Here is a 576716-nt window from a genome sequence, read left to right as displayed (position 1 = left end):
CAAGGAAGAACACTGATGATAGCAGAAAACCTCTTCCGATTATCTGTTTCTCCCTTTGCAACAGGTGAGTGCATCTGGGGTTCGGATTCAAGTTTGAAAGCAAAGAAAAAATGTTCACTTTGGTTTAATTTTTTGAAATTACAGTCTCTTAGGCCAATCTGCCTTCAGGGGAGTCTTGCCTTTGACACAATTTCATTTCCAGACCAGTGGAATGTGTAACATGTGTCTGTTACTTGTAAATTCCTTATGGGAAAAGAGCTGTACCCTCCGCCCCAGAAATATTAGAACATCTTTCTGTGAATTCTTGCCCTATTAAAATAAAAGCAGAAATGTCTTGAAAGCATATTTACCAAGTAAATTATATGAATTCACAAAAATGGCACAGACACAAAATATTATAATCACATTCAGACTTTAAAATAATGACAGCAATTTCAGAAAGTCTGTCTGAATGTCACAGTGACAATACCAGGATATATTATTAACTTCCTCTGATGTCCTGATGTTCAGCACATGTTTAAGGGATAGGGTTAGATATTAGGGTTCTGGTTAGGAGTTATGTAATCAATCTGTGTAAAATATTCAGGTGCTATTACTGTGGTATTAAGTCCATATATGTTCTAAATGTATGCTGTTTATTGTAACGTACTACTACTACTACTACTACTACTACTATTATTATTAGCAGTAGCAGTAGTAGTGTATTTTTATAATAATTTAGTAGTAGTAATAATATGTGTGGATGAAATTGTGGCAGTTGCCTTCTTTGAAGTTTCACTGTATGACCAAAACCATCTTTACAATGCGACTAATGCCCTGTTTCCAGTGGCGGACGTGTCTGGCCCTGGATGCTTAAATGGGTGTTTTCAGTGGCATAAGCATCCTGACGCATCCAGGTTTTGTGGCCGGTTAACTATCTGGTGCCAGACATAAGCGTCTGTCACGCCCACTAAGGAAATACTTCTCTTTCAGAAGTGGAGATGTGTGCTTGACTTGTAGACAGACAGGGAAGAGATCAGCTACATTATGCCGGAAGATATAATCTCAAGTGCCGTGTGGGATCACAAAGACATTAGAGTTTTATTACTGCTTACAGTTAATATCCGAGTGTATTTAAAAACTTGCCAAACACTGATTTCACAGGACCCCGGTGCAGTGCAGGATAATAGTCGAAGCCATAGCAGCCGATTATTCATATTTTATGAACGACTGGACGGTGTTTTAGGCTCAGCTCTGCAGAGACCATCAGTATGAATGCGAACATGATTTAGTTAACGTGGGCCCATTTACAAGTTAAATGAATGAATAAATAAATACAGAAGATCTGGTTTTCCCTCTAAAACATTAAGGACTGGTTTAATAAATGCATCCATAAGTCCATAAATGCCATGACTGAAACGTTCACACTTTAGTTACATTATAACCTGCTATATTGTAGCTGCTGTTACTGTACGATTAATAGTGAAACGTGAATTTTGTTTCAACTGTAATTGCACTGGTTAAAGGCGTCTGCTAAGTTAATTAAAAATAATACGGCAAAAAGTGTTGTTTGCTGTTACAAATCTGTAGAAAGTGTAACAAGTTAAGGGAGTCACGTTGTGCCGTTTAAAATTCATATATACTAGCACAAATGATTATGATGATTATAATAATAATAATAATAATAATAATAATAATAATAATAATAATAATACTAAATAGCAAATAAGTATTGTTATTGTTGCACATGGAAAGGTTTTCTTATGTAATGTAATGCTTGTCTGAATATAATGTTGTCTATACACGTTTAGCTCTTACTAATATTTCTTAACAGAAACGTGTATTTTGTGCTGTTTACAATCATGTAAAACAAAGAATAAAATAGACACAAAAGTCCTTTCCACGTCAGGCTCTATCACTCGTAGTGTTGGTCTCTGTCTTTAAAATGTTTTTAAAACGAAACACAAACCAAACCCACAATCGCTCTGCCTCCTCCCAAAAGAGGGGATGGACTTCACAATGGCCTGGTTTTACAAAATGCTCTGGAACACATCCAAGGGCGAATGAGTTCAGCCCGGCACAGACACTTAAGCCACTGGAAACGAGGCAAAAGCCATTTTGACATGTCAGTGAATTGGTGCAGTAAGACAAGGACCAAACAGCTTCTCTTCCTGGTACTGACATAGGCTACAAACTAATAATGACACCCACCCTAAGCAAAGTTGTTTGCTCCCTATTGTCTGTTGGGAAATGTGTCTAGTTTCTGTATTTCCCCAGTTCTTTTCCAATTTTACAGCTGTGTATGTGTCTAAATTGGTGAAAACTACTTAGTATTTCTCCATGTGATTTTGGCTATCCAGTAGGTCAAATAGCTGTGTTTGTTGTAATATATGCTGCCAATACTAAATAAGACAAAAGAGGTATAGCACATCAAAAACAAAACAAAAACAAAGTTAGCATTCAAAATTAAGTGTATATTTATTAAGGGTAGACATGGCACTGTGCACTAAGATTCTAATTTATCTGCAGCTTAACTATGCCAACCTGTGTATAAAGTGTGCAAGAGCTTTTATGACACCCATCTATGGGGTTTTATGAAATAGTACACTTATTCCTCACGGTCTCTCAAGATTTCCAAGGCAGCACAATGTAAGCTAGGTATGTGTTTTTTAGCCTCATCTCTAGTGTGATTAGTTTTACAAGGGCCTACTGGAACCTGGAGTCTTCCTAATAGTAGTACTACACAACAGACCTAGGAAGCTGAGACATCACACTCAGAGGAGTGCCATAGACACAGTCACACATACTCAAGCATAATTTAGTTTTAGTAGTATTTGTTTCTGTAATGCTTCTTGCCTTATCCCCAGGACCATCTCAGGACACTAGGACTTATCTACTTGTGTGGAGCCATGTCTGAATGTAACTGGTAAGTTGTTCACTTCTTTTCAATTACACCACCTATTGACTTTTCATTAACACTGTTATAGTGTGTATCTCTGTAGGTACCAGCTAAGAGGAACCTGCATGGGCTACAACATTGACTTAAAAAAACAAAGGAAAGCAAGCAAGGAAATTATTGGACGGTATTGCAATTGGTTTATCCTGAAAGTACTTAGTACCACCTCTAGTGCAGGTACAACAACAATTTATGTTCAATAATAATAATCATAATAATTGTGAATGTGAATGTGTATTTTCCTAAATGCCTATATCATTAGAATGGGTGTGTCTGTACTAGAGTTTTTCAAAGGTCATATTCTATGATTCTATGACTCTTCATACTTCCAGGAAGAACAAGTTTCATCAGCCTCCAAAATTAAATTGCCCTCCAGTATACAACATTTTAGAAAATGTTTGACTCTTATTAAAATAATTTTGAGAATATTATATACTATATATTACGGCTCGGGTGCCTGTCTGTGTGGAGTTTGCATGTTCTCCCTGTGTCCGCGTGGGTTTTCTCTGGGCACTCCAGAGTGCAGTGCTTCCTTTCTCAGATAATCACAGTTGCATATGCAACCTATCATTATCTTTCGAGTTAGAAGCACTGCCAAACGTGGAGGGGTTACAGTATAACCAAACCGTCTCAAGGGAGGAGGCAGCGAGCTGGTAAGAGAACTTGCCCCAAGGCGTACCTACTAGGAGCCGTACCAACTCTATGATAGAACCACAGGGGCTCCTTGGGGCCACATCTGGGCTGCCCCGACACGAAGACCACAGTCATGCTGAACTGGGAAGAACTAATCAATGGTGTATCCACGGGCAACAAGAACCTTGTGCCTACCGCGAAGCCTAGTAATAGTGACCTCCTGCTCTACTAGCAGGACTAGGAGCGGGGCCAATACCAAGACCACACCATATAAGCACAGGGTGCAGTCTCAACATACAGCGGGCTAACCAGACTGGATAGCCACTGCTGGGTAGTTCAATTAAAAAATTGAACTATATACACAGTGTGTGACAGTCAGAAATTCTGCCTGTCACTTTAAGGGAAATATCAAACGCACTCTCGCCCAGTCCTTAAAACAGCCCTCCAAAGGACCCGTAGAGAGGAGAGAATAGGGGAAAGGTCATGGTCAGTGAAAAAAACAGCTCGTATGCAGACAAAGGACTTATGCTCTATTGCATATACAGTGAGGGAAAAAGTATTTGATCCCCTGCTGATTTTGTATGTTTGCCCACTGACAAAGAAATTATCAGTCTATAATTTTAAGGGTAGGTGTATTTTAACAGTGAGAGACAGAATAACAACAAAAAAATCCAGAAAAACGCATTTCAAAAAAGTTATAAATTGATTTGCATGTTAATGAGGGAAATAAGTATTTGACCCCTTCGACTTAGTACTTGGTGGCAAAACCCTTGTTGGCAATCACAGAGGTCAGACGTTTCTTGTAGTTGGCCACCAGGTTTGCACACATCTCAGGAGGGATTTTGTCCCACTCCTCTCTGCAGATCCTCTCCAAGTCATTAAGGTTTCGAGGCTGACGTTTGGCAACTCGAACCTTCAGCTCCCTACACAGATTTTCTATGGGATTAAGGTCTGGAGACTGGCTAGGCCACTCCAGGACCTTAATGTGCTTCTTCTTGAGCCACTCCATTGTTGCCTTGGCTGTGTGTTTTGGGTCATTGTCATGCTGGAATACACATCCACGACCCATTTTCAATGCCCTGGCTGAGGGAAGGAGGTTCTCACCCAATATTTGACGGTACATGGCCCCGTCCATCATCCCTTTGATGCGGTGCAGTTGTCCTGTCCCCTTAGCAGAAAAACACCCCCAAAGCATAATGTTTCCACCTCCATGTTTGACGGTGGGGATGGTGTTCTTGGGGTCATTCCTCCTCCTCCAAACACGGCGAGTTGAGTCTCATCTGACCACAACACTTTCACCCAGTTCTCCTCTGAATCATTCAGATGTTCAGTGGCAAACTTCAGACGGGCCTGTACATGTGCTTTCTTGAGCAGGGGGACCTTGCGGGCGCTGCAGGATTTCAGTCCTTCACGGCGTAGTGTGTTACCAATTGTTTTCTTGGTGACTATGGTCCCAGCTGCCTTGAGATCATTAACATGATCCTCCCATGTAGTTCTGGACTGATTCCTCACCGTTCTCATGATCATTGAAACTCCACGAGGTGAGATCTTGCATGGAGCCCCAGACCGAGGGAGACTGACAGTTATTTTGTGTTTCTTCCATTTGCGAATAATCACACCAACTGTTGTCAACTTCTCACCAAGCTGCTTGGCGATGGTCTTTGTAGCCCATTCCAGCCTTGTGTAGGTCTACAATCTTGTCCCTGACATCCTTGGACAGCTCTTTGGTCTTGGCCATGGTGGAGAGTTTGGAATCTGATTGATTGATTGCTTCTGTGGACAGGTGTCTTTTATACAGGTAACGAGCTGAGATTAGGAGCACTCCCTTTAAGAGACACCTGGGAGCCAGAAATCTTGCTGATTGATAGGGGATCAAATACTTATTTCCCTCATTAACATGCAAATCAATTTATAACTTTTTTGAAATGCGTTTTTCTGGATTTTGTTGTTGTTATTCTGTCTCTCACTGTAAAATACACCTACCATTAAAATTATAGACTGATCATTTCTTTGTCTGTAGGCAAACGTACAAAATCAGCAGGGGATCAAATACTTTTTTCCCCTCACTGTAACCGATTTATCTGCTACATAGCCTTTTGTTCTGCAACTGACTAACTTGATTGCCATAGCATATTTTTTTTCTTTCTCAATTCTTCTTACAATCTGTCTCTTTACTCATATGTATTGCTGATCAGTATCTTTTTACATGGTCATTCCTTATTCAACTGCTTTCAGTCTTTTCTCACTCTCTTTCTCTAATTGCCTTATTTCATTGAAATCAGAAGTAACATGGTGCAATATTGTTTTGTTGAATTGTTGTCTTGTCAAGTGCCTGGAAACATATATTTGTTTAATGGTGGTCTTGCATCTGATGGACATTTGAACTTTTGAAGGACTAAAAAAAAAGACTATTGACCACTTTGTTTTCACCTGTGAATGATATGTAATTGAATTTATTTCCCATTGCCAAACATTGCACAATACAGGTGGTTGTATTATGGAGACACTGGGCGCCACACTGTTCAGAATCCGGAGGGCTCACGGTAGAAAAGCCACCAGCCAAAGCGGGGATTAACACACCAGAACCACTACACGGATCAAGACCTCCTACAGCCGCAGGTGGGCAAGCGGGCAGAAGAGCCACTCTCATGGGCGAGGTCTCTTAGAACAGACCGAGGCTTATTACTGCCGCTGTGTGCGCTCTTGCTGTGGAGGAAAAAGTCCTGTGGACAAAAACCAACACAGCGAACTAGCCTGAATAATAATAATAATAATAATAATAATATTAATATTAAACAACTAGTAGTAGTGTGAAAGCCGAGATGAACCAAGGTGCGGAAGGAACAAAACAGCATGGCTAATTTAAATAAAATTTAAATAGCACAACAGCACACAACTATAGCGAGTTGGTGGGTGGATGGTACTATTTGTACTACCAGCCAGCCGAAAAATGCAATTTCTGTTTTTTATTCACAGACACAGAAGCTTTCACCTGTCTTCACGAACCAAGGCGAAGGGCAAAAAGAGGAAGTCTTTGTGCAGACGTCACCTTTTATACAAACAGGAAACAGAAGGCTCCTGTTTGAGTGACAGGCACAAGGGCCAATGGCAGCTTTGATAGACAAATGTCTTTGGTACGTTCCAGCGATGTGCGCTGAAAACCCCCTCCCCCTTGGGCAGTGCTTCTAACTTTCTTTTGTTCCTACTTGTTCTTGGGGTGTTTTGTGAGGCATGTGAGGGTGTTAGAACTTCTTTTGTTTATGCATGATAAATTGTAGAGATTAACAATTAATAATTTAGCAATATTTAAAATCGACAGCAACAGAATAATATCAATCCTCAATCAATTAAAAAAATATTATAGTGCCCCATATACACGGAAGTGTCTCAGTGTGCTGCACAATTTCTGTATTCCGTCAATTAATGCTTCCCCATTGAAGTAACCAATGTAATTTAGTTAAAATATTGCTTGGCTGTTTGTACATGTCACATCTTCATTACCATTTCTGAAAAAAAGGACACTGTTCATGCATCCGTAGGGTTGGGAGGGCATGTTTTATAACAGTTTAAACATTTAAGCTCTTTTATTTTTATTGTTTAAACATTTACTATAATTTAAAAAAATGTAACATCCCTACTAGTTAACTAACTGTACCAGATAGTTTGTTGATTAATGTATATGTCAGCCATATCAGTAATTTCAAGCCCTACTCAACTTTTGTTGAATAGGAACTACACCGTATGATATTTTCTTCATATTTTAAATATGTCTATTTATGTGGAAATCTACATTCAACAGGGTAATTTTGGTTAGGTTTGAAGCTCTACTACGTACATGAGTCAGTCCTTGACACAGCAAAGCTGCCTTTAATTAAATTAATGATAATTCAGCCTGACTATAAGCACTTGTTTCCACTATGTTGCTATATTTATTATCTGTAGCTAATAAAACAACTATGAATTCCAGCTACTTTTCTCAAGCCCCATTCATGCTATACAAATAAAGTTGTATTATTATTCATTCATTCATTTGATAAAATGGAGGGGCTGCTGCTGATCTAGCTATTATACCAACTAGGCTTTAGATAAAGATGGGATGTTGACAATTCAGTATGTGTTGTGTATAACTCTTATAACAGTTTACAGAGTGTGTGTGTTGTGCAGCACTCTGACAATAGTACTAAATTAGTGTACAGGAATAGCTGTGATGTAGTGGTGGTATTAGGAGCTGGTGTGTGAACGTGCACATTGACGGATTATCCGCAGGCTGATTGTGGGCTCATCTCGGTCAAAGTTCAGAGCCGTTTTTTAGTCGCAGTCCATCCCTGCATACACTTCAGTCACAAACTCTACTAATACTGCTCTTAAGTGTAGAGTGAAAACATTGGGAGATGTAATATAATTCTTAGTATAAAAGGATGATTGAAATAACTGATCAAAAACTATAAATCATGGTAATTACATTAATAAAAATGTACATGAAGTTAAGCCATTCTATAACATCTCACCTGCTGTGCTTACTAAGTTCTAATCAAGTGCAAGTATTTTCTTCCTTGGATTGTCCAAGGATAATCTATTCCTAGCCATCACTCAACTTGATGGGTTTGTTTATTGTACTTTGTCTGCTAAGAAACATATTATTATTAATGCTGTTTGTACAAATAATCAACCATATGCTATTGATAGAGGGTGAACTGGTGAAGATAACAGATTCTTAAAGAGGTGCAATTAGCTGAGTCGCACAATATAGAGTTACAATAATTTAATGTATACAGTGCTTTTGTCATCAGCGTCTATAGGGATGACAAATGGATAATGCTAGTTGCTATAAATGGCTGCATGTAATCGTTGTGAATCACTGAGCTGAAAAGATGGTTGGAGAAATGTGTCTACAATGTTCAGATGTATTTATTATGGAGACAAAATAATTATGGTGAATTAAGGACTCCTTGAAATATTTTTAACTTGTTACTTATCTTCAAATAAATATTTAAATATATAATTTTGTATTTTACAGTTTTATAGTGTTTAGAAAATTGCAAAATGGTACACTTTTCCATATCTTAATGTTGTTTATTAGCATGAAACTTTCGATAGAATGTTACCATCGAATAAATAGAACAAAATGAAAATATTCCTGATCCCTAGCACAAACTCAAAAGTATAATTTTCAGTACTGGTCACACACTAGTTTGAGTAGAAACTTAAAAAAAATAAAACACACTATTTTTGTACAAGCCAGATCTTTCTAGTTTGTTTCCTAATGGTTTCAAATTAGTCTGCCAAGATGTAAAAGGCTCATTATATTGTTATTTTCCCCACTAATTTCAGGGATGACTTCCCCAGTGTATACACACATCCACTAATAACAAAAGGAGTCTACTTGTATATATTTTTGATTATACAAGTAACATCAAGATCAAGAAATATTATAATTCCTGATTCAAAGTGTCAAATACATTTAGTACTGTTAAAGTGAAAGGATTCAGAACATATAATATCAATATGCACTCTAAAACATTGCTGTTTCTATACTTTAATTCTCTGTGATTTTCCAATAGTGGACAAAACCCTTTAATGTTATTGACTACATGCTCCAGCAGTTGTCTGTGATTTACATTCATTAAATATCTCATTATTAGCCTCTTGCATAAAACAGCCCTGATTAAGGCTTTTTTGCAGCTGATATGCTTTAGTGATTATATTATTTTTTATTACTTTTTCTTTCAAAGACAGGCTAACCACATAACCTGAGACTAGTCAAATCTAGTTGCAAGTAAATGTTTAAAAACATGACAATAAAAATGATTAATCTATCTATCTGGCTGAAACAATCAGGCAACCACTGTAATTTCAAATAATGTTTTTTGCAGCAATACTGAATTTTGGTGTATATTCATGTTTCCAGCATAAATTGCTTGCTGCATTGATAAATGTTGGACCGCCGCAAGGTGATTTGGGTCCTGTTCCTTGTAGCTGGTTTAACTAAACAGGCTAATCAGACGTTAGTCAGATTCAGTTAACCTGACAATTGAAGTTGGGCTATCTTGTTTCCTCAAAGGCAAATAGAGGCTAAAATTGTCTCGTTAACTCAATTCCGACTTAAGAAACCTGGATAATTGTGCGTCACAAAAGATGTCAAAACAGAGAGCAACTTTTTACGGTCTGATTGAGCAAGCAGACCTTCTCATGGAAAGTCCTGAGGGATATACAGACATTATCACAGCTTAATGCCAAGTCCAGAGGAAGCATGGCAAACATTCACAAATAAGACAGTTTGTTTACCCCAATATAATTTCACATACGTCCAATTTAAATCTGCATGCTTCTAGTATTGAAATGTAACATGGACTGAAAGTTTTCTGCAGGAGAATGGTTAGCTCTATTATTTTGTCATAAATTGCCTTTGTTCTTTTTTATATATATAATACTGTAGTACTGTGTAATTAATCTGTCTGATACAATTGGGTTATTCGCCTTTGTAGCCAAATTATCAGGAAATGATTAGGCATATATCATTCCCATACATGTAGTAACAATCATTATACAGACTTGGTCAAATATGTATTGCTGCAGACCCAGAAACATTGGAATGTGGGAGGAGTAACGGTCAATCATTTTGTATGCAGCCAATTACTTTACCGGAAATGCTTGTCTATCACTTTTTATGCGGCCATTCATCTGCAGAAGATATTTTTGATGCAAGAAGATACTTGTCAGTCATTTTGTATGTGGCCAATCGTATTTCTCATTTATAAAATAAGGTTGGAGAAAAGAGAAGATACTTGTCAGTAATTTATAATGTGGCCAATCACCTCTCTCATATATAAAAGTAAGGTGGGAGGAAAAATGAAGAGGAGGGAGGAAACAAATAAGTCCTGGACTCTAGTCCTCCTACCTGGTTTAACTAATTCAGGCTAATGAGCCGGATACAGTAAATATGGTCATTTAAGTCAAGCTATCTCTTATGGTAATTTACTCAGCTGGATTTTGAACTTGCTTTGAGGAATGGATCTGCCTAACTCGGTTAGCAGCTGCGAGGAAAGGGGTCCGGGTATATTTCTTTCTAAGAATTGTATTGCATGTTAGTAAATGGATAGCTAGGAGTTTTGATGTCATTAATCAGGAGAGACAACTGTAAAGCAGCATGTTATTCTTACAATTGGACGGGTTTTATCAATTGTATGTTATTTTTACAATCAGATGGGTTTTAATAACTTGTATATTATTTTTACAATAATTTGCTATATATATAGTGAATATATATATATATATATATATATATTTAAAATCAATCGAAGTTAGCTTTAGGCAAGGCTAGTTTGATAGGACAAACAAAACAATGTGACGTTATGCTTAAAATTACATTTTGACGAGTTGAGTTTTGAAAAACATATTGACCCTCACTGTAAACACTTTACAAGGAAGTATAATTATCTAAGTATACTGTATAGAGCTCCTGTAGGCTAATCTAATATTCCAAATCAGACCTACCTGTTAATATAGAATGCAAACATGCCAACCCTTGTGCCAAATCACTTCTGACATCAGAATAAACACTGTGCAAACAGAGAGCTTAACTCACATTAATGGCAATTAATGGTAATGATAATGAGTTTGAATTGTATACTGTATGACAGATAGCTAGTTACATAGGTTATAAACCAAAACTAGCCTATTTTAAGACTAGGACTGATTTCACATTAACTAACTTAATACGTTCATGTATATTAACCAGAAGGTTTAAATGTTCCTATAACCCAGCTCACACACAACGTTGCCAATGTAAATTATGTTGCTACAACGTTGTGTGTTAGCAAGGAACATATTGTAGTATTTCGGGGTAGCGGCCACGACGGGGACTCGAGCCCCGTTGTCCCGCACCACAGTGCAGCGATCTTACCACATTGAGATAACTACACTACCCTCTGACATGCTACACTATGTAATGAGGTGCATTTACATGATGTATTTCCACACTAAACTCATCAAAGTAACATTAACAAGTTTAATGTTAGCTAACCAGCTACATGTCATCATATGCAAGAAAGTTAACATGTTAGCTATCTCAGTATTACTATAATAAAAACATTTAAATAAAATATAATGAGTGTGGCATCATGTACATCTTTAACTGTATAATATTTAATTATAATCAAAAGTAATGTTCACAAGTTTAATGTTAGCTAACCGTCTAGTTACAGGTCATCATATGCATCCTGGCTTAAGAAAGTCAACTTCTGTATTATCAGAGCTAATACTTTTTAAAAGTAATAATAATACAAAATTAATTTAAAAAAGCGAGTGTCATGTAATGTGCATCTTTATTGTAATTGTATATCATATTAAATTATATACTAAACAAATATTGTCAAGTTATGTACATCAGTGGCAACTGACATTCAGCTCCTCAGAGTGTAAACATGTCATTTGATCTGACAGGAGGAAGACTGTTCATCTCCCTCCTCCTTGAGGCACTTACAAAGAAATGAAGAAGGTGATTGTCCACATAAAAAATGACTGACAAGTATCTTCTGCTGGTGATTGGCCGCAAAAAAAAAAGATTGACAAGCATTTTCTGCAAAGAGATTGGCTGCATACAAAATGATTGACAGTTACTCCTCCCACATTCCAATGTCTCCGGGTCTGCAACAATACCCTACTCGACTTGGCACCAGGTTAAAGTGCAGTATAAGAACATTCTTCAAAGTGGCAAGAGCCACATTGAATCTTGGGGCCCTGGTGCTGGTTCTGGGTATGGGGTCATGAAGAAGGGTCTATCCATTCTGCGCTGTCCACTCCATTGCAAAATGGAGGGAGTGACTGAAATTATGCATGATTCCTGCTATATTCATAGCTGTGCGCTACGTAAAAAACAAGTTATCTTTCGAGTTAGAAGTGTGGCTATGCCTGTGTGTCCTGCGTGGCCCTTGCAGTGTGCAGTGCTTTGTTCGGCGTACTTTGGCGGTGCTTGGTGTTGCTCCTCGGGACCTCCCGTGTTGTTGCCAAAAAAAAAAAAAAGAAAAGGCACAACTTGGTAGAAATGTTCAATGGTTTTTCAACCCAGTGCCCCAGTAAAATAACATGTGGTCAGTGTGTAATGCCCCTCCCCCACTGTGTTACATTGCGTTGCATTGCCAGTGGAGACGCGCTTACAGTGGCAAGTCACAGTAGGCGCTCCACTGTGGTGAGAGCACCTTGGCTGCTGGTGTGCCTTCGGTACCCACGCTGACTGGAACATTCGCTGCGCACTCACGATGCAGTGCGCGTGCACAAGTACGGCATTGATGGGATGGAGAGACCCCATTCCTCCTCCCGCCCCCTCCGCAATACCATTTGCAGCCACCGCTCATTACCTGCTTGGAGCGGCTACGTGGTCTGCCCCTCCTGTCCAGGCCGTGACAATTAGAGGACAGAGAGAGAGGCCCCCGGAGAGGCCTCCCCGGGCCCCCTCCCCCTCCTCTTCCTCATCGTCGATCTCCACTGAGACACCAGCACAGGGGTCCGAGCTCTGCAGACAGGGGGAGAGATGCTGCCATCCTGGCTCTCAACACCAGGATGGATCAGATCTGCGCACTACTTGCTACGCAGAAGGCACTTCACGTTGAAATCACTGCTCTCTTAGAGAAACGCGCAATCCCCCTCCAGGGCAGCATGAGGAATTCTATTCCCCATACTTCCTTGTGCTCAAGAAAGTTGGCAGTTTCTGCCCCATCTTGGATCTGAGGTACCTGAATTGCCACCTCAAGGTGTTGCGTTTCAAGATGCTCACCCTGCGTGCCATGTCTCAGGCTATCAAGCCTCTAGACTGGTTCACCTTGGTGGATTTGAAAGATGCCTACTTTCACATCCCCATTGCGCAGGCACACAGGAAGTTTCTCACCGATTCGCCTTCGAAGGCCGAGCATTCAAGTTCGCTGTTCACCCGCTGTCTCTAGCACCTCGTACTTTCTCCAAGTGCATGGACGCAGTGTATCTAGATGACTGGCTGGTCTGTTCGAACTCCAGGGTGCAGGTTCAGAGCCACACGAGCCTGATCCTCGACTGCCTCTCTGAGATGGGCAACAGAGAGAAGAGCTGTCTTGTGTCAACTCAGAAGGCGCAGTTCCTCTGCCTGTGCCTCCATTCCATTGCCATGCTGTCCATGCTGGTGCCAGAGAGTTGCCTCCACGCATGCCTCTCCCTCTTTCGGTTGAGAGCCCGCGTCAGGGTGTCCCTTTGCCAGAGGCTGCTGGGCCTTCTAGCGGCTGCGTCCCAAACCCTCTCCCTCGGCCTCCTTCATCTAAGGCCTCTGCAGTGGTAGTTCTGGTCCCATGGGATGCATCCTCACCGCAACAGAGCACGTAAAGTAACAGTCACTCAATTGTGCTGGACAGTGCTTAGTTGGAGGCGGAGCCCTTCGAATTTAACCCTCGGTGTGCCCTTGGGGCCAATCTGCCCTCGAGTGGTTTTGACAACAGACTCAATGGCCCCGCAAATTATGACCTGGTTTCCCTCTTGGTTGGAGAACCTTGGCAGCTTCCCCTGTGGGTGGACTTGCTGTCTCAGGTGCAGGGCACACTGTGGCATCCCAACCCAGGCCTGCTCCAGCTCTGGGCCTGGCCCCTGAGCGGGATTGCCTGATGACTGCTCCCGATCTACTCCCCTTCATCTCCTCCCTCCTCAACTCCTCACTCCTCTCTGGCTGTTTCCCCTCTGCATTTAAACAAGCTGCTGTCATCCCACTGCTCAAGAAACCAACTCTTGATGCCACCTCTCCTCAGAACTACCGCCCTGTCTCCCTACTTCCCTTCCTCTCCAAGACTCTCGAGCGGGCGGTCCACCATCAGCTCTCAGACTTTCTGTCCCAACACTCACTCCTTGATCCTCTGTAATCCGGCTTCCGCACAACTCACTCCACTGAGACGGCTCTCCTGGCTGTCACTGACTCCCTCAGCTGTGCTCGGGCAGCTTCCCTCTCCTCAGTCCTCATCCTTGACCTCTCTGCAGCATTTGACACCGTTGATCACTCCATCCTCCTCTCCTGCCTCGCTGACCTTGGGATCTCTGGGACTGCTCTCACCTGGTTCTCCTCCTACCTCAGTGACCGGTCCTACCAAGTGACATGGCGAGACTCCTCATCCACCCCCCAACCTCTCCTCACAGGCGTTCCCCAAGGCTCCGTCCTGGGCCCGCTGCTGTTCTCTCTCTACACTCCCTCCCTGGGCCCCCTCATCGCTTCCCATGGTTTCTCCTACCACTTCTACGCTGATGATGCCCAGATCTTCCTGTCTTTTCCCTCTTCTGACCCTCTCATCCCCTCTCGCATCTCTTCCTGCTTGTCTGCTATTTCCGCCTGGATGCACTCGCACCACCTCAAACTCAACCTCTCCAAATCGGATCTCCTGTTTTTCCCTCACTCTTCCTCACCTTCTGCTGATCTCCCCATCTCGATCCCCTTGGAATGCACCACACTCTCTCCTTCTTCTTCCGCTAAAAATCTAGGAGTCACCCTCGATCCTGCGCTCTCCTACACCCAGCACATCACCACGCTGACACGCACCTGTAGATTCTTCCTGAGCAACATACGCCAGATCCATCCCTTCCTCACTGACTACTCGACTCAGCTACTCGTCCAGTCACTGGTCCTCTCCCGCCTGGACTACTGCAACTCCCTCCTGGCCGACCTGCCTGCATCTACTACCCGCCCACTCCAGCTCATCCAGAACTCTGCAGCTCGTCTGGTATTCTCTCTGCCACGATTTGCACACGCTACTCCACTGCTCCACTCCCTCTACTGGCTCCCGATAGCGGCACGCATTCAGTTCAAGACTTTGACCCTCACCTACCGCTGTCTTGACCACACTGCACCAAGCTACCAAGCTCTCCATACATCCCCTCCAGACCACTGCGTTCCTCCAGTGCCAGAAGACTAACTCTGCCTCCTCTCCACTCTCCTTCCTCCAGAGCTGCTCCTTCTCATCCCTGGCCCCTAAATGGTGGAACGACCTGCCCACCGAAGTCAAAACACCACCTTGACCTCATTCCGGCACTTACTCAAGACGCATCTTTTCCGACAGTACTTGTAATATTAGTCCTCTATCCCTGCTAGATAGCACTTCACAGTTTTTATTATGCTTCTCGCGTTCTTGATTGTTTTCCTCCTTGCTCCCTTTCCCGTAGCCCTTGTCTATGACCCTACATCTTGACAGCACTTAGCTTTCACCATCCAGGATGTAGGAAGTCACTTACTGTACTTGTGTAAATTGTAAATTGGAATTTGTAAAATGTATTTTGAATTGCTGTTTTAGCTAAATTTAATTTGTAATGATTGATGCCTTGTACTTCTCTGTATTTTTGCATTTTGTTTGCACTTATGTTGTAAGTCGCCCTGGATAAGGGCGTTTGCCAAGAAATAAAAATAATAACAATAATAATAATAATGGCTTGGGGTCTGTCAGTCGCGGTAGTGGCTACCATTCAGTCGGCGAGAGCTCCCTCTATGAGGTTGCAGTACTCCTACCGCTGGCAGACTTTTCAAACTTGGTATCAGAAGAAGTCTCATGACCCAGTTAATTGCCATATAGGTGTCATTCTGCAATTCCTGCAGGAGCTGTTGGACCAGGGCAAGTCCCCATCCACGCTCAAGGTTTATTTGGCCACCATCTCCTCATGTCATGTCAGGATTGATGGCGAGCCTCCGGGCTCTCATTTTTTGGCGGCGCAGTTTCTGAAAGATGTGCACAGGCTGAGGCCTACCTGTAACCTTCTCTGCCCACATGTCGCCTTGATGTAGTGCTGGACGCGCTTTCCAAGGCCCTGTTTGAGCACTTGCAGTCTTTTGTCCTGAGATTAACAGCACTGTAGACGTCATTTATGTTGGCAATCACGTCTGCAAAACTATTTTTTTGTCTGCCCATGTTGAGCGTGCTTGGGAAAAGCAACGCAGAACCGTTTTCCCTTCCTACCGGACTATGACTTATATATAGTTCATTCTGTAGGCAGGAGTGTATGTGTTTTTACACCTGTTCCCCGCCATTGTACATAGTTCCTTTGTCAGCAGGACGGTGGCCCCGGCCTAGCTTTACTAGCTGTGCTGAGGGCCGCTGCTGCTGTGTTTAGCGGGAGTCCTTTGAGTTTACTCGTGCCCCGCTGTGTATATAGTTCATTTATTGACATCAGTAGAGCATCTGTTGCCACTAGCTTTTTGTCAGCAGTGTGTAACTTGCTCCTGTGTCCTGCATGTGGTGCATGAGCTGGCTCCTGCACCCCACAGTGTATATAGTTCTTTGGAATAGACAGTTGAGCTTGTCTACTCCTGTTGTTAGCAAGGGCACACGTGCCTCGCTATGTACACTCACCTAAAGGATTATTAGGAACACCATACTAATACTGTGTTTGACCCCCTTTCGCCTTCAGAACTGCCTTAATTCTACGTGGCATTGATTCAACAAGGTGCTGAAAGCATTCTTTAGAAATGTTGGCCCATATTGATAGGATAGCATCTTGCAGTTGATGGAGATTTGTGGGATGCACATCCAGGGCACGAAGCTCCCGTTCCACCACATCCCAAAGATGCTCTATTGGGTTGAGATCTGGTGACTGTGGGGGCCAGTTTAGTACAGTGAACTCATTGTCATGTTCAAGAAACCACTTTGAAATGATTCGACCTTTGTGACATGGTGCATTATCCTGCTGGAAGTAGCCATCAGAGGATGGGTACATGGTGGTCATAAAGGGATGGACATGGTCAGAAACAATGCTCAGGTAGGCCGTGGCATTTAAACGATGCCCAATTGGCACTAAGGGGCCTAAAGTGTGCCAAGAAAACATCCCCCACACCATTACACCACCACCACCAGCCTGCACAGTGGTAACAAGGCATGATGGATCCATGTTCTCATTCTGTTTACGCCAAATTCTGACTCTACCATCTGAATGTCTCAACAGAAATCGAGACTCATCAGACCAGGCAACATTTTTCCAGTCTTCAACTGTCCAATTTTGGTGAGCTTGTGCCTCTTTTTCCTATTTGTATTGGAGATGAGTGGTACCCGGTGGGGTCTTCTGCTGTTGTAGCCCATCCGCCTCAAGGTTGTACGTGTTGTAGCTTCACAAATGCTTTGCTGCATACCTCGGTTGTAACGAGTGGTTATTTCAGTCAAAGTTGCTCTTCTATCAGCTTGAATCAGTCGGCCCATTCTCCTCTGACCTCTAGCATCAACAAGGCATTTTTGCCCCCACAGGACTGCCGCATACTGGATGTTTTTCCCTTTTCACACCATTCTTTGTAAACCCTAGAAATGGTTGGGCGTGAAAATCCCAGTAACTGAGCAGATTGTGAAATACTCAGACCGGCCCGTCTGGCACCAACAACCATGCCACGCTCAAAATTGCTTAAATCACCTTTCTTTCCCATTCAGACATTCAGTTTGGAGTTCAGGAGATTGTCTTGACCAGGACCACACCCCTAAATGCATTGAAGCAACTGCCATGTGATTAGTTGGTTAGATAATTGCATTAATGAGAAATTGAACAGGTGTTCCTAATAATCCTTTAGGTGAGTGTATGAGCCTTGTTGTTTGCCCTGTCATGACAATGGCATAGAGGTGTGCACTACTATATTACCAAGGAGGTGTGCATTCAGGATGTATCCAGAGTCGATTGCACTGCACAGTGTTGAATGATGCCAGATGTAAGATATGATATATATATATATATATATATATATATATATATATATATATATATATATATATATATATATATATATATATATATATGTACAAATAAGAGAATGTGAAACATGGCACTCACCTGTCCAGCACACTGCCTTCATTCATCCACTTGCAGGGTCCTGCTCCTTTAATGCTGTGGCTTATTAACATATGGTAATTACCCAGTAATTGAAAACATGAAATGCAAATGTATTCTAGGCTGACATTAAACATGCGTATTAGAGCCTGACCAATACCAATAACTGAGTAACAAAATTTCCTGATTACCGATATTGTTGTGTTCTTGTTGTGTTGTTGTGTTGCAATTTAATGGCATGTCACTAGGTGGCAGAGAATACGATCTAGATGCATAGTAATGTTAAGGGGAAACAGGAAGTTAAGTTCGAAGTTCAAAGTGCAGAGTAGAATGCGAGTGGAAGAACAATAAAGTCACCTTAAAAACATGCTCCTGCCCTCAGTTTTTTCTAATTACAATACACTACAAATTGGTGATGACATGGCTGTGTTTAGTGCTCCTTTACCCCTGACTTACCTGCAATGTCTAGGAGAACCTGCAATACCATATGATACGTGTATAAAGATGTTTGAAAATTACCTACTGGTGATTGATGTTAAAGGAGCTAAATTGCCAGATACCCGCACGCGATCTGTACTACTACATTGCCTCGGAACTGAAGCACAAAGGATATTTTATACATTCAGGGATACAGGTACAACCTACGATCAAGTTGTTGCTGCACTGCGAGCGCATTTCATACCAAAGGTAAATGTAATTGCTGAAAGGCATACTGTAATGAGTCTGGCGGGGAATGAGTCACACCTTACACCGGTCGTGATGCTCACACAAAGGTGTTTATTAAACACAGAGAGGTTCGCCTCGGGGCGCTCAACCACAACATTCTGGGCCGGCTCCACACTAACACTCCTCGGGGCGCCGCTCCTACAAACCCCACGAACTGAACACTATATACCCCAGACTATGCGTGACCACCAACAGGTCCAACCCCCATGCCGGTAGTACACCTATCCCTGCTCGTTCACCCTACGTGATCAAACCCAATTAACCAATCTCAACACAAAGCATAAGCATGATAGGGACTCAATTTAGCAGGGAACCTCCCACAATCACATGCACAGTGTCCTGGCACTCCTGTTGCATACGGCGTATTCCTATGCCACTATGCAAGAGGGACTAGTCCCCAACAAGACTAGTCACATACGGTTTGCCCTATAATACTGCACGTAGTACCAGACGAGGACGTACCCTCTGACATGCTACAACACGCCAAAGAGAACACGGTATGATGAAACAATTGCACAATAAGTCTCAGAGCTCCGCAAGAAACTGGCGTTGTGTGAATTTGGTGATGCGGAAAATTATATGCTACGTGACCAAATAGTGGAGAAGTCTTACAATGCATGTATTCATGAACGGTTGCTGCTAGAAAATAAATGAACACTGGGAAAGTCTATTTCCATTGCTAACCAAGTTGAATCAGCAGTGCGTGAGGCTGACGTGCTATCGAAAAATGAACTGTCTGTACAGGAGGTGCATATTAACAAGAGGAAACAGAAAGGTACTGGTTCAGGCAAATATACAAAAACTGAACATCAAACAAAGACAGAAAATGCACAAAAATGCTACAGATGTGACTCTGATAAGCACTTGGCAAATTCATCTAAATGCCCTGCTGTTAAGCTGACATGTAAATCTTGTGGAAAGACTGGACACTTTGCTAAAGTATGTCGTTCAGGTCAAAAGCAGGATGTCAGAGATATTGTTATACCAGAGCTCGGGCTATACATGAAAGAGACTGCACCTCGAGAGAAATAAATACTTTGTACTGTAGATATAGGCACTGCTGCTACTGCTAAGCAATTCACCCTTCTAGTGGATACTGGATCATGCCTTTCGTTGCTGCCTGAGTATGTTTATCAGAATTTCTTCAGCGATATACCTCTGAAAGTGCCTTTGGTGACCTATTCCAGAGAAAGGATTCCAGTTCTTGGTCGCCTGGATACACATTTATTATATGATGGACATTCAGCTCCAGCTTCATTCTACACTGTCAAGTCAGGATCACTATTGCTTGGACTGGACCTATTCCAGGCATTGGAAATGGTCATTGCTGGAAATAAAGTGAAGCTGTCTTCACAACACCTGCACCTGCCCAGAAGGTAACTGATCATAATAGCCCTACTTTTGGCTGTGCTGCTAACTTTGTGCAAAAAGTAAAAGTACGAGAGGATGTGAAACCTGTGCAACAGAAATTGAGACTGCCCTTTTCGGTGAGAGATGCTGTTTCTGCAGAGTTGAAACGCCTACTAAAGGCTGACATCATTTGATACCTCACCCTGGGTCTCACCGATTGTGGTAACACAAAGAAAGAACTCAACAAGAATAAGAATGTACATAGACCTCAGGGAGCCCAATAAGGCTGTGATTACTGATTGCTACCCCATTTCACACATAGAGGAGCTATTTTCAGAGCTCAGAGGTGCAGCCATGTTCTCAAGTATTGATCTTGCAAATGCCTATCATCAGGTTCCTCTGCATGAGGACAGCAGAGACCTGACCACCTTCATTACTCACGAAGGGCTCTTCAGATACAAGAGAGTCTGCTACGGGTTAGCTCCTGCACCATCAGCATTTCAGAAGATGATGTCAACTGTGTTACAAGGTCTGCCTGGTGTACAAGCCTACCTCAATGACATAATTGTGTATGCATCCTCACATTCAACCCATGAAACAAGCCTGAAACAGTACTCTACAGGCTCCTGGAGGCTGGACTATGTCTGAATCCAGAAAAATGCAAGTTCTACCAGGAGAAGCTGAGTTTCCTGGGTCAAACCATCAGTAACCACATTGTGGCCATCCGAGATGCTCCAGCTCCAGACAATGCTGCGTCTCTCAGTTCCTTTCTTGGCCTGACCGCATGGTATACCAAGTTCATAGTGAATTATGCAACTGTTGTGCAGCCTGTGAGAAAAGTGCTTCGTGAAGCTACATTCAAATGGACTGCTGATGCACAAGACAGTTTCCAACAGGTCAAACTTCTCATTATTGACAGCTCAGCACTTGCTCTTTTTGACCCCACCCTGCTGACCATCATGTCAACAGACGCCTCAGACTATGGAGTTGGAGGTGTTCTTACACAGCTACACCCAGATAACTCTGAATGCACTGTAGCTTTTGCTTCCCACTCCTTGAGTGCTGCTGAGAGGAAATATTCAGTTGTGGAAAAGGAGGCATTAGCCTGCTTTTGTGTTACCGAATGATGGAGAACTTACTTATGGAGAGCAAAGTTCACCTTATGGACTGACCACCAGGCCTTAACTACAATCCTAGCTACAAAAGGCATGGGGCATGCAGGTATGAGAGTTGCACGCTGGTCTGCTAGGCTACTTTGCTTTAACTGTGATGTTGTTTACAGGCCAGGAGTGCAGAACCACACTGCAGATTGCCTTTCACATCTACCGTTGCCCTACAATGATGAGAGTGCCACAGAAATGGAACCAGAGACTGTTGCTTCTGTCTCCACCCTCCTAAATGCTGTTCTAGTTTCAGATTTCAGCGATGCCTGTTCCTCCTGCCCTGAGCTGAGTAAGCTACGTGTTTACATTACAACTGGGTGGCCAGCTTCATCCAACAACTTGCCTGCAGATATCCTGCCATACTACCAGGTGAGGAATGAACTGTCCTTGCATGAGTCACTCATGCTGAGAGAGAGTCATAGACTTCTGGTGCCACTCTGAGAGCTTTGTGATGGATGTGCTGGTACAGCTGTCATAGCTACATGTGTGTCCAGTCAACTGAATGACAAGACAACGAGAACTGCTCCAGCACCTCTGACACCCGTCTCACTGCCTGATGGACCCTGGCAGAAGATTGCCATCGATATAGTTGGTCCCTTTGAGACTGGTCCCCCAGACTGCAAGTTTGCCATTACTATGATAAACTACTACTCTAAGTGGCCAGAAGTTGCCTTTGCCCCACAAGCTACTTCGGCTACGGTGATCAGCTTACTGCAAACTGTGTTTAGCCAAAAAGGGAATCCAGAGGCTATAGTGATGGACAATGGTCCTCAATTGATCTCCGCAGAACTGTCTGCTTTCCTGGAGGAGAGAGATATATGACATATCCAAACGACCATCTACCATCTAGAAGGAAATGGAGCTGTGGAACATTGGAACAGGGTGTTAAAATAATGCATTCTTGCTGCACAAAGAGAAAATACTCCATGGTAAGCACCCGTCACTGCGTTTCTCCAAATCTATAGGGCAACACCACATGCAACTACAGGAACTTCGCCTTTCCAGCTCATGTATGGAAGAAATATAAGAACCAAACTTACAGTTCAGCCCAAGCTCCCAGTTGCCCAGGACAATGAGCTGAGAAAGAGAGTTGAGAAGAAACAACAAAAGATGAAAACATACACTGATGCAAAGAGAAATGCAAAGACTCCTGAACTGCATCCTGGAAGCTACGTGCATGTCAGAAACCCTATGCATGTCAAGAAAGGATGGTCCAAGTTCAGTGAGCTACTTACAGTGAGACAACAGAAATGACCACACAGTTACACACTGAAAAATGGAAAGACATGGGATGCATCTCACCTGTATGTGCTGCCAGAAAGCTTCACTTCATCAGTGGAGCAGAGATTAGTAGATCCTTCTACTAGTACTAACACAGCCAGAGCTGTAAGTCATGGTTGTAAGAATATGTTACATAAGAACATGGAACAGAACTAAATGATCATGTATTGCTGTTCATATGCACTTACTACAGTTAAAGAATTAACATTAATAATTCATTTGCACTGCTTGTTAACAGGTGATTCCCAGGGCATAGCTAGAACCCAGATTTGAGTTGAAACCATTGTTAGATTGTGGTAGTACAATTCTTTAAACAAAGGGGGAAATGTTGTGTTCTCTTACATTTGCAATTTAATGGCATGTCACTAGGTGGCAGAGAATATGAACTAGATGCATAGTAATGTTAAGGGGAAACAGGAAGTTAAGTGGAAGAACAATAGTCACCTTAAAAACGTGCTCCTGCCCTAATAGTTTTTTTCTAATTACAATACAATACAGATATATCTGCCGATATTAACTTTTTTTTTTTTTGCATGCAAAACAAACATTTTCTAGCATGGATCCCTCAAATCTCTCTGTCAGAGAGAAATTGTATCAAATATGCACTGAAGGCAGGATTTGAACATGATAAACTTAACATACATTTTCATCATAACAACCACAAATTAAACATTGTAAAAATAAATTAAATAAATTTGACTAAAGGAAAATAAAGGAAAAATATAAAAACATGCATGTTCTATACATTAGTGTTAAGTGCTGGCCTAGCTTATACAGTGAGGGAAAAAAGTATTTGATCCCCTGCTGATTTTGTACGTTTGCCCACTGACAAAGAAATGATCAGTCTATAATTTTAATGGTAGGTGCATTTTAACAGTGAGAGATAGTATAACAACAACAACATTTTCAAAAAAGTCATAAATTGATTTGCATGTTAATGAGGGAAATAAGTATTTGATCCCCTATCAATCAACAAGATTTCTGGCTCCCAGGTGTCTTTTATACAGGTAACGAGCTGAGATTAGGAGCACTCTCTTAAAGGGAGTGCTCCTAATATCAGCTCGTTAACTGTATAAAAGACACCTGTCCACAGAAGCAATCAATCAATCAGATTCCAATATCTCCACCATGGCCGAGACCAAAGAGCTGTCCAAGGATGTCAGGGACAAGATTGTAGACCTACACAAGGCTGGAATGAGCTACAAGACCATCGCCAAGCAGCTTGGTGAGAAGGTGACAACGGTTGGTGCGATTATTTACAAATGGAAGAAACACAAAATAACTGTCAGTCTCCGTCGGTCTGGGGCTCCATGCAAGATCTCACCTCGTGGAGTTTCAATGATCATGAGAATCGTGAGGAATCAGCCCAGAACTACACGGGAGGATCTTGTTAATGATCTCACGGCAGCTGGGACCATAGTCACCAAGAAAACAATTGGTAACACACTAGGCTGTGAAGGACTGAAATCCTGCAGCGCCTGCAAGGTCCCCCTGCTCAAGAAAGCACATGTACAGGCCCATCTGAAGTTTGCCAATGAACATGTGAATGATTCAGAGGAGAACTGGGTGAAAATGTTGTGGTCAGATGAGACCAAAATCGAGCTCTTTGGCATCAACTCAACTCACCGTGTTTGGAGGAGGAGGAATGACCCCAAGAACACCATCCCCACCGTCTAACATGGAGGTGGAAACATTATGCTTTGGGGGTGTTTTTCTGCTAAGGGGACAGGACAACTGCACCGCATCAAAGGGACGATGGACAGGGCCATGTACCGTCAAATCTTGGGTGAGAACCTCCTTCCCTCAGCCAGGGCATTGAAAATGGGTTGTGGATGGGTATTCCAGCATGACAATGACCCAAAACACACAGCCAAGGCAAAAAAGGAGTGGTTCAAGAAGAAGCACGTTAAGGTCCTGGAGTAGCCTCGCCAGTCTCCAGACCTTAATCCCATAGAAAATCTGTGGAGGGAGCTGAAGGTTCGAGCTGCCAAACGTCAGCCTCAAAACCTTAATGACTTGGAGTAGATCTGCAAAGAGGAGTGGGACAAAATCCCTCCTGAGATGTGTCCAAACCTGGTGGCCAACTACAAGAAACGTCTGACCTCTGTGATTGCCAACAAGGGTTTTGCCACCAAGTACTAAGTTGAAGGGGTCAAATACTTATTTCCCTCATTAACATGCAAATCAATTTATAACTTTTTTGAAATGTGTTTTTCTGGATTTTGTTGTTGTTATTCTGTCTCTCACTGTTAAAGTACACCTACCATTAAAATTATAGACTGATCATTTCTTTGTCAGTGGGCAAACGTACAAAATCAGCAGGGGATCAAATACTTTTTTCCCTCACTGTACGTGCCGTCGCAAGATGGTTTGCTGTGTCTCCCAGTACAGTCTCAAGAGCATGGAGGAGATACCAAGAGATGGGCCATTATACAAGGAGAGCTGGACAGGGCTGTAGAAGGGCATCAACCCAGCAGCAGAATGGGTATCTGCTCCTTTGTGCGAGGAGGAACAGGAGGAGCACTACCAGAGCCCTAAAAAATGACCTCCAACGGGCTACTGGTGTGCATGTTTCTGATCAAACTGTCAGAAACAGACTCCATGAGGGTGGCATGAGGGCCCGACGTCCTCTAGTGGGACCTGTGCTCACAGCACAGCACCATGCAGCTTGATTGGCATTCGCCAGAGAACACCAGAATTGGCAGGTCCGCCATTGGCGCCCCGTTCTCTTCACAGATGAGAGCAGGTTCACACTGAGCACATGTGACAAACGTGAAAGAGTCTGGAGATGCTGTGGTGAACGTTATGCTGCCTGGAACATCATCCAAAATGACCGGTTTGGCAGTGTGTCAGTGATGGTCTTGGGAGGCATATCCTTGGAGGGTCACACAGACCTCCATGTGCTAGCCAACGGTACACTGACTGCTGTTAGTTACCGGGATGAAATCCTCAGACCTTATGCTGGTGTAGTGGGCCCTGGGTTCCTCCTGGTGCAGGACAATGCCCGGCCTCATGTGGCCAGAAAGTGTAGGCAGTTCCTGGATGACGAAGGCACTAATGCCATTGACTGGCTCTCACGTTCCCGAGACCTGAATCCAGCTGAGAACCTTTGGCATGTTGTGTATCGGTGCATCCACCAAGTAGCGCCACAGACTGTCCAGGAGCTCACTGATGCCCTGATCCAGGTCTGGGAGGAGATCCCCCAGGACACCATCCGCCGTCTCATCAGGAGCATGCCCAGACGTTGTTGTGAGTGCATACAGGCACGTGGGGGCCATACACACTACTGAGTCACATTATGAGTTGCCGTGATGAAATTCACGCAAGTGGGAACAGCCTGTGATTGCAAATCAACTAGTTTACTGGTTAATGCAAGATGGAAATCAGACCAAAGGAAAATTACAAAAGAAAACGTGATAAGCTCATCAATCATGTATCAAACCCAAACAGATTAAATCACATAGAAAAATAACATCCTAATCTGAAAACAATGAGTCCACAAACACCCACAATGTCCAGCAGTCAAATCAATATTCTCACTGACCGTCCCCTGAATGAAATTGGTTGTGGAAGTTGAAATTATATTGCAAAGTTCCTGAAGATTACTGAAAACGTTGAGTGCATTGAAATAGAAGAGTTGAGTGGATGTACTGAACTGTCCTTTGAGGAAAAAATAAGTCCCAGGAAGACCTACTATATTAAAACACCAAAACCCTAAACCCTAAGTAATACAGAAAACATCTACAATTCCTTAGACAAGAGGTACAAAAAAAAGAAAACATAAAACAAAACAAAACCACTGAGGTTGTCCAATAGATTAGAGCTTACCGGGAGTTTTTTTTATACTTAAAACTTAACAAGTTACAAACAAAGAAGTTTGTGTGTCAGCTGGAGACACCAAATACTTGGGATAGGATAGATGGGAATTCGAATAGACCAATGGGAGAACGAGTTTACATAATGGGTGGATACATTTGAACAAACAAAGAATAATTGACCTGGCCAGGCTACTGCTCTAATTAAAGGGACAGGTGGGTGCAATTTACCCCACATTATGTAGCATGTGGTATGTACAACACAATGTACAGTAAAGATTTTGATCTTTAATATATTTCGTTCATCGAAGCATTCCCTTAATTTTTTTGAGCAGTGTATATCGGTGCATTATCCGTGGAATATGTGCCGATACAGATATTTCTGTAAAAGGCAAATATTGGCCAATAATACACTGAATATACCAGTTTTTGTGCAATATTTGCACAGCACATTCATCCAATAACTGTGCAAAGCTGTGTTCAAATAATAGAAATAACAACGCATTGTGGAGTGGCATAGAGCTTGGCTACTTGGCTTCAATATTTTAAATTAGGCAGGTGGATTTACAGATCATATGGGAATAACTGAGGTCAAGTCATGGATGGTGTACAGTATTATCCAAAGTCTGACAACCTACTGTCTAGCACAGGCATTGTATAATCGCATTAAAATGTTGGATTTTCTGTAAATAATTTCTAATATCATGTAAGTGATAGTGTCATAAGCAGCTGCACATTAATGCTGTGAAATTATTTCCTGTTCACAAAATCTGTCTCATTTGGTATTGAGGGTGCCTTGATGGGGATCTGAGTGCAATCCATGGCACAAACGACATTGGGCAACTCTGCATAATAATGTAGGCTACTTAATAAAAATGATAACGATGGGATTACCTATTCATTAAATTGCATATAATGTAGTAGCAGCAGATTTGCCTGTATTTTCAGTTTCACCAACTGGAATGTGCAGGAATGTGCCACTAGCAAACACACCAAAACAACACAGTCCTATGCATATAGTCTGTGTTACTATCAGACTGCGCCGGGTGTTATGGCAATGAACGGCTCAAGTAGATTAATTAGGTCAATTATACCTTGGTAACCGAATCTATAGGGCTGAAGTAGAAAAACATCTGAATGATGCAGAGGATCTTGGTGATCTCTCAGCACTCCTTCCCTACGAAAACCTGATCTAATTAAAATTTGCTCCTTGATCTCTGAAATCTCTAAAGAAGGGTGTTGCCATTTTTAGATTGACAACTTTAAAATTAAGGATGTGTTGCTGTGGCAACTTACTCAGCTGGACTTTGGGTTGCTTTAGCAGTATGCTTCAGGTCACCGTCCATCTGCACTGTGAAGCGCCGTCCGATGAGTTTTTACGCATTTGGCTGAATCTGAGCAGATTATATAGCCCTAAACACTTCAGAATTCATCCTGCTGCTTTTGTCAGCAGTCACACCATCAATAAATACAAGGGAACCAGTTCCCTTGTCAGCTATACATGCCCATGCCATAACACTACCTCCACCATGCTTCACAGATGAGGTGGTATGCTTTGAATCATGAGCAGTTCCTTCCCTTCTCCATACTCTTCTCTTCCCATCATTCTGGTACAAGTTGATCTTTGTCTCATCTGTCCATAGGATGTTGTTCCAGAACTGTACAGGGTTCTTTAGATGTTTATTGGTAAACTCTAATCTGGTCTTCCTGTTTTTGGGGCTTACCAATGGTTTACATATTGTGAAGTCTTCTCTTGATTGTTGACTTTGACACAGATATGCCTACTTCCTGGATGGTGTTCTTGATCTGGCCAACTGTTGTGAAGGGGTTTTCTTCACCAGGGAAAGGATTCTTCTGTCATCCATCACAGTTGTTTTCCGTGGCCTTCCGGGCCATTTGGTGTTCCTGAGCTCACCAGTGTGTTCTTTCTTTTTAAGAATGTACCAAATAGTTGATTTGGCCACACCTAATGTTTTTGCTATCTCTCTGACAGGTTTGTTTTCAAGGCAAAACTGATGGCAAAATGGTCGAGAACAAGCAGGAACTAAAGACAGCTGCAGTACAGGCCTGGCAGAGCATCACCAGGGAAGAAACCCAGAATCTGGTGATGTCTATGGGATCCAGACTTCAGGCAGTCATTGACTGCAAAAGATTTGCAACCAAGTATTGAAACTCACAATTTAATTAATGATTATGTTAGTTTGTCCAATTACTTTTGAGCCCCTAAAATTGGGGGGACCACATATAAAAATGGGTGTAATTCCTACACCATTCACCATTCACAATTTGGATGCAACTACCCTCAAATTAAAGATGAAAGTCTGAAGTACATCTTGATTGTTTCCCTTCAAATCCGTTGTGGTGGAGTACAGAGCCAAAATGATGACCATTGTGTCACTGACCAAATATGTATGGACCTAACTGTATATATAATTTATAGGCTGAAAATATATTGTAGAATTTAACCACATATTTACAGTTTATTAAACAAAAATCTATGCATTACAGTCTGACATATATTTAAAATTTACCCCATACATAAATACAATGCTTAAATAATAATCAGATTTAGTTATATATTGTAGGAGCTGCAGAGGTCCATATACATATGATGCAGGGAATAGCATCATGCAAAACAGCTGTGTTCCTCTCCTTATGAATAATGTCCAGAATATACTGGAATGGTAGATTCAACTGTGTCCAGCTTTGTATACAAATATTTTAGTTGTTGTTATACCAGCTGATAAAACCATCCTTGTTGTAAAATTTAAATGATGTTGAGAAAGGTCACTAAGCAATATAAGATTAAGGCAATGAGTTATATCAGAACCAAGGTATGTGCCATTCAGATCCAAGGGCAATCTATGGCAAAACAGTTATTTTTGTCCACAGTTTCTATAACATCTTTACATTTAGTGGCAAGGTTTAGTGACAATCCAAAATGAGTACTGGTCAAATACTTTTCAGGCAAATCAGTAGATTTCCTTTCCACAGAATGCTGTTTCTTCAATCGAATTGTCACTCTTCTTTTGGGTTCTTCCATAATATCTTCATTTGTACTTATTTGTTGTCCATGGTAGACATTATTTTTGACTTAAAGTTTTTAAAAAAAGCTTTTAAATATAACATTGGTTTTACTTAAGTTTATGTTCAGTCCAGTTTTTGTGCTGCAACTGGGAGTTTTTTAATATGAATCTGGAGATCTTCAGTTGTTTTTCCATTTATGAGGATGTCATTGACAAACTATGTTGTTCAAATAAGTTCCATTTCACTTGAATCCTTTTTTTTTCCTATTGTAAAGTCCAAACCACTATATAGGATTTTGTACAATTCTAGCAGTCTTTTAATATTTTGGTTTTTGATCATTATTTCTTAGGGAATTTATTTGATTATTTGGAGACATTGTTTTGAAATTTCAGTTAATTTATTATAACTTTCTTACATCTTTAATAATTTAAATTCATACTGTTTTGCACAGCTCAATGTAATTAATGTTGGCTTTGGAGTTTTTAGGGACAAACAGACACAAACAGAAATTGGGCTGTGGGATACAAATGGAAATTGGGCTCCAAGACACTCAAGATGGAAAACAGGAGACACTTCTTCACACAGAGCATTGTCATAATCTGGAACAAACTCCCCAGCGATGTGGTTGAAGCTGAAAATTTGGGAACATTTAAAAATAGACTGGATAGGATCCTTGGATCACTTAGTTATTAATGGACACCAAACGAGCACGATAGGTCGAATGGCCTCCTCTCATTTGTAAACTTTCTTATGTTCTTACGTTCTTTTACTGTATTTTATTTATCCTTTTTCTCCATAAATTCTCTTGTTTCATGGGAGATTTTTTTATTTAGTGATGAATTAAGTCCTCCAATTTCTCTGGCATTTTCCATGTTGTCACTGAACTATAATGCATCTAGGTCTTCTTTTTGGTCACAAAGTGCAATACAATTCTAATTTGTCGATTTCTAAGGTTTGTGATGTCGATTGTTTGGTTTCTTAATAGGTTTTCTTCTTTCCACTATGGTATTGAGATTATTTCTACATCAAACCATTCTATGGTCACTTCCAGTGTTGAATCTGTCTAAGACTGTACAATTTTCTGTTAAATGTTGAGTGTTTGCTAAGATGTAATCTATTTAACTTTTTCCCCCATTAGGACTTCTCAATTTTATGGTTGTTGTTTTCTTGAAGAGAACATTTGTGATTAAAAGATTTACACAAAACAAATGGCCCTCAGTCCCCAGTGGCTGGATTGCCACTGGCCAAGGCAGTGGTCAGGAGAGCATGAAAGCAGAGGGTGGTGAGAATCACCGGATACAAGTTAAATGGGACATAGTAAATTAATAACACATATTTTATTTCATTTAATGGAACAAAAGTGGGGTTGGCTTCATTATACACAAGAAATTGAAGATCATCATAGGATATAATGAAACTTCTGACATAGCAGCAAGCAATAATAGCCATCAAAAAGATATCAACTTCAGATTGTCCAGGCCCACGCACCTACTTTAAGCCGCTCTGATGGAGAAATGGAAGATTTTTATTAACTACATGAGAAAGAAAGAACACTCTTAATTTTCAGATTTCAGTGCAAAATTGGAAAACAACATGATTAGACCTCAGTAGTTAAAGGATATGGAAACAAGAATGAAAGAGGTGATAGATTAGTGGAACTTTCAGAGAACGAAAATCTTTTTATCACAAATTCTCTCTTCAGGAGAAAGCCAACAAGCCTGGTGAAATCCTAATGTAGTAAACGGTGAAACAAAAAAACAAACAAAAAAAAAAAAAAAATATATATATATATATATATATATATATATATATATATATATACACACACATAAATCATTGTGCATTGTTTTATCTTTATTTTCCATTTACATAATGAATTCATTCTTTTGATTGACAAAAAATCAGATTTGGGCATTTGGAATGCAAACAAATGTTTGAGGTATTAAATATAATTATAAATACTTCAAATTTTTAAATGCTTATTTTCTGTATTCAAATGTTAATTATTAAGTTAAATTGCTTAATGTTTATATTAAATAATGCATTTGTATACGAATTAAAGGTTTGACATTAATTTTAAAATTATCCTATAGAATTAATTCCACTTCCCCCCACACAATTTCCTATAGTAGTATTTTCATATCAGTTCAAACAGCATAGGCCTGCTTTTTTATATAGTCTTCCATGATTATGTATTTGTTATGTTGTTCATTCTAAGTATAATTTATAAAGCCCTGATATAGTCCATGTATGCAATGAACCTACATCAAAACTATAAAGCGTATGTAACGGGGCTCATCCATGTATAATGAGCCCGTTGCAAAGTGACATAACCCCTCAGTAAAAGTAGTACAGTGTTAAACCTCCCGTGGTAGCAGGCCGGCCTTTTAGCGTAGAGAGCTTAACACTGTATTGCGCTGTGGCTGCGCTGTTCGAATCCCGGGCGGGGAGCTCCGAGCTCCCGCATCTGCTACACATACTCAAAAGTAAATCATGTACAATCGAAAACACAATCATGCTTTGAAAATAGGGTGTAATTTGATGCATGAGGTTTTATGTAATCACAAATGTCCGTGTTAAGTAGGGTGGAGTCTTGCTTGCATGCAATTTTTCTGGTGGATTAAGCTAAATCTCCCTAGTAACTCTGGTGGATACTTATTTGTATGTAAATGAAGTTTAAAATAAATAACATATTCTTACTAAGCTGATAATCTGGTTATATTGATATGTTTCAAAGCAAACTACTATTTTCCCTTTAAATATTAATTTATTGTCACTGATTATTGCTCTCTAGAGAAGTATTGTAAGGTAATTGTAAAGCCGTTCAAACAGACTTAAAATGAAGAATGTGCTACCTTTTTTTATCGCCCAGCAACCTGTCTATGCCCAGTGCCAAGTTCACAGAGATGCTAAGGTAACAGGGATGGTCTGGGACTAAAAAACGGCCCTGGACTTTAATCCACAACCAGCCAGTGGACACTCCAATGTCCGCTCGGCCAACGCACACACTACTGATGTCAGCTCCTGTCTATATATATACACTCACCTAAAGGATTATTAGGAACACCATACTAATACTGTGTTTGACCCCCTTTCGCCTTCAGAACTGCCTTAATTCTACGTGGCATTGATTCAACAAGGTGCTGAAAGCATTCTTTAGAAATATTGGCCCATATTGATAGGATAGCATCTTGCAGTTGATGGAGATTTGTGAGATGCACATCCAGGGCACAAAGCTCCCGTTCCACCACATCCCAAAGATGCTCTAATGGGTTGAGATCTGGTGACTGTGGGGGCCAGTTTAGTACAGTGAACTCATTGTCATGTTCAAGAAACCAATTTGAAATGATTCGACCTTTGTGACTTCCTGCTGGAAGTAGCCATCAGAGGATGGGTACATGGTGGTCATAAAGGGATGGACATGGTCAGAAACAATGCTCAGGTAGGCCGTGGCATTTAAACGATGCCCAGTTGGCATTAAGGGACCTAAAGTGTGCCAAGAAAACATCCCCCACACCATTACACCACCACCACCAGCCTGCACAGTGGTAACAAGGCATGATGGATCCATGTTCTCATTCTGTTTACGCCAAATTCTGACTCTACCATCTGAATGTCTCAACAGAAATCGAGACTCATCAGACCAGGCAACATTTTTCCAGTCTTCAACTGTCCAATTTTGGTGAGCTTGTGCAAATTATAGCCTCTTTTTCCTATTTGTAGTGGAGATGACTGGTACCCGGTGGGGTCTTCTGCTGTTGTAGCCCATCCGCCTCAAGGTTGTACGTGTTGTGGTTTCACAAATGCTTTGCTGCATACCTCGGTTGTAATGAGTGGTTATTTCAGTCAAAGTTGCTCTTCTATCAGCTTGAATCAGTCGGCCCATTCTCCTCTGACCTCTAGCATCAACAAGGCATTTTCGCCCACAGGACTGCCGCATACTGGATGTTTTTCCCTTTTCACACCATTCTTTGTAAACCCTAGAAATGGTTGTGCGTGAAAATCCCAGTAACTGAGCAGATTGTGAAATACTCAGACCGGCCCGTTTGGCACCAACAACCATGCCACGCTCAAAATTGCTTAAATCACCTTTCTTTCCCATTCAGACATTCAGTTTGGAGTTCAGGAGATTGTCTTGACCAGGATCACACCCCTAAATGCATTGAAGCAACTGCCATGTGATTGGTTGGTTAGATAATTGCATTAATGAGAAATTGAACAGGTGTTCCTAATAATCCTTTAGGTGAGTATATATATACAGGGTTGGGAGGATTACTTTTTAAAAGTATCCAGTTACAGAAGACTGAATACCTTGTTGGTCAGTAACGTAATCAGAATACTTTTAGATTACTTTTGGAATACTTTTTTTTCCCCTTTATTAAAAAAAACAAAAGCAGCTGAATTCAAGAAGTGAAACAAAATGTACTACAGATCCTAATATGGATGATGTATTGAAATTGTTTATTTTTATCCGCAGTACAAACAATTAAAATAGTAATTACGATGTGCATGTTTAATTTTCTTGCATATTGTACTTTGCATTTTGTAGTGTATGCATTTTGATACCCTTTACATTTTTCCAAACCAACATAAATCAGACATATTAATAATGTGTTAATGTCAAAGGTGTATGTCATTCACTGTCATTTTAATGCCGGCACATGGTTTGTTTTCATACATTGCATTTTTCTATCCATGAGAAACGCAGTCACAAGTTTCAAATCACTCGGCACCGAAAACACACATTGAAATCTATTCAATGAAGGTGGTATTTTTTAAGTATCAATGAATGTTATGCATCCTGTTTCTGCAATTAACACATTATTGATGTCTTACCTTCTTTTAAGTGATATCTATCAGTTTGTAAAAGTTTAAAGGTTTGACATGTGAGGATCCCCTGAATGCACACTCTGTTAAAGAGCACAACACTGGTTAGGATGAGTTTATTCAGTTTATGTGATTTATTTTGTTTTACACTATTAACACTTTGTATGCTGTTATTTTGGTATTATATTAAGTATTTTATTGTTAAGATCACAGAACCAGCTAGGATGCACAGGAAATATTTGTAATGTATGTGGATTTATCTTAAATTTGGATAGGATTACTGCAAATATAAAACTATTGATAACGCTTTTGGTTATACTATGCCTGTGTTGCCATTTTGATAATTATGCTTTCATAAAAGTATGTCATTATTAAATCGTATTATCATTTTTATTAAAATGCGTATTTTCTACTCGCATGTCAAGTATAATTCTATTAAGGCTGCACACATTTTAAAAATAAAATCTTACCTCCAGATGTTTGTTTTTTTTACATTTGAAGTTGAGTCCTGTAGAGACCGTACATTGTCCCGTGGTGGACACATTTTGTACTTTGTTCCATTTTCTTTCTTTGAAAGTGAACAATTGCCTGTACTTCAACGAGTTAAATCCCTATTAACACACAATGTTGCCACAATGTTGTAGAAACCTAATTTATGTTGGCACAATGTGGTGTTACTTCCATTCTGCTGCCTGTTGTACAATGGCGCCGAATCAGCTGCTCTTTGGCCAGAGACACGTATAATAAAAACAATGTTGCACAAATACTACACGTGGGTCCCTTCAGATTAAAAAAATTTCCTTACACTTGTACACTTTCATGTAAATGATCTGGAAGTAATCGGTAATCTCTTACTCTTTTTAAAAAGTATCGGTAATCAGAATACTCGTCTGACAGGAGTAACTGGAATACAAGTATCAAAATTCTGTAATCTGATTATGTGACGCCGCTACTTGTATTACATTACTCCCCAACCCTGTATGTATATGTATATATATATATATATATATATATATATAAAATAAAGACAGGAGGTGACATCTGTTGTGTTTATTGGAAGCGATATGAAACTGTAAACAGTACAGAAAAGCATAAGCACAAGACTAATCTCAAAGAAAACTAGTCAGGAACATGCTATGTCATTATCAATCAATCAATCAATCAATCAATCAATTTTTATTTGTATAGCGCCCTTCACAGGGTAGCCACAGAGCGCTTTACAGACTGGTAAACATACAACAAATGTATAGCAAAATAACATAAATAATAACATAAACAAAGAAACCAACATCCAATTCAGAGTCCACAATCCAAAGTCCAATTGCCAGGGTTCTTGTCCAGTAGTGCTTTCTCTCTTTCTCTCTGTCTTTGTCCCTCTGCTCAGGCTCTCCTCCTGCCTCCCCAACCAACAAAGACTGTTGGCTTCCTGTTTATATCCAGGAGCCCAAACAATCAGGGAAGCTCTTTGGGTCAGGTGTTTCCCCTGGAGTGAATCGTCTCCCAGGGCAGGGTGACGTTTCCTAGTCCTGCCCAGCACTGTGCCACAGCCACGTTCCAGTATATCGGCACAATTGTGAGCAACATCTAGGCCATTTAGATCAAGTCTTTTGTACCCTCTATAGTTATGGCTTGAAATTGCAGCCTAAGAAATGTTGTCTTTTTCAGCAAGAGGTGGGTTACTTACACCGAGTAAGCAAGGCTGGGGTGGCACCTGATCCAGAAAAAGTGGGATTTTGGGTAAGGGATTGGCCTGTGCCTTCGACTGTCTGGCAGGTAAGGTCCTTTCTAGGCTTTATGGGGGCATTTTGTCCCCGCTTTTTCTAAGGTGGTGGACCCCTTACATGGGCTGCTGGTGGGAACTGCACCGTCGAGGAAGAACACTGGTGTCATTTGGACTCCTTAGTGCCAGGTAGCATTTGAACAAGTACAGGACAGGTTAGCTTACGCCAACTTTTCTTCACCTTTCAAGCTATATATGGATGCTAGTTTGGAGGGGTTGGGAGCAGTATTACCCCAGGAACAAAATGGGAAGGAGAAGGTTATTGCTTACTCAAGCCAGAGCTTACATCCTCCCAAGAAGAACGATACAAACTATAGTTCCTTTAAGCTAGAGTTTTAGTACAAAGATCTGTCAAAGTTGATGAAGCCAAGCTGATAGGACACAAAACAAAACATGTCAGTGACATACTGACATTCCTTATGTAGACCTCTACTTCCATCATGTGGAGAAGTCTGGACATTTTATTCTGCATCTTGAATGACACAATAATGAAAATTTCACATATATGCTAGAATTATGTGAAAAATACAATGGTACCTTACATAATTGATGCATGCAAGCAAGAAATTAATATTATAGTCCAGTGACATTGAAATACACACTACAAATGACAATAGATTGAAAACCTCAAATGTATACTACATTGGATTGAAATTGAAAATTACACATTTCCTAACACTGAAACCTACTGATACATCTTGGAAGCCTTAAAAGTTGCATGCAACTTCTAGTTATGATTAGTATTTTAAATTTTTCCGCCATTATTTTGAATAGCTTATAAAAACCAATCCGCTGGACGAAAAGTCATGAAACTTCACACAGTGCTAGATGGCTATGTAGAGCGATGCCATATGTCACCTGAGCTGGTGGCCATATTTAAGTGAAACATTTTCAAATGTCTTCTTCTCTGAAACCGTAGGTACGATTGATGTTGAATGTTGTTCAAATGCTCTTGACTAGGTCCTCCATCAGATTTGTTAAAGGCAATATGATTGATGAAACAAGATGGCTGCAATGGGCCAATCAAATTTCAGCAATGGTTAAATTGCATAAAGTGTCATAAACTTCAGATCTACTTCTGAACTACATTAGAATGTGTTAGACTCAATGGTACTGTGTAGATGTGGACTTGGCCCCCTGCATTGCTGCTTTCAGCAATATTTTTCTTTTGTGTTTGCTTAAGGTTTTAGCTACTTTTATTGCCCGTTTTAATTAAAGACAATTTTAGTTAGGTTATATATATTGTACATTTGCACAGTTTTCCATGTTTGCAGACTTCATCCCTGTTTTTATCAGATTGCTGTATAAATAAATATAATTGACTTGGGTCTATTGTGATGTTCTGGGGTACTGGCACGAGCCTGCGCGCTGGGTGTAGTTGGTGGCATTAGTTCCCTCCCTCGCAAAACAGAGGGTCGGGTGGCATGGTCGATCAGGTGCTCCAGCTAAATTGGCCACCCTTAGTTGTGACACTTATTAATTTTGCTGATCTTTTCATGTTTTAAAATTAACTCAAATTTTATCACCATGATTAATAGAGGTGATTTTAACATTAATATATGTATAGGTTTTAATTTTAGTGCTGTGCTAGTGACCCTGCCCTGTTGTGCAGTGCTTTGGAAGAAAGTCACATTATCTTGTCCTATGTAATCTCTGCTTGTGATCATGTGTGTGGAAATTATACTGAAACAGTTAATAGCCAAGTTTACAATAATTGAGGTGGTGTAGTTGTGCTACTTAATACATAACTTGCTTATATTGAGTGCCACCCTACTATGACACAGAAAACTGAAGGCTTTATCACCTTCTCAGAGAACATCTAACCATGTACACAGAAATAAGCAAGACCTTAAGAGTTATGGCAGTGTATGAAAGTTTGGATGATGTCCTAGAAATTGAAAAACTTTTTTTTTTCGTATATCCAAGGAGTTCTTAGTAATTGTGCCTATCTTGAGAATAAACCTTTGTTTAAGATTAAGATATTGTGGTGGAATTAGATAGACTATGCCATTTTCAATTAGGCATCCTTGAATCCAGGTTTTGAGGCCTCTGAACTGATAGGCTGACAAATAGAATATATATTGGCAAGGCCTCCAAATTTTTTAAACATTGTAAAATTGTTGAATCGAATAACGCTAAAAGTTGTTGGAAAGAAGGATGAGAACTCAATAGGCTCTAGATTTATAGCTGATCAATACAAGTCTCATCTATTGTTCTCAATATAATTCTGTAAAGAAATCCACAATTAAAACAACCTTACTTCACTTAACTTGTACATCACAAAACATTTAAAAATACCAATACCAATTAAACCAAACATTCTATGTAGATGCTGTAATAAGCCTGCAGAAAATACTTTAATATAATTCACAAAAAAATAAATGTAATATGAATTACAGAACCTGTTTCTGGAATTAAAAAGTAACACTTACAGCCATCTCTGTAATTGATTTTGGTTTTAATCTCTCTCTCTCTCTCTCTCTCTCTGTCTCTACATATTGAGAACCAGTAAAAAACAGTTTGAAAGCCATTCGTTTTAAAACATCTTTTAATTAGGGTGAAATTATATATATACACTACCGGCCAAAACACCCCCATTTTTCCAGTTTTTATTAAAATATAAGTAGTTCAAGTCCAGTGAATAACCTGAAATGGTACAAAGGTAAGCAGTAAACTGCCAGAGGTAAAAACTAAAAGTTACTAAAAACTATATAAATAATAGTAATAATAATGTACATTTCAGAGTTATACTGTGTTGCTACACCCGCTTAAGCATTATTTGGCAGTGTTATGCGCAGCTCCTGTGCATAGAAATTACACTGTATTCCTACAATGCACACATCATTTGAAAGCTTATTCTCTTGGCTACCAGTGCGTTTAATTCTGAAACACATTAGATTTACAGTTTGCGTGTTGCCTGCCGTCATTCAGAGCCCAGGGGGTAAATGTGCAGTCTGCTCCAGGGGGGTCTCATTCAGACAGTCACAGATCACTCAGTTTCAATCAGATTTCTTTGCAAATAGGCTTGTTTTGTTCAGAACAACCTAACGATTACTCCAGTAAATGTGCAGTATGTAAAATCCTTGTGTATTACTACACTGTAAACAGAGTTTTCCATCTTCACATTTGGAGCTCTCTACAGGTGTGTGTTGTTCTACCAAAACGTGGATGGACTTGATCAATAGACTGTCTGGTTCCAGAATATGTCATAATTGTCAATATTTTCAGAGATTTTGTATTCCTACTGCGTAAATTTCAATAAAAACTGAAAAAATTGAGGTGTTTTGACCAGTAGTGTGTGTATATATATATATATATATACAGTAACCCCCCCCCACCCCATAATGTGATAAGTGCCATTAGCTGCACCTCAGCGTGGCCGTGCCAGGGGGTTTCCACTAGGGCTCAGCTGCACCTCCGCCAGTGCCTGAACTAGTTTCAGGAGGCACAGTTTCGTATATCGTATCGAGTCCCAAACTGGTCCGGGGCATGACACAGCTTGACGCAAACGTGTCTGCATTCTGAAATTGTAACAGTAATGGCAGTCGCTCTCGATGCAAGAGATGTGGTAGAAACTTTTCCAAAGAAGGAATCAATGGCGTACCAGAAAGTATTGTGGCCCCCCGCAAGATCAGTTCTCGATCCCCCCACCCCAAGGATGGGAGCGCAATCCCACGCCCACCCCCCCTCCCAGGATCGGAACACGATTCACCCCCACCCCCCCATTGAAGTTACACATATGGGAAAATATATACGGGACAATATACGGGAAAATACTACGAGGGGATCGGGAAAATTTTATTTTAAAATACATTTTGTATGGAATTTACGGGAAACTATTATTATTATTATCATTATTATTATTGTTATTATTATTATTATTATTATTATTATTATTATTATTTTCATTATTGTTTTGATTTATGTATAACTTTTTTGTATTAGATGTTGGGTGAGGCCCTTACATCGCTGTGGGCCTTTGGAAGGAATATGTGTATTTACCTTGGGAAAATGATTAATCTGGAACAGTTATTAATGTACGGTGGAAAAGTGCCCCTCAAGATTAATTGCTTGGAGCAGAAATACATTTAAGAGGGTTTGAAAAGATTGTGAAGATCCTGGCGAAGAAAGGACTGCATCGGACTGCAATACAATGTGCCCTGACAAAATACATTGCTTTTCGTTATAAATACACGCAAACATGACATATTCGTCCTGATGTATTGTAAATGCTCTCAAAATTATTTAAATGCAACGGTTTTTAGCTTCCCCCTGTTTACACTATCTTAAAACTATTAAAATGTTTAAAACAGAGGCAAATTGTTATGTGATCAATCGTATGAAGAATCGTATATTTTAATTATATTTGTAATCCCTCATTATCACTATAACTATATGCTAATGGTAATCCAAATATATACACTTTACTGACTGCAGAAATACAAACCTTACAACCTCACAAAACTTAGCGATTAATACAACTGATCCATCCATTACGGTGTCAACAGTATTTTTTTAAAGGAATCCCAAAAGCCGATGCCCCGCGATGTTATTGATGTGATTATTTTATTTTGCGACATTGATAAATCTGCAGGTATACAGAGAAAACATGGTAACACTGAATTTGTGGAAAAACTGTTCCAGTAAGTTATGGATGCCAGAGTGTTGTACCCGTATTTATATACACATGTATGAGTTTTTCTTAAGAAACTGCCTGTGACTGTCATACTGTATATTTCATGATATATAGACATGTAGTGGGGACAGATGTAAACCCAGCGCACTGTATTTAATAATGCAATGCAATTAATTCTCCCACAGATAAATAATACGGGAGAATATCTAGCATACTTAAATTAAGCTATATTGTCAATGTTAATGTTAACGATACAGGGAGAAGTAACACGGTTATTTACGATGCGCTCGTAAACAAAATAAACTAAATTCAATTTTAAGTGATGTAATTTGTTATATATATTGCAGCGATCTTTCGCTACAATATTGTTTCAATGCGTCCTGATTTCTATTTTTGAATATCTTGTATAACTGCTATAGTCTATACTATAAGAATGTTAGATATCGTAAAAACAATTCAGCTCAAAGTTTATTGCATTTTAATGTTAGCGGTATTTCAACCTTTCATGTCTCACAGTCACTTAGGGCAGCTGTACTCACACGCTGCCGGGTACAGCTTAGGTGCGCAGTTACAGCACGGCCACGCTGAGGATCAGCTGAACGTGGCCAGTGGAAACGGTATCATACTGAGATCTCTGGTCAGCTGAGTTTGCTGTTTTCCATTCATTCCATTGATCCAGAGAATTTAAGACTTCCGTTTGTGAGTCAATTTATCCCTGGTACTGTATTAAAATGCTACTCTTTACATTAATACTGTATTGAAAAAAATCACAAGGCAGTCACTTCCTAACCACACCACTTTTTCCTGTTTGAGGATGGGAGCCAATCGCATTATCACAGGGTTTTACTGTAGTGCCTATAGAAAGTCTTATGCATTGAAAATATTTGTTTCCACTTATACAAACACCATACTCCACACTGTTAAGGTGGGGGGGTAGGGTGAAAAAATATATTTTTTAGAAAGTCTAAAAATTAGGTAGTCTCCACATTAATACTTGGTGAAAGCAAATTTGGCAGCAATTATAACTGTGAGTCTGTTGGGATAGGTCTCTACTTACTTGCACACCTAGATCTGGCAATATTTTACTATTCTCCTTTACATACAAAACTGTTCAACCTCTGTCAAGTTCCTTGGGGAGCATTAATGGACAGCAATCTTCAATGGACAGCAAGTCATGCAACATATCTGATTGGATATAGGTTGGGCTTTGACTGGGCTGCTCAAGGACATTTAAATTTTTCTTCCTTAGGCACTCCAGTGTAGTTTTGCTGTGCTTCAGGTCATTGTCAAAATGTGAACTTCCATCTCAGGTTTCTTGCAGAGTGCAGCAGGTTTTCCATAAGGACGTTTCTATACTTGGCTCCATTCATTCAGGGATGAGAATGGTGGTTTGAAAAAAACTCAGAAAAGAAGTTGGTGCTAACTTAATTTAATCAGTGATGTCATATTAGCTAGTAGTGTATAGATTTTAATGTAAATTCTACTTTTTTTATTACATGTAATCCATATAGATATTACATCCCCTTGTAATTTAAAATCAGCAATCTCGAACAGTAATCGTGTTTTTAATTATTTTTACAAGCCCACATTGTATAGGTATTGATTTTACTTGCATGAAACATGTTAACCTTACAGTAAAAGCATAATAAACTGTATGTGTAGTCATGTCTGCATGTTTACTTTAATTTGTATTTTATTCAGTACAGAAAAAGTGATGGAAATAGCGAATTGGTGTAAAACCCTTGATGAATATACCTGGTGTTCAGTCACATTAAAAAAAGACAACTATACTAAAAGTTGTAAATACTAAAGACACAGTAACCTTAACATTTGGGTTAACTACAATAAAAAGGTTCCATTCTACAGTTCAGAGTTTGTGTCAACATATAGCATATTTTTCTGTATATAATACTAATAATAATAATACGTCAATTGCAACAAATTTGCAGAGTTGTAATGAACCGCACACACAACTAGTTGGAATAACCAAAAGACGGGTCAGGCGGTCCCAAACTGAGCATTCACAAATATATAACCCAGTAGCGTAATTGCTGCCACCACCTTTGTTATCCCAGGGAGGTCTGGTAATACATTTCCAATTAGCCAGAGTATAGTGGAGTCAATTTCAAAGGGGCTCTCAGAGTCAGATTTTATTAATTCCATTTAGAACGACTGTGAGAAAGAAGGGAAATTATGGGGAGATATTAAATTAGAACCCCCAATGGCATTTTAACCAGGCTAAGCACCCAACCCAACCATAATAATCAACAAATACCTCAAAATCAATACCAATAACAAATCAACAAAACAAGAAATTATACTGGAATTAAGAAAATGATGTAAACTAATAACCATAAATAAAATAAACCACACTATAAACAAAATACAACCTTTAGAAAATAAACACCCGCTCACATTAGTTTCTCCAATCAAATTCAAACAAAATAAATAACTTGGGCACAATTAGTCCTCATCAAATACACATATTGGAGGATCAACCAACCACGTCCCACCCTCTCACAGAGTTAATAAAACCCCAACATTCATATACATTTACAAATATGACAATACATTATAAAATATACTAGGTAGAAGTTTACATTATTATATCAATACCAGGTTAAGCTAAGCAGCACAATTATTAGGAATTGGTCAGTCTCTCTCTCTCTCTTGCTTGTTCCTCTGTCATATACCAATTTTCAGTTGCACAGCTTACATGAAGCTTTACATTAAGTTTTGTTTTATGTTTCCATTGTATTGCACAACACTTTGCTGTAAAGATCACGGATAAAGAAACAATAAAGCAGAATAACACAGGCATGCTGGCAGATGGGGGGGATACTGCTCTTTCAGAAGAAAACAATTATAAATTAATGTAATCATATATTTTCAAAATACATTTTTTAAATGTAATCTGGTCCAATGCATGCTGACATGACAGTGGGAATTGAGAGGTGTCACCTTGTGCTTGGGATGGGGTACAAGATCCAGGTGCAGAGATCAGGCAGCGTCTTACTAACAAAGGGTCAATGGCCAGCAAACAGGAACAAAGGAGGTCTGGCAAAAGGCGAGGTCAGGAGGCAGGCAAAGGTCGGGCGATCAGGCAAACAAACTATACTGGGGAAATCTGAGACGACAGGGTCTTAGAAACTAGCAAAGATCAGAGAACAGAAGTCGATCTAGTAAACAGGCTCAGGATTGTTACTGGACATAAACAAAACTTTGCAAAGACTTGTGGGAGCAGAGCGGAATATATAGTGGCAGAAAGGGCAGGTGAAACTGGAAACAGGTGTGTAGGGCAAAGTGATGAAGCAGGTAAGTGGTGAGTGAATTGTGACCTCTAGTGGTGAAAATGGGAAAGCATGGGGGAATATGACAAGAGGCTTGTTATGACGATTTTGAACTTTATTATATCCCACAACTTTTATTTAAGTAATGGGCAGTATACAAATCTAAATTAGACATCTGAAGTGTGGTATACACCAATCAGCCATAACATTGTGACCACTGACAGGTGAAGTGAATAACACTGATAATCTCGTTATCATGGCACCTGTCAGTGGGTGGGATATATTAGGCAGCAAGTGAACATTTTGTCCTCAAAGTTGATGTGTTAGATGCAGGAAAAATGGGCAAGTGTAAGGATTTGAGCGACAAGGGCCAAATTGTGATGGCTGGACAACTGGGTCAGAGCATCTCCAAAACTGCAGCTCTTGTTGGGTGTTCCCGGTCTGCATTGTTCAGTACTTATCAAAAGTGGTCCAAGGAAGGAAAAGCGGTGAACTGGCGACAGGGTCAAGGGCAGCCAAGGCTCATTGATGCACGTGGGGAGCGAAGGCTGTCCAATGTGGTCCGATCTAACAGACGAGCTACTGTAGCTTATATTGCTGAAAATGTTAATGCTGGTTCTGATAGAAAGGTGTCAGAACACACAGTGCATCGCAGTTTGTTGCATATGGGGCTGCGTAGCTGCAGACCAGTCAGGGTGCCCATGCTGACCCCTGTCCACTGCTGAAAGCACCTACAATGGGCACGTGAGTATCAGAACTGGACTACAGAGCAATGGAAGAATGTGGCCTGGTCTGATGAATCACGAGTTCAAGGTGTTGACTTGGCCTCCAAATTCCCCAGATCTCAATGCAATCGAGCATCTGTAGGATGTGCTGGACAATCAAGTCCGATCCATGGAGGCCCCACCTCACAACTTACAGGACTTAAAGGATCTGCTGATAACGTCTTGGTGCCAGATACCACAGCACACCTTCAGAGGTCTAGTGGAGTCCATGCCTCGACGGGTCAGGGCTGTTTTGGAGGCAAAAGGGGGACCTACACAATATTAGGCAGGTGGTCATAATGTTATGGTTGATCGGTGTAGTATTGTAACGCTTGTGGGGGTTTCCAAGCAGTAGACCCAACACTTCATTGTGGGTGCAACAACAAATAGTTAATTTATTATTACTGCAGTACACACAGGTCTCAGTGACTGAACACACTGACTCGTTCTTCTGCCTCCCTTCACCTTTTATGCCCTCTCCCTATGCTGCTCCCCGCCGCAACACCATTACCACATTAACCCTTTATTGGATTTATTGGACAGTTTATTTTAACAAGAGAAAACAAATCTATGTGATTGTCACGTGATATTTTGTCAAAAAACAAAACAAAACAAAAATTCTAATCCCAGTTAATTTTCCCTTCTATCCTGACAAGTGCTCCAGTATCTGCTGATGAGAAACATCCCCATCCCCACGGCTAAAGAATCTCCTGACAGTTTTTTGCATATTTAAAACAGAATTCAAAGGTGGGCTTTCCTGAGTACCATACAGACCAGATTTGTGTAGTGCTTGGGTTATTGTTGTCACATGCACATTTGACAGGTCCTGCCCATAAAAACCTGTAGATCTGATCAGTCTCCTTCTTGCTCGGTCATCCAGTTTGGAGGGATGGCCTGATCTAGGCAGGGTCTTGGTGGTGCCATACACCTTCCACTTCTTAATAATAATCTTGACCCTGCTCCAAGGGATATTCAAGGCCTATGATATTTTTGTTATACCCATCCCCTGATCTGTGCCTTTCAACAGCTTTAGTCCAGAATTATTTTGAAAGCTCCTTTGTGCTAGAGGCACACCTCCCGATACATGTTGATCAGTAGAGGAAACATGCTACACCAAAAGTAGGGGACTAGAACACTACCAACTTCATATATATTATAAATATATACACTGATCAGCCATAACATTATGACCACCTGCCTAATATTGTGTAGGTCCTCCTTTTGCCTCCAAAACAGCCCTGACACGTCGAGGCATGGACTCCACTAGACCTCTGAAGGTGTGCTGTGGTATCTGGCACCAAGACGTTAGCAGCAGATCCTTTAAGTCCTGTAAGTTGTGAGGTGGGGCCTCAATGGATCGGACTTGTTTGTCCAGCACATTCCACAGATGCTCGATTGGATTGAGATCTGGGGAATTTGGAGGCCAAGTCAACACCTTGAACTCGTGATTCATCAGACCAGGCCACATTCTTCCATTGCTCTGTAGTCCAGTTCTGATACTCACGTGCCCATTGTAGGTGCTTTCGGCAGTGGACAGGGGTCAGCATGGGCACCCTAACTGGTCTGCGGCTACGCAGCCCCATACGCAACAAACTGCGATGCACTGTGTGTTCTGACACCTTTCTATCAGAACCAGCATTAACTTTTTCAGCAATTTGAGCTACAGTAGCTCGTCTGTTAGATCGGACCACACGGGACAGCCTTTGCTCCCCACATGCATCAATGAGCCTTGACCGCCCTTGACCCTGTCGCCGGTTCACCGCTTTTCCTTCCTTGGATCACTTTTGATAGGTACTGACCACTGTAGACCGGGAACTCCGCACAAGAGCTGCAGTTTTGGAGATGCTCTGACCCAGTCGTCTAGCCATCACAATTTGGCCCTTGTCAAAGTCGCTCAGATGCTTACGCTTGCCCATTTTTCCTGCTTCTAACACATCAACTTTGAGGACAAAATGTTCACTTGCTGCCTAATATATCCCACCCACTGACAGGTGCCATGATAATGAGATTATCAGTGTTATTCACTTCACCTGTCAGCGGTCATAATGTTATGGCTGATCGGTGTATATGCATATTATCATCAGCCCTAGTTGATCCACTACTAGATTAATGCCCCCTCCCCCCCCAAGGCCATTTGTTTCGATCTACAGCGTCTTTTTTCCAGGTTATTCCAGCAAAGCTTCTGATCTCATATTTTATATATATATATATATATATATATATATATATATAGCTTTCTTGGACATTTTTTATCTAGGTATCCATTCTGTAGCTTCTTAAGTCCATCTCTAATCTGTTCTTCTTGTAATGTGTCTGGCCTGTCGTCACATATACAGACCATTTAACATTGATTTCTGAACTTGTATATGCTTCTTCTTATATCTAATTTGTTTCTGTACCTAGGGCCGGATTTAATAAAAATTTTGACCCACACGCTAATAGCAAACTACAAAGCTGTACATCATAGCAGTTACATTTCTGATTAGAAGAAAGTGGCATCTTACTGAAAATGAAGCTGCAACAGAGTACAGTTCTGTAGTTTTCAATTAGCAGGTGGGTCAAAGTTTTGATTTAATCCAGCCCCTAGTCTCATTATTCCAATTAAGGAAACACTGGAAATTGGACACATAGCTCAATGCTGTCCTTCACATTATTAGTGTAGAGTGAAATTGAAGGCGGTTTAAATTGTTAACTTGAAGATTTTGGTGCAACAGTGTTTTTTTTAAATGTTGAAGCTTAAAGCAGAAGACTTATGTGCAGCAAATGGAACTAGTAAAAGAAAAGTGAAAGATCACTGGAGATAAACCACAGAGTCATAGAAGGGTCAATTCTGCAACCTCAGGAGGTGGGTGGAAATTTGACTTTTTTTAAAAATAAAATAACATTTATATAAATCATATTATACAAGTTATTCAATAATATTCTACCAAAATAAATACACAGTAAAATTGTGTGCAACCATGTATACACTAAATATTTAGTAAATCGCTATGTATTCTTACGTCTTTCACCAGTTTCAGCAGAGAATAAACGAGTCCTTGGAAAAAGCTGCACCCGAGGTCATTTTGCCCTTTCTCACAGTATTAATACTGTATTACAAAATGTTTGCCAATGAAAGCAGTGACATTGCATTCCTAAATTATATGAAAACATTCCAGTAGATGAAGAATCTGTTGAATGCCAACACAGCCATCACCCATAGAACACCATCTCTACTGTAATGCATGGTGGTGGAAGCATAATGTTATGAGGATGTTTCTGGGGCACTTGGATGGATAGAAGGGAAAATGTAAGAAAATCGTTGTTGAGGAAAACCTGAAAACATACAGTGAGGGAAAAAAGTATTTGATCCCCTGCTGATTTTGTACGTTTGCCCACTGACAAAGAAATGATCAGTCTATAATTTTAATGGTAGGTGTATTTTAACAGTGAGAGACAGAATAACAAAAAAAAAATCCAGAAAAACACATTTCAAAAAAGTTATAAAATGATTTGCATGTTAATGAGTGAAATAAGTATTTGATCCCCTATCAATCAGCAAGATTTCTGGCTCCCAGGTGTCATTTATACAGGTAACGACCAGTAACTCCCTCACTCAGCTCGTTACCTGTATAAAAGAAACCTCAATCAATCAATCAGATTCCAAACTCTCCACCATGGCAAAGACCAAAGAGCTGTCCAAGGATGTCAGGGACAAGATTGTAGACCTACACAAGGCTGGAATGGGCTACAAGACCATCGCCAAATAGCTTGGTGAGAAAATGACAACAGCTGGTGCGATTATTCGCAAATGGAAGAAACACAAAATAACTGTCAGTCTCCCTTGGTCTGGGGTTCCATGCAAGATCTCACCTCGTGGACGTGGAGAATGGTGAGGAATCAGCCCAGAACTACACGGGAGGATCTTGTTAATGATCTCAAGGCAGCTGGGACCATAGTCACCAAGAAAACAATTGGTAACACACTACACTGTGAAGGACTGAAATCCTGCAGCGCCCGCAAGGTCCCCCTGCTCAAGAAAGCACAGGCCTGTCTGAAGTTTGCCAGTGAACATCTGAATGATTCAGAGGAGAACTGGGTGAAAGTGTTGCGGTCAGATAAGACCAAAATCGAGCTCTTTGGCATCAACTCAACTCACCGTGTTTGGAGGAGGTGAAATGCTGCCTATGACCCCAAGAACACTATCCACACCGTCAAACATGGAGGTGGAAACATTATGCTTTGGGGGTGTTTTTCTGCTAAGGGGACAGGACAACTGCACCGCATCAAAGGGACGATGGACGGGGCCATGTACTGTCAAATCTTGGGTGAGAACCTCCTTCCCTCAGCCAGGGCATTGAAAATGGGTCGTGGATGGGTATTCCAGCATGACAATGACCCAAAACACACAGCCAAGGCAACAAAGGAGTGGCTCAAGAAGAAGCACATTAAGGTCCTGGAGTGGCCTAGCCAGTCTCCAGACCTTAATCCCATAGAAAATCTGTGGAGGGAGCTGAAGGTTCGAGTTGCCAAACGTCAGCCTCGAAACCTTAATGACTTGGAGAGGATCTGCAAATAGGAGTGGGACAAAATCCTTTCTGAGATGTGTGCAAACCTGGTGGCCAACTACAAGAAACGTCTGACCTCTGTGATTGCCAACAAGGGTTTTGCCACCAAGTACTAAGTTGAAGGGGTCAAATACTTATTTCCCTCATTAACATACAAATCAATTCATAATTCATCAATTCTGTCTCTCACTGTTAAAATACACCTACCATTAAAATTATAGACTGATCATTTCTTTGTCAGTGGGCAAACGTACAAAATCAGCAAGGGATCAAATTCTTTTTTCCCTCACTGTATATATATATATATATATATATATATATATATACACTGATCAGCCATAACATTATGACCACCTGCCTAATATTGTGCAGGTCCCCCTTTTGCTGCCAAAACAGCCATGGCCCGTTGAGGCATGGACTCCACTAGACCTCTGAAGGTGTGCTGTGGTACCTGGCACCAAGACATTAGCAGCAGATCCTTTAAGTCCTGTAAGTTGCGAGGTGGGGCGGACTTGTTTGTCCAGCACATCCCACAGATGCTCGATTGGATTGAGATCTGGGGAATTTGGAGGCCAAGTCAACACCTTGAACTCGTGATTCATCAGACCAGGCCACCTTCCTCCATTGCTCTGTGGTCCAGTTCTGATGCTCACATGCCCATTGTAGGCCATACGCAACAAACTGCGATGCACTGTGTGTTTTGACACCTTTCTATCAGAACCAGCATTAACTTTTTCAGCAATTTGAGCTATAGTAGCTCGTCTATTGGATCGGACCACACAGGCCAGCCTTCGCTCCCCACGTGCATCAATGAGCCTTTGCCGCCCATGACCCTGTGCGCCGGTTCATCGCTTTTCCTTCCTTGGACCACTTTTGATAGGTACTGACCACTGCAGACCAGGAACACCCAACAAGAGCTGCAGTTTTGGAGATGCTCTGACCCAGTCATCTAGCCATCACAATTTGGCCCTTGTCAAAGTCGCTCAGATCCTTACACTTGCCCATTTTTCCTGCTTCTAACACATCAACTTTGTGGACAAGATGTTCACTTGCTGCCTAATATATCCCACCCACTGTCCGGTGCCATGATAATGAGATTATCAGTGTTATTAACTTCACCTGAAAGTAGTCATAATTGTATGGCTGATCGGTGTATATACACACAGACAGAGGGAACAGCGAGTCAGCTGTTCCAGCGGTCCGTCCCTCCCCAGGGAAGTCCAGGGCAGTTCAGTGTGGTGCCTGTGCAGTTCGCCCAGTGCAGCGTCAATATATATAAATCAAATATATAACAAAAAACTTGTAGGGATCATTTGATTGTTTTCATGTGCTTTCATAGAGGAGAGATCTTATTGAAAACAATTAACAAATTTAATTATTTACCTAACATTATATCTGTGGTTTTGCACTTCCTTGAGTCATGCACTGTATTAGTTAATTGCATAATTTGCATATTGTATTTTCTTGTTTCAAGTTTTAAGTTTCAACCACATTGCTGGGGAGTTTGTTCCAGATTGTGATGACTCTCTGTGTGAAGAAGTGTCTCCTGTTTTCTGTCTTGAATGCCTGAAGCCCAATTTCCATTTGTGTCCCTGGGTCCGTGTGTCCCTGCTGATCTGGAAAAGCTCCTCTGGGTTGATGTGGTCAATGCCCTTCATGATTTTGAATACTTGAATCAAATCCCCCTATAGTCTCCTCTGTTCCAGGGTGAAAAGGTTCAGTTCCCTCAGTCTCTGAGGGAGGACATTCCCTTCAAACCTGGAATAAGTCTGGTCGCTCTCCTCTGAACTGCCTCTAGAGCAGCGATATCCTTATTGAAGTGTGGAGCCCAGAACTGTAAACAGTATTCTAGATGAGGTCTAACTAGTGCATTGTACAGTGTTAACATTACTTCCCTTGTTTTAAATTCTACATTTTTTACAATATACCCTAGCATTTTGTTTGCCTTTTTTTATTGCTTCCCCACATTGTTTGGATGGGGAAAGTGAGGAGATCACATAGACTCCTAGGTCTTTCTCATGCTTTACTTCATCTAGTTCTATTCCTCCCATAGTGTAATTATACTGGACTATACTTCCAGTTAGAAGCAACTCCTCTAATCGATACCCTTTGTTCCCTATACATCAACCAGTTCATAATCCATCTACTTACATTACCCTGAATACCTACAGCTTCCAATTTTATGATCAGTCTTTTGTGTGGAACCTTATCAAAAGCTTTATGAACAATATACAATTGTACGTCAACCCTTGATAAGGTTGTTTGCTAATTAATAAATACATCAATACACAATAAAACATATAATAATAATTATAAGGCCATTTATAAGGTCAGATTTTTTATAAAAAGCTACATCTGCTCAAATAATTTTGAAAAGACTTTTTAGATTTTTACATCTAGGTTTGAAGTGGTTAAATATGTTTCATTCTTTTGTTTTTCAAGTTTATCTTGTAACACAAAACAAATTCTACACAAATATTAGACAACCAGAATGATTGTGTTACGACTTAATCAGAGTTAGAATGAAAATATTTAATTAGGGAATGATAGGAATTTGGAATTAGGAAATTATAATTAGAATTAAATAACCAAGTAGCAGAATCCCAGCACAAGAAGGGGATTGGACTGCTGGCAGATTGGCTGCCAAGAAGAACTCATGCACTTGAGTCTCTGATAACTTCCAGATGCATGAAAAGAACTGCAAAGGCTGAATGAGAGGAATTCAGTATAGCTTAAGTCCCAAAAAGAAAAAGTCAGCGGCAGAGGAAGATTGTTTGTGGTTTTATTCTTCCCAAAGGGGTGTTTATTCTTAACCCTGCCTTGATTGTGGACACTGTGGTCTGTTTGTAACTCTCCTTGGACATTAAGATGCAGTGGAAGGTTGTAATTGTTGCTCTTGTTTATTATAATATCTATACATCTGCCAACCATGGGAAGAATAAAGGTAAGACAATGATTTCTATCTATTTGTATTTTGCTGTATTTGTTTCTTCATGCATTTGCTTTGCATACAATTGTAGAAGCAGAGTATATGAATTGCATAATTTGTGAAAATAAATTCCAAAATGTAACAACTTACCTATCCAACAGAAGGCTTCCTATGTTCTTCCAGAATTTTCACCAACCCAACGCATTCTCCATATGGTGTACTGGTATGACCACAACACTACATCTTAGGAAAATAAATAAAATGGCTCATTTTTATTATTCTTTTGATGTAGCAAGATTACCACCATATGTTCATGTTTTTACTTATCCCCTTCAAAAATCAATGGGCTGTGAAAAGGAAGTAGACTTAAAATTTGTGTCATTCTGCTTGAGGCATATTTCAGAGATCAGGCACATATATGCAAATATAGGATGACTAAAATCATTATTTAAATGGAAATTAAAACACTTTACTTTTTCACAATATTTTTATTTGAGAAACACACATCAATTATATTCTTGATATTACATTCCTATTAATCTGCTACCAAAATAAAATAACACTGTGTTCATATATATATATATATATATATATATATATATATATATATCAAGGATTGGCCACATGATTAGAATTATTGCTGCAGATTGCAACAGTCCAGTCTGTATTCTATTTAAATACCTCACATTTTCTAGGAAAAACAATTCAATATTGAAAACAGGTCATCCTATTACAATGAACCAATTCAATTAAAAAGAGATGATTATGAAATACTGTATGTTTGGTGTTTCAAAGGAGTGTAAATTCCAGTGATTTCTACAGGCCATCATTACTTTTATAAGAGATGCTGCAGCATTTGCCTCTGGCTTTTAGCTTTTTTCTGTTCTACATGTGTGCTATCAATACATACCTACTGACAGAAAACTATCATTTACAGAATACAATCTGCAGAAGATGTCTTTCCGTGATTTTTGATTCGCTGCCTGTGGTCATAGTGTCTTTAAAACCTTACATTTTGTCTCAGAACACGAATGACTGTTATGATCAGGCCTTTAGTGGTAGACAGCAGGTTGACAGAAGGAAGGCAACTGGTTTATATCATGGACATTGATGAAGATATTCTGATACAGATCCACAGGTTCAAAGAACTATCTTTGTATGATTAAAACATGGTGAAGACATTCTGTGGAAATGTTTGCTCACATCCTAGGTTCATCTGGCATTATATTATATTACTGTGGAGGGTTTTTAATGGAAGACTGTGATTAATGCATTGCCTGCATTTATGAAAGGTGGGTCATTGTTTCATGTATAGTGATCCCACATGAATGTACCAACACAAAAGCAGTATACATGTTTTTGCAAGACTTTACTTTTTCTTTTTAAGAATTAAATATACAACAGAAATTTAAATTTTGCAGCTGAAATTTGAAGAATATAGTTATTGTCATAATGGGACTCTAGGGATAGTGCACTTAATAAGCATTTCCAATGACTGAAGTTTTCTTCTTAAAATTGTTGAATATTTGTTAATCATTATTTGCATCCATCTGACAAACAATTACATGTTTGCAAATGCCCTTAGTGGTAATGAATCTCACAGGACAGATACAATTCTCTTTCACATACATTTGAATTAGCTTATCAACAGTGATCAGTATTTACTTTAGGGCTGTAATAAAAAAGGGTGATGGAGAGGATGAATACAATTATTTGGGACATTATTAATTATTTGAAAACTTCATAGTAATTTCAAGAAAACTAAAATATGTAGTAATTGTAATGCTGGCTACATAATTTTGTAGATATTGTAATGAGCAGGGTGTCTCCCTTCTTTTTAGTGACAGACGGACAGACATGTCGGTTTAAATCAATGTCAGGATGTTTATTGCCCTTGAAAACACTGTCTGAGATCAGCTGAGACCCACGCCAAAACAACTAATAACCTCTCCACACACGGTCACTCCTGCACAGCATCTCTCCTTAGCAGCAGGGGTGGGGGTCTCTCACCCTGTCGGATCCCCAATTCACTTTCTGCAATAGTGAGGCCCTCTCTATAGGCAGACCAGTATCGGCACTGTCCGGCCCTCTGGCAGCGGTGCACGGTCTCCCTGCTTCCCTCCGGCCTCGGCCCAATGGCTGGCAATTATGTCGCCAGCATGGGTGTTCACTGAATCTCCACTTTTGATGCCAGTGTAATGTATACCAGAGTGTAACAAATTCAACAAACTCTCCAGTGTTATTAAAGGTGGGTTATTTATTTATTTTCTTCTTATTTAACTGAGTTAAACAAGCAACATTAAGCAAGAACAGAGACTCTTTGGAGAACACGCATGCGTAGCCTACATGGCAGTCCCCCAAATAAAATAATCATGTAATATAATACCAACAGTTCTGGGTGATGAAAAAAACTGAGACAGAAAATTCAGAACATACATAACATGTTATTTTTTAATGATTTTTGTGACTTTTCTGATTTCCCCTATTGACTTCCAGGAAAGTAGCTCCAGAGTTAACACCCCCGTGATGTCATGTCATATTTTCCGATCTATGATTTCTGGTAGGTAGAATGAGCTGGACATGAAAAACTCACTCCACAGAATGTGTTTCTACTTATAGAATAACCTGAGAAAATATGGATTTTTGTTGGAGTTCCCCTTTAACCTATAATATTTTATATATATATATATATTGTGATAAGTTTCAGGAATTGCATTATATAAAATATTTTTTTTAAAACATAACATGCTAAAATACATAATATAATACAATATACAGTGAGGGAAAAAAGTATTTGATCCCCTGCTGATTTTGTACGTTTGCCCACTGACAAAGAAATTATCAGTCTATAATTTTAATGGTAGGTGTATTTTAACAGTGAGAGACAGAATAACAGCAAAAAAATCCAGAAAAACGCATTTCAAAAAAGTTATAAATTGATTTGCATGTTAATGAGGGAAATAAGTATTTGATCCCCTATCAATCAGCAAGATTTCTGGCTCCCAGGTGTCTCTTAAAGGGAGTGCTCCTAATCTCAGCTCGTTACCTGTATAAAAGACACCTGTCCACAGAAGCAATCAATCAATCAGATTCCAAACTCTCCACCATGGCCAAGACCAAAGAGCTGTCCAAGGATGTCAGGGACAAGATTGTAGACCTACACAAGGCTGGAATGTGCTACAAGACCATCGCCAAGCAGCTTGGTGAGAAGGTGACAACAGTTCGTGCAATTATTTGCAAATGGAAGAAACACAAAATAACTGTCAGTCTCCCTCGGTCTGGGGCTCCATGCAAGATCTCACCTCGTGGAGTTTCAATGATCATGAGAACGGTGAGGAATCAGCCCAGAACTACACGGGAGGATCTTGTTAATGATCTCAAGGCAGCTGGGACCATAGTCACCAAGAAAACAATTGGTAACACACTACGCCGTGAAGGACTGAAGTCCTGCAGCGCCCACAAGGCCCCCCTGCTCAAGAAAGCACATGTACAGACCCGTCTGAAGTTTGCCAATGAACATCTGAATGATTCAGAGGAGAACTAGGTGAAAGTGGTGTCAGATGAGACCAAAATCAAGCTCTTTGGCATCAACTCAACTCGCCGTGTTTGGAGGAGGAGGAATGACCCCAAGAACACCATCCCCACCGTCAAACATGGAGGTGGAAACATTATGCTTTGGGGGTGTTTTTCTGCTAAGGGGACAGGACAACTGCACCGCATCAAAGGGACGATGGACGGGGCCATGTACCGTCAAATCATGGGTGAGAACCTCCTTCCCTCAGCCAGGGCATTGAAAATGGGTCGTGGATGGGTATTCCAGCATGACAATGACCCAAAACACACAGCCAAGGCAACAAAGGAGTGGCTCAAGAAGAAGCACATTAAGGTCCTGGAGTGGCCTAGCCAGTCTCCAGACCTTAATCCCATAGAAAATCTGTGGAGGGAGCTGAAGGTTCGAGTTGCCAAACGTCAGCCTCGAAACCTTAATGACTTGGAGAGGATCTGCAAAGAGGAGTGGGACAAAATCCCTCCTGAGATGTGTGCAAACCTGGTGGCCAACTACAAGAAACATCTGACCTCTGTGATTGCCAACAAGGGTTTTGCCACCAAGTACTAAGTCGAAGGGGTCAAATACTTATTTCCCTCATTAACATGCAAATCAATTTATAAGTTTTTTTAAATGCATTTTTCTGGATTTTGTTGTTGTTATTCTGTCTCTCACTGCTAAAATACACCTACCATTAAAATTATAGACTGATCATTTCTTTGTCAGTGGGCAAACGTACAAAATCAACAAGGGATCAAATATTTTTTCCCCCACTGTAGCTCCAATGTAGCCTCCTTTTAATTTACCCTTCATCAATGCTATGAATTCATTTGGAGGCTACTGTATGTATATACATTGGGAGAAAGAGAACTGTGAAGGATATTTTATTTTGTACATTTTCATTGTCATCGGTGATACATAACACTAGCTCCCATTAACTTAACTTTGACACCCCTGTATTCGGATTTTGATAAAATTTGCACAAGCTAGCAAGCTAATTATAGCCACTTGCACAATCACAGATTTTAGTTTTTTTATTATTATTTTATGTTTTGGAGTGTGGTATAATTAGTATAACCTAGTTATGTTATCAAAGAAAAGGAAGGTTGATAAGGAGTATAGATTTGTCCAAGAAAAGTGGAGTAATTAATATTTCTTTGTGGAGGTTAATGGAAAGTCAACATTCTTGATCTGCACACAGCAAATAGCTGTCCCCAAAGAGTACAATGTTTGGAGGCATTATGAATCAAATCATGCAATGAAATACAACAAATACTCTGTGAAGATGCACAGTGACAAAGTTGCCGAACTCGAGAAATCATCATCAAGTAAGTGAGGTGGCAGTTAATGCTAGCTATATGATTGCACATGAACTTGCTCAGTCATCGAAACCTTTTTCACATTGGGAGCATGATCAAGAGATGCATGCTTATCAGTGCAGATTTAAGAGAGGGTTAGTGTTATATTTTTGAATATGGATGGATATTTATTTATTCACCAAGGACACTGAAAACCTGATGTCTATGTAGGACAAACAAACATATATGGATGGGTGACAAATTAATGAAAAAAACAACATAGAGTGTCTCAGTAAGGTGTTGGGCCACCATGAGCCACCAGAACAGCTTCAATGCTCTTGGCATAGATTCTATGAGTCTCTGGAACTCTACTGGAGGGATGGAACACCATTCTTTCAAAAGATATTCCCTCATTTGGTGTTTTGATGATGGTGGTGGAGAGCGCAGTCTAATACATTGGTCCAAAATCTCCCATAGGTGTTCAATTGGGTTGAGATCTGGTGACTGCGAAGGCCATAGCATATGATTCACATAATTTTCATACTCATCCAACCATTCAGTGACCCCTCATGCCCTGTCAATGGGGCATTGTCATCCTGGAAGAGACCACTCCCATCAGGATAGAAATGTTTCGCCCTTGCATAAAGGTGATCACTCAGAATAACTTTGTAATTATTTGTAGTGACCCTTCCCTCTAAGGGGATAAGTGGACCCAAACCATGCCAGGAAAAAGCCCCCCACAGCATAACAGAGCCTCCGGTACCACTCACTGTAGGGGTCAAGTAGTCTGGCTTGTACCGTTCTCTTGGTGTCGCCACACATGCACTCGCCCACTTGTCGAGAACACTAGCCAGTTGAGCGTCTTTGTGACTGAAACTCCTGTCATTCCTGCCACAATAATGACCCCACTTTTAAAGTCACTTAGATCCTTTCTTCTTGCCATCTTGATCCAAAATTGAGGTCAACTGGGCCCGCTCAGCATTTTTATACATGCCATAGAGCATGATAGGATGTTAATTGCTTAATTGTATCATACAGTACACCTCTTTGGAGGCATCTGCATTCATTATGTTGCTCCACTCATTTAATTCAGGTTTTTCCTTTAAATTCTCACCTTTGTTTCCTTTGTTTGAATACAGTGTTTTTAGTTAGCTGATTTTTAAAACTAAACCAGAGGTAAGCCCTATAATATTTTTCAACGTCTGTCACTGCTGAAATATTTTAAGGCAAAGTCTGAGGTTATGGAATTGAAGAAACCCTCTTAAATTGATGAAAACGGCAGCGCAGGAGTTGTGTTGCAAATGGTAAAGAAGTCTTTTAATCAGGCCGGCCCGGAAAAAAACAGAGTGAACTCGTGTTCAAACAGCTTTCTTACAGATCTCTTCCGGGTTTTACATTTTATACAGTAGTAAACAAAAGGTGAATAATGTCCAATCAGCAGAGGGCAGTGTCCCAGATGTGCATGTGGATTGGCTCAGCCCTCACTTCTCTACTTCCTATTCCTTCTTTGGAGTGTAGAGTTACCAAGCATCGGGGGTGACATCGCCGTTTCCTCCGCAAAGCATTCTGGGATGTGCAAAGGACTGTGGGGGAGAGAGTGGTTCGACGTGTTTTGCATGTGGAACCAGACAAAGAGAAAAGTCGCTGTGCAGGGGGAGGGAAGAGTTGTTCCACGTGTTTTACACATGGAACCAGAAAAGTGGGTGTGCAGCGGGAGAGAGACAGACAGACAGAACTATACAACAACATTTTATATATTCCATTCAAGGAAATATATATACATATTCATATACATTTGAATATTTATGCAGAGCTGATATGTCATTTATTGTATTTAAATTTGACAAGACCTCAGGTCTTTCAGGAATCATTTAAAATCCAGATGACAATTAACTGCATGCAGGTGTGGGATATAGTTTTCAGTATTTTTCAATACTACTAGTTTGGTGATGGAGTGTAAATAAAATATCCCTCCTCCTCCTGTTTCAATCTGGTTTTGGTACAATTAAATACATCTGTTCAGGGGATGGGCAATGTTTTTTTTCCTTAGTATAGGTATTTTTAAATCAAGAAATACCTGACAAAAATCAAGATTTGATCAATTAACACTTTTCCCTTTCCCTTCTACATTGAAGAAAAATAAATCATTCATACAATTTATTTCAAATATCATAAATATTTCAAATTTGGCATTTCAGTTGCTTGTAATTTTATTGTTTTACTATGGTCTTATAAATCCCAAGCATTTGTTTTAGAGTTGCGCTGCTTCCGTGTTGGCTGTACAGTAGTAGTAGTCATAGTACATTGATGAGCAGCTGCAATCAAAGCTGCCTGTTAGACATTGCTATGTATCGTTAACACACTGATACAATGTTGTAATCATTAACCAGAAAGTGTGGCAGACAGATTTATGGAGACAAAAAATAATCTATGTGTTCCAATACAGATAGCCTATTATTTGTGATTTCTAGAACATGAAACCTTGGTATGGTAACTTAGTCTTTGCCATACCTAAATCACACCTAATATTTTTATATTTTGGTATGTTGGTTTTGCCATAAATGTGGGCTGGAGAAACAGAACTTTGCGGGCCGATTTTTGGTCCCAGTCTTCCCCTGGGTTTGAGCTCATGTGGTGTGTAAAGTGGAGGTGTCTGAATTAGTTACAGTGGCTCTCAAAAGTATTCACCACCCTTGGACTTTTCCACATTTTATTGTGTTACAACATGCCATCAGAATGGATATAATCAGGAGTTGTTGGCACTGATCATCACAGAAAATGTCAAAGTGAAAAATATAATCTGCATTTTTTTCAAAATTAATTACAAATACAAAACAGAAAATAATTGAATGCATAAGTCAATATTTGGTAAAGGCAATTTTGGCAGCAATTACAGCCATGTGTCTATGTGGCTAAGTCTCTACCAGCTTTGCACATCTGGACATGGCAATGTTTGCCCATTCTTCTTTGCAAGCATCCCCATAGCATGATGCTGCCGCTACCATGCTTCACGGTAGGGATGGTGTTATCAGGATGATGTGCGGTGTTAGGCTTGCGCCAAACATACCGCTTAATGTTGAGGCCAAAAAGCACTATTTTGGTCTCATCAGACCATAGAATCTCCACTTGGTCTCAGAGTCTCCCACATGCCTTCTAGTTGAGATTTGATGCTAGTTTTTTTCAAAAATGGCTTTCGTTTTGCCCCTCTTCATATAAAGGCCACTTTTGTGAAGCACCTGGGCTATTGTTGCAGTATGCACAGTGTCTCTCAGCTCAGCCATGGAAGACTGTAACTCCTATAGAGTCACGATAGGCCTCTTAGTGGCCTCCCTGACTAGTGCCCTTCTCGCCCGGATACTCAGTTTTTGAGGATGGCCTGATCTAGGCAGATTCACAGTTATATTCTCTCCATATCTTAATAATGGACTTTACTGTGCTCCAGGGGATATTCAATGCCTTGGAAATGTTCTTATATCCTACCCCTGATTGGTGCTTTTGAAGAACATTATTACGGATTTGATTTGAATGTTCATTCATCTTCATTATGTAGTTTTTGTTAGGAATTGTACTAACCAACTGTGGGACCTCCCAGACCTTGGGTGGACTCCACTCCAACTAATTACGAGACTTCTAAAGACAATTGGTTTCACCACAGTTCAATCAGGTGTGTCATAGCAATGAGGGTGATTACTTATAACAAGAAGAATTTGCAGATTATATTTTTCACTTTGACATTATGGACATTTTCTGTGTTAAAAAAAAACTGATTAAATAAATTCTGATTTCATGAAATGTGGAAAAGTCCAAGGGGGGTGAATGCTTTTAAGACCGACTGTTGATCTATCTATCTCGTTTTATATATATATATATATATATATATATATATATATATAACCATATAAAATATGTATCTACATTTATTATACAAAATCATATACTTATATTTAATACATGAACCATTAACTTTGTTTTTTGTAGCCAAGAAATCATCAGTGAAGTTATATTGTGGTTTTATTTAGTGTGAAAACTTTTAAAGCAATTTTTCTCCTCTGTGAGACTCAAAGCCAATACACACTTTTCAAATCGTATGGGGGACTAAGCTTTTATATGGAGTTTAATTATCTGCTTTTCCCCCACATGTTGGGGCCAGTGGTCTCTGAGAACCTTCAATGGACTCTTTGGAAGGTTGCCCTCCTTTTGTGTTTCAGAGACTTGTCAGCTTCAAGTAATCCATATGTGCTACTTCAGATTGGAAATTAAGTAGCTGCTTGTGATTAACCCCCACCTGCTCACAATGAAATCAGTACAGAAGCTACGTATTGACGACACACATATCAACAACCTGAAAGAAGATGCGCATATACAATCTCTGTGACCTGAAGTTAATCCTGTAGAGCTCTATAAGCATTTCATGCTGGTCAACACCTTCCATGTCCTTATTGTATATCTTCACAGCTGCTGGTTGTGAAACCTGGACATACTGCTTTTTAGCAATGTCTAACATTCTCAACTGATGAATGTGAAGGATGAGATCATGTCTTGAAAGATAATTAAGAACATAAGAAAGTTTACAAATGAGAGAAGGCCATTCAACCCATTGTGCTCGTTTGGTGTCCATTAATAACTAAGTGATCCAAGGATCCTATCCAGTCTATTTTTAAATGTTCCCAAATGTTCAGTTTTAACCACATTGCTGGGGAGTTTGTTCAGATTGTAACAACTCTCTGTGTGAAGAAGTGCCTCCTGTTTTCTGTTTTGAATGCCTTTAAGCCCAATTTTCATTTGTGTCCTCGGGTCTGTGTGTCCCTGCTGATCTGGAAAAGCTCCTCTGGTTTGATGTGGTCGATGCCTTTCATGATTTTGAATACTTGAATCAAGTCCCCATGTAGTCTCCTCTGTTCCAGGGTGAAAAGGTTCAGTTCCCTCAGTCTCTCCGAGTAGGACATTCCCTTCAAACCTGGAATAAGTCTGGTTGCTCTCCTCTGAACTGCCTCTAGAGCAGCGATATATTTCTTGAAGTGTGGAGCCCAGAACTGTACACAGTATTCCAGATGAGGTCTAACTAGTGCATTGTACAGTCTGAACATTACTTCCATTGTTTTACACTTTTGACAATATACCCTAACATTCTGTTTGCCTTTTTTATTGCTTCCCCACATTGTTTGGATGGGGAAAGTGAGGAGCCCATGTAGACTCCTAGGTCTTTCTCATGCGTTACTTCATCTAGTTCTATTCTTCCCATAGTGTAATTATAGTGGACATTTTTGTTACCTGCATGTAATACCTTGCACTTGTCCACATTGAATTTCATTTGCCAGGTGTCAGCCCACAACTGAATCTAAGTCCCTTTGAATAACATGCCCAGATTGTATCTGCTGAGCCACCTATTTTAGTATCATCTGCAAATCTGACAAGTTTGCTAACTATCCCAGAGTCAAAATCATTAATATAGATTAGAAACATCAAAGGCCCTAGTACTGATCCCTGTGGAACTCCACTAACAACCTCACTCCAGTTAGAAGCAACTCCTCTAATCAACACCCTCCGTTTCCTATACATCAACCAGTTCATAATCCATCTACTTGATCTGCATGATCTGCCTCGTCTAAACCCATGTTGACTATCTCCAAGAATATGGTTTAGTATGCTCCTAAATTTTCTATCTAATCATTTTTTCCAACATTTTACAGGTGATGCAGGTGAGACTGATTGGTCTATAATTTCCTGGCTCAGTTTTGTCCCCTTTCTTGTGGATTGGTATGACATCCCCTGTTCTAAGTGTCTTTTGGAATATTTGATTTAGCGGCCTATAAATAATACCATCTGGCCCAGGTGATTTGTTTGTTTTTAATTCTTAAGTCCCTTTAATACCTCCTCCTCATTTATCCTAACCTCTATTAGGTTAACAATCGGTCCAGTCAAACCCTGTGGCATGTTATCCGTTTTTACTTTTTTTAAAACCTATATGAAATACTCATTTAGAACTTTTGCCACATCTTGTTCGTTTTCCAAGATACTTCCATTGTTGCCCTTTAGCTGTTTCACTTCCTCCTTTATTGACCTCTTGCTGTTGTAGTATTGAAAAAATCTCTTTGCATTAGTTTTAGCTCCAAGAGCTATGCTTCTTTCTATTTCCCTCTTTGCTTTCCTGATCCCTTTCTTAAGACGTATTTGCAATTCAACTCTTTGTATTTAGTTTAATCTCTATCCCTTTTGTATGCGCTATACAACATTTTCTTTCTCTTTATGTATTTTTGCATACCTCTATTAAACCATTTTGGCGAATGTTTTATGGTCCTCAAGTTTTGGTACAAATTTCTCCTGAGCCTCAAGTAGTATATTCTTAAAATATAACCATCCATTTTCAACTGACTCTGTATCCATTGTGCTCCAGTCTACCTCTTCTAAGTGCCGCCTCATACCTTCAAGGTTTGCTTTTCTAAAATTGTAGACCTTTGTTTTAGACTTGGTCCTTGTTTTTTAAAGAATGCCTCAAAGCTAACCATATTGTGCTCACAGTTTGCCATTGGTTCTCTAACTGACTCTATCTTGGTTATTTGAAAAGATCAAGTCAATGCATGCACTGTCCCTGGTTGGTTCCCTGACAAATTGAGTTAGAAACCAGTAATTTACCATCTCAACCATTTCTATTTCTGCTTCTGTAGTCCCAACTGGGCTTTCCCAGTCTATGTTTGGAAAATTGAAGTCCCCCATTATAACAGCCACATCCTTGCTACATGCAGTCCTGATAATGCAACATCTTTCTGAATATCTGAGTTGGGTGGTCTGTAACACACTCCTACCGCTAATCCTCCAGATCTTTTATTCAAAAGTTTAACCCACAAAGATTCTGTTTCGTTTTGTCATCCACTAGCTTGCATCTAGGGGCATGGTTTGATCTGACTGTGGATACAGACCAGAATCCCATTTCCTTAAGGGTGGTGACAAGACTATAAGATGCAAACCAATAGTACATGTAGATCTTCACATTCTGGTCAGTTGGAGGGCATTCTACAAGCCTCAGGGCAATGCTGAGGGATGCCTTATCTTTCATCTTAACCATACCTACATACACTTCAAAGTCATATACCACTCTGCTAGCTCCTGCATGACCAAACACATTGTTCCCCATTTGTGAGGTTTATTGTTTTTATTTACTGCTTCAGAGTAGTCTTGCCTTTGAATGGGATGATCATTTCATCAATTGAGTGATGCTCCTCAACAGGAAATGTCTCAACAGCCTGAACCAGTGTAAGAAAGTGATGCACTTTGAAAAGTGGGTCATATTCTGGGTGCTGTTATGGGAACATGTTGCTGTTATCATTGAGATGAACAGCATTTCCAAGCTTATCAAAGTGGTTATGAGGCATTACATCTGCAATTGAGCTATAGCAACATGCATTATACCAGTACATCCCAGAGGATACAACTCCAGATGAAAGTGTGTATTGTGTTCCACTCTGCATAAAATAAATGTTTGTTTACCCTGTTATGTGAATAAAGATGTCTGAAAATTGTTTAGAAGTACTGGTATGGTGTAATTTCATCATCTAGTGGATAGGTCAGCTAACCTAAATCAATAATCTTCCACACTAGGCCTCTGCTTCTCTTCACTGCTGTTACTGCTACCCTAGCTACTGCACTATTGACTAAATGTTCTTCAACAGAACTGCTTTCAGAGTGCATTTCTGGTGTGTGTGTGTGTGTGTGTCTGTGTGTGTGTGTGTGTGTGTGTGTGTGTGTGTGTGTGTGTGTGTGTGTGTATAGATGGATACTATGCTATTCTATAAGCTAAGAAAGAAGAAGTGCCAATGTGCATTTTGCTATACAGAGAAGGCCAAAAACAACTAGAGTAACAGGAATTGTCAAATGTCGCTGAAGTATGACATCGCAGTGAAGCATTGAATTACACTCTATGAAGAGACACCAAGCATCAGCCCGTATTTCTATATCAGATGACAAGATGACTTGTAATTATACCATTACCAGTACATTATTCTAATGATTGATTACAATTCAATAACATTTTTTTTTCTTGTAACATTTATTTTTGATGAGATAATTTCATATGTATATGTGGTCCAATGGATAGTTATACTGAGTTACAATTATAGTAGCAATGATTTGCAATTAGAAGGAGCTTAAGCAACTCAAATCTGAAGGTGTTTGGTCAACAACTTCCTTCAAATTAGTTACTAGATCAAATCATTTAGAGTGGGCAGTGGTGATTTTCTTGCTAAAGTTTTATAGAATTAATGCAGCTCTCCATATTCCACTCTGTTCTGCTCTACTACTCACTGTAAGGTGAGACAAACTCTCTTCCACTCATTTAAATGGCCCTATCTACCTGTCAGTTTCAGAACACAATTAACTATGAGTTGCATCTTTTGGTTAGGATCATTTTAGTCAGCTTCCTATGTATTTATTCCATTATTTTTCCACATGCACAATTCAGAAATTGGGTTTACACGATTATCTGTAAAATTATTCAAAATATAAACAGCATGTCACCTCTGGATATGATTGAAGAAATAATACAAATAATAAGGTTGTTTGCAAATAACGTTTTAACTGTTTTGTCTAAGCCAGTTTTGCAAAATGTTAACACTATCGGTTTAGGAAATTAAATTAAATATGAAGGATTTAGAAGAGAGGTCCATTATAATGTTAATTGTTCAGCTGTTGACTGTTACTGTTAATAAATTAAGCATATAACAATTGAAATTATATATATTTTTATTAATCATTTAGTGGATTTGATTAGTCTAATGTACAGTTTGTTTTTTGTATATATTAAATTGGTGAGTTGGTGTTTTTTGTTATGCCTTACTTTATTTTTAGGAGTATAATCTAGTTTTGTATAAGCTCACAATGGTTTTACACACATACACATTTTCCTGAATATGAATATTCAAATAAAACTTTCAAAGTAACTGGAGTATAATTGTCTGCCTTACAAAGTAGACTGGTGAGAATGCAGTTTGTGGTTGCAATGAACTGTTAAAGAAAGGACCAATCTGAACATCTAAAATTTTCAAATGTAAATGTTACTTATATTAAATTATCAGTATAATAGAATTTACAATGTATAGATTATGGTTGTGTGGTGTAACTACATTGACACTGGATAGCATGTCATACACTTGTGAAAAAATAAATACTTGTTACAGTCAAATACTGTGTTTTGACTTTCAAATCCATTTTTGCTTTACCGCATTAAATCTGAATTTGCATTATATTAGATAAAATAAATGAATGGAAAAGTATTTTAAGTTTAAAGGAAAAAAGGAAGGCAGCTCAGAAAAAGTAGAAGAGAAGTGATTAAAAAAACTCCATCCCAAATGATGTCCACCTGTAGAACATGGATTGTAGAACTGCCTAAATACATCTAATAGAATACTCAGTACTTAGTGAGTCACCCTGTGTTTACATTTGTTATGGAATTACCTATATGCCTATATTAAATCTTTACACTCAGCCCCATTGTTTTCAGCCTGATATATCAATTAATAATGCTGGCTTTATTATAGCCAGAAACATTGCTTTTGTATCACTGGAAACTAGAGACTTGATACCAAGATTGTTAAGATCAGATGTTGCTGTGTGGAGATATTGACTTGCAAAGTAGGGGAAACATGTACTGCTATTTTAATACATACAAAATAAACTATAATAAATACATTTGCACCCAGTTGGTTTTAAAAGTTTGTATATTGACTAGTACTTTACTTTAGTTTACATTGACATTTTTTTTTTTTGTAAAATCCTAAAATGTCATAATTCATAATTATACTGTTATGTATCTAGGAAAAAATGTGGTAGTGTTGCAATATAGTGTCTAATCATTATCAACAATGCATAAACTGATTCTGTAGTTTGTATGCTTTTGTGGCCCTTATGAAGGAGAAATGGCCCTCTTTTTCTCTAAACGTTTCCACATAAGCACATTATTCCTTCATTTCTTTTGGTGTTTTCACCCAACAACTTCTCAAAATTTCAATATTAATGGTATTTCAACTACATCTTTTTCAAAAAATTATTTCCCTTAGACTTTAATGGAGAACAATTGTCAAACTTGTGTTTAAAAAAAATAAATTATATATATATATATATATATATATATATATATATATTACAGTACTACCAAGTTGTCAAATCATGATCAACTATGCATAATATTATAGTACAGGTTGTCTAGTTTGATTTGATAGGTGTCACATACCTGTATTCCTTATAATGTCCATATTAAACATGTTCACATCTAAGAAGTTCAACCAGGCGAAAATGGGGGTGAGTGTTAAGAGTTAATAATGCAGAAAAATGTACTATGTTTGTAAGTGTCTAAATGGTGGCCCAATAAGTATATAAGCCCCCCAACCACAAGGAGATGGACCTGGGCTTGCATTTAATATGCACCCTTGCATTAGCCGAAGTAAAGATTATTACTCAGAACTCCCCCCCCCCCCCCATAAAAAGTATAGAAATGCCTTAGCTGCAGACACATTCCCATGGAAACAGCACATTTGCATGAGCATGTTTTTTGCAAGTTGATTTTCTTATATTTCCTTTGTTTTGTAATTGTGGATGTGATTATTTCTTTATCTTTTTTCGTTTGGCTACAAATAAAGGATTTTATTTGAAATGGTACTAAGTTAGCAGAAACAGCAGGATAATATCCATTAAAGATATGGAGTCTATTCTAAATAAAACTAACGACAAAAAAATGCTAGAATGTGTAAACAGAATTCAATAGGTTGATTACTTAACCAACTACAACAGAAATGTTTGTGATATTTGCAGATGGGACTGTTTATTTGTTTTGGTAAAAGTGAATTAAATCATTCATTTTAATATTTGTGAAACCCTCAATGAAGGTTTAATTTGAAAACATTTATATTTTTAAGGAATCAAATGCATTTTGCATGATACAATTTGCAGGGATGTTTTTTATTTATGATTTAAAGAAGGGGAAGACACTTCTTTCAGAGGAAAAAAATATTTTACAGAAGCCTATTCCCGCGACACAGAAAAAAAAAAAATCTAGATTCTGCCAGAAAAAAAATCCCTGCAGCAATATGAAAACACCTGGGGCAGGTTTAACAAATTGCATTATTCCTTCAGTCAGTACACTCAAAGAAAATACAAATAATAAATGGTTACATCAGCATCCAGTAGTCTGCATTTGAATTATAGCTTAAGCTTCAGAACCTGATTTCCATCTTTTTTTCTCAGTTATGTATTTCCTGTTTAAAAGTCAGCTATTGGTAATGTAAATTTGCTCATGGTTCCCCAAAAAAAATATTTATTGCTGTGTGGCAGAAAGCAGCCAGGCTCAGAAATGCATTTCATGTAGCTTATAGTTTCAGATTTTGTTCACCATTTTCCCTAAAAACAATTCAGTAGTTTACAACCCCAATTGAATTGGTATGAGTAGTTAATTATATTGAGATTTGGCTCCACTCTTTTTAAGTATGGCAAAGCCAAGAAGCGGCTGCAGAATGTGAAGTGAACACTATGGTGTGTTAGGAACCAGGTATGTATACTTTATTGGATTGAAGTAAGAAACCAGAATTGTGGTTGTCTACTCCCAAAATGTAATTCTAAATTCCAATTGCTTATTTTTAGGCTTATTCTGTCTCTACGTTTGATTTAGAAGGACATGCTTTAAGTAACAAAACACTCACCTGTTCAAAGTTCAAAGTCTGGGACATTTGTTATAGCCTAACCCTGACTGGTGCTTTTCCAGAACATCCTCTCAGACTCTCTCAATAGCTTCTTGGTCTTCATGGTGTGGTGATTGCTTGGATATACTTTGGTGCCTTCCAGAAACAGGTGTATTTAATCTGAGATCATGTGACTCTTTCATTGCACAAAGATGGACTCAATTCAACTAATGATGTGACTTCTGAAGGCAATTGGCTGTAACAGATCGTACTTAAATGTGTCAGAGCAAAGGGGGTGAATACTTAGGCAATCAAGACTTTTCCTTATTTCATTTTTTTTCCAACATCAACATTATGTAATACTTTGTGTAGATCGAAGACAGAAAATCATTTCAGTTCCATATACACTCACCTAAAGGATTATTAGGAACACCATACTAATATTGTGTTTGACCCCCTTTCGCCTTCAGAACTGCCTTAATTCTACGTGGCATTGATTCAACAAGGTGCTGAAAGCATTCTTTAGAAATGTTGGCCCATATTGATAGGATAGCATCTTGCAGTTGATGGAGATTTGTGGGATGCACATCCAGGGCACGAAGCTCCTGTTCCACCACATCCCAAAGATGCTCTATTGGGTTGAGATCTGGTGACTGTGGGGGCCAGTTTAGTACAGTGAACTCATTGTCATGTTCAAGAAACCAATTTGAAATGATTCGACCTTTGTGACATGGTGCATTATCCTGCTGGAAGTAGCCATCAGAGGATGGGTACATGGTGGTCATAAAGGGATAGACATGGTCAGAAACAATGCTCAGGTAGGCCGTGGCATTTAAACGATGCCCAGTTGGCACTAAGGGGCCTAAAGTGTGCCAAGAAAACATCCCCTACACCATTACACCACCACCACCAGCCTGCACAGTGGTAACAAGGCATGATGGATCCATGTTCTCATTCTGTTTACGCCAAATTCTGACTCTACCATCTGAATGTCTCAACAGAAATCGAGACTCATCAGACCAGGCAACATTTTTCCAGTCTTCAACTGTCCAATTTTGGTGAGCTTGTGCAATTGTAGCCTCTTTTTCCTATTTGTATTGGAGATGAGTGGTACCCGGTGGGGTCTTCTGCTGTTGTAGCCCATCCGCCTCAAGGTTGTACGTGTTGTGGCTTCACAAATGCTTTGCTGCATACCTCGGTTGTAACGAGTGGTTATTTCAGTCAAAGTTGCTCTTCTATCAGCTTGAATCAGTCGGCCCATTCTCCTCTGACCTCTAGCATCAACAAGGCATTTTCGCCCACAGGACTGCCGCATACTGGATGTTTTTCCCTTTTCACACCATTCTTTGTAAACCCTAGAAATGGTTGTGCGTGAAAATCCCAGTAACTGAGCAGATTGTGAAATACTCAGACCGGCCCGTCTGGCACCAACAACCATGCCACGCTCAAAATTGCTTAAATCACCTTTCTTTCCCATTCAGACATTCAGTTTGGAGTTCAGGAGATTGTCTTGACCAGGACCACACCCCTAAATGCATTGAAGCAACTGCCATGTGATTGGTTGATTAGAAAATTGCATTAATGAGAAATTGAACAGGTGTTCCTAATAATCCTTTAGGTGAGTGTAAGTTGCAATACTACAAAATGTCAAAAAGTCCTTGGGGGTGAATACTTATGCAATCCACTGTAATGACGAAGCCAGTCAGAAGACACTCATTGTCATGGGAAGTGTAAAGTAAAAGGCATGTTTTAAATTGTGTGATTCTCTAAATGAAATGCATAAACACTTTGCAAACATTGCCTTTATTAGGTGTATATGAGCAGAGCCGGACTGTGTGAGTGTTCAGAGTTTTTCGTAACATAATGCGCTACTATAATAATATTACTCTTAATAACAAGTTAATATAATGCATTAGAGTTTTAATTTTAGTAATAATATTACAGTTACTTTCCAGAAAACATAAATTAGTGTTTTTACACTTCATTATATTATTATGTGATGCATTATTATGAAACTCATTCCTTCTCTGGGGAAGCTATGCCCACACAGGATTTGAAGCGCTGGGATTGGTCATTGGAGTAACTGTAAAAAATAAATAATGCAGGCAATCACTTTTCAGGAAATGCTTGTCAGTCACCTGTAGAAGACACTTGTCAGTCATTTTTTATGCATCCAATGGGATTCTTCATTTATAAAAGTAAGGCGGGATTCACAAACTTGTTTTCATCTGATATGGGCGATGCCACTCTTTTAATTTCTGCGTTCATATTGAAAGGTCATCTCAATTAAAGTTACTGATTAAGTGCTGTTAGTTTTGTGAACTGTTATAATGAAAATAGCAAATTGCAATATTTAGTCTGATTTTACAGTGTTGATTTATGCTGTACCAATAGCCTCTGTAGCATTGCATTTCGTGCAGGAGATGTCGTTGAGTGTGTAACGATCTCTAGTGTGCTTTATTTGTATTTACTGTTTTCATTGTAACACAGCTTAGACCATACTACTGGCAGATTACTTTGTTTTATATTATTGCTGAGCCTTTGTAATGAAGTCGCTGATTAATAAAACTATTAATTAAGATAATATCGCCCAGCCTGTTTCACTCGCAGTTGTCTATGTTGCAGACCCAAGACTAAGGTAACCCATGGCCTTACACTTTATTTGTTTGCCGTACATTTAAAAAACAGGTTACCATGGAGATTAGTCACATTGTTTCTCAGGGCAAAATTACAGAATGTAGCGGGTAATATACGAAGTAATATAACACAGTACATTTTAAATAAACTAATATGTAAAACTAATATTGTAATTTTTAACTAAAGAAACGAATAACAACTAATATATTACTTTTCATCAGTAATGACCCCAACACTGTAAGTGTGTTTCTGCAGCACTGGCACAAAACTCCCACAAAGTTTCTGTCAATTCAACACTGGTATGTTATTATACTTTTGTTCTGGAATGCTCTGGTAGCTACAGTAAAATGTAGCATTACAGCTCATCTCACATACTGGCATAACTAACATCCCTGTGATTTTTTACTTCCAGACAAATGTCTCTACATTTAAGCTATGTGTCCCATGTAGTCACTCTTAAGTTGTCAGTTTGCATTCATATCCTCACACCAGATATCTGTCTGATATCCCACAAGCTGCTGGAGAAACACCTTTCTCAAAACCATGGTCCAGCTAAACTGCCTGCAGTTAGTGTTTCTCCATCAGCTATGAAAGACAGTCAGTATTCTACTCAATAGCATACACTCTCTGCATAAATGCAAGCACACAGGAAACCCAAGGAAAATTCTTAGGTAGTCAAATATTATGAAATCAAGATAATCGGCTTCTGCTAAAATTGTGAACTTAATTATGGTATTAGCTGTCAAAACAAGGGTTTTCCATTTCTTTCAACTTGTATAGTAAGAAAACATGTATTAAATTTGACTGAACTGAATACAGTCTTTTTTTGTACTAGACTGCTTTTACTTTGAGTGGTCTGTTAACTAAGTCCATTGTGGGGGTGTAGATAAGTAATTACCCAAGAAACAAAAACATTAGGTTGTACTGGTTTTCTGAATGAGAATGTGCCACATATGTGAGCAATGTCTTAGGCTTTATGTCAAAACTGCAGATAGACTCTTCAGCAGGATGATGAAGAAGCACACCACATTTTCTACTTCTTGACACATTTGGACAGCAGCAAGCATTTAACAGGATCCTTCACTACATTGGCTACCACACCCCTGAATACAGGGGTGCGCAGACAGAACTGCAAGGCATAGGCAATGTGAATTGTCCAGAGCTGCCAGTGGGTCAGAGTTTGGCGGGAGAGGAGTAGTGGTGGGTCGGCAGCTGCTGAATCCTGTTAGGACTGAGAGGTCGATGGAGGGTTGTTAGGGGCAGCTTGGGGGCGTCTCAGAGGACATGGGTGGTTATTCTACTTTTGGCCAGCTGGTGCTGAGGGTAGTGCAGCTGTGTCACAGATGGCATTTTTCACCAGGCTACCATGTAATGCTGCAGTGAGGGAAGCGCGGCTCTAGAGAACAGCTGAGCCATCTGTCTCATGGTCGCTCTCTCCTGCTGAGAGGGCTTCAGCATCTCCCCAGTCATCAGGGCAAACGTACTATAGAGAAAACAAATACATACAATGATCAGTGAAATTAGAATAGGATCATTGATCTGTGCATTGAGTATGAAGGCCTTTTGTCTGGGGCTGTTTGTACAACAGTAGAAGTGGTGGCTTGTGGATTTACATTGTCAAGAAACGACAGGCATTACAGTGTGTTACATCCTGGAAAAAGCTACTGTAAGTACAAATGATGTTGAAGTTGAATCTGATTTTCCCATAGAAACAATGTTATAATAAGAGGTTACGGTTCCTGACCAAGGGCCTGATGCCCAACTTTTTATAGAAATAACCATAAACACCATATTTAATAAGCAACGTATATATGTACCTTACAGCATGTGTATGTAAACACTTAAATTAAATGTCACAAAGGATGTCTATCACTTTGTCCGCTATACCCTTTTGTAACTACTCCCCTAGTGCTGTGGGCTACTTTTGGTTACCTGGTATATGTTGCAGGGGCCTGATAATTTCTTAGTAACATGTAACATGTTAACATGTAATTTCTAGTGCTTTTTTAATATTTTATTTTTAGAAATCTTCCTCTATGTGGTTGCCGGCAGAAAGCAGACAAAATTATTCATTAAAGAAACAATTACCAAAGACACAATTGAATTACAACTTGCTGTAGATTTATCATCCACAACTTGCTGAAAACTGACAGCTAAGTGTTTCAGTACAACCAGCCACATGACTGGGTGACATATTTATGTTTGTGGGCCACCTGAGTTACCATTATGCTGTAATTGCTAGGATCCAGTGCTGTAAGTAGTTACATTTCAAATTTCTGTCGAAATGCTTGTACCACAGTTTGAGAACCACTGCTCTATATGATATTAATGTAGGGACATTTTAATAAGGATGGTCCATCATTACTAGGGTACCACCCAAAGAGCTAATTTATTCCTTAAGAGCCATCATAAGTGGAGTCAGTAAGTTCAAATAATACACATTAAGTAAATAAAGTGAAGAGCAACGTAGCTGAGCTGTGCGCAGTTCACGCGGCAAATGCAAACTTGTGAGTCTGGCTGACATGTTCCTGTTTTGGTATGAAAAGTGGAGTCATCATGTCATACACCACTGAGAAATGTTGGTATCGACGTACAACTGCCTCCCTTCAACACCCTGGCCTGCTACAGCCACAGATCATCAAGGGGCATGTGGGCCTATTGGCAGCTTTGACATAAATTCACAGAACATCGTATTTATAGAGGTCCTTTTTTCAAACTGCAGATTGTTTTTTTAATCAAAAGTGGACAGAAATAATATTAATAATTAATGAATTGATTGATTTTTATCTTAAGTTAAAAAACAAAAGCTGTTGTTTGTTTAAAGGTTTTGATCATGCTTTAGGAAATGTGTGATGTTTAACGTTCAGTTTTTTTTAATCAGATATCTAGTTGCATTGGTGAAATGGATTATATCACTAGGTGTTTACACACTGAAAGAAAAGGGGTATGCTCAATAAGCAAAAACACATCACACTTGGAAGAATTTAATTTACAATCTGTGAAAACTGTCCAGCTCAGTACTTTATCCCATCTGATTTTCTATTTCTTGACACATTTGCACATGAAAGGGGGAAACCTTTGTCGAGGTAGAATTGATATTAGGTTGAGTGGCTTAGGAGAGCAAACTAAAAACTGTCTTTTCACTTTAGAAACAAACAAGAAAATCTTGACAGTGCAATGAAAGCCTGTTCAGTGAACTGTACTTTTTTCTTACAGGCAGTTTAGTTGATGAACCATAATCAGGCCACCTCATGAAGGTTAGGCAGTATCTATCACATTGTTGCATTTAAGTTTCTGTCTGCTCAAGAAAGATTTGGGTCAGTAGCTTTCAGGGATGTTTTAATTAATCTCTGTGGAGACTGCCTTTTTTCAACTATCAGAATGCATTCGATATTGTTATTTATATTGGGAAAGCATAAGCCATTTTCGATTAATGAGGATATTCTGTAGAGCAGGGGTCTCAAATTCATTTCCTGGAGGGCTGTTTTCTGCTTTTTTGTGTCAAGTTTTCAATAAAGAAATTGGTCATTTAAAGTAATTAATTGGACATTTTAATTATTTTTTCAATGTCTTTTACAGGCAATTGCTTACAAGATATTATTGATTCAAGTTACCATGCTTTTAAACATTCTGTTGACTGCATAGAACATTGAAATGTATGCAGTGAATCCAATTCAGTAACTGACTAGGACCAAAACCAGAAGACATTGTGGTCTTGAGTTTGACATTCCTACAGGATCCCTGCATTTTTCTCATGAAGCAGTCCTATAGGTAGGAATGAACAAGTGTGGGTAACACTTGATTTGACTGCAGCTCTGTGTAGCCTACATAATGCATCTATAAAGCCTACATAATATGTCATAACAACATTCATAACGCATGACAACTTCTCCATGCGTCATAACAGGTGCATAATTATTCATAACACACTCATAACGTTTGTCATAGCATTATGACAATGTTAAGACAACACAGAGCTGCATTCAAATAAATCATTACCCAAGTGTGACACTTTTCCTGCAATAAATGAAAAAAGACACTTCCATGTTAACGATGTAAGGCTTTTGCACTTTTTCCTGAGACACAGTATAAACTTGTAGGCAGCATAATAGAATATAATGTTGTCATAAAGAAATACATGAAATGTGCACCTTCTTGTTCCAAATTAATAGTTATAATGAGCAATCCATTTCTGATGGGATTTAAACATTTTACATGAAAAAGCTGAGGTGAGGTCTTTGAGATAATTAATGAGGAAAAATCTGACAATTCCTTTTGCATATAAAGCATGAAATGGTACATAGTCGAATTTAATTGTGTAATTTAGGGAAGTGAATTTGTATCAATTCAGAAATGGAAAATACATCCAAATAATTTAACTCCTGACATGTGTATTTACAGTGTATTTGGTTCAAAAACAGCACTTCCAAGAATGTTATTACAGATGGATAGAGAGATATTTGACCATGTTTACACTAAGAATACATATTTCAATATTTAAGTGTTATACTTTCCAGATTTTTACAAGGGAACACAATGTTTGTTAGAGTACATTTTGTTTAAATGTACCTTGCATAACTATTCAGGTTGATGTTGCACTTGGCTTAGTTAGTATATGGTTACCATTTTTATATGAGTAATGCCCATGGCTTTCAACAAAGAAAACACATTAATTTAGCTTGTTTTTGTTTTCAAGCTCAATAACCAGAACCACATATCTGGCAGTACACCTCAAAGGCATGAATTAATCCAAAATAGTTTTATGAGACAGTTATTAATTACAAAATATGACAGAAATATGGATATAACCAACACCATTTAATCTTCCTATTTTGTCTTTTATGGTATGCTGTTTTCATTTCTGTCCTTAGTTCACTGAGCCTACTGCCGTATATTAAAAAGTATCAGACTGTAAGCCTAAACTAGTCTATCCTTCCTGTTTACAAAAGCAATTGTTTGCATAGCTGATCAGAGTTGTGTGCAATGTTGCTTGCTTTTGTTTGCTTCTGCAGTGGGATATTAGGTTAAGGCAATATTTCAGTTATGCATGACTACATTTCTGTATTTTAACATAAAGTGTACATGAGACATTGATAATTCATAGGAGTACTTAACGCCATTGTATCAGTTCCTATTCAATCACCCTATTACATGTGATGAGTTTGTTGATTCAGCCTGAGAAACCAAATATCAATATACCCACACCTTAACATATATACAGCTATAAATCATATCTTTCTAAAGGCATGTACAAGTAAACAAACAGCAATATTCAATTAGCCAATTAGTTAATCTCATTAATATTGATCTCGGTCAACAAAAAACATAGAGTTTGAGGAATAGAGTTTTGCTCTGCTATATTTCAGCCGCATCTTGAAAAAGGAAGAAACATTTTTAAATAGTAACAATTTTGTATTAGTCAGTATACAGTGCCCTCTTATGGTGTTACACATTTCTGTCTTTGTTTAACTATAAATGGTAGCCTTAATCCTGCAGTGATATATTGGTATTCATACTAGGCTGACTGTGATAAAATCACAAAGGTAGGCATTGCTGTGAGGTATATCTAGTATATTATTATTATTATCACATTCCACGGTGACATACTTGGTTTAAAAAGCACCAAAATGACAAGGGTAAAAAAATCACTATAAAATTGTATCAGCATATTACAGTCCATGAAAATAAAGGCTTGTGAGAATAGAATGGTCTGCAGAAGTAGCCTAAACAAGAAAGGATAAAACAGTCATAGGCAGCTTCCACCATTGTCAGTAGAAAGAGTAGAAAATGTGAGCCCAGGTGGTTCACCTCTCAAAAGGTATGAGGGGAAATAAGGACCAGAGACTGGAGGTATGCAGGAGCAATTTGGTGGAGAGATTGTTGGGTAAAGACTTGGATTTAATACAGGCAGCACCAGGGAGGCTATGTGTAGTGTGACACAAGTACAGGGTATCGGACACTGAAGTCGAAGCTGCAGGTTGCAATTGCGAAGGAAAACCTTGGCAAAGGCTGTGTAATGAAAATAACACCTAGCCCAGGTTAGGGTGCTAGCTAAGACTGTCAGTGCAGCCCTAACTACTCAGGCCACTACTTGGTTTCCCAATCACAATGCTCTGTCGCAGGTGTAGAGGATTAGGAATCTCGTAGTCATTATGGGGAAGGGTAGGTCAAAAGTCATAATCAGGGTCTCAGTCAGGCAATGGGCAATAACCAAGTGGTCAGTGTAGGTGTCACACTCCTCTCTCTTTCTCGCCCCTTCTCACTCTAAAGCTCTCTGAACACCCTCCTAATTTTTCCCTACTCTACAAAGTCCTGATCTAGGCGGGGTCGTTTAGCCCCCCAGTTGCTGTCATACCATCAGAGTTGACTGAGCTGGTGCCTACTGTGGTTTTCATTCAAAGCAGTTGAATGTCTACTGGGAGTCAATGCACCGGCCCACAGGTTGCATCCCTGGTTATCTGAAAGGAGGAAAATAATCTCCCAAACTACAAGGTCAGTCTGCAGGCCTACACGGCTGCTGCAAAAGAGTAAGCTCAGCTTTTGTTCAATGTAAATGAAGGCAGTGTTCATCTGAATGAGTGCACACAAGGGCATATTGGCAGCTTTGCTATGAGTTTTCAGCATTTCTAATGTGTGGTGCAATATCTTATACTCCTTCTGGGAATGTTTTTCTTCCTTTCCGATAACCAATGTTGCACCTGGTTGGCCACAGCATTGTCTCCTAGTGGATCATCAACTTTTGTCATAGAAGATATATTTTTTCCAGCAGGCTGCCCTCCATTCAGTGGCTGGAAAATAGATTATGTAATTAATTATTTATTGTTTATTTTCTCCAGATCGGTAGGGTTCTGTTTATAAACAATGTATCTATAATATGAATATATACCCCATGGTATGTTTTTTGTATAATTCACAATGGCCACTTTATTTGACTTTTAAGTAGTAAGAAAATGTTGCTCAGATAAACATAAGATCAGAGTATAAATGAAGGGGATCAACATATATCAAAAAGACAATATACTAATCTTTAGTCAACTCGTTGCTTGTTTCATTAAGGTTTACATACAGTTTGCATGACCTAAAAACAAACAACAACAACACAACGGCTCATTTGTAAATAAAAACGGTGTCCTGTTTTTGTAAATTCATGAAGCTGGAATCTTGTGTTTATTGCTCCCTGGAGAATCACTCAGAGGACTGGAGGCACATGATATGTCTGTTTACCCTGCTCTTGCAGCCCAGGAACATTGGCTAACCTCCGTGCCGAGCTCTCTCCAGCTGGGGACATCAAATTCCTCCACTGTTTTCTCTTATTCCATTTCCTTTAGTTTCTAACTCTCATTTCTAGTGAAAAACAGACTGTGAAATGCAGTCCTGACATCTAGCAGTCAGATAGACAGGAGTCTTCTCTTAACTGCACCAAGATTGTAAACCATGGCGGAATTACAAGACTTTAGAGATGTTTTGCTGATTAGGGAGCCTAGACCGCTTTTGAAGAAGGAAGGGTGCAATGCAGTTGTGCTCCTGTCTGTACAGATAACAAGGTTACATTTCTCATGTTTTATTAAAAACCTAACTGGAAGGCAGTTGCCTTGTATATTACGGAGAGCCAAAAGTAATATACCACACCATGGTATGTCAGACAGTGATGAAGTGTGTTATAGGGTGGGCAGTGCCATGAAGATGCTGAGGGGCACCTGGGTCTCACCATAGCAAAAAAGCATGAGCTTTCCCCACCCCCAAAAAAAGGTTCTAGAATCAAAATGCCCCAAATGTGTAAAATGCCCTCCTCTCATTTGTGATCATGTTTATATTTATTCTTTACTTCTCCATATTAACCTAAAAAAGTTTAAAAATAAGACTTAGAGAGATTTTGTGTGTGAAACTGTAGATTTGCATTGTCAGGGATTAATATGCTGTAACTATCAAGTTTATTTAAAAAAAAGCAGAATGCTGGGGTGAAACTATAGTCACAGTTAATTTTCAGCTAGCTTATTGTTTATAATAATTGTATTTCCTAATCATTCAACTGGATTACTTTACTGTTCTGTGATTACATTTCTTTGCGTTTGGTCCTTTTTAGTTTATGTGAGTGAGTGAAAAAAAAAATATTCAGTGTTTATGAATCAACCATGTTGGATTTCACACGGTACAATGAATCAGTATCATTATGGGCCTTCTGTTAATAAGCTTGAGGAGAACATTGTCAAAGTCCTATGAATATTTCCCAATCCTACATATGTTTACATGATTGTATTGTTCTTCATCTGTGATATGGGCAGCTTATGTTTTTTTGATATTTTAAATACAGAACAAAATATTTTAAACAAAAAATCAGATTACTGTTCTCAGTAACTGAACTGTTTATTCAACACACACACAATGCAGTAAGGGTTTAATTGTATTTAATATAGCATTTTCTCTTTAAAGAACTATCATGCCCTTATGTACATTTTTTAAACCTTCATATTATCCAAAAAGTGTCTATTTAATTATAATATGTATTTTAGTTCTACAGGTGGTAAAATTAGTCAGATTACCTTAAGCATTGCAGTCGAATAATGTGCAATTTCATAAAATTCTGCATTCAATCGTTTTTATATTAAGTTAGGAATTTGTGTAGTTACTTAGCAATAATTCATTCAAAGCCAGACTTGAAATGTAGCTTTGAGACTTGAATGAGAGCCATGGACATGTGGGAATTTCTAAGTCTGATGACTAAAGCAACAACCACTGGAATTCAAGGATGAATCTCTGCCTAGTCCACGTCCCTGTTTTGGCACAGCTAAGACTGCAGAAGCATGATACATTTTCATAATGGAGTGTGACAAAATATGTAAACATAACACTAGGCAGATCATATCTTATACAGAAAAAGGCTATTAAAAGACCATTGAGGCCCACTTTCACAAAGCAGCAATGCTGCAGGCTTTAGTTTACCTTTAGAACTACCTTTACGTCAATACCTTATAATCTAGTCAATGTGTTTAATTTCACCTTATTGAGCAAATAATCATTTCAGTTCTGTAACAGAGAGGTAAACGGGTACACTTCCATTCAGCCCTGTAGTCTTCATATCTCCCAACCCGACAGCATGCAATTATAATGACACAGACAATTCAGGTTTCTTAAGGTACCCCTGAAGAATAATATTCTGCCCCTGAAGTGAATACAAGGGTTTATGTGTAATGAATGTCAATTGCTTAAGGGATACCCATCTCATTTCACAATATCTATTACATTCACAGACTGTTGCATACATCAATTTTAGTTAGAAACTTTAGTTACACCTGTTACAAGTCAATCAGATTTAGATATAAAAAAGTACAAGTATATAAAGGTACAGCTACATTTTGCAGAATCCACTATACATACATTTTTTACCAATCTGAAAAATGCACCATCATTGAGGCTTCATGCAAGTTTACATATAATCTAGTTAATGGGGATCAATTTTTAAAATAGTTTTAAATCATGCAAGTAGTAGTAATTCTTATTTGAATTAGTGCCTTCCATAAATATTGCTTAACAATTTAAAATGCACCTCTTTGTGCTGCAGTTGGATGCAATTATCACACAGGAATGGCGACAGGGCAACATGTTTAAAGAAAGTCACTCCATACATTTCCACTAGGAAACAAAGCCTGCCAAAGAAATTGTTAATAAGCATGCAGGAAAAATAATAAACCGACCAAAAGTTGTCATTTGTGCTCAGATCATTTGCTTTCAAGAACATTTGTATACAAAGTATGTTGGTGTGCCAGAGGCGAAAACATTTACAGACACAAGGATGATGCTGTGCCTCTAGAATTTTAACATCTTAAAGTACTAAACCATGTGAGAGTACCTAGACAAGACTGAATAAATGGAGAAGGAAGCATCATTGAAGAGGTGATAATGTGTGTGTAAGGAACTTGAGGAAGTATTTAAAGATTTTACATCAATGTATCATTTTTCAAATCTTTAAAGATGATTCACTGTGTAATGTATTCATGTATTTTAGTTGTTATTATCATAATTATTATAATTAATTAATTATAATTATAATCATAATTATTGTATTATCATAATGTGTTAACTGCATTTAAATCCCTTTAATTGCTAGCATTTTGGGGATTCAGTAATTCAATATTTTGTTTCCTGGATGAAAACAAAAGCAAGAACATGATGCTCATGGGTGTGGAAGTTCAAACAAAAGATTAAATAAATGTGTTTATGGGGTTGAAAGTCAATTCCCTGGTTAATGTGCTCACATTTATATATTTATTTTAGATATATTTGCTATTTTGTTATGAATATATGCACAGTGTTGGGGGTAATGCTACTTACCATTGGCGGTGTATTGGTAGTAAAACAGGTTGTTTGTTATACTAAACTATTTTACTACAGAGAAAGTAATAAACATGTTAATTTGTATATTAAACATTCCACACACAGTGTAGTGTTTCTCCTTGAATTAACCCATTCAAAGTCAAAAGTGCATGGAGTAAGTCCCTTATTGTTTTACCTTATAAAAAGTTGTAAGGTAATCTTTGGCCCTAGCACCAAAAACAACACTGTGTTGTACATTTGGGGGAGTCTGGTTCTTGCACCAAAGAGGAACAAAGTTGGGGGGTTTGGTTTACGATTTAATTCCAGATACATGAATATCTTTTATTTATGTATTTCTGTATGTATTTACAGAACTGAAAAAAATGAAATATGTTGTTTAAATCACAGCTACTAAAGAAAATGACAATTGTTTGGGACTAATTAATATTTTTGGTTCTTGTTCAAAGGAAGAGTGCTTCTTGTAATAGGTAGACGTGTTCACCTAACCAACCCCACCCCCAATATATTTAAATGGTAGGAAATACAGCTATATGTAAAATTATCTTCATTAAATGCATTCAGATATTTCTCATGTTTTATATATATATATATATATATATATATATATATATATATATATATATATATATATATATAATGTAACAGATGTTTGCCCTAATTCATGCAATGTGATGATCAGAATACACTCTAAACCCAGCAAGAAATTTAAATAGAACTATTAGCATTCAGCAAAAATCTTGATGTCTTCCATCTGTTTGCAATCCTTGGTTCTCTATAGACTTTGGAAAGATATTAATGATGCTGTCAGTCAAATATTTTTTATAAAACTGAGTTTTTCTTCTTTGTGACAAAAAGGCCCCATGTGTCATTACCTAATTTATCTCATCTTTGAATCATGAGTGTATTCCAGTGAACTGAGACGAATAGTACTGTGTCCAACAAGCAATCTAAATTAAGTTCATGTGGGAAGGATTATACTGAAAGGGGAAGTCTGAAAAAGTTTAATTATGTGCAGTACTTGAACAATTGACATTGACATTGATTTTCTTTTTTTATTATTAAAATGCATAACAAAGCACCTTGTTTTGGTTAAATGAATAATCAAGAAAACAAATATGAAAAACAGGGGGAAATAAATATATAAGAACTGCAATTATCTTGCTCCACTGGCAAAATATTTCCTTATGTTTATGTATAATATTAATGTACCATGCATTATTGCTGATATTAAATATTATAAGATGGTGCAAAACAATAAAGACAGTGAACTGGGGGTTTTTAATATTAGAGTTTTTGTTTTGGAAGTTGTATTTTACAATAAATGTTTACAACTGTGTGACTGTGGGTGCAACTGATGAAATGACTGAATAGTAAGCTTAATTCCAAGGTATAGCTGCCCATATTGTGCTAGTTAACAGTCCTGTAAAAAACAAGTCGGTGTATATTATCTCCCACTGATCTTTTATGAATCACAGCACCATTAGATATCTGCCTTCAGGTTCATAGACCAAGAGCAGCAGATGTGGTTTATGGCTATGAAATCTGGTCCTCACCTGCTCCCTCTTTGAAGTTGATAGGTGTTTCCGGCTCTCTCTTAATAAAGGTATGGCTTGGGTCGGGTCCTGTTTATAAGAAGCACAAGACTGCAACTAACCTTGGTCTGGATTATGGTTCAGGATGACTGTAAGGTTACTTTATATATTCTGCCACAATTTACTCCCAAACATTAAAAAATACATCAGCAGAATTAAAATTAACCAGAAATAGCAGATAACATGGTGTGTTTAAGCAATGAGCTTGTCCCTTTTCATCCTGACAAGTTTTAGAAATGTGTATGTTATAAGTCCAGGGTTGGGGAGAATTTGCTCCTGCTCAATCTCTCTTTGCTACCCCCACTTGACCCCCCATGAATAAAAGCAGGTGTGTTATAAATGTATCAAAGCATATAGTGGTTTAGTATTTTCTCCATGCTGAGAGATAATTTAAACCCTGGCATGCTTAAACACATGAAGCCTTCAATTATTTTCCCAAGCCTTTGCCCCAATGAAATGTAGCTGCCCCTCTTTTGCCCCCTCAGCATTTGGGGTGTTTGGGGTTGCCACTGAAGTTCAGTACAATCACTTTCAGGATATCTGTTTTTATTGGTGCAGGGAGTATATCTTTGATACCAGCAGAGATACTATAAGAACGAGATGGAAAACTCTGCTGTTTTCTGCTGCTGTCATGTCCTGGCTTGTGGGAAATATAAATTTCTGTAGACTTGTGTATACATTGCTGAATTACTTTTCTAAATGTTCTCATGATAAAACAACTTCATATTTCAATATGATTCAATCTGAACAAAAGGATCACTTCTTGACATGTATATGCCACTATTAATACACTGCTAAAAAAAAATAAGGGAACAGTTAAATCACACATTGGATCTCGATGAACGAAATATATAAGATCAAATTCTTTACTGTACATTGTGTAATTCGTTGAGAACAAAATAACATAACAACAGTCAATGGAAACCAAAATCACCAACCAATTGAGGGCTGGATTCACACCGAAACTCAAAGTAAACAATTGAAATCACAGGCTGTTCCCACTTTGCATGAATTTCATCACGGCAACTCATAATGTGACTCAGTAGTGTGTATGGCCCCCACGTGCCTGTATGCACTCACGACAACATCTGTGCTTGCTTCTGATGAGACGGCAGATGGTGTCCTGGGGGATCTCCTCCCAGACCTGAATCAGGACATCAGTGAGCTCCTGGATAGTATGTGGCGCTACTTGGCGGCGTTGGACACACCGATACATAATGTCCCAAAGGTTCTCAATTGGATTCAGGTCTGGGGAACGTGAGGGCCAGTCAACAGCATCAATGCCTTTGTCAAATTCAAATTCAAATTCAAATTCAAAATAATACTATATACATACAATACACACAAGTTTACAAACATTACATACATTAATATACATCGAACAAAACATTTACAAAACAATTCTGCATTAATTGGTACTATATATGTATACATAGTATACAGTGTCTTTTACATTGTCTCTCTCAGTTTGTGGCAGGTAAGCACATAGTCGGCAGCCAGCTCTGCTGTATGTTCATCCTCTCCTAACAGGATTTTTATTTTGCCTTCATCACTGAGCTCTTGGAAGCCTGTGACCTGGGCTGAGAATTTCGGGAGGTGCGTGTCCCTGGCTGTGGAGTATTTTATACAGTGCAGCAGGAAGTGCATATTGTCCTCCACCTCCAGGAACTGCCTACACACTCTGGCCACATGAGGCCGGGCATTGCCCTGCACCAGGAGGAACCCAGGGCCCACTGCACTAGCGTAAGGTCTGACGATGGTCTGAGGAATTCATGCCGGTACCTAACAGCAGTCAGTGTACCGTTGGCTAGCACGTGGAGGTCTGTGCGACCCTCCAAGGATATGCCTCCCAAGACCATCACTGACACACTGCCAAACCAGTCATGTTGGATGATGTTGCAGGCAGCATAACGTTCACCACAGCGTCTCCAGACTCTTTCACGTCTGTCACATGTGCTCAGTGTGAACCTGCTCTCATCTGTGAAGAGAACGGGGTGCCAATGGCGGACCTGCCAATTCTGGTGTTCTCTGGTAAATGCCAATCGAGCTGCACGGTGCTGTGCTATGAGCACAGGTCCCACTAGAGGACGTCGGGCCCTCATGTCACCCTCATGGAGTCTGTTTCTGACAGTTTGGTCAGAAACATGCACACCAGTAGCCTGCTGGATGTCATTTTGTAGGGCTCTAGCAGTGCTCCTCCTGTTCCTTCTCGGACAAAGGAGCAGATACCGGTCCTGCTGCTGGGTTGATGCCCTTCTACGGCCCTGTCCAGCTCTCCTCGTGTAACGGCCCGCCTCTTGGTATCTCCTCCATGCTCTTGAGACTGTATTGGGAGACACAGCAAACCTTCTTGCGACAGCACATATGGATGTGCCATCCTGGAGGAGCTGAACTACCTGTGCAACCTGAATGGGCTTGCAGGTACCACCTCATGCTACCAGTAGTGACAAGGACACTAGCAAAATGCAAAACTAGAGAAGAATCAGTCAGGAAGGATAAGGAGAGAGCAATTGTCTGTGGCCACCACCTGCAAAACCATTCCCTTTTTGAGGGTTGTCTTGCTGTTGCCTCTCCAGTGCACCTGATGTCACTTTCATTTGCACCAAAACAGGTGACATTGATAATCACTTAGGCTTCCTAACTGGACAGATTGATATCCCTGAAGTTTAATTGACTTGGTGTTGTACTGTGATGATTAAGTGTATAAGTAATGTATCGGTCTGCCCTGACAACAACTTTATATTGCCATAGAAGCATTACATAATACAGTAAAATACAATAAAAGCAAAATTTAATATACTGCAATATAGTGTATAGGTACAAAATACGATGCAATTACATTATTGATGTGTGCAGTGGGTAGATCAGGCATATATATCAATTAGATTACATTACATTTTTAATTAATAATTTAAATTAGTAAATAATAAATGAGAGATAAACAGTGAATGTATCATATTAATATTGGTTATGTTCATAGTTAGTGATATGAATGTGTTATAAGTCTAGTGTAATGGGACTAGTAATGGTGTAAATAGTTATTGATTTATGATGTTAATCCCTTACTAAAATTATAAAATTGACAAATACTTTACTTATACAGTCCTACTAACACAAGAGTACATGTAAACCAATCATATTAGTAAGTGCAACTGCTGAAAAAATAAAACAGTGGCTGCGAGATTTGCAGCGACTGCGAAATTTGGAAGTGCTGAAAAAATAAAGCAGGGGCTGCAGCATTTTCAGAAGCAATTACGGAAAGGGAGGAACATTGTAAAATATATTTGACTGACGCCATTGGACAGCAAGGAAGTCACATCGGCCGAGTATCTTCTCAGAAGAGACAACAGAGTCTGAGAAACGGCCGCCAACTGCGCAGAGCACGAAGTATCATATAAATATCGCTGTGATCTTCTGCTCTCTATCCACTTTGTGGTGACATATTAATAGAGTATATAGGGCTGTCCTAAAATGTATTAGAAATTAATGAAAGCTTATGGAATCACTAATTTAACTAAACATGTATATTTTCATATACAATTACAGTACTCAGCCTATATGTAAACTCTAAGAAGTGAAGGTTGTAATAAGAACTCCCTTGTGTTACCACGGAGCTCACGGTTCTTAAACAAACCCTTTAACTCACGAACAACCCAAAGGTTCGATAGAACCGCTGAAGAATCATACATTTTTAGAGTGAGTATGTACTCGGTTGGTGTTTTTTGTGTTACAGTTAATAATTTACTGTAGAAGCTTTATTTTCTGTTCACTGTATTTGAAAGATTTTACGTTTAAAAAGTAAAGTAGTCCTGATCCAATGTAAATTACAATGTCTGGTCATGCATAAGTGGGGCAGGCTAATATGATAGCAATTCCAAAAGATAGAATAACACTCATTAATAATAATAATAATAATAATAATAATAATAATAATAATAATAATAATAATAAAAGATGTTGATGTTTATATCAATTAAATATACGTTTCTGTGTAAATGGGTTAATGTATATATATATATATATATATATATATATATATGTATATATATATATATATATATATATATATATATATATATATATATACATTAACCCATTTAGTTAATTTAGTTCATTAATTTCTAATACATTTTAACACAGTCCTATAACTCTTAATATGTCACCACAAAGTGGATAGAGAGCAGAAGATCACAGCGATATTTATATGATACTTCGTGCTCTGCGCAGTTGGCGGCCGTTTCTCAGACTCTGTTGTCTCTTCTGAGAAGATACTCGGCCGATGTGACTTCCTTGCTGTCCAATGGCGTCAGTCAAATATATTTTACAATGTTCCTCCCTTTCCGTAATTGCTTCTGAAAATGCTGCAGCCCCTGCTTTATTTTTTCAGCACTTCCAAATCTCGCAGCCGCTGCAAATCTCGCAGCCCCTGCTTTATTTTTTCAGCAGCCGTTTTATTTTTTCAGCAGTTGCACTTCAGGGCCACCGTATATTAGGGATTGTGATACTTCCTCTTTAAGGTTCTTGTGATTCAGTGAAACTATTATTTTTAGACTTTGACAGAAAAAAAAAAACATAGAAGAACAAAAAAAAGAACATTGACCTATGGAGACATTGCAACTAAACCCCTTGACACACTTATTTACATTATGAAAGCCGTGTTCAATTAATTCATGGTGTTCACCCAAGATAAAACAATTGTGGATGATCACTTGGGAATTTAGCTAAACCATTTATTTATTGATTAATGCCCAAAGGAACTCACACTCGAAAACACAATGGCTAGACCTTTCCTATTACGCTCTTCTTGAAGTACATGATGAGCTCCTTAGACTATGTCAGCTATGAATCTCAGGGAACCTACTTTGAATCTGCTTAGTGATACTTACCTTGAACCTCCCAATCCCATTCATGACAGGGCATATTCAATTATCTTCTATACGTGTCTATAAGAAGTGGGAGGAAATGTAGGAAGAGCTAACAAGTGAATTGTTTTAATCCCTGATTAGACTCTTCTCCACAACTCCCAGGATAAGTATTCATTATGATTAATTATTTATTCATTTGTTTAGTAGGTAATATTGTTAATTACTTTAACAAGGCTGTCTTCAAACAAACAAGTGAAATGTAAAATAGCTAAATCTCCTGTATGACATAAGAATAAAGCAATATCCAGCATTGTTTAGTGCATTTTTTCTAGTACAATATTTGAGCATATTTTATCATTGCCTGCACTTTATAATAGACAAAGAACACCTCAGACTGCCAACTGTAGTTTTAATGGATCACCTTTAGTGTGTCCATCAAAAGGTAAGTAATAAAAGTCAGGGCTTTGTCTCTGCTTTAGCGAATGTCAAAACCCTGCTGTTTTGCATCCTAGTCTCACAGTGTCAGAATAAGCAAATGGCTCAACAAAGCACATTTCAGAGGATGAATGTATATTGTCTTTATATGTCTTATGTCTTCAAAGTGGTTATAGTGACAATTGTGGTTGAATAATGCAACATTTGAACTAAAATTATAGGATATGGGTTTTTAACACAATTGTACAGGCTAGTTTTGACATGTTCTTTGGCCAATTGCCAAGTCTGTTGCAGTTTGTTATATAATTTATGATGCTGGCCAAAGACAAACACAGAAAAAGGGAGCCACTAGCCAGCTCTTTATAGACCACAAGTATCAAACTCAGGTCCTGGAGAGACACATTATATTCTTGCTTTTTTCCAACTCACTTCCCAGTTACTTAACTGATTTGATGATAAAGTGGAGGAATGTAATATTTCTCTACAGGCTGCAACTGATATTTCAAGTAGTATACAGCACCTTAAATCAAAATAATCTGTTAAACCCTCATTTGTAGAAGACATTAAAACAATGTAAATGATGTGTAAATTATTAAATAACTGGATTAACTAATCAGGAGCACCAGTTGGAATGAAAATAAGAAGACACTGCAGCCCTCCAGGATTCTGAGACCCCCACTGTAATCAAATCCTTTCTGTATTTTTCATACAATATTGTTGAACACTAATTCAGTTTAGGTGTAACGGGGCTCATAGTGTATATGAGCTCATTACAGGATGTTAACCTCTGTAAAATCAGTCCAGTGATAAGCACCCTGAACCGTCAGGAGTCCCATTTTTTGGGCTTATCACTCTACTGGGTGGAGCAGCTGTGGTACAAATTAGAGATATTAATAGAATATATGTACTTTATACTGTATACTGGTCCACGTAGGTTTGGGATGTCGTTGGCAAACCCACTAATTATTCTAAGAATTGGTTGCTATCACTTTAGATACACACTGGCCTAGAAGCAATCCAATCTACTATTAACTCCTGTTAAATTCAGTTTGAAGATAGCTAACAGTGGAAGAGTGATATATTCAAGTGTACAGTGGTATTTAATTAACATTACAAAACATTTACAATTACAATAATTATAATTAAAATCAAACATTAAAAAAATGGGAAATATTTTAACAGATTATATCAGTCATTAACGTATGTGTGTTCAGTTTATGATTATTTTTAAATCATAAAATGACACATTTCGAATGTTCAATACTTGCCAATTCACTCCTGCCAAGAAGCTGTGTTTCAAATAAAGGATGTGAAAAATGTTAACAAGTGTATGAAAAGGCATGGTTTAAATCAGAACTTTCAACTTACCCAATCAAAATGTCTAAATCCAGTACTTTATTCCCCATTCTGTCCTATAGCCTTGTACCCCTCAGCTCTGCGAGTGAAGCGAGGAACAGTCACTTTATTGAATCCGACTTTTCAGACCTCCTTAGAGGAAGTGAACCTGCTATATGAGGTAAGACACACCATACTTGCTTGTAAAATTAAACCTGGTTTTAATGAAAGATATGTCTCCACTTATGAAACATATTAGAAAAGATTCTGTCGCTATGAATTATGCTTTTGAAATGATCAGACCAGCTGTTGATACATTTCAGGAGCTGCCTCCACTCAAAGTAAGACACAAAGATATAAATAATACCTGGTATGACAAGAATGCTTTATCACCAAAGTGCTATCTCTAGTTTCTGGTTACAACAATCTGAAAAAGATGGCAAGTGAATATGTGTAGGATATTATTATTAAATAAATGACAGTGACCTTACTAAAAGCCATGACTTAGCTGTTCTAAAATGTAAGGTAATTATGGTAAAGTTCTTCTTCTTAGTTTCCTAATTATATTAAGATTCATATACCAATCAATAAAATAATTGAATATGATTTGATATTTTTCCCAAAATGTATGCATGTAACTGTAATTTTTGAGTTTTATCAATATCAATATTGACAAATATATAATAAAGTGTAACCTTATGCCCTTCAAGAACAGACACAATAATTCTTATTATACAGTTCTCTAAATGTGTCTTGTCTAACAGTTATGTATTACATTATTTTTACATACAATTACCCATTTATACAGCTGGATTTTTCCGGGAGCAATCTATGTACTGTACCTTGCTCAAGGGCACAACAGCAGTGCCCCTACCTAGAATTGAACCCACACCCTTCCACTTGTCTGGAGGCCTAACCACTAGTCCACACTGACTTGTATGGGCATTTGACTTAAGTCTTACAACACTTCATCCCTTCAGTTTGGTTGATATTTTACTATTGTTAATTACTCATCATTAGGTATCATTAAGTGATACTAAATTGTCAGACAGAATGGAAAATATTTTGTCTTCAGTTGCAAATATATTCCAAGAATTGCTTTGTATTATTGCTTCTGTTCTATATAGAATCTAGAGACTAACCAAAGTAGCAAAATCTCATTGTAAATACAGCTTTATAGTTTTCCATAAAACAAAATAAAGTCCCATATCTTAGGTTCTATGATTGTTTTATTTTTAGATAATCCCCCAAGAACCTCTGCTTTGTTTATGTCATGTAAATAAAGGAAAATATATGCATTCATATTTAGATATTTAATGCTAAATACAAGTTTGTTTACTAATTTCCCCATAAATATATTTGAAAAAGTACTTTCTATGCACAGAATCAATTTACACATAAACCCCATTCACACCGGAATAATTGCCGGCAAATTGGTGGCATTTTGTTGCTAGCAAGGTCTGTGTGAATGGGTTATTGCAAGTTTCCGGCAAGGTTCCTAGTCTAATTGCCAGCAATTTTCCCGCAATGGGTCTGTGAGAATGGAGCAGGAAAATGATTGCCAGCAAATGACACGTCACGTCCTTGCGTGGTCGATGCAGTGCATCAGCTAACTGACGTAACCAATCAGAATAGGAGCGCATTTTTGTGACCATAACACAACAAGGTTAAGCCACCTTTGAACAAGAACTTATGACCGTAACGAGAAACAGACCGGGTCATTAGAAATGGCGGAGCTTGAAAATAATATAGTTGTAGCAATTCTCAGTGTTATTGATGAATCAACAGGTTATGGCAAGCCAAATTATCATTTAGAGATATCTTTAATTCATTTAAAGATATCTTCAAATATTTTGAGAAATCTCTAAATCATTTAAAGATATCTGCAAATTACTTCCTGTATGTAGCCCAACATTACACAATATAACAACATTTTTGTTCCTGGGTAGTAAGTGTTATTTTCTAATTGCTTATGCTTTAAAAGTATAGAAAATGTCTATTATTCCCCACAACTTTGCTTTCGTGACCAGGACAGTGATATTTTGAAATGTAACTATTTCCAATGAGGAAACAGGCGACTTTGTGTCTTGTCGTACACATAAAGTCAGAACAAAACAACATGAATCCAAATTAACAAGTATTTATACTAAAGTAATAATAAAATGACTACAAAAGATTTAGAAGTGAGTAGTTTTTTGAGATTAACGATTATACTGTAAATACAGTATAATCCTTAATCTCAAAAAACTACTCACTTCTAAATCTTTTGTGCATATAAGAAATGGCAGCATAATGCATACAATAACAAATACGTATGACGGCAAGTAACTACATGCAGTAGTCTAACACATTTGGCAGTCTACTTGTGATAGGATCAAATAATACATCAAATAATACATTTTGCAGGATGTGCGCAGATCTGACCAGCAAAGCAATTCATTCAGAATCTATGACAACAGTCTGTCCATTTGAACATACTGTATGCAGTTATTGAACACAACAATAGGCTACTACACTTGTGAATATTATAATCAGTGTTGTGCTGCTGAATGGTGATTGTTTTGCCTATATAAAAATATACAATAACACAGAATATCCTAAATATCCATCTAGGAGTATTTTACTGCTACTGCCATACCTTTAAACATATAGTGCTACTTTACATAATACTTTAAACATAATGGGGTGTATTCATCACAAGTTTTTTATTACAGAAATGTCTTACACTTATTTTCTCACACAAACCAAAGTACAAATAAATCGCAAAATGAATGAAAAATGACTTGCTCCCACGTGGCATCTTTAGATCAAATTGTACGCTCTATCTATACATGTTAACTTGACTTGTATTTTATTCCATTTAGGCAAAAATGACAGAAATACCCTGGTGTAACACCACAATATCCAATTGTGTTAAGATAACTGATGTTAACACTAACAAATGAACAGGTACAGTGAGGGAAAAAAGTATTTGATCCCCTGCTGATTTTGTACGTTTGCCCACTGACAAAGAAATGATCAGTCTATAATTTTAATGGTAGGTGTATTTTAACAGTGAGAGACAGAATAACAACAGAAAAATCCAGAAAAACGCATTTCAAAAAAGTTATAAATTGATTTGCATGTTAATGAGGGAAATAAGAAATACTTTTGTCCCTTACTGTAGAAGTTTTACGAGAAGTATTGTAAAGATACAGAAAATAGAAGCTTCCTCTGTGCTTTGTTGACTGTGAGAAAGGATTTTATTCAACATACACAAACTCAGTCATCAGAGCTCTAAGAAATTAAAACATTGAGGAATCTATATATTACCCATAACTCTTATTATTATTACCTATAACTCTTATTAAATATATCTACAACAATGCTACATCAACAATTCGACTCCACCAAGACACCAACAAGATCAAGATTTGTAAAGCAGCATGTCAAGGAGACACAATCTTTGCAAAACTCTTCACGGTAAATCTCAAAGAAGTGTTGAAGACTTTGGACTGGGAAGAAAAGGGAATACATTTTAACTGAGCTTAATTGAACAATCTTAGACCTGCAGCTTCAATTTTAAGACCTTTCAGCTGCATGCAAGAAATCTGGACTTAAAATGAATTTAAAGTAAAACAAAAGTAATGTTTAACAGCTTTGTTAAATCTTAGAAAATAGTAGATCAATCGATACTCTAAAAAGTGAAAAATTATGTCTGTATTGGACAACTAATCAGGTTAGACTGAGTTATTATGGAATAAATCAAAAGAAGAATAAAAATGGAATCGAGTGCATTTGGAAGAAACAGCACACTGTTGAAACAAATTTACACTTACCTCAAGAGAAAAATATTTGATCAATGCATACTACTAGTGCTCACTTAATGCAAACATTATACATGTATTGTGAATGCTACAAAGGAGCATGGAAAGATGGATGCTTGTAATAACAAGAAGAAACATAAAAATAAATGAATGGATCAGAGAACTAATCAAATTATTTGACATCAATTAAATCATTAAAATGTTAGAATGGCAAGAGGCTGGACACATTGCAAGAAGAACAATCAAAGATGGACAAATGAAGGTTCTGAATGGATACCAAGAGGTGAACAATATATACATATATATATATATATACACTCACCTAAAGGATTATTAGGAACACCATACTAATACTGTGTTTGAACCCCTTTCGCCTTCAGAACTGCCTTAATTCTATGTGGCATTGATTCAACAAGGTGCTGAAAGCATTCTTTAGAAATGTTGGCCCATATTGATAGGATAGCATCTTGCAGTTGATGGAGATTTGTGGGATGCACATCCAGGGCACAAAGCTCCCGTGCCACCACATCCCAAAGATGCTCTATTGGGTTGAGATCTGGTGACTGTGGGGGCCAGTTTAATACAGTGAACTCATTGTCATGTTCAAGAAACCAATTTGAAATGATTCGACCTTTGTGACATGGTGCATTATCCTGCTGGAAGTAGCCATCAGAGGATGGGTACATGGTGGTCATAAAGGGATGGACATGGTCAGAAACAATGCTCAGCTAGGCCGTGGCATTTAAACGATGCACAATTGGCACTAAGGGGCCTAAAGTGTGCCAAGAAAACATCCCCCACACCATTACACCACCACCACCAGCCTGCACAGTGGTAACAAGGCATGATGGATCCATGTTCTCATTCTGTTTACGCCAAATTCTGACTCTACCATCTGAATGTCTCAACAGAAATCGAGACTCATCAGACCAGGCAACATTTTTCCAGTCTTCAACTGTCCAATTTTGGTGAGCTTGTGCAAATTGTAGCCTCGTTTTCCTATTTGTAGTGGAGATGAGTGGTACCCGGTGGGGTCTTCTGCTGTTGTAGCCCATCCGCCTCAAGGTTATACGTGTTGTGGCTTCACAAATGCTTTGCTGCATACCTCGGTTGTAATGAGTGGTTATTTCAGTCAAAGTTCCTCTTCTATCAGCTTGAATCAGTCGGCCCATTCTCCTCTGACCTCTAGCATCAACAAGGCATTTTCGCCCACAGGACTGCCGCATACTGGATGTTTTTCCCTTTTCACACCATTCTTTGTAAACCCTAGAAATGGTTGTGCGTGAAAATCCCAGTAACTGAGCAGATTGTGAAATACTCAGACCAAAATTGCTTAAATCACCTTTCTTTCCCATTCAGACATTCAGTTTGGAGTTCAGGAGATTGTCTTGACCAGGACCACACCCCTAAATACATTGAAGCAACTGCCATGTGATTGGTTGGTTAGATAATTGCATTAATGAGAAATTGAACAGGTGTTCCTAATAATCCTTTAGGTGAGTGTATATATATATATATATATATATATATATATATACACACAAGTATCTAAAAAGTATAGCTTGGTTTCTGACAGGAAATTCTATAGGCATGGCATTCTGTTCCTGATTTGTTGACGGGGGAGGCGTAGTAAATGAGAGTGGGGGGGTGGCCAACAAGAGCGAGGGGCGCTGCAATAGCAAAGGCACTTGTGTTAAAAAAAATATTTTTTTTTTTTTTTGGGACTTTTTTTTAAGTTAACGCATTTGTTTAGCCAGGCAGGCCCAGTTTACCAGGTACCTGTGTTTTGCTGAAAGGTTTTTGAATTCCTCTTTACTTCTTATGCGGCTCATACTATTTGCTACTCCTTTATTTTAATGTTTTTTTGTTGTAGTAAAGCATTATTGAATCTGTTGAGCATGTTACAAATATATGCAGTGATCTCAGTCAATGATACTTGAAAGCAGCCCCTTGTGTATTCAATGTAACATTGTCACTGACACCTCCCACTGTTCCCGACAGTCTGAGCACCATTTAGAGATTTAAAATTAAATCTGAAGAACGGTTTGTACAGGCACTCCAGACAAATTGTGTTTTAACAGTCTATTTCTCATATATATTTAAATTTGTTGTAGTACCTGGCAAAGGCTGCATTTTAAAATATTTAGATATTATTATTATTATTATTATTATTATTATTATTATTATTATTATTATTATTATTATTATTATTTATTTATTCATTAGCATACGCCCCTTGTCCAGGGCGATTTACAAAATATATATAGAACAATATATGGATAGAAAAATAAAGTAAAAATTCAGAAAACACAACATATTTCACAACAACCCAATACAGATTTATATACTCCCTCCCCAGTTGCACAGCCTAACTAGTAAAAGGCAACATTAGGCAACATTATCATCAATAGATGTAGTGTATTTGTAGTTAATAATGCATAGAATAATGTATCAAACCATTAACCTGTAATGCACATATATGTACATAATTCCATGTGTGTGTATACATGCATAAAGCCAATGTTAATATTATTGAATTCCAGAAACAGAGATATCATATAATTTTGCTGCTATATAATTCTATTGCTTAAATGTTTCAAAACTAGTTACAAAATATTTATTTTACTATACGTATAATTCCCCAAATAGGTTAAATAATAATGAAAAACTGTGTGTGCGTGTGTCTGGATATATATATCTGTAAAAATATAATTACTTTAAAAAAATGTTACATTGATTTTTGAGCAACTTTCTAAAATGGTGTTCATGACCTTCTCACAGCATGAGATCGGCACTTAGCCCCTCGCAGTGACCCACAAGATGAAATGTTCTGCTCTGCCGGTCCCTGTTATTTAACACTTATGCTGGCATTTAAAATGTACTTTTTGACTTGTTTTTGAGCAAATTCAAACAAAACAGCATAGGTTTTCTATAAATAAATAATGATATTGTAAATGTATGATGTTTAAGGCTTTGGAATGCCAAAGCTTCATTTTAAGTGTCCACTTAGGTGAAATATATATTCCTGTTATGTACTTAAGGAGACAAGTCAACAAAAAAATAGGCTTTGTGTCGACATTTGACTGTAGCTTTTGCCACTGTATAATACAATTCAATGCTTGAAATAAGGTTTTAAGTTGAAGACCCATATCTACACTTGGGTCTATAGTATAACAAATAGCGCTTTCGATCTGCAGCAAGAACTTTGACCCTGTATATCGTAAGGTAGTTTAAAGAAATGTACACAAAAGTACATTAGTGGGACATTGTGCAGTGATTATGGGACTAGTTCTTCAAGTACTTTTATAATCACATTTTAGACATAACCAGCCAAATAATGGCATTTTTTAGGACATAAAAGCTAAACATACTGTGTATATTACAATGGCATGAATTTCTACACAAACATTATTAAACTTAGGGAGACAACAATAGGGGGACGAACTGGTTATGTCTTTAACCCTTATAATTATGTTCTATTTTGTTGCAAAAACTAAAAACAGGCCTTTTATCAAATATTGTTTTGCTTCATTTTCAGATCTTATTAACTGGGCTACAGATGGAAAATAAATACAGCCAATTTGCAATGAAAGACGAAGAGCTGGCTTCTCTAAGGAAAAGCAAGAAATTAGAAGTGATCTGTCAAGATATACTCCCAAAGACAATCACAGAGATTCGGAGGCTAACCTCGGCCCTTTCAAAGCATTTGGGATTGCTAAAAAAGGATGATTTTGAGAGGACTGTCTTGACAATGGTTTACACGGCATATCGGCTCGAACAGTCAAATGGCCACCAGAGAGACATCTGGGCAGAATCATTTGTGAACCTCTACAAGGCAATAAAAGAAGACCTAATTTTAAAGAGAAAACCATAGATGTAGACATGTTTTAATTCTGTATGTTAAAGATAAACAACAGAATTGGCAATCCCTTTCAGTTCCAGTCTATGTTAATGATTCTATTATACCGTTGACAATTACCAACATTGCTGGTCAAAGCTGGTAATTTGATGTTTTTTGCAAAACGTGAAGGTTATTTAGAACAGTCTCCACCACTTGAAAATTTGTTGCAATTACATCACATTTATGTTTTGTTATCCAAGAGTTCTGAAAGTCTCAATACCTTATTTGCTTTCATTGTTACAAAATGAAAATAAATTATACATAACTTAATTTTTTAACAATAACTTATTTAATAAAGCCTTCCCAAAGCTATTTATGCATGGCAAGGTGAGTTAAAGGTTTTCCTAAAGGTGTTGACTTGGTTCCACCAGTTTATGAATAATTGAACACATGCACCTTTGCTGTAAGTAAGAGAGGACATAGATCATGAGAGCTATTGTTGCTCAGGGAAATTTTAGAAAATAATAGCACTGTTTGAAGTAACACCACTTTGTCTCTCTTTTCTTTCCCCCACATTCATCCACTTTATGATATGTGATGTGATAACAATTCTGAGCAATTGCAGATGACTTCCCATTGTAACATTCATTTAAATTCAGAAGTATATGTGAATTACAAGGATTTTGCACTTATTTTCCTCTAAATGTGCTAAACTGATTTTTATACCGAGACTACATATGATTACAGTATTCACTGCATGTACACTGCTTGGGTAACTTAGCTGAGTGATCGATAATCTTTACTTTTACATTCCCAGGAGCCTCAATACAATATTAAAAAAGTGTATGAATGTTATGAAAAGCACTACAGAACTTAGACTACACAGTTAAAATGGATAGAACTTTAATAGTTAAAATATGTACCACTTTATTAAACTGAATACAAGTATGTTCAAACTTTCAATGAGAGGCACCTTTGTGCAATTGAATTCCTGTCAAGATTACAATTAGTCCCTATACAAATATTTAATTGTCATTTATTATGTGCTAATAAAAATGATTATATACTAACATTCTATATTATGGTTTTGTTTAAAAATATTGTAATGTATTGTTTAATTGTTCCTTTTTTCTTCCTTTTTATGTATTATCAGAATTAGATTGCAGAATTAGACCATTGTTACATTGCATATTTCTTGGAGGGTTCATTTGTTTATATGTATATATAGTACTGTCTTTGACAAACCTTAGAAATAAGATAATAATGTTCAGTTCTGATGAAAAAGTGTAATAAAATTGGATGTAACAAAATAATTAAATGGAACATTTCCTGTGTCAAGGAAAGTATTTTTTCTAGTTTTTCCACAGAGACACAATTAAGAAGAGTTGTAAATCTGAATATGCCTGTTATTGATATCACATCCATTATCATATAATGTCTGAAATGTGTATAGCAGAAAAATATTTATTCAGACAAAAGCAAGAGAACAATAATGTGGCATAAGATAATCTGATTTTTTTTCTGGGATTCATAGATATGTAATATTAATTTAATGTTATTTGGATTTCAAGAAGTACAGTACATTCAATGGAAAGTAGTAAAACATATTTTAAATTTCTCATTTATTTTTGTTAGGACAAAGCCTCATTGTAACTATTAGCTGCTAGTAGTTTGATGCTCCAGCAGTCTCATGAAGATATGTTTCTTGAAGGAGCCCAGAGGACACACATATATAACATGGTTTGACTTAGAAAGTATAAAGTGTGTTGACTCCTGAATCTACTTTCACATAAACATGTCACATTTAATTCAATGTCCTTAATCACCTGTGGAAAGAATATACCAAGCGTGACTTGAATTGTGTCATGATTGAAAAGGCATTCAAGACAGAAAACAGGAGATACTTCTTCACACAGACAGTCGTCACTATCTGGTACAAACTCCCCAGCGATGTAGTTGAAGCTGAAAATTTGGGAACATTTAAAAATAGACTGGATAGGATCCTTGGATCACTCAGTTATTAATGGCCTCCTCTCATTTGTACTTTCTAATGTTCTTATGTTCTAATTAAAATAGCATTAAAATTTAATTAAAATAATTAAAATAGCAAATGTTTACTCAATTATAAAAAAATTCAGGTAGAAATCAAAAACAATCTGTAGACATACTGAAGGCAATTTGCTCTATCTTCAGCATTTGCCATAACAGAACCATCTGACATTTTCAAATGAGTGTCAAATACTTTTATTAGTGGAAGCACTATGAAAAGGAATAATTTTCCAACGGCCAGAAAATATACAAATATCAGTGATTGGGTGAAATATTGTAAGCTGATCCAAGCATTCTCATTGTCAGTTTGAAAACTCCATGCAACATACATGGCATCTCTGTACTCTCAATCACATTGTCAATGTCATTGCTTATGAAACTGCTCTTAGTTTTACTCTCCTTTTTGTGTTATGAAACAGTGTTTTGCTACCAGTTTACTTGAATAACCATAAGACATTTAAGCAACTTTCCTGCTCTTGTTCATATGCCACTCAAGCTGCAACCACACAAAATCACTAAATGTGATTCTACTGCTTTAAACCAGAGATCAGCGTTATGTTTCTATGTGATTTATCTGAATGTAGCCCACTAAATAAGCTAAAGTGGTCTGTTTAAGACATTTTAAAATAAACTGTTCTTTCTTAAAGTAAAATGTGCTTGTTCGTGACATCAGTACTGTTGAGGTGTCTACAAGTTAACTATTTTTCCATTGCCCTGCACTACATGCTTTTGTTGTTTGTCTGTTTCTTCATTGAATATCAATGTTATTTTGTGTGTGCTATATCTTTTTTGTGCTTTGCCAATACCTTGCAAAAGACTGTATGTGACTGCTAATCAAATCATAGAGACTGTATCAGACTGTATACAGTAACACATTTCGAATTGATCTAAATAAACCATTGATTTGCTCATGGTCCTTTCAGCCAGTAGCTAATTCTGATGAAAACCTCAAATACAGAAGGCAATGTAGGTCTGCATTGATAAAGAGGGGAAAGTACAATACGTTGTAGTAGCTCAAACCATGAAATGAATGCCAAAAGACAGAGGGAAACAGTATAGTATCCAAATCTATAAGGGTACAGACAGGAAGCCTGGGCACAGTAAAAAAAATCGGTCCAAACAGAATATCAAATACACTAGGCCATGACAATTGCTGAAGGCCTAGATGGTAACATGCCAAAGGTAACAGACATTAAAGAAGTAAAATAAGACTGAGAATAATGAACAGTTAAGACAAATAAATGTGAGTAAAACAAGCACTGCAGCTAAAACAGACTAATGCTGCAGCAAAAATGAATTAAAATTACAGATATGTCTGTGTGGCAATACTGCTATTGTAGCTGAACTTTTTGGAATGGGTTAACAAGACTACATCTCGAATGTTAAAGTTTGAAATGTGAGTATGTTGAGGGATATATGTCTTTAGAATGAGTTTGCAATATTTTCAATTCTATTATGTATTGAAGCTTAATCATATAAACTTAAAATGTTACATCTGGTTGAAAGCTGCAGATTATCATTGTAAAGCGATAAAGGGAAATGTAACATTAGAATACAATACATACATTCAACACAGTAGGATAAAACATGCAGATCAATTGCATCCTCATCAAAATTGCACTGTAGTCTCATTGTACTGAATCAAAAACAAGTAAAACAAAATATATATACACACCTGAGTTAACATAATTCATGTCTCATCTGTTAACTATGTTGCGTACTTCATCTGTCCATCATCTGCAGCATGTGTCAAATTCTCCATTGCTATATAACGGTGAATTCCAGATTCCTTCAGTGGATCATTGTTTTTTAAAGCACAAGAACAACTCTATATATCATATAGCTATGCAAAGTTTCACCTTGATTACTTCAAAAATGTAGAACTAGAAGTCGTTAAATCTTTTGGCAGGAACGAGAAGGAGATGGAAATAAAAGAAGCAAGATCCCATACTAAATTTCAGCAGACATAATAATCATAGAAGCACACAGTGAAGACAAAGATTTGTGGCTGACAATTTTGTTATTATTAATGATGGGCCCTGATGATATTATTCATTCAGAGAGATGATCAGGTATTGTATGTTTCAGGGCAAATCTACAACATTATTTTCTTAAAAACGTTCCAGCTTGGAAAAAAACAGTCTTGGACAAAAAAACATTTTTGTGGATTTGGATCCCCCTATTAAATCAACTCTCAGATAGTTTTGTTAAACCATTTTATTTGGTTATCTTTGTGTTTATTTAGGCTTAGTCCAAAATTTTGTAGAGCGCTGAATGAGTGGGGTGGATTTAATTGTAAATTGAGACATAATATGGTTAGTGAAGTCAGTAGGGGTCAAGCAGCCAGTTGGAGTTCAGGAGCTGAGGATCTGGCACAAGTATTATGCTGGAGTGAAAACAAAGCAGTGATCTGGAGCAATTTTATCTTCAGTATGCTCAGGTACATTCAGTATCTTGTGTCCTTACTTTATATAAGTAACCCTTCACCGAACAGCGGAGTGGAATTCCCAGAGAAGAACAAAAGAATGAAGACTTTCATTAAGTACATATATTATGGAAAAAAAAAGTCCCTACTTGCTGAACAGACTCTTCCCGTCTGTAACCTATGTTCTTGCAAGGGTACAAATTCTTGAAAATATGTTTTCTGTTTCAGTTCATGAAAAGAAAAGTAGAATCATCAATCAAACCCTAGTGGGGGATTGCTGGTTAGAAAAAGGTAAAAGAGATTCATGAGCATTTTTGCAACATATAAACTGGGATCCAAAAAGCAGAGTCTTTTGCAGCTGCCTTCATCTTGCACTGGACCATGGTTTAAAAGAGTAAAACATGGGGGTATTTAGAATTGTGTATTGATACTGAACTGTGTGTGGTCTGACTGCTCAACACTTCTGTTCTCCTTGGATAAACCTGAGTCATTGCCTACTATGGTTTGTTGGTGCTGGCTTGCTTTAGGCTTGGGACAGAAGGGGATGTATCGCACCCATGGTGCAGAGAAGAAGCGGGAGTTAATGTTAAAGGGTAGGTCATAGACTTCCCCGCTCTCAAGTGTCTCATCAGAGTCTTCATGGTGAGCTTCATTCCAAGCGATAATCCCCCGTTCTTTTTTTGACCCTGCAGTTTAGAAATAAAAGAAATGTTTTAAGACACAAGTAGTAATATGTGGTTATGCACTTTGCACACTATTTTATTTGGCAGCAAGAACAAACAAATAAAAGTTGGTCTCATCCACAAAATAAAACATTAACATATTTTGATAAGGCCTTCATGTAGAGAGCTTATATTTTTGTATGCACCAAACAGCAGAGTTGAGTATTAACCAACCAGACTTTTGTTGTTGGTGTTTATAACAACAGTTATAGATGTTATGTTTGAAAGTTGTTTTTAATTATGGCCAATAATTAGACAGAAATCACTAGACAGAACATTTTAATATATTCTATTATTGGAGGGATACTATTTTCTTCTTAGAAAGGCTTCATAAGATAAATATTCCATCCCTAGTATTTTTTCAATCATGCTCATCCATCTTCTTTAGTGAAATGAGCTGTTCAAACTACAAATCATGGTGCAGGATGCTTTATGTCAAGTGGCTTTGTCATTTGATCTGTGCTGATGGTGCTCTCTGGAGAGACACTTTCTACTTTAAACTAAGCTTTAACCATGGTCTATGGTGTTACAATTTACATTTGTATTAACTATTAACAGCAAAATATATGTTTTGTAAATGTATGTATGACCTACTATTAACTAACAATTACATAATAATTGAAAACTAAATATAAAAGTACATCTATATATTTCTAAACTGATTGTTAACCTTTAATACAATGCCCTTAAAATAAGCTCCTGCTAAGTTGATTTATAATTTATATTATTGTAAATAAATCAAATACACTATTTTATAAATAAAGCTTAAGATTATAGATTTGACTAAAATATACACTTACTAACCTGGTTTGTAATACTTATTATAATAACACACATTTATTAAAGCAGCAGTGAAAACAATTTGATAAAGTTGAAAACTTTTTAAATAAAGTGAGAGTTCCTCTATCAGCTCCAACACTTTAGGCAAACTGCTGCTTATATTACCTGGGATGGTGTTATCCAGAATAAATCCAAAGAACCCCCCCACAAACATGCTGGTAGTCAACAGAACCAGGAGCACTTGGTCCAATTCAATTACACCTGGGAAAGGAATGTACTGTATCTTAGGTTCATTTTTAGTTTCCTTAATACTTGTAACTGAGAATTGTAAAGAGGACAGTTTACCAACTGTTTTCTCCTTGTGAACTAAAGTACTATACAATATTCACCAATCAGCCATAACATTCTGACCACCTGCCTAATATTGTGTAGGTCCCTCTTTTGCCGCCAAAACGGCCCTGACCCGTCGAGGCATGGACTCCACTAGACCTCTGAAGGTGTGCTGTGGTATCTGGCATCAAGACGTTAGCAGCAGATCCTTTAAGTCCTGTAAGTTGCGAGATGGGGCCTCCATGGATTGGACTTGTTTGTCCAGCACATCCCACAGATGCTCGATTAGACTGAGATCTGGGGAATTCAGAGGCCAAGTCAACACCTTGAACTCGTTGTTGTGTTCCTCAAACCATTCCTGAACCATTTTTGCTTTGTGGCAGAGCGCATTATCCTGCTGAAAGAGGTCAATGCCATCAGGGAATAAGTTTCCATGAAAGGGTGTTCATGGTCTGCAACAATGCTTAGGTATATGTGTCAAAGTAACATCCACATGAATGGCTGGACCCAAGGTTTCCCAGCAGAACATTGCCCAAAGCATCACACTGCCTCCGCCGGCTTGCCTTCTTCAGCAATTTGAGCTACAGTAGCTCGTCTGTTGGATCGGACCACACGGTCCAGCCTTCGCTCCCCACGTGCATCAATGAGCCTTGGCCGCCCATGACCCTGTCGCCGGTTCACCGCTTTTCCTTCCTTGGACCACTTTTGATACAGTGAGGGAAAAAAGTATTTGATCCCCTGCTGATTTTGTACGTTTGCCCACTGACAAAGAAATGATCAGTCTATCATTTTAATGGTAGGTGTATTTTAACATTGAGAGACAGAATAACAACAAAAAAATCCAGAAAAACGCATTTCAAAAAAGTTATACATTGATTTCCATGTTAATGAGGGAAATAAGTATTTGATCCCCTATCAATCAGCAAGATTTCTGGCTCCCAGGTGTCTTTTATACAGGTAACGAGCTGAGATTAGGAGCACTCTCTTAAAGGGACTTCTCCTAATCTCAGCTCGTTACCTGTATAAAAGACACCTGTCCACAGAAGCAATCAATCAATCAGATTCCAAACTCTCCACCATGGCCAAGACCAAAGAGCTGTCCAAGGATGTCAGGGACAAGATTGTAGACCTACACAAGGCTGGAATGGGCTACAAGACCATCACCAAGCAGCCTGGTGAGAAGGTGACAACAGTTGGTGCGATTATTCGCAAATGGAAGAAACACAAAATAACTGTCAGTCTCCCTCGGTCTGGGGCTCCATGCAAGATCTCACCTTGTGGAGTTTCAATGATCATGAGAACGGTGAGGAATCAGCCCAGAACTACATGGGTCGTGGATGGGTATTCCAGCATGACAATGACCCAAAACACACAGCCAAGGCAACAAAGGAGTGGCTCAAGAAGAAGCACATTAAGGTCCTGGAGTGGCCTAGCCAGTCTCGAGTTGCCAAACGTCAGCCTCGAAACCTTAATGACTTGGAGAGGATCTGCAAAGAGGAGTGGGACAAAATCCCACCTGGTGGCCAAGTACAAGAAACGTCTGACCTCTGTGATTGCCAACAAAGGTTTTGCCACCATGTATTAAGTTGAAGGGGTCAAATACTTATTTCCCTCATTAACATGCAAATCAATTTATAACTTTTTGGAAATGCGTTTTTCTGGATTTTGTTGTTGTTATTCTGTCTCTCACTGTTAAAATACACCTACCATTAAAATTATAGACTGATCATTTCTTTGTCAGTGGGCAAACGTACAAAATCAGCAGGGGATCAAATACTTTTTTCCCTCATTGTAGGTACTGACCACTGCAGACTGGGAACACCCCTCAAAAGCTGCAGTTTTGGAGATGCTCTGACCCAGTCATCTAGCCATCACAATTTGGCCGTTGGCAAAGTCGCTCATCACTGCCTAATATATCCCACCCACTGACAGGTGCCATGATAACGAGATTATCAGTGTTATTCACTTCACCTGTCAGTGGTCATAATGTTATGGCTGATCGGTGTATATATGCCCATTTAATGGTCACACATCGTAAGAAAGATGTAGAATGTTGTGTGAGTTATAGATAATTTCCCCTGGAAACAAACTCACAGGTATCCTATAGTGCATCCTATAGGGATGCAGCCTTTTTCTAGAATTGTCCTGTAGTTCAAATCATTATATTATTATTTAAATTACAAGCTTACACATTGTGAGCTCACCAACAGTTCTGATCTTCTAAATCAGGTGTAACATAAGTGACATATGATTTGACTTAATGAAGAGACCCCTGCCCAGCCTGTATCATTAATTAACTTTAAACTTGATTTTACTCAGTTACATATTCCATTTAGGGATTATGTATGGCACGTTCAAGTTGGGTACCCTTTGACACATCATCAAAGGGTACAATGCGGTCATTGTAGTATAATTACATGTAAATGTAGGGCTAATCATGTGTCACAAACATTCAAAATCAACCCATTAAAATCTCCTTCATGTCATACTCTGAAAAACGTGACCATATTCTGCTTTGAAAATTAGCTAGGGTGAACTCTATTCCTGGAAGGAGACAGGTAGTGGTTTCAAATCTCCTTACCAATTCAAACAGGTTTCAGGGATCACCTTCCAACCCACTTTAATCCTGAAAAGGTGTTGATATTAGAGTATATTCCACACCCTGCTTTGCCTTATTCCTTACATATCAAACATGTACACATATGACTTAAAAGAACAATAGGAGAATATGAGGAGAATTATATATATATATATATATATATATATATATATATATATATATATATATATATACCAGGGGTGGCTAACCCTGGTCCTGGAGAGCCGCAATCCTGCAGGATTTCCAAGTCTCTCTTAATTACCAATCAGTGGATATCTTGAACACAGGGACTTTTTGCCTAATTAAGATCCATAGTTGGTTCAATTAAGCAGTTAACGATCTGGATAAAACAAAAACCTGCAGACCCTGCGTCACTCCAGGACCAAGGTTAGCCACCCCTGATATACACTTAAAATTGTGCATTTTCCTACTATAATATATCATTATGAAAAAGACATTCGTAATCAAATATTCAAATCGATACACAAATAGTTGTTAAAATAAATTGCTACTATACCCACATCTTCCAAAGATCAACTAAACTAAGTGGTTTATCTGCATCCCAGGTGGCATAGAGTGTTTATTTGTTCTAGTCCTAATTTTTATTATTTCTTCTAACATTTTACATTGGAAATCAGCATTTCCTACTTTGCTACTCTAGTTTGCCAGTGTCTGTCCATACTAATTAACTAACTGATTCCAGGGAGAATGTTGGGTTGTAATGCAATCCAGACTCTCTGAGAGAGAGAAACAATCATCAGTTTGGAAAAGGCACCATGCATGCAGGTTCTGAGACTTGATGACAAAGCTGTGGATAGGTCTTTCATTGGGGTACAAGCCCCATCACATGCATTATCCCTTGAACTACCTTCCTTTTTGGTTCTTCAGCTATACGGCTAAGCAAAGCATTTTCAGATTCTGATGATTTACTTTCTTTTGGAGAATTGCATTGCAACCTAACATTCTCTTATAATTAAAAAAATTATTGGAACAGTATACCGAAGCTGTCATAAACTGAAAGTATGGAAAGGCCTGGGAGACACACATGCAGCTATTTAGGGTAGTTTATTAACCAGCAAGTTACATAACCTGCAGGTAAGTACAGGACACTCTTTCATGGCGCTTGTGATATTTAACATACTTAGTGTGAATAACATAAGGAGTATTAGATAAAGAAAAAACAGAGTAACATTTATTTAAGTATCTATCATAGTAACAAGAAATCACTGCAGGGGATTATTGCCCTAAGCATCAGAGCCCAAGGACTGTGAAGGATCCAATGCTGAAGTGCAGATGGTCCGAGGACATCCAGCCAGAACAGCATGAAGGTGTTCAGAATAGCGAGGCCACAGCACAGATGTCTGACAGTGGCAGGCCCCTGAGGAGGGCACAGGATGTTGCCACACCACTGGTACAGTGGGTTAGACCCTCAGCCAGACACTAAGACCTATCAGCAGCTTTGATAGAAGGTCTCAGAAACATTCGTAGAGTATTTTCCATAGTGATGATTACTTTTAGAAATTAATTAAAGAACTGTATGTAATGGCTAGATGCAACACATTGTGTTGTATTTGAGACTTACCAGTTTCTATAGCTTTTGGGTTCTTATTTATCCAGTTGGGAATCACCAATGCAGAAAACATGGAAAATCCAAAAATAAAGAGATTCCGGGATGAATTCATATCTGCATACTAAAACATAAACAACCAAACAAGGAAATACCAGATTAAATTAAAGAATAAATAAAAATAAATATATACCTTTTCACAAATTGAAGGTAGAAAAGCCAGGAATTGATCATGATTAATAGTAAATTAAATTATAACATTTTTCTTTGATATTGTATGATCATAATAACTTCTTTAAATAATAGGATATATGCCAGACTTCTATGTGGCTTACAAAACCCTTTTTCTTAGGTTCTTAAATCCCAATTCCTATTCATTATCTTGAGTATGCTTCAGTGTTGAGTAGCACTGCTCAGTTACTGATGTCTCTCATCACACCAGTGATGGAAATCAAGATGGTTGGTTAGCTTTCCTCTTTCAGAGAGATAACCTTTCATATTGCATACACTTGTGCATTTCATACATATGGAAGGTTTGAAGAAATGGTGCTCAATCCCTGTCTCACAAATATTGACACAGAGATTGAAAAATTATTTACATTTATTTGTGGAATGCTTGAAACACTTAATTTAATCTCTGGAGAGCTTTGAAATATATAAAGACCAAACAAGATTGTATGTAAGATTGTGTGCTTTTCTATTGAACACAAGAGAAAAAAATTATATCTTGTTCAAATGATTTTGTATGTCGTGCACACAATTGAATTATTTTATGGAAACGATTCAGTATCTTGTGGGCACAATTTAGTTAACTTGTGAGAGCGATTAAGTATTTCTATGCATGCACACTATGCTGACAATAAGGAACAACTACAAAATCTAGATCTCATCCCTGTGTAACAAATCTTAAATCTTCCACACAAGATGTTCAATTGTGTGCATGAGATACTAAAACATTCAGATGAAATCCTTCCCAAGATCCATACTTTTCCAATACTTACCACAAGTTAAGTATATTAGCAGAAATGCTTTAAATCATCTGAGTATGGGTGACTTCACACAAGTAGACTTTTCTTTCTTTTTTAATAGTTGGCATGATTTTCTTTGTCATGCAGGATGTAAAATTGATCCTCCCATATGTTCTCAAATTTTAGAATGTCTTTGATTAATTCTATTCATACCTACCATATTAACATTTATGGCAAGTCATAATCATTATATATTGAACCTCTTTGTTTTTATTAAGATTATGAATCATATTTTTAATACCATGTATAAAGCATTACAGATATATTATTGGATTTTACATTCTGCAATAGTAATGTTGCAAAGAAGAAGAAACATTGAATTTTAACAGAAATGATAAGCGTTTTTGTCCCTTGGCTATGAACAAAGCTCAGTCTAGATTATTTTATTAAAGTACAGACAGTAGAACTACAGGGCAAAAAAGATGCTGACTGAAAGCCCTTTTTCAAATAGAAAGTAGGACAGACTTCCAGAAGAGAATTCTAAGTATGTGGAATAATCTACTAGATGAAGTTGTAAGAGTTAAGATACTTGGGTCATTCAAAAAATAATAAATAAAGAAATAAATACTGCCCCCAGGCTAGCCGTGTGCCAGAATAGAACACGGGGCTGAATCGTCTCGTTTTGCTCCTCAGTGAGGTCTATGTCCTTGTGTTCTACTGTACAGCAGTATCTGTGTGGTTCCCCATTGCAAATGCCAGGAAGTGGCAAACAGAAAACTTCCATCAAGTGAATTAATTGGTGATTTGGTGGCAGGTTTCAAATATTTATGTAATTTTGGCATAACTCATGTTACATTATTTGCTGTTTTTCCATATGTTTTTCATATAAGAGAAAGAGATATTTTGTAGTAGTGGGGAATTGTAATTAGTAATTCCTCCTTGACATGCTGACTATTTTAGTTTTCTTTTACTGAATTTTTTGCTAGCCTTTGTCTGCATTGGTAAATACCTGTAAGTTTGCTACTCCAGCAGCAGAAATGACTCCAAACATGACTAAGAACATCCCTCCAATCACAGGTGCTGGGATTGTGGTGAAAATGGCTCCAACTTTCCCAAACATTCCCATAATTACCATCAAGATCCCACTGGCAACAATCACCATGCGGCTACCCACCTATATGGAAGGAATGACAGCAGACAAGCCAGCACTGAATTTCTAAATCACTCTTGAATATTAAAGGAATCATTTACATGAACAAGGGGTAATCCAAACAATGCAGGCATAAAATGCAAACGACCTTGCTTGCTTACTTTGCACAGCGTGCTATGTCATCTTAATCGCAATGGAATTATTCAATATGCAAAATCAGAGAGCCACAATTATGATAAAACTGATCACAGTAAACAGTAAATATGTAGCCTAAAGTGAGGTGAGTCGGAAAACAGAAACCAAATGCTGCATTGCTTGTTTGTTACAGAGCTCAAGTTTTAATTGTTGTTCCAACAATAAATATTTATTATTTTACTGCTTTGTTCGTGGCCCCATTCTGTCTACACACTGTTCACTCATCTCACCACACTTTCCCCAATCGCGTGTGCAGGCGCGTTATGTTGCATGCTCCCCCCCCCACTTTTTACCCATAGACCCTAGACCAAGGGGGGAGTTTGTAACAATAGCCTTGAGATTAATCCCAAACCTGTCAAATAATGAAATACAGGCTGACATTGGCATGACCCTATAATGTGTTTAACAATCCTACCAGCTGGAACATTTTTTCCAAATCAAATTTTATAAAGCACACTTAACAGGATAGTAGTCTTGTTCTTCTGTGTTAATGTTATTCTTTCAGTGCAAAAAAAATAAAAAAATAACTTGGTAATTTAAATGAGGCTAGATAAGAAATAACCTATAATGCAAACAGGCAATAACATATGCAAATGTACATGCTTACCATTCTTATGCTGCAAAAAAGAAAGAAAAACCCAAATGCTGGATTTGTTTTATACTGTCTTCAGCACAGACTTATTTTAAAATAGGATGCTGTATAGTATTGAAACTTACAGATATTAATGTGCTATTTACAGCATATACAAAGAAAAAAACAGGGTACAGGTTTGTAGTTTTTTATTAGCCCCTGTGTCCATTTCTTTCTAAATCTGGCCCTTACACATTACAATGTATGGATATGATCTACATATCAGATTGTCCTAATATGTCTTCCACTGCAGCAATTATAATAATAGTAAAAGGTGCAGCCAACTTTGGAGTCTTGCAAGATTCCCGCAATTGCACATTAGTTCAATAGTTCCTGCACTATAATAAAGATTCCAATAGTTATTAAAACAATTATATGCCTTAATATTATGAATTTATATTTGTTGCTGTTTTTTCAGGAGGAACAAGCCTTATTGGCTAACAAAACAAGCTACCTTACACAACTAAAATTTTAAAATGTAATTATTTTAAAAAGCTATAGAAACACATAGGCCTACTGATAAAATAATATAACAGGATTGTTAATCACTTTTTCTCCATACACTGAGGTAAGGTAATCTAAAGTTTACTAATTTTAGTACTATTTATTTAGTTGGCTGTTGTAATAGTACAGGTTTATACTTGCAATTAGTCAGGTCATTAAAATACTTAAATGTTATATGTTAAATTAAATGGTTGTATTTTATTTTTTATGTTTAAGAACTTCAATTTGATATACAGTATAATACATCATTTTATTCTGCCCCTAGCTACAAATAATTTGCTGAATTCTATATGATATGCATTAGAACTGTTATAAAGCATTAGATTAAATTCCAAAAAAAAGATTAAAGGGTTTTGTGGATCCCAATGTACTGTACCTCTCTTTCTTATCAAATTCCCACAAACAGAAAATGATGCAGGCTATGTACTCCTGAGATAAATGTCCTGTACAGATGTTTAGTAATAACTAGGATATTCTTTGATAAATGTAGCACAACAAATGCTGTCAAAATCATATAATGTATGTCAGTGGTTTATGAGTACAGTATAGAAGGATGTAGAATCACTTGTGGCAGACCTAACCTAAACAATCTGAACATATGCATTTATTTTTACATTTTCTAATATATAAGACAACAAAGTCTGTCTTGGCTAAGTAACCATATTTCTCTACTATGATGTCACTGAACTCAAGACAGCTCTAATACTTTGTTTGTGTTGCATAGACAATATTAAAACTAATAAAACTATACAGCAAAATAATAATAATTATAATGAATAAACCCCATATGCTTATACAGTTAAGCCACCACTTTAAATAAAATATATCTATATTTATTGTGTGTGTGAAACATTTCCCATAGTTGTGATTCAATTTACATTTCCCCTCTAGGCTCAAACAATCCTATTCTTTTAAATGAGCTAATCAATGCTGTTTGTGGAGCAAACAGCAAATCCATACTGTAGGGAATTTCCATGGAAGTAGAGACCTTTAGGGGCTTTCAACAAATCTTTGAATTGACCAATGTTTCGTTATTATGGGAGGAAATATTGTACAGCTTCAAGAAAAAAAATATTTTAAATGATTGATGCCTGAATTTGTATCAAACGTTTTATATTAAGAAGGCAAAATTTAATTTACATGGGATATCAAAAATCAGCAGCCCCAGGCAGCCCGGTTTTCAAATGCGATCTGGGTTTACTTGCTTATGGTACATTATGACACCTTAGTCTCATTCTGTGTGATAGATGAAATCCTCCTTCTTTTCTGGTTTATCTGTGAGATGTTCTCAAACCAAGGAGTAGAGGGTTGTCTAACAAAAAAGGCAGATTTATACATTTTTCGATTAAACCTTTGTAACTTGCAAACAAATCTCTTGTTTACAACCCTCACTAATGATTGTCCACAATATCCATGTCTGGTCAGCTCATGCTCTGAATATAGGTAAAATTAGTCACTTTCAATCTTTAATATTATAAGCGTTGTTTGTAAAAATTCTCTTTAGATCTCACAGATTCATGGACACTGCACTAACCTTAGTGATGCCCAGTGCTCCCACGTTCTCACTGTAGGAAGTGGTCCCATTGCCTGTCCCCCATGCTCCTGCCAACAGGCAGCCAATGCCTTCAATGCCCACTCCTCGGTTAATGGCATGTTTGGGTGGAGGAGGCGCCCCGGACAGTCTTGCACAGGCATGGTAATCCCCAACAGACTCTACCATGGAAGAGATCACCCCTGCCAGGATCCCAAACACCCCTGCAAGGCTGACAGTTGGAACACCCCATTGACCTGATAATATGATATGATAAATCAATCAATAATATCTACATTATAGTTGTTCAAAACTGTAATTCATATTTTGAATCAGTCAGATTAATTATGGAATGTGTTTTTTATTTCTTTCTTTATCTTTCTTAAGTGTTTTATTGAACCACAAATAATCAATGGGAAGCCATGTTAACTAATAATGTATTTTTAATAAAATAATTATAATAGCAGAGGTGAGTCTTGTTTATACTTGACATTGCTATAGCTATCTGAAATCTGTAGTCAGGCTCCTTACCTGGGTAAGGAAATCTGAACCAGGGTGCTTGGGCCAGTACATCTCCTTTCAGATCTGTGCGAGCAAAGTGACCATAGTGCCTGGAGTCTGATGGGAAGACATTGTACTCAGTGAGGATATAACAAACAAGCCATGACAAGGTGATTCCCAGGAGCACCTAAAAAAAAAAAAAATCATAGTGACCCAGAAAAAAATGGATGTTCATGCAGAGTTTTTCAGTAGGCAACTTTTTTACAGATTCAGTTAATGTTGCAGTTCTAACGGAGGTAACTACATGATAGTCATTTTATAAGTATAAGGATATGTAACTTAATGTTTCTAATAAAGGTCTAGTTGTTGTTAATTCATTGAATTATAAATGCAGATAGGAATGGGAATGTTATTTTATGGAGGTGGATATTGAATGTATACAGAGTGGCCTTAATTTATGCATGTATGCAAGAGCCTTCCTCTTAAACTCTTTTTAAAGTACATTTGTTTAGTTATTGAATCATTCTTCATTGCATGCACACATAAAACATACAAATAAAGCTTGCTTGAAATTGCAGCTGTTGAAAAATCTCTCCAAAATGTTTTTTAATGTATATTTAAGCTTTCAATGTGTTTTATCTGAAAGCCATTCATTTACAAATTAAGGAGAATAAATGGAAGATGAAGATAAGCATTTTAACTAATCTCAGAAAGCATATTGATAGAGAAGAGTAACACTTTTCCTAGTCATTCAACCACATCAGAGATCCATGGTTACAAACATAACATGATTCAATTTCAGATTCATACCACTAGCAGTATTCTCATTATAAAATACATGATGTTATCTCTTCTGTAGTTCTTTTTAAGGGGTTCTGCAGCAAAATATATTTTGCTCCCCATTTTGTAGCATTAATTGCAAACATATATAATCTAGCATGTGTAGCATGACAAATTGTGGGATAAAATCTTTCATGGCAAATTGTGTATCCAGTGCTGATAATGTTTTTATTTGCTTGTTGATCAATACAAGGAATGAAGTCAACTGTACCGAGGAGCTACCATATTAGTTATTTCATATTAGTTATTTTTAGGTCTAAATATATATATATATATATATATATATATATATATATATATATATATATATATATATATATATATATATAAAAGATGGGGTTCTACAGTGGGATGGTATCTCTGAAAATGTATCAAAGAAACAATTGTTTTGTGTTTTCAGTTTTTTGGACACAGATATATAGATAGCACTATAAGTATAATATAATATGGTATGTATACACTCACCTAAAGGATTATTAGGAACACAATACTAATACTGTGTTTGACCCCCTTTCGCCTTCAGAACTGCCTTAATTCTGCGTGGCATTGATTCAACAAGGTGCTGAAAGCATTCTTTAGAAATGTTGGCCCATATTGATAGGATAGCATCTTGCAGTTGATGGAGATTTGTGGGATGCACATCCAGGGCACGAAGCTCCCGTTCCACCACATCCCAAAGATACTCTATTGGGTTGAGATCTGGTGACTGTGGGGGCCAGTTTAGTACAGTGAACTCATTGTCATGTTCAAGAAACCAATTTGAAATGATTCGACCTTTGTGACATGGTGCATTATCCTGCTGGAAGTAGCCATCAGAGGATGGGTACATGGTGGTCATAAAGGGATGGACATGGTCAGAAACAATGCTCAGGTAGGCCGTGGCATTTAAACGATGCCCAATTGGCACTAAGGGGCCTAAAGTGTGCCAAGAAAACATCCCCCACACCATTACACCACCACCACCAGCCTGCACAGTGGTAACAAGGCATGATGGATCCATGTTCTCATTCTGTTTACGCCAAATTCTGACTCTACCATCTGAATGTCTCAACAGAAATCGAGACTCATCAGACCAGGCAACATTTTTCCAGTCTTCAACTGTCCAATTTTGGTGAGCTTGTGCCTCTTTTTCCTATTTGTATTGGAGATGAGTGGTACCCGGTGGGGTCTTCTGCTGTTGTAGCCCATCCGCCTCAAGGTTGTACGTGTTGTGGCTTCACAAATGCTTTGCTGCATACCTCGGTTGTACCGAGTGCTTATTTCAGTCAAAGTTGCTCTTCTATCAGCTTGAATCAGTCGGCCCATTCTCCTCTGATCTCTAGCATCAACAAGGCATTTTCGCCCACAGGACTGCCGCATACTGGATGTTTTTCCCTTTTCACACCATTCTTTGTAAACCCTAGAAATGGTTGTGCGTGAAAATCCCAGTAACTGAGCAGATTGTGAAATACTCAGACCGGCCCGTCTGGCACCAACAACCATGCCACGCTCAAAATTGCATAAATCACCATTCATTCCCATTCAGACATTCAGTTTGGAGTTCAGGAGATTGTCTTGACCAGGACCACATCCCTAAATGCATTGAAGCAACTGCCATGTGATTGGTTGTTTAGATAATTGCATTAATGAGAAATTGAACAGGTGTTCCTAATAATCCTTTAGGTGAGTGTATATACGTATACAGCAAAGGAGTATGTGTTGAAAGACAAGAAACTATGTACTTAAGTATTAATATTCTCATACTTTGCAGTCTATATTTAGGACCTATCAGACTTGCCACATCAAATATAGTTTCCAGACAGAATAATAATATATAGCCAATTATCTGTGATTGCAGAAAATCGGTAATCGGTTATGTGCTACAAAAAAACAAAACAAAAAATTGAATGAATGTGAACAATAACCAAGTTATTATCTGTAACTTAGCTCCTGAGAATTGATTCCAAGATTCCTGTCTTCACCATCACAACTCCAAAAGCTATGTACTTTTCTGTTTTTTATGCTGCAGGATGTGGAAGTTGTATGCACACTGCACTCCCACAAAAGATTGCTTATACACTGCTTCCCTCTGGAGTCTAAAGCCTGTAATTCAGTCAGTAGCTTATCCTGGATAAGGTTTCCTGAAGGATGTGGAAAATATATTATTCTACTCTTGAGATTGCCTGTTGAACCTCTTCCTTGCAGCTGCTTGTAATAAAAATCTTTTGATTGGAGGTACATCTCTCTGGATTTCTGTGACTCTTCAGATATTGTAAAAACACATATTTTTTAAAATCCTCAAAAAAAAAAAAAAATGTTGACCCCTGTGCTTACTGCAAAATAGAGCTCTTAATCCCAAGGATATTGAATTCATCTAGAAAATTAAGTTGGATATTTTGTACTTACTGGTAGAATCTGAAAGATGTACACTTTGGAGGTGTGGAATTTCTTCGTCCTATTATAAGTTGGTATAGGCACAGGTATATGGCGGAGGTACTGTGAAAACAGGACAATCAGCGCTATTGTCCTGCAGATAGTAAGGCAAAAATGAGTACCAAAGCAGCAAGTAAACAGTCATAAACTTAAAAGGTAAAAAGTAATATACACTCACCTAAAGGATTATTAGGAACACCATACTAATACTGTGTTTAACCCCCTTTCACCTTCAGAACTGCCTTAATTCTACATGGCATTGATTCAACAAGGTGCTGAAAGCATTCTTTAGAAATGTTGGCCCATATTGATAGGATAGCATCTTGCTGTTGATGGAGATTTGTGGGATGCACATCCAGGGCACGAAGCTCCCGTTCCACCACATCCCAAAGATGCTCTATTGGGTTGAGATCTGGTGACTGTGGGGGCCAGGTTAGTACAGTGAACTCATTGTCATGTTCAAGAAACCAATTTGAAATGATTCGACCTTTGTGACATGGTGCATTATCCTGCTGGAAGTAGCCATCAGTCTGGCACCAACAACCATGCCACGCTCAAAATTGCTTAAATCACCTTTCTTTCCCATTCAGACATTCAGTTTGGAGTTCAGGAGATTGTCTTGACCAGGACCACACCCCTAAATGCATTGAAGCAACTGCCATGTGATTGGTTGGTTAGATAATTGCATTAATGAGAAATTGAACAGGTGTTCCTAATAATCCTTTAGGTGAGTGTATTAGGGTTGAATATATTATGTAAATCTTAAGATATATTTGAAAAATTTAAGAATAGAACAAATTAACAGGGTGATTTTCACACAGATTTCACTGAATAAATGGTTTTTGACTGATTTAAATCAACAGAGTTGTGTGTTGACTTATTGAACTCTATAAAAGTAAAAACCCACATATTTTCATACATAGTTTGAGATATTACTGATCAGCTTGGATGATCATTAAATACGAACACACATTGATGCAATGCCCCAGTGCTTCCCTGCATCATTCCCAGCTGAATCATACAGTGAAAGCCCAATGAGAGAGATGGTGGGTGCGATGGTCAGTGGGCCTATAAACTTCATGAAGAGGCCGATGAGACCAGAAAATCCAACAACAATCTGGAAACAGGATGCCACCATGATAGATCCCTGCAGCTATAGGTGAAGGGGAAAACAAGTTATGCAGAGTAACATATGAGAAGTCCATTTTAATTCAAATCAAGCATCAGATAAAGACCTGAACTTGTGTCATTCTCTGGCAGCATGAAGTAAAATAGTAAATTATATTTTTCAAATCTGTCAAATCTGAGTCTTTACTTGAACACCTTTCAAATAAACTAGCAGTCAGTATGAAAATAATTTGTGGACATAAACAAATTGGTTAAAATGTCCAAATGATTAAGCAAATATTATATTTTAGTTTCAATATTAATTTAAAATCCACTCCACAATATAGGGTATATTCATACGTAGAACAGGTGTGAATTTGTGATGAGCATATGGGAGGTCCTGAGATTTTATGTCAAAGCTGCTAATAGGCCATTCCGAGAACCTGCTTCTGCTCCAGATTCCACTGAAGTAAAGAGCTTTCACCTCCTTCCTAGGGCTCAGGTACTAACTGTACTGTTCTGTCAAGTATTCGATGTTTGAACTTGCTCCAGGACTGACTCTCTTTTTTTGTTGGTCTTTTTCACCAATTCCCAGTGAGTTCTTATTTGCTAGCTTTTGGTGGAAAGCCTAGTTTTAAACTAGATTAGTGAGATTCTAATACTCTTAGTATGTTTACCTTTACAAACCAGTATATATATTAACTTATTTTTCATCTTGTAAATATATTTAAAGTGGGTATGTCTTTATTGGCAATGGGCAGAAATATGTAAATCAAAATGTAGTTCACCTCTCGAATCCTGCTCTGCCATACTTCTATGTACTCAGGGGAGCTAGTATTAACAAGGCTAGCATTGTGAGTCCATGCTGGACATCTCCATTCAGGCATACTGAGCACAGCCAGAGATGGGGTCAGGAAAGTAAATGTTCCCCCCTGGAGAATGGGCAACCTGGAATATAAGAGAATATGAATGGTTACAAACAAGAGGTGGTGGCCTGAAACCATCTTCATTGCTTGGTTTCTAGAAATCAGTTCCAGAATCTTATTTGGATGTTTATTCAAGAATCCTAGGGATTAGCTTCAAACCACTTGGGATAGGCAGTGTTCTACAGACTTCCATTACATTTATATTTAACATTTATATTTCACATTTATATTTAGACTAAATATTTATTTAAAAACTATATTTATTTTGTGACTCAGAGATTTAGGATTTAGTTAAATATTTAATCAAAAGATAAATATTTATTTTTCAAAAACAGAGATTAAACATTTATTTAAAAAAAACGAAATCTTTATAAATGTGGAAAAAACGTCTTAAGTATTTACTAAATGTGGACAAAAACACAAGGTTTAAGTTAAATGTGTGAAAAAAGACACTAATTAAATAATTAACTCCCTTTGCAATTGCCTTATTTCAAATACAGTTTATTTCAGTTTCTTTAACCTATCTATGTGTAATATGTATTTGAGACTTGGAATAATTCTGTAAGCTACAGCTACTTTGAATTCTTTCCAGGGCACCACTATCCTTTTTATAAGACAAGATTAAACACAATATTATAAACAATTTCTTGTTACAGCAGTGTATATTTGTAACATTAATCCCCAGTCCTAATCTACAGTCTTTTTGCTTGCTTGTTTATTGCTTCCTCAGAATTAAAAAATAAAACAAACAAAAAATGGATTTAAGGTACTCTGGAGAAATAGTGCAATTCAAAGCACATTTCTCATATTTTATCTCAGTTACAAGAAAAATGCACTTTGGCATGGTTGCCAACCTTGGCTATGGCCTGTAGCTATTTTTTCTTTGTACTGTTATTTCAAGTAAAAATCATCTGAGGAAATATTAATCAAATCCAGCCAAAGAACACTGGTATCAACAAGCATATCTCAAAACGTTCTTGAGTTTAAATTACACAGTAAATTGATGTAAAGGAATAATTTTCCAAAACGTTCCTATTTCTCATGAGGCCTAGTTGGAGCTGTTATATGATTGTGGAAGTGTGCAACTGTCATGGTCTCTCAGGGGAGGACCGCAGAGCAAGGGAGTTAGGACCTAGGTGCAGTGTTTGTAGAGTTGGCAGACAGGACACAAGGACTAATCAAGGACGTGGTCGAGGTCACAGGCTATGGTCAAGATCAAGGAGGTCGAGAGAGAGAGAGAGACAGAGACACAGAACTGAGAGAGAGAGAGACACAGGACTAGGACTAGGACTGGGAACGAGAGAGAGAGAGCAAGCGAGCAAAACAGGACTGGGAGTGAGCACGCAAGAGAGAGAGGAGAGGCTGGGGCCAAAGAGCTAGGGAGACCAAGGAACCAGGCTTGATGACACAGGTAGAACTGATGACACTTCGCCCTGAGTAAGGGCAGTGAGGGGTTTATAAAAGGAAGCAGAAACTAGAAAGGCAGAAGCAGGACCAATGAGAGCAAAGGAAAGGAACAGAAGTGCACAAGGGTGTGAGAGGAATGTTAATTGAAAGATCAACAAAGGAAAGCAGTGAAGGGAGAAGGAAAAGGCAAGGGAACATTGGCGGCCTCTAGTGGGGAAAGAGGGTAAGGGCTTGGAACCACGACAGCAACTTATACATCTATAATTAAAAGTGTACTTTTTAATATGAGTGAAACTCCTCAGCAAGCTTACAGTAAGGAGTGGGGGGGGGGGGGCTCTAGCCATTGTTTTGCCAATGTTATGTCAATTTATACACGATGAGTGCACAGATCCAACATTCAGAAGGCACAATCCTTGCCCAAAGAAGAGTGCATAAAATAAACTGACATGATGATACCAGAGTTTGTAGACACCCCAAAATAAATTGCTAAAAAAACTAAAAAACATTACAACATAAATTAAATGTTTAAATATGTATGCAACTGTGCTGATTATTATGCATTTATTTGTATTTATTTTTAGGAATGTATGGTGCACAAAGCATAAAATATTCTTGTTCTTATATCAATTATTTTTAATTTATTTCAGTTACAGAATTATAATCTAGTCAAAACAAACTCTTATTTTCCACACAATATAATCTTATAATCTTAAACTTGCTAAACAATATGGATACAACCATTTTAAGAAACTTCAGAATACTATTATATTTCAAGCCTAATGTTGTGGTTTCCAGGCTGTGTAGCTGGACACTCTATTAAAACCTGACCTCTGCTAAAACAGGTCAACACTGAGCACAGCAGGAGTAATGAATCTGAGGAATCTGGATTATAGTGAACTGGATTCCTACCTAATTGGATATACATTCTAATAGAAACTTATTACCGCAATAAACTACTGCAACTATTCAGAATGTAAGCATTTTGGACAATTGAAAGAGTACTTTTAATTGTCTATAACAATGTTGAGTCATTTCCCTAAAGACCCCAAAACTCCTAAAAAATAATAATAATAATACAAAAAAATATGGTTATACTGCTTTTTATGAAATGGAACAATAGTAAAATATGTTTAATTTTGGTGAAGTTTAATTATAAGAGAGATATTTAGTCACTAAACCAGCTGATAATGCTGGCAGGTATGATTGGGAACTCCATCTATACTTTAATTACAAGATATACACATATTTATGTTGTTAAGTGTGTAATGTATATTGTGGATTTAAAGTGGAAAATACAGTGAAACATATATTGTATAATAAATCATCATCACAGTCAGAACCTAATTAATTATTGTAGCCATCACCTGGCTAAATGAAATGGTTTGCTAACCAAATGCTAACATATAGTACTATAAATAGACAACATTACAAGGGCAACAACATTACTATAAAAAGCATCTATATGTTGACTTGGGGCCAGATTAAATCAAAACTTTCATCCACCCGCTAATAGAAAACTACACAACTATCCACAATAGCGGTTACATTTATGATTAGAAGAAAGTGGCATCTTACTAAAAATGAAGCACATTGTGTTTCCCTGCTCCACCTATAAACAAGCTGCTGTCATCCCACTCCTCAAGAAACCAACCCTTGACCCCACCTCTCCTCAGAACTACCGCCCTGTCTCCCTACTCCCTTTCCTCTCAAAGACTCTCGAGCAGGCGGTCCACTGTCAGCTCTCTGCCTTTCTGTCCCAACACTCACTCCTTGATCCTCTGCAATCCGGCCTCCCTCTCCTCAGTCCTCATCCTCCTTGATCTCTCCACAGCATTTGACACTCCATCCTCCTCTCCTGCCTCGCTGGCCTTGGAATCTCGGACTGCTCTCACCTGGTTCTCCTCCTACCTCAGCGACCGGCCCTACTAAGTGACATGGCGAGGACCCTCACCTACCGCTGTCTTGACCACACTGCACCAAGTTACCTTCAGTCCCTCATCTCCCTATACATCCCTTACAGACCACTGTGGACTAACTCTGCCTCCTCTCTACTCCCCTTCCTCCAGAGCCCGCTCCTTCTCATCCCTGGCCCCCAAATGGTGGAACAACCTTCCCACCGAAGTCAAAACAGCAGAGTCCTTGACCTCCTTCCGGCGGTTACTCAAGACACATCTTTTCAAACAGTACTTGTAATATTAGTCCTTTTAATCCCCTGTAAGATAGCACTTCACAACATTTTACCATGCTTCTTGCATTACTAATACTTTTATTATTGATTGATTTCCCCCTTCCCGTAGCCCTTGACTGTGACCTAACATCTTGATAGCACTGAGCTTTTACTTTCCAGGATGTATGACCTCACTTACTGTACTTACCTGTGTAAATTGGAACTTGCAAAATGTATTAGACTTTGAATTGCTTTGTATAATGTAAATTTGAATTTGTAATGTTTGTACTTAACTGTATTCTTGCACTTTGTATTGCACTTATGTTGTAAGTCGCCCTGGATAAGGGTGTCTGCCAAGAAAAAAATATAAATAAATAAATAAATAAATAAATAAATAAATAAATAATAATAATAATAATAATAAACCCTTCACTCACTCCCAGTCACTGCAAAGTTTTGTCAGTATTTACTACATCTCCGAGCAGTCTACTCATGCCTTGTTATTGCATTGTATCCTTGACCTCCTGATTTACTTCCCGACCACAACTTTGGACTTCCCTTGATTCTCTGTTTGCCTGATCGCCCAACCCCTTGCCTGTGACCACGACGTCTTTGCCTTGCCCTTGATTGCCCTGTCCTCCCGGTACCTGACCCACGCCAGTTTGACCATCCTTCTACCACGCACCGCAACTGGGTTCCCCTGTTCCCATGCCCCACGGTACGTTACATTACCATTCTATTTAAAGCAAGGGTGGCAAAAACAGGACTATTTGTAAACCTTCCATTTTAAATGTTTGTTTACTTCTTTTTACTTTATTTTGAGCATTGTATTTTATACATACACAGAGATACCACCAAAATATCCAAAAAGCCAGGTAAAAGTAATAAACATGATAAACTGCCGTGGTGTGTAGCACATTATTGTAGTAGAGAAAAAAGGAGTTTCAAGTACAGATCAGGCAACCCATAATAATTATCTCTTATTGTAGTCTTATCTCATATATAATTATGTGTATTGTAATAGGGATTGTAATAAAGAAACCATGACATAAAATCCTTAGTACTATATAAACACATTTTAACTCCCTGCCCAATATCAGCTTTTCAATCATTAGAGAATGTCAGTAATAGAAAAGAGAATTAACAAATTGGAGGTGGAACGGGATGGCTCCTCTACTTTCTGTTAATAATTGATTTATTATTATTTATTTATTTATTTATTTCTTAGCAGACGCCCTTGTCCAGGGCGAATTAAAAAATATAAGAGCAATACAAAGTGCAATAATACAGTGCAGTTCAACGCATTATACATTTTACAAATTTTGAATTTACACAAGTGTATGAAATATACAGTAAACAATATATAAGGTCTTACATCCAAGAATGTAAAAGCTGATAAGTGTTAAGTCAAAGTTAAGAGCTAAGAGAAAGGGAGCATAGGGGAAATCAAAATAAACAATACAAGTGCAAGTAATGCAAAGGCAAGAGTATGACAAAACATTGTAGAAGTGCAAACTTACAGGAGAATGAAAACGATTTATGAGAGGCATAGCACAGGGGCATCGCTACACTTCAGCTCACCCGGGGCTGACAGTGATTTCTCCGGTAAGAGCGGGAAGGGGGGGTGCAGACACTGATTTTTCCGGTAGGGGGGGCTGGGGTGTGTGCTGACGGTGATTTCTCCGATTTGAGCGGGGGGGAAGGGGATGAAAACAACCGGGGATATTACTAAGAGATCCGGGGCTTAAGTCCCGCATGCCCGGGTCTAATGACGCCGATGGCATAGCATATCTCATCAAAAACAAGTATGGAAAACTTAATTGGTCATTTTCAGTCAAATCTAATTACATTAATCAACATTTTCTGTCTGCTGATTAGATTCATTGCAATGATCTGAGGGCCCTCAATCTGTACATTTATATAAGATCAATATTTCAGAGAACTAATGTATTCAGAAAACTGAATCAGAATGTTTTTTTTTTTTCCAAAATTGTAATTTTCTTTGTTTACATGAAAGTCCTGTTAAATGTGCTGGTAGAATTTAATATATGTGGATGTATTCAATGCAGAAATAGTAAATAAAATGTGGGTCAGAGTTTGCACATGTGCAGAACACTTTCAGAATAATATGATAGAAAGTTGCTGATGTTGCTTTTCAGAATATAGGACATTTCTGGTTTAATTTCTCTATATAAAAATTGGAATATATGAATATATATATATATATATATATAGTGAAAACTGTGATTACATTATGTTTGATATTATCTTAAAGTAATTTAATATAATATATAATGGAGAAAATACCTTAAGTAGTTATAGAAATACATATTTTTACTTTATAGGCTAACACAATTGAGGCTAATAGGACACATTGATGTTTCCATTGTGTTTTTCTTTTGAAAAATATGTATTTAACGTGTGCACTGTTTTCCCCTAAACCCTAACTCAGGGTGCTTTGTAGTTATCAGACAATCAAAAAATACAAAATTATCAGCAGCATTGAAGCATTTACTTCATAAGCCTAAATCCATTGTGTCACTTTTCTAGTGCATTTATTATGTCTATGAAATTTTCAGAAGTCAAAAGGTTAAAATGTATTAAAATCAATGCAGTTAGAGCAGATGTTTGTGCATAATGACTATTATTGTTGATTCATTAAATAAATGTAACAAGTTTAACCAAGTTGATTCTAACAAACAGTATCAGAGTAAACAATTACATGAATGGCATATGGCTAAATCATTCATGAGAATTTGTTTAAAAACTTAGTAGCAATGGAGTTTCCACTAGAGGCAATTGCAGAGTGGCACAATTTAAAAAAACTTTATGTCAGTCATCTTTTTCCATGAAAGGCACACATCTGTGGAATACTTTACCAACTGAAATTAAAATGCAAACAGAAATCAAAGAGTTTACCACGAATGTTAAACAATGGCTTAAACAGAATCATAACTGTAATCATTGATCCATATGAATATATGGATATATACAGTGAGGGAAAAAAGTATTTGATCCCCTGCTGATTTTGTACGTTTGCCCACTGACAAAGAAATGATCAGTCTATAATTTTAATGGTAGGTGTATTTTAACAGTGAGAGACAGAATAACAACAAAAAAATCCAGAAAAATGCATTTCAAAAAAGTTTTACATTGATTTGCATGATAATGAGGGAAATAAGTATTTGATCCCCTATCAATCAGCTAGATTTCTGGCTCCCAAGTGTCTTTTATACAGGTAACGAGCTGAGATTAGGAGCACTCTCTTAAAGGGAGTGTGCCTAATCTCAGCTCGTTACCTGTGTAAAAGACACCTGTCCACAGAAGCAATCAATCAATCAGATTCCAAACTCTCCACCATGGCCAAGACCAAAGAGCTGTCCAAGGATGTCAGGGACAAGGCTGGAATGGGCTACAAGACCATCGCCAAGCAGCTTGGTGAGAAGGTGACAACAGTTGGTGCGATTATTCGCAAATGGAAGAAACACAAAATAACTGTCGGTCTCCCTCGGTCTGGGGCTCCATGCAAGATCTCACCTCGTGGAGTTTCAATGATCATGAGAACGGTAAGGAATCAGCCCAGAACTACACAGGAGGATCTTGTTAATGATCTCAAGACAGCTGGGACCATAGTCACCAAGAAAACAATTGGTTACACACTATGCCATGAAGCACTGAAATCCTGCAGCGCCCGCAAGGCCCCCCTGTTCAAGAAAGCACATGTACAGGCCCGTCTGAAGTTTGCCAACATCTGAATGATTCAGCGTGTTTGGAGGAGGAGGAATGACCCCAAGAACACCATCCCCACCGTCAAACATGGAGGTGGAAACATTATGCTTTGGGGGTGTTTTTCTGCTAAAGGGACAGGACAATTGCACCGCATCAAAGGCACGATGGACTGGGCCATGTACCGTCAAATCTTGGGTGAGAACCTCCTTCCCTCAGCCAGGGCATTGAAAATGGGTCGTGGATGGTATTCCAGCATGACAATAACACAAAACACACTGCCAAGGCAACAAAGGAGTGGCTCAAGAAGAAGCACATTAAGGTCCTGGAGTGGCCTAGCCATCTTCCAGACCTTAATCCCATAGAAAATCTGTGGAGGAAGCTGAAGGTTCGAGTTGCCAAACGTCAGCCTCGAAACCTTAATGACTTGGAGAGGATCTGAAAAGAGGAGTGGGACAAAATCCCTCCTGAGATGTTTGCAAACCAGGTGGCCAACTACAAGAAACATCTGACCTCTGTGATTGCCAACAAGGGTTTTGCCACCAAGTACTAAGTCGAAGGGATCAAATACTTATTTCCCTCATTAACATGCAAATCAATGTATAACTTTTTTGAAATGCATTTTTCTGGATTTTTGTGTTGTTATTCTGTCTCTCACTGTTAACATACACCTACAATTAAAATTATAGACTGATAATTTATTTGTCAGTGGGCAAACATACAAAATCAGCAGGGGATCAAATACTTTTTTCCCCCACTGTATATATTATGCATATGTATATGTACATATATGCATGATATATGTATCAAAAAATATTGCAAATTGATTCTCTAATAAATTATGTGGGAATATTAGATTATTGTAAATTATCCATGTTCCTTAAGCCCCGCCTGAGAGTCCGGGCAGTGTTGGACAGTCTTGGACCCCCCACACTGTCACATTACATAATCACTCATATCATAGCCAAAAAATAATATACATGCATGCATATGCAACCTCTATGTATTTGCTAGATAGGAGGCATTAAATAGAGGACATATTTTTAAAGTGAATTAAGATAAACAATAGGTGCGCTTCATTAAGTGTGGCTATGTCCAGCATATTGTGTATCAATGTATAATAATATTTATTTTGTATTAAGCATGTCCTTGCTTGGGTACATATGCATGTGCATATTTGATGAATTTTGCTTTCACAGGAGCACTTGATTTGGTCTAGCCCAAAAGTCTCCATTCCATGGAATGCTCCCATAGAATTAAATAAACCTTTCCCCAAATGCAGCCTGCTTACCTCACTCCGAAGGTGACCTGAAGTAAGGTGCAAATACCCGACACAAAAAAGATGGTGCTGATAAGGTGGCTTTGTGTGAGGGAATCATGCTCCAGGCACAGCGCTCTTGATAGGATTAGGGGAATGGCAATAATCCCACCAAATGCAGTCAGGTAGTGCTAAGCATGATTAAAAAACAAATGGTTAGAAAGCTGTTAGAAAATGTCAGTATATATATATATATATACACTCACCTAAAGGATTATTAGGAACACCATACTAATACTGTGTTTGACCCCCTTTCGCCTTCAGAACTGCCTTAATTCTACGTGGCATTGATTCAACAAGGTGCTGAAAGCATTCTTTAGAAATGTTGGCCCATATTGATAGGACAGCATCTTGCAGTTGATGGAGATTTGTGGGATGCACATCCAGGGCACGAAGCTCCCGTTCCAACACATCCCAAAGATGCTCTATTGGGTTGAGATCTGGTGACTGTGGGGGCCAGTTTACTACAGTGAACTCATTGTCATGTTCAAGAAACCAATTTGAAATGATTCGACCTTTGTGACATGGTGCATTATCCTGCTGGAAGTAGCCATCAGAGGATGGGTACATGGTGGTCATAAAGGGATGGACATGGTCAGAAACAATGCTCAGGTAGGCCGTGGCATTTAAACGATGCCCAATTGGCACTAAGGGGCCTAAAGTGTGCCAAGAAAACATCCCCCACACCATTACACCACCACCACCAGCCTGCACAGTGGTAACAAGGCATGATGGATCCATGTTCTCATTCTGTTTACGCCAAATTCTGACTCTACCATCTGAATGTCTCAACAGAAATCGAGACTCATCAGACCAGGCAACATTTTTCCAGTCTTCAACTGTCCAATTTTGGTGAGCTTGTGCAAATTGTAGCCTCTTTTTCCTATTTGTAGTGGAGATGAGTGGTACCCGGTGGGGTCTTCTGCTGTTGTAGCCCATCCGCCTCAAGGTTGTACGTGTTGTGGCTTCACAAATGCTTTGCTGCATACCTCGGTTGTAACGAGTGGTTATTTCAGTCAAAGTTGCTCTTCTATCAGCTTGAATCAGTCGGCCCATTCTCCTCTGACCTCTAGCATCAACAAGGCATTTTCGCCCACAGGACTGCCGCATACTGGATGTTTTTCCCTTTTCACACCATTCTTTGTAAACCCTAGAAATTGTTGTGCGTGAAAATCCCAGTAACTGAGCAGATTGTGAAATACTCAGACCGGCCCGTCTGGCACCAACAACCATGCCACGCTCAAAATTGCTTAAATCACCTTTCTTTCCCATTCAGACATTCAGTTTGGAGTTCAGGAGATTGTCTAGACCAGGACCACACCCCTAAATGCATTGAAGCAACTGTCATGTGATTGGTTGGTTAGATAATTGCATTAATGAGAAATTGAACAGGTGTTCCTAATAATCCTTTAGGTGAGTGTATATATATATATATATATATATATATATATATATATTATTTTTTTCATTGCCAGGCATAAGATTCCTATTGATTAAGACAGCTGTTTGCTTTCAAGTAAATGCTTGTAGGCATTCACAGGAAATTAAAAATTACTTAAAATAACATAATGAAGCAAGCAATGGCTTCCAACAAATAAAACCTTCTACATTCCCATGTATTTGTACTGCTGTTCACTGGTGATGGAATTCTATGTGCTGCTTTCACTACAGAACCAGTGTCTACAGTCTCGGCTAATAAAAGATAATAGTAAGAGCAAGTTATCTGTTTCCTTTTGTAATTGCCAAAGCTTTAGACAGCTAAATCTGTTGTGTAGCATTTCAAAGCAAAGACTCAACCATGAGAACCAAGGAGCTTTCAAAGCAAGTCAGAGAGAAAGTTCTTGGAAAAGCAGCAGTCATTGTTGGACATTAAAAAAATATCCCAAACTTTGAACATCCCCCAGAGCACAGTTAAATCCATTATAAAAAAAGAAAGAAAAGAAAGAAAGAATGTGGTACACCCACGACTCTGCCTAGAGCAGGCCGTCCATCGAAACTGAGCCACCAAGAAGCCAATGAAGGAGCTCTGAAGGAGCTACAAATTTCCACGGCCAGGATGGGAGAAACTGTCCATATGTCAGCTATTACCCGGGTGCTCCACAAAGTTGGGCTATATGGAAGAGTGGCACGGAGAAAGTCATTGCTGAAAGTCTGTCACCTCAAATCTGGTTCGGATTTTGCCACAAGCCATGTGGAAGACACAGCAAAGATGTGTCAAAATGTTCACTGGTTGGATGAGACCAAAATTAATCTTTTGGGCCTAAATGCATACAGTGCTTTGCAAAAGTATCCTGACCCCTGACCAATTCTCTCATATTACTGAATTACAAATGGTACATTGAAATTTCGTTCCATTTAATATTTTATTTTAAAATATTCAAACTCAAAATTATTGTAAGGTAACATTGTTTTTATGTTGGGAAATATTTGTTAGAAAAATAAAAAACTGAAATATGTTGCTTGTATAAGTATTCAACCCCTGTGCTGTGGAAGCTCACAGTTTACACAGATGAAAGAAATTAATTGAGCTTAGCATATTACCCAGGCTGTGTCTTTTATATTCTAGTTTGTAAAGTCCAAAAGATCTTACCTACATAACATATTCCAATCCTGCCAATTTTGCCAGTGTGGAAAGTTAAAGAGGTCTAATCAAGCAAATAGTTCACATGATCTGTCTAGCCTAAGTCCTTAGGAGCTTAGCTGGAATCCTTATTTGTAGTTTACTGAATAGTGCCCTTCATAAAGAGATTATTGAATTAAGTTGCAAATTAAGGATTCATAGAAACTAGACTTCCCTACCTGAGTCCCAAGAATGATGCACAGGTACCATGGTGGGACATCGGTCACGCAGTATGCCAGCTTGTTCTTGACATCTCTGTCTGGTGAGCTCTGCTCCTTTTTTCGGTTGCCCTCTTCCGGAATCTCACAGAAATGCTCTGCTCCCTCAATCTAGAAAATAATAAAGTTATTCTAATATTATATCTTTACATTGAATACAGTAACTCAGTGAGAAAAATTATAATAATCAACTAAATTAAATATTTCAACAATTTTGCAAAACCAAACAAGCATTACCATTTCTTTTTGGGGGGTTGGGGGGGCATTCTTTGTATCCTTTCAAATACTCTTACAGAATGTACTGAAATTTGGTAAGTATAATGTTATATATTGCACTGTTGTAAAGTTTGGATCAAGGTGTTTGCCAAATTAATAATAATAATAATAATAACAAAAACATATTGAAATCATGTATTAAGTTGATTGAAAAAATATATAATAAAAATAAAGTTTGTATGCAACTTGCGCACTAAACCCCCAACAAATGACAAGCATTAAAATGCAGATTATATTGAGACAGAAACACAAATCACAAACTAGAATCAACAGAGACACAGCACAGGTATTTTACATTATGCATGTCTTGATATTCATGTTGAAATAGAACCACTGGCACAAATGTTATGGAATTACTTTCCAACATGCATTGATTTGCATTTCATTTTAAAGTTGCAATACTTTCTTGAGACTTTCTTGATCTCTTAAGCTAGTTGAAATATTAAACAAATTGTAGACAATGTTACAGTAGTTCTGTAAGGAAGAGAGCATATATAAGATGGTAGATATTGAAGTGTTTTAAACACAAAACTATACAGATGACAAACCGTACATTTTGGAATTGACTGCCAATATGATTTTTTTGGCATTTTTTGGGCATCATTCTCTTTTGAAGTATTCTTGTTGACTTTTTATTTTGTAATGCCAAATGGGTAGGTCCAAATCAAACCTTTGACCAACCTATAGAATTGCAGGTGTAATACGTTTTTGTTTATTGTTTGAAAGATACTTATTCATTCTACCTAATGCAATCTATCATCAAATACTGTTTTTAATTTGTCACTGGTGGATGGGTTGTCTTTTAAATGAACCCTGCTTTTGGACTGCCACAGATTTTCTTCGCAGTTTCATGTTTTTCATCTAGATTTTAGTAATCATATTGTACATTATGACTGTCTCTGGATAATAATTATGGAACGTTTTAAATTTTCCATTTTACAGTGGTTTGGTAAAATGTACCATGTTGTATGAAATGTGTTCAAACAAAGTTAAACTGACATAAATGATCAGCATGAATGACAGGTACAGGTGAACTAGAAGGGAACAGAAGAACTAGGAAACTATAATAATAGTGTATTAAGTTTTATAACTGCTTTGAGTATTAACCCCCCTTGGACTTGTGTTACAACCAGAAATTGTGATGCATTTAAATGGGATTTGTTACAATTTGATTTACACAACCTCTTCAACAATTTGAACAGGCAAGATAAGTTTTATTGTGAAACAACACTTTAAAAATATTAAAAAGAAAAAGAAAACTAAAATGTTATGGTTAGAGAATTCTTCACCAGTCAATACTTGATAGAACCATCTTTGGCAGCAATAACAGCTGTAGGTCAGTTGGGGTATGTCTCTACTAGTTTTGCACCCATCTCTTCTGGATTGTGCAATTTTCACCCATCATTCTAGGCAATTCTTTAGGTCTTTTAAAGATTGAAGCAGGTTTTCCTCAAGGATTTGCCTGTATTTATGTCAATCTATTTTGCTATCAATCTATCTTTACCCTAACAAGCTGCCCACGTCCTGCTGATGCAAACCCTATATTATTGTTGGAAATTAATAGGACATGAGTTTCTGTATCCAGCTTTATTTTAGAATTAATTCACATGAAGACACTGTGTCTGGTTAGAACCATTACACACCAGAAGAGGTGTTTCTACAAAGGGAAAGGGTAGGCAGTAATAGAAAAGCAAAACAACCAATAACAGTTTTACACAGAGCTCTAAGGAGATTCTTGGTGGTGTCCTATACCTTCCACTTAATGATTTACTTGACTGCGCTCCAAATAACTATTCAATGCCTTATCAATCTTTTGATAACCCTCCTCTGATCTGTGCCTTTCTACAAGCTGTTTTGAAAGCTCCTTGGTCTTCACGGCAGTATCTTTGCTTTGAATGTTATACCCAACTCTAGGACCTTACAGAGACAGATTAATTTAATCGAGATCATGTGAACCACTTTTGTTGCATACAGATTGACTCCATTCAACTTGTGTGAATTCCGAAGGCAATTGGTTACACCTACCCTTATATAGGAGTGTCATAGCATAGGGGGTGAATACATATCTAATGAATCATGTTTTTATATGTATTTGATTTTTTCCCCCTACAATGAAAGTATGAAGTAGCTTGTGTAGATCAGAAAAAATAAAATCCCATTTAAATGCATCAAGATTTCAGATTGTCTAAGGGGGTTGAATACTTCCTATATACTAACTGTTTAATCTAGAGGTAAAGCCTTCTTTTTTGGCTAGTCAACACACAGTAATAAACCTGCTCTGAAGATTCCAAGGGCTCATTTCACTAATCATTAACACCTACAATGCTTCAGTAAAGCAATATTTGATATTTGTCTGTCCATTACTTTATTTATTTACTTATTTATTATCTCAGTCAATATAAAAGCTAGGCCTAGACCAAATAAAAACATAGAAGTAAAAAGTAATCTTGAATATAAAACCTAGTCTGAAGTTTTGTACAACCTGATTAAAGTATAATCCTTGATTTAATCTGAGATATTGACCCTGTAAAAAAGGGCACAGTGCAAAATCAGTTTGAGCATGCCTCCACAGTATTCATATTAGTATTTAGTTTCATATTTATTAATTGTATAATTCCTCTGCAAATTGAAGGAAATCTCTTGCTAAAATATTGAACTATACATGTTTATGTTGGTTGTCTATAGATTAACCAGTGAACCAGTGAAAGTAATAGAGAGCAGGACAGTATTGCTACAATTGACTTTGAAAAAGACTAGCAGAACTAGACCTGGGGCCAGATTAAAACTTTGACCCACCCGCTAATAGAAAACTACAGAACTGTACTCAGTTGTGGCTCAGTTGACTCTTTCTTCTAATCATAAATGTAACCACTATGATGTACAGGTTTGTAGTTTGCTATTTGCGGGTGGGTCAAAGTTTTGATTTAATCCGGCCCCTGGATCCAGAAGGCTATCAACTGGAAAAGCTGCCTGAGTATTGCAAACAGGAAAGAAAAAGAGCTGCTGGTTCAAACCCTGGGCAGGGACATGTTACATGTCAAGTATACTACATAACTTTTATTGTTAGATTAATTAGATTTAGTACTACCTGAGATGCTTAATGTAATTCTGGTATGTCAAATGTTATGAAATAATTTGTGTGGCTAAACATATAATCTCACAAAAAAACAAACCACTTCAAAATAAATTCCTAGGTCGCTGATGCTAGTGTACTCATTCACGGTCCAACCATCACAGGTCTTCACCTCACATTGTTTATACCCCATACACAGATAAAACATTTAATACATAACCATGTCAGTTTCTGGGAGAGGAATTTATCATAAACAATGATTAAAGGTTAAACGTAACCTTTTATTTTGGTTAATGTTTAGGCATAAAAGTTTATATATATATATATATATATATATATATATATATATATATATATATATATATATATATATATATATATATATATTATTTTCCATGATTTGTGATATGAAGAACAATGGGAAATGCCGTTTTTGGGGTTTGATAGAGCACGTTATTGACTGGAAATGTTCCTGCATCATGTCACTGCAATGCTAGGAAAAGAATACTTTCTTGCACAGACCTTGATTATTATTCTGTTTGTTGCTTTTGTTTCTTCCACAGCATATGTTCAGTCTAGCTTTATGTATGAACATAATCCAGAAATATATGTTAAAAGCATAACTACCTTCCTTGCCAGCAGGTTTACTTACCAACAAAAATGTAACACTCAAGAGGAACAGAAGAAAAAAATTTACCATGGACATTTCTGATTACCAAAACAGTCCTTCTAGCAGTTTAATAGCTAAACCTGGTTCAGTTTGCTGCCCGATCACTAATACGAACTGAGTCTAAATGACTAGTTACATACTATATTCCAAAACAAATGCAAACAAATATACAGAGATATACTTACAGAAAAGGTATAATTATCCAAACCATTGTTTTCTTTCTCCGGAGCCATGACTAAGCTTGTGCACAGCAAAGTGAAAATACTAATCTATAAGAAATCCAGGGACTGTCAGAGAATGAATCCTGTCTGCTTCTCATGTGAGGCTAATTACACAACCACTATAGATGACTGGGCTGTGACTTTATATTCTGTACAAGGATTCTTTAGGAAATCAAACCACAGTAAACACAGAATTAATCATGTGTAGATAACTTTTGTTCATGGCCAAAGTCTTTCATGGTTTTATTTGTGGAATGTAAGGTAAACCCTTCCCACTCAATCACATTAAATAAGTAACAATTACAGTAAAGAGCATACCATTGTAACCCTTTATTGCATGCATTAGGAGAACATGTTTAGTTAATTTATTTATTATTTAAACAGGTCTATTTTGCAAAATTAAACAAAAAAACAACAACATTTGTTTCAATAAATATTTTGGTAACTCACTTTTAAGTATGTGTCCTGGAAGTGCAGTTGCTGAACCAATTATAATACATCACTTTACACATTCTCTCAGCAAATAAGTATTATTTTTACCCATGAAACAACTTTAGTTTTCAGCCTGCAATTACATAACTGAAGCCTATTTTACGTGTATTATGATGAACCAGAAAATGTGATTGTTACCCTTGTGTTAAAATATGTAATTGAGTGTTAAGTCGGAAGCACTGCCCAAGAGGGAGGGGTTTCTGCGCACTTCCGTAGGAACCCGATCGAAACGTCACTCTATCAAAGCTGCCATTGGCCCCTGCGCTCGTCACTCAGAACAGGTCCCTTCCACTTCCTGTTCTATAAAACGTGACGTCGGCGCAGGTTCGTCCTCTTTTGCCTCTTCGCTGGACTCAAGAACGTAAGCTCTCTGTGTCTGTGTTTGTAATAAACATTCAAACTGCGTATTTCTGCTGGCTGGCTCACTTCATAGTGTTGTTCACCACCGTTTTCGCTACACATCGTCTCTGTCTTGTGTGTGTTTAATTATTATTGATAGCTAATCCCAATTCTGTCCCATCCGCGCACCGGAAGAGTCTTTTAAAAATAATAGTTGTGTTTATATAGTGCTATATATATTCTGACTGCTTGCTGAGTTGGTTTTTTGTCCACAGGACTTTTTCTTCCACAGAAGGAGCGCTAGCTGCTTGGCCTGAGCCTATGTCATAAGAGATCTCGTCCGCAGCAGGTGGATGGAGCCCGCACTGGCCCTCCATATCAACGTCCTGGAGTTACAAGCAGTACTCCTTGGACTGCCTCATTTCCTGCCAGTCTTACTTGACAGACATGTGCTGGTTCGGATGCACAACACAGAGGTGGTTACCTATATCAACAGGCAAGGAGGTCTCCAGTCGCACAGACTGTATTGTCTAGCATGCCGTCTGCTTCTGTGCGCGCAGCCATGGTTCCGCTGCATCAGAGCAGTTCACCACCCAGGCCTATCCAACACGGCTGCGGACCTCCTCTGTCAGAGAGGCCCTCCGGTCTCGGTGTGGCGCCTCCACCCGTTTGTGATACAACAACTGTGGAGCCAGTTCGGCCAGGCAGACGTGGATCTCTTTGCTTTGGCAGAATCCACACACTGTCCACTAAGGTTCTCCATCCGAGACCGCTCAGGAACCCTAGGGATCGACGCACTAGCTCACATTTTGCTGCGCTGTGTCCTTTACGCATTCCCACCATTCCCCCTTCTCCCGGTGGTCCTGGAGAAGGTCAGGAGAGAACGAGTAATATTGTTCTGCTGATAGCCCCACAGTGGCCTCGCAGATTCTGGTTTGCAGACCTGATCACCCTACTCCACTGAGAGCCTTGGCAGCTCCCAGCGAGAGCGGACTTGTTGTCCCAGGTGCAGGGCATGCTTTGGCATCCCAATCCGGGCCTCCTCCAGCTCTGGGTCTGGCCCCTGAGCAGGAGCGACTGATTGCCTGGAGTCTGTCAGACGCGGTAGTAGCCACTATTCAGTCGGCAAGAGCTCCCTCTATGAGGTCGCAGTATTCCTACTACTGGCGGGCGTTTAGCACCTGGTGCCAAGACGGCGGTCAAGACGCAATTAATTGCCCTATCAGGGTCATATTGCCATTTCTACAGGAGCTGTTGGACCAGGGCAAGTCCATGTGAGCAGGCTGTTATGTTCCGCTGTGTATATAGTTAATTTGTCAACACAGTAGAGCTAATGTTGCCCTGCGTGAGCCGGTCTAACCAGCAGGCGTCAACTGCTCCTGTGTTCCATGGTTGACGTATGAGTTTGTTCCTGCGCCCTGTGGTGTATATAGTTTGTTTGTACGAAATCTACTTGTCAGCAGTTTTTGTTAGTTGTGCTCCAGAGCCAGAGCGGAGCTGCATGGTTTTTGTTAGTTGCGGTCCGGAGCCGGGGCGGAGCTGGAGCTGGCATTGCTGGAGCCAGAGCGGAGCTCATCGGAGCGCTCTGGAGCCTGGAGCCAGAGCCCTGGTCATGGAGCTGCTCTACTCATTCCCCCCTTCATTAAACTCACCCAGATATAAGTCCAATTTTCTTAACACTAGAAGCGCCGACATTTCAAACTACCCAAGCGCAAAAGCTGGTCATTGTAACCGATAGCTCTTTAACAGCTGTGATATGATAATCAAAGGTAAACCATCGTATAAAACTCAGAAGTTTTATTCATGAACATCAAATCCAACATTTATATAGTACAAATGTAGTATTTAAATTGAAATATGATCATAAAACATTAATATTATTGCTATAAATAACAAAGCACTATTTTCTAAACACTCACTGCAGTCAAAACATAAATAACTATATAGCCTACAATAAGCAAAAAGCTCAAAAACAGCATACAATAAGAGAATGAAACAAGTGTAAACGTAAATATTGGAATAATGCTCAAAACCAATATTTTATAGTTCAAAAATAACTATTGCATTTATCAAAACATAATTGTACACTAAAGTAAACATTTTCAATATTGTGTAAACTTTGTTTTCAACATACACTGCTTTTATTCACTGTAGCTTTGTATTTCAATAAACTATTTACTATATATGTAGCCTGCATACCTGACAGCTCAGGACAGTCCACATTGGACACGTTTCTCCACTTTCCCTGCATGAGCTCGTATCTCACACTGCATTTTGACAGCGCTCTCCAGGTGAACACTTTTACTCCACGAAAAATATAGCACTGTAATAAATGCTCCTCCGCTGATAATGTCCATGAATCATTTCTTTGCGTGCGATGTGCTGCGCTATTGCACTCTGTACTATGTGCAGTAGCAATCGCATATTGATCAGTACAGTAAAAGCATTTGGACCTGGCATTTCACTCGCAGTGTTTCACAACACTGGCACAAACCCACGAATCTGTCATTGCCAGTATCACTGATGCCCCTGAATCAGTCATGTTCATATACACGGCATTTCCAAAATGAGCTCTCTTCAATCTCTGTTTCGAATCCATGTTTATTTGCAGGTAATCATTGTATCCACTCAATGTGACTACAGTTGTAAGAAAACACCTGTAATGCTGTACAATGTGTGTGTTTTTCAAGCACATGAAAGACTGTAGACAGGTAGAGATTGCCACTTGAGTGCCAGACTGACTGTATTGTAAAGGGAAGGTAGGATTATGCATTATATTTGATTTATTATGTATTTAAATGACCAGTCAAAATAACCAGATTTTGGCTATTCTATGTAAATGTGTTATAACTTATTTATTTTCGCGTTTAAGCAGCTAAAGCACTGTAGGCATGTTTAATACATATATTTAGGAAAAATAACGAATGAGTATGCGCAGTGTATTTAGGAACACACAATAACCAAATCGGTCAAATTGACCGGCTCGGCGCTTCTAGTGTTAAATTAACAAAGTATATAAATGCATAGGTATAGTTGTGTGTTGGAGGTTATAAAATAAGATCAGTTCTCACTCCAGCTATTAGTACATAATACATTATTTTTTATTAATTGTAATTATATGACACCTTCACTTTCTCACTCCATTCAAGAAGTGATTCTATAATCTCGGGACATCTCTCATAGTCCATTTTAACTCTAAAGTTTTAAGTATTTCCAAATTCTTCATCTGCATAAATTAACCTAATTTTATAGCTATCTGTTATCTGAAATGTCCTGACTAGTTTGTCCAAAAGTTGGTTGCCAGGGAGTTAAGGTCATGCTCCCTGCACCTTGTTGCCACTTTTGAGGTATGAAAATACCGGACCCCTGGTTGTGGGGGTTGAGGGCAAATTGTACACTGATAACATTTTAACAACATATTCAATAGATTACAGTACTTAAAATAAACGGACATCTTCCACAAATACTGGACAGGGGGTCAAAGTACATACACTACATGGCCAAAAGTATGTGGACACTGCTCTTCAAACATCTCATTCCAAAATCATGGGCATTAATATGGAGTTGGTCCCCCCTTTGATGCAATAACAGCCTCCACTCTTCTGGGAACGCTTTCCACTAGATGTTGGAACATTGTTGAGGAGATTTCAGCCACAAGAGCATTAGTGAGGTCGAACACTGATGTTGGGGAATCAGGCCTGGCTCACATTCGGCTTTTCCATTCATCCCAAAGGTGGGATGGGGTTGAGGTCAGGGCTCTGTGCAGGCCAGTCAAGTTCTTCGACAAACTATTTTTGTATGGACCTAAATTTGTGCACAGGTTGTCATGCTGAAACAGGAAAGGGCCTTCCCCAAACTGCTGCCAAAAATTTGGAAGTGCAAAATCACCTAGAATGTCATTGTAGGCTGTAACGTTAAGATTTCCCTTCAGTGGGACAAAGGGGCCGAGCCCTGAGACCATTATTCCTCCTACAAACTTTACAGTTAGTCTATGCATTGGTGCAGGTAGCGTTCTCCTGGCATCCGCCAAACCCATATTCCTCCGTCGGACTGCAAGATGGTGAAGCATGATTCATCACTCCAGAGATTGCATTTCCACTGCTCCCAGGTCAAATGGTGGATAGCTAACACCACTCCAGACGACGCTTGGCATTGCGCATGGAGATCTTAGGCTCGTGCTGCTCGGCCATGGAAACCAATTTCATGAAGCTCCTGAACAAACAGTCTTCTGCTGACGTTGCTTCCAGAGGCAGTTTGGCAGTGATTGTTGCAACCAACGAAAGACTATTTTTATGCGCTACGTACTCAACAGTCCCGCTCTGTGAGATTGTCAATATTTCAGTCAATATTTGGTAGAGGCACCTATATATTTATTTATTATTGGCTTCTTAAAGTTACATTTTTTTTGTGCATATATAAATCAGAAAACTTTATGTGTAGAAAACAAAACTTCAGGAACACCTTAAAGTACAATTGAAAATAGAGAATAAAACATTTTTATAATGAGTTAAAAAACAGTTAAACATGATTATTATAATGAAATTCAGAAACTCTTCCAAATATATTATAAAATAAACTGAAGACACAACAATATATTAATAAAGAAAGCAAAGAGAAAAGGACGTTTTTTTCAGGGTTTTCCTACCCTCAATAGTACAATCTCGTGCCTTTGATTTATTTGATTGAATTACAGTCTGCCAAATGCACCCTTCCTCCTGAGGCAGTGCAGCTCAGGAAAATCACATGCATCAGATTTGTATACAAAGTTGCCACTGTGCCATTGCATTTCTTTTCCAATTACATAATTTTTTATTTTTTTGGGGGACTTCAGGCTTAGAGAAAATTAACAGCTTGACGGAGACACATTCTGTGTTAGTTACAATGGACTTTGGATTTCAGATTCCGTAAACCCTAAATTTATCCCCGCCAGTTTAACTTGCTAGGAGGTTACAGAGGGTCAAACAAACATATTAAGGGCCTGTCTCTAGTGAAGTTTTCACTTTTTACCAGTACTAAGCAGGTAGGCTCTCTAATGTACTTTCTCTGTGGTGGAAAACCTAAGCTCTCAGTCCTTTGCCTTCCCAATGCTTCTGTTTTAAATGCTAAATTTAAAACATGAGGAAATCCCAAGAGCGGATGAAACTACCCTAAGGTAATGAATTGCACGTTACAAGCCTACAAAGGGATCCATTCTAAACAAAATGGGGTGAAATGAGATGAAGACAGTGTCGTTGTAACTCTTAAGGTCACTACTTATTATTGATAGTATAGATCAAAGTCCACAGAATTACACCAAGAAGCACTGGAAATGAACCTCACATGAAGGCATGCAGAGTCATGGGATTGTCTGGAGTTTAGGATGCGCCTTATACACAATAATGTGTGGTATAACATTTCAATTTAAAAATGTGACTCTCTTCTGTTCAAATGCAGATTCATCTAAGTTTTTACATCTCAAAAATAGCTCCTCCCTTTAAAGCTGGGGAGTCATAATTGTTTACATTACTGGGTGTACCTATACTTTCTAAATATGTCCTGAAAGTTTAATTCACATCTGTTGCTTATAAGATGGAACAAAATCAAAATGTTGATTCCTCTACTCGGAAGATCGAGAGTGAATGATGTCTCACCAGGACATTCACTGAAGTAAACAACTGGTGTAAAAAGGTAGATGATAGTGAAAGCGATGTTACTGGTTTGGATGTTTCGTGTGAAAGTTTTGATGTGGATGGCAATTCACCCCAACAGTCCCCAACATCAGATACAGGAGAGCAGAATAATACATGCACAGGTCCAATAAGAAGATACATGTTTGAGCCACTAGCCAGGCCCAGAGATGACCCGACCAGAGAGAGGGATGTGGAGGTGGAAAAGGTGCATGCCAAAATTAGTGCTTCTAAATGGTTATTACACATACATGTAAACTGCATGTATGGTTATGCAGTCAATACATACAATATGTTATTATTTTTTGTGAAATAGTTCAATACATTTCTGCACTGGGGAAGACAACATAGTTATCTTGAATTGAATTTCAGATATCTTTTAACCATTTGCATTTAAACCATATAATTAAGGTAAGGTGCTTTTTAAAGATATCTCTAAATGATTTGCAGATCTTTAAATTATTTAGAGATATCTCTAAATGTTAATTTGGCGAACCAGACCTGCCAAACTGTCATTAAGATACAGTGAGGGAAAAAAGTATTTGATCCCCTGCTGATTTTGTACGTTTGCCCACTGACAAAGAAATTATCAGTCTATAATTTTAATGGTAGGTGTATTTTAACAGTGAGAGACAGAATAACAACAAAAAAATCCAGAAAAACGCATTTCAAAAAAGTTATACATTGATTTGCATGTTAATGAGGGAAATAAGTATTTGACCCCTTCGACTTAGTACTTGGTGGCAAAACCCTTGTTGGCAATCACAGAGGTCAGACGTTTCTTGTAGTTGGCCACCAGGTTTGCACACATCTTTGCAGAGAGTCATTAAGGTTTCGAGGCTGACGTTTGGCAATTCAAACCTTCAGCTCCCTCCACAGATTTTCTATGGGATTAAGGTCTGCAGACTGGCTAGGCCACTCCAGGACCTTAATGTGGTTCTTCTTGAGCCACTCCTTTATTGCCTTGGCTGTGTGTTTTGGGTCATTGTCATGCTGGACATCCCATCCACGACCCATTTTCAATGCCCTGGCTGAGGGAAGGAGGTTCTCACCCAAGATTTGACGGTACATGGCCCAGTCCATCGTCCCTTTGATGCGGTGCAGTTGTCCTTTCCCCTTAGCAGAAAAACACCCCCAAAGCATAATGTTTCCACCTCCATGTTTGACGGTGGGGATGGTGTTCTTGGGGTCATTCCTCCTCCTCCAAACACGGCGAGTTGAGTTGATGCCAAAGAGCTCGATTTTGGTCTCATCTGACCACAACACTTTCACCCATTTCTCATGTTCATTGGCAAACTTCAGACGGGCCTGTACATGTGCTTTCTTGAGCAGGGGGACCTTGCAGGCACTGCAGGATTTCAGTCCTTGACGGCGTAGTGTGTTACCAATTGTTTTCTTGGTGACTATGGTCCCAGCTGCCTTGAGATCATTAACAAGATCCTCCCGTGTAGTTCTGGGCTGATTCCTCACCGTTCTCCACGTCCACGAGGTGAGATCTTGGATGGAGCCCCAGACCGAGGGAGACTGACAGTTATTTTGTGTTTCTTCCATTTGCGAATCATCGCACCAACTGTTGTCACCTTCTCACCAAGCTGCTTGGCGATGGTCTTGTAGCCCATTCCAGCCTTGTGTAGGTCTACAATCTTGTCTCTGACATCCTTGGACAGCTCTTTGGTCTTGGCCATGGTGGAGAGTTTGGAATCTGATTGATTGATTGCTTCTGTGGACAGGTGTCTTTTATACAGGTAATGAGCTGAGATTAGGCGCACTTCCTTTTTAGAGAGTGCTCCTAATCTCAGCTCGTTACCTGTATAAAAGACACCTGGGAGCCAGAAATCTAGCTGATTGATAGGGGATCAAATACTTATTTCCCTCATTAACATGCAAATCAATTTATAACTTGAAATGCGTTTTTCTGGATTTTTTTGTTGTTATTCTGTCTCTCACTGTTAAAATACACCTACCATTAAAATTATAGACTGATCATTTCTTTGTCAGTGGGCAAACGTACAAAATCAGCAGGGGATCAAATACTTTTTCCCCTCACTGTATATATTATATCATATATTAATCATATATATATATATATATATATATATACACTGTTGAATACCTAATCATTACAGTATAACACCAGTCAATTAAACTTCAGGGATATCAATTAGTCCAGTTAGGAAGCCTAAGCGATTGTGAATCAATGTCACCTGTTTTGGTGCAAATTAAAGTGACAACAGGTGCACTGGAGAGGCAACAGCAAGACAACCCTCAATAAGGGAATGGTTTTGCAGGTGGTGGCCACAGACAATTGCTCTCTCCTTATCCTTCCTGACTGATTCTTCTCTAGTTTTGCGTTTTGCTAGTGTCCTTGTCACTACTGGTAGCATGAGGCGGTACCTGCAGCCCATTCAGGTTGCACAGGTAGTCCAGCTCTTCCAGGATGGCACATCCATATGTGCCGTCACAAGAAGGTTTGCTGTGTCTCCCAATACAGTCTCAAGAGCATGGAGGAGATACCAAGAGGCGGGCCGTTACACGAGGAGAGCTGGACAGGGCCGTAGAAGGGCATCAACCCAGCAGCAGGACCGGTATCTGCTCCTTTGTGCGAGAAGGAACAGGAGGAGCACTGCAAGAGCCCTACAAAATGACCTCCAGTGGGCTACTGGTGTGCATGATTCTGACCAAACTGTCAGAAACAGACCCCATGAGGGTGGCATGAGGGCCCGACATCCTCTAGTGGGACCTGTGTTCACAGCCCAGCACCGTGCAGCTCGATTGGCATTCGCCAGAGAACACCAGAATTGGCAGGTTCTCAATGAATTACACAATGTACAGTAAAGATTTTGATCTTTAATATATTTTGTTCATCGAGATACGATATGTGATTAAAGTGTTCCCTTAATTTTTTTGAGCAGTGTATATATATATATATATCCCTATTAACTCTGTTGTTGTCATATTCCTGGTTTACAGGAAGGAGAAATTCTACCAATCTAAAAACCAAATAAAGTCATAAAGTCATCTATTTTTTGGTTAGATCAGACCAGACACCAGACTGACCAGAAACCAGACATCCAGAAAACAAAATGTTCGACACTCCCTACTTTCCACAGTACAACAATGGTGTACAGTAGGTGGCACAACTAAGAAGAAGCATTGGAAATCCAGATACCTAGTACCTATTACAATATAATATTTATTATATAATAAAGGTAATAATAATTTCAGAGGACAATACTGCTTTACAACAAACGAAAAGCAAGAAAGTAATACAGAAAAATAATGGAACTTAAATTACTGCAGTGCACACTATACACAAACATGACATTTGTAGTCTCATATTTTTAACATTATTTGTGGCTCACAGCACAAACTTGTCATTTTCTCCTTTTGTCACAAAATCCACCTGACAATTAAAATTCACATACAAAGTGCATGAAAATCCAAAATAAATATAACCCCTTCTGAAACTTCTGAAGCCTCTCATCTTAAATCTCTTCTTAAATCTGATCTGTTATCTGATTAATATAAACAGGTTCCATTAAGTCTACCATAAACTAATTATCATGAGCAAAGAGTCATCTTAATACTGTTTCAAAGTGTGAGTCTTATCCAGCTTGAAACAGTGGCCAGTCTTAGAATGACAGTAAGGTTGACTCCTCTTGTGCTGTCTGTGCATATAGTCTGAGCAATGGAAAATGATTGTTTGTACCTGCAATAATGCTCTATATGTATGGTCAACTGTCCTTTAAATTGTTCTCAGAGTGTAAGGAGAGAGATCACAGCTGGATGCACAACCATAGCTAACTCTATATTCATAACTATAAAACATTGTGGTACAGTCACTCCTGGCTTTGGTGTATATCTAATCATGTGCCAAACAATAATTTAATCTTTGGTAAACTTTGACATAGGGCAAAAGAGATTTATTTTTTTTAAAAGAAGGTATAGTTGGGGGAAGTAGGGAAGATTAGTATTAAACCAATCCAGGTATAAACAAATGGGGCACTGTTTTCAGTGGTAAAAACTGATAATTAAATCCATGAATACTGGATTTATAAATCAGTAACTGCTTTAAATACCATATAAACTGCAATATTATTCAAAATGAATTCATTCAACATGCAGACAGAAATCCCACTTCAGTTATTTATAGAGATTCCAGTCAACAAAAATGGACTACCTACAATATCTTACTTTACTAATAGCAAATATGTTTTGTCCTGAACAGATAAGACCAACTTTGATTCACCCACCAAACACAAATTATCAAAAGAGAAATCTGATGGACAAGATGTAGAAATAGAATAATGTTATTTTAGTAGAATATCCACTAGATGGAGACATCAACTGAAATCTGAAAAGCTGTATGTGGGAGAGGTTTTTTAAGCTTGTTCAGATATCATTTATATACATCACTTTTCCTTAATGAATACATATCCTAGTCTGTACATTATTTTACTGCATAACGTATGGTATTATGCTGTATTCTATATTTTTGTCAACATTATATAACTTACAGACTGCAATGTTAGGAAGCAATACACCCCTCCGCCATTTGGTGGTGCACTTTCTTTTTTATGTGGAATTATTGTTGCCATTCATATTTTCCTGGTATTTCTTTATCTGTGCATTCTGTCACGTATAGAGATGTTACATTTATTATCTAAATGGCCTGGAAGGTTAAAGTTTCATACACCTAGTCATTGCGCGCATACTACATTTTCAATGTGTTTTAAAGTTTGGATTCATTAGTGATTTATGTATATAGTTAATTGCATGTAAGTGCACCATTCTGCTTCAAGTTTCCATTCCTCCTAAGCTCTTAACATCCTAGCTGAACAAATTATGAGCTCCTTTGAACCAGTTTAAGACTTCTCTCAATGGTCTTCAGCTCCTTATGATTTCAATAGACGTATAATCCTTTTGAATTCTACTCCATGAGGATCAGAGTTTTGCTCCATTGCTAATACTGCTTTTCATGCGAATGACACCACAGTGTCATAGGGAAGGCAATGACTAATCAACTTAAAAAAGAACAACATAGAGGTGCAAGAGAGGATATAGGGAGAGACAAGAGACAGATTGTAAGAAAGAGCAGCTTGGTGAAGAGAACCATGGGTTAAGGATCTTCAGTTTAATTTGGACATCGATTGGACACAGGTGTAGAGTATGAAACAGGGAGGTAGCAGGAAAGAAATTAGGTAGATGAGCAGAAGAATATTTGAAGAGGGTGATTTGCAGAAGCAAGAAGGCTGGTTAGTTGCAGTAGTCCTGAATTAAAACATGGTACAATTAGGCTCAGAAAAAAATGTCAGCACAAAAGATATATCTGTAAGGTAGGAGAGAAGGATCAAGAGGTATCGCCAAATACAGTGGACTCCACATTTATTGTAACAAATTGATAATTTAATAGAAGAAATGCAAGTGTGCAATAATTTTCTTTAGGCAGAATTAGTTTAGCTACCTCAGATTTCTTGTTTTTTGTCTGTGAACTTCTTTTTCGAAAACCACAAATGTTCTATCGGATTAAGGTCTAGAGATTGCAATGGAATGTCAATTTTGATGAGACTTCAGCTTCTTAGCAGAGGGAATCAGGTTTTTGTCCAAAATGTCCAGGTAAAAGCTTGAATCCATCTTGCCCTTCATTCTAACAATGATACCAGGACCAAAAGATGTAAAACAACCACAATTTCAGAAGTCAACTCTTTAATTCTCTTCTTACTACAGTAGCAATAGCCTGCTGTTTTCTAGCGCAGCTAGGAGGAAGACCACAGATCTACAGCTTGGGTCAACAGAACAATTATTGCGCCCTCCACGCTACACAGTGGCAGTGGACCCCTGCTCCAGTGGCACACCCAAGAGCGGGGCCACAGACCCACTGTACTAACTTTCAAATAAATATACACAGTGGGATAGCCAGGATACTGGAGTAGTCACAACTGAACACAACAAGTATATACAGAGCGGGCAACAGGAGAACACTCTTGCTGCTTCCTTGCAGCACAGGAACAATCTCGCTCAACTGAGCTGTAAAGAGTGGCCAGCTCCACCGTGCTGTCACAAACTAACTATATGCACTGCGATGTGCTGGAGCCAGCTCATGAGAGCTGACTTGAGGGACGCTGCTTTGAAAGCGCCTGTCCCTGTGTCCATGCTCCATAGGACAAAAACAACTGGTCTGAGCACTGAGTGTCCTTAATGCACCCAAGTAGCACCTGAGGGGCAGCACACAGCATAACACATGCAGCGGACTCTCCTCCTCCGAAGAGAAGGGAGGAGGATAGAAAGCCATCATCCCAATAGAGCTGTTGACATGGAATGAAGAGAGTATAGTCTGTGCGAACGGAGACTTCCTTGCCTGTTGATATAAGCAACCACTGCCGTGTTGTCCATCTGAACTAATACATGTCTGACAAAGTCTGAGGAGCACCGCCTGTAGCTCCAGGACGTTGATGTGGAGGCCCTGTGTAGGCACCGTCCATCTGCACTAGATCCTACGTCCATTGCTCCCAAACCCTGTTTGAAAGCATCTGTTGTCACGACCATTCAGTGACAAATTGGCTCCTGATGCATACCGAGGACTAAAGTTTGAGGGCTCTGCCACCACCGGAGTGTCTTCCAGCACACCGTAGTAACCTTGACTTGGTGTGCTCGATCGCGGTTAAGATGCATCCCGGGGCGGCGGCCTCAGCTGGGGGAGGCTGAGCGGGAAGGTCTGTGATGCAGCTGCGAGGAGGCCCAGCAGCCTCTGGCAAAGGGATACCCTGATGTGGGCTCTCAACCAGAAGAAGAAACTGTAGAATTTAAAACAAGGGTAGTAATGTCAAGACTGTACAATGCACTAGTTAAAGCTCATCTGGATACTGTGTGCAGTTCTGGGCTCCACACTTCAAGAAATATATCGCTGCTCTAGAGGCAGTTCAGAGGAGAGCAACCAGACTTATTCCAGGTTTGAAGGGAATGTCCTACTGAGAGACTGAGGGAACTGAACCTTTTCACCCTGGAAAAGAGGAGACTACGTGGGGACTTGATTCAATTCTTCAAAATCCTGAAAGGCATCGACCACATCAAACCAGAGGAGCTTTTCCAGATCAGCAGGGACACACGCACCCGGGGACACAAATGGAAATTGGGCTTCAAGGCATTCAAGACAGGAAACAAGAGACACTTCTTCACACAGAGACTTGTCACAATCTGGAACAAAATCCCCAGCGATGTGGTTGAAAATTTGGGAACATTCAAAAATAAAAAATAGACTGGACAGTATCCTTGGTTCACTTAGGTATTAATGGACACCAAACGAGCACGATGTGCACTGTTGTTACTTGGGCCAAAAAAGTTTGGGAACCCTTGGTCTAGATAATTGAGGATGGGGACCCCCAAGCGGCACAGCAGTGTGGACAAGAGGAGGAGGAGTGGGGCCTCTCCATGCTCACCGAGTGCCACATACATGCGCTAGCAGTGTGGGTACAGAAAGGCACACAGCAACTGGGGCACCATTGCAACAAGTGGAGGGCCTAGCGCGACTGGCCGCTGTAAGTGTGTCTCCACGCAGCAATGCAACTCTGAAGTAGAGACGGGGGCAACTGCACACCAACCGCACCGAAAGCCTTGCTGTACCTGGGGGGCTGGATAGAACCAGTGCTACATTGCGTGACACAGCAACAACGCGGGAGGGCCCGAGGAGCAATGCCAAGCACTGCCGAGGTGTACCGAACAGAAACACTATGTATCCAAACACCGGAGTGCAGGAGTACAAGCGCTGCATAGGCCCGTAGGCTTAACTACACCATGTGTGCCGGGGTTTCCGGGGACATCAGGTGACACAATGTTTGGAGTCCAGAGAGCCTAATCTTTGACAGCAACTTTAACAGCACAGGTGTTGAATACCTAAGCAAGCAACATATTTCAGTTCTGTATATTTTCCAACATAAAATCAATGTCACAATAATAGATTTTGAGTTTCATTTTTTTTAAATAAAATATTAATCAGAATGCAATTTCAGTGTTCCATTTGTAATTCCGTAATATGAGAGAATTGGTCAGGCATCTAAATACTTATGCAAGGCACTGTGTGTATACACTCACCTAAAGGATTATTAGGAACACCTGTTCAATTTCTCATTAATGCAATTATCTAACCAACCAATCACATGGCAGTTGCTTCAATGCATTTAGGGGTGTGGTCCTGGTCAAGACAATCTCCTGAACTCCATACTGAATGTCTGAATGGGAAAGAAAGGTGATTTAAGCAATTTTGAGCGTGGCATGGTTGTTGGTGCCAGACGGGCCGGTCTGAGTATTTCACAATCTGCTCAGTTACTGGGATTTTCACGCACAACCATTTCTAGGGTTTACAAAGAATGGTGTGAAAAGGGAAAAACATCCAGTATGCGGCAGTCCTGTGGGTGAAAATGCCTTGTTGATGCTAGAGGTCAGAGGAGAATGGGCCGACTGATTCAAGCTGATAGAAGAACAACTTTGACTGAAATAACCACTCGTTACAACCGAGGTATGCAGCAAAGCATTTGTGAAGCCACAACACATACAACCTTGAGGCGGATGGGCTACAATAGCAGAAGACCCCACCGGGTACCACTCATCTCCACTACAAATAGGAAAAAGAGGCTACAATTTGCACAAGCTCACCAAAATTGGACAGTTGAAGACTTGAAAAATGTTGCCTGGTCTGATGAGTCTCAATTTCTGTTGAGACATTCAGATTGGAGAGTCAGAATTTGGCGTAAACAGAATGAGATCCATCATGCCTTGTTACCACTGTGCAGGCTGGTGGTGGTGGTGTAATGGTGTGGGGGATGTTTTCTTGGCACACTTTAGGCCCCTTAGTGCCAATTGGGCATCGTTTAAATGCCACGGCCTACCTGAGCATTGTTTCTGACCATGTCCATCCCTTTATGACCACCATGTACCCATTCTCTGATGGCTACTTCCAGCAGGATAATGCACCATGTCACAAAGGTCGAATCATTTCAAATTGGTTTCTTGAACATGACAATGAGTTCACTGTACTAAACTGGCCCCCACAGTCACCAGATCTCAACCCAATAGAGCATCTTTGGGATGTGTTGGAACGGGAGCTTCGTGCCCTGGATGTGCATCCCACAAATCTCCATCAACTGCAAGATGCTATCCTATCAATATGGGCCAACATTTCTAAAGAATGCTTTCAGCACCTTGTTGAATCAATGCCACGTAGAATTAAGGCAGTTCTGAAGGCGAAAGGGGGTCAAACACAGTATTAGTATGGTGTTCCTAATAATCCTTTAGGTGAGTGTATATGTGTGTGTGTATGTGTGTGTGTGTGTGTGTTTTGTTTTGTTTTTCCTTATATATTTCGCAATCAGTTAATCTACAATATAACAATATTTTCCAAAATGCAGTGATACACCTTGATTATCTAGATCAGTGCTTCCCAAACTTTGTGGAAAGGTCTCAGGTGTGCTGTGGAGATTTTGCTTAGTATTTGTAATGTATTATAAATATATATCTAAACCTAGTGCCACTAGGCCTGTCGTATGGACTTATTTACATATCAACACTGGTGCCCAGTTGCTAGGCATTGCTGTGGTAATGCACATGTGACTGCTTATTGTATCAGTGCAATGTCACCTTCGACCAATTTAAAGTCACACCATTTGGTAATTCCATTGATGATTCATGTGCAATTGAAATTCCATTACTGTAATAGGAAATTGTCAGTCTCAGTCAGAAATCTTTATTCTGAGATGTTGATGTTGGCTTGGCTTGGGAAAGAAAATTTTCACAGGAAAGAACAGAGGTTTACTTTATTTTCACAAAGCAAAGTAAATATATTGTGTAATATTGTGTAAATAAGCAAAAGCTGCATTTTAAATTATTATGAATATTGCATGTTTTACATACAAGTGGCAGTCCATAATGGCTCCATCCCATTTACCAGATTCAGAAACCGCAGAATCCCGGAAATGTAAATAAATGTCAACCACTTTCCAACAGACTACCTAACTTAAACTAACCTAGCCTAGATTGACCAAAATCCGATCCATGAATGTTGTTCTTAAATGAAATATTAAAAAAAATGAAATCCTAAATATTTATGTAAATGTAAACTTGTAAAATTAAGTATAGGTGTAATTATGCATTTAGTAAAATCTATTATTTTAATATGTACATTTTCATGTGCTTTTCACTGCAATTGCACTGCAATACTGTATGTATACATTTTATCTGTTATCTGCCCTCATATTTTTTTGCAGAAATGCACTCAATGCAATATCAGTTCTGATTATTTTAAAAACATTTGGTGTGCCACAAAGTTTGGGAATTTTAAAGTATACCAAGAGCTGAAATAGTTTTGGATGCTCTGATCTAGATAAAATTGATACTTATTTATTTATTTATTTATTTATTTAAAAATGTAATATCAAAATAATTTCCCTGTGCAATGTCTCTGTAGATCGAATAACGTAAGTAAGATCTGTTTAAAAAAAAATGCAGTGAAAATAACAACATTAATGCATACGATATAGCTGCAGAGGGAATTGTTTAACAAGCTCTTGATAAGATAGGGACCAATAACTGGGCTGTATAGGGAGATAGACCTGAGGTTAAAAGTTTAAAAGTTTAGAGTCAAGGCAAGTATATTGTTATAAAAGCACAACCACATCCAGATAAAGGGAAAATCACAAAGGCAGTCTTAGCTGATGGATTTAGTTTTGCATTTGAAAATAAAGATGAAAAAACAGCAACAATGAGACATTTACTTTATTTAAAAAAGTAAATACTGAACTTTAATCCTATTTCTAGTGATAAATCGTTTGTCTCTGCCCATGTAAAGCTGGGTGGGCTGCATTGATGCCCAAAAGGCATCTTATCTCATACCACAACTGGATATGAAATATCACAAACACACACACACACATATATACAGTGAGGGAAAAAAGTATTTGATCCCCTGCTGATTTTGTATGTTTGCCCACTGACAAAGAAATGATCAGTCTATAATTTGAATGGTAGGTGTATTTTAACAGTGAGAGACAGAATAACAAAAAAAAAAATCCAGAAAAACACATTTCAAAAAAGTTATACATTGATTTGCATGTTAATGAGGGAAATAAGTATTTGACCCCTTCGACTTAGTACTTGGTGGCAAAACCCTTGTTGGCAATCACAGAGGTCAGACGTTTCTTGTAGTTGGCCACCAGGTTTGCACACATCTCAGGAGGGATTTTGTACCACTCCTCTTTGCAGATCCTCTCCAAGTCATTAAGGTTTCGAGGCTGACGTTTGGCAACTCGAACCTTCAGCTCCCTCCACAGATTTTCTATGGGATTATGGTCTGGAGACTGGCTAGGCCACTCCATGACCTTAATGTGCTTCTTCTTGAGCCACTCCTTTGTTGCCTTGGCTGTGTGTTTTGGGTCATTGTCATGCTGGAATACCCATCCACGACCCATTTTCAATGCCCTGGCTGAGGGAAGGAGGTTCTCACCCAAGATTTGACAGTACATGGCCCCGTCCATCGTCCCTTTCATGCGGTGCAGTTGTCCTGTCCCCTTAGCAGAAAAACACCCCCAAAGCATAATGTTTCCACCTCCATGTTTGACGGTGGGGATGGTGTTCTTGGGGTCATTCCTCCTCCTCCAAACACGGCGAGTTGAGTTGATGCCAAAGAGCTCGATTTTGGTCTCATCTGACCACAACACTTTCACCCAGTTCTCCTCTGAATCATTCAGATGTTCATTGGCAAACTTCAGATGGGCCTGTACATGTGCTTTCTTGAGCAGAGGGACCTTGCGGGCGCTGCAGGATTTCAGTCATTCACGGCGTAGTGTGTTACCAATTGTTTTCTTGGTGACTATGGTCCCAGCTGCCTTGAGATCATTAACAAGATCCTCCTGTGTAGTTCTGGGCTGATTCCTCACCGTTCTCCACGTCCACGAGGTGAGATCTTGCATGGAACCCCAGACCGAGGGAGACTGAAAGTTATTTTGTGTTTCTTCCATTTGCGAATAATCGCACCAACTGTTGTCACCTTCTCACCAAGCTGCTTGGCGATGGTCTTGTAGCCCATTCCAGCCTTGTGTAGGTCTACAATCTTGTCCCTGACATCCTTGGACAGCTCTTTGGTCTTGGCCATTGTGGAGAGTTTGGAATCTGATTGATTGATTGCTTCTGTGGACAGGTGTCTTTTATACAGGTAACGAGCTGAGATTAGGAGCACTCCCTTTAAGAGAGTGCTCCTAATCTCAGCTCGTTACCTGTATAAAAGACACCTGGGAGCCAGAAATCTTGCTGATTGGTAGGGGATCAAATACTTATTTCCCTCATTAACATGGATTTGTTTGTTGTTATTCTGTCTCTCACTGTTAAAATACACCTACCATTAAAATTATAGACTGATCATTTCTTTGTCAGTGGGCAAACGTACAAAATCAGCAGGGGATCAAATACTTTTTTCCCTCACTGTATACACTCACCTAAAGGATTATTAGGAACACCATACTAATACTGTGTTTGACCCCCTTTCGCCTTCAGAACTGCCTTAATTCTACATGGCATTGATTCAACAAGGTGCTGAAAGCATTCTTTAGAAATGTTGGCCCATATTGATAGGATAGCATCTTGCAGTTGATGGAGATTTGTGGGATGCACATCCAGGGCACGAAGCTCCCGTTCCAACACATCCCAAAGATGCTCTATTGGGTTGAGATCTGGTGACTGTGGGGGCCAGTTTAGTACAGTGAACTCATTGTCATGTTCAAGAAACCAATTTGAAATGATTCGACCTTTGTGACATGGTGCATTATCCTGCTGGAAGTAGCCATCAGAGGATGGGTACATGGTGGTCATAAAGGGATGGACATGGTCAGAAACAATGCTCAGGTAGGCCATGGCATTTAAACGATGCCCAATTGGCACTAAGGGGCCTAAAGTGTGCCAAGAAAACATCCCCCACACCATTACACCACCACCACCAGCCAGCACAGTGGTAACAAGGCATGATGGATCCATGTTCTCATTCTGTATACGCCAAATTCTGACTCTCCAATCTGAATGTCTCAACAGAAATCGAGACTCATCAGACCAGGCAACATTTTTCCAGTCTTCAACTGTCCAATTTTGGTGAGCTTGTGCAAATTGTAGCCTCTTTTTCCTATTTGTAGTGGAGATGAGTGGTACCCGGTGGGGTCTTCTGCTGTTGTAGCCCATCCACCTCAAGGTTGTACGTGTTGTGGTTCACAAATGCTTTGCTGCATACCTCGGTTGTAACGAGTGGTTATTTCAGTCAAAGTTGCTCTTCTATCAGCTTGAATCAGTCGGCCCATTCTCCTCTGACCTCTAGCATCAACAAGGCATTTTCGCCCACAGGACTACCGCATACTGGATGTTTTTCCCTTTTCACACCATTCTTTGTAAACCCTAGAAATGGTTGTGCGTGAAAATCCCAGTAACTGAGCAGATTGTGAAATACTCAGACCGGCCTGTCTGGCACCAACAACCATGCCATGCTCAAAATTGCTTAAATCACCTTTCTTTCCCATTCAGACATTCAGTTTGGCGTTCAGGAGATTGTCTTGACCAGGACCACACCCCTAAATGCATTGAAGCAACTGCCATGTGATTGGTTGGTTAGATAATTGCATTAATGAGAAATTGAACAGGTGTTCCTAATAATCCTTTAGGTGAGTGTATATATAGTGACAGCTCAGAGGGTGATGGGAAGGCAGTTGAGCACCAGAGCACCATGGTGTCCACTCCCCCACAGAAGAAGGAGGTAGTTATAGTAGGAGACTCAATTCTTAGAGGTGTAGATCACACAGTGTGTTCTAGTGATAAGGAGACCCGCATGGTATCTTGCCTGCCTGGTGCTCAGGTTGCAGATCTCCCTAAACTAGTAGACGGGCTACTGGCCGAAGCCGGGGGGAATCCACTGGTCATGGTCCACATTGGAACCAATGACATAGGGAAAGGTAGGAAAGAGGTTCTGCAAGACAAATTTAAAGAGTTAGGAACAAAACTAAAGAGCAGAACCTCCACGGTAGTTTTCTTTGAAATACTTCCAGTACCACGGGCATGGCCAGGGAGACAGGCAGAGATTAGAAACACGTGGTTGAAATCTTGGTGTAGGGAAGAGGGTTTTAGGTTTATGTAGCATTGGCCTTTCTTCTGGGATAGATGGTACAAACCAGACGGTCTACATCTAAACAGAAGGGGGGCTAATGCATTGGGAGAGCGTATGTGCAGAATAATTGAGAATCTTTTAAACTAGGGACCAGGGGGGCAGGGAGTTCTAACAATGGGAGATGTTCCTCTAAGGAAAGAAAACAAAGGGAAACTGCTAGTAGGAAAGTCCTGAAGTGTTTGTACCTCAATGCCAGGAGTATAAGGAACAAGATGTTAGACCTAGAAGCCATAGTGCTGGCGGGTGACTATGATGTTGTAGGAGTGAACGAAACATGGCTTACAGAAAACAATGGGGATGAATACAAGTTAAAAGGATACACACAGTTTAGGAGAGACAGGCAAAATCAAAGAAGGGGTGGGGTAGCATTATATGTCAGAAATAACATTGAGGCAGAAGAACAAAAATGAGATCCTAGTAATTAAACAGAGTCTTTGTGGGTTGAACTTTTGAAAAAAGATCTGGAGGATTAGTGGTAGGAGTGTGTTAGGAGTGAGTAATCAGCACTGCATGTAGCAAGGATGTGGCTGTTATAATGGGGGATTTAAATTTCCCAAACATAGACTGGGAAAGCCCAGTTGGGACTACAGAAGCAGAAATAGAAATGGTTGAGATGGTAAATGACTGCTTTCTAACTCAATTTGTCAGGGAACCAACCAGGGAGAGTGCATGTATTGGCTTGATCTTTTCAAATGACCAAGATAGAGTCAGAGGGACACTAGTTAGAGAACCAATGGCAAACTGTGATCACCAGATGGTTAGCGTTCAAAAAACAAGGTCCAAGTCTAAAACAATGGTCTACAATTTTAGAAAAGAAAACCTTGAAGGTATGAGGCAGCACTTAGAAGAGGTAGACTGGAGCACACTGGATACAGATTCAGTTGAAAATGGATGGGTATATTTTAAGAATATACTACTTTAGAGAAATTTGTACCAAAACTTAGCAAATTGAGGACCAGAAAATTGCCAAAATGGTTTTATAGAGGTATGCAAAAAAATATAAGGAGAAAGAAAATGCTGTATAGCGCATACAAAAGGGATGGAGATGATTCTAAATACAAAGAATATGTTGAACTGCAAAGAGATCTTAAGAAAGGGATCAGGACAGCAAAGCGGGAAATAGAAAGAAACATAGCTCTTGGAGCTAAAATTAATGCAAAGGGCTTTTGTCAATACTACAACAGCAAGAGGTCAATAAAGGAGGAAGTGAAACAGATAAAGGGCAAAAATTGTCTTGGAAAACTAACAAGATGTGGCAAATATTCTAAACAAGTATTTCACAGAGGTTTTTACAAAAGAAAAAATGGATAACATGCCACAGGTTAACAATCAGTCCAGTCAAGAGAGATCAGGATAAATGAGGAGGAGGTACTAAAGGGACTAGCAGAATTAATCACCTGGGCCAGATGGGATCTTTCCAACAGTACTTAAAGAAATGAGGGAAATTATTTTTAGGCCACTAACTCAAATATTCCAAAAGACACTTAGAACAGGGGGTGTGCCAACTGACTGGGAGACAGCAAATGTCATACCAATCCACAAGAAAGGGGACAAAACTGAGCCAGGAAATTACAGACCAATCAGTCTCACCTGCGTTACCTGTAAAATGTTGGAAAAAATTATTAGACAGAAAATAGAGGAGCATCTTAATGAAAACCATATTCTTGGAGATAGTTAACATGGGTTTAGACGAGGCAGATCATGCAGATCAAGTAGATGGATTATGAACTGGTTGATGTATAGGAAAGAGAGGGTGTCAATTAGAGGAGTTGCTTCTAACTGGAGTGAGGTTGTTAGTGGAGTTCCACAGGGATTAGTACTAGGGCCTTTGATGTTTCTAATCTATATTCATGATTTGGACTCTGGGATAGTTAGCAAATTTGCAGATGATACTAAAATAGGTGGCTCAGCAGATACAATCTGGGCAGCACATGTTATTCAAAGGGACATAATATTCAGTTGTGGGCTGACACCTGGCAGATAAAATTCAATGTGGACAAGTGCAAGGTATTACATGCAGGTAACAAAAATATCCACTATAATTACACTATGGGAAGAATAGAACTAGATGAAGTAACGCATGAGAAAGACCTAGGAGTCTACATGGACTCCTCACTTTCCCCATCCAAACAATGTGGGGAAGCAATAAAAAAGGCAAACAGAATGTTAGGGTATATTGTCAAAAGTGTTGTCAAAAGTTGAGAACAAGGCCAGTAATGTTCAGACTGTACAATGCACTAGTTAGACATCATCTGGAATACTGTGTACAGTTCTGGGCTCCACACTTCAAGAAAGATATCGCTGCTCTAGAGGCAGTTCAGAGAAGAGCAACCAGACTTATTCCAGGTCTGAAGGGAATGTCCTACTGAGAGACTGAGGGAACTGAACCTTTTCACCCTGGAACAGAGTAGACTACGTGGGGACTTGATTCAAGTCTTCAAATTCATGAAGGGCATCGACCACGTCAAATCAGAGGAGCTTTTCCAGATCAGCAGGGACACACGCACCTGGGGACACAAATGGAAATTGGGCTTCAAGGCATTCAAGACAGAAAACAGGAGACACTTCTTCACACAGAGAGTCGTCACAATCTGGAACAAACTCCCCAGCAATGTGGTTGAAGCTGAAAATTTGGGAACATTTAAAAATAGACTGGATAGGATCCTTGGATCACTTGGTTATTAATGGCCACCAAACGAGCATGATGGGTTGAATGGCCTCCTCTCGTTCGTAAACATTCCTATGTTCTTATGTTGAAAGACACAGATCAGGGGATGGGTATCCAAAATATCAAAGGTCTTGAATATCCCTTGGAGCAGGGTCAAGACAATAATTAAGATGTGGAAGGTGTATGGTGCAACTAAGACCCTGCCTAAAACAGGCTGTCCCTCCAAACTGGATAATCGAGCAAGGAGACTGATCAGAGATGCTATCAATAGGCCAATGGCAACTTTACAAGAGCTACAGGCTTTCATGGCCAGGACTGGTTAAAGCGGGCATGGGACAACAATATCCTAAGCACTCAAGAAAATCCACCTTGAATTCCATTTGAAGTATGCAAAACAACACTCAGGAGGTTCTGTAGCCATGTGGCAAAAAGCTTTGTGTTCTGATGATACTAAAATTAAACTTTTTGGCCTAAATGCAAAGCGTTATGTTTGGCACAAACCAAACAACTCAGGATTATGAGACTTATCCAAATATGATATTTCAGTTATGTATTTTTAATATATTTAAAACATTTTTCTCCTGTTTGGACAGTGTGGAGTGTGTAGATAAGTGGGAAAAAATCAGAATTTAAATACAAAAAACTCCGAGACAGTGGCACAAGAAAATGTGAAAACATCAAGGGGATATAGAATGTCTATAGGCCCTATATAATCATATATGAATAAATCAAAAGAGCAGTAAAAATGGGATTGAGTCCATTTAGAAGAAACAGCACACTGTTTAAAGTAAATCTACCCACTTGATCTACCCTACCTGAAGAACAAAGTATATGATCAGTGCTTACGACCAGTGTTCACTTCCTGTGAAACCTGGTCACTTATAATGCAAAAATTATACAGAAACTGCCTCGACACAAAAGAGCATGGAAAGAAATTAATGGATCCAAGAACAAAACAAAATTCGGCATAATTGAAAGAGTTAAAATGTTAAAGTGGCAGTAGGCTGGACACATTGCAAGAAGATCAGATCAAAGATGGACAAAGGAAGTTATTGAATGGCTGCCAAGTGATGAAAAAAAGCCTAAAAGATGACCACATAACAGATGGGAAGATGAAATCATGAACTTTGCAGGTGTGACATGGAGAAGATGTATAAGCTGTAGATCGAAACATCTTGGGGAGGCCTTCATCCAGCAAAGGATCAATATAGGCTGACAGTGATGGTGATATATGTGTGTGTGTCAGAATATATTTTCCACATACAATTTATCAAATATATTTTAGTCTGTAATCCATGTTTATTTGAAAATTATGTTGAAAATATAATTTCTATAATATATTTTGACTTAAAATAAATATTTGCATTATATTGGAAATGAGTGAACCATTTTCTGAACTAGATATTTATAACATAAATTTCAGAACTCTCTTCTTTAGGTGTATTCTTGCCTAGACAATTACAGAACTTTGTCCAGTCTGTTGAGTTTAATAAATTGTCGCTTCCTTTCAAATGGTTAAACAAATCTTAATAGGTTACTAATTTATGATTTACAGTTACAAGTGGAAATTGGTGCCATATGAAAGACTCCCTGTAATAACCTTACATAGCTGTACATGTTTCTGACTTCTTAAATTCCACTCTCCAGGTCATTGAATCAGTATTAATTAAGTCAGGATACATCACAAAACCCTGAAACACTGAATGAAAATTGACCTCAGACTAAATTTCCCTTTATATTGCACAAGGCAACTCAGCCAATTAAATACAGAGAAAGGAATAAACTACATACTTTCCCACTCAGTCTCAGAGAACGCCTCAACCAGTTTGAGCCTGTAGCTTTTTACCTGCAATGTGAACTGCATATGACCCCGCCAATGATCAAATAAGGAACAGCGTTATCTGTATAATGCAATAAACTCATTGAGCAATAATTAGAAAGCTCAACACATTACAACATTTACAGCCACAGGGCCCATTTTTTGTATCCCACCTTATCTCATAGAGGTGGATATATTGTTATAGAAGCACATAAACCTTGAGGAAAACTGCAGGAGATAATTAAACTCTAATAAAACTCTCAATTGAGGAATGCATATGAGTAAGTTAGGGCAGTGTGTTCCTTTGTTAAATGTCGCAGTACTAAAACTAAACTATAAAAATCTGACCAAATGTCTAACTGCAATGACTGACATTGTCCCCTAAAACTTCTATAATTTGATTTGAACATATTAAATATTTATTATAGTTTGATAACTCATTAATCATAGAGAAAACTAATAGACCCTATGAACCTTTGACTGCCTTTCGATAGAAATCAATGCCGTGGCAGGGAAAAATATTTATAAAGCCAAATTAATCACCAAATATTATTGTTTCAGATTAAGGATGTCAATACTTTCCATTACAACTGTATATATGCCTTCTGTTTCAGCAACTGCTATAGAAGTGTTTGAAGTGAATAAAAAATGTTTGCCCTCCATACTTAGCTAAGTTTAAATATACTATTTGAAAATTACTCTGATAACTGGTGACGTAAATACTTCTGTTGAAAACTGTCACTACAGTAGTAGTAGTAGTAGTAGTTTCCTATTTCTCCAAGAGGTTAATGTAGTATTTATCCAAATATCATAAAATTTACATATTTTGGCTGCATCAGTTTGCATTGTGTTTAAGATCTTAATAGCACATAACAATATGGGATATATAAAAGCAAATTTCAAAAGTGAATCAGAAAGAAAAATACAACACAATGAATAATAGCAAATAACAAGAAAATTGTTTTCCTATTCTTCTTTTAAAAAGACCAGTTCTGGGTATAAGTATAGACATATTTATATGGGGGTAGTGTGGGTGTAGACTTTCACGTGTCCTGGAATTACTGTGATATATTGTATAATAAACATCACAAAAAACACATAGAAGTATAAACAGGAGTTCCCAGTTGGAAGAAGTAGAAAAAGTCTGGAATGCATTGCTAGTGTTAGATGGAAGATATTCCCCACGCACTTTGTCCCCCTGGATACACGTCAAGACAATAAATAATGCCCTGCAATACTGTAGCTCTCACCTTACTGAATACTGAGTACTGAAACTGCCACCCTCCCAACATCACCCTCTCACACACACAAACATACATTTTTCTTTTTTTTTTTCAACCTTCTGCATATGGTAATCATACAAATCAAGACATTAGGAAAGTGTTTTTTGCAAATGTCCCAGTTTATTGGGAATATCTGGTAGAAATAAATTCTACAAAGGTGATGGAGGATCCATAATATACTGTATAAGGCATTTTATCCTGAGGAAAAGTGCTCTTAGGATTATTTATCATGTAACACTGGTATGACTGGTCAATTTAATAAAAAAAACAATTGGTAATTCCCATTTTTGTCTACCTTGTCTATCAATTCACTATAATTTTTGCAATATGTATTTGGGAATTTCTGTTGGAAGCCCAGCAATGTCTGGAAAACTTTGATGTAATTTGACGTAAGTCGGAAACTAATATATACTGTACAATTATGTGTTTTTTTGGTATGTATAGCTATGCAAATGTATGTATGTGTCTTTTTCTCTTTTGCAATGTATGTTCTGTCTCTAATTTTTTCCCAAAACAAATCAGTTTCATCAATGTTAAAGATTTGCTGTGCTTTATAACCACATTCTTCTATAAGAGTTCATAACAATTTGGGATACTATTCAGCTGCTTTGGTGTTAGTACTAGCAGCCTCACCACTCACTTTTACATTTGCATTAATTATAGGTTGAAATAACAGAAATACAGTATCACTGACATAACACAAAGCCATCAGTATCTAATCAGAAACAATAAGAACACAAGACTGAGAGATATTTATAGGAAATGCTACTGCTGTATTCCTCCGCACACTGCACTACTTTGCGTTTCTGTACACTATGCAACTCAAACATTTAATTTACGCCTTTTGTGTTAGGTCAAATTTGCATAAATCAGGTCTTGTGTAACCCAGGGAGCATCTGTATTTACTGTGCTTGTTACTACTACTGCTACCTATCTGATTCTTCTGTAAATGTTTTTTGTACTATAGGTAGATTGTGTCATACAACATTTTATTTTTCAGTCAATCGTTTGAATTCATGAAAGAAATAAAAGTAGATGATGTCAGGAATTATCTTATTGTTTATTTTCTCAGGGTCAGTATGTTTATTCTTTTTGAAATGCAAAAATACTGTTTGAATACATATAAATATGTCATGACGCTGTCCCACTCTATAGGTGGGGTTGGGAAACACAAGGCAGGGGTATGGTGCAAAGAAGTTACTTTTTATAATATACAATGTTCTGTGAGCTCAACCAAAAAGACATAAAAACATAAAACAAACCATAACTCTTATTTGGGTGTAATCTACACACAAAACAGATCCCTAACTAAACAAATAATGAATAAACAACAAATGGCAAACATTCGCAATCCTAGTCGTAATCATATCCAAAGTTCAAGTCTGTAACCGTATACAATCTTCTCTGTCTCACTGTAATTCACTCACAGTCTCTCCTCCTGCCTCTCCAACATATGAAGCAGGGCTACTGTTTTTTCGAGCAGGGGGGGCAGTCACAGAGTGAACAGCAGTTAAGGTGTCTCCCCATTAGTTCACCTCCCCTGTGATCTGGGGAGGGGCAGCACATCTCGGGGTGATCTCCCCATCTCTTGCCTCACACAGCATCACATTTATTTATATTTTTTAAATTTCTGTTCTATTTTACATTTAACAATATCTGGAATAGCAGCCAGTTTCTGAGAAACAAGGAATTAAAACAAATTGAGAAACACAATTTGTATTTTGTTGTATTATACACTCTCTTTTAATCTGAGGTCCACCTATGTAATCGTTGAGCATTCATTATTATTTTACAGAAAAAACAAAGGTGAAGTCTGTTTTGTTTTGTTAGACTGTGTTCATATCAATAAGATTAATCCAGAAGGGTCAAAAAAGCTATTGGTTCATTTCCAAAAAATGTTACTTGCCGTTACTTCATGATATTTGTCAAGTCATTCCATTCACAAGGCTGTTGGACTTCTCTTTGGCAAAAACATTAAAATAGATATGCATGTTCATATTTTTTATCAATTATGCATGTGAAAAATATAGAAATTTTTTACCTGTACAACAATGTTTTTAAAAGATGGAATTAAAATATCCACATATTCAAAAAACTGTACTGGGTATTTTAACAGTTTACCATCAAATGCATTTTTGTGTTTAAAACAAAAACTTCAGATAACACCATTACATTGTCAAATGCTATGTATTCATGTAGCTCACAAATACCTTTGGGGTTACTTGATCCCATTTATTTAAGCCTGTACATATTAATGTTTATCTGATATGCACTTATTTAAAAAAAAAAAAAACACTTATTTAGCTGTACTCTTCTAATTGTCAGCCGTAATTTGAAATTTAGTTAATTTACTTGTGTAACTGAGAGCACAGCTGGAATACAAAAAACAGTAACACAGTAGTACCTCAGGAGAAAGAGATGAAAACCACTACTCTAATACACAAAAGAGGAACATATTTGCAATGCTGACAAACAATGTTATGTCACTATTATTTCTTTTTTTTCCAGTGAAGAAATGGCCAGGAGTTGAATGACACATCTGCTTTGAACAGGTTGCTGACAACATTATCTATTCTTACATCAGTGCATGTGTATCTGGTTCTATTGGTAATGATTGGACTCAAATGGACTTGGCTGACAGAGAGAACAAATAGCCAATAGGCATTAATTACACTTTCTGGTTTAAAAGTACCTCTGTAGTATAAATGACACATATCAAATAACATTAAAACACATTTAATGTTTCAAACGCTTCCTTGTAAGAAGATAGTCTGCATGGTGGAGATGTCCTTTAAAAACAAGAATGTTGTGTTTCAAAAACTTAGTCTTGTATCAGGTGAAGGTTTTCTTCAATGTTGGATGGAACTGATGGAAAAAGTGGGGGGATCTTGGAGGCAGATAGTATAAAAGGACATGAGGATATAGCTTGGTGAGGCTTCGGGCAGAAGTGTTTTGATAGGGCATGAAGTAGTGGTGAGGGAATCCAGTAGGCAGGAATTTTGGAAGAAGGGGGTGTACCCCAGGTAGGAAGGGAGATACCTCAGGCAGGAACGACACTGTTGGGGGTTTTGGTGGCCGAATTCCATCAATCTGTTTCCGAAATGATAAAATTAGTAATTAATCCATCAAATTTTAAAACTCTTATCAACTCCTAATATCCTAGGTATTGCATGGGCAATAACATTTTAATTAACGTTAAAGCTATACTCATCTGAACTGAAAATCTCTAGTGAAACAGTGCAAGAATCAAAAGAGGCCTTAACTTAACTAATTCAAATATAACCCACCTCACACTTTGCCCTCATTTGCATGGCATTCTGGCAAAAGTGGGCATCTCGAGGCCTTTCAGAGGCTTTCACGTGTAAATGCAAAAAGTGTCACGAGAAAGGAGTAATGAGTTTTCAGTAATAAAAACAGATGTAAATCAAGCCAATTATATTCCTAACTACATTTACATGTTATTCCTGGCATTTCAAAAGAAAACAACATGGCAATGTGCCTATATCAGTTAAATGAAATGAGACTGTTGAGACCCAGAATAGATAAAACATATCCTTGAGGACCTGAGTACTTAAACTATTGCAGTTCCTAAAATAATTTTGTACATGTAATTATATTTAATATATATGTACTGTATTTATATTTGTATTTTTATATGTTTTTATATGTACTCATGCATTAGTAGTATATGTAAAATGTGTTATTTTTCTGTTAAAATTTATAACATTTGGAACTTTTAACACTTTAATACCCTAAATGAGAGCTCTTCAGTGATTCAGGGATGTGAAGTTTTATTGCATCAAAGATAGCAAAAATGCTACAGCTATAAAAGCACAGGATTTGTCTTTCCTGCGGCAGCTTGGGTAATAATTATTTTCATTGGTAGAGTGGCCATATGGCTCTGTGTTTACTGAGACATTTTGAGGCAGGACTGTTGCACTTCATTAAAAACATCTAAACATTTTCATAACACATTCCCTGTTATTTGTCTTCTTTATTTGTTTGCTGTTATTAATACAGTAAAACTGCTGTTTATCTCCTGATAATGTATTCCTGCTCTACGCACTACACACATTATGGGTATGATAGAAAGGAACAGAAAAATACAGATACTATACCAATACACTCCTACTGACATCATTTTAGAAACTGTGATTGTTTCCCTTAAAGCAATCTAATTATTTGGATAAGATGTCCTTTCAGATTCTGATTTCAGTTTCTGATTTAAAGCTACATGCCACAGGAAACCAACCTTGGAAGGATGGAATGGGCCTTCTTTGATGTAGATTAAAATTAAATCAAACATAAAAAATATATCTTCTTCTTACTTGTAGCCTGGACCTGGGTGCTGGCAACACATCCACCTCAGTCATGTGCTGAAGATCCCCGAAGTTCTCCAGTTTCTCAAACTTTCTCCATTTGGCCCTGCGATTCTGGAACCAGATCTGACAGACAGGAAATAATAATCTATGAATACAATCTACCAGACAGATACCAACATCCCAGTAGCTTACTGAAGAGGGTGGGTGGTTGTGGGGCCATGGTGCCCTTGGTTTTTATTGTTGATAATATTTGATGAAAGATACCCAAAAGATGGGACCTGAGATTACATTTATCTTTTATCTATTATTTTTTACTATTGTAGATGTTGCAGAAAAAACAATGTATATAATTTGGAAGATTTACAGTGTTGCATTATTGTACCTGGACTCTACCCTCTGGGAGCTTCGTCTTTGTGGCAATCTGATCTCTGGTGTAGACATCAGGGTAGTGGGTGATCTGGAATATCTTCTCCAGTTCCTCTAGCTGTTCAGGTGAGAAGATGGTCCGTATTCTGCGACGCCCCTTTTTGTTCACTGAAACCACATAATATGCCTTTTATTATTAATCTCATGTTATTTTCTTCACTACTAACTAGTAATACTAGTTATCATGTACAGTTAGGTCCATAAATATTTGGACAGTGACACAATCGTAATCTTTTTGGCTCTGTACGGCACCCAAATGGATTTGAAAGGAAAAAATCAAGATGGGCTTTAAGTGTAGACTTTCATCTTTAATTTGAAGTTAGTTACATCAAAATGGGGTGATCGGTGTAGGAATTACACCCATTTTTATATGTGGTCCACCCAATTTTAGGGGCTCAAAAGTATTTGGACATACTAACATATTCATCTACACTTAAAGGACATCTTGTTTTGGACTGGATGTTTCATTTCAAATCCATTGTGGTAGCGTACAGAGCCAAAATTATTAAAATTCTGTCCATATCCAAATATTTATGGACCTAACTGTATGTTTCTATGCTACTTTGTATTGCAGTGTATGATTTATTTCCATGTATAACTTACATTGTTGTATTCCCATTCTACCTAAAAGTCCCTACTAGACTTTTATCTTTTGAACTCTGATCAGACCTTTTTTGCCTTTTGACTTCTGAGTTATTTCACTATACAATTTTAAATTCAAACAGCAGCAGCACCTCTAGTGAGTCTTTCTAAATTGATTGTAATTGATCGAGTGTGGATTGAAAACTGGCTCTAAAAACAATGGGCTCTTCTACTTAATACCAGCCCCAGGATACAAGGATTTGTACCTTGTGAACTTAAATATCTGCTCTTGGGTTTACTCACCATGCAGGGAATGACACTCCAACATATCACTATGAATCCCACCCAACATGTTCTCTTTCTGGTGCTGCTGTTCCTCTCTAGGACTCAAAGGAGGGCAGTGACTCATGGCCACTGTTCTCTGTGAAAAATGTTGGTCTGTTTGTCTGTTAACAGTGTGCGGACTTGAGATCTTCTTTCCACAACGGTCTCCCTTCAGCTCCTGTGAGAATTGCCATTGTTCAACAGGCTCTGTTGAAAATTAAGGACTGGATCACCAGGTTATCCAAAACATGGGTAGCAATCTTCTCAGCTTTATGTCACACCTTCATTCCCAGATACCTCAAACCCAACTAAACTCCCATAATCATTGGCATACTGTAAATCATATCGAGTGATTCCAATGCTGTATATATTCTCTTTGCATGTACTGTCAGGGTCTATGCTGTCACTTAGTTTGTCTCACAAACTGTTCCAGGAAAAACATATTTTCCAAAAAACATTAAAGGTGTAAATTAAGTTATAGTGATAGATATTAGTAGCATATAGCAATCTTTAGGCATGATGTGTCATGGATTACTGGTGGAAATGTGTGTGAAAGGAGAAAAGCAGAAAAGTCTTGGTTCACAGTTTTGATCCTTTTATAGCATTTTAATTAATTACAGTTAATTACCCATGAAGAAATAGGATAGAAGTAGTAAAGAAATCTCTGAAAATCATCATGCAAAGGTTTCATATTCTTCCCTGCTCAAACGATATGCAAGAGTACAGAACTCTTAACTTGTCTAGATTAGTATATTCTTCTTTTCCCCCTTACCAGCTACTGTATGTACATGTAATTATGTAATACACCTAGGTCAGAACGTAATTGAAACACTGCCTGCAGGTGTGGAGCCATGACAAACAGTTTCCTTCCATTAGTCCTTTTCTCTTCTTTCCAAGTAATACACCCTTCACAATAAGGGTCCCTATCCTTGGCTCTGCAAAGCCATAGAATCGTCTGGATTTTAGTGGGATGTGTTGATGTTTTGTTTTAATTGGACCAATAATTGGAGACCACTTCTTTAAAGTAGTGTAATAAGTCTCTACCTTGCTACAGTATGATACTAATGAGCTTTCCCATTCCTTTTTAGAACTGTGTGACATATGGCAGACATCAGTATAAGTGGAGAATATGAAATACATGCAGAATGTGTTAATTACCTGTTTCAGAAAAAAAAAAACTATTAAACAGGTGGCACAATATTATCAATGTGGCATACACTTGAACTCATTTCAGTTATTGGCTCACATCTTGGGATACAGGTTCTGTAATATAGGTACTATATTGTCCTCAGCAATTTAGATAAGGAATGAATCTCTCAAACCACAGTCAGTGTAGTGAATGGAATACATGTTTTATCCTTATAAGGGCTACTCTGGTAAGCCAGGAAGTGTATTTTAAAAATAATATGACCAGTGTTGCATAATATACTTGGACAAACTATACCAAATAAATATAAAACATTTGGTGAGCTATTTGTCAATGCTAAACTCATCATTTATATGGTCATTATTTCTGTTTGTATTTGTGTAATATATTAATACATTCATACAGCTTTTTTATTTATTAGCATTATTCTTTTTATAATATAAATAAGTATAAATACAAAAATAAATAAGTTTATGTTGTGGTCTTCAGCCCACTAATAATTTGCATGTTTTTGATTTGAATGTCATTGATGTATGTTTCACATTATTTTCACCGTTTTACCTTGGAACTCGAATGTTCCCATTCCTTACAGTGTCAGTTTAAATCAAATTGAATTTAGGAACATATTAAACCCCTGTGTCACTAGAGAGGAGTACCAGTCAGAGGACACTTGGAGCAGAAAGGAACACAACTGTATAATATGACACATGTACTCTTTTCCCCTGAGAGATCTTTATTAAGGGTATTGTACTCCATATACCTTTAATGCTTACTTATCTACATCTATTCAATGAAAAAAATACCAGAAAAAAGGTCAATACCAACCTACATTTTCACAGAAAGGGGAGGTGTCATAATAATAGTACTAAAAGTAGAATGTTTAATTTGTTACATGCAGAGTACAGAGAATTGTGTTATGTGAATGTACCAGAAATGCTACCAGAAAACAGGGACAAGTCTAAACTTATTCAAGACATATATTTCCGTAAATATTTATTTTTAAGCTTCACCTGGAATGTAACAGATTACATAACTAAAATGGCTAAAATAATACATTTAATCTTAAACATACAGAAATAAAATAATATCCTGTAACATTAAATAATAAAAATATTCTTACCAAGAATTATATGGTTCTAATTTGTCCTTTGGTGGAATGAGATTTCCTCCATACTTTTTTTATTTTCTATTTTCTATCCATTTGCATCTGAGAGTTTCACCATGACGCCTTGGATGCCTTGATTCTTTCAAATTTGACTGAGTAGAATAATAGGGTCAGTTCATTATGTAATTTTAATTAATCTACATGTATTTCTTAAAATAAATCTACGTAGAGAAGAAACAAAAAAACAAACAAGGAACTCCATGTTTACTAACCTTTGTTGAAATCGGTGTCTTTTTCCTTAGAGAATGGCTGGCCAGCAGTATTCCCACAAAATGTGTCTTGCAGTCCCACAGATCCAAAGTAAGAGGGCTTTCTTAAAATTTCATCAATAGAGTAGGAGAGTGTTTTGGAGGAACCAACATACATTGTTCTTCCTTGACTTTGCGCTTTCTCTTTCTGTAGTGGCTCCAATTCCAAATGTAGCTCCCCCAACCCACTCATTGAAGATATATGCAATATCTCCAATCTCACTTTTTATTCACAACAATGCAGTCTGATTTTGTTCACCTCCTCAATTTCCAATATCCTTGGCTGCTTGATTGTTTCTTACAAAGTGGACCATTTTGCTCTTCAAAAAATGCTGACATCTTAAAAAATTCAGTATCATACTTACAGTTACAACACGAGGAACTACAACATCCAGTTTTATCAATGTCTGTATGCTTTGATCCCTTTATTGTCTTTTCTTTCCAGTTTTGCTTGGTGTACTTTTTCTCCCTTATTCTGTTTCATTGAGGCCTTTCTCCATCCTTTTGTCTCTGTGCTTCTCTCTCTTGACTTCAACAGAAGCTCCTATCTCTCCCATAAAGAGTAGATAACACTAGTGCACCATCATATGATCATTAATAGGAGGAGTAGTTTTACTATGTAAGCAAAATGCAATAAAGTGTCTACTTTAAGGTCTGAGACACAGACATCTTTTCGTACAGTAGCTTTTGTAAATGCTTGTTTCTAATTCTGTATGATGTCTAGGCCACAGCTGTGGAATCTGCTGGTACATGGGAGGGCTGTATTTATAATCTTTGATTTAACTAGTTCCCAAAGCAAAGCATAATATTGTGAAATGAAGGTTGTTCTTGGTGTTGTTTGTGAGTAATTTGGGAATATAAGGAAATGTGACCCTTTTTATGTTTAATAAATGTAAGTTTGATTTTGTTTGTTATGTGTTACACAGCTGTCAAAAGAATATATATATCAAAAGAAGTATATTCCATGCTATTTTCTTTTCAGTACCTCTTACACACACACACACACACACATACACATATGTATACAGTTTATGTATACACATATCTTATAACATATCCCAAAAAATCTATATTCCAAAAAATATTCATATTATTTTATTTTCAAAATATGATTTTGGTTGGCAATTTACTTTGCTTTTTACCTTAAAAACAACACCTCGCTTGGTACAATTTGAAGGCTCTAACTTACATGTATTATTTACTTCTCTTTTGATTTTTTAACCAAAATATCTCCATTTATATGTTTACAATATTTATCATGTATCATGTTTTGTGGTTTGGATGAAATCATTAAATTGGAAAAACTCTTTATTAAGGATTGAATTAGTGCAAGAAACAAAAGTATATGCCCTTGTATCCCTTGTATAACCTCTGCTGTTGCTGCTATTAAAGATCTCAAAAGATTCCTCTACTGGAATTTACTTAATTATTTTGTATTACTTATTAGTTTACACTAAAATTTTGAAAATGGCTAATACTGATAGATATTATTGAAGTTTACTTTATTTATAAGAATTCTTAGGAATCTATTAAATCAGCAGACAATAAATACATTTAAAGCAGCACACTGCCCTTTTTAAAATAAATCCCCTATTTAATTAATAATACATTACTTATTATAACAGAGTAGGTTTCTAATTACTTCAGATGGAATAAAAACATAGGAACTGCAGCCATTGTAGTGTGGAAATTGAATCAACCATGTAAATTGTGTCAGATCACACTGACATTTGCTTCAAATGCTATGCAATTATCATAATATAATATAATATATCATAATAATTATCATCTAATTCCATGAGTATTACTTAAGACTAGTGTATGGAGTGTTTATTTTACGTTTGTTTGTTTGTTAAATCAGCAGACTGTTTGATCTCATATTAACCTTTAATTCTTCTTTTCTTTTTTTACTTTCAGTTTAATTAAGGTCCAACAACGCATTGTAAAAACTGACCCACTATGTATCAAAGTGCTTTGGTCAGTATCTTTAGTCAACACATTCCTGTTCTTAAGCTCACAGTCATTGTAAATAAAAAGTTACTATCCTCAAAATTCCACACTTCACTTGTCAATTTCTATAAAATCATCAGCAAACAGTTTACTAAGAGTGCCATTTTACTTTGAATATTGCCTAACTTCAAGAGTTAGATTGAAACTAAAATGAAGATAAGCCCTACCAAGGAACATTTGGATAGTTATTTAGAAAGTGCAATAGGACTCCAGGGGTATAAAAACAGCTTAAGGTCTACCTCCCCACCCCAAACCCTTTCCTGTAAACAACCTGAGAATACAAGCCAGAGTGTTTTTTTAAGAGAATGTTAATTGTCTGTGTTTTGAGGGAGTGGCATCTTTAATGTTTAGGTACAGTATATGTAGTTGAGTAGAGTTGGTAAACCCCAGCAGGTTTTATGGGTCATGCTTGAATATGTACTTTCTGAAGACATTTTGGCTTTTTTCCTATTAATTTAGATATATAGGACTGAATAAACAACTGCAAGCTGTAATGAGCACTTTGTATTGCACTTATGTTGTACGTCGCCCTAGATAAGGGCGTCTGCCAATAAATAAAAGTAATAATAATAATAATAATAATAATAATAATAATAATAATAATAATAATAATAACCACCACAGTTTAATCAATGAAAACATGTTGATAAAATGGTGAAAGATGTACAGTTACCCCATCCCCTTTAACAATTGATGATGGGTTACTTATAAAATGCCTTGAACTATGTAGATTACATTCACTGCATACTGGCTGTGTTTTAAGTTTTGTGTTATGTATGTAATGGTTTTGGTTGATTTTCCTTTAATTAATAAATCTTCACAAAACTCTCTCTGCTTCAGGGCTAAAGAGAGTCAGTTTCCATCCTGTTTTCCACCCTTTTATTACTATCATTGCTCATTTTCGCACTTTCCTCATGTCTACTGGTTCTCATTGCACAACTGATCTAAGAATACTCTTTTGGGTGAAATATGTCAGGACCTTTGTCAGTGCTATCCCTCCTATTACTCTACATACCTTGGAAATTGGAAAGAATCACATTTATTGATTGCTAAAATAAATATGGATTTGTAAGATTTTGGAGCACCAGAAATGTGAATGACATGAGGACCCCTGAGACCAATGAAGGATTAACATTATATTATTTTGAAGACCGTAAAGATAAGAAATGGTATTTACACTAAAAGACTAAGAGCACAGAAAAATAATTGGTTGTTAAGAAATATATCCCTCTTTCAACCCTAACTGTTCAGGTCACCATCCTGTATATTTGTGTATACTGTAATTTCCTTCTGGTGAAGTGCTGAGTGCTTAAAACTCAGAATCCAGAGATGATTTAACATACCTACTTATAGAAAAAGATTATTGAATTCTAACAACAAATACCTGATCAATCAATCAATGAAACTGCAGAAATCACTGCACTTTTGTATTGCTTTAAAATGCTTATTGTGTAAACTGTAAGACCCTGCATAAAGACATCTGCTAAGAAATCATCAACAACAACAAACAACAATAACAACAACAATATATACCATACTGATACACAGATCAGAGTGAACTACTCCAGAAAATACAATTGGATAATTAAAATATATATAAATATAAATAAAGGAAATGCTGCCACCTGCTGCTCTAATTCATAAATAAACTAGCCCTGCATTGCTGACCACAAATACAAAAATACAAAAAACAACAACACTAATACTAAGACAAAACAAATACATCAATAAAGCAAAGGGAAAGAAAATAGGAGATAAACAAATGAAAACAAAACCAATCAAGCTTAGTACAACCGTTATGTAGAAGTGTTCCAAGCAACAGATGACAGGACTTTGAAAAGGTAATTAAAGTCATAATCTGCAGAATTTGCATTAAGTGTAATTTTTTTCTGTATTTTGTCCCATTATGCCATTTTCGCCACTGCTTTATTTAGGTAGAGAAGAGTCAAGAACTCCAACAAAAAATGTGACAGTGGTATAATGACAGTTAATTGTTGCCTAATTGAGATCCAGTTAACTTAATATGAAGTGCCAGTGTTTAATCTGTGCCCCTGTTTAATGATTGAATCAGATTAAAGGGGAAATATGAACACAAGTAGGGGAGTGAAAAGGGAAAAGGGGGTCTGGGCTGGATTCTTTTTTTTGGTGGGGGGGGGTTCTTGTTTTATCATTTTTAATTATACATGTTTCAAATACTATTACTTTCAGGATCACAGTAGAAATATCCATGTTGTAGTGGTAAATTGATTCCATGCTTATTTTCAGTGTAGGCTCATTTTTTATTTTAAGCATCCATTAAAGGTGGATGCACAAATTGGTTTGCCACATTAAGTATTTTGTAACCAAAAAAGCATATAGCATTTTGTTTAGTTCATTTATAGAGTGTATGCCCTTTCCCGTTTGTATCTTTAGATGAAGATGAAACATCTTGTTGCTGTGCGTTAAATCTTGCAGAATACAATTTTCTATGTAGTGTCCTCTTGAATAGTTTTCCATTTGAACTCTTTAATTATGTAATGTTCTTCTTCATGGTAAAGAAGGTACTACGGATAATGAATTTGTTCCCAGCTGTCACTGAAGAGTTACTGCAAGCACTGCTGTTTAATGCAACCTGCTTTCTAAGACTGCACTTCATTCCTCCCTGCTCAAGGTGGTCATGTAGCCTGCTTAATTAAACCATTTATTAATTAATAATCTTGCAATTTCTTTACTCATATCAATCAGCATTTCTATAAAGGTGCATTCGCATGTTGATTAAGTGGCAGCAGCTACAGACATTTATTTAAAGGGACATGCAGAGGTCACGTGATGCAGCTTGAGTGGGGGGGACATAAGTCTGAGGAGCTCCCATTAACGTCTTATATATTCTACATTTAATCCTCTCAAACACCACTACCTCTTGTAAAAAGTAATAGGAAATAACACTGAGAATGTGTACAAATCAAACAAAGTCCACCACAAAAACTCCTCAGAAAGGTGGCCAAAAGGCAGTGTCGATAATGGGGACGACTAGACAAGGTGTGAAAACAAAACAATTCTGAGGGAACTGATGGAAATTAAAGATTTCCAGAAAATCCTGGTTGAAACTCAGAGAGCCTTTAGCGAAACAGTTGGAATGCTTTACATAAGAATTTCTACTGCAGATCAGATTTAGAAGACCAACTTAATAAAAATGAAGCTAAGCTGTTGGTCATAAAAAATCAACTGAACAGGGAGAAGAAGAAAATGAATCCAGATTTAGAGAATCGTTCAATATGCAAGAACAAAAGAATTACTGGTCTATCAGAGGATAGACCATTTGAAAAAGAGCGGGCCCACAGAACCATGGCACCTAAAGGAAAAGGTAATGAAAGGCCGCCAGCCATGGTAGTTCACCTGCTGAGGTACATAGATTAATAAAATATTTTGGATCTTGCAAGGTCACAACATTAGTATCTACCAAGATTTGTTAGAAGAACACCGATACAGCGTTTCCTGAAAAGCCAGGGAGTACTCTGTGGACTATACCCAGCAATGTTGAAAGTCACCTTCCAGAACCAAACTTAACACTTCAAAACAGTGGAAGAAGCCAAGCGGTTTGTGAAATGCGTCTTTGACCACAACATTGACTATGCTATAAGAGAGGAATGAAAGGAACAGCAAAAAAAGAGGTTGGAGAAAAGAAGAAAAGGAGAGAGGGAAAAGGAGAGGAGGGAAGAAGAATAAAGAATTGCAATTTAATTTCAAGAACTATACTTCATACAATGTAGTCTGATAGTAGTATAATAACCTGTTGGAAATTTCAGTTTGATGTTTACATAAGAATTAATAATAGGCAGTTTTATGAAAATAATAATTATTTTAATTTTAATAATGTTAAATACATTAGGTGGTTGAGATATCTAAAACAAGGCATTGATGGGTCACCAGACTGGTACAAGCCATATCATGACCTTGTTCATTTTCTTAAGGTTTTATCTTTTTATTTGGTTATATTTATGTTTTTTAATAATAGTTACATACCAACGGTAATGACAGCTCCTGAATGGTTAAGCTGTCCTTTTATGTTAGTTAGCACTTCATTGAATTTTTGTTCTGTTTAGAATTATACATTCAGCCAGAATTACTTTATTCCTCTGATAATAATTACAATACCCGACATCTGTCAAAACACTTTAAAAGATATGTAACCCTTTAAAGAAAACACACACAAAAAAGTAAATGGATTGGATCTCTTATTAAAGACGAGGAGTTTAAAGACTTCCTTGATAAATAATATCTAACATTCCCCTAAGTTAAAATAGGAAACAAAGCTTTCGTGAGAGGGAGATGTATATATTTTTAATCTCTAAGGTAAAGGGACATGCATCCCTTTATTACTAATGTGTCTTATTCTATATTTATTATAATGTATAAACAACTTAAATTATTTAATTTACTAATAGGAACACAATTTATCAACAAAAGTGTTTAATACTAAAACAATATAAAATACAATTCATAACATCAGTGCTGTAACATATATATTACAAAGATGACAATACAAATGCAAGGTTGTTTGTAAGCAGCACATTAAGTTTCACTTATACAGTGGATTGCATACATATTGATCCCCCAAGGACTTTTCAAATTTTGGAATAATAATTGATTTAATTGGGATTCACTCCCTTTGATAATACCACATACACAAATATTATTTTAATGTGAAATAAAAGTTAAACCTATAAAAAAAATAATGTTTTAATTGAGTAAGTATTCACCCCCTGAGTCAATACTTGGTAGCACCACCTTTGGCAGCAGTTACAGCTGTGAGTCTTTTTGGGTAAGTCTCTACCAGCTTTACACACCGGGTCCTGTAATATTTGCCCATTCTTCTTCGCAAAATTGCTCAAGCTTTCTCAGGTTCAATGGGCACTGTTGGTTAACAGCAACTTTCAAGTCTTGCCACAGATTCTCAATTGGATTTGACCAGACCATTCTAGGACACTCCTTTTCTTGTTTTTAAACCAGGCCAGTGTAACCTTGGCTGTGTGTTTAGAATCATTGTCTTGCTAAAAGGTGAACCCCTGCACTATTCCAAGGCCTCTTGCAGACCAGATTTTCCTATAGGATTTTCATGTATTTGGCTCCATCCATCTTGCTCTTAATCCTGACAAGTTTCCCAGTCCCTGCCGATGAAAAGCATCCCCATAAGATGATGCTGCCAACACCATGTTTATTTTGGGGATGGTGTACTCAGGGAGATGAGCAGTGTTGGCTTTGCCCCACCATTAGTGTATTGCATTTAGGCCACAAAGATCAGGGAACCTTATGCCACATCTAAATGGGATTTGATGTGATGAATTTTCAGCAATGGCTTTCTCTGTGCCACCCTTCCATATATCATAGCCTAGCTTTGTGAAGCACCCGGGGATGTCCAAAGTTTGGGATATTTTATTAAAGCCCAAGCCTGACATGCTTTTCCAGGACTTTCTCTCTGACTTGTTTTGAAAGCTCCTTGGTCTTCATGGTGTGGTTGTTTGGATATGCTCTCTGACATACTCTGGGGCCTTCCAGAAACCGGTGTATATTCATGCAATCCACTGTAGTTTCATGATAGAGAATTTGCAGTGCATTACATTTTCCTATTAATTTGAAGCATCCTCAGTTCGTGAACTCTTCTGTCAGAGCTCTATTGTGTTCTGTAAAAATGTGGACATAAGAAGAAACACTTCTTTCAGCATCTAATGAAGTGGTAACAACTGGCAAATATTTTAGACTTTAAAGTGTTACGTTGGGAAATAATTCTTAAGCTTCAATGCAAACATATTTTAAACTTTGCACATCTGTAAACAATTCAAAGTAGCAAATGCCCTTGTGGTCCAAAGTGCCTGCACAGATTGCCACCAGAGGGCATTATAACTCCATATTTACTAAAAAAAAATTATGCATACAGCCCTAGTTCATTGTGAACTATAACAATATATTTTTTTAATGAAATGCTGGATCCATCCTTTTACGGTTTCAGGACTGAAACTAGGAGTACTCAAACTAACAAACGTATTATAAAACTAAGATGTTCTGATCAGAGAATGTATTTACTATTCTAATGGCATTTTCTGCAAAGTTTATTAAATAACAGTGACACTGAGGTGATTAACTCTGACGATTTAAGAACATCATCATTCACCTTTCAAGACAGAAAGACCCTGAAAATGTGGTATTGTGAATAATTTGTCTAAGTTATCCCTGAAGGTAAATTGATATTCCTTATTTCTCCCACTGATCAATACAAACTCTTCCACTGTTGTTCTTCAAATTTAAACATAAATCACGTTACTCACTGTTTAGTATACCCTTCGCATGAACACAATTCAAGTAACTGGATACTGTGTGCAGGAACTAAGCATGTTGTTACATGGATGCTTCAGGTTTGATTGGGATTGGAGTGAGACAGATTACATATGCAGTGGAACTTGTATTCACTAATTCAATAAACCACAAATGGTTTGTTATTCCAAAATTAAATTTATAACTTATAAACTGTAAATATTGGCTTTAGCAATATTCAGCTTCTCTGCTAGCTGAGGTATCACTGCTGCTTCTATCAACTACTGTCTTGCACATCCTTCAAAAATTGTGTAACAACAGCTTAACTACAACTGTATACACAGGGCTACATCATTATTGATATAGGTAGCCTGAGGAACCATGCTTCAGCTAAGTCCCTCCCTTATGTCCATATCTAGGGATTCTAGCATTTTCTAGTCAATAGAGATAAAACAAACCCACTTGCTCAGTATGTATGACTATTGTATGCTATGCTCTTCATCTAACTGCTCATTTAGATAGACCTTTCAAATATTCTAAATAGCAAACACAAACTACAGTATAATTAATTAAATTAGTCAATATCAGTTTACAGACAAAAACATGTGCAATGTTTTGCTTTTCAGAATATGGTACTAATATGCAATCCAATACATATACAAATAATTTGGTAACTATTCCAGCATGATTGTAAGCTTCATATTAGTAGCACTTTGAGAGAATTGTAGACCTGATTTCATTTTGTAAACACACTGCACTAAGTTTAATCTTTCACATGAGGCATTTCTATGTTTGAGTTTGAGGATACAGTATTTAATTTATAATTACATACTTTCAAATAGGATTAATTCCAGTTTTTGCAGCTCTTGCCAAGAGTATCATACTGAATATGTGTAAATTGTTAAACATTAAACAACAGCAGTGACATACAACTGATAGAAACTGAGTAATACAGAGAAAAGAAAGTGTATGTCTGTATTTGCATTATATAATCAAATTAACAGGAAACAAAGACATGTTAATAAGCTACAATTTGTTTCCAAATATTTTTTTTTCAAATTAACAATTCCTGGAATATATCATATCAACTCCATGCCAAAACTTGTTGTGATTGTGTTCTTTTTTATAATTGTTAATTGATACAGTAACCTAAAGACTTTTGGAGATATTCCAAATATATTGGATATTGTTTTGACACCACTAACTTTGTGTATTTTTAATTTCAGAGCACAAGCAAAAATCTTTTAAATACATTGATATCATCAAAACAAAAAAATGTAATTACAGTATTAATCATGCCAAAGACTTTCTGCTACAGGGAGCCTATTCTGTCAGTCTTCGTAAACTTTGCAAAATCTGTCTTCTTGTATCAATGTTTTAAAATCATTTTCAATATCTTTATGTTGCACCAGTTAAATTAATACCTAGAACTACATAACTGCAAGAAAGCTTACTTATTTGGGATTGGGCAAGTAATGGAAATACACACACACACACACACACACACACACACACACACACACTCACATATACAGTATATCACCATCAGTCTATATCGATCCACTGCTGGATGAAGGCCTCCCCAAGATATTTCCACTTGCTTCAATCTACAGCTCCTCTCTTCTATGTCACACCTGCAAAGTTTATCATTTCATCTTCCCATCTTTTATGGTCATCTTCTAGGTCTTTTCCATCTCTTGATATCCGTTCAGTAGCTTCCTATGTTTTTTTATTATATATGTGCTTACATATTACATATATAAATTATATATCTTTTACTGAACACTGATTGACCCTTTAGGAAACTGTGAAGATTCCTAACCAGAATACAAGGTCAATACAAAACAAAAGGGATGTGCAAACTTTGTGCAGAAGTGTTCTTTGTGTGGCTGAGTAAGTAACGTAGTAGGTACCTTTAATGATAAACATTTTCTTTCAGTGGAAGGAAATAATATATTTTGTATAGGACACACATGTTTTCTTCTTTACATTAATACATTAAATGATCAACCAAAGAACCAATTAGTTAATAAGCCTTACACTCGCTTAGTTACCTCTACTTCAATAATAAACACATACTTTTTTTTTAAAGCAGCCAAAAGCAGTGAATCTTCCAAAATGACTCATTCAAAATAATTGAAATCTGACTATGAATAGTTTGTGCAAATAGTTGTCATATTACTTATCATTTTATTTTAACCATCAGTTGGGAATGATACATAGCTTTTGACATAATCTTTCAAAGCATAGGTCTGGTGCCCAGTGTAAAGTGAGTACTGAGTAGTGGATTGAAAACTATTCAAACATTTTTGGACATAGGCTCCAGTGGAAGTCCAGTAAGGACACATGCATGTGTTATTTTCATTTAATGTTGCGTGCAGCAAACCTACACTGGCAAAAACGGACCACAGGCAGCTGTCACCCCGGCTAACATTAGTCTGCTGCTGAGAGCCGGGAGAAAGTGAGATGCGCTGGGAGGTAACCGTGACGTCACTGGCAGGATGGGAGCTCGGTTGTGCACTTTGCTACAGTGTAGACGGGAGAGATGGCGGCCAATTGCCTATGAATAAGCAAAAATAAGGATGCTAGACTGATAAGCGGGTGTGCACGCAACAAGGAGCTTAACAGCGCTCCTTTAATAAATCAATCAATCTATTTTTTTTTTTCCTTCTCTCTTTCTGATCCGGCCATAGGGTTGAATTGTTATCAGGGAGGGGGTGGGTGCAGCATTTGTTAGCTCTGTCTACCACCGCCTCTCCATCCGTCTCAGTGCGAGGAGGCTATGGCTGCGGAAGGGATACTGCAAAGTGTGGATCACTATAAAGCGGAGATCGAGCGGCTGAGACGGGAGCTTTCGGAAACCACCCAGGAGAAGATCAGGGCTGCGGAGTGCGGGCTGGTGGTGCTAGATGAGAACCAGTCCCTGAAGCAGCAGTACACGGACCTGGAGGCTGAGCATGAGACCCTCAAACAGGAACTGGAGCAGCTCAAAGAGGTAACTGCCAGACAGGTAACTTCATGATGTAGCAGCCGGCAGGCTTGGTAAGTTGGTGTACGACGAGACAGTGGGCTGCCATCGTCCTTCGTTGCGTGTGAGCAGTGCGGCGTTTTGGGTTGTAATGCGAGAACATATGCGTTAATAAAAGTGCATAGCTTTGGTGGGCCCATGGTGGTATGAGATAAGGCAGGTGCAGATTGTGTATATGATGCACTGAGGTTTCCAACAGAAGGTTGACTGTTGGGGCATCTACTTTACAGCAGCCTTTGTGACCCACTGTATATGCCATGCACCTCACTGGCTCAAAATGAAGTGACTGTGGACACAGCCTAAGGGTTAATGAAGATGCACGTTTGTATACAATCTAGAATATAAGAGGGCACTGGTATGTAACTACTGTCTTAACATCTTCAGAAGAAAGGGAAGAGTACCCCAGAGCACAAGCATAACATTACTATTGAGATATAAATTGCTTAATGATATTCGAATCGAAGTTTGACGTTTATGAAGTGTAAACGGGTTTGGCTTCGACTGCTTCATGTCAGGTGCCAATTTCTCCCTTGTTTTGGAGCTCGCCAGGGTCAAATCAGTTCATATAATGTTTATTGACAATAATTGCTGAGGTATCCTTAAGTAAAGCAAGATGTGTATTTCAATATAGGGGATATTTTGGGGTAAAACCTAAATATTACAATATTTGAAATGTTATTTTTTGCTACAAATAGCCTATATTATTATTATTATTATTATTATTATTATTAGGCTATCCATTATGAACAAAATGATGATAATAATAAAAATAGTGCCGCTAACAATGGATGATATTGCAACTGCTACCATTCCCTCCATTTTTACTTCTCACACCTCCAGAACAAGATGTGTTGTGTTTTTTGGTTTGTTTGTTTTTAACATGTATGTATATTTGTATATTTGTATATTTGAATGGACATTAAGTAAAACGTACATGTGTATTTACTTAGCATTTGTAATGTTTAAGTACACTATTGTATAGGGTTTGCGTCTTTCCCTATCACAATACATAAACCTATACATCTTTTTTTCTGTTTACATGTGTGAAGTGATGTCAGGCTGGTGTGTATTGTGTTGTGTATTAGCCTATATAATATGGGCACGTTGATCATTTCAAATTCAATGTTAACTACTGTATCCCATTTGACAGAAGCAGGGAATGCAGCGTTAGTGATTCATGTTCTGTATGGTTTGTCACATCAGAGCACAGTGCTGGCAGGCTTTAATGGCAAGTGCTGGAAACGGCTGTGAAAAATACATCTGTCCATATCTGCATGTGGCAGGAATCATGCAGAATAAAGTGGGAAATGCACTGACATACTGATTTCAATGCTGAGTCTATTACAAATACTAAATATTAAACATAGGCCTTCATATTATTGTATTATATTAAATTAATAAACATCATGTTACACTTAAAGGTAATTAGTTTGTCTAGACTTAGACTTAAAAAGCTTTATTTCAAGCCTTATACTTGAAATGTTTACAGTAGATGAACAGATCAGGGCATTTTATATTATCTATGGGGATTCTGATGGATCTGTGGGTGTGCTATGCATGGGGTTTAGAATGAACTGTTGTTCTTTTCCAAAGCTCAGTATTTTCAGCATTATGTTTTATTCACAAATGTATTAAATCATTATCTACAATATGATTCAGTCTTGTGTAAAGTCCATCATATTCTTATTTTGAGGTATTTTATTTGGCATTTCTTTTTCAATAATGTCTAACTGTTTGATGTTCAAATTGAGGTCTAACAGCAGTGTTTTTCTCCAGTATTCTTCACCTTTTTATTTTTTATCCACAGTTCTTTTTGGAAATATGCAATATATATATATTTTTTTTTTTACAGTAAACGGGTACTCTTTGCTGTATTTGACACCTAACAATACATTTAACTTATATGTTTCTGATTAGCACTGGAATAATATTAAAGTGTTAAGATTGAACATAATATATTTACAGATAATTAATTGGAGGCTGGTGATGCAGGAATGTGTGATACAATACATATTGCAATCTATCTTTTGAAAAAAAGCAAAGAAGTTTCCAGTATCTGTCAACAACTTTAATTGGGATGTTTTGCAGTGTTGCTTTTGATGACCAATGAGCACTTCTAGATTTTTAATTTTCCATTTCAATGTGAGAAGTGCTGAATTGAGTAACCAGTTTAAACCCAAATAATGTATTTCACATCACATGATTTAGCCTATACAATGAATCTTTCAAGAATATAAACATTTTCTTCTGTACACAAGCCATTACAAGGGCTTGGTTCTCTGTAACAATAAATAACCACAAAATAAATGTCAAGGGTCAACACATATAATAAGCAAATAAAGCAACAGGACAACATTATAGGCTATAACAAAAAACATTAAAATGACTCCACCCTGAAGTCTATTTTTGCACTCGTGTTCTGTGTTGTAATGCTCTTTCAGTCTACTATTTTTAAAGATAAAGTAGAATAATAGGAAGAAGGTGGCAATGCATCACCCTTGCATTGAACCATAGTGTAAGGAGGCACAGACTAATTAAATTGTAAGACAGCCAGCTATCAAAGTTCTAATAATAATGCAGAGAGCAGCAGGAGGGAGTGATATTCATTGCAGGGAGGGTTTTTTTTGTAACAGGGTGTTATCTGCAGTTTCCCCAGGAGGTTCTGAGGCACCAGCTGAAGCTTCAGTGATTTCGTTCAGAAGCATTCAGTGTGAACAATGTGTCGCAGCTTTCGCTGAATTTTCTTTGCAGACATGTCAGTGTGGGTCTAGTCAGTTTTCAAGAATGAGGTCAGTATTTTAGTTGTAATAACTTCCCAATTGAGTAATTCAAAGGACATAGTTTGAAATGATTCACTATATTGGCTAGAAAGCATAATGGGGAAATATCAGGTCACCTTCAATTACAGTGCATGACTGGTAAAGAAGGTGTAGACTAAATGCGAAGAGCATTCAAATTTGCATTTGCTACCATGCAGTTACTGTAATTAGAATAACATAGGAGAAACATCTCCCTGTGCAGGATTTTAATATTGTTTCAAACATTTCTAACAATTTTTGTTTTTAAATGAATTCAAACCTTAGTATTTCAAGCTGACTGCAGATGGATGTTTTCAATAAGGGTCGCTGTGCACATGTATTTCTTTATTTGTGTGTGTTTGCTAGTTTTTTGCATTTTTTCTCAATGTAAAAAAAGTTAATACAAACACCCAAAACTGAGTAACAAATATAAATTATTCACAGATTTAACAGGTTTACATTCAAGGTGAAAAAAAAATCGTATTCTTATATCCATTGCCTAAATAAGTCTCACTTTAATACATGTTTTACATGTGAATGTCTTCTTTGCAAAAAAAAAACTAATTTAGGCCTACATATTGTGGTTCAAAATGATACTACAAGACACATGGTGCTTTTTGACACATAGTAACTAAAGTGAAACTCTTTTGGCACAGAATACTTTTTGGTATCTATTGCTGCCAAATTCTGCCAGGGTGACAAAATATGCCAGTGACACTATATGGCTTCACATTAAACAGGTGGAACATTAAAATGCCCTCTTCATTGAAACAGGGAGAAAGGACTGAGATATTGAAGTATATTGAAATAAGTATAGTATTTATTTTTGTTTTTTGTTATTTATTTTAACCAGCTGAATTCATAACTGATATTCTTTAGTGTCAAATTGTATTATGCATTTATTTTATGTTAAATTTTTTGAACTGGGTGAATTTGTTTAAATTGAGACATGAATATTTGATAATAATCAGAAAAAACTTAACAAAACAAACCACAAAAACCTATTTATATTGCTTAGTCCAAACAAAATGTATAATATAATTTGACACTATGATTTTTGTGTTAACTGTATTCAGAAATGTGATTGTTTTTTCTGAAATTGTGTTTCAGCATTTGGGAAAACCCGTAGCAATAAGTAATGCATTTAATGGTAGGTATTAGTGCTTGTTGTAAGGCAGGGTAAGTCATAACTGACCTTTCTTTTCTATTGTGTTGATATTTGTTTTGAGAGAATCAATCTGTGTATTTGATTCCATGCTTAGTTTGACCATATGATTTCATAGTCACTGGGACACTTTGAGACAGGATGGAATTTGATGTTTCCATTAAAGTGAGAGACGTTAATATGTAAATGAATCATTGCATGTAAGCTGAGATGAGCATTGGTAGCCTTCTTAATTACCCACAGTTAATTGAGATCAGCATAGCTGATTTGATTGATGTAGTAATGTAGTAAGATGTAGTAACATTATACAAGTAACAAAATAATTATAACATATAAAAATACTTAAAAATACAAATGTTTATTCATTATAATACTGTACAATAAAATACCTGCTTAGAACTAGTGTAGGGGTATGTGTTTTAACAGCTAGCTGAAGGAAAACTAATGTGCTTGTTCACTTCTTCAGTGCGGAAGGGTGGAGATTTGTCTTCCACCGAAGTTTTCTTTTTTTTATACCTTCAAATAGTCAAATGGATGTTTTTATGTACCATGAAGGTGGGGGGGTGGGGGTAAAAGTAAAACTGGGATTAATGTATGTACGTACGGTCTGACATAGACATCTATTCTTAGAATGTAATGTCCTATTTTGTTGAGCTGCATGTATCCATTTGATTTTGTAAAAAGCTGGACAACAAGGGTGGAAAAGTGGGGTGCCCTGTCTATTATTATTATTATTATTATTATTATTATTTATTTATTTATTTATTTATTGACAGATGCCCTTATCCAGGGCGACTAACAAAATATAAGCGCAATACAAAGTGACTAACACACATTGTGCTGCTGTTCCATAGTGGAATGAATTTGGACTGTAGAATGTAATGCAATATGGTCAAAAAAAGCTAGTGAAATACTACAAGTGTGTTTTTTGTGTGTTTTGCATATGAAATGACTGACTAAAATCAATAAAATAAAATATCAGTCCTGGAGTTGTGATTCATAGATTTTTACTTTACAACATAATATTTTGTTATTAAATAAAATGTAAACTGCATATCACCAGCTCCCTAGATATGTATTGAGCTTGTGTGGGGTGCATTGTTCAGTACTGTTTAAGGCTCTGGACTGCTGAGTGGAAGGTCATGGGTTCAATCCCAGGTGGGACACTGCTGTTGTTCCCTTGAGCAAGGTACTGTGGTGGAAGAAAGATTTGGAGTCGGGAGTTCTAGTCAGAATTTATTACGTGCACGGGAGGAACAGCGCAACACAGAACTCAAAGGATTTTAGGCCAGCATGACACTGTTCCCCAAAAGTTTTGAGACAGAACAAGGCTTTTATACCCCCTCTGGGACATATGCCCAAGGGGCCTTAACATTTTACAAACAGTGTCTGAATGGTCATTTCTAATAACTAGCAGTGATTTCATTGGCAATCTAAACTAAGCCTTCCCATCTTATCAATATTATAATCATTACTCATGAATAATAATCATTAACCTCTACATTGCCAGTTGCATTGGAAGGTAGTTTGCAGATAATACGTTGCAAGAAAGGAATGTGAGCTGCTGATAACCAAGTGAGGAGTAACAGCACACCAAGGACAAAGGCAGGATAGGATTTCTATATTTTTCCCCCACAGTACTTTACCTAGATTCCTCCAGTGAAAAAACAGCTATATAAATAATTGTATGTAAAAGCCAAGCAGTTGAAGTTGACTCTCTGGTTTATTTCAAGCAATTAATGGTCAGCTAAAAAAAAGAAAGCAATTTGGAATGACTATCCTCTTCTTTTTAATCTTTGCAAAGTTTTATGTCCCTAATTCTAGAATCTTCTTGGAGATTCAGTTTCACCAAGTAGGCAGACACTCAAAATAATTTGTATAAAGGAGAACCTGCTATCTGCAACCTGCCTATTTTGGACTATTGATAGCATGCAGAATTGTCTATACCTGAATCAGATTCCTTCAGTAGCTCCTGTTTAAGACTAAACTGATTCAGTTCCTTTAACCTTGGCATTTATGACATGTCTTTGAGACTCTGAATTCACTGGGTTGCTTTGTGAGCTTGCACAGTTTATCTTTGCTGCACATGTTTTTCTGCATGAGTGGTCAAGACCTTCTGGTTTCCATGAAGTGACATGTTCTCCAACTGAGGCCCAAGGCTGTGCCAACATCTAACATGTCTACTCCACTTATGACACATGTCTGTATTGAAGTTCCCTATATATGATACTTAAATTAAACCTGAGTTAATCTTAAAATATTGCAATATTGTCATAAATTTCAAAATGGATAGTTTTAACCACTTTTAATAAACTGCTGAATACAAATTGCTGATATTATGTCAAAGGCTCAGGGATGAGCTGAAACAGACTGTATGGAATCTTTCTCTTTGTTGAGAAGGCTATGGCATCCTAGATCTGTGGCTGGAATGTATATAACACATCCTAAAGGATTACAGCCAAAGACAGGTGCCAATTTTTGCCAGATTGTTCTTAATTAATTTACCACATATAGCTGGTTTCACAGACCTAAATTAGCAGTAGTCTTGACTCTGCTAAAAAATAACAATAACTCTGATAAAATAACATTGGGTAATCCAGGACTAGGAATAAGATGGGTCTGTGAAACCAGCCCATAATGTACCACTGCAGCATGAAAACACAATTGACAAAAATAATCCAGGGAACCATTTAATATTTCAAGGATGTTCAGTCCATTATCTGCAGCTTTATCGTGTTCTTCTTGGGAGCAAACATAAAGACTAGATGGAGGAATGCTTTTGCAGTGTCACTAAGTGTTATGCTCAAGGTCAGTGCAAGCTTTTAAAGAAGCATGTTGAAAGAGTGAAATGTAATAAGATTGTGTGTATTATGATGAAAGCCATTAACATGAAGGTGATAGAGCAGAGTCTTCATGTGAAATCTCAAGGGGAGGAAGATTAGCATTAGTAAAGGCAGTTTTCCCATAATTCTCTAAAATAGCTGCTTGGTAATCCACAAATGGATTGAAAGTATAATGATATTGTTTTTTAAGATAAGTTGCTGATTAATATTGAAGGTATAATCTGGCTCACTGGAGCCAATGTGAAGAGACAATACACCAATAAACTTGATTGCACAATGAAAGACATATTTATTAAATAAATATTATAAATGATGAGAGGTTGTGCAGTCCATTTTACTCATTGGGTTGCTCCTTTCTTATACAAGTATATCTTCTGTTTATTGAAGGGTCCTATGGAATGGGTTTATCCACAGCGATAGCAATTTAAAATATAGGAACATAAAAGGTTACAAATTAAAGGCGCCCATTAAGACCATCTCTCTTTTGTTGGGTAATGGAGATGCATACAACCCTGAAATTAGAATGTTCATTTGATATTTTCATCTGGAAAAGCTCCCTGGCTTATCAGCTTTTTCACTTGGAAAAAATAACAATTCAAGGTCAAGCTATGGCTTGGAAATATGCAAGGCTATGTATATTGAAATGGTCTGTTCCAGAAATATTTTCACAAAATAGGGGAAGTCATTGCTGTGCTGGCAGGATCTGAAATTGATGTATTTGAACCTCAGTGGGTTTACTGTGAAAGTAAATGCATATCAAGAATCAATAATAATAATAATTAAAAAATAAATTAATAAACATACCACAGATTCAATATAAAATCCATGTATTTTTAATCATATTTTATGTATGAAAGGATTATTGTTTTGCAATGACATCACTAAACTCTATTATGATCAGATTCACAGAAGAACCATGATGTAATGCATATGATGACTATGAATCTTTTTTTAGTAGATAGCAAGAATTCACAGCACCTTCAACTCTTTGTGAAGTCATTCTTCTGGTTTATAACCCCAAATAACTATATTTACTTTGTCATCATCATATCCCACTTTCTATTTGTCCATCCTTTCGTAGATTAATGTCTCCCCTGATTTGTGGGAAATGGCCACTACTCAATAAGATGACCAGACAGCTTGGTGAGCATGGGAGCAGACAGGGATTAAACACTAGCACCTCTGGATATCAATACCATCACCAAACCCAATCAGCCAGCCATCTCCATAGCTGTATGTACTTACTTTGTTCAATTAAGTGCGAATGTGATGTTGAGCTATTGAAGATTGTATAAGTTTGTTATTGAGTTTTTTGGACTGTAGAAGTCTGAATAACAAAGGCCTATCTTATATTTAATGTGGAACATTCTGTTCTTGGGGCTATGAAACCAAATATAGATCTGCCTGAAGAATGTTCTTGAAAATATGTTTTCAATCACACACACATATATATATATACATATATATACCTATTCGTTTCTGCTTTTTGTTAGAAAAGGCGGAGGTTGAAAATAATATAGTCACAGCGATTCTGAGTGTTATTGATGAACTAACAGGTTGGCATATGTAATGCTAACTATTGTCACACATGTCAGAAGTTATGTACCAATAAATAATACAAAATATATTATCTCTATACAGGCAAACGTGTTCCCCCCTCACAGTGGGTTTGTTTCAAAACAAATCAGTTCAGTTTGTTTGCTTTGAAACAATGTATCAGTGTGCTCGCCATTCACACTTGTCTTGTGTACAAACTGCTCAGTTCGTAACTCGGGTTCGTAACTTCAGTGTTTTCTCAGGACTCAGATCATATTGCAATAATCAAGTGAGCTCGGTTCCTTTTGTATTAATAAAACACCGGATATTTACATTTTACATGATTGATGCATATAAGAAATACAAATAACAAATAAATACTTATGACTACATTGTATTGTTTACTGTATATTTCCTATACATGTGTGTAAATTGTAAATTGCATTATTCTTTGAACTGTACTATATTTTTGCACTTTGTATTGCTCTTATTTGTAAGTCGCTCTGGATAAGGGTATCTGCCAATAAATAACTAATAATAATAATAATAATAATAATAATAGTAATAATGACGGCAATACTACATGTAGTCTAACATATTTGACTACTTCTGATACAACCAAATAACACATGGGTGCGTTCACATTGTGCAGAATATGCACAGATCTGACCAGTAAAGCGATTCATTTTCATAATCGTATGACAACAGTCTGAATAGTGACGCATCCAGCTGTTTATTTAAACACATTGTATGCAGTTATACAGAACACAACAAGATAGGCTACTATATTTGTGAATATTATAATCAGCACTGCTCTGCCGAATGGTGATTGTTTTGCTTATATAAAAATATACAATAACACAGTACTGTGACGTCTCCTAAATATCCATCTCGGAGTATTTTACTGCTACTGCCATATCTTTAAATGGGCACGTCCACAGTGCCGGTCCGGGTCTGCTCTCCAGATCCACGGGCTTCTGCAGCGTCTCGTCACTATGGCTACAGTGCTCTTGCCTGCAGTCTCTGTTTTCTGTGCGAATGGGTCCTTGCCGGCAATTCAAACCCAGTGTGAATGGGGGGCAATGTGAAAAAAGCAGGCAAACGTTGCAGGCGTTTCAGTGTGAATGGGGCTTTAGTGACATAGTGATGTTATAAAGTGATCTCTTCAGACTCTTTCCTGTCTTCTAGTGATTGCGGGCGCTCTACTGATCAGTGATTCATCTTATTGCTCTGCCAGTAAACTGAGAGTAAACCTTGTGCTGTAAAAAGTACTATGAGAAAAATAGCATCAGCACACAAGGATTTGGGCCATTGCAGTTACAATGTCCCACAGCAAAGTGTCAATAAGTCCACACAAAAAAGCCAACAACTGATTAATATAGTTTATAACCTAATTTTAAAACACTAAAATGTACTAAAATGTCTTTGAACAACACTGTCCTGTAATTAAAACTATATTCTGTTATGCATGAAGCATTCAGCTTAGTTTACCCTTTAAAATCAGTGTGTGAAAACATTAATCCTGGGTTTACATTTTAAAAATATTTTTTAAAAGACTGTATAATTCTTAATAATTTTTTTCAAGGTTATATTTGTAATAAACAGCTCTTGGGTTTTTCAGTTTTTCGCATAAGATGTAATTGTATTTGTATATGGCACGGGCTGCTGTTATGAGTCTTCACAGAAGGAGAAATAGTATGTTTTGACCTGAACACTGCGTAGGTAAATTACATGTTTTTCTTGGGAAGATAGTAACTAGTACTAGTATTTTGTATCATTGTTTTTGGCCATAACTTTAATGGCAACAGAATGTGAAAATATTTCTAAACTTAATTGGGTGGTAATACTCTAGTGGCACAAATAAAACTATATGCATATACACTTATTTATTTATATATTTATTTAATTATTATTATTATTATTATTGTCTTAGCTGTGATGCCTAGATGCCTCTGCTAACATGATGCAATTGTTATGCTCCATGAGACCTCTGCATTATTTCATTTGTTGCAAGGATGGAGGTTAAATCAAAAAGAGGTATCCCTTATCTTCTAAGTAGCAAATTGCTGAGCTTCAGACTTGTGTATTGAATTCCTTTTTTTTGTGCAAGGAGGGGTAATTTATCTATGCAATATCTGTATCCAATCGTACACAACAGATTTGAATCCATTGCAGTAAATATGATACACAAGCAACTTGAAAAGTATCCCAATAAAATGTTGATTATGAATGCTCTAAAACCAGAATAGTATGTCATAGTGTTTCATATTTTGTATCTACAGTATACACTTAAGGGTTTCTTTAATTGGATTCTGTATGTGCCTTTTTATAGTAGCCTACACATTTTATAACTTGAGTACTGTGTTGTCTGTCTTTGCTGTATTATTGTGAACACTTAACATGACGCTTAGAATCACACTCCACACAAATCCAGTACCCAATTTATACATACAATGCATAATTATATATCTATATATCTGCCTGCATTAAAGTATGAAACTATTTTGTGGTTCAGAAAACAGGATATATACTTTCATACTTCACATCTGTTTTTCTTTTTATACTATTTCCTAAAAGGAGGTGAAGCATTCGGCTATCATCTTGTCTGTTATCCAATTCAGTTTTGTTCATAATTAAGTGATCACGCTAGTTTTTTTGATACCTTTCTCATCTCCGCAAATGGTTTCAAGCTGCATGTGTCCTCCTTTGAACGCTTGATAGCTCCCCACTTAATACTTCCATTATCAGTGTAGACTGAATATCTTTTGTTCTGTTAAAATCAGGATGGTGACTCAATAAACAGCCACTATAATAATGAGCCATGGGTAAGTCAAGCCAAGCACTCGTATTTTTATTTTGTTTATGTCACTCATCCAGCAGCAGAATTAATCTTTTATGACCTGCCATCTTGAAAATATCTTGCTAACAAAGAAGACACAAATGCTAGGCATGTTACTTTTAGGCTTTTGTTATTTTTATCAAAGCCGTTGTTCTTATTAAATTTTTAGCAGATGCTCTTATCCAATATATCACATTTTTACAATTACCCATTCATACTAGAGCAATCTAGGTAAATCTTGCTCAGGGGTAATACAGCAGTGTCCCCCACCTGAAATTGAACCTAAGACCCTCCGCTAATGCCTTGTTTAATTAGTTTTCAATACCATACAACATAATGCTAATGAAAAGAGTAGAGTTTGGGTAAAGTGTCTGAAATTAAACAGACCACTCCCCCTTATGGCATTAATTTCCTAATTCAGATTCAGCTGCAATATTCACATGCAATGAAAATGAATGGACCAATATTACAATCTCTTATGGAGTCAGACAGAACTGTTTTCTTTCCCTTTATATATATTTCCACCTGCTGCTTAAAATAGGAATCTATTAATCTATTAATTTCCTTTCTCTCTGTCTGTTTAGAAATTTGTTTTGACAAAAATTACATTAAATAAAGTAATTGTGATGCCAGGGTATAGTGTAAAAACTATAGGGTAAAAACTTTTTTCTTAGGTTTTATTTAACCTGCAAGCCTATAGATATTCTTTCAAGGGTGATGTAGCAGGCAGGACACAGACTTTATTTTAGCAAATTTTGGGGGCTTTGAATAGGCCAAGTAATTTAACCTGTAACAAGGTGAAGGGCAGTGTTATCTTTCAGGTCAGGTTTTTGTACAACAGGAGTCATATAAGATAGAGATCCTGCATTAAGCACAGGACAGAAAGCACTATACACAAACACAACCTAAACTGAATAACAGATCACTCTCTAAACATACATTGCTAAGCAAAACACCAACAATGACAAGCAGCATCCAATCTAAATTGTAATCCAAAGAATAGTCCCAGTTCACAGCAAAGATGTCATGTTACTAGAGTCAGGTTCTTGCACAATCAGGGTCAGAGTCATGGCCAGGGGTCTTTGCCAAAGCAGGGGGGCGGGGGGGCGGGGGCAGGGGGTCCTAAGCTGTGGTATTCATTTCCGTTGTTTGTTTGTTTGTTTGTTTGCTCGTCTTTCCTTATCCCTCTGTGTCCTTTATAAGGCCCCACCCAGGTCACACCTGTTTCCATTTAGAATGTGAGTATGTCTGGGGGTGTTATGGGAGATGTAGTGAATGGTTTGTAGTTTGGGCAGCTAGAAAGTTAAGCATGTGGGCTGGTATATATACGGACACTCTAACACAAGGCCCTGTGCCATGTTACAAACAATGTTTTTTTCCTTCAACATCTCCCATCTAAATGTAAACTCGGGGCTGGAATTGTTGGAGATAATTGTAATTATCCTGAAGAATGTGTAGCAAGCAAGCAAAGAGGCCTTGATGAAGTAATATCCAACTACATCTATTAATAAATTAAACCAGTTTTGTAAAAACATAGCACAAAGTAATTAAATAGTTTATCTGCAGATAAGTTAAAAAATAAAGTGATAATTTAGGATTCTATACATTTGTATCATCTCCCTGTGATCTAGAATATCTAAAGAATTAACATTCTCTTTCATTATAACAAGCCTACTTCTTTGGTGTCTGCTTCATGATTCCATTTAAAGCAACTGTTCTCTGACTGGCAGACATTTTTCAATTGTGTGTTGTAAAGGCTGTGATACATTATGAAATTTCCATGAAATCTGATTTCATGCAATTCTATTGCGTTTGATTTCCTTGGGTGAAATCAAATGAAATCGTTTGCTTTTATAAATATATTTATTTTACCATGATTCATCGTTGTTGTGTTATGTTTGTATTAATGTAATAGAGCACTAAAACTTTTATATATATGTATATGTGTGTGTGTATATGTTTTATTGTAATTAAACATATTATTATTAGTTACTGTACCCAAAACAGAGATATCGATTATTTTGCTTTTGCCCCCTGAAAAAAAAAAAAATCTGAGGGGTCGTTTGCAGGATGTGAACAAAGACTAACAAGGCTAACTAAGCAGTAAAACAAATAATATTTATAAATACAAATTTAACACATTTTTTATGTAATTGCTGTGCAAATATTTAAAATAATGACAGTAACACAAGAAAATCTGTGAAAAAGATGCACGACTATGATTTGAGGAAAACAAAATGGGAGGTAAGAAATACCAGACTGAAAGGAAAATATTTCTTTAATGTTTATGTAATATTTAGTCCAACTTCCTATATGCTGTTTAAGGTTCGCTGTGATGCCATAGATGTTGTCATGTAACTCCATGTGACTTGTCCATGGCAAGTTCATGCCATTTCTTCAAAATAGAGCTTGGCTCTATTGCTTGAAATCGCATTAAATCAGATTTCGTTCGATTTCACTGTGAAATTTTGAAACAATCGTGGGTTGCACTCAAATTTCATGCAATCGGATTTCATGGAAATGCCATAGTGTATCATGGCCTTTACATTCCCAACATCCTATACAGCCTGAAAACAGCAAGATAATACCAGATCATTCATAAACTCAATTCGTACCTCAAGGAACAAGGTGGATTAGGTTGATGTTGGAAAGAACCCAGTCTGCAACTATTGCTTTTGGGAAATAGGCTCTAGGCCCAGCCTTTTTAAGCTTCTGAGAAATTACAAGATCAGGCCAATGTGGAAACATTGTTTGCCTTGATGCCTTGCCATAGGTTTAGAGAGATAATTTAAGAAGTTTATGCTTTTCTTGTTTGATTGTTTTGTCATTTGCTGGCATATAAAAATAGATAAAATACCAACATAAGCTGAAAGGACAGTGAATCTTTCAAAATAAAAAGTTTCCAACAATCTGAATAAGAGTTCAGTCCATGTCTGTTTAATTGGCTAATGCTGAGGTTGGTTCTATACTTACTATGATGCAGAACACTCTCCTAAAGTATTTTATGTGCTGATTTAAATGTATATATTGTTTGTGTAAATAATTAAGATTCTATGAAATGCAATTTAGATTGTATTTGGTTCTATAAGCATTAAATAAATTCCCAAATTTAAAATCGGTCTCTGTCTGCAGTTTCAGTTGGGAACTCAGTGGACAGAATGGCTCTATAATTAAAGCATATGATATGTGTTACCGACAATTGTTGCATTCAGATTTAAAGTTTGAATGTGAAGAAACATGTGATTTTCATGCCAATTACCTTGATATACTGATCAAAGAAAATAGGTTAATTCATATTTTTATTATAAGATAATTCTGTTCACATTTTCTTCCTCTCACCTTCTGTGTCAAGAGTTTTTTTTTTTTAATCCACAGATTTGCGGATTATTTGTGTACTATTTGTGGATTTTGTTGCATTGTTGCCTATGTGATGCTCCTTTAGGATTTTAAAGTTAAGTTAATTCACAGTAGAAACATCAAGCTAGTGATCTGAAAACTTACAGAACAGTTAATCTTTTTCTGTTACATTTTTGAATTGCTGCGTGTATCTTAATTCTTTCTGGGGATTTTTTATCTTTTCTTTTTTAAATTTTAATTTGGCAAAATCATTTCTTTCAAATGGCATTCATTTATTAAAATCACAATGTGTCATTTAAGAGATCTTTAGTATAGGACATATTTTCAATATCACATAGTGGAACTACTGGGTCATTACATTGTCTTATTTTAGTTGACACAAATGCATTTCTGGTAATGTATGTGTTGAGCAAATGCAATAATGAAACATGCACAGACACTTGCATTAGGCAGTAATTTCTAGCCTTGTAAAAGCACTTGCTTGGCTGTGTCACAAGGCTCGATTGACAGCTACTTTATGATGTAACCCTCCAATGCGTTTTGCCCTTGAAGGAAAGCAAAATGGCTAGATTAAGTGAGCATTATTAGGTTTTTGCAGTGATGCTATCAAATTGTTCTGCTTGGACTAAGGATTGCAGTACAAGCTGATGACAAAGGATGAACTGAATTTATTGGAATTCTGTAACATAAAGCTTTCCAACAAACATTCTATTTTAATTTGATCTGTTTTCGTTAGTGGGGTGTAATCTGACATACTGTGGTACAACAGCAATTTGGAATAGTAAAACCATTAGTACTAGGCTATATATGTAATGGCACAATTAATAGATATGTCATTACTACTATCCCTGATACAAGGACTGCTTATACATTGTGAAATTATGAACAACATCAGTTTTCTCATCTGGACTCTTTCAGCAGTATGGACAAACTCAAATTAAACTATTTTGCACAGATCTCCTGTCACATGCTTATATGTGTAGTTCAGTTTTGTTTGCTGTACCACATTGCTTTTCACTTGACAAACCTTCAGTATTTCATGATATCTGCTTGGATTAGTTTTACATCACTTTTCACTGTCCCCTATCAAAAGAAAATTAAATTAAAACATGGTTGGTTATCCATAAGAGTGTTATTTTTCAACAGTTATTTTTAGAAGGGTATACATTACCATTACAAAACACTAACCTTCAGAAGTTAATTGATTCCTTGAAGCAGAGTCTGGCTGTAATAATTAGCCCTTTTCATGTTTCTGGGTTCACGAAACCAGAAGTTTGAGAAGCAGGGTATTGTTACTTCTGGCGTCTTTGTTTACTAGGATTAATCATGTCAAAGATGTGCTTTTGTAGCGTACCGCAGTGTGTGAATAATAGTCAACAAAAGCTGCCATATTTTGCATATCGTGATTTCCCAAGCAGCTTAGAACTTCAACACAAGTGGGTGCAGGCAATTAAAAGAGACAAGGCATAGATTTTAGGGTAAGATGAGGAAGCACATTCGTATGCTCTCAGCACTTTAAGCCATCTGATGTCTTAACTTCACCGACCAGAACAGATGCACTTACAATTTTCAAGTGTATTATAACCTTATTATGTATTCTGACATGCTATTGATTGTGCACTATACTATAGCCTACTAGAGACAAGGTGCAGCCAATGTATGTATTATTTGTAATGCATTATATGAATTGTGTAATAGTATCATAATGATTGGAAAATCCTGTAAATTACTTAATACAAATAATTATAATAACAGTGACAGTGACAATTGACAGTCCTGATGAACAAAGTTAATTTGTATGAATAAAATAAACCTTTTTGGTATTCTAATCTCATTTAGGCCTACTTTTCTTTCATAAATGTATATTGTTAATCCATTAAAAGTATAAAATATTCTAAATCATGCGCTGGATCAAATCAAAACTTTGACCCATCTGCTAATAGGAAACATCATCATAGCGATTACATTTCCTCCTTGCCTAGATGCTGAGTTTGGAGTATGCCTCGCCTAGGCAGTGTCTGGGTGGTACAATTCACCTTCCATAATTTTTGGTACCCTTCTCCTAACCAGTGCTTTTCAATTATTTTATCCCTGACTTGCTTTAAAAGCTCCTTGGTCTTAATGTTTGAGTCTTTGCTTGAAATTCACTCACTGAGGAACCTCACAGAGACGGGTGGTTTTATACTGAAACCGTGAGAACCGATATTATTGCACAGGTAACACCATCCCCACCGTAAAGTGTGGTGGTTGTAGCTTCATGGTATGTGCTTGCTTTTCAGGGACTGTCAATATTGTCAGGATTGATGGAAGGACGAATGGCACACAATACAGATAAATCCTGGATAAAAACAAGCACCCCTCTGCCAAAAAACTCAAACTGCAAAGAAGTTTTTCTTTCAATAGGACAATGATCCAATGCAACACTGTCAGAGCAACACTGGCATGGCTAAAAATTAAGAAAATGTATGTCCTTGAGTGGCCCAGTCACTGTGGGAAGTACAGTGCATCCGGAAAGTATTCACAGCGCTTCACTTTTTCCACATTTTGTTGTCTTACAGCCTTATTCCAAAATTGATTAAATTCATTATTTTCCTCAAAATTCTACAAACAATACCCCATAATGACAACGTGAAAGAAGTGTGTTTGAAATCTTTGCAGATTTATTAAAAATAAAAAACAAAAAAAGTACATGTATATAAGTATTCACAGCCTTTGCCGTGACACTCAAAATTGAGCTCAGGTGCATCCTGTTTCCACTGATCATCCTTGAGATGTTTCTACAACTTGATTGGAGTCCACCTGTGGTAAATTCAGTTGATTGGACATGCTTTGGAAAGGCACACACCCGTCTATATAAGGTCCCACAGTGCATGTCAGAGCACAAACCAAGCCATGAAGTCCAAGGAATTGTCTGTAGACCGCCGAGACAGGATTGTATCGAGGCACAGATCTGGGGAAGGGTACAGAAACATTTCTGCAGCATTGAAGGTCCCAATGAGCACAGTGGCCTCCATCATCTGTAAATGGAAGAAGTTTGGAACCACCAGGACTCTTCCTAGAGCTGGCCGCCCGGCCAAACTGAGCGATCAGGGGAAAAGGGCCTTAGTCAAGGAGGTGACCAAGAACCCGATGGTCACTCTGACAGAGCTCCAGCGTGTCTCTGTGGAGAGAGGAGAACCTTCCAGATGAACAACCATCTCTGCAGCACTCCACCAATCAGGCCTGTATGGTAGAGTGGCCAGACGGAAGCAACTCCTCAGTAAAGGCACATGACAGCCCGCCTGGAGTTTGCCAAAAGGCACCTGAAGGACTCTCAGACCATGAGAAACAAAGATTGAACTCTTTGACCTGAATGGCAAGCATCATGTCTGGAGGAAACCAGGCACCGCTCATCACCTGGCCAATACCATCCCTACAGTGAAGCATGGTGGTGGCAGCATCATTCTGTGGGGATGTTTTTAAGTGGCAGGAACTGGGAGACTAGTCAGGATCTCCAACAGGACAACGACCCTAAGCACACAGCCAAGATAACAAAGGAGTGGCTACAGGACAACTCTGTGAATGTCCTTGAGTGGCCCAGCCAGAGCCCAGACTTGAACCTGATTGAACATCTCTGGAGAGATCTGAAAATGAAAAATAGGTGTGCCAAGCTTGTAGCATCATACTCAAAAAGACTTGAGGCTGTAATTGGTGCCAAAGGTGCTTCAACAAAGTATTGAGCAAAGGCTGTGAATACTTATGTACATGTGCTTTTTTGTTTTTTATTTTCAATACATTTGCAAAGATTTCAAACAAACTTCTTTCACGTTGTCATTATGGGATATTGTTTGTAGAATGTTGAAGAAAATAATGAATTTAATCAATTTTGGAGTAAGGCTGTAACATAACAAAATGTGGAAAAAGTGAAGCGCTGTGAATACTTTCCGGATGCACTGTAAGTGATACTTCTATAGGGTCCTGAAGTAAACAATTAATGTGTTTATAGGATCTCTCTTAATAAAATACAGAGTTTTGAGGATTGTTTTGAATGAGTTGTTCTTGAAATGTCCTGTGCCAAGGTAGACTTCCAGCCTTGGCCTGACTAAAATTAATGCTGTTTTCCAGAACTGGAAGTTTTATTGATTCTTGCAGCCCTCAAACCATCCACAGAGCTTGAAGCACACCATTTTACACTGATTGGATGAGACTGCTCTTGTAGACTGATGAATTGCAAGTCACACTAAAGTGGACACTCAACATGCACAAATGGCAGCTTATATCAGCAAGGGGTGTCCAGTCCAATGCAGCACTCAACCAATTAATCTTTTTTTAACTTTTTAGTTATATATCAAAACATAAATATCCCTTATGACATATTATCCCCCCTTAATCTGAGACGGACATCATAATCGTGTGATAAAACTGCCATGAATGACTAGTATATTATGTCAAAAAAAGAGAGTGCGAGATTAGCTGAACTAGTAATAAAGAAGCAAATTTAAGTTCGAAATACAATTAGAATTAACATTAAGAAAAAACAACAGTTTGGAAGTCAGTATGTTGAGCTTATGATTGTATTTATAAACACCAGTGTCAGTACATATCTTGTGATAGACATGATGACATCAGGCTGCTCTCTCATACTTTGCTAGTTTGTTTGCTAATTATATAACACATCAGTTTTAAGAAGACTTTGGATGATAAAACACTTTGTATGCTAAGTGTCATATTGGCAATATATAACCAAAACTGTATCTCCTTAATGTCCAAAGTGTAATTTACAGCTAAGTTGTTAATTGTTTTCCTCTGAAGGATTATCAAAATATTAACAACAAACTTGGCTCATGGCAATAAAAAGACTTTATTTAGTACCATAATACAATTGTAAAATTAAAATAAATATATTTTAATTGTACATTGTGTGTAGGATTCTGTTGTAGTGTCTTATGTTGAATGTATTTTCGGGGTCTGTAAATAATCTTTTCATTTTTTTCTTTTGTCTTTTTTTCTTTCTTAAGGCATTGAAGGACACAGCTATGTCCTTTGGGATTCTGAGTTATGTTTTACCTTTCCCTGTAGAATAAACTTCCACCTTTCTTTAGATTTTACATTGATTGTTTCTTTTAGGTTTTAAGAAACTGCATCAAGGAAGCCTACCCTCTATGAAAGTCCTTAGGAACTCCATAATGTTGTAATGAAAAATTACTGTTAACAAGGATTCTTAATAATTCAATGCATTTTAAGCATTTTGTCAAAACACTTTCACATAGACTTAGCTTAAGGGGTTTATCTGCGCCATTTTTTGTTTAGTTATGAATTTCTGCTAAATAACATGAATTGCTTTAATATTCAGGTAAGAATACTTAATGTACTTCTTGTGATCTCTTAGGAACTCAGCACTGTTTAGATGGGTGAGGTGCTTTTTCTGTGTTGTGGTAGTGCTTGGGAATCTGTGCCTTCCTTAATAATGTATTGTAATTTATGAAGTCATGTTCCTTTCAGAGTTTAACCCATTCCTATTTTGGTTTCAAAAGGAAAACCCTAGCAGTCTCCCTAAAATGTAGTGCTGTACAATTAGCAATGTCACAATGTAATGTGTCTTCTCTGTAATTTAAAATTAGTGAGGTACTTTTGTGGTATTGAAAGTTATCTTTAACACATTAAATTATATATATTTATTTATTTTTACCATCAACTAGTCAAGAACTAAACAACTTGTTTTTATATCAAAGGTAAAATAATATTGAAAGTGAATATTGTATCTGGGTGTGATTATTAATGTCTTATTAAGACTGTCAGAGAGAGGGAGAGAGGGAGAGGGAGACTGAGAGACAGAGAGGGGAGGGAGGTAAGTTGGGGGGGAGGGGGGAGAGTGCATAAGAAAGTGATTATTTTTCACTAGGCCCTGAGCTTGCTGTGTAATCCATCACCAGCTCTTATTTTTACCCAAACAAAAGAAGTCGAGTGGAAATTTCATTTTTGAGATGTCTTTGAGGCTGGGCAAGTGTTTGGAGTACATTAGTTTGCTCCTGCTGCAAAGAGATGCATTACATGTCGTTCTCTGCAGCTCCCTTTCAACCACCTTCCCATCAGAACGCAGTTATGAGAACATAATCAATACTTGATGTGATACCATTTCCCTGAAGCCTCTGTGCCTTCCTGTTGTTCTTGGAATAGTATTCCCTGCTCCTGTATATATATATATATAAAATAAATAAATTGGGATTTGTATGTCTTGTTGCAAAATCCATTGTGATGTGTGTCTTTGGGGTTCATTTTATAGGAACAATTCATGAAAATATATATTCCATGGTTCCACACTTTTGCTAATTTCTGGTCTCTGTATATCCCCATAAGTGACCAAGCTGTATTATTCCAATCCCACACAAGAACAGTATTCATTTCACATAAAATGCTGATGATTCTCGGAAGTATCAAGATAGACAGGACAATATTTAGGATACGATCTTCTCTTTGCAAAATATCTTAGCAGTGAAACTAGTTGTATTTCATGTATTTTGAATATAATAGAATAGGAAATTAATTTAACATCTGTCAGCAGTGATTAAGATAGACATATTAGAGTAGAATGTTTTGTGGATTTAATATAATCTCTCCCATTCATTAATATAATTGTTGGGACATAGGAGTGGAGTTTACCTATTTCAAATCTGTAATTGTGATTTGTATAATACTAAGTAGTCCCTGTTATTTTTAAGTCTAGAAGTTTGTTTTCTTAAAAAGGTGACGATATCTTTATTTTTGTAATGCATTTTAAATAATTATTACATTGCACTTTTATTCTACAACAAAAATGTTTACAAAATGACTATGAGCCTTCATGCTTTGTTTATTTCATCTTCTGTCTTCATAAAGAAACTACAATTATTTTCTTAAACTGGCTTTTGGAATCCGCAACATTTTCGTTTTCAGGGTTAACCTAGGTACAATAATGAAAAATAATCTGAAATTGTTTAACCTATGGAAGTGTAACATAATTAAAGGACACATTTTGTATTATTTTACAGTATATTATATTTTATTATACACATTATAAACATAATTAGGCAGGGGTTTAGTTCAATTAGAGGCCATGAAATGTATTTATATTTGTATTATCAAGGTCAAAATACAGGATCAAGAACCGGTACTGTTAAATATGGATTTTTTTTAAGTATGCATGTTCAAATGGTCCAAGTTGTCTTTTACCATGCAGCATGTTTTTCAGTCCCCTCAATGTTTCACTGTTAGGTGGTGCATACAGATGAGGTCCTGTCTGCCCTTGCAGATGGCACAAGGGCTAAAACAGAATTAGAAAGTAGTATAATATAGGGAGGGGGAGACTAAGCTCTCAATTACCACAACCATGTCCAGTCGTGTGCCATTCAATATCCCACCCTGAGGTAGAGACTGGGGGAGGGTGCACATTTCGCATCAAATCCTGGTGAGACAGAATCCATTTTTCCAGTGTGGGAATATATAGGAAGCAGAGAGTGAGCAAGTTTAAGTGTATGTCCCTGTTTGTAGGTTATGTCTGCATAATGTATTATTTTTAAAGCTTCTGTATAATTTAGACTAAAAAATGTAAGTAGCAGGTACAGGTGGAGTTTACTTTTCTCCAGGATGGATTTGAAAGCTTTTACCTCCAGTTTGTCTTCTGATATGTTCCAGATTAAATTATGAAAGTGAAAAAATATATTAATTTTAATAATCTCTTCCGTGCCTAAACTGTCTAATAGTCTTTGTGCCAATGCTTTTAGAAAACTGAAGACAAAATGAATGTATCATTTACCTTGTGATTTGTTTTCACACTGTATTACTTTTAGATTTTAAAGCACCTTGTGTCTTTCAGAGAATTCATAATGGTTTGCATCTCATGTTTTAGACACCTGGGTCTCCCTTTGTCTTGCAGCTGCCAAGCATACCCGATTTAGAGAGGAATCCTCCCCTGTGTGTCCACAAAAGAGAAGGTTACAGCCCAACCCCTTCTTTGTCCCCACACTGCATACTCTGATTTTAATCCATTACATCACAAGCTGGGCGGAAGCCTGGTTTGTAGGTGTGACAGGCCCCTAGGTTTAATTTATCCAGCTGAGATAACAACAGTCTATTGAAGAGAAGGTCATGTTGTTCCAGATCTCTGGAGTCAGCTAATGGGTCATAATTATGCTTCTTGTTCTTCAAGTGTATGCTGGTTGTGCTAGTTACCTCTAGAAATCTAGAAAAAAACGTGCATGACCAACAGATCCAATGAAACATTACTAATAAAAAAGATTCTGTAAATTCAGCTGAATAACATCAGTATTTAATTGAATTTATGTATGTATATATTAGTATGTATGTATTTTGTAATATAGGTAAAAATGTCAATGTAACTTAACCAGTGTGCCGTTTCATTATTGCAAGACACACACAAGCCAAAGCTACAAAAGACAATGACTAAAACATGATCTAGTTGGCCATCTCTGCAATAATGCTGTTTGATCATCTGGGTTTATCTGGCAAGAAGGGTTCAGATCAGGAATAATTAGATGAAGTATTTATAGCCATTTTAGTCAATGAGACCCATTAACTGAATTTGCGCTATAAACATATACTCCCATTGATCTTTGCTGAGATAACCTTGCTGCTTGTCAGTTAAAAGCAGTGCATATTTTATGAATCCAACTAGATTAAAACAGCTAGTTTGACATCACTGCAATGAACCTTAATGAAGATTCCCTTTTAGAATGCTGCCAGGAACTTAAATATATTGATGCCCTGTGTTGAATGTTTATGTGGGGTGTTAGCGTATAAAAGTGGTTATATTTTAATTACAGGAGATACCAATTTTGTTAGTAGATTTGTTAAATGTGTCCAAGGAGTACTTCTTATTCCTTTCATTCACTACAACAGATCTGGTATTTGGCTGTGTAGATAGTTTATCCCTTTAGTCATTGTTATGACTATTTTTTAAATGCATGATTGTTTGTGCACTGGAGAGCCTATTTGAGGAGACTATTGGTAACATTGGCTTAATCGCAGTTCTAACAGCCTCCTACCCTGTGTGCTTCAGCAGTGTTGTCTGTAGTTTTATCCTAGGAAGAAAGGAAGTCCTTCAATTGTCAAACAGCAGCACTCTCTGGAGCTGAGTGGGTGCCTGTGAGCTTGTAGTGTTCTCAGTCAGAGACAAGTAAAGTCCTCTGTCTACTGCTTAAGTGTTGTGTATGTGCCGTACATTGATTTTTAATTTTTTATAGAGAGCTTTATCAAATTAACAAATTACTGGAAACCAATGAAAAAATATCTATTAATATCTTAATATAAATGACAACCTACACCTAAAAATAAATACTGGTACACACACAAGTATAAAGTGCAGTTGAATATGGTGTTTATGATTTATGTTTTTATTTATTTATTTATTTATTTATTTATTTATGTATGTATGTATGTATGTATGTATGTATGTATTTATTTATTTATTTATTTGCAGTACAAAAGTGCAATACAGTATAAAATTACAAATCAGACATACAGGACCATTACAGGTTCAACATTACAGAGAGGTTACAGAGAGGTTAGTCATTAATGACTGATGTCACCATTTAATATGATCTGTGAGAGTGAATCTAGGATAATATTGTACAGGGATGCTCTTTGATATGCAATATAGAGAATCCAACCAGTACAGGCATATCAAACATATTTGTTCCTTCACTGCTGCTAATGCAGATTAGTGTCAGAATCAGATTTAAAAGTAGATTATTATTATTATTATTATTTATTTTTTATTTTTTTCTTGGCAGACGCCCTTATCCAGGGCGACTTACAACATAAGTGCAAACAATAAACAAGATAAATAATTGGTAATTCTTTATTAGTCAAAATTGATCTATTCACCAGTTGGCTTTCACTATAATTTCTAATTGCTTTAAATACACATGCCCATCTTAATATACTACATACATAATTTTGTTTCGAAGCAGAACAACACAACCCTGCTGATTCGTGGCTCAAAATAACAACCCTTGGTTTTCTAATTTTTAATGGGGAGATCTTTTCAAATTAGTCATTTAGGCCTGTCATGTTATATTAGCCAAACCTTGAAACTTGCACAACTGCACAAACTTTCTTTGGCTTTATGAAAGAGGAACAGAGGGGAGATGGAAGCTCTGGTGCATCATGTTCCATTGTCAAATACAGCACTTTGTGCTGAACATGAGCATGACAATTAAAACATGAATTCACCCAGATACTGCATGCATCTAATGTTGACAGAAAGTGAAATTATCCCCCCCAATAATGTATACTCGGCTCCATAAATGGACATATTGCCCCTACATTCTGAAACAAAACCTACACCCCTGATAGTACCATAGATATCAGTATATAGAGCATTCCTAGGCATTTTGTAATATGAATATTTCTGCTTTGCTGAGAATTTAATATAAATCCTTAAGCATGAAATGCATGTATACATTCAAACATAATGGGAATAGAAGCACTTTTCAGAAAAAGCCATGCATTAGATCTTTGTCATCATTTTTATATAGTAGTCTATTAAGTATTATAAACTGAAGTCCGCTTTGCGAACTCTGATTGGTTATAAAACCTTAGGTGAATGAATGTAGCTGACTGAAAGCAACAGTGTAGCTGCCATGGAAGGGATTTCCAAGGTTTACAGAATGTGTGGTTTAAAGTATTTCGCTTGCCAACAATTAAAGCATTTGCTCATGGTAATACAAGTTTAGTTGGAGTTGTTTCAGACTGGAAGCATATACTAGCCATGGCAGCCTGCCCACCTGAAAAAGCTTGAGGAGAATCCTGCCTCTTACACCTTACACTCTTACACTCTCATAGTAACGTAACTTTTGAAGTGTTTTGACATTATGCACAGAATTCAAACAACTGTTTCATCAAGCTAAAGCTGTAAAGCTGTTGTTTTTTTCTCAAATAAAAAGCAGTCTATATGTCACATGACTATTAGAGAGTGCTCCCTTTAGATGCTAATTGGGTCTACCAAATGTTTGTATAACTGCTTCGTGTTTTTTCAGATTTATATTTTACGTCTGTGTTTTCCCATACATCCTATTCATGTTGTATATTTTTGTCAGTTAAAATAGTAGTTAATGTAACGTACAAACAACCAATTCTATTAACATAGTAATACATACATTTATATGTAGGTAATTTTTAATTGTGAGCTTTTGTTCTGTTTGGGTAAAAAATAATATTGAAAAGAAATAATTATGATAATTTAGTTTTTTTGTAGGGGATGCAGTCACCTCAGACTAGAGGTCTATTTTTAAACTACCACTATCATACAAAAGGCAGGTTACTTTTTACCTTGCAAAGACATTAGATTTTGGAAGTCACACAATGTAACATACATTACTGTGCATTAGTCTGTTCATACCAACCAGCATAGAAGAGTGGCATGATTCTAGTGATGCAAAAATGTGAGTGCCCTGGGAAAAGTGATCTCTGCAGATTGCTGATTTCTTCCCTTTTTAATTATGACATTAGTCTCCTCCATTGTTGGAAAGGAGAAAAGAATATCTCTGTTGCTGTTGTCAGAGGTTGCTGCAAGGAAGATTTTGTAATTTTTATCCAGAAAGTTATGACACCACAAACCCTAAAAAGGAGCATACATGCTGGGTTTTGATGTATCAATAAACATTTAAAAGTTGCTTATATGATATAATTGATCTGGAAGAGTGTTATGCATCTTATTTATTACACTATAGCTATACACTATACACTATAAAGAAGCATAAAACCATAATTTTTTGTTTCCCTTTTTAACTGCAGACTAATGTTTTAGCATCTTCCATCACCTTACAATATTGATTGGAATACAACAGATATGTATATGCAGAATAAATCACTTTTTAAATATATATATAACATGACATTAGACAATTGTAACTTTATTGATTAAGATCAGACCCATTTAAAGAATGGCAATATAGGTCAACATTTATGTCAACAATTTCTAAATTAGATGTATGCAAGTAAAAATTGGTATTTAAAGAACATCGAGAACTTCAGGATTAAAGCACAACTTGTATATTTTTAAAAGTTCTTCATAGTTTATCTGAGATATGCAATTGTGCTAAACGAGCAAATAAAAAAGGCTGGAGAGGAGAATAACTAGAAATAATGGAGTTTAGCATTTAGAAGATTTGCCTATACAAAATAAAACATAACACATGGTCAAACAGTGCATGTGTTAAAAGCTATTTGTGCTCTTACTAAGGCATACTGATACAGCCTGATGCTACTATTAGTTGCATACTTCTTCAAAGAGCAGATATCAGATGTGGTGTTAATTAACCCCACAAATGGTTAACGCTGTTGAAGCAATTTGCGTATCCTTTTTTTTTCTCTTCATTGTAAAAATCCTGACATTTCACTTTTAATAATGTTAAACCCAAAATAATCAAATCAGCAGTTTCTGGACTATGGGCCACAACCAGTGGGCTTTTAGAGGTTGAAACATTTTGGATAATTTTGGTTTAGAAAAACACTTTGTTTTGATTGGCCCGTGTTATATTAAACAACACACCTTTAAAATTAGAATTGTTGAGCACTTTTATTTTGAATTTGCCTTCAATGTTCAAAATAAATTAGTCTTATCTTCTTATCTGTGTTTGTTTTGTTCAAGGTGAATCCTGTATTTATCTTGAATTGGTTATTTGTTTGATTACTGCCTAATTTAGTGGTGTGTAGGAGATTAACACATTCATATTCAGCCCTAGTCCTACAGTAGAGCTTTCAGTTTCCTTTTAAACTATATGGTGAGCAGGCATGAAAGAAATGAGAGGCCTCAAGGGGCAGTTCCACCTGCATGTAATTTAAAACTTGCTTGAGGGAGGTTCTGTATCTTCCTTTAAAAATGTTTTAACATTAGAGAACAAACAAACAAACAAATAAGTTAAGCATGCACTGAAAACAAACACTTTCCTGGTGTTGTTTTTATCACTGTATGGGCGTCCAAGCTTCTATGACAACTAAAGTGCAGTCTTTCAAAACGTTTACATATACAGTACAATGTTTCACCACTGAGAGATGTACTGCTCTGTGTAAATCTGTGAAAATAAATGTCTTCTAAATTTCCATTCAGCATGTGCTCCAGAAGCAAGCAGATGTTTTTTTTCCTAAGGTTTTGTTGTTGTTGTTGTTGTTGTTGTTATTATTTCTATGCTGCCTTTCATTCATGACTTTACAGTTACAGCCATGCTCCGTAACCATTCTTAGTTGGTTCCTGTTGGCTATTGGCTTGCATGGTATGATTTAGGCTATTATTTGTTACAAGCAAATATATTGTATAATTTAGTTTTAAGTCTATAAACAGTGATTAGTACAATAGTAGTTTAGTAGAATTATTGAAATGGCTATGATGGTTATTAAAATCAAAATGTAAGATTTTAAGTTTAAGGGTAATACTATCAATATTTAAAGTGAGCTGCCATTGTAATTTTTGTGTTTTGAACCAAAATTAAGTCTACATGGATTAGCATTACAGAGGATCAGTTTAATGTAGTCATTGTGGCTGCACTCTTATCGCCTGTGGCACATTGCAGTCAGTTGAGTCTCCTCAGACTCATTATCTGGTTTGCCTACCATGTCTGCCACAGTTGCTGTTGAATACAAGTTCATAAAACAACTGCTAGATCTTTGATGTTTAATTCCATAGACCCTTAACAGCTAAATACCAATACACAAAATATCAAGTTTAATATAACAATACTATTTGAGTTTGTGATTAATTTCACTAAAAACTTAGTGTTTCTTTCTTTCATTCAAGAGGTTGTCTGATTTGATATTGATTTTGGGATTAATGCAATTTTAAATCTTTTTAAAGAATATCGGCTCAGGGTCAGAGTATTACCATAATATAGAATTGAATCATAATGCAGAACCAGGATCTTCAACATATTTATGCCTCTCTGCACTGTGTATTGAATCACTTCATATGGATAAAATGGTCTGCTAGGGTTGGGCATCTTGCTATTGCCATTTTCATCACTGATAGTTTGACAGGATTGTGTAGTGGTCTGATGTAGCAGCCCTTCTTGCAGGATAAGAGATAGTCCTACTACTACTTGAAAAGGCCATTAATTTACATTAGAAAAATGAAAAACAAATGACACACAAGTATCACTAGTTCATTATTGAAATACTTACATTTTAGGTCAGTTTGAAAATAATCTTAAAGGGATATTCTGGTAAGCAGGAAACTGAGCCATGTCAAACCTCTATTAATATGCAGTATAGTCATATTACACTTACATTTGGCGGGAGGTTTGGTGTAGTGTAATTTGAAAAGGACAGACCTTGGAGTGAAATATTAAGGTTACAAGGCTACAATAACAATTTGCATGCTGTGCTCATGAAATACTATGAAGGACAGGATTATGAACAATGTTTTCCACAGGCAGCTGGTTGCACTTGATTAATTGCATTGTTTAATGGAATGCATTTGGGCATAGACTCTGACAGGACTCTTTCCATCATCGGTCATCAGCGCCTTGGGTTTATTTTTTATTGAGGTTGAGAGGCATTTAAACAGATGGGCCATCTTAAGAAGTCTCCCTAATACAATGGTAGACTTTTTATTTAAGGGCAAATGGATAACAGTTTTCAACAAGAACCAAAGAAGACTAAGATATAGAGCATACACTACCAATACCCTTGCAGTTCCAAACATAAATAAGTGACTATACTAGGCTGTATCTTCTTTTAAAAAATTTAAGTCTTTGATAAGAGAAGTAGGTGTAAGGGAGAGGAGGAGGAAACTTGGGGTTAAGGTGGTAAAATAAAGGCTACATGATGCCAAGTGACAAAGAGATAGGAATGGATTCTGTTCAATTAAATTAAATTGAATTGTTTGTTGGAAAAAAATATCACAACAAAGTCATACTCCATACAGTATATTTCTGACTCATTATAGGCACTTCAAAAAGACACCCTACCATGACTCACTGCAAAACACAACAAAATCTAAAACCCTGCGGTTATATTCCAGTTCAGTTATAGATGAGGCAACAGTCTTCTCTCTTTCACCACAGTGGTTTGTGTGAATACACGAGTTTCCTGGATACTGTCCAGTGGCATTTAGTTCATTACATTATTACAGATCTGCCTGCAGGCCTGCCCTTTAACTCTGGGATTCTTCATGCATGTTCAACAAGAACTGCAGTGTTTCATTTGGTTTTCTTTGGTCAAGCGCATAAGAACTACTGACCTACTCCCACAAGCAGGTGGTCTGGAAAACCGTACAAATGAAACCAGCATGCTACTGGCACAGCAGTGTTGTTCATAACCTTTTAAAGTCTACTTGGGCACATTTCCTCTGCATTGTATAACCAAGAAGCCAAGGTCTGACACCACTCGCAACCTCAGGCCAATCCAGAGCTACACTGGCATTGGGCAGCCTGCTGTGCCATCTACATTGTCTCGTATGAATTGTGCAAGGATGTGTGGATTTTTAGGAAGAAAGAACTCTATTATCTATTATGTGGAGAAGGAAGGAAGGATTAGTAGAATGGGGTTTGTACTCGCTGCATACATTTCAAATACTTTTTTTTCTGCCTATTAGGTAGGGAAGGCGTGTTCACAAAAAGAAAACAACTACAAATTAACACGTTTTACAATCCTAAAATCAGTTCAACCTAAGACAAGTATACCTTTTTTCAATGAAGTGATTACAAATATATTTTTGAAAAATAAATTGAATTGAAATGTAATGGTTTATTTTCTTTATGTACCAGATTTTACTGCTTCACAGTATTTCTGTGTAGTTATCTTTGTAAACAAATCAAAGTGGTTCAGCAGAGATCGTCTTAATCTCAGTCTCTGCCATGAATATGAGGACATTGGCAGACATAATTCTAAAAGCTAGTGTATTGTGAAGTTTAAATGGACTTGTTTTTTTAAAATCTACATATTTAAAAATAATTACCTGTTTGAAACAATCTGACATACAGTTTCATTAATTATAAAATGCCAACCTGTATACAAACGGATTATAGTTACATTAGTCTTGTTTACAAACAAAACAGCCCTACCAATCTGAAAAAATAAACACAATAACATATCTCCTTATGTCTTCTATTTTATTCATGATTTATTTTTATTTGTTTGTACACATCTGCAGTACACAAATAGTTTCTTGAGTAGTGCATTAGGTGGCACAAAGGAACGAGTGCAATAAGAATGGGAAAACCAAATAGCACCTACAAGGAATGTATAAAATGTGAGACATTGCTTTATAACAAACAAGAAAAATGCATGGAACTAACATGAATCTGATATACCAATAGAAAACTGGGATTTGCCAGATTACACAATTTAGTAATAGAAAATGGAATTAGGTGTCTGTCACCTTCACGTAAAGAGAAACGTGCATGCAGACCAAAAATGATGGTCTGACTGAGTCAATCATATAAGCAACTTTTAAATATGTAAAATGTACCAAATAATAGCAGTTTGTCCATGTGTTGTGCCATAATTTCCTGGATAGCGGAATCTACGGAATCACTAGCTTTGTCTTTCCCAACTATTATCAAGGCAAACAGCAGTTTGCAGCGATTTAAAGCGATCACAGTAGTTCTGCTTTAAATGCCATTATCTGTTATCTTTTTTACTTCCTGTTTCTGAGAGTGTGGGATTTTAACAAGTGCATGCATGGACTATAATATCTTGCTTTTTTTTATATATATAACCAGGTCAATTCAGCTGAGAACTTGCTGTGACTGTCTCACTAGAGATGTCTACTTGAATTACTTTTCAGTTGTCACTTAAGATTAAAAAAGCTATGAATTACCAGAGGCGTCCGTCGTTGTGAAGAGACCATTACTCGAGTCCTGGAATGCATGAATGAATGTCATTGTCATTGTCATTGGTCAAAGCATGTTTACGGTCACATCTTAAATGTACACTGTCTTTGGGTTAGCATTATAATGGATTTAAAATCCCTTTTTTCACACTTTCTACACAGCAAATATTTACAGTAGAGTGAGGTAGTGTAATTGTTCAATTGAATGCAATAAACATAAATGAAATGTGCTAGACCAACAATGATTATCTCTATCTGATAAAGTTTGAAAAATATACCATTTTACATGAAATTGGTCCATTCATTGTGGAGATTTCTGTTTATAATATCACATGTAAGTTTAACACATACTTACAAATATAAAACATAAAATAACTAGTTTTATTTCTGTGAGACTGATGTTTGGAATACTTTTCTCAGCGTATTCAAAATGTAAACATTATACATTTTATGAACATTGCTAAAACCTTCCTTCAATTTAACCTTCTTGTACCTTCTAATACAACACCTGAGAACCTCCTCTATTGATTATCATGCATTTCTGGGAATAAAATGGCAGATACATCTTAACTTTTAACTGGATCCGACTCCTTTGTCTCATGTGTGCTGATTCCCCAATATCCATTATTTGAATTCCTAATATGAAAAAAAAACAAGCTGTTCATTGAACCCCAGAGGCATCTGGGAGAAGCTCTCTGATTAAATCCACTTTTTTCTTGTTTTCATGTTCAAGGCATTCCCAAAGAGGCTCGTTTGCAACCCACTTGCTCTTAGCTTAGGATAGGCCAGTCCAGACATCACTGATTCACATCTGGGCTTTGTCATGTTCGAAAATTGTTATATCAGTCTCATTATCTAATGTCCGAAAAGGTTGTTACAGTTTGAAGAGTGCATTGCAATTGCACTTTGTACGAGTTATATGTATGTTCGTTGTATCTTGAGGCTAGCTGCCGGGTTTGTCTTCATTTCTGAATTGGGATTATTCAACAGCTTCCAAAGTGGTATGACTGCTAGGGGCCTTTCTTTGCAGCCGGTGATTTTAGAAGACCTTTCTGTATTCACCCATGCTGAGATGAAGAGTCCTGGTGTATTTTGTGTTCAGGACAGGCTCTCACCTGCAGCATTGGCCTGTAGGTTTTATCACCTAGCCTGGCAGACATATTCAATAATTTAGGGATCCTGTCAGGCAAAAGTACTTAATATTGTATTGATACGATTATATAAACCCTTAACCACTTCCATCCCAAATAAGAATGCAAGTGACTCAAGAAGGGGTGACGGTCTGATACCTGATGACAGATGTTATCAGAGCCCTAAGCAGTATTTCAACAAGGGCTGACTTGAGGAGCAGTGATAAAGGACACTATTGATACCTGGGACTCAGCAGTCCAAAAATATGTGCCAGGAACGTGGCTGGAGTGTGTTAACTGTTTCTGCAGTATTAGAACATCAAAGTGCTTCAGATCTGCTGCTGCTTCTTCTTGACTTCCCAGTGGTTTAAATTACATGGGACTCACACTACATGAACTGCAGTATCATCCACTGCCACAGAATCAGCTAGAGGTACCTTTAGTCTAGGAGTGGAACAGAATACCTCAGACATTGATTCAGACTTGTGTTAAATCAATGCGATGAAGCTGTAAAGTGCATATATTGCCGCAGCAGACACTGTTCTGTTTAGGCGATCTCTAGTAAAGATTAATCACTTTTGATCAGCATTTGTTGTTATTTTCTAAATTACTAATACTAGCCACTAAATGTAATCTATTATAATACAGCTTTACATTATATAATTAATCACTTTCAGGCACAGTGTTACTGAGGTTGTGCAGTAAGTATTAAGAGGGATAAGATCATGTAAAAATTGGCACAGTAGAATAGTAAAAAGTTATGTTGAATCAGTGTGGAATATAAATTCAAGAATACAGGAACCCTAATAAGCAGGCTGTTATTTACTTTGAATCATGGTTTAAATATTAAAGCCATCTGTATTTAGAAGCAGGGTAAAATTAGTGGAACCTGGTTATCTCATCCTTCCTCTGGAGAAATCCTATTTAAAGTCTCACTACATATTCGAGTGTGCTTGGCTACATACATCTTACTTTTGGAACTCCACCATCCAGTACATGGCTTGGAATCTATCTTTGGTGATTTGGTTTAAGTTTTGATTTAATCAGGGGCCTTCTTTCTGAAACTGTATTTTTCTTTTTATATATATTTTTTTAGCATTCTGTCTTAGTGATCATATACCAGTGTAAGGGAGCATAGAATAACTCTCCAGTACAAGGAGACAAATAAGGTTAAAGGAACTGAATCTCTTCTATCTAGAACAGAATATTAAGAGGTGCTTTGATTTTAGGCATTATATTTACTTTAAATGAAATCCTTATGGCTGTGGACATAATCTACTCTAGTACTACTTTCAGCTTAACATTGAAACCAGAACCAGGGATCACCTATGGCAAATAGGATTAGGTGCATTTAGTACTCAAAATAATAGGCACTTTATCACTTATAAAGAAATACATGGGTCTATAGCAAACGTTTGGCTTGTGCAATAAACAGGGGCAAAGGCAGACACACACATTGATTCGCTGGAAAATTGCATTACTGCATATGTACATATCTAGTGTTAATGATTTAAAATTTAGAAAGTGTGCAAATCAGCTATGACTGTCATTTGCATGGTTACATACAATTAAATACACATAAATGATTCAGTTGATAGTGAATAAAGGAACAAATAGTGAAGTGCCTAATTAGGTGTGCTGCTGCAAACAGAGATATTGTAAGTTATATAAACTCTATTTGAAACCCATCTCTCTGTTCTCCTGGTGCTGTGTTAGTGAGCTACAGTGCAACTGCAATTACCAACATGAAATGTAGTTGTTTGTCAGAATACAGTTGCTGTGAAGCATATGTGCACCGCAGCAGAGCACAGCAGCCTGGCTCTTTTGCTCAATGCAAATCTGTGCTGTCTCGTACATTAGTGAAGATCGCCTAGACTAAGAAGTACAGATTACCGGCAGCATTTCCAGAGAAATGGGAAGTGATTGGCAGACTGGGAAAGCATCCAAGTATCCTTTGTAACAGGAATGAATGTGCTTTGCTTTAATTGAATTTTTCATAGAAGATCTATGAAGAGATTGGTTTCAATTTGTATTGTGTATACACTTTAGTAGTTTTTGAGAACACCTCAAAATATATATAATGTATTAAGCTTCACACTTAAATACATAGTCATTTTTTTCATAATTTTTGCGAACTAGTCTTGCATTAAGAAAAAAAAAAAATCTGAATTTGTTTAATGTCATACTCATCATGGAATAAGGATTTTCAACCTAGGGGAAATGTCATGATTCAGTATATTTTGTGAGAAATGTCTAAAGGACTTCTGAAATGTTCAGGGTATGTTATAACTTGTCTTTGACTGCTGTTGCTGTTACCAGTACAATTAGATATTGGCAGATACTAATGTTTCTATTTAGAAAATCTGTTACCACTATGTTATAATGGTTTTAGTTCACATGCCCAACAAATAAATACAAAATCTGGACCAAAAATAAGCAAAAGCTGGAGTTAGAATCTGTGGCTTGAAAAGGGATGCAAAGTTGGCAATAGTGTTCTCTTCTAAAAGGTGAAAGTAGTTGGTGTTGGCATTTCATTCTGTTTTTTTTCAATTAACTTTCTGTCACAAGAACTGCTCTCGTGCACTTCCAGAAAATCCTAAGCTCACATTACTCATTTCTGAAGGTCTGCATTTTTCTATTTTAGTTTGGGCTCATTTTAGCACAAACTAAGCAAACCATGTTTAAGGCTGCCTCGTTCGTGAGGCAATGGACTCTAAAACCAACAAAATATTATTTATGGCTCTTTTCGTGCCTTTATCTTTTAATATCAGAGGAACTTTAAACTCTTTGAACAAAGAGGAAACTGCAAGTCAGTAAACTCCCGATGATTAGTCTAGTGTACACTGGATGTCTTTGGAAAATGGAAAAATCTATCTGTATATTGCAGGACAGTAGTGAATCTATATGGAAACACCATATATATTTCTCCATTAATAAACTTGTTGATGAGCTGTCATAAATGTCCATTAAAAACTGTGTTAAGAAAATCTTTTGGATCCAATCTCTGATCCTTAAACCAAACACAACAATTGTTGTTTCTAATAAAGGCAATGTTTTAATTGTGAATTTGAAATACTAAAATCACATAAGAATTCTAGACTTTATGACTGTGTACTAAAAATGAGTGGGAATGGTAACACTCATTTGTTATAGATGCAAGTCAGTCGATATCAAGTGTTCATCATTTTATGATTAAACTACCAACTGAAACATGCTGTGTTATGAATATGAATGCACTGTATATAGTATTTAATATTTTGCTTCCTGACAAGGTATCCTAGCACATTTTTATATTTTTTATGTTATGTATTATAATATTATATATAATGTTTTTATATGTTTTTGAATTGTGCTGCTACCTGGTTGGGCAAATGCTTGTCCATTAAACACACAGGTTTGCAAATAACTGTAGTCAAACTTAAAAAATAAAATCACATTCAATTCAGTTTCACATCGAAATTATTATAAAGTTATTTTCTGGTTTTTACATGCTAGTTTTTGAAACCACACTGCCGAGAGCAGTAATTATTATTATTATTATTATTATTATTTTTTTTTTTTTTTTTTTTTTTGGCAGACGCCCTTATCCAGGGCGACTTACAACATAAGTGCAAAAATACAGTGAAGTACAAGGCATCAATCATTACAAATTCAATTTAGCTAAAACAGCAATTCAGAATAATACATTTTACAAATTCCAATTTACAATTTACACAAGTACAGTAAGTGACTTCCTACATCTAAAGCTAAGTACTGTCAAGATGTAGGGTCACAGACAAGGGCTACGGGAAAGGGAGCAAGGAGAAAAACAATCAAGAACGCGAGAAGCATAATAAAACTGTGAAGTGCTATCTAGCAGGGATAGAGGAATAATATTACAAGTACTGTCTGAAAAGATGCGTCTTGAGTAAGCGCCAGAATGAGGTCAAGGTATCTTGGTGCAGTGTGGTCGAGACAGCGGTAGGTGAGGGTCAAAGTCTTGAACTGAATGCGTGCCGCTATCGGGAGCAAATGGAGGGAGAGGAGCAGTGGAGTAGCGTGTGTGAATTGTGGCAGAGAGAATACCAGACGAGCCGCAGAGTTCTGGATGAGCTGGAGCGGGTGGGTAGTGGTTGCAGGCAGGCCGGCCAGGAGGGAGTTGCAGTAGTCCAGGCGGGAGAGGACCAGTGACTGGACGAGTAGCTGAGTCGAGTAGTCGGTGAGGAAGGGACAGATCCAGCGTATGTTGCTCAGGAAGAATCTACAGGTGCTTGTCAGCGTGGTGATGTGTTGGGAGTAGGAGAGCGCAGGATCGAGGGTGACTCCTAGATTTTTTGCGGAAGAAGAAGGAGAGAGTGTGGTGGATTCCAAGGGGATCGAGATGGGGAGATCAGCAGAAGGTGAGGAAGAGTGAGGGAAAAACAGGAGATCCGATTTGGAGAGGTTGAGTTTGAGGTGGTGCGAGTGCATCCAGGTGGAAATAGCAGACAAGCAGGAAGAGATGCGAGAGGGGATGAGAGGGTCAGAAGAGGGAAAAGACAGGAAGATCTGGGCATCATCAGCATGGAAGTGGTAGGAGAAACCATGGGAAGCGATGAGGGGGCCCAGGGAGCGAGTGTAGAGAGAGAACAGGAGGGGGCCCAGGACGGAGCCTTGGGGAATGCATTTGAGGAGAGGTTGGGGGGTGGATGAGGAGCCTCGCCATGTCACTTGGTAGGACCGGTCACTGAGGTAGGAGGAGAACCAGGTGAGAGCAGTCCCAGAGATCCCAAGGTCAGCGAGGCAGGAGATGAGGATGGAGTGATCAACGGTGTCAAATGCTGCGGAGAGGTCAAGGAGGATGAGGACTGAGGAGAGGGAGGCTGCCCGAGCTGAGGCAATGAGCTCTTCAGATGTGGAAATAATATTCGATTTTATAAGGTCTGTAAAAAAAATCTATAGAAATTCATGTCAAAGTGCACATGCCTTGCATTGTACCTTAAATCAATGTGAAAGAGACAGTAGGGTCAATGGAAGACCTTTAATCTAGGAAGTATAAAAATACTATTTTAAACTAATCTGTGATGATTTATGCTGCCATTGCATACTTTGCTAATGATCAGATTGAAATTATCATATACATTTTGTGAAATGTGATTAATTTAGTCCATGAAGAGAGCTCAGATGGACCAATGTTGATTATGAATGTTCACTCCGTTTATGCTAGACAGGGTACTACAAAAATCTTTAGCTTATCATCTAGGCTCTAATAAGGTTATGCTATTTACTCTAAATGCTTTTGGACTGTTACCAATGATACAGGGCTGCAGAATCAGCTAGTTCCTTAATTCTATACTCAAACACTGCATTAGCTTGAAATCTCACCTGCTATGAAATGGATCCAGTAGGAGGAGTAAAGACACATTTCTTATCATCTCCAAGGCTTATGATTTTTATGAGTTTTAGCCTCCTTTAAAAGATATTAGATTAATGTTTAAATGCTAAAAATGACATCCCCAAGAACAGTCTCTACAACTACAGTATACCCAACTTTCCTCATAAAATGAAATGCATCAATATTTTTTTTGCCATTTTAACATGCAAACATTTACTGGAGGCAAATAGGGGTGAACACAGGAATTCTGCAAGAGTGTAATTTAATCTCAGTAGTCACATCAGAAATACAGGCATCATCAGCAGAAGTGACAAGCAGTAGTACCAAGGGAACTGCAATATGATATTTATCTCTAAATTGAACACACAGGCGAGTCTTTCGGAAACATCTTGTTCTGTAGATATTTTTCAAAAGGTAAAACATTTCTTGACCGTTTTATAGTCACAAACCTAAGCTTGTATTTTTCAAATTTATATAGTATGTAGGGTGTTGAAATGTAATGGACTCCCTGTTCTGTGCTGTGTTCATTTAGATTGGTCTATCTGACTGATTGAACAGCATGAGAATGCAAGGACTATAGATCTGTTACTCATTTGGTTGATAACCTGGGGCAGACAGTTCCCTATTAGAATTGCTCAAGTTAATCCAAAAACATACCAGCTAAAGTGTAAGAGGGGTCTCTTCGAGGGTTGCCTGGCTCCCCCTTGCCTAGAGCTTTTAAGACTGTAATTTATGTTATGAAAAAGTACTAGGGATTTAAATAATATCATGGCTTGATTTCCAGAAGGCAAATTAATTTAGCTTTGTTTAAAGTTGCTATTATTTAATTTGAACTAATACTCTTACTCATTCTCATGCTTAAGACCAAACTTTGACCAGCTGATCACCCGGTCTGTGTACTAAGAGTTTAAGAATCAGACCAAACTACACAGTAGGATTACTTTAAATTAATATATTCCTCCTACGTTAATTATCTGCAGTGACTCTGTGGAAAACATACATTTCCAAACCTGTTCCAACTTCGTTATGAGTTACTTTACTGATCTTACGGGTCTGCAGTGGTAGAAGTATCTCTTTCTAAACAGTTGGACGTCTGAGTTAAAAGAAGAAGAAAATATGTAATTTTGCTACACTTTTGCTACATGGTTCAGAGAAAACACAATTATTGAACTTGTGGAAGTCACCAGAATGAACATGGCTCTCTATGGTCCTTATCCAAAGCAACTTATAATTGTTACGATTTATCACATGATTTTGTACATACAATTACCCATTTATACTGCTGGATTTTAACTAGATTACAGTACCTTGCACAAGGGTACAATGGCACCTAGGATTGAATCCACAATCTTCTACTCAGGAGTCCAGAGCCCTAATCACTCATCACTGAAAATTACATCTTACATGTAATTGTGACACAGATAATTTGCTATATGTATTCATTTACTACAAATAAATACAATCCAGCATAATGGTTTGCTTTTTACACATTAGAATGTACAGCACAGACTGAAGAGGACACAACGAGAGGAGAAAATGAGGCACTCAGCATATTTTGTCTGCATGTGCACAGGTAGAGAATTGCTGTCTGCTAATGATAAATTACTCTCTGCAATCACCAGAAATAAACTACATATTAATAAAAGTGAACAAGTGAAAGTACAATTGAAGGTCACTGAATGATAGTAGACAATAATGAAAATGAAAGCTGTATCCTTATTGATAACTATGCAATTAATGTCATATGTCTATACCTCCTGGTTAAGGGCATGTGTTTTTCTGCAGCCTGCCTCTGTTCTATTGTACAGGCATTACTGGATTGTATTGTTATTGTAGCACTTGCCACCACTGTCTGGTGCATTATTTAGTTAAGTGCTTTCTGCCTGGGGCTGGCTGCTGACTGATGGACCTGCATGAGAATGTGACCATAGTATATGCCATAAATGGCACCGTGGTTACATAGAAAATTAAGAAAGTCTATAGTTATATTTTCTATTGGACTCACATCAGAATATTATAAAAGCTGTATATGGATGTGTGTATGTGTGTATGCGTGCATGTTTGTGTATACATATATTTCTGCTCTAGCTGATTGTGTGTACATTTTGGGCCATTACATCTACTTGTATCAATGCTGTATTCTTTCCAGAGATACTCATTCACAATATTGCTGTATCTTGTACTGTATTATGACATTTGACTTTTTATTCTTAAACTTAATGTTATATATTGTGTATGTATGTAGCAAAGGTGTGTTATAACATTTTCTAGAGTTGGTAATGATGTGGTTATAACCAGTGCTTGAAGTCCAAGTTATGTCATTACAGTTAGGAGTGAGCTGGGCTTGAATCCTGCCATTCCAAGCTTTGGCCTAGAGTTCCCAGGGAGCAGCACACAATTGGCCGAGTGCCACTGAGGGAGATTGGTTGAAAGATGGCTGACAATCTTCTGGTTCTCTGTAGTCTAGTGACCCCTGTGGCTTCTATGGTGCCTGCAGGTTTGGGGGTGTTAAATATTTAATCTGATTCAAATCCTCAGATTGGTGTGATAGATGAGCAGTAGGTATTCTGAGCTGGCAGTGTGGAGAAAAAGCAGATAGCTTTAATGGTATGTGGATCAGAGGACATGAGCATTTTCTCCTCACTCCTAAAGAAGCAGGGAGGTTCTGAGTGAAAAGTGTGGGGGGGATAATTGGAGATTCTAACTTTAATTAAGACAATTGTAATAACAGAAACAATAAAAAGGAAAAGGAAAATGCTCATCGCTGTCCTACCATTTTGAAATTATAGCCTGCTTTGCAAATCCAGCATTTTGTCACAATCTGACATTGTGTTTAGGGCAAAACAAAATTAGATACATGAGTTATAGTCCTCAATACATACAGAGCAACTGTAGCTACTGTGTCAAAGATTATTTTCTTTGCTTCGAAAAGGCTAGTTTTCCTTGCTTATATGTGTTTATTCTCCATCTATAATTAGTTGGTCACTGCAAATACAAGGTGACCAGAGTGTTTCAGCTTATGTTCACTTAATTATTCCCCAGTGAATATGAAAAATGAACAGTGTCAGAAGTTTTTTGTTTGTTCTTTTTAACAATAGTAGAAACTCAGATGGGGAAAGGCTAGTGATTAATTACTTTGTCAGCTTCTTCCTCCTACGTCTGTATCTGAAGTTGTGAGTCATACCAGGCTTTATTTTTTTCATGCCTAGTTGGAAAGAATACTGTTTCTTTGGGTTCTTATGAAGGCTAGATTGAATTTGGATATAGATTCAGTATTTCTATTACCCGTCTTGAATTCCAAAGAACACATTTCCACTACATTTCAATAAATTCAGTTCTGTATTATAAATGTACAGGTCTATAGCTTCACAGTGTGGGTATTGTTAACCAACAGAAATGTGAAGTATCTTCAAAAGTCAAATAAGATTTCACATTGTCCCAATATGCTGAATTTTGCAGTCAAGAATGTCTAGCATTATAGCAGAGATGACTATACCCTAGTCCTTAAGGGTTACAGAGTCTGCTGGTTTTCATTTTAACCAAACTGTCTATTACTTAATGAAATCAATCATTTGCTGAAGTAGTCTAGTTTAACATTATCTTGTACTACTGACTGAAGACACCTAAAAAAATTCTAAAGATTCAGGGACTTCAAGGACCAAATTTATTTTGTCTCATTCAGGCAGGATCTGTAGATGCAATAGTATAGGAATGTTTACTTGAATTTACTAAAAATCTAATATTTGATAATTTTGTTATATTAATTTAGTCTCACATGTTCCTTGTCAACATAGCTCAGTTAGAAAATAAAGCTAATGGACAGATCAGAATGTAACCAGTGGCAGCATTTAGATTATATGAAGTTCTCCATTGTCTTAGGACTCCATCCCTGATCTATATTTGCATAAACAGATGGTCAATTATACTAGAAGTTGCGTGCAGTATCAGAGCCATACATTTTATTTTATTTTATAGGGATTTTGGGTTGTTTGTTTGACAGATGTTATAGGCATATGAGCAATGAATCGGTAATGACTCAGATTCCTCAGATTATGTTTCAGCATTAGGTAAGTATGTGATACTTTCCAGAGTATTTCCATGTACAATAGTTTTTCAAATTATTTCACCACTGTAGTAATTATTGTTTTTCAAACTTTGCCTAATGCAATTAAAAGCTTGACCATTTTTAAGGCACCCACTCAACAAAGACGTTTTAGCAAATCATCTGTAAAATTAGGCACAGAATATATCCTTTTTCTTTGGTGCAGTATCCCATCATGTCATTAAAATGCAGCCTTCAATATTCTTTTCAGCACTGCTAATTGGTCTGCAGCTGTCAATGGTTACCAACTGTGTCTGTTTATGGTCCAATCTGTCTTGACCACTAAAGCTTTACTCTCAGCCTTCCCTTACTGTTTGTTATGTTGCCATGGTGAACACCACAGGAAACAGCTGTAACCCTGGCACTGCACTATCAAAAGAATAGGCAATGTGAACATGCCAGCCGAGAATCTGCTATAACCTTTTGTCTCTCAATCACAGAACAGCACAGCAAATAGCTAAAGGAACAGAACATTTGACACAATTAAGGTACAATAAAACCACTTTGAAATAGGAAAATTGGATTTTAAGATTCCTCAGAAAAAAAGGTTGCTGAGGACTGAAATATTCAAAGACCATCTCAAAAGCCTAATGTATGTAGAAACATTCCTCTAAAACCTGATTAGTTTAACTCATTACTCATACTCATATATATACAAAATGAATCTGAAGTACAGCCCTGAATTATGACATACTCATTTATCCACCTCATTTATCCATTTATCCTGTTGGGATACTTTGGTTTGCTGTAATATGGCGGCATTTTGGAGAATTTGGCAGTGTCATAGTCGATGTTCTTTCCAGGTTCGTTTTCCAAGGGGAGTTGTCAGTCAAAGCTAGGTCACGTGCACTCCTTGCTTTTCACTACATGTACTGAGTGGTATTCATGACATGCTTTTATGCCGGCACTTGACGTGAGACAAGTGTGCATACTCTGTATTGGCGGAAAGGTGCATGACGTGTATATGTCACCATCAGGAGGCATGTAGAAAGGGAGATGGGGATACCGTGTGGTCCTAAAATACCTGTCTTCGTGCACTACTCCATGCATTCTGTCACAGTCACATTGCAAAAATATTGTAGTGTGCCACCGCACTGTAAGGGGTTAATGGGTAGAGGCGGTGGGAGGAGCATATAGAGAGGGAATAAAAGAGAGAGGAAGTGGAAGGAAGGGGTCAGAGTGTGCTAGTGTGTACTGATGTGTGCAGTACATATGAGCAGTGTGGCAGTGAATAAACAATAAAAAGGACTTATTGTTGAACCCTGAAATGTGAGTAGGGCTTATCTCTTGGAAGACCCCCGTACGCTACAATATATACCTATATATATATACCACTAAAAATGTCACTTTGCAAAATATATATACCAAAGTCACATGGTGGAGATGTTGGGTTGGTCCTGTGCAGTGTATCATACATACAGCTTATTAAAGATAGTGTCAAAACTTGCCATGTTTTGTGATTTTATTAACTATGGATTTAATTCAGCTCTTATTAGTTTTTTGAAGCATCAGTTGAAGACATTGAAGATTATTCATTCCCTTTGAAGTCGTGTTTAAGGAGACTTACACTCGTGATGTGCATGGGGGGCCCTCCTGCCCTCCTGTCCTTATGCCCCAAGGTGCATGCCCCCCCGTGTACTTCTACTGCTTTCAATTCCTTAAACAAGAAGTTTATTTACCAGTTCAGCCATATTTCCACTTATTCCATATTTTTAATACTATTCAACTATGTAAAAAAAAAAGGGAACCATTCTAACATCTCCACCACATGACTTTGGAATATATATTTTTTGCAACATGACATAATGTGGTTTATGTATTTTTTGCAGTGTAACATACTTTTTGTGGTATATGTTTTTTTTTTTTTTTTTTTAATGTGCAATGTGTTAAGTAAACGTTGTATAATTTATATTTTCTGCTACCTGTAACATTTAGTAATGTTTCATACATTATTGACTGACAGGTCACTACAACCAAGAGGAGAGGGTTTCCGGTTTTGGAGCTGGGGAGAAGCCTGTTAATTCAATAAAAGGCAATGTTATACCTGCACTAGACCTAGTGTGAATTATAATAATGTATAGCGAGACACTGTACAGTGACCAAAGAACATTACAATATCCACTGTGGTATATGATTTATATTGTAGCGATCTGGGTCTCGGGGGAGGCGGGGGGGGTGTATATGTGTGTGTACTGTTTGTGTATTGGGGGTGGGGTGGTTTATGGTGTGCGTGCTGCGTGTTGTGTTCGTGTGGTGTGCGTAGCCCTTAAAAAGCCCTTAAAGTCATGTTACTGTCTTGTTGTGATCATTGTAATTACTGCAGACTTAGGAGTACACCATCACTTTCTTTTCACTCAACTCCGGATTTCTTCAATATCAAAACAAATGCAGAAACCTGATGAATCTTACCCTCTTGGCAGAAAAAAATATTTTTTGTGTGACATTGTCGTGTGCTTGGATGAAAACCACCTTGAATGTCCTTCAATGCTTTATCGTGTCATGTCTCAACACTTTTAAGATGTTTGGACTAGAACTGATGCAGTTTATGTGCAGAAATTAACTAGAGCAGCTTATGGAGACAAGAAATGGAATGGAATAACAATTCTTGGACATATTGTTTAAACAATTCAAAGCCAGGGAGGTCATAATGAAGATGTTTAATGCACTTGTGTTACAACATCAAATACTGTAGGATATTGTGTTTTGGTCTCCAATCAGACTTAAATGATATTGCTGCAATGGAATAAGTCCCAAGAAAATGATTGCAGAATTAAATTATGATATAACTGTATGCAATACAGTGATATAATAACATTTACATCTTTATACTTGGATGGAAATAAGTGCAACTACATTTTAAAATCCACAACAGGAAATGCTGTTGTTGTTGTTGTTGTTGTTTTTTTAAAAGGGTTGTGGGCCAGAGGAACACATTTGTCAAGTTCTGTTGTGCATGCTAAGTTGTTGCTAAAGAAAAGTCTTGATGGTGCTCCTTGATCATTAAATTCATGAGAACTAGTTGAGCAAGATAGGTCAAATAAGCTCCTCTTATCTATAAACTTTGTTTAAATGCAACTTGTGTTTTTACACTCCACGTACATTCATCTGGGGACAGGCAAAAACCTCTTCATATAATTACAGACATCAGGGAATTGCAATTATCTGCTAAAAGTACAATTACACATTTTTACTATAATGGGAAAGGTCTTACAGCTACCACACTAAAAGGATTTAAAAATTACTTATGTGTCAGGTTCCATGTTTACTTTCATATCCTGTGTGGCTTTTTGAGAAATATTGCATTCTGCACCACCATTTTGAATATTTTGCAACAGCCACATTGGGATATAAAAACACATTTAAGAACTGTAAATTATGGCCACACTGAAAAGGCTGAGTGGCAACAAGCAAACAATTAAATTAAGAAATGTACAGTCTCTTTTACACGCTTTGCTGGAGTTCCAGTCTGTTCTAAGTAGCAACTGTAAACCTCGTATTGATTTTGAAATTTGTGCGATGTTGTGATTTTTTTTTTTGTATACAGCACATTGATTTGACCAGTTTCAAGGTTGATGGGAAGCCTCTTCAGGCCGTACATAAACAGTAGCTTTATTGTGAAAATTAAATGTCTAAAAACACAAAAAGTAGTGACTGTGGCATGTGTGCCAGGAAAAAATTTCTCAAATTAGAGTAAGCTCACTGTCTTACAATGTAGTTTCCAATGGCTGCAAGCTGTATGTTGTTTTAAGCTACATCTTAATGTTGAATCTGTAAAATCCATCATCGCCATTCTCCTTGTCCATCTCACTGGTTGTCCTGGTGGCATGTTCATCCAAAGCAGACACCTTCAACCTGCCCCATTGTGACACTAAACTGGCCAATTCCCTCTGTAAATTCTCGACTGTTGCTCTGCTGTCAAATCTGAGTAAGCGCTTGCTTAGCTATTCGCATGCGGTTGGGTACAGTCGTTTACTCCAAATTTCAGGAAAGAGCTAAGGGTCAAGACAGGCCAATTCGGAGTAGAGTGCCCTATTAGCATGGAAGCGAGGATTAATGCTGTGAGTCACTGTGTCCATTATAACATTATGCACCTAAATGTTGTACACTGTGTCTGCATCTGACAACGTTTCATCAACAGCCAGCTCTCCTGGCATTGCTTTCCCTTTTCTTACCCTTTTCTGTGGCAGGGTGGCCTCCACCTCCACATCAAAGTCACCCTCCTGGTCCAGCTTGGCATTCGCCCCCTCCATCAAAGTCTTGCACACTTGTCTTAAAGCCCTCTTTTGTTGTCATGACCATGCGATGTGCAGTTATGTCCATCCTACTCGTTTGAAGATATTTTGACAACAATGTGCTGAGCTCAAAAATGTGCAGAAGCAATTGAGCCGTGAATATTGTCTCATACTTAACCAGTGCTTCTCTGTAAGCTTTGGCCTTATGCATACAAGTGCTTTGTTATTGGCATATTCTTCCATTTTTGTCAGTGTCATTATACATTAATGAACAAAGCACTCTCGGGATTGCCAAAAGACCCAAACAATTTATGTGCCATGTCTTTAGCCCACCATCCTGTCTCCCCAATGGGTGAGAGATGTCTGTGTCGAGTCTCCTGACGTACACTTACAGTTCCTCATGTATTCATGCATTGATATGATTCTCAGAGGAACACTGCTATATCATTCAAAAGTCCAAAAAGTGACGTACTATTATCTACTACCCCTAGAGTGTCGGCCAATCCTAAATTCAATACATGTGTATAGCACCAAACATGTACTTGGTTTGTTATTAGAATGCTATAAGAGCAATGTAGAAACAACATTGTACCTCCCTCCATCTGTTGCATTACCAATTTGCTATCAATATCTGGAGTTCTAGATCTAGAGTAATTGTACTTTTTTAATAATTTTGTATTCCTTTTTAATTTTCTCTGTTTTGAGAATTAATATAGTGAATCTAAACAGATCTACTGTTGTCAAAACGGTTATGCAAGTATTGCAATGCGTGAGTTTTAGTTTTGCTAACGCTTGATACTGTAATTAATTTTAATGGTATAATGCATGTCGAGCAAAGCAAGGAATATCTGTAGCAAGGAACTCCATCTTCAGACACTACACAGTTTAGTTTTTATATGAAGTACATCCATGCAGCAGACTTAATACGGTTTGCGAGTTGGAAAAGATCTTTGTCAGGCATTTTTTCTCCCAAATTAAGGGAGACTGCTTGAGTATTATATACACTATATAGGATTATATAAATATGTTCTCAATCCAGTTATATTTCAAAAGCAATGCAGCAACGCTATGTATACCGTAATGTATCTATACTACAGTAAACTGTAAAACCGGTAAACCACTCATACTGTATTTAATAACTGGTTTCCAACAACAAGTCAATACATTTACAAACAAAATAGCCAAATGTGGCTAGAAGCAGCAGCCTTGGGATGAATGTGAACAAAATGTGCAAAATAAAGATTCAAACTTTGAAAATAAAGAAACCAGGATAATTTGACTTTAGAAGCTTTTAGAACTGGAATTGAAATATGGAAACCGCTTTAAAGTGTTCTTTTGTTTTGCAAAGTAACACTCCGCAAGACTGAAATTAGCTCTAATCATGGAGTACCAAATGTTATTTTAGGTACAGTGTCCAAGACTAGTGTTAATCAAGGTCTGTGAAACCCGACATGAGAGAGAAAGTTTTGTGTAGTTTGCATTATCTTGACACATGCGCCATTATCGCCTGATCGGCGTGTTTACTAGCAGGCTGCACTCCATCCAGACCTTTTTAAACCAATCATAACTGGTCAAAGCTGATGGCTGCTCCAAAGCCCTGGTATATATAGATACATAGATATGTAGATACATAGATAATTTATTATATTTGCAAAAACACCTGAAGACCTTCAGATTCAGATGCAAGTTAGACTCAAAATGGCTCAAAATGAACTAAGATCAAAGTTATGGTCAACAGCTGTACTAAAAGTAAGAAAATTAAAATTGCTTGAAATAAACTTGAAGGAGTCAAAAGTTATGTCTGTCTTGGCCAACAAATCAACACAGATGGAGATCTTATGGAAGAAAAAAAGAAGAGTGAAGATGGTTTGGAGTACATTTGGAAGAAACTGCACACTATTGAAAGGAAATCTCCCCATTTCACAGAATAAATCAATTTTCTATCTAATGATAGGAAATTATTGAAGATAATAAGAAAGTAGATACAATCATTGTGTAGTTTGCTCTAAAATGATAGGGTTCTCGGGTTAATATTTTCTTAACAGTTGTGCTTTTTGAAATGTATATAATGTTCAGTTTGCATGAAAGACTGCACACGTTATTATAACACATTTATTTCCTTTGATGAATATTATAAACTATATTAAAATATGTAATAACATTGGTAGTAGACTGATTGTTAATTTAGAGATCTCTATTGAACCTGCATGCACAAAAAACATGTTTTGGATTATAGCATCAATAATGCTTTGTTCTGTACGACATTACCATATCATAATTGACTTTGGTATTTGTTAAGTGCTGTCATCTTCAGCTCAGGGCAATTCACTTTTATTGTGGGCAATTATCAGTTGATAATGTTTGCTGCATTAATGAATCAATTATTAAAATGTACTCCTATTTGCATGCAGGGTCCATGTTGTTCCTGCAATTGAAAAAGTTAGGCTTGGCTGAGTTATTTTATAAAATGATTTATGACCCTAAGTCTAATATAAAAGCTATGGGGAATTTTAAATAAGCTTTTTGTTATAGAAACCGATGTCTATTGTGCTATGCAACAGGCCAAATTAATTTGTGAGGCTGTTTTTGGAAGGTAGCTATTTCTTAAACATAAGCAGATATCTCTCCTGAAGTGAAAGTGTAATTTGAAAAATGCAAAAAATGTTTCTCTTATTATTATTATTTGTCTTTTTATTCTAATTTTCAAGACAACCATGATGAAATCCAAACTGACTGTGCTTTAAAACTAATTTTGTCAGTCTAATAGCTGATAGTACACTAATGGAATTGAATGAGGGGGAGTGAAATGCTCACAGATCATGTCTTATACAACAGTGTTGGCACTAAAGCCAAGCCAAGCTGTCTGCACATAAGACAAGCTATTTGGATAAATATGTCAGGGTTTTTTTGGCACACAAGATTTGGCACCAAATAAAAAAGGTTGCTTTGGATTTTGAGGGTGACAACATATTTATGAGTGAATCTCACTAAAGACAAAACTGCGCACTGTAGGCTTGTATCCTGTTGAAGTATTACTTATATGGAAAACATATAATGTGCGTCATTCTAATTTAGTATTTCTCATGGATTAACTGTTACTTTGTTTTTTAAAAGTGTTTTTATTTTTGTAATCTTTCTAAGTTGGTTACATGTAGACCTCTTGACTTCAGTGCGCAAGACTGAGTTGTGCCTATTGCTTTGATAAATGCTTTTAATCAATAGGGAATTCAAATGTCAACTACAAACAAGCATTTACATTCCCGTCTGAAAATCTGGAACCTATTGTTATAGACTTAAGTAACATTTGAAATCTAATTTGAATTAAGGCACACATGGATTGTTTTCAGTGTTTCACTATTGTCAATGCACCCATAAAGTCAATCAAAACACATGGAATATATAAGCAGTCTGTACTGAGTGACAGCAGGCTTTATTTTAGGGATAATAGGAATCATTTTAAAGGAAATCATATTTTTAACACTTAGAAGCTATGCGTATTTTCATTAATTTTTGTCTTTTTCAAATTTTACTGAAAAGGAAGTGCGGTATGAATCCAGAAGAAAATGTTGTCCTTTTATGTAAAGTGTGAACACTTATCCTTTGTTGAAGCATATCATTTTTTACTTTAGACTTCAGACTTGATTTTGAAAATGTGAATTGATGATGATATACTGTGTTTTTACCAAATAAAGAATAACTATTTTATGATCAACCTTCTTACAAACTAAATATATTTTTTATTTTTTATTTTTTGTTTCCACAGGCCTTTGGACAGGCTTACTCAGCCCAGCGAAAGGTTGCTGAAGATGGAGAGACTCATGAGGAAAACCTGCTCCAGGAGTCTGCCTCCAAAGAGGCCTACTACATGGCCAAGATCCTGGAGCTCCAGACAGAGCTGAAGCAGAACAAGTCTGTCGCCTCCAATGTACAGGCGGAAAATGAAAGGCTCAACGCTGTGGTGCAGGACCTTAGAGAGGTAACCAAGAGATAAGAGGCCAATAGGGTCCCATTTCTTTTCCCTTATCTGTTGATGTTTGGAAGTTTGCATTGACAGGAAATGGTCACGCTTTGTTTGTTTGGGAGGTGACCCTCTGCAAACGGCCATCACCAGAGTTCAATCACAGTGCTGATTGCAATTCAGCAGTCACTGAAGGACAGCAGGTCAGACTGAGGTCAGACAATACAAACAGAGGCCTATTGTGATGGTCAAATCCAGTGTTAAGCTTCAGATTGAGAGAAATGCCCTGATGTCGGCACATGCAGAAGGGCAACTACATGCCGCGTCCCTGTTTTTGCTTACAGTCTACATGTTTTGGGGGTAATTTTTGAATCTCTGCTTTGCAAGGTGGCCAACACCAAATGTTTTTGTTTGTTGGATTTTTTACTTTTTATTTCATAAAGTCTATAGTGAAAGAAGTTGACTTTGTGAAATCTTACATCAAATATTATTCTGTAATAGAACAAGCTCTTACTTTATTTTTTCATGTTTTTGGTGTAGCCTTACAGTGCCTTGTGAAAGTATTCACTCCCTTGGCATTTTTCCTATTTTGTAGCCTTACAACCTGGAATTAAAATTGATTTTTTGGGGGTTTGTATCATTTGATTTACACAACATGCCTACCACTTTGACGATAATAAAAATATTTTTTATTGTGAAACAAACAAGAAATAAGACCAAAAAAAACTGAAAACATGCATAACTATTCACCCACCCAAAGTCAATACTTTGTAGATCCACCTTTTGCAGCAATTACAGCTGCATGTCTCTTGGGGTACATCTCTATAAGCTTGGCACATCTAGCATTGGGATTTTTGCCCATTCTTCAAGGCAAAACTGCTCCAGCTCCTTCAAGTTGGATGGGTTCCGCTGGTGTACAGCAATCTTTAAGTCATACCACAAATTCTCAATTGGATTGAGGTCTGGGCTTTGACTAGGCCATTCCAAGACATTTAAATGTTTCCAAGTCTCAAATCTCTGGAAGACTGAAACAGATTTCCCTCAAGAATTTCCCTGTATTTAGCGCCATCCATCATTCCTTCAATTCTGACCAGTTTCCCAGTCCCTGCCGATGAAAAACATCCCCACAGAACGATGCTGCCACCACCATGCTTCACCGTGGGGATGGTGTTCTCGGGATGATGAGAGGTGTTGGGTTTGCGCCAGACATAGCGTTTCCTTGATGGCCAAAAAGCTGAATTTTAGTCTCATCTGACCAGAGTACCTTCTTCCATATGTTTGGGGAGTCCCCCACATGCCTTTTGGCGAACAGCAAACGTGTTTATTTTGTTCTAAGCAATTGAGTTTTGGTGGGCAGCCCTCTCTTGGCAGGTTTGTTGTGGTGCCATATTCTTTCATTTTTTTTTAATAATGGTGCTCAAAGTTTTGGATATTTTTTTTATAACCCAACCCTGATCTGTACTTCTCCACAACTTTGTCCCTGACCTGTTTGGCGAGCTCCTTGGTCTTCATGGTGCCCCTTGCTCAATGGTGTTGCAGACTCTGGGGCTTTCAGAACAGGTGTATATATACTGAGATCATGTGACAGATCATGTGACACTTAGATTGCACACAGGTGGACTTAATTTAACTAATTATGTGACTTCTGAAGGTAATTGGTTGCATCTTATTTAGGGGCTTCATAGCAAAGGGAGTGAATACATATGCACGCACCACTTTTCAATTTTTTATGTTTTAGAATTTTTTTAAATAAGTAATTTTTTTCATTTCACGTCACCAGTTTGGACTATTTTGTGTATCTCCATTACATGAAATCCAAATAAAAATCCATTTAAATTACAGGTTGTAATGCAACAAAATAGGAAAAATGCCAAGAGGAGTGAATACTTTTGCAAGGCACTGTATAGCTCAGAAAAAAGGACCAAGGGCCGGATTAAATCAAAACTTTGACCCACCCGCTAATAGCAAACTACAAACCTGTACATCATAGCGGTGACGTTTATGATTAGAAGAAAGTGCCATCTTACTAAAAATGAAGCCGCAACTGAATACAGTTCTGTAGTTTTCTATTAGCGGGTGGGTCAAACTTTTGATTTAACCCGGCCCCGACTCTCTAATGAAAGTTAACAACATCCTTTTAAACGGCACCTACAGTATAGCAGTGCTTCAGCTTGATGGGAAACCTTAAAATATAACTTAATCTGATTTATACACAATGTCCCCATTATTTGTAATGTCACTAATATGATATTTAATAATAAATTAATCACAGTAGATGCTTGTTGATAGAACATATTGGTGCCCTTTCATTCTGTTTATACAGATTATCATGTTGTAAATTAATTAAGAATGGTTAAAAAACACTAATTTCAGATAAAAGGGATTTCTTGATCTTTTTTTTATTTTGACATATGCAAAATAAGAAACATTAAAAAAATAAAAATAGGAAAAAATGACCCACATAGGTAAAGATGTCACAATGCACACAAAAAAACTTGTATATGGTGGCTATGTTTTTGTTATCGATTTGGGAAAGTGTTACCAGGAAAAATGTTGCTCTTACAAAATGTTGCCGCAAACTATTTAAAGCAATATTAGTTACTATTTGACTATTTGTTTTTTACTTATTTTACATTTTAATTTAAAAAATAAAAAACTGTATACTGCATTTTAACTATTATCTGTTGCAAAAGTATGTTAATAATAATGCTTTATAATAAATTGACAGGACGGTTGCCTCTCTGAACATAACTTTGATGAATCAAAGGGGCAGGATTAAATCAAAAATGTTCGCAAAGTGCGAACGCGAAAAGTTGCGGAAGAGTCGCAGGAGGGAATCTCGGATATTACGCTACTTGTAATATATCACAATGCTGGTGCTTATAGGTTTATTGGAACATTAGAGATTCCGTAGTTGAAGTGTGTTGGTGCATGCCGGGATGTAATCGGGAAGTGGATTCAGTAAAAATGTTACACTGAAGTTCAGACATGCATCTCATGTGTATTCTTTAGTTAATAAATCACACTACTGTATATATATATATATAATAAAAAAATAGAAAAGTAAACTACCAAGAAAAACTAACACAAGCACACATTTCCGCGGGGTTCGCCATCTCCACGTTGGATTATGGGAAATAGGGGTCGGAGAGTGTACATCGTATGTACCCTTGAAATCATATTGCATTGTGGGTAAGAATGAGTGAACAGATGTAGGGAATGAATTCTACAAAATGGCCGACACCCGAAATAGTGCACTATTTAGTGGATAGGGGGCGGTGTCGGACACAGCTTTTGTCTCCGAGCGTAGCTCCATCCCCTGTCGCCGGGATTCGCTGGCTCTCATTTGAAATGAATGGGAGCGTGTCGCTTTGTAGCGCTAGCGAGCAGGCAGTGTGCATGCACCTTTAATAAGTACAGTGTTAAGCCGCTTATTTCAACATATCTGCCTGATTGGCATGGCGGGTGTGACACAGTGTCAGAGCTCTGAGTGTCTGAGCTGTGGGTCCCGTGCGGGGAGCTCCGTCTGCGTTTATTGTTTTCAAAATTGCCCCCCGGGCACTGTGCCCCCCCCTAAACACGCCACTGCTGGACATGATGTTGTGATATAAATGCCTATTACAATTTATATTATCATCACTTGAAAATGAACAGTGATGTGTACATCAGTACAAAGTACATCATTTTAATATCACTCGATGCCATCTACTGTAAAAAGCAATAAGTACAAACTTTACGCTCGGTGTCTCAAGGTGCAGTACTGACAGTAGACCCTGCGGTGCAGCGCGCCTGCGCACTCAACATTTCTCTCCAAAGAATGTGTGCACTGTGGCCACACTGACAAAATATGTAAAAAAAAAACAGTGTTCAATGTTTACACATACATGTTAAATATATTATCGTGTTACACAGATATATTTATACTTATATATACCATTGTCTAAATTGCATTTCCATACATAAATACTTACAGTACACCTTTGTAATATGTCGGTCTGTGTGTGTGTGTGTGTGTGTGTGTGCGATCCGACTGCACCGAGCCTGCTTCGTGTACTGTGTGTGTGTGTGTGTGTGTGTGTGTGTGTGTGTGTGTGTGTGTGTGTCAATGTAACATGTATAGTTATCACTTCCACTTCGTATAATGTGCCTGGGATAAAGACACAACGTTGCCCACCCCCTAGAAGATTATCTGTTCAGATTATTTTTCTGTGATTATATCTGTTTCCAATCCTAAATGTATCCACTTCATTGTGCAAGTTTGCCTTTAATGGATTATTGATTTATGTATTTATTTATTTAATCCACCAATGTGCAGTGCACAAACCTCATGCACTGGATGTACTGGCTTGCAAGTTACGCAACCATACACTCACCTAAAGGATTATTAGGAACACCTGTTCAATTTCTCATTAATGCAATTATCTAACCAACCAATCACATGGCAGTTGCTTCAATGCATTTAGGGGTGTGGTCCTGGTCAAGACAATCTCCTGAACTCCAAACTGAATGTCTGAATGGGAAAGAAAGGTGATTTAAGCAATTTTGAGCGTGGCATGGTTGTTGGTGCTAGACGGGCTGGTCTGAGTATTTCACAATCTGCTCAATTACTGGGATTTTCACGCACAACCATTTCTAGGGTTTACAAAGAATGGTGTGAAAAGGGAAAAACATCCAGTATGCGGCAGTCCTGTGGGCGAAAATGCCTTGTTGATGCTAGAGGTCAGAGGAGAATGGGCCGACTGATTCAAGCTGATAGAAGAGCAACTTTGACTGAAATAACCACTCGTTACAACCGAGGTATGCAGCAAAGCATTTGTGAAGCCACAACACGTACAACCTTGAGGCGGATGGGCTACAAACAGCAGAAGACCCCACTGGGTACCACTCATCTCCACTACAAATAGGAAAAAGAGGCTACAATTTGCACAAGCTCACCAAAATTGGACAGTTGAAGACTGGAAAAATGTTGCCTGGTCTGATGAGTCTCGATTTCTGTTGAGACATTCAGATGGTAGAGTCAGAATTTGGCGTAAACAGAATGAGAACATGGATCCATCATGTCTTGTTACCACTGTGCAGGCTGGTGGTGGTGGTGTAATGGTGTGGGGGATGTTTTCTTGGCACACTTTAGGCCCCTTAGTGCCAATTGGGCATCGTTTAAATGCAACGGCCTACCTGAGCATTGTTTCTGACCATGTCCATGCCTTTATGACCACCATGTACCCATCCTCTGATGGCTACTTCCAGCAGGATAATGCACCATGTCACAAAGGTCGAATCATTTCAAATTGGTTTCTTGAACATGACAATGAGTTCACTGTACTAAACTGGCCCCCACAGTCACCAGATCTAAACCCAATAGAGCATCTTTGGGATGTGGTGGAACGGGAGCTTCGTGCCCTGGATGTGCATCCCACAAATCTCCATCAACTGCAAGATGCTATCCTATCAATATGGGCCAACATTTCTAAAGAATGCTTTCAGCACCTTGTTGAATCAATGCCACGTAGAATTAAGGCAGTTCTGAAGGCGAAAGGGGGTCAAACACAGTATTAGTATGGTGTTCCTAATAATCCTTTTAGGTGAGTGTATATGCCTGTAATAATATTCCATAAATATCATCCAGATATCTCCATGCTTTACCTGTTCGTTAAATATTAATAACTGCAATAATGCTGTATGTTTACGCTACATCCGCTTTGACAGCAGTGTCACTTGATGCAGTGTTCGTCTCTTAAAAGTTGGGTTCTGTCCATATAGAGAGAGATGCATTAATTTTTGAAAACCTGATATGTCCCAACTTCGATTACAAATTCCTTACATTAGATACACATTAGATACACATTCAATCTGCGGTGAGTGCATTACTGTACGGGCTCCTAGGGTACAGATACACTGTAGGAAAGGATACTTACACGGGTTTATAGGCTGGATCTGGATGTGAGTAAACACTGAATGCTCAACTCGTGAACTGCTGGCTGATATATTTTAACAACAATATGTTTGCTAACCTAATATAAACGGACACTGGATGGCATTACCTTTGCCGTTCTGTTGGATGTACCAGTCTGGAATAAGCAGTTGCTCACTGGTGAGTGCATTTTCTCATTTTGAAATGGAAAGTAGCTGCGAGAGCATTTTCACTGTTTTCTCTGAGATATTTTCTTGATTTAATACAGCAAAAATGTAACCACTCCCACTGTATTGTTGGGCGTGATTAACTACAACTTTAACCAGCTGCTAATAGCAAACTACACAATTGTACATCATGGGATTTACATAAAAAATTTGAAGAGAGTAGCATCTAACTAAACATGAAAGCGCGACTGAGTACAGTGGTGTAGTTTTGTAGTAGCGGCTGTGTGAAAGCTGTGTTTTATTCTCCACGTTGTGCAAGAAAGGAGCTTCGAGAAGGTCGTTTTGCGGTGCAAATCAGGTTAGATTTAATACCGCGATTGTTTAGCAACGTTATGTCAATTCGCAGACATGCGCTAATGCTACTGCAAGCGACTCGCCGTGCGAACATTTTTGATTTATTCCTGCCCAAGTTCTTTTTGGTGTTCAAACAAGTCAAGCAACTGTTACAGTGAAACAGAAGAGCTTTGACAGCAATCCCATCAATTTTAATAATCATCTGAAATATTACACATCTTACACACCGATCAGCCATAACATTATGACCACCTGCCTAATATTGTGTAGGTCCCCCTTTTGCCACCAAAACAGCCCTGACACGTCGAGGCATGGACTCCACTAGACCTCTGAGGGTGTGCTGTGGTATCTGGCACCAAGACGTTAGCAGAAGATCCTTTAAGTCCTGTAAGTTGCGAGGTGGGGCCTCCATGGATCGGACTTGTTTGTCCAGCAAATCCCACAGATGCTCGATTGGATTGAGATCTGGGGAATTTGGAGGCCAAGTCAACACCTTGAACTCGTGATTCATCAGACCAGGCCACCTTCTTCCATTGCTCCATGGTCCAGTTCTGATGCTCACGTGCCCATTGTAGGCGCTTTCGGGAGTGAACAGGGGTCAGCATGGGCACCCTGACTGGTCTGCGGCTACGCAGCCCCATACACAACAAACTGTGATGCAGTGTGTGTTCTGACACCTTTCTATCAGAACCAGCATGCACTTTTTCAGCAATTTGAGCTACAGTAGCTCGTCTGTTGGATCGGACCACATGGGCCAGCCTTCGATCCCCACGTGCATCAATGAGCCTTGGCTGCCCATGACCCTGTCATCGGTTCACTGCTTTTCCTTCCTTGGACCACTTTTGATAGGTACTGTCCACTGCAGACTGAGAACACCCCACAAGAGCTGCAGTTTTGGAGATGCTCTGACCCAGTCGTCTAGCCATCACAATTTGGCCCTTGTCAAAGTCGCTCAGATCCTTACGCTTGCCCATTTTTCCTGCTTCTGACACATCAACTTTGAGGAAAAAATGTTCACTTGCTGCCTAATATATCCCACCCACTGACAGGTGCCATGATAAGGAGATTATCAGTGTTATTCACTTCACCTGTCAGTGGTCATAATGTTATGGCTGATCGGTGTATATAGTGCTGTGTGCAATGTTCCCACGCATCATTAGAAATAAATAAAATCATTACATTTGAAGAAGACGACAAAAATACATTACAATTCAATCCATTGTCATTAATAGTAATTAATTTTAAAAGAATCTGTCCGATTTATCAAAAACATTGGTTGGTTAATTCTGCAGCCGTGACTTGACTTTTACGTGTAGCTCTTTAGCTGATGTATCTGAACTGCTCGACCATTTCTGTCATCCTCAAATCCCTGGTTTGTAAATGAAAGGGGTGGATCGTACCACACAAGGGTACCTAGACCAGTGCATTATTGATTTACTAATCAATAATTTAACTAGTACATGTGTTTGATATTACGTATAATGATGGTACCAAATATGCCTTATATGTAACGAAAAATTCACCACCTAGGGCCTAATTAAATAAAAACTTTGACCCACCCGCTAATAGCAAACTACAAACCTGTACATTATAGAGGTTAAATTTATGATTAGAAGAAAGTGGCATCTAATTGAAAATGAAACCACAACTGAGTACAGTTCTATAGTTTGCTATTAGCGGGTGGGTCACAGTTTTTATTTAATCCCGTTGATAGTTGCCTTGTTCCATGCCATTAAAAAGTTTATAATTATGACTCTTAAATATCATTAAAAGTAATTATTGGTCCTCATGCAAAACCTGCAGGAACCCTGTGTGTGACTTCATGAGAAAAGTCTGTGACATCCTCATTTCAAATAGTGAGCTGATCTTTTACACTACTATAATCAAGCCTTTTAGCTATCATGTAGATATGATGACATCCCGATGTGAGAATAACAGCTAAAAAAACATTTCTGTATAATTTTCTTTAAACAAAGCTTTCATTCATTTTCCTTTGAGAGGGAATTTGGCTTATCAGGTGGCAATAGAACCATAGGTGCTGAAGAATGACCTTCATTATCTTCCTGTTTATGAGATTACTACTGTCTTCAGAGTCTTATCAATGGCATTGCTTGTGTGCTACATCACTGTCACAATAATCAATGCCATCCACCTTACCTATTTTCATTGCTTCCTGGGATCATGTACCATGTGAACAGATGCTCTCGTAAACACAGGTACTTGATTTATATGCCAAAGCTTTTCAGTATTTTGCCAGCAGCTATAACACCTTGAAGCTTTATTTCTTCAGATATCTGGATAACAGTAATGCTAGGCCAGGCTAGTACCTAGCAGAATAAGCAGGGAGATTGAGGAGGTTACCAATATGTTCCGGTTGAATGTCTTTGCTAAGAGCAATAAGGAGCCTTACTTAAGTATACCATCTAGTATGGGGCAGGAATTATCATTTTAACTTTGGTTGCAACTTAGATACATGGTTTAGTTTTTTCCTTGAATATACTGCATATTTAATTATTATACACATGGATAGACAGCAAATGCTGAGTGAAAGAAAAGGTTGATTTATTTTGGGTATGGGTATGTGCTGTGGCATGAGTAGATTGATCAGAAAGTGCATAACATTACTGTAGCAAGGGAAATGTTGATTACTGCATAAATTATAGAATGAATGCTTCTTTTTGTAGAAACACCTTTTACACCTTGCAAAATTCAAACTTAATTATGTCTGATATGCCTTACCAGTGTTTTGCACCATTTTAGAATATCTGTGTAAGTGTATCTGGCTACAACTCTTCTGTGTTAATACAATGGTCATAGTGGTGAGTCGAGTAATAACTTAAATTTTAAAGAAAAACATAGCAACCTTCAGCTAGATAAAATGGCAGGTAGAAAATGACAGGCAAAGATTCAAGTTCTTAAAGCCCTTTTCAGCTAAAAACATTTCATAGATTTCCAGTGTTGCTTTAATACATTTCCTGTTTGTTTGTGTCCAGGGATTCCCTCAGTGTCAAACAGTAAAACAAGAATCTGAATAAAATATCCTTCCTCACTTTCTCATCCTTTGTATTAGAGTTTTGCAAACTGCAGTCCCTTATGGTCTGGTGGTTCCCAAGATCTTTTAAAGTGGTCTGTGTAAAGGTTACATAATTATATATGTAAGAGTACAGCATTAGGGTACTCTATACTCATATGCACTTAGCACAGCAACTTTGAAACATATTAGCTGGAGATGCCTAATCGACTAAGATCATATCTGACATACATTACATTTCCTCAGACTTTACATAGTATAGACAATGAAAATATTAGGCCCATACATTTCAATATGTCTTTCTCTTTTTTCTTACTTTATATGTACTTAAATATATATAACCTTTCTTTCAGAGATTGTAATATATTTCAAATTTCAAAAGAACAATAAAAATGGGATGAAGTACATTTTGAAGAAACTGGACACTTATGAAAGAAATCTACCCATTTGCATGAAGAGAAGAGTATTTGATCAATGCATTCTATTAGTGCTCACATATGGCTGTGATACCTGGTCACAAAAATGCTAGAAAAACAGCAGACAAATACAAAGAAGCATGGAAAGATATGCTTGAAACAACAAGAAGAGATAGAAATAGAAATGAAGGATCAGAGAACAAATAAAAATATGTGACATCATTGAAAGGGTGTAAAAATAGCAATGGGCAAGACACATTGCAAGAAGAACAGATCAAATATGGACGATGGAATCTATCGATTAGATCCCAAGAGTTGAAAAAAGAAGATGACCAGATGGAAGATGGAATAATAAACTTTGCAGGCTTGACATGGAAAAGATAAGCTAAAGATTGAAGCAAGTGGATACATATTGGGGAGGCCTTCTTACAGCAGGTGATCAATATAGGCTGATGATGATATATATATATATCTCCTCTCTTGAAATGTTTAATTCGGGTATAATGTCTAAATGGCAAATATTAAAAAAGATTAAAACAATGGCTTGCAGTGCTAAAAAAAAAAGTTTGATTTATTCTGAAAGGGAGACCATAATCCTTACCAAATCACCCCAATTAACTTGATTTTCCTTTTAGTAATATCATATGAAAAGAAACTATTGATGTTCCTTAAAACATCATTCATCACATTAACATGTAGAAAGAAGTCTGTGGTTGATAGAGATTTATACGCACTTATTGAGTTTAGTTCAATTATATTATTTATAGTGTAGTCTCTGCAGTATTATCCTATGATTCACATAGTCCATCAACAGAGAGGTTTAAAAGCCACTGCTCTCTATGATGTATAGTAATAAAACCCAAAGATCTGCCCACAGGACAATGGTCAATATTGGGTTCATTAGATGTTAGACAGTTATTACAAATTAATGACACTGAATGTTGCACATGAAAAAAAAAAAAAAACATCATCTGCATTTTTATAACAATACATTACTATATTATGAACTTGAAAGCATAATAAGAAGAAAAGAAGAAGAAGAAGAAGAAGAAGAAGAAGAAGAAGAACTTAGTATCCAGTAAGTGTTAATGAATAGCCATGTAAGAGATTTTCACACATGGAATAGAATTGTACAGTCTTTTGAATATCTGGGCTGATTTTCTTTTTTATGTCCTCAACATAAATACTTTTATCACAAAACAAGAAAGCTAGGATATCAGACTGACTTCAGCTTTGTGTTCCTTTTGCCCTGAGGACACAGTTCTGCCACCCGTGTATCATTTATATTAGTGGAGAATTAAATTGAAACAACTCTATTCTATTTGTAACCCTTAAAACAGTATTAGAGAGTGCTGATGGGATAAATAGTGCCTATTGTTGAGATCTAATAAGAGGAATAACAGGAATTTAAACCTATTTATATGTTACTATATCATATGTTTATATGTTTCCCAGAATGCAGCGCTGGCTGTTCACAGTCTCTTCAGGCTTTCAAGTCCAAAATACCTCTCAAAGGGGGCTATAGGACATTGCGCACACAATGGGAAGTGGTGTAGAGCTTATAACAAAGCTGCCGATAAGCCTCTTCACTGATAGGGTTAATTTTTTTTCTGTGTTTGATAAACCATTTTCATATTAAACTACGCCTTTTTCTCTACTGCCAATGTTAGGCACAGACTTATCATTGAAGGGTTGAGAAACTGTTGGTTTCCCAGTAGGCCACAGGTCCCCAGGCTCAAGTAATAACCTAGCCAGGTAGATGTTTGATGTTATTCTTGTCCCTTTGATACCGGGCAGGGTATCTACACTCGGTGCCTTGCATCTTTGGCGCTCTGCCGTATATATATATAATATATAAAATACTTTGCCATATTTCAAATGAACAAGCTGAACATTTAGCCTAACTTGTTTGTTTGGTTTCAAGTTGCTTTATTGACCAAGGGATGTCATCAAGATCCCTTTTGAAGGACTCCAGTAAATTAGCTCCAATGAGGGTAGGTAGTTTTTTATCCACAACTCTTTGTATGTCTTCACTCTCATTCAACTTTCTTTTGTGTGCAGTGGTTTGATTTCCTTATTTAACTTCTACAGTAGCACATGTTGTGAAAGATCTGTTCATCTTAATTGGGATGTGAAATGTGGGAGATGCTCAGAAAAATCACTCCTTCCCTGAACTGAAGATGTATTTGGTTCTGGTAGGGAGTCAGTTGTGCTTAAATAGCATCCTAGTTGTACGAGTTTCAGTGATGCTAACAGATAGAGCACTGATGTTGTGAACTGTATAAATTGCACATCTTTTCCCAGGTGTCTTTGTAGATGCCTATATGTGGTTATATTTATTATCCAGCATTCACTGGCAGAAGTTCTGTGGGTTTGCTCACTGCGTCTTATATCTGCATCAGCAATACTGCAATATATCTCTTGAAGTTTAGGGCCAGTAAATTGGATTTTTCGGGATGTTTATGAAAGTTAAGGTTAGGTAAAACAGCCCTAGCCTTCAGTGTCCTATCTTTAACAGCAGGCTTATTCATTTTCATGAAACATTCTTACTAAAAAAACAAGATTGAACTAAGACTTCTGCTGCTTGGCTACTTGGAGTGATTTACTTCTTCCTTACTTAAGCAGCTCCTATTTTAAGAGGGATTTGAAGTCCTGTGGATATATATAAATATAGAATATTGAACTGAAATTAGAATTCACAATAAATAATTTGGTATAGTAATAGTAACCAGTGACAGTACAATCATATATTTGCTTATGTAGCATGTTCGGTCAGAGCCCCCACTTGGATTTGAACCACCCTCTCTCAGACACACCTCTGAACACCCCACTCTGCACAGTCTCACCTGCAGAGCAACAAACTTGCTATGCCAAAAAATCAATCCTGAGACACAGGGGATTTGTACTCTACTTCATTCAGAGAGGGATTATGTTACCGTGACAAGCTCATCCACTATGATCCCAATTACGGTTAGCATTTCACGCTCAGCCTTGTGGTTGTATTCATTTCCTCCATGGCATTTTTAACTGAACTTTATTGGGGGTCTTAATAAAAGGCTAATGTATATACATGCACAAGAACAGTTGCCTATCAACCAATCTGCATTCATATAATATTTGCTTAATTTTACAAATCAAATAAGTAATGCTGATCACAAGTTTCACCCAATGAGAGGAAGCTGCAGACACATTTGCAAAATACACCGTAATGCAAAACAAACATGTTAGTAATAATTTTACTTTATTTGTGGGGTGTGGGTGGGGGAGGTTTCTGTAAGACTTATCTAATATCCATTCTTCAGCTTACTATCTACATTTTTTTTCTACAATATTGTTTCTTGTAACACTTAGGGGTGTGTCACCATTTGAGGACTCTTAGGGCTGCTTATTTCTTATTTTTCCCTGATTCAAGACTTTTGGTGCAGTGCGTCAGTCAGCAGAAGAAGAGTCTTATATTACCTTTCTACACTGGTCTTGGTTTTGTCATATCTCCTTAATCTAAGAGGGAGGCAACCACTGCAAAGTCTGGATTGCTACATCTCTTAACAAAGTAGCAAAATAATGCAGTATTCTTTAAAAAAAGACTATCTGTAGCTGATGACTGTCTTTCACATAAGAGAAAGGTGTTGTAAGGTGTTTAGAAGTAGTTCACCAACTATTGTCATCCAGTCAGTCACCAATTGTTTTATGTTGACAGTCCAAAAGGGATGATCAAAGTTAAAGCATTTAGCTCTGCAGTTACATCTTTTTTTTGATATGTGGACTACCATGCTGCCATAGTGCTAGAGTTATTAACCTTAATAAATCCTACCACAGGGAATTGGTCCTTGTCTGATTCATTGGTATTGTGTCCAATCATTAGTACAGATTTCCGGGTAAGTGAAGAGGTATGCATTATTGTAGTGGATTTATTCTCCAATATCCAAAGAGATTCAGGATTCCAGTTCGTTGTCAACTCCAGATATTTTATTCAGTGCATACAAGGGAAGAGACACTTATTACTCATGAAGCAATATAAACAACTTTTCAAGAAGTGGCAGAAGTACAGTGGAATATATACATGTACTTTTAATGGGCATTGTTTCAGGGGTCTTTTGTTATTTATGCAAGCAATCAAACAGGAGCTATACCCAGCAATTGTATTTCTGCAGGCCTAACTGGCAAACCTATCTGTAAAAAATAGCTGCTTCCAACTATTCTTTTTATGCAAACCTGGTCTCCAACCTGCCTGCAAGTGAGGGCTACTCACAGCGATTGTGTTTAATCCCAGAGTCCAGTATGTCTTGGTGTGGTGGGGGGGTGATTGCTTGTTGTCATTTTGCTGTTGAGTTGTTCAAGATCGACTCTTTAAGGCTTCAGGTTGGGGACCACTGGCCTATAGGCAGTTGCTAGGTAGTACTGTGTTTTTCAGTGCTTTGAAGATTGAAGCTATGGCCAGATGACAATAAGTTCAAATATTTTATATATCTCTTCTTCATTGTGTTCTTCATTGTCTTCCTTATAAATATCTAAATTTGATGGTGTATGTTGGTGCTTGTCATATGGCACAAACATATACTTTTGTAATATATGCTAGAAATGTATGATTCTTAATCATATTCTGCAATTTACTTTTTGTGTAATGGCAGTATAAACTATTAACTTTGTAAATATATAGAAAGGGGACAAATTTGGCATGTAAATAATATAAGGATAATAAAGTAAAATGAAATATTTTCTTTTTAAGGTTTATAGAGTTTATACTGAAAATAAACAGTAGGTATGTTCGTAAATGAGTCATCAAAGTAGTCTGGCAGTTAGGGAAGCCAAATATTTTTGAATTTCAATGAGTGCAGACAGCATTTGACATTAATTTCAGCTATTTTGCAATTGTGTGATTGGTACACTTCTCTGTAATCAGGAAATGCTTGATAATTGTGGTAGCATTCCAAGAGGCTTGACTGTTTCAAACAAGTGCAGTCCTAGGTATGTACAGCTCTGGAAAAAATTAAGAGACCACTCCAAGTTCAGAAATCAGTGTTAAGTGGTCTCTTAATTTTTTCCAGAACTGTATATAGCACATGACTGAGAATGACTGTTATATGATGAAATTGCTGTAAAGAATGTTCACAAGTTAACCATTTATACACAAAACTTCCTTCCTATAGCTAGCAATGTATGCAGTATTTCAGTATACTAGAACAAAGATGTGTAGCAGTAACAGCAAATCAAAATTCAAACATAATCATGTTCCCTTGATATGACTGAAGCTTTTCTGAATTCCAGAAGTCATAAATTCCACACTCTTTGTGATGACAAGACAGTTAGTGGTTATGTATAGTCTGCCATCATCCGGTATTTTGGTAGCTTTGACTGCAATACCATGGGAAAAATTAAAAAAAGTATGCCCATTAGAAATAAATCCTATTCATAATTTGTCCTTTATGACTTCCTAAACCTGTACATTGTCAGAAAGACTTGTTAATTGGAGAAACTTCAATCCAAATACTTTTTTTTTTGTAAACAGTAATTGTTTAATCCTTTCAGTACATTTCCCAGCATTAGAACCCAATTCAAAGTTTGTAAATGCCTTTTTGTATTTTGTCATCCACATGTTTGCCAAGACTTCACCAAGAGCCTAGCTACTTCAGAATAATGGATGTAAGAAAGATTTGGAAACACTGAAGAAGCAGTTTGGCTCATGAAGGCATTTAGTGCAACACGTCTGTCTGACTTCACATTGTTCTGCTGTTCTATATTCACTTTATAAACCATTCTTTGTAAGAATTAATATCCCAATTGTTGTTTTTATTGTGACTTCTACTTGGCTATCTTCAGTGATCTTTTTCCTCCAGTAGGTTGAGTCAGAAACTGTCAGAAACTCTAAGCTTTCCCACCATTTGTAAATAAAGGTTTGAATCACCCTTTCTGTTGCAATCACAATAGCAGTCATCAGTATGGAAAATGCACCACACAAGTGGGAGGATCTGAGACTTTTTTCAAAGCCACCAATAGGCCTGTCAGTGGGGTGATGTAGAAGCACAGCCCTTTTTCCTGCTTCTTCACCAAACCCCACTGATGTGACGTCCTCATTTGCATCTCATATGAGATGGTCATGAGTAAGGGTCGTGGGTTTAATCCCACTGCTGTTGTACCCCTTACCTAAATCGCTCCAGTAAAACCACAGCTGTATAAATGGGTAGTTGTATGTAAAAATAATGTGAAATATATTGTAACAGTTGTTAGTTGCCCTGGATAAGCCTAATTCTCATGAGACAAGCAAACTTTAGACATTGCCATATTCTGTGCAGGAGCTTAGTTCCTCCTGGAGCCACCCAGCATCTGTGCCCTACTTAATGAAAGAGTGGACACATGCAATTCCTTTCAGGGTGCTGAGACTGCAGGCCTGGAACACTCAGCAGCTCCACCATTGCAACTTTTGGTTCTGGCCGTGGCTGGTCCAGTGAAGGACTATGCATGTCCTAATAACCTGTGCTGAACTACAGAGAAGTCTTACACTGCTGGGGTACAGCCTCTTAGCACTGATTCAGCAATTGCTGCTGGACAATCTTTCCCTACAGCCTGACTGCACCGGTCATCTGATGATAGCTGTATCGAAGGCCAACAAGGGCCCAGTACTCGATGACACCACTCTACCATGCCATACATTTGACCTGGCGTTTGAGGAGATGCTGAGGTGCCCTCAGCAGGAGAGAGAGTCCATGAGACAACAAGCTTAGCTGCTCCCTGGAGCAAAGCCACCCTCCACCATGGTGTTCATCGTAGTTTGGCAAAATCTGTGCGCACACCTGCACGGCCCTCGGCAGCACCCCACGTTTCATGTGCACCTTAGGCTTGGTATCTCTATGGTCTCAGCTGGCCAAAAAAAGGCCGACCATGGATTAAAAATAAAAGTGTTAAAAAACATTTTGTGATGGGATTTAAAAAGACTCAAAGACTCTGATTTCAAATGGAACCGTATTCTAGAAATCTATTAGCCTTTTCATCCCATGTGTAGACAGATTCAGGTGAGGACCCACAGTGCTCTGCAGTGCTATATTGTGGCCAGATGGGATGGGCTTTTCCAGAATAGCAATCCTGACAACCATCAGCAGCTTTGACTTATATTTGAACACTTTGCATATTTGCAAATCATATATTTGAATCTGCATATATTCTGCTCTGGAGAAAAAGTGTTTTTGTAGATTTGTAGAATCTGTCTTATCTGTTATTAAATGTGGTTCTGTATAATATTACGCCTAGTTCCCATTTTCAAATGAGAAGCGAACAAAATTAAAAGAAAATTATGTACAGTGGAAGTGAAGCTTGGTACTAAGAAACTTTCCTGGCAGCTTGAAATTATTTACCCACTCTTTTTACAAAGTAAATTAATAATTGTATGCAGCCAATTTTGAAAGTGAGATTTAAGGTTTCTCACTATATTTGATTTATTGTATACATTTTAAATGCATTTCAGTTCAAAGTCATTTTACATTATGTGTATTCTTGGTTCAGTCAGAAACAGCAGCATTTATGGGAATGTGTGCCCAGACAAGAAGAGAAACCGTCTGCCTTTGGAGGCCACTTTAGTATTTTCATTTCCTGAATTTATTGTGTTCACAGTGTACAAGTTGACAGTAGAGGGCTGCTAATCGTTTTTCATGTATTTTGAAAAATCATATAACATTCTGGGCTGTGTAGCTGATTTATTTGCCAACCTACAATGACGTAGTCCATTTTATTTGAATGACTCTTGACATAGTATTTATAAATAGGCATATCTACTGTACTTAAAAACTCTGTGCTGCAGCTTTGTATCTGGAAGAAGAAAACAAGTATTTTGAATCCCTCTGAAACACTTAAATCTTCTTAAAATGTACTTAAGCTTGGACCCCACATTTTAAAATAGAAGCATTGTGAGAAGCAATAAATAAAATACAATTTTTTAATGCTTTTTGGCTATTGTGTGTTTTACATTTCTACATTGGGAAAAAATTGTTTTGTGAAAGAAGAACTAAAACGATCACAGTTCAGTTAATCTAGATACTGCAGTACTGTACATGAAAACACAACCCATGAAGGTATGGACATTATACAAAGCACAATGATGATGATGTCACATCATTATAATCTGTGAAAAAGCTAAGAGATTCTTTGGTCATTTTTCAGAACAGAAGGTGTCACATGTTCACATATCCCAAGGGCTGCAAGCCAACATGTTACTGCCACACAGAACGGGTATGATTTCCTTATCAAGTGTTTTCCAGTTCAGGTCAAAGCCTGTCTAACCCAGCAATGCCCAGAGCCATGCACCAAAACAAATGTAATTTACCAATTATAAATCAGGAACTGATTATTTAATTAATGTAATGCAAACTAAGACAGTGAATTTATATTTATGTGTTTCAAAAAGTATAAATAATACATGATGGATGGAGTATTTTTTCTAGTAATTCACCTTTGTTATCCCTGCCCTGTAGAGGAAACTACCACAAGTACTACTATAGTGCAAAGTTTTGTTAGAACACTTAAATACAATTGTATTTTTCTTGTTGATTGTTTTCTGCCTGTGTGGTCAAATTTAAATAGTGGACTAGATATTGTAGCCCAGACTAAGACGTGGTCCTTGTATTTGTAAATTTCTGAATATCTCGAAACCCCTTTGCATTAATCTGCAAGCTGAATATGTTACGTCATTGAGACCCACTCTTATAGTACTACAAGTCATAATGTCTGAACATGCATTTATTTATCATTTATTACACTAGCCCCACCATTGATGATGTGACCAATGTATATGCTACAAGTAGAATGTAATGATAACAGGTTATTTTATTCTAATTGTTTGTGCAGTTAATGTGCTAAGCATTTGCCATTTTTGTTCTGTTGATGTTTCAGTGATTGGAGTTACTGAAAGTGTACAAGTACTTAATCACCTAGGTGGGGCTATGATGAGTATACAATTATTAAAATATTCAATAATCCTATGTCTTGATTATTTGAAAAATTGAAAAAATTATCAATAGAATATTTGACTATTTTAATAGTCAAAAGTCATAGCACTATTCATTTCCTTGTCTGCAATGTTGCCGAAATTCCTGTAAAACAGGACATTCATTTCATATTGTGATCATGTCTTAATTATTCTTCAGAGAGGCAATACAATACTCCTGGTTCTGACGAGCGACAGGTTTTAATTCTGTCTGAGCTCTAAATTACTTAATTGAATCAGCTATTAACTTAATTGGCTTCACTGACCACTATTTCCAGGTCTTTAGGTACTGGGGATTTTAAGTTCTCTATAAAACACACTATGACTCTGTCCAGGAGCAAGTCTCACTACATTAGATCAATGTCAATTATGTAATGCATGAATGAGTTATCTGCATGATTGTCTGAGTGCTGTAAGCCCAAAGGAGTCAGTTCTCCTGGCCCTGGTTATAGAGTACCTCAGTGGTTTATAAACCAGTCCTGGAGTACCCCCTGCCCTGCTGTTTTTTGTTCCAAACGAGGTCTTAATTGCTTAATTGAACCTTTAATTGAACTAACAAAGCAATATACTGTTACATTTAGTAATTAAGACCTCGGTTGGAACAAAAACCAGCAGGGCATGGGGTACTCCAGGACCAGTTTGAAAACCGCTGGACTACCTCATCAAAGCTTGTTAAAGTACTGTGCTTTGACACACTGCAGCAGCCACAGCAATAGCTTTCAGACCAGTTTATTGACCAAAGATGTGGCACTGATCATATAATTGTAGTGGAACCATAAACCAGTTTTAGCTTATACAGCCAATTTACAATACATTGAACAGTGACAGCAATTACTTTACTATCTAATGGAGTTTAGGAAGTTATGTAGGGTTTGATAACTGCATGGAATATAAAAGGAACAGGCCTTCTGAGACTGTAGGATACCCTTCCCTTACAGGCATATATAAATCACATCATTAATAGGTTTCACTGCATTAATGAAAATGTTCCTGGATATTTTTTGACATAAGATGTTTAGCAGAAATGTAGGCAATTTAAAAGAATGTCTCACAGCTATGTTTAAGCAAGAAAATTTAACCTTTTTAAGATAATATATCCTCTGTATTGTTGAAAATGCTGATCACAAAATACTATTAATTGTATTGTAACTAACACAGACACAGTCCTGATAAGAAAAATTAAGTGCAGGTCCTCTGCCAGAAGAAAACAAACAAGATAATGTTTGCATAATATTCAAGTCTCACGAGAAATACAATTTCAGGAGTTCCAATAACATCAGCTGTAAATATCCCCAATGAGTACATTTATATTTTAAAAAAGCCCAAAGTAGCCAGCGAGAACAGACTGTTCAATTTGGAGTGAACAGAATTTTTGTTTTGTTCTTTTCAGAAATGATAATGCAAAACTGCAAGTCTTTGTCAACATTTGATCATTGACATGTGTGCAATGTATAGTAGTGTTTACTCACAGTGGAATTGACAGAACTTTCAGGGCTTCCTTGAGATGCTGAAAAACTTCCAAACTTTAGTCTGTGTGCTTAACTAGTAAGTAAGAGTAAATAAGAAAAGTATTAACTTCTGTCCTTATAATATCTTACATATGAATATAATTTACCATATTGAGTGTTTTTTCTTTTTTACTGATTTATTGCCAAGTATTTGAATTTACTGATATATTATTTTCAATAACTCCATCTGAAATACCTGCAGTGGCTCGATTATAATTATCTTCAAATTGAGGGAACAGACTAAGAACTTTTCTTTATGAGCAGCAATTTATTCTCAGTTTTGTTGATGCTGAAGTACTGATATCGTCATACAGGCATACAGTGCATCCGGAAAGTATTCACAGCTCTTCACTTTTTCCACATTTTGTTATGTTACAGCCTTACTCCAAAATGGATTAAATTCATTATTTTCCTCAAAATTCTACAAACAATACCCCATAATGACAACGTGAAAGAAGTTTGTTTGAAATCTTTGCAAATGTATTAAAAATAAAAAAATAAAGTACATAAGTACATAAGTATTCACAGCCTTTGCCATGACATTCAAAATTGAGCTCATGTGCATCCTGTTTCCACTGATCATCCATGAGATGTTTCTACAACTTGATTGGAGTCCACCTGTGGTAAATTCAGTTGATTGGACATGATTTGGAAAGGCACACACCTGTCTATATAAAGTCCCACAGTTAACAGTGCATGTCAGAGCACAAACCAAGCCATGAAGTCCAAGAAATTGTCTGTAGACCGCTGAGACAGGATTGTATTGAGGTACAGATCTGGGGAAGGGTACAGAAAAATGTCTGCAGCATTGAAGGTCCCAATGAGCACAGTGGCTTCCATCATCTGTAAATGGAAGAAGTTTGGAACCACCAGGACTCTTCCTAGAGCTGGCCACCTGGCCAAACTGAGCGATCGGGGGAGAAGGGCCTTAGTCAGGGAGATGACCAAGAACCCGATTGTCACTCTGACCAGAGCTCCAGCGTGTCTCTGTGGAGAGAGGAGAACCTTCTGATCCCCTATCAATCGGCAAGATTTCTGGCTCCCACGTGTCTTTTATACAGGTAACGAGCTGAGATTAGGAGCACTCTCTTAAAGACACCTGTCCACAGAAGCAATCAATCAATCAGATTCCAAACTCTCCACCATGGCCAAGACCAAAGAGGAGAATGAAAGCCACGCCTCAGTAAAAGGCACATGATAGCCCGCCTGGAGTTTGCCAAAAGGCACCTGAAGGACTCTCAGACCATGAGAAACAAAATTCTCTGGTCTAATGAAACAAAGCTTGAACTCATGTCTGGAGGAAACCAGGCACCGCTCATCACTTGGCCAATACCATCCCTACAATGAAGCATGGTGGTGGCAGCATCATGCTGTGGGGATGTTTTTCAGCAGCAGGAACTGGGAGACTAGTCAGGATCGAGGGAAAGATTAATGCAGCAATGTACAGAGACATCCTTGATGAAAACCTGCTCCAGAGCACTCTGAACCTCAGACTGGGGCAAAGGTTCATCTTCCAACAGGACAACGACCCTAAGCACACAGCCAGGATAACAAAGGAGTGGCTACAGGACAACTCTGTGAATGTCCTTGAGTGGCCCAGCCAGAGCCCAGACTTGAACCCGATTGAACATCTTTGGAGGGATCTGAAAATGGCTGTGCACCGACGCTCCCCATCCAACCTGATGGAGCTTGAGAGGTCCTACAAAGAAGAATGGGAGAAACTGCCCAAAAATAGGTGTGCCAAGCTTGTAGCATCATACTGAAAAAGACTTGAGGCTGTAATTGGTGCTAAAGGTGCTTCAACAAAGTATTGAGCAAAGGCTGTGAATACCTATGTACATGTGCTTTTTTTGTTTTTTATTTTTAATAAATTTGAAGAGATTTCAAACAAACTTTTCATGTTGTCATTATGGGGTATTGTTTGTAGAATTTTGATGAAAATAATTAATTTAATCCATCTGGAATAAGGCTGTAACATAAAATGTGGAGAAAATGAAGCGCTGTGAATACTTTCTGGATGTACTGAACTACCTTAACTAATTAAACCAAGTTTACCTTGACTTATTTAAGGTAGAGGGAGAATCCATCAGACTTTGTAGTTCTGAACACTTTGCAGTAGTTGCACTTGTTTGGATTGTTTCAGAATTTCCAAGGCTTGAGCAAAACGAACCCATATTTAAGAAATTGAATTTTACTGCTGTGTTGGAATACAGATTTGCACTGAAGGTAAGTGTATAAATACTAGCATACAGTATTATTGCAGTTTTATAGAGAATTATGACTTACCAGTGTTTTGGACAACATATTTTGTAGCTATACACAATATAGCTATATGCATATAACATAAAATCAATAACTTCAAAGGGCCGTTTGCAATTTACAAAATTATATATGATATATTGCCACACTGTATTTTTGATTGGTTAAAGCATTGTAAGAGAGTATTATTCTGGAGGTTGGCACTGCAAGAGACCCAAGTAATGCAAGAGAGAAATTCCCGCTAAATGTTTATATGCTCATATTTCTGCTTTTGTGTCTGTGTTACTCATGTGCAGGTCCTGACTTTGCAGCTGCCACAATCGACATGCTTTGCTCTGTGCCAGATTCATCATTAATCAACAGCTCCTTAGCACTGCACGGGCTTCATTACACTATAAAGTGTGCCTGAGCCCTGTGTTTATGAACTCAACATTTTTGCGCCTTGCTATGCAGCAGAGTAAACTAAAAATGTAAAGTGGCAATTAACACCTAATGCTTTTTATTTTTGTATATGCTTTAATATCACACCAATATTCAAGACAGTTTGGAATCCATTGATTGTGAAGCCAAGTGCAGTTCACCTAAATTTAGGAATAGTAAGTTTAATATTTGTTCTCTTTCTAAGTGACTTTTAAACACAAGAATGGAGAGCTTCTCAGAGACACTGGAAGAGAATTCATAGGCACTAAGCTGAAGAAAACCCTATCACCCTATGATGCCTTGTCTTAGGTTTTCTCAACAGACCTGCTACACAACCAGAGTTTAGAGTTTGGGATTAGGAATACTAGTTAAGATGGTCTTTAAGATGGCAGGAGGACATGAGGGAGATTTTAGGCAAGAAAAGGAGACAAATTATTGATTTTAATATATACCAACTATATTATAATGGTACTTGAACTGGCAGCTTTATATTAAGTTTATACCCTTGTAAGTTTCTGTTTCAGTTTCTAAGAAAATCAGGGACATACAGTCTGAAAATTCTAGCCTGTGCCCCAAAGGTTACTCCTTTCTGTTTTTCTACGTTTATGTCAAGAGGAAGTGGAACAATGTAATCAGACAGTGCCAGCAATCACAACAATCACAAATGTATTTTTTCATACTACACTACAAACTCATCTGTCGCATCTTAAGCCTCTGCCAAATAAGGCATGCATACACTGTCAAGATTGCTCCACAACCATGATGGACGTTAGTAATGGATAAAGTGGAGATTACTAACTTGTGATCTAAACTCAAGATTACTTTTTTGTCAGAACAATAGCTTAAAGAGCTGTTATTGCTTTTTGAACTCTTCCTCTTGTAAGATTGCTTTGAGTTAAAATCATGTACTACCCAGCCTCATTTGAAACTGAATGAGGAATCTCAGTGTGCTAGTAAAAATGCTGACATAATAAGCACTTTAGTCATAATTCCAGGTGCTATAAATAAATTGTGCTTTAAAGATTGATCTTCAGTAGGTTTCTTTCTGTCTAACAGAAGCAGACAGCTCCAGACTTTCTTTTTGGTAGAGTGCCTCAGACAGCAGTAAATAATCCAAGAAGCAAGAGAAGTGTATGTTGGTCATTATTAATATTGAAGAGCCTGGTCTTATTCATCGCCCTGCAGTTATATGCCAGGCACTGCATCTGCTCAGATTTTTCTGCATTGTTAGCAATAAAATAAGTAGTTTCAGATTTCAATATTTATATAGATATAGAAAAAGCTGAGATTCCCATTGGCCTTTAACTGCCCAATATACCCCTTATATATTTCATGTGTGATCTTTTCCAGACACCAGGTCTGGATGTGGCTCTTTCCTGTTTTTATCAGTCTCAAGAGACACAGCTAATAATTCTTATATTCTAGATAATATATTCTTATATATTATCAGTCAGTCTGTACAGTAATCAAGAGTTGCTTGTTTGTAGGAATAGATACAAGCACTGGATTGTTCTGGTACTTAATTTCTTTCCACTCGAATTCAGTTGCACTCACTTGTTCCAAATAGGCAGATTTGCAGGATTTATACATATTGTTTCAGGTATTTCGAGCTGTAGGGCAACACCATGGATTTTGTAAGCTGGTTAATTTATTTTGACTACATTTAGGTACATAGATGTCTGAAATTAAAATCCAATTAAAATCCTGCAAATATAATCCTTTCTGTTGTCTGGAGGTTAATTGTAAGCTTCTGGAACTTGTATAAAGACTTCCAAAGCTCCCTTGTTTTAATGGGTTGTAAGAGGAGGTTTAACACAGAAGCAATCCATTAGTAGCATTCATCGTCCTGGTCAAAGTTAGAGGTTAGGTTTGAAATTTGCAGGCAAAAGGTTATTAACCTCCACAAGTTACTGGGTAAAGCAATTCACAAGAAGCTCAGCCTACCAGTTTCTACTATATTGTCCATCATCAAGTTTAGAACTACTGGAACAGTCACTACCTTGCCAGGAAAAGGATGCAAGACTATTTTACCACTACTTTCTTTGAGTGGTTTGGGAGGCAAATTCATAATCCAAGAGCAATAATTGGAGATTCTCCAAGAGAGTCTGGCATCATCACAATACAGTGTTTCAAAAAGTAACATTTGACATTGGTTGCATTAATCTGGTGGTTTTATTGGCAGAGTTGCAAAGAAGAAGCCTCTTCTGACAGCACAACACACAAAAAGCATTACATTTTGCCAAACTGTATCTCAGTGACACCTGGGACTGTATTTTATGGTCAGGTGAGACGACATAAAATTAGAATAGAATAGAAAGCCTTTTAGTGTCAAAAGAGCATGCACAAATCTCTGGTTGTAGTGACATGAATAAATGTGAACCTAGTATATATAAAAAAAAAACACTGTATTATTTGTAAAACATGTAAAGTTAAATGTACAGTGTTGTTAGTATTAAATATAGTCTATATACAAAAGGACTAGGTCCCTCTGCTGGAGCTTTCATGCCTCAGCAGGCTCATACCACAACTACCAACATCTGCACCTGCAACAATGACAAACCCTACACAAGAACAATGGACTCCTTTCTACTGTGTAGTGTACTGTATAGGAAATGCAGGAGGGCACTTGTGGAGTATTGTGTTAATCGACTATCTGGCCTTGACCTAATTTTGTCTGAAAACCCGACTTGGATACCAATCTTGGAATGGACCCCGACCTCGAACCAAAAACAATGATAACTCAATGATAAAGTGTTAAGTCCTCATAGAAAATTCTGATGTATGTGTTCTGATTTCTTAAATCTATTAAGACAGACAACTCTCCAATTGAAAAGTAAAACAATATAAAGTTAATTCCTATATTATACAAAGCAATATAGCAAACTCGTCAGTAGTTTAAGAATGAATTGATGGCTGCTGTGTGTAGATAACCTTTCTGTGAAGACAGTTGAATGTTTTTTCAGGTTTAAAGGATCTGGGAAGGGGAGTTTAATTACTCCAAAGATTCTAGACAATGAACCAGAGAAAGCAGAATTAATTAAAGATATTATTTTGCTTGAGCACCATAAACAACCCATACCCATCTGTTTGAATTTGTCGATATACAAAGTAAATGCCAGGCAGGTAAACAAGGTTACAAGCTCATATTTGGTCTTATAAATTAATTTGGATGTGCAATAGAGTCTGTCCAAAACCTTCAATAGGAATTCAAGGATAAGTTAGTCAAAATCTAAAAAAGCACATCAGGTTATGAATTGTTTTGTTGTATTAGATGCATTTGCATGTAGTGTATCAAAATGTGTCAAAAAAGGCATTCCCAGGCTTTTTAATTAAAGATCAGTTTTTTATCTTATGAAAAAGTCTTACTGTGATGAGATTGTTTTCTTCTTTCTTTGTGGTGAATCCACTACTAATTAATTCTGAAAAATATGATTAATTACTGAACAGTAATGTGAAATTCTGAAGCCCAGTGTTCTTGCATGTGAAACTATCTTCTGAATAAATTCCAAGCTAAAATAATTCCTTTTGCTCAGAACTAGTGAAATTATAATGGTGGTTACTCTATAGTAAGAATAATCAAATATTAGTCTGAGATGAATCATTGTTGTCTGTTGCAATGGTTAAAACGTTATGTACAGTGATTACTTTAGTAACCTTTTGTCTTATCTACAGGATATAATGTACTATATATCGCTCTATTATAAATTGTGACTCCTACTTCATTGATGATGTAATTTAATTATTATTTTAAGTACTGATACCTGGGAAAGCAAATTCGTATCTTCCCTAAGTTAATTGATAATTGTTATTCCTTTGCATAGAATAAATAAGTCCCTCGCAAGCAATGTATTAATGACTAGGAGTGTGTACAACTTCAAATTCTTAGTGTTTATTTTAACAATTATTGTCATGCTCCAGCAGGATAATGGTAAATCACATCAAACAAATATCAAAGAAGAGACCAAACATATTATCATCTGGGGGGTTACACCACGCCAGACAGCAATATAAGGGTCGCTTGCATGCCTCCTAGCCTTCCCCCAAAATAATTCATTTCAGTTGTACCTAGCCAACTAGAGGGACCACTTTGGGCAAAGACCTGGCAATATCTGACTGGCTTCGTGCTCTGTGTTTTAGGGTCACGAGATGCTGGAACTTCAGAGGACGCGCATGAAGGAGGAGATCCGGGAGTACAAGTTCCGAGAGGCCCGACTGTTACAGGACTACACCGAGCTGGAAGAGGAGAACATTATGCTGCAGAAACTGGTCTCCACTCTCAAACAGAATCAGGTCAGCCCACAGTCCTTACATTTACCTTCGTTTTCATCGCACTGGTGTTAAAGAAAGGTCAGCACAAAATAAAAGCCCATAAAACTATTAGATTCTGTCAGACAGATGCCCATTATACTGTAGTTGTTGTTATAAACTATGTAAAATATTATCTTTACAGGGTAAATAAAATGTCAGTCTTAAAATAAATACTAAATCAATAATTGGACATTTTGTTTTACTACTATTTCACTGAAAATTAATTTTAAATGTAACATTTTCCTTGGTTAATATTCATATCTTATATAGCACTGTTCTTTGTATAGTTACACAATCCATCCCACAAGTCAAGATACATTAGGTCCAGTGTTTAGCATACAAATCTCTGCTGCCCTTTTCTGTGCCCAGAACATTTGCTTTAATTCATTTTTTACCATAAACACAAAACTGCAAGTAAGATAGTCACACAGTAACTGGGCTATGATTTATGGCTGCTGAGCACAACTTACAGGCATTATATACACTTATTTCCAGATCCAGAGAAAAGAAGCATAGTAAAATAAATATAATCATAATATATATTTTTTTAATTACTTGGATTTTGATGCACCATCACCAACTCGATCCACATTCCAATAACCATCTTTTGACTGTTTTAAATATTAAATCTTTCACTACTATTCATTTACCTGTGTATAATTACCTTTATCCAACAAATCATAATTTTGCTACATTCCCTGACATTAAGGGTGGTTCACAATCTTGTTATTAGTCTTAGTCACAAATTAAAGTGAATGGCAGCATTTGTGACAGCCATAGGTTTGCATTATATTTTATTGTTATACAATAAATAAATAAATACATATATATATAAATCAATCAATCAATACATAGAAAACATAGGTTGTTTCAGGCAACCTATGTCTTGAAAGCCATTCCTTGCAATTGTTATTGCACAATCATACATCAATATTTTTTTTCTACATTTTTTGTTCTGTTTCCTTTCCAATTTCTATTGTTCTTACCTTTGATTTATAGGATTATGTCATCCCCTGCAAGCCAAGATAATTATTTCAGGACATCACATAATACCCCCAAGGATATTAATGGTGCACCATTTGTACATTTTATTATTGTTTTCTTCAAAACCTGCAAAAAGTGAAGGTATATTACAAAGGAGGACACCTGAATTTAATCCCAGTTTACACTACTAAAAATCAGGGGGTTCCCACAAAAAACAGATGAGGTCTGTTCACTTCCCAAACTTTAAAAAAATGAAAAACTCTAACCAGAAAATATCATGTTTGCATGTGATTTGAAGCAATGAACATGAATACACAATCCTCTTGCACAAATATTACAGTAAAACTGACATGTTTACACTCTCAAAAAAGTAAGAGGACCTCCTGTAATAAAGGTTCTCACAATGTCAGTAGCAATAATAATAAAAACAAAAGATTTTTATTTCCATGCAATCGTACTTCAGATGGTCTGGACAGGACCTTTCAGCTGTATTATTCTTTGCTTATCATACAGCTGTCTCTGTCTCTTTCCTCAGGTGGAGTATGAAGGCCTCAAGCATGAGATCAAGTGCCTGGAGGAGGAGACGGTCCTGCTAAATAGCCAGCTGGAGGATGCCATCCGCTTAAAGGAGATTGCCGCTAGCCAGCTGGAGGAGGCCCTGGACACGCTGAAGAATGAGCGGGAGCAGAAGAACAACTTGCGCAAGGAGCTCTCCCAGTACATCAGCATGAGTGACAGCATGTACAACAACCACCTCAGCATCTCTGTGGATGGCCTCAAGTTCAGCGAGGAAGCCAATGGCACACCCAACAATGATGACAAGTGCAACGGCCATGTTCATGGCTCCCTGGCCAAGCTCAATGGCGACTACCGTGCTTCCACAGCCAGAAAGGGGGAGGCCTTGCACCCTGTCTCAGACCTCTTCAGTGAACTCAACCTCTCGGAGATGCAGAAGCTTAAGCAACAGCTCCTACAGGTGGGTGCAACTGGAATGGTTTGTATAGACCAGTTTTATGCTATATACTCAACAAATTTCTGCAGCTATTAGTGGCTGTCATTTGAACACCCCTTGAGACACAGAAGTAAAGAGACTCTTAAGAGAAGTTATCCAAAATTCAGGCCCAGATCCTGCAAGAATCCATCACCTGCTACAGGCCTGCAAAAGACTGTTATTGCTCCCAGGTAAGCAGAATATATGTAAAAAGAATGAGGAATGAGGAAGATTTTGAGCAGCCCCTTCATCAAAGGATTTAGGAAAGCCCAGAATGTTGACACCTATGGGGAATGCCCTAACACATATTTAATTTGGTTTCACTTTCTTTCTGGGGCTTCTCTCACCATGAGCCCCCACACTGCAGGAACTGAAAGTCATACAAAAGAAAATAAAACCCTGAGCCTTTCAAGTAAGTCTTCTTTAACCCAAAAGGCCAGTAAAATCAGTGTGTACAAAAGGTATTACTGGAAATAGAATTGGAGGATAGACTCAATGGGGCTAGGCAGAGATCAATTGGAATTAAGTCTGCCCGTTCTTGATAAACTTCCCTCAGTAATTCTCATGCCTTGCCTTCAGTCAGTGCATTTATACAGGTTTGCAGAAACATATTAGCATAATTCAATAGAGAGTTTTAAAAAGAATCACCTAGAACAACAACATATGTCTAGTCATGTAAATACTATTCCAAACACATACTGCATTCTCTGCATTCACAACCTGCTATTGATCTGAAGACTACTGCACAGAGCTGTAGGGTAATCTTTGCCTAATTCCCATCAGTGCCCCAGGACGAAGGCAAGTCCTCTCCTGATAGGAACACACTCTTCTGCCTTTAGCTGGGGAAAGGCAAGACTGATTCTGATGTCATCGTAGGTAGTTTGCCATGGTGCAGAAGTTATAAATAGAATGTATGTGACAATTAAATCAGCAGTTTATTAGAAAGGTCATCTGGTTTTAAAGGGAGGCTGAGCCTTAAATTATACTGACAGGATATGGACATAAAACACTGCAGCTGATGTCTCATAGTTAGTCATCTTAGCTGTTGCACTTCATGAGTTCTTTAAGTGTGCCAGTCAAATAATAAAGCAGAGCACCATTAACTTCCTGCAACAAGGGAGCCAGATGTCAGCATAAGATATTGCCTTAATTGCCTTTAAATATATATTAAACAACACATAATCTTTATCAGAAGAAATCTTCCCATCCCATCCCAAAAAGAATCTCCCATCCTTTTGAATCTGTGCTTTTTTAAATATAGAGTGTTATCCAATGACATTAAAAGCTAAATGTTCTAGGATTTAATTAAAAACAGGTTTACAATTGCTTACTAAATGGATGACCATTAAAGGGATTATAAATAGGTGTTTTTAATTTATCAGCTTCCAAAATTCTATGACATTTCAAAAATGAATTCCTTCAAATGAATCAATCTGATATAATGTATTTGTGTTGTTTTTGCACACCATATTTACTATAGGAATTTGGCTTAATTGTAGTGAGCTGGAAAGAAAATCAGATTTTTTTAATATAATCAATTTACTAATATAAACTTTTGGCACTCTTTAAAAGTTCTGATGTATCCTTACTAAGAATATATTAATCTATTCCTATTGAAGGCATCTCGCCAATAACATTTTAGGTTTTTTTTTTCTCAACTTTCATTACAGCTCTCTAGTGATTGTGTGGATGTTAAATTATTAAGGGTGTAAGTGTTGTTGCATCTCACCAGTCCTGCCTCCTGGCCTGTCTGTCTGCCTGCCTGCCTCTGCTGCACTGTGGTTCAGGCTACCAACCCCCTTCAGCAAGCTGTCATGACAATTTAAATGATTTACTGCAGCAGGCCAAGTCTTAATATCACTGCCTTTTAAAAGGCCTCTTCTGGAATATCAAAACAAAGGATGTGATTGAACATGACACATATAAACAGGAAGTATACATGAGTACTTTTGGGACCTTTGAAAGCTAATTACAAAACATAGTTCTCCTTATTTCACATCATATTACTTTATTTTTTATATTCGTATATTTTACCCCCACAAAAACTCATCTGAAACATATGCAGTGTCAGGATTAGTTTTTGGAAATTGTATTTACATTGCATACAGTGTGAGCAGACACATAGGTGTATCCATTTGTATGGCTGATTTGTTTACAGCTCCTTCATCCAACACATTAAAGTGAAATACGAAGAAATAGAGTTCCTCGCACATTCTGCCTGTTCAATTTGATTCACTGTTGTAGCAAGCAGGGCTTTTACATTCCCTTCCACTCAGAAAAATGAATATGATGTGAAACTATGATATTTATGCTGGGTAAGCAAATCCTTTAATGACATCGGAAGTCCACTAGTGTTGAATCCTCTCATCTCTGAATGTTTTTTATTACTAAAATAATGCAATGTGCCAGTCATGATGCCCATCCACTGAGCCACTTATAAGTAAGATTTTTCTGCTTTTGCTTACTTGGTCCTCTTCCAGTTACCAATCAATACCATTTCACAGTCTCAGGTGTGACTTACTGGATGACTGCCTCCTTTAATGCAGTGACTAATCAAAAACAATGAACGATGTTTTAGTTAAATTACAGAAAACTCTGCAGTGCGTGGTTGTTTATTTGGAGCATGTCAGCCAAAATGAGTCAGCATTACCAGTTTCCACATCACGGGTTTGGTCAATAAACATCATTGCCCAAAAAGAGATGAAAACAACATTTTGAGAGGAGATTATATAGCACTTACCCCAGGCTGTATGTGAATAGGTTATAACATAGAAAGTATGATCATATTTCATTTCCACAAAAAATGTGTTTGGTTTATGACCGTTGATTCTTTCAAGGTACAATGCCCAGGGTACTTCAGCTGTCTGGTTCAAATTCAGCTGAGGGTCATTTAATATTTAAATTCAGTTAATTTTGCCTATGTTTCTCCCAAAAAAAAGAGAACCTCAGAAAGAAAATCCTGATGAAAGGAACCTTTAAATACAGCTTGTATGTGTTCAGTATCAGTGAGAAGTAAGCACAAATCAGAAATCTGTTTGTGTCAGCGTGTAAACATGGCTTAGTTCAAACTTGCCAGCATAAGTTACAAATTTAAACTTCACAAAACAAATCTAACCGCTATCTAAACTATTCATAGCACATCTTAAATATGCTGTCCTTCAGGCTTCCATGCACCCCTAAGCAGTGATACGTTTTAAATGGATGAGTTCCTGATTTCTTTTTTGGTTTTCTTTCCAATTTCAGGTGGAACGGGAGAAAGCCATCCTCCTTTCCAACCTGCAGGAGTCCCAGACGCAGCTGGAGCACACAAAGGGGGCATTAACTGAGCAGCATGAAAGAGTGCACCACCTCACAGAGCACGTCAATGCCATGAAGCGCCTCCAGAACAACAAAGAGCTCAGCATGGACCTTGAGACGGAGAAGGCCGCTCACGACTCGGCCCAGGATGGCCATGATTATGAGGTGGACATCAACGGGCTGGAGATCCTGGAGTGCAAGTACAAAGTAGCTGTCACAGAGGTGATCGACCTCAAGGCAGAGCTCAAGGCCCTGAAGGAGAAGTATAACCAGTGTTTAGAGAGCTACACAGATGAGAAGTCCAAGTGTGAGAGCAAAGTACAGGTTCTGGACGAGCAAGTGACCCGGCTTGAGAAAGTCTATAAAGAGAGCAGGGAGCGGATCACAAACTTAGAGGCTGAGCTGCAGACAATGACTGGGATGGCCAACGAGAATCACAACACCCTCAATGCTGCACAGGATGAGTTGGTGACCTTCAGTGAGGAGCTTGCCCAGCTCTACCACCATGTCTGCCTCTGCAACAACGAGACACCCAATAGGGTTATGCTAGACTACTATCGTCAGAGTCGGGTGACACGGAGTGGGAGCCTGAAGGGGCCAGATGACCCCAGAGGGTTGCTTTCTCCCAGGCTTGCCCGCCGAGCCATGGTGGCCTCCACAGAAGCCAGAAGTCCCATAGAGCCAGCTCCCAAAGACCCTGCTGAGGCTAGTAAGGAGCAAAGTCAGAGCCCCACGCGGACCCCTACGGTGTCACCCGTCATAACCGCCCCGCCATCTTCTCCCGTTACCGAGCCCAGTGACCTCCGCAAGGAGCCCATGAACATTTACAACCTCAATGCCATTATTAGGGACCAGATCAAGCACCTGCAGAAAGCAGTGGACCGATCCCTGCAGCTCTCACGGCAGAGGGCGGCTGCCAGGGAGCTCGCCCCCATGATTGACAAGGATAAGGAGGCACTGATGGAGGAGATCCTGAAGCTGAAGTCCCTGCTCAGCACCAAACGGGAGCAGATAGCCACACTGCGACTGGTCTTGAAAGCCAACAAACAGGTAAGGTTTTCACAAAAAAACGGTTTAGTGTACGAGAGGAAAGGCAAAAGTAGTGACCAGGTCCTCTCTTATCATGAAATCTAGCATCCTGACATCTCAATATCATGTGTGTGTGTGTGTGTGTGTTTATATGTATACATATAAAATGCCACAGAAGCTGCTTATTGTCCTTACAGTAATTTTGTATTGCTGCTTTTTGTACATGATTCTCTCTGTGTAAAATAAACCTCCCTCATAAAAAGTCTCACATCTAAAAAGAAGCTATAAAGTAAAGTATGTGCCAAGAGCCTTGAATGATTTCATAGTGCACTGGGGCAGTAAATATACTTGATTTACTGCAATCCCACCATTATCCACAGCTTTCTGACAATCCTTAGTCACCCTGAACAATCAATAAGTACTAGTAACCACCTTAAAGCCAATTTTTGTCAGATCTCAAAAGCTAAATATTGTTAGGCCCTTAAGGAAAAGCAGGCAGTCTGGTGATGGAAGTAGTGTTGGTTGACCTGAACACTTCTTGTTGGACCTGAAGTGAGACTCTGGTTCCATCATTCAGTTAGTAAGTGTAGGGTACTACCATGTCTTGATTAATTTCAAAGTAACATGTCTTATTGTGTCCTGCCTACATTCCCCACTTAGTTTAATTGACTAATTTTAAGTACATATTTTAAGTTTATCTGCTGTGTCATGATCTGCCAGTAGCAAATGACTGGGTGTAATATTGAGTCTCCACCTACCTAACTAAGTGCTTTAGGATGTTTAAACTGAAAGGCCCCGTATAAATGCTTGGTATCATTATGATCATTATTACCTAGTTAATTTAGTATTTACCATTGAAGAAAAAAGTTTCCCTGTCAATAATGTAATATCCTAGACTTATCTTAAAATACATAATCTAAACAAGACGTATAACAAACAACCAAACAAATAAACAAAAAATACATCCTGCCAAATGTGCTCATTAAAACACAGATCAATCATCTTCCTAGGTACCAGTAAAAAGGAAAATAAATATGAGACAATATTAACTTAACACATCCTAAATTTACCCATGGGAAGATGTCAAAACTTGTTAAAGTGGTGAAGAATTTATATTACCAAAACATAAATGTAAATGTAAAAAAAACTTTACCTCCTGTCTTAGAGTGCAAAATATAATCAAGAGGAAGCAAGTTGACCCCAGCGTATTCAGGTGCTGGTAGAAATTGATCCAACGATAACACACACAGACAATCCTTGAAAGATCACAAATCAGTGACTACAGCACAGTAGAGTACTGTATCTTGCTTCATATACCAACTTATTTTAATTGAAGAAACCCTTCTGGCTTTTATATTTATATTTATTATGGGTTGAAGCAATACCCAGAACATCCTTTGTCAACATTCATCTGGTTTGTAAATTTGTGATCCATTTATTTTTAACATTAATCATTCATTTGTGTTTGTCTTTTTAATATTATTGCCTCCTCTGATATCTCAACTGATAAAATGCCATCTGTCTGCTAGAGATCATCCTGGAAACTTTTTTTGCCTTTAAATATGTGCTTACACCTCTGCCAATCACTTCTTTCATTTGGACTAATGCTGTTTTGAGATTACTGTTGTTTAATATTGCTCATTACATATTTATGTTATATATGTTCAGAGTTCTGATTCAGCCTAGAAAACAGTGTAAAGATACCACTTGTCTGAACCGATTGAACTGAGGTGTGTGAACTTTGGAGTGCTACTCAATTCACTTCTATTGAGTCCCCACACAACATTGTTTCAAATAAAGAGTGTGATGTGAATGCTTTACACCTTCAATCTGGTTGAAGGTACTTATTTAGTGCTGGGACTAGTGGTGTATTAGCGAGGCTTGAAGTTTTAATTAGCTGCCTCAGCCCATAATCGTCAAACACTCAACAGTTTGTATGTTGCTGTTTCAGATTAGATTTGTAATGTATGATCCAAACTCACTGACTGGAAATAACAAGAGGAATCCTATCAGTGGCACACTAGTTGAAGTGTGTATCAGATATTAGTTAGTTCATACATACAGTATTAAGCCTAATAGTGTGGGAGACATATTTTGAGTATGTATTTTGCATTTATGTTTATTTTTTCTTTCCTTTTCTGTTTGTGTGTGTCAATCAAGAGATAAACAAAATGGCACATATTGCTCAATGCAAATAACACTATATGTATAGAGAAATATAGCAAACAGTATGTTCTATATCTGACATACGTTTACCTCTCACCAAAAAAAAATATTATTATTATTATTATTATTATTATTATTATTATTATTATTATTATCTGGAATGGATATTGTATAACAAACCTATTACAATTTTCCAATATTACAGCACATAGAAAAATGTGCTTTCTTTTACTTCGTTTACTTCCAGGTTCACCTCAAACAGACCCAGATTTAAATGGGTCAGCTATACCCATTAATACAAATTTAATTTGTAATACTGGTATTTATTATTCTATTATCTCTATTTGCACATTGATATTGTTATAGTATCGGATTCCACAATTAAATTTGTACTATATCAAACACAAATACAAAGCATGAATGAAACAGTTTTGTCTTTATTGCTCCTGTATTCCAAATCAAAACTTTTGGAGCTGTGCATCCCAATATGAACTGAAGAGTATATTATTTCAAAAGACCAATTCTAATAAATATGCTTGACATTTGTGTTCTGCATATCAAACCTTCTGTTAAAATTAACAGTTCTGCTTTGCACTCATCCTCTTCCCACCCCTTTCTCCTGCAGACAGCCGAAGTTGCCCTGGCAAACCTGAAAAGCAAATATGAGAACGAGAAGTCAATGGTGACAGAAACAATGATGAAGTTGCGTAATGAATTAAAGGCTCTCAAAGAGGATGCTGCCACCTTCTCCTCCTTAAGAGCAATGTTTGCGACAAGGTGAGATGTCTGACAGCTTAAGGCAACACTTTTGTAGGTGGCCATTTCAGGGTTTGATACACAGACATTACCCTAACAGAACAAAAAGGTTTTTCCTAAGTTTTGCTTCAGATCTGGTCCTCAAGTGCCAGAGAGCTTTTAGGTTTCATGCTGCATCAGTTTCTTAATGTGTTACTTGAACTAATTAGCTTAGCTAGACCCCTTTTTTAATGCAGGTGATGCTTTATTAGAGCTATAAAAAGTGTTGGATTGTGGCATTAATGACTGTATTTGAAGAACAACACAGATTTAACCCTTTTCCCTCTTCAATAAATGTCACTTTGTTTTCCATCTGTAGAAAAGCTTCCTTTGTGCTAGTATAACAAGAGTGTACCAAGAACACCAATTTGCCTATGCAAGGTGATGCGAGGATAAGGTAGATTTAGGAATGATACCATTTACTTCAGTATAAATACAAATCTCTCAATTCAATTAATTTTAAAAGGAAAGTGCTTCATAATGGTAATTTATGAGCTCATAAAATGTTAATGTTGACAAGAATCAAGTTTATATTTAAAGTACTTTAACATAATGTGGCATGTGTAATGTTTTGCTTTTAAAATAATACATGGCTTTGCAATATTAAAATGTGCCCACCGAAAGAAATTATTTTGATTATAATGAAATTATATAGTGATTATATTTTCCCCGAATCCTTGCACACCCTTGGAATAAATATTCACCTTGCAAAAAAAACAAAAAAAAACTGAAGTGGCAAATCAATCACACAAATCCAAGGCAATACCTGTGACACATACAATTCTGTTTTACATTTAATAATGTGTATTTGAAATGGATAGGTTTGCAGATACTGTAGTTTCCAAAATAATTGTTTTATTTCTGGTAATATGAACAAACAGTGGATTGTTCTGAAAATGTAGGATATTAAGTTTTATCAGGAAATCTAAAAAAGGTTCCCCCACTCCTTGAAAAAAATATCTGATTAAATGTTTTGCCTAGTTGCCTTATTATATATATGTTTTCAATCAAAGTAATTTTATGATGAAACCTACAAAGGATTAGGTCTGATAAATGTCATAGAAGACCTGAATTGAAGGAGACAGAAAGCAAAGGATACCTCAAGGAGATACCATAGTCATATCTCACTTGTTAAGGAATTTTTGCAAACTTGCAAACTCAGTGAGTTAATTCCCCTTTCTCCTGCTGGAAAATGCATTGTGGAGTATAATAGTCATCCTGCTTGTCTGTATCTTTCAGGTGCGACAAACACCATTCATTTACAGTGTACGTGTCACTGTATCCTGGGTCAAACAAGAACAGTAGTTGGGCTGTGTTTCTTAAAAATGCCATCCAGATGCATTATCTCAGGCAACATTAAGAGCAGGACAGGTTTTAACATGTATGTCTTTGCTATAGGATTGTTAAATAGATGTTCAGTGATATTAACAGATTAACTTGATTTTTCTCATTGGCAGTCAGACAGGGAAATCTGACAGGGAACAAACAGCAACAAACTTAAACCAACTAAATCAAGTTACAATAAATAAATAAATACATAAATAAATAAATAAATAAATAAAAGCAATGCAGACACAAAACCAGTGCATCAGACTTATTGAAATGATGCCTAGTAGTAATTAGGCAATGATATCAAAGTTTCAGTGCTTGCTGTATGTGTTTATGTACATATTTGAAAACCTGTCTTGTCTTAAAGTCTCCCAGGATTATGGGGCCTGGTGGCAACCCTAGTGTGTCTGTGTCTCTCCGCTTTAACCAATAGGCTAGAGTCTCGGTCCGTTTGTGAATATTGTGCATGTTGCCTGTGTGGCAGCCAGTGCTATGTGATCTGGATGTCGCCACTAAAATAGCCAATGGTTTGCTCTTGCTATCTCTATGAAGTGTTTACTACCTCTAGTGGTTCCAGTCTGTATAAATGTATTCACCTCAAGTTGGAAAAAAACCCATCCACTTAGTTTAACACTGCAAATATTAACCGCTACACATTAAGATGGGTTTACACTGCTAGCTTAGAGAATAGTTGGGCTTTAAGTTAATTTGTGTAATCACGTAAACTGTGGTTTAACCTAAAAGGACTGTTTAAGTAATGTATCAATTTTGGACACAGTAGCAATCAATTCTGGCTCACATGACTTCATTCCTGCATAACAGGTATCAAAGTATCGCAGGATTAAACTGTATAATCATTGCAGTCCATGTGTCTGTGTTTACACTAGTGTTTGGGGTTGCATCTCAAAGTATTGCATAATAATCGTCCCCCACAAGTTGACTTAAACTGCACTGTGGACGAATCTATCAGTGGTGAAAATTTGAGGTGTATACAAGTAATAGTAGGTGTCTCCCGCGGTGTGCCCAGGACAGTGGTCTTGGTGGCGTGTCCATGTGTCTCGGGGTTCAGTCTCAACGTGCGTCTCCATGTCTCCCTCAGGTGCGACGAGTATGTTACCCAGCTCGATGAAATGCAGCGGCAATTGGCGGCTGCAGAGGACGAGAAGAAGACCCTGAATTCACTCCTGCGCATGGCCATTCAGCAGAAACTGGCCCTCACCCAGCGGCTGGAGGACCTGGAGTTCGACCACGAGCAGTCGCACCGCAGCCGGGGCAAGGTGGCCAAGATCAAGAGCAGCACTCCTAAAGTAAGTCGAAAGGCAGCAGCCAGCTCGCCCTTCCCAGCAGCCCACACACCGGCAACTACAGTAGACAGCCCCCCAGCACTCCTAGGCAGCCCGCCTTCCCTTGAAGGTACGCCCACCTGGACCGTAAATTCCTCGTCATTTATTGTAGGCCACCCACAGTGGACCTTAGGCACGCAGACGTTTACTGTAGACCCACGTTCGTTCAGCACAGACTTCCAGCCGCTCACTCAGCCCACAACAGACACTACCCGTCTCTCGGTTGTAGAACCCCGGCCCTCTGCTGTACTGTGCCGGTCACCTGTACTCGGGACTCGGCCATCTTCGCTGGCCACTGCCAGGCCTGTCACAGATATGCCACCATGTACCCTCTTTACTCCTCCTACCACTCCTGGCCCATCGAACCCCTACACCCATGACTCATAGCACTGACATTCTGGAGGAGCTGTGGGCTGTTGATACTGAGAGGAAGACAAAGTGATTTCCCTTCGCCTGCAAGGTTTTTAAAGCAGTACGAACATTGTGAGCCTTTGTAAGACTTTCCTCAGGGATACAAACTGAAAGGAGCACATGCCCCTTTCTTGTCATCACAGTTGTTGACCAGCATTACCCACTTTAACTAATAAAGTAGCGTTTGTTTGTTTTGTTTTTCTCAGAGGGATGACCTTTATGAAATGCATTCATTTACAGAAGCATCCTGTGGACAATGGTTCAGTAATTGCCGGAAATCTCTAGTTTATATATACAAAACAGGAAACGGAAAACCAAAGATTTTTTCCAGGAGGTTTTGTTCTTTTAGGGGAGTTCGCAACTGCTGTTTGAAAGTTAGAGTTTCCAAATCGATCGAGCTTTGATAATGTCAACGTTCCATCTAACAGGGCCCTGGCAAAGAATCAACCAGTTATATAGAACTTGATTCTGTATTTCCTTCACGTAAGGATATCAAATAGGTTACACATTGAGTTTACTATGTGGCATTTTTCATAAGATGATGTTTGAACAAACATACTCTCTTAATTACTAGGCAATGGCTGTTTTTGATTTTAGTTTTTTAAGTGATTTATAACAATTTTTTAAGAGGTGAACAGTTTTGGTAATTGAAATGGAATAGGGACAACACAAAAGTTAACTAGTAAGGGTTAGAATTACAGCTGTGAATGACTTTGTCAGCTCTTTAAATTATACATTTAATCATCAACTGTACAAAATACAAGTCTTTATTACAGGAATTGATACAATAGTAAAACTACATTTTTTGTTTTCTACATCTACCAGTTTGAACTATCAAGTAACAAACTCAAACTCAGGGAATTTCACACAAGGTCAGTTGCAACCAAAAACATGTTTTGAATAAAACTCTTTTATTTATTTTTTCGGAATCAACTGTATGTGTAGTTATTCCATGTTTTCAAGTTATGCACCTTGTCTGAATAAAATAAGAATGATTCACTATATAGTTAGACACAGACACACACACAATTAAATGCGGTCCATTTAATGATGCGCTAATGAAGCTGATGTTGGCAGCGTACACACAAAAGTATACTATAAATATACTTCACACTTTAAGAATAATGTCTAAAACTAAAGCTTTAAGAGATACAGAACATGGATTGATTATACAAATCCCTTCTAATTTGATCAATTCAATGAAGGCATTCATCCAAACAAATAAAATGAACATGCCAAAACTTACAATTTACCATCTAAGGAATAGTAATTTAGAGGTTTTTACGAAGTAAGAAACCTTGGTAATTGTGTTTGACATGTCCTTCTATCCTATCTTTGGGATTTAGACCAAGAGTTACAAAAAGACAGTGATAATACACTGATATCCATACGTCCTTACACAGTGAATACTGTGCATTTTTAATGGCCTTCACTAATATGTGTTTTTGAGTAAAGTGACTAAATGTCAGACTTAACATGTAACATGACCTCTGAAATGATTTAATTAATACTGTTAATTCTTGAAAATACCTTTATTTAATGAAAAGTGACGTACCATAGGGTTTTTTTTTTTATGTAGAGAAGGTTCTTTATCATTTAGACTCTGAAACATTTCAAGACATTAGAAAGGAATGAGTGCAGATACACACCTCTGAACTTTGAAATTATAACTAGACTTAACTGTATGAAACATAATTTCAAAAACCAACACTAGATTACTAGGGGGATATTGACAATTCATGAGAAGATATCCCAATTCTTCTATTCTATCTAACGTTAAGTAAAGACAAATGTGTGTTTTCATCAATGCAATGGACGCTTGTGGACCATCTGTTTTTTCAAAGCAATAAAGAGAAAAACACAATAACAACAGACGTAAACATTCCAGATTAAGACCCTTAAAATATCTCTGTACCCATTCAGATCCAGTGTCATTCCAGAAACCTTTTTCAAAATTGCACAATGGATAATAGACTTGGCAAACTATTGCCAGTTTTCAATGGAATCATTTATAGGTATGAAATCAAAGTCGTTTTTATCGTCTTTGAATGTTGTGATGATGCATTCTTCTGAAAAATCAAACTACTTTTCACACTGTCCATTTCTACTGTCCATGTTCTTGTAGTGTAGGAAAGGTCAGTTATGGGTAGAAGACAGGAATTGACTGGAATAAACTATTGTATTTGACCATTGCTGGATATTTAAATACAAGAATAAGGCAGAGAATGAAAGCCCCGGAAAAAAAAATTCCCCACCATGTTTTGTGCCAAATTCTAATTCTATGTACTGTGCATCATATACCATCCATACACCCTTCTGTGGTAGACCTGTATTTAATAATCAATGTTTTTTAGCGAGGCCTAATTGTGCTGCACTGTTATTGCTAACTACTATGTAAATATGCATGTTAATTTCAGATTGTACTTAAAACAGAACTATTACATTGTTTTTTTGTGATGTATACAGACTTTGTTATGTGGCAGTCTAGCTAAGCACATGTGTAATGCTGAACTAAGGTTATGAAAACTAAAACTTTATATAAAATTGTAAACAAACTATAGCACTTTTACTTACACAAGTTTTGTTCTCCCACAGAGAAATTGCCTATAATTTGCTATATAATGCATGAGACATATTTAACTGCAAATTGCTGATTTGCTAGGTGACCTGTAATTTCAGCACTGTGGCAGTTTATATTTTCCGATTGCACGTTAACCACAACATAAATTGAAACACATTTTACCATACCTGTTTTGTATTTTGAATAATGTATTTAAAGTTCAAAGTATTTTTTGTAAGTAATTGAGCCACAGCATATTTCACGTTTTAATTTGCTTTCGATTATGTTGTGGCCGATGGCCAAATTAAAGTTAAAAACGACAACTGTCTATAAGGTGGAATAATGGTCCAGTTAGAAATCTTACTTTATAGACCATTGGAAAGTGAAATTAAAGTGTATTATTGCACTGTTAAATGGCACTTTGCTTAAAACTGAAAAAATGCCATAACATTCTGCAAGACTGTTACACTGAAGGAGACAAAACTTATGTAGACACATAAAGATGTAAAACCCCAATTTGTCAGAGAGAATAGCATCTGTAGGCCTGAGGTGCAGACATATTGTTTCATTTATGGCACAGTGGTGAAATGAACTAATTATCCTATGAACCAGGCTTTCATCTCTGCATAAGATTTTATAAGAGACATTAACAGTCTTTCTGGAATTTCTACAGGCCAGAAAGCTGAAATTAGAAGACTTCGAAAAATACTCTGCGGAGAGTCTTAACAAACTGCTGCGTGAGTTTAACCCCAAAGTTTGACTTCCACACCTTTTATACCGCTGTTGGAAGGGTCTTCCTTGTTTCCTGTGATTAAAGTTAGTAGCAGGCCACAGTTATGAATAAGAAGTAGTATTTGTCTTTTGGTTTTGTGCTTCGTTGTCATTTGATAGTATGAGGGGATCACAGAAGCCAGGGAACCTGTATTGCATAAAATAGGTATTTAAAATGTAATGTAGGTGAATGATATAATGTGCTATAGGAACAAAATAGGTTGGTGGAAAACTTGGTCAGATTTCATTGAAGGTATTATTGTGAGTGTGTGTGTGTGGTTTTGGTATTTAGGCTTTGACTGGTTCACAATGTAAATACTGTTTGTTAACTATACAACTGAATAACCAAGATAGATGAAGGAAAGCAGGGCAAGTTTATAAAATGTTTTTTAATATATTGTTATAGTAAACCTGAAAGGACAACACTGTGATCATAGAGGCCATTACTCATTGTAAATTGCTGGTTGTTGGTTTTCTGTTTTTGCAGCCTATAGATATTAAAGGGCATGTTTTTTTTTGTTTAGTTTTGTTTTTCATAAGCTTTCATGATTACTGAAAAAGGTTCTTTATAATATTTAGCAGGTCTAGTGTACACAAACATAAAAATACGCACACACACATATATATTCAGATCGAAAGAAAAAATCAGTTACCCAGCAATGTCCTGTGTGCTTTTTCCCCCTTTAATCCATATTATTTACTAGTGACCTGCTTGATTCCCTAATATAAGTGTGGCAGCACTGTGACCACAATGTATCAGAGTGGCACTTCACTTCAGAGAAATCAGGATATCACTTTGTTCACCTCTCAGTACCACCGCCCTCCTTCCCATAATTTGCCTTACAGGAAAAGTGTCATGTCACACGGTCTACTCCACAAACACCCCCTTAAGCATAGATCTCTCCCTTTCACCGTATTCCTAGGATCCCTCACTCCGTACACCACAAGTATGCAAGAGGGACAGTTTTACCAGTTTTGCTTGGTTACCTGCATCAGAACTCTGTATTGCTAGCGAATGTCAGGTGTATACTTCAGGCTAATTGAATGTATGCTAAATAAACGTTAACTCTGCCTTTACTTTGTAACCTTTATCTGTGCTTTACAAGTGTGTCAAACTGTCTCGCTTGTGCACAGCCTAGACACAGACACCTCACTGGTTCATGTCCTTATACACTAGTTCAGTTGGTCCCTTGTTTTCATATGAGACAGACACAAACATTGTTGAACTACAAAATGAACCGCAATGCATGTTTTTGATCAAGAGAGGGCACTGTTGACCTCTCATCCAGATAAATCTCAAGCATGTTGTTGCCTATAAAAATAGACAAACTGATCTGTGCAAACTGAATTTAGCTGTACTGTGTATCTCAATTGTGTGGGACATCTACATCAACTTCCAAGTCTCAAATGCTCTCCATTTCAGAAGATTCACCCCACTCCCTCCATTATGTGTTAACCAAAGTATTCTTTTTTTTAATAAGCATGCATTGCTAATTTGTTTTTTAACAAAAACAATCCGGTGGTCCTACAATTGGATTATTCTAAGTCTTATTTGTTGCAATATACCACAGCATAATGAGTGCTGTGCCGAAGATTTTTCGAGAGTGCTGTTCTGGTGAAATGCAGTCAGATCAATGTTATACAAAATTCAAGGCCTTCTACCAGACAATAGCACTGTAGTAGCAGTCAAATGTAAAATAGGTATTTTAAGTGTTGTACATTATGTTTGTATATATGTGTACATAGTGGGTCTTGGAACATGTATTTGTTGTGTCTGTGTAACACTGTAAAGAAAAAATATATATATACATATATATTATATTTAAATGTTCAAGACTTCCCTGTCTTTTTGTTCATAAACCTCTTTGTTAAATGTACTAACGTCATGTCCACTTTTTCATGCGATTGAATGAGGAATGTCTTGTTAATTGAGTTTATTCAATTTTCTTCCTATTTTGTTTCTTTTGGTTGGCTTTTTTGAAACCGGTTTGCAGAAAAAAGGCATCAAGCAATATTTGACACATACATTGAGATATATATGAAACAATTTGAGGCAGTTGACTTTTGTGCATTGTATGTTTGTTCGCATATTAGAATATTAAATCCTTTCTCCATTTCAACCAAGAAAGGTGCCTTTTGTACAGTCCCAAATGAGAGGACAGTGGGTGAAAAAAGTATTTGATCCCCTGCTGATTTTGTACGTTTGCCCACTGACAAAGAAATGATCAGTCTATAATTTTAATGGTAGGTGAATTTTAACAGTGACAAACAACAACAAAATCCAGAAAAATGCATTTCAAAAAAGTTATAAATTGATTTGCATGTTAATGAGGGAAATAAGTATTTGACCCCTTCGACTTAATACTTGGTGGCAAAACCCTTGTTGGCAATCACAGAGGTCAGACGTTTCTTGTAGTTGGCCACCAGGTTTGCACACATCTCAGGAGGGATTTTGTCCCAGTCCTCTTTGCAGATCCTCTCCAAGTCATTAAGGTTTCGAGGCTGACGTTTGGCAACTCGAACCTTCAGCTCCCTCCACAGATTTTCTATGGGATTAAGGTCTGGAGACTGGCTAGGCCACTCCAGGACCTTAATGTGCTTCTTCTTGAGCCACTCCTTTGTTGCCTTGGCTGTGTGTTTTGGGTCATTGTCATGCTGGAATACCCATCCACGACCCATTTTCAATGCCCTGGCTGAGGGAAGGAGGTTCTCACCCAAGATTTGACGGTACATGGCCCCGTCCATCGTCCCTTTGATGCGGTGCAGTTGTCCTGTCCCCTTAGCAGAAAAACACCCCCAAAGCATAATGTTTCCACCTCCATGTTTGACGGTGGGGATGGTGTTCTTGGGGTCATTCCTCCTCCTCCAAACACAGCGAGTGGAGTTGATGCCAAAGAGCTTAATTTTGGTCTCATCTGACCACAACACTTTCACCCAGTTCTCCTCTGAATCATTCAGATGTTCAGTGGCAAACTTCAGACGGGCCTGTACATGTGCTTTCTTGAGCAGGGGGACCTTGCAGGCGCTGCAGGATTTCAGTCCTTCACAGCGTAGTGTGTTACCAATTGTTTTCTTGGTGACTATGGTCCCAGCTGCCTTGAGATCATTAACAAGATCCTCCCATGTAGTTCCAGGCTGATTCCTCACCGTTCTCATGATCATTGAAACTCCACGAGGTGAGATCTTGCATGGAGCCCCAGACCGAGGGAGACTGACAGTTATTTTGTGTTTCTTCCATTTGCGAATAATCGCACCAACTGTTGTCACCTTCTCACCAAGATGCTTGGCGATGGTCTTGTAGCCCATTCCAGCCTTGTGTAGGTCTACAATCTTGTCCCTGACATCCTTGGAGAGCTCTTTGGTCTTGGCCATGGTAGAGAGTTTGGAATCTGATTGATTGACTGGTTCTGTGGACAGGTGTCTTTTATACAGGTAACAAGCTGAGATTAGGAGCTCTCCCTTTAAGAGCGTGCTCCTAATCTCAGCTCGTTACCTGTATAAAAGACACCTGGGAGCCAGAAATCTTGCTGATTGATAGGGGATCAAATACTTATTTCCCTCATTAACATGCAAATCAATGTATAACTTTTTTGAAATGCGTTTTTCTAGATTTTTTTGTTGTTTTTCTGTCTCTCACTGTTAAAATACACCTATCATTAAAATTATAGACTGATCATTTCTTTATCAGTGGGCAAACGTACAAAATCAGCAGGGGATCAAATACTTTATTCCCTCACTGTATCTGTATTTGATACTGTATGTAGGTTTGGTTTACTGTCTCACAGTCTGTTTGTTACAGAGATTGACAGAAAGGTCACAAAAACTGAATCTAAAAATGAATGTAGATTGTCTGAAATATTAAATGCATTGTATAGCCCATTTATAAACAGATTGTTCATACATCTGAATATAACACTGGTTTCCTAAATAAGTCAAATAATAAACACCGAAATAAATAATGTATTGATCCAGTTTCATCACTGTATTAATATGGTACTACAGTTTCTACCAACAATGGATGCATTTAGTATGGGTGTACTAAATTACTTATAGGTTACTTTTAGACAGTGTAAGTAATCCTGGAGTAGAAAACTATTTAGCCATATCTTCTGAATCACTGTCATTTTTATTGTATTTGATTACAAGTAGGAAAACATAACGGGGTAAGGTAAGGAATTATTATTATTATTATTATTATTATTATTATTATTATTATTATTATTATTATTATTATTATTATTATTATTTATTTAATAAATACAGCAACATAGCAGTATTTATGTATGTGTATATGTGTGTGTATGAATTATTAGCATTATTATTATTATTAGTTTTATCATTACATCTTTCTAAAGAATATATAAGACTGAAATTGCTGCAGTGTTTGTTGACTATGTCAATACTTGCTTTCTAAACTGTATGAGTTGGACATCAACATTTGCAGATGTCAGATGCTGTTTAATTAAAAAATAAATGTTCCCATGCAAATTAAGATACAATCATGTCACACTTAGCAGTAAATAATATTACATGTAAGACATTCAAACATTGATCTAAAATCGTCTGTGTTTACCTAATAGTAAAAAACTTAATTTAAGGTGGTACAGCTGGATTACAATTATAATGTTTTGGTTCATACTGTATTAATTGATCAGTTCCTGCTTTGGACCTTGATGATTTATTGTGTTAAACTGTGTATCATTTCTATTCAAATGCAAACCAAAACTATTATTGTGCCTTAACCACCTTAAATAAGTCATGACAATATCTAAACATAGCCATTTTGAATGTTATAATAATTTATATGATACATTATTCCCTTTATGATAATTTATATTGGCTTTATATTTATTTATATTTATATCTCTGAGTTTTTGGATATTTAACAAACAATACAACATTTGATATTGATGTCACTGCCAAGAATTTAAAATAGGTGTAAATATAAAGTAATAGGAACATTGTAACGCTCATGAAAAAAAATATCTGTGTTAGTCTTGTTTTGATAAGCAATTAAAAAAAAAAATAAGGAAAGGAAATAATATTCAATGTACACCATAATAAATCAACAACGATTCAACAACTTAACTGTTTAAGCTGGACAGAATGTTTAAATGTAAATGTATATGAATAACTTAAACACTGTAGGTCACAATAATGGCAACACCTGGGAAATGTTACTGAAATGCAGCTAAAACTGAAGAATCAGCATTAATTTATATTAAAATAAAGAATATGCAAATTATGACGTTTTGTTTTGCATTTTACGTATTGTTGTAGAATGTTATATTCAACAACAGTATAACAGTCTTTTCAATGTTTTTCTTCTTTAATACTGTTTATGCTTGGAGCTGTAAAGACCAGAACTTGTTTCATTTGTTCATATCCTTAAAAGTATCCCTTTGTGATCAATCTAAAACTCAAACTCTTAGATTTTCTGAAAAAAATGTTTTCAAGCTGCAGTTTTCCCTGACACAGTATCTTGTTGAAGATATCTTTTTAATTTTGTTTTCTTTTAATTTTGAAAGATTTGAAGTGGAAAATAGAAACTTAAGAAACTTTAAGTTCTGGACTTTTAAACAGCTAATTTAAGTCTTAACCAGTTTTTCTGTATCTGTTGACTGTAGTTTTCTTGGTAACTCAATTACTCTGCTGTGACTGAGATGGGTAATGTTTACTTATAATGTGGGTTAATAATTCCAGAGGAATTACTGAGATAAAATGCCAGTAATTTATATTTTGTTTTGAAATCGCTAATACACTTTTGCATAAGCCAATAGTTTATGTATAATTTCTGTTTCCTAGTGGGATTTCTTAAAATCAAATGTGGCCTCAAATGTTTGACCACTTGTGTGTATACTGTATATATTTGGCAGTGGCACAAAAACATTATCCAGCCTATTGTCCTATTTCACCATGATATACTGAAGAACACAGAATGGCCATGGAGTTCTTCCTGTTTTAAGCCAATACACTGTGTACAAGTAACCTATATTATAGATTTAAAACCCTGTAAATGGATAATACATGGCCAAAGTTCTACACAGAGAAACATTAGTGTGCAGTTATCAATTGTTGAAGAGAGATTTCCCAGATTTTGCAGACTGACTACCAGAGACAAGAAGATGTTTTCTACAAATGAAGTATGATGTTCCTCATGCATCAGCATTACTGAGGGTTAAAGAAATGTAGCCTGACTATAAACTCCTGGCATATGCTACAGACATTTTGCAGGTAAAGTTCTATTGTTTTTACTTAACCAATCTTTACACTTGCGGCCTTCTCGGCACAAGAGCTCTGTGACTACATATAACCTCTTCTACAGCAGCATTGTCATAAATCATCTGTAATAGGCAGTTTGCTTGATGAAGCATTTTTTTTCTTTTGTTTTTCCAGTTCTAGAATGTCTATGAAATATCATCAAGCTGAGGAAAATGAATTCATGTTTTTTTTTTAATTATTGTTGTGTTTTTGCTTCTGCACCAGCAGGACAAGTCCTGATGTTTATGTATTTTATATTTTAAAACATACCAGTGTTAAGGAATTATAATAACAAACTGAAACCAGAATGCACATAAAACTGACCTTCCTCCCACCTCAGTTTCCTGGTTTGTTTTCAGGCCTTGTTAGAAGCTTTTTATTTATGTATGTATGTATGTATGTATGTATGTATGTATGTATGTATGTATGTATGTATGTATGTATGTATTTATTTATTTATTTATTACTGTAAATGTTTTTTTGCAGCTCTTTCTTCACTTTATGCCTAATCTATCAGGTTTTATTATTGACTCCACTGTATCATCAGTATCTTTACATAAAAAAGCTATAACCTAGTGGGACCTTATTGGAGAAAAAAGCTATCGCTCAGATCCAGACCAGTGGAACACAAGGCCAACCAATGAAAAGCAGCTCCACTAAATCACCAGAAGAAAAAGTGCAAGGAGGAACCAATGCAAATGGTTAGTGAGGCCTGGTGGCAGGGGTGATCATGCCTCACAGAAGAAAGAAGCTATCCAGAAAACAAGGCAAATGACATATAAAACTTTACTCTTACCTTTTTTCAATTAATTATTCAGCCTATTGATAATTAATCAATACACTTCAATCGTAAAGGAAAGATTAGGTTTCTGCGTGCATAGGTTTCTTTGTTTACATGGGGACACCAGTGCTTCTACACAGTAGAGAAGCCACTGTTTCCTTGTTTCAGTATCTTTAAAATTCAAATGCCACAATCAGAAACGGTAAACCTCAGCATCACAGAATAAATAAATGTTGTTGTGTTTAGTGCTTTTACAGTTTTCATAAAATTATTGCGTTATATCATTGTTTTTTTTTCAGATTCAATTTGTATTTTGATTTATTTATGTTAATTTGTATTGTTTACATTTCTGGGGGAGGGGCGGACAGAAACAAGAGACAATGGGTTGAACATTAGCACACAGCAGGCATGTCAAGCAGGCATGGACTTTGTGGATGGCACTTCTAATGCATAACACATTGTTGACACATTGTTACATTAAATCGAGCTTCTGTGTGTATAGTTACAGAGATAGGGGGTGAGGTGGCCTGTTTAAATATTGATGCCATTTTTATCTTGTTATTTTTCAAAACTTGTACAGAACTTTAAATGAACAAGACTGAACTTGTGGAGGCAGGCACTTAGAGGTGTCCTCGACAAGCCATTCCTCATTTGATCTCATGATGTTCTCCATAGCATTTGTGTTCTACTAACCCTTGACTGTCACCTTTCTGTATATCTGTCTAATTTATCAGTTTCTCGTAGATTGTCAGCAGCCTACTGCCTCACCGACACTCTCCCCACAACTAAGGCGAGGGAAAGCCTCTCAAACCGAAAGGTAAACTTTTAGCTGACTCCTCCATACTATAGCACTTGCCCACACAGGCCGCATGTGGCCTTCACGGAGCCAGTGTCCCACAGACTGCATCCACTGTCGCCACTTTGATGTAGTTTTGCATGGAACACCTGTGCACAAACTCAAATTATAATCACCGGACACTCTCCATCTCCCGCACTTGTAGTTGGTAGTTGAATTCCATCCTTTTTTATGCCCCCAAAGACTTTGCCATCCTTGGGTTACAGCATAACGTTTTGTGTGGTTAGCAAGTGCTTGAAAACAAAATAATTTCACTCCATTACTAGTAGACTTTAAAGTCAGATGTTTTCCCTGACCCTTTGTAAATTTGAGAAAATGAAATTATTAATAGGAATGTCATTAGCTTTAATCACTTTATAAAAGCCCACACAAACATATAATTTACTTCCTTCTGCAAATGAAAATTTTAAACATTGATTTAGACTTTTACTGCTGTTGAACTGAAAAAGTACATCCGAAATGTTCTGTTATGGAAGTCTGTTTATGTTCTCTCTCTTTCTGATTGCACGGGGATAAACTGACAGACATTTTTATAAATAGTCATTTTGTCTTTAATTTCATTTTAACACACATCCCCGCAAGATTTCCCTTTCGGACAACTTCTTGCTCAATTTCAGAATGGGTGTTTATCTTTCTTATAGTGGTTCCTTTTATTTAGATGAGAAAAGACTTGTGCAAGTGAAATGTCAAAGCTTTAAAATATATCAAACACCACAAACCCGAGCCCTGATCCATCTCATTCTGAAATTGCCTCTCCCCATCCCAAAAGCAACTGGTGACAAGTCTTGAGTGAAGAAACTTGAGTGCCATCACTGTCACCGTCTTCTCCATTCTTCCAATATTAATACAATGCCGTTCCGTCTGGTTGTGTTGAATTTGCCCTGTCTGTTTTATGTTTGTTATGTATTGTCCATTTCTCTGTGCTCTTGTGCTGCTTTCATTGCCGCTACTTTTTTCTTTGACTTAACTCTTACTTAACTGCGATCGCTGCATAGAGCATATATCTCTTATTTCTTTTCCGTTCATTTTTTGGTTTTTGTTTTGTTTTCTTCTTCCCTCTTGAAATTTGCAGTCGTAATGTACCAGTAGCTCCCCAGGAAGAACAGGCACATTCCAGCTCTCCTTGTGTTCCACTCAACTGTCTGTCTAAGTCACCTCCCTACCCTTAACCCAGCGCACAGGCCCTCCACAGAACAAAGCCCGGATCCTGCCCAGAGTGGCTCTTCTGCCCACCAGCCAGCAAAGCTTTCCTGCTCTGTTGCTTACCAACTGTCCAGGCTTCAATCAGCGGTCTACTGAATTAAACATTATGGGATGGCAGGGACCACAAGACGTGTAGGAGCATGAGGCAAGCTCTGGAACTGGAAGGCTATATTTAAAGCAACTTTTATTTATTCTTGATTTTATTTATTTATTTATTTATTTATTTGTGTATTTATTTATTTATTTAGAACACAAAGTACTTATTGAAACATATAACGCTTGGGGGAGGGGGGGGGGTTATACATTTTCTCCCATTCCCTATTCTTTGTGTGGCAAATCCCGTAAAAAGGAAGGGGAAAAAATCTGGAGACGGACACCCCAAATATCGCCCCCCAGTGTGTGAAAGGCAGGGCAATAAAATGTCCTTGAAATTATTGTAGGAATAACATTTTGCTCCACAAAACTTAATGTCAGTCTTTCAGAAGGTTGCAATTGGTCCTTCAGCAATGGAAACATTGATATATCTTATTAAGGAGCAGTTAAAAGTTGGTTATTGATTCTTCTTAAAAATAAAAAAGACTGCAACTGATTAAAATGCTTTACACTTAGCCATCCAAGGGGTTATATCAGGAAAAGGAGAAATAGTATTATTATTCATTTATATGTGCTTTTTATTTGTTTATTTTGAACCCTGTGGAACAAATTATTAATGTAATTATTCAAGACTACAAAGGGTGCAACTGTCAGAGAGTTCCTCTTATTGTCATGAAGTGTGGAATGTTCTAGTTCATGTAGTGCAGGACCGTCCACGTGTTTTCAATATGGGCCACATGATCAGAAATCCATATGTGTGCAGGCTGCAAGAATGTGTTATTTCTAACAATGGTGAAGTACAGCCTGTTAGCATGACACCTGGTGGCAGTCAGTTACACATCAGTAGCAGCGGGCAGGTGGTTCATGTGTGTTACCTAGTTAAATTAAATGCTAAAAATCTCAGGTGGGCTGCACTCCGGGGTCAGATGGGCCCCATGTTAGACACCCCAAATGTAGTATTACCTTCCAAACACATAAAAGTGCTTCAATTCTTTTTCTTTTTACTTCTAAGCATCGTTCCAACTGAGATTGTCTGTGATGGAAAGATAGGAGGAACTAATTAACTTGGTATATGCCTTACAGAAATGTACCTTTAAAAAACAAGGTTTTGAATATGAGATTAGAAACACTTGACATCAGGTGTGAGGTTAGCCACCAAAAGTCTGATAAGGGTGTTAAGGATTAGTGATAAAAACAAGTAGTCCAGAGTTTGGCTGTTTTACTGCACAAAATAAGACATGGAGTGAACTGTGTATTTTTATTGTCACTTCAAACAACTTAGATCTCTTTTCTGAAAGATGTTTTTATTTTCCACCTTCTGCTGTTTCTTTTTACATGATTGCTTTTGTGTTCCTTGCACTTGGTTAATTAAAACAAAAGATGTACTGTATGTGTTATATTGTCAGTCACTGTATGTATAAAAGAACAGATGCTGCTTTCAGGAGGTAATGGATTAATTCAATCCAAAAACCATTCTGTCAATTTTGTCATAATTCAAATGTTTCTCCACCCATCTTGTTCAGCACTTTCTTTTCTTAGTTAGTTTCAGCCCCAAAATACCAGAAACGCCTTTCTTTGCTGAAGAAAGCCAGGTGCCTTCCCCTCTCTCAATAAGAAGGAATATCTGACTGCAATTGATATTAGGACCAATGATGTCTGATTTCAGCATTTGCTGTTATCCTTTGCCTACATGCAGACAGTTGCACTTCAGTTTCCCAAATAGTCTTCACTTCAGAGCACCTTTGTTATCAAGCACAAAACTGACACCTATAACTATGCATTATTCATAACCAGGTAAAAATCACATTTGTTGGACTGTAATCCAAATGTGCCTCTAAAAATGCAGAAATCTATCTAAATTGAAAAAAAATCGAAAAAAATCGAAAAAACACTTAAAGAACTGGAAGCTCAAGAAAATGTAATTTCGCCTTCCAAAGCTAACCCTGGATACTAGTTTAATCTGATAATCATAAGTTGAAGAAGAAAAAAACAGGGAACTGATGATGAAATTGTGTTCATCAACAACAACCCCTGTGAATCTGCTTTTAATAACTTTGTAAGCCGCTAAATTGTGCATCAGCGTACAGATTTTCTCCAAATGGAAATATAATATGTTACAATCCCTGAACACTACACTTTAGTTAAGTTTCTCATCAACCGATACAGGTACATACCTAATACTTTACTCAGAAAAAACTGTAAACAAAATTATACTAATTAACGACTACTCAGCTGTTCACATTTTTTTTTTTATCCGCACATAAAGGATAAGGGTTGCTTTCACACTGAGAACTCTATTCAGCATTGAGAGTGAAAGGTGTAAATTAAAACTGCTGTATAGTTATCCAGCTTCATAGGCTCAGTTATGAAAAAGGTCATATTACAACAGTATATCTGTGGAGGGGTGCGAGAGAGAGGGGAATAGCTGATCAAAGGTATGAAAATTACTGTCAGCCTTTCTGCTGCTGTTCTATCTGAACAGTATTCAACTACTTGCTCATTGAAGGAACATATAAAAGTATATAGCTTTAAAATGTATCAGTTTGTCAGGCCTAACATGCAAGTTAAGATTCATTTTTTTACTTTATTTTAAATTTTAAGAATAATGAAAAGCATGTTCAGCCTGTTATGTAAGACAATCAATATATTCCCCAGAACCCTCTGTTCACCACAGTAGGTGTGTTCCTGCTGTTTGAAAACTGCAAATTACATTTTCTCACATTGACATTTAATCAGCTGAAAAGACAATGGCAGGTGTTTAAAAGAGGAGTTAAAAAAAGCCAGAAAAAGTGTGTTCATATAGTAAGGTAAAGTTACTTCTTGGATTTGTGCTATTAAGATGTTTTCTGCCTTATTCCTCTTGCCTTTGCTCCATAATATGGCCCACAGTATTTATTTGTTAATGTATTTTTATTCCTTTTTCACAACTGTTCATTCCTCAATGTCTCTTGAAGCATGTGCCAATAATTGCAATGGCCAAAGATATCTTCAAAATCTTGTATTAGGAACAGTAAATCGGTAACATAAAGCAGGGTTTTTGTCTCTGTAATATAGTCTGTAAAAGCAGCAGTTTAGTTTTTTTTAGTTTTCTCATTTTAGGTGTGGGTTATTAAGGTGCATTCACAAAAGCCTAATGAGCTTGACAACGATGTACAGCCTTTAAAACAATGATTCTGTCTCCACAATCATTGATACTGTTAAAAGTTTCAGAACATGAAATTTTACTTTCTTTTTACTCAATGTCTGATTTTTCTGAGTATCATTTTAAGCCATATTAAAGCATGGTCTCAGATGCCATTTACCTTTGCTGTTACTGAAAGTAAAACTAGAAGAGTGTCTTTTACTGACAAAGGCATTTAAAAAAAAACCTGATCTCTGGATCCACTAGAATTGTAGTTGTGGTCTTTGTAAACATCTTTGATCCAGATGATGTGTTTTGGATGTTTATTTAGAGAGTTGGCTGCTTAGCTTAAAATTCTCTTGAAGTGACAAGTTAGATGGGTATTAATGTATTGCCATAAACTTTTTTCATAGTAAGTAAGTTTAAGTAACATACTTTACTTTTGATTTGCATGAACATTTCTACATGAGTAGCCATCCACTTGCTACTAATATGTTGTTTTTGTTTTATTTTTCAAAACAAGTATTATACTACTGTATTTGTATTGCTGATGAATTTAGAATAAGGACATTTGGAAGGAAAATTAATGGTATTACAATATATACCTTTTTGAGATTTAGACTACATTCACAACCTTGAATCATTTTAAAAACCTTGAATGTACTTTTGGCTGAGAGTATAGTTGCAAAGTGACTCTGTTCTATATGTTATAAGGGAGTGAGTGTTTAATTTTCCCATATGGAAGTTAATGAAAATTGGTTTGTAACAATTAAGGATGTATTTTTAATTTGTTTTAGGTTTGTTTTTGTTTATTTGCTATATATATATATATATAACACCTAGAGTGAGAGTCTGGGGAAGAATAATAACCGTGTGACACTGACCTTGTGAAAATGCAATGTGGAAATGTGTAAAACAGAGGTCCAATCCAATTGTTTCATTCATATTGTTATTGAAGAACATGAACTCTTTGGTTGTTTGCACAAGTAAAGTTCCTGTCTTTGGTTTGGCTCCACAGCCAATGCAGAAAAGCAGGAAAATGTAAAAAAAAAAAAAAAAAAAAAAAAACAGACAGCAATATACTGTACTGGGTTTTACGTTTTTATTTCTTATTTAATTAAAACAACAGTGTAATACCTACCTGTTTCCAGATAAAATAAACAGACTATCCTTGGACTGTTTATTGTGGTTGTGTGTTCCTTGCCTCTGTGTCTTTTTCTACTTCACTGTGGTGAGTCTGTCTTGGGAAGGGCTTTAAGCCTCCAAGTGATGTGAGGGTAGAAAGCCTTCAACACTGCCCTCAGAGGTCTCTATGAATAGAGACTTATTGTCAGCATGTTCCTATATGTTAGCAGGATTTTATCTTTTAAGTCGAGTACACTGCCCAAAGGGTGTGTTACATTTTATCATGGTACCTCATACACAACATTTGTACTATCAAAGCTGCCTATAGGCCAGTCCGCACATCATACATAATATATATATATATATATATATATATATATATATATATATATATATATATATATATATATATATATTGTATGTATATTGTATTCGCTGTGCAGAATTCTCTCCACAGGGTTTTCTCTCCATAGCTACAGTGGCAGTAAATCTGTGGCCTGTATGGGTCCACGGTCTGCCCCATAGTTCCCACCCATGTGAGAGGCTTCTCTGCTGCCTTGATCTGTGCGCTCTCCTAGCTCTTCTGGGATTGAGCACTCACTCAGAGTAGTCAGGGTGCTTGAGCTTTAGCTCTGCTTCAGTGTGATCACTTTCAGCCCCAGAGTTCTCTCCAGAGGTAGAAGAACTGGCAATCAGAGACAGCGACATTAAATCCACGGCCTGGCTGGGTCCCTAGCCTGTCATACAGATCTTGTCCGTGTGAGAGACTTGCTTTGGCACAACAGCCCGTGGCTGCAGCTGTAGGAGATCTGTGTGCTCACTTATTCTGAAGAACTTTGTTTGAGTGTGGCTGAGTACTGAGTCTGCTTGCGACGTGGTCAAAACGGTGTGTCACGGTGCGGAACTATGTAACACACTACACGGTGTAACACTATGCACGCCTCCGAAACATGGAGGGCCAAATAATTGAATTGTCAACAAATTACAGGTGTGGTCGACCTCAGTGCTTGTATTCGACTAACTGGAAATGTCATGTGACCATTCACACTATTTGTTAAATGGTGGATGTTACATCAACATCAAAAGAAAAGCAAGAAACTGTATAGCGCAGATTTCCAAAGTTCTGCACAGATGTGCAGAATTCAACTGATCCCATGTGACCTTAGTTTAGTGTAGAAGTATAAAAAAAAAACCAGCAAGACAAACCCGAAGTACAATTCTCTTTGTCAGAAATATGGCAAGCCGTTGTGACATTTAATCTATAATTAAATTATATCAAAAATACAATTTTTATATCAAGAATGATGTATTCTTGATATCAATAATTATATTTTTCATATCAGAAATGCATAATAATTAACGTCCGTTTTTATTTTTTATATCAAAAATGCATACTAATTAACATCAGGTTCTATTTTTGATATAAAAAATGCATACTAATTAACATCCAGTTCTATTGTTGATATCAGAAATGCATCCGGCCCTCGCCCTGTTATCTGAGTGAAAGCGACAGTGGTGGACCTTTTAGTCTCTGAAATGCACTACAGAGCGCGTGCCAATGGCGGGGGTCGTCTACATAAACAGGCAAGGAGTCTCCACTTGCCCCTGCTCCGCTCTCTGAAAGCAGTTCACCCCCCCGGTCCATCCAATACATCGGCTCCTCTCATGAGGAAGTCCCCTGGCATCGGAATGGCACCTCCACAAGTGGTCTAGCAAATCTGCTCCAGCTCTGGGTCTTGCCCCTGTGCGGGACCTCCTAATGGCCTTGGGTCTGTCTAATGCAGTAGTAACCACTATTCAGTCAGTCCTTCTATGAGGTCACAGTACTCCTACCGCTGTCTTTTCAGTCATGGTGCCAGGTAATTTTTCAGTTCCTGCAGGAGCTGTTGGATGAGGGCAAGTCCCCATCCATGCTCAAGGTGTACCTGGTGGCCATCTCCACATGTCTGGATCAATGGTGAACCACCTGGGTCCCATTTCCTGGCCTCACAGTTTCTGAAAGGAGCTTGTAGGCTTCAGTCTCCTCGTGCCCTTTCCCTGCATGTGTGGTGTCTTGATGTAGTGCTGGAAGCACTTTCCAAACCCCATTTGAGTCACTGCATACGGCTGAGCTAAAACTGGTGACTTTGAAGGCCATGTCCCTTTTGTCAATCACATCACGAATTACATGACCTGTCAGTATAATCCTCTTGTGTATGCTGAGGCCTAACCCTGCCTTCTTCAAGAAGGTGATCTCTCCCTTCTATGTTAACAGGCTGATAGAGTTGATGGCTTTCCATCCTCCTCCCTTCTCTTCGGAGGATGAGAGTCGGCTATACCATCCTAGGATCTGCTGCCCTCCTCCCTTGCGACAGTTTGGTTATACAGTAACCCCTTCCCCTTTGGGCAGTGTTCTGGACTTGAAAGGTAACGATGGGTGTTGAAAGCAACATTCATTATCTGAAAAAGAGAACACTGCCCAAAGATTGCAACATCGCTTGGGAGTCTGTGCGGGGTATTATATAAAAACAGCAAACAGAAAGGCTGTTTGTATGATGCATGGACTGTCCTATAGGCAGCTTTCATAGTAGAAATGTTGAAATGTTTTTCAGATAACTGAGGTTACATTCGCAACCCATCATTTTATACCACTTTTATGGTGTTGTTAATAATAATAATACTATTAATAATGAAATATGAAAAATGTACGTAATTCTATACAGGTGAACTCAACTCCAATCCGTCTGTGTTCTCCACAACGCAGATTTCATAGTGCCCTACACATCCCGTCTGCACATCTATCTATTTACAAATGTATATAACTTCATTCTTCAGTGCGTGTCATGATACATTTGAGCCAGTGAAATGTACTAGAAGGTAAGATAATGTCTTGCACTGCCCTGTTTTAAATGACAAGACAGCACTTTCATTCCAGTGCACTGAAGATACTGTAGCCCATGCTTTTTTTGGCTCAGGGAATAGTTGGGCAGCCTTCATTAAATTCCCCGTAGGACGCCCATATCGGCAAAGTACAGGGGTGGGGCCTGTGTGGCTGGAGCCAGGTGACTGCAACAGTACTGCGGTAAACACGGGAGGACGGGGTGAAAGATAGGGGAGTGCTGGGGATTGGCAACTTCAGCCATTCTGCGCCACAGAAACGGGAGAAATGTGACCGAAGTCAAATTCAGCCCGTCGGCCCGACCCACCGCACATCAGGAGACGCTAAGACGTGTCCCCTCAGCTGGGCAGCGGCGATACCGGGACACCACCGTCTACACTGCAGTGCACGCAGTGTTATGAAGCGTGAGAAATACTTTTGTTTTGTTTTTTGAATTATTATTATTTTGTTTTACGCCGTTTAGTTTCCTTTTCTTCCACATGCAATACTGGAGGAAACAGTACGGATCTGGCACAACAAATTGATTAAATGGTCGCTGGGACGCGGAGGTCTAAACGACTGCTCCAAGCATGGATGATTTCAGGAGGGTAGCATTCAGAAGAAAGCCAAGAGCGGGCTCGGATGAGGACAGTTCTCTAGGTGAGTGCCTCCTTCAGACACGCTGCGATAAGAGTGGTATTTAATAGGGGGGTTATTTCCAGAGCAAGGCAACAGCTGCCTTGCCTGCTTGAACAGTCGTGAAAGGACAAGTTAACCTGGAGAGTCAAGAAGTAACAGTGCAACAGTGCTCAGGTAGGGACTTACATGCATTCTGATATAGTAGCTCCACTCCCCAATTACACCCATACACCTCAGCTATGGCATTGCATTACTAACAGTGTAAATGTTATGTGCATTGAACGCTAGAACACAAGAAGTTGCACACACACACACACACACACACACACACACACACACACACACACACACACAATTGCAGAGGATGTTATCAGATCAGGTGTGAAGCCGATCTGTGCTTAGGAATTTTATATATGTATTAATTCTGTTTATAGACATACTCTAACATATGTATGTCCTACAGGATATGCTTTCATAATGAATGTCTACAGGGAATCGCTCTACACGTTTCAGATGGGATTTCTTATACCACCTTTTTAATTGCAGAATGTTTTGGCACCTGCATTTTGCATATGTGGTTGTGTTTTTGGTGATTGTATTACCCCATACTATCAGTGCAGTAAACTTCTACTGTTTTAAAAAAAATACACATTGTGTTTTCAAATATTTCTTTCTGCAGTTGCTTGGAATATGTCCAGGCAGTAATCAGCTAATGCCCTTGAGAATGATTATGCATAGGGATAAATGACAAACTCTATTAAATCTCACAGTGCATTTAAACAGCACAGAGAGCTTACAGTGCTGGCAACAATTATGTTACTTAACTGTTACATTCTTAATAACCAGACCTGAACAAAGATATGAATATTCACTGAGCCCATACATATGTGTATATTTTTTCTGTAGAGAGATGTGACACTACCATCAGAGAGTTTTTCACACAAACTCACACACACACACCCACAGCCAGCTGTGACTAGAATGATGTCTCGCTGTCTTTAATTCACTCTTGCGATACAAAATAACATACTTCTGTACATTGTCAGTACACATTTGTTAAGCTAATTAATCAACAAAACAACTAATGAACATATAACTGCTTGCCTCTGTCTAGGTTGTTACAGTATCTTGTATCAGTGTATTGAGAAGCACTTATTTATTTTGTAAGAACAAGATAGGAAGTACAGAATGCATATTGTGAAGTTATACTGGTAGGAGTTACTGAAAGTGGCCCAACTAGTAAAGGTTGGGCAGAATAATTCACACATTGGTAGTTTGTATCTGGGCTGAATCATATGTATTAAGGACATTTTGCTTGGTTTCCTCAGCTGAGAAGCTCAATATTGATCGGAAATTGACATTCAAACATGATAATGATCATGCATGCATCCAAGTCTAAGTACAAAATCCTGCTGAGAAGTGCCATAAGCTTATAAAAGACTATAGGAAGCATATTCTCAATGTCATCAAAGTCAAATGAGGTGCGCAAGATCACAGATGCCATGTCTAGGAATGTTTCACTTCCCCTATCTTTGAAACTGTGAAGTTCAGAGGACAAACGTACACACACATACACACATATATGAAAGAACAGTTACATATTTGGTTCACTTCAAGGACCCAGTGATGTGCTTGAAGGGAATGCATTTACAATGGAGAATTGATGTTCTCCATATTATTGAATTTGTTTTTTTTGTAGATAATATTTTTTATTTTATTTTGTATTTTATTGTAGATAATTAACTAGTGCAGGCAGGCAAGAGTTTCATATATAGCAGTACGTTTCCTGTTTCATAGAGAGCAGTCATGCAATACATTCAGCATGTTTTGTGGTTCATAAGCATATTAGTGTCTGAAATGTGAAGCCTTAATGATAACATTCAAAACAATAATTGGATTTTCAGATCAGATAATTTGTTGATTATACCATTTAGATTTTCTTTTTCAATTTGAGTTACTGTACTGCCTTCTGTATAGGAAAACAAACATTGCCTGTGTTAGTTTAGCCCTTACAGTAGCAACTGAATATATCACAGTTATTATTATAATTTAGAGTTAGAATAAATGGTTTACATTGGCCTGTCATAGACCAAATCAAAACATAACTGTACCCGGAAATTGTACATGTACAAACCTGTTTAGAAGTAGTGAATTGTGACTTCTGTACTGTACAGAATTGTACTTTGTGGTTGATGGATATTTAAACGTTTTGCTTTTATATATATGAAATATAATTTCCGATCATTCTTCACCTCGGAGATCTCTATATCTAAGTGCATGCGGTTTAAATATTTTTTCCTTCTTAGATTCTGTAGCACCTAGTCACTGGCCACTGTATCTTGCTGAGATTAATCTATTTTAATAAATGTTCTTTCTTAACTCTGTGATGCACCTTTTAAGGGCAATTCAACAAATTCTGCAGCTTTACAGTAAAAAATATATCCTTAGAAAAGCATAACCAAACTAATATCAAACAGAAAAGTTTGCTTGAGATTCAGATAATCCATAGACAATCACATATCTAAATGAACTAGTGGTTACATACTGTAAACGCCGATAAATTCTGCTAACAAACAAATTGAGGCAACTGATTGCCTTTGAGTTTTTGAGTAATTAAGCTTAAAATGAAAAGGTACACAGTACTTACTATTTTTAGTTAAAGCAACTTTCAAGTTTAATTAAATAATTTTAAATGTTATCATTAACTAATTTCACCAATTCAGACTCAACACATTGCATTAACAGTAGCCATTGATAAAGATAGTTGAAGAGACAGCATGTCTGTTTAATATGTTCTGGGGAGGGATGCTTTAATCACCTTTGAGAGAGATACGGGTGTGGGAACCAGAGTCGTTACCCTGGAGTGTGGGAGACAGAGGCGTGGGGGCTCCATTGTCACCTTGGCTACTCTGGTGGGTGGGGTGGTCACTCTGGAAGCTGGAGTTGGACAGGGGTTCAACTTATAAAAGCAGATTTTTCAGTCAAATCTTTGTATCAGTTTTGTCTTAGTTTGAGTCACTTTGACAGGAGGGTCCATTCTTTTTTTTTGTTTCCCATCTTCTAGGCCCAGCAGGCCAGTTCTATCAGATAACTCTGATGTAGAGCATAGATCAGACCGAACATGGCCAGGAAAGTGTCAGGCAGTCTGGGTATGTTGGTCACCATGACTTCACTCTCCAGGACAATAGAAATCTTGACTGGGTTGAAGTGCATCAGCTTTTCAGTGTCGTCACTACCGACTGTAAAGATGGAGACGGGTGCATCACCAATATCTGTCTCGGCAGAATCCTTACCTGAAGTGCACAAATGACAGGAAAAATAGAATTTAGAAAGCCAAAGTTAAAACTTCAGTGACTGAAGTAGCTGTAAAAACTTGCCATATAACAACCGCAAATTGAAATGTGCACAAATCAACACACAAAAATAAACCCTGCATGTCTTGAAAAATACAGGAAGGACATGGAGCACAGTGGTACACCTTGTGTGGACATCATGTTGATCTTGAAGAGATGATAATCACAAATCCATTTTGATCAATAGTTATCTCAACATCAACCCCAAACCATCATGCTCTATGCACTCTGGAGATTAAACTCTCTCTAATAAACACTCTAATAAAATTTGGCAGCTGTTAGCAATATGCCATACAGTGTTCTAAGCAATATGCTTACCGTTGACTTTCATATTGGGTTACACTTGTCTACTTGTCCATTCACGAATCTTGTTGTTACAATGGATACCTCATGAATCACAAAATCACCAGTACATGAACCCTGAGTACATGAATCACTTAACTGATAATGCAGAAGTAGTCCAAACAGACCAGAGTCAAATATATTGAACTTGATTTACTTTGACTCATCTTTAGATATGCAGTTACCTTATGACATATACTGTACATTGACCATCTTTAGATCATGAATCCTCAGAATTGGCTTTCCCATCTTTGCTTCTGTCAAGTCATCAAGCAAATAGTGTGGCGGTCAAGGTCTTCTGGTTTGTGATCCGTTGAAACTTGGTACACACTGGGACACCGTGGGGGGGCTGCCATGATGCTGCGCTCTTGTAATGGGCGGGGCCTCAGGAAATACAGGGAGAATAGTACAGTAAGTGCAGGTTTATTATTACAGGGCAGTAGTGATTGAAAACAAAAGAAAACCCTAGCTCCTTATTAAGCCTAACTACGCTGTGAAAACAGATCCCTCTCTAAACATCCAGATAATCAAAATGACAGACAAAAGACACAGCAAACAAGTCCAAAAAAGTCCAAAGAATGGTCAAAGTCCATAAGCCAAAAGTTTTTTACCAGGTTTGTCTGTTCTCTCCTCTACCTTCCAACTCCTACTCTCCACATGCTTTTATGCAGGAAGCCATCCAGTAAGGGACGACCTGTGGGTCAGGTGCTTGATTCATCCTCCCATGGCTTCTGGGAGGTATAGTTCTACAATCCCACATAAATCTCAATCAAAAACATCATTGCTACAAATTCAAAACTGAGTTGCAAGTTAAAGGAACCCAAAATGTTTGTGTCATTTTATACCTTTTGATTTTCCAATACTTTATAATGTATTCAATGAGTTAAGCTATTTGGGTTTACAGTGCAGAAGTGTCAACAACACTGGTGCATTTATTCAATATACACTATAGTAGTCTTATTAAGAGATGGGGAAGGCAGCAAAGAGGGTATACAAGGCTGTGGCAGATATTGACCATGATGCATTACCAGAGACCAGTAATAAATCAAAATCAAACAAAGCAGGAGTAGAAATGCAACTAAATTCAGCTCTAAACAGTCACACTGATTTGTCAGAACCATATTCATTCACAATAAATAAAAACAATTATAAAATGCTTTTTTAGTTAGTATCCACCATTCCCTGAGGGTTTAGGATGATTTGGCAGCAATGCTTGAACAGCTTAATTTGCTCCAGATATTAACCAGTGCCTTGAATTTGGCATTTGACCATGATCATCTATTTTGATATGCCTTATAATTGTGTACTCTACAAAGAAGCTGTATGAGCAAATTGATAAAGCTTATTTAGGAGCCTGAACTGAGTATTATTTTGGCCCAGGCACAAAACATTTTCATGCAGCATTCAACATGACTACGTTCGGAGGGGGTCTTGAGTACAATATTTCACAATCTGCAGTTGTAAGCTGTATTTAGAACATTGTACACGTTACAGCTTGCACTGAAGTGGTACTGTGTGTGTTCAGAGTTCAGCGCTTCTACCTTATTGCTTGTCATAATCACTAAACATGTGGTGGCAATCTAATTCCTTGAAGGCCACTGTCCAGTCCATGTGCTTAAGATTTTGGAAAAGTGTTCCAAGTAAGCAAACAGTAGTTCGATGACTATTTCTTTATTTGTGTTGATTATTTTCTAAATTTAAAGGTTGCTTTAATATGTACAGCAGTATGGTTAGTTTCTATTCCCCTTTCTGAAAGGAAACTGTCTCTTTCCTTGTCAGCAGACTTTAAGCTGTCTGTACAGAGATGCTTTTGTTTGGTCTTAGCAGTCCAGCATGTGTCTTTCACTGGAGTGCTAACAAAGAGTTGATTTATCATATTGGAGGAGGAGTGTGGTGTTTCTTTAATTGTTCAGCAATATGAAATACCAAAACTATAGCTCTATTGTTGGGCCGGACTAAGCCTGCATACTAGGTTGTAACTCTTTCAATACTCGAAAACCCCATGTGACTGCATTTATGGCTGGAGTGTTTGTCCAATACACTTTTTTTAATATTCAAGAAATAACTTTTTTCAGTCAATCATTTCAGTCCAAAATATTCCAAAAGTGAAGTTTTTCATAAAACCTCTAGTTTCAGTGCAGCTTACTTTTATACACTTCATCTGCCTCTTTCTTTTGCAAACAGTTTGCAAATAGACATTACATAACAATTTCAAAGCAGCTGAGACAGGACTTCAGTGTCCTTCAAGTATTATCCATTAATGTTTCCCTATCAGTATTTTGCCTAGAACAGCCAGGTGCCAGATACCACTGTAACTCATAAGGATAGAAGCAACAAATGGTGTTCATTCAGATTCAGTTATTCATTTATAATGTTAATTCTGTGTCAAAATAAACAGCTTTCCACAGATTCCACACCTCAAGCTTTCAAATTCTCCCTAAATATACATCAATTATTCTAATATGAGTACAACCAAACTGTGACTTTAATATATTTGTTTGGAAGTAGTTTTGCATACTTTGCATCTCTCTCTCTCTCTCTCTCTCTCTCTCTCTCTCTCTCTCTCTCTCTCTCTCTCTCTCTCTCTCTCTCTCTCTCTGCCAAAGCACTTCTGTCATGACATGAACAGTAAACATATATAACAAATAAGAAATCACACATATGACATGAACATTATTCATTAATAAATGGTTTCACACCTTCCTCTGTCTATACTTTACACAACCCCCTCCCTCACTCAATAGTAACCTAACCCCTCCTCCTTCTGTGCTAATAATACCACACCTTCCATCTCTCTGTATTTAACAGAACCCTCCCCCTATTTTAACCCCACCAACCTTCTCTTTCTCTGCAGGTATATATATTGGCTATAATGACTTCACCTAAAAAATATATTTGAAACATATTCTGTGGAGTGAGTATTTATATGTTCCCATTTTAAACCTACAGGCTCTAGGACTCATGCACTCCAAGCTGACCCTATTACTAGAGGATTAATATGCCTTTTATAAGCTTTGTTGGTAGAGATGAGTTTTAATGCTGTGGTGATTTTGTGTCTGTATTGTTTCACAAGATCATTTCAGTCCAGGCAAACAGCTTTAGTTGTCATGTTGGAACTAAAGCAAACCAGTTTCAGACTGATTATGTAGGATAGCTGCACTATTTATTTGATACTGTTTTACATTTATTTTGTTTAAAGATTGTTTATCAAAATGAGAAACTGATTTTATGATTTACATGTAAAACACATTTGTCCTAATGAGTAGTAGTAAACATTGTTTAACTGGGTGTGCCATTTTTTATTTAACTTGAGTCATTGGTACAGTTTTTTATCAACCCAGTCATTTGCTTTTGAAAAGGAGGGTGCTGATACTTTTGTGTTTAGCCTAGAAGTGAAGTATTGTCAGCTCCAGAATGTTGAGTTTAAAATGAAGATCATCTGCTGATAATTGTTTACTGCATTCCTGAAATGCTTGGTTTAGTTCTTGTCTTCCCCAGGGTGGGCAAACATTTATTTTGACTCCAAATGATGTTCCTAAAATACCCTGGAAAGCTGTGGTTTTGGTACAGTAGTGTTTGCCATTTTGAACCCATGTGGCTTCTATTTATATGTTTTAACTATACTGGAGTTTCCATGTCTGGAAATGTACATGTGAATTGATGATACACATGTGTGTTTGGGAGAAAAGCTCAAGCAATCGTGTTTGTATCCAAAAATAAAAAATAAAATAAAAATAATAATTATCAAATGTGATTTACACATTAAAGTAAAGGCGAATTAAAACTCTTTACACAAAACATTACCTGATAATATAAAAATAACTTTTTTGTTCTTCCTTTCATGTAAACCTTGCTACATTGGTATGATCTTAGCTGTTACCCTTCCATAGCTGAACTACTGTTTACCACACGTACATGAACCCTAATATTAGCTATAAAGTCAGGTGTAATTTTACTTACTGTATGCTGTAAAACAGGACCTGAATAACTATCTACTTTATTTTCCTGGATGTCACTCCCTTACATGGTTATTAGATTATACATTTATTGTCCAAATCTAAGTTACACAATTTAATGCAAAATAATTTCAATAATTCTATTGAAAAATATTTTAAACATTATGTATTGATTAATCAGCACAATGGGAGGAATCAAGTAAACTGATTTTAAAGGATTGGAGGCCTTTACTTGACCCTGATCTCAGGGTTTATCTGGCTGCAGGTCAATCAGTTCCTCAGATTTCTTGCCACAGTGCTGGTACATCAATGCAAACTTTTGTAGCTTCTTTAGTTTTAAGTGTCAATCACCTCCAAGAAACAATCTCAATAGTCAAATTAATCTTTGCAAATGTATATCACATGCAATAACCATAAACACAAACAAATCATTACAGGATTACAGTGATGACAGTACTGTATGCCTGAATGCTCAGCTTCACTGGTACAAATCTTAGACAGGATCCTGTTTAAGATCCTGTAGGATCTTGTAGGATCCTGTGAGATGACCTTTGTTCAAAGTCCTGTGCAGGATCCTATATGATCTTGTAAGATCCTGTGCAGGATCCTACAGGATTTTAAAGGATCCTACAGGATGGGAGGGTTGTCTGAATGCTGTTTTACAAACAAGGCATAAGTACATAAGTACTTCCTAACTACTAAATACTTACATAACATATTCAATGTGAAATTTATTTTGTTGGCTAATTCCTTTGCCTTGGTCTCCAAAGTTCTTTATCTTGTATTGCTTATTTTGTTCACAAACCTGACAAATCCAATTTTGTGTGCTCCTGATATTTCCTAAAATATCAAAAATCCTGATAAAGATTTCATGATTGGTATAAAATCATATTCCTCACTGGGTTGTACCCAAGATCCTTTTCCTGCACAGGATCCTGTCAATATTTCTACCAGGGATGTTTTAGGACAAAAAGTAGATCTAACAATATCATAATGTTATTGTCTGTACTGGGCTGTGTCAGGCACCATCTTAATAACATTTTATAGGCATTAAGTCTGAATCTACACAGTCAGAAGGTGATCTAAAAGGTTGCAGTCACGATGAGAGGAACTAAAATGTTGTTAAATGTACATTGTATAAATATCATGCCTGTTCTGTTTCATGCTTGGTGTTGTGTCCTAGTTGTGGTGTCCGTTTGTCACAGATGCTAAATTAATTGTGACAAGGCAATGTACATATCCATAGTACAGTAAGACACAACATTGTACAAAAACAAGTTTTCTTTTTAAATGTTGCCTAATCTAATTTGACTATTAAACTACTTTCTGTATACGTTTCATTATTTATTAAGGGCCATAGACGTATATTCTTAAACATGTACTGTACATAGAAATTCCACACTGGGTAGGTGGTACAATTAATAAACAAAGGTCTGGCTACTTTAAGAACTGGGTACACTGTAACTGTTAGTTGTGGGTGGAGGAAGAAGCATGGATGAATGATTGTGTTTAGGGCATGTATGGTAGCAGCTCAGACTTGCTGTTCAGTATGTTCCTTCTTTTATATAATGCTTTGTAATGAATATAATGCTGTAGTTGTTAGTTTTTAACTTTTTCTTTCACAATGCAACACATTCCCCATCTTCACTGGCTATTCTTTTTGGGCAAGTTTACACTTCTGATTATCATCATTAATCATTGTTTTGCATAATTCTGTGCAATTGTGCTGTACAATATATATGGTGCAGATTATTTATAGGGATTGAGAACATCAGTCATATGTTTCATATGGTTAGGATATGGGGAGCAGTTTTCCCTTTGGAGCAAAATCAGCCATGGCAAAGTCAAAATGATCTAATTCACTGAGGAGGTGACACTTACCACATTTACCAGTGGGATAATGTTCGTATTAGTATTATTATAAGACAAAGAATGCCACTTTTTTTTTTTTAATATTATCATTTTTCATTACGGGCCTCGTGATTTATTTTCCCAACAAATATATTGTGTTTGTATGTCTCAGTCGCAATAGATCCGAATCCTTTCTCATGTAGAAAGAGGCAGCACATATGCAGGGTTTTGAAAGTTTGCGTTTGGGTGGTTCTTGCCTGGTCTTGATAAGAGAATTTACGATGCCAGCATACATTTACCACATTGTTTACACTGTACTAGTTGGAGAGGTATTCATTTATAAGGAATGTCTACACCACATTAAGCAAGGTATTAAACACACTGAAACCTGAAACCCATACTGATTGACCGACATACTGGGAAGGAAATGTAATCGCCAGTATTATTGTGCATTAAAGAATCTCTTCTAATATGTAAGCTTATAGTACTTTAATACTTTCTGTGCTTTATGAATATGTATCAAGTTTCCCTGGACCAAAGTTAATCACTACAGTGTTAAATAAATATTGAGACCCTTACTATGAAGTGGTTAGGTTAATGTCAAAGTGAGTTTAATGTAAAACTAAGCTATTCAGAATCAAACAATTTAAAATTATGCAATTAAACAGCAAGGCATGTTGTAACTGTTCAAATGGGAGGTAGCACTTTGTGGGAAAGAACAAATATTTAATGTGGCAAAAGAGTTATTAGTTGTATGAAAGCCAAATAGTGTACTATGAATGTATACTTATTTTGGATGAAAACGTTGTTCTTTGAATGTGGTTGTAATGGGCCAGAGCACTTTTGGATTTTTACTTTCCTAATGAGCTCTTAATGATTTAATCAAACCAATTATTGACATTTGAAAACCTGCAGGGCTGAGGTTCTCTAGGAGCAGGAGTGAATAGCATTGACTTAAATGGAAGAAAATGTCAGGTAATACATGTATATTTAAATGGCTAGATATTTCTACAATGTCACTAGGTGGCAGCAGAACACTGTGTTGGTCTGATATGGACTTGACATTTAAACACAAACATAATTTAGATGTTGACATGTTTACAGTGTGTAAAACCATTTGTTTATAACTTTGTATTTCTCATTTCCTTTACATGAAAATGTACACATACACAAAATAAAGTGTAAAAAAATTACAGAAAGCTTGATGTATGTAGTGAACTACACAATTTGTATGTTATTTCTATCTAGAGTGTGACTATAAAGACGAAACAGTAGACATTTCAAATATTGCATTACAAGTGCTTTTAAAAAAAAAAAAACTTGTATCAGTTAGATACAAGATCTTAACCATAATTCTCTTTCACTGTTTTGAATAAACTGCTTTATGTAAGATACTTTCTCCACCAGGATCCATGAAATGTAAATTTGTTGTCCCCCAAAAGGTTCTAGAAGTTCTGTGTATTTAGCATGCTTTTCTGTACATTGGTTTCTTGATGAGACTAGCCTTGCATTAGCAACTTCTGAGGTTTAATATGAAAATTCTAAAAATATATAAATACATACATACATACATAAAACAAAACAAAAAACACTTTAAAAAATACGTATTGCATTTTGCTCCATTTTAACGAGTAAACAATTATTTAATAAATGATTTTCGCAAAATTTGTTTATTCATTTGACTGTTTGGAATCTTCCTGTTTTTTTCAGCCAACAGGTGTTAATGAACTCAGCTCACCAATGCTACTTTTGTACTAAAATAAATAAATACATAAGAGATAAGATGAACCACTGTCTGACCATCTGCATCTGTTTGCCAATCTGCAGCACAAACAAAGCGCATTATTTCGAGGACTAATGCAGCTTACTAGCTCTCTCCGTCTTTCTCTCTGACTTTATGCCTGCCCAGCACCAGCAACCTTCAGCCAATGGCATAGCACCCATTCGGCAGTCTTCTATGATATCTTCTAGATTGCATATTAAACCAAACTAAAACTGTAGAGTGACACATTTTGTTGTAATGTGGCTAGTAATGGATCACTCCTGCTGATTTAATAATAGGGTGCCTCAAATCCTTTGTCTAGGACCTTGCATTTCCCATCAGGGAAAAAGGCGGCCACAAGTTATCTGCCTCAGTGAAAAGAAAGGAAATAGTGAAGTAAAATTGAATTCCTGATTCAAGAGGGAGCATTCTGTTTATTGTGGGATCTAAAAATAGTGTGTTTACTGAAGTGCAATGGGAAAACTCTAGGGAGGGTCCCCACCTGGTCATTGTTGTGAGGCTTCCGCAAAAACCAGCCCCTGACTTGTGGGAGGTTTGACACACAATCTATACCAAAGGCCCTACAATGTTTAAGCTTACCCAGGAATCTCATATTGACAAAGAAAAGGAGAAAAGAGGTTTCTAATATAGTCCTAATGTCCTATATAGTGTCCTATTTGGTGGACCAAGAAATCTCAAAGGGATCCCCACAGATGTTTTTAGATTTTTTGTATGGTTGTTTGTTTTGCACAATGTTTCAAACCTATTGAGAGACAACAGAAAAGGTTAGCCGATGGTCTATTTAAAACTTTCACTAGTTAATTTTTTTTCCACTCTGTGCTTCCGGATTTGGGTCTTGTTCCTGTGTACTCCTTTGAATGGCCCAATCATGTATGCATGCCAAGCCAGATATTTTGTCCAGTATGCACCCATGGTGCTAAGAAAATGTTTCGATCCCTCTAAGTGTTTTTTACAACAAGCCATTTTTGAGTGAGGCTTGTGCATGTTTCCAAGGTAAGTGTAAGTATATTTGTTGTACTGGTTATTAAATGTTCTAAATAAACAAATACATAGCAGTCTTTGTTAATTAATTAATTCTATTGTTAGATTGTGGTACATGGTAGATGTCCAGCTCAGCGCCTCTGGGGGAAGTGAGGTTTATTTGAGTTGGTGGTGCTTTGTTTTGCTGTGAACAGGAAATTTGGTCACTGCAAAGGCACAGAACACTTTTTTATAACTATCTTCACCTCTCCAGCCGGGGAGAGAAAAATGGATAACCTTACAGCACAGTTCAAGATGTCACGTTCACAAGTTGTCTTTTCTGGTAGGTGATGAGAAACTTTTATCAGGAGGTATTTGTGATTCGGAAGAGATGTCTGACTTGATGGTCATGTTAAAACAGTTTAAACCCAAGACAGTGTGATTTTTTTGTTTTTGTTTTTTGATCACGAAAAGGCTTTGGATTCTGACAATGAACCGGCGACGCAAGTATTGGTTTTGGAGACCTAAAGGTAACCAATATTTCAAAATTTTGCATCATAACATGATTTTAGTGTGTTACTTTTTTGCTTTCAGGTTTATATTGCTCTCATTTGTGAATATTGGATCGCAATGCCAAAGATATAACTCTAGGGCGAGATGTGTACCTTTAGAAAGGAAGCCTTGGTCACTTGTTATTTTCCTTCTTAATAGGTATCTTGATATCTGGGAAACACTTCTGTTTAATGTATTGTACAAAGGAAATACAAATGATGGCCTAAGGTTATCATACATTTTTTTTTCTCTCTGGTCAAATCTGGACCGCATTCTTCTCACGTATTTCAGGAAAAACTGTCTTGTGTCCATGACACAAAGCTGACATGAGCAGTTTGTCCTGGCTTAAATGTTAACAGCAGTACTGAACACAGTGCAATAATGACTAGCATTTTGAGCTCCAATGGAAAAATAATACATATTTTATGACTTTTTGGTGTTTCATTAAACAAATGATAAGTTTTCCTCCAAATATGGCAAATGCGAATCCATTCAGATTTCAAGATGTTGGAAGTATTATTATTACTGCCCTATTTCTTAGCAGACACCCTTATCCAGGGTGACTTACAATTGTTACAACATATCACATTATTTTTACATCTGTACAGCTGGGCATTTACTGGACCAATCTAGGTAAAGTATCTTGCTCAAGGGTACCACAGCAGTGCCCCCCACCTGCCTTCAATACACCTTCATTTATCCATTACACCATATTAGATAAAGTGATTTACATCATACACAACAAGCTATATAGCTAGAAAATACATTAAAGACTACATTAAAAAAAGCATATTAGAACATTTAAATTATTACAATTTGAAATCGAATAGGCATTTATTTTCAAAAGCATGTCCCTACCAGTTGGAGGCAGATTGTTCAAAAACTTAAAGGTTTTAAAGTCTAATGGTCTATCTATCAGCTTTGGTATTGTATTACTAAGTAATCTGTTCACATGGCTGGGGACATAAATGGTTAAAATATTCTAAAGATAGGAAGAACGAAGTCAAACATTATACTTTAAAAGCAACCCTAAATCTGACAGGAGCCCAGTACCGTGATGCTACCAGATGTTACCCTATCTGGTTGTTCCTGTTAATATTCTGACACTGTCATTATGCCCTAAGACTGCAATTACCAGGGATGAGCACATTGTTGTTATCAGTCCTAGGAGAGAGAAAAACACATACCTTTTTTTAATTGGATGAATTTATAATAATGTAATAACAGTAATAGAAGGAGACGTACAGCTCTTACATGATGATACTTGGAATCTAGCAAACCAGCATTCCCACTATTTTACATCCAGGAAATCCCTACAGTAACAGATTACAGACAGTACATAACGATTGCCTGATTCAGTGGCCACTCTTATGTACTAGTTAAACACAAAAAGAAACAAAAAAACTAAAAACAGAAACTGGAGGTGGGTGTTGGGGATACCAGAACTGTCAGGAATTTAAGATGTACACATTTTGAGACCTCTCTATGCGGTTTTCCCAGGCTGGTAGTTTGTTTTTTCAGGCGCTTCATTATTTCTGTGACCATGGGAATTATACTTTTACTCCCCCTTTCAGGAGGCTCTGGTGTCCCCTGCCAAGTCCTTCCTTTCTTGTAACTGGGGCAGCTTTATACTGTGTGGATGGGAGTTACTGCTTCCATTCTTTCTGGTGGAGGAGGAAGGAAAAGGGTGGGTGATGGAGCCGCCGTTGCTGGTCTGCCGTTTCTGCAGAGGGACTGAGCTGATTTAACCTTATAAGTCCTGTTTGTGAATAGCAGTGATTCCTTCTGTAAGTGGCATAACAAGTTTGTTTTGGGAAGTGTTTGTTGTTGTTTGCTTGTTTACGGATATTCAAACTGATATTGAGTGTGATAAAGGGGATATGCACGTATGTATAAGTGGGTGGGATTTTCTAGATCTGGAGGAATTTACTTTGATGGATTTTTCTGTGTTTAGTTTTCCTTTGAGGCTCACTGTTACTATTTCTGTGCTTCCTCCCAAAACATGCACCACCAAGCCATCCACATCATCTACAGCAGAGCAAAAGCAGCATAGAAAGGTGTATTGCAGCTCTATCTGATAATACAGCTGGTTCAGAAGTACCCAGTAAATTACAAGCGTCACTGTTTTTCAACTAACGAAAACACAATCCCCACCTAACCCCATCAACAACAGCTCAATCACACACCATCCACTGGGGAATCCCAGGTTGAGATTGTTATTAAGGTGACAGTGTCAACATTAAAATGCTATCTGATAAATTATATTACTGTATAGATCTGACACAAGTAGAATTGTTTGAATAACTGCACTTTTAGAACTTGTCTTAATTGGAAGAAAGTATTGTTAATGGTAAATAAAAATACAGACCAGTTCTAAATGCTGCTGCCTTGGCTGTACCTCTAAATATAAGTGAAATATTCACTCTGTAAGTTCCAGATGTGATTTTAGAGAGAGAACATCAACATTTTCAGGCCAAACGTGCACATGTATCATCACTTCATGAGTTAAAAACACTGCATATAAAATCCCCCTATGATGTAAAGCAGCTTGTGTTTTTTAACTATAGTACTAAGTATTAAGGTGACTAGTAATAGTGGTATTAGATACCATGTTCAGTAGTAACTTTTTCATCTCTGAACAGTCTGAATTCAGACTGATGACTCATTCAATTGTTATAGTTTTAAAAGTGAAATAAAAGTACTCCATTACATTCAATTTTAGGACTATTAACTATCTATATATTTTTGTATATGTGCACCATTTTTGTTTGTTTTAATAATTTCAAAACACAGCAACTTTCATTTTTGTGTGTAATGAGCTTTAAATTATCCTCAGGCCCTAAAGTTATTTCTTTAAGGGCCAGCAATTCCTGTAGTACAGACTTCCAAACTAACTTTCCAAACTTAATATAATTCAGTTGGAATTCACTCTTTTGGTTTACTTTACCATTTCTAGAAATACTTATTTTATTTTATTTTGGTAGGCCTGCAGTTCTTTCAAGTGAAATGTAATCAAATCCATCAGGTGTTTATCTCTTTTTCTCTTGTTTCTCACTACTCTGTTCCCAAAGTCCTGCTTCATATTTATTTGATATAAAAATAGCTTTTACCAGCTTTTCCTCAAGTTTCCATTACAAAATGTGTCATTATTTTCAGCCTTAAAATAGATATTCCAGGAATACAATTGGCACCATAACCACCAAAGCCTATTGGCATTTTATCCATGTACATCTGGATTTATGTTCATGAAATATAAAAGTGCAGTTTTTTCTCAAAGGATATTAATGCCATTTGGCCTTGGGTATTTTGGACATTTTTGTTTCTGTTTCAGCTGCCATGGATTTTGTGTTGGATTTAGTTCTTAAACAGCCAGGGCCATTATCTTATTATTTCACTTTATGGATTGAGCAGGAACCTCCAGATCTCTACATGGTTTGCTATGATTTACAAAGCTGTTTATAGTACTTATCTCCAGGAAAAAAACTGTTTTAATTTGTTAGTTTAATAGTTTGAATGAATTAGATACAGATTTGTCCTTAGTATTTGTGTGCATCAAAATGTTATAGGTCAGATCAAAATTTCACTCCAATACTCATTTGCATGTGAAAAACATTGTACTTGATATCCATTTTGCATTTCGTAGAAGAAAGAACACTTTGTCGAATAAATAAACAATTAACTAAATGGATCATTTTATTTATTTGATCCAGACCACGATATTATTATTATTATTATTATTATTATTATTATTATTATTATTATTATTATTATTATTATTATTATTATTTCTTGGCAGACATCCTTATCCAGGGTGACTTACAACAGAAGTACAAAAGTGCCTAGAGATCTTAGCTCTATGTCTGTTCTTTTCTGTTTATTTGCCAATACTGTATTTTCTTCTTTTCTATTCAGTAGCAAAGCAACCCTAATAACAATGGTAATGATTGTAACATGGTCTGGGGTAATACTTATACTGTATCCGTAAAAAAATCGAATGTAATTTATAATTTAAATAGGTTGTTTATGTGTTTAGTTTTTCACTCCATTTTATAAATACATTGATTGGCAATAGATATTTTATCTGTGATCTGTTATAAATGTATTTTTTCGCTTCCAAGACTCTTGCTTAGTCTCCCGATTGTGGCAGATTTTGTTTAAACTTTTGTTTTGTATTTGTTATTTTTTTCCAAATGTGCGATAAAAGAACAATGTGTCATTTTGTATGTGAGGATATGAGTAGTAAATCAGAAGGCTTCACTCCTAATGTTTCGGGAGGGAAAGACTGACACAGATCTGCTCATTCCCTGTAAAAGACAATGTGAGCTTGTTTTAATGAGTTTGTGTATTGTCATTGATGCATAATATTTAGCAGAAACTATAATAAAGTGAACCAGTCACTTTTGCCAGGTATCCTTCAGTCATATTAGGAGGAATTCTGTGAATTGTTTGTTTAGAAATACCTGATGCCAATTAAACACAATTAAATCAACTAAGTACATTTGGGATAAAAAAACCACATAATTAGATTGAGTTGTGGAGATCAACAACATTAGGAGAGATTATCCCTTCATTCTTAAAAGCCTTTTCAATTTGTAAGCCATGTTTTGAGGTACATTTAGAATTCAGTTTTACACCTGTATGTATGCACTCATACTTGTGGCAATGAAATGTGACTTGTGTTGTAGTTGTTTTGTTTGTACTTATTTCCAGTGTATATTTCTAGTGCAGTTCTTTGTAAAACTTAGTGCTTCAGTGATGGCCTTCTATTAAGGCTTCAAGTTTGGTAAAGGCCTTTGGACTAGAAAGCGGTATTCTTCATGAAAATGTGATGAAACTTGCATCGATTGCTGGAATATCAAAATAAATCACTAATTGACAAGGATGGCACGTTGTGAGAAACATTGAAAATAAAAAAAAACTTAGCAGTTATCTCTCTTTAGTAGTAGCAGCCTATCATAGTTTGCCTGTCCTGTGTGAGAATTTCTCCCCGATGCATGTTATATTAACTAAGACTTACTAAGAACTACTCCTACTTGAAATACATATACACCGATCAGCCATAACATTATGACCACCTGCCTAATATTGTGTAGGTCCCCCTTTTGCCGCCAAAACAGCCCTGACCCGTCGTGGCATGGACTCCACTAGACCTCTGAAGGTGTGCTGTGGTATCTGGCACCAAGACGTTAGTAGCAGATCCTTTAAGTCCTGTAAGTTGCGAGGTGGGGCCTCCATGGATTGGACTTGGATGCTTAATTGGATTGAGATCTGTGGAATTTGGAGGCCAAGTCATCACCTTGAACTTGTTGTCTTCCTCAAACCATTCCTGAACCATTTTTGCTTTGTGGCAGAGCGCATTATCCTGCTGAAAGAGGCCAGTACCATCAGGGAATACCGTTTCCATGAAAGGGTGTACATGGTCTGCAACAATGCTTAGGTAGGTGGTATGTGTCAAAGTAACATCCACATGAATGGCAGGACCCAAGGTTTCCCAGCCTCCACCAGCTTGCCTTCTTCTCATAGTGCATCCTGGTGCCATGTGTTCTACAGGTATGCGATGCACACGTGATGTAAAAGAAAACGTGATTCATCAGACTAGGCCACCTTCTTCCATTGCTCTGTGGCCCAGTTCTGATGCTCACGTGCCCATTGTAGGCGCTTTCGGCAGTGAACAGGGGTCAGCATGGGCACCCTGACTGGTCTGCGGCTACGCAGCCCCATACTCAACAAAGTCGGATGCATTGTGTGTTCTGACACCTTTCTATCAGAACCAGCATTAACTTTTTCAGCAATTTTAACTACAGTAGCTCGTCTGTTGGATCGGTCCACATGGGCCGGCCTTCTCTCCCCACGTGCATGAGTGAGCCTTCGCCGCCCATGACCCCGTCGCCGGTTCACCGCTTTTCCTTCCTTGGACCACTTTTGATAGGTACTGACCACTGCAGACCGGGAACACCCCACAAGAGCTGCAGTTTTGGAGATGCTCTGACCCAGTCGTCTAGTCATCACAATTTGGCCCTTGTCAAAGTCGCTCAGATCCTTACGCTTGCCCATTTTTCCTGCTTCTAAGACATCAACTTTAAGGACAAAATGTTCACTTGCTGCCTAATATATCCCACCCACTGATAGGTGCCATGATAATGAAATTATCAGTGTTATTCACTTCACCTGTCAGTGGTCATAATGTTATGGCTGATTGGTGTATATGTGTTGATGGATTGATTGATTGATTTGGAACCCACAATTTATTTTATTTGTATACTTTTCCAGTTTGAAACTGAGAGTTGCTAATTAGCTTGGCTCAATGCTATATGACCCATACTGTCAAAAATAAAACATGCACATATCCCCTGAAATAGGCACTTGCAGACAAACCACTTATTTAAGTCCACAACACAAATAGCATGGATATGGATTTGTGGGGAATTCTCACTGCTAACATCACAGGCTTTCAAGCACCTAGTATACCTAGTGATTTTCAAAGTGTTGGGCTCCAGAGCACAACTTATTAATTTTATTTCTGAGAGCAAAATGTTTTAAGGTGACAACCAATCTAGCAACATAGGCATTTCCACTTATCCAAAAAACAAAAAGCAAATTTGCATGATCTAAGACTTTTAAAGTTGTCAGCATCAATGTTTTGTTCAGTTGGTAGTGATCATATTTTCTTTTAATTCCTAGTCAGGCACTATCAAAGTGTTGATACTGATGAATGTGAACATTGCAAATACACTAAATTACAAGGCACATTTTCATGCTTGGTTCCTAGCATTCTCTAGGTGCCCTACCCCCTTTTCCCAACAGAGGCTGCCCTAACCCCACATCCTCCCTGATTTAACTATATTCTATATTGATTCAAGCAGTAAACATAAACAGAAGTCTATAAAGTGTTTTATTTAGGTGATTAAATCCCACTTAATCACAAACCAGAATATATTTTTTTTACTTTTTTGATGTTGTTTGTTTGTTTGTTTGTTTGTTCACCGCACCAGTCAAACACGACAAACTGCAACAAATTCTGCAGACAATGTTGCATTCTGTGTGTCGTTATACTTCTGGATCTTAATCCTATTACAAGAGGAGTTTGATGGCTTCCTAAAATCCTAACCAGATACTAAGAAGGTATTATTCTGGCTATGATATGGCATTGTAATGGTTTATAGATGGAGAGTCAAAACATTGAGCATTTTTGGATGGCACAGTTCCTTGTTCCTTTTTTGTTCCTGTATTGGAGATAACCTATTAAATGGTATGTGGGGGTCAAGACCATGCTAGATGCAATCAATGAGAAATGAGGAAAGAGGTGGGGGGGTGCATTAGAACAGCCTAATGCACACCCTGCAGTACTGTATTGTTATTTTATGTTAAAATAATACATTTCTGTGAGTCAGCATCCGTGTGCGTGTGTCAAGTGTCAAGAGGATTTTCACAAACTGAAAAGAAACCTATAGTAGATAATAATAATGTATGTGTGTGGATACTGTGTCATCTAAGTTTGCTGCTTTACACTTTAATGAAAACTTAAAAAGAGTAAAGGCACATAGCTCCCAATGTATAGGCCTACCTCAGAACGTAATACAGAATGGGTAACATCATTAATTATGTTATTGTTTATATTCCAGATCAGTAGGGTTGTTATTTGTAAATAAGAATAATGTCACTCTCATCTGAACATGTCCATTTTTGGTATCATTCAATTTCATTCAAAAATTCTGTTTTATTCAACCTTTAAGGGGTAAATTGTTTAGGGCTCTGGAGGGTTGTGGGTTCAATCCCCACATGGGAGGCACTGCTGCTCTACCCTTGAGAAAGGTACTTTACTTAGATTGCTCCAGTAAATACCCAGTTGAAAAAATGGATACTAATGTGATATGTTGTAACAATTGTAAGTCACCCTGAATAAGGGTGTCTGCTAAGAAATTGGTTAATAATAATAAATTAAGACTGATTTGTTGAATGACGTGAACAAGATATAAGCCCAGTAGCATTGGGAAATATCTGTTTTTTTTCTTCTTGAGGATTTATAATTAAAATTAATATTTGATTACTATCTGGCACTTCAGACAATTGAAACCTTCAACAGCCTTTTCAAAGGAGGATGTCTTATTAAGCATTATCTAGATCCAGATCAATATCCCTCCTTGCACTATTCAGCGATTACAAAACCATACATTCCTTATATGGGTAATAACATCACAGATGAGTGGAATTGTGTGGAAATAGTTTGGCCCAGGAAAAAAAGTCCCCATTATTCAATTTAATTTGCTGATACATTTAATTTAAACACCTGATTTTATTTTCTTCCAGATTGGTATTCAATAGACAGCAGTCCAGTGATTGGACATGTATAATGTTAAGTACCATGCAGGTAGATTTGCCATGTGATGGGATTAGAGATACGTGTCATTCTAGAGGCCGGCTATATTTAATTATTATTTTCTACAATGTTACTGGTTCGTAAATATATTTCTATTTGCTTATTAGAAACAGCAGCAACATGCTCAAACATTCTAAGCAACACTCTGCCCTACACAGGGTGGCCACACCCAATCCCACAGGACCACAATACACTGCTTGTTATAACATTTACTGCCCTGTGACTGATGCAACCTTCAATGCAAACTGCTCTCCTACTGCTCACAATTGATGCCAATAGGATATGGTAGGCCTACTCTGCTGCTGTGAGTGAATAAAGTTGTCCCTTTTCCAGATGTAACCAAGGTTCTGGAAAGCTTTTGCTGACAATCCTATTTATTCACATGATACACCGATGGCTCCTAACACTAACCTTTAGGTGTATCATTCAACGACTAATTTTTTCCAAAAGAAAAATTAGACTTTTCAAAAAATTAACTTGTGTCCTCAGGCTAGTTAGGGACCAGAAGAAGTTAATAGTCAGTGCCCCTATCCAGGCTAGGCTTTATTTTGTTTATAACATGCACCCCCCCTTATGTTTGGCAGTTAACCTGCCAAACCTGGACAAATGCAGATCCCTGGACATAGTGTCACACAATATATACATTTCGAGTTTCAACAATGCCGCATATTGACAACAATTTGTTTCCAACAATCTTATTATCATTATTAGTATCTCAACTATTTGCTTTTATTTATTTTCGTAGCATTTCACCCTGACTACTCTAAGAAGCAGTCTGTAATGTGTAATCCAGAGGGCTTTAAAACAAGAAAAAAACGAAAAAAACAGGAAATGCAAGAAAGATTAACACAATCACTCTTGTTGAGATTTTCACTTTATAAGTCTGATTGATGGTGTTTTTGGATGATCGCTGCCCTTCCAGTTAGGAACAGCACTCCAATCCTGTCACTTTTCTAAAAGAAGTGATATTACAAAGTGCACTGCAGTTTCCGATGAAAAGCAGAACATTACCCAATGCCAATTTTGGGGGTTAGATGTAGGCTTTGGGTTTAAAATTGTATACCTTTGACCTAAGGTCCAAGGAACACACAGCAGATTAATGGCTTCCTGATCTTGACATTTGGAGAGCTGGGTAAGGGAAGGTTCGTAATGACAAAGGGCTGTGGAAGTTCTGACACCTGCAATGTGTTATCCCTGCACTTGGGAGCACATGTCTGTGTAATACATGTCTGCCTCTCGTAAATGACCACAGCAGGGACCACATAGGTTTGGCGTAATGCCAGGTAGACCTCATTATGGATATAAACTGCACCCTGCACTAGAGATCACACCGAGTTCTTTAGTATGGAACATGACTTATAAAGGAACAGTGGGCTGAATCATGTATCTCTCCTCAAAGTTCAGAGCCTACGGAATGGATCACAGTGTTGTTTTTAATTGGTATCATGCTGCCAGAAAGTTGAAGTTGAACACCACACTGTTCTGATCTATAGACCTGCTGATGTCTGCTTGCACTACGTCAGCATTTTCAAGCACTGCCTCATTCCCTTTTCTAATAATTCTCAGTTTACCTTTCATATACTCTTTATGAAGCAGTTTGCAATAACTATTATTTGCATGGATTTTTTTATGTGAAAGTCACCTACAAAATTACATTTTCTGATTTTTATATAGATGAGCACCAGGGACTCCCAGCCCCTGCTCTGAACAACCATGAAAAGAGGTCTGATCGATTCCTGGTTTTCATAGCTGTCTGCAGGGTGCCTGATTGATTGCTTTAGAATTTGAGTAATGTGAGTGAACTGCTGAATGCCAAGTATTGAAGACCTGGGTGGATAATCCCTAGCTCCTTAGTGTGTTTGTATTTTTATTTTTGATAACAGTAGGTAAACCTGTTAACCCTTTCCTGCTTGACTTACCCCTATAAAACATAATTGAACAGTTCAGAGACTCCAAAGTGGTTCAACATGCAAAAGCATCTAGGTAGGTAGGTGGGTAATTGGCCATACATTGCCAGGTTTTGGGAACCTCAAAATGTGCAAGAGTTTCCCCCTTTAGCTCACCTTTAGTCCCATGGTCACACAGTGTTAGCCGCAAGAACAGCCTTACTACTCCTAACAGTGCTCTTTCTCTCTTTCTCTCTTTATGTATTTCTATATACAGCAGATGCCCTTATTATCAACTCTTTTAAAAACAATACAGCAACCAACCTATTCAATGTATTAATACATGAATAACCTTTATTAGGTGGGATATGTTCTTTTCACTTTTAAACAAAAAATATGTAGATTCATCAGTGATCAGTGACTGCTTATTTCAGATGGGGCATATCAAATAGAAGGTCAATTTAAGGTTTTTCAGGCCTTTGTTGGAAAACAACATAATTTGTTTGGTTAAGCTTTCACTATTATGTTACATCCAGGTACCACTGAGCAATTTAAGCATTCACAGACTTAGTTTATCTACCGTACAACCAATTAAAGCAACATACAGAACAATAGAAATGCACAAAAAGAACACCACATTTGGAATTAATTCACCCACAATTATAAAATTACAAACCTGTCCACAGTGGTGTTTTTAGATGTTACCTTCTACTACTAATAAATATAACCGCTCTCAAAATCAGCTCTGTGGCTTGCTATTAGCAGATTGGTAAATGTTGTTATTGTTTAGTTTTTTTTTTACATCTGTGTAGTCTCTTTCAGTGACCTCTTGAGACTTCCACCCTCTGTTATAGCTTGAATAGCAACTAATGTGATTGGCTCACGGTGGCTTTCATGCTCCTTGCCCATGTTTTAAATAATGAGGCCATAAAATGCAGATGGTACAGCTTTATAGCAACCACATAGTACAGTATCAGTTGAGCAGTTAGTACACAGAAATAGAGGCCCCAGTAGATTTTGAAATGCACAGTCTGATGGGGCATAATATTGACCCATTTGCTGTTAGTTGGGCTAGGACTGCACTAAGGCAGACCTTCCTGTGTCTTTGCTAGTGTGTGCAGTTCACAAAAAGGTGTTCAGTGATGATAACAGCTGAAGTTATTCAGCTTCAGAATGTGAGGACATAAGTTGTATTCTTTTGTAAATATTCAGAATCAGTGGATTAAAAAATACATACATGAATGACAATTAGGTCAGTTTGAGGTTTCTGATGTTCTCCTTCAGGAATGCAGTTTGTGTCTTCTGTTATAACTGCAGTATTAATATTTGAAGAACCCATGGGTTATTAACCATTCCTGTGTGTACTGTTTTTGATTTTTGCAGTAAATCCCACCAGAATTGTCTTCCTTTCACACTACTCAAACTATGCAGAATATTCATCACAGAATTAGTTACATTAATATTAATGTTGTTGTGTAATCTTAATAAATACAGCACATTGCTCAGTTTGAATTAAATTAAGAAATGATTGCTGCTGTATTTCCTGTCCTGCAGAAGTAAGACTGTACAGTAAATGTGATTGCAAGAGATGGTCTAAAGCCTTTTGTTTTAAGTGTGAATGCTTAGCATACAATGTAAACATGTTATGCAGTCGAACTGTATTATTCTTGAAGGTTTACACATCTAATTCTGTGATAGGCATAGCAAATGTATTGTCTGTTCAGAACATTTGAATGTCTCATACAAATTCACAGTTAAGATATTTGCATTACATAACCCAAAGCAGATTTCAGTACTAACAAAATAACTTGTAGTGTTTTTACATATTTTGTTATACAAATGACTTAAAAAAAAAAAAAAAAAAAATGACCAACTACTTTTTTCCATAAGTTTGCCAGCACTGCCAAAGGCGGGGGCTGTTCTCAGTCACAATATTGCACAAAAGAGGGATTCAATTATTGTGTGCTGTGTTGAAACTCAGTTCTGATGATTTGAAAAAGGAGCTGTCGATACAACATTTAATATACTTTCAGTGTATCTGAAGAAGCCAGCAGTACAATGGGATTGCAATGGGAAAATGATTTGACTCTCAATGTCCTTTGTATTATTATATGTTTTAAAAGTTTCTTAAGAATCATATTGGAAAGTACTATACACTATATCTTACTAATACACTATAGCAATACATAAGATGCATAAAACCATGATTGTCCAGTTGTTAACTAATGATGATGATGATAATAATAAACTATATGTGGCTTTTGAGAATGATCAGGGCCAGATAACTGAGCCAGATAACTTTCAGGATAACTTGACAGAAGTCTGGCTTTTTCAGTTCCTCGAAGCCGTTAAAGTCCAGCTGTTAAAGTCCAGCTGAGTAAATTGCCATAGATCAATTATCATATTAACTGAATCTGGCTGATTAGCCTGAATTAGTTAAACCAGGTACGATGAACGGGGACTAGATCTGATCATACATACCTTATGGGTTTGTTTACGTTGATGGCCATTTACTTCTCATTATAAAAACATCAATGTGCACAGCCTGTACACGCCTGTGTGGAGGGAAGTGGAGACTTGTTGTATTTTCTGTATTATTTTCAGTTTCAGGATCCATGTCATAATGGACATGTACAATAAATAATATTTGCTTGTATATTATATGTTGAATTGTACTTTTAATATGTTACAGTTGGTTTCTGTAGAGCACAAGTTTATGGGTCATATATTTGTCAGGGTATTTTTATAATTTGTGTGTACTAACATAGTATTGTTGCCACGGATACCCTGTACGTATTATAACTCCTGCACACACCCTGCAGTATTGTTTTTTTATAATTATTACTCATTAATAACACTTATCCCCATACATCCATGATGTGCAATTAGTTATTATGTATGAATCGTATTACATAAAATAGTTGGATAGTTGTTTACAATTGTTTCACAGTTTTTGACTGACAGGGTCAACATCAGTATTCATATTCACTACGTTCAAAGTAATTGCTACCTTACAAATTAATATGATTTAATCTGAAAACTTTCATGTTAAAATACATATTGCTAATTTAATGGAATTAGTGAATTGAGTGATCCAGACTACTATGTCACCAGTAACTGTTTCTGTAGGGACATCATGGCTTGAGGAACATGGAGTTTTGAATTATGTTTTCACCAAGGCATCTCACTTTAAACGATTCAAGGTACTGTATTTTCTAAGAGGTTATGAAATCTAATCATTTTGCACCTTGATGCATGGTGCAACAGCACATCCTGCACAATGCATTTGAGACCTGCACAGCTAGCACGGTGCTCCCTCGTTGCAGCACGGTGCACCGTAAAACACCAAGGGAACCCAGTGATGTAGTGTTGGAGGCACTTACAAAGGCCCCGTTTGAGCCAAGTTGCACACAGCTGAACTGAAGCTGGTGTGTTGAAGACCGCATTTCATTTGGCTATTATATCTGCCAAACGCGTGAGTGAATTTCGCCCAGTCTGTACACCCATCTGGTGTACACTCTGTGGGGGACGGGTCCAGGGTCAAGCTTAGGCCAAACCCTGCCTTCCTCCCGAAAGTAATATCTCCCTAATATCTCTCATGTCAATAGGCTGGTCGAGTTGATGGCTTTCCATCTTCCTCCCTTCTCTTCGAAAGAGGAGGGTTGGCCCATGTGGGCACTCTGGTGCTACATGGATCGTACTAGGGAGAGCAGGTGTTCAGACCAGTTATTTGTGTTCTATGGAGTGCGGACGCCGGGTCAAAACTGTGCATGTTGCGTTGGATTGTGGACACTATTTCTATGGCCTGCGAGTCACCTTGCATCACAGTATCTGAACACCTGATAGCGCACTTGACTTGAGGCCCTCTTGTGCCCTCTTCCAAAGTGCCCCTTTGAATGATATCTGTGCAGTAGCGAGCTGGGCTTCACCGCACATGTTTATCTGGTTCTGTAGGCTAGATGTGACCGGGCCGTCTTTCTCTATTGGGAATCCGGTACTGGCTTCAGTTGAGCCTCAGTAGCCATGTGGCACAGGCTCCTGACCATTGTTTAAACCCAACTGTCTGCGCATCCTTGTTGGCCTTGGTCTCGGATGTTGCTTTGCATGAACCACTTCCTTCCTACCAGCTATGACCTTCCAGTTGAGCAGTTTTTTGTGAATAGTGCCCAGTAGAGCTGATTGTGTTCTACTCCTGGGTCTGTTCATGTGTCTATGTTGCCTTGTCTATCCCGCTGGTGTCCTCTTCTAAGAGTGTCTGACTGTAGCATGCATGAGCTATACACTGCCCTGGTCAATATTATTTGTATTGTATCCCAGTAGAGTGTTACTGTTGTCCTTCTGCCTGGGGGAGTTCTGGGTGTGCCCCTAAGGATACCTACCCTGATGTAAACGTGTGTAAAAACATGTTCTGGTTGTGTTCCCTTAGCAGGGAAGGTTTCCTTAACTGTCTGCTGCCCTCTTCCCTTGCAACAGTTTGGTTATACATTTACCCTTCCCCCCTTTATCTAGCATGCTCGACTTAGAACATAACTAGTATAACCATACCATCCTGCAGCTCAATACTGGCATTCCACTGACGCTAAGCAGGTCTGGCCATGCCCAGTACTTGGATGGGAGACCTGGGAAAACTAAGGTTGCTGCTGGAAAATGTTTTTTAAAACCAATACAGGGACACTAGGCACTTTTACACTGCAATTTCTGATCTGGATCAAATGCATTGGTACATTTGTTCAGGATCAGTGGTGTTTGTGTTTACACTGCCATTTGATCAGGAACAACTTTCAGCCGCCACAGGGTCTTCAGGGGTCTTCATGCTAGTCCAAACTTAATTATATGCATATATTAACTCTTTGAGCTCAGACCCCTTTTCAGGTAGTTGGAACTTCTTGGACACAAAAGTGTTTAATATGGATATTATAAGGAGTACAGGTATGTGACACCTAACAAATGAAACTAGACAACCTGTACTATAATATTCTAATGTAGTGTTGTATAAATATTTAATGCCAAAAAATATAAATACTAAACATGTGAAATCATTTCCACCCCCTCGAAAATACACCATATCCGTAAAATGACTACAAATTGCCCAGTTTGGATTTTACAGCATTTCCTGGGTTAATTCCTCATTATTGTCGTGTTTTGTTTTTTTTATTAGCTGAAATTTCCTGTTTTTACTTAGCACAGCTTGACTCTGCTCACTGTATTCCTCCTAAAAACTTTTACGAGTTTTGCTTTTACTTGTGTGTTCAGGGATATTTGTAGGCCTTATATGACCACATAATATTGTGTGAAGGCAGGATTTATTTTTGCACCCCTTTTTTATGCAGAACTTGGCAAATTACACTGATAGTTTGTAATGTAGTTCTAATTAAAAAAGAAAAATAGAATAAAAGTGATTACATGAAAGCTTTGTGGTGCAAATGGAAACATTTTAAGCGCTCAGTGACAATCAGTCATGCTGACAAGAACAGGATAGTTTATAAAAAAAGCCTCTTAAATGGGCGCAGCAAGTACTTTTATTGCCGCAGTTACTTATGTAAGATTGTTTTTGATGATTTGGTGAAACTAAAAGCATACATAATACTAATATTTAGCCCTCCTACTCTGAACAGTTCTCTTTTTCTTAGATGTATTAAAGATTAAAAAGCAAATTCGAAAGTAAATCTGAAACCAAAATGGGTGGTTTATATTCAGATGGTTTATTTAAAATTATTTGTTTTAAATAAAAAATATTTATTTGTGTTTTATTGTAGCATTTCTTTTTCCTTCAGGATTATAAACAATTGCAGGCATGACAAAATCTCTGCAGCAAAATTGTACTGTTTTCTAGGAGTAAACCTGTTTAATCCTTTGTTCAGGATTAAATGTAGGTGTGTTTTCATGAAAACATGTGAATGTCTTACTGTACCTATATTTTAGTACAAATCACAAAAGATTACATGTTTTGATCTTAGATTTTTTTGGCATAAATTTACCTGCTTTTGTGGGGCAGGGTGGGGGGGTGGACAAGAAGGGGCTCTTATAAATAATATACATTTTAATTCAAAGCAAGAGTTTCCAGTACCAATGCCAATTACATTGAAGATCACATGTCCTTGTATTTGCTTCACACCACTGTGCTTGTTGCAAATTTTAACACTTAGTCACAGCAGAAGTTATTAGACAAGGACTCCCTAAGGTTTTGAAATCAACTTGGTATGTAACGTATATTTTCTCTCTGCATTGCAGGCTGGAGAATGATATATGATCAGACCAGACTGATCGTATTAGAACTGGTTTAATTAAATATCCATGTGCAGAGAAGGGAAGTTGGGTATGTTTACACATTTTTGGAAGTGAACATCGATGTGAAACCAATCATTTCCACTTCAATGTCACCTTAGTGCCGGTTTATCTTTGGATACTACAACTCATTAAAATGATTCTAATACAAGGATTGAAAACACAACTTGAGAAACATAAAATCATTTTAAAATAAAATAACTCAGGGGTGTTTTTAGGTATAGGCTACCTAAACAATATATATCCCCCCCCCCCCCCAATAAGAAAAAAATAAATAAATAAATAAATAATAATAATAAAAAAAAAAATATATATATATATATATATAATATGTATCTTTAATTATTATAAAAACAGTGTTTTCCCTAAAAGTTTTCACGGGGGGGGGGGGGGGACAGATTGGATAGAATTTGGAGTAAAAATTAGTGTTTTATTATGTTCAAATTGAAGTGCTGTCATATGACTAATGACATTAAGATTTCATAAAGTAGCTGTGGCCTGGTAAACTGTTTGTTTAACATAACACCCCTCCACCCCCACCCTTTTAAATATTTATTTTTGGTTAACAGAGCTTAAAGAGATTATATACTTTCTGATTAGTGAAGTGTAGAAAATACTCTTGCAACATATTACAGCATGGAAACAAGTAATTATTGGCTGATTTGACACCACATATAAAGCACTGTTTGAATTTAGTAACAGTACAAATCTCTGGTAACTGTTTTTTCCATCTTGATTGCATGTATGTTGCATATGATGTGCTCAGCTTATTAAGATTATATATGTCTTTAGCAATCTCTTACTAATTAGGTTTGTTTTTATTATCCTTTTTACAATCCAGTGTATTCTGTATTTCAAGATGGTGTTATGTGTATTTGATTCATTTGAATAAGACTCATCAGTTAATTTAGAATGACATAAGATGTTAGCATGATTTGTTCCATTGTTGTCTGCAAAGGAAAACATACAGTGTTACCAGGCCTGTTTAGGCATATATATTTACCATGTACTTTGATGTACGAATTAGGGAATATTCTCATATGTATTATCTGAGGTAAACTGTTCAAAATGGGGCTCCTGACTACAATACAGATGTAATGTATTTGATTTGATGAATACTGATGTCCAAGGGCTCTTCTCAAAGGCTGACGTACTAAAGAATACAGCATCGAGGACTTGATAAAAATGTAGATGAAGATACAATGATGCAGTGACTCTTATTGAAAAACAGGGAAGATTCAGAGAGGAGATCTGTCTGTTACCAAGGAATTTCAATCTTGGCGGAAAAATTATATAATTATATAAATTAGGAAACATTGTGCCTGAAGTTGTATCATTGCTATTTGAAGGTCAACAAATATTAAAGTCAAACTGTTTAAGGATGGATTTGTTCAGAGTAAAGTGTATCCGTCTGCATTGTATAGGTTCCTGAACAATGTATCAATATACTTAATAACTGGGTGTATTATATGGTGTACAAGTGTTTACCAGCCCATATTACATTTAATTAATGTAAATTAGCAGGATTTTAAAGCAGTGGAGCCACAGATTCCTGGTTATAATTACTTTAATAAGTAGTCTGATGTTAATGATGTCTTTCTTTAAAGAGCACTGTAGCCCAGGCAACTGCTCTGTGTGGCCACAGGCTATTCTCTGAGGCCTTCTCTTGTCATCAGCCTTCATTCAGGAAGCCAGCAGGCTTGTCCAGCTGTGACCATTAACAACAGGAGGTCTAAGAGGATCTCTGCCTTTCCTCCGGCTGCAATCTGGGGGTGGGGGGTGAGGAACTATTATCTGACATATTAAATTATCCAAAATGAAAAGCAGATCAGAGTCATACCTTAGAGGTGTATGCAACAGAGTAGTTAGTGTGCGTTTCATACTGAAGCTGCAATCTGAGGAAACTGCTGCTAAATGTCAAATTGTCCAGAAACCTGCCAATACCAAAGTCTCGCAAGGAACTGAAAGTAAAAGACAAGCTCATCATGTTGTAAAGAACTGAAAACTGAACTGAAAGGATATTGTCCTCTTACTATAGATTATGTTATAGTGTTATTAATTTTTCATAGAAGCAGCAAGAGGATTTTTCTAATTTGTTTTTTTCTTACTGCCTTTGTGGACTCTATTCCCCTACAGTGTCATTCCACTGTGCTCAGTAATGATATTCCCATTTAAGCTGAAACGTTGTAGTCATTTGCACAATAAGCAAGCATGACTTTCCAAGATAAAGCTGTCTGATTGCTTTGAATGCATCCCGTTTTTACTTTAGATTTCTTCCATAATATCTTCTTCGGTAGACATAACTTTTTGAATTCCTCAAGTACCTACTTTAAAAAAACAAGTATCTGCTTACATTCTCTTAGATTTCACAAAGCTGTTGAACATGATTTGAGTTTTACTCCAAGTCCTTTTAAGTCGAGATTTCTTGCTTGGATTTGAGAGTTCTTGAATTTTAAACTGCATGTCTTCAGGTGTCTTTGGAAATATGTCAACGGCAAATTGTAAGTTGTTAAAATATTGCTTGTTTAATTTCTTGTTTAACACTTCTTCAAGAGATGCAATGAAGAGTTTTGGAGAGATTTGTCTCCTTGACATACTCCTTTGCAGATCTTGATCCTGTCAATGTCTTGGTGGAGTCGGATTGTTGATGTAGCATGTTGTAGGTATATTACAAAGGTTTCCTCACTGTTTTGATTTTTTAGAGCTCTGTTGACTGAGATTGTATATATTGAATCAAATGCTTTCTCATGCTCAACAAAGCCCAGGCACAGAAGAAGCTCATATTCTCTGTATCTTTACAATACTTCTTGTACAACATGTATATCATTCATCATTTTATATCTACTTCTGCATTTATCTGGTAGTTGTTTAATTCTGAGAATACATGTTGTAAAAATTTGCCAGAATCTTCTCCAGCTTCTTTTAGGATCTCCACTGTGATTCCATTTTTCAATTTTTCATCTTCTTTATGGCATAGCCTACTTCTTCTAGAATCACATCTTGTATTCATTGAGACCTCTTGTTCTTCATCACTACTATATAGGATTTTGTCAAATTCTTCTCTTCTGATAATTGCATTTCAGTTTTCCTCTTTTCTTCATAGGTTCTCTTGTTTCTTGAACTACATATATATATTTTTTGTGTGTGTAGATATAGATAAGCTATATATAAAATACATGTATTTATTTATTTAAACTAATACACTTAAACAAAATAAGAAAAAGAAATACCTGTTTATTTTTTCTGGCGTAAATTGGAGCAGATCTCTGCTGTCATTCCATAAAAGGTGGACTCTTTCTATAGGGGTGTTCTCTCTCATATGACATACATTGTCAATGATAGATTATAGAATTAGTAAGGATAAGCAGAAGTGGTTTCATTATTTGTTTTAGTCCCTTTTTCCTGCAGCAATCAGTTTAACTTGAGCCAGGAAAAGTATAATATCATTGGAGATTTTCCAGAGTCTTTAAAATATACTGCACCAGGGTCATTTCTGTCATTCCTGCTGATAGAGATTATTAAGCTCCGATTAAATAAAAAATGTTAACATGCAACCAACTCATGAATCTGCCAGGCACTCGCAGGTCTGAATATCACAGCACCTCTTCTGGCTATATTAAATCTAAAATATCTCGAGCTGTGAACTGGGAGGAGACTCTTTGCTGGTGTGACCTTCTGAAATGGGCAATTTTTCAATTGATACATTTTTATTCAGGTTAAAACATAGGATAGAAGCCACAAGAAGTATCTGTGAGAGACTACACAGACTAAATATTTACCTACGAATGGTAAACTACAAATCTGAACTAGATTGTTGTTATATTTATAAAGAATAAAGCATCTAAAAATAACGCTGTATTTTTGTTAGTACGGAATTTTTCTTTAGCATAAACTCTTGTATGCATATAATGATCTAGTTTTTGTTTCAGATGATGATGATAATAATAATAATAATAATAATAATAATAATAATAATAAACAAAATATAAGAGACACGTTTAAAGAGAGTAATTAGGCATATCCAGGTCATTTTCAATGTCATATTTGTGCTCCCCGAACCCAGTTTCCCAGAACCTCACCATCCCCAAAGTCAAGCTGCACCACATTGAATGCTTGGAATTGTGACATGTGCCAGGTCCCAGTTAAACATTGAATCTGTCTATAAACATATTTTGTATTTTATTCACATTGCTCGATTACATAGTTGTGAAGGTTGAAATATATCCAGTTTATTTTACTATTGTTGCAATTTATAGTTACAAATAGAGTATTATTATGTCACATACAGTTAAAGAACCTCCAGATCACATGATCTGTCAATGATGACTTCAGGAGGTTCATAGGAGGGGTAATTTAATTGGGTGTCTCCCATCATTTCAGGGAAGCCTTGCCCTACCGTTCCTTCCTCAGATTATGAATGTCCTCTTTCTTCCACCCAGTAAAAGTCTGAGCAAGTATGTTACAAAATTATGTTCTTGGACAGGATGATTTACACAATTTTTCTCCTGCACACAATTTGTGATGAAGATTATGATTTTTGCGGTAGTAATGGTGAACGTGTAAAGGCACAGCTGAAATGAGAATGTAGTATTGGAATTAATGTTTTCTTATTCACTTTTTTTTATTCACATTTCATTTTTTTTTAATTGAGAATGGAAGGATGGAGGAATGTTTTGTATCTTTGAAATGCAGGTTAATCAAATAATGATGTGTGTTTGTGTGTTATACACATAGTATATGAAATGTACAGTATCACCTCATTATTTACTACCTTTGAACATATTATAGATAAATCCATAAATAGATCAAATCAGACTTGCTTCAAAATACTTTTAAATGTATACCTTCTGTCATCACTATTTGTACTACCTCTGTTTCTACGACGGCGTTAAGACATGCTAACCTAATCATCTTATTAGGTTAGCAGATCATTTTTTATTTTCTGCCCAATATGGGTTTTAGCAATAAAGGGTGACCTGAGCTGACCTTTAAAGACATAAAGGGGGTAAACTTAATTAGGTAAACTGCAGTGCCAGCCCTGTTGCCTTTTCATGTCCAACTAATGCACATCCAGTCCCCTTAGGCACAGATAACAGCTTCATTAACATTCAAAAGAGACTTGTGAGTTAAGTTTTTTTTTTGTTTGGGTCGCGCAGCCTCATCACATGCATCAAGGCACTCTCCCTCCCTTCCTCCCCTTAACAGACAACATCTTTTCTGCGGTGCTCTGTGACGCTCAGCGCCACTTCCTTTAATGGGGTCAGCACCTGCCAGGCATGCCCAGTGGCAGCAGGAGGCTCCGTGAGTTTCTTCACTGCAGACACTTGCGTTGCTGACAGCGAGCACAATAGCAGCAATTGTGTGTGTGCGTGTGTGTGTGTGTGTGTGTGTGTGTGTGTGTGTGTGAGTCCTAGGCAGCAGCTCAAGCAGCAGCAGAGGCCGCCTGAGAGTTTGCCAATGGCTGGAGTGGACGTGGTTTGTGCAGAGGCTGCCATATGCTCCTGCTCTGTAGGAATGTGATTACCCTCACAGTGCCGAGGGCTGCTGCAAGCAAGAGGGAGCAGCGCATGCTGGGCTGAGTTGTTCGCACTGGGATTGGGCTAATGGAAGGCCTGGGAGCTTTTGGCTGAGGGAGCAACATCAAGCATTTAGCAAAAAAGCAGTGTGTCTTGCTGGGGCTTGTCTGAGGTCAGTGCTGCCTTTATTTTGGTGTTCTGCAAGTGTGTCTCTGTGTATTTATATGTAATATGAAGAGCTTTTCCACTTAGACCACATCCTCCCAATTGTATGTCAGCTGAAACTGATGAGATTAAAAAAAGAGGGTCTGTTGCTTTGAGAGTAGCAATTATCTTTCTCAGGTAGTGTTTGTTTGATCATATTAATAAGGGATTAAATCTGATCAAATGAACACATGAAAGACATTTTAATAAGTTGATGTCTTTTGCTTCAATATACTGGATTTGCAAGGATACAGCAGAGGAGGTTTGCTTTGTTTGAGGAGAGTGCTGCAGTGTCTAATGCTGACAGTCTGCAAACGGGGCTTTGGGGAGTTAGCGCTTATGAAGCAAATGCTGGTGATGTTCAAAGGAGTATTTCAGCCTTCCGCTGTATATTAGCATCTCTTTGAAACATAAAACATGAAGGGCGCTGTGGAAAATCAAGTAATGGTGTTTTCTTCCTTACAATAAATGTGCTCCCTCCTCAAGCTGGCCTCTTTTTGTCTATGAGGCCACTGCACCGGGAGCAGGGAGAGAAGTATTAAAATGCTCATATGATGTTGGTTAATTGTGCAACACCTTGCACATTTCAGCTTATTTAAAAACAGAAAGAATGTCAATCCAAAATGTATCATTTAGTAAAAATATACAGGATTTTTTGTTGTTTACTTCTGTTCCAAGAAGGCTTGATTTTTGTTCTATTTACTCCAAACAATCTCCATTATGCAGAATTCTTGGTGCTTCGGGAACAAGTTTGCAATATTATACTGTGGCTTATTCAGTCTTGTATTAACAGCACAGGCTCAGTCCAGAGCAAATCCTTTGTTGTTGAGCACTGTCTTTCATGTCCTGTTTTCTGTCTGTGCACAGCAGTAGAAAAGGTCAGCTTCCACATAACCCCCATGCTCCATTTACATGAAATTTCATTTCATACATTTTTACAATGCAGTGTCTTTGAGTGCTTGAATAACTTCCTCCGGCCTATTATATGAGCCAGTGATTTAGTTAAAGCACCTCATCAGTACTGAGGGGATGCACTCAGATGCTCAGGGTGCCTACAGTATGGCTTTTTTATCTTTCTTTTCTTCATTGTTTCATACCATATTTATTTGGACACCTTTATTTGATAGAGTTCTATAACACAGCATGTGGTTGTATGTGATCTAGAGAGGACCTTTGTGAAGAGGGTTTTTTATTTACAATGGGGAATAAAATACTTCTCATCTGTGTCTCATCTGTTCAGGAGTTTTCACTACTTCATAGAAGTACAACTCAATTCTGTACCACTCTTAAGGAAGAGCGTTTTTACCACCAAACAACACCAAAAATAAATTAAACATATTACCTATATATAAAATATTTATGATGCACTGCTTTTGTACCAGAAGTTTTTGCAGTTTCTGTCTTTTCAATTTAAGTCAAGCAGTATATTTGCTGGAGGTGTGTGTAGTTTGACTTTGAAGTGAACTGCAGTTCCACTTACTTCCCTTTACAAGTATTTACTGTATGATTAGATCTAGAGACATTTCAGAAGCTAAAGGGAGAGCTCTCAGAAACTGTAGTATGATAATACATTTCAGCATTGGGGTGTGAACTTAAAACTTAAACTTTAAACTTAAAACAAAGTCCTGTTTGTGCTGTATCTTGCTCTAACTCCTAGTAAGTACAGGGTTATTAATACCCAATGTCACAGAAAAAAGTAATATTACTAATAATTTATGTTGTATGTGTCTTTAAATATCCCCAAGTGATTTACCTACCTAATAAACATAGATACATGAAAATGTCAGTGGAATTAATAGACAAATTATACCAATAATACCTGATCACACATTACACATTCTAGTGTATAAGAGCATGTTAAAATAGGTCATTGTAAAATCACAAATACACTCTGTGCATTATAGCAAAATTAATTCCTAGTTAGAGAGGTTCCTTGGAAGTACAATACTTGGTCAGTGCTATAGCAGTCATGGCATGTCCCAGGACCAATTCCTGATGGCTTTATAGCAGAAGAGAAATTGAGTGAGTTGCAGAAGTACCTACATTCTCTGAAATGGGAACCTAGAGCCCACAATATAAAGCAAAACTTATGAAAAGTGGTTCTAACACCTTTAGTACCTAAGCTTATTGCTAGAGACTACATCACTTACCTCGATATTGACATGGTCACACAAATTGATCTTTATTCAGGTAGGAACGAAAGATAATTTGGTTAAGGATAAGCAGTTTCCTGGCAAAACTCCTGCTAGTTTTGAAAGAGGGAGAGAGAGGGAGATCACAGTGGACCGTTTGTGCTCTTTGTGAACACTTCATAATTCGTTAACCTCATGCTAATAAAGCACATGCAATGTTCAATAAGGGCCCAACTTACAGGGTCTTACTCTGAGCTGTAACTTGCCACATTCTTTCAATTGTTGGGTCTGCTGCTCACATAAAAGGGCCTCATTGATGGATTTCTTCAATAATTCCTTTCAGATACATAGCATTCTTCTGCTGCATGTTGGTTTTGTGTTTGGTGCTGTATCTCTTATTATATATTGGGCCTGTAAAATTGCTCTTAAAACTGGATATTGTCAAACACTTATAGAATCCAGTCACGTCAGTTCTGTTTCTATTGTTGAAAATCAATTGTTTTTGATCATAACAAACATCTGTTGTCCTCTTAGTATTAGATTTGAGTTACTTCACTTTAGCAATGCTTGTGTGACCTACACGTCACCCTGAATAAATATACTGTTAATGAATATACATTAACAGGCTTCTGTCATATCAGATCTTTTCCTTTTCTTTTTTATTTGTAGCATTTTTATTTTGTATTGCTGTTGCAGTTTTTTGTAGTGCAGATTGATGGTCAAACTGTTTCTTTAGTATTGTGTCAGTATCAGCTATTATTCTTGGTGCTAGAGAACACTGAGCACAGATTATGTAATAGGGTGAAGGGTATACAGGTAAATGAAGTTTGGCCTTTCAACCTACGGAGGGTGCTATAGGCACCAGTATGCTTTCAATATTCTGACATTTTAAACTTGGTCTCTGTGGTCAGGGGTTGTGGTCATTTTGGTGAGGACAACTCGGAGGTGGAGCTTGAAGCTGGTCAAAGAGATCAGTGGCTATTGAGGATCAGTAAAGAGTAGCATATATAGAAGCTGTGTTGAAACCTTACAGCTTTCATTGGTTCCAGAATACTAGGACTTGGCTAAAATCTGAGCTGGATCCAGGGTGTGTTTTTTGTATCAACCCTTGTCCCAAGAATGGATTAATGCTTTGAGTGCATTCCACAAACCACAAAGGTTTCAAAATGTTTAAAGCCACCATCAAGATTGAGCATAATCACATTGTTTTGTCCGGCACCATGATCTCTAGACCCAGTACATAACTTTGATTTGATGCATCTTTCAGGGATAATCAACTGACCCATATGTTATTAAGTTATGTGACGTTAAAGCAGTACTCGCAAAATCGCTAGCCCGACATCCCAGGGCTATAGTGTTTTCCAGTCGCTCTACCAAAATGCATCACCGGCCTGACGACGGGCTCTCTGAAATAGTGTAATCAAATCCCTCCCTTGATTCACGTTATTCTCTCTTGACTTGTTATTTTAAGGAACAATACGATCGCGGGAGTTTTTGATCATCAGGTTTGTCTGCAGTGAAGTTGAGCTTCAAACCGTTCGTGGACGAAATTAAAATCCTCTTTCATCATTCGGTCCACGAAATGAATTACAGATATTGTACATTTAGTGGGATGAAATGTGTATTTCATGCACAAAAGAGCTTTCGTGTACGAAATTATGTATGACGCAAACGGCGCCCCATAGCGGGCCGCATATTGGGGGCCCAGGAACGCACAGTGCAATTAGTCCTGAATCTCCGCGCTGGAGCTCTTGTTTTAAGAGAAATACGTGAATAAAAGACGAAGCCCCACTTTCAGTGAATGCGTCACAATACGTGTCAGAATGTCTGAATCCATGTGCGACACACACACTACCATATATTCTGCTATATAAACAGCATAACATAATTAGAGCACCACTTACTTGCCTCACAAAACTCTGGTATTATTATTATATTGAATTTATTGCCACACTTTAATATGTGAATTATTCCATCAGAAAATTAACACATTTAGCGTTGTCAGGCTTTTATTTGTGCTTAATGGATAAAACAGCAGAGCTGTGCGCTCGGGTTTATGTCGCAACGATCTCAACGGGAGACCAAAACCGAGTGCAGCCTTAATATCACTGTCTCTTACGATTATAACTCACTATTAAATCAATTGTACATGACCAAACATCAATATCCCCAATGTATGTAAAAATACTTCTAGTTAAGACCCCATGTCAAACATTATCTTGTTCTCCCTTGTTTTTATGCCCCTTCTACCGGTAACTTAAACACGCCGTGCTGACACTCATGTGTCTGGCGTTGCGCTGCAGGACCCATTTGTTCCGCCAGGCGGAAACATTTTGGTCGCTCACTTCTTTAAGGCAAAAGTGTCCGTGAACCATTGTGATTGGACCCATACGCTGCCACTTCATTTAACCCTGCACTGGTACCATGAAGAAAGTGGCATTGACATTGGGGTGGGGTCACAGAGACCCCATGGTACCACAGCAGGAAAGTAGAGGGTTTCACCAAAATGAGCGTGTTGGTGCTAGATAAACGGTTCAGTAGAAATAAAAATAAATCTCATTCATTCCCTTTACGTCATGTTTTCAAAAGGTAAATCACTCAGCACCAAGCAGACACTTACATGATAGATTAATAGACATTTCAGTTCAGTTAGAACCAGATGCACATTTGTATTGATGATTCTAATTTGATTATTTTCAATCTGATTGTTGATATTTGTGTTTTGAAAGTTTTTGATTGATGTTTGGACTCCTAACCAATTTTCTCCATTAAAAAAAACAACAACTTGTTTTATTTAGGCTAGTAAAATTAATTTCGGGCTACCACAATCTGAAGAGTGCCTGCCCGAACGGCTACCAGAGATTTTGAAATTTTGCGAGCCCTGGTTAAAGGAATGAAAAAGAGGAAGCTGTCACACTGCCTCTCCTTTCATAACGTCTAAAACAATACATGTATTGTAATCTTGACCTGGCAGGATCCTGTGGTATAAGAGGAAGTCGAACGTGTTAAATCATTGCCTTACTGTAAGGAGCCACACTTGTTTTTTTTCTCTCTCTCTCTCTCTCTCTCTCTCTCTCTCTCTCTCTCTCTCTCTCTCACACACACACACACAGACAAGGATGCAGGTTTTTGTAGCTTAGGCTTGCTTTAAACCCTCGCGTGCCTTTTCAGACTTGACCGAAAGGTTGCACAGCTGTCGAGTTTGAGGACAAATCCTGTTGTAGGAGGTTGTTTTCCTAGAGCCCCATTCCTGGAATCACTCTTTGCCAGAAATGCTCATTGACCACCTTTTTTACCCTATAATTTAAATGGAATGATTTAATTACAAACAGCAACAAACTAATAGAATTAATGTTTACCTGTCATGGAATAGATATAATAAGACAAAATAAGTATTATGTGTTGTGTCTGTATTAACAACAAAATGCAAAAGTAACTGACTGTTACAACTACATCTTCAATGGAAAGAATTAACAAGAAATGTGACCACATGTGCAGTGCAGTGTCCCAGCTTTCAAAATTGAAGGGGAATGGCATTAACAGAAAATTTAAAATCGTTCCCCTTTGTTGCACAATGCTCCAGCTGAGGAGGAACAAGGGGGAAAGCCATGCCCTTTGTTAACAAGAGCAAAATCCCAATCATTGTTATGTGATGTAAATACAGATCAAGAAAACAACAAAATTAATATAAACTGGTGCATTGCAGTGCAGTCATTTCCTAGATGCCTCACCTGGTAAAAGCGAGCCAGTCCTTGTTGTTTTTTTTTAATTTTGGCATGGCTCCATAATTGAAATGTAAAGGAAAGCTCAGTATCTCTGAAAACCTTTTTTGTGTTTCTTCTATGTTGGAAAAAGAAAGGTAGGAAGAAAAAATCAATTTGTAGGTGTATTTACTGAAATGTGAAATGTGAGAAATCTAATTGATCAGCATTTTCGTTTCTGTTAAGTCATAGAATGAGATTCTTCATCAAACAATTAATTTAAGAAATTAAGTGATCACACATTTCCCATTATTTTTGTGGTCAGTTTTGTTTTCTTACTACTAGTAGTTTTGTAAGTCGCCATTAAAACAAAATGAAAATCTCTTGTGGGATATTTAAATCAAAAGTTTAAGTCACCTGCACAATGTGGCATGATTTTAATTGCAGTTGCTTTTACACTTCATTGCGGATCCACTATTACGTACAGGTTTGTCATTTAAACAGGTGGGTCAAAGTTTTTATTTAGTTCCCATTAGCTGCAGTTACTTTAAAAACAAATATAACAGCACATTAGTAGTATTTGAGTTTATATATATATATATATATATTTATATATATAAAAATTATAAATAATAAATGAGCAGATCCCTGTTGACCCTTCAGTGAAAATAATTAGATAACACATTTTGTCCAGTTACGTTTCCATGATTATTTTAGAAAGTAGTACGTCAAGGGTTCCACACCAGGATACTTCTTCTAAAATGTATCAATACCTGTGTTGTACTAAGCACTAAGTAAGTCTGTCCAGCACAGTTATGGCAACATTTTGAAGTTATTGTTATGGCATTTGTTTCTTTAGTGCCTTGTTTCAATTAAATTTGTTTTTATGTTTGATACAATCTATACTCCCCTTTGAATATGTGTCTGCTTAAGAGTGTAAAGATAAATTTAGTATTTTGATTCAAAAGCAACAAAAACAAGCATCAAACTAAAATTGACTGTTATATCCCCAATATTGGGGATTTGCAGTGGTGAGTATTTTTACAATTCCCCTTGTTATTTTTTTACAATTCAAGTACTGACTATAAGTGAATGTTGGTTTACAATGTGCTGTTTTTTATGCTTGGATTTTTCCATTTATGTTTGCAAATTTGCACTGAAGGCCTTAAAATCCTGTTTTGCACTTTTCTATATTCTTCCTGACTTCTTGAGCTATAGTAAAACTCTTCAATACAGCACTTGTCAGGCAAACCTATCAGAATTATCTAGTATTTAGCAGATTCTGATTAACCTTAACTTTGGTACTTTTGTTGCATTTCTAAACAATACAAGGCAAAGAGAAATTCTGAGATTCTGAAACAAATACATGAAAATGTTGTAGAAAACGTGTATACATCTACATATATACTCTTGACAAAGCACCACCACATTTTTGTGTTTTTTCCTCAAGTTAAAAGGTTTTTCCTGATTTTTTTTTTCTTCTTCCCATGTTTAGATGGAAGGATATATGTATGGATATATATATATATATATATATATATATATATATATATATATATATATATATATATATACATATACATATATATACATATACATATATGTGTGTGTGTGTGTGTATATATATATATATATATATATATATATATATATATATATATATATATATATATATGGGGTTACTTAGAGCAAACAGTATAAGCAAGATAAAGTGACCTGTTGATCATATCAGACAAAAAATGAATATACATTCATATCTTTAGATGCACTGTTTGTCGTGTGTACCTATGCCTACTGTGCATCACCTAAATTATTAGAAAGATTAAAATTTTTCATTGATTAATGTCTTTTTTAATCATAGGTATATGATATTATAAATGCAAATAAACTGTGATTTACTGGTAAGCCAAGATGTTAATCTAAAAGCTTCTCCCTCAACTGATAACTTAGATACCATTGTAAACATGACCACAGCTTGCTAGAACAGTTAAACATTAACTAGTTGCCATTTTACATTATTTAAACTAATATCACTTTTAGTACACCCCAGAGCAGAGGAACTGGTATTTCATAGAAGTTGTTGTCTAAATAGAGTTGCTGCACACAAAGACATGCATTGCAAGTTAATCTCTCCTCCATTTATAAATGTACGATAATCAAATGCAATGGACAGATGTGTATATTCGAGGCACCAAAAGGCAGACAGACCTTCTTGGACAGGTAAACATAGATTCTTCTTGTGCAAGAGCTGCATAATACTTCACTTTGCGTGTGAACGTCTTTCAGTGACAAAGAGGTCACAGAGGCTTCTTCCTGTTTGTCAAAGTGCTTTAAGCACCAGCAGAATGAAAGGTCTGTATTTGTATAGGTGTCCATATTACTCGACAGGACCTCCTCTATCAAATCTCTGAAATAAGGTTTAGTGTGGGAATCTAAGAAGAGTATTTAAAATGTTTTACCACAGTAAGTGCTTTTCATTTATTTTATTTTTTAATATTGCAATGGCTTTTGTTTTCAGATTGTAACTGTGGTAACATTCAGTCACAATGGCTAGTGAAAACGTATTGCTTAAAGTTTAAATCATTTTGTGGTGCTAATTTACCTAATGACAAGCTCTGAAGCTACAGTGATGTTGTGTTTTTTTTTTTTTTTTTTTTAAGTGGAGATGTACTTCTTGGAGATGTATGTATTTTTTAATATCAGAAATATGTTTATATTGTAGAGACTTTAAAAGAATCACAGTCTTGTCAGATAACAAAGGTTGGTTCTCTTTTGTATGTTTTCTTTGATGTTGTAAAACATTGTAATCATAATGTAGTTACTCAGACTAAATGTACCTTTTTAAAAAGACTCCCACTGTTTCCAAATAAATAAAAAGAAGTGTGCAAACTACTCCAAGGATTAATTGAGACTACTGACACACTGAAGTTCTCATGAATCACTGCACAGCTGCATTGTATGTTCTTTGTTATAAACAGCAAAGCAGGTGTGGATTAAAAATGTTGATTAAATTAGACCCTTCGCATCAGTGGGAAGCTAGCTGTGTTGGTGCATGTTAAAAAATATATCTCAAAAACATCTCAGGTTCTGCATTTACTCCAAAAAAATAAAATAAAAAGGACCATTGTTATCTTGTTCCTTTTTAGAAGTACAATGGGTATGTTTCCATAAAAGCTTTTTTGAAAAGCAGCCAGACATGATATCTTAATTTCAAGTTGGAAATAATCGAGTAGAAAATACTCACACACCTGCGAAGCAATGAACAATTTTGTCTCGTCTTAAAAACACACCACCATATTTTTATGGAAAATCGAGCTACTGAGCTATATGCTACTATTTAAAAGCCGTATCAAAGTAAATATGAATTCACATACTGTTATAAACACAGTAACAATAATATCAAGGTATAGTAAATATTGTTACTATAGCTGTCTGTACTTAGAGGTACTTAGAGGTGTAGTATTTGCTGTGTCGTTGTGATATAAACTATAAGCAAATGATAATTTTAAGTGAATTTAAATGATTCATAGAGGACAAAGCACTACTAATGTGAGTTCTTATCGTAGAATTCAGAGAAGAGTACCTGACCTGTGTATTTGTGGTAACTATTGTTTAATGTTGATTTTAATCTCGATCATTGAACACTCAAAGGGGTTTACAAACTGCACATCTAGATTCCTCCACTTCCTTCCGTGTTATTTCATTTTTGTATTGGTTCTACTTCACTTTCCTTGTTAGGTCTTGACTAATAGAACAAGATGTGCTTCCTTTTCTTAATTTTTCTTTCTGGATGTCCATACTATAGTCAACTCTGCACTTTACACATTCGGCTGAGAAGTGAATCTGGAATTTATATTACCACACTTTGTCTTGGTGCTGTTGTGAGTCATACCTAAGTTGCTGTGTTAAATAGCAAGCACTTTGGCTTTTGAAAATTGTCATACATCCCCACAATTAACTGCCACCATTTAAGTAAGGTGACTTTAGTTATTTTCATTGTTTACATCCTGAAAAATGTTAACTTCCTAAGCTGCTATTGTATCACACTCATTCAACGTGTCAGCTTGCATGGAGCTCCAGTCTGTTGGTTGAGCTTGGCATTTGTGTAATTTCACATGCTCACAACTGCTAGGGTAACTCTTAACTCTCAACCATGTGGTACAAGACTATGGATAACACAGTACATTTCTAGGGGGTATGCGTTTTGCAAACCAAGTGATGTTAGACAAACGGTGGCTTCAAGGACATACCCTTGCTGCACCAAACTGTCAAAAGTCTGTGATACACATTTGAGAACTCGTTACTTAAACTGTTTTCGCAACTTGATGTTGTATGATGCTATATTTTAATCTGCTCATCAAAAGGTCTCATAGTGTAAAATTAGCTCCCAACCAAGAACATTTTAGACTGGTGTATCAGTTTCAATTTCAACTGACAAAGTTATTAAATGTACAAATGTTTTGGGTTTCTCAAAAGTGAAACCTGTTGTTTTTGTCGGTCTGAAATTCGATGTATTTATTTATTTATTTTATACTATCTGTATTTCTTATTTCCAATTAAATTGTTAATTAAATCGACCTTCACTGCTATGACCCTTGACCTAACACTGAAGTGATTAATAAAGCACACTCAATGATGTACAATGTACAACCACATGAAAGAAAAGTCAGTTCCTCTTATATGTAGGATGGCTTCTACTTTTGAAAACAAAAAACAAAGGACAGTTTGAGTGAATAACTGCTTAAGAAGTGTGTGAATGAGGTAACCAAGTAAGCCAATATAGAAGTTGGAGCTCAGCGTTAGTTACAGTTTGATGTAGGTAGATTGATCACAGACAATTAGATTGATGTATTTTTTTTATTCTTATTTTTCTATTGCTCTCTTACTATTGAACATACTGTGGGCACAAGCTTTGGAATACATTTTACACTCCCCAACCTAAAACCATTCTAGTGCATTTGATGATTCAATGATTTTACCATGAAAATCTTGTCAACTTTCAGTATTAGGCATTTCAGTATACAGTTGCTCTGGTGTTTCTATCATATGATATTGCTTTTATAGTTCACATGGTTTGCTGCTCTAACCTGCGTTTCTATCAAATTTATTTTTATCCTTGCGTTCCCAGACAATGAGTGAGTATTTAATGGATTGTAGAGTCAGCTGACAGCTTCTGCTTAATCCTAAAAAAAAACTCTAGGTTTGTAAATGAAAATAAATATTTGTGTTGAATGTTTTGAATACAAATTTACTTTGTGCAATACTAAACAAAGTGGTAAAACAGTCAACAGCATTTAAACAGTGAAGCAAGAGCAGTGTAGTGTAGACCTATTTAGTATTAGAGTCTTTTTATATCAGACATTAAACCAAGGTCTGACTTCCTTCTTAAACAGGCTTTCTGACTTTGCACTACTGCATTTAAACCCTCTAGTTATCTTACTCATTAATTTATTTCTTCACTACTGTGTGTATTGTGTAGTTAAGCTCCTGGTGCATTATATTTTCAATGAGCAATGTATTAAGCAATGTCTGGTAAGAGGTTTATGATAAATTGGGGAAAAATACTGTTGCATAAATACAAGATACAATTTTACGTAACAGAATTCGCTTGCACAATGAGAAAGCAGCAGGGCAAGGAGATCAATTAAAGATGATTTTAAGATGTTATTCTGTGGTGTTGAGCAGCACAGTGTTGGTACAAGATAGCCTAGCAGCCTCTGCCACAAAAGCAATGGCAATACTCTCGTCCCGTCACAGTAGCATTGAAATGCAGAATGAGAACTCTGGGATTTGGGCTTTGTTCTCACTAACAAAAGCACGTTCTGGTGCCCTAAATATCATCTCATTTCCCTTCCTCCTCCCCCATTTAGCGATGGCCTGTATTCTGTTAACCACACTGCAGAGGATTTGGGTTCTGTTTTAGGTGGAACGGTACAGATGGATTCTAAAGATGAAAAGCCCATTAATCTCTCTTGTGCAAAGGGTAGACCTTTAATGGAGAGTTGCAGGAATTGCCCAAATTAAATGAGAACTCATACAGGGCATCTTCAGGGGCTTGCATCAATTTCAAATCCCCCTGATCTGATTCTGAATGCAAAGCAGTAAGGTTAAGCCCTGATGAAAGTTCTAGGCTGATACAGTCAACATAAAAATAAACACGTAAGGTAACATATTTAAAGCAGTCTATGTACAGAATAATTGATCTGCACAGCTGTGTGTCACGATATTTTCACGATGAACCATTTTTATCTTTAACTTCACAAAATTGGGATGCATCTTACCTACAAATAAACATACTTTCCAAAACAAATATGTAAAACATGCTTCACGTAAAGTAACACCTTTCAAATTGTAACTGAATAACTGAAAGAACACACCTGAAAAACCAGTATTACAGAAGAAGGTGCTGCAATATTTCCTCTCCCTTCTCCCAGGGACCTACTTTGATTTTCATACTGTGGAAATTATGAATGCACAAGCAGGTTCTGTACTCTTGAATTTCAACAAATAAATGGTCTCACAAATAACCAGAACTCAAGTATTTAATCCAAATTATGTTTCAACTTGTTAAATAGCTCACATCTGATCTCTTCACACATTATGCTTTGGTGTACGTTAACTGAAAGCTGTCCTGCAGCTATAATGTGTTAATATGCCTGCAGATCACATTTATTCAGACAATGTGAGGTCTAGCTGTAAGAATGGTTTCTCTGTATTAACGTGAAAGAGTGTATTAAAACTCCAAATATGCACTTCTTTCCTGATATGACTTCATAAGTTGATGCAAGAAATTTGGGGATTTGTACCACTTACTTTAGAAGAGAAAATAAATGGCTAATGCATTGAAAGTCATCAGATTCGACAGATATACTCTGTACACCACAGACAAATAATCCAATTAATACATTTTAAAATTCATTTGTAAAGGTGAGTGTTTATTTATGGTAATTGTCCCACTTCTTAAAAATAATGCTAAAGAGGAACAAGCCCACACATAACATTAACCTTTCTTTGTGACTTATATCTTAGCTTAACTTATCTTATCTTTCTGTCTGAGGTTTACATGCAGGAAAGTCACAGTGATCTGTTCACTATCACAGGCAATACTCATTACATCTCATATTGAATGTAACTATTTCCATTAGGGAACCAAACAAACAAAAATACTATTATGTATGGTTTACTTCTTTGCAAGTTACATAACATATACCAGTAATTATTTTTTATTTGATTTTTTTTCAGAAAAGAAAGGTAAACAGAACTGTTTCTCGTCCCATAAATCAGATGAAGGAGCCTGTGTGGGACTGAAAATCGCAAAAGCAAAAGGTAGAAAATCTAGATTTTTCATTGGTATTAATTTATTTGGAAGAAGTTTAAGAGCGTGCTAGAAGGTTTCTCACACAAAAGCCTCAAAACTTTTTCTAAATATTACATTGATTCATACAATTATTTAATTGAGAATTGAATGTTTTTATATGAATGTGAATCAAAGGCTACTTATGCATTTATTAAATTATTTAACTGCATTTTCAAAATATAAAGAAAAATAAAAGCACATTTATCTTTGACATACAAAAGTAAAATATCTTGTTTATAGGAAGGCATATAAAAAATATTTTCCATACAAATAATTTTATTTAGATACTGCCATCCATTCTTGTTTTAATTTATCTGAAAAAATAAGTCCCTGTGCAGGAATAATTAATAAAATAAAATAATAATAACAGTACAAAGGTACTTGTGGACTGAAAGTGTAACAAAGGGCAGCAGTGTGGCATTTTGATTAGGGCTCTCAGGACTCCTGAGCAGAGGGTTGTGGGTTCAATCCCAGGTGGGGGACACTGCTAGATTGTTCTAGTAAAAACCCAGCTGGGAAATTGTGTTTACAAATATTTAGATGGAAATTGTAACAATTTTAAGTCACACAGGATAAGGGTGTCTGCTAAGAAAAATAATAATACTAATAGTAACATGCATAATTCCAAAAATCAAGGTTTAATGCATCTTTGTGTTGTTATAGTGTATAAGTATCATACTGCTACTCTTCCAGATCAATTCTATCATATAAACAACTTTTAAAATTAATAATGTGTAAACTTACCAAATAATGGTGGATGTCAAAAGCCAGCGAGCTGCACAAACTCGTAATAACAAGGTACATTTAAAATAATGTCACAATACTTCAGCCTGAGTTGACTGTACCACCTACAATAAGTATTGCTGTTACATATTATGAAGTTTTGTCCCAACTGAAATTAATACTTTTATTTTGTAGGTTACTCAAACAACAAAAACAAACAACGAAAAATGACCTATATAAAACATTGAAATGTTGTCTGGTTGTTAGTTTTTCAGAAACATGATGGAAGGTTTTTACACATAGTTTGTTTATTGAGGCATCTTTGCTGTGCACCTTTTGTGCATTGCTTGCTTGTATTTATTACTTCTGCAACTTTATCAAGTGTTTGATGGACTCTCACTTCATGGCTTTCAAACCACTGAATCAGATCCACCAGTCCCTTGCCATTTGATGCAATCGGGAGAGTTTTGAAGTTTGCACATCTGCAAGCAATTTCTGGAGGTACTTTTAATAGTGTTTGGTGAAATGTGCATTTCCTTTTCCACAAAGCATGATTAAAAAAGGATATCAGCAACATAATACCAAGTGCCCCATCATGTTATGCAACTTATGCAAAGTCAGCAACTTTTTTTATTTATTAGCCCTTGTCCAGGGCGAATTACAAAATATAAGCGCAATACAAAGTGCAATAATACAGTGCAGTTCAAGGCATAATACATTTTACAAATACCAGTTTACACAAGCAGGATTGAGGGTGACTCCTAGGTTCTTAGTGGAAGAAGAGGGAGAGAGTGTCATAGATTCCAAGGGGATTGAGTTGGAGAGGTTAACAGAAGGTGAGGAAGAAGGGGTAAAAAAGAGGAGATCAGATTTGGAGAGGTTGAGCTTGAGGTGGTGAGAGTGCATCCAGGCAGAGATAGCAGACAAACAGGAAGAGATTTGTGAGGGGTTGAGCGCGTCAGAGGTGGGAAAAGACTCTGATTACGGTGACAGAGGGAGTGGGTGGGGTGGGGAGGGAGGGGAGAGAAGGGAAAAAGGAGATTAAGTGGTGGTCTGAGATGTCCAGGGGTGTCACGGAGAGCGTTGAAGCCTCTAGAGAAGATGAGGTCTAGCTGGCAGCCTGCCCTGTGAGTTAGGGGAGACGGGGAGAGAGAGAAGTTAAGAGATTAGGGAGGCAATGGTGTGCAGGTGTGCGCCGAGAGGAAGGAGAGAGCCGGATTGGAATTGGAGAGATAGTCATGGCTGCCTGATGTTGCTGTGCGGCGTCTCCTCGCAGTCTTCTCCTCACTGGAGTTCCACAGCTAGAGTCACTGCACTGAAGCTGCTGGCGCTGACTGAGGTCCTGGGGGGCTGTTAAATAGCCGACCTATAACTGATTTTTGTACAGCCTTCTTTTGGATTGTTTCTGTCAGTTGGTCCTTAAAATAACTTGCTTGGGCAAAGTTTACACTTTCAGAGTATTATTTGCCTAAATATTGTTGGCAAGGTCTATTATGCTGGCAGTAGACAAGTTTGGCAGTAAACCTTGAAGGTATGCCTTGATCTTGTCACCTTGATCATATGCCTTAATCATGTAACTGCTATTATTGGAGACAAATCCAGTTACCAAAATGTATTTAAATGCATTTTAACATTTCACAATGTCCCACAGATGAGTAATTCACAGCAGTGCAGGTTAACTGTATTGGCTAATACGTCTTTCAATCCGGAGCTGTTCGATAGTCCTTGGAGAACAAACTAAATGTGTAAAACATGCTGATATTTTGCATCTGTATACTACAGTTACATAGATGCACCGTCCGACATCTTTACTAGATGTACAGTTAGGTCCATAAATATTTGGACAAGGACACAATTGTCATCATTTTGGCTCTGTATGGTACCACAATGGATTTGAAATGAAACAATCAATATGTTTTTTAAGTTTAGACTTTCATCTTTAATTTGAGGGTAGTTACAACCAAATTGGGTGAACGATGTGTAGATTTTACACCTATTTTTTTTATGTGGTCCCCCCAACTAGTTCCCTTGTATTTATTGATGATGTGACTGCTGACAAAAGCAAAAGGATGAATTCTGAAGTGTTTAGGGCTATATTATCTGCTCAGATTCAGTCAAATGCTTCAATGTGCTTTACAGTGGACAAGGACAATGACCTGAAGCATGCTACGAAAGCAACCCAAGACTTTTTTTAAGGCGAAGAAGTGGAATGTTCACTTGCTGAAGGCAAAACTGAAGGCAAAACACCCCAAGAACAAGCAGTAACTAAAGACAGCTGCAGTGCAGGCCTGGCAGAGCATCACCAGGGAAGAAACCCAGCATCTGGTGATGTCTATGGGTTCCAGACTACAGGCAGTCATTGACTGCAAAGGATTTACAACAAAGTATTGAAACTCACAATTGAATTCATGATTATGTTAGTTTGTCCAAATTGGGGGGACCACATGGGTGTAATTCCTATACCGTTCACCAAATTTGCATGTAACTGCCCTCAATTTAAAGATGAAAGTCTAAAAAACACTTAAACATATTGATTGTTTCCATTCAAATCCATTGTGGTACCATACAGAGGCAAAATTATGACAATTGTGTCACTGTCCAAATATTTATGGACCTAACTGTACAATGTTTGTGTTGTTCAAATCAACGATTTGGGTTTAGATATTCCCTTATGAATGACCTGCTGTAGGAATTGCTTGCTCTTTTATTACATGTTTGTTCAGACATTTTGGATTATCATTTTTTTAATGGGGAATATTACCACAAACAAATGCCTCTGTCAAATTGTAAATAAAATCTTGTGTTCATAATTTTGTTTCCTCTTAAGTTTTTCACTGAAGGATGCCATCTCATAGCTGTTAATCTCAGCCTTTCAGTGTTTTTCTGGTGATGAATGTCAGTCTGCTGTTGTGGAGTATGGCTCAAAGATAAATTGCAAATTGTAAAGTAAGAGACCCATCAGTGTACAGAATGCTCAGTGAAATGCTTTTTGATTGCAATGTCCTTGAGTAAATGTTTAGGCATTTCAATTTCAATGTTAATGCATACATTCATTCAATTGCCATTTAAGGTCATCATATTTTTTTTTTTTTTTTTTTTTTTATTAGTCAAATCATGATGTGTTGATTTCTTAATTGTCAATTCAATTACTATAACTGCATAGGCTATAGGGACATCTAGGGCAGAGTAGTTGAATTACAATTGGAAAAAAGTTGCTTAAAACACCATAATTAACATACAATACATGCATGCATACATACATAAATACATACATACACACACACAGATGCACTTAGATTTAATCAATAAATTATATGGAGATTTTTCCTTAAGATATCTGTCTCTTTCAGGTTAAAACACTGCTGAGTAGAAACATAAACGTACATTCATACATATTTAATATATTTATTTTCATAGTGGTAGCGTAAACCAATTGATATATATGTTTAGATTATCTATATAGTTCTCAATCAGTTGCATTATTAAAGAAACAGCACTTTCATCAGCATCTCAGACCTCCCCATTCAGAGACCCTCAAGATCCAACAACTTGCCTCACAGTTCAGCAAAACCCACTCTGCTGATGCATCATCTATCACCATCATATTGAATAATTCTGGAGAAAAGCTTGGGCAAAAACCACAACTCTCAACAAAATACAGACTAAGCATGGCTGCTGCAGCCAACTCATGTACAAATGGCAAACGGAGCGCATAATAATATCTTGCCCCTGATATAAGATTGAGGGTAACAGCCTGGAGTTACTCTTGCTCTCAAGCAGGCCATTGGACTTTTTGGGGAATTTGACAGGACATGTGTGATTACAGCTTCTGCTCCTAAGCCATACATCAAAAGAAATTGAAAACATGGCCTTACTTAATGAGCTACCGAGTATGGAGTTCAGGAGAGAGAGAAGAATACGGGTTATTGTGATGCTGATACATCACATGGTCAGGAGCAATGGCCATGTTCCTGACCTATACACAGACTGATGGAACCTGGTGACATTATGACTTACCTGTTCAAAAGGATTCCACCACAACATTGCAGACATGGGGAAAGAATGGAAAGTACATACATTAACATGTGAGCTCACATAACATGCATAATCTTAACAAACATGTAACATTCAGCTATCAAGGACAACAGCGGACTAAATATAAAAGATCTCTGTAAATACTTATCTGTATACATGTATTTTGATTTAACCTTGGGATTGTGTTGTGGGTGGTGGATGTGTGGATTTGCTGTGGTAATGGGGTTACAGAAACCTGTCATACTGGTTATTTAAGGGAAGCCCAGGAGTAACTAGGGGGTGAGGCTTAAGGTATGATGGAAGCAGGAAGCAGGAAGTGAGCAGGGAGAGAGAGAGTGTTTGGGGCATAACATGAAAGAGCAGAACTTTGTTGTTCTTTCCATCATGTCCAGATATAAGGCACTACTCAAATTGAAGTGGGTATGAAACAGCATATGTAGAACTATAGTAGAAAAAAATATCATAAGCTTGTTGCATGAGTCATGAGAGAGGGTTTATAATATTTACAATCATGCCATTCTTTGAACATTTTACTTGAGAAATTAATGCCCTGCTTTGGCTGTATTTGGTGTGCTGAAAGGTGCTGGAAAGGCATAGATGAGTACAATTTGAACTGGTCACAGATCAAGTGTAAAACCTGTATTGCCACCCACAACAACCATACCACAACCACATGGCAATCAAGGTATTTTGCTAATTTCATATCAGTTCTTTGCTTTATTGAGAGTTTTTATATTATTTACAGTTGTGGTAAATTGTGGTTAATTTGCTGCAGGGACTATTGTCTGGTTTATATGGTTTAAATGTAGTACAGATATTCAGTGACTTTTAAATGTATTACCACCCCTTGGACCTTGCCACATTTCATTGTGTTACAACATGAAATCAGAATTGATTTAATCATTTTTTGCCACTGATCAACACAGAAAATTTCCATAATGTCAGAGTGAAAAATAAAATTATAATCTGCAAATTGTTCTAAATTAATTACAAATACAAAAAATAAATTAATTGAATCCATAAGTAATCACCCCCTTTGCTGTGACACGTCACATGATTTCAGGTTAAATACACCTGTCTCTGGGAGGTCCCACAGTTGTTTATTTATTATTATTATTTATTTCTTAGCAGATGCCCTTGTCCATGGCGACTTACAAAATATAAGAGCAATACAAAGTGCAATAATACAGTGCAGTTCAAGGCATAATACATTTTACAAATTCACAATTCACACAATTGTATACAAGATATACAGTAAACAATATATAAGGTCTTACATTCTAGATTGTAAAACCTGATAAGTGCAGACAAGATGTTAAGTCACAGTCAAGGGCCAAGGGAAAGGGAGCATAGGTGAAATCAAAATAAACAATACGAGTACTAGTAGAGCAAAGCAAGAAGTATGACAAAACGTTGTATAAGTGCTATCTTACAGGAGAGTAATTTACTAAATTACAAGTACTGTCTGAAAAGATGCATCTTGAGTAAGCGCCGGAAGGAGGTCAGAGACTCTGCTGTTTTGACTTCAATGGGAAGGTCATTCCACCACTTAGGGGCCAGGGATGAAATGGAGCAGCTCTGGAGGAAGAGGAGTGGAGGGGAGGCAGAGTTAGTCTTCTGGCAATGGAAGACCGCAGCGGTCTGTAGGGGATGATGTATTGAGAGACAAGGGTCTAAAGGTAACTCTGTGCAGTGTGGTCGAGACAGCAGTAGGTGAGGGTCAATGTCTTGAACTGAATGTGTGCCGGTATTGGGAGCCAGTGGAGGGAGCGGAGCAGTGGAGTAGCGTGTGCGAATCAGGGCAGAGAGAATACCAGACGAGCCGCAGAGTTCTGGATGAGCTGGAGCGGGTGGGTAGTAGTTGCAGGCAGGGCGGCCAGGAGGGAGTTGCAGTAGTCCAGGCGGGAGAGGACCAGTGACTGGACGAGCAGCTGAGTCGAGTAGTTGGTGAGGAAGGTTCAGATTAGGCATATGTTGCTCATATCTGCAGGTGGGTGTCAGCGTGGTGATTAGCTGAGTGTAGGAGAGCGCAGGATCAAGGGTGACTCCTAGGTTATGGGAAGAAGAGGGAGAGAGTGTCATAGATTCCAAGGGGATTGGGATGGAGAGTAGGTAGACAGGGCAGTAGTGCTGAAGAGATGTAGGTTCAAGGGTAGGTTTCTTGAGGAGTGGGATGACAGCAGCTTTTTTGAATGCAGAGGAGAAACAGCCAGTGAGGATTGAGGAGTTGAAGAGGGAGGAGATTCACTTGGAAGAAGCGAGTGGGGAGAGGGTCCAAGGCACATGTCATGGGTTTGTGACCTAGGAATAGACAGGAAAGTTCAGAGTCTGAGAGAGGTGAGAATGAAGAAAGTGAAGCTTAATTTGTGTGAGACTAGGGCAGGATGGGAGAGGAGGGGGGACTGTTGAACAGCTTGCAGATGTCTGTGATCTTGGAGGAGAAGAAGGAGGCAACATCAACTGCAGTGAGAGATGAGGGAGGAGGAGGGGGATTAGAGTTTGCGAGGGTTGTTGACAGTGGATTCAAAGAGTGATTGGAAGTAAAACTTCTAGGCTGAGGTGAGTGAGGAAGAGAATGTGGACAGTAAAATCTGTAGAGTTCGAGGGCAGCTGGGAGTTTGGACCTCTTCCACTTCTGTTGAGCGGCGCGCAGACCGGATCGGGTTGAGCAGGGAATGGAAGAGATCCAAAGCTGAGGAGGGGAGGAACGGACAGGATGAGACGTGAGAGGACAGAGAGAATCAAGGGAGGAGGTGAGGGAGGAGAACAAAGAGGAGGTAGCACAGTTAACAGACAGATGGGGAAAAAACAATCAGTGGAAGGTAAGAGAGTGCAACAGTGCTATGGGGATGCTTCTCTGCATCAGTGCCTTGAATCCTTGTAAAGAAAGATGGATGCACCAAAGTACAGAGAAATCCTGGAAGAAAACCTGCTGAAGTCTGCAAGAGACCTGGTACTTGGGAGAAGATTAATCTTCCAGCATGACAATGACCCCAGACATACAGCCAAAGTCACACTGGACTGGCTTAAAAACAAAAAGGTCAATGGTCCTGGAGTGGCCCGGTCAAAGCTCGGACCTCAATACAATTGAGAATATGTGGAAAGAGTTGAGAATTTCTGTTCACCAAAGGTCCCTAACCAACTTGATGGTGCTTGAGCAATTTTTCAAAGAAGAATGGACAAGAATTGCTGTGTTCAGATGTGCAAAGCTGGTAGAGACTTATCCACATAGACTCATGGCTGCAGTTTCTGCTAAAGGTGCCTCTACCAAATATTGACTGAAGGGGGTGATATCTCTGTATCTGTAATTAATTTAGAACAATTTGCAGATTATGATTTCATGTTGTAACACAACACAACAAAAGTCCAAGGGGGGTGAATACTTTTGAGAGCCACTGTAGGACCTATTTATCCTTTACCTAAAGATGTATGCTTTTTCTACTACTACTACTTCTGATCAGTGGAAAATATGATGGCCTACTACCCACGTGCTATAGATAACCAAATAACCAAAGTGCCCTTTTTTTATATTTCTGAAAAGGGATGGCTTACAGACCAAAGTGTATATGCAAGTGATATCTGTTACAGTACTGTGGGCACTGAGATGGCACTGTTTTTTTGTTTTTTTTACACTAGTTTGTGTGAAGAAGCATTATTGTTAACAAATCTATTTTTAAATTGAGCTGTGACATCGCATGTAAATCAGCCCTGGCCCCAAGTGACTGATCCTGCCCTGAACATTTTCACCCATAACTGATAGTGAATCTGAGCCAGTAATATTAAAAGATTGGAGTGTGCTTTTCTAGTTCTCCGAGACAAAGTGCAAGCATAAATCAATATAAAGTCAATGGGATTTTGGGCTTGCATATTTTTTACCAAACAGCTTTAAGAGGGAAGGCAGGTAGCTAAAGCAACCTGTGATCATAAACAGGTCTGTGTCACGTTTTATCTATTATATTTTTCCAGTTTATCAATTAAATTACAAGGTATCAACCCTACTTGTTGCCGATTTGCTTTGAATAATAGACACTGTGTAAGTAGCACAGCCAATACTTGGATCAGAAATCTCCTATTGACAAGTGCTTTACCTTAACCACTGCAATTAACCACTATGCTCCTTTTTAAGAAATGCTGTTTTTAGGACTCTATGGGGAATACATTCTGTATTGCCCAAGTTAAACCCAACCTTGTCAATTGCTGTGTAATTTAACCTGCAGCAATTTTACCAAAATAGTTTTTCTGTCTGCTAGTGAAAGTGATTCAATGTTCTTACTGAAGGGTATTACAGCGTGAAATCTGCGAAATCCAATATACAATACATTTTCATGTCCCTAAGCACTATCTGAGTTTATAATCCATTATTGGCAGTCCTGTGTAATTGAATGTTCTTGTTGATCATGTAAATCACCACAAACAATTAGTTATGATGTATCACTGTTCCAGTGGCCTTCATATCACTGTTCTGCAACTTTAACTTGATTCTTTGTTGTTTCTTTAGTTAAAAAAGAGAGATGCTGAATGTTGTAATGCATGTATTTTACATTTTAGCTTTTCCCAAGGGACTTATCTCAATTGCCAGAGTACCATTAGGTTCAATATGCTTGAAGAAAAACAGGGTTTCCTTGCCACCCAAAAACAACTCCTCCGGCACTTACCTGGCATTTGTGAACCTGCAGTGTTATGAGCAATCGATGCATTAATCCTCACTACAATGCTATACTGTAGCTCTGCTGTTTACATTTCAGAATGGTAGTTTGAAAAGAAACATATGGCCTTGTATCACTTTGAGTGTGCCTGAAATAGATTCAAAAATGTAATTACAGTATGAAGTAATTCATTTTAATTATAGTTAAACATGCTCATTGCTTTGTAAGGCCTAGTCAGTTTGTTCAAAACCACTTCCCACTTAAGTGGTACAAACTTCAAATCAGTTATACGCATACGTTATACGTATGCAGCAGTGAGGCTGGTGCAGGGGCGCCTTCTGTCACATGTAAATCTATAAAGGCAAGGGAAAAATGGAAAGTCCTGCTAAACTCATAATCCTGTATTTGTATTGAACACAGGGAGCTTTGCTAGCTTCCTAACTGTAATCCAGTTCCCGGAAGATTACCTTTAGCTTTGCATTGTGGAAGGGCTTCATAGCCCTTTCACCAGATCCCAGACCGGGACATTTTGGGCAGGTGGACAAGAATACTAATAAAGACGGGTTCCCTGTAGTACTTCACCAGCATACTGAAATCTGTGCTGTGACACCCTCTCCCAGACAGGAGTACTAGGATGATAGTCTGAACCTCAAGATTCAAGTATTTTTTTGTGTGCGTGCGCGTGTGTGTTTTTAATTGTTTTTATGTGGCCAATGCAGTAAGCAAATGAGTTCCCCATGCAAAATTCCTGCTCCCCGAGGGGTTTCCCAGGGCCAATTGTCCCTGTTCTACCACTGTGTCATTTTAATGTTTAATTCAGTTCAAGGATTTACATTTTAATTCAGTATTTAATACAGTATTGGCTTTACAAGAGTTCAGCCCTTTTTGCAAATTCTGTGGTAAGCTCTTGTGCTGTTGTTCACCTTCGCTCGGGAGCTGCCTGGCTTTCTGGATTTGTTTTCAGCGTCTAGGATGGTCTGTCTGCCATAACACTTTAAGAACAGGTATTTTTCAAAGAGTACATAGTCTGTACAGAATTTACAGCTATTTATAAATGATTAACTTCCTTTGCAGATGTTACAGTGCAGAGCAAAAAGTAGGAGTTGGTGTTAAAGACAAAGTAGACATGCTTTTGGGTGGTAGCAGTGCAGAATTATTGACACATTTTCCAGAAAGTCTACCACAAGAGCGAACTTGCAGGTTTGTAGCACAGATACAAGAAACATGTGGGAGATGTGTTGCTGATCTCTGAACAGCAAGTTGACAAGTTGCCCACGTTGTTATGGGATTTTCAGCAAGATAAATATCATACATAAACCAGGCCGAGACCAGCTCTGTAAAACAAGGACTTTGTCTCCTGCTGTGCAAGACTAAACATTTTCCTCTAATTCCAATGGGAAGAATTATGTGTGGTAACAGAAAGGAGAAGAATACAAGGAAAGTTCTTTGATTTCTACAGTAAAGTAGAGTGGTTCTTTGTATTATGCAATGGGATTGCATGGGTCATTTTCACTTTTTGATGGCATCACAATCATGGAACAACGGTGGTAAAAAAAAGCTAATTTATTTGAATATCAAAATGGCCAGGGATACATTTAATAACAATGTGTAATGCTTAAAAGGAGAGACACTCTCTTCATTCTGTACTGAGAAGGATCATTGTAAACATTCATTACATTAACACATTTTAAATAGTCATCATAAAGAATCTAAAGTACTTTAGAGAGATGTTTACAAATCAGCAATTGCCATAACCAAAAGAAACAAAAATAAGGGTAAACGTCTTCAAACTTTCTCACTGACTTGGGAAAAGTGGAGTTCTAACATTGCAAATTTTCTTGCTGATTGGCCATGGTTATGTTTTCTTTTCTGCTTTAATCTTCTTGTTTGCATTGTTACATTGCGGGACAGTTGTGTTTCATTCTGTTTTGTTTTGTCCTGCTGCTATGCTATAACAACAACAAAAGTAAGGTTATTAGGATCCTTGGATGTTTCTTCTGCAAACACATAACTTGTGACTTTTTAAAATCTGCTTTAAGGCTAAATCTTATAATTAATTGCCGTTGTACTGGAGCTGAACATCTTTATATTGATGAATCCTTTATTCTATCTTTGTTACTTTTCAGTGTTAGTTTGTGTATTCATTTATTGTTTTAGTTTGGATCAGATCCATGATAATGGACTATTATAACCGGTGTAGCTGTTAAGTATATAAAAGGTATGCAGAAAGGGGACATGTTTTGATATTCCTTTTAAAATTATCCAGTTGTTTGGGTGTTGGAAAAAAACATGGATTTTATATATTGATTTAATATTTTTTCAAGCATAAAATAATGATTGTTGTTTTGTGTGGATTCAGACTATTGATAGCTTTTCTTTGCTGACTTGTTGTCAGTCGTGTTCTTCACAACTTCAAATATTGTGAGTCTCTTGAAATAGCAATAAATGGAACAGCTGCATTTGTGACAGTTAAGATGTGAGCTCTCTCTTGCTTCCCATCTTTGAGATTACCTCCTGAAACTCCTGTGCATGTGCCTGCTTGGAAGTATTTCCATGGTGGATAAATAGTACTCACACTGTACAGCACTATGTTAGTGTCTGAATCCCTGCATCCAGGGTCTGATGGCATATAAAGAACATGCTCTTAATAGGCTACCAATAGGCTATCTTGGCATCCTTGCAGTGGTTGCCTACGCAGTATAAAGTTTTGGTGTTTTTGTTCATGGGGCTTGTCTTTAACTTTCATACTTGAGAAACTGTGTCATAGCTGCTAATTTATTCCTAGTCATGAGAGTGAGAGAGGCTTGAGCCAGCATTTCATTTGACAGACACCCACTCTTTCTGCGAATAACTAGTTTGCCAGTCTATTGCAATATGTCTGTGACCCTGCCAGCAGCAGCTGTAAAATAAATACTTTGTAACATGCCAAATCACTACTAAATGAATTCAAAGGCAAATCGGATCAGCAAGAAGAATTTGGGGAATCCAGTAAACATCTTTATTGAGTTCTCTTGGAAATGTAGCCATGGGGATGCAATACAGGAGACGTAGTGTGGGGAAACATGAGAGAAACACAGCTGTCCAATTTCCAAAAGGATTCCCCCACCCACCCACAGAAGCACAGGAACACGCCCTTTTTGTTTTGCTCTTTGACTGTAAGATTGATGTTTGTATTGTTAAAAAACAAAACTAGTCTTTTAAAAATCAACCCCCTGACCAGTCCACAGATCTCACACACTGCCTGTTACTCTATAGCTCTTCTTTGCATTCTGCTCTTCTGTTTTTTTTAGCCAAGGGAGGAGTTAACAGTTGTCATTGTGAAATGCAGTTTTAACTGACCGAACAGGGAACTGTTTTTTTTTTTTTTTTTTTTTAGCATTTAAAAAAAGAAATAAGCTATTCCTTCCTGGATAATTTACATTTGAAGAGCGTGTGAACAAACACCTGGTGAGTTTGATTCATTTTCCTGTTTTTTTAAACAGCATGTAACTTTGAAGGTAAAGCTGTCCTAAGATTACTGGTTTAAACACACCTCTACTCAGATGGTACTCTGAAGCTGTATGTAGTTCAGTGCTGGTAAAGACTTGTTACAGGTTTGTTCTCTGTTGTCCCACTTTAACTGTTTCAGTCAGGTGTTGCAACCAATGTCACTGGAAGTAAGGGTGGTTTCAATTTCTCAGGATATATTCCTTTTGAATTATTTAAAACAAAATAAGTTAATTTAAATGATACGTGTCTACTTTCTGCTTACTCATGTTATATTTTCTTCTGTTTGGCAGTTTCACTTCCACATACAGTATAATACAAGTAACTATGAAGCCTGGAAAGGTGTACTTATCTAATATCTTATTTTTAAGATATGGCTATAAGTGATATACAAATAAATGTATGAAGACTGAATTAAATGTTATTTGTTTTATTTTTACAGTGAACTACAAAATAATTTGATCTTATTTCTGTGTGAATTCACCTTATTTTTAATAATTTCTTAAAAATAAAAAAATAAAAGTTTGTTTTTGAATGATTAGGTTTCTAAGCCCTGACCAACGTGCTCTGCACAACACACACTATTTAGTCCCTCTCCTTGCTCACTGCACCTTCTGTTTTAATGATCTCCGCTCCCTTGTGACGCAAGCACCTGAGAGTTCCCAACTCAGGAGAGAGGCTAAGCTCTTTCTTTTTGCTAAAGCCTGCTCCATAAGGACTTTGAGCACAGCAGGCCTTTCTCTTTGGGCAATCGCCAAGGCAGCCATGGCTGTCTTTGTTTTGTTATCGTTTCTGAATGAGGTCAGACTCATTGTGATGTCAAAGCCGGCCACGATGAGGATCAGTCTAACTAAGTCTCCAGGAAATCAAATGGCATTTTGATATGATGTGTCTTAGAGTATGCAGCAGAGTATTTCAAGTACAGGATCATTTCTTTGGGCTGTTACCCTTTTTTTTAGCAAGTTTTTTCATGATTGTTTATTGAAAATAAAAGAATGCCGTGGCAGCAGAGAGTCAATCAAATGGATACATTCGAAAGTATCTTATTTTTTTTCTGTGGCCATGAATCATGTTCATTATTTAAAAATAACTTTAAAAAGTTCAAAAAGCTTGTGTGCATTATTTTTCAGAATGACTCAGGGTTGTTTTAGCAATGAGTCCAGGTCACTGTGCTGAAAACAAGATCCTTCACACCCTGTCTGTAGTTTGGAGATTTGTATTGCAGTAGATCCTGCAGAAGAACTGGCACAACAATGCTTCTGCTTACTATTGGGTAGGCCTGTTTTGCCATCATTCGATCAGTTCTTCAACAAGAATTCATTTGGGTTTTAATGAGCGTTTAGAATGTTGAACCAGAGTTTGGAGGCTAAGGGTCATGATGATTTCCTGTTCAAAGTGTGTCAGTTTCCTGAAAGCTCATTATAGAAATAGGCAGATAAGAAAATGTAGAATTTAATTGGGCACTTGATGTGTTGGTGATTCTTCAAACTTTCTTTCATCAACCTGCCTTACTTTCCTGTGGCAAGTGAAGCCAATGATTTCTGCCTAACAAGACTGATATCTGTTACCGTTATAGTATTAGATTTGTAATAATCGGGGAGAATACATGTTTTTAGGGTTTGTGTTATAGTGCAAAAGGAGAAGTGTAAGAACGGCTTGTGTTTGTATTGATGTTAAGTGTTCTGGCCAGATTGCCCTTCTTTAGTCTTGTCAGCAAATTGGTAAAACAAAATGAATGATCCACTTTACAATAATCATTTTTATTTCATCGGTTCCTTTAGTGGTAATATGGAAACTTATCATCTTGTCTATGTTTTTGAATAATATACATTTCTCTTGCATTACTTTATTTTCAAGGACGAGCATGTGGGAGGAAAACATATTGATTTTCTTGTTCACAGTTCTGCATTCCAAATAACAGTGACAGTATTCCAATTTTGTACAGTGTCACTGAATTATTTATTCATAATATTACATGAAATTTGACTTAATTAGTTTATTGAAGGTGCTTTAGCAAGTTTTTTTTTTCCCAATTTGTCTTTCTAAACAAATATATTTTTTATGATTTTTGCAAGAACTAATGCATGTAGCAATATGCATTCATAATGAATCAAAATATGTATAACATTAAACACTACTTAACTTTAGATCATTGCTGTTATTTAATTGAATCAGAAATAATTCAATTCCAACTGTTTTCATACATTGCAGGTGAACAAGAACTTTGCAGTTCTATTTTTGTGTTCAGATGAACTTATATGAAAATAGTATACATTTCTAAAACCGTATATGCAGAAATGAAGGAACTAGAACATTTATTTTTAATACCTTGTTTTCCAACAACACATACATTTTGGCCTTACTCACTTAAAAAACTTAAGTTGAATGAATTGTTCCCTTTTCTTTTAAAGTTGGTTTACAAGGACTGCATGTTTGAAGTTATGGAGGGGTGACATGTTGGTATTTTGAGAACCCTGCTGTATTAAAACTAACTTAAAAAATAGCAGAATTTATCCAAACGTTTTATCGAAGTACTGTATGTATGTGGTATACAACTAATTGTTCTCAATTAATGTCTGTAGCAGGTCCTATATTATGCACAAGGCAGGGCTAAAAATGTTTGAGTGTTCTTTGTTTAATGCTTTGTGTTTTACACATTTGTATTATGCCAAACCTGCTAATTTAAAAATGCAGGACCAGAAATCCCTTCTATAGGATCTGATTATATTTTTTTTCCATTTTCTGTAAAATGCATTGAACTCCTTCCATTTCACATTACCAAGAAGGCATTTTTTGTTTTCATTAACTAAAAAAACACCTGATTATTTTATTATAAATTCTCTAGAATGTAAAACATCTCTTTGGCATATTGCTTCACTAGTTTTATTACACCTCGTCAGATCTTTCTGAGCACGTCTACTGTTTTTTTTATAGGCATGTGTTTGCTCAGTGCCGGATCTGTTTTCTGTGTATGCGGTCTTGAGCTGTGGTCCACTTCCTCTCACCGCAGGCTTGCTTCTAGCATTGGTTTTGTATTAAATTAATAATCCTCTGTGCATTTTGGCCTTTGCTTCCACCAATTTCCTCGTTTTAAGCTTTTTCATATAGACTACATCCAGTATAACTGTTTTGTTGGCATAATCTAACTGCACTTAACCCAAATCTATATTGATTTTCTCTGAAGTGAGAATATAAGTTGAACTGTGATTAGATGCCAGGGTTGTAGAAATAAATGTTAGCTTTGAATTCAGGATTATTCCAAGCTATTTCAGGGGCTAATAGTTTAGATATTGTCCAGGTCCTTTGCAATATATGTATATTTTTTGCAAAATAGGCTGACGTGCAGAGTTCGAGTTTGAGTTTGAATTTGAAATGTCAATACTGTGCTTTTCAGATAACTAAACCAGTAGTGACAGCTCTTTGTGGGTAGAAACTGAGATCTCACATTCGTTAAAAATAGAGACAGAATAGGCCCTTTGAGACTTTTAAGGTGTTTGGGCTCTCAGTGTTTTTAGTTAAAAAATGTAAATATGTGAAAATAACATCACCAGTAATAGAAGAATAATGCCACATTGTACACACACATGTTGTATGTGAACACTTTCTATGCAGCCATCTATTGTCTAAGTAAAGTGAAATAGGATTACAGTAACCCATGTACAGTTGTAGTATTGTATTATGTTTTATGAAATACATTGTTTATAAGTAGCACCAAAATAATGAATGATGTACACACAATTTTGTATGCATGGTCATAGTTCTAGCACATATTCCTCAGAATGTATGGATCATCTAGTTTATTGAAATGTTAATGTAGGGTCTAGTAATAGAATTAGATTTTTTAAGCACTGTGACACATTAGTGAATGAAATACAAAAAGCATTTTTGTCCAAATATATTTGCTATTATTCTGTTGAAGCAAATAATACTATGTACTTCAGGATCAGAATGGTACCTGAAATTACAATTATTTATACATGATGGCTTATTATTAATAATAATAATAATAATAATAATAATAATAATATGTTTTATTATTATTATTATTATTATTATTATTATTATTAGAAAAAACAAAACAAGAAAAATCTTTTTTACATACAATTATCCATATATACAGCTAGATTTGACTGCAGCAATCTAGCTATTCTACCAACAAGCACAGAATAAACTGTTTGTAGGACAGCACAATAAAGTACACAATAATAATAATAATAATAATAATAATAATAATAATAATAATAATAAAACATCCTGAGTGCTTCTGGCCACAGCAAGATTTGAACCCCGGTCTCCCATGCCACAATGCAGCGACCTTACTGCATCACTAAAAGGCCCAGGCCATTTACTGAGGTCTAGGAATGCTACAATAATAATAATAATAATAATAATAATAATAATAATAATAATAATAATAATAATAATAATAATAATAATAATAATAATAATAATAATAATAATAATAATAATACCTATCTGCATCACAGTGGAAATTGAAAGATTTCCATTACAACCTTCTTCTGATCTATACAACCTACTTCACACTTCCATTGTGGGACAAAAGGGGAGGGGGTTGTTAAGAAAACAAATCAATTAAAAATAAAGACCTGAAAAGACGTAATTAGAAATTCACCTGCTTTGCTATAATGACACTAAATAAGCTCAGGTGTATTAATTGATTAAATGTATGCAAGAAGGAAGCCATTTTCTGAAAACAAGTCGAAGCCTTGAACTTGAACCTGGTTGAGAATCTGAGGCAAGACATGAATTTTTCTCTCCACCAACGACCCCCTGTGACAGAGCTTGAACAATTTTGCCAAGAACAATGGGTGAATATGGTAGAGACTTACCCAAAAAGACTCACAGCTGTGCTGTCAAAGATGGTTCTACCAAGTATTGACTAATGGTAGTGATTATTCTCTAAACAAGACATTTCAGTTTTCTTAGTTTGCAATAATCAACTGTTGATTCACAATCAAAATTATCTTGCCCCTTCAAAGTGTTTAATAAGATGTGTTAATACGAAAAAATTAAAATAAATCTCATTTAACTGTTTCAACATTTTGGGTTGTAATTCAACAATATGTGAAGTCCAAGGGGGTGAATAATTCCTATAGGCACTGTAGCTAATGAATACGTTGTGACTAAATGCAACAATTTAGAATTTTGCTATTCTTCTGTGTTTGATCTTCTGTGGCATTGATAATTGAACATTAATGTTTTTTAAATTCTATACTATTCTATACGATACAGAATTAGAAAGATGGACATGGACAAAGTGGTACATCGCACTGCTTCAGATTTCTGCAATCTAAATGAGAGCAGAGGAGGGATGTCTTTCATATGGGTAGTTTAATTGAAAGCCTATTGGAAATGTATTATCTGGAGCAACTGAAAGGGTATCTGTTCCACATGGACAGTACATCTTTTGTCTTTGGGGATTTTCACCTAAGAGAAAGAGAAAAAATTAAAGCAAGTTATTGACTTTCATGTAACTGAGTAACTTCTTTTGTATGTATGTCAGAAAAAGTTAATCTGCCCATGCTTTGCTTTAATATGTTGCTTTCCTCACTCTTCCTGATTGTGTCACAAGCCTTTTGTCAGTTGACTTTGACAACTGACCCTCAGATTTTGCTTGTGGTTTTATGTTGATGAGTAAGCATGAAACGGGGGAAGAATAACTAACTGGATTCATTTCTGAAGTGTAATTCTCAATTGCCACAGCACAAGAGAGTGCCGTCTTTCAGCCCAGAATAAACCCTCTGCATTTCAATCATTAAAAATAGTTGCACTTATCCCAGGCTGGCAATTTTTGAAAAGTTGTATAGTATTGAGAGGGGAGTCTAAATGACTGCAGATTACATAGTGGTGAGAACCTGCAAAGTTCAGTAAACGTCCTGCTGCTCAATTCCTTGTAGTTTGTATATGCTAGTATGTAACTTTATTTTATATAATGTATATTTAATTATACTAAATCAATTTTGTTTGTATCTGAAATATTTTGACATTTAATTGTTTGTGTGGCACTTATTTGAGCTCGGGTATGAAAAATATTTTGTTGAGAGGCCTTTTTTCGAGGGTGGCATTTTCACCTTTCAATTTGTATACAAATCTTTTACCATTTTAGTAGTGTAAACCTTTAGTACTTTTAGAAGAGTACTCTTACTATAATTTGAATAGTGGTTTAGATTCACAGCTTCATGGTACATTCACACGTATGTGTTTGAAATGTACAGTTTACTTGTGCTTGTCTTCTTGGTATAATTTAAAGGCACATTTTGCATTTGGTTAGGGTTTGAGAACTACAGGTTATGGCTGCATTTACCATTTTTCGAGTAATAGTTTTATAAAATAAAGGAAAATTGTTTAATTAGAATACATTTTAGATTCATGTTTAGGGTTAGCCAGCTCTGTGTTTGGCTAGTATGTGTTACAGTTAGGATTAGATTTAGACATCCATTACTGTTAGGGTTACATTGCAATGCACCTTTTGATCTTCAACTGAGGTTGCATTGGATAAGTTGCAGATTAGACCTTGCTTCAAATTGTAGGGTTGACTTGGCTTGAGGTTGTAGATGTTTTTAACACTAATTGGAGATTGATATGGTGCTTTTCCATAGCCAAAGCTGTTGTTGCTGTCTTCATCATCATTATTTTTTTTCTTATTGACATATTTTCATTCACATGCCTACAATAAACCCTCATAGCTATGCTGCATTTCAGTTAATGCCTTTAGAAAACTGACAAGTACTTTTACGGCAGTGGGAATGTGTTCTCTGATCTATTGATAGGGCATGGGTAGTGAGAAGTGCATGTACTGTGTTTTCTAGAGAACTGACCCATTTCAAGCATGATTTAAATTAATAATCTTTTGAAGGGAACACTATTCATGTTCACCTTTTATAATGCATTTGACAGCAAAGCAACTGTACGAGGTTTACAAAAGTACAATTCAATCAATACAGGATATTATATTTACAACATAACCCCAAAACGTTTGTGTGGACACAGTGAGTAATTGGAATACAGTGAGTGAAATGCAAAGCAAAAGATTAAGAGCATAATGACAATAGTTTCTTTAACAAGTCTGATTGAGTTGGCATACAGGGACAATGTCAAGTCTGCATAGGTTGTATGGGAAGTGCATGTTTGCTGGCAGTCAAAGGCATAGGAGAAAATGTGTAGGTTGCTTCAATGAGACATTAAATAGTTACAAAGACATATCCTCCATTTCTGTATCTCTGCTCCCTGACTGTTACTCCAAATTACTGTATCCTACTCCAAGCCTGTATTTCTTTTATCTAGAGGTCATTCTTCGGGTATGAAAGGGCAGGCTGAGGACATCAAGAAAGATCTTAGAGAGGTTTCAGTATCTGTGGATTACATCGAAATAGGCTAACAAGAAAATTATTCACATCTAATGGTGTTTAATGTGATGTTAAACGTCATTTTTTTCTTAGCATGACAGTTGACAGAAAATGCTGAGAAACAGCTTCCTTTACCCAGAACCCAAACATACAGTTCTTTGACAGGAACTGAAATGTACCTTTCATGTGGGAAATACCATATTTCTAGATGTTCCTCTCTTGTATGATTGATGTATCTGATCCTTCACAGAGGTGAATAATTGTATTTCTGTTCCATGGATACCTTCTGCAAATCATACTGTATCTTCAGATGAATCCAGAGAGTCCTGTTTTACTAACCTTCTCCTCTTCTCAATAATCTCCCTTCTCCTAATGAACAACCCACACAAACACACTTAAGTCTGCATGTTTCTTCTCAATTAAACATAATTAAGATATTTAAATGCCTTATTTATATGCTCTCATACATGTGTCCTTCCACATATGCACTTTATTTGTTTTTAAACAAAAGAGTTAAAGTATATTATGCAGCACCAGTACATCGCTCCCTGATAACACTAGATAATTGGCTAGCTAGAGTGGCTAGCAAGCGAAGCAAAGGCAATCCTATCTGGCATTAAGCCCACCTAAGCCAGAAATGCTCATCTAGTTGTTTACCAGCCATTTGGGAAACCTCACAGTCAGCTATGAGTAGAGTTTGTGTTTGTCTAGACTTGGCTTTGTTATGTAACCTGTATTTCAGTGCTCCAGCACCAGGAGGCCGATATAGCCTCTTCCCAAAGCCACTTATTGAGCAATCATTCATTATCAGCCCATTTTGGTACTGTAATCATCTCAATTAGTCAATTTATCACTACAGATTCTGCACAAGTTGCATAAACAGTGATACACAGGGCTACTGACACATCAAAGCATGTGTCTTATTCACCGGGAACACGTATTATTGTCAACTGAAGTGTTTTGCTTTTTTTATATTTTTGTAAGAGAAAAGTCAGAAAATCAATGCAGTGATGTATAAAGCTTAAGCTTAATCTTCCCATCTTTTTATGTGCTTGTCTTCTACATATTTTTTCATCTCTTGGGATCCATTCTGGAGCTTTTGTCCATCTTTGATCTGCTCTTCTTGCAATGTGTCTGGCACACTGCCATTTTAATATTTTCACTATCAATTATGTCTCATACTTTTGTTTGTTCTTGGATTAATTTATTTGTTTTTCTGTCTCTTCTTGATATTCCAAGTATGCATCTTTACATGCTCCATTGTGTTGTATATGTATCATTTTTGCATTTAATAACCAGGAAAATGTAATTGCTCATGTGCTTGATCTAAAACATTTTGTTCCCTTTTCTTTTTCAGCCACTGGCAGCTGTTGTAGTCCAAAGCTTTCATCACTTCACCAGAGATCAGGTCCCACAAGTCCATCACCCGCAGGGGGCTGGGCATCCCAGGCACCAGGCAGTGAAGATGCTCTGGAAATAAATGGAAAAAGACCAACCAGGAATACAGTTCCCTTCAGCCACAAACCAAAGCCTCAAGGTAAGTCTCAGCACCCTCCACACCTCAGTCGCTGGTGTCTTTGAGTCTTTGGTTGGCACATCTCATGCAGTAGCCATGGGTTGCTGTGATAGTGGGGTGGGGTGCGGAGAAAGAAATGTGTTCTGTTTTTTTGTGTGGTTATTTATGGATGACGGTAAATTGACAACAAAGTGTGTCTCATTATGAATAGTTTTGATATGCAGACAATTAACCATACTGTGATAATAAGCTAAATGTGTCTACTACCACCTAGTGTTGTTGATAGATATTGTCTGCCGCAGTGGGCTGTACTGCAAGTGTTCTGGTAATAATAATAATCGTTATTTTATATTGCGCCTTTCATAAATAAATATCACAAAGCGCTTTACAAAGGAGTAAACAGATAAAATAAAAGTAAAAATAAGCTTACCGTATCAAGAAAACATAACAGTAGACTACAGAATTAGTGTCGACACAAAGTTTTTGGCAGCTGGCATGGGAGAGTTTTAAAAAACAGACAAAAGAGTCTCAGAGTCATGTATCGAAGTGGGCAGCTTGTTCCACAGGCTTGAAGCATTAGAAGAAAAATCCCTGTGACCCACTGTGCATAGTTTGGTCAAGGGAACAACTAAAAGGCCGGTATCAGAGGACCCGAAAGCATGACCAGGAGTATAGTTGTTGAACATGTCAGAGATGTTATGTTTTTTGGTTACACATTATATGACTAGTCATGGCAAAATCATAGGTATTAAACCTACTAATGTAGTAACAATAGACGCTTCAGTGATTTTGAAAAGGTAAAACATTCACACACTCAGTGCTTTCTGTACATTTATTGATTGACTTTCTCACTAACATACCAGAATTGTTTAAAATAAAATAATTAAATGGAGAGAGATTTGGTTGATTTCTGATTATTCACTTTTGTACTGTATCTAAAGTTTTGCTCTGGCTATGAATGACTCTCTAGATTTCGCGTTTGATTTTGATATAGTCACAGTGCCACATTGTTGTGTGTACATGTGTGATACCAGCCCAACACTGTTGCACTCTGGCTTTGTAAACATACTAGATTGATTTTATTGGCTGTACCTATACAGGATAAAAAATAACTACAAAGACACAGTTGTTGGGCAAACTGAGCATCTGCTTTCCCATGGTTATTTGACCCAAGAAATGAAATTAACACAGTGACAAATATAGACAGAATGTTTATCTTGTTAAAGATCGGGATTATGGCTCTCCAGGATAGGGTTGGCCACCCCTGTAGTTGGTTGCATAAAACAACTTAACCCATTACACTCAGCCTCATTGTTTTCAACCTGCCCATGGATTGAGATATAACCCTGACACTATACCCAGATCCATCATTTTTATATCCCTGGAAACTAGAGACTTGGGATTTTTGGTTGATACCAATATTGTTAAAATGGCTGTGATGTTGCTTTATGAAGATATTGACTTGCAAATTAGGGGGGGAAATTGACTTGGGTTCAAGAATTTTAATACATTTTAAAAAATCTGTATTTTACTGTATTTTTAATACTGTAAACAAACATATTTTTCATCAAATTTTCACTGTCATAAAAATTGTATTTTGACTAGTAAAAAAAAAAAAAGTTTACATTGAAAGTTGTTTCATAAAATCCAAATTATAATTCATAATTATGCTATTATTTATCTTGGGGAAAAAAGGTGGTAATGTTGCAATATAGTGTTTCTAATCATGATCAACAATGCAGAAACTAATTCTGTAGTTTGTATGCTTTCATTTGAGTGGTCCCACATGCTTCTGGCCCTTATAATGGAGAAATTGCCCTTTTGTGCGTATTTTGTGGTACAAATTTTCTCAAAATTTTCAGCATAGGCTAGGTTCTTTCAAATGCACATTATTCTTTCATTTCTTGTTATTTTCTTATGTACGTTCTCCAAAGAGCATACGCAGTTCACACTCCGCTGTAGCCTAAACGGCAGCCCCCGAAAAAATAATCATTAAAATAATTACAACAGTTCTGGATGGTGAAATCCACTTTTTATGACTACAAACTGATGGTTCGTTTGGAAAAATAGTGTGATGGGGCCATTAAATGTTCATAAAATGTAATTTTTAAATTATTTGTGTGACTTTTCTGATTGACTTACAGCAAAGCAGCACCAGAGTTAGCACCTTGGTGATGATGACACAGCATATTTCTTGATCTCTGATTTCTGGTACATAGAATGAGCTGGACATGAAAAATTCACTCCACAGAATTTGTTTCTATTTATAGAATAACCTGAGAAAATATGGATTTTCGGTGGAGTTAACCTTTTAGTATATCTATCTATGTGATTAACTTAAGTAGGATTCATTACCTTTCCCATAAGGGATTAAACTTGTTTTATGCAGCATATTTAAACATAAGTAACAGCTAAGGTGAAAATTATTTAAGTAATGTATTGCAGCCAGCCACAGTAGTCTACAAGAAGAAACACAAACACATGTAAGCAATCATATTTTATTGGAGTTGATCATCCCTAATTCTGTATCTCCTGTTTTGAGCTGTATGTATGTATGTATGTATGTATGAATGAGCTATAAGAGCTGATTCATTCTGAATGTTAAATGATAATGTTTATTAAGTGTAGAATTAAAATAATACAAACAATAGTAAATTGTTTATACAAATCCTGGTTGTTTCAAATCACCTAAATATTGTGCAGTTGTTTATATTCCTTTAATTGTTGTTAAGAATTTTCAATAATAGGGATGAGCCAAAGCATGTGTCCTCCAATATGCATACTGTCAATGCCATCCACTGTGTATATCACTGCAAGCCCTGAATGGCTACAGTCCATCTACCACACCTATTACAGTATCTGAAGATGAGACTGCAAAAAACCTGAACTTGCAAGCCCCACAGCAGCTACAGGACTCATTGTATACAGTGAAGTGAATTTGCCAGCCTCCACCTCTTGTTACTTTGAGATTTGATATGACATCCTCAGCTTCAGTGAGACATTTAATTAAAATATTCCAGAATATGTATTTAAAACTCTTGGATTATGCTAGATTATGCTGTCCTATTAAGACATTTTCACTGAATCAGGAAGTGACCAAAACTATAGGAGGAAGGAAGCACTGTTGTTATGAAAGTGTCCTCTGGAGTAGCACATTATAGGATATGGTAAAGACTATGTTGTCAAAAGCAAAAACAGAAGTCAAGAAACAAAGTGAAAGCTAAAGGTTTCAAGTCTCCTTATCAGCATCTGCTTGTCTTCTGGGTGTGGTGTAGGTATTGAAACAGAATTTAGCAAAAGGAGAGTTTTTTCATCAATAGAAAAATCAGGTACAGCCTGGGAATAGAAATCATTGTACATTTGACAACATTTTCTGACTTCATTTAGCCTTTTCTGTGTATATGTACATGTGATTTTATAGCAACATGGTATTAAAAACAGTGTTCACATTGGTTTTCTAGCTTTAGATAGAATTTGTCTGTGTGGTCTGCAAAACCATGTTAGAAAAGTCCCTCATCTAATACAAGACAATACTCTAGGATTGCAGAGTGTAAAGGCAAGATAAAAATGTGATTTCTCATGAGCTCTTTCTACCTTGTTATGAAAAGATCAGGTATCATGTCTTCACTCTCAAAATGATGTTATCGAATGCAACAGCAATTGTATTGGGTATATTTCAATTCGGATCTTTTTCTACTATTCTTATCTATTGCAATGTTTGTTAAAGTGTTAAATATGTTAAATGAAACATGCAGAATTAGTACATCTAACACCCAAGATTAAACAATCCCGTAAGGCATTATTCCTATTATAAAATGGCTCAACAAATGCAAATATGAAGAATTTTCTTTGGCTTACCAAACTTTTAAATAATTTTCCAGCAAGTTCTTTCATAACTGTTTTCTGCACTCTTTTTTTTTTTTCTCCCAGGAATACTCGTTTCTACCTTAGACATATATTTTTTTAGAGGGCTTTTGCAAAAGAAAACTGTACAGCATGCTGCTGGTGTTGGGTTTGCCAGAAATTATGCAAGGTTCCTCCGGCTCACCAGGTACCTGTACTACAGAGTTATTAGTGAGTTACGTTAGTCCTCTCTACAAAGCCTTAGCTCGGCCTTTGGAGCCCAGGACTGACAGTGTGAAAAGTAGTGGATTGCTTGGCAGTGCTTATATATCCACACTTTTGCTGTGTTAATACAAAGGTCTTAGCTAATTGCCCCTGTAATTCACTTAGTACAGAGTGGGTAGTGTGCTAGTAGTTTGTGCCAAGGGAAAATAAGGATCACAGTGTTGAGTTGAGTCCATTAACTGATCAATTGCCAATTCCAGGTCTGTTAAAATAAATAATTATTGTCAATTTTGTATTTTAATACACTTCATTTAATTAATTAATAATTAAATACACAAACAATCAAACATTTGGTCGAATTGCTTGCTCTCCCTCTGAACTAAAAGTACTTTTAATTACCTCTAAGTTTGAGATTATCCATCCATTTAATCTTTGGCTGTGTTTACTGTAAAATGTATTTTGCCATTGTTGTGTCAGTATTTATAGAAAAGGAAAGCAAAAATATGCAGAGAGCTTGTTTTCATTGTCTGTCAGATGAACAAAACAAGTTAAATTGGAAAAACAAAATGTGCTTACGACAGATCCACATTTTGAAATAAAAGTTCAGTCATGTAGAGAGAGACCACTTCTAACACAACACATGAATACTGGTGCTGTTGCCAATTTGAGCAATCAAATGTCTGTAAAACTCCTATTTACTATCTGTTACTATTTCTATAGAATTTGATATATTCACCTATCTATCAATATTATATTTATTCCAAATACTGGTTTATTATTATTATTATTATTATTATTATTATTATTATTTACTGAGTCATATACCTACTACATTTTGTTTGTGCAAAACTAGGATACCAACACCAGCTGCCACGTCAACAATGCAATGATGGTGGTTTGTTACCATGGTCAAAACTAAAGGAAAAAATCCGTAAAGATTATGATTATTGCTTGCTCTAGGTACAACATGGCTTCATATGCGTTTCAACATCAAATATGACTGTGTTGAAATATTTAAAGGGGATGGTTAATTTTTATATACATACACCGATCAGCCATAACATTATGACCACCTGCCTAATATTGTGTAGGTCCCCCTTTTGCTGCCAAAATAGCCCTGACCCGTCGAGGCATGGACTCCACTAGACCTCTGAAGGTGTGCTGTGGTATCTGGCACCAAGACGTTAGCAGCAGATCCTTTAAGTCCTGTAAGTTGCGAGGTGGGGCCTCCATGGATCGGACTTGTTTGGCCAGCACATCCCACAGATGCTCGATTGGATTGAGATCTGGGGAATTTGGAGGCCAAGTCAACACCTTGAACTCGTGATTCAACAGACCAGGCCACCTTCCTCCATTGCACCGTGGTCCAGTTCTGATGCTCACGTTCCCATTGTAGGTGCTTTCGGCAGTGAACAGGGGTCAGCATGGGCACCCTGACTGGTCTGCGGCTACACAGCCCCATACACAACAAAACTGTGATGCACTGTGTGTTCTGACACCTTTCTATCAGAACCAGCATTAACTTTTTCAGCAATTTGAGCTACAGTAGCTCCTCTGTTGGATTGGACCACACGGGCCAGCCTTCGCTCCCCACGTGCATCAATGAGCCTTGGCCGCCCATGACCCTGTCGCCGATTCACCGCTTTTCCTTCCTTGGACCACTTTTGATAGGTACTGACCACTGCAGACCGGGAACACCCCACAAGAGCTGCAGTTTTGGAGATGCTCTGACCCAGTCATCTAGCAATCACAATTTGGCCCTTGTCAAAGTCGCTCAGATCCTTACGCTTGCCCTCTCACTCTCTCTCTCTATTATACAGTGAGGGAAAAAAGTATTTGATCCTCTGCTGATTTTGTACGTTTGCCCACTGACAAAGAAATGATCAGTCTATAATTTTAATGGTAGGTGTATTTTAACAGTGAGAGACAGAATAACAACAAAAAAATCCAGAAAAACGCATTTCAAAAAAGTTATAAATCGATTTGCATGTTAATGAGGGAAATAAGTATTTGATCCCCTATCAATCAGCAAGATTTCTGGCTCCCAGGTGTCTTTTATACAGGTAACGAGCTGAGATTAGGAGCACTCTCTTAAAGGGAGTGCTCCTAATCTCAGCTCGGTACCTGTATAAAAGACACCTGTCCACAGAAGCAATCAATCAATCAGATTCCAAACTCTCCACCATGGCCAAGACCAAAGAGCTGTCCAAGGATGTCAGGGACAAGATTGTAGACCTACACAAGGCTGGAATGGGCTACAAGAACATCGCCAAGCAGCTTGGTGAGAAGGTGACAACAGTTGGTGCGATTATTTGCAAATGGAAGAAACACAAAATAACTGTCAGTATCCCTTAGTCTGGGGCTCCATGCAAGATCTCACCTCGTGGAGTTACAATGATCATGAGAATGGTGAGGAATCAGCCCAGAACTACACAGGAGGATCTTGTTAATGATCTCAAGGCAGCTGGGACCATAGTCACCAAGAAAACAATTGGTAACACACTACGCCGTGAAGGACTGAAATCCTGCAGCGCCCGCAAGGTTCCCCTGCTCAAGAAAGCACATGTACAGGCCCGTCTAAAGTTTGCCAATGAACATCTGAATGATTCAGAGGAGAACTGGGTGAAAGTGTTGTGCTCAGATGAATGACCCCAAGAACACCATCCCCACCATCAAACATGGAGGTGGAAACATTATGCTTTGGGGGTGCTTTTCTGCTAAGGGGACAGGACAACTGCACCGCATCAAAGGGACGACGGACAGGGCCATGTACCGTCAAATCTTGGGTGAGAACCTCCTTCCCTCAGCCTGGGCATTGAAAATGGGTCGTGGATGGGTATTCCAGCATGACAATGACCCAAAACACACAGCCAAGGCAACAAAGGAGTGGCTCAAGAAGAAGCACATTAAGGTCCTGGAGTGACCTAGCCAGTCTCCAGACCTTAATCCCATAGAAAATCTGTGGAGGGATCTGAAGGTTCGAGCTGCCAAACGTCAGCCTGGAGAGGATCTGCAAAGAGGAGTGGGACAAAATAACTCCTGAGATGTGTGCAAACCTGGTTGCCAACTACAAGAAACGTCTGATCTCTGTGATTGCCAAAAAGGGTTTTGCCACCAAGTACTAAGTTGAAGGGGTCAAATACTTATTTCCCTCATTAACATGCAAATCAATTTATAACTTTTTTGAAATGCGTTTTTCTGGATTTTGTTGTTTTTCTGTCTCTCACTGTTAAAATACACCTACCATTAAAATTATAGACTGATCATTTCTTTGTCAGTGGGCAAATGTACAAGATCAGCAGGGGATCAAATACTTTTTTCCCCTCACTGTGTGTGTGTGTATATATATATATATATATATATATATATATATATATATACACCGATCAGTCATAACATTATGACCACTGACAGGTGGAGTGAATAACACTGATAATCTCGTTATCGTGGCACCTGTCAGTGAGTGGGATATATTAGGCAGCAAGTGAACATTTTGGGTTGGTGCCTCCCTGAGTCGCCCAGCAGGGTATCACTATATGTATGTATCCACACTGAACACTGTTCTGGACCTGCTGTGTTATCGAATGTGCATTTTTCTCCTCTCTCTGCTTGCAGTGCCTCCAAAGCCACCTCATCTCCAGAGCCCGGCCTTAGACCTCATACAGCATCCCCTGGTGAGAAATCTGCCCTACAGAGAGAGGTCGAGGATGGAGGAAGCCAGCCCAGCAGCAAAATCCCGCGAGAAGCACTCCAAAGTGTTGGACCTCATCAGCCACTTTGAAGAAAACAGGTAGATTAACACATGCACTGTCCTTGCTTCTGCATGGAAATTAATGAAAATGTACCTTATAGAAAAATTAAAATGGGTTTCACAATATTACAGTGAAAAAATACCGCAACAACATCACTGCATGTCCTATTACAGCATGGACAAGCCCCGGCAACGTACAGTGTCAGAAATAACAGCGCCTGTTGTATAAAAACCATTCTGACATATTCGGATTCTGCATTAACCCTGTTAAGACTTAGAACTGTATTTACTCTTTATTTTGCTGTAATGTTGTCTAACTATGGTAATACTTTCCTTCATGGATAAATGCAATATCAGGGCACTTTATCATCTAGTTTTGTATACATACTAGACATCACAATAAATGCCATTGAAATGCAGGTGGTGGTACTGAACCTAGTTGTTATAGTCCTGTAAACAGGAAGAACCAGTCTTCTAGAATTGTGGTCCTGTCTTGGTTGAAACAATTGAATTAAAATATTGGTCATTGAAGCCAACTTCATTAATGACTAATATACCAGCAACCAATTAGTGCTTGTGATGTCATTGAGCCACTCCCATTTAATTTAAGGATGTAACTACACTCAATAAATAAGGCTGGAATACTGTGTCGAAAGCTGACATACTGTGTGAAATGCTGTTTGAGGCAGACAAACTCACTTGCCAAGGCCACAGAGTTGAAGTTGTAATATTTTTTGTGCAACCTTGGGTATAAAAGGTTATTTTGTTTAATCAAATGTTTAAACTCGTTATTTTATTATTATTATTATTATTATTATTATTATTATTATTATTATTATTATTATCCTATCAGGTTCGGTCTCACTAGCTATACCGCTTTCCTAGTGAAACTTCCTCTTCCATCATTTTAAAGATCAGGGATAATTAAATCAATTTTAATATGCAGTTTTTAATGTTGTGATGGTGTTCAGTGCTTCTGAAGTGTTATAGTGTAGTTTTTTTGTATTTTTGGGGACTGCTGCAGTGATCCAACATAACAGTAGTACATAGCATTACTGCAGTAGACCTACATTCAGAATACTGCAGAATCATTTCAAAGCTTTCAAAGGTAATGAAGCAATCTAAGTAACTATTCACTATTTAAAACATTTGTTTGTCATACTTTTTGATTCAGCATACTCTGACTGATTAGATGATGGATAAATTAAGGGAATTCATAATTATACTGTAAAATACATGTCATGTATCTGAATTAGCATTACTTCCATATATCAGATAGTGTTATGTAAAAGTATATAAATGATGATCATAGATGATAAGCAAAACAGCCACACAAACAGAACTCCTTTATATTTCAAATTTTGTAAGGTTTTATTAATTACATTTCTGGTAAAGATTAGACAGAGAAAGCAAAACCATTGATCTGTTTTTGTGAATATTGTTAGTTTTGTTTTGTAAAAGGTAGGTTTCCTTGGTTTAAAAATACGAATTGATCCTCATACTCAATTCTCTTTCAAATGAGCTATGATTATGTATAAATGCATTCATGTATGTGTGTGTTTGTATGTGTATGTATGTTTATGCACTGCAAAATTTGAATATCAAACTTCAGATGATTTCCAGACCCTGAAAGCTTCACTGGTTAACTGCTAGTTTTGCATATGTTGGTTTTATGAAGATCAAAAGTTTTATCCGAGAGCTGCTCATAAAGGCCTTGGGGGAGTATCTTGCATTTGCATATTTGCATATATATATATATATATATATATGTGTATATATATATATATATATATATATATATATATATATATACTCACCTAAAGGATTATTAGGAACACCTGTTCAATTTCTCATTAATGCAATTATCTAACCGACCAATCACATGGCAGTTGCTTCAATGCATTTAGGGGTGTGGTCCTGGTCAAGACAATCTCCTGAACTCCAAACTGAATGTCTGAATGGGAAAGAAAGGTGATTTAAGCTATTTTGAGCGTGGCATGGTTGTTGGTGCCAGACGGGCCGGTCTGAGTATTTCACAATCTGCTCAGTTACTGGGATTTTCATGCACAACCATTTCTAGGGTTTACAAAGAATGGTGTGAAAAGGGAAAAAATCCAAGCAGTGCAGTCCTGCGGGCGAAAATGCCTTGTTGATGCTAGAGGTCAGAGGAGAATGGGCCGACTGATTCAAGCTGATAGAAGAGCAACTTTGACTGAAATAAGCACTCGTTACAACCGAGGTATGCAGCAAAGCATTTGTGAAGCCACAACACGTACAACCTTGAGGCGGATGGGCTACAACAGCAGAAGACCCCACCGGGTACCACTCATCTCCACTACAAATAGGAAAAAGAGGCTACAATTTGCACAAGCTCACCAAAATTGGACAGTTGAAGACTGGAAAAATGTTGCCTGGTCTGATGAGTCTCGATTTCTGTTGAGACATTCGGATGGTAGAGTCAGAATTTGGCGTATACAGAATGAGAACATGGATCCATCATGCCTTGTTACCACTGTGCAGGCTGGTGGTGGTGGTGTAATGGTGTGGGGGATGTTTTCTTGCCACACTTTAGGCCCCTTAGTGCCAATTGGGCATCGTTTAAATGCCACGGCCTACCTGAGCATTGTTTCTGACCATGTCCATCCCTTTATGACCACCATGTACCCATCCTCTGATGGCTACTTCCAGCAGAATAATGCACCATGTCACAAAGGTCGAATCATTTCAAATTGGTTTCTTGAACATGACAATGAGTTCACTGTACTAAACTGGCCCCCATAGTCACCAGATCTCAACCCAATAGAGCATCTTTGGGATGTGGTGGAACGGGAGCTTCGTGCCCTGGATGTGCATCCCACAAATCTCTATCAACTGCAAGATGCTATCCTATCAATATGGGCCAACATTTCTAAAGAATGCTTTCAGCACCTTGTTGAATCAATGCCACGTAGAATTAAGGCAGTTCTGAAGGCGAAAGGGGGTCAAACACAGTATTAGTATGGTGTTCCTAATAATCCTTTAGGTGAGTGTATATATACAGTGAGGGAAAAAAGTATTTGATCCCCTGCTGATTTTGTACGTTTGCCCACTGATAAAGAAATGATCAGTCTATAATTTTAATGGTAGGTGTATTTTAACAGTGAGAGACAGAATAACAACAAAAATATCCAGAAAAACGCATTTCAAAAAAGTTATAAATTGATTTGCATGTTAATGAGGGAAATAAGTATTTGATCCCTTATCAATCAGTGAGATTTCTGGCTCCCAGGTGTCTTTTATACAGGTAACGAGCTGAGATTAGGAGCACTGTCTTAAAGGGAGTGCTCCTAATCTCAGCTCGTTACCTGTATAAAAGACACCTGTCCATGGAAGCAATCAATCAATCAGATTCCAAACTCTCCACCATGGCCAAGACCAAAGAGCTGTCCAAGGATGTCAGGGACAAGATTGTAGACCTACACAAGGCTGGAATGGGCTACAAGAACATCGCCAAGCAGCTTGGTGAGAAGGTGACAACAGTTGGTGCGATTATTCGCAAATGGAAGAAACACAAAATAACTGTCAGTCTCCCTCGATCTGGGGCTCCATGCAAGATCTCACCTCGTGGAGTTTCAATGATCATGAGAACGGTGAGGAATCAGCCCAGAACTACACAGGAGGATCTTGTTAATGATCTCAAGGCAGCTGGGACCATAGTCACCAAGAAAACAATTGGTAACACACTACGCCGTGAAGGACTGAAATCCTGCAGCGCCCGCAAGGTCCCCCTGCTCAAGAAAGCACATGTACAGGCCCGTCTGAAGTTTGCCAATAAACATCTGAATGATTCAGAGGAGAACTGGGTGAAAGTGTTGTGGGCAGATGAGACCAAAATCGAGCTCTTTGGCATCAACTCAACTCACCGTGTTTGGAGGAGGAGGAATGACCTCCAGAACACCATCCCCATCGTCAAACATGGAGGTGGAAACATTATGCTTTGGGGGTGTTTTTCTGCTAAGGGGACAGGACAACTGCACCGCATGAAAGGGACGATGGACGGGGCCATGTACCGTCAAATCTTGGGTGAGAACCTCCTTCCCTCAGCCAGGGCATTGAAAATGGGTCGTGGATGGGTATTCCAGCATGACAATGACCCAAAACACACAGCCAAGGCAACAAAGGAGTGGCTCAAGAAGAAGCACATTAAGGTCCTGGAGTGGCCTAGCCAGTCTCCAGACCTTAATCCCATAGAAAATCTGTGGAGGGAGCTGAAGGTTCGAGTTGCCAAACGTCAGCCTCGAAACCTTAATGACTTGGAGAGGATCTGCAAAGAGTGGGACAAAATCCCTCCTGAGATGTGTGCAAACCTGGTTGCCAACTACAAGAAACGTCTGACCTCTGTGATTGCCAACAAGGGTTTTGCCACCAAGTACTAAGTTGAAGGGGTCAAATACTTATTTCCCTCATTAACATGCAAATCAATTTATAACTTTTTTGAAATGCGTTTTTCTGGATTTTGTTGTTGTTATTCTGTCTCTCACTGTTAAAATACACCTACCATTAAAATTATAGACTGATCATTTATTTGTCATTGGGCAAACGTACAAAATCAGCAGGGGATCAAATACTTTTTTCCCTCACTGTATATATGCATATTTTCTGTATTTTCCAGTGACAAATCAGCAGCTTGGTTTTGCTTGAACACAGTATTTGCACAGAAATAGCACTGTGCTAAATGTTTTGTACATCATACCCTTTCTGTAGTAACTCCCAAACATTGCTAAACGGTTATGTAGAGATAAGAAATCTGTGTTTAAAATCTAACTGTGGTACTTTTTAAATGCCTTTTGCTTACATGATTCTTTATCGAATGGTCCAAGTTGTCAGTTCCACAGTTACTTTTCTTGTTAACCAAGTTCTTTGAGTAAAGTGAGAGGCTTCATTTCCTTTCTTCAAAAATAGATGTAAAGGTCTAAACAGTTTTGATGGACAGCAATCTTCAAGTAATTCCACACATTTTTGATTGGATATAGAGGCTCTGACAGGGCCACTTAACAACATTTATCTTTTTGTTTCCTTAGTCACTCCACTGTAGTTTGGTCTGTGTTGGGCTAAAAGGTGAAATTCCATACAAGTTTCAGTTTTCTTGCAGGGGACAGCAAGTTTTGTACTTTGCTCCATCTTGACAAGTGCCCCAGACTGAGGCAGCTGAGGAGAAACATCCCAATAACACGATGCTGCCACCACCATGCTTCACAGAGCGGGAAGGTGCTCTTTGCTCTTTCAGACTTCAAATGGAATTCAAGTTCTTGGGATATTGTTGTTACATTTACACTTTGACCAGTCCTGCCCATAAAAGCCTTTAGCTCTTGCAAAGTTGTCACCTCTTGGTAGCCTTTCTGATCAGTCTCCTTACTCGGTCATCCAGTTTGGAGGGATGGCCTGATCTAAGGTGTGTGGTGTGTGGTGCCACACACCTTCCACTTCTTAATAATCATCTTGACCCTGCTCCAAGGGATATTCGAGGCCTTTGATATTTTTTATAAATATCCCCTTTGAACAACTCTGGAGTTCTTTTGAAAGCGCCTTGGTGCTCATGGTTGATTTTGGTACTTGCTTTGAAATGCAATACCCAGCAGAGTGAACCTACAGGAACTGCTGAAGGAGGGTGGACACTTATCCAAACCAAGCTATTTCAGTTTTTATCTTTAATTAATTTTCTACACATTTCTAGAATAGTTTTTTCACTTGGAAGTTGTGGGGCAGGATGCGTCTTTAAAGGAGAAAAAAAACAACATTTTAATTAATTTTAAAATCCAGGCAACAAAATATGTATGTGTGTGTGTAATTTTGTGGTTCATTGTGTGTGGGTCATAGGGTCTCTGCCAGAAATAGTAATAATTAATTCCGTGAACAACTTTGTTTTCAAAAGTGCATATTAGATTGAAAACTGTCAATGCCATACCCTGGCAACTGAAGGACAAAAATTAGTAGCAAGGGTTTAGAAGATGAGGTAATAGGTTAAACTGAGAGACCGTGTGGTTGAGGCTACCCCGATTGAATAATCTGAAGGCTCTGTGTTTGTCTATTATTAGACTCATCCTGTTTGTCAAGAGGCCTCTGAATCACCATCGACTCACTAAAGATCATTCTAATTTGCTTACCTTTGAGGCAATTCACAGATGTTTGTCACCCTTAGATCTGATCATTTATCTTCTTTTGTATTTTTTAGTTAGATTTGTTGTATGAGAGTTTAGAAGGCACTTTTCACTGCGTTTTTTAAGATGCGTTTGGTTTTCTCTTTTAAAAAGCAGATGCATCCTGAGGGGCATTGTGTTGCCATAGCACCAGAAACGGACAGATAATTTTAGCTCGCATATTGGTGTCGGTATGCAGGTTAGCCATGTATCTCTCCTGCTCTGTTCAAACTAGGGCAGTGAATCACAGAGGAGCGCAGCAGGGGGGCCTCGGCTCACCTCTCCACTCTCAGGCTACGTCGCTTCCTCACAACTGCCACCAACGATTTTTTGTGCAGCAGAGGAAGTTGTTCTGCTTTTTTTTTTACTCAATCACCTTCTGCTTCTTTCTCTCTCATTTCAAGCTATCCTGAAGCGAAGAGAGATGGGTCTCCTCTTAAACACCACCCCAAGCACACGGTGAAAGTCCCAAACAGCAGCTCTCCGCAGTCCAGGCTACAATCCAAACCAAAGCAGCAGGTCGCTCCATCTGAACACAGCCCTGACTCGGAGGCTCAGGATGCGCCCATACACAGCCCCAACGGCATCATAGCACAGATGGAGAACAACGATAAGGAGCCGGCAGCGCTCACTGAAGACATCCTGGAGACTTGTGCAGAGAACCTCAGGACGACAGCTGACAACAAACTTGTGAACGGCGACGGCGGGGACTTAAGTGCAGAAGCTTCAGGCGCCCACCAAGTTATAAATAGCTCCAGTCACACACAAGCCAGGCTGTCCACGGATATTGCTGCTGTAGTCTCTGTGGATAGGACCGATGCGGTTGCTGATCCTGGCTTGGAAGAGAAGATAGAAGCTCAAAATGAGGAGAGACAAAAGGAGGAGAGTATGGAAATCAAGGTAAGAAGTGCTAAGAGGACAGGGGGTACGGGTATGGTAGGTGTCCGACGATAAATATAATTGTTCCCTTTTCCTTTGGTAACCTGCTTAATATGATATACAGCTCTGGAAAAAATTGAGACCACTTAACATTGATTTCTGAACTTGGAGTGGATTTTTTTCCAGTACTGACTTGCCCTTTGTGTAGCATGGACTGTCACTGACTTCCAAGTTAACTGCATGAGTCAGAAGTGTTTCTCAGAAGTGCTTTCCAGACAGAGAATTTTGCCATTTTTCTTATCACCAGTCACAGGTGATAACCAGGCACTAAGAATGTAGAATACTTGCTGGGTGTTATATATCACGAGTTTTATTCCAGAGGGTCTCAGCCCTTCTTTTATATGGGAAAAAACTTATTCAAAACCTGTACTTTTTAATATGAGACAGTCGTATTTTTGAAGCACTCGTTTGAATAATGTATCTCAGAGTCCTAGAGCTGTAAATAAAGAGATTGACTTGTCTCTTGGGGGAAGACAGTGGCTGAGCTAATTTTGGATAACACTGAAACGTCTGACTTATGTCAGTGCATTTGTATGTGCATAATCCCCTACTTTCTGCTAAGCAAGTCTCTCCTGTTAACTAAAGAGTTGACATGCTAAGGATTTAGTTCTACTGGGTTATTAAAGTGTTAAATCCAGAAGAAGTTGAGTTGAAAATGAAGTGTTTTTCAAATGACATTCTGTATCAAACCTCGTCAGAATATCAGTGGTTATAGGAAAGCCTATCTTTGCTAAATATCAAGGTACTTTAGCACTTACCACAGATTAGTTCAGTTTGTGTTCTGCCAAACCTGATAGCAAATTCTTCCTTCTACCTAGTGCAAACCCACCATCATATAGGCCTACTGTTTAATGTATCTTTAGCACGTAGGTCTGAAATATTTGATTTGGTTTGGGCCTAAGGTCCTAAGTTTGTAATGGCCTAATCTTGAATCTTGAATGGCCTGTTATTGAATTATTGTATTCTTCTCAAATAAGGTCACTATGCTACTAATACATTCTTTCAGCATTATACTAGTGGAGCACATAACAATTATTCAGCTTTTCTGAGGGTATTTCCTGAGTATAGAATGACACTGATACTTAGAATTGAAGAACAGCCTCAAACATTTGAATTTTCAACTGATGAGAGAGATGGATAAACTGAAAACAATGTCATGCATATAATTTCAATCAATGTTTTAAATGTTAAATGAGGAAACCTGTATTTAATGATATTTCAGTAAATGCAAACAGAGAGGGAATGAAAACAAACCAATTTTTGTAATGTTTTTTGTAATAATGGCAAGAAGTGTACCACATTCAGAAAAAAAGTATTAAAAACACTTTTCAACTATTCAATGCTACTTCATAACAAATAATAATAATTTAAAAAAATGTACAAGGCAAAGACTAGAACATACTAAAAATGCCATTATAGAATTACATAAAACAAATCACAAGATATAAACCATACATGTCTACATTTTCATTTTTGTTCTAGCATTTTTTTACTTTCAAGTCCTCTAAATGATCTATGAGAAACACAATTTATGTTTTTCAGAGGATTTTCAATTGATAGAGGAAGTCAGGTTTTTGTAGTGGCTTTTGAGAATACAGACAGGGCTCTTTCAGAATTTAAATACAATGGATGACATTACCAAGCTGCTTTGTAAAACAGGAAATCCTCATATGGTTACTCTCAAGAGTACCCAAGTCACAATTATAACAAGAACCTGTTAATTTCAAATACAGTTGACCACACTACCCCATGAAGGGGCACAAAGATCCTAATTATATTTCAGTTTAAAATTAATACTATAATATTTTTGCAAGGTTCATCAGCTATGCAGCATAAAGAGGATGTAAACAATTAGTTGTCACAATCTGGAACAAACTCCCCAGCGATGTGGTTGAAGCTGAAAATTTAGGAACATTTAAAAATAGACTGGATAGGATCCTTGGATCACTTGGATCCTCTTGTTTGTTCTTATGTTCTAATACAGAAAGTAGTAAGTATATAATATATAGTCTGGATAAACACAACAGTTTTCTGTCCAAGAACTGTGTATTGACACAGCATCATATTCCTGAATTGAAAATTGAGTTACTTACTGGAAATTGTAAATTGCTTTTTTGTCTGATTGCAGGAAACAAATGAACAGAAGCTTTATAAGATAGTAAATGAGCTTTTACTAACTGAAAAGGCTTATGTTGCTCGACTCAACCTCCTGGACAAGGTAAGTGTATTTGGAAAATTTAAGTGGGGAATTCTAGTGCAGTCCTTGTAGTCCTACAAGTTTCATCTGCCCTAACAGTAACCAAAAGTGTCAGTACAGACAGACTTATTTTTGTTAGCATTGTAAATTTATATTTAATCTCTCTAGAACAGCAAACATAAACATGTCCGTAAGATGATATTAAGCATCACCAGTCATGCACCCAAAAATTAATATATCACAATTTTATTTAATAGGAATCTGTGAACCAAATATATTGTAGCCTGAACTGCACCAGGTTATGTGATCTAAACTGACTTAATACAAATGGAAAGAATGTGAATTGAATGTTAAAACTGAGTCTCAAAGATGAATGATTACAACTTTAAAAGCAGCTGTAGATTTCTATTTAGCATAAGAATGAAAATAGTTAAAAATAGAAAGCATTTTTTAATTGTATTCCTATACCCTACATTGAAAGGACGCTTATGACTAAGAAGGAAGGTCAAAAATACTTACTGAAGTACGAGGAAATGATACGACTATCAACAGAGCAGCCTGCATTGTGTGTCAGGGCTAAATATATAGCAACCAAACAATGTAAAGGGGTTTGTAGAGAGATCCAGTTTGGTCGTGGTTTAATCAGGCAGCAATGGGGAATCAGCTGTGAATGATTTATGAATCAAAGCTGAAGACAACATAGGAAAGAAAATCTATCTAAAATCAATCTATCTATGACAATTGAAACAGGTACAGAAAAATAAATATCTGAAAACATATTTTAGGCCACTGCAGACAACCTAAAATAATGTTTCATAAGCAGATAAAGCATCGCACAAAGGATAACCCAGATAATCCATCCAACCATGTTTTTGTTTTTGGATTAGGGCTAATTCTGAGTAGGTAAATATAAATAAGTCTCTGGTTCTGAAACTGAAACAATAAGCAGATACTGTTCTAATGTCAGTGCTGTTTCACTGAAACAGAGACTTATATATATTTACATTTTCTGCATTTTTAATCTATCTATGAAGATAACATTAAATAATTCCCACAATCAATTAAAACATATTATATATTTTGTTTTCTTTGTGATAGGACTTGGATTTTAGAAAGCTAGTATCACTAAAGTTTACATTTTAAGCTGTGTACCCCTGAATGCAAAACCAGAAATTAAACACACACGCTGTGCGGTGTATTGTTCACTGTAGGTATGCATGTGGTGTGCAGGCAGCCACACACTCTGACCACAGCCTTTTCATATATGGTTTTCCCTGCCCTAATGTGTGATGATGCTTTATCTGCTTATGAAATTAAAAAGATCTGTGTGTGTTGTATAAAGTATCAATTAACTAAATGCAAAGTGAGTGAACAGAAGAAACATTTAAATCAAATCCATATTTGATACCACCCTTTGCCTTCAAAACATCATCAATTCTTCTAGGTACACTTGCACAAAGATTTTGTAGGCAGGTGTATGATTAAACAATTATACCAAACAGGTGTGGTCAGCCAAGGAAACGTACTGCAGCAGATGAAAGACGCATCTTGCTTACTTTGCAATCGGAAGATGTCCAGCAGTGCCATCAGCTCAGAATTGGCAGAAAACAGTGGGACCCTGGTACACCCATCTACTGTCCGGAGAAGTCTGGTCAGAAGTGTCCTGCATGGAAGACTTTTGGCCAAAAAGCCATACCTTCGACGTGGCAACAAGGCCAAGCGACTCAACTATGCATGAATATACAGGAATTGAGGTGCAGAAAAATGGCAGCAAAAGTCATTAAGAACTATCTTCAGCGTAAAGAAGAACAAGGAGTCCTGGAAGTGATGGTATGGCCCCCACAGAGCCCTGATCTTAACATCATCGAGACTGTCTGGGATTACATGGAGAGAGAACCAACTGAAGGCTGCCTTAATCCACAGAAGAACTGTGGTTAGTTCTCCAAGATGTTTGGGCAAACCTACCTGCCGAGTTCCTTCAAAAACTGTGTGCAAGTGTACCTAGAAGAATTGAAGGCAAAGGGTGGTCACACCAAATATGGATTTGATGTAGATTTTTTTCTGTTCATTCACTTTGCATTTTGTTAATTGATAAATATAATCTATTAATGTCTATGTTTGAAAGCATTCTTACTTTACAGCATTTTTTCACACCTGCCTAAAACTTTTGCACAATACTGTATGTAAATAAATAAATAAAAAGATAGAGATATGGAAGTGGTTTTTGCTTACAATCACTATCATTCACTACAAATCAAGGTTTTATCTAATCATTTTTATTATTTATTTTGAAATAGTCTCATGTTGCTATACCTAAAACAAACTTGGTAACCTGGTGCTCTGCAAGTACTGTTTGTTTGTTTTGTTACTTTCAAGGTTGTTTTTGTGACTTGGAAAAAAAAAAAAAAAAAAACAGTCTGTAGGAGTAGAAAAAGGAAATACTGCCTTCAGGTGACACCCTCCCCCTCTAGGTCATGAGTCTCAGGATAGTGAGCGAATAACCAGATGTTAGAAAAGATTCTATGAGTATGCTGTATCAGAGATGTTTTCAATTTATATTCTTCAATATAGAGTGTATGGTGCCACTTATTTGATTGGTTCCCTTGTAGGGCTTTCTGTTCTAACATTGTGGTCTCTTTATTTGCTACTTGTTAGTGGTTTTCTGCCAAACTGATGGAAGAAGCCTTGAAAGGCACATTTCCAGTGGAAGTGGTGAAAAACATCTTCTCCAATATTTCTTCAATCTACACCTTCCATGGACAGTTCTTGCTGCCAGCCCTGGAGAAGCGCATGGAGGAATGGTGAGGGACTAGGCTCTCGTTTTACTGTCACTTTCCTGGATTTGAACTAGTGTGAATCACATTCAAGATGCATGTTAAAGTACATAATAGTGCAATCATTTCTGTTATGAATCTCAAAAATGTTATTTGTAGGAATCTGATTTGATATGATGAAGAGTATTTACGCTTCTAAATATGTCTGAAAAATCCTGTCTTATTATCTTAGTATCTTATTTTATCAAAGGGTGGCATTTTTTCCCGATTCTTTGTCTGTTCTTTATTGCAAACACAATCAAGTAGGATAGCAATACATGTCATCTTCTGACATTTCATTAATGACATTGTAATGAGATTTGCATGAATCATCATGTGAACCGGTGAGTATTTACAGGAACAGTGTACTTACACACATTATATCTCCATTGAAGGGATTCTACACCAAGGATTGGTGACATCCTGCAAAAGCTGACCCCTTTTCTCAAGATGTATGCAGGGTATGTGACGAACTTTGACCAGGCCATGGAACTGGTAAAGCAATGGACAGAAAGGTCGCCTCAGTTTAAAGCCATCATCCAGGACATTCAGGTAACTACTGCAGCCCAGTACTGTGAGCTGACAAACAAAAGTCATTCATTAAGCTTTAAAAGGATTTAAAATTTTAATCTGATTTACTAATACTGCTTTTTTAAACCTTTTAATATTAATAATTAGAAGAAGAAGAAGGAGAATTATATATGATATGAAATATGTTTGTGTGAATGTGTGTATAAAGTATCAGTAATAGATACTTCAAAAGAAATACAAAAATAATTAAACACCATACACTGCTAGACCACAGCTGTGAGAGTATTATTTATGTAATGCTTATTTTGTTCCAGAAACAAGAGGTGTGCGGGAATCTCACTCTGCAGCACCACATGCTAGAGCCCGTGCAAAGAGTGCCTCGCTATGAGATGCTCCTCAAAGACTACCTGAAGAAACTTCCCCAGAACTCTTCGGACCGCAAAGACGCAGAGAGTGAGAGCCATACACTGACCTTTCTGATATTTATTCTTCTTCTTGTTGTTTTTACATTCTCTTTAGAATGTGGTCTTTAGAATCGAAAGCATTTGTCATTTCTGAGTTGATGTTATAGTCATTAAAGAAAATGCTTCAATTGCATCAAAGAGACAAAGATGCTCTGTCAATGGAGGCTGATTCTGTGTATTAAATGTGTGATGAATAGTCCATCTGTTTTGTTTTGTTCCACCCTCCATGTCCTGCATAAACACACTAGAACATTTGGTCCATTATTTTTGTGTGCGCGCTAATTTTGGACTCTAATTTCTCGGTTATATTTTTCTCTGCCCTATTTCATATATTAGAAATCATGACTCATACAACTGAAAGTTCAAATATGTTTTTTAAGGCATTATAGCCACTCAGGGCTTTGCCTTTGAAGGACTTTTGCTTTGCCCTACCATTTTGATATAATTAATCAAGTCGCTCACCAAGATGTACAAACATGCAGTCTGACATTACAGTGAACAATCTCACAGATTTCAAACCGTAAGTTTGTCTGTTTTTGTGGAATCTCTTGAGATTTTTTATTTTTTTTGGTTTAAACAGCTTCTTTATAGTCAGTGGAGTCTCTAATCAACATTTATTTTTCCTACACAGAATCCCTGGAAATCATAGCTACTGCAGCCACACACTCGAACAGCGCAATTCGAAAAACGGTATGTCTGTCAGGATTGAAAGTAAAATGGTACCTCTGCATTTTCTGGGAAATATATTGCGCTAAACTACTAGCACTACTATGCTATAGTACAGTGGTTTTCAAAACCGGTCCTGGAGTAGCCCCTGCCCTTCTGGTTTTTGTTCCAACTGAGGTCTTAATTGCTTAATTGAATCCTTAATTGACCTAACAAAGCAATATACCCTTCAATTAAGTAATTAAGACCAAGGTTGGAACAAAAAACAGCAGGGCAGGGGGGTATTTCAGGACCGGTTTGAAAACCCCTGCTGTAGTATTTTATTTTCAATGGTCTGGTTGCACTTACAGGAAAACTTGAAGAAGTTGCTGGAGATTCATGAGATGCTGGGTGAGGAAGAAGACATTGTGAATGCTTCCAACGAATTCATCAAAGAGGGTCAGATACTGAAGCTGGCCGCACGCAACACCTCTGCAATGGAACGCTACCTGTTCTTGGTGGGTCTGGCTTCATTGGTTCATGAATATTTGTATGAAGGTTGATTGTGATGATGCAGCCTGTTCAAGAAGGTTTCTACTACTTTATTCCAAGTCCAGGTACTTCTTTACACAAATACACAAACATATACATACATACATACCACATTGAAATCTGAACATATGACAGAGTGTGGTTTCCAGCCTTGTAAACAATAATAAAACTGTTTCGAGATCCAAGTTATTAGTCAGACTGATTTCAGAAGCAAATCTGAAGTATTGTTAGGAATAACAGCTTTGGAAAATCCCTTTAACATCTGGACAAGCTTTTTCACTCTACACTGTACATTGTTTGGATTAAATAAATAATACATGAAAAAGACTTATTTCAGCTGTGCTTTTTCTAATTTAAATTGCTGGCACTGAAGAGTCTTCATGCAATAGAGTACAACCCAGGAATGCTGCAGTGCCTTTTGTTTTTAATCTCTAGCTGTGCTATTGCTGATTTAATGGAAATGGGTTCATGCTTAATTAGAACGAGGAAACCTGTGAAGTTTCTTAACATTTAAAAGTACCCACGAGACATGTACATACTGAACTTTTTTTTCTATTTTGGCAAGAAATAAAGTAAATAAAAAGTAAATAACTATTGTTATGAACAATATAGAATCCTGCATAGATTCTATTTTTTCCAAATTTATTTCAGTATCATACACCTGTGGTCACACACTTGGGTCACTAATGTGATTAGTGCCTGGCTGTTTGCCATTTAGTTTATTTTTATGTTGGTACAACTATATTATGTAGGAATGCACACATTTCGATAGCAGTTTATTGTGATTGCGTTCCTTATTTACTTAAACAAATATTTAAAAAAAGGTTTGTTTCACCTGAGCAGTTATTAGTTTAACCAATCTGAGTGTCGGCAAAGAATTGCATTCACTCTGCTAAGCCTTAGGGTTATCTAATATATGCAAACACTCCCATACTATTCTATTAACAATAATGTTTTTATTGTACTTCCTCTGACTGCCATCCTAGTTGATCTTGACAGTGAGTTTCCTATCTATACCCCTCTAGTATGCAGTACGACAGGCAGGTCAAGAGGACCTTATTATTAAACAGAACAAACTGTGTCTCAGATGACACAAACTCGACTCGATTCTTCTTCTCTTCTTCTTCTTCTTCTTATTATTATTATTCAGAAATAAAGAGTAAATACAGTTGTTGTGTCTTGATATGGCTGATGTGCTGTGATGAGGATGCTCTTTATAGGACAACACTGTATATGGCACGGATATGGCACTTTGCTGTAAATGGCATTTGCTATTTTTGTCCACACTGTATTAGGTCGTGGTATTTGGGATCTATAGGTCTTTTTTTAACACCTCTGTACTGATCACACATATAGTGTTGGGCTATCAGTTTGCATTGTTAAGTCAAGGTGTTTCTTTTTAGATTGTTTTGTATCATCCCTCTTTCCGTTTTGCAGTTCAACAACATGTTGCTGTACTGTGTGCCGAAATTCAGCCTAGTAGGACAGAAGTACACGGTGCGTACCAGGATAGGCATTGAAGCCATGAAGGTAGTCGAGACCTCAAATGAAGACTACCCCCACACCTTCCAGGTATCAGGGAAAGAGAGGACCCTGGAGCTGCAGGCAAGGTGAGGACATTCTGGAGCAACGTGGATATCAGACGTTTCTACAATACACAGTTTGTAGCTGCCAATCACATTCCTGTGGTCAAGGTATCAGTAAATGACCAGTTACATAAAAAAGCTATTGTCCTCCTCAGAGCATAGGCAATACTATGGCATCAGCTAACTGTGATTGGCATTCCCCAGGTGGCAGCAAACAATGTGCCACTATACCGCCTGAGGTTTATTCAGTGTCAGTTGTGGCATCCTCAACTTACTTTGCCACAGCCATCACCTGTGGTGAACCAGGCTGCATCTCAGCTCAGCACAGTGTGACTGGTGAGAGTAGCATCAAAGCCTGCATCTGAACATTATGGAGGACACATGCAAGTTGTCTTAAACTCTCCTGTATTGGAAATGGGTTTGATTGGTGAAATAAATTGGCTAACAGTTGAAGCTTCCAAATTGGGTAAAATCAGCTATATTAATCATTGACTGTGGCTTATTTCAAAGATGTTAAAGACATGTCTTTCATTCTAAAATAATTTACAATATAAATTGTTAGATCTCAAGACTGTAATGATGCATAGATTTTCCTTTACTGTTTTGAACAATCATGGTGTAAAAGGCTGATACATTCATCCTGTATTTTTATAGTTAGAATATTGATAGTGCTTTTATATGCTTATGTATGAATGTGTATTTATGATGATGTTTCAAGTAATTCATTACATTCTTTATTGTGCTTTTGCTTTGCATATTGATAATGATACTCAACAAGATATTCCATGTACTATGTTATTTACTTAAAGAACCCATGTGAGATATTACATTGATTTATTTTCAATTCTAGCTCACAACAAGACAAGGAGGACTGGATAAAGGTACTTATTATTATCATTATTATTATTACAGACGTTGTAGCCTCTAACTGGTTTTACAAACACTATCGTACGTAAGTTCTGCATATACATAACATTACAAGGGTAAAAATGAAAGAAATCTGTGAAAACAATTAAGTATAAGATTATCATTTGCTTTAAGACTTAAAATATGATTGTAGCTTACACTGTTCTTATGTGGTTTATTCCTTAAACCGTAAAAATATATATTTTTTGTATCTTAGGCCTTCCAGGAAATCATAGGCATTTTTCACCAGAAGAATGAGTCCTTCAAAGCAGCGATAGCAAAGGAAAATGAAGAAAACAGTGGTGAGGTTTCGGTAAGTTTTCCAAATTTTTTGAATAAATAAATAAATAAATAAAGTAAACAAAAAATGACTAGGCAAATGATTAAATTGAGTCTGACATTGCTGAGAAACAGGCTATTGATCAAAATCTCAGAAAATGCTATAGATGGAGTGGGTAAAAAGTAAATAAGGAAAGTGAAAAGCAAAAGAAAAAATATATGAGCACAGCATTAAATATCCTATTAAACAACAACACAATGACACTTCCTTAAGTAACGAAACAGTATTGATTCATTGTTTAGTGTTAGGGAAATTAACAGACCTCTCTCTACTGTGCTTTGAGAAATCAGCTCTGAGATTAATTGCTTCAGAATTCTTAATAACATGATGTGGTACCATGACATGAGTTTGTTTGTAGATCAAAGATGTGACTAATGCACTTTTGCAGTATTCACCTTTCTTCTAATGGATATGAGTTATTTTAACATGCCATTCATTAGGCTTAGAAATGCAATTGTTAATAACTATTTATTTATATTCATAGATGAGTAGGTCTGTTGGAAAAGTATGGATTGACAGATTTTTTTTTGTCAGGCCTAATATTTGAGGTTGCCATAGCTTTCCACTCCTTCAGTTTAAATGGAGCAGCCTGGCCTTTCTAGATTGTTCTTTGCTGGAGCTCATGTGCAGCAGCATGGGCTACTGTGGAGCATGCATCTCAAGGGCCGTTTTTCTCTGTCCCTCCAGACAGCAGAGCTGGGCAAGCGAGCCCCAAGGTGGATCCGCGACAACGAGGTCACCATGTGCATGAAGTGCAGAGAACCCTTCAACGCACTGACCCGAAGGCGGCACCACTGTAGAGCCTGTGGATACGTAAGTAGAGCTGAGTTGAGCTGAGCCAAGTTACAGATTGAAAAATCGGCAAGAGGCCCATTATAGAAGTGAAGAAATACAAGGTGTCATTGTTTCTTATCCGAGTTTAGCACAGATTTCATGTGGCTAGAATATTGAAATACAGCACCAATATTTTCAAGTGACTTCATATTTCAAGGTTCTTTACATCAACGAATACAAACTCTGTTGGTAGAAAGTAACACAGAGTTGTCACAATCTGGAACAAACTCCCCAGCGATGTGGTTGAAGCTGAAAATTTGGAAACATTTAAAAATAGACTGGACGTGATCCTTGGATCACTTAGTTATTAATGGACACCAAACAAGCCCAATGGGGCGAATGGCCTCCTCTCGATTGAAAATGTTCTTATGTTCTTAAATAAGCTAATTAGGAAAATAATTCAATTAAGGGCTCAGGACGTCTATGCAATCAGGAGTTTTGGTTAAAATGACAAATAGAAAATGCTTTCAACATAGAACCAATATAAGGAAACACATTTAAATCTATCATAATAATAATATACATTTTCAATTATAAATTGTTACAAAGTGTAACACATTTCACAGTTTATATTAGGACACTGCAAGATAAATACTTTATTTTTACAGGCTGATGTATTATCGAAACTACAACAAAACGTGTGCATTTGACAAATAAGCTTTGAAAAGGAGCAGGACTAGATGTATTTGAATTACTTCATCTTAAATAAATGATGAGGCAGTGTGATAACATTGCTGGCAAAGCAGGACATTTACTGCAATCTTTCCAGAATGTTCCCTCACAACCTTTACACTAGAAAAAGCATAGTATCCTTTCGTCCTCTCGGTACAGAATGCAACTCAGCATTTAAGATAAGACCATGGATTCTGAAACGTGTTCAGTAACATTTACACAACACAAGTCCTCTTGACCTTTGATTCTGGAGTATTTGTGCTAACGTAAACTCACCTACTGCCTTAGATGTTAGAAAGAAGGCTCCAGAAAGCAATATGCCACCGTCATGTACCATGTTTCTAATTTGTGATTGGTGGATGGGTCAAAGTTTTGATGAAAATATAATATGCCGATTCACTAGGCATGTGACATATATTCCTCACTGGGTTCCCAAAAGACATTTACTTTTGCAAAATTCAGACTTAAATGACTAGATGTTCAGCCAATTCCAGGATTAAATTAAAAAAATTTCACGCAAAAAGTATTTCTCTGAGAATTATAGATTTTTGTATGCACATGCAGAGTAGCTTCAGCACCGTAATTCTCCTTTTCTTTCTTTCAGGTGGTATGTTGGAAGTGCTCAGATTATAAAGCTCATCTGGAGTACGACAGCAATAAAATCAACAAAGTTTGCAAAGACTGCTTTTTAATCTTGACGGGACATACGGACGAGGAGAGAAATGACGGCAAAAAGAAGGGAATCTTAGAGGTATCAGCAAAGCTTCCAGGGGGGTGTCGTCATAATATATAATCTTGAGTTTTGTATTACAAATATGAGTAGTAACCTAGCATAATTTGTACCAAGTCACAACTACATGAAATAGTAATGGTCTTGTGAACAAAGTGATGTCTGTCTATTTTAGCTTTAAGGAGAATTTATGTATGTATCTTTGGAAACTGAAATGCTTCCTACCAACAAAGAAGCCTTTATCAGATGTGTATAAATTTCCGCAGTCGCTACAGGTTATTTTTGTTCTATTCTATCTAAAGATCGAGGCTGCTCAGTTCTGTGGAAACAGCATCATCTGTGGATTCCTGCAGTACTTTGAGAAGACCAGACCGTGGCAGAAAATGTGGTGTGTCATTCCCAAGAAAGAGGGGCTTGTTTTATATCTATATGGAGCACCTCAGGTAAAGCCAATGACACAGATGATTTCCCCCGAATCTAACCTCACTTTAATCTGTATATTCTGCTAGTCACCTTTATTTGTTCCCCCTCAAAATGGAAATGTATATATATTTTTTATTTCTTTGCATGTGGTGCAGGGGATTTCCACAGCGTAAAAAAGACTTTGTGACCATGACGTATTATTTATTAGATCGAATGGGGGATTTTATTTTTACTTGGTTGAAGCTCTTGTATAAGACGTCTTATACAAAGGCATCAGCTAAATTACAACATTTCCATCTGCACTTAACTGAAACACTTATGGAAGTAATTAGTGACAGTATTACCTGTATTGGCAGTAGGGCTGCAAAGATTAGTCGACTGGGTCGACTAGTAAATTACATCGACTTGTATTTCAGCCGTCGAATAGTCATTTAGCTACTTACCTCTATCTTAGCTGTTCTTATTAATATCCTTGATCTGAGCCCTTTCGCCTAATATCATTGGCCCGTATTCCTAGCTCATTCCAAACAGGAGTAGGTGACAGTAATGTATCCCACCTGTGCACCTCACTGGAAAAATGTCTGAACCTGCACGTCGCAGCCAGCCACCGCACGAAACAAAACTCGGGCATAAGCATCGAAACTGTGGGAGTATTTATAAGAGAGAGAGTGATAACCGTACTGTGCTTTGTGGAATCAGAATCAGCTTTCCAAAACAGTGCATCCGACAAGCTTCAGCACTTGAAATGAAGTAACGTTTTTGCAGCATTTCTCGTAATAGGGCAACTGTGGTATTAATTATGAAATTGCGCTGATGAAAGTGTTGTATTTGCAGTAAGGTTTTCTCGAATTCTAATCTATACAAAAGTCTGTATCAAAATTTGACATTGAATTTGACATACCTAAACATGCACGTAATCCTACATCTGTCTTCAATCGTGGAGCACGCAGACAATTTTCCAAAGTTGCAGAATAATGTAAAAGTGACTTCTGAATACAAGCACACTTTCTTAGTTTAAAATCAATTGGTTTCTTGCTAATGCTTGTGCCACCGACAGTCGCAACATCGAACAAATGAACTTATTTAAGCTGGGAAACTCGGCTTTACGTGCAAAGTCAATTTTAAGTGATGCTGCAGACGTGAGATATTGCACATACGTGCACCGCGATGGAAGACACGTGGATTTTGTGCATGTTTCAGGCATGTCAAATTCCAAGTAAAATTTTAGATATAGACTGTTAAAACGTTGTCCTCCATGGTGCCCAGAGTCCACAGGACTGAGTATTTATCCACTTCAATACCATGATGTACGCACGCACGTCAAATGAAAACCCTCAGCACCATGTAGTTTCATGTCATTCCCAAAGCCAGTGATGATACTGTAGAATGTGAATTGAAAGCCGGGGACACCGATCATGCCATGTTTTTATTCAATCACATGTTGTTTAGAGCCTCCATGTACTTGTGAGCATCTAGAAGTCTTCTGTCTATTGCGGCAATCCATTCACCTTTTCCAAGTATAAAAATATAGTTTTATATTATAATTGCTAGTTTTATTAGTTGTACTTGTTTAGTTGTAGTTTATGTAGTTTTTAGCAAGAGCTATACAGTGCTGTGGTGAGATTCGTTCAAAAAACAGTGCTGAATACAAGGCAATGAAGCAGCGTTTGCAGCAGCCAGATCCGTCACAATGCTGCGCGGAGCCTGTAGCGCATCTGCAGCGCTGTCTTCCAAGCTTCTTGTATTGAACGTTTCAATACATTGCACAGAGCAAGCCGCTGATGGCACAGGTTTTGATAGATTGAGTTTTAGTTGATAAATACTGTTCATTGATTATTATTGCAGTGTTTCAGTGTCTTGTTTAATATTTTTATTTTCATTTTAGTGTGTTTATTGTTTTTATTACAAAAGTTCGTTATTTATTTTAAAGTATAATATTGTAAACAAAAAAATGCATTTGTTCAAAAAAACCTTGTACTTATCTCTTTTTACTGAACCTGGATATGTAGTACACAGGAGCATAAATAGGTAATGAAAAACACAATTTTTCATTTTTTCATCTGGAGTTGAAGTGATTAAGTGTAATGTAAAATGTCTAGTCTAGGGCAATCAGAGCCCTGTATTAAATCGAGAATAGGATGCCATGTTGGCACCAGGACCCCATAAGAATGCATTGATAATAAAACAATGTTTTTGTTGTTGTGATTATTCAAATAATCAATTACCATATTCATCTATAGCAGCAGCCCTAATTGGCTGCTCCAAAAAATAGTTTGAGACAAACTTAACATGAGGCAGTTAACTATCTTTTTTAGATATCACAAAGTGCTTTTCTGGACTCTATAGTTATGAATCAATCCAAATCCCACTCTTCTCTCTTTGTCTCGCAGGATGTGAAGGCCCAGTCTACCATCCCTCTCCTGGGATACACAGTGGATGAGAATCCCAAATCAGTGGACTTGTCGGCTAGTTTCAGGTTGTCGCAGTCCAAGTCAGTCCATACCTTTGCGGCCGAGACAGAGGAGCTCAAACAAAAGTGGCTGAAGGTCATCAAACTGGCGGTCATAGGGGAGGTGTCGGAGCCGGCCCACCCTGTACAGAACTTAGAGCCCACGGGGTCCCAGGACAGTCCGATAGATTCTCTCTGATCCCGACTCGCCAATTCCCACAACCTGGGCAAGAGCCTGGCTCCACTGCGCCGGGAGGACAAGCGTCTCTTTATTCCAGTTCGAACAGTACAATCCCCATCTGTATCTTTTAAAAAAAGGTTTAACACTAGAAAGGAGGATTAAAAGCTATCAACATATCATTTCTCCAGCTGGGAATGGTAGCTGCCATTTAAAAAAAAAAAAAAAAAAAAAAAAAAAAAAAAAGGTCGGAGCACCAGCGCAAACGCCATGAACTCTTTCAGTGATTGCAATAGTGCCTGCTTTAAATTAGATCTTCACTGGTTCCTTTTTCTTGGTGCTTCAGCTGGCAAACTGAACTGTGTCTGTCTGCCCCCCACATTTCACAATATATATGTACATCAGTATATAGGCTGCTCCACTATTTTTTGGAAGAGGAACGTCCTTTTTTATACAGATTTTTTTTTTTTTTTTTTTTTTTTTTTTTTTATTAAGAACTCCATTGAGCAGTTGCATCTGGTTTGATCAGTTCAACATTACAAATGAGGGGGATCCCCAAAACTATTCCACATGATGCTCTCAAACCACTTGGACCATTCACAACTCGGCTACCTTTGCTACATCAGCAAAATAATGAAGACATGTTTTGATGAAGATGGACACAAATGGGCACATGGTTTCCTTGTTAACCTTGGCGAACGTTAAACTATATTAAGAACCAAATGCATTTCGAGGGACCACCAAGAGAAAACCTAATGATGGCAATTGAATCCTGGGTATTTATACTGAAGGCATGTACATAGAATCATGTGGGACATGTTCTCTCACTGTAAAATGAGTCCTCTATGTTTCCATAGTCCTTTCTAAAGAGCTATTTTCCTACTGAGATTGTACAGCTGAAAGTTTAAATTATGTAAAATGTAATAGAAGCAGATGTGTTCAGGTCGAACTTTAGATCAGGTCTGTATACCTCCCCACAAAATGTCACTTCTCAGCTGCTTTAGCTCTTGCTGACGGCACCACCACAAGCTTGTGTCTGGTCCTCAGCACTATCTTTTTATTTATAGATCACTTATCCAGGCTAAACCGCTATACAGCAGGTGCAAATGTTCATTCAATTCTGCAGAGCAGTATGTATGCTGTAAATGTTCTATATGGTGGCTGCATGTTATACAATCTATATGGCATTACCACTAGTCAACCCCCCATTATATTCAAAACTGTGGTACGTCTGAATCAAATGAACCAACATCAAACTAACTTCTTCGTGTCACTTTTATGCATTGATGCTTTTTTTGATGCAAGCTCCTGTTATTACAAATTCAAGGATATACAGAAATGCATTACAGTATCCTATGGCCTATATCTTCATATATCTTGAGACAATTATTCCCTCCTAACTTCTGCCTTGTAGAGGTCTATATCAAACTACTTAAACAACTCTTCAGACAGGTATAGCCATTTCCAGCAAACATTTTATTATACAGAAACAGTAATAGAATACTAAATGAAAACAGATTTTGTTCATGAACAAAGCTGCACAGATAAATACCTCGGGTCATATTGTGTTTGAACCTAAGAATAGTCAGTATTTTATAGGGCATTGGGAGTCAAAAAAAACAGATCTTCCAGTCTCTTACAGTGCAGGTATTTGGTACAACCAAGTCTTATTATAGATCTGAGAAGGAAAGTTATTTTTAAGGTCAGTGGAAATCTGTGGCAGGTCAAAGTGGCCTGAAAAATAACCGGAAGGTTGTGCCAGGTCTGACTTAAAACCAGCGGGCCTCAATGTAAATAATATTCAGAATCACTAACACAAATTCCTTAACCACTTAGTACAGGGTGTTCCAATCCTGACCCGTGGGGACCCCCCTGCCTTTTACTTTATTTGGTTGCTACAGACAGAACTGGCCAAAATAACGCATTTATTTTGACTATTTATAATGTCACAATTATACTTCTCAGTTGAATAATAAGCATCGGCGTCTGAGAGATAAGGACAAGTATAGGGGAAAAGTGAAAGTCCATGGGAAGATTCAGAGCATCAGGGTGTTGGAATAAACTGGTGTTCTAGTGTTTAATGGTGTGTGAAGTGTTACAGCCACTAATTGCACTGTTCCACGTGTGTTGTTGTTAATCAGTGTACAAACAGTGAGCTGTGCAGGGAAACTGTTTTAATCATGTTCGAAACAGACAGAAACTGCTGATTACACAAGCATTGTCAATCAGCAGTTGTGCACCATATAGCAGACTAATACAAATGACCTGGAAACACATTGGGAAACAAGTACAATCAAGGACCACTGTAAGGCACATAAATGAAAGCAATGATGAAAGTGTTTTTAAATAGTCATTTTATTTAAATTATAGAACATGATCAAGAATTAGCACAAAGTGCTGTTTTGTTTCATTGTCTCCTACTGTATTTTTTTTTTTTAACCAGTCATAGCAGCTATAACCCCCAATGTGAAATTACACACTTTCTTTAACTTCCTTGCCATAGTCATATCCTTTACTAAAGTATTGGCATTAATGCAGAATCTTGGATCATTAAGGTATTTTTATATATTTCATGTTCATTCTGTAGTATTATTTTCTTGTCATACACTCGAGTTACCAAACAGTTAGATAAAGGGGGGTGGAATGATATTTAATGTTTCCTTTTTATGCTGAATCACAGTCAGTGCTATATTATGTGGCAACCAATCGATGATTTGAATGCATTTATTTTGTTTGTCATGTACTCTTGTAAGAAGACTGTGGATGTTTTATGTTAAAAAGCAAAGCACACCTAGAATCGAGATCTGAATGTAAGTGAAGATGTATACGCTTCTGTATACAGTCCTGATTTTCCAAAACAGTTGAAAATTTTACGCACTTTACTGTCAATGATGGGAAACAAATGTGTACCTTGTAAAATAAATATTACTTGATTCTGTCATGTCATGTTTTGCAGTTTGAAGTGTTTTCAGTCCCTGCTGTTACTCAATTACATTTAACTAAATACAACCAAATTCATACAATCCTACAAAAGTAAGGCTTGTAGATAACATGTATTTTGTTGAGATTGAGAGCCTAATTTGCATTTTTGACAATTTTAAGTGGTTTTATTTTCCCATAGCAACCAAACCTATAGACCAAAGAAACACATTTTCCAAATGCAAAATGAAGTAATATAACAAGTCTTGGAGGTCCCTATGAGAGTATATGTAGTTAGTTTGAGATATCTTAAATTTAATTTTGAAATTTCTCTAAATGACAATTTGACTTGTCATACAGTGCAGCTCTGAAAAGTTTCTGCAAGAGGCTTGCTACTGCTGTGCAACAAGAGATGATGCAGAGATCAAGAGGGACATGTTAAACCTGTCACTACAACCACTGCTGCCCCCTTGTTAACGGAGGGGAACATCAACATATCACACAATGAAGCTATGAACAGCATAGATATACAAATTCTAGATCTGTGCTTTAGCATTGCCAAACATTTTATGAAATAATTACACCAATTAATTTACTGTAAATCTATGAATTATAATAAAGCTAAATGACTGGCAAATGGAAATTAATAAAAACAAATCTGAAAGCATGATGTTAACCACAATATCAAATACAAAATCATGTCAATTACACCGATTACAGTGGGGTTTGTGAAATGTGTTTTTCTAAGCTGTAAGATATACATAGATATATGGAAAAACATATATAGAGATACATATGTGGTAGGTATACAACGGTGGCATGCTTGACTGTTGGGTTTGTCAGGGAGGAGCCAGAGGCACATGTTGTAGGGGAGGAAACTTTATTGCAAATCAGATGGCATGCTGGCCCTTTAAAACAAATGACAAACAAATGTAGGATGCAGAAAAACACTCAAATATTAAAAGTATAAATATACAATAATATGCTATGATAAGAACACTATAGTATGTTATAGATATACTGCAGTATTTGTACTATTGGAAGCAATACATATTCTACAGTACTGCAAAATGTATACAATCTGAATGTAGTATAAGTAGTATTTCTGAAACCACAATTAGATTTAACACAGAATAAAAAAAGACCAATAAGAAAGCTGCAGTTGTGTATTAATATAAATCAGTATGAATGAAAACAAGATGCAAGAGCTTTCACTGTACTTTTTTTTAAATACTAAAAATTAACATTTCCTTTTTAAATTGATCTCTCAAATTGACTAACTTCTATAATGCCTAAACCTGTTCCTTAAATTCATCAAAACAAAGAGGTCAGATAAGAGATCTCAGCAGATAAAAGAACAAAATGTCTCTTATTCAACCTCTTGGCAGGTGGAAGAATTTAATTTGAAACCAGAAATGCACTTGCAAATTACTCAGTGTATATGGATGTGTGTGGTAGATTTAACAAAAAATTATGCCCCCCTTCATCTGATGATCTCTTAGATCAAATGTATGATTTTAATTTATACATCAACAACAAACACCTGCTTTGTACATTTTCTGTATCCAAGCCTGCACTGCACATGCTATGGTGGCAAATATTGAAGACAATCCTCTGAGGTGATCTTAAAAAAGTTCATTTTATTATCACATTAGCAAAAACAACAAAAAAAGCTTTTATAAATCTTTGAATCTCTTAAAACAGATACAAAATAGCAGTTATTGACGGTTCTCTCTAAAGGAGGGAGCTTCAGTTTGAAGGGGCGCGGGTGGTTCCAGTGGCGTGGCTGGCACCCCGTTAACTCTTTGAGGTCCTCAGCAGGCCTCGGATGCGCCTCACCAGCGCCTGGATGAAGGTGTATCTTGAGCGCACCTGGCAGTACAGCCCCTCCACGTCCAGGAGCTTTCTTTGCAGGGATTCCCCAAAACTGACCGCCACGTCATTCTGCAGCTGAAACCAAAGCAGGTCAAAGACAATTACAGATTTGAAGTCCAACTGCAAGGTTTCCTGTTATGGAACCAAAGTCAAATCCACATCACTGTGATGCAGATGTCAGTACAGTTGAATGGTGCTTATTCTTTACCTGCTCCAGATCCTGTTGGGTAACGCGGGACAAACCCAGACTGCGCATATCGCTGTTTTTCAATAAACCGAAAGAATCTGGATGAAATAAGAGGGGGGGAAAAAATATAAGAAAGTACCTGATAAATAGTAGTGAAATGCAAGGAAAAACTATACATTTACACAATCTTTAGTTGATTTACTCTTTTGTTAATATGCTGACAAGAAGTCCTTTGTTTTGTTCTACTAAACGGAGGAAGGAGATCGTGGTTTCTTACCATCTGGATGTCTGGATCTAAAGGAGTGACCCACTGGCAGCAAGGAATCCCGGGTATCAGACGGGGTGCAATGAAGCAGGTAATACTCTAGATGGCGCCAAAGCACAAACAGGCATGTCTCAATAATGTCTGAAGGACACAATTAGTAAAGGAATTTCCTTAAATCTTTTTTTCATATGACAATGACTTTACTAATCCATTAGCATTGTGATACTCTCATAGGGACCTCCAAGACTTGTTATATTACTTCATTTTGCATTTGAAAAATTTGTGTTTCTTCGGCCTATAGGTTTGGTTGCTATGGGAAAATAAAACCACTTAAAATTGTCAAAAATGCAAATTAGGCTCTCAATCTCAACATAAAAACTCCACTATAGTTTAACTGGCCTAATAACACATTTTTCCAGATTATCTGCAGTGTGGTGAGCTATTGGCACAAAATGGCTGCCGTGCATCACAGTTTCAATGGAGCCCCCTGTTACCTATAAAGTGCTATAGGATGAAATGGGATGAAAGGTGCTATATACATGCAAACTATCATATATTAATGATTACTGCTTGTAAGAAATTGCTGGTTCATCTACCCATCAAATAACTAGTCAGGTTAATGTCCAGAACCCAAATTATTGCTTATGGTCTTTGCAAAAGGATACAGGAGCAGAGGGAGAGCAGTTTGGCGCGGTTGTTGATGTGTTTCACCAGGCGTCGCTTGGTCAGGATGTTTCTTTGCGCCGAGGAGATTTTGTCCACCCCAGTGGAGATGGACAGCAGAGACTGGCATAGCTGATATGAGCAAGACACGACAAGCACTGAGTGCAAGAAGAAAACTGCACCTTCAGTGAAAGATTCAATGCTTAACTGGACATAATGACTTCACTGCAACACTGCATTGAGGCGATTACCAATTTTGCAACAGTTTCATCAGAAATTTAAATTTTATGGGCAACTTTATTTGTCCCACACTGTCTGGGCCGTACAGGGTCCTGTGGGGGTGGAGAGCCGTACCTCTTTGACCTCCTCCGGGGGCAGGTGCTCCACGCCCTGTAATTTGCTGACGCTCTGCCGGTGGCTCTCGTAGAAGCAGAGGAAATCTGTGGCGCTTTGCTTGAGCAGATAGACAATGAGACCCAGACTGGGGACTCGGGAGTAGGGCGCCCCAGTGACTGGGAGGTCTAGACAAGGGAGCGAGAGAGGAGTTTGGGAAAACACTCAATTATAATGGCACTACAGACATTTTAGTACCTGCTGCCATTGACTATGTTAAAAGGTTATGTGTAGGATCGTGCAGATGATAGAATACAAAGGAGCCACGATGGCTTGATTAACCTGTTTTCACTATATACGGTTACATGGAATCCCACATTGACCTGGACTGATACACCTGCTTCATGAGAAACCGAGTCACAGATGTGCTCTGGTGCATTTGAATAAACTAGATTAAAAAAAGAACAGTCATTTAAATATGGTCTTATGCAAAGTGAACAAGATGGGAGCAGGGAGAGACTGTTTTTATGACATGGCTACTCCAATTCTGTCCACCTCACTGCCGTCTGTGAGTGACTACTGTTCCTCTGTGAGGTCATGTACGGGGTGGGAGGCTGACCTGGTCTGGGTCCCTCTCGGCCGGTGGGCTCCGTCACCGAGGGGCTGAAGAGACAGATGCTGAACTGGGCCTGTGGGGAGCTCTGCAGCAGCAGCGCCTGGCAGTACTCCATCACATTGGCACAGATCTGCAATAGTGAGGCAGGAAGCGGCATTTTTAAAGCTACAAGACAAAACACTGAAATGCACTTCAGAACTGGGAAATGGGCAATGAAATTAAACATTCAATAACAATGGCTGGTGCTGGGTGTACGCGTCTTACCTGCTGGACAGCAACCTCCATCTCCTCCCTGCGGTCCACAGTGTCGCCCTGCGCCACACTCTCCTCCGCCAGTTTCATCTGGCGCAGCCGCTCCGACCCTGTGAACCGGGTGAGCAGAGACAGGCACTGCCTCTGCACAGACAGACACACAACACACAGATCAGGAGAGCAGACACAAGCGAACCCCCACAATGCAAACTGGACCATATAGGGCAGAGATTGCTGGGGTGGACCTGGGCTTTATTATTGAAAGGTTTCCTCGCCAGGTGCCTGAGAACATGAAGCTCTGTCCATGGAAGCCACATCATGTCCTCTAGCATTAGTTCTTTGGGCTTGGATTGTGAATAGAGGAAGGGTGCCAGACAGTTCACATTTTGGTACACGTACAAGAGTTCATCTTCTATGGGGTTGGATATATACAGATTGTGAGCCTTTGTGTGTGGGACCTTTATTCAAGCAGTCCTGTTCAAAAACAGCAACTTCAAGTTACTAACCTGTAATCTGCCAATGTGACCTTCAAGCTCCAGCAAGGAGGAGCTGTTCACATCTTGCCCCAGCTCCACCACTCCTGAAACACACACGGCATCAACGCGTTAAGTTCGGATGGTTTTCTGTAATGTGTGTTCTACTACATATTAAAGAACCACACCAGGATACACACATGTAGTGTTAATAGACACAGTGTTCTTTACCTGGCAGGGCGGTCTTGCTGATGATGCCTGTGAGCAGAGAGAGCTCCTGCAGAGAGCCCATGCTCATGTCCTGGCAGCGCAGGATGGAATGGATGGTGTCAGAGTGGACAATCAGCCACTGCAGCACCTGCAGAGAAGGAGAGAGACCAAATACAATGAAAAGAAATTAAAAACTTATTCATGTAATACACAGATTAGATACTGTGGAAGGAAAGTTAGAAATTCTTTTCTAATACCTGTTTTTCTTTCTTGTATACTTAAGAAAGATAAGAACAAGCTAGAAGGTCAGGCCAGAAGGAAGCTTGATTTCGGTTTGTTATTTACGATGAGAATCTTGGAGGCAATGTCAAACAGTATGATTGAAGTGCCTGCTCCCTAATCCATGTGTTGATCTGTGAACTCTGTCCTATAATGATATATATTCTGCTTAGCTAACTTTTAAGATAACATAGTAATGACTTTCTGATTATAACCAGCTCTTTGATTTTTGTGTATAAAAGCTCTGACTGTTAAAATGAAGGCAGAGCAACTTAGGGATCTTCTTGATTCACTGTTCCTCTCCACGCTGCGTGTATTAAAGGCATTGCAACTAACGTTCCAACCTGATTGAAGATGATTGTTCTTCCACATTACCCTAGTTTGTTCTTGTAAAAGTAGTAATGAGGATGAGTGTCAGTACCTGCGCTGCCCCCTGCTGGTGATGGGCGGTGCTTGAGGTCAGGATGACCTGGAACAGGCGTAGGGCAGGGAGGAGGATCTGTCTATAGCGATCAAGGGGGCTTGGGATAAAGCCAGAAGGGTCCCTCTGTCCAAACACCCTGTGAAGAGAGGTCCAATGCTTTCTTAAGAGCACATCCACTGCTTCAAAAGTAAGGAGGTTATGGCTTGTGCTGGTGAGGTTCACAAATCCCAGGAGTCACATGGGATCAGAAACAGATTAACCTTTAGTTAACCGTTAATACACAAAACAAAGGACACTTGGTAACATTCCTCTTGCAGCAAAAAACAAACTGCAGAAAACATTCTAATAATAATGTTCTAGAAATGTGTTAATCTGAAATATGCTATTCTTCAACCCCTGACAGCGTTTTCTTTCTCCATTTCTCCCTTTTTGTCCATTCACTTGTTCCAGATCAAACAAGTTTGTCTTCAGGCAGTGGTTGAAAGTTGAGGGCAGCAGGTTTATAGGCTCACCTGTGTGTGTCGGTCTCTGGGAGCATGTCATACACCTGACATTCCACCAGCTGAGCCACCAGTCCACAGCGCAGGAGCTCCACGGCCCCCTGGCCTGTCTTCGCAACCCGTGTGAGGAAAGCCTACACCAGGGAGAAACAGCAGCCAGTGAGCCTCATAGATTTCTGACCCCAAGTCACACCGAATAAAAATGTGTTGGTAATATCCGACTAAACTGTAGATTATATTGGGTCAGATCTATCAAACATCAACCATGTTTTTTTTTATTTCAAAAGGAAACAACTCAATGATGTGCCCTATGAATCATTTAATCTATAGGTAGTTGAAAAGTTGAATATATATGGTATCAAAGGACATATCGTTATACTATATTTATATGGGCGGTATTGAACTTTAATAGAGATCAATGCTGAATGAAAACATGATCCTGGGCTATACTGCACTTCTCAGCACTCTCACCATCTTGGACTCGTAGATGTAGAGGGGTTTGAGCAGGGGGGGCTGGGGGCTCAGCAGGCTCTGCAGCGCTAGGTCGTCCTGCCGTAGGCTCTCCACCAGCACCCGCAGGTACCCGCTGTTGGACATGTACAGCAGCCACTGGCACTGCTTGTCAATGGAGATCACCCGGTCCAACACAGCCAAGGCCAGCATCTGTCGAGAGAGAGAGAAAATGTCAGTGAGGAGTCCACTTGGACACTACATGTGACTTCCCTTCATCATCATCAGCATGATGATGTTCTCCTTTCTTCCTCCAAATACTGGCTCCGCCGGTAATGCACTGATGCTTTAAAATGCTTTGCGACGGCAACACTCTGTATGTTCTGGGATGAACTCACCCGTCCGATCTCGTGTCCGTCGCAGGCATCTCGGCAGACCACCTCCATGAGTGCGGTGCCATAGCTCTCGATGATGGAAAGGTTCTCCCTCTGCAGCTTGGAGAAGGCGTCCTCGGGAGCGGTCAGACGTTCCCACATGGACGTGCCCGCTAGGAGAAAAGATAAGCCAACCAGTCACACGAACTCATCTACACGCAGCAAGGATCCTATTGGAGTACATTTGAGAGTTTTTATACTACCGCATTTACAGAGCTTCAATCTGATGTGCTTTAAGGAGTGGTACCTGTCTGAAGGGTGTCTGGTTCCTCTGGCTTCTGTGCAATCTGCAGGTAATACAGGAGAGAGCCGTAGAGGTGGGCACGCAAGCGCTGGAACCCTCCACCTGCAAGAAAACACAAACATAGGAAATACATCAATCCTCAGCCTGAAGATATCACAGCCCTGTTGCTTTCCATGTGTTAGTGGAAATATTTCATCATATTCTTCATCTGGCCATACATATAGCAATTGATAATTACATTAATTCAAAAATACATTTCATGTGGTAGTTCGTTGCAATAAATATTTGTTTCTGTCTTTTATAAAAGTACACTTCATACATTAAAAACACGTATGAATACTTTTAAGCTCTGGTTCTAATTATGACTAAAACTGGTGGTTCTAGTGTTCAAACACTACTAAATCCAAGAGTTTTGGGACACCTGGAGACCTTTGACTTCACACTAAGATATCGAGGTTTTCATTACACATGCTTTTATCATGGTACTGAACCAATCTTCCACGGTTTAAAGGTCATACTTTAAGAAAACATCTGGTGGGCTTCTGACCCTCAGGGACCTGCAGTGAGAGAGCAGACTCACCAGTACACAGGATGAAGTCCAGCAGCTTCCTCAGGATGAGGTGAAGGGCAGAGTTGGCTATGGAAGCAAAGCCGGAAGAGGCGACGCCCTCTGAACCTGCCCCCTGCTGCTGCTCCGACAGGACCGACTGGCTGAGGTGAGCAGTGAGGGTGAACACTGCCCCGGCCACCACGGGCATCAGCTCCTCAGACGCGTCTTCAGATAACACCTGAGGGCAGAGATGGACCCCAGTCACAGACAGAAAGGTGATTACAGCAACAGAAGAACAGTACAGCTACTGGACAAAGCGCAGCCACTGTGGATCTCAGGCAGTGTGTTCAAAATGTAAAAAACTTTGTGCATGCATTAACAGGAACAATATCAACAATGCAGGGACAGCGTTCTTGTAGCCCTACCTTGTCATGCAGGTCCAGCATCAGGTCCCTAATGATGAGCTGCCGGTCCTCCGCAGGAATGAGGTCCTGGGGGCAGGCAGTCAGTGTGGTCTCCACCAGGTTACGCCAGGACTGTAAGGCGTGCCTCTTGGCGCTGAGGCTCTGCCGTACCCGGTTCCTCTCCACAACGTGCTGCAGGATGGAGTTCACCTCCTGACAAGAGGATGACACATGAGTGAGGAACACAAAGATAGAACTCCATCTGATCTGAAATTATCTACACAGGGACAAGGACCATGTATGGATTTTGGTTAGCACTCCAAAATGCATAAAATCTGCAGAGTATGGATTGGGGATTTAATTTAAAAAGCTTGATCTAAACCACATAAGATGTATGGTGTTCTGTACTGAATGCCAAGTTACACCCTTGATTTCCTTAGCTTAAGCAAATGTTCTGTTTATGGAATCTGTGAGAAAATATGAAATCCTAATTTTATCCAGTATCAGATTGATTTCAAAACCTGTTAAACCAATATGAGTGGGACTCACCTCCATGAGTAATGGCCTCTGTCCAATGGCTGCAATTCCCTGAAGAGCATTAACTTCTGCCACTAGCACTCTGTGCAGCAGCTGCCCATCAAACAAGAAACAGTGGAACATCAGTCAATTTGGGGGGGACAGACAAGACAATTTTGAAAAGTGCTTTGTCAAATTAAAATTGAGTGAGCGAGGCCCACAATGGTCATTTTCAGTGTTCTGTCTTGTAAAATGGAATTAACCCGAGACTCTATTTTCAGCACAAAAATTAGTACAGGAAGATGCGCACCTTGACGTTGCAGACTGTCTGGCCATGCTCATTAGTGTGTTCGCAGTTGGAGATAACCTGTTCTATCTGAGCTCGGTCAAAGAAGTCCAACTGAAGGAGCTCTGGGACCTCCTGACTGAAATCAATGGCATCCAGAACACTGAGGAGCTTCCGACGGACTGAGAACCAAAGAGTTAGAGGGAGAGAAAGCAGAGTTTCAGCAAAGTAGAGGGAAGAACCCATTATGTTAACATCTTCAGGGTTTAGCTGCAGTATTTCTTGTCTGAAGACAGGTTTTCAAGCTGTAGCCGAGACCGTCATATTAACTTCTCAAAGAGCCATCTTTACAGTTTTCTTTGACATGAAGAGATTTTGTGTTGAATTGAAATTTGCATCAGAGAAAAGGATTAACCCCACACTTTCAAATAATTATTTGAATGTAGGGCTTGATGGAAGGTGGAACCTTATATCTGCAATGGTAACAATCTGCATTCCATGAACATGTTTGTAGGTTTAAAATATTGACACCCATTTATAAATAAACTAATAATAATAATAATACTAATAATAATAATAATAATACAAGCAGCAGACATTCAAGTAGAAAACGGAAATATTCACCACCAGAGAATATAAAAAATAATGAAAAAATCACCTTTGGAAACAGAATCAAAATGTAGGAAGCCACTGACTGATCGAGTTTCCTCTTCCATCCCAGCTTCCCCATCACCTGCAAATGGGAGAAACAGTATGAAACAGTGATGCTTGAAGAGTTTAGTTTAAACTGCAGAAAATGTTCATCATATTCTGTAAATAAAGATATTGTAAAAAGAAAGACCATTTCCCTCCTGAGATCTTCTATTAGATTAGGTACGGGTTTTAGGTACTTATTGTATGCTGTGGTTAACAGCATTAATCAATTAGTAAATTAATCAAATGAACAGAGAAAATTTGACTCTTATCCTCCAACGTTACAATATAAAAATAAATCAAACTAAACAAAACTAGAAAATACTACTAGGACCACATTGTTATTCCATGGAATCACATTATTTTTGGTGAAGGTGTGTTGGCATTTTGTATCTCTTGACAATGGGAAGTAGAGTCAGTGTTTGTGTCTGTAGATATAACATTACAGTGGATGCTTTAGGGGTGCGTGTGTGTTTTTTTCCGTGTCCATACAAATAAGTTAGGGAGTGAATATGGGTGTGTGCACCACTGGAAGAGGAAAGAAGACGTGTCAACCGAGGTGTACCCATGTGTGCTCTGTGAGGCTGGTCATCCAGCAGGAGGTTGAGTAAGCGCTGTGTGTGAGAGCGCTGTCGATTCAGAGACGTGACACGCAGTTCAATGGCTGTGGTCTTCATAAGCCAGGACATCTGGTTGAGAGCAGAAATCTTGTGACCTGAGGAGAGAGAAGTAAAGGCAGTTAGCTCCAGGACTGCTGCCAAGTGACCACTTCACTTTAACAAAATAAATCTCCCCTGAGGTATTCGTTAATTGTTCGTTACCCCAAATCTGAAAACACCCCTATTTACATAGACATTCATGTAAAGGAAAAATTGTTCATTCAATGTGCCTATGAAATAAGGCCTTGGGAAGGTGAAGTGGCATATGCTTAACAATTAACTTTACATTAATATAATTAAAGTAAATTTAAAAAAACATTTGAATGTGTCCAATAGTTCTTCTGCCCCATATGTTGTATTATACATTTTATTGAGCCTATACTCCAGTGGCCCTTTTAATTGTATTGTTGCAAATGTAAAAGCCCATGACCCCCTTTGTTTCAAGAACAGAAAAAAAGGAAAGGAAGAAAAACTTGTGCTCGGAAAGTAGAGGCTGCCGTACGTACCCTGAATGGTGAAAGGCAGGTGCTGTAGATGGGTGTAGAGGAAGTCCTCGCTGGTTCTCAGGTAGCGCATAGTAGGACCAGAGGTGTCAGAGCAGGCGCACAGCTGGTAGATCACCTGTACATGAAAACAACAGACACAATCACTGTCAAACAGCTTCACTACAGAGGCCACATTTTCACCGGTTTCCTCAGTTCCTTAATTTAATTAAACTGAGAAAATCATTATTCAAACATAAAGGTCAAAAAAGCAGTACCATTATACAGTGTTTTAGGATGGGTGAGAACGGTACCTGATAGCAGAGCTCTGTCAGTTGCGGGGCCTTGTGCATCAGGACCGGTCCAGAGCGGCACTCGCTGCCCTTCTGCAGCAGGCTGAGGATGGCATGCAGGCAGGTCCGTGGGCAGCCCAGCACTCCTGCACAGGACACACAGACACAGGCAATGCTTACAGACCAGGAGATTCATCTCACACAGTTAAACAGCAACTTCATTTCAGATCAATATGGAATTCACTTTTTATATAACTTGCTATAGCAAGTACTGAGATCTACATCCTGGTGTGAGAGCTCTACCTGGGTCCTGAAGGTTGGTAGTTGAAACAGGCTTCTTCAGCTCGTAGCCCAGCAGGTAAAGGGCCAGGTTGGGGGACTTCAGTTCCAGGGAGGTAATGAGGAGGTTGAGGATGTGGATCTGAGTCTCGTGACGGATGCGGCCTAGTCTCCGCTCTGGGTCTGAGTCTGTAAGAACGGCATGTTTTAAATGTGATCCACCTATCCTACATAGGCAAGGGAATTCAAGTATGTATTTGTGCAAGTTTCATATTTTATAATCAATCCTTGTAAAGATGTATTTCTGTTGCATACACAGATTTTAATGTACTTTTCCCCCCCTCACAGACAAGACATCAGGTGGTCAGAGAAAAAGGTGAGATCCAGTAAATGAATGGGCGAAATCTCTGCTTTGGATATTCCAAATGATACCAGCTAATAAGCACCATATATTAAAGTGCGTTTCCAAAGGTGATTGCCAATGTTTCTACAGAGCAATTAATATCTCTGTATAGTGTAACTTTTTATTGTATTTAGAAATAAGAAGCATTTGCTCCAGAATCATGAACTACAAAATGTATACTGAACAAAAATATAAGCGCAATGTGTAAAGTGTTGGTCCCATGTTTCATGAGTTAAAAGATCCCAGGAATTTTCTCTCTCAAATTGTGTGCACCACACATTGTTTACATCCCTGTTAGTGAGCATTTTGTACAGCTGACAGGTGTGTAGTATCTAGAAGCTGATTAAACAGCATGATCATTACACAGGTGCACCTTGTGCTGGGGACAATAAAAGGCCACACAACAGAATGCCACGGCTGTCTCAGGTGTTGAGAATCAAACCAGCCTCACGAACACAGACCACGTGTCACCACACCAGCCCAGGACTCCACATCCTGCTTCTTCACCTGTGGGATTCTCTGAGAACAGCCACCTGGACAGCTGAGAAACTGTGGGTTTGCACAACCGAAGAATATGATCTGTAACTCTGTAAAATCTTTGAAATTGATTCAGTTGCATTTACATTTTTGTCCAGTGGAAATATGTGAGAAATGTTTCAATCATCCGTCTTTTTACTTACAACCACTGTCTGCTTGGGGCATCAAAGTGACGGTTACTCACCATCTCCCTCCTGTCCACTCTCCTCTGCTTCCTCATTGTCCAGACACTCGACAAACCCTGTCATCAGCTTCTCACTCACAGACTAGGGGGCAAGATGACACCATATTTGTTTTTATGGAAAACGCATACATTTTATTTACTTTTTTCTGCAGGGACTATAGAATAATGTGATGCAAAAATAATATTAAGTCTTAATCTGCAAAGACATTCTGATGCAACATCTAATCTAAATAAAAACTTATTCAGGATGATGTACCACATAGAGTACTGAATGTTGTCGCTGATGAGGTCAGGGACACCGTTTCAAAGCTCCTTGCTTACCTGGTCATGGGTAAAGTCCCCCACCAACCTGGCCTGGATGTTGGGGTAGCGAGCGATGCAGCGCAGGATCTTGGCACTTTCATAAGCCACATCTGGGTTGGAGTTGCCATGGTACAGGTATCTTTGAAAAAAAGAGACGATAATGTAACTCCTAAGGCAAAGCACCTACCCATTTAGCTTACAGCACAACATGAATGTGAAGGAAGATGTTAAATAGTTATGGTCCGGGACAGAAATATTGATTGATAAAGACTTGTTCTATTTCTGATGTGAATCTTTAGCTGCAAATAAATGACCACAGTAAAACACCATGTTTTTCACCTACAAATGATACATGCCACTGTTCTTGTCACTACAGCTGGGCCGCAAGATCTGTTGGCAGGTCACATTAGTTCACAAGAGGGCCGGGAGAACAAAAAATAGTTTCAACTCTGATGTGGGAGTCCTACTTATTTATTAAAGTATAATGGCTAGACTGTGACCTGGGACAGGGATGTGTGAAAGACCACAGATGTGACAGAAATCCCACCTGGCAATGTTGACCACGTGGTCAGCCTTGCGGCTCTGGGCACTGACGCCCTGTAGGAGCTGCTCCAGGGGAGTGACGATGAGCGAGGCCTGGCTCTCCCTCAACAGGTCCATGAACAGCATCTCCTTCTGCAGGGTCAGGTCCAGCAGGCACAGGCAATGCAGCACAGCCCCCTCCAGGTGCTTCTTACCTACCACACACCAGGCACAGCCAGTCAGGAAAGGAGGGCAACAATCAGCACAGAGCTCAGTGCAGGAAAGGAAAAGCTCAAACTGATTATAAGCAAGATTTAATCTTATTAATAATACATACAATATAGTATACAGACTAACAAGGTCTAATGTTTTTTCGTCATCACTCAGAGACAAAGATAACAGTGCAGTTACCTGGGAACGGGGCGTAGGTATCCAGCTGCTTTACTCCTTCCTCTAGCAGACTGAGGCACAGGGTGAACATGGGAGAGTCATTCAATAGGTGGAACATCAAAGTGTAGCCAGGAGGCTTGTTCGCCGGGACTTGTTCTCCTTTAAACAAACAGAGGAATTATGTATTCAGAGCACCATACTATGAAAAAGCAGTGAGATTTAAAGCCAACTTACCAACTTGACTAGGATTCTTCAAGAAGCAACTTGAGCAGGTCCATGGATAAATTTAATTATATTATATATATATATATATATATATATATATATATATATATATATATATATATATATATATATATATATATGTGTATTAAGTTCTTACCTTGCAGCTCCACTACTTCCTGCACAAAATCGCTGGGCTGGGGCTCGTAGTCTCTCAGCAGCTTGTGGAACACTTCGAGCACCGCCTCGGCCACCTCCCACTGCGGGACACAACCAGCGACACATCCACTCTGTTAGTAATAAGCCAGCACACGTTTACCTCTAATTTGCTCAATCACACAAGACATACCTTCTCAGCAGCACGGTGGTAGGCCCTGGTGGGGAAAGGCAGGAAGACGACATCACGCAGAAAGGACAGATAAGGCTCAAAGCCGGGCGGCCGCAGCCCCGCTCCTAGGTTGGTAGGGAAGGAGCTCTCCACCAGAGTGCTGATCAGGTGACAGAAGGCCCGCGTCAGGGGATACTCCTCACATCGTGACTCAATCTCGTTCAGCTCCACCTGAGGAACACAGTAACGCACATGATGGGAAATAATTTAAGCGACAGACTTCAGTCTCTTAAAAATAGTACAGCTTGTGTCGTGACTAAACTTGTGACAATCTAATTTGACACCTCCCCCTGCTAAACTTGCAAAGCTGCCTGCCAATTTTTTGTAGATTTTAGAACTTTTAGAACTATGGCTTTACACATTAAAACAAAATCAATAAGTTCTGTCTGTCTACCATGTATGGGTGTTTGAAATACAGAAAAACAGTGATGAGACGTTACAATAGAACAAGTCCTTACTTCAATCCCCAGAGCCTGGCGCTGTCCCGGTGCTTTGACTGTCTGCAGGATCTGAGAACAGGTACAAACAACTTTAACTATGGCTCTCCACAAGTTGGAGGGTTATTTGATCTGTGGTTGTAACATGTGCACAGCTCAGTCAAACAGGGTTACCTTTCCCCAGGAAGACACAGACTGATGGTCTTATTCCTGGAGAATAACTCAATTGTGGAAAAAGGTGGTGAAAGGGATTGGTCTGTCTGGAGCTGGTTTTCAACAATTTTACAAATCAAAGATACAGAAATAAGATTAGAGATGAAGACAAAACAGCAGACATATGGCATTTAATGGACTAAGAACAATTCAAACTCACAGATGGCACATAATGAGTCCAGCCCAGATTGTAACCTATTCTAATCTCAGGGCTATAGGGCCCAACATGCTTTCCAAGCAGTTTAGCTATTCGGGATTGTTAATTTACAGCATACAGTGAGGGAAAAAAGTATTTGATCCCCTGCTGATTTTGTACGTTTGCCCACTGACAAATAAATGATCAGTCTATAATTTTAATGGTAGGTGTATTTAAACAGTGAGACAGAATAACAACAAAAAAATCCAGAAAAACAGATTTCAAAAAAGTTATACATTGATTTGCATGTTAATGAGGGAAATCAGTATTTGACCCCTTCGACTTAGTACTTGGTGGCAAAACCCTTGTTGGCAATCACAGAGGTCAGACGTTTCTTGTAGTTGGCCACCAGGTTTGCACACATCTCAGGAGGGATTTTGTCCCACTCCTCTTTGCAGATCCTCTCCAAGTCATTAAGGTTTCGAGGCTGACGTTCGGCAACTCGAACCTTCAGCTCCCTCCACAGATTGTCTATGGGATTAAGGTCTTGAGACTGGCTAGGCCACTCCAGGACCTTAATGTGCTTCTTCTTGAGCCACTCCTTTGTTGCCTTGGCTGTGTGTTTTGGGTCATTGTCATGTTGGAATACCCATCCATGACCAATTTTCAATGCCCTGGCTGAGGGAAGGAGGTTCTCACCCAAGATTTGACGGTACATGGCCCCGTCCATCGTCCCTTTGATGCGGTGCAGTTGTCCTGTCCCCTTAGCAGAAAAACACCCCCAAAGCATAATGTTTCCACCTCCATGTTTGATGGTGGGGATGGTGTTCTTGGGGTCATTCCTCCTCCTCCAAACACGGCGAGTTGAGTTGATGCCAAAGAGCTCGATTTTGGTCTCATCTGACCACAACACTTTCACCCAGTTCTCCTCTGAATCATTCAGATGTTCAGTGGCAAACTTCAGACGGGCCTGTACATGTGCTTTCTTGAGCAGGGGGACCTTGCGGGCGCTGCAGGATTTCAGTCCTTCACAGCGTAGTGTGTTGTTTTCTTGGTGACTATGGTCCCAGCTGCCTTGAGATCATTAACAAGATCCTCCCGTGTAGTTCTGGGCTGATTCCTCATCGCACCAACTGTTGTCACCTTCTCACCAAGCTGCTTGGCGATGGTCTTGTAGCCCATTCCAGCCTTGTTTAGGTCTACAATCTTGTCCCTGACATCCTTGGACAGCTCTTTGGTCTTGGCCATGGTGGAGAGTTTGGAATCTGATTGATTGATTGCTTCTGTGGACAGGTGTCTTTTATACAGGTAACGAGCTGAGATTAGGAATACTCCCTTTAAGAGAGTGCTCCTAATCTCAGCTCGTTACCTGTATAAAAGACACCTGAGAGCCAGAAATCTTGCTGACTGATAGGGGATCAAATACTTATTTCCATCATTAACATGCAAATCAATTTATAACTATTTTGAAATGCGTTTTTCTGGATTTTTTTGTTGTTATTCTGTGTCTCACTGTTAAAATACCATTAAACCACCATACTACTACCATTACCATTAAAATTATAGACTGATCATTTCTTTGTCAGTGGGCAAACGTACAAAATCAGCAGGGGATCAAATACTTTTTTCCCTCACTGTATATACTGATACACACATTGTTTAACATCATTCTGCTTCTCTGTTTCATCTGGATTAAATTTTCAGAACCTGTGTATATTCCAGCGACTGCCACAGGGAGGCAGCAATCTCAGGTGATTTTCCAAAAGCGGCCAGGCAGTGTAGCAGCTCAGCCTTCAGGACCGGTTGGATGCTGCACTGAAGGAGGCCCAGCATGACCACCACGGGCGTCCACTGGGGGTGCTCACACAGCGCCAGCCGGGCATTCTCACTCTGAAAACACACACAGGCATCACACACATACACTCCACTTTCTCTCTGTAACCTGAAGGCCTACGAATAAAACCTCAGGAGACAGGTACTAACATGGCCTCCATGTTGTAGTGTTATTTAGGAGCCATGGGGGGACTAAAGGTACTGTATAGCACCCATTTCATATCACCACCTCTCATTACACTCAAATTTCTTAGTTGTCTTTGGAAGAGATTTTGTATAGGGTAGAGACATTTACATTTAATACACATTTTTCATTTAGTCAGAATACATCCTTTTAACCCATCAGTTTCTATGGTTATTTGACTCCTGTCTCATTAAACTGTAAACTATTAACATCCTAGTCAACTATACCCCCCTGAAGCCTTCTCTCACCATATTTCAGACTGCAATTATTTGCAAATGTGCCAGAAATCTAAGACATGGAGAGACTGGAATGCAGTTTTCTGTCAGTTTCAAGTCTCCTCTTACAAAGACACAAACAAGACCCTCCGACTAGTTGCTTCTGACCAATAGGAGAGTAGGGTCATTACACACCCACGTGATGATGGTGGTTGTGAGCTGCAGTAGGGTGGTGAGTCCGTCGAGTTCCCGCTGTGTGATGCCCCTCATTGGCAGGTGGCGGTACTGTGAGGTGTCCGCACTGGGCAAATCCCGCCGCAGATTTTCGTGGTAAAGCATCAGAGAGTGGAAGAAGTGCTCCCAGGACACTGGACTGCCTGCTGCTGCCTGGATGTTCTCCACTGATATGAACAGAAAAAAAACATCTGCTTAACAATTTTTTTTTTTTTTTTTTTTTAACCTACTCAAGGATCAGATTTGAATTGCTATGCAAGCAAAAGAGGGTTACACAATTATTTAAGTAGTTTAAGTCAAGCCTCTACCACTGTAAAGATAACAGCCTCTGAACTGTTCTGAACTACAAAAATACTGCATTACAGTCATTTTTAAATCTCACAGACAGGAACCAAAAGTCCTACTCTTGGCCAAGGGCATATTTAATGCTGTGATGACATCCAGAAGCTACATAACCTAGTAAGAATTAATATTGTATACATACACACTTTTAACCTTATGACTTAAACTCTTCAGAAACTTCCTTTAAGTCTTGTGAATTGTGTCTTTTAAATATTTCTGGATGGGTAAACACTATACAACAGCTAGAAAAGCTTAGAACAGGCTTTGAAGGACATATGTACTATATGCAAGATGTTACTAAAACAGTAGCTGGGGACATATGTGTTTTGACTATAACAATTAGCAATAGAACTGTTATAGAATAGAAATGTCAACACTAATGTATGCTGTAAGGTTTGCACACAATGTATTTCAGTTATAGGTTTGTCTTCATAAATCTGATTCTGAAGAAGCAGACTATGTCTTGATTTAAAGTTCTTTTCCTAACCTTTTAGTTTGACCATTTAGTTATTTAAACTGTGTACAGCTTCTGAAGTCTCTCTCACATGACCTCTCAGGACTGTCTGCCTATTGTGAGCAGTAGGTAATTACCATGTGGGGCTCCGTTGACTTTGAGAAGGCTGAAGCAGTAGTGGGCACACTGAGGACCATTGGCCAGACCCTTCAGCATCCTCAGATAGGGGATGTACAGTGTGGAGGGCAGGAGTTCCCCCATTTGCCTTACAAACTTGGACAACACCACCTGCAACAACGAGAAACCCAGTAAAACACTCGGATGCCTCTCCAACACAAAAATAACTCCACTTAGAACCTCAAACTGGTAGGAGAAGTGACAGATCAGCCCCCCTCAGAGCTGCAGGACAGACAAAGTGCCGTAGCAGGCCCACCTGTTTGTGGGGTGGTCTCTGGTGTGGGACCCCCAGATAGGAGCCTGTGAGGGTGGAGCTGTGATGAATGGACTCGGAAGGGCACCAGTATTCCAGGGCCAGCTCCAGGTTAAAGGGATCTTTGCCATAGAACTCTCCAATCTGAGGGCATCAATAAATCAACAGCGCATATCAATTCCACTGCAAAAGTGAAGTGGCTACAAAAACAACTCAGATACATTCTCTCCCACTACAGATTAAAACTGGGGTGTGAGAGAGTTTCAAGTGAAGAGCATTGTCACTGGGATCAAAGTGTGTTCTGTGGAAGTGTCAGGACTCACCAGGATCATGAGGTGTTCCAGGTCTTTGCGCAGGGCAGCCGGCAACTCACTGCCCATCTGCAGGTTGATATGGACCAGCCTAGCGTCCTCGTCTGCACGGTTTTTCAGCTGCTTCACCTGGAATCACACGTACACCATCATCCCAAGGACCTCTACACACTCACCTGTTGAACCAGTTTGCTTCATTCCTTCCTTCAACTATAATTGTGTGGTTTAAGTTCTAAAACCCTCTGTTTTTGGTAAAGCCAGCAGTGGAGCAGGAGCGATTCATGGCTTTATTGGGAAGGTGGCTCTATGTACTTCTTACCTTCATGGGCATGAGGGCTAGGAAGTCTGTGAGCAGGGAGTGGACCCGGCGGGTGTAGAACTCCTCCTGCCTGAACCCCTCTGAGCCCAGCATGGCTTCAGTTATGAACAGGAAGGCGTGGTCTGTGATGGCCAGATCAGCCAAGGTCTCGTCCCCTTCAGTGAACTCTACCAGAGCTGGGGGGCCAGGAACAAAACAGACACTGAAAACCTGTTTCTTCCTTCAAGGTGAACCATTTTGTCAGTGGTATTGATAATGTGACTTGCTGTACCCGTTTTGTGAACACGTATGTATTAAGATCTTTGTACTATGTAACTGAATTAAATGAATGTCAACCATAACCAGCAGCTACATGGAGTTTTGGTCCGACAATCCTATGGATCATTGGAAATGTGTAAGTAAGGAGAAGGGAGGTTGTGGTACCTGTGCCCTGGGGCAGCTGGGAAAGGGCACGGAGAGCCAAGGCCCAGGACAGCCGCACAACAGCCTGCAGGCCAGGTAGCTTCCAGGGAGGGGAGTCCAGCAGGCGGTTGTGAATGGCAGCTACATACAGCCGTTCTGTCAGGGGCAGGGCCTGGATCAAGTCTGAGGAACAGAGACAGCAGAACAGTACATTCAGAGTAACACACTAATACCTTCTTTTTGATAAAGTATATATATGAAAAATATCTCCAAATACTATCAGAATGTATGAAAAGAATTGCAATAGCAAAGCAATTGTATTATTAGAAGGACCTCTGGTAGAAGAAAGAGATTATACATTTTTATACACACATACCTTCTCTATCCTCAGTACCCTGTTCAAGAAAACTGATGTCCAGACAGTACAGCAGAGCCATGACAAGGGCCAGGTTGACGCTGTCCAATGAACCATCTGCTTCCGTCGTCACATTCTCCAGGTAGCCAATGAGAGCCAGGGTGTCATCCTTGCTGAGAGGTGACTGGCAGGTCCAGGCAAAGAGGCATTCGGCCAGTGACTGGCGGCACTCCTTAATCATATCAGACACCTGGCAGGAAATATTCAACAGGTATCACGGCACCTGTCTGGTCTGATATTTGGGCTGAATTACAAATTACAGCTAAGGCTAGAGAAGGAAGTTGTCAAGTAACTTCAACCAAACAACCAGCAGATGCTTATGCTCACCTCTTTTCTATGCTTTTCGTTGCCAAGACCTCGCTCTTTTTGCAGTTTCTCATACTCCTTGGTGACGCTGATCTCAGACACCAGGTTCAGAATCTTGTTGGTCATTCCCTGATTCATCAGGTCGTCTGTGAAGCGTGTGGTTATGGACACCAACTCAGAGCTGCAAATACACACAAAAATCCATCAGCTTCTTTGAAACCCGTATTACCGAGGCCATTTCTTTCAGTTTAGCCTGCAAATACTGGGATTTTTGTTTTGTAAATTAATTGTTTAGGATAAATGAGAGATGGGGACAGACCTGAGCTCCAGGGTGAAGGTCTTGCCGTGACGTGACTGGATGAGGGAGCGTAGGGAATTGGCAATGCACCTCTTCCCATCCCAGTACAGGAGCACGGCCACCAGCCCTCGGGTCAGCCCAGGAAAGTAGGGCTGCTGGTGCTCTCCTGAGAGGCAAACCACAAAGGCGATTTGACAAAAAAGAGAAAATAATCAGATTCAAATAAAGCTAACTATCAAACCAACCAAACCTGATCTCTATGGGCTCATGTTCAAGGGACACCAGACTAATCCAATGTACAGTGAGGGAAAAAAGTATTTGATCCCCTGCTGATTTTGTACATTTGTCCACTGACAAAGAAATGATCAGTCTATAATTTTATTGGTAGGTATATTTTAACAGTGAGAGACAGAATAACAACAAACAAATCCAGAAAAACGCATTCCAAAAAAGTTATAAATTGATTTGCATGTTAATGAGGGAAATAAGTATTTGATCCCCTATCAATCAGCAAGATTTCTGGCTCCCAGCTGTCTTTTATACAGGTAACGAGCTGAGATTAGGAGCACTCTCTTAAAGGGAGTGCTCCTAATCTCAGCTAGTTACCTGTATAAAAGACACCTGGGAGCCAGAGGCAATCAATCAATCAGATTCCAAACTCTCCACCATGGCCAAGACCAAAGAGCTGTCCAAGGATGTCAGGGACAAGACTGTAGACCTAAACAAGGTTGGAATGGGCTACAAGACCATCGCCAGCAGCTTGGTGAGAAGGTGACAACAGTTGGTGCGATTATTCGCAAATGGAAGAAACACAAAATAACTGTCAGTCTCCCTCGGTCTGGGGCTCCATGCAAGATCTCACCTTGTGGAGTTTCAATGATCATGAGAACGGTGAGGAATCAGCCCAGAACTACACGGGAGGATCTTGTTAATGATCTCAAGGCAGCTGGGACCATAGTCACCAAGAAAACAATTGGTAACACTACGCCGTGAAAGACTGAAATCCTACAGCGCCCGCAAGGTCCCCCTGCTCAAGAAAGCACATGTACAGGCCTGTCTGAAGTTGCCAATGAACATCTGAATGATTCAGAGAACTGGGTGAAAGTGTTGTGGTCAGATGAGACCAAAATCGAGCTCTTTGGCATCAACTCAACTCGCCGTGTTTGGAGGAGGAGGAATGACCCCAAGAACACCATCCCCACCGTCAAACATGGAGGTGGAAACATCATGCTTTGGGGGTGTTTTTCTGCTAAGGGGACAGGACAACTGCACCGCATCAAAGGGACGATGGACGGGGCCATGTACCGTCAAATCTTGGGTGAGAACCTCCTTCCCTCAGCCAGGGCATTGAAAATGGGTCATGGATGGGTATTCCAACATGACAATGACCCAAAAGACACAGCCAAGGCAACAAAGGAGTGGCTCAAGAAGAAGCACATTAAGGTCCTGGAGTGGCCTAGCCAGTCTCAAGACCTTAATCCCATAGAAAATCTGTGGAGGGAGCTGAAGGTTCGAGTTGAAACATCAGCCTCGAAACCTTAATGACTTGGAGAGGATCTGCAAAGAGGAGTGGGACAAAATCCCTCCTGAGATGTGTGCAAACCTGGTGGCCAACTACAAGAAACGTCTGACCTCTGTGATTGCCAACAAGGGTTTTGCCACCAAGTACTAAGTCGAAGGGGTCAAATACTTATTTCCCTCATTAACATGCAAATCAATGTATAACTTTTCTGAAATGCGTTTTTCTGGATTTTGTTGTTGTTATTCTGTCTCTCACTGTTTAAATACACCTACCATTAAAATTATAGACTGATCATTTCTTTGTCAGTGGGCAAACGTACAAAATCAGCAGGGGATCAAATACTTTTTCCCTCACTGTATCTACCCAACCATTTAGTTGAAGTAGACTGTGTTCCTTCAAGACAATCTGGGATCAAATGTGCAAATGCCATCATCTTGTTGGTAAACATCTGTATTAAGCCCATACCTGCCAGCAGAAGCTCCAATGCTGCAAGCTCCCCAATGTTGAAGAGGTCACTCAGGATGAAGGCCTCATTCAGGAGCTGCTCTGGCAGAAGCCTTGCACCCTGTTGGCCCTGCACAGAGATGCCTTCTGAACTTGCCTTCTTCACCTTGTCCCTCTGCTCTGCACTCTTTGGCTGTCAGAAGACACAGCACACCATCACACAACACAACTGGCAATCCTACTGTGGCACATGAGCTTCAAAGCAGACCTCATCAATATTTCCTTCTATGGAAAGAAATAAAGAAGGCCAACAAAGTGCATGGATATGCTGTAAACGGGCAAGAAATATAAAACGACATAACCATACAAAGATATTTAGAACGCGTAGTTGGATTTTGGTCAACATACTACAGAACAGATAGCGATAGAATAAACTGGAAGATATACCAAGAGATTTAAAGATCTAAATCTCTTTTCCATGGACCAGAGAGGGCTTTGTAAAGATTTCATATATGTATTCATCAATCTGATAAATAAAAATAAAAATTAACACAGTCAACAAGTTAACACAGATGATTTATAGTTATTTAGAACAAACTACTAAAACTCACTGTACACAACGCCTTGCACTTCCCAGTTAGTACAGTGGTAACCCCACACCTACCGGGTTCTTGAACAGAGAGATGAAGTGAGGCTTGTGTTTTTTGAGCATCAGGTCCAAGAGATGGACTGTTTCCGGCTGCCTCCTCCACACTGCACTGACCACTGTTTCCCATAGCTCCTTGAATGGCCCCCACAGACTGGCTCCTGAAAGAGGTACAATGCACATCAGTTCAGATCTCAACCTGGAGCTAAACTTTAAGAAAAAAGACTCCAGTGACCCAGTAAAAAAAAAAAAAGTAAAAATAAAGCATTCTGGTGTAGACTGGAGGCATATAACACTTGTATAGTTGCTTGGTGGGAAAATAGTAATCTGTACAAAAATGGACTTCCATACTGAATACATAGGTCTAAAAAGTGATTTTGTATGAATGGTATTATAAGAATGATAAGTCTTGTAAGTCTGTAAATAGGTACGTATTTGGTGAATTGTTAACATTTGTTTTCCTGCTATGCCTTTACAAAAATACGAAAAAACGGTGTGACCTCCAACCCCACAAAAAAGGTGTTTCAGAAATCAGAGAATATGTCCAAAGAAAAACACGATTTAACAACAAACAAATCACCATGTCAGACATAAGAACACTAGTTTATCAGTTTCACATTCGTTTGTAAACAACGTCGTTTCTGATCTAGGTCCTACAGCGGTGATCTGCATTGAACAAACTGCACAACGCCATTCTCTGCTCCATCACACAGTACCGCAGTTCTGACCTTTCTGGCGACATAGTGGGGAATATATCAAATGTAATAAAAATGCATATCTCTCGATTCTATTCTCCCCATAAACACTGCTTCAATGGTCATCAACATGGCATAGCGAACAAGTGTGCCCATGCTACTTAAGAAACCGGGTGGATTGATCTTGCACTTATAAGCAAAAATAGGTATAGATACACATGTCTGTGTACAATATAGAAACCGTCATTTTTTTTTGCATTCGGTTTACAGTTTTACATTTATATCAAAATTTAAAATATATATTTTCCACAAATATACCTGAATTTACCGCCATCTGCGCAGCCATCTTGGACTGAAAGCAGGCTCTCTAGACAGCGGCTGTCTAATACAATGCCTGGCTAAAAGTAAATACGAGTTACACTATTTTAAATAACCTGTTTGATATTACTCTGCGTCGTATATTTTGCTGAAACGTGATGCTGCATAGACAACTGCAGATTGAATTGACATCTTATTATTGTTTTATGCTTGGTTTTTGGAGATATGGTTCCCTAAGTTTCAGGCGAGGACCTGAGAATGAGTGCTATTTTCTATCTCGGGAAATGTAGTCTTCTCATGCTGTTACATTTGCTCTTGCAGTTTGGTTTGGTTTATCATATGTAACGTAAGCCCCTATCACCAGAATATGAAAGTGCAAGCTGTTTATGTTCTAAGTTTATATTTTTTTAATTAGAAACTCAACGTCAAACAATAGGCGTGTCTAAGTGTTACATTGACATTTTAAAAAGGTCAACGAGACACGCCCTCCATTCAATTATAGCACAAAAAATCCAGATTAAATTATTATTATGATAATTAGTAATAGTAGTAATAATCACAGTAACTATAGTATAATAGTAGTAGTAGTAGTAGTAGTAGTAGTAGTAGTAGTAGTAGTAGTAGTAGTAATATACATGTAAAGAAGTGGATATATTATCTGTATTATGAAAGGGAACTAAAGTTACCGAAACATGGATTTACGGATTTCTTTAGGTGCTGCACATGTCGTGTCCATGTGTAAAGGGGACAAGTCGCAACGAAAAGGGGGTCGTTTATTATTGGTGTGTTGATCTTGCAATTCATCTGAGCAGGGTGTGGACAGTGTTGTCTCTCCATGGCCCGAGTGCTGAAAGTCCTGCAGACCCTCAGGAATCACTGGAAGAAGTCTTTATTCGGAGCCAGCGTCGTCTCCTATGGAGGACACTGGCTCTATGGAAAGCATTGGTTAGACTACATAAATCATTGTATCAGCTGCATGTATTAAATATTGTTAATAACGTGTAAAGCACCATACGAAGCTGTTTAACGGTTTTCACATGATTTGTTCCTTTCCAGTGACAACCTATTGCGGAGGGCAGCTTGTCATGAAGCTAGGGTAAGAGTTACTTTATTTCTCTCTCTCTCTCTCTCTCTCTCTCTCTCTCTCTCTCTCTCTCTCTCTCTCATATATATATATATATATATATATATATATATATATATATATATATATATATACACATATTTAGGTTTGTTCGTGTAATTATGTCATACTTTGAGCAGAAGTATGTTTTCTCAAAGGGAGGAGACCATGGAATTGGATGTTCAAGTTCAACATCTGGAATTTTCAGTCAATAAACCAATTAACCTTATTTGGTGTGTTCTTGTAGAAAATATTGGGTCAGCCATGGTGCTCTTCTGTCTTGATGATGCTACAGTTGTGCAAGTCACATACTGTAGTATATGTTGTGCTTTCTATAGTTGGTGTAATTTCTCACTCTTTTCACGATGTCTTCTGTGAAAACATTGTGTTGTTGTTTTGGTTCTATTAAGAGGGCCTTTTCCATAAGAAATAAAATAAAAAATACCATCAATAATGAAATATCCATCATTTCATAGGAGAAAATTATTTTTCATATTTCTTCTGGAAGTTGCCAGAAGGGGGCGTCACATCACCACTACTGAAATATACCGTACTTGCACGTATTGCTCAGGTTTATTAAATTTGTTTTAAGTTTTAGGTTTTAAATGTCTCCCTTAAAAGCTATTTTGATTTAAATGAACACTATAAAAATAATCTTAATATAAAATATTAACTAGAAAAAAAAACCTCAATTGTAAGCTTTGCTTACATCCTGAGCAGCAGATGTCCTTGTTGGTTAGCTAGCTATAAAGAAACAATGTGAAGGATGTGAGTTTATGATGATATTGAATTCTATATAAATATCTAGATGGATGTTATTATAGAATATTTGAAAAAGTTACATATTCTGTATATACAAATAATGTATATCAATAAAAAGCAATATAATAATGCAGAAGAAGGAATGTTATCATAAAGCTCTGTAAAGCAGTGTCAATTAAGTACTTATGTGTGTTTAATCAGAGAGGCTAGCGTTCACTTTAATTGCTGAAAATTATTAAATTCTTCTAGATCCACTGGTACCTTAAGAAACCAAAACTGTACATGGCCAGGTTCACAAGTGTGTAAGATGGGATGTTCAACTTTGTACACTTAAAATGTGTAATTACACTCAGTTGGAAATTACATTTCTTTCTGCAGTGGCCATCTCCAGATATGTTCTGTAATGTGTGTTTGTTTTTGTAGGAGTTTGGCAGGCAGGTGATACCAGCACACATGCTGGTCAAAAAGGCCACAGTGATTCTCAACCCAGCTGCTTGTAATAGGTAAGATAGGGAATTCTGCCCACCAAGACCAGGGTTAGCGACCCCTGTTTAAAAGAAATATGCATAAGTCTGTTTTGTTCTCTGTTTCTATGTTGCACATTTTATTTAGATTTTTTTCTCTTCTTGGACTTTGTTTTAAATAAAACTAGGCATATTATTACTTTACATCTCAGGAATGTGTTTGAGCTATGAAAGATTTGACACCATGTAGGCTTCTGTATATCAGCTAAAACTGCTGAATATGCTGTGCTTATTATCTTATTTGCAGAAAAAATAGAGAAGTATATGCTGAGTTAAAAATAGGTTTTAAAAGTGTTCTCTTTCATCAGTGTCATTTTAAACCTGAATGCAGCTCATTCATTCTTTTCTCATTTGTGCTCTACTTCCCATCTCTCCAAATTTTGTATCCAGTGCATCACCTCCTAAACTGTGCAGTGCTGTATTAGAATACATCATATTATATGGGCCTACCTATACTATATCAATAATTGTGTGTGTCTCTGCATTTACAGAAAGGCTGCCAACCTGTTTGAGAAAAATGCCGCACCCATATTGCACCTGGGTGGTTATGAAGTGACGTTGGTGAAGGTGGGTAACTGTGGGGGGCAATGTGTTATCTTTTGTGTGGCTATACACAGAATTGAAGAGGTCAGGTCACAGTTTGCACCTGAACAGTGTTCCTCTTGGGTCTTCTAGACAGATTATGAGGGCCAAGCGAAGAAGCTGCTTGACCTGATGGAACCGACCGACCTCCTGATTGTGGCCGGAGGAGATGGCACCCTGCAGGAGGTACAGAATTGCTTATTGTCTATATCCAATACACACATTGGATCCAGATATTCCATTACTGTATTACAGAAATGAATTGCTGAGCCGTTAAGTTCATATTTCTTAATGTGTTAATTAATTAAAATGTGGGATTTTAATGACTGATCAGTGTTATTCAGGAACATTTGAAAGGTAACAGAAAACATAACTCACTCACCTTTCATCTGTCTGTATAGGTAGTAACTGGACTGCTGCGAAGACCCGATCAGGTAAGCCTGCAGCTGAGTTAAAAGGATGTATCAGTACTGCAGGATTAGTATTAAGAGTCCACACAACAGAATGCTTGCAAGGGTCTTTTGCTTACAGAAATCTGTAATTACCAAAACACATGAGAATTAAATGTATACGTGTCCTTATATGTTGAAAATGTGACCTATGAAATATGGATTGGTGCTCCCCAGGACCAAGCTTGGTGAAAAACCCTAATCTAGGTTATTATTCAGAGACTAAGACATCACCAGAATTGATTGGCCTGCAAATTGCCTAATTTCATCCTCACTATGCATGTCTGGCAACATTCTTACCCCACAGCAATTATAAGTTACAGTAATTAAATGATAACTGTCAGAAAGGATAGTAATGTCGTTTTTAACAGCAACTACTTAATGACATATGAGCAGTATAATCCTCTGTCACACGGTGCCTGAGTATGTATGATGAATTTAAACCAGTGTGAATACTTATACTTATATGGTCATTGACCTTGAATGTTGGGCATAAATCTCACAAATTAATGTTATTAATACAGTATTTCATTTTAATAACTATGCAAGTTGTTTTATATTTTTTAAGGCATCCATCAGTAAGACTCCCATTGGTTTCATACCCCTGGGCTCCCAAAATTCCCTGAGTCAAACTCTGCATTCTCCCAGTGACAACAGGGTGAAGTGAGTATCTCATATAGCAGATATACACCATCAATTTCTGATGCAGTCTGATACAGAAATTCAGAATTGCCACTGGGTTATACTCAATAAAGTGATAATGGTAAAAATATGATAAATACATATAAATATTTGTCTTTTCCTAAAGTGTATGATTTATAATAAGATAACACATCAAGTGGAAGGTATTATTTTTTCTAAGAGTTGTTATTTTGCAGTTTTTGCTGCCAGAACTAGTTCCAAACTGCACAATATTACGTCTCTTACCCTTCATACAGTGTATTAACTTAAATATTTTAAGAACCCCCACCCCAAATGTATTTATTACTACTAAGCTAACATGTTTGACTTTGAAGAAGGCTTCACTAGAAGTGCAATTGTGTACTGTGTGTTTACCCGTGACCTGCATGTTTCCTTTCAGACACATCACAGATGCCACGCTCTCTATCCTGAAGGGAGACACAGTCCCTCTCGACGTGCTGCAGATAAAGGTGAGGCTGTGAAGGGGGCCCTGTTTTGGGAAGATCAGGGCATAGTAGAAGTCTTACATACATACACCGATCAGCCATAACATTATGACCACCTGCCTAATATTGTGTAGGTCCCCCTTTTGCCGCCAAAACAGCCCTGACCCGTCGTGGCATGGACTCCACTAGACCTCTGAAGGTGTGCTGTGGTATCTGGCATGAAGACGTTAGCAGCAGATCCTTTAAGTCCTGTAAGTTGCGAGGTGGGACCTCCATGGATTGGACTTGTTTGTCCAGCACATCCCACAGATGCTTGATTGGATTGAGATCTGGGGAATTTGGAGGCCAAGTCAACACCTTGATCTCGTGATTCATCAGACCAGGCCACCTTCCATTGCTCCATGGTCCAGTTCTGATGCTCACGTGTCCATTGTAGGCGCTTTCGGCAGTGGACAGTGGTCAGCATTGGCACCCTGACTGGTCTGCGGTTATGCATCCCCATACGCAACAAACTGCGATGCACTGTGTGTTCTGACGCCTTTCTATCAGAACCAGCATTCACTTTTTCAGCAATTTGAGCTACAGTAGCTCATCTGTTGGATCGGACCACACGATCCAGCCTTTACTCCCCACGTGCATCAGTGAGCCTTAGCCGCACATGACCCTGTCGCTGGTTCACTGCTTTTCCCTCCTTGGACCACTTTTGATAGGTACTGACCACTGCAGACCGGGAACAACCCACAAGAGCTGCAGTTTTGGAGATGCTCTGACCCAGTCGTCTAGCCATCACAATTTGGCCCTTGTCAAAGTTGCTCAGATCCTTACGCTTGCCCATTTTTCCTGCTTCTAACACATCAACTTTGAGGACAAAATGTTCACTTGCTGCCTAATATATCACACCCACTGACAGATGCCATGATAACGAGATTATCAGTGTTATTCACTTCACCTGTCAGTGGTCATAATGTTATGGCTGATCGGTGTACGTCATAATAAAAACAAATACTACAATAAATGAACTCACATAAGCTTGTTACAAGAAGATAATATAACATTCTACTATAAAACATTACAAAATATAGATAATGCAGTACAACCAAAAACATATTGTATATTTGAAATATGTAACGTGGTATATGGTTAACTTTAATAAACAGGACCTCTTTTGTGTAAACTTTTTCTCTGTGCAACCAAGATCACTTGTGAAACCATAATAAAATATTAAATGGAGAGGAGTCGGATCTGCTGTATCCACAGAAACACCCATCACTCTGTGCTCTTGTTTTTTCCTGCAGGGGGAGAAAGACCAGCCAGTGTTTGCCTTGACTGCGTTACGATGGGGCGCGTACCGAGACGTAGCAGCCAATGTTAGCAAGTGAGGCACAGTATTCTGTGTACACTAATAGCAAATCAGCTGTTTTCTTAACAATGCATACATTTTATAGTGGGGGATTTTATAGGTTATTGTCTTAAGTATCTGTTACATTCTCACGTAAATTACTTTTAGTAATACTGGGTGTGTTTAATCTTTCAGGTATTGGTACCTTGGACCTTTAAAATCAAAAGCAGCTCATTTGTTCAGTACATTAAAGGTAAAGTAATGCATTTTCTATATGTTTAACTACCAGTCATGTAGTATACTTTGGAATCTAACAGGGTGTCGGGTATAATAATACAAAAGGAAGACTTAATGGAGGTTACAGATATTGTCAAGATTATCTACTGAATTGACTTGATTACCATTCTTTGGAATCAAAGTAATATACTTCTGAAATAAGAATTTAATGACCAGCTATTGTTTCTCTATCTCTTTCAATAAAGGAGTGGCCACAGAGCCATAAAGCCTCCTTGACATACCAGGGCCCTACACCGCGACCCCCAGATCTCACTGAGAACCCCCCCCGCCCCCCACTCCTCACCCGGATTATCAACAGGCTGTCACTCTACTGGGCACCTCCAGAACAAGGTAGCACAGGAGTTATGGGGTAGCAGTTTTCCATGCAATAGTGTTGATACAGTTTATACAAGCTACCATACCGATACATTTCCCTGGGATGTTTTGTAGCTTGATTCTGACCTTATTTTTCAAATGCATGTGATTCTGCCTTTGATGGAGTCTTGTCCATGCAGCCTGCACTGCAGACTGAAGTATCTCTGTATCTCCAAATAGAAGTTCCACAAGAACCGGAGCCTTTGGAAGAGGTGGAAGTGTCAGCTGTGGAGCTGTCAATTGCCACTCAGAACAGCAATCTCAATCTCAAGGTAAGATGCCGGGGTTTAGAGGTAGACAAAGGCAGACACCCAAGGCCGGAATCAATCCCAAGTCCCAGGAGCTGTGAGGCAGCAGTACTAACTCCTGCGCCACAGTGCCACTCCATGCTGCATTTAAATGCCACAACATTTTCCCAAGTACAGTTTATTTTATTCTAACTTTCCACTCCTTATAAATAATAATGCAATAGGGTACAACTTGTGATTTGCTGGTAGGTCAAAGTTTTGGTTGGATCTAGGTCGTAGTTATTTATTTAAATTTTGTTCAGAAACCTATATTTTTCATACCATCTGATTTCAAAATTGCAAAATTCGGTTGACATGTTTTCAGTTGGAAACCTTGAGATATTTGAAGGTACAAGAATTAAACTGATTTGGAGAATACTGAACTACAGAGGCTGATTTATCCTTTGATAATGAGTAACGATATGGCTATTATACATCATTAATAACAGGAAATTAGATGATGCAAACTAGTCTTTTAATTTGCATGTGAACAGAAGTGGTGTTCTATTTTTATCAGCATGGCAATTGAAGTAGTGAGAGTTAAAGGTAAGAGGTTTCTCTTCCCAAGATTCAGCAGGTTTCTGATGTTTTGTCCTCACAGCGCACAGAAGATGCCCTGACGGTCTGTGTGGAACCTGACACTCTCAGTAAAGGAGATTTTATTTCTACTGGGTGAGTAGGATAAAATGGCAGACCTGTCACTCAAGCTGATGTCCGTCTCTCATTAGTGGCCCGATTGATGTTAAGCTTATGTTTAATTAAAAGCAATGTCCAATGACAATCATTTGGCTATGTTCATATAGAATAGCAGTCCTAGTCAATATTCTGAGCACATGAATATTTATAACCTATTTTCTGACTATATTTTTTACATTTTAAAAGGTAGACAAGGTATCTAATATGGCAATGTAGAAAGTTTTCTTTCCCTGAAGAGAGAGGACTATGAGCTCAATAACACAATGTACACCACATGAAAATCTATATAAAAAATTAATTGCCATAAACAGTGGTGGGTAAATAAATATGTATAAAAATAACTTGCAGAGGCATCCTGTCAGTGAATCTTTACTTTAATGGCCTCTTTCTTTGAGTGCACTAGGAGCTTCTAAGACCGGCAGACTTTGACTGTAATTGTCTTGTTTGTAAATCACACAGGAGCATAAAGATGAAGGATCCGTCCATGTGTCCAGAGAGTGCACTTCAGCTGATGGCCAGTCGCTTGCACCTCAGTCTGCCACAGGTGAGGCGGTCACTGATCTCACCGATTCAAAATGAAACTGAAAAATGCCAATACAATCTGAGCATTGTATTCTGCCTAACCCTGCCCTTTACTTTTTCCACAGGAGGGAGCCGGTTTCTATAACATTGACAACGAGGCATACGAGGCCATGCCAGTGGAGGTCATGCTGTTACCACGGAAACTCCACTTCTTCTGCAACCCAGCTCGCAAACAGGAGCTGCTGAGTGAGGCCCAGTGATGGAGAGAGAGAGAGAGGGCGGCCGACACAGGACTGGCGTAACAGTAATGCTGCCTTACCCGGAGAAGAGAGTTTGGTCTTCATAGTCAAAAGGCCAATTCAAGTAGCATTGATGGCTTCCAATGGTTCCAGTTGGCCAGGCCTCTTGCTGAATAAGTATTTCATGAAGATATTGAAACCTGGCAGAGCAAACAAACGGAAAAAAACAACAAAATAGCTATACATAATACTTTTAATTTCATAGCTCGTCGAACTGAAGATCTCTCTTCAAACACAACAGGGTGTTGTTCAATGAGGACAGGGCGAAGCTTTGATTTGCCATGAATCTCATCTCGGAGCAGAGAGTCTTACTGGAGTGTTCTGACAATGGAAGCTCACCACACAGTGCATCAGCTGAAAACAAAGAAGCCTACTTCACCACTGAAATGGAGCAAAATACTTCTCTAGTAATAATTTAGAAAAATATCCAAGTTTATTGAGCCTTTATTCAAAAACATTAAATGTATGGGAAGCATCTATTGACTTTTCCATTTGTTTCATAGCTTATACATGTCTAAGAAATGTCCCATAGTTTCACCTCTACGTGTGTAGTACAAATCTGTCAGATCTAATTAAGAAAGGAAAAGGGCACCATTCGACATTCTAGAATTTACAATTTACTTTTTTGAATGAAACTAACATGATGCATGATTTGTTATCCTTTCTCTCTGAATTAAATATATTTAAAATGTGTAGTTGAATGTGATTTAATTTATGTGTTCAATAAAGAGTAATTTGCTTGTTTTGAAAGCATCTCTGGAAGGGAGGGCAGTTGGCCACTGATCATCAGTTGAATAGTGAATTATTTAAATAGATTACAGCTGCTCGATTTGATCACAAATTCAAAGATTTGGTATTTCATTAAAGACGAGCCTTGGTTTTCATTCTAAATGTTAAAGACACAAACTGACACACACCATAACTGAGGACTCTGAATATAGTATTCATAGAGTAAAAATATATTACAGCAGTATTTTGATTTAGAAAAGAAAAAAGGTTTTTATTTATTTTTTTACATCAGTAAATAAAACATACGTTCACTGCTTGGAGAAAAAATCCAGGCAGTTACTCTTTATCATTCTATTTGGTGGCTCAGTTTGTTTTAACTTTTGATCTCCCTAATAATAATAATAATAATAAATAAAGTTCAGTCCCTTCTTATTTTAAAGCTATTGTATTAAAACTGTAGGGGTTAATATATGGGGTTTGTGGTACATCTGGTATCGGTAAGCATGCACAGTGCAGGTATTGAGGGATTTTTCTTGTAACTTTAAGCGAATACTAGGCATGTTATATCACACTGTCAGATAATTTGGTGGGTTAGGTGCAGTGGTAGCCTTATAATCATTCATCTATACTGCAGTTAAAATATCCATCTAGTAATGGCATGCAAAATGTGTTTATTAATAGCTCTGTAAATAAAAAGGGACCAACTTTGTAATCATTTGATAGTAAGTACAATGTGAAATATTGTCCGGCTAATGAAAGGCAAATAATACATCACTTTTGAATGGTTACATTCCCTTTTAAGTACAGTAGTATCAAATACAGTTGTAGTACAGAGACAGATACAGCAAACAAACAAAAAAACGAAGCCAACAGACTGGTCAGACACTTGGTATGTTTCCTATTTACTGTTTGCCTCACAATACATTTTGGTGTAGACAATTAAAATGAATTACATTAATTTAAAGTAAATAAATAGAATTATTGCTTAACAGAAAATATACAGTCCTTGACTATTAAAAATGTTAAAATAAATACAAACTCTTTTTCCTGCTAAGCAAATCACTCCCCCAAAGGCAGACTATTTTTTTTCCCAAATGGAAACTCACAGGGAGAACTACTTGACAGCACTTTCTGGGTACCTGATTCAATTACTGTGGGTGGCGGTTCCACATCTCTGTGGCTGCTCTGCAGCTGGTCTTGACTATGCAAGATACTTTATGAGGATAGCTAACCGGGATGGTGTTGCATTTCAATATATTTAATATGCAGACTTCAGTTTTCAATGGTTTAATCTGACTACATCACTCCTTGGTCTGCTGCCCTCTAATTGCCAGTGATCTGTTTAATTTAAATATAAACTCTATAAGCAGTGTCCCTAACAGTGTTAGTGGGGTATTAAAAGGATCTGAAGTAGAAAAGGGGTGTTACAATACACAACACTCACAAGGTAACAGATATCCTGCATTTCTGTTATGCCGGACATGACTTTAACGACTGGCCACTGACTGGTTTTGGAGCAGATGGTGATATTGGACAACTCCAATTCTTTAATTTGGAATGAATGCATCTGCCCACTACTTCTCTTTTAATATTTTAAAATATCTATATCTTTTGTTTTCCTTTGGTGTATTCATCATTAAATGGGTGGATCATAGAAACTCATATAGCTTAGAATTCTCTACCTTAGTATATTAAAGAAAATTATTATTTGAAGATTATTGTACATTTATAATAGGATACAGAGATCTTGTGCTGTAGACAGCTTTGCATTCCAGTTTCTTGCACTGTTTATCTATAATCATTTCAACATTTGTATAATCCACCTAGTTTAATTGAATTAAACCTGAAAAGTGAAATTTCTTCCCCCATTTCTCATAGTCTGCATTAGAATCAACAACAGAAAACAAAGAATGCCCACGCTAAAGGTAAAAACAGCAGTGCACAGTCACCAATAAGACACAGTGCAAAAAGTAACACTAATGATCACCAGGGCAGGGTAGACCTCCATTTCAGTTTCCCATCGACTTCTCAAGTGACAGACACTAGTCAATAAATACACTGTTAAAAACTCAATAAATACTCTTCTCTCCCTCTGATGCAGACATGAAGCAGGCCTTGTCAGAGAATAGCTCGCAGTTTTACAAGCAAAGATGCATACAGTTTTAGGTTTTTTCCCCCAACACTGCAAAGAATGAGCTCCAATCTGTATATAATGTTCTGTAAGTTCATTTGTAAATTCATCAACATTAATTCAAATCCCTCAGTTTGTGGACATTGAGGATTTGTAAAAGAATTATGATGCTTTACACATTTTTGTGTTTTTCAGCAGAGATCTCAGTGCTCTACAGAAAGGACATTTCTGATGATCACTCAAAGGAGGAGAATCATTATTTAAATTAAATTAAAATACAGCAATACCATTATAAAAGCTCATGGATGGTTCACCATTCTCTCAGATCACTTTTCTAAGATTTTCACATTTCATCACTTACTCTTTACCTTATAACATTAGCTGAAACCTTTTACACATTTTCTATTTTCCATCATACCCATACCCTTCCTAAACTACCTTTATTATAGAAGTCAACAAGCAAGCTGGAGTTCTCATTATTTTGCAAGTAATCCAAGTCTTTCACATTTATACAGACCTCTCCTGTTTGGACATGCACAATTTACACACACACACACACACAAATCAAACTTCTCATACTGGTATTGTAGTGTTCAAAATTTGCTGAGAAAAAATACAACATAAAAAAGATAACACCAACAAAAATGAATGGTTACATGGATTTTAGTTTTTCACCTGAAAATCTAATATTCCCTGGAATAAAGCCTTTACAAATATTTTGAGATTTTCCATAAACTCTTGTAGCAACACAATTGCCAGCATCATCTAGTGCACACATTCCAGGACAGTGCATGACACAAGCCTTCCTTAAACTACGTGTTGGACTGCTTTGATATGCAAAAATTGAACGTGAACCTGGAGAGTCTATAATCCTAGGTGATTTAAGTACTGAGCTGGCACTGGCCCCAACCCCCCCCACCCCCCACCTCCACCCCACCTCCACCCCACCCAAGCAGTTTTGGTCACCTCCAGTTATTGGAACTGTTGCTTAAAACAAGTCTTGTGGCAGGACTCCATTCCCCCGACGGGATGACTCAGGGGCAACAGGGGTTGTCTATGACCAGCATCACGTCGATGCCGTACACTTCCAGCAGGTCGATGAGGAAGCTGCGGTCTCCCTGGGGGTCCAGCCCCATGCTCCGGACGTGCTCCTCTGTCAAGGTCTTATCCTGGCTGCTAGACACCTCCCACAATGTCTGGAAGATCCGGTTGTTCTGCTCCATGAAAAACCTGCAGGGCCACAGGCATAAGAAGGAATGCATCAGCCCTCAAGGTTTTATGGTTTTCTATGCACAGTGGCAAGAAAAAGTATGTGAACCCTTTGGAATTACCTGGATTTCTGCATACAGTGAGGGAAAAAAGTATTTGAGCCCCTGCTGATTTTGTACATTTGCCCACTGACAAAGAAATGATCAGTCTATAATTTTAATGGTAGGTGTATTTTAACAGTGAGAGACAGAATAACAACAAAAAAATCCAGAAAAACGCATTTCAAAAAAGTTATACATTGACTTGTATGTTAATGAGGGAAATAAGTATTTGATCCCCTATCAATCAGCAAGATTTCTGGCTCCCAGCTGTCTTTTATACAGGTAACGAGCTGAGATTAGGAGCACTCTCTTAAAGGGAGTGCTCCTAATCTCAGCTCGTTACCTGTATAAAAGACACCTGTCCACAGAAGCAATCAATCAATCAGATTCCAAACTCTCCACCATGGCCAAGACCAAAGAGCTGTCCAAGGATGTCAGGGTCAAGATTGTAGACCTACACAAGGCTGGAATGGGCTACAAGACCATCGCCAAGCAGCTTGGTGAGAAGGTGACAACAGTTGGTGCGATTATTCACAAATGGAAGAAACACAAAATAACTGTCAGTCTTCCTCGGTCTGGGGCTCCATGCAAGATCTCACCTCGTGGAGTTTCAATGATCATGAGAACGGTGAGGAATCAGCCCAGAACTACACGGGAGGATCTTGTTAATGATCTCAAGGCAGCTGGGACCATAGTCACCAAGAAAACAATTGGTAACACACTACGCCGTGAAGGACTGAAATCTTGCAGCGCCCACAAGGTCCCCCTGCTCAAAAAAGCACATGTACAGGCCCGTCTGAAGTTTGCCAATGATCATCTGAATGATTCAGAGGAGAACTGGGTGAAAGTGTTGTGGTCAGACGAGACCAAAATCGAGCTCTTTGGCATCAGCTCAACTCGCCGTGTTTGGAGGAGGAGGAATGACCCCAAGAACACCATCCCCACCGTCAAACATGGAGGTGGAAACATTATGCTTTGGGGGTGTTTTTCTGCTAAGGGGACAGGACAACTTCACCGCATCAAAGGGACGATGGATGGGGCCATGTAACGTCAAATATTGGGTGAGAAACTCCTTCCCTCAGCCAGGGCATTGAAAATGGGTCGTGGATGGGTATTCCAGCATGAAAATGACCCAAAACACACAGCCAAGGCAACAAAGGAGTGGCTCAAGAAGAAGCACATTAAGGTCCTGGAGTGGCCTAGCCAGTCTCCAGACCTTAATCCCATAGAAAATCTGTGGAGGGAGCTGAAGGTTCAAGTTGCCAAACGTCAGCCTCAAAACCTTAATGACTTGGAGAGGATCTGCAAAGAGGAGTGGGACAAAATCCCTCCTGAGATGTGTGCAAACCTGGTGGCCAACTACAAGAAACGTCTGACCTCTGTGATTGCCAACAAGGATTTTGCCACCAAGTACTAAGTCGAAGGGGTCAAATACTTATTTCCCTCATTAACATGCAAATCAATGTATAACTTTTTTGAAATGCGTTTTTCTGGATTTTTTTGTTGTTATTCTGTCTCTTACTGCTAAAATACACCTACCATTAAAATTATAGACTGATCTTTTCTTTTGTCAGTGTGCAAACATACAAACTCAGCAGGGGAACTACTTTTTTCCCTCACTGTAAATTGGTCATAAAATGTGATCTGATCTTCATCTAAGTCACAACAATAGACAGTCTGCTTAAACTATTAACACACAAATCATTGGAATCATTTTCTTTTCTATATTGAATACATCATTTAAACATTCACAGTGCAGGGTGGAATAAGTATGTGAACCTAATGACTTCTCCAAAAGCTAATTGGAGTCAGGAGTCAGCTAACCTGGTCCAATGAGATGAGATTGAAGGTGTTGGTTAGAGCTGCCCTGTCCTATAAAAAAACACACAAACTGAGTTTGCTATTCTCAAGATGCATTGCCTGATGTGAACCATGCCTCGAACAAAAGAGATCTCAGAAGACCTAAGATTAAGAATTGTTGACTTGCATTAAGCTGGAAAGGGTTACAAAAGCATCACTAAAAGCCTTGATATTCATCAGTCCACGGTAAGACACATTGTTTATAAATGGAGAAAGTTCAGCACTGTTGCTACTATGCCTAGGAGTGGCCGTCCTCAAAAAGACTGAAAGAGCACAGTGCAGAATGCTCAATGAGGTTAAGAAGAATCCTGGAGTGTCAGCTAAAGACTTACAGAAATCTCTGGAACATGCTAACATCTCTGTTGACGAGTCTACAATACGTAAAACACTAAACAAGAATGGATTAATGGGAGTACACCACAGAAGCCATTGCTGTCCCAAAAAAACATTGCTGCACATCTTAAGTTTGCAAAAGAGCACCTGGATGTTCCACAGCACTACTGGCAAAATATTCTGTGGACAGAAACCAAAGTTGAGTTGTTTGGAAGGAACACAAAACTATGTGTGGAGAAAAAAAAATGCACAGCACACCAACATCAAAATCTCATCCCAGCTGTAAAGTATGGTGGAGGGGGCATCATGGTTTGAGGCTGCTTTGCTGCCTCAGGGCCTGGACAGGTTGCTATCATCGACAGAAAAATGAATTCCCCAGTTTATCAAGCAATTTTGCAGGAGAATGTAAGGCCATTTGTCTGCCAACTGAAGCTCAACAGAAGTTGGGTGATGCAACAGGACAACGACCCAAAGCACAGAAGTAAATCAACAACAGAATGGCTTCAACAGAACGAAATACGCCTTCTGGAGTGGCCCAGTCAGAGTCCAGACCTCAACCCGACTGAGATGCTGTGGCATGACCTCAAGAGAGCGATTCACACCAGACATCACAAGAATATTTCTGAACTGAAACAGTTTTGTAAAGAGGGTCCAAAATTCCTCCTGACCATTGTGCAGGTCTGATATGCAACTACAGGAAACGTTTGGTTGAGGTTATTGCTGCCAAAGGAGGGTCAACCAGTTATTAAATCCAAGGGTTCACATACTTTTTCCACCAGTGATCCAGTGTGATCAATAAAGACATGAAAACATATAATTGTTTGTGTTATTAGTTTAAGCAGACTGTGTTTGTCTATTGTTGTGACTTAGATGAACATCAGATCACATTTTATGACCAATTTATGCAGAAATCCAGGTAATTCCAAAGGGTTCACACTTTTTCTTGCCAATGTTATGTCTAACCCTTACTTCTGTTCAAATATTTATTACATAGTTTTACACATTTTTGCAATCATGCTGTATGTGACTTCTGTTCAAATACATTATTTTGCCCACTCAGATGCTTTATGATAAAATAACAACTTAAAATGTATTGTTTGTCCTTTCATTTTAATATTTATGTTGTTTTAAATATGGCCATCAAATCATGGCTCCTGGCAGTTCTACAGTGTTAATGCAAATACCTGCTCATGATTGCTAAAAATAACTTGGCGTAATAATCATTTACCTTGGCAATGTCATATGTCACTAGACGCATACATGCTCAATTAATGATTAGGGCAAAAAAGTTGGAACTCCAGCGAAGATTTATAACCAGAATCCTTTCAAAGGGCGCTTTGTATTTCTATTTCTATTATCTCTGAAGCCAAAGGGCAGAATGAAGGACAAGGTCTCCTCACCCCCACAGCAATGGGCATATGTGGAAGTGCAATAAATCAAAGTACTATGGATTTAAAAGATGTGATAATCTTAGTCTATTGAGCAAAATGTCTCTCATTTGAAAAATGTAAGATTACTTCTGCCAGTATGAAGAGAGGATGCAGAACATTTAAAGAACAAAGAAAAGAAAATGACAGATCTTCCCCAGGGTATTTTTAAATCATGAGTCTTTTAACAGGATAGCCGCTCTAGTACACACTGACTGAATCTAATTAGATAACAGGGACATTTAGCAGCACTTAATATTGTCACACTGATGCAAAGACCAACAATGCTACATCTGCTGCCTCATTGCTTCAATCCTACATCTCCACGTGAGCTGCCTGCAGACACTTACAGGATGAAAAGGTCTTCTTCACTGGAAGAGCAGTCCTCATCCACCTCCTGAGAGTACAGCAGCATCTGTCTGGACACAACACACACCAACACATTCATGGCAAATTCATCCACTTTATCCTGAAGTCTAGTTATACTTAAGGGTTAAGATAGGTAGATGTTACATTAATTTAGGTTTATATTATATTCATCTAGATTTAGAAAACAAACTACTTGTGGCCAGGAGTCAAAAGTAAAAGACTCAGCAGGGTCTCTGGACAATGCTCCACTCAACACCCATGACCTTGCTCCCTGTATTTGGGTCACTACCAATGTAACCCCACACAATGCTAGCAGTACTATAGGCATCTCCCCTCAGTGCTGCTGCCAGTACCTCTGCTCGCTGAGTTTCCTGTACTTGTCCCTGTCCGCACTGTTTATCCTCAGCAGTGGCTGCAGGTTCTCGTGGTGCGTCTTTACATTCTGATTGTCCACGTATACATCATACAGGTCCTTTTTCTCTTCAAAGATTTTTTCTGTCGTACCTTAAGAGAGATCAAAAAACGTACGTGATATAATTTCTACAAAGAAGTAAAATGCATGTATGTGTATTACAAGACCTAAAACAAAAATGGGGCTGTCTATGGCTAACAAATAAAAGACTTCTCAGATCACAACTTCGTTACAAGTCCTTTGGAACAAAGTTTCATGACAGATAAAAAGAGTATTTGTACAGTGTGTGGGAGTTAGACAGTTTAGGAGCAGGTCATTCTTTTAAAATCTGTCTTTTGGCAAATACAAATGTCATGTTTTTTGCTTGCAGTAAGCATCAATTACAGGCACTATACCCCATTTACCAAGACACGGAATATTTAAAATGCAATATAATGCAATGTTTTCAGGGGTTTTATAATCCTATATCATAAACTTGAGGAACTGAAGTGAAAATCTAAAAACTTTAGACACAAAAATGTAGTATAAAAGTAAAGAAAATTAAACATGATAGTGAATGCTGACAGTGCAGTTGCAAAATGTAAAGCAATTCATTAACATAATCTGGCTCCTGTATTGCCCTCTCAGAGTACACTACAAGAAACCACTGCACACTCAATGCAGCTCAGGAAAGCCCAATTCAACAGATATGGGTTCGATGTAGATTTTAGAGATCCAGTTCTACTTGCAGTCCTAACGTAATTTGGAACACAGCTCAAAACAAAGAAAACACATTTGCGTTACCAAGTACTTTGGAAGGTACAGACTATAAAATCAAAACAGTACTGGCCAAAATATAATTTGTACTCATTCCAAGCTGCTCCACAAATATCTTTAGTTAACATAACATTATAGCTAAGGGTCATTCTTCAAATCTTAGCATGATCCCTTCAGGACCCAGGTGTGTGTGTGTTCTAGGTCTTGTTCCATTTGGCACTAGTTGATTCCTCAGAACTATGAACAGAGCAGGAACTCAAGGAACTTACAGCAGAACTAGCCTGGTTCCTAAAATTCCAAAATTCACTAAAAAATGGTGAATGTGAAAAGCCAGCTTGTAGGCTAGACTTTTTCAGCATTTGAGGACGTGTTGTATGTGTCGTAACTTCATGGATAGTAGAAATACAGCGGGAATACTACAACAGTCCATTAGACGTACGGGCCGCCCAGTTTATGTGATTATCACACAGTTTTATTTGTTAACACACTGATCTTGTGGTCAGCTTGTCCAGATCTTTTCCGATTCCTCATACGATTATTATTATTATTATTATTATTATTATTATTATTATAGTGATACGTTTAATTTAAATATAAACTCTATAAGCAGTGTCCCTAACAGTGTTACTGGGGTATTAAAGGGATCTGAAGTAGAAAAGGGGTGTTACAATACACAACACTCACAAGGTAACAGATATACTGCATTTTTGTTATGCCGGACATGACTTTAAACCAGCTATGTGCAAATCAACAGACTGGCCACTGACTGGATTTGGAGCAGAAGGTGATATTGGACAACTCCAATTCTTTAATTTGCAATTAATGTGTCTGCCCACTACTTCTCTTTTAATATTTTAAAATATCTACATCTTGAAAATCAATATTTATATCAGATATTTTCCAATTCCTTGTACGATTATTATTATTATTTAAAAAAAATGACAACTAAACACACTACCTTTTACTATGTGCCAAACATCAAAATAGTGCCTATATCTTTTAACAGGTTTATTTTCTAACACTGATTCAATTAGCAGATGCCTGTCAGTCACAAGTACAGATACTGGAATGTGCCAACTGAAAATATTTGTTTGTCTCTTACGAATCATTATTTCAGACTTTTATTTTAATGTAAAATGTAAGATTATTTTTTTTTGCTGAGCATGAATTATAACTTTACAAAAGTATTCCTAGGACAATGTAAAATACACCAAACTGAGAATAAGTTGGTTAAAACAGCATAGGCAAGTGGGATGATTCAATTGATGTAAATGCAGATGTCTGATTATTTCCTCACTTTGAATGCGACATTTTTTAGTTGTACAATCTCCCCTGTTGTTGGAAAAGAGAAAATAACTCTGTCTTCACTGTTTTTCCGTCAGCCATGGACACAGCTGTCTACATGTTATATACGGATACTAAAATTACTATCCGTGAAAGTCCGTGAAACATGAACCCTTGGTTGACTTGATAATAATGACTAAAGTTGCTAAGAAGAAGTTTTTCCCCTGGTTTTCCACTATCCAGGAAGTTATGAAAACAAATCCTGAAACACTGAAAGAACATACTTGTTGGCATTTGACATCCACTGTTATTTGTTAATTTGTAAATGTTAAAATGTTAATATTTGCTTATATGATAGAATTGAACTGGAAAGTGCAGTCTCCAAACTCAACCAAAGCTGCCCTTGATGTTCTGACATCACATACCAACTTGCACTGAATAACAAAATCTTTTTGGAAACAGTAGTGTGAGAATTATCAGCACATTCTAGGTGTTTTGAACTACAAGACTATGATACAATCAAATACAGTTGGAACAACAAAGTAGAAATGGCGATTCCTGCCATTAAGAAGGTCCAAGGCCTTAAGGGGCTGGCAGAATTTTTTGCAGAACTGTTACTCACAGGCAACATATGACAGCTCTGTCTCCAGGGCTTCAATGTCAGCCACATTGATGTAGAAGAAAGGTCTGAACTCTGGCACAGACATGCCAACCCCAAGGAGGGAAACGTTCGCCAGGCAGCAGCAGCAGTACACTGGAGGGGAGAACATTGGCTTAGAACAGTGTTTCAGTCCTAGTCCTTGGCAACTTATTCTTGTAATTGAATTTTTTATTAACAAGCCTAGCTGAAAACCTTGAATTGAATTATTTGCTTCATTATAGCTTTTTCAGCTTCCTTCTCTCAATGTTGGATAGGATAAGAAATTATCATTCACCCTGTACTCAGAACTCCCCTAATTTAGGGCTACACTGTGTCAATGACCAGGTGTCGAACTGAATCTGCTGGGCCCATGCTGCACTACAGATGCAAAAAGGAGATTTTCATTATTTCTGTGTTAAGTTAGGCCCATTTTGTCAGAGCACACAACTTCTCCTGCAACTATCAATTAAAAAAATGTGGATGGTGGCATTTGAAGGGAGGCAACATTTTGCAACTATATTGTTCTCTCAATTTTTGCAAAAATCAACAATGATACAGTAAAAGAATTAGAACACATTTATCCAATATAATTATCTTAATGATTCACTAGCAAGGTAGCACAGTAGTGAGATCCACCACTGCTTGAATCAAACCTTTTTTGAAAAACAATATACTGATGGTAAACAAGTGGCCATTGAACCATTCTTACATACACTTCATAAATTGTTACGGTTATTTAGACTTTTTACTACTACAGAGCCAACAGAATTCTTCAGTTTATTTGACAAATGAAAAAAATACTGAAATTGAAAAAATAATGTCCTTACTAGTATTAAGATTATATAGTGTTTTTCTTTGCTATATAACATTCTGGAGCTCTACTATTATCTGCTTAAGCACCCCTGGAAGACTTGCCTCAGTGATATCTTATTACTTTTAAGGAAATACAGTGTTTTCTGTTATTAATATATTTTTTTCCGAGACATACTGTTCAGTTGTCCGATTCAATAATTAAAAAACACCATTGCATTTTTCTGCAGTCATGACTCAAACCCAGAGATGGTCCGCCCAACAGTGCGGCAATTCCACAGTATGTTAGGCAGTGAGTGAATTGTCAGCTCTGCAGATAATGCTAGTCAACTCGCTGATGCTTCTTGTGCCTTACCTCTGTAGCAGACCACACCCACAGGGGGAGGAGAGAAGATGAGTATTCGTTTCCGCAGCAATGCAAACTTCCACAGGATTATGATTTGTTCCCCAAAGAATTTGATAAACTGGGACATGCAGCCGGCTGGGTGCGTTATCTGTAGGCAAACAACACAGGAGTCACTTTAATAATGAGGAATGCCTAAGAAAGTGAAATACAAATTTGCCACAGCTTCATATACACGTGCATTTTTCTTCTTTTTAACCGTTACTTCCTTTTAGAGACAGACAGAATTTGATTTGTTTTCTTAGCTGATTATAATGCAGTTTTGCAGCATTGACATTATTTTATAGGATTACACATACGAAAAAATACTTTCGAAAAAAAATGCAAGGAAAGGCACTGCTTTCGAGGGGAAAAATACAACAAAACTTTAGTTTTTGCCATTGTAGAAAAAGACTAGCCTTCCCAAGCTATTTTAGCTGAATTGTCTGGGCACAAAAAACAAACAAATGTTATTAATCAATTAAGCAAGTCAACCAAGGGGATTCTTCCCTCAGGAGGCTACAGGTATTCAGATAATTTCTCCAATAATTTCTCAAGGACTAAATTTACCACACCACCTGCTTAACTGATCAAAGTTAAATGCTTCCAAGTGTTTATAAATTGGTGATACAAGGGTGACCTCTAAAACCTGCTGAATCTCCAGGACCAGGGCTGGACACCCCTAAACTAGTGTATTATTTCACATTCTAAAGCTCAGTTTGGGTGATTTATAAAATTGCCAATACTTGTGTCTGAATACAGGAGATTTCAACTTGCTTGTATTGTCATATTTAAAAGTTTCCAGAAAACGTCTGATATGGGCTATATTTAAAATCTATATTATATTTTGCAGTGTATAATTTTCAGACTCAGAGAGAAGTGTTAAATGCATTAAAATAACAAATACATAAATCTAATAAGGTTGACTGAAACAAAAACAAACCCAGGGACTGGATCTGATAATCCTTCTTTTCAACATCTAAAGCTAAGCTCTCAATGAGGAGTTTTTGACCTTGAAGAAATAAACAGAATAAAAATTCCCCAAGCATCAATAAACTCACTGAATGTAAACTACATTGTTCAGACAACCTACAGAGAAAGTGATGAATTGCCTACTTACCTTCATCTCTGGGTGCATACACCTGTTGATTGTGGGAATCCAGGGCCCTGGCTGGTGGGAGGTAGCTGCTCCATTGCCAACTGCCAACACTGCCTTCTTGTCTTCGTAAAAAGCTTCTAACTGAGAGTAGTGCCCCGGTACCTCTAACTGATGCCTGCATTGACACAGAGAAGACAGGATTTGGATTAAACCTTGGGTTTGTTTAATAAAGGAAATGATTTTACTTAGTATGAAGTAGTAATACAGTTTCAACAAGCACTTAGTATACAGATTTTATTATTTGGCTAAAAGGTGCAAGTTGCAACTGGCTGTAGTGTCAATATATCTGTGAGAGTTGCGTTAGACTTCAATAAGATACTATAGCATTCTTCATGAAGGACTTGCAGAGTGTAAAGAAGCTGATGGCCATCAATTCATGTGGCCTTCAAACTGGATATTCACCCTGGGTAAGGGGGATATGCTAATAAATAAATTATGTTGATATTATTAAATTTAAGAAAACATGATGCTTGTTATCTTCTCTTCTGCACTGATGAGAATGGTCATATCAGCTGATTAACAGTTAATCATTCCAAATTGAGAGAAAAAGGTTACATCTCAGGTTAAATGGTTTAAATATTTTCTTCTTTTTGGTTTATTTTTTATTGCTATTAACATTTCTATGCAATTAAGTTTTTCATTCAGAAATTATGAGCTATGCCATTTGTAGCAGTATGTATAAATAGGGACATGAATCAGGAAAAGGTAATTCATATATCTATGGAGAACAAAACACATTTTTGTATTTTTTATACAAAATTATGAAGACATGTGTTGCTTATATTCCTGAAAACCAAGACAATCCAGCACATATGTAATCCTTCCCTGAAAGAAAGAAGATACCCATAGGTGATAGGTAAACCTAAAAATTTGAACACAGCAACAAGATAAGCAAATAGAATATGTTTTATAGTGGAGGGGGAAACATCACATTAAAAAACATAAACAAGATTGTTTTTTCTGTATGTTTCACAGATCAAATGCTGCAATGTTATTCAAAATAGATTAAAGGATATTTTTATTGTGCTAATCACCAGCTTTGAAGATAGAACAAATAAACAATTAGCCTTTGAAATGCTTTAATGAAAGCATTCTTCTAATACCTAAAAAGGATGTATTCCTGGTTGAGCAACAAGTGCTAACAGTGATGTGGCACTTCTCATCAGTGCTTCTGTGAATTGCTTGGAATCTGACTGCAGCCATCTCCACAGGGGAATAAAGCACAGATTGAGGGAATTTAAGAATGTTGTCTGTGTATTTACTGCACTCACTAAGGGCAGAGACAGTAACAGACAGGAGAGAAAGACAGATCAGCACCTACCTGACTTGGTTCTCCAGGAAATGCATGTATCTGTAGAGCAGAGTGTAAGAAGGTGACAGGATACCCACAGACTTCATGCGGGCACCCCTCTCCAGCTCACTCTCCACTGGCATATTGGCAAAGCAGGCCAGACCAAAGTAGCTGCCTTTGCGAAAATATCTAAACGCAAAAATAAAAAGGCAACACATTTTCTTTCTGTCATTCATGACTACTTAGAGAAGATTCTACTGGCACTCGAAAATGATTTCTCTAGGTCATGCGATAGTCAAATGTATTGTGATGACAACTAGAAACATTCCACTTTACTCTACTTTGGGTTTAGACTTTCTGTATGTTTTGAGGATCTACAAAATCTATTCCAGGATCATTCTTGTCTGAACTTCGAAATCCAAATTCTAGAACCTTACCACCTTCATTTCAGTCTTGGAATCTAGCAGTTTATTAAAACAGCAGCTTTATATTTTTACAATACATTTCAGGTGAAATCTTACTTCTTCAACCACTGATCCAATAAAAAATGTATTCCTGTATCACTAAATACCATCTAAAGAAATACAAAATAATACTAGCTATAATGGTCAAACACAAAATGTTTTGAGTCAAGCTTATTAATACAAAAAATGGCTGAATCGTGTCCCTCAAGGCCCACGGTTTTATTATTATTATTATCTTTATTTCTTAGCAGACGCCCTTATCCAGGGCAACTTACAACAGAAGTGCAAAACAAAGTGCAAAAATACAGTTAAGTAAAGGCATCAATCATGGACTATCAGGGACTAATATTATAAGTACTGTCTGAAAAGATGTGTCTTGAGTAAGCGCCGGAATGAGGTCTAGGAGTCTGCTGTTTTGACTTTGGTGGGAAGGTCGTTCCACCATTTAGGGGCCAGGGATGAGAAGGAGCGGCTCTGGAGGAAGGGGAGTGGAGAGGAGGTAGAGTTAGTCTTCTGGCACTGGAGGAGCGCAGTGGTCTGGAGGGGATGTATGGAGAGACGAGTGTCTGAAGGTAACTCGGTGCAGTGTGGTCGAGACATCGGTAGGTGAGGGTCAATGTTTTGAACTGAATGCGTGCCGGTATCGGGAGCCAGTGGAGGGAGCGGTGGAGTGGAGTAGCGTGTGTGAATTGTGGCAGAGAGAATACCAGACAAGCCGCAGAGTTCTGGATGAGCTGGAGCGGCGGGTAGTAGTTGCAGGCAGGTAGTCGGTGAGGAAGGGACGGATCCGGCGTATGTTGCTCAGGAAGAATCTACAGGTGCGTGTCAGTGTGGTGATGTGCTGGGTGTAGGAGAGTGCAGGATCGAGGGTGACTCCGAGATTTTTTGCGGAAAATAAAGGAGAGAGTGTGGTGGATTCCAAGGGGATCGAGATGGAGAGGTCAGCAGAAGGTGAGGAAGAGTGGGGGAAAAACAGAAGATCTGATTTGGAGAGGTTGAGCTTGAGGTGGTGTGAGTGCATCCAGGCGGAGATAGCAGACAAGCAGGAAGAGATGCAAGATTGGACGAGACTGTTAGAGGAGGGAAAAAACAGGAAGATCTGGGCATCATCTGCGTAAAGGTGGTAGGAGAAACCACGGGAAGCGATGAGGGGGCCCAGGGAGCGAGTGTAGAGAGAGAACAGGAGCGGGCCCAGGACGGAGCCTTGGGGAACGCCTGTGAGGAGAGGTTAAGGGGTGGATGAGGAACCTCGCCATGTCACTTGGTAGGACCGGTCACTGAGGTAGGAGGAGAACCAGGTGAGAGCAGTCCCAGAGATTCCAAGGTCAGCGAGGCAGGAGAGGAGGATGGAGTGATCGACAGTGTCAAATGCTGCGGAGAGGTCAAGGATGAGGACCGAAGAGAGGGAGGCCGCCCGAGCACAGCTGAGGGAGTCAGTGGAGTCGCTTGGAGGAGACGAGAAGGGAGAGGGTCCAGGGCACATGTTGTAGGTTTGTGACGTAGGAGGAGAGCGGAAACTTCAGAGTCCGAGAGAGGTGAGAATGAAGAAAAGGAAGCTTGACCGGTGGGAGGTTTGGGTGTGATGGGAGAGGAGGGGGGACTGTTGAAGAGCCTGCAGATGTCTGCAATCTTGGAGGAGAAGGAGGCGAAATCATCAGCAGTGAGAGATGAGGGAGGAGGAGGGGGAGGGGGAGTGGGGGCAAGGAGGGTGGAGAAGGTGGAGAAGAGTTTGCGGGGGTTGTTGACAGTGGATTCGAAGAGTGATTGGAAGTAAGACTACTTCTTTCCCTGCAACCTAGGTACTACACTCCAATCAAACTTAATAAATTGACTCCTGCTGGTACAAGACACCATTATACTCCACAGAACACAGCGTGGCACTTCATAGATCAATTTCAAATTAATTTATAGTCTCTTGTCAACTAACTAACTTTGCCCAGAGCAACATCCTCCCTGGTTCCTTCTGCTAAATGTACTATAGGGCTGTCCAGTCATGGTCCTGGAGAGCCTCAATCCAGCAGGTTTTACAGGTCACTCTTTAATCAGCAATTTTTAAGCACTGAACATCAATATAAACGCAATTTCAAAGATTATCCTAAGTTACAGTTCACATAAGGAAATCAGTCAATTTAAATAAATTCATTAGGCCCTAATCTATGGATGTCAAGTCTCGGTTTTGAGGGAGAGTGCAATTGGTAGTGATGTTATGCTAAAAGCAGGGTTCATGAAGCAGTATCAACCCTTCCAAAGCAAAAGGTATCGATACAGTGGTTCAAAGCCCCTTGACACCTTGCCAGAAACCACGTGATCACTGCAAAATAATCTTTGTTACGTCACACCAGCAGCATACAGTGTCAAAATTCTTTGCAATATGTGTTGGTTTACCAAACACCCTTAATACTTAAGAGGTCTGAACCACCTCAGATGCAAGGGTTATAGAGACGAGACAGATTTGCAGATGCTATAGAATACATTTATTGAGAGCGAGAGAGACAGAGATAAATACTTAGACTTAGAGATGGTGACAGAAAAGCAGGATAGATAGACATATAGGTTTAGAGATGGTTATAGTTATAGAGACATAGATTTAGTGACAGATAGATAGATATTGTGGTAGAGTCAGGCCAGGATACAAGGACCAGATTTCCCTGAATTGACCAAGCCACTCAGTTAATCTGTTTCTATTCTAAAGCCTAGACCAAATAAAAACTGCCTGCCCGCTAATGGCAATTTACAAACTTGTTCCCAATCGCAGATTCATGTATGGTAAGAAGCCACTTTCTTCTAGTTATAAATTAAAATATGATAGGGTATCATTTTTTTCACGAGTAGAGAAACGTTTTGATTTTGTCTAGGCTAAAGAATGTCTTTTTTAAGAAACTGATGATTTAGAGCAGGGGTTTTCAACCAGTCCTGGAGTACCCCCTGCCCTGCTGGTTTTTGTTCCAACCTAGGTCTTAATTACTTAATTGAATGTTATATTGCTTTGTTACTTCAATTAAGGTTCAATTAAGCAATTTAGAGCACGGTTGGAACAAAAACCAGCAGGGCAGGGGGTACTCCAGGACCATGACAGTGGTGAAAAATCACTGAACCACTGAGTGACCTGTGAAACTGGATTGGGGCTCTCCAGGACCATGACAGGACAGCCCTATTGTACCTCAACTCTGGAAGTCCCTGGCTGTTAAATTTAGAAAAGTCACAAGCATTTTCTTGTTCAAAAGCAAAGTTTGAACTTGAAAAGGATTTCATTGTGCCTTCAATAACTGTTTGGGCAGAATTTACTTTGGAAAACATCCACATCATTTAAACATACTTTCTAATTGAATGTCTCCTTCCGCTGTATTCTCACTATGCTCAGATTCACAGTAAAGAGCTTTGAGATGTTCCAAAACACACTGACCAATGTAGAAAACATGAAGACAAACATTTGAATGCTTACATGAAGTCTGAAGCAATTCTGTGGGATCCACTTGCCATGGACTTAAACTCCACACCATCCAGGTTTATATCTTGAGGCAAACACCATTCCACTATGTTACCTGGTGAATGAAAAATAAAAATAATATCACTACACTTCCTAAAACATTTAAAACATGAATCCATAGTTCAAATAATTAAAATGTATCTACTGTACATAAGTTATATTCTATATCCCAATAAACTATCAAGGCCGGGTTTTCCGATTTCATAATGATTTCAAATACGAGTTTAACTAATTCTGAGCACAAATCACAAAAACATAATCCCCTTCATTTAAAAAATGATAACTGACTTCTTTACAAAAATGTTTCAGGTATCATATCTTTGTTATATTTTACTCCAATAGGGACCATAGGGAGAAAAAAAAAATTATGACCAGGACCTTGCCTTCTTTTCCAGGCATTGCAGTTACATTTACCTAATATGCAAGCCCTGATTTAATATTTCTCAACATGAGGTTTTCTTTATCAATGTACAAGTACTTTAGAGGATACACTCTAAAACTGTATGACTAAATGTGTAAATGGCAGAACTTAATGTAATTTTATTATTCAAATTCAACTGAATATCATGCCCCAAAATATGATGCATTCTACACTGTATTTTGCCTAAACATATGGGTGTAAAATGGCACAAGCTGAAAGGCAAAGAAAACCCACACACATTATTCATGGTATCAAAGTAAATGCAGAGTAAAATGAAACAGGTGAGGGTAAGCGGGTGACAACAATGATCTTATTCTTCTTAAACTTCATTGTTATGCTATATGATTTTCTGCTGGTGCCCTCTCCACTTCTACATACTGCCTTGAGCTCTGTGTCTTGTGCCAATCTCAAGAGGATTTGCTAGGCCGAAACCATTCTAACTATTCAATATTTAATGTTATCTAGCCAGCTTAAGATATGATCTTCCCCTTCCTTATTTATTCACTACCAGTCCCTTCACCAGAAGTTAAAGGTAACCATCTCTTCTCTCCTCAAAACAATTTGTAAGTAAACTTGACGAGGCCATGTTAAATTAAATCTTCAACACACCTGCCTATGGAAATTTCCAAGATTCATATTTGATGGCAAGTGCCAGCTTGGCAGACATAACCACCAGCAAAAATCAAACGCACCATTGACAGACACATTTGAAATCAGAGATCGTAAGATAAACTGAAGTTCTGATATAATCTATGCCCTAAAACAGTAACTTTTGACCCTGTATAAAGTCACCTACAGGTTGTTAAACAGATATGACTATTCTCAGAAGACAACACATAGCAAATCAAAAGACATGAATGCAGACATTTTTGGACAACACACTTTGATTACTCCATTTAAGAGCTTTTACTGCATGTTACAGAGTGCTGAAGGCTAAGTGCCGATGAGGCAGTTGAAATTACACGTGTCTCACTCACTTACTAGCCCTCCAACTCTCGTTTCTTCCTTGTGGTATGAAAAACAAAGGGGAAGTTGTGGTTTTGAATGCGGCAAGTCTTATTTTTTGTTTGTTTTCTATTTCTTTATTTTTATTTTTTCCCCAGACTGCCTTAAAGATCTCTCTCACATCAGAATCTGATATGGTTAAAGATCTGGTATTAGTCATACAGTATTGCTGTACTCTTTGTGTGTACAGTATTGCAGGATGTACAGACCGCTGCACACTGGATCTTATAAGTCATTTTTAGTCTGTCATTTGAAAAATTGTCCATCATGGACATTGCACATTGGATCCGTTTAAACCACACCAGATACACAGCCTTTCCTGCATGTTGCACTGGTATGCACCAGTTTCTTTACCTCCTCAACTACAATGATATGCATTTAAAATTATATATATATATATATATATATATATATATATATATATATATATATATATATTATATATATATACACTCACCTAAAGGATTATTAGAAACACCATACTAATACTGTGTTTGACCCCCTTTCGCCTTCAGAACTGCCTTGAAAATGACAAAGGCACTAGATCAAAGTGGTTGGTCAGAAGAGCTTCATCCACAAAAAAACTGGTGTGATAAAAGAAAGGAGAGGTGCTGACATGTAATAGCTATAGTAAAATATGGAGGTGGAATCGCGTTGGTTCGGCATTCCCGATTTTAAAAATATCAACAAGATATTATACAGCATTAAAAAAAAAAAAAAAAAACTTAAAACCAATGCCAAGTCTGACCTACACAAAACAGAACAGTGAGGATGAAAAGCTCAGTATGTATTATTGAACTCTGATTAGGAATAATGTTCAAAATTGCTGAAAAATAAATACATTACACTAAAATGGTTCCAGATGTATTTTGGAAGACTATAGTTAGGGTTATACTATATGTACATACTATTATACAAGATGTAATAAATAGTTTAATGTCTGTTAATACTTATCTCTTACTAGATAATATTAATAAATAACCAATACATTTCTTGCAGTCCACTTGTGTTTGTTTTTTATTTCTGCATTCATGTTTTTATAAACTCACTGTCATCAGGTCATAAATGCAAATAAGCCATACTTTAAATAAGCTGTAAAAACAAGCTAAAAATAAAACCAAGAACTGAACAAAATACGTCAACACAACAAGATCACTGATGGAAACCCAGACGCATCACAAAGAAAATTGCATGTAAAAGTACATTTTACAGGATGCTCTGACTAATTCCATATCTAAGGTTGTAGATATGGTGGTTTAAACCATTTATAATCTGCACTGCTGCAGAGCTCTTATACACAAGCCAAACAGTTAAACCTCAAGCCTATCTTCACTTCCAAACTGTGCCAGTTCGCAGCTCAGGCATTGCCTCCAATTTCATTTGGATTTTATACACAAGCATTCAGAAGTTTCTAGCAACTTTTTATGTTGTTATCATAATTTGTATATTCATGTATATAAACAAATGAAGGGATAAGAGAAAAAAAACAAAGGTATATGACATGCTTAAAAGAGTGAAGATGTTAAAATGGCAATGGGCTGAACACATCGCAGGGAGACCAAATCAGAGATGTAAAAAAAAAAAAAAAAAAAAAGCTAATAGAATGGATCCCAAGAAATTAAAAAAAGACAACCACCACACATATGATGGGAAGATAAGATTGTCTCTAATGGAGGTTACATTAGCAAAGCTGTTTGAAATAAGTAGAAATATTTCGGGGCCTTCATTCAGCAGTGGATTGACAAAGGCTGATGAAGATATATGTATACACACACTCACTTGTGTGTGTGTGTGTATATATACACTCACCTAAAGGATTATTAGGAACACCATACTAATACTGTGTTTGACCCCCTTTCGCCTTCAGAACTGCCTTAATTCTACGTGGCATTGATTCAACAAGGTGCTGAAAGCATTCTTTAGAAATGTTGGCCCATATTGATAGGATAGCATCTTGCAGTTGATGGAGATTTGTGGGATGAACATCCAGGGCACGAAGCTCCCGTTCCACCACATCCCAAAGATGCTCTATTGGGTTGAGATCTGGTGACTGTCGGGGCCAGTTTAGTACAGTGAACTCATTGTCATGTTCAAGAAACCAATTTGAAATTATTCGACCTTTGTGACATGGTGCATTATCCTGCTGGAAGTAGCCATCAGAGGATGGGTACATGGTGGTCATAAAGGGATGGACATGGTCAGAAACAATGCTCAGGTAGGCCGTGGCATTTAAACGATGCCCAATTGGCACTAAGGGGCCTAAAGTGTGCCAAGAAAACATCCCCCACACCATTACACCACCACCACCAGCCTGCACAGTGGTAACAAGGCATGATGGATCCATGTTCTCATTCTGTTTACGCCAAATTCTGACTCTACCATCTGAATGTCTCAACAGAAATCGAGACTCATCAGACCAGGCAACATTTTTCCAGTCTTCAACTGTCCAATTTTGGTGAGCTTGTGCAAATTGTAGCCTCTTTTTCCTATTTGTAGTGGAGATGAGTGGTACCCGGTGGGGTCTTCTGCTGTTGTAGCCCATCCGCCTCAAGGTTGTACGTGTTGTGGCTTCACAAATGCTTTGCTGCATACCTCGGTTGTAACGAGTGCTTATTTCAGTCAAAGTTGCTCTTCTTCAAGTTTGATTTTGAAAAATCTCAGCAAATCAGACAATTTTATGGATTAGCAAATTACTCTCAGCATGAAGAATAATCAGTGTAAACTATATAAATTATAGTATCAATCCAGACATTTTTCTTAATGAGTTTTCATACATTGCCCTGTATTCAGATTCATAAACTTACCTTTAAATAGCAACTTAATTTATTCTGCAATGCAAATGTGGAAAACTTTCAACTATCTGAATTTAACTTCACAGCTCAGGCTTCCAAACACAGTAGCACCTTTGGTCAATAGACGCCAATGAGAAGAGATAATATAAAGCTTTTTTTCAAAACATATTTTCAAATCTGTATACTGTACAGTAGGACTGATACTAAAATGATGGGCTAATGGCCGAGTGATGGTTGTTTCATTTAAACTGACTGACGCAGTTGGTAGAGATTAGTGAATACTGTGATTCACATTGTGTCTAGTCTTACATGAAGAGAAATTTAAAGCAGTAGTTTGGGTTGAACTTATTGAAATTAATGATAGCAAGGGCAACGTTTGCACAGAAGACACAGACAACATTAAAACTAAAATAAATCAGCAGCACCATGATATATATTCATATTCTGCAGATGGACTTTTGAAATAAATTAACACTGTGTAGCAATCAGGGAACATCAGTACATTCAGGGAACTGTTTCTGCAACAATGAGTGGACAGGGTAGCCTAATGTAATCTACAAACAACAAGCAAGGAGGGGACTTGCTGACCCTAAAACTCCACTTTGTCAATTATTAGGCGTTCATAAATTGAAGCTGAAACATTTTCACTACATCAAATTTTAAAGAAACACGTTAATGGTTGTTGAACTTAATATTGGTACTTTTAATGTCTGCTTTTGTTCATTAAGAGAAATCTAAAATTGACTGTGACTGTGCTTCCTAGCTGGTCTCTCTCTTTTTAGTATCCCTGCCAGCCTGCTGTACGAACATTGTAGGCAGAACACTTTGGATTAAACATAACACTCTTACTTTCAAGATAGTTCCCCCTTCTCACAGTTACTGATATTGGTCATTTTCAATTACTGTAGTGGATTGCACCACTAAGTCCAGTAAATGCAAGTTAGCTTCACATTTGTTTTTATTCTCATCCTTCCCCATCAACACATAGAGACAGTTCCCCTTTTTTAATTTTCTTGTTGTCATTTTAACATTTCATGCTGTGAAATGTTTAAAACAGACACCTGGCACCCTCATCTCTGACTGGATGTAAAATGTACACACAGAAAATGTAGCTGAACAAACACAACAAATCAGCTGCCAATCAATATGTTCCAAAGCCTATTATTCTTTATTATTATTCCTCTCTGAGGGAAATGCAAGGTCAGAGAGAGATAAAGGTTTACTGTAAAAAACAGTTAAGGAAACTTCTAATAATAATGTAGGCACTATTCAGGGATACCAATGATGTCTATTGTCTTAACTGTAAGCGTATCTGTACTATTATTAATAATGCTCGTCTTGACTACACCATGCATAGTACTGATGTACCCTTGGCCATATATTTTATTTTATTACTTGAAGTAACATTTACTACCCCTAAGTACAATCATGCATTCTTGCTCTAAATGTATTATGTTTCTTGAAATGTGTAGATTTTGTGATCTGTTGAAGAAAAGTTAAAGCAGGGAATCTTCATTTCAACAAACTGAAACCTTCTCCTGCAGCTCAGACCAGCCCATGGCATCTGTAGAGAAGCCAAGCATGGGTCTATGACCCAATGTGCCAAAACTGTGAATTAGATTGTCCTCAGTGAATGCAAAATTACAGTGTCTAGCACAGATATTGAGCTCCGTCACAGCTGTTAACCCTCCATATGCATAATTCTGCTAAAACTACAGACAAATGGCCAGCAAATAAACCTGCTAACAAACACTTTGCTCACAAAAATATAATAATCTGCATGTGAAACGATAAGTTCCTTGTTATAAATTCATCAGCTCAACCCTGCACCTGACAAAACAGAGATCTGATAGCCCAGGCTCATTCCTATTATGTCTAAGTCACCTGACACTCATGGAAAACAGAGGCTGACTGTGCAAAGAAAGGGAGTTAAGAGGTGTTTTAGAAGAGGCAACTTTCTAAATGCAAAAAAGGCAGAGAATCAACTCAAGGAGAAAGCAAAAGATGCTGTGATTCTAGATGGTTCTGAATGATTTACAAGACCATATTTCTTCCACGGAAGGTTTCATACCACAAACATAAACAGAGCAGTCAGCTGGGCTGGTCATGTGGAGCACCTGCGTTCCATTCCCATTCTCTTCCAGTCCAGAGCAGTTTACACACTACAGCATCTAACCATAGTCATAGTACCTTGGCAAATCATAGCATTGCAAATAACTTTCAAGACTTTGGGCCTTGTGCTTTTTGTTACCACTGTGATTACTGTACTGTACTGTACTGGTCAGAAATATCTGCTTTTCTGTTGCAGCCAAACTGTTCAATCTGTTGTCCTTTGAAACATGGATATCCTCTTGGCAAGGCTTTAGCAGGAACTGACTGACTAATCAAACACTGCACTTGTCTACTTCTCCTTGTTTCAAGAAACTCAGTCTCCCACAATAATCCTGTTTTTACCCACTACTCTAATAAGCCACTGGGGGTTTTGTGGTTTATATATCTTCACGGCATCCTGTTGAAAACTGTTCCGAAAGAAACACCACAAGTTTGCAATTTTGCACAATTGTCACTGTTAAATTACATCTGAATGATAATGCAAATTGGGGTTCTAATAGAATAGACTAAGAAATGAAGGAATTACATGACTTCCTTGTTTAGGGTAAATTGTAATGATATTCTGCAGGTATCTCAATGAAAAAAAATCAAATATGATGAGTGCGTGTGTCAATTTAATAAACTGACTCATTTAAAGAAAGGCTGAGTCTCCTGTTGCTGCAGATGTGGTGTCAGAAAAGCAGTTTAAAGGACTACTTTATGTTTTGATACTGACAAATACATAGATATATATATATATATATATATATATATATATATATATATATATATATATATATATATATATATATATATATATATATAGTGGATAATGCAAGAAAGGGTTTTTATGATATTTATTTACATTTTACATTTGCCTCACAGCATGTTAGCAATAGAACAATTTCAATAATGCACTTTATCAGTTATTGCCTTAGCCTACTTAGTTATAGACTTCATAGGTTAATGACTAACTAGTAAGATTTACTAATACAAAATATGTATTATTACCCTTAACTTTGTATAACTGATTTAAAAGAAAACTGTGTTTCTTCCCTGGTGATGCTCTGCCAGGTCTGCACTGCAGCTGTCTTTAGTTCCTGCTTGTTCTTAGGGCATTTTGCCTTCAGCAAGTGAAATGCATGCTCAATTGGATTCAGGTCAGGTGACTGACTTGGCCATTGTAGTACATTCCAATTCTTTGCCTTGGGATGCTTTCGCAGTATGCTTCGGGTCATTGTCCATCTGCACTGTGAAGCGCTGTCCAATGAATCCACCACAGTTGTTTTCCGTCGTCTTCCTTGAGGTGTTCCTGCTTTTTTTTTTTTTTTTTTTTTTTTTTTTTTTACAACAACATGGATTGATGCACAAATAAAACATACCTCACAACTTTCTGATGGCAGAAAGGACATTCCACCCACAGCTACCAGGTAATTTGCATCTTCTGTTAGATTCTTCTCCAGAGTGTGAAGCATATTGCAAATCAGACTGGGGCACATATTTACCAAATGCAAAAGTTTTGGAATGTCTTTGAATGAAATTTGGAGTAAAGCTGAATACTTTCTTCCCAGTTTAACAAGAAAGTGTAATTTACATTTGTCAGATCTCATATTGATGAAGATGTTTTCACAGAACAAATTGATGGTAGGAAAAATGTATGTTATAATATGCAAAACATAATGCACTAGAACTTTTCTTTCATGAAATCGTATGTGCTAATTACAAAACCTTTTCATTAATATTGCTTTCTCTTTCAATTATAAGCATATGCTCTACAGTTTAAATGTATTCTATATATTATTATTTTTTGCTCCTGGTAAAATACATCTTATTTAAAGATTGTCTGAACAATTTTGAATACATCTAATTACTTACAAAACCATGATTAAATGGATGTTAACCATATTGGCCATGTTGTTATTGAACATGATAATTTGCATACATTTGTAGTAATAGAATAGCTAATTGAGATGATTAAGTAATGCAATGGAATGACTGTTGATGATCTCTCAATAGCTGGCTTACTGAGGAGCTTATTCATCCTCATGGGGCTGAAGGACTGAAATTCCATTTAAAACACCAGATTATGCAAAACATTCTAGGTCTTACTGATGCTCACTGGCCCTGCTTTAAGTTAAATAGAGAATGGCAAGAGTGTTTTTTTTTTTTTTTTAACCTATGCATTGATGATCTAAACTAGGGGTGGCTAAACCTGGTCCTGGACAGCCACAATCCTGCAGGTTTTCTAGGTGTCTCTAAATAACCAATCATTGGATACCTTGAACACAGGGACATTTGGGCTAATTAAGCCCCACAATTGGTTAAATTAAGCAGTTAACAATCTGGATAGCACAAAAACCTTTAGGCCCTGTGGTTCTCCAGGACCAGGGTTAGCCAACCCTGTTCTACACTAATAATGCAGTTTATCAATGAATTTGATAGTTATTTCTGTCAATGAGAAAGATACATACAGCTGTGTAAGATACATTTAAAAAAATGAATGATTACACATTTCCCCCAAAAACACAACCTTTCTAGGCAAAAACTTTGAATGAAAAGAGTGTATACTTTTTTCTTTACATTTATAAATCACATTACTTTCCAGAGAATAAACTTTTTACTGTTAGTAAACTATATCAATGCAGCTACTGAATAGCATCTGCACTGCATAGTGTCAGAGACCAATTCATTATAAAGATACCACAGTCTTTCAGACAACAGCAAAGAGAAGTGCAACACAGTGTTCACACTTTGAGGCCATCTTGAAACAAGAACCATTAACCAAACCTACAAACTGTGCAAACAGCAGACAATTTCAGGTTTCAAATGAAATTGCACATTTAAACTATGAATTTAGCTCCTGATTTGTCAAAAGAGAGCATCACAAAGGCATGAGTCTGTGCTGCCATGACCAAAAGGTTATAAAGAAGCTATTGCATAAGCAGCCAGGCTTCTGTCACAGAACACTTTCTCAGGATGGGTCACCAATCAAGGCTGATTCATTCGAAGGAAAACCCACAAAGCAGAAGACTATTTATTCTGTGAAAATATCCCTCAAAGAAATCTACAACATTGATGTGTGCTTCACTTTCACTATAGCTCAAATGCAAATAATAAGAAGCAAATTAAAAATTAAATACAATCAGTGTTGAGCTGTTGCCATAGTTGTGTTTGGGTGAAGGTCAAAGACCATTTCACACACACAGTTACAATATTTCAATGTATAGCACCTTCAAATTAAAAAAATATAGAGCCACATTAATGGAGGGCTTAACAGGGAGAAATGACATGAAAATCCAATTAAAAAAAAAGTGAACAAAAATAACTTATTTTTTTCTGAAGGAGGTTGCATGTAAAACTGGCACAAATTAAAACTACTCTTAGTCTTACATTCTAAATAAAAAGTACCCCTGATGAATGACAAAATAACAGGAAATAGACTACAATATAGTCACAAGAAGTCATGGCTTTGTAGCTAATATAGTACAAATTACGATTTATCAGGGGTCAAGTATAAATGTATAACTAGCGCCACAAGTTACAGCAAGTGCCAAGAAGGAGCGTCAATTTCCGTTTACAAAGGGAGGAGAGCTCTCAAAAAGCATCTTTCAGAGGAAAGTTTTACACTTTCAACTGTAATCATTGTCTGCAAAACTATTCAGAAAGAGCACACATATTGTGTTGTAACTATAACTGTACTAGAGTATAAATCATTGAATGTGTTTAAAAATGCATTAGGTTGAATGACGCATCACAATTTCTCATCAGTGTTTTCTTTAGACTTGCAAAGGTTCAACACGGGAATCTAAGCATGTAATAATAAAGGTAGGTCATGTATGAAGAGGTACTGGTAAATGGCGCGTTTTGACTGAATTTACCCGATAGGCAGACTTCAATATTGTATTCTAAATAATATAATTTAGTTAAAGGGCTATAGTATAGTCATAAACTTGTTATAGAAAGAGGGAAAATAAAACAGGACTGCCAATGTTATACAGACTGATATTGTGAACGCTTTATTAGAATTCATAGAATCAATGGGTCTTGAGGATAGACTGCTTAGTGTTAGTACCCAGTGCCATACTGAAGTAATTGTACTTGTATATTAAGCAATCGTTTAATTATATATATATATTTATATATATATATATATTGTTTTCTATTAACATGAAAAGATCATCTTACGAATGTGATGACGTTTTTTCAAGGTATTCACCATTAGGGACATTCATATGCGTTATAATGAACACGACGACTTGCTTTTCAATATTTAGTTTGTTCAAATGTACATGGATATCTTCATTTCATTTGAACACGTTGTATCATACAATGTACCCTTTCAGAGTCTTCTCTATTGCTGTGCCAAGAGAGCAAACCTAAAATGCCAAATCTCCTTATATTGATCACTCATTAGCTTACCTGATCGGGTATCAAAGGTCACCACGAAAACAGACACGATTTGGTCCTTTTCTTCCCAATCTGTTGCCCTTTGCTTCTTTACTGGGAAATCGCTATCCCAGCTGGAGAAATTGGAGTTCCCTTTAACCGGACTCGGTGCATCCCGGTACGGCCCCGTCTGAACCGCACCTACTTGGCAGTCTGCTTCCCCGCTAACAGCTGCTACAACCGCGGGTAAGGCTGTCGGACCTCCGGGGCTCGTACTCCAGCCTGTGCCCGGCGCAGTGCTGCCCAGCGCCCGGCAGCTGACTGGGCTCGGTTCCGAAGCCTTCTCCGGCGGAGCAGCTGGAACCGGTTCGGCCGCTGGGGTTTCTTCCCAGTCAAGCAGCGGAGCCCGATCCGACTGCTCTACCATGGCTGGACCCCGGGGGACTCAAATCTCTTCAGAAAGTTGACTAGTTGTAGTCGGAACACGTTTGAAATTGATACTGGCAATAAACAGGTATGTTCAGGCCAACGCAGCGCCGGTAAACAGAGCGTGTTGACAGACGGCGCCGACTCCCTCCTCTCGGGCCGGAGAGGCTCGCCAGCAGCGCCGCGTCACACAGCTCCACTTCCGCTCCTGTGGCTCATTAGCATGCGCGCAATAACAACCGCGCTGCTGCTGCCGCCGGCCTGTACAGATCCTGCCAAAACTCCTGGTTCAAAATGTGCCAAAATACCAAAGTTCACAAAAGTCAGTATTTCAAATACTATCGGTAGGTAGTAATTCCGGGTAGTAAATAAATAACCGTGTGTGACGGGAGGGGGCGGGGGAATTAATATAATAATTATTCGCCTGCTTGTAATGTAATTGGGTAATAGATTTATGCAGTTTTCATACAAAACTGTTGAAATGAACCAAGATTCAAGTGGGCTACCTAGGTCTATACATATGCGTTTGTGTGCGTAGGCTATAGCGTGTATATATAAAATCACGATCAGCCTATATAGGTCCACTGCTGGATGAAGGCCTCCACAAGATATTTCCACTTGCTTCTAACAAAAGACAGAAAATACAACTTGTTTTCCGTCATTTTGTTAGATCAAGTCACAGTAGGTTGCAGAAATCAAGTCGTTTTATCTTCAAATGAACACAGTCACTGAAAATGTGAACTCCTACAACTAAGGATGCGATCTCAACTTTCTCCCCACAGTAGCGGAAAGGCGCGCTAGACTCTTCGACGCTGGACTCGCATTTCGGGCTCCGCTCATCGCTCCTCCTCCTCCGTCATGTGATTGATTTATAGGCAGCCAATCGCCGGGGAGACTCGGGGGCGGAGTCAAAGGTCACTATTAAAGGGGCTCCTAATTTGCATACATCGCGCGAAACTCAAGTGTGGAGGACGGCCAGACCGTGGGCAGCAGGTATGGAGCCAAGAAAGACAAAACCCAGCCACATTAAAGGATTTAAAATAAATGATTTAAATGCAATATCCTTACTTTTTAAAACATTGCTTAACGTTAGGTGAATGTTCTTTGGATAATGTTATGAAATGTTTAAGGCATGGCTACTATGTAAGAAGTTCACATTGTGGGGAATATCCTGTTTATCCAGAAACAAACGGACACGCTTGTTTTCTGGAGACATTGTTGAGTTACAATCCAATTATTTTTCATCTGTCGACAAGGAATTCGTCACAGTCTCAATTCATTTCATTTAACGACATTGGGATAATTTGCTATATCTTCCTGTGAACTCCATCCACGTAGAGTATTTAAACGTGTTTAATATTACCACAAACCGTTAATGCTTAAAATACAATCAGACATTTCAGAATTGCTTTAGTAATTGTGCATGAAGTTACATAACGAAATCTGGAAAACTTTAAACCGGGTTAAAACCGATTCATGTATCGCACAGTTTTAAAGCCAAAGTTGCTAATATACATGAAGTATTCGATTTTGCATCCAGCTGCAAGATTAATACAAATGTTATTATTCTTCACTTAACATTAACCCAGTTAAGAGTTGGGGTCGGGGGCACGAAACCATGCATAGGGTGCAGTATAAAACGTGATTCAAAAGTGTGTGTGTACATATGTCAGTGGTTCCCATTAATTAACTACACTGTGGCGGCCCGCAATTAATTTGTCCCGCCACAGTTTCAGAATGAATCCTAAATATTTTCACTCTCAAAATATACGTCAAATATCGGTGTGTTTTGCACCGAGCGGGCCTACAGCATCGTGTAGCTCATCATCCCTTCAGCAGCTGCCTCGGGTCACTGGTTTAAAACAGGGGTGTGCATGACCAATACTGCAAGGCTGTTGTCCACGACTACTCGAATAGTCGCCCCCCTCCCCCATTCAAAATGGGACATAAATTACATGTGAAATAATACAATGCGACATTTTTTGCGATTGCAAAAAAGTTGTGCACTTTATTTTAAAGTACTTATCTAACAATAACTTTGTTAAATAAACATTAGGCTATGCAAAAAGACCTTCCTATTAGAAGACCTATGGAAATGGCATAATATCAGACCTGTCAAATCTCATTTTGTCACTTATCGTCTCCCTGTATTGTCTTACACTTACTTACACTTTTACAATTATTTTTGTCACAATTTCAAATTAACTATAAAGGTTGTTACTATTTGTTTATAAAGCAATATTTTGTAATTATAGCTGTAACTGATTGACCAAATTTCTATATTTTTTCAAATTGTGTAAATTTTCATTCATTAATAGTTTAGCAATGTGAGTTGCAATGAAATGCCTGATCATTAGCATCCTTGTGGCAATGTTTTCTGGTCATAACATAACAAAATATTATCTGTGTATCCCGGCTGTGATATGTTGCCTATAGTTATGTCGGTTAATTAAGCTTTACTGTCAATCTTCTTTTCTATGCCCAGGAAATTTAAGTGTCCAAATGCGGGATGCTAACTTTGTCACTGATGTGCCTTCCCTCCCCTCCCCCTGTATATTTTTTTCTTCTCATTAATTGACTGCAGTGGAATGAAAACACTTTAAATAAACCAGTGCGACACATTTATGTAATTTCATTGATGGCTGTAGGCTCAAGCGTCTTACAAATTGACACAACTCTATGTATAGGTTTATGATTGGATTGTTTACAAAAGCACAACATTCTTCAAGGATAATCCAGACTCTTTTCTTCTCAAAGTGCACCAGATTGAGGCATTTAACTGTTAAAATGTACACAATTTTCCCAAGTGTGGGGAAACAATGTATGTACAAACTGTATCTAACCAGTAGCATGTACTCTTATAGGAATGTTGGTTATTAAACCATGCAGGTCACCTTGGATAATGTAGTCTACTAACTTGCTTAATAGAAATGTATGTACATAATGAGTATATATAGTATATTAAATATTAAAATGTTTCTTGTTAGACCTATAGAAAAGCTATGTTATAGGGGTACTCTTTACCATAACACCACAACCCCATTACTAATGATCTCTTTCTGGCAGTGATGGCATTTATGGGGCAGAGTGACCGGACCATTCAGCAGCTGGATTTCTCCAGCTGTGGGGAAGAGGACAGCAGCGACAGCAGCATGGATGACTGGAGCTGGAGGGAGCACAGCCCTAACAATGGCTGGAGGAGGCAGAGGAGGGAGAGTTCGATCTGCCGGACTCCCAGGATGTTGCGGGAGCCCCCTCAGGGCACCACCCCATCCCCCTCGACCTCCCACAGCCCCTGTCCTGGGACGCCTCTGCACTACACCACCTGGAGGAAGCTGCGACTCTGCGACACTCCCAGCACCCCTAAAGTAAGACCAGCTAGACACTAATGTGGGTAGGCTCTGTGGTAAATAGCATAAACCTAGGGCCACTGACACTAAGGGTGGCACTCCAGTGTTCTTGAAAATGCAGTATAGAGGCTCCCAGGTGACTCAACCACTAAGTCTGCTATCTGACCCATTAGTCCAGACAGTGCTGGTTCAAAACTGAGTCATGTCATAGTAGACATTGACTGGGATTTCATATGGGGCTGCAAGCAATCAGCTTTACCCTACTGGGATGAGTGGGTATGGTTTTCACAGCTTGCTAAACAGCACTTCACAAATATTTCAAGTGCATTAGATAAATTATTCAATTTGCAATGTGTATATTCACCTCTGTGATGCGTGGTCAAGATAGCCATGAAACCACACCTGTCAGTTGCCATAAATTCAGCCTGATTTTAATCTTTGCAACCTGTGAAGTCTTAGGGCATGCTTTACACAGTCCCTTCACTTTTTCTCAGAGCTTATTGTCCAAGGCCAGCCTGCCCAACTCCAATGGGAAGCTGTGTCAAAGTCAGAGGATCCTGAGGTTCACTGGAGGGTCAGATCTCAACAGAGTGCCTTCAGTCAATGTCAATCCCTTTACTCCCGAGACCTTCAGGAAGTCCAGTGAGCAGCAGAAGAGGAAGAACCGGGATTATGATGATGAGGCCAGGTAAGGACACCTCTTCAGGCTTTCTCAACTGCTGGGAGACTTCTCACACTCAGGAGCAGCTTCAGTATAGCCCTGAACCTGGGAAGCCATAGGGCGGGTGTGTCAAATTTTGTTCCTGTTGGTTTGTAGTGCCTTTTGAGTTTTGTTCCAACACATCTCCCAGCTACTTTGTTGTTCTAATCACAGGCTTCCAAGTTGTTGGGGTACTATATCCGGTGGTGACAGAAGAGCCTGATTTTACTAAGATGTTAAATTTACTCCTTGCAATGGTTGCAAAAAGCTCCTATAAATCTTAAATTGAAAAACTTCAGAGTTAAATGAATTACAACTGCTGGTCTTACCCATGAGTAAATTGACCCACTTTCAGGTTGAAGAAAATATATACATAAAAAAAAAAAAGTGCTGAAAACTTGCTATCAGGGAGGGGCTTTTGTGCCTTCTCAGCTCAAAACTGCCTCACTACTCTAGGGGGGGGGGGGGGGGGGGACTGTTCTTGGATTTGATTTAATTGAGACAGTTTGACCCCTTTCCCTGATTTTAATCAGTTGATCACTTGGAAAAACATGCAGGACTGCAACCTTTTAAGGAATGGAGGCTGATAACCATGAAATTGCTAAACCTAAAATAACATTTGATTTAAAGAAAGTAAGCAGCATTTGGCAAAACATACAAATCAGTAGTATATCACCACATGTATGTTTAAATTGTGCACACTTATGTAATAGTTACTGATGTACAAATTACTAACTTTCAAAGTTTCATGTTTAGAAGTGTAAGAGTGGATTTGAGAATGCAAATCAGAGAATAACACTCAAAAATGTGGTGTGTAATCTTTTCATATCCTTGTTTATAGAATTGGAACATGTTAACCTCCCAGTGTTTTTTTTAATGTATATAAGGTAGTTTTTATTATTCTGGGGCAATACAATGTTGGTGGGGGTGGGTGGGTGGGGGGATAGTAAGAGAAGGCTTTTTCTGATTTATGATAAGCAGTGCTGACTTGTAACTAACATGGCCTGTCCTTGTTTAGTGAAATGTACACCACATTCTCGGATGATGATGAAGCCTTTCTACCATCAAAGGTATCAATTTTGTTATCTTGTACTTTGTTTGCCATTGGTCTATGTAGGATAAAGCCTCAGTTAAAATTTAAGCTGAAAAAAATGAGAATAAAATTACTGTTCGTTAACCTTGGTGCACTACCGGTCAAAAGTTTTAAAACCTCAATTTTTTTTATTTGAAATGTATGCAGTCCAAGTCCAGTGAATAACCTGAAATGGTACAAAGGTAAGCAGTAAACTGCCAGAGGTTAAACAAAATTTGGTTACCAAAAACTGAAAAATAATGTATATTTCAGAGTTATATACTGTTACTACACCCCCTTCAGCATTATTTGGCAGTTATGCGCAGCTCTTGTCCATGGAAGTTACACTGTATTCCTACAATGCACACCGTTTGAAAGCTTTGATCCAACCACTCCTTAACATTTAAGTACACATTTACACTGAAGGTACAAAACTTGAGGAAAAAAAGCAAAGCTTTTATTGGTTCCAAAACTACATACATTTTGATTTAAGAAAACCCAAGGATCAAGGAAAGTTTAAGCAGATTAATAAAATTTGTCCCAGAACTTAAGTTTTTCATCTGACTCAAATTGGAAGCCTGATTTAATGGAACTATGAAAAGTGTGCATACTAATGAATTGTAGTTCAAATGACAGGAGGCCAAAAAAAGTTTTATATAGCAGTTTTTTGTTTTTGTTTTTGTCCTGTCTCTGGTACTTTGTCTGACTGTGTCCTTCTCCCAGCGTGCCACAATGCTGGAGAACATGGCTTCTCGCTACGAGTCAGAGTTTCTGGAGCTTGAGCGGATCGGGGCGGGGGAGTTTGGTGCTGTGTTCAAATGTGTCAAGAGGCTAGACGGCTGCCTGTACGCAATCAAGCGCTCAAGGAGGCCGGTGGCTGGCTCTGCAAACGAGTGAGTGCAGCCAATATGGCCATGTCAGCCCAGTCATGAGGACATATCGCAGTATAATCCCTGACTCATAAGTTCTGTGTAAATGTACATATTGTGATGAGAAGCATTTTTATACAGATTGGTAGCTGGTTGTGTTGAGAGTATTTTTTTCTCGCATGAATTACAGAGTTGTAGATATGATAATGAATGAAAAGGACACAAGCTGCTCAGATGAATACAATTGAATACTTCCATCCAATACTTTTTTTTTTTTTTGCTCTGCATCCTCTCAGCATATACATTTTTTTTCTAGCAATGGTATTGTCTCCTTTACAAACCCATTAATTACTTGTTAAACACTAAATGCAATTCTTCTTTTCTGTAATGGCAATTTGTGTTTCACTGCTTTTAAGCTTCCCCCTTCCCATTTGCCACCTGCTGGCTGTTGACATGGTTTGCAAAAGTGCAGAGGCGTAAACAAAGTACAGCTATTTGCATTTAGAAAGATTTCAAAATGTAATTACTCTAGAATGCCTCAGACAACAATTATGCCTGAGTGGTGTAGCATTTAAAATGGATGAAATGTTCAAAATAGCATCCCTGCCTCTCCACCCTCTGTAAACAGGCAGCTGGCCCTCAGAGAGGTGTACGCCCACGCTGTCCTCGGCCATCACCCACATGTTGTGCGTTATTACTCCGCCTGGGCTGAGGATGACCATATGATCATCCAGAACGAGTACTGCAATGGTAAGATTGGCAATCCTTTGAGAGCCTAGGGAAAGGAGTTTTTCTATAGACCAGGGGTCTCCAACCCTGGTCCTGGAGAGCCCCTATCCAGCAGGTTTTGGAGGTCACCCTTCTGTCACCAATTTATAAATGCCTGGAAGTATTTAATTGGAGACCCCTGCTACAGAGCAATGACTTGTTAATTTTTTTGATCCAGCTGAGCTCTCAATTGCATAGACTGGTGGACTTTCTTTGCTTGTTTAGACCTTTTCTATGTGGAACAGACAGTTTAAATGGGCAGAGGACTTTCCAGTAAATGTAGTTAGTCAACAAAGGTTGCTGGTTTAAACAAATGACCATCTCGGTAGCCCAAAATTCCATTTAATTCCCTTCTGTAGTGAAAATGTTGTCTGTAGCAACATTCAACTTTTCCACTAGCCCAGCTAGCTTGAGAAAATGTGCATACAAACCTATTGAAGGTACATTAAGGGTCTGAGAAGACTGTTTCCTTCCCCACACCAAACAAACTGAGCTTTCCCAGGTTTCCTGACTGGTGCACTCAAAGTAGTATCTGCTGTGTTGCCAGGGGGGAGCCTTCACGATGTCGTTGTGGAGAACGAGGCCCAGGGACGTCTGTTCCAGGAGCCGCAGCTGAAGGAAATACTCTTGCAGGTATCCATGGGTCTGAAATACATCCACAGCTCGGGACTTGTTCATCTGGACATCAAACCCAGTAAGCCACCGTCTGAAGAGACTTCCAAACCTTTAGTTGCTTAGTTCTGTTAAATCCTAAATTCCATTCTTACAAATTCAGGGGGAGGGGTCTAGAGAGGGTTGCTTTGACATGGCCACCTTTCTTCCTGCACTTACAAGGTAACATATTCGTGTGCCATCGCCCTGTGTCTAACAGTCAAGCAAACGATGGGGAGAGTGATGAGGAGGATGAGGAGAACACTTCCACAAGTGTGGTCTATAAAATTGGTGAGACACTGATTGGTGGTTTCAGGACACCGGACTCAAATTGGGATTCATATATTCTTAAGTGAAGATGTGGGGGTGGTACAATTTCTAACCCGGAGTTCTGTAGGGAAATGCCAAAACTGAACTTACTCAAACCACAGCACAGGTGTCTCCTTCACACAACAGACAATTATTTTTACTTGTGGCCTCCGGCCTCTATCTTGATTTTTACCTTTGATTGTATGATCCCTAGGTGACTTGGGTCATGTGACCTCAGCTACTAGCCCCCAGGTGGAGGAGGGAGACAGCAGATTTCTGGCAAGTGAGGTGCTGCAGGAGGTGAGACCATTTCATTACCGTAGTCGGGACTGGTGAGAAATCGTGTGTGGCTATTTTCAATTTGACTTATTTTAAACATTCTTAAAGCATTACCCAAAACGTATAGTTTCTCCCAAATGTTTAATTTTGTCAACTAGGAAAACATCTGATCACTTAACTACATTTTGGTCTTCACCTGCTAAAAGTTAATGATATTGATTCAACCGCAATTTAAAAATTGGCAATGTCTGTCTTTTATATATATTACTTTCCCATTTATACATATCAGAAAGATTTGCCAGTTGAGCTACTGATTTCAAGACATCATCAAGGGCTTATCACATGTCAGTGTAATTTTATTGTTCCTGTTACAGTAAGGAAGACCGCACACTCAGAAAATAATCCCAAAATTTGAAATGTATAAATCGGGTGTGTGGTCTTCCTTACTTGTAATTACTTTGTTCCTGCTGACCTGCACCTCATTTGCATTACTGTTGTGCATACTTTTTGTTTTGCGAAGTTTCAATATTAGAACATTTTAGAAACTGATATTTAAACACCCGTTTCTCCATAATGGAATATTCTTAACTGCTCATTAGTATTTGTTTGTCCTATTTTCAATAACTGGTGCTTCTAGAGCTCATTCAAATTCATATAGTGGATTTGGCTTTAGCTTCACTTTCTTCTATTTAGAAAAGGCTAGGATTTTCTTGAAACGGAAGGAGTTCATTTAAGGAATTTCAGAATTGGTGAAGCTAATATTCAGCTCCTGTTACAGATTTTTATACATTCTCATTTTGGGCTACCAGACCAGTTTTTACGAGTAATTTTTTTTTTTTTTTTAAATCTGCCTTTTACTCTGCCTTTACTCTGTCCACCTAACTCACTCACCAGAGTCTACGCAACATAAATGCATTTCACCCATCCCCTACAGTCTGCTTTCAGTGACCTTTTCTGCCGCCAGCCTCGCCATTGTTAGTCTTTCACAGGATTATTCTCACCTGCCCAAAGCGGATATCTTCGCCCTGGGTCTGACCATCCTGTTGGCAGGTGGCGCAGATCCACTCCCACAGAACGGGGAAGAATGGCACTTTCTCCGCCAAGGCCATCTTCCCACACTCCCCCAGGAGCTCTCGGTACCATTCCACAGCCTGCTCAGCGTAAGATGGCCTCTTTTAAACACTGTGTGCAGTTACCAGTTACTTTTGGGTTTCCAGTCCCTTATGTTGGCTGCATTTTGTACCAACTAACATAATCAAAGGTGACTTCGGGTGTTCTGTGAGTCTAAACACTGCTTTAATTACAATAAAAGGTATGTGGACAGAAGGATGGTTAATGTGATTCCCCAGTATGCAAATTAAAACTGGAATATTGTATTTGAGAAAGTGGTATTACATTGAACTGCTTCTTAAATTTGTTAAATTTTATTTGTAATGCACCTTTCTTATACTCAAAGCGCTATAGTACATTACAATCACAAGCTTACAGCATGATCTATAATAACAATCGCAAACAATTAAGAAAAAAACCTGATTAAAAATAAGTTTTAAGCAGTTTCTTAAAACCAAAAAAACTAAGGAGCATTCCTTATGGAAACAGGTATTGAGTTCCACAACTTAGGAGCAATGCAAGAGAAGGCCCTACCACTCATGGTTTTCAATTTACAAAGAGGCTGATATAGAGAGATGAACCAGCAGGATGAAGAGAATGAGAGGAAGTATACAATGTTACCAAATCACAAATATAAACAGGGGCCAGCCCATGTACTGTGTTATAGGTTAACAATTTGAAAATCAATACGGGTTTGAACTGGTAGCCAATGTAATTGGGGGAAAAAAAACAGGGGTAATGTGCTGATGTGAAGATGCGAGTCGGGACACGAGCAGCTGAATTTTGTATGTATTGTAACCTCTTAATTGAGATGGACAGCAGACCTACACAAAGTGAATTACAGTAATCAAGCCTGGATATAATGAAGGCATGAATAACCCTTTCTGCATCAGGCAAAGAAAGAAAAGGCCTGATTCGCGCAATATTTCGAAAATGAAAAAAGGCTACTTTAGTCATATTTTTAAAGTGAGTGGTAAAAGAAAGCTGTGCATCAAAAAAATACACCGAAGTTCCGCACATGATTTGCAGGAATAATGCTGTCATCCACTCGCCAGCTTCATGGTTGTACATTCCAAAATTCATGTACTACAATTTGTGAATGCAAAATCTTTTTTTCTTCCCCCCCCCCCCCCCCCCCATATACTTGGAAAATCACATTGAAATGCCACTACTGGGTGGAACTTGCATACATACTCTACTGCTATATCCCAAACTAAAATCAAAAACAAAATTTAAGAATAAACCGGGTTTGAATGTATAATATAGAAGGCAGGTGGGTTGTTATAGATATCCCTAAAACAAAAGGGTTTAAGGGTGATGAAATAAACTGGAAACAAAAAACAGAACTCCTGTGAATCAAATTCGATATGCTCCGATTTTAAGGATGCACTTGCCTTGTAAATGCAATGGAGTCGGGTTTGTATACATTGTTGTATTGATCTGCCATGCTGGTTTCCAAAATTCTAAATCCACAATTTCTGTATGAGCTCCAAGTTCTGTTGACCCTTGCTGAGTGCTCTGTGTGACTCTGTGGCAGATGCTCCTGGATCCTATTGCCTCTGTACGCCCGTCTGCCTCAGCGCTGTGCAGACACCCAGTCCTGAAGAGGGGCTCTGGGAAATCGGCCGCCCAGCTTCTCAAGGAGCTCAATGTGGAGCGGTTCAGGACCGCTATGTTGGAAAGGTGCGTCTCAGATCTTCGCTTAACCTTTCCAAGACAGATCCACAGAAAATTCACTGGCCATTCCTGTTGCTTCCTCTTCCTGTATTGCAAGTTTGTGCATAATTTCCCCAACTGGCTTTAAACAAATGTTGTATCTTGCATGAAATAGTAGGCCTGAAAACAGAACAAACGATACATAATTGGAAAGTCCCATGCCTCCCCTTTCAAATAACATGACATGCATGGCTGTCTCTTGTTTTGGCAGGGCAGGAGGACATTGTATGTACATTTTCAGAGGGTCTCTCTACTATCTGACTTACTTTGATGTGGAAACCTTTCCCTGTAAGGTGTTTCCTGCTGCAGATGAAGAAATAAATATTGTACCCTTTCTTTCATGCGTTAATCTTAATTAGTGTAAAACAAAGTTTAATTGATGTACCACTTTAGTTTATTAGTGTTTATCCTGTAGAGGGAGCGGTTTGCAATGGATCAGCTGCAAGTTGTACAAAATTGATTTAAAATGCATTAATTCAAAATATAACCTGCTTATGAGATGAGCATTTCTAAGCTATGGGTTCTCTAAATAGGTATGCTTCCAATCTGCATAAATATAAGATTTAATGCCTGGTGTATTTATGTATTCCAAAAAGATAACCCCTGAATCCCAGTTTTGTTTTGTAGTGAATTGTCAGAAGTGTAGTTACTGTATAGCAGTATCATACCTTCTTATAACCAAAGAAAATGTACAAGTTTCTGTGATCTTGCTTTCCCTTGCAGGGCTTGTATGTTATATTACAGTATCAGTATAAAACCTAATCTCTCAATGTCTCAACTTTGTTTCGTTTCAGTTAATACAAAAATTAGTTTAAACAAGTGTTGGGAATGGATGCTTCAGAAACTTCTTTTTAGGTGTGTTTGCTATGCATCTGTTGAAATGAAGAAATGGCTTTTTAGGTCTTGGTTTCATTATGATGCATCCATTTGATCTGCATTGAATAATAATGGTTCTGCGATTACACTTTTAAAATTGTAGTATTGTGGCCACCTATAAACAACGTGAAATACTGCATTTTACATTGGTTTAGCAGTTTGAGGTTTTATTGAGGTTCTCTCTCTCTCTCTCTCTCTCTCTCTCTCCCTCCCTCCATCCAGGGAGCTGAAAGAGGCCCGACTAGCTGCCACTTCACCCCTGCAGGACCTAGACCACTTCCGCCACTTCTCCCGCCAGCCGGGCTCCACAACTCGGCCGGGAGTACGGAGGTTGGTGGGTGGAAAGGCTGTGCGCTCGATGAGCTTTGGCGGCCCGGGACACTGAATGGCCCTTCTGGATGGGTAATATTGGACACCCTGCCATTGACAGGGTTATAGAACACACTTCTGCCCCTGCTCTGAACCATCACAAGGTGGGGAGTTGGAGGAGGGCAACTTGAGAACAGATGGTTCTCATCAGTAGAAGTACTCTGTTGGCGCCTGATAACAGATTGTCAAACGCTACCATAATTACATAGGATTCAAAGTTTTATTTTTATTTTATTTTAATTTTTTTTGCATTAAGAATCTTGTTCATTCAATGTTAACATTCACTGTTAAGAAGTATTCAATATTCTGTGGAAAATGTACCTTTGACATCGCAGAAACCCTTCAAAATTGGCTGAGGTAGAAAAAAAAAAAGTGTCAGGTCCTCAGCAATGTGGCAAATGGTGTTAAATATGTTATGACTAGAATATCTGATGTTAATTAGACGTAAAGAAACCTTGACACTACGATCTTGCAGTGGTAACCAGGCACTTAAAGCACCTAAAACCCACATATATAAACAATTGTGTAAATACCAGCCCACCGATGCTCTTTGTACTTGGCGAGGAAGTCCAGGTGTAAACTGTACACCAGGTGCATTAGCCACAGTTTTGCTTTTTATTTTATTTTTATTTTTTACTCAATTATAGTAAAATAATTTTAATGCAACCAATGTAAATAAAGTTTTAAAATATTTTAATGCTGCTTGTAGTTTTTCTTTCAATACTGTAAAGACTTTTTTTTTTTTTTTTTTAAGCTATAAACTTAAGAAAAGTGTAATTGAAGAAAGTAGAAAAGTTATGTACTTCAAGCTCTCGAAGCAGTGGTATCACATTGTGTAATGGATGTATTGAAACTTTTTACCTTCTTCCTAAAAGTTTGTTTGGTGGTCATAGTTTGAGTTGCTAACCACACCTCCAGGAAAAAGAAAATCCCCCAAGAAAACAATGTTGTATTTTTGCATACATGGAGATTAGCGGTCAGCTGACTTGCATTCCAACTGAGGCGTTTTCATTTAAGGTACATTTAATTACAATATGTAGCAATAATGAACCTTTTAGAGAAATTAACTCCTTACAGTTGGTCGATGCACTGAAATTGGCCTTGGTTGCTTATTACTACCAGTGCATTATTAATTTTAGGCCTAGTCTCGGATAACTACCTCACTGACACTGCTCTGTAGGACCAAGACAATGGCAACAACATTCACTATAGCCAGCCTTGTTTTTATTGTTTTATGACAGTCACTTGTTCAAAACTGGTGAGTCTTTATAAAGTTCTTAATGTTTTTATATATATTTATTTTCCTCTTCATAAAATGTTGCTGATATGTATTTCTATCTGACTGTGACATTTATACCAGTCATAACATATTTGAAAAGCCAATGTGGGTAACTGCATTAGAGTTGCACATAATTCCAACAGTTATTGCACCTGATATCCATTCTCATTGCAGGATGTTTTTCTATCTCTAGAACAGGTGCAGCTGAAATTCCACTAGTTTAGGGGATGGGGGTTGTATTTGTTTTTCCTGTGAATGACAGTGCATCTTTAGATGGTAAGAAGAGATGGTTTGGGTCATAAAGCACCCTTGTCAGCCTACATGCTTTTCTAGCCTTCCTCTATCTGCGACCTGATGTTCAAAATTTAAATCTGAAATGAGTCTTTACAATGATCAGGATTTCCTGCGAACTGCAGTAGGTGGCAACACTTTGAACAAGAGCAATAAGATTTAGAAAATATGTATTGTAGGTGCGTATTTGGTTGAGACACAATTTTGAAGGCAATGAGTAAACGCAGCTTTATGCAGAGCAAACGATATAAAACAAATCCTGGATGACATATGACTGTGACATTGACTGATAGAAAATTGTAAGTGGGACAGACAATAGTAACTAGTAATCCTAAACAATACATTTATTTTCATCATGTAGATTTTGAGGAAGGTGAGATCTGATGATACCTTGCATTGGGGTTAGTTTCTGTTTGTGTTTACTTATTATAAAATGCCATTGCGCACAGCCTATAAACCTTTGTTTTGGGGAAGTGGATCTGGCACATTCTGTATTATATTCAGATTCAGCTCTGTGTCATAATGGATCACCACAAGCATCATCAATGATTGCACCTAAATAACATGTAGAATAGGTTTGCTTTTATGCTAGTAACTGTGGGACAGTAAGATTTTATTTCAGGTTGTACCATTTATTGCGGTCACTCATCTGTCTGTGTGGGTTTTGTTAAGGTTTGTGCACTCAATACAGTATATGGTTTCCACATATATCCTCTGCATTATTGACCCCCCTCGAACCCTGTAAAATTATTGAGACTTAAATCTTAATGTATATCCCCATACAAGCATGATATACAATCGCATTGTATTCCTAGAGAAAGTGTTATGTGGAAACATTGCATAAATAGTTGGTTGCCACAGAAGTTATTTTGAATAGTCTCCTAGTTTTTGTATCCATATTCACTGGTTTTCCTTTGATTTCTTCAAATACAATGCCGACTGAAGGTGGCATTCAGTACATCTGAAAGGCAGTTAAGACCACCAAGTTAAAAAAGGATCTGCAGATCTCTCTCGATACTGTGCTTTTTTATTTTTATGGTAATCCTGCTGCTACACCAATTTATCATGGTTTCAAATAATTATGGAAACCATTATCTACACCGTCCAATATGTGACTGTTCTAAAAGAAAGAAAAAATGTAATACTGTAGAAGTACAAGGGAAATTAATGCTGTATAACCTTAACCGTAAATACATATGCATACACATATACAGGAGAAGTTCCAAGGACTTTAGATGCACACTGCTTTGTAATGTTAAATTAAAAACATCAAAAAGGGATGGTCTAGGTTGTTTATCCAATTATGATTGTTAACTTGGCTTATGTGTTTGATATTTCAACTCCATAGATTTTCTCTACAGAGAGACTTTTTTTGGGGGGGAAAGACTTCCCCCATATGATGCATCCGACTCAGATGCAGTAGAATAAAATGTTATCTGCATCTGCAAGTCCTGCTGTTTCGCCAGCAGTGTAGTCTCTTTTTGCTGAATTCTGAAATGTGATGCCCATAGCCTAAATGTTATGAATTGCATTGTGTACTCTCAAAGGCCAGATGACATTAAGACTTCTGCCACAGATGACAAAGGCTGAATCAAGTGAGATTCTTTGTAAATGTACGCATGAAGGTTAAAGGCTTATTATAGATTGTTAATTGCACAACATGCCTGTATGATGCCTATCATCTTTACATACTGTTGCATGCCAGCTGTTTAGTGCACAGCTGTTGATTTATTTTTCACACTTAATTGACTGTATAGAAAATAGTTATTTTGGGCAGCCTAGAAGGAACTGTAAAAACCACACTTGACACTTGTTAAGGCCACATAGGGGTTTTCCTTGACCAAAGGGAATTTTCTGTGCATCATAATGAACATTGCCCATTATCCGATTATTAACATCTTATTGAAGGTTAGAATTTAGAAGTTCTCTACAATGTTGATATCCTCCCACATAATGGTCTTCTTAGAAGCAGCAACCTCATAAGTGTGAACATTGTAAGAAATTGAACCTCAATATAAATGAGTCACTATAAATGGCATGTAATGTAAAGGAAGGGCAAAGCTTTTTTTCTTGATGGGACTATTTTTTTCCAGTCTAAAAAATGAACTACTTTAATTCCAGCATCTAAAAAGAGAATGTGTGTATAAATATAACAAAGTAGAGTGGCTTGTGTATTAATATTGCATGTATTAAAAGTTTAGGTGAAACATAATGATAATTCTAAATACATTGTTCAAATGTATTCATACCTCATATTTATTGATGTATGCATTCTATTCATTTGATGGTTGTAAAGGGAATGCTATAGAGTTGTGCATTTTGTGTGACTGGTTTTTAAACTGAATTTTAGTCCTGCACAAGCCATAAAATATTCTGGAGGACACAGTCCCTGTCACTGGGCCATGCCTATAAGCAATACAGTCAGCAGCATCCCTCATGGTCAGGGAATTTTGTTTACAACTTAAAAAAAACAATCCAGTGACAACCATAGCTATGTGGTGTCCGAGAAGTGGTTCAGGACTTAGTTTGCCTTGCATTCCACTAAGATTTTAGAGTGATGTACAGTACAGTACTATACACTGACTGGCCACTTTATTAGGTACAGCAACCTAATAGCGAATTGCATCCTTTTCCCTCATAACATTAATCGGGGTAGGGACTCAACTAGGTGCCGAAAGCACGCACAGGAATGCTGACCCCTGTAGAGTCCATTGTTTCCCATAGTTCCCATAGTGAATTGGCTGGGGGTGGATCTCGGCTCCGAATATCTCGTTCCATCTCATGCCACAGATGCTCAGTTGGCTTGAGATCTGGTGACTGCCTGCCACGTTCGCAGATGGATACACTACTGCCAAGAAGAGATCTGCAAGAAGAAGAAGAGACCTGATCGGCAACGATGTTTAGATATCCTGTGGCATTCAAACATTACTCCACTCGTATCAAGGGACTCAATGTGTGCCACAGAAACACACCCCACACCATCACACTACCACCACCAGCCTGCATCAGCGTGAAACAGCAGGAACTGGGACTGTTATTCCAATCCTCCCGTATCCAGTGTTTGTGTTCCTTAGCCCACTGCAAACCAGTTTCTTGTTATTCACTGACGGATGGAAGTGAAACTTGGTTAGGTCGTCAGCTGCCATACCACATCTCTGAAAGGGTATGAGGAGTTGTGTATTCTGATATGCCACTGTTGTAGTCAGCAGTTATCTGATTGACTGTAGCCCATCTGTTACTCCGCACAAGTCATGTCAGCCGTTGTCTGTACTAGTAATGCAAGTAGTATGATAAATGTTGTATAAGTGCTATCTTACAGGAGAGTAAATGACTAAATTAAAGTACTGTCTGAAAAGATGTGTCTTGAGTAAGTGCCGGAAGGAGGTCAAGGACTCTGCTGTTTTGACTTTGGTGGGAAGGTTGTTCCACCACTTAGTGGCCAGGGATGAGAAGGAGCGGCTCTGGAGGAAGAGGAGTGGAGAGGAGGCAGAGTTGGTCTTCTGGCACTGGAGGAGCGCAGTGGTCTGGAGGGGATGTATGTGGAGATGAGGGTCTGAAGGCAGCTTGGTGCAGTGTGGTCGAGACAGCTCTAGGTAATGTGGCAGAATAAGAGCCTTATCATACAGTCATTGAGTGAAAGTTCATAATCATTTGTTACTATTTTTGGAATGCATTGTTTTACAGAATAAGTGGAATGGTGAGGGACCTTATTCAACACACTGAACACTGTTCATCAGAAATAACACTATTGAATGACATGACTGCATAGAGGTCATGAAAATCAGATTATTTTTCAAAATTAACTACTGATTCCTTGTAACTACACGAACAGAAACTTCCTTCACTTCCCCGTCTGCAGGGTACTTTTTAAGTCGTCAGCCTACATCAACCTTTTTCATGAAAGAGCTGTTTCCTACAAGAACACCGTTGGCTGGATGTTTTTTGAGTGGTGGACCATGTGACACTTGTTCATGAAAACTCAAGTGTTCTAAGACTGAGGACTGTGTGTATTGATACAACATCAATAGTAATACAATTATATAGTTTTTGGTTTATTTTGATTTAAAGTACACCTGTTGTTCTTGTTAAAACAATTTTTACACTTCACCTAAGGCTATGGATACTAATTTTGGCTGTATGGTGGCCTGTAGAAGTCTATGGCACTAACTACATTTTCCGAACAGTTAGAGACAACCCCCCCCCCTTCATGAGCTGAACATGTCGACCCTAAGGGATTGCTAGAACTTGGTAGGATCTAAACAGAAATGACAGACACCAAGATTTTCATATTACAAAGAAATGGCACAGGGTATCCTACATGCATCTATGTACATGCAGATATTTACATTTTATAATGTAGTGTACACCCTATCAATCTCTTCCTCTATTATAATTATTTATTATTATTTATTTCTTAGCAGACACCCTTATCTAGGGCGATTTACAAAATATAAGCACAATACAAAGTGCAAAAATACAGTGCAGTACAAGGCATAACATATTACAAATTCCAATTCACATAATACAGTGCAATTCAAAGCGCTATACACTTTCCAAATTCCAATTTACACAATATATGAGGTCTTACATCCTGGACTGTAAAAGATGATAAGTGCAGACAAGATGTTAGATCACAGTCAAGGCCCAGGGGAAGGAAACATAGGGGACATCAAAATAAACAACACAAGTACTAGTAATGCAAGTAGTATGATAAATGTTGTATAAGTGCTATCTTACAGGAGAGTAAATGACTAAATTACAAGTACTGTCTGAAAAGATGTGTCTTGAGTAAGCGCCGGAAGGAGGTCAAGGACTCTGCTGTTTTGACTTTGGTGGGAAGGTCGTTCCACCACTTAGTGGCCAGGGATGAGAAGGAGCGGCTCTGGAGGAAGAGGAGTGGAGAGGAGGCAGAGTTGGTCTTCTGGCACTGGAGGCGCGCAGTGGTCTGGAGGGGATGTATGTGGAGATGAGGGTCTGAAGGCAGCTTGGTGCAGTGTGGTCGAGACAGCTCTAGGTAATGTGGCAGAATAAGAGCCTTATCATACAGTCATTGAGTGAAAGTTCATAATCATTTGTGTTACTATTTTTGGAATGCATTGTTTTACAGAATAAGTGGAATGGTGAGGGACCTTATTCAACACACTGAACACTGTTCATCAGAAATAACACTATTGAATGACATGACTGTGCATAGAGGTCATGAAAATCAGATTATTTTTCAAAATTAACTCTACTGAAAACAAACGAAAAACAATTCCTTCACTTCCCCGTCTGAAGGGTACTTTTTAAGGCATTCTTTCTGGAAAACCCCGTCTAAAGTGATCAACCAGCAGTATGTCTCTGGGACTCTCCGCACTACAAGTCTGAGATTATTGTAGTGTAAAGTATACACTGACCCCAGCATGTTCGTAGACATACCATTGTAATTTTTGTATACATATAGTGACGATAATGCAGATAAAAGTTAACCGAAACGGAACAATAGGCGGAGGTTTATGAAAGCTCACACGTCACCGCCCCCCAGCGAGGATGAGCGACGAGCCCAGCGACCGCCCACACCGGCAGGCATTGCTGCTCACTTGCAGATAAAGGCAGACATAGCGGACGGACATTTATAGAAACCGAGAAGATGGCCTGTTTTAATAGCTAGATACCCAGCGACTGCACATGTGAGTTTACACTTTTGTTACAATCGTGAGTTTAGTTGTTCCTGTTTCTAACTTCCTCTTTTATCGCTATAAAACCGAAAGCAACTAGAAACTAACAACCTAGTCAACACCGATACAGGCTTTAACGCGTCCATTTGCTCCGTTGTGTCTCCGTGTTGCGTTTAAACATTCGCACTGGGTTTGGACGGTCTTCACTTGCTTGTCTTTTTTTACGCGCGGTCTGTTTCACAAGTAAAAAAAAAACAATGTCGCGTTCAACTCCGGCTGTGCCTTGTCGCTCACCTTTTGCTCAATAACCCTCTTTTCTCCTCCTGTATGGGACCCGGGATTGGACCGGTTCTGCGGTGAAGTGGAGACGTTGAGCGACTGGTACGTAGACGATTGCATAACCGTCATGCTCGCGCTCTGGTTTGTGTCGCGTTTTGACGCAGGTCTGCGCAGAACTGCGGGCGTCTGCGCAACCCCAGTCGAGCAGTTTTTAGTTTGTAATCCCCACTGTTTGATGTAAAGGTGATTTGTTTATCAGTTTATCAGATCTGCATTTTTCATGACAAGACTTATTTTGATGTCAGTGTTGGCATTGTGTCCAGTTCTGTGTTGATGACAATGTATACGAGTCGTCCGGTTTCACTTTTCGCTGTGAAAAACGCGGAATTGTGGACCGCACACACACGCATCTGCTGCTTGTGTAATGCATGTACATGCAAACGCAATCGCTGGGTCTGTCCCAAATTGTTACAGATGTTTTCAAATGCACGTTGTCGAAAAGTTCACAAAAATGTGTAAATAGTAAACGGACAACAAATCCGTTTTTTTTTTTTACCTTTCAGATATTTGAGGACCAATAATTTGACAATGAAGTGACACTTTCAATTGTGACGAGAACAGTAATCAGTCATTCGGTGCTTTCAGGTTTAATGTATTGGCGTTGCATTACAATGATTACTAATACAATGAGAGCGAATTAGGATTTTACTGACCTGAAGTTTTAATTATGTCTAAATACTATCGCCTACAAAACCCTGGCCAATGCGCTGATGCCAGCAATGCAAGTCATTTATCAATCGCATAAAATAGATTAGAAATATTTGTATTATAAAAACGCTGGTTTAATTCGTGCTTACTACACAGTTCTAAATAAGTGTATTATGTTTTCTAGTAATGTTGCTAGCACGATGTACCTCCCACAGTTGTGATAGTTTTATCAATAGTATGTAACAGTTGTATACTACTACACTGTATATACTATGCTCTATAAGAAATATAAGGGCTTGGGAATATAATACTAGTACAGATTCAAACATGACGTGAATAGGAGTGGTCCGAAACTGCAGAAAAACAATCCAAACTTCTACCTGTGCTTCTGTTTGTTTTCCCTTTCCTTTTGACAGTTGGACAAACACTATGGAGTACATCCACAGCAGAGATTACAGCACAAGCTTAATCCTCCTCAGCTTCTTGAAGCAGCAGGGTTGCAAGAATGAGGAATTCGCCAAGGAACTGGAAAGCTTAGGGGAGGAACTGAAATTGAGCAGGGACGTCAATTCAAATCATGGCGACTACGGCAGGGACTGCTACTACGACGATGATGATGGGGAGCTGCAGGCCGACGGGAACTTTTGTCCTTTTTCAAACCTCAGCGGTTTGGCAAGAGGGATGCAGGCTGATGTCCGAGAATCCCTTCCAAGTATAGTATTTTTCTCCATTTTAAATTCCCTTTTCCATACATCCATATTCAAAATACCACTTCGGTCAGCACAGGACTTAACCCAGTGGACACAAGGCAGGGTTTCATTTTGGTATTGGCAGTACTGACACACTATTTGGCAACACCCTACTGTTGTAAAGCATTCCTGATCTATGGTTCGTGGCAAAAGAATATACCTAGACTAGGGGTGCAATTAAATGCAAAAATGTAACTTTTACATATATTAAATTTAAATGTATTTGTAATTTCTATTTTAAATAATGAGGGAGCATCATTTTAAAAAAAACAAATGCTTTTAAAATAATATCCAATCATTTTCAAAGGCTGTAGTTAACTGTGTAACATCAATATGAGAAGGCGGAAAACCCGAGACACTTCTTCACACAGAGAGTTGTCACAATCTGAACAAACTTCCCAGCGATGTGGTTGAAGAGACAATTTTGGAACATTTAAAAATAGACTGGATAGGATCCTTGATCACTTGGTTATTAATGGACACCAAACAAACATGATGGGTCAAATGGCCTCCTCATTTGTAAACTTTCTTATGTAAACCAAACCTATCTATTGCCATGCATTCAAATCAATGAATTGTGCCTATTTTTATGACACAATTAGTCAAATACAAGTACAATTCATTATCATTAATTTGGCAGAGAAGATTAATAAAACATTAATCGTTTTAATTGATTTAATGTCTTTCATTGAATTATTTAAATGCATTTTGTAAAATGTCGCCTACTTGCATTTCTGTTTAGTATTGATAGTTAATGCATCTGTTTTTCGCATTATTTGCAGATATTTGTAATGTTTTTTTGCAATAGGACTGTATAACCAGGGTAGTAGTTGGAAGTGGCCGGGGTTCATGAGGAAAGGCATCGTCTGTATCTTTGGTTTTCAGACCACCACAATCTTGGTGAATTCTGTGACAAACATGGTATGTGTTTGTAAAACACAATGATCACAACAATCAAGCAGTCAGGGTCTCTGTTCTGGGAAGCCAAAAGTTAAATGTAAGTTGCATTGTTGGGATATGAGCACAGTCATCTCCGGCTCTTCAGTTTCAGATCTGAAATGTTAAGTACATATGGGTACAGACATCCACCAAACTGTGAAGCTTCATAACAGACGGGTTTCTGCTTTTCCACTTCAAATAAACAGTGCTGGGAACTGCTCTGTATTCAGTGGTAATTGCATTGTGTTGTTCTGTTGTAGTGAATGCGGTAGATGAAGCAGCACTGAGGAACGTGGCTGTGGGCCTCATTGAGATTGCTGACCGGCTGGAGCAGAGTGTCCTTACTCGGGCCTCAGAGAATTTAACCAGGAGACTGCAGAACCTTTCTCCGGAGGTAAGCGGCTGTGCGTTGGGACACAATTCCTCGAGGAGCCTTAGAGTGAGAGTGAGTGAGAGTGTAATGAAGGGGCAAAGCAAAAAACAACCATAACAAAGGGTCCTTTACATAAGAACATGGGACTGGCATTCATAGCAAGAACTGGATTCATAACTTAATTTATTTGCAGATGCTTTAATTATTTAATTATTATTAGTTTAGTTTTGGGGCATGCTATTATTATACAATAATATAATCTATGAATATACTATTAAAAATAGAAGTGTGTTTCAGCATGTTGGAAACAGTCTTTAGTCCACCACTGTATTTCAGGTCTTTAAACGTGCATTACCCTTTACAGACAGGCATGGTTTTTAAGTGGTGTGCTGTTAGCTGCAGTCACTGTGTGAGAAATACATGAGGTCCTGTGTCACCTTTTGCAGCTGTGTTCATTTCCTGTTGCTGGCCTAGCTGTGACACTAGACCACAGACTGGTAGGAAGAGTCTGACAAGGGCAGCTAACAAGCCTTGCCACACTTAATGTATGAGTGATGCCTACCAGTCTTTTAATCTTTTAGAAAACATACATCTCGTAAAATGAGAACTAGTTAAGAGGGGGGAAGTGCAATTCAAAATGAGAAATGATCGTAGCGATTGGCAGACAAAAATAGATTCTTCAAAGAAGTTGCTTTAAGTATAATATCTGCATTTCACCAATAAATCACTGTCTAATGTTTAAAATTTTCTACAAATGTTCACTTTAGTTTTTTTCTTAGAGGCTCTATCTAGGGAATTTGGTGTCTGACCAGAAGCTTTTAATGTTATTAAATGAAATCCCGAGTAGAGCAGTTCATTCACAGCCTTGGATACCCCCTTGGATCAAGTTTTCTGTTCCATTAATCGGTGACTAAAGATTGTTATGCTTGACTTATTGGGACAAGAATTTTTTTTTTTTTTTTTTTAAGGAGAGGTTAGTTACTAATGAACCACATTGCAAAATAATTGGTGGAGCAATGTTGGAAACGAATCAAGACCACCCTTTTCTAGTGGTCTTGGTCCTTTTGCTTTAATCCGCATCCTAGTGCAATTCATCACAATTGGGGCGGGTATTATAGCTCCAAATGACCCAAACCACACGTCAATCCCCAAACTGTAGGAGTGAATGGCCACTCTGTGCTTTTTGCAGTTATCAGCTCCAGTTCTAAACTACATCATTTCAGCTTTACTTAAGATGTCCTAGTTCATTTCATACAGAATTACCTTTTGTAGAAAATGTTTACTTTCTCTTAAATGTGAGTATTGTGGGTTAATTTCTCCACACCACGGTGGTGGTGGTGGTGGCGGTGAGTGTGTCCGCTGATTTAAATTGTCACTGCAGTCGCTCGTCCCGTGTCTGTCTGCAGGACTGGCACAACACTCTATCCTATGAGGTGCAGGATCTGATGCAGAGACGGCTGCCAACGCTGTGCAATCTCCCCCAGGAGAGAGTCATGCTGGTCCTGACCATGGCTCTGGTGAAGCAAGTCTGCGAGCGAGTCCCCACCCTCCTGCACAGCCTCTTTAGTACCGCGGTGCAGTACATCAGTGCCATACGGCCCCGGTTTACATGAAACGCTAGATTGTTTGCCAGTTTTAAGCCTTCATTTCAACTGCCGGTTTGTTTTTCTTCAGAAAAACAAAAAAAACATGGAAAATTTAAAAATAATTTGAACTATGTATATATAGCTTTTATGAAACTTAAACAAAAAAATATATATACATTTATACTAAGTTCAAAATTTTTGAATCACTGCTATTCTAATAGTTTACTTTATGTTCACTCAGTTTAAGGCAGATCTTCTATAGGAAAAATGGTTTGTTAGTATACAGTAATAAACTGCTTTAAAGAGATGCTGTACTATGCTGATGGCTATATTATTGGATGAGTCAGTGTAACCGAGGGCTTAAACTTCAATGCACACTAAAGTTGTAGGTTATAGATTTTCCTGTTAAATTTCAATCCAGTTTTGGCAATTACCAACAGGGTGAGACTTGGGATTTAATGTAAATGGCAATTCCCTGTATTGTAATTGAACACATTTAAAAACCTTCAAAAAAGGTTTTCTTCAGCAGTTTTGTGTTTCAAACAAACTCCCTTATTTCACTCTTGGTATGCCTTCTATGCAGGCAGTTAAACTACTTAAGAGTGGAAAGTCTGTCATTGTCAGCATTCCTGTTCTTTGTTATACATGTTGTCTTAAAGGAGGACTTTAGTCAATATTACATATCCATGAACTAAACCACTTGACTTTTCCCTTCTGTAGCAGCTGGATTTTCAAAAAAGTTAATTTCTCAGCTGACCTGCCCATATTTAATACAAATCTTGCATACATGAAAGTGTGTAGGTAGAATGTCTGTTTCCACTTCAGTTTGCAATACCCCCCCCACCCCCCAAAACTTCACCACCACCTCTTGAAGTGGAATATTTGTATAATATCTTGTTTTGCAGAGAAGTTATCCTCCTTTTTCCTCCGGAAGTGGTTATTAGAAGTACATTACTGAAAGGTCCCTCTTATCTGTCGAGACCTGACTCAATTCTGGAGGTCTATTGGTGCTGATCTATCTTGGTGGAAAATGCTCAGCCACAGAGCCCATGGTATTTCTAGCCCACTTTCAAATGAATTTCATACTGAGCAGCACACTGAAGGTGTGACTTTTCAATATGTAACTGTGAGCTACAGATTTTTAACTGTCAAAATGATTGCCTTTCCTCAGTAGTCAATTTAGAAGAAACAATCGCTGAAAGAACTGAACCATTTTTATCTACAACCGAAAGATTTTTAGTGGGGTTTTTCCTGAAAGTGCTAGACTGTTTTGACATTCATTTTAACTGCCCACTTCCAAGTTTGTTTTTTCTGTTGTAAAACATGACAGAGATGCTGATAAACTTATGTATATAGTTTATAAATACCTTGCATGCTTTTTTTTTTTTTTTCATTCCTAGTCTTGGACTTATTAAACTTAATGAAAGCTTAAACGATAACCAATTGCATTGGAAAAGGGCATTTTATATAGTTATATTCTGTTGCCAAACTAATAAATATGGTGTGATACGTCTATATTCTGTGGTGGTTGTTTTGTGTGTAAACTTCTGATAATTACTACAGACTACAACATTTCTACTTTCTGATACTTAAGCGAGGGGGATCTCAAATGGCAAAAACAGGTTGGCATGGGTTTAGTACACATTCTGTATCAAAGCAAAGCACATTCTTCCAGTTTTGAAAATAGGTTTTATTTATGTTTTTAAACTGTACATTTAGGAAACTCAGTACAAAGTGCAAAGCTGGGGCTTTTACATCTATACTGTTTTTTTCAAAACCTCCAAGTTTAAAAATAAAGTACCTTTATTAAAGTCTCACCATTCCCAAGTGGGACTTAATGCAGCATTTCAGCCCATAACTAAACTGATGCATGTAAAGCATCCTTTTAAAGGGTCTACAAAATAAGTTTAACCTTACCAGCAATGGTCTTTTTGTTACACCCAGACCACACTTACCCCAGTCGTTAGATTATTCTAGAACTCCACCATGGACTCCCGTTTCAACCGGTGCATCTCATTAAAGAGCTAATCACACTACGTTTATTTACTGTGATTTCCTACCAGATTGTTTTACAGCAATTTTGAAATTGAGAATACATCACATTTCTGACATAACTGCCTAATCAAAATAGGTAGGGAGAGATGTAGCAGTAGCTTCAATCAATATGTAATGTAGAGATCAAATCACAGTAGCAAGAGTTCTCATTTGTAGTGTCTGCTCAAAGGTAGAGAGATTTTTTTTTTTTTTTTTGTACAGCAGCACAGTTTTACATTTCCTTCTACAGGACGAAAGCAATGTTATAGGTATGCCCTGGCTATGTTTACTTGGTCAGAACATGATGCAAAACTAAGACTAGGCAGAGATCCTAGTTTCCCGTTAAAGAACAGTTATTTTAAAAATGGAGTTGGTTATTTCAGCAGCATTTACACTTTAGCGTGAAAGGTAATACTCACCCCCATAGAGGTTAAACTACACAGTGGGTAAAGGTTGTAGTGTGAATAGAACTTATGAGCTTTCAGATTGGAGTGGAGTAACTTGAGTGAGTAACCTGGTAATAAAAACAGCATTCCCGAACGTTAGATTTAAATTCCACATCTCAACAATATTTAAGGTGGAAGGAAAGTAAAAACTCTTCTGGCTTCCATAAATACTCTTTGGGTGATACACTTCACACCCACTGTCAAAAGTGAACAACTGAACACCTGAGGGTTCCTGGAAGAATTAGATTTCCCTTACAAATGAATACTTTCATATTAGACCAAAAGAAAAAAACAAACAAACACTCATAACACATCAACTGGTGGAATTTACAAACCAAAGAGGTTTGTAAAACATTCATCATTACACAGACCTTTTTGCGTTTTACATATCGTCAATGGCAGTCTTAGCATTTATTGTTTGATTTTCCCAAATGTAATAAAAAAAAAAACTAAAAATGCTTAAAATGTGCAGGAAGTGATCCATAACTACTTGGAGATGATGGGATTTGAAAGTTGACCCGTTTGATTTCTAGACCCAATTGTGCAAGCTTATCTTTAGTGAAGGCAATGGCACTTGCGTTGTTGGGATTGTCTTGGCAAAAGCACAATACCAGCAGGTAAGCTTGGCTCATCTCCTAAACTTTACACTTTTCTAGCACAGGAATCTACCGAGTCACAAGAGATTGCCATGTTCAAGGCTGTGCCATGTGATTGGTGGACAGCAGAGCAAGCAGGAAAACTAGGTTGGGCAAGAAAACAGATTCTCTCCAAGAGAACAATAGAAATCCCAACTTGGTCATTTGCACAGAGATCTGAAAGGAATTTCCGGTCCAAACAATCCCAAAAAGTTCAAACTCAGCAAATTAGAAATGCACAATAACCATGCAACAGAGATAAATTTAGTTAATATTTCAAATAAACTCTTGAAGGGTATTTGATCCCATGAATTATTAGTCCTGCCTGCTGGTGAATGGAGATCCATGGCTGCTCTGGGATCAGTCTGATTGATACATCTTTGTGACATTCAGCACAAAAGATACAGACCAACTGTTGTATAAAGCGGTAGAAGACTGCTTATTAAATAGCTTCTGCTACCCTATTGTACATTCACCATTGGTGAATATTTATTCTTTTACTAAATCGTGCAAATATTTTATCCACCGGGTAGCATTAAAGCCGTGAGATATCCTAGCTTTATTTTGCCACTTGAAAGTAAGTCAGTGTGCGTTAGACTGTCATAGTGACACTACAGTGCTCAACATTGACCCAAATCTGAGACTGGATACTTGGAGGCATCTGGCATTTTAGGAAAGGCCGCATAATTGCAATCCAAAAAAAAAAAGAAAGGACGTGCTCCTGCTTTCAGTTCTTCAATATGGTCTGTGATTTGTTTACTGTATGGAAATGAGGCACCACTCCTTTGCCAACGATCCAACGGCACAGCCTTTGATAGAAATCGATAAACAATAACCACAAAAGGAAAAATAAAATAAAAATAAATAGTATGTTTACAGAGGAAGCAAGCAATTTCACTACTTTTAACATTTAATAGGGATAAGGGACTTGGGAATCACAGCTACTTATCAGAGTGATTTAAAACAAATCCTCTCTCGGCATTGTGAGACTGATTGTGCCCTTTTCTACAACAACAAGGATCAAGCAGAGCTTTTCAAATTAATCGAGATAACCTGAGGGAAAATGGGGGATGGGGACAGGGGCTAACGGTTATAGCACATTAACACACCCAAAGAGCAAAATATGTACTGGATTCAATTAGCGACAATACTTTCAGAAGTGATCATGACAGTTTTCAGGTTTACAAGAGTATATATGTTAGGCTGCATTTTCTTCTTGTTCTGATTTCAAATGAGTCTCAAATCAAAAATGGTACCAATTGTCCTTCAGAAAATTTGCAAAATAATATTGGAGTTTCCCCCTCCCCCCTCAGACCATTCCTTGCATTTTCATTACCACATACCATAAGGATTTAAAAGTGCTTCACTACACTTTGCTGTACTTTTACCTAGATTTACAACATTACATTTGTATCAATAAAACCGAGGATTCACAACAGCCCATTGAGAGTAAGTTTACCAATGGTGATATGTTTACAGTTAGACTTGAATGAACATTGCACCAACACTGCACGCTATCAGGTTTAAATATATCGGGCTTTTTCAGCTTGTGGATTTACCCAAGTTCCCTCTGAATTACAGTAGTACAGAAATAAACCTGCAAACCACTTACACTGCTGCAGCTTTAGATCGTGCCTTCAATCAAATTCAAAAAAGAGGTTTTAATGAATGTTTCACCTCCTTTTCAGAACTGAAATAACATTTTAGTTTTTTCCCAAAATGGCTATGATGCCCCTCAGAACTCCAGGCTGAATGTTCATTAGTCTACATCCTTGGGAAGGATTCAATAAGGATTCTAAATAATTTAGTGGAAATAAATATTATCCTTTCTAAGTGCTGTAAAATCTATTTTATTGATCTATAACCCTAAAGAAATTTAATATACAAGTATTGAAGAGTAAATTCATAGACATTTCTACTGCCCCCCCACCCATACAAGACAGCAACTATAACACAAATGTAAGGCCAACAACTTTAAATCACTGAGTAACTATAAAGAAGTGTACCATTTACAAGCCTAGAATATTTATTTTGAGTTAATCTCTTAGTGTTCCACTTCCTTTTGGTTTTAAATGAAGTTTAAACAAGTTCATTTTGAAATGGCAGTATTTTAACGATTTGAAAAAACCTAAAACAAAAGCAACCTCCCTTTCATTTCCAATGGACACCAGCACAGCAGCGTGTAGTGATGGACTGCGTTAAAGACCATCCTCTGCAGTGATTCAGGCTGATAGTTTTAAATTAAACAAAAATGTAAATAATTTCAAATTGAACAAAATTCTAGCCATAAAGCAATGGTTTCTTTTTCAGACATTTAGGGACTAGAGAATCCCCATGCAACAATGACACAATAATTAAACCATGTGAAGAGGAGAAAAAAACAAAACCAAACGCAACCGAAGAAAATGTTTAATTTCTTTGGTGAAAAAATTGCACAAAAAACCTGTAAAACCCAGTTGTTTTCAGTATTTTGAGGCTTGACCTTGCTAATCTATTCTGGCCTAAATGCAAGCTTTGTGAATATATCATGGCTTCCTGGTCTTAAGAAAGAAAATGGCCACGTAAGCTTGAAACAGTGAAATATCTTTCTTTACTAATCAAGACTGGAGTTTAAGTCTTGGTTAATTAGGAAAAACTGTGTTTGTGTGTATGAGAGTGAGAGTGTGTAGGGGAATTACAATCTTTCTATGCCAAAAAAAGTGAAGAAAAAAAATAAAAATAAAATAATGGGTTCTAAGTGCTGTTTAAATGGTTAGATCCATTTTGTATTGCAGACTTACAAGGTTACAACGCCTTGATAGACTGTCCTTATCGACTGTACCCCACCTCCGCCACCTATAACCCCACCCCCCCTTTTCCAGTTTCAGGGTCTCCGATGCCCCAGATACAGGAGAACTATAATAAAAGCAATCAACATTGTGTGCTAATGGCAATGAATCAAGTACATACTATGGAAATAATAAAATAAAACAGCTCTGTTCCAGTTTAGGGGCTGAAACTACGAGAATATTTTCAAAGCCTTAAGAGGGAATGAGAGGGGAAAAGAAACAAAGAAAAAAGATAAGTCTGCATACAGTGGCAGTAAAGCTTCCCCTTTTCCATATTTTCAGTAGCCTAGAAAGATGCATCTTGGCAGTGTTGCTGATTGAGGAACCGCCACACTATTTTTTCCTGTATGCCAGTGCTGCCACCACTACCACAGCTACAATAGCCACCACAGCAGCGCCGCCGTACAACAGCACTGGGATCTCGTCGGGTGGGGAGGGAGGCATCTCGTCCTCTGGGGTCCCCGTCTCCCCCTTCAAGGGCATCTCTGCAGGGGCGGGCACCTCCTCCAGGGGAGCTGCTACGGCCGTCACTTCAGGCTCCAGCACGGCTATCAATGGAGTAACGGAGGGCTCCTGAGGGACCACATCCGGCTCCTTCTCCTCCGCCTGCTGTTCTGCAGCAGGAGGAGGAGGAGGAGCAGACTCTACGAGCGGAGCTGCCACCACAGCAGGCACAAGGGGCTCCTCCAGTGTAGCTGGGGGCTCTGGGTCAGCCTCCAGCAGCTGAATGGCATCCAGCACAGTGCTGGTAGGTGTTGGCAGAGGTTCAGGGGAGATGGAAGGTGGTGGAGCGGGTTCCTCCAACGCGGGATCAGAGGCGGCCTCTTCAGCCAGCAATGGATCCAGCAGAGGCTCCGACTCAAGCTCTTTCAATACCCCCTCAGGCACCTCCGGGACCTCCAGGATCTCGGCCATGGAGACGGCCCCTTCGTCCTCGGTGATCTCCTCCTTCTCCACGTGCACGATGTCCGAGTTGGAGGAGTTGTTTTCGCTGCGCTCTTCGCCACCCCCGTTGCTGTCGAGGCTCTTGATGTCTTCAGGGTCCATGGTAACCTGTGCCCAGGACTCAGGGCCCAGGGAGGTGTGCCAGCTCTGGCTGGCCGACAAGGGCACAGCAAGGCTCTCCGACTGCCAGGAGCCAGTTGCCACCAGCGACTCTGGGGGGCTGAGTTGGTCAAAGTTGTCGCTCGTCAGGATGTAGATGTCGTTGCTGTCTTCAGCAATGATCCCTTGGTCCTCCTCTTCCTCTAGGCTGAACACTGTGCCCTGCCAAGAGAAATTAATCAGCTGTTAATGAACCATCCTGTTAGACTGTTCACTCTTAACAATTTATTCATTTCTTTATGTAACAATTGATGATGAAAAAGTTAGGAAATTCTCGGTTTCATTTACAACAAAGATATGTAAAAACAATTAGCCAAAGCAGCAGTGTGTTAGTTAAATTCAACCAGCCAAAACCTCAGACAGTTTGCTCTGGCATCTGCTGGCGACATATTGACGTCAACATCAACCACAGGTGTATGAAGCAACAGTATCGTATACACATTTATCCAACTTTCAAATTCTTTAGAATTTCTTGCCACTTCACTGCTTTCCAAGGGATCCTTCTCTGACTCAAAAGCTGACAATGAAACCTCAACCCCAAAAAACGCATCATGTCTGCCGTTAGCCTAGTGAACATACATTTCAGATTTAATAAAAAGCTTATATAGCAGTAGCCCACAAAGCAATTATAAACAAAATCAGTAAGAAAACAAACCATCAGGCTTACTTTTCATTTACTGACAGAAACAAACATTTGGAGACCATCAGAACTGGACCACAACCGAGTGTCTCAATAGAAAAAGCTAACAGTTGAGATAACAGATTGGATTATTATTAATAGTTTGTCAATTCCAAAGAGAGAAACTTTAAAATTAGTGCCACAAGCCTAGATAAATCGATGGCATCCCCCAATGTGTTAGGTCTTTACAATATAAGAATATATATAGTAACATCAACTCGGTTTCAATATACTACTTTTAATCACACATTTTTCTGTACCCCTCAAATTTGAAAAAAATATTGCTATTCAAGATTAAAACTTCTTGTTCTAGGGATGCATTGTTGTTTAATGTATAGATACAGTGAACACATACCTATACATACTGCATCTTAAACAAAACTTGAGTATGCATTTCAAAAGTCTAACAGTAGGCTAATTATTTTAACTTATTTTACCGGTCACTATTATTATCTCAGGATTATTTAATCGCTTGCAAGATTACATGGTAAATTATACTACAGCTCCAGAAAAGGAGCAGTTATAACAGGAAAGGGCACACTGTGCAGGAATTGAGAGAAAGATAATGAGAATATTATAGTTTCCTTTCTGTGATAATCAAACCGATCAAGAAATAAAATTGTAGCTATGCAAACAAAAGTGTCTGAGGCAGAAAGAGGAATAAACTGATCAGCACACTAAGGTTAAGGTTGCTAAGGATTTCAACTCCACATTGAATCTCAGAAAAACAGTAAAGAGATGTCTTTGAGAAGCTGATGTGAGGAAGACTATTGTAACTTGAAACCCTTTTACAGATGAGAAAATGACAAAGGCACTAGATCAAAGTGGTTGGTCAGAAGAGCTTCATCCACAAAAAAACTGGTGTGATAAAAGAAAGGAGAGGTGCTGACATGTAATAGCTATAGTAAAATATGGAGGTGGAACTGCGTTGGTTCGGCATTCCCGATTTTAAAAATATCAACAAGATATTACTCTATTATACAGCATTAAAAAAAAAAAAAAAAACTTAAAACCAATGCCAAGTCTGACCTACACAAAACAGAACAGTGAGGATGAAAAGCTCAGTATGTATTATTGAACTCTGATTAGGAATAATGTTCAAAATTGCTGAAAAATAAATACATTACACTAAAATGGTTCCAGATGTATTTTGGAAGACTATAGTTAGGGTTATACTATATGTACATACTATTGTACAAGATGTAATAAATAGTTTAATGTCTGTTAATACTTATCTCTTACTAGATAATATTAATAAATAACCAATACATTTCTTGCAGTCCACTTGTGTTTGTTTTTTATTTCTGCATTCATGTTTTTATAAACTCACTGTCATCAGGTCATAAATGCAAATAAGCCATACTTTAAATAAGCTGTAAAAACAAGCTAAAAATAAAACCAAGAACTGAACAAAATACGTCAACACAACAAGATCACTGACAGAAAACCCAGACGCATCACAAAGAAAATTGCATGTAAAAGTACATTTTACAGGATGCTCTGACTAATTCCATATCTAAGGTTGTAGATATGGTGGTTTAAACCATTTATAATCTGCACTGCTGCAGAGCTCTTGTACACAAGCCAAACAGTTAAACCTCAAGCCTATCTTCACTTCCAAACTGTGCCAGTTCGCAGCTCAGGCATTGCCTCCAATTTCATTTGGATTTTAAACACAAGCATTCAGAAGTTTCTAGCAACTTTTTATTTTGTTATCATAATTTGTATATTCATTTATATAAACAAATGAAGGGATAAGAGAAAAAAACAAAGGTATATGACATGTTTAAAAGAGTGAAGATGTTAAAATGGCAATGGGCTGAACACATTGCGGGAAGACCAAATCAGAGATGTAAAAAAAAAAAAAAAAAAAAAAAAACAAGCTAATAGAATGGATGAATGAATGAATAGAATATATATATATATATATATATAAATCAACATAAATCAATATCAATCCACTGCTAGATGAAGGCCTTCCCAGGATGTTTGCACTTGTTTTGATTGATAGCTTCCCATTTCCATGTCACACCTACAATGTTTAAAATGTGTGTATGTCTTTTTTCATCTTTTGGGTTCCATTCTATAGCTTCTTTTGTCCATCTGTGATGCGTTTGCTCTTGCAATGTGTCCAGCCCACATTTTGGCTCTTTCAGTTACGTCACAATTTTGTTTGTCAGATCCATTCATTTATTTCTTTCACACACTCACACAACATTACAGAGACAAAACTTAGTCTTGAATCTTTGACATTACTTACCATCAAAATATAATTGGTATAGATACAAACTTCAAATAAATCTACACAGATGCTGAATATAGACAGCTTAAAATAAATGTATGGAGAAGACAACCGCACTCAAAGAAGTATATCTTGCACTGCTAAGACTTCAATGTCTATTATGTTGTTCATAATACTTTTGGTGAGTTTATAATGCAAATTTAATGTTAAGTATGAGTTTCCTTGCACAAAGGCATGAAGCAAATACATGCATAAATACTACTACTTCTACTATTAGTGCAATTCCCAGTAGTATTACTACGACTTGAACTACTAATAAAAGATAACAAGATTTTGTAATCAATAATCTCACTGCACACCATAAATGCCTCCATTTTAAAATCCTATGCATAATCAAAATCTTTAAAGGCGGCCGTAGACTGACACTACTTCTGGGTTTTTCAAGACCACAACACTTCCTCTGCAGTTGTAACTTATAGTGAAGAATTATTTCAGAAAAATCAGCATGACCAGGATTAAATAATGCATTTAGTTTTTTGAATGGCCATATAGCATTAGGAGTCCATCGGCTTCAGTTATCGCCTTTGTTGTAAATAAGAAATAAGAGTTGTTTTGTCACTGCCAGAAAATAAGCCACATCATCCACTACACTTAACCTGACATACTTTCTGTTCATTGAATTTTTTTATCTGTTGGTTTGTTTGTATTGCTGGAGACATGCATTAATATAGTGCAGTGCAGAAAGGTAATATTTTCTGCTGCACACAAACACCCTCTGCTGGTAACATCTATAAGGATACAAAAGGCTAATTTTACTGTATTATAGCAAACAGAGATTTTCATTTTGAAAATCACACCGGTTCTTTTGGTATTTTAAAATTTTCTAAGATTAAGGCATTACCACCAATTTTCATGTTGTGTGTGTGTAAATCAATTAAAATCTATGCTATTAAATGATGTCCTACATAATTAATACATTTCAGAATTGAACAGTGTGTGGCAAATTTAATGTATAAATTATCAAATGTATAAAAATCATTAACACTAGAAAACAATAAGAACCATGCCGATTTGTAAATAATCTGAATGATACAAATTGTATGGATTACTTGAGACGTTGGTTGATTTATGAAAATAAAACTGGGAAAATAAGAAGGAAGGCCTAATATGGTTCTTGACAATTTGCACAAACATCTGAAAGGTTGCCAACACACAACATAATCATAAACAGCTGGTGCTTAATGAAAAAGTCTATATCAGATGACCTTGGTATTCTTTGAGAGCATTCTCAGGGTGTAATGTGCTAGACTATTACAATAACAGTAATAAGTTAAGTCTGTAAACTTTTGACCATCACTGCAAGAAAATCAAGGCAGGCAGACTAAAGTTTACACATCCCTGGTCTTCAGTTACTTCAAGCAACTGAAATCCTTACAGTTTTGTCTAGGCTGAATCAATAAACCCAATAAACTTAAAAGATATCACTGATGATTGATGACTGTGAGCCTGAAACATCTAAAACCCTTAAAAATCATTACAATGTACTGCAGATGCAAGATGCAAGCAGATTCTGCATGGAGAAATCTGAAAATTGAAAACCTAAAACCTGTGCTTAGTTTGCCTCTCTCTTTGATGGTTGATCAACGACTAGCATCTAGTTAAAAAGGTTCTGTTGTTTTATAGACCCCATAAACAGTTTGCCTTACATAAAAAACAAAAACATCTGGCACAGTAGAATATGTACCGAGACTACCTGATAATGGGCAAGAACAGATAGCAGGAGGAGATTTCAAAAACTAAAGGAAGAAAACTGAGAATAAAGAGTGAAGCATCTGTTGCAACAATGTAATTCCCCCACGCCATTGGCCTCTGCTTCAGGAGGGGTCAAAGGTAAAAAATAAAAATAAAAAGCAAAGCCCCACCCCCCAGCTGCCCATCCATCCAGATCAGAGAGCACATTCTGATGCCTGGATTATAGGAATTAGGAATGTACTGGGACATTCCATTTCCTCTCTGTTGCTAACGGCCACTGAAGGAAATTAATTCTGGCATGTGCGCTGCGGGAGGATTCAAGCAAAAACAGATTTCAATATCCTTTCACAATCATCTCAACATGCAAGGGCAGATTTTCACGTGTAATCCTCTCAGGCACAAAAAAACAACTTTGGTGTCTATGGACTGTCTCTAGTCAGCACAGAATGATGTTGTGGTTTCAGTTGGCTGGTATGGGTGGTTCAGTTATGAGAAGTTTGAATAATTCCAGTAATAAACTAAAGCATAGTGGAGATCTTCACAGTATATTTTGAGTGTGTGGATATTTGAAAATCAAAATATCCAGGATCACAAATGTTCACGGCACAAAAAAATAGCATAAATGCACATTGTAAGGACACTGACTTAATAAATGAGATTTAAATGACCAGAACACTTAAAAAAAAAATCTGCCCTTAACTGCCTGCATATAGTTAGCTAGAGTTGCTGCATAATTCTAACTATGTGGCACACTCCCAATAAACAGTTTCTTACAATTGTCCCAACATAACCTGTGCAAACCTCTGGCATCACACCATAAAAGGTGGATCAATTAATTTCTATAGAACCCCCTACACACTGAAACAATTGCTGGCAATTTGCCACGTATTGTTGCCGGCAAGGTCTGTGTGAATGGGACATTGCCGGCAAATCGTTGCTGGCAATTTTCCGGCAAGGGTCCTAGTGAAATTGCCGGCAATTTACCAGCAACGTGTAGCCAGAATATGATTGCCAATCAGAAAAGGGGCGCATTTTTGCGACCACAACACGACAAGGTTAAGCGACCTTTGAACAAGAACTTATGACTGTAACAAGAAACGGACCAGTTTGTTAGAAATGGCGGAGGTTGAAAATAATATAAATCGCAGCAATTCTGAGTGTTATTGATGAACCAACAACTATTGTCACACATGTCAGAAGTTATGTACCAATAAATAATAAAAAATATATTATCTCTATACAGGCAAACATGTTTCCCCCTCACACTGGGTTCGTTTCAAATGATATCGGTTTGGTTGGTTTGCTGTGACACAATGTATCCGTCACTGCATCACAAAGAAAATTGCATGTAAAAGTACATTTTACAGGATGCTCCGACTAATTCCTTATGGGCAAGCATAAGGATCTGAGCGACTTTGACAAGGACCAAATTGTGATGGCTAGACGACTGGGTCAGAGCATCAAAACTGCAGCTCTTGTGGGGTGTTCCCGGTCTGCAGTGGTCAGTACCTATCAAAAGTGGTCCAAGGAAGGAAAAGGGGTGAACCAGTGACAGGGTCATGGGTGGCCAAGGCTCACTGATGCACGTGGGGAGCGAAGGCTGGCCCGTGTGGTCCGATCCAACAGACGAGCTACTGTAGCTCAAATTGCTGAAAAAGTGAATGCTGGTTCTGATAGAAAGGTGTCAGAACACACAGTGCATCGCAGTTTGTTGCGTATGGGGCTGCGTAGCCGTAGACCAGTCAGGGTGCCCATGCTGACCCCTGTTCACTGCCGAAAGCGCCTACAATGGGCACGTGAGCATCAGAACTGGACCACGGAGCAATGGAGGAAGGTGGCCTGGTCTGATGAATCACGATTTCAAGGTGTTGACTTGGCCTCCAAATTCCCCAGATCTCAATCCAATCGAGCATCTGTAGGATGTGCTGGACAAATAAGTCCGATCCATGGAGGCCCCACCTCGCAACTTACAGGACTTAAAGGATCTGCTGCTAACGTCTTGGTGCCAGATACCACAGCACACCTTCAGAGGTCTAGTGGAGTCCATGCTACAACGGGTCAGGGCTGTTTTGGCGGCAAAAGGGGGACCTACACAATATTAGGCAGGTGGTCAAATGTTATGGCTGATCAGTGCATATTGCCTATATAAAAATATACAATAACACAGTAGTGTGACGTCTCCTAAATATCCATCTCGGAGTATTTTACTGCTACTGCCATCTCTGTTTTTTGTGTGAATGCATCCTTGCCGGCAATTTTCTGGCATTCAAACCAAGTGTGAATGGGGGCAACGGGAAAAAGCAGGCAAACTTTGCCGGCATTTCAGTGTGAATGGGGCTTTAGACAGCGAGTCTAAACATTTATAAAGTACAAACATTTCACAAACTGCATTGTAACACTGTGAAAAGTCCCAATGCCTAGTATCTGATAGGTAAAACTCCTAAAGACTCTAGACCACCCCTGTAGGTTCTTGTGTATGCTGGTGGTTTTCTTTCCAACAGAGTCCTCAATTACTTAATTTCTGTAAATTATTCAATTTGACATTTACAATATCCTGGGGCCTGGATAGGTGTTTAAATGTATCCAACTTATTAAACAATTAGACCAATTAAATCAATGAGGAGTCTGCTGGAACAAAAACTAGCATACACATGATCCTCCGGAGATTGAGTTTGAGACCCCTGCTCTAGACCAGTCTGCCCAAACCCAGTTTCTGAGAGCCCGTATCCTACAGGTTTTATAGGGAACCTTTAAAATATTAAATTTCTTAACAACTAGGACAATATGATATAATCAATTAAGCAGGTGATTTGTTAAATGAAGTTATCTAGAGATTTGGTATGTAGAAAATTAACTACCCTTTTCAGCCCTAAATGAACCTTAATTGAACACAACCATTTGCTTAACTGATCAATAACTTCCATATGGTCTTTCAAAATTTGTGATTTAGGGTGACCAACAAAACGTACTGGATAGGGGCTTTCAGGACGTTGTTTGAGTACCACTGTTCTAGACTATATTTTGGCTGTTGACAAGTCCAAATTCTACAGACATTCTTCGTTGAATGCTTGATTCCAGTTACTTGAACTAACCCGCTGTAATATCTTCTCTAGGTCAATATAATTTTCTGTCAATATTTTTCTTTAATATGCTGCAAGTTGGAATCCCCAACATGTGACCCTCAAACTGGCATGGGAAAAATTAAGACTGCATGCACTAGTGCTCTGAAATGGGCATTGTGAGCCCATCTACTTCTTTTCAATGTGTGAGCTCCCAACACAAACAGCAGAGCTGTAGAACTGAAGGGAGGCTGAAGGGAGGACTAATGCAGCAGGCAACCAGGGACACTGCTGCATGGCAAACCAACATCAAAGTCACCCATCCCAGGAAACACTTTTCAAATTGTGAGCTAACTCCTTGGCGAATTCCATTCACAGGTGGCTATAGCATCACCTACACAGGAACCAGTGACTTTAGGGTCCAACCAGTGCTCAAAGTGGAAGCTTTTAAGGGTTTAGACACCTGGGAACCAGAGAAGTTTAATTTTCCAAAGAGACCTACATTAATGAAAACATTATCTTGTAATTAATGTTTTGGAGCTCAATGTGTTAAACAAATTGGGAGTCTATCACATCCTCATCTCACTTACATGAGTTCACAGGGAATATGACATCCTTCCCTCTGGTATCAGAAAGATTATTCCATGTTTGCGAACCGTAAGTGTGTTAAATGTGCCTGTAAATGTCTTTGTAGGATGCTATAATTGAGCACAAGACACTACCAGGAGGAGCCAAAGGGCAGAGAGAAACAGGAGACTGATTGACTTTCAATGCCATAGGCCCAGGTGTGAACTCCAGTGTGGCTGTTCACACTATTTGCCAGAACCATTGTGAGAGAACTGGGGAAAGATTGGAGGGTAGGTTGTCTTCAAGCGGACACTTTTTGTAAATTAAATTCTCAAAAAAAAACGTAGCATTGTAAACATTAATGTTTACTTGTCTTGCACAAAGTAAAAATAAATAAATGCATTTATTTTCTGTAACCTGTCATGCATGCACTTATTTTAAAAGGAACATTGCAGGATTTTACACAAACTTTATGACACCATCCCTCCTCAGGTCTTTGTTATTCTTAGAATACTTTTTTTAATGTCATCCTTAAAATATATATATTTTTAATAACATATTAAAGCATTAGCCTGTTATCACTATTGAAAAACAGCTGTCTCCAAGATCAAAATGTTGTTTTAGTCTAACCTTCCCCACATTCTTAATTTCTAGCATTGCAGTTGTATAGTATAGATGTACAGACAGTATGCAATTAAGCAAAACCAGGAGGGAACAAATCCCAGATTGAGGCCGGTTGGCAATGATGTTGTAGAATCCAATCTGCACTATGAAGGATTAAATAACCGCTATGGATTTTGTACTTTTTATATAAGCGGATTTTAACGGTTGTTATTTATTTTTTCTCCGAGAGAATGGATTTTTAAAGCTCAAAATAGACAGCAATTAAAATGGCCAATGTTGCCCCAACACCTGTAAGCAGACAACTGAATCTAGGCTGATTATCTGTTATCCTTGTGTGAAATCCTTAGGCTGGGTTTTATCCTGTGCACATCAATAACCACAAAAGCAGAGTCAAACAGTTGCTGTCTCTTCCCAAACCAATTGGGCCCATACACGACAAAACACATAAACCCCCAAATACAGACAAGAGCTTCGGTCTTCTGAGTCACCTGTACCTACACAATAGTTAAGCAGTTCAGAGTTCTTTGTAAAATAAAGAATGCAACAGGTTTTTCAGCAATCTAATTCAAAGTGCACTAATACAAACAACCCAGACAATATTTAAAAGGCATACCTGAGCTTTACTGCAGATGTGGAAAAGCAGCAGAGATGGTTGTAAAGAATTTGAGCAGCGATTATGCTTTATCGACACATACAGGTTCCTACAACTAGCCAAGCTGCAGCGGCTGTATGCACCCCGGTGCAGACGTTCTGGGTCTGCAACTACCCTGTATACTCCTATTATCCAAACACGCTCTGACCGACACAGCCCTGTTGTAAACTGCACCACAGCGAGTCATAGTGCAATCACTTCGTGGCATGATATGCATTTTCTCAGCACTTATTCTGTTCCCTCCTCCGCCTGGGGCAAGAAATACAAATTCCACAGTGAAAGGTAACGAAACAAATACACTAAGAAAAAACCCTCCTACCTTGCAAATAAGGTGGCTGTAACAGGGAACTCAACAAATAAGGCACAATCAGCACTTGGTAACACTTACATGAAGTGGAAGATGTACAGATCATTTGAACAAGAAGCATTTAACTGGGCAAAGCATTGCTGATGCTTTGCATGCAATTTATGGACCACTGGAGAATTTCCATACCACTCCTCAGTCATGTGATGCCCGAGAAAGATTGGCTTTGCAGTTGAAAACCTCAATATCTGACGACCCTGAAATTTGCAGGTTTATAATGGTAGATGGAGTATTCAGTTCAAAAGCAGTATGCAAATTAAATAAGTGTTCCGTGTCAATCTCTGACACACCTCTTGCCAAATCTTTTGCATATTACTGATGTACAGCTGAGGGTTTTAACATACTTTATGTAAAGGAGCTCAAGTTAAATAACTGACATAATGTATATTAAAATACAAGATCACCTGTCCATAATTACAATTACAGGAAACGTCATTTTATGTTTTCAGGTTTGCTATGTTTTTACAAAAGAAAGGGAAAGATGTGAATGGTGACATTTCTTCTACAAAGTTGTAATATCCAGGACCAACATACAATGGAGCCATCAAACACACACTTAATAGGCCCAGCTGGGGGGCCAAGTAATGGCCCCTACACAAACTTTTTTGACTCACTTATTTGGATTTTTTTTAATTTCAGAACAAAGTCCCAACTATTTGTTTGGTTTCAATAACAGTTGTATGGGAGTGCCATGTAAAGAGACTATGTAACAAATTGTTAATTTAAACTAGATTACTCAAAGTACTGGGACAAGCTTCCTTCTGCCAGTAATTGAGTGTCAGCCTTAGCAAATTTTATAGTGCAAATCCTTACACCTACTGTACCCAAGATAACACAATATAACAAAGCTGGGAGTGTAACACAATGGGGGAGGATAATAGAATTTAACATGTTTATTGAAGACATCTAGGATAAACTGGAGGGGCAGGATTAGACCACAGAGATGCTACTGCACTAGGAGCTACCCCTGGACATTTAGCAGAAGTAATGCAGCAGGGCACCAGTTAACTAGACTGGTCAAGGGGATGTGCACAATTGGCCGAGGGCTGCTGGCCCAGCAGCAACCTGTGAGATTGCAGTATTATCAGCGAGAGTGGAGTTAGCTCTGTCTATAATGCATAAGGTCTGCCAGCAAGATGACATGATAGTACATGTTTGAGAAAATGAGGGAATGTGGTTTGTCTTATGCTGGTACAAATTGTGTAGCTGGTGGACAATATGCAATTCCAAATTAAGAGGATAGTCAATAATTGTAATGATTAATAAATAAATAAATAAATAAATAGTACTCATTCATGTATTTGTCATTTACTTTTGATATGATGTATTTTGATAGTAAAGCAATCCAACAGTTAATACAGAAATAAAATAATCCTTTCCACTGTAAGAAAGACAAAGAAGATTCTGTGAGTGGAAAAGCTAATGCCTAGCATGGCTGCGTTGTCATACCGGTCACATTACTGCTGGATAATATAAATTATATGTATACATAAATTATGCCTCATTGAAACAAAAGCGAAAATGAGAACAAACTCTCCAAAACCAATAAAATACATACCATGATCTGAGAAAGCTGTAAAAAATAAAAACAAAGCCAACTGCTTTAAAGGTGATGACATTTAGACAAAAGTAAAAGAAAGAGGAGTTGTGGTTAGTAAACCGACACCAGATGATTAATTTGCCTTACACAAAATTAAACAATGAAATTATCAATACTTTGTATTATGAATGCATTATTTAACTATGTGATCACTACTCAAGTGTAATGTAATGACGTATATTATGTGCTATGACTGCAAATATCTATCTTACACTATAATTTTGATGTCCAATTTATTGGAATAGATGCGAGAGGCATCTGTTGCATTGCAACATATGCACTGGATTATAATGTTCCACTACATACAGTGACTCTCAAAAGTATTCACCCCCTTGGACTTTTCCACATTTCATTGTGTTACAACATGAAATCAGAATGGCTTTAAATCAGGAGTTATTGCCACTGATCAACACACAAAATGTCCATGTCAAAGTGAAAAATATAAATCTAATTTAATTACAAATGCAAAACAGAAAACAATTGAATGCATAAGTAATCACCCCCTTCAGTCAATATTTGGTAGAGGCACCTTTGTCAGCAATTACAGCCATGAGTCTATGTGGATAAGTCTCTACCAGCTTTGCACATCTGTACACGGCAATGTTTGCCCATTCTTCTTTGCAAAATTGCTCAAGATCCATCAAGTTGGATGGGGACCTTTGGTGAACAGAAATTTTCAACTCTTTCCACATATTCTCAATCCGATTGTGGCCCAGGCTTTGACTGTATGGCCACTCCAGGACACTGACTTTTTTATTGTTAAGCCACTCCAGTGTGGCTTTGGCTGTATGTTTGGGATCACTGTACTGCTGGAAGATTAATCTTCTCCCAAGTCCCAGGTGTCTTGCATACTTCAAGTTTTCTTCCTGGAATTCCCTGTACTTTGCTGCATCCATTTTGCCCTCTATCTTTTCAAGGTTTCCAGGCCCTGATGCAGAGAACCATCCCCATAGAATGATGCTGCCACCACCATGCTTCAAGGTAGGGATGATGTGAGATGTTAAGCTTGCGCCTTTTGGCAAACTCTAGCTGAGATTTGATGCAAGTTTTTTTCAACAATGGCTTTCGTTTTGCAACTCTCCCATAAAGTTCACGTTTGTGAAGCACCCAGGCTATTGTTGCAGTATGCACAGTGTCTCTCAGCTCAGCCGTGGAAGACTAACTCCTTTAGAGTTGCCATAGGCCTCTTGGTGGCCTCCCTGACTAGTGCCCTTCTCTCCCAGATACTCAGTTTTTGAGGATGGCCTGATCTAGGCAGATTCACAGTTGTGTCATATTCTCTCCATTTCTTAATAATGTACTGTGCTCTGGGGGATATTCAATGCCTTGGAAATGTTCTTATATCCTACCGCTGATTGGTGCTTCTGAAGAACCTTATTCCGGATTTTATATGAATATTCCTTCGTCTTCATGATGTGCCAGAGACAGGTGCATTTAACCTGAAATTATGTGACACACCTTAGTTGACTCCATTCAATTAATTACGTGGCGCCTAAAGACAATTGGTTTCACCACAGCTCAATCAGGCATGTCATAGCAAAGGGGGCGATTAATTATGCATTCAATTATTTTCAGTTTTGTATCTGTAATTCAATTTAGAACAATTAGCAGGTTTTATATTTTTCACTTTGACATTATGGACATTTTCTGGGTTGATCAGTGGCAAAAAAATAAATTAAATCCATTCTGATGAAATGTGGAAAAGTCCAAGTGGTTGAATATTTTTGAGAGCCACTGTATATTGCAAAGCAGCAATTGCATTATGAACTGTAAAATCACATTTGAAAAAAGGGTCTCCAAAATAAAATAATGCAATAGGTGAACAACACAACACAACCACTATTGCTTCAGTATGCTGCAACAACTGGGTATTAATGCCAAGATTGTATGCCAGGATGTTAAAACACGAAAGCGGTTTGCACCCTAGCACAATCACTACTGGATTTCAGGTACAAAGGTTTAGTTCTCTCAAAGATTCAACACAAACAGAGTTCAAATAAATGATTTATTCTCCCAGTATTTGCTTGTCCTTTTTAAAAACTATTTAAAAAGTTGAATATGCAATACAGGGTTGGAAATTATCACTGACCCATTACCAAGTTCCACAATTAAAAACTCTTTTCACAAAACTATATATTTTTAATTATAAGGTGTATATACACCGATCAGCCATAACATTATGACCACTGACAGGTGAAGTGAATAACACTGATAATCTCGTAATCATAGCACCTGTCAGTGGTTGGGATATATTGGGCAGCAAGTGAACATTTTGTCCTCAAAGTTGATGTGTTAGAAGCAGGAAAAATGGGCAGCGTAAGGATCTGAGCGACTTTGACAAGGGCCAAATTGTGATGGCTAGACGACTGGGTCAGAGCATCTCCAAAACTGCAGCTCTTGTGGGGTGTTCCCGGTCTGCAGTGGTCAGTACCTATCAAAAGTGGTCCAAGGAAAGAAAAGCGGTGAACCGGCGACAGGGTCATGGGCAGCCAAGGCTCACCAATGCACGTGGGGAGTAAAGGCTGGCCCGTGTGGTCCAATCCAACAGACGAGCTACTGTAGCTCAAATTGCTGAAAAAGTGAATGCTGGTTCTGATAGAAAGGTGTCAGAACACACAGTGCATCACAGTTTGTTGCGTATGGGGCTGCGTAGCCGCAGACCAGTCAGGGTGCCCATGCTGACCCCTGTCCACTGCCGAAAGCGCCTACAATAGGCACGTGAGCATCAGAACTGGACCACGGAGCAATGGAAGAAGGTGGCCTGGTCTGATGAATCACGAGTTCAAGGTGTTGATCTGGTCCATTCAGCTGAAAACATAATGGAACCAAATTTAAGATTATTCCCAATATTATTTAGCTCTCGATGATTTACAAGAGACTTCCGAGTTGTGAATCAGCTTGTAAGGGCAGAAAATGTAAAGTCTCTTCCCTTTGTTGATGAAGTTGATTACATGCATTCTTCTGATGGCTCAGGGATTTCCACAGACAAAGCCACGTTTAAACTCTACTGCAATGTGAGTTATGTAACAGAGACACTGTACAATATCTAGCCTACTATAAAATTAAAAACCCACCAGGGCTGCAGTTGTAGGGTAGAATTTGGATATAATGGTCACTCAACCAAAGACAACCACAACTTTTGTATTTCCACTTTGATAAGTTTGGCTCAGAGATAATTTTTGATATGGCTTAAATACTTTTAGCTACCACACACAAGACCTTTGTTTTCTGAGAAGTACAGTGCTGTATGACAAAACGAGGGCTGATCATGGCAATAACTGCTACATGAACTAGGCTACATAAGGAGAGCCAAGCCAAATGGTTTTAAGATGCAGTTGATATGTTGATATGCATTCACGCATGCACGCACGCACACTTAAAAAGGTCTCAATTCATAATGATAAATAAAAACAGCATGATTTAAGACCTTGTGAAATCTGATGGTACCATGAACACCCCTCCCCCATTTGGTCCAATGGTACATTCTTCTCAGAAATCACAATCCTGTGCTCTCTGCTGCAGTATGACAAAATTGAAACATATACCAATATGATGCAACTTCTGAATTACTTTTTTAATCATGTTTTATTATAACAATGAAAGGAGTATAGCTCAAGAAACTGTTAAAGTCAGACAGAGAATTTCTGTTTTTGATTCACATATTCCCTCATTTCACTTGGATTCATGCTCAAAAATAAAATTTCTTTATGATATATTATTTCTATGCTCATTACAGCACATTAGTAACCAACTTTAATGTTGATGCAAATACTTTATTAAATACCATTCTAAATACAACTTATTATACCTACTTTGCCACACAATGGAGCAGATATTTGGAGGCCCAGTCCTGTGCAGTATACACCCACCTAAGGAGACGCTAGCATTGACATGACAATATCAAGGGCATGGAAAAAAAAAACGAAAAACAAACAGGCACTTGAAAAGCAAAGAGATGGATGCCATTAAGGTTCTCTCACCACTTAACACATGCCATTAAGCCAACATCGCATACCAACAAGGTCCCAGTTAATTTTCCAAATTAACACTTCGCACTCTGGGGGGAAAAATAAACAATAAAAACAGCTTTGTCCAATTGTAGGACAGACACACTGTCCCCAATACAAATCCAGTCTGAATGATGCACGGTCATATTCTAGCCTTCAACAGCCGACTTTGTTTTAGTTTTAAGATGTCTCCCCTCTCCTAGCTATGTGGCAATAACAACTACTGACATTAATACAAGCACAGTCCAATTAGGCTAGAAAAGCAATAAGATTACTAATTAAGACAATTAAATGACATGCGTATTTGATGGGAGGAGAAAACTAAAAAACACACATACATATACATACACACACAAATTCAATAAACTCAATTTTTATTTTATTCATTCATATAGATTCTCGCCAATCTATATGAATAACTTTGGACACACCCCTGTGACCGTTTTAAAAAGCATCCTAAAATGCATCCACTGAAAAGGATTTGAGTTTGACTTCCCAAATCAAACGTTGAGAACCATGCACTACTCACTATTATTGTACAATGCACAGAGCTGTAGGTTCCCCTTGCATGTTGAAAAGCAAGCAACCTGAAGACCTAAGCAAATGTTTTTTTTTCTGCAGAATCACTTCATAAATATTTATACTCTTCAGAGTTGCCTTCCCACAATTTTATTACATAGTGTCATTGTTCATTTTGAACACTTCAATTAAACCAAACAGATAATGGAAATGAAAGTGTCCTACCTGACTCCTTTATCCTAGCCTGGGTAGGAGAGAGAGATAAAAATGTAGAGACAGAGGAGTGCAGAGGCTGCCTACTGATGGCAATGAAAGCAGAGCATGAGAGAGAGAGAGAGAGAGAGAGAGAGAGAGAGAAAGAGAGCAAGAGAGCGCGCTGATTGGGGACAGTGAGATTGTTTATGCTCAGGACACAGCTGCAGGGTTCAGGGAGAACAGGCTGCCGCCAGATCGCTCTAGTTGCAGCAGTAGAATTTTTTTTTTCCCCTCCCTCCCTCCGTCCATTCCTGACATAACACTCGGACAGAATGAGACTGCAGTTTGTCTTCTAATGTAGGTCTATTTCGGTAGAGATTCCAGCAAGGACTGCGTGCAGGTGCAAACTATCAAAATTGTCTCGTGTTGTTCCTTTGCATTTATTTATTTTTTTATTGACTGGGGAGCTGCATCGTTTTACCCGTTTACCCCTTACACCACTCAAATGTACTGAATGCATGTTAAGAAAAGCCAAACTAAGACTGGGATTAAATCAAAACTTTGACCCACCCGCTAATAGAAATATACAGAACTTTACTCAGTTGCGGCTTCATTTTTAAGAAGATGCCACTTTCTTCTAATCATAAATGTAACTGCTATGATGTACAGGTTTGTAGTTTGCTATTAGCGGGTGGTCAAAATTTTGATTTAATCTGGCCCTACATTTTTTTGTTTAAAGACACTGAACCAAAAATCCAATATTCCCAAGTAGGTCTTACAAGATAACGGATTTACAGGGGAAGCCTGTAAACTGCAACTAGAAAGAACTTTGAGGAACTGTATTGCACACACTCACACTATTTCATATTGAACAGGAAGAGCTGGTTGAGGTTCACCTTCTGCATCAACCTACATGATGTTTGCACAGAGACTGTCAGCAGAATGCACTGAGATACTTAAGATCTTGTCATTGTCAGCTGGACAGCATTTCCTTTCTAATCTAATAAAATGCCTTTCAAACTGAAATTGAGGAGAAGGATGCACACAAAAGCCCCTAAAAGGACATTTCAAATCCCAAATCTACATGGTACTGCCCTTCTGGGAGCTGTGGATTTGCTTTCAGATCGAAAACACAACATTAAGACCTGCAGCAGCTTGGACATGATAAAGAAGAGTGTGGTTGAAGGGAAGGTAGATTATTTTCATACAGCAGAGACATTAATCAGGCCAGATGAATATATACTGGACAGGGGAGGTGTAAGGTTTGATTTTAAAGCCTTGAGTATTCTGCACTTTTTAATTTTTTTGCAGCATTTTAAATTCAACAATACTACAGAAGAATGTGAAAACCTCTTCCGCAGTCAGCAATGTTCCGATCCAGATAAAGAATCCCTCTGTGCATCATTGGTGCGCACTGGGTTCTGTGTAGGCAGATGTGCCATACTGACCAGGAAACTAACACCCTCCCTCCATTGGCAGATGGCTGCCCTGCCACAAACAGGATTATTTTTCTGCACATTAATGTTCTTTTTAGGACTGTAGTGACAATAGTGTAATATTCCAGAACTTCGAATGGGCAGGTCTGTAGTCACAGCTGAGGGAGGTACAGTTACACTATGGCACTCAAACACTGATCTAATTTAATTTCCTTTTATTAGGAGTGATTCATAATAATTTAGTGTTTCAGACTTTGTTTATGTAGATCAATATCTCCACTTGATTCCATTTTTAAAATTGTAATATTCAGATAAGTCACGTATATTTCAACCTGGATAGAAAATAATTTATATAATAACCCAATAATTATTAAAACAATATTAAAATTTGTCTCAGAGACTCTTGTATGTGTATATATATATATATATTTTTTTTTAAGGGTGTGAAAAAAGCAGTACAAATGGCAAAGCACCTGAATGAAAACAGAGAAAAATGTGTGGTTTTGATGATTGAACCTGTAATTGCAATAATTGCAAAAGGCAAACTATAATGAGAAACAGGATTTTAAAATGTAACTATTTCAGGAGTTATCCTAATAATAGGATTTTTTAAACTGTCCCCCCATATGATACCACAACCCCTGGAGTGTCTCTGGGGAATATGTAATGCATGTATTAATAGAGAAATGAACAGGGGGTCTGAAATTTACAGCTTGTTCAATGTATGTTGGGAATCAGGCATTGCGTTTAGATGGAAAGTAAAAACAGTATTCTGGTGCCCCCTTGTGCACAGCACTTAACACTTTACCTTCAAAGACAAGGAGGTCTCAGTCAGCCAGTCTGGATTTTGGCGTTCACAGACTCCTCAAAAGCCCTGTCCTACTGCAGCATTCCCTTTCTACAGATTATGATCCAAGTTGAAGTACAATTAAAATAGAACACTTGTTGTTTAAAATAGGTTCTCTCTTCAGCATAACAAGAACATAACCGCAATAATAGTAAAAAGTTAGCCTGTTGTATATCCTTGTGTGCAATTGCTGCATTTTACTCCGTTCCTTTAAGCAGGGATGACCATTCTTGGGTCTGAAGTGCATCAGAAAACAATAATTTAAGGTGACCAATAGATCAACAGAGCTTCTACCTTTAATGTGGCAACCCTTCTGAATTCAAAGCAGTGCTCTCAAGCCAGGCTTACCCATCCTCCCTGCTGGATGATGTAATCGGCCACAGCCTCCTCCAGATACTGCACTCCCAGAGGCAGCAGTGTGCCAAGTGCCTGCTCTCCCTGCCTCGTCAGCTCCTTCATCAGACTCTGCAGAAGCACCAGGGGCACCAGCACCTAGGGGTTTACAGGGACACATCACAATGCTGTGCTCTCAGAGAAGCCAAACCTTGTTTAGGTCAACACATGAGGCTGCAAGGTACACAAAAAAAGTTTACTTAGCAGCTATAATTACTTTCAAAGCTAGCTCTGCATAACATATAATTTCTGTTCTGGCCAGCATTGTAACTGAAGACCTCAATCAGGGTTCCTTTATTTTGTTACATGAAATACATATTTTTCCATTTAAAATCTGCTGGCACCATTCAACAACTGCATAATAAACATACTGTAAAATATGTAACACTGCAAGTTATGTATTGTACACCAATTTACATAAAAGTGCATAAACATAAAAGAACATAAATAACTAGTATATAAATAAAGCAATAGGATACATAGAATCTAAAATAAATTGCAAGATACAATAATATACCAATTGAGGGACACCAGCAGAACTCGAGACATTAATGGCAAGCCTGTCGTACAAACACACAAGGTGCTTGTAATTTAATGTTCAATTGTGGGCAATGTCAAGAAAACTGTCCCATTTTTAACGATAATAAACTTGATTCAGCTGTGTACACCAGAGACGCTTAATTAAAAATCACTGCTAAAGCTGTAACCATGCCTGATATAAACATTTAATGTAAGGATACCTTGTTCCAACCATGAGAATGAGATGAAACTTCCTGAACTGCTTCTTTGTACCGCTGATAATCCAAGGGCCTGTAAAACAAAAGCAAGACAAAGATCAACAACAGGAGAATTACATATTGTAAACAGGTGCCATATACTAGGCTATATGCTATATTTCACAGAATCAGATTTGGGAATCCAGTAAAAGGAGTGCATTCCCTTTTCATTAGTTGAACTATGCAAACTTTCAATCAGAACATTAAGAACACACAGGCAGTACTATGACAAATTCCAAAATAAAACCATCTGTTTTACAAGGAAGTAACACACAAAGTTACAAGGTAAACAGCTTTCAAGGGTTTTTGTCCTGGCCGAGGTCACAATGATCAACCTCAAGCTGATACCTATATAATATATACATTCCCCATCTCCCACAGAAAAACAGGTCCAGTGGTTATCTTCCTGCTCAATAATACATTTAGTTTACCTATATTTCTGATCAATCTTTCAGAGGACACCTGTATAAGTATACATTTACTGTTTTTCTGGAAGTGAATGCATTTTCAGTATTTATTTTATTTCTTAAGTTTAATAGTAACAGAAACTGCTTCAGCTTCTTAGATTAGAAAAGACTGATTTCCATTATATATTAGGACATGATTCTATAGAGAGGACAAACTTAAATATTACATTTAGAATTATGCACAAAATGCTCAGCTATTTTTGTTCCTCTATTCATTTAAAACACTGAAAACTATGACTGCTAGATGAATGTCCAACTACAGCATTACATAACAAAACAAAGCAATACAAACAAAAAAATCCTCACCTGGTGATATTTAATTTCGTTTGCGATTAAATTAAGTTATCAGAAAAAAACACTTGCATCAAGCACATTAAAGGGTAAGTAGCACCATTTCTAAAATCATGGCTTTATGCGTCTTTATGTGTTGTTATATTGTAGAAGTAATATTCACACCACTCTTCCAGATCGATTCAATCGTATTACGTGCCATGGGGAAGACAAATGCGGTAATTTCAATCTTTTTGCTATCCAGGAAGCTATGACAACACATCCTGAAAAACGATGGAGCATACATGCCGAGTTTTGACATTTGGCAAGTTTTAAAAAGTTGCTAATATAATAGCCCTTGCAAGCAACATCTGGGCAATTAATTTCCTGAAAGCCAACAAGCTGGTTGCAACTGTTAAAAATGTTTAATCATTGCCCAAGCAAAAAATTGTTTTAAAAACCTCCTGACAGAAGTAATCCATGAAGAAGGCTGGACTGTACACATACAGTTGCCACCTGAGCCATGCATGACACAGTGGGGTATTGGTATTCTGCTACTGAATATTATTTCAGATACATCCCTTTTTATGCAGGCATTGTGGAAAAGGAAATGCAAATTTCACCAAACACTGGACTGTTAAAGGACCCCCAGAAATTGCTTAACAATGTGCAAAGATTAATATTTCAACCTGATTGCAACACATGACAAAGGACTGGTGGATCTGATTCAGTGGTTTGAAAGTGAGAGTCCATCAAACACATGAGGTTGCAAAATTAATAAATACATACAAAGCAATAGAAGAAGAGGTGCAGAGCACAGATGTCACAATAAACATATTGTAAAAACGTTTCTGAAAAACTGACTAATTACTACAACCCAGATCAATTAAAAAAATAAACCATGTTTTATACAACCAGCTCATAACTTTCTGATGGTAGTAAGGATATTCAACCCATGAGTGTGTAGTCTGGATCTGGAAAACCTCCCATTATATTCTATCGCAGGCTTTGATATTCAAAATAAAACGGCAGTAGAATGACTGTGAACACATTTTGGATTAAAGCCGAATAATTATTTCCTAATTTAACACGATAATTGTCAGTTACCAATTCTGTAAATGCAATTATTTTTATGGCCATGTTTTTACAGAAATCTATGAAAGAAAGAAAGTTTAACAAGTTTTTATATTTCCTTCACACTGAGTGTAACATTTTAAAAATACAGTATCTGTGGAGAAGTAGGATTATATTTCAGGTTGTACAATTTTTGGGGTCATACATTTGTCTGTTTGGGTTTTATCATTTTTGTGTACTCAATTCTGAGTCTTCTAGATTTTGACTGCCAGGGTCAATGGAAAAATACAGTACTTTCAAAGTGATCGCTATCTTACCAATTCATAAATGAGATTTTATCTGAAAATGTTCTGTGTCTGTCACCAAATAACAACACATTCCTTATTTAATGGAATTCAGAAAAGATCCACTATTCTAAGATTCTTCTTCTATAATTGACAGTACTGGCGGACCACTTTTGATCCAATCATTTGAAACAATCACTTGTTTCTCTAGTTTGATCAGTTTTGAATTATGCTTTCACCAAGACATTGTGTCTTTAGGCAGTTCAGAGTACTCTGTAACATTGATATTACCATGTTGGAGAGGCTTAGATAATGATTTGGTTTCTTAATGTTTCAAGGTCATCCACTATTTATCTTGGTTTCCCATAAAGAGCAGAAAACACCCAAAGAGAAAACGGCTGTGGCGTGAGAGTTTGGAGACTACTAAAAGTTAAGCTACTCTTAAATCTTAAGTTAATTTACAGCTCAGTTGCAAAAACAAACAGCTATTAAATTAGAAGCACAATGCAATGAGTAATGACTATTTATCTCAATTGTTATTGTTGTATTGATGGCAGTCTTAGATTTGTTATGGAGTGTTTTCAATGTACAGTTGTGGGCTTTTCAAGTTTTCTACTCTTACATAATTATTTATAGCTTTGTAATACTTGACTGCTAACATAATTGGGTAATCTTAAGAATTGTCAGTGAAAGATACCTCTAAATAATTGAGTACAAAAAAAATGAGTTTTTTATAACCACATAGAGTTTTCCATTACCCTCCGTCTGCACCAAATTAATGTAGCGATAATGTTTCTACCTGCAGCCAGAATGTGCTATAAAAGGAACATTTACATAAATTGAAGGTCAGACCAAAAGCCTTTAGAACCACACTGAAACACATTATTTCACCTGATGGGCACAAACATTCCTGGCCAAGGCACGACAATTATCTCAGAAAAGGAGAAGGGAAAAAAGTAGAAGAGGGAATGTGAGAGCACAGAGTACTCACGCACTGAGGAGGGCCTGCAAAGCTGTATGGAGGTGCATTTCTAGATCCTGAGCCACCTTGTCCCCAAGATGTGCCAGGCAGTCTTCTATGGAGCTTTCAGGGTTGGCAGGGCTGAACACTGGAGATGTGTGGCAGTCAAAGCCAGTACTGGTGAAGGCTTCAGACAGAAAGACGGACAAGAAAGAGATATTACTTTTTCAGTTGACTCAAATGGGTGGAGTGTATCATGGCAGGTAGGATAATTCAGTGGCAGAAAGAACACAGATCTTTTTACAAAGCATCGGAGAGAATACATGTTTGTGTGCATTTATTCAAAATTTTACCCTCAGGCCCTGAATGTGATGAAAACGTATCAAATAATGTAATAAAGTGGTTTAGACTATTAGTCAGATATTTGGATAAGATCATACAAATCTTATTAGCCCCCCATTTGTTTTTATGAATATATACAAAAACAAACAGAATGCTGTTTAACAGTCATCCTAATCTGTACAAACTGCTTTAGGATCGTATCCAAACCCACCCTCCCCTTGTGAAACTGCTGTAAAATTCCCCTGTGCTGAGGACAGAAAGGACAAGCGTGTGTTGGCGGTGACCTCTCGGTGTCTCTCAGACTCACACGCAGAGATCTCTTCCTCCAGCAGCCTAAGTTCGTCCTCGATCTCCTCCTTCACTTTTGCCGCTATCTCCCTCTCCCCAGGCTGCTGAGCTCCTGAGCAGAAAACAGACCAGGGTTCAGGCAGGCCAACCACAACTCACTCATGCCTTCCAAACACCTAGTTGACCTCATTATCCATAGAATAGCACATTTAGAAGCACAATAGTGGTTTGAAAGTTCTGAAGGAAGCATTCAGTTGGGTCTGTCTACAAGAGACAACAAGGAACAAAGGAATTATGACTTGGCCACTTGAGTTAATATGAAATACAAGAGTAATTGAAACAATGGCTGCTGTGGTTTCCTTTCCAAACCAGACATTTCCTAGTATATATTAACTCAGCTTCTGAAGAGAGGGTAGGATAAAAAAGGGGGGAAATAATCTTCATTCTTACATAAAGGTAATTTCACTCATTGCCCAATTTTGTCAATCAGTTATTCCTAGCGAAATAAAGTTCTAACAAATTTTGAGTCAAAAAGTTTAAATTTTATTCCTCTTGTATCATTTCTATCCCAAAGAAAACAAAGCCAGTTCCTTAAAATTCCTAGCATGTGAAAGAAGAATATACAATTGCTCACCTAAATATTGCTACTCTCTATGTTAAACAAGGCAAGATACTAAGATAACTGCCATTAGTGGGGAATTTACAAAAAAAACATGACTGAAACATGATGGAAGTACAGCCTCCCTATAATTAAACTGCAATATAATTTCACACAGACAAACCACTTATACATTGGAGTCCTTAATCCCTCTCATAGGAAGATTTCTAAATTATTTTCCTCCAGTGCAAAATGTCTTCTATTAAATGAAAAATAAATCTCATTATAACTCTTCTATAAGTTCTCTTTTATTCAATAAGAAGCACAACATAACTAGTTGAATAATAAGCCATGTTGAATGAGATTCACTTTTGACAAGGGCATTGAAATCAAGGGTATCCATAGAAAACAAAAAATAGTAAATCTAGACAGTACTGTAGTGTGAAGCCAGTCATCAATTGCCTCCCCAGACAGAACTTTCAGAAAGACTGGTTTTAGTTAATTTTAAACTACAAATGTGTCACAACACTTCCTCCCCCTATCTGGAATTTCCCCTTACAGTCACGCTACAGTTTATTTAAAGAGTTTGGTCCTATAACTCAGCAGGATTCCATCTTTTACCCTTTACTTTCTCTTTTAGGATAATTCATAAAATACTTTTTTTTTTTTTTTTTAATGCACAGAAAGGCAACATTCTTCAGCAATAATGGCCAGGACATTTTCTTTTGAAGATAAGAAAGCCATCCTTGCATACATGGGTTTTGGTAGTCGTATACTCAGGATTAAAAATACAGACAGACTGCATCAATGGGATATTAAAACTGATATTTTAATTAGCACTAGGTTAATTTACATGCGTCTATAGCGCCACAAAAAAGGTAAAGCATTATGGACGAGCCTTCACCTCTATATTGCCAGAGCTAGATTGTCTGCTCCATTTAGGCTAACACTTGAAATAAATTGAGGACCACAGCCCACAGCTTCCTGACATTATAACTCTGTGTGAATTACACAAACAACAACAAAATGTAATCAAACCTAAGGGAGGTGCATACAATATCCGGCTCAGGTTTATGACATGGCAGTCTGGAATGAGATTCAATCCCTTGTTCTAGGAATTGCATGCGCAGATGCATGCAGAGGTTAAAGCAGTAAAATATTAATGATGGAGAATTATAAACGCACTCATGGAGAACAGAAAGGCAGTGAAAGGGAAGCGGCCAAATCCACAGAATCAAATTACCGAAATATTGTGCATCCACTATAAACAGAAGATTTTAGAAATGTATATATATGTTGAAGACAGTTTTAACCATTAATTTAACCTCATTACCTTGAATCAATCCCAGTATAAAACTTCCACTCCTTCTTATTCTTAAAATATTAAGATTAGTCTATAAACTTAACAGATTTTAAAAGACAATTTAATCTTTATGCAGCAAAATCTTTTTTCAATTAATTTCTCAGATGTAATGGAGATAGTTCAGTTGATTCTGTGGTAACATGAACATCAAGTCTCTCTCTGACAGGCAGAGGTTGAGGCCTGGACAAAGAGAAGACAAGCCGAGGCAGGCAACCAAGTTTCGCAAGAAGACGATACAGATTGGATAAGATGCAATGTCACATCTCGTCATGGCTGTGCTCATTAACACTGTGCCTTCATGTCTACATAGTGCAAAGAATATGATTTTTAGGAACGTTAAGGTAGGAGTGAATGCCATCGGACCAGTCTGCCGCAAAAAGCTGAATTGCTTGATCCTTCTGTTGTCCAAACATGACGGCTTGCCACAGACTATGATTTGCTGTTTTTCAACATTAATGCGATCGGTAATCTGGCTCTTTAGGAGTAGTTTTGTTCAATGGCTGGTCTGCTCATGTGTGAGTAACTGTACAGTGATTGCCCATGACAGCCTGTCAGAAAGCATAACGGGTCATGTGGAAATTGGGGATCAGACATTTCCTTTCCTCCCGGCAAAATGGGATGTTCCATTTGTGTTGCTTTGAAGAATATAGCCTATATAAAAAGGCTTTTTTTTTTTTTTTTTTTTTTAATTAATTATTATTATTTTTTAAATATAGTCACAAAGTCAAGTCTGGGAAGCACTTAATTCCCTGAAAGCCATCATATTTTATTCACTAGCTCTCTGCTTCTAATATATAAAAGATTTTTTTCATAAACTGCCAACCAACCCAAAATTTTGTTGGCTTGTTGTCTTGGTTTAGGTTGGTGTAGTACTTGAACTCCACTAAAGAGGAAACAAACTTACTTTGCCATGGTAAGTACACAGCTGGAGAATCACCCAGCTTGATTAAGAGTTACAAACTGAATTTATTTTAACATATCCCTGTAAAAATCAAACAAGCAAACATTTTATCAAAGGGAGCATGCCTTCATATAAAAAATGGTTTTGTAACCATAACCAGAATTAAACGCATCTTAATGTGATACAGAAATAATGTACTGAGACTATGGAGTGGCTCAACCAGTAAAAGCTTGAGCACATTTATGTAGTGAGTTGTGACATGCAATCTTACTCTGCGTGGCTTGTCCGTATCACATTTTTGTTTCTGTACCATGCTCCCCTCCTTGTCTTATGCGACTGCTTTCTGCATTAACTCATTATTGATCACAATGGCTTCATCATAATTTAAATTATGTGCAATGGGTCTAAATTACATAAAACACATGATGTTGTATTACATATGGAAACTGTTCTAAATTCAAAATACATATAAATACTAAAATGCCAAAACAAAATGCCCGACACCAAAATAAACATCTTGGACTGACAAAAAAATGAGCCAGACAAAATGTGTAATGGATTGTTCATATTCTATGAACCAATAATACACTAGCTCTTTGTCTGTGGAACAATAGCAAAATATCCATCTGTGGCTCCTTTTCATAACTATAACGGTAAATTAACCTTCCTTGTATGGCTGAAGAAAAAAAACATTGGTTATTGGCTTCTAGTTGTGTAGTAATTTAGATCTTTATGCACTGGGGGCTTTAGTTTAATTTCAAATCACAAAAAGGCAGTTAGGGGAAATGTAAAAACTATGTGACGGAATGCAATTCAATCTATCAAGAGTAGCTTTTAGAGCAGCACTGAGAGGTAACCAAGGGCTTCTAACAGGCTCAAGGATGTAAAACCTTATCAAATGATCTTGATTTGTTTTATTACACTGCGTAAAGGGTTATTATTGCCTGCAAGTGCTTTCCTTGCATCCACAGATGACATAAAAAAAAAAATCTATTTTCAAAGATATGAGCAAAACAAGTGGGACAGGGATTTTCTAAGGCACAACATGAAATTAGCCAGCTTCAGACTTCAGATAGCAGTATCTTTCTTAGTTTTCTATAATAGGACTATATTTACCCTTTCAAATGTGCAGTTGTTTCAAGCAATTCAATAAACAGCTTGTGACAAAACCCTTTTTTTTTATTATACACCTAGGCACTGTTAAGCCCTCTTCCACTGTGATTTTCTTTTATTTGGAATAAGAAACTGTTTGACATTGGCTCTGCTTCAATACAGAAATGACTGGCTTAGAATTCACAAACCTGGCATTACCAATAACAATTACATGAAGCTAAACCCTGGGGAGAAAGAACTACCGTTTTCTATTACTTCTTTGTACTGTTATTTGCGGTTATATTTGTGGTTGTACAAGTGGGGGAAAGGCAATTGAATAATATTAAAAGGAAATACTTTGTCATAACAATTGCCTTGTGTCAATTTACCCTAGATATAGAACAAACAAGCCTTGACGTACCGAATGACCACATCAGGTTTCACAAACACTCAGTCTTGAAGCAACCACCCACCCCTGCAAGAATCTAGATAGATGTAGGCAGGGGGGCCCGTCAAAGTTTTCAAGAGGCATGGTAAAACTAATTAGCTTTTGAACAGCCAAATACCTATTCTGCATGCCCGTCAAAGTTGATGAAGTCAGAAAGCATATTCAGCCTTGTAACCCATCACAAACTGAAAATCGACAGATAAATATAATAAAGCATCACAATTTCTGAAATCAAATCATATTCCTCCTGGATTCTGATAACTGTCACTGTTACCCAAACTATGTGTTTAACCTTTGTTTAATACCAGACCTTTTCCCCCACCATTATAAAAGGAAGGTAATTATATATTTTTTCCTCTGTGAATTAAAATTTCTGCATGAAAGAATTAAGACTGTTTATCTTGTGTTCTCTCGTCAATTAGGTACTGAATGTTAAAACCAGTCTGTGAAAATTAAACCTTGAACAGTCAACATGTTTTCAATTATACGGCATATTTCAGTTCCTAATAGAGCTACAAAAACAAAAAATCAGAGTAATGCAGAGTAATGTAAAAAATATTTTTCAGTCTGAACTGCAAACATTTCAGGTTATTTTATGGAACAAAGCTGAACTCTACTGAAAACAAACTGTTGACGGTGGTCCCATGCAACATGACTGCAGAACATGTGTGAAAATGCATACACAGCGGACGCCGTTTGTTACCAAGACAAATAAAGAAAACTTTCTATTATCAACATTTTTGTGGGAACCAATGATTTCCCATAGGCTCTAATGTTGGGCAGTTTCTGATATTGAAAACAGTCAGCATCTAGGATAATCAACAACCTCTCAGTTTGTAATTTACAAAAACATTGAAGCTTCCCTGCAGAACTGATAACATCAAAACAAACTGCATTCATGCATTATTATAATTGCAGGTACACTGGTAAACGGTTTCATTACTAAATGTAATTATAGTTCACTTTTCTCCAAAGAGATCAGCAGTACAGTAAGGTTTTGTTTATTCTTGCATCATCACATATTTAATTCATGTGGTTTCTACAAGTATGGGATATTTGGTTTGATTTAACCTTGAAATGAACTGACCACAAATTGACAACTTCAGTTGTTAGACAGTTTTGGCTGGAAACTCAGAGATTGATAATAAGCGATACCCACACATTTGTATTTAAAAGATTTTACACTATATATGTGAAACAAGGTTATTATTTATTATTTATTATTATTTATTTAGCAAAATGGACAATGTTATTTTTTTCTGCGGTGTGGAATTCATAGCAGAAAAGTAGAACAAGACCAGGGAAGTATTACAATATTTTCCATTATATAAATTAAAAGGATGACAATTACAATGACAATTCAATTATGTTTCGATCTGTGATGCATTATACTTTTACGATTCTCTTGTCTCGCAGGCTTTACCTTCTGCTGTGCCCGCCTGCTGGCCTTGTGGCCTGTCGAGTGAGATGAGGCCCAGGTAGTTGAGGATGACATATTTAGTTTCATAATGAAAACCTTCTGGCACAGTAGCAGAGGAGGCAGCAGCAGCCATTGAAGAGAAGCCTACCAGAGGTCTGTACGGCCAAAACCAGGTTGCTCAGTGTCTCCTGAAACAAGAGATGGTATTTAACAGCCTTGACAACAGAACTCTTCATAATCTATCTTTAAATATGCTTGCGAGTCACATGGTCAGGGTGTGTATTGCATTTCACAAGATTACAAGCAGTGCTAACTTGTTTCAGGCATTGGATACATATAAAACTCTACTACATTCAAATCAGCACCTTCAAAAAAAAAAAAAGAAAAGAGCTTTTTCCAACATCACTACAAATACCAAGGATTCTGCATGGCCATCTTCATGAGTCTGTCTGATGCACAAGCCCAAGCTTGTACAGGAGAAGTCTTAGATCTTGGAGCTCATGCGTTTGATTCCTAGCCTTGCTGTGTGCACTCAGAAAAAGCCAAAGCTGGGCAATGTAGTCTCAGCTTCAGACTTGGGGTCAGTGCAAAAGCCAAATTGATGATGATAATATAATTCTACTATCTTTTTTTTGACTAATGAATTTATTAACATTTGTTGTATGAAAAAAAAAAAGTAATAAGTCACATATTTGCATATGTTCTTAGTTTCAGCAGTGAACGTTGTTGACTTTGCAATAAAGTCACAATTTCAATAGGAGGAAGTTGTTTGTGATATTTAAATGCATTTGACCCTCGCTTTCTGGTGTATTGCACTTTTGTGCATAGGCATCACATTTTAATCATCCATACACATTGTACTGCAACCACTGTTAGTGCACCATCTGCTGTGCACAGGTAGATTATAACCAGTTGTGTCAAAATTGTATTATTGTGTAATGATTCCAGTGCCTCCACTTGCCATTTATCATCCCAAGGATGACTAAAGGTGAAGGCAACCTTTCTGAGTTGATTATATTACATTTGATAGACTATGGAGACCCCCATAAGCAACAGAATGGCACACAAATCCTGGCTTATACAAGATTCTAGTGGGACTGTGTTATCAAGGTTTATATATTGAATACAATAATTGTTACACAATAAATTAAATTAATAATAGCCATATATTGGATGGAGAGAGAAAATGTCAGGCAGAGTCACAGGTATTAAAATAAGGTGCTGTTTATTACTGGATAGCTGCAAACAGAAAGTCAAAAGACTATCCAAAAGAGTACTGCTGTTCCCATGACTGTGCAAGTGCTTCTTACTTTATCATATAAACATGAGCCATTTCAAATAGTAGCAACATACAAGCAAGACAGAAAACAGGCAACAACCTATCATAAGAAAAATCATATTGCTGTGTACATCTTGAAATACAATGTCCAGAGTAAAGAGTGTGAACTGATTTTTTTTTTTTAATGTTCAATGCAGTTTAGCAAAACTGAAATAATTATACACAAAGCATTGCAAGACACTGCTGCTGTGAAGCTGCTTATGTGCCACACTGGGAACAGCAGACTGGCACATTAGATGCCAAGCGGTTCAATTGCCAAAATTGCATTTCTGCAGTCCCAAAGAGGAGCTATGCTGTATCAATGGTTGCACTAACAGAGAAGGGAAGATGAACAGCTTATTTTCACCTCCAATGCGTTTCAATATACTTTCTGATAGCCCTATGCATGTGAAGAGCGATATCATCCCCACCACAAATGTATTGAAGTTTTCAGTATACTTCCTTAGACAGCCTTGTTCAAATGCACTGTTAACGATTTGCGAAATACTGGATAAGAGAAGTTCATGAACAATATAGAAGGAATTAAACACGTTATTGGGGAGCTTAATTTGCAAAGAAGAAAATGAAAGATTTTTAACAAGAATAGTGTTGATAATAAGTGTTATTATGAATTCATAATTTGAGAACAATTGTCCAGATGCAGACAGCATATTCACAAACTGCACTGCGATCCATTTCAAGCTCAACTTCAAAGTAGTACAGGAAGACACGGACGCACCACATTGCGCTGCAGACAGGCGTTTCCAATTCTGCGCAGCCCCAAAACCGCGCGCTTTCACACAATAATACACAGACCTCCTCGTCTCCCAGATAAGTTTTGCAAGCCGCAGTGCTCAATGTCGGAGCTCCGTAACCATTTGCATGCTCGCCACGGACCATAGCCACCGAGTTGGGCTGGGGCAGACACCTCGGATTTGGCATTTTGCTTCGCCACCACACCTACCTTTGGTTACCCCCTCGACTGTGGAGGTCAGAGACCGGCTGGCGAGTGAACTGCGAGGGGAGAATAAAACTACTTCCAAATGAAAGCACGCACCGAGCACCCACGCTCCCGGCTCCCCGCAAAAGCAGCGACAATTGCAGCCTAAAACCGCGCTGAAATCCCCCCCCCCCGGCGGCCGTGGCGCTTACCCTTTGCACGGCGCTGTGTGTGTGCAGTGTCGGTCAGAGGGTCTGTCTCCTGTCTGCCGGCTCTCCCAAGTAGTTCCTAATTTAGAGCCGGGGCAGCCATCATGCGGGCACAAACACAACACACACAGCACCGCTTATGGGGGTCAAAGGGCGCCCAGTGTACACAGACGCTTTCTCCTGATACTAACAGCATGTAACAGTATTATATTTAATTCCAAACAGTGAATTGCCAACGGCTGATCTTACGTGTCAAAGGTCAACGCCCGCACAGTTGGGCTCCAGCAAAATATTAAAACTTTACAACGAAATGGACTAATTCAAAGCCAGCGGCACCGAAAGGGTCACCTTGCGTTTTCCACATATAGGCGCCCTAGTATGGGCGAGTTACAGCATTAGCACACCACAAATGACCGGGTCAAAGACACATTGTACAATTTTATATAACGGCTTAATTAAGTGTAGCTTGTGTTATATTATTTATAATAGTTTTGTAAAATAACACATTGTTCAAAAACTCCACCCCGATTCAAATAATAATAATAATAATAATACTTATTATTATTATTATTATTATTATTATTGACCTATATATATATAAAAATAGGACAATAATAATAATAATAATAATAATAATAATAATAATAATAATAATAATAATAATAATAATAATACAAAAATCCCCATTAAATCAAAATAAAAGCAGGTCATGCCGCCCCCATGCGTCCATGGATAAGTCTACACAACATACGTCATTATGATGTGCAGGCTTTCACAAACCAAAGTCGTTTCCTAAGCTAAAAAAACGTTTTATGTAGCCTATATGGCTTAAAACCAAACTATTGTTAAATAGTTTATTTTTAAATAAAGGAACTAAAAAGCAAATAGAAAATGTAAAAATAATAAATGCACCAAAAATGAAAATGTGAGTGTAGTTAGGCTAATTGCTTATTATTATATAAATTATAAACATATAATATTTATTATGAATAATAATGATGCATAATACAGTCATATTTATCTTATTAATGAACGTAATGACAGCATTCGTGACACTTTTTGCGGCTACGTTTGCTGACAGAAGTCTGCGCCTGGCGTCACCGTCTGCGCAGATGCAGCGTGGTCAGGTTATTGCTGTGAGGACGGGTCTGCTCCAGCGCAGCACCGCTTTGAGAAGCGGCGAGGCTGTGCGGAATGTTGGTCGTGTTCGTGCGGCGCAGATGTCTGCAGTTCTGCGCGTATCTGCGCTGCTCCACCAATGGGATCGAGGGGAGTCTGCAGATCTGCGCGTAACTGCGGAAATCTACGCTACAAGAACGCGACCAAAGTCTGCGTGACCTTGTGACGTTTTCTTCCGTCTGCGTTCCTGCAAGTGTAGAACTTGCACAGGGTCGCATTCGTTTAGCGCAGATGTCCACCGTTCTGTGTGGATCAGCGCTGCTCCACCAATGAAATCGATGGAATTCTGCAGATCTGCGCAAAACTTCGGAAATCTGCGCTACACGCACGCAACCGGAAATCTGCATGTCGTGAACGCAACATTTACATTTTACTATTAAACTTAAACTTATTTTCCGAATGAATTAAATATTTAGGTTTATATTAAAGTGTAATAAATAATACAAACAAAAACATAAAATAAATAACAATAATGATTATAATATATGTTGTGTATATTCAGACCGGAAGCCTTTCACATTCACATGACAGGACGGCTCAGTGCGGGAGGATCAGCTGATCAGTCCGGGACATTTTTTTCGTGACTGCGGCAGAGGAGAAGAGGCTCGGCTGTCATTCATAACTAGTATAGCAAATAAACATAAAATTAATCAAATCTGTTAGAAAACCACAAAGGAATATTTTACCTTTTGAAAAAAAATATAAGTTACGTTTGTATCTTCAGTAATTGCATCTAAAACCCTCTTTTAACCGCAAACATGGCGTTAAGCGATGCAGATGTACAGAAGCAGGTATGGCACAATCGTCTGTTTACGTTTATTAATTTGATTATCAGAACTGTCTTTTGTGAAGATTAGCATGTTTTAATTTTCCAGCTGGAAACATTCTGTTCCTCCATTCCAACCGATGTTGGTTATTTTTATATTATAATCACATCACGTTAACCGTTTATTATCGTTTTTTTTTCATGTTATACGCATCTATTATCATTTATTAATTATATTTCATACGTGTAGAAATAATACATCCACTATGAGTCACTATCAACCTGATCATGTTTTCTTGCATTGATAAAGAAAACAACTTAAAATGCTCGTCATTAACTAATGTATATTCACTAGTTTTTCAGTTTTCTACATTTACAAAATTAAATGTCTGTATGTGTTTTTCTCTTTCTTAAACTACTAAGCTTTGCACTGTTTTTGATTATTCGGATACAGAAACCGAGAAGGACGACTTGTTCCTCAAAATGTTTACCAAACGATTGTGGAATCGTTTATTTCCTAATAATAACGATCCAGCATTCGTATGAGTTTTAATTTGATTATATGTGCCTTTTGTCTGTAGGAGACAAAATGTGTTTAAAACATAGCAGTCATTTAAAGATGATGGTGAGCCAGCTGAGTGTGTTTCAGTCAATGTGCATATTATTTTATATTTGTAACCCTGTTGCTTAAACTGGATTTTTTTTCCATCAGCCCAGCTTTGATTTAGATCTCCAGAACTAAGCAGAGAATGCTTAAATCTGACAGTCATCTGAAACCAAAATGATACCCAACTCAAGCTGCACTGCTAAATGGCTGATTGATTGAAATCCAAAACCCCAAACTGGTTATTAGTATCCAATAGAAGTTATTTAGTGGCAAGGCAAGGGCTATTCTCCTGTTTCCCGTTTTGTGGCAGCAAGTTTTGATCTAGCAAACAGGAACTGAGAACTTCTTGTCTGTTGTCAAATTAAGCTTTTATCCATCTTAATGCAATGAAAAGCAGTTGAAAGACTGTGAAAATGTTATCTAATAATACACTATGTACAACTCGACTCCTTGTATGTCAGTTTGGAGAAAGACCTCTCCCAATTTACCGATTAGTAAGACATAAATTGTACTTGTGATAGTATAGACTAATCAATCCCTGAGCCTTTTTTATGGAATAGTATTTTACATGCATTTGATAGAAGTCCTGTATTTAGTTATGGTTGAGAGAATATCCTGTTTTCTGTTGTCTTTGCAAACATGAAGTTGACCCTTTGTCAGTCACTTTGCAGAAGACTGTATATGTGAAATACTCCATACCAGGAGTCACTAATCCTGGTCCTGGAGGGCTGCAGTCCAGCAGTTTTTCCCCACTCCCTTCAAATCACAATTTAAGTTCACAATTGTTCTAATAAGGCAATTAGTTTAATTTGCAGGTCTTGTTGTACTGCTAGGTTATACTAACTGGTCCAGCTAAACTTCTGGCTTACAGGTCACGGTAGTGCAAACATACACAAAGCAGTGACGCAGAGGAGACTTGAGGACGAAGTTTAATGCAGAGCAGCTGGTGTTGTGTACCTGGATGTTCGAACAGAGGCGGGCATGAGGGCTTTCCAAGAGATAAAGACAGGTGGAGAGCGTGGATGATAGCGATACGGCAAGTAGTAAGATGTGGAGGCCTTCCAGCAGTGTCCTTAGCTGTCACTTTAAAATCAGACTATACACAGTCAACAGTATAAGGTGCAATTTTAGATTAATTTATGTAGTTGGTTAATATATATCTGAATGTAGATCTATTAGTGAATTACTGATAATACACCTACCTCTGTCATGTTACTTGGGGAGAGATGATGGACAGCAATCTTCAATTCATACCACAAATGTACAATTGGATCAAGAACATTTACCTTTTCTTCCTTCACCACTCCAGTGTAGTTCTGGCTGAAAGGTGAGCTTCTGTCCCAGTTTCAGCTTTCTAGTAGAGGGCAGCAGGTTTTCCTCAAGGACTTTTCTGTACTTGCTCCATTCATTTTTTTTTTTTTTCTCCATTCAAGTGCCCCAGTCCCTGCCAATTTGAAACCTCCCCATAACATGATGCCACAACCATGCTTCACAGTCGGGTTGTTTGGGTGATGTGCTGTGTTGGATTTGTGCCAAAAATACACATTGTTTTAGCCAAGAAGTTCAATTTTAGTTTTGTTAGACCACAAAGCTGTTAGTGGAGTGCTTGGTACATTGTTGTAGACATGCAGACCAGTCTTGGCTATAAAAGCCTGTAGCTCTTGCAGATTTGCCCTTGGCCTCTTGGTAGCCTCTCTGATCGGTCTTCTTGTTTGCTCATCCAGTTTAGGGATGGCCTGATCTAGGCAGGGTCTTGGTGGTGACATACACTTTCCACTTCTTAATCATCTTGGCCATGCTCCAAGGGATATTCAAGGCCTTTGATATTCTTTTATACCCGTCCCCTAATCTGTGTGTTTCAACAACTTTGCAACTTTGAAGTTCTTTTGAAAGCTCCTTGGTGCTCAAGGTTGAGACTTTGCTTTGAAACTGCTGAATTTTCCTGAAATCCTGTGAATCACTGCAATTTAACACTAGAGGAGACCACTTAACTTGGTGTGTGATTTTTGCGCCAGGCAATTGGTTGCACCTGAGCTAAGTTAGGATTGCTATTACAAAGTTTGTGGACACTTAACCAAACAATTCAGTTTTTATTTTTTATACGTTTGTTACAGATTTTTGCTGCTTTTTAATGTTGGGCTATAAGGCAACAAAAGGTGAAAACTTTGAAATGGGGTATAGATTTTCTGTAGGCACTCTGTGAGCTGGTGAAGTACTAACCTTTTCTAGGCCCTGCATAAAGCATTTTTTGTATAGTCTTCTGTAATAGCAATTGTCTGATGAAAAAAATTCAAGATCTAACTTATTTAAACTATCGGCAATTGATGATGGCTTGCTTAAATCACTAGGCCATCATCACCGCTTATAATTCTGTATCTTGCAACAAGTTCTTTCTCTTTTGCACCTCATCTGTATAGTTTGGCCTGTAGCTGACAAACTGTCATATTGTTGACTAATGGGAATGCCATTTTATTTCAGAATAACTTGATTATCAGCAAATGTTCTATCAGAGCATGCACTCTGGGAAAACAGTGTTGGCATTTTGTTGGATCCATATACTACTAGTGTAAGGTGTCCATACCTCACAAGCACAACTCATATTTACATAAGGCACATGTCTGTAAAAATGAAAGGTCTGCCATATTAAATTGGCAGTTTGTACTGTGGATTTTATGTTGTGACCAATGAAATGTAACTTGCCTCCATACTTTTGCAGCGTCCCATTTTAGATTCTCGCAGGTCTGCAACACCTCCAATACACAACAGTGAGCCATATTCCACGCCTCAGTGCTATGAGCGCCATAGTGCTTCATCAAATAAGATGAAGCCTCCTGAAAAAGACATTCAGTTGCCTGTGTGTGTGTGTGAGCCTTTACTGCAGCACAATGATGATGAATCTTTAGTTAAACCCCCACTTAGCAATTTAGGCAAAGACTTAAAAATATGTTTTATTCTATTTGGAGGTAATGGTAACCATGCTGTTCTTCTCCTGGTCAGATCAAACACATGATGGCCTTCATTGAGCAGGAGGCCAATGAGAAGGCTGAAGAGATTGATGCCAAGGTAAGGTCCTTCATGGGTATAAATATTGGTCAGAAATGCCACACTGTCACTGTCCTAGTGACTTCATGGTAAAGTGCATTTGTAAATTCAGTGCTAAAGAATCATATGATCTAAAAGTCCAGTAGATGTTACCCATTGAATTTTCAACATTTTAATTGTTTAGTGCATTTAATTGAAACTTTAGTTATGAAAATATCCAGTGGTTGTAATTCCTCCGTGTTACCCAGGCCGAGGAAGAGTTCAACATCGAGAAAGGTCGTCTCGTTCAGACTCAGAGGCTGAAGATCATGGAGTATTATGAGAAAAAGGAGAAGCAGATTGAGCAGCAGAAGAAAATGTGAGTTACTTTTGTTCTGCTTTCTCTCTTGTTTCACAATTCATTTTCTAACATGTTTTGAATAAAATTGCATTCTGCTCAGTCGCCTGTGCTCTACTCTTGTTTTAACTTAAAATGTACTGGCCGAGTCAGTTTTCTGTCATATTTAATGACTTGTCTGTAAGTGGAAATATCTGACTCTGGTTTAATGCTTTCATACCAACAGTCAGATGTCCAACCTGATGAACCAAGCCAGGCTGAAAGTCCTAAGGGCCCGAGACGACTTGATTTCAGTTTGTACCTTCAGAATTTCTAAAAATAATATGAATAAACATTAATCTGTTCATGGTTTCAGCATTACAATGCAGGGTTCTTTGCTATTATGTCTGTAAAAGCTGATAAAATAGGGATTAGTCTTGCTGACGTTTAGTGAATAGTTTTTTTTGTGTTTTTTGAACTTGATAAAACAGTGAAATTTAAACAACAACGACTTGTCTTTATTAGAGGTTTCATTAAAGTATAATAGTCAGTGGTGGATGACTGATTAATGCCATCAGATGCTGAACAGGCTCTCATTGCTGATCTGCCTTTTTGCTGTCCAGGATCTGTTGAATGAGGCCAGACAGAGGTTGGGGAAGATTGCCAAGGACCCAGCCAGGTACCAGAGTTTAATGGAGGGACTGGTGATGCAGGTAAAGTACATGTCTTCCCTGATTCTATCATCATCTAGTAACGCTGAAGACCACTGAATCAAAGTTGGTGTGGAGAAATCCACACAACACAACAATAGTCTATTTTATAGATGCCGCCTATAAGTATGCAGTTTTACTTACATGGGAACTTGCTAGAGCTCAATTTAGCTGCTCTTGCAAATACAGATCGAATTAATCCAATGAAAGGGTACAAATATTGTATAATGTTCCATAACCTTAGTGTTTTTTATATTTGATTCATAACACCCTTATTTTATCATTTTTTACACTCCCCTTCTCCAGGTTGTTTATTTGCTTTCTTCTCTGCCCTATCTTTCTACTTTTTAAATGTACTCAAAGTGTCTCAAACACACAGGACTTGATAATTACATGAAAGACGTTAAGCGCATTTAAGTTGGAATTGCAGTGAAAACTAGAAGGACTTTAAGGGAGCTGTTACCGATTTGGTTAATGTTTGTTTGGCTCATTTTCTGTTTTGTTCACAACAGGGCTTTTATCAGCTCTTGGAGACTAAAGTGACTATCTGCTGCCGTAAACAGGACGTCCCCTTGGTGAAGGTACAGTTGTGCTGTTTTGAGCTTGTGCTTTAACATTCTTTTAATCTGTGGAAGTAGGTCATAACACATGGTCTGAATGAATATGAAATTATAAGTATAGGTACAATGTATAGTTGAATTCACCTAAGTTAAATGCACGAAAGACACCTTTAAACCAGTTGTTTTCAGAAAATGTGATCAGATTACAAAAAAACTTGAGGGAAATCTAAAATGTGACCTTTATATACTTTGTGGGGGAGAAAAGCACTTGTTACAGTCCGGATCTCATTTACGTACATTATAAAAAATCTTCCATCCAGTGACACACTGGCACACATAAGGAAAATGTGTATTGTGCCAGAATGTGGTCAGATGGTTATTGTGAGTCAGTAAGATAAGCTTCACTCCAGAACATCTACCGTCTTTCTTTTGACAAACAGGCTAAATAACTACACAAATATTTAAGAAGGCAAAACTTAGAACCAGTGATTTCAGTAGTTTATCGATATGCTACAAACCTTCATATGGGGATTAGCTTAATAAGTGTTGTATAAAGACGTACACTAAAGTTTAAGCTGATGATTATCATTAAAATGTCAACTGTTTTTGACTCCAGAAATGTGTGTGATGTTGGCGCTGCAGACTTGAGGTGAATTACAGACTTGACCGACCGGCTCCAATAAGGTCATCTGGACTTAAGCTCTTTTTCTGCTGGCTTTCGTGCAGGCTGCTATACAGAAGAATATTCCCATCTACAAGGCTGCGGTTAAGAAAGACATTGACGTGCGCATTGACCAGGACAACTTCCTGCCGGCAGAAATGTAAGGACTATTTCCACACAACTTGTAAAACCCTACCGCTAAGTACAGTGGGTGAACACAATTCAATTATAATACATAACAGTACAGTGAGCATTGGGTGCCAGGATGGCTTCATTCATGTGATCATTTGTTCTATCATGTACTACCAGTTACTGAAAATAAAAATAAAGGAAGTAGCTAAATTGACCAATACCCCGTCACAACACTGGGGCTTTGGGTTTCTCCCACCGACCAGCCTTGCTTAACTTCAGAGATCTAACCAGTCAGGCGTCAAGGTAGCTGCTGTCTTTCCCCAAGGACACCCACTGTAGTCCTGTTAATTTGACTCGAAATCCCTATTGATCTTGTTCATAGTGAATGATTCCATTAAAATCACTGAAGCAGGTGAGATGTTTTGCTCTAAATGGCCAACGCCTGGATTCTCTTCAGCTCTCCAGCTCTGTAAATCAATAACTAGCATATGTTCCGATTGTTTAAGAGTGGGGTTTAGGGTGACCTATAGCCCTAGTGAGATTGGGGACCACAGTGGGACACCTGTACTGATCTATTTGAATGTGAAACATGAACAGACAATATGTGTGGGGTCATTTTTTTTGCACTGGTATTTCTCCCCAGCTCTGGAGGTATAGAGCTCTACAATTCAGACCGAAAGATTAAAGTTTCCAACACCTTGGAGAGCCGACTGGACCTCATGGCACAGCAGGTATTTCTGTCTTGATCTGCAGTATTTAAATGCCCTTTTAATAGTGGAATTTCCACTCCTTGGTTTGTGTTACTCTTTGAACTTACAGTACTGTAAAAGAACTCATTGAGCCTATAAACAGTTTAATCTGTTTGCAGTGGGAATCGCAAGAGCTCTTGATTCTGAATTATACAGGCATATCATTTCTATTTTGAGTTGCGACAGATCTTGCTCAGTTTATTTATTTATTAGCAGACTGTTTACACAAGAAACATTAAAGCAATAAGCAGCTATAGTTTCTAATGCCTCTGACAAGCTCTTCTAATGCCCTTCTTTTCCATTTTCATATTCCCCGTCTCGCAGATGATGCCTGAGATCCGAGTGGCCCTCTTTGGTGCCAACCCCAACAGGAAGTTCCTGGATTAATGGGCTCCCTGTACTGTTGCCTGGCGGAGCAGGCTGATGTTTAAAATTGAATGCAATGGAACATGTGAAATGTGTAGAAACCTATTTAAAATTCCATTCTGTGTCTGTATTGTAAAATGTTTGTGCTACCAAAAAATTGAGAACTTTTTTTGTGTGTTGTTTAGTGGTGTATGTGTTTTCTGTTCCAAGGGGAAATAAAGCGGATATTTGAAATGGGAAAGGAAGAAAACAAAGAAGCAAACAAAAATGCATTAAAGTTATTTGGGACTGGACTACTTTAAATTGCAATGTTGTTCTGAGCCCAGAAGGGGGAGCCATCTCCCTGTTTCTGAGAATTTGACCTGGAGGAAGTGGTGTGGCAGTTGAGAACAAGAACGTTAAAAATAATGTTGTGAATCTAGACTTCCCTCGGTGTAGTGCTTGTCCAACAGCTGCTTCTTCTACTTCTCATCCTGACTGGGAACCTCTTAGTTTAGAGGGAAAAAAATGAAAATGCTCATTGTATCTGAATTTAAAATGAAATGTAAAATGCTTACCAGCATATAAGCCAAATGGCTATTTAGAAGTCCATTTATAAAATAGGTTGATCATACGTGATCTTTGTGACAGCAAAAAGCTGAGAGGAAAACAAATCGGAATTTCTCTTTTTAAAAAGGTCTCTTTAATCTTCTTCAAGTTATCACACACTCCGCTGTGAAGTACTTGAAGACAGTTGCATCTTTTCTAGCTCTGACAATATATGATTTATTCTTACTGTACACAGTTCTTTATGTTCTGCTTTGCTTCAGTGTACAACAAACCAAGTCTTAAAAGAAAATCCTCTACCATGTAGTTGTTAGGCCTAGTATTTTATTTAATACAGTATGAGATGGAAAGTTTGCTGTCTTATTTCATATACCGTACTGTTTGTATATGTGGGTTTAAAAAAAAAAAATATATATATATATATATATATATATATATATAAAAAATAATGTGTCTTGTTGATTCCTTTAAAAACATGTTTATTTTTCATGGAGGGAAGTTTATTCCTAAAACAAAGGAACATACAAATATCTCTGTTCCATTCAGTTCTTTCAGTCTACTTGTTCAAAAGGTGAAGTTTCAGTACGTAAACTGTCTAAGGCTGTTTTATTTGTTTTTGAGTTCCGAGGGATGAATAAACTAATATTTCAATAAATACATGAGAAAATGTTACATTTAGTTTTTTTTTTTTTATTATTTAATGATAAATCGTGTGTGTATGTATGTGTATACAGTGAGGGAAAAAAGTATTTGATCCCCTGCTGATTTTGTACGTTTGCCCACTGACAAAGAAATGATTTTAATGGTAGGTGTATTTTAACAGTGAGAGACAGAATAACAACAAAAAAATCCAGATAAACGCATTTCAAAAAAGTTATACATTGATTTGCATGTTAATGAGGGAAATAAGTATTTGATCCCCTATCAATCAGCAAGATTTCTGGCTCCCAGGTGTCTTTTATACAGGTAACAAGCTGAGATTAGGAGCACTCTCTTAAAGGGAGTGCTCCTAATCTCAGCTCGTTACCTGTATAAAAGACACCTGTCCACAGAAGCAATCAATCAATCAGATTCCAAACTCTCCACCATGGCCAAGACCAAAGAGCTGTCCAAGGATGTCAGGGACAAGATTGTAGACCTACACAAGGCTGGAATGGGCTACAAGACCATCGCCAAGCAGCTTGGTGAGAAGGTGACAACAGTTAGTGCGATTATTTGCAAATGGAAGAAACACAAAATAACTGTCAGTCTCCCTCGGTCTGGGGCTCCATGCAAGATTTCACCTCATGGAGTTTCAATGATCATGAGAACGGTGAGGAATCAGCCCAGAACTACACAGGAGGATCTTGTTAATGATCTCAAGGCAGCTGGGACCATAGTCACCGAGAAAACAATTGGTAACACACTACGCCGTGAAGGACTGAAATCCTGCAGCGCCTGCAAGGTCCCCCTGCTCAAGAAAGCACATGTACAGGCCCGTCTGAAGTTTGCCAACATCTGAATGATTCAGAGGAGAACTGGGTGAAATGGTCAGATGAGACCAAAAATCAAGCTCTCGCCGTGTTTGGAGGAGGAGGAATGACACCAAGAACACCATCCCCACTGTCAAACATGGAGGTGGAAACATTATGCTTTGGGGGTGTTTTTCTGCTAAGGGGACAGGACAACTGCACCGCATCAAAGGGACGATGGACGGGGCCATGTACCGTCAAATCTTGGGTGAGAACCTCCTTCCCTCAGCCAGGGCATTGAAAATGGGTCATGGATGGGTATTCCAGCATGAAAATGACCCAAAACACACAGCCAAGGCAACAAAGGAGTGGCTCAAGAAGAAGCACATTAAGGTCCTGGAGTGGCCTAGCCAGTCTCCAGACCTTAATCCCATAGAAAATGTGTGGAGGGAGCTGAAGGTTTGAGTTGCCAAACGTCAGCCTCAAAACCTTAATGACTTGGAGAGGATCTGCAAAGAGGAGTGGGACAAAATCCCTCCCGAGATGTGTGCAAACCTGGTGGCCAACTACAAGAAACGTCTGACCTCTGTGATTGCCAAAAAGGGTTTTGCCACCAAGTACTAAGTCGAAGGGGTCAAATACTTATTTCCCTCATTAACATGCAAATCAATGTATAACTTTTTTTGAAATGTGTTTTTCTGGATTTTGTGTTGTTATTCTGTCTCTCACTGTTAAAATACACCTACCATTAAAATTATAGACTGATCATTTCTGTGTCAGTGGGCAAACGTACAAAATCAGCAGGGGATCAAATACTTTTTTCCCTCACTGTATATATATTTTTGTTCTCATCCTAGTTCAGTGCTGCCTGCAATGCAATATTATCAGAATACTAAACTGGTTTTAAAAGTCATTTTAGACTTGCTTACTGCTATTACTTGTTTTTATTTTAAAGATCATGGTTACAAACCACCCATAGTGATATTCCATCATTTACTAGACAGATTTTCACACATAAACCTCTCATGATTGAACAGGTTTGTTGAGGAAATCAGGTCAGTGATTAATAGTAATTGTTCTGACATCTGGCACTCATAATGTTATGATTTCAATCTTCAACCAACTTTACCTCCAGTGCAAAATGTGTTTTTCTTTTCATTTTTTTTTAAAAGCTCTGGTTAAATTGATAGAAATCATTCCATTCCTGCTATTCTTACCCAAAGTGTGTTTAGCTGGATTTGTACCTTTAAACTTTTACAAACTGAAAAATACCTGCGTGCTAATCTGGAGCATAAAGCAAGTCATGGTTTGGGATTTGCTTTCACATAATCTTATCGCTCTTGTGGGTTGCAGTGAACTATGAGGTGCTCAATAGCAAATTCAACTTAAATTCCTATTCCAGGGAAGGCCGACTATAGACAGCTAAGAAGCAGTACTGTAGAAGAGAAGTGCCTGGGTTCAGATTTCATCAATTATAACACACGTACTTGTGAGAGGAAATAAAGGTTTATTTTATGTAACATTCATATGGACAAATGCTTGATCATAGTATTTTGCTTGTGTTTCTAGATCTGTTGGTTCCACCTCACACTTGCACGCAGTATTATGGTCAGTCCCTTTTATTAGCAGAGCTGTATAAAGCTTTGTGTTCAACATCAATATACCAAGAACAAAATATACAGAGGTGCAATGAAGCATATCATTTAACAAAATAACTGAGTGATGTGCAGAGCAATGACAAAACTGAAGTGACCCTCCCCTCAAGGACAGTTCCTACTTTTTCAAGGAGAGCTAGCACTAAATTATATATAAATACGTTTCCATTACAGTTTCTGATGTGGTTTTTATTGTTTCCTCACACTAATTTAATTCAGCAGTTAAAAAAAGACAATTACACTGTCACTGCTTATAAGAACATTTGATTTATTTCCATGGCAGCAGCAAAAAAGGAATTTGCAAAAGACAGGGGGAAGCTATGTACAAATCATAGAGAAAATCTCAGGTTTGAACAAAGCAAAGTATTAACTGACAACAGACTCGATGTTATTGACATTCAGCATTCAGAACTGAGATGAATATTATTGGAGACTATAAAAGCTGTTCAGAAGATTAAAATATGAAAATCATTTTTATAATTGGTTAAATAAACATCTTGCTTAATAATGAAGCTTAGTAGGTGCTGTTACACTTATTTTGTTTGTACAGTATTCCAAAAGTTTTACAAAAACAAGGAATCTCCTGATCAATCCACGTCATTTATAGTGCTGTATTTACTTATTTAAGAAAACCTTATTTTGAAGGGGGAAATATTTTTACACTGTAAGTAAACTTTTTGTCTTAATTTAAGCTTTCACAAAATATATCAGCATTGTCCAGAAAATAGGACACTGAAAAGTAACTGTATTGTCTGCGAGACGATCCATTAATGGTGTCATGCAAAATTGTAGTGTTTAAACCCCACCCCCTCCCATCAAAGTAGTTATGTTTCATGTGTGTTTTCGATGGGATACTGAGGTTACAGAATTGTTATGTAATGCAAAACTAATAATATTCCGTTTTCGGTGATCAGATTAAAACAAATGCAACAAATCACATTAGTTTAACATAAACTTGTCTTATAAAAATATTAAACAATTATAAAAGCATTAGGCTGGAATGTCAGTCTAACAAGATGTGTGAAACATATAGACCTATCAGTTTGAGCAAATAAAAGCACATTATTATTATTATTATTATTTTAAATTGCCTCATGATATCACACATCACATCCCTTTCCCCTCTTTGTAGATGACTGTGCATGACACCATTAATGGACAACCCTTATTAAGTCAGATACTCAAGTCTTGTTAAGCACCGCAACTTTGAACATCTGAAGTGTATAAACGGTAAGAGCTATAAATATAAGGAGCCCTCGACTGCAGTATTGAGCTCCTGGGCTGTATCTAACCGAAAACCTCCAGGATGCGCTCCCCGACTCCGAGGAAGTACACCCCCTGAGCGATCCCAAACAGAGGGGCTATGACCAGAGCGCGACAGACGGCGCCCTTCATAAAGGCAGACGGCCCTTCCCTGGACCAGATCCTCCTGGAAACACACAACAGACAAATCCTCCATCAACCCCCATTCTCCCACAGTGGCCTTGGGGAACCGCAGTCATCCAGCCAGCCTGAAGGTGTTATTTGCAAGCTGCGTGCTGTTATGGAAACAGTTGAGCTTATATGGCAGAAAAAAAAAAAAAATGCTTGCGGAGATGAGAAACCTCCTGCTGACTTCACTCAACTCAGTCCTGTGTCACTCAGGGTGATTCAATGCCCTGTGGATCAATACCAGCCCCTTCCCCCCTGAAAAACCACACACACAAACACTACCGGGTGAGTAACACATCCCATATTTATCCTCCCACATTGTCTCTGCACGGCAGGGCTCACTCGACACAGAAACAAGGCCCAGTCACGTGGAATCTGCAGTGACTTCCACAGCAGGGTATTTGACCTCCCAAGATCAAAAAGAATGGATGACTAGGATTACACCAAAGGTTCTTTCTTATACCCTGATAATAAAAACAGACTGAGTTGGCACAAACAATAATGAGGTGAAGACCCCTGCTCGTTTCTAACCTTTGCGTTTCAGCTGTGCAAACTCATCCGTATTTACGTGCAGCTACTGAAGTTCAGCTGAAACATCTTGAAAAAGTAATAGGTTTTAATGACAACACTATCTCTATTCTTCTTGCGGCAAGGAAGAGGAAAGGTATGCATTAGCAGCTTTGAACTGAAAGGTGCTCACTTAGCTAGTGCACAGCTATCGGACGATAAAGCAAACTCACCTGGTGCAGTGAATGATGCCACTGTACGTGTCTTCCCCGACACCTTTTCTCAGGGTTTGTAAACGAGTCTTGATAACTGAAAATGGAGCAGACCACAAAATCCAAAACTGAATTGCTGAATTGTTTCCCCTGTGCCACAACCTCTTACTACAGAGATAGATGGACCATTGAATAAATAGTATAAATAAATAGCTGTAGGCTTCTAGGATGGGCACGGAGTGTTACTGACACATGGAACAATCTATGGATTTTTCAGTTCCCAGAGGAATTGGTATGTGAGAACAAACTGGTGAAATATTTATAGTGCCTCCAGAAAAACGTGGAAACAGTAAAGGGACGTCTGCAGTTATTTTTGTGGTATACGAACAAAATATATAGTGGTAGTGGTCAGACGTTACGATAATGGCTGCAAATTCCTAATGAATGACAGTAGGAATATGACAGCAACAACACCTGAATATGTCCTGCACTTCCTCAGAGTTCTGATGTTGATTACATGTATAACAGGTAAGGTTAGGCTCAGGGTCAGGGTTAGAGACGAGGGTTGGGTGTTTGTAAATGTGATCAACACCAGAGCTCTGAGAACAGGTGTCATTGCTGTGGTATGCATGCACTGATTAATTCATTATTGGAAAGCGTTACTGATATAGTAAAGACACAGTAGTATTTCCTTGCTCACAAGGGTGAATGACGTGTGAAGGGTTTGTTTTTCAAAAGGACAACAAAACACGCCAAGAAAGTAAGTAATAAATAGTAGAAAGTGGCTTCTAACAATAAAATAAACTGCAATCGGGTACAGATTTGTACTTTGCAGTTTGTACATTTGATTTGGTCTAGCCCTTGGTGTTTTACTGTAATTGTACTTTATACATTCAGAAGACTGTACGCTTTCTTTTTGTCACGCTCAGTTATACTGCTTACCATCGAGAGGGGTGACTGCCACCGCTGCCACGGAGCCGGCGGCACAGCCCGACGCGAAGGAGTGTACAAAGGGGGCCTTCTCCTCGGGGGTGCTGTGGCCCAGGTCATTGAGATTGGCAAACAGGGGGAAATAGATCATGGAGAAGGGAACATCCCTGGAGGCAGAAAGACACAAAATCTGTGACTTACTGCATACACAGACCAAGTGTCCTTCCACTTATGAACGTTTACCACAGTCATTTTGCATGATAATTTGACAGTTGTCCTAGGATTGTACCATGGTTGAAGCATGCTTTCTCTTGGTTTACTGCAGTATGGTGTACTACAGTCCACTTTCTTAAGGGTCTTTCATGTATTATAAATGCCCAGGAAAAACCCACTGAAATAATCACATTACAAATAATCATACTGACATACTGTAGTCCAATAACTGTACAGCACATGTAAGCTAGTGTAGTCCAATATGAAAAAGCAATGTTTAAATGTTATAAACCTTTAAAAATAAACAAATGTAAAAAGACAGAGCTGTATGAAAACATTACCAATGCAGAAGTCAAAAGCCCACCTGTTGTGGGGAAGGTACACACTGAAACATATCTACGCAATGTTTACTCCTGCCCTGAAATAACCCTACCACTTAAAATAGCTTCCCACCTGCTCACACCCAGCATATTCTGCATTCTCTGTTTATAACCATCTATGCCAGGTGCGTTTGGGGTTGAAAATGAAGTGAACTGAAAGTGTGGTGTAGGCTGTGCGGTAGGCGGCTGACCTGAACAGGGTGGCACCCATTCCCCTGTAGAGACCGGCCACCCCGCAGGTCCGCAGCAGCTGTTTGGTGATTTGGGTGGCGGAAGGGCGCTGGGGAGCAGGGGGGGGGCTGCCAGTGGGCTGGGGAGCCTGCAGGGAAGTGGCAATACTTTCAGCCGGCACAGGCCTCTGGGCAGCTGGATTTACAAAAGACAACAACAAAGCCAATAAATGGGACACAGCTCCAGCAACTAGCTGGCTCAGCGTTGATCAGAAGGAGAGACTTGTAAGGCTCCTACACAGCAGCCAAAGTCAAGTTCATTTCTGAAAATAAAATAAATTAAAAAGCAGTACCAGCAATAAACTCAGACCCATTCCATTCCCCATGGGGGTATCCATCCTCTCACAGCAAATGTTTCTGTTTTTGGACATGGTTTCCCCGTTAACTCCATAAGCAGTTTACAAGCATGTATTTAAACACTGAGCTTTTGATAATTCATTTGGTTTATAGAAAATCGACCATATTAGCACAAACAAAAAGGTGACACTTCTCTGAATTCTTATCACAACTGCTGATAGAGATAAAGGTATCAAAATGTATTAATTGTAGTGTTTTGTCCAATGTGAAGAACTGTAAGAAACTTTAAAAACTTGGTATTTTTGTCTACATTTTTCTTGAAATGCTTACAGCACAAATAAACACAACTGTAAACACCTAAGGAACCCATATAGCATATATATATATATATATATATATATATATATATATATATATATATATATATATATATATATATATATGTATACTGTGACACTGTGACACACTGGAGTGTACAGAAAAAGCACCCTCCCCTTTTTCAACTCCAGATAGCATGGAGAATTACATGAAACTTCACCATCAGCCCACACAGATTAACACACCTGCAGGTAATCAAACAACCACATAGAAGGGCACCACACCAGCTAAATCAGGAGGGTGTTACAATACTTAAATTATATTGACAATAGTATAAAACAACACCTACAGTTTACATGTTACTAATGAATTGTTTATTTTGTACTGAAAACTTAAACTGTAAAACTATAGTTTCCACAAAACTACTATGGTAACTACCTTCTGTAGCATTTGTTTTCCTAAGATTCTTAGGCCCTGCCTCTTACCAAGTCTCCCTGCATCCTGGAGCTGGATTTTGAGCATTTCCATGGGTGTAGTCACAATGACCTGGCAGGTACCAGCTCCACAACCTGCTAACATCTCCTTGTATAGTGTGAGGCCTTTGCTGAAAGAAAGGAAGATGTCTCTACAGTTACAAACCACCATATTAGCTGGAGGTTTGATAAATACTGTAGGTCATACTATTAAAAAAAGAAGGATACTCTTTTTAACAAACTTTTTATAGTGTTAAGCACAACATTAAACAAAATGCATTATAATATCATTATTATTATTATTTATTTTTTTGCCCAAAAAATAACAAAGGCCTTCTTTTAAGATTTGTAAACATTGGCATTGTTTTCAGGACATCAGTAGATGTCAAATAGAATTGTATAGCTATTTGAAACACCTACAAAGGTGGAGTCACATCCAATTATTGTGTTCCTTATTTTAGTTTTCATACACAGTTTAATTTTTACATAGTACTAACATTTTAAACAGTGGTGTCCAACCCTGGTCATGGATAGCCATTGTGTCTTCTGGTTTTTGTTTTAAGCCAAGACCCAATAACGTAATTGACTATTATTTGTCACAATTGTCCACACAAGCTATTACATGACAGAGAGATCTGTAAAACCTGCAGGACTGTGGACCTCCCAGAACACAGTTGGATGCCACTAGTTTAGAATATATTAATGACCAACCCATCCTTGGAGAGCTGTTGTCTGAAGACATCATTGGCAGCTAGCTTGATAGCTTTTTCTGGGGTCACTAAAGTAAGGTTAACTGCAGCACCTTTGGAAAAAGAGAAGAAAGCATTCAATACAATACAGCATAATAAAATACCCACAGGGATGCTTTGAACCACATAATTCACGAACAATGTTTTATATTTCCATCAATGTTACACATTTTACTTATAATCCATAATATTAACACAGTGCCAGCTCTCTCAAACAACTGCATCTTCAAATGCTTTCATTAACAAAATAGTTGCCTCTCCCTCATTTTAACTTATGAAATTAGGTGGTTGTGCACTTTGTTAAAGGTCCCATATAAGGTGAAGAACAGGAACTCCTGAAGCAGATTTAGGCTGAGTTTACCTGAAAAGTGCATCTCCCAAGAAAAACTGGTCAAAACCGCAGCACAAGATGTAAAAGCACCCTGGGATGCGGTCAAATGGAAAGAGGAAGTGGAGACAGAAAAAACAGATTCTCTGGAACAGCTCTGTATTTACCTGTAAATATTTGATTGCTTTACTGTTGTTTATTGTCCAGAAAAGCACCCTGTAATGTAAATATGTCCACTCTAAATATAAGTACTTTTTATCAGCACATATAAATAAACTTTTGCTGTGAATGTGAATCCAAACATCAAGAGATATTTGAGAATAACAACACACTGAGGTTCTCTTTCCTAGTCCAACACCAGGGGGCAGATTTGTCTTAATAGATATTAAATTCATTAACTGCTCCACTAAAAGATGTGTTAATATGTGAATAATTAGCACTGCCTTCATGACTGTAGCTAAACTGCTATTAGTTGAATTTGCACAAATTGCCACATATTCCGTTTTAATTACATAGTGCTATATATATATATATATATATATATGTACTTGGGATTGTTCACAATTCATAAATAACATGTATTCAACTTAAGAAAGCTCCTGTTTTGTGGGATATTCATATAAGGATTGAATTGGAGGGTCTCCCTCTCCTATATATTAAGGGGTGGTGTTGTTGAGAATACCCACTAGAGCATGCTATAGTAAGGTCAGGCTATTTTGAAAAATACTATGCACAATACAAGAAAATAACTGTATTATGTTTAGTTTGATTTATAGTTTGCCCCTCAATCATCAGTTCACAAAGACCTGGAGACGTTTTTATTAGTCTGGAGAGTATTAGAACATTTGCGACAAGGAATACTCTTCTGCCCTGTGGGACCATATTTTCCTTAATTTGGTACCTTGCTTAATTTGTCAATAACATGTGTCCAGTCTTTTATCTTTAAAAAAATTACATGTACACATGCATACACACACAAAGATGCTACATGTGATTTATGTTGGGAAGAACTGGTGACTCATAATTATTAAAAATAACAATTCATTAGGTATAAAAATAGCTCACCCATATTACTGTGTGTGGGAAAACACGAGTCTCCTATTTTTCAGATATATAAAATACACCTGGGTATTAAGTTGAAATAGTAATTACCTCGATACATTCCAAAATAGCCTTCAGACCGAACAGTTTTAATCAGACAATCCAACCTGGAAATCAAAAGAAAACAATGTCAAGTCAACTTGGAATTTACTGGTAGAGTGCGGAGATATTTTAAATCAAGGTAAATGTCTGCTGTTTGTTTGGAGCCCAGAATTAATCTACATACATGCAAACTAAATATATTTAAATATATTTAAAGGGTTATATTTTGTCACATATAGATATGGCTTGAAATGATTTGTTCTTTCCACAACATCCTGAGAGTCTCTTTTACAGGAAACAGCTGAAGCGTATCTCTCTGTTTTCACACTAGTTGTGCAGGATGTTTTCTGTTGCAATATCAGGTGCCATTATTACTGTGTTACATTGTGGGCAATGAAGACAAGTCAAACCATTCTAACATGTCAAGCAATCTGAGCTGAATGAAAAAATGATTTTGGAATTATACTTCAGGGAAATCCTATAGTCTATAGCCTATATCGTGTAGCAAATGAACCCTGTGAAAGCAAACAAAGTGCTACTTAGGCTAAATGGTAAAGTAATAAACAACATAATGAAGTGCTAATAATCTTAAAACAACTGTTTACATGAGTTGAGTAGAGTCCAAGTCTTTCAAGTGTTTCAGTCTTGACTTTGTACTTGAGTTTTTGATTATAGTTCCTATTTAAATCAAACTTAACTGAAATGTTGGATTATATAATTATATAATCATGTTAAAAGGTTAGTCTGAGCAGGTTGTGTTTGAGCTCCATCCCAAATGAGACTCAGGAAAGATTTAATAATCTAACAAAAACAAAACAACAACAAAAAAAAGAGTTCTTCATCCACAATCTGAAAAAGCTTTATTTCTTGCAGTACAGCACAGAGTTCAGTCCTGAATACTTCACTGATGAGTCACAAATAAAATAACAGTGGTTTATTGAAATGTGCTGGAGGATTTCTGCTTCACATTGAATCATTGGTTTCCTGCCTCAGTCTTTTCTTTGCATTTGGTACAAATCCCGTTGGCATATGTTTATATGCAGTACTGTGAAAAAGTATTTGGCACGTCTTATTTTCTGCATTTTTGAACATTTTTCACATTGTGTTTGATCAAACATTTTTGTAGGTTGTAGTAGTATATAGAACATAAGAACATAAGAAACTTAACAAACGAGAGGAGGTCATTTGACCCATCATGTTTGTTTGGGGTCCATTAATAACTAAGTGATCTAAGGATCCTATCCAGTCTATTTTTGAATGTTCCCACATTTTCAGCTTCTACCACATCGCTGGGGAGTTTGTTCCAGATTGTGACAACTCTCTGTGTAAAGAAGTGTCTCCTGTTTTCCGTCTTGAATGCCTTGAAGCCCAATTTCCATTTGTGTCCCCGGGTGCATGTGTCCCTGCTGATCTGGAAAAGCTCCTCTGGTTTGATGTGGTCAATGCCTTTCATGATTTTGAAGACTTGAATCAAGTCCCCACGTAGTCTCCTCTGTTCCAGGGTGAAAAGGTTCAGTTCCTCAGTCTCTCAGTAGGACATTCCCTTCAGACCTGGAATAAGTCTGATTGCTCTCCTCTGAACTGCCTCTAGAGCAGCGATATCCTTCTTGAAGTGTGGAGCCCAGAACTGCACACAGTATCCAGATGAGCTGGAACATCACTGTCCTTGTTCTCAATTCTACACTTTTGACAATATACCCTAGCATTGTGTTTGCCTTTTTTATTGCTTCCCCACATTGTTTCTCATGCGTTACTTAATCTAGCTCTATTCTTCCCATGGTGTAATTATAGTGGACATTTCTGTTACCTGCATGTATTACCTTGCACTTGTCCACATTGAATTTCATCTGCCAGGTGTCGGCCCACAACTGAATATTATCTAAGTCCTTTGAATAACTTGTGCTGCCAAGATTGTATATGTATCTGTATAGAGGGAGTTTGAGAGAAAGAAATACACCAAAGTTTGGTGCTTCTTTCATTTGGAATGCAAGGTAATCAAACAGTCTTCAGGAAAAAATGAAAAAATGATTGCCCCACCTAGTTACATCAACTCAATTAAGGGAAATTAAGTTAGCAGTTTAGGTACTTTGGTTAACAAACAGGCCTGATTTGGGCCAGCCCAGCCCAATATACATCTGACTAACTTTGGCCCTTACCATCAGAGTGAAGATGTCAGCACACAGATTCTAGAGAAATTAGTTTGAAAGAAATTCCTTAAGACCTCCAGAAAAAAAGTTATCTGGGGCTTCACCGAACAACAGTCAGAGCCATATTGTCCACATGGAGACAGTTTGGGACAGTACTGAATCTTCCCAGGAGTGGCCGTCCTGCCACAATCTCTACAAGAGCAAGGTGTAAAATCGTCCAGGAAGACACACAAAACCATAAAACAACATCCAGAGATCTGAAGGGCTCTCTCGCCTTGGCTAAGGTCCATGTTCATGACTCCACCATCAAAAAGACACTTAGCAAAAATAGGATTCATGGCAGAGTAGCAAGGCGGAAACCACTGCTCACAAAGTACACAAATGCTTGTCTCAAGTTTGCCAAAAAGCACCTGGATGATCCTCAAGAGTACTTGAAGAATGTTCTATGGACAGATGGGTGACATGGGCCCCATTCTATCTGACGAATCAAACACTTCATTCCATACTAAGAACCTCAAACCAATGGTTAAGCAAGGTGGTGGTAGTGTTATGGTTTGGGAATGCTTTGCTGCATCAGGTTCTGGATGATTAAATGATGAAATGATGATTAAAGGAACGATGGATTCTGCTCTGATCAGAGAATTCCAGGCCAGGAGAATGTCAGACCATCCGATTGTGAGCTGAAGCTGAAGCGCAAGACAATGATGCGAAACACACAAGCAAGTCTACATCAGAAGTTTTGGAATGACCTAATCAGTCTAGACCTAAACCCTACTGAGATGTGGCAGGACCTGAAATTAGCTGAAATGCTCGAAAACCCACAAATGTCACTGAGTTGAAGCAGTTCTGCATGGAGGAGTGGGACAAACTTCCTCCACGGCACTGTGAGAGACTAAATCAATAACTATAGGAAGTTTTTGGTTGCAGTTATTGCTGCTAAAAGTGGTGTAACAAGTTATTGAGTCTAATACTTTTTCACATGGAGGCATAACTTTTTTTAATAAATTGAATAAGTATAACAAGTTTGTGTTATTTGTTCACTCAGGGTCCCTTTTATCTAATATTTGGTTTTAGTTGAAGATCTGATAACATCCAGTGTCAAAAACATGCAAAAATACAGAAAAGCAAACTAGTGGCAAATATTTTTTCATGGTACTGGTAAAATAAAAGCAGTTTTTCTTAAGCCTTCAGGTAGAAAGTATAAATAATACATCTCAACCTGAAAGTGTTGAAACTTTGAATCTGGTCTCTACAGAGTGTTGTCTATTTTCCTCCTGTGACCACTTTATCTCATGACCACTCAGCTGCTCTTTTTTCTTGCTTACATCACTGACTGCTCCTGCATTGCTATATGTGGCTATACAAATTGAAGTAAAATGCTTACTTAAAATAGGCAGAGACAGAAGTATGAAGGCAAAAAAGTGTTCAGCAACATGAATGAACCAGGATGGGCTTCCAGATTTTATTTTGAGCACTTGCTTCCCACCCTGCCCAGTAAGTTGCATTGGTTAACCATCTTAATTCCTACTTAAAGCTCCCAATTACTTAATTACAGAAACAAACAAAAATATTTTTAAAGCCGGTAAGCATCATGTTTCTTATATTAAAATACAGCACTATAATTTGTTAATCCGCAAAAAGTGAGATCATGCACAGCCACCAATATTCATACTTGTGTACTTATTCTAGTACAATCAGCACAAAGTCATTTGTTTAGACTTGTATATAACAGGGGTCGTTTAAAAATAAATGCCATCCCAACACTCTAGCCTGAGGTGACTGTGCCACCTCTGATGAACTTGTTTGTATCTATTAGCTGGCTGTGCCGATTGAACTCCAGGTGCCGTTGTTTTCACAACTACAAAAGGATATATAACCAGGTATTGAGATTAGCAGGGGATGCAGGAGAGTGAGAGTGGGGTTTGGACCTAGAAGTCATTTGCAGAACAAGCAGAGCATGTAGATACGATGTGGATTATAGGGGAGGATTGATTAGTTTGATTGTTTGTGCCCCTCTCTCTCTCTCTCTCTATAATGTATACACACACCGAAGTTGTATGTGTTGGATTAAAGAAAGGAATGTGCATGAGAAAACTATGTGATAGCTACCAAAAGGGAAATAAGTTGGAGTTATTTAAGTTAAATTGCTTTTTTTGTTTTGTCTTTGGAATTTCACTGTTTACACATTTGTCACAGTGGGGCTACTGACAGCATTTGCATATTGGGACTGATTCATGCAACCCCCCCCCTCCCACCCCACCCACCGGACTAAATGGTGGACTGAGGTAAAATGGGGAGGGGAGTGACCCATATGTAAATAGTTCAATATTAAAGAGATGATCCGTGTTGTTGTCCTGTGTTTCCTATTGCCCTCTGTGCTGACCCTTCTTCCCTGTCGCTGTCAGATAGTGCCTGATAACAATCCCCCCAGTCTGCGTTGCAAGACCTGTGCAAGAGTGGAATCTGAATAAAGGGCAGTTGCTTCTTGGCTAACAAAGTGCAGTGCATTCCTTTGCTAAGAACCATACAGTTTAAGACTGTTACACTGTGGGAAGCATGGACTGACACTGGCTTAGCCTCATTGAATGACAAATTGGGGACAATCGCAGCTGGGGGTTATCCAGGATTTGCCACTGAAGCACAAGGGTATTCGGCATTACAGGTTTTCCTTAAAGCCTTATGACTGAAAGAGCTGCGCAGACCTGTGCGCTTATATGGCCCAATCACGTTAGATCAGGCCTTAAGCCTCGCTATGAGGGGGCGGAAGTGGTCTTTGGATAAGGGGGAGGCTAAAGGTAGACTGGGTCAGGTTAGGGGCTTTGACTTCATGTGTCTCTGTGAATCCTTCACTGACACTCTTGTGTGTCATTGCCCCTCAAGAGACATCACACCCAAAATGTACTAGTCTTCCTCATCCGCTTCTTCATCGAATGAGAGACTCCACCCAAACACTACAACAGAGTGTCTTCTCCTGCCACATCACAGTTACAGTCTCTTCCTCAGTGCACGCCTCACTGATCCCTTGCAGTGCTAGGCTGGGGGGTTCAGTTCTCAAACCCTCCCCACGAAAGGGAGAGTAGGAGGGGGTTATTACATGCAATGCCTTCTATTGTTCCTTCTTCACCACCATCACTGAAAGACCTGAGGTCTTGTCAAATTTAAATACAATAAATGACATATCAGCTCTGCATAAATATTCAAATGTATATGAATATGTATATATATATATTTGAATGGAATATGTAAAATGTTGTATAGTTCTGTCTGTCTGTCTCTCTCCCCCTGCACACCCACTTTTCTGGTTCCACGTGCAAAACACGTCGAACCACTCTCACCCCCACAGTCCTTTGCGCATCCCAGAATGCTTTGCGGAGGAAACGGTAACGTCACCCCCGGTGGTTGGTAACCCTACACTCCAAAGGAAGAAGAGGAAGTAGAGAAGCAAAGGCTGAGCCAATCCACGTGCACATCCGGGACACTGCCCTCTGCTGATTGGACATTATTCACCTTTTGTTTACTACTGTATAAAATGTAAAACCCAGAAGAGATCTGTAAGAAAGCAGTTTGAACACGAGTTCACTCTGTTCTTCTTCCGGGCCGGCCTGAATAAAATACTCCTTTTCCATTTGCAACATAACTCCTGTGCTGCCATTTTCATCAGTTTAAGAGGATTTCTTCAATCACCTTCTTCATCAACTGCAGCAGCAACTACTACTACTGCCCCTGTACACAACCCTTTATGCTTGAGAGTGACACTGCCCAGCAACTCACTAACTAGCTCTTCCACTTCTCCCACAGCAACTGAGGTGGACGGAGGGTGGACTCTGGTCAGCGAGTGCTGTCACCAGCCTAGGCCCTAAGCGAGGTTCCCATACAGAGGTCCAGGGCAGAAGCTGCCCCCCAGTCGCCACACAGGTTTTATTGTCTTCTCCATCTTCTGCTTCCTCTCCTTCTTCTTCTACTATATCACCACTAAACTCCACCAGAGCAGGGACCAGAGCCATCCACCATGCTCCAGCAACGTCAGTATCGGGGGAAGCCATACCTCCAACCCCCAAAAACAGATGACAGTCCTGTAGTCCCACATCGGCAACTGCAACATCAGGGTGTCCTAAGCCTGCCAGTCACGCACTTTCAACACCCCAGGGCTCCCATTCTCATGTCCCCCAGAAGTAGATGCAGAAGGGCCCCATGAGCCTCTGCCGCAACAAGTGGGTTCAGGGGATCCACCACCATGTGGAGAAACACAGCCCTACAACAGCCTATGGTTCGCTCTGCTATCCTTGTGAAGAAGAAGTATGGCTCGTGGTGGTTCTGCTTGTACTACAAAAAGCTTAATCACATCACCCAGAAGGTCCTCTCACCAGTATTGACAATGCCCTCAGCTACATCTCCGGGTTGACATGGTTGAGCTCGCTGGACCTCCGCAGTGGCAGGTGGAACTAGCTCCTGCAGCCTGGGTGAAGGTGGCGTTCCCAATAGGGCAGGGGCTATTCAGGGGCCATTCAAGCTCTGAAATGCTAAACATCTTACTTATAAACTGTCACAACACACAGATGCATAAAATCATAATCATTGTATCTATAGGTTGTGTAAACTGCAAATGTCCTATAAATAGGGGTTCTGATTTTTTTGTTTTACCCAATTTAACCCAGTTTCAATCCTCGAATACTATTTCAGGGTTCGGGATAAAACAGATAACTCTTAGAAAAATCTTAGAAAGCTATAATAAGTAGGGGTCCTGATTTTCTTGTTCATGTTCATTTATTGCTGAATAAAACCCAATTTCTACTAAAATATTTAATCTTTATTGATCAAATATTAACAAATCCAGTTGATTGCTTAATTTAAGTTATAAAAACACTTCACCCAAAAATCTGAATGCTTATCATAAATGCATGCCATACACTGTTGTTTATTTACCATGCCTGGTTATTGAAATATTGGTTACTTATGAAGAACCTCTTCTTAAACCGATACAAAATATATATAATAAACAAAACAAACTCATATTTTCATAGAATGGGTAGGTATTTAAAATCCAATTAGACATACAGAGCAATGCACATTTTTGTCCCTAGGCTGCATCATTTAGTGTGGAATAGCTTCCAGTGAATCCAAACAGGGAGGGAATTGCAGTAACATGTAGTTTTAAAGATACCCTCATGTACTCAATTTCAATAATAATAATAATATTAATAATAATAGATTGCCACGTGAAAAGCAGTAGAATGTGTTTAGCAGTTAAGGGAGATTATTTTTATTTTCAATTAAATAGAACTGCATGCTTTTGAAATATCCCAGGTCATATCATATCATGAGGAGTAACCATTGAACACTCACAGCCCTAATTTAAGTTTACTGTAACTTTGGAAATAAATACATAAATGGATGTACTTAAACCTTTTTGTAAGTAAAATTGCTAGGGTGGCAAACTTGGAAACATAAACTCTGTCCAATAGCGAGCCGAAAACTCCAGGAAGATAATACAAAAAAGCAGTGGGAAATATATGAGGTTATCTCATGAACAGCTTCCAAAATTAAGTAAAAAAACTAAAAACAAAGCCAACTGAAAACGTTTGTTTGTTGAGAAATGCCCGGTTTAAAATACTGCAGAACTGCACAATGAATCAAACTTTCCAACTCATGAAACAAGCCGTTGCTTAATTCCACTGCTAAAAAGAGCAAACTAAAATCAAATGAGCAGGCATGTGATAGTGTGACTACTTTGATGCCAATTGTGGGATGAGAGAGAGAGAGTACGGACATTGAGGTTATTTTCACTGTATGACTCACAAAGGAAGTTTTAAGAAAAATACTTTGCGTAGCCAAAACTGTAACCAGCCCTGTGTTCAAATCTGACTTCAAAACAACAAAAAACTAAATAAAATTCCCCTTTCTCTCTTTTGGACTGGAAAATGGAAAACAAATTAGAAACACATATGAATGCTGTGGATATCAGATACACCTTTCACGCTATCTGTTGTGTGGATAAGCAGGGAAACGAATGTTCATTGCAGGCTTTGTTTAATGGTCAAGCACTCTATCAGCAGCAATCTATAAAATTGCTGAAGTGATTCAACTTATGTTCATTTTAAAATGGGTTCCTTTAAAAATCTGTTTCTGTTTAAAAATTCTGTTTACATTCTACAGTATTTTCTTAGCCCAGTCAATCTAGTCTCTCCTAACTGAAACAAGCTGTTTTCCTTTCTAATAATCTGTCCATTGTAGCTATATGTGTACTGACCTTCAACTGAGTCTTAAGGATCACACTACCTTGAGCTGGAAGATGTCATGGAAGAGTGGTTGTGTGTTGTACAGACATACTCTAATCATGCAGTAAGCTTTCAAGAGTAGTACAGCTCTGTTGTTCAGTAAAGCTTCTTTCAGGTGTCATAATAAGTATTAAATGAATTTGTAATAACAAGGCAGACAACCAATGCTCAATAGACAGTGATCTTTTCATCTTTACATTTTATGTGGACTCAAGTCACTATAAGCATAAACTGGAATGTGAATGCTGCCTATATCAAATGGCTAATTTCCTCAGAGCTAAGGATACATAGTACATAAATACCATGCCTATAAAAATGTTTGTGTTCACAAGATTTGTGGACTGCTTGGAATATTGATGTCACATGCACAGTTTGACCAGTCCTGGATATAAAAGCCTGTGGGTCTTGCAAATGTGTCACTGGCCTCTGTCTTGGTAGCCTCCTTCTTGCTCAATCATCCAGTTTGTAGGGATGGCCTGATCTAGGCAGGGTCTTTGTGGTGACATACATCTTCCACTTTTTAGTAATTGTCATGACCATGCTCCAAGGGATATTCAAGCCTTTGATATTTTTCATGATTGAAACTTTGACTGGTCAAAGTGTGCATGTGACAGCAATATCCCAAACCCCACAAATCTGGCCTGTATGGTAGGGTGGCAATAAGGACACCATTACTCAAGAAAGCCAATTTGAATCACATTTGAAATATGCAAATAAAATAAGATTCTGTTGCCATGGGCTAAAAAATGTTATGGTCTGATGAAACTGAAATGGAACTTATGGCCTAAATGCAAATGGTTAGGTACAAACCCTATGCATCACCCAAAGAACACTATCCCTACTGTGAAGCATGTAGTTGGCAGCCTCACATTATGGTGATGTTTCTCACTGGCTGGGACTAGGACACTTATCAGGATGGAAGGGAAAATTGTCACAGTCTCCCCTGCTTCCACCTTAGTTCACCACCAGAGGTCTCTCTCTCCCGAATACTAGTCTAGTGTTTCTCCTTTCCTTTGTCCAGTCAAACCAGTCTTTCCACATTCTTCCCTACCAGGTGCACCTGTTCTGTCCTCCTCTCCTATCATTGGTCAATCTTTCATTCACCTTGTTCAATCCCTCTCTCCTTCACAGTACTTAAACCCCTCTGTTTCCTAGATTCATTGCGAAGTCTTGCATTCTCTCCCGGATCAATTCTAAGCATTGTTTCTTGATTGCCTTCCCGTGTATTTTTGACCTCTTGCTTCCCTCTCTCGTTTACCCCTTTCGGATCTCCCCACTAGCCTGTTCGCTTGATCGATTGACCTGGACTGTCCCTGTTTACGGTCTCTCGTTTTGCCCTTATTGGATTAACTGCTTCAACTCTAAAGCCTGCACTTGGATCCTTTCCTTTGGTCCTTGAGGACGTCACAAAAATGAATGTAGCAAAGTATGAAAAAATCCTTGCGGAAAACCAGCTGACCTACGCAAGAAAGCTGAAACTGGGACAGAAGTTCACCTTTCAGCATGACAACGACCCAAAGTACACTGAAATGGCTTAGGAACAAAAGGAAAATGTCCTTGAGTGACCCAGTCAGAGCCCTGACTTAAATCCAATTGACAAGTTGTGGCATGACTACAAGATTGCTGTCATCAACACTACCCAAGGAGCTTGACAGAGCTTGAACAGTTTTGTATAAAAGAATGGTCAAATATTGCCAAATCTAGGTGTGCAAAGTTGGTAGAGTCCTATCCCAACAGACTCATGGCTGTAATTGTTGCCAAAAGTGCTTCCACCAAGTATTAACTCAGGGGGGTGGAGACTTATCCTATTATTATATATGTTTTCTATATTTAAAATATAGATAGATAGATATTACAATAATACATTTCTATAGGAACTGTATATAACGAGGCTCATTAAATCTGCAGTGGTGCACAAAAAGTTATATTACAATTATGTGTAATGTTCACTAAATAAAGAATATTAAACAATTATCAATTATGAATATATATATATATACACATACACACACATATGTTACAATTAAGTAATAAAGCAAAAGGTCGTACAAAAAGTGCTTGCTACCAGTTACAATTCAATCCACAGGTAAATAAATAATTAAAAAAGGTCCAGTTCCCAAGTATTCCGAATTCAAAAGCTGAAATTTTAAAACTAGAATGTAAGGATAGAAACAAAGGAGGCACATCTCACAAGAAAAAAAGTAAAATACGAACAGGAACAAACTGCATATCCATTATTTGGTAGCTGAATCAATGGGATATGTCAACAGGCAACTGAATGAGGTCTCGCATAGATGATCTATCGCTTCTGAACAAATGACTGAGAAAGGACCCAGTAACCTTTTATGCAACCTTTCTTATGCACTTATACTTCAACCTTTCTTAAATCCTACCTGCAAAAACATGGGAAAATATACTCTCCTGCTAGCACCCAGTCATAAACAGAGCTGTCACTCACATGCCAGTGTAGAGGCGGGGACCTTGCTGGTTCTGAAGCCTGGTCTTTGCCAAGTCAATGGGAAACACACACGTCACCCCCACCAGCCCTGCCACTCCTCCGTTAATCAGCTTTGCGGGCAGACTGAGGAGAGCAGACACACAGATGTCAAAAACTGCAACACAACAGTGTATCATTAATAAAGAGTGTGGGCTTTCACACTTTATTGCCAGATGTACTGGGACACATGAAAGCTCGTTACAATGTATTTCAAGAGGAACTAGACTGGTTTCTATGTATGTATGTGTCAGTTGGAGTGTGTAAGTAAAGTTTGAGTGATTTTTCTGTTACATTCTATAATTTTTGAAACTTTTAAAAAGTATAACTTGCATTACAATCATGGCTACTGTAAATACCACAAAGGAGAGCACTTCAGTGTTTCAATATGTGATATTTCAACACTTGTTGGATAGCAAAAAAGATTACATTTAAAGAGCAGCAGCTCAATTAGCCTAATAACGACTTTCAGTGGTAATATGACCGCATGGCTCCGTGTTCAAGGGCACACTTTTGCTAGGTTTACACTAACATACCCGAGCTGCACTGGGGTGGCACCATGCCAACCTGGTATGGTTCGGCATGTTGGGCTCGCATTTACACAATACAAAGGCAAGCCAAGCAATTTAAGTCACAAAAAATGTACATTCTGAGTAGCAAGTCGATGATGCATTATGTATGTGACAGCAAAAGACAGTGAAAATTGAGATTCCTATGGGGGATCATGATGTTCTGGTTATTTTTTTTGTATCTTGGTGTTTCACCTATTGAATAACAGGGATGAAAGTTTTATAAGACATATGGCAAAAAAGTAGTTTTTTTGGCTCATGCTCACTCTTTCCAAAATTGTTTATGAACCATCCATCCATCCATCCATCCATTTTCGAAACTGCTTATCCTGGTGAGGGTCACGGGGAAATCCGGAGCCGATCCCGGCAGGCATACGGCGCAAGGCAGGCTGTTTATGAACCGCCAAAGTAAAAAATAATACTAATAATATAGTATAGAGAGCCGTTTACCTTAACTGTGAACTAGTATTTGCATAGTCCCCGTATCAGCCCCCATGACCCCCTTCAGCCCGGAAGCAGATTCAGATATATTACGAGGCCAGAGTCTCATGGTTTGGTTCCGGCTCGGCTCAGGTATTTGTTAGTGGAAACACACCCATACTGCGAGGGCCTGGAGCACTCAAGGTACGAGTATGTTAGTGTAATTGAGGCATTTGATTTGAATGTAGCCTTAGCCTTAGCCTCTGTAATCAGGCTATATTTACACAGTTTCACGAGTCATGACATCACAGCTAAACAAACGTTGCAACAACATTATCGCATGTCCAATTACAGGGCGGACAATAGCGGATGCCACTTAGTGCCATAACTGCACCAACTATTACAGCATGGACAAAAACAGTGCATGTCCTATACCAGAGCATCCCAGTCTCAGCATATTAAATTTGTAAAAAAAAAAAAAAAATGGCAACTTTATTTACTCTTTATTATATAATAATAATATTTCAGTCAATTTTTTGTCATTTTAAACAGTTTATTCAACCGCAGTTGCCTGCCTGTTGTAGGCCTTCTACTACTAGCACTAGCAGCAGAGCAGTATAAACTGCAAAATAATCCAAGTTTGTTTGCCTAATGTCTAACATCTTATAAATGCTTAACACCTTTTAAATAAAACAAAATCAATATGAAAATGAATGGCCTACCTGTTTTGGTCTGCCATATTAATCTTAGGTAGGAAGGCACCTGAAAACGTTTAGAAAGTCTGCTTCCACTGCTGCAGCACCTTTTACAGTCCTCCCTGTAATACCAGTTTAAATGTTACACTTACTTTTTTAAATTACAATCATCTTATGCCACATAAATCAGTGTAATACATTTTTACAGAGAAGATCTTCCTTTCCCAACTGCCACTATTTTTTCCATGTTTGGAGAAACTGATCATTCCTTAGAAGCTGCTGTCCATTGGCTTCAGTTTGTAGCAAAATGTAAAAACAATTGTGCTTAAAAATGCTTAAAAGTTGAAAAAAGCATAATTGTAACACTACAAAATTAATTCAATTGTTTTTCTTCTATGGATACTACTCATTGTTTTAAATTTGGAATCCTTGTTGTATTGAGTTTTGGGCCAGTCACTTACCTGCATTTTAACTTCAAGGATTTATAACCTTAAGGATAATACACAATGGAAAATAAGACTTGCAATTTGACTGATTTAGATCAGTCTGGACATTTACATTACATTTTAACCTGCTCAACGAGTGATGCATACTATTAAAGGTGTAATCCTTACATGGACAGTCCATCCCCTTTCAATATTTAAATGCTCAGAGAGATGCTCTTTGGGAAATTAACAGACACAAAAAGTTGCAATTGTGATTTGAAAAAATGGTATTTAAAAAGCTCTGTCATTTCTATTAGATTTAAATTACAAACAGGTGATTTCATACATGTCAAGAGTAGCATATGAAGTAAGATTCTCAGTTATTCACTCTACTACGCACTGAAAACATCTGTGTATCAATGCAATGTAACCTTCACTTAAAACATTCTGTACTGTACTTGGCACTGCAAAACAAAAAGGATTAACCATTGCAACAGTCTAGACAGAAATACAAAACTACACTAACTTTTAAAACCCTGTGACGTTACAATTAATAACAATAAAATATAGTGAAATTATCCTTTCAGAATACATTCAACATAAATGACATGTCATTTAGTAGTGACCATACACACACAGAGAGATAACTAACATTCTTGGACTGATAGTGAATGTATTTCAATTGCATTTCCCATAATTTCTCATTGTGACACATACCTGGTGTTGATGTTGATGCTGACTGACTAAGCCCATGACTTTCTCCACTCAAGCAACCTGAATAAAGTCAAGTGTTTGACATCCTTGTGGCATAAAATATTCTGAAGTGTTACCACACATAGCTATTGTTAAGCAAAATAAAAAACGATTGCATGCGTGTCTGTAGCTCTTTAAGTTTATACAGTTTATAACACTGTACACTGAAGCTTCCTAATCTTTAATGGAATGAAAAATATTCTATAATAATAAAACAGTTATACTTTACAGTGGTAGTGTCCAGTTATGCATATACCTCCTAGTTACAAACATAAAGATTCTTTAGGATTCCTTCCACAACCCAATCTCATGTACAGATTTAGCTGTGCCAGCCACTGTGATTTGCCCAGCCCCAATCCCAGGCACATACTGTGAATGCCTTACATAAAAAAAGTGTAAAGTAGTTCTTTCAGAGAAGTTTCGTTTGTGCAGAGCTGCCAAGTAGAGACAGAACTCAATTCGGTGTTTAGCTGATGAATGCAATTGCTCATTTTTGCTGTGTGGCGACTTTTGATTATGTATAAAATTAAACACATATATTTAATTTGCACTTACCACCTTTTAGTGCATCTCACAAACAGGAATAGTTGTCCACTCCCTCATAATCACTGCAGCAACCGTAGCGAAGCAAATCTGTGTCTGGATAGCGAGCTCTGAGTAAGGGGCCGTTCACAAATACCCACTTTCATTTCACATGTTCATTAATTCCCCTCCAAAGGATTATCAGGTAACATTATAAAGTTTCTATTGTAACTTGGATACAGTTAGTTTTGGTCAGTGCTTAGAAAGGCACTAGAAAGTTATAGAGTGAAAATCATACTTTTGGGTTTGTCACAATTACATATTTAAAGGTATAATTTACTGATTCCTGATTTTAAGTAATTAACAAACTAGGTAAATGCCATTACTAAACGCCATTATGCACAAGGGTGTTTGACTAGCCCTCATGTATGATCCTCTTCTGAAAGGCAATATTTTTAAAAATCTGCCTCTTGAGGCTTTGCAGTAAATTGGAAAAGCAGTGCAAGGTAACAAACTTGTTAAACTTAAGTTATGTATCAATCCTAATTAACAAGATAAACACATGCATGAAAAAAGCTGTACTAAATAGAACATAAATAGAACATAAGAAAGTTTACAAACGAGAGGAGGCCATTCAACCCATCATGCTTGTTTGGTGTCCATTAATAACTAAGTGATCCAAGGATCCTATACAGACTATTTTGAAATGTTCCCAAATTTTCAGCTTCAACTACATCGCTGGGGAGTTTGTTCCAGATTGTGACAACTCTGGGCTAGGCTTTCATTCCTTTCTTGACTTTTGACTTTATTCATTTATGTCCTCTGTTATACAAATATCAAATACCTTTGAATCTGTTCATGTACACACCAGACATGCAAACAAAGAAGACCCAAATGTTTGCATGCTGATTCTTATAACCATTTGGAGTTCACATAAAACAATATGTTTTGTGAATGCCTCTCATGTACTACTTGACTTTGGTTTCTAAAAATGCATACATTTTCTTGCACGGCTGTCTATATTCCAAGCTGTACATGATTAATTCCCTTTGTCAATATAAGGGGGATCTCCTTTGTTAAGGTTATTCTTCGGATTCACAGAAATTGCAATAATAAAACACTGGTGTTTCATTTAAATCTGTTAAATATCCAGTGCCAAACAGTTTAAAATGTATTTCCCACCTGCTGAAACTAATGCCGATGCTCTGATGGGTTGAGATATATTCAGAAAATGCGACCGTCAGGTTTAATAATCATCTCCCTTTTGCACCAACGTAACAGAGCATACCAGAAATATTCCAAAGATTAGTCTCTTTCATTGCTCACTGCAATACATGGCTTAGGATAGATTAACATGAAGCATTCCATAGTAAATTAAAAAGTTATTAATTACAATTCCAGCAAATGAACCAACTCCCTCCCCCCTGCTCAAACAACAGTGTTCTAAATGGGTGACAGGATCTCTTTGATGAAAATAGTAATATTGCAGTCACATTTTGAAAATCAGAACTTTCTGAGAGAGGGAAAAGTGTTAAAAAGGGGACAAATTAGTATTAAGTAACTTCCAGTTGTGTAAATATAATTCACAGGTAATCATATATCATAACATATGCAGATTTTTTTAAAATATGTATTGTAAAAAACAAGACATCCTTAGACTCCTTAGAATATGTATGTTGATGACAGATTTGGAGTTCTTTCTGTTTTCAGACCTTAATGTTGGTAAAATATTTTCCCCATTCAACAAATTTGTCCTTGACCTTGTACTGGATGATAAATACAGCAGTTAACTCTGATCAAGTGTGTTATTGACTAAAATAAATCTTTATACAGCCTGCTGGGGGTTTAAGAAACACCTTGATTGGGAACTGACAGTGGTGAAATTGACGTAGCAGAGCAAAGACAATCAAATCATGAACACATTAAGGTGTTATGTCTGTTGTTCTAAGAAAATTAAAGTGAATAAGGAAGTGAAAGATGGAAGTGTAAAATATAGTTTATGAAAGAAAAAACTGTCTTCTAAAAAATAAAGGATGACATACCACTTAGCTACACTGTTTAAAGACTGGTGTTACCTTTGTAACAGAAAATTAACACATTATTGTAACCTCAACCAAAACATAAATCTGCAAAAGGGCTACATATATTGAAACTGAATTGAATTTGATCTGATAGCTGAAAATGTAAACTTTCATTAACAATTGCCAAACATTTGAATTTGTCCAATATACAGAGTAGTAGTTACTTTTCTCAAATGCTTTTGCAACAGACCCACTGCAAGCAGTTCTTCCCAGCAGGCTTCTGTTTTTGTTGTGGGGTCGCTGTTTTGTACACTTCAAGCTTGACTTGAGCATTGTGCACGGTCCCTAAAGAGGCTGACCAATCTAACATGAAGGGCTCTGCCTGTGCCTCAGTGATTGAACCAATGAGAGAACAGTCCAGCTAATATATTCCAGCTGCTGCAGTGGTTAACTGTTTTCCCAAAAGTGAAAAGTGTCAAATTACAGACCATCTCCTCCATCATGCTAGAGAAAGGATGATGAGAAACAAAAACACAAAGAAACAAAAAGAGGATGCAGAGACTAATGTTCTCTATGGGCTGGATGGTACAGGGTTCTACCACAGATTGTCCCCACCATTTTCCTTTAAGCCAATTTTCATTCTAAATGGTAACACTTCATTACTGTGCCATTCACTTGACACTACACATACCTATATTTTATTTTATAACTGCACAAATTGATAACCCTCTCACAAAACCACTTACATTTTTGTGCATTGTGCAAAATGTAGCATAATAATAATAATAATAATAATAATAATAATAATAATAATAATAATTAACATAAATGTAAATGCACGGCCCTTCCTATCTTTACCTCTAACCCAAATACATGTAACCAAATCCAAACATTATATCTAAACTGAATTCTACACATACATTTGGTCAGCTCACCAGTATTTATTGAAAACATAATTATGAACAAAAGCAATGTATTTCCATTTTATTAGTAAGATTAATCAACATATGTATGTTTGATTGTATTCTGCTGCTCTACTCTTAAAAATGTATAAAGTCTATTCTGCCAATGTGCCCCATTATACATTCAGAAAGTGTAATTTTACATTTGTGTGGTAGTGATACTTTCTTTCTTTCTTTTTACAAAGATTAAGTACATTGTATTCAGGCTTCGGTTTGGGATTGGGTTGGACAAAGGTTTGTTTCAGAGTTCCTGTTTATCTTAGACTTCCATTAGTGTAATAGTACATTAAACCTGGTTTTACTGTACAGTTTAAATTGTGTCAGCTGGGGATTGATTTTGGGTTAAGTTTATTATTAGGCTTAATGATCTGGTAGAGTCGGAGTTGGTAAAGGATTTGGTTAGTATTAGAAACATTTATAAGATTGTATAAGAGTATGGGGGTAAAGTTACGGGGCAGGTTTTGTTCAACCATTCATTGGTGTGAGTGTTGACATGGGATGAAGGTTAAGCTGTCCACCCAATCCTTTGCCCTAACAGTAGCAGGAATCCCAACCCTAGTCAGTCACCCACGCATTACACTCAATCTGTTTTGGTAGAAACCAAGTAAAAACACAACCATAACCATACCTTATCAAGCCTTGACTTGAATCCTAAATGCTACCCATAAAGATGGTCAGAGAAGACAAGTGCATGTTACTTTTATGTCTGAAACACCCATGCCTGTGTTAAAATATATTCCAATCAAATCTCGTACTTGTGGAAGCTACTTACCTACTGTAGGTGGCCATTTCCACCAGGCCAAGAATCAGGCTTTCACTAATGCCAAAGCTCTGAATCCCTGAGAGAGAGAGAGAGAGAGAGAGAGAGAGAGAGAGAGAGAGAGAGAGAGAGAGAGAGAGAGAGAGAGAGAGAGAGAGAGAGAGCGTTACACGTTACACGTTTGATATTCAAGTCCCAAAGACCCTTGAAATAGCTCCACGGAAGGCGTGTGGGGATGATGGATGAGAAATGCTCTTCGGGCCAGTTACGCCTGTGTGGAGACCACTGGGCTTACGGTCTCCTAGCAACAGCCTGCGCAGGGGGACCGCTGTCTCGAGGGACGGACGTCCATCACGGCGTGCCTCGCGCATGTCACGGCCGCGCGCTCGCCGGGGTTAAAACACGAACATTGTTTAAAACCACAAGATGCATTTCCACTTTTTACACTTTAACACGCAGACGTCTTTTATATATTTGAATATAGCCTACTATTTGTATCCCCCCAGAACAAAGAAATGAAACATCACGCTGTACATATGCTTGAAAGTGTTGCAGTTCTATGCATATATCATTTTCAGCTACCGCTTACTTTTCCGATGCAGTGATACTAGCAGATCTATTCGTTCAATTGGTAATCGATATGAAAATGCAGCTCTTTATAAAACGAGACATCCAAGAACAACAATACGATCGCTATAAAATTCTCAAACATCCATTGATTTGGGGGAAGTAAACAAACAAAAATGATTTGGGTAGGGAAAAAGTTTTCTGCATAGTAATGTGCGTGTGTGTGCGTGTGTGTGAACAGACAGATTGTAAAGTGAAGAGGAGGTTTATGACACTGATCAAGTCCGTTAAACTAGCGCTTCTTTTATACTAACACCAGGTGGAGCGCTCAATCTCCAAAAACACGTACAACACGTACAGCCGCATTAGTAATACAAAAAACAATACGTGATTTGAAGACTTTACAATAAAGTTGCCAGAATAGATCTAGAAGCCATATTATCAGACATTTAGAGACTTAAACCCTCCCACGCCTATTAATGCAGAGGAAACTGAGGTGTCCCTTGTTGCTTATATATATATATATATATATATATATATATATATATATATATATATATATATATATATATATATATATATATATATCTCATTATGAGTTATTGTTCTTGTCGAGATCGTTTTCAGAAAGTTACATTTACATTTCATAGCTCGTGTTGTATTAATGTTGTGCAACTTTAGAATACATACAATGCCAATGTGTTCCCAAAACATGTTGTGCCCCTGTGATACGAACATAATTGACTATATTTTATAATTACAGTAAACCTAAATAAACCTGCTAAATCGTCCCCTCAAATCGTCAAATCGATGTGTAAAGGATGTCGCCCACGCAAAACAAACACAACCAAACCCTTTCATCTCTTCATTTGGTTTAATTTGACAATAAAGCTGTATTTTCGGTGATGTGTTGAACAGAACAGGTCGAGGACTATAGTGGGGGAAACTCGTTTCATTAGGAGCTCACTTTGATCGAAATCAATGGCGAGTTATCCATAGGCGGATTTGTTTTCGTTTTGGCTGCTACAAAAGCCAGCCATCGTGGCTTATCTTTGTCCGCCAAGGCCCCCCCATGGCAGTGTCTCCTAAGATAACGTAATTCCGCTCTGGCTCTGTGGATGCTCCGGCGCTACAGGACACCTTCATGTGACCATCCAGAAGGAGCGCTTTTTTCAAGCTTCTATGGACCTTCCAAGCATTCCCTTTAAATCGGGACGAGACTACTGTTTTGAGGCGGGGGGAGCTGTGGCGGATATTCCCGCAAACCAGTGAATACCTCACTACATGCAAGAGGTAACAGAAAGAAAAGCTTTTACAGCCCGTGAGCTCTTCGCAATGCGTCGACATGTGCGTGTAGGCTGAATACGTTCAAGGACATATTTCGTTTTACTTCCCAAGGCCCCCCCTTCGCTATTCAGATGGTAGCTCCCCCCCCATCTGTTCCTTACTTGTGAAATGTAGATTGAAGCAGATTGTAGTGCTCTCCAGGTTGCAATGGCAACTGACTTGATGCAACAACAACTTTGGTTCAATTAGAGAAGTTTGGTTTTTATCACAGCAAAATAAGTACGAGACACTTTTCTAATGTAAGAACTACGTGTATACCTTTCACCTTTGGAAAATGTCCCAGGAATGTACTGTTTCTGTGGAAGAGATCCGTTCGTGGTGGGAAGTACCCGCCATCGCTCACTTTTGCTCCTTATTCAGGACCGCTTTCAATTTACCAGACTTTGAAATTGAGGTAAGGGCACAGTGATTTATTTCATTCATTAAGAGGGTGCTTTTCCATATGTTTTCCCCCCTCCCTACAGCTTTAATTTTAAATAAATCCACTGATTTTGCTCCCCCTACCCCACTCACTATGCGTATTGAATGAAAGTTTTGAATTCAGAAGTTCTTTTGTAATCATCTGCTGCCTTAGATCCTTTCTCAAAACAGACATTTCCCTCCGTAAACAATAGTATATCTTTTTTCAATTAACGCGAGATCTGATCAATGGGATCCGGCTTGATACATAAACAAATGTCCGGTTAAGTATGTCTAATAAGCCTAAGCAAACACATTGGTTTTGGTTTATTTTGGTGGAGAAAATGCGATTTAGGAGATTCCGTTTGTTTGTTTTCGTTTCTGTAAGTGGATGTGTTGAGTCTGGTATTGTTTCCTCATTTTCAATTAACTTACTAGTTTTGCAAACAAAGTAGATTCAGATCAATCGCCCGCTTGTTATAAATAGCCTATACATTTAAAATGATGAATTGCTGTGACTTTGTTGCTTTTTTTTTATTGACATCTGATTGATTTACGTGCTTGAACGAACACTTGGAAAACATGTTGGTAGTGGTGGCGTTTTGTTGTTGTTGTTTTTGTTTGTTTGTTTGTTTTAACTGTACATATATATGCTTGCATGATGGCTTTATTTGGCAGAACAAGTCAAGTTCACGTGTCTTTCAAGTTTTATGATCAGCTGTCCCCCCACTTTATCATGCATTGTTTACAGTGAGCAAGATCGTTAATATATCCTGTTACTTAACCGGGGCTTTGCCATGATTTTACATGTCCATACTATCATGTTTGCAAGCTTGTATAAAGTTCTCATCGATTAGCAGTGGAAGAGGGGTCCATTTTAAGACGGTGTTTGATTTGTGTGTGTTGTATTGTTGTAATGACTCGCACGTCGACCACAGCGGCGAGTCCTGCCAGGAGGAGCTGCTGCAGTCGCTACACAGCATCTAGGATTTCCAGTGGGGAGGAAGTTTAGGCAATGAAGCTTCATTTCATTCACAACCTACACAGATAAGAGATTGTTTGATCCCAGAAAGAGTGATGAGCTTTGGGGGAAAATGGGTAAGGTCAACATCATGCATCAACAACCCCCCCTCCTCCACCACCACCACCTCTCCCGGGAGAAAAAGCAAGGCATCGCTTTGTTATTGGGGAGGAGGATTTGGTGTGGGGTGTGGGGTGGGGGGGTTGGGGGAGAGAGAGAAGAGAGAGAGAAAAACACACCACATGCTGTTTCTCAGCTCAAGTGAAGTTAGCACTCTTATACAGTATATTATAAAATAAAAACGCTGATCAAAATCCAGTATTAGTATTCTTCTCCTTCACGCCTTGTTGTTTCTTAGTTGCATGTGCCAGTTTGATCACAGCTGTTTATGCTGGGCGGCTGCACTCAGGGAAGTTGAGTCGAGGAATATCTTAATCTGATTTCAAGGATTGCTCAGCCAAGGTGACATATAACAGCGTCCAATACATTCCCAGCTGCTGGATGTTATGATGCAGTTGGCTAAGTGCAGTTTATTTCTGACATTGCAAATGGTTGGTGTCTCATATGACTGGACCGTGGCAATCTTGGGATCCTAATGAAGCTCTTGGATTGCCACATCCTAATCTGATGGCAAAGAGCGTTTATCCAAGGTCACTTAATGATCAGTCCTATAGATTGCACATACCAAGGCTCATTACCACCGTTGAGAGGCCGTGATGCTGTCGTTGCCATCACAACACGTCAGTTGCACTTTGATAGGCCAAGTCGCTTAATGTTGTATGAGGAGAGGATTCATGCCACTTGACAATATGTTGACCCCCATTACACAATCTTGGGTGGGAAAGCAGACCATTTGACAAACAGTGAGCACACCTTATTTTCACCATGTGTACACACAAAAAGGTCACACCCTTAATTAGAACATTTGATGAAATAAATAGTTCATCCTACAATCTTGTTTATCATCAGTTATTATGTGATAATTCAATGGTGTGTGGCTCTGGTGATCATTGCTAGAAAGCACACTATATAAGCCAAGTCTCAATTCTTTACTGGGCCTACAATAATAAGAGTTAGAATCACCACTAGGAATACCATTTCTAGACCTAAAAACAATACAGCACCTCAATTACAAACTAATGTTCCATTTAGACTAATCTGAACCTGTGTAACTGTTACTTCTTTACCTCATTACATTTGTAATAGGTATATTAAATACTCATTATTACATAGGTCATTCAATATTTGCATTGATTTACCTTACCTATAAGGGTGTCTGTCCTTTCTTTCCTCGCACATGTGGTGTGGAATGTGGATGTTAGACAGCACAATCTTTCTCAGAGCAATTCAAATTATGCTGACAGAAAATATCCAAGACATTTTATCATCAGTGAATTACTGGAAGGTTATAAAGCATACTACTGGTATTTGCCATGCCCCTTAACACTTTTTCTAGGTTACAGTAGATAAAATTGCAGATGGGCATATCTCTGTGCAAATAAGTGTAGGATTGCTTTAATTAGCAAAGCAAATACTTTTAATAGATTCTGCTTTCATTCTTTCTCCCTGCATAGGCTACTTGACAATGGTAATTAGTGGCCACTTGACTACTATGCTTTCATTGTATATATTTAATTGATGCTGTGATATTAAGCTAGATAAAACACTCACAATTAAATAGACACACAGTACACAAAATTAACCCAGATAGTGATAGCTCTGTACAGATGTATGATAAGAAATCTGTTTTTATGACATTATAGGATTTTTTTCTTTTTTTTAGTCTTTAATTTTTTTTTTTCAAGCAAATTATTGGACCTTGTTTTAATTTTGAGCTTTAAATTATATAAAATATTCTAGAATGTTTACTTGGTGCAGTAGATACAATAGATATGCCAATAGATACAAATGAACAGTTTGTGTCTTTCAGTACATGGAATATAATGTTTTATTCAGGAAATGTTCACTACACATCAGAATGATTAACATATACATTTACAATACAAAATGAACATTAACATGTCATGCTTTTGTTTTGTTTTTAATAAAAGTCAAGTACTGGTGATGTTGAACTTCTGTTTATACTTGATTTGACTTGACAATGGACAGTATAACTAAGTTGGTTAGTTCATTAAATCATATCTAACATTAAGCCACAAGTTGGTGACTGACTGAATAGCTGGAGAGTTCCTGGGTTTGTCAAGTAAAGCACTGTGTAATGGTGGGAAGCCTACACACATCCAAGTCTTGATAATATTTGAATGATATGATATTGGAAACTGTAGCCATAGACTGTTTAGTGCTGTGGATCTTCCCACAATATTCCGATTAAGAATTTGGCATGCACTTACAGTGAAGGGGTGTGTTCACAAATTGCTTTCTTCTCTGTCTATAATCCTTTACTCTAAGAATATCATGCCTGAAGTCAACATAGCATAAACACTGTCTCAAGGCAAGGGTAATGTTGTCCACTGTGGGTAGGCTTTTTCTGTCCAATTATTAATTTGAACATGGAATGTGAAGCAGTGTCAGGAATGTTTATCTGCAAATTAAAGGTACCTGCAGGGTAAACCTTAATACCTTAATTGAGTGTTGGTTTTTTTCCACTTATTGTTGCGCTAAGACTAGTCAGTCTCCGAAGATAATTTATATATTAACTGTCAATCTGCACCAATTTAATTCTATGCTGTTTTAACAAGGTTTGAGATTTGACCAATGTCTTTCACACAGAAAGTGTTTAGACTCAGAGACAATGTAGGCCTAACCCCTAATATTCTGGGTAAATGCATACTTTCACTTATGAAAATATGTAAAAGCCATATTATTTTCCATGTCTTGATATCAATAGTGGATATCACCAAAATGAGCATGAGGCTACATGCATAATGTTTGTCCTTTCAGTTATTATAATTTATTTATTGGCAGATATTCTTATCCAGGGCAACTTGCGGTTTACACAAGTATTACAAAAGTGCAGTAATACAAATTCATATAAAAGTCAGTGTAAGCATTGCAAACGTTGTTTCATTTGTGCATTATCAGGTGGTACATTTTAGTTAAGTATATTAAGGAGTATATATTATTTTATTAATAAATGTACATCTCTGTTGTTGCTTTTCTCGGCCTCTACTTTTAAGTCGGTATGATATTTGTATTATTTACTTGTCTGTTCAGACTGCTGCAAAAATAATGTTCAATAACCTCTAATTTGGTATCTGTAAACCTTTGCATAGGAGTGCCTTATGCAATAATTATAAACCATACTTTGATTGTTTGTATTAACATTCTGAGTTTTTTTAGGTAGACTGATGTTTGTGCATTATATAGGCTAGCCCCTGGTGTTCATTCATCCATTTTGAGGAGGTTCAACTGTTGTAAACTCCAAAGCTGCAAATGCCCCCTTTGGCCAGGCCAAGGGAATGTAATGCTTTACTTAAAGGATCAGAATGCCTGCTTGAGACTACAGGCACCTCAGGGAAGGGAAGAATTCCCATGCTGGGCAGTCTAGAATTTTGTTATTCCGCTGAATTGCACTACATGACTTGAGTTTGTTCGTGTTTGATCTCAAGTAAGGGCTACTGCATTATACATTGTACAAAGGTTTTGAATCCCTTTTACAAGTGGGACTTTCCTTTTACAAACTAATTATGTCAGTTTGAGGTGGAACAAAGCCAGAGTAATGTCTCAGTTCTCCTCCTCTGTTGAATAATGCATTCATAGAAATATTTCAAACATTTTCCTGTATAGTAAAAGTATTTGCAGTGTGTCAGGTTTAACTTGCATGTTGTCAGTATTGCTGTGCTCTCAGTTTGGTATTCAAGATAGCCTACATTACCAATGTGAAAGTAAATCTGATTTCCAAATTATATTCTTATTTACAGACCCCTCTTAGGTTTTGTTTTATTGTGTGTTGGGGTTAAATTCAGTTTGTGGGAATAAGTGCTTGGTGACATGAAAGCAAGATGTTACAAATGGAGCTGGGTAGCCTGTATTTGTTTCTGTTTGGCTACTTAAATGGTATAAAAAGCAGGTGGCCCACAGAGTAAATAGTACATAAATCCAGGGCTAAGAGGATTAAAGAGTATGGTAATGTCTTTGTGGTAACAACAGTGGCAAGAGTTATATGTATAAAAAAAAAAAATCAATTGTACTACAATGTCTTCACCAATATTGAATGAAATGTGAAAGTGACTTAAAGGGAATCTGAAAGAAGTTTTCAGAGAAGGAAGTCCTAAGTGTACTGTTTCTCCCTGTTTTAATGCTGAAGACCCGCATAGAAAACTTGACCTGTGTTGTGTAATAGATTTGGATTTGTGATGTTGCAATCTGTTCATTTTTATTCTCTCTCATAGTATCTTGTATTGTCTTTGAGTGTAAGGGGTTTACAAGTAATTAATGTATAGCATTTTGTAACGTAGGATAAATCAAATAAAATAGTCTACTACCACTATTTCGCCTTCTGTCTGGATCTCATAGCCTAGAGATTATATTAATTAGTTACAACCTTTGCCAAGTTTTAATTTCCATTCAACAACATGTCAGGTTATGTTAGTTAATGTAGAATATTTTAAACATTTTTGATGGCACTCAAAATTAAGCCTTTATTTGTTCACAAGTGATTTCTTCAAATTCTTTAAAGATGCAGAAGTTGAAAGGAACTAGCCATTTAATGTTCTGTCTCAGACTGTCTGAATGTTTGACAGATGTCACTTAATGTTTTATGATACTGACTACTGACAGTTTGAAGCAATAAAAGACAACTAATCCTTCAGAATGATGATTATTTTAAATGCAGATGATTGTGTTAAATGCATTTTATTTAATAAAGCTTCCTTCTAACAATATTTAAAGTGTTAACCTTGTTTTTTTTTTAAAAACGTGACAGATTTTGTAGTGTATTTTTTTATGAATGTCATGCTGTGTATGATGTTTAAGGAAAACGCATAGCTTTAAGATTTCAGATATTCTGTACAGTGCATTTGTGGATGTCTTTTTGTGTGGATTTTGCTCTTATGAATGCTATGATTCATCAGTGTTAATTTGGTTTGGAGAGACACACATCTTAGTGTCATTCATTCATTGTCCTGTATATACATAGCAGAGCTCATGACCTGAAACTAATAAAAATTAGACAAATCTAATATTTAAGGCATATTCGATCCATCTAGATGTTTTACCATTGTGACAGGAAATCAATGATCTCTGAACCTAGATTAACTTCTCTTCTTGTGAAATCTTTAGAAAGCTGGAGCCCATTGTAGTTGCACTGGAGAGTGTTACTTACATTGAGGATTAACAAACTTTTCTGGTGCAACAAAGTACTGGGAACATTACATTTGATCCTTTTCCTCTGGTAGCGCAAATTCTTTCTCCGGTGGTGGAGAAGGATGTATCTGTCAATTAAGTGAAAGAATAGTCTTCCTTCGTGCTATTGATCTGAGAATTCCATCTCAGCTGAGTCAGCGTTAATCCAGAGTAGTCTGTGTTGACCACTAAGCCAGTAAACTGGTCTTGATGCAGCAATGGAAGCACAGTGAGCCTGTGAGAGGATGTGAGTCACAAGGAAAGTATCGTTAGATTATATATATATGGTTGGTATATAGATTCTAGGTCTGCCTATATGCCTATAAAGCAGTATGTGAGCTAGTATAAGTGTACCTTTTTTCTGAGAATAATTCTCTGAATTAGTGTATAATTGATTCTGATCTCCATCAGTTAAAGCACCCACCTCCTAGTTTCCATAGTTTAAATTAAAATTGGTATTCATCATTCCAAATGGCTAATTAAGGCAATCTAAATTACTAAGGTGCCATTTTTTATGTCTACGTGTCTTGTTAGATTATCTGTACTATTATTACCTTTTTATGTGGAAAATGGCTTTTAACATGTGCATTGGCTGCAGTATAGGTTTAATTTGTCAGTGCTAGTGCACACCTGAGAGCTTTGGGAGAAATGGAGTTTGGAGAGTAAAGATAACAAATTCTAAAATGTTTGGGAAATCAAGTTTGAAAAAGCTCCTACTTCCCTGGACAGTGCTCTTGGCAATCTCAAACTCCATTTCAAAATTTGCCTTAGACTGAGGCACGGTTGAAGAGTGCCAATACTTATCCTGAAAGCCATGATATGCACCTTATGGCAGCAGGTCTGTTTGCATATGGCTTAATGATCTTTTCTCTGTTAGCTGGGCATAGGAGGAAATTACCTTCTTTCTGTGGTCATTTATTTACAATATGTAAATGAACTAAACCAATATTCCTTTTTAAGGGCAAATCAATAAACCCTTCAAGGCAGCCAGCAGTATGCAGCACAGAAAAGGCTATCACCTTCAGTTTCTCTCTCAGCTTGCCTTAGCTATTATCTTATATAATTTTCTTATCAGTCTTAGGGGAGTAGAGAGTGGTTTAAGAAAAGCAGCCAAGACCTCAATATTTTAACAGCAGCAGATGTCTTTTTCTTCTGTTCTGTAAGTTGTCAACTCCAAGGTGGGTTTCTGTAGTCGGCGATTATTTTAAGGAGTCCCCTTAACCTGTACTGGCTGCCTAAGGATCTGTATAGTTGATTCATTCAGACAGTTCTGGCCACCTTGTGTGAACCTACTGTGTAATGCAGCTATTAGGGAATTATCACAGCTATTTTTGGCATGCACAGTAGCTGGTTGCTGTAACAAGTGCTCTACTTGCTCCAGAGATGCTCCCTGGTTTCCCACTGCTCTGTAGAAAATGAGTGCACATGTCTCATCGGATCGTGATGAACATTTCATTTGGAGGTTGCCTGTAGATTGCTTCTCCTTTTATAATTTAAGTCGGAAACTACTCTAAACTTTGGAAGTCTTCTTGCTTCACATTATAATAATAGCATTGATATTATTGGTCAAGTTTAGTATTCCTCACCTAAGCTTGATATTCTGACTGTATATGTGGTAGACAATTGCATGGGACTGGGCAAGATGTGTAAAGGCACAGAAGCATGTCTTAAAAACATTAAAGGAGAAAAAAGATTTGATGTTTCTGTATGGTTTGATTTTGTTTTTGTTATTGTTTTATTACTTTTATTTAACAAACAACATGAAGATACCAATTAACATGCTTCAACATTAGAAAGTTTAATAAGTATATGAAGTGGGAAAATATGGACGGGTTATAATTGTTTATTGCTCGGTTAAAAAGGGCTGATAAAAAAAGATTGGAATGCTAATGTGTGTTGCTTGCACCATACACTTGAAGGTAATATGTCTTTGTTTTTTTCATATGATGGTTTTGCTGGAATGATAACAGATCTTTGCACAGAGCTAGAATAAGGGAATATGTAGCAAGACCGTAAGTAAATGACAAAAACATACTTTAATGTATTCTTCGGAAAATCTGAAAAAAACATGCAACGAGTTGAGTATAATGAGTATTTACCTATCAAGGCCGGTTACTGAAATTGTTTGTTTTTGAGAATTATAAATGTAATTAACATACCCACTCAAAAGGAAACATTCAGTAAAATAAATGTCAGTTTTGCTTGCATATGTAGAAGTCCTTGATCATATACACTGATGTTGTTCACCAACTTGTGGATTTCCTCCTTTTTCAATGAAAAATGTAACTTATGTTATAGAAATGGAAATTGTTGGAAATGGTGTACCTATAGTGTGGAACTGCAATGTTCTCCCTGTAACAAACTGTGGAAAAATAACTTCCTCCTCAATATCTACACCTGTTGTATCATCAGCAGACTGTATCTTTTATATTAAATGCATTTTTGACCTGCTAACATGAGTTTACATGTATACTGTTGAAGTTGTGGTGGCAGAGAGGTTTTCACCACTTCATAGTTGGTGGTTTTAACATTCCTGACAACCAGCAGTTATTTTCTTTAGTAAAACCTGGGCTCCATTAGCAAAGGCTTGCAATGAGTATTAATTTGATTAGTAGCCACTGTTATATACACTAGTGTGTTAAAAATATTAACCGGTAAAGGCCTTGGTTCCTAATCTCAGAATTTAAATAAGCATGAGTTTAGATCAGTTTCTTTGGAATGAGGAAAAAAAATATTAAAAAAAAATATATATATCCTTTAATTTAATGAATATAACAATATTAAAGAAAAGAGATGGACCAAGAAAGTGTCAAAACTTATAAACAAACAAACAAACATACACGCATGAAGTAAAATTGAATTAATATGTAATTTAAGTGAAAAATATTAAGGGGAAAGCATTATCTTTCATATTGTATACATATCCTATAGTTAACCTTACAAGGGTCTAGCCTAACCTTGCTAATGTTTTGGGCAGTCTATTTGCATTTTTTTAGATCACGGGAATATAAAGCCCCAGAATGGGGGGAAATAAACATACATTCACAGAAATTGCGACCCTCTTAATGACATTTCTCAGCTAAACCTTACAGAGACAAAATTGCAAACTTTCTGTTCTTACTGTGGCAAAGCTGATGTACGGGTCAGGTTGAGTGCTTGGAGGTAACATTTGGCACCAGGTTTGGGGCAGCCCTCTACTTGTGTACAATTTGCCTTCACTATGTTTTAATTTGTTCTTTATAGGAATGCAATGCCCAGCTACTCATGCATTATTGTATTGTTGGATATTTGGCTTATATAAATGCATGCTTTATTGCCAATTCAGCTTGCATTTAATCCACAGTCTTTAGCCACTGATAATTACACAGAAACCTACTGAGTGCTCATGTTCTGGGTCCCTTGGAGTGTGTGACATAACTGATACAACCTGACAGTCACCAGCTGGAGAAGGGTTGTTGAAATCAGCCCTTAGGAGAGCTTTCCTCTCAGCCAACTGCATCCATCATGTCTAGGTACTAATTCTGCAATGCAATTTTCATGGAAAAATATGACTATTCTTTGGCAGAAACGGACGTTTTCTTTTACCTCTATGTAAATCAACCTTTTTGGTCTTTCTGCAGTAGATCGCAGGTTGCCTTGGTCTTCAGAGTTGAATGTGCTCCAAGTTTGTAAGAGTGCCTTACATTAAACTTGTGTTCAAATAATCTAATACAAATCTAATTAACATTAAAAATGTTGTAGCCAGTGATTTGTAAGGATTATCTAGTGATTTCTGTTTTTTTTTGTACGTTTCATTTATCTTTTATGCAACTGCTTTCCTCTGTTTCTTTAATCTATCCATTGTGATGGAATAGTCTTCAAATGTGATAAGAAAAGGAGTCTACTGATGTGAAAAGTGCACAACATCTTTAGATTCAAAATGTGGTTCATGTGTGCTAATTGAATTGTCCCCTCCATAGGCACTGCAGAATACAGACATGGTTGTCTGATCTTGCTAATCTTCACCATGGGTTAAACCTGCATCTGCAACTCTTGTCCCAGAGAATCATAGTCCCTTTAGTCCCAAATTAACACGTACAGTTCATTGCCCATTTAAGTAAGTAATATAACTAAGACCTCCAGGATTGTGGCTTCAGGTTTAGGGGTCCTTAGAAAAGATTGTGGGTTGGGGTAGGGGAGGAACTGGAACCACTAATGTATTGTTGCTGCTTTGCTTTTAACTTGACTCATTACTGCAGACTGAACTGAAAACCATGTTCAAATCAGAGAGGTACAAACCTTGAGATAGACTTTGGCCTTTATGATGTGTATTTGAATCTATGCTGCTTTAAAAATGTGGTCATGTGGAATTTAGAAAGTCTGATCACCTTTGTTGTAGGAGGTTAGTGATTAAAGGTGAAAATTGGTGGGGGTGGGGGTGCTTGTAGATCTATTAATGGATAGACAGTAGCTCCTCCCAGGGTTCCATTTCATGCTCCAACGTAAAAGTCTCAATTTCTGTTGGTGCAAATTAAAGTGAAGAACATTCTGCTGTGGATCAACTACCTACTCGAGTTATGAGTAATGGTGTATTTTTAATTATTTGTTTAAATGCCCATGATGTAATTGTAATGTTATGTGCTGTATACTGCATGCTGTATTAAGTTTCTTTTGATACATAATTGTAAATGCTATTGCTGTGTGAGGGCATCTGTAATAAAGGATAGTAATAATACTTGTTCTGGTGTTCTGAAATCTGTGCTAGGTATGCAGCCAGGGTTAGGTAGACTACTAATTAAAAAATCATTAGATTGGCACTGTAATTTCTAGATAATGTCGCGTTTCAAGAATGAACCAGTGAGTGCGGTGATGGTAAAATGCCAGATATATAGAATTAGTGGCATGTTGATGTCAAGCTTGGAAACTGACAGATCTGAAAAAGACACATTTGCAGGGTAACAGACAAACAAAAAAAGGCATGGATCTTTTAATTGGAGGGGGGGAAACACAGATTTTATTCACATACCATATCAGTTCATCTTATTACAGCTGAGGCTTTTGGATTATATACAATACCATATCACCCAAGTTCCCAAGTGTCAAATGCCACCATTGCTCTAGTATAAATCCAGGTAATTTAAAAGTCCCAGATGGATCTGTACTTCCAGCAGTATTGTCAGTTAATTCTTGCAAAATGATCAGATCAGTTTGGGGAAAGTTGGCAGTATTTTTTTTCCAGTGTGAAAATACTTTTAGATCCACAGAACAATACTTAACTTGAACCCTGCACAGAAACAAAATGGGTTTGTCTTTTAATGATGAGCACCTTCTCACAATATTATACAAGGCAACATGTTGTAATAGGATTTAGTAAACGTATTATGGAAATTATATAGTCCTATAAAGATCAAGCTTAGGTTTTATTGAGTTAAGAATCTTAAAAATACATAGCTGACATGGTAATGATGCAAAAAAGGCAACAAGAAGTTTGACAGGAGCGGAGTTATGCACAAACATTAGAAAATACTGTATTTTGATCAATGGGACAAAAAAAAAAAAAATAATAATAATAATTAAAAAAAAAAAATATATATATATATATATATATATATATATATATGTGTGTGTGTGTGTGTGTGTTTTTACTGACCCAAATAATTTCACTAAACATCTTTTTTTGTGGTCTGCGTTTTTTTATTTTTTTATTTAGCTGCTTTTAATCTTAAGAGAAATCGATCAAATCCAAGAATCCATTGATTTCAACTTCAGGCAATTTGGGCTTCATTTTCTGATCCTGAAGAAAATAATGAAGACCTTATCTAATTCAATGAAACTGCAATTCCCTTGTTCTTCTTACAGTATTTGTGTTTGTTATTACAAAATCATTAGGCTAGTTGAACAAAGATCTTGTCAGAGTTTAGCATCACTTCTTGTGTTAACCAAATCGATATTAAAAACTTGTATAAACTAAAGGTACATACACACCCTCCTAGTATTCACAAAGAAGAAATGAATGATTAATCAGCAATAGATTAAAGTTAAGGAGCTAAACTGATCTAAAATGAAAACTTCATACAAGGAAAACAAACAAAACAAAAGAACAATAGTATGGCAATAATTGTGAGAGGTATAATGAGATTCTTAAAATATACTCAACGTGTCAGTCAGCAACCATAGCCCACCCTGTCCCTCTGTACAGCCAAGGACACTAGTGCTGAAAAACATGGTATTCAAATGTCTTTAGGTTGTTTTAATACTCAATGTCACCGGACAAAGTCCTGAGAAACTGGATTGAATTAAAAAGCAATATTTAATTAATGGGACCATTTCACAATTCAGGGGTTTAGACATATTTTGAACTCTGTCCATAGTCAAAATCCTGATGATAACCTCATTGTTTGGAATTGTACTAGATGGGGATCAAAGCTATACATGCAAAACATAATACAAACAATTCTGAGGTTTTTGAATGTCTCAGAACTCTGTCCTTTGTTAGGTACACTGTTATTGTACAGATGTTGATATATTCCTTTCAAATAATACCACACCATTTCATTAAATGTACTTCTAAATGTTTCATGTTTGTATCTGTGATCAATGTTCAAAATTATTTTAAAAGGCTGAATGTAGAATACTGTACTTTTAACCTTTTGATTGTACCTAAAATAAATATTGCCGAAAACTGACCGCCTAGTGGCCTATGGCTTGGGGGTTGGAAACAAAATGGACAGAAAAGTCATAGGATCAGCCGCATAAATAAGTAATAGGTCACAGGCCCATGTCTTGGGTAAGAAACCCTGTATTTTTTAAAGGATCAGCCTTTATCTTGCATATCTTTACCTTTTAACCCTGGCGTGCTGTGTCTCTTCACAGGCCCACTGAAAAGAAAAGAGCCTTGCGCACAACAAAAACCTATTGATCAGCTTGTTTGTTTTCTCTTGTTGTTTTTCCATCAGAATCGGTTCGCCTCCATAACTAACCCCCCCCCCCCCCCCGGCTTTGCCTCACCCCATTGCATACACACCCAGCCACAATTACTGAGCTAGCTCCCTTCCCCCAACTATGATTGACACCAGTGTGTAGGGGACCATATATCAAATTGTTTCACATGGTGTCATCAGGAGGCAAGGGGAACATACACTGAATTGTTTTTCAGGCTTTTCTATTGTTGGTGCACCCCAGGCACTCCACTCTCTGTCTCCAGTCTGCTACTGGGGGCTGCACCGTCCCCTTCCCAGAGTTCCAAAGACTCATGCTAAGTAGAGAGCATGCATTTCTCATGAATTTTAGTTCTTGTTTTTCCCCTCAAAGACATCCATTAAATCAGTATGCTGATGCACTTAGTGTGCATTTTACCACCACACATTCATGATATTTAGAAAAAGCTTCGGAGAAAAACTGGGAGGTTTGGAAGTCCTGGAAATCTTAATTCAGCCTCTTGGCTCCAGGAGCATGAAGGGGCAGAGGAACAAAAACCAAACATGCTTGTCATTCTTGTCTAGAAATCGTTGCTGTGAAAAACCTGACTTAACTGGAGTAAAAATCTTTGTAGAAAGCTTTTGTGTGTGTGGGTGGGTGTCTTTGTTTATATGTACAAGGAAATAGATGGATGTAGTGTTTAATCAAGATTTAAATACTGATTTGCCTTAATCTCTTTTGGAAATGCTTTATTTAATTCTTTATCTTCAGATATCACCCTAATATTATGTCTCTGAAACCAGTTTTTTTTCCCTATTCAGTTCTAATCACCCTGTTTGTTGTGTATCTGTGCTGAAGAAAGAACATGACGAAATTAGTTTGTAATTAATGACTCTAAAGTGAACAATAAACATACAATGTTGCCCAAAAAGTGCCGGCAGTCAAATGCTGGTTCTTGATAAAAAATACAGTTCTTTCTTTTTCATGAAGGGAAAATCCTGTTGAGATTTTATATATAATATTTATTAATATAATTGTATAATTAGCCAATCAAAAGTGTTTATTATACCATGGCAAGAAAAGCAGAAATGCTTAGTTAAATAGAAAAACACTCACTAGGTATACACTTTGTATTGCAATTATGTTGTAAGTCGTCCTGGATAAGGGTGTCTGCCAAGAAAAAAAAATGCCATGTATTCTGAATCGCTATTCCATGCCGTTTAAACAGGGTAATCCCAAAACAATTGAGTAGAGGGCAGGACAGCAGTCTTTTCCGCATTACACACATGTATTCATCAGTGTATGAATACTATCCCTTGTAGACACCTTACTTGGAATACACTAACAAAGTGTGACATTAAGACTGTTGCTATGGAAGTGACACAATCGCTTTGGTAATATATACTAGTATTTTTGCTTGCACATGATCTTTAACCTGTCACATGGTGCTCTGAATAATATTGTAAGACCAGCTTGGCAGTTGCACATTTACTTTTTTTTTTAATACATCAGATTGTCTATTTTTCAAATGCTGTATAGTTTTGCATTGTGAAAGGAACATGCAGGATTCATTTATTACCATAATTCCTACACTCAATTCAGAGAACTGTTTGCATGTATAAATGTAATGATTTGAAGGTTGAAATGAAATACTGGGCACTGCATACTTTTATTTTACTTATTTGTACTAATTTCTCTTGTAATCCTGTACACCATACTTTTGGGATCTGTTATTTAAATATTGTTTTTATACCTTCCCAATTTGGAAGAGCCAATAATTTATTAACCTGGATAGCTCCTTCTAAACGTGCTGACAAGCTATCTGTTCTTTTCACAGCATGATGGAACCAAAGATTTATAACTTAAAACGCCACTATATGCACTGTGCTACTTGCAATACTAACACAAGCTGTAACTTTATGTGGTAATATTAACTTTCAGTGTTAGTGGGAATCAAATTGCACAATACGTTTTTCGCATTAGCACTCTTCAAAAAGAAAACAATCAAATAAATAAATTATGAATAAGTGATCTTTGACACTGAAAAGAACAAAAAACGAACATTTCAACCAAGACAATAGCTGTCCTCAGCATTTCTCTGGCAAATATCTGCTCATGAGACACCAAGAAAGGGACACAGATGACTTTTTTCCCCCCTTATGGAGCAATAATGATGCAATTCTTGAAAGAGGGAAAATCACGCCTTGTTCGATTTACACTTAATGTATTTCAATATACTTGTTGAAACGTAATAAGCTACCAAAACACAGAGCTCCATAGAGGCTTTCTAGGGATTTTCACCTTAAATCCTGACAGTAGCAGATGTCACTGCATCATGCCACTTGATTTTCAAAGAGCTGTGGCAGGGTCTCCTGAGTTTGTGTGGCTTATCGGGGACCAGAGCGCTGTAAATCCTTTGAGCCATTTCCCTGGCAGCCTCACTCCAGCCTATGATCAACAAGGTGCTCTGTGTCGGTAGTGAGGGGCACGGGGATTGTGGCAGCTTTTCCACTGGGGCAGAGAGACTTTCCTGTACACATGCTCTCAAGAAGCTGCTTTGGTATAACAACTCGGAATAAACAACCAGCAGAAACAAACTAAAAACCTACTCTGGTTGATGTGTTAATAAATGTAAACCCTCCAGCAATTCGGGGAAGCTGTTCATTTCTCAAAATGACGTATTAGCTCAGGGGAGATGATGAAATCCTTCAAAAACTCCACACAACATTGTGAATACTCACACCATCAATACAGCAATCAACTTACCTACCTCTTGGGTTAGACTGTTGCTGCCTTTACTGATCAGCCCAAACTTGTAAGCACTCCCTGTTCAGTTCATTGAGCTGATTCATCCCCACACAAATGATTAATTACTTTTGGTCTAATACAAGTTTGGAGTTGCCAATCAACTCCACTTACCACTACAATCCTTGGACTAGCATGGTAGTGATGTAACACACACGGCAATCTATTGCTTTTCACACTACTAACCCCTGTTGCGAACAGCACAGCCAAGGCAGATGGAGGATTTGACCTAGTATTGACTTGCTGGCTCAGCTTTCTGGAAGAGTCCCTGTTGGGTGGCAAACCAAAGAATCACTGGCTGACTTCAAAAACCCACCCAACCTAGCAGCATTCGACCAGTTGTACTCCACCCTCTTGGGATCTCTGTCACAGTCCACTAATTATATGTCCCAGATTTGAAACCACAATTTCTGGGTAATTCTCTAAGGAAATATTTATCCAAAAGGTTCAAAGGATCTTTTGCAATGTATCGTAAAGTATTACTTTTTGTTCATTGATTTGAGTCTTTTAGATTTCCTTTATATAAAAGACAGGGTCTTGAATTTTAAAGAAATATTTGTTTAATTCTCATGGTATGTAAGTCTTATGGGGTGGATTTGCATCGTTAGCATTTGATCAGGATCAGAAAGGGCAGTGTAAATGCTTGGCGATTGGATCAAATGTACCTCTCGGGAGATGGTACAGATCCGGATGAAATGCATCGGTAGCATAGATCCTGGCAGGGTAAACGCTCGACCGGCTCAAGTTCCGGCATGCACTGCGGTGTCGTATGTGTTAGAGACTGGGGGGCAGACAAACAGCCTTCACATCAGTGGAGCAGATAGGAGAACACTTCCCTACTGTGCGTATTATAAATAAAATAGTTAAAATGAACA

General features: G+C 37.9%; 15 protein-coding genes and 2 long non-coding RNA genes across 31 annotated transcripts in view; 8 read left to right on the top strand and 9 right to left on the bottom strand.

The window, feature by feature from the left end:
- The first annotated feature begins 52285 nt into the window (after positions 1-52285).
- fam180a (family with sequence similarity 180 member A) lies at positions 52286-99888 on the top strand. Its single transcript, XM_066724598.1, has 3 exons — positions 52286-52511; positions 90284-90381; positions 97545-99888. Exons 1-3 carry the CDS (start codon positions 52436-52438, stop codon positions 97878-97880), a joined length of 510 nt encoding a protein of 169 aa, XP_066580695.1. The 5' UTR covers positions 52286-52435; the 3' UTR covers positions 97881-99888.
- On the bottom strand, positions 54457-64711 carry LOC136772054 (uncharacterized). The gene is given in 6 exon segments (XM_066724748.1): positions 54457-54635; positions 58866-58924; positions 61658-61851; positions 64411-64466; positions 64469-64487; positions 64490-64711. Coding segments are annotated over 6 exon segments (729 nt in total).
- Positions 99889-100075: 187 nt separating the features above from the next.
- Positions 100076-134887, bottom strand: slc23a4 (solute carrier family 23 member 4). Its single transcript, XM_066724597.1, has 12 exons — positions 134745-134887; positions 130502-130651; positions 127676-127833; positions 118947-119106; positions 118023-118204; positions 117025-117145; positions 113830-113986; positions 113302-113555; positions 110297-110461; positions 108335-108443; positions 103989-104084; positions 100076-103007 (listed from the first exon to the last, which is right to left on the bottom strand). Exons 1-12 carry the CDS (start codon positions 134790-134792, stop codon positions 102733-102735), a joined length of 1875 nt encoding a protein of 624 aa, XP_066580694.1. The 5' UTR covers positions 134793-134887; the 3' UTR covers positions 100076-102732.
- A 28266-nt stretch (positions 134888-163153) lies between these two features.
- On the bottom strand, positions 163154-169985 carry LOC136771980 (retina and anterior neural fold homeobox protein 2). 2 transcript variants are annotated; one of them, XM_066724594.1, is made up of 5 exons: positions 169411-169985; positions 166866-167093; positions 165937-166088; positions 165561-165677; positions 163154-164322 (listed from the first exon to the last, which is right to left on the bottom strand). In XM_066724594.1, exons 1-5 carry the CDS (start codon positions 169637-169639, stop codon positions 164065-164067), a joined length of 984 nt encoding a protein of 327 aa, XP_066580691.1. In that variant the 5' UTR covers positions 169640-169985; the 3' UTR covers positions 163154-164064. The 2 variants fall into 2 exon arrangements, with proteins under 2 accessions (XP_066580691.1, XP_066580692.1); XM_066724595.1 differs by lacking the exon at positions 169411-169985 and adding an exon at positions 169154-169273.
- Positions 169986-180256: 10271 nt separating this feature from the next.
- Positions 180257-282967, top strand: bicd1a (bicaudal D homolog 1a). The gene is made up of 9 exons (XM_066724593.1): positions 180257-180739; positions 230695-230907; positions 258064-258216; positions 259754-260194; positions 263453-264556; positions 267327-267478; positions 269925-270132; positions 281697-281769; positions 282881-282967. Exons 1-8 carry the CDS (start codon positions 180527-180529, stop codon positions 281739-281741), a joined length of 2529 nt encoding a protein of 842 aa, XP_066580690.1. The 5' UTR covers positions 180257-180526; the 3' UTR covers positions 281742-281769; positions 282881-282967.
- A 7470-nt stretch (positions 282968-290437) lies between these two features.
- Positions 290438-394069, top strand: fgd4a (FYVE, RhoGEF and PH domain containing 4a). Of its 4 annotated transcripts, none has more exons than XM_066724589.1 (18): positions 290438-290867; positions 338987-339070; positions 360716-360895; positions 368558-368732; positions 375274-375769; positions 377937-378026; positions 380661-380806; positions 381214-381370; positions 381664-381802; positions 382445-382503; positions 382830-382976; positions 384448-384620; positions 385447-385477; positions 385720-385815; positions 386530-386655; positions 387953-388099; positions 388381-388521; positions 390892-394069. In XM_066724589.1, exons 1-18 carry the CDS (start codon positions 290798-290800, stop codon positions 391147-391149), a joined length of 2715 nt encoding a protein of 904 aa, XP_066580686.1. In that variant the 5' UTR covers positions 290438-290797; the 3' UTR covers positions 391150-394069. The 4 variants fall into 4 exon arrangements, with proteins under 4 accessions (XP_066580686.1, XP_066580687.1, XP_066580688.1 ...); XM_066724590.1 differs by lacking the exon at positions 290438-290867 and adding an exon at positions 333864-333964; XM_066724591.1 differs by lacking the exon at positions 290438-290867 and adding an exon at positions 334071-334207.
- A 1598-nt stretch (positions 394070-395667) lies between these two features.
- Positions 395668-418584, bottom strand: nup205 (nucleoporin 205). The gene is made up of 43 exons (XM_066724588.1): positions 418518-418584; positions 417523-417665; positions 416880-417051; positions 414914-415058; positions 414616-414775; positions 414250-414478; positions 413895-414056; positions 413472-413647; positions 413165-413281; positions 412845-412985; positions 412549-412699; positions 411577-411782; positions 410857-411039; positions 408822-408872; positions 408325-408534; positions 408136-408235; positions 407775-407912; positions 407389-407578; positions 406860-406980; positions 406539-406620; positions 405439-405603; positions 405157-405281; positions 404867-404981; positions 404267-404416; positions 403667-403741; positions 403033-403190; positions 402756-402836; positions 402228-402419; positions 401833-402040; positions 401256-401354; positions 400973-401121; positions 400596-400787; positions 400137-400258; positions 399622-399760; positions 398943-399069; positions 398745-398818; positions 398251-398382; positions 397990-398116; positions 397392-397558; positions 397040-397169; positions 396387-396515; positions 396131-396207; positions 395668-395997 (listed from the first exon to the last, which is right to left on the bottom strand). The coding sequence occupies exons 1-43, from the start codon at positions 418543-418545 to the stop codon at positions 395845-395847; spliced, it is 5991 nt and encodes a 1996-aa protein (XP_066580685.1). The 5' UTR covers positions 418546-418584; the 3' UTR covers positions 395668-395844.
- A 641-nt stretch (positions 418585-419225) lies between these two features.
- Positions 419226-427571, top strand: agk (acylglycerol kinase). Its single transcript, XM_066724576.1, has 15 exons — positions 419226-419462; positions 419574-419613; positions 420826-420905; positions 421418-421493; positions 421602-421694; positions 421910-421942; positions 422526-422620; positions 423039-423108; positions 424380-424459; positions 424619-424676; positions 424906-425050; positions 425255-425346; positions 425963-426033; positions 426517-426601; positions 426705-427571. Exons 1-15 carry the CDS (start codon positions 419353-419355, stop codon positions 426837-426839), a joined length of 1263 nt encoding a protein of 420 aa, XP_066580673.1. The 5' UTR covers positions 419226-419352; the 3' UTR covers positions 426840-427571.
- Positions 427572-430683: 3112 nt separating this feature from the next.
- dennd11 (DENN domain containing 11) lies at positions 430684-456844 on the bottom strand. Its single transcript, XM_066724575.1, has 9 exons — positions 456451-456844; positions 445678-445777; positions 441802-441960; positions 440442-440595; positions 439295-439433; positions 438112-438243; positions 435391-435541; positions 435019-435087; positions 430684-430968 (listed from the first exon to the last, which is right to left on the bottom strand). The coding sequence occupies exons 1-9, from the start codon at positions 456842-456844 to the stop codon at positions 430773-430775; spliced, it is 1494 nt and encodes a 497-aa protein (XP_066580672.1). The 3' UTR covers positions 430684-430772.
- wee2 (WEE2 oocyte meiosis inhibiting kinase) lies at positions 456831-469609 on the top strand. Of its 6 annotated transcripts, none has more exons than XM_066724570.1 (13): positions 457075-457165; positions 457626-457836; positions 459910-460211; positions 460688-460881; positions 461912-461963; positions 462689-462858; positions 463463-463584; positions 464150-464296; positions 464437-464544; positions 464777-464862; positions 465821-466001; positions 467489-467634; positions 468766-469609. In XM_066724570.1, exons 3-13 carry the CDS (start codon positions 459912-459914, stop codon positions 468979-468981), a joined length of 1722 nt encoding a protein of 573 aa, XP_066580667.1. In that variant the 5' UTR covers positions 457075-457165; positions 457626-457836; positions 459910-459911; the 3' UTR covers positions 468982-469609. The 6 variants fall into 6 exon arrangements, with proteins under 6 accessions (XP_066580668.1, XP_066580667.1, XP_066580669.1 ...); XM_066724572.1 differs by having other exon boundaries at positions 457097-457187; positions 465831-466001; XM_066724569.1 differs by having other exon boundaries at positions 457097-457187.
- Positions 469610-474857: 5248 nt separating this feature from the next.
- LOC136771969 (uncharacterized) lies at positions 474858-476654 on the bottom strand. Its single transcript, XR_010822403.1, has 2 exons — positions 476434-476654; positions 474858-475492 (listed from the first exon to the last, which is right to left on the bottom strand). It is a non-coding gene; the product is annotated as an uncharacterized LOC136771969 (long non-coding RNA).
- bida (BH3 interacting domain death agonist) lies at positions 476018-482288 on the top strand. Of its 2 annotated transcripts, XM_066724566.1 has the most exons (5): positions 476038-476151; positions 476502-476520; positions 477543-477838; positions 479075-479208; positions 480594-482288. In XM_066724566.1, the coding sequence occupies exons 3-5, from the start codon at positions 477556-477558 to the stop codon at positions 480798-480800; spliced, it is 624 nt and encodes a 207-aa protein (XP_066580663.1). In that variant the 5' UTR covers positions 476038-476151; positions 476502-476520; positions 477543-477555; the 3' UTR covers positions 480801-482288. The 2 variants fall into 2 exon arrangements, with proteins under 2 accessions (XP_066580664.1, XP_066580663.1); XM_066724567.1 differs by lacking the exon at positions 476502-476520 and having other exon boundaries at positions 476018-476151.
- A 2498-nt stretch (positions 482289-484786) lies between these two features.
- bcl2l13 (BCL2 like 13) lies at positions 484787-519876 on the bottom strand. Of its 3 annotated transcripts, none has more exons than XM_066724565.1 (7): positions 519757-519876; positions 517044-517228; positions 511238-511330; positions 510619-510775; positions 507497-507566; positions 506712-506855; positions 484787-487982 (listed from the first exon to the last, which is right to left on the bottom strand). In XM_066724565.1, exons 2-7 carry the CDS (start codon positions 517171-517173, stop codon positions 487050-487052), a joined length of 1527 nt encoding a protein of 508 aa, XP_066580662.1. In that variant the 5' UTR covers positions 517174-517228; positions 519757-519876; the 3' UTR covers positions 484787-487049. The 3 variants fall into 3 exon arrangements, with proteins under 3 accessions (XP_066580662.1, XP_066580660.1, XP_066580661.1); XM_066724563.1 differs by lacking the exon at positions 519757-519876 and adding an exon at positions 519511-519715; XM_066724564.1 differs by lacking the exon at positions 519757-519876 and adding an exon at positions 519323-519460.
- LOC136771970 (uncharacterized) lies at positions 503059-504681 on the bottom strand. Its single transcript, XR_010822404.1, has 3 exons — positions 504111-504681; positions 503340-503416; positions 503059-503239 (listed from the first exon to the last, which is right to left on the bottom strand). It is a non-coding gene; the product is annotated as an uncharacterized LOC136771970 (long non-coding RNA).
- A 1350-nt stretch (positions 519877-521226) lies between the features above and the next one.
- atp6v1e1a (ATPase H+ transporting V1 subunit E1a) lies at positions 521227-529813 on the top strand. The gene is made up of 9 exons (XM_066724562.1): positions 521227-521477; positions 525057-525122; positions 525350-525459; positions 525665-525731; positions 526041-526130; positions 526640-526708; positions 527414-527508; positions 528124-528211; positions 528554-529813. The coding sequence occupies exons 1-9, from the start codon at positions 521445-521447 to the stop codon at positions 528614-528616; spliced, it is 681 nt and encodes a 226-aa protein (XP_066580659.1). The 5' UTR covers positions 521227-521444; the 3' UTR covers positions 528617-529813.
- Positions 529814-532495: 2682 nt separating this feature from the next.
- On the bottom strand, positions 532496-553913 carry slc25a18 (solute carrier family 25 member 18). 3 transcript variants are annotated; one of them, XM_066724560.1, is made up of 11 exons: positions 553792-553913; positions 553201-553257; positions 552086-552180; positions 550339-550461; positions 539468-539523; positions 537950-538040; positions 537251-537369; positions 536112-536286; positions 535340-535494; positions 534419-534494; positions 532496-533676 (listed from the first exon to the last, which is right to left on the bottom strand). In XM_066724560.1, exons 3-11 carry the CDS (start codon positions 552100-552102, stop codon positions 533535-533537), a joined length of 954 nt encoding a protein of 317 aa, XP_066580657.1. In that variant the 5' UTR covers positions 552103-552180; positions 553201-553257; positions 553792-553913; the 3' UTR covers positions 532496-533534. The 3 variants fall into 3 exon arrangements, with proteins under 3 accessions (XP_066580657.1, XP_066580656.1, XP_066580655.1); XM_066724559.1 differs by lacking the exon at positions 553201-553257; XM_066724558.1 differs by lacking the exons at positions 552086-552180; positions 553201-553257; positions 553792-553913 and adding an exon at positions 551210-551338.
- Positions 553914-559535: 5622 nt separating this feature from the next.
- cecr2 (CECR2 histone acetyl-lysine reader) overlaps positions 559536-576716 on the top strand; it is a 63669-nt gene continuing 46488 nt past the window's right edge. Inside the window, exon 1 of the mRNA XM_066724557.1 lies at positions 559536-559809. Coding sequence (XP_066580654.1) covers positions 559690-559809 — 120 coding nt within the window. The 5' untranslated portion in view covers positions 559536-559689. The remainder of the gene's footprint in view (positions 559810-576716) is intronic.

This window comes from Amia ocellicauda, chromosome 15 (genome assembly GCF_036373705.1).
Source record: "Amia ocellicauda isolate fAmiCal2 chromosome 15, fAmiCal2.hap1, whole genome shotgun sequence".
NCBI classification, from domain to species: domain Eukaryota; kingdom Metazoa; phylum Chordata; class Actinopteri; order Amiiformes; family Amiidae; genus Amia; species Amia ocellicauda.
The sequence above is the reverse complement of the archived record's forward strand: the minus strand, read 5'-3'. Positions and strand labels throughout refer to the sequence as shown.

Coding starts and splice junctions, on each gene's coding strand:
- fam180a (XM_066724598.1), top strand. CDS start 52,436: ATGCAGTGGAAGGTTGTAATTGTTGCTCTTGTTTATTATAATATCTAT. Junction 52,512..90,283: donor CAACCATGGGAAGAATAAAG/GTAAGACAATGA, acceptor TCTGTCCTATAG/CCTTGTACCCCTCAGCTCTG. Junction 90,382..97,544: donor AAGTGAACCTGCTATATGAG/GTAAGACACACC, acceptor CTTCATTTTCAG/ATCTTATTAACTGGGCTACA.
- slc23a4 (XM_066724597.1), bottom strand. CDS start 134,792: ATGGCTCCGGAGAAAGAAAACAATGGTTTGGATAATTATACCTTTTCT. Junction 127,834..130,501: donor GCATCATTCTTGGGACTCAG/GTAGGGAAGTCT, acceptor AATCATGCTTAG/CACTACCTGACTGCATTTGG. Junction 108,444..110,296: donor CTGGAGTAGCAAACTTACAG/GTATTTACCAAT, acceptor TTTATGTTTTAG/TATGCAGATATGAATTCATC.
- LOC136771980 (XM_066724594.1), bottom strand. CDS start 169,639: ATGAGTGGGTTGGGGGAGCTACATTTGGAATTGGAGCCACTACAGAAA. Junction 166,089..166,865: donor GGAGTGTCATTCCCTGCATG/GTGAGTAAACCC, acceptor ATGTGGTTTCAG/TGAACAAAAAGGGGCGTCGC. Junction 165,678..165,936: donor TCCCAGAGGGTAGAGTCCAG/GTACAATAATGC, acceptor CCTGTCTGTCAG/ATCTGGTTCCAGAATCGCAG.
- bicd1a (XM_066724593.1), top strand. CDS start 180,527: ATGGCTGCGGAAGGGATACTGCAAAGTGTGGATCACTATAAAGCGGAG. Junction 230,908..258,063: donor TGGTGCAGGACCTTAGAGAG/GTAACCAAGAGA, acceptor TCTGTGTTTTAG/GGTCACGAGATGCTGGAACT. Junction 264,557..267,326: donor TCTTGAAAGCCAACAAACAG/GTAAGGTTTTCA, acceptor TTTCTCCTGCAG/ACAGCCGAAGTTGCCCTGGC.
- fgd4a (XM_066724589.1), top strand. CDS start 290,798: ATGGATGATTTCAGGAGGGTAGCATTCAGAAGAAAGCCAAGAGCGGGC. Junction 339,071..360,715: donor GAAAATCGCAAAAGCAAAAG/GTAGAAAATCTA, acceptor TTTCTTTTTCAG/CCACTGGCAGCTGTTGTAGT. Junction 382,504..382,829: donor ACAGCGCAATTCGAAAAACG/GTATGTCTGTCA, acceptor TTGCACTTACAG/GAAAACTTGAAGAAGTTGCT.
- nup205 (XM_066724588.1), bottom strand. CDS start 418,545: ATGGCTGCGCAGATGGCGGTAAATTCAG. Junction 404,417..404,866: donor CCTGCCTTTCACCATTCAGG/GTACGTACGGCA, acceptor CTCTCTCCTCAG/GTCACAAGATTTCTGCTCTC. Junction 398,117..398,250: donor TGGAGGTTGCTGTCCAGCAG/GTAAGACGCGTA, acceptor TCACTATTGCAG/ATCTGTGCCAATGTGATGGA.
- agk (XM_066724576.1), top strand. CDS start 419,353: ATGGCCCGAGTGCTGAAAGTCCTGCAGACCCTCAGGAATCACTGGAAG. Junction 419,614..420,825: donor CAGCTTGTCATGAAGCTAGG/GTAAGAGTTACT, acceptor TTGTTTTTGTAG/GAGTTTGGCAGGCAGGTGAT. Junction 423,109..424,379: donor TCGACGTGCTGCAGATAAAG/GTGAGGCTGTGA, acceptor TTTTTCCTGCAG/GGGGAGAAAGACCAGCCAGT.
- dennd11 (XM_066724575.1), bottom strand. CDS start 456,844: ATGGTAGAGCAGTCGGATCGGGCTCCGCTGCTTGACTGGGAAGAAACC. Junction 439,434..440,441: donor GTATGCACCCAGAGATGAAG/GTAAGTAGGCAA, acceptor GTTTGCCTACAG/ATAACGCACCCAGCCGGCTG. Junction 438,244..439,294: donor GGGTGTGGTCTGCTACAGAG/GTAAGGCACAAG, acceptor TCTCCCCTCCAG/TGTACTGCTGCTGCTGCCTG.
- wee2 (XM_066724571.1), top strand. CDS start 459,912: ATGGCATTTATGGGGCAGAGTGACCGGACCATTCAGCAGCTGGATTTC. Junction 461,964..462,688: donor AAGCCTTTCTACCATCAAAG/GTATCAATTTTG, acceptor TCCTTCTCCCAG/CGTGCCACAATGCTGGAGAA. Junction 467,635..468,765: donor AGGACCGCTATGTTGGAAAG/GTGCGTCTCAGA, acceptor CCCTCCATCCAG/GGAGCTGAAAGAGGCCCGAC.
- bida (XM_066724567.1), top strand. CDS start 477,556: ATGGAGTACATCCACAGCAGAGATTACAGCACAAGCTTAATCCTCCTC. Junction 477,839..479,074: donor TGTCCGAGAATCCCTTCCAA/GTATAGTATTTT, acceptor GTTCTGTTGTAG/TGAATGCGGTAGATGAAGCA. Junction 479,209..480,593: donor TGCAGAACCTTTCTCCGGAG/GTAAGCGGCTGT, acceptor GTCTGTCTGCAG/GACTGGCACAACACTCTATC.
- bcl2l13 (XM_066724565.1), bottom strand. CDS start 517,173: ATGGCTGCTGCTGCCTCCTCTGCTACTGTGCCAGAAGGTTTTCATTAT. Junction 511,331..517,043: donor GCAGGCGGGCACAGCAGAAG/GTAAAGCCTGCG, acceptor TTTTCTGCTCAG/GAGCTCAGCAGCCTGGGGAG. Junction 510,776..511,237: donor GGAGGAAGAGATCTCTGCGT/GTGAGTCTGAGA, acceptor TTCTGTCTGAAG/CCTTCACCAGTACTGGCTTT.
- atp6v1e1a (XM_066724562.1), top strand. CDS start 521,445: ATGGCGTTAAGCGATGCAGATGTACAGAAGCAG. Junction 521,478..525,056: donor ATGCAGATGTACAGAAGCAG/GTATGGCACAAT, acceptor TCTCCTGGTCAG/ATCAAACACATGATGGCCTT. Junction 528,212..528,553: donor TGGACCTCATGGCACAGCAG/GTATTTCTGTCT, acceptor CCCGTCTCGCAG/ATGATGCCTGAGATCCGAGT.
- slc25a18 (XM_066724558.1), bottom strand. CDS start 551,247: ATGGATGGATGGATGGTTCATAAACAATTTTGGAAAGA. Junction 550,462..551,209: donor CATAAACAATTTTGGAAAGA/GTGAGCATGAGC, acceptor TGCTCTCCTCAG/TCTGCCCGCAAAGCTGATTA. Junction 535,495..536,111: donor ATGGGTGCCACCCTGTTCAG/GTCAGCCGCCTA, acceptor TTCTGCCTCCAG/GGATGTTCCCTTCTCCATGA.